The 487587-nt window shown below is 36.4% G+C and overlaps 6 protein-coding genes, 2 long non-coding RNA genes and 5 pseudogenes across 19 annotated transcripts; 6 read left to right on the forward strand and 7 right to left on the reverse strand.

The window, feature by feature from the left end:
* Nucleotides 1-133542: 133542 nt before the first annotated feature.
* On the reverse strand, nucleotides 133543-133660 carry LOC118605443 (annotated as a pseudogene).
* A 27453-nt stretch (nucleotides 133661-161113) lies between these two features.
* Nucleotides 161114-169166, forward strand: VGLL2 (vestigial like family member 2). Of its 3 annotated transcripts, none has more exons than XM_036221209.1 (4): nucleotides 161116-161457; nucleotides 163653-163959; nucleotides 166013-166570; nucleotides 167676-169166. In XM_036221209.1, exons 1-4 carry the CDS (start codon nucleotides 161377-161379, stop codon nucleotides 167717-167719), a joined length of 990 nt encoding a protein of 329 aa, XP_036077102.1. In that variant the 5' UTR covers nucleotides 161116-161376; the 3' UTR covers nucleotides 167720-169166. The 3 variants fall into 3 exon arrangements, with proteins under 3 accessions (XP_036077098.1, XP_036077102.1, XP_036077106.1); XM_036221213.1 differs by having other exon boundaries at nucleotides 161131-161457; nucleotides 167820-169166; XM_036221205.1 differs by lacking the exon at nucleotides 167676-169166 and having other exon boundaries at nucleotides 161114-161457; nucleotides 166013-167006.
* An 11866-nt stretch (nucleotides 169167-181032) lies between these two features.
* ROS1 (ROS proto-oncogene 1, receptor tyrosine kinase) lies at nucleotides 181033-274760 on the reverse strand. Of its 5 annotated transcripts, none has more exons than XM_016163648.2 (44): nucleotides 274271-274760; nucleotides 268375-268419; nucleotides 266248-266307; nucleotides 264508-264534; nucleotides 260156-260216; nucleotides 256027-256175; nucleotides 255238-255376; nucleotides 252378-252579; nucleotides 251648-251724; nucleotides 250232-250354; nucleotides 249885-250024; nucleotides 249046-249143; nucleotides 245413-245909; nucleotides 243979-244191; nucleotides 242775-242885; nucleotides 241562-241740; nucleotides 239542-239733; nucleotides 235620-235720; nucleotides 234207-234424; nucleotides 233727-233887; nucleotides 233202-233346; nucleotides 230806-231068; nucleotides 228823-228886; nucleotides 228307-228509; nucleotides 226819-227024; nucleotides 225629-225915; nucleotides 223371-223547; nucleotides 221760-221962; nucleotides 220322-220466; nucleotides 219333-219565; nucleotides 219069-219245; nucleotides 215107-215275; nucleotides 214290-214407; nucleotides 211296-211486; nucleotides 209934-210017; nucleotides 206877-207012; nucleotides 205541-205703; nucleotides 203977-204041; nucleotides 202873-203002; nucleotides 198195-198292; nucleotides 197743-197958; nucleotides 196570-196704; nucleotides 189549-189712; nucleotides 181033-181864 (listed from the first exon to the last, which is right to left on the reverse strand). In XM_016163648.2, exons 1-44 carry the CDS (start codon nucleotides 274391-274393, stop codon nucleotides 181554-181556), a joined length of 6999 nt encoding a protein of 2332 aa, XP_016019134.2. In that variant the 5' UTR covers nucleotides 274394-274760; the 3' UTR covers nucleotides 181033-181553. The 5 variants fall into 5 exon arrangements, with proteins under 5 accessions (XP_016019134.2, XP_016019130.2, XP_016019131.2 ...); XM_016163644.2 differs by having other exon boundaries at nucleotides 249885-250069; nucleotides 274271-274759; XM_016163645.2 differs by having other exon boundaries at nucleotides 234207-234421; nucleotides 249885-250069; nucleotides 274271-274758.
* LOC118606684 lies at nucleotides 218838-218956 on the forward strand (annotated as a pseudogene).
* A 12708-nt stretch (nucleotides 274761-287468) lies between the features above and the next one.
* On the reverse strand, nucleotides 287469-292500 carry LOC107520178. The gene is made up of 3 exons (XR_001599265.2): nucleotides 292468-292500; nucleotides 288887-289039; nucleotides 287469-288799 (listed from the first exon to the last, which is right to left on the reverse strand). It is a non-coding gene; the product is annotated as an uncharacterized LOC107520178 (long non-coding RNA).
* A 3580-nt stretch (nucleotides 292501-296080) lies between these two features.
* Nucleotides 296081-298622, reverse strand: LOC118602888. The gene is made up of 2 exons (XR_004950950.1): nucleotides 298077-298622; nucleotides 296081-296649 (listed from the first exon to the last, which is right to left on the reverse strand). It is a non-coding gene; the product is annotated as an uncharacterized LOC118602888 (long non-coding RNA).
* DCBLD1 (discoidin, CUB and LCCL domain containing 1) lies at nucleotides 297602-373046 on the forward strand. Of its 4 annotated transcripts, XR_001599264.2 has the most exons (16): nucleotides 297602-297842; nucleotides 321360-321572; nucleotides 335515-335649; nucleotides 336994-337045; nucleotides 340709-340781; nucleotides 346255-346388; nucleotides 351369-351409; nucleotides 352394-352609; nucleotides 352952-353073; nucleotides 353346-353493; nucleotides 353589-353696; nucleotides 355989-356076; nucleotides 356310-356359; nucleotides 357233-357352; nucleotides 359662-360845; nucleotides 368340-373046. XR_001599264.2 is itself a non-coding variant. In XM_016163624.2 (15 exons), exons 1-15 carry the CDS (start codon nucleotides 297617-297619, stop codon nucleotides 360183-360185), a joined length of 2250 nt encoding a protein of 749 aa, XP_016019110.2. In that variant the 5' UTR covers nucleotides 297602-297616; the 3' UTR covers nucleotides 360186-362655. The 4 variants fall into 4 exon arrangements, 3 of the variants coding, with proteins under 3 accessions (XP_016019110.2, XP_016019111.2, XP_036077135.1); XM_016163624.2 differs by lacking the exon at nucleotides 368340-373046 and having other exon boundaries at nucleotides 359662-362655; XM_016163625.2 differs by lacking the exons at nucleotides 353589-353696; nucleotides 368340-373046 and having other exon boundaries at nucleotides 359662-362655.
* On the reverse strand, nucleotides 370327-400613 carry GOPC (golgi associated PDZ and coiled-coil motif containing). 2 transcript variants are annotated; one of them, XM_016163631.2, is made up of 9 exons: nucleotides 400095-400613; nucleotides 388522-388686; nucleotides 386989-387012; nucleotides 384025-384200; nucleotides 382842-383007; nucleotides 379980-380075; nucleotides 378572-378736; nucleotides 376241-376421; nucleotides 370327-373387 (listed from the first exon to the last, which is right to left on the reverse strand). In XM_016163631.2, exons 1-9 carry the CDS (start codon nucleotides 400380-400382, stop codon nucleotides 373257-373259), a joined length of 1392 nt encoding a protein of 463 aa, XP_016019117.2. In that variant the 5' UTR covers nucleotides 400383-400613; the 3' UTR covers nucleotides 370327-373256. The 2 variants fall into 2 exon arrangements, with proteins under 2 accessions (XP_016019117.2, XP_016019118.2); XM_016163632.2 differs by lacking the exon at nucleotides 386989-387012.
* An 8391-nt stretch (nucleotides 400614-409004) lies between these two features.
* Nucleotides 409005-424651, forward strand: LOC107520175 (nephrocan). 2 transcript variants are annotated; one of them, XM_016163626.2, is made up of 3 exons: nucleotides 409005-409237; nucleotides 414911-415812; nucleotides 423584-424651. In XM_016163626.2, the coding sequence occupies exons 1-3, from the start codon at nucleotides 409049-409051 to the stop codon at nucleotides 424029-424031; spliced, it is 1539 nt and encodes a 512-aa protein (XP_016019112.2). In that variant the 5' UTR covers nucleotides 409005-409048; the 3' UTR covers nucleotides 424032-424651. The 2 variants fall into 2 exon arrangements, with proteins under 2 accessions (XP_016019112.2, XP_016019116.2); XM_016163630.2 differs by lacking the exon at nucleotides 409005-409237 and adding an exon at nucleotides 413873-413964.
* Nucleotides 424652-426488: 1837 nt separating this feature from the next.
* LOC118606855 lies at nucleotides 426489-426607 on the reverse strand (annotated as a pseudogene).
* Nucleotides 426608-431741: 5134 nt separating this feature from the next.
* On the forward strand, nucleotides 431742-431860 carry LOC118605405 (annotated as a pseudogene).
* A 15162-nt stretch (nucleotides 431861-447022) lies between these two features.
* Nucleotides 447023-473305, forward strand: NUS1 (NUS1 dehydrodolichyl diphosphate synthase subunit). Its single transcript, XM_016163651.2, has 5 exons — nucleotides 447023-447619; nucleotides 461049-461174; nucleotides 462030-462179; nucleotides 466987-467086; nucleotides 470555-473305. The coding sequence occupies exons 1-5, from the start codon at nucleotides 447205-447207 to the stop codon at nucleotides 470643-470645; spliced, it is 882 nt and encodes a 293-aa protein (XP_016019137.1). The 5' UTR covers nucleotides 447023-447204; the 3' UTR covers nucleotides 470646-473305.
* LOC118605475 lies at nucleotides 467251-467368 on the reverse strand (annotated as a pseudogene).
* Nucleotides 473306-487587: the final 14282 nt, after the last annotated feature.

Below are 487587 nucleotides of genomic sequence, written 5' to 3' on the forward strand. Positions count from 1 at the left end.
ATATTCTATCAATGATCATCTCCTGTTTCTCTTTTTTCATATTTCTCTTCAGAAGTTCATAGCTGACATGACAATTCTTTTAACCACTGTCTCTTACCCAGAAGCCAACTATTACTACCTTCCAACAGCAGTTCTAGAAGGCTTTTCTGAAGTAATCAGTCACTATATCAACCAACAAGTATTGTTAAGCACCAGGCATTATTATCCTGAGGGGTGGAAATATAGGCTTTCCAGAGCCAACAGCCATTGGCAGGTTTACCTCATTTTCTGGTGCTTGTCTATACAGAGAGCATTACTAATCATTAAAATCTGAGACTCAAGCCCCAGAAAAAGCATAAAGAATCAGATGTGAGCAAGAAAGGTACTTGTAGCATCAGAATGGTCTGGAAGCCTAATAGTGTTACATAAGGTGTTACATTAGAAATCTGATGTGTTAACATCCTTCATATGACTTGTATCTGAAAAATTCATAGAAATTCCAAGATACTGTAGAAAATTTTCTCAAGTGCTGGAAGAAACACATTTGTGTCGCAAATACATAGGGGGCCCCGGAATGAATTTTCCCTGTCGTTCACAAATGAAGGCCATTTGTTCTGGAAATTATAATTAGTAAACATATATCGCAGTGTACATATAATCTTGAGAATTCTGCCCTATACTTAAAATCCAAAAAAAAAAAAAAAAAGATAAATACAAAGGCAAAAATGATACAGGAGAAGAAAATTAAAATTAAAGAAAGCAAGTGAACAACCAAAGCCACCCATCTATGGCTTTTTCGATTAACAGAAATGAGTAAAGGACACATTTCCATTCATAGAGTGGCAGTCCTTACCTATGCATATTCAAATAAACTTTAAATATTCAGTTTTTGTTGTATTCAGTCCCTTTATTTCTGTAGATTTTTCCTTCTTAATAGTGGCACAGATGGACTCACAATTGGAGAGCACGTTAAAAGGTTATATTTCACAGGTGAACTAGGAAAGCTGACCTACCTTCCTCTGGGTTTGGTTGATCATTACCCTTGATCAAATAAAAAGCCACATGTTCTGGCTGCCCTTATGCCCTGGTTACCACAGTAAGAGAAAGAAAGGAAAGGAAGAACGAGAAAGAGAAAGAAGACTAAAGACAAGATAGATATTCTGATATAAATTTCCATATTATCTTATGATAAGCATATTCCATGCATTCAAATACTTCATTGTTTTAAAGAGAATATTTAAATGGGATAGAAATGGCTCACAATAAATTATTTACTCTTGCTATGACGAAAATAATTTTTTGCAACAAATGTAAACTTTTAGAATAAGAAATATCATGTAATACATACATTAAAAAATCTGCCTGGTTAGAAGTAAAGAAGAAAAAGGTAAGGTGTGAAAAGAAGGGATTTGGAAGCAGAGGCAGAGAACAATTACTCCTTATGACTTCAGGGTGAATCCCTTTAGGATACAAATATGCAGAAATCTAAACAACCTCCTCTACAGTCTGCTCATTTGCATAGTAATAAAAGAATTAATGTTTTTCTTCATCTTCTTAGAGTCTTTGCAAATGCTATCATTTAAGAAGGATTAGATATTCATAGATATTTGGATTTATGTTAGATATTTCTTAAAGCAAACACTACGAAACAAATTTTTTCCTTCTGAATTAATTTTAAAACATAGTGCTCTTCTGAAATACATGGAAACATGGAAACATCTCAATATGGTGGAGGATGGGGAAGTTTAAAAATTATTGTACATGACGTAACATTTTTGTTGAGAACATATTTTTCTGGTATACATATAAACAAAAAAAAATGTTGGTGAGGGGATTAGGCCTTAAACTGTTGTCGATAGTGATTTTCCAGGGTGGGGAAGATTATAGAACTTTCTGTTTAATGATTCCCTGTAATTAATAGTAATTAAACTTTAATTACTATTATAATTAGTAAAATATAAAACATCTTGTGTTATAATGTACGTATTATTAAACTTAAGGAGTTTATGATTAAAGTTTTGAATATTTTCTAGTGTCCAAGGGCTAATGTGTGTTTTCTTGAGAATTCTACTACTGGAGCAGATCCTGTTTAAACCTGAAGAACCAGATTTGTTGACAGAAAAACTCTGACTACTCGCCTTGTTTTTAAGGAGCCTCTTTGCATTATCGCATTTTATTGATCCTAAATCAAGGAGAAATGAAAGACATTCTATTGGCTGGTCATATTATTGCAACTTTCTGATGCAAGATGAAAACTAAAATCTAGCAGACTATTTGTACCTTTGCAGAATTAAAACAATCACTGTTTAATTTAGACAAGAAAAAGTTTTATGGAGAATGTGTCTAGTTTAGGTACACCTAGAGTTGAAAAGCTCTCAAATCGAATGACATGAGGGAGAACTTTTCCTTCACTCTGCAAGGTTCTGAAGTCCACTTACGTCTCCTGCCTCAATTGCTGCACTTTCTTCCTTCAATGCTTTGCTCCTGCAGGGCACTCACACCATAAGCTACCTGGAATACTCTTTGCTCAGACCATCACATGCTGCCTCCTTGTCATTTAGGCTTCAGCTCAGAGAGACCCCCTCAGAGAGACCTTCCCTGACCACTCTAGCTATGGTAGGTAGTCTTGCCTCCTACCTTATAACCCTCCATCCCGTTATTTCATTGGGCTAGCCCAAGTGACATCATTCTGAATGTTAGATTTTGTGTCTTAAAGTATATCTCCTTTAATTTTTTAAAGGGAAATGAAGCTGAGAAAAGACTTCAGTTTTATTTATTAACTTGAAAAAATTAAAGCTTAAGATTTTCAAGTCTAGCATAAAAGAAATGTGATTAGAACACAGCACTATTTTAATTGATGTTTCTAGGACTGCTGATACAGGGAGGACTTAACTGACCACTGTGCAATGTACCCGGCTAAGCATAAGGATAAAACTCACAGTCCATTCATCTGACATAAACAAAATCATTTGCTCAATTCTGATAGTATATTTTGAAATTACAAAGAAAAGTGACTTGGACTTTATGGCAACTTGAAGCCATGTGTATCTGATAATGAAGATTACTTTGAATTAAATTCTTAAAATAGCATTTGCCTTTCATAGTTATTGACCAAATCAGAATCTCCTTCCTAAGTTATGGGGATAGCAAAGGTCAAATAGCTGCAGGTGGCTGTGTTCTGAGGACCAACGGGAGTATATTCAGCTGCCTGAGTGCATCATCATTCCTTTTAGCTACTCCTAAGAAATAAATCCATGTGATTTTGTGGCATATACGATTGTTACTTAGTTGTTGTTGTTCAATTTGGTCTTCTTCAGAGAGGTTTTGTAACTCTGATAAATAGATGCCTTCCATTCCACGGTCGTCTCATTTCTGGGACTCCTGGAACAAGCATATCCCAGGATAAAGAGATAGCTTTCAGTGTATCCATGGCTAGAAGATAGCATTTCTTTAGCATGGTATTGTCTGTAATCTGCTGTCTCCATGAAGAGCATCTGCAACTCACTTTGTCAAACAGAGTCAGATTGAGATCAAAGCCGAGGCTTTTGTGACTGACTGGCAAGATGAGCACAGTCACAGCAGAACAATCAAGTGGCTGGTGCACAGCTGATGGGTTCCCGTGCTTTCGCTCACGTCTGGTTTACCTCCTGTTATCTACGGTGATAAGGACAAGAAAAGTATGTGAACTGGACAGAGGCTAATGATAACATATTATTAACATATTCACATAAAAATCTAAAGGAACACTTATTACTCCCAAGCAGTATCAGGCTGATTTTTTTAGCTGTGATTTGTGTTGGTCACACAGTTTCACTTCCAGGGGAATTTTAAGGCTTTCTGCATGGCCTCCCCCACCTCCCATGCTCAAGAAGAACCCTTAATCTGTTGTTAAGCTGTGGTAGGAGGCTCGATGCCAGTTCATAAAAACACTTACTTCTCAATGAAGAGGAATTTCCTACCCTATGGAGATTGTAAACCAAATTAAGTTTTAAGGAAGGTAAAAAATTTTCTAGAATATTTAGGTTCTAGATACACTATTTTCTGAACTGATTATGGAATGTGAAACAAGATTTTTTTATTTTGCAGAATTATCCAGGCAGTCAGAAATCCCTGTGGTTGTCAAAATATTTTTACTTCTTTGAAATTCTTTGCCTCATATTAAACTTCTTTTCCAAACTACATAATTTTACATTTTATTCATAGATTTTCTGTAAATTTTCTACCAGTGAGAACAGTTACATATCTTAATGTGCCCCTGGATTAGGCATTTACATAATAATTTTACAGGTACTAGTGTTTTTGAAATTATTTTATATACTTATTAAATTACATATTTTATAATTAAATGATATACTTATAAGCACATCATAACAAATTAACAATAAACTTATACATACCTTGTTTGCCTAAATAGGACAAAATTTTATGAAGGTTTTGCTTGTTTTTTCATGTAATTTTAAATCAGAACCACTGTGTAAACATTCTCTAACATCCATGGTTTCAAGGATCAGTTAGGTCACTATTCCACTCGACTGAATGCATGCTCTTTAGGTGATTTTTAGGAAGATTTTTATCTTCCATTTCAGGGCAAAAAGGATCATTTACCTATTGGTTATCTGGCATAAGCATGGTTTTTATAACAGCTCTTGTTAAAATGGTCACAATAACATCATAAAAGACAAATAAACCTTGAGTGTGGCAGAGGATGAGTTAAACTTGTCAGAAAAACTGGATGCTCTTAACTGTTTCTGAACCTTCATATCAGTGACAACTCTCTTATTTTGAATCCCAATGTTCAATAGGTAGTCATTGTATTATTATAGTGCTCTGGTAATAAAAAAATAATAACTTCACTGTGAGTTTCCTATGTGTCAGGACCATGCTAAGTGGGTTATATGCACTGCCTTAGTAAATCAGCCCTATGAGATAGGTACAGTTATCATCCTCACTCTATAGATTAATTAACTGTACACTAGAGATGTTAGGTGGGTTCCTGAAAGTTACACATCTGGTAAGTAGAAGAGTTGAGAGTTAAAGTTAGGCACCAGAATAAGGTTAACGCTAGCATTCTGACATACTACAGTTCTGCCTAGGTTGACACTGTGCCTGGTTCCTGCCCACCCCCTCTTCTTCTTACCCCCACTTTAGCCCTGTCCCATGTTATCATAAACTCTTGTCAGTTTGCTATGACCTGTTTAAATGGAATTTATAAATTGGGCCTCAAAAGCCTCAAAATCATTTGTAAAATATTTTCAATTAATAATAAATTTTATGATAGTTGACAATTATTTTCCTGTTTTGTGTCTCTCTCCAAATAAGCACATAAAATCAATGTCAGCCCAAAAGAATTGTGAAATTTCTTTATAAGCACACCATTCAACTATTGAACTACAATGAAACTTAAAGGTGAAATTCCTCAAGAATTTGTTCTCAAGTAGGTCAACTGATTGAGATAGAGATTTAATATTTTTATGCTTCTTACATGCTGGGCACTATACCAGGTACTTTCCTACATTATTTCATAAGAACCTCACAACAATCCTGTGACATAAGAACTTTTATTTTCACTATTTTATAGATGAGGGGACCTCGGTTTAGGGAGGTTAAGCGACTTTTCCAAGCCCACAAGCTTAAAAGTGACAGAGCTATGACTTGAGCCCTCGTCTGACTCCAAAGCTCATATTTTAAAACTCTTTTTACTAATCTCCCAAATGCACAAGGTGAAATTTATGGTAGTTTAGATGTTACTCACCTCCTTGGTGTGGAGGTAGAGGATGAGATTGATATCATGCTCTTTAAAAAAGGTTTAACAGAGGTGCAAATTAGGGCATTATTAGGCCTCTTCTTTCTGGGAACATAAAGGCAGGACCTACGGATTCTACATTACTACAAAGCTAATCCATTTCACAAGCCACTTATTTAAAAAATGTTTCCCGTTCCCTGAACATTCTGTATGTGTTCATGAGGCCTCCCTACTCACTTTACTGAGCAGCACACTACCTATGGCAAGTGCATATGCTTAGAGTCTTGACAATATCATGGCAAGTTAGCAAGAAAAGTTTCTAATTCGATGAAATATATCTAAATCTATCTTTAATATCACCCTATTATCCTCTAATAAGTTAATAATAATTATGCATGTAGAAGAGGAAACAATATATCTTTGAAAAAGAGCAGCAAGTAAGAAGGTTCTTTCATCTGCATTTATTTTGAATTCAGTGACAGGCTTCCTTTTCCATCAGGATCGGAGGATACAAAAAAATTAGGGAGAGAATTTCCTCCCTTTTTTTGTATTGATTAGTTGGCAAATCAACGCCCTAAAATCAGGACTCTGAAAGTTAAAAAGAAAAAAAAAAAAGGCCACTGTAGGTTTTTCTTTACCTTGAAAGGAAAAAGTTTACCCTCTCATCAGAACAGATGGTTTTAAATGCAGTGATTACAAAATTCTGAGGGTAAAATGGTTTAATTACAAAGTCAATACTGCCTCCAACCTGGGCTGAGTCTTTAGTGTAAAAACAACAGACGGAGCAGTGCAAACGCTAGGACAATGTTTAACCAGAACTTTGCATAGCTACTGCAGTAGGGTTTTCCATGGGGCTTTAGTAAACGACAGAGCACATGATTCTGGGTTCCTAGTCATTGAATATTCCCAGAGGACGAAGAGTTATATTCTTCACCACGCAATATTTATACATACACAGACAGAAGCCTAATAAGATCTACTGGAACCCAATATTATGAGGTAGCATTCAATTTTAGCAAAAATGAGCAATTAGGAAAAGTTAAGGATACACAAAGAAGGAGTTTGTCATCAAAATGAGTTCGTAGCTGATGAAAAAAAAGACAACATTCTGAAATTATACATTAGTAAATCATGTTTCCAAACATTAAATGGTCAGTTTAGGTTGAAAACTCAAAGGAAAAGCAATGACATACCAAGAAATGATTCAATTGCTAGATATTTGTAAAGGTGGTGGTTTTGTTGTTTTTTAAACACATAAGATGGCAAAATTTAAGTTGATTTTCTTTGTAAATATTATCATGTTTTCCAAAACAGAAAGGATCGGAGGATACAAAAAAATTATTCACAGATTAAATCCTGATTCTAATTAAAGTTATAATGATGAAAAATAAAACGAGAGTGTCTGGTGAAAGCTTTCATATATGCGTAGCAATATGCTCATATAACAAATGACTCAATTGGTGAAATTCTTTTTATTTTAACGGAATTAGAAACATTCATAAAAACTGATGTAAAAGAAAACCACATGCATTCTCCTTATGCTGGTGTGTTCTTCCTCATATCCCCTAAACACTTCGTATAGGCAATTACAAGATAGGGTCACTGAGCTGAGCAGGTGTGGGAGGATCTAAATAGTTAAGTAAAGTAAACATTTCTGATGGTTTTATCTTTGCACCTTCTGATCTTAATAAATGTCAGCAGGATAACCTAAAACAACTCTTCTAGCAACTCTCTGAATTAAAATCAGAAGCATTTCTAATATGTTTAGGTTTCTCTAGAAGGAAAAATGCCTCATTCTAGTGAGAAGTGCTTGGCATTACGTTCAACAACATTTGGAAAGGTTGGTGTTTAGGTTAAAATGTGGAGACAAGAAAAAATAAAGAGAAGTTAATACTACACTCTAAAAATAAAAGAAGCTAAAAAGGTGCAATTTTTAAAACATTACGTTCTAAGGCAAAGTAACCTCTGAATCATAATTATCACACATTAATTTCACCTTTGGAGAAGTAATAAAATTTAATTGCCCAAATTCATACTAACAAGACTTATATCTAGTTGCTTACATAATTTCATTCTCTGCCACAAATTTTCTAAAAAGACCTGAAGCAAAAGGTAAACATCATGCTCTTCTAAAAGTCATACAAAATTAAGAAATTCTTTGGTATTCTTTAATGATTGAGTTATTGAAAACCATACATTTGAAGTTCATTCATTTACTCTCTCTCGTTTCCCCTTTAATAGGCAACCGTTCTAATGTATTTAACATATAAGCTTAAAGAATTCCTTTCATGTTGCAATATGATAGAAATATAGACCATTCCATTTGTCCTAAGTGTAGAACTTGATGCAATCAGTCCCAAGATCAAGAAGGAGGCATTGCTAGCACCCCATAAGCCTTTCTTGTGCCCTCTTCTGGTCACTGTCAGCTCAGGGGAACTGCTATCCTGACTTTCAGCAAAAGAGATTGATTTTGCTGATTTTGTACATTAACTAAGCAAACCATACATTTGCAGTTGTATGTAGGTTCTTATACAGAGTGAATTGTTATTTTGCGTGCACACGTTTTTTATCCATTATACATGGTTCTATGTTATACATCTCATTCTATTCCCTACTATTTTCTCACTCAGGATGTGGACTTAAGATTCATGCATTCTGCTCTGTGGACATCAAGTCTGTTACTTCTAACTGCATATTATCATGCGAAGGATAGTGACATTTTTTATAACTACAGGGGTAATTTCATCCAGATGACAAATAATACAGGCTCGCTTAAAGCCCACTTTTAAAAAACTATTTGATTCTGTGGGAAACATTCACAAAAATTAATATTTTGGGAAAAGAAGAATAAAAACTTTATAAATTATGATCCAAATTTTATTTTTAAATGTATGTATCCAGAAGGAAATATACTAAAAATAATATTTTCTATGGTAAAGGATTTAGGGTGCTTTTTTGTTTCTTTGTATTTTTCTGTATTTTCCAAGGATATTACAATCAGGAAAAGGTAATTTAAAAAGAAAATGTATAACATATTAGTACTATTTTTGCATGAAGGGTTAGAAAACCTTATTTTTTAATATTTTGACCCCTTGTTTTCACACTATTGTTTTCATAATCAATATTTGCAGTTTGTGCTGTCATTGCCATCTCCTCGAATACTACCTTATTTTAGTATCTTTGTCATTCCTTGGCATTTAGTTTCTCCTATTCTCCACCTTTCTTCATTAGAAAGGCTAACTAGAAGTCAGCTTATCCTTCCATCCTTCTCTTCTTAAGGGAGAAGCCTTCTCCTTCCCAAAGCTAAGAGTTGATATTTTCTATATTGCAGAGTGTTATTATGGCAAATCTACATCCTGTAGTTTTAAGATGTCTTTTTTTAAGTTCATTGCTTAATTAACTCAATCATTATATTGAACCCACATTAAGGATATTTTAAATTATAATTGTCAGTGTTACTAAATAGAAGCAGGATCTCACACAGGGCAGAGCCCTCCTATAATTTTAATTCACATTAGAGCAAGGATTCATGTTACTCAGTTTCGGTTCTACTTTAACCTGTCCTTTGTTCTTGGATACAAACCAAACTGTCAGTGGACATTCTCTCAAGGAGAGAACTTTCCACACTAGAGATCATACAGTTCCACTGATGACCACATAAGCTGAGTGATCTTCCTGACCTTTCAAAACTGGACGACTCACCAGGAACAAACTGGAGATAGTATCTTCACTTCTTTCCAAAACTCTTTCAACCACCATATTGTGCTTCCAGTTCAGTCTAATTTTAGAGATGAAGTTGTTCTTTCTATTGTTGTTGATATCTAATTTATATGTTATAGAAAATTCACATCCGGATTTTGTTTTAAGGTGTCTTTCTTATCTTATGTTTATTTATCAATTAACCAAATTATTATATCTAACCCACACTGAGAATACTTTAGAGAACAGAATGAAATTTGTCAGATGGGAATGTACCAGCAAGATTTCATCATGATTGTCACGAGCCTGAGGCATTTTTCTCTTTGTGGGCCCCTTTCTCCATACAAAAATATTAAGAATTGCAAAGCTTGAAAATCAGATAAGATGAGGTAAAGAGATAAAGGAAAAGAAATGGGGAAACCAGGACAAGGGATGGGACAAGAAAATTTCCATGTGGCTGGCAGGGCAGAAGTCTCCTCTTGTGGGTTAACCCACATTTATTCATCCTCTTCATTGCCACATCCCCTTGATATCACTCTAGGGAAACCCTAGAAGGCCGCAATCATCATGCTCCCAAAGTATGCTTTTCTCTTACAGAGACTTTCTCTTGCTTTCTCTCTGCTTGCTTCTCTCTTACAGAGACTTTTCTTCCCTGCAGCTCATTCCCTCAGGCTCCAGTTGTCTGTATCTAGCAACCTGGAGGCTGGATAATCACATACATAAATCTCTCAACTGAGGGTGCTGTGCCATGTGACAGTCACCTCTTCATTATTTTTTGCCGCTGTAGTAAAAGACAAGCCCTGATGTTGACTCGTGATTCTCTAGAATTGTCTCATTCACCTTGATTGTCTGACTTGCTGGACCAACTAGAATTGAAAACCGGATAGAAAGCATGGGCTCGCCCAGGCTGACCAGCATCCTTCTCACATGCTGTGAGGCAGCTGGTCAGCTTTACCTACACTCAAGGCGACAACATCCCTTTTTTTTTAACCGTTGAAAAATAACTTTAAAGCATTGTGTAGCCCAAGGATAAATAAAAGAGAAAACCTATACATTTTTGAGGCTTCACTTAGTTAACAACTTTTACTAACGATGGCAACGAAATTATTGGAGCCTGCAATAAGCCATCCAGTGGTCAAATAGGTCATCTTATGACCAGTATTAAGATTTAAATATCCTTTAAAATTAAACACTTTGGGGTTATTAATGTTTCCTTTCCTCTCAAAATTTTTGTGTTGAGAGGAGGTATGGGAGGAAATGTATTAGCAACAGTAGGATGTGGAGAATAACTCTAAGTACATTAAACATCTGTTGATGGAGCTATTAGCACAGTTTGTAGATACCACCACCTGGCCCTTATTCCATTTTGCTCGAACTTTAGTACCTGAAAATACACTGTAGCAATCGTGTTCCACTTCTATTAAATCTTTTACTACTGCATTAGGTGGAACGTAAGCGTCAATCAGTTCTCATTAAAAGAAAAAAAGACCTACTTATGGCAAAACTCAAATGCCAATGAGAAAATGCCAAGGGTTAAACATCACTTAGCATCTCAAACAGGCTGTGTTACTGTCTGTGTAAGAGGAAGTCCTTAAAACAGCAAATGGAGGTGAAGGCAGCTTGAGTTTGTATAATCGCGTTATTCAGGTGAGAGAATTTTAGCTCCTTCCTCTACCACTTCTACAGGTTATTTTCAAGTGCAACATCAGATTTATCATGAACAGGGTGCTAAATAAAATAGGATCTTAAAAAAGAAAGTTTCTATCTTCCTTGAATGTTAAACCTAAACTGATTGTTCTGAAGGTTCATCAGATACCGAGTTCAAATGAAGGCATAAAACATTTTCTACTGAAAGGACAATTGACTTTCTTGATTTAAGGCCACTCATCCCTGGTCTTCTATAAAACTAGACCTACAAGTTACAAAGGAATTCTTTCTCTCTTTGTGACTGAATCTTGGCTCCCCTTATGCTACCATTTTCTTCATATACAAAGAAACTCTATTAAAGAGATTCACCATGTTTGCAGAGGTGCTTCAAGGGACCTAAGGGATCCGGATTTCATCTTTCAACTCCTTTATGAAGTGTCTTTGTTTTCAGCTTGGCAGTTGAAATTTGAGGTCTCAATCTCTTAATATTTATTGAATTAATGGACTCAGTGATTGATGCACTTCAGTTTTAAAAGAGACCACTGTGGGTCACCCTCATCCATGTTAAATTGCTCTGTGCAACTGTTTCTGTAATTTCACATATCATAGGTATGTAATGACCTAGGACATTGTTCTTCTCAGCTCCAAAAAAATATATATCCTATGTGTTTCCTGTGCAGGTCCTCTGTGTTATTTATTAGATATAGTAGAACTCTATGGCTGGATATCGGGCCCAATGTTATGACCCAAAGGTATGTCTTGTGCTGGTGTCTGAGTGATTCCCAGGGCCCAGCAAAGGGACTGAGTTTCCAGAGCCCTGAAGACAAGGAGTAACGCCCCAAAATATAAACTCATTTTTCGCTTCACCTTCATTGGCCGAGCAGCTGCCAAGAACAAAGGTCGCATCTCCCGATACCCGGCAAATAAATGAAGTATTGCCTTATGAATTCATTGCTTCTCTGAGGTGCCCACAAGTGTATTTGGGGAGAAGCTTCGAGAACAAGTTGAGGAGCTGCTATCCTTCTAGGAGGCCAGAGAGATTCCACAAAAGAATCTGGAGGTCATGAAGGAAGTGATGGTTCAGGTAGATGAAAAAAAAAAAAAAGGTGTGTCTTGAACTGAGGTTTGATGTAGTTATAATGGTTTATCAGTCTTAATCATGTCAGAAGCATCTACTTTCGTTCACACTGTGAATTAATGGTATATCCTGTGGTAATTTTATGTTTTTTATATTCTTTGACAGCCTAATCTAGTTATAGAATTCATTTTCATATTGCTTTCATTAGATAATTTGTGCTTCATCTTCCATCTCTATAAAATGAGGAAAATGATGCCTGGATAATAGGCATAAATTAGAAAAGATGTATCTTGAAGCAAGATACAGCTATTGATAACATAATCTCTCATTGTTTTCCCTTCTTCCCATTCTCAATGTCTCTATTCTAGTTTAGAAAGTTTTTGTGTCTTACCTACATTATTCCTGTGCTTGATTTTCAAAACAACAAGAACAACAACAAAGAAAACTTTCCTTTATTTCTGCTGGTTGACTTACTACTGATTCTTTAAGACTCAACAGAAATACTTTTTTCTCCCTAAATATTTCTCAGTTCTCCCAGAATTGTTTACGTACCCTATTTTATATTATGTTGTTAGCTTCTGGTAAGTCTGTCTCTTCACTTAAGTTCTTTGAGGGAAGAAGTCTTGTTTTCATTACCTTTTGACTCTCCACAGTACCTAGCACAATATCTTGAAAAACTAAAGTTTCTTAAATTAATTGAATAAGGCTAGTGAAGAGGCCTGACTCTTCATTTTATTAAGACCAAAATACAACTCTTGCCAAATTCTGTGACCTATTTTTTTGTCTTCATATTCAGGAGCTTTTAGCAGCATAAGACACAGCCGATTACTTTGTGAAGCACTTTTTCCTATAGGTTTTTGGGAGATAATATTCATTCTTCTTTTCCTTCTACTTTACTGTTTATCTTATTTTCCAATTTCCCTTTTTCTGTTAACACCTAAATGCTAGAACATCCCAGATCTTTGTCCTTAACTCCTAGCCTTTCTACTAACTCTTCCTAGTTAATATCATTTTGTCTGATGACATTAAATACCATCAATATGTTATCAATCCCATGTTAAAATTCCTAGCTCAAAGTGCTCTCTGAATTCTGAACTTATATATTCATTTCTCTTTAAGATTTCCACTAGGATGACCATTTTTCATCTTCAATTTAACATGACCAGTGCAAAATTCTTGATTCTCTTTCATTCCTTCCCAAGTCTGGTTAGTTCCCAGTTCACACTCCCCCCAAGTTGATTAGATCTCAAATATAGCAGTCATATTTTGTTCCTCTTTATCCTTCATATCCTACATCTCATCCATCAGTAGATCACATTTACCTGCAAAACATATCTCACTCCTGACCTCTTCCCTCCATCCCCATGGCTACAGTGTTAATCCAAGCCTCCATCACCTCTTGCTTTGACAGAACATTCTTCTGGCTTCCAAACTTCCTCACAGTCTCTTCTTTATACTAGTGTCATAGTATACCGTTAAAAAGTATAAATTTGATTGTGCAAATTACCCTCCCACTCATTTGATTAGAAGATAGTCTAAACTTTTCCTTCAGTCTGCAAGGTTCTGAAGTCCACTTAAGTCTCCTGGCTCAATTGCTGCACTTTCTTCCTTCAATGCTTTGCTCCCGCAGGGCGCTCACACCATAAGCTGCCTGGAATACTCTTTGTTCAGACCATCACATGCTGCCTCCTCATCATTCAGGTTTCAGCTCAGAGAGACCCCCTCAGAGAGCTCTTCCCTGACCACTCTAGATATGAGCCTTGCCTTCTACCCTAGAACCCTCTATCCCACTATTTCATTTTATATTCTTATTAGAAATGATCACCGTCAGGTATTATTCATTTATTTATTCTCACATTTCGTGTTTGTCTCCTCCAACCCTTCTTTGGACCAGGGACTTATTCTTGTCTGCTGTTGTAACTCTAGCATTTAGAATGCATTACTCTTAATATTTTAGATGCTCAACAAGTATTTGTTGATGAAATGGAACATCTACTTTACTTATTTAACAATCATTGAGCACAATCTATGTACAGATCCTATATATGTGTTGATGATATAAAGATGATAAAATATGGTTCCTGCTTTCAGGAGTAGTGAAGGAGACATTCAAGTAAACAGAAAAAAAATACAGCGTAGTGGGCTAAGACCTTGATGAGAAACACATGGGAGCCACAATAGCATCTAGGTGAGATATGTAATAGACTTGGGGTCAGGAGCTGTAGGAAGTTTGGGAAAAAATTTTCTGTAAGAGGGTATGTTAAGTCTCTATTGCTACTATAACAAATTGCCACAAACTTAGCACCTTAAAATAACATTCATTTATTATCTCACAGTTCTGTAGATCAAAAATCCTACTAGGTTTAACTGGTTCTCAGCTCAGAGTCTAACAAGCCAAGGTGTCAGAGAGCAATGTCCTTTCCTATAGGCTCTGGGAATACATTGCATTTAAACATGTTCGGACTATTGGCCAAATTCAGTTCCTTGTGGTGGTAGGACTGAGATTCACATTTCCCTGCTGGCTGTCTGCCAGGACTGGTCTTTGTTCCTGGAGACTACTCATATTTCTTTTTCTAAGCTGTCCATGTAGCCTGCCTCCAGTAATGGTGGGTCAGGGCTCCTTCACACTCACAGTCACTTCAGCTTCCCCTTTTACTGCATCTATCTTCTGCCTCCAGTCAGAGAAAGTCCTCTGCTTTTAAGAGTCCTTGTGATTATAGTGGGCCCACCTGGATAATCCAGGATCACTTTCCAATTTTACAATCTATAACATAAATTATATTTGTAAAGTCACCTTGGGTAAGTAACCTATTCATATGTTCCAGGGATTAGAATATGGATTAGGGCATTTGAGGGGATATTCTTCTGCCTATTGTAGAGTAGATATCTAACCTAAGTCTTTCGGATTAATTAGAAGTTCTCTAGGAAAGAAAAACGAGAAGAACATTCTAGGCATTGGAAAAAATCAGTAAGAGAATTTCGAAATCCTCACCAGCCCATGTGACTGGAACACTGAGATGTCAGCGTATGGGGGAGGGGTGTGGAACAAGATATAAGGTTAGGGAAGTGGGCAGAAGCCAGATGTTGAAAGCCTTCTGTACCACATGGAGTTTCGACTTTATCACAAGGCCAATCAAGGGCCACCAAAGGCTTCTGAGCTGGAAGCTTATGATGGGATTCATGGGGATGAGCAATCTAGATAAAACAGGGTTTACTGAAAGAGCAAAGGAACTTGTATGTAAAACTATATAAACACCTTTGTGACCAACAAGTGAGGAAGAGGAAGTGGCTGATTGTGCAGAAAACTACATCAAATGCTCCAGGTAGCCTGAGAAAGCTCAAGTGCTTTGATTTGTTACTCTTTTGGTAGGATCATGAAAGGAACTTCAATCCCAAATTATCTCACTCAGTTATATCTGAAGATCTTCATTTAGTTTTAGTACTAAAATCCCCCCAGATAGAGACCAGTATTGATTAAAATGCACCACTTTTTAAATTATGCTCTCCCTTCCATCATGGTTCAATTCATTCAATTGGCAATTCCTTTAATAGAAATACCTTGAAAATCTACTCTGTCATGCACAAGGTTGAGTAGTGGAGTGGCCATTCATACCTGTGAATCAGTGTTACCATTTACTGATTTAGATCACCTTCAACAAGAACATCACCAGGATTGAAAAGGTAAAGCCCATTTCAGAAAGCAGTTAGGAAGATTGTCCCTAGATGAAAGGAAGGTGGGGGGGAGAAGCAATGAGTTCAGAGGTGGAACTTGAGAGTGCTCGAACTTAGGCCAGAAAGTGGGGCTCCTAGTACAGCCAGATCCAGAATTTGTCAAGGTGAGGTCTAATGACCAATTTTTGCCAGATTTTTTTTTTTGTGCTTACTTAAAAAACATCTATATCTGGATTTTCAAAATTTACAACTTTTCCCAATCCTTGGGATAATTTTTGTGCATACCTAAGTAGAAGAATCCCTGAACTAGACTGACCCTAGTTCTCCTCATCTGACAGATGAAAAATTCTTATCAGAATCACCAGGTTGGTGAGTGACAAAACTGATGCCTTGGGCTCAGGGCTTCCCCCTGAGTGTTTTGTTCACTGCTCCACACTATCTGTTCATCAGAACTAGAGACAAAGTCTGAAGAGAAAAACCTGGTCTCGATTCAAACAACCTAAGTAAAAGCCACAGACTGAGCTGAGGTGGGAGCAGGAATTCAAGAATGTCCTTGAAGTGTAACCAGAGATGATAATGATAAAAATATCTAAACAGCCAAAGTTAGAATGGAAAGCTGTATCAAAACAGGTCAGAAAGCCTATTCCCTCTCAGAACCCTAAGAAAGATAAATAGAGGATCAATCTGGCTAGGAAAAATATCTCCATGTTTTAGGGAATTATTACTTTTGATAGAAACAGTAGTTTCAATTGCTAAGGGGTGGAAGAGAAGGTTATGTGGAGGGACACAGCCCTAGTTGAGGCATGAAGAAGGAAGCTTAGGTCAGACAAGGGCAGGGCTGTCCGTGCTCACCTCCAAAATCTGGAGTTCTTACCACTGGCTTCTGCCTCATTGAATCCAAGACCAGAGCTGATGTACTGTGGAAATCCTGACCACAGTTCTCCTCCATTTGAATGATGTTGTCAGGGGTAGAGAGAGCTGTGCTCTTACTGCTTTCTCACCACACCATTGTCTCCACAGCAACAATAACCAAGAGTGCTCCCTCTTGAGAAAGTAGACCTGTAAACACTTCGAGATCCTGTGGGGGAAAAACTGATAGAAAGTGAAAATATCCTTTTATTTATGTTGGTACCAGTCAGTTGACCTTGTATCAAGTTTGAATAAAAGAATTCCAGATTGAAACTCTGTCTCAGTGACACTTCTGCAGAAGTTGACGGGTGGTGGGGAGGAGGGCTGTCTACTCTCGGAGTTGCTGCTCTACGCTGAGATATTGATAGGTGTGCTCTCATGGAATGCTACAGAATCTGCCTCTTTATACGCAAGGAGACTGAGACCCAGGGAGGGGAAGTAATTTAGGTTTGGAAGTTTCAGCACCAGAATTCAAAACTAAATCTGAGACCAAATTTGGGAGGTTTCCAGGTTAACCTCAATAAGATGAGACCACGTTGTAAGAAGGATCCAGAACAATTCAGAGTGGGCTTCAACTTCTTAAAGCAGAGATGATGCGTCTTTAAAGCAACTACACTGTGTGTGTGTGTGTGTGTGTGCGCGCACGCACGTGTGTGTGTGTGTGTGTGTGTTGGGAAATAAAAAAAAGCAACTATGTTGTACTACTCCCTTCTTACAACTGAAAGGCTACATCAGCACCAGAAAAGATAGGATGCAAATAATTTCAGAATAAGGGGCTTTGTCTGCCAAGAAAGGATAGCGAATCATTTCAATGGAAATATATCTTCACAGTCCTTGTTTTTCTCATTTCTTCAAAGACAAATAAAATTTGTAGGTTTGATCCCACTCTTCAAACTGGCTGTATGAATCACAGATTGACAAACATTTTCCACTGGTTTCTCTTGCTGTCTTTTTTCAAACTGGCCACTTCAGACATGGTTTCAGGTATTTTGGACATCATTTCAAGTATCAGTAAGTGCTCTATTTTTATGTATGTATAAATATAAAATTATATATAAATACATATATATTTCATATACATAATTATACATAAATACATGTAAACATATATATTATATTCATGTATAAATTTTATATATTATATAAAATCAAATGCGTAATTATATATGAAAATTATACATGTACATAAATAGAATTATATATACATAAATGATAAATTATACATATAAAAGCTAGATGAACATAATTATGATTATAATTATAAAATCTTATGATAATATATAATTATTATATACTATGGACTATAATATATAATTATTTATACACATAGTAACATATTTATACTTAAGTATATAAAATCATACATATAATTATATATGCATAAGTTCTAGATAACACATAATTATATGTGTACATATAAATACATATATGTACATTTATTGTAGACACATACAATTTTATATATATTATAATTATATATTACATAATCAAAATTTACACACATAATTTCATGAATATCTTTAAAATCTATTAGAGTATTACTCTGACTATATTCTGGATGTTCACTTTCTAATCAAGATTGTCTAATCCAATTGTGGTTGAATTTTAGTGCTTACATTTGAGTTTATGTATATGATTCCATGGTTCATGTTTTAATGAGAAAATAACAAAAGCAGAGCTAAGTGATTCGTTTATGCCAAGTGATGTTGTATGTGCTGAATGAAAGACAGTGTCACAGTAGGCCCAAAAACAAAACGTGATGGGAAATTGAGTCTTCACGTTGCACTCAGCAGTGAGGGCACACTCAGTGCAAGAACGGATGCCCCAGCAATCAGCATAATTTCATGTTTCAGATGGAAACTGGTTTCAGTAAAACAAAACCATGTTACAGTAATTTAAATGTTATTAGGAAATGTGTTGGTTTCATAATTTTGTTTATATATAATTTTAAATCTCATAGTGTTTAAGGTTTATATCTAGCTTTATAGCTCTCTCTATATAGGTAACATTATTATATATAAAATTGATTTAAGTTAACACTGGGGAGGGAGTCCTTGAGAATAATATTTATTCGTAATTTAAGTTTCAGAAGTTGAAGAAAGATTCATGGAGGTAAGGACCATGAATATTTTACTAAAACTCTATTCCCAGGCCTAGCCCCAAGCCTGGCATATAGTATGTGTTCGAAAATATATATGTAGTAAATAAATATATGTAGGTGTTAAGGGAAAGACTAGGAAAGTGTTGCAGCTAACCCATAAGAATCCGTAAGTTTTCAGTCAAGTGATTCATTAGTCTATTTTTACAAGAAAATCAAAACACCTCTTTATCAAATGGGTTACAGCAAAACTGCCTTGAATCTGATACTGCAAGATGAGAATTTCTCTTTGTAAGAGAGAATACAAATAAAAGCAATTAATCAGAATGTGAAAAAAATCAAATTAAATACTTTAGTAAAACACTAGAGAAAGAAAAGTATTTCCTCTGAAATGAAGATTAGCCAGTTGGTAAACTCCTCAAGAGGACACAATGATCTCTCCCAAAGGAGCCAAGTACAGAGAAACTGCTCCCAAGAATGAATAACTGCTCTTAACCAGGTGTGTTGCACAAGGTCACATACAGATGTTGCAGACAAAGCAAGTACCATGAAAAAAATCTGTGGGAAGAGTAAGCAATGAGTGCATCTGGAGAAGAAGTCAGGGAGCCTTGTAGGAGTCAGTGAAGGATGAAAGCGCTTGGTTATTGTATCGTGGAGTGGCAAAGAGGGCTCAGGCTTGGAGTTGGTAGACTTGGATGGGGGCACTTACCAGCTGACTTTGGACAAGTTACTTATCCTCTTTTAGCGTCAGTTCTTTTTACGTGTGAAATAAGGATGATGATATTTGCATTAGAGTTGATATGTATATGTTTGCTGGCATGCAGTATGCCATCAATGAGTGGTGTTTTAAAATAATAACAGTAATTACCACCATCATCATCATCATCACCACCATCATCATCCTAGCATCAGGGATCTTTGAATATACAGAGGGAAAAATGATAGCACTATTTCACTTTTGCATTTCTACCAAGCTCCTAGGTGATACTAGTGGAGCTGGTCCATGGATCACACTTTGAGAAGCCAAATTGGACCCTATCCGAATCTCTGGCACTCCTCTCTTTTCCCCCTCACTCTGGTTCCTTGCCTCACCCCACTTCTTGTCAGTATTGGGGTTCACACCTTTCCCTTGAGTCTAAATGGGTAATATCATTGAGACATGAAGGAGAAATATGTTTGCTTCCACTTTATCTATTTAATTTTCCTGGCCCTTCTCTAGAACTGCAGCTCGACAAGCTCTCCCAGTGGTTCCTATGCACACTGAAGTGTGAGAAGTGCTAATCTAGAATATAGATTTTCTGATGCAAAAGAAGGTTTTTTTGTACAAGAGTGGCTGTGAGGACTAATTTACACTGTTGCAAAGAGAAACAACAAAAAGATTTTAACGGGGCATATTGTCTGGGGTTTTCTTCTCCCTGGGTTCTATGGGAAGAATGGTCAATAAAGGAGGCAGCTGACGCTCAGGAGGGGCTAACCAGTTCTCACCAGGGGAAGGAAGCTAAGCTGGTGCCGGTCTCCCTTGCTTTTTATAGAATGGGGATTTGATAGAGCTGGGCTGATGCGTTCTTAGAGTGTTACCAGTGAGGTTAAAGTGGATCAGCTGTTACTATGGTCCCTCTAAGCCTTTCTTTCTGAGGCCAGATTTATTTTCAAAGACAGCGAGTGGAAAAGGCGCCTAGTGTCTCAGCCTGTCCACCAGAGCTAATTGCCCCTCAGTTCTGCACAGAAAGCGACAACCGTGGCTTGTCCCTGCTGACTGAATGTACGTGAAGGAGCTGCTGGCCCACTTGTCTGGAAAGGTTTATACTTTCAATCTCAAACAAGGGAGCATGTAAAGGGACATCTGATTGGAAAGAACAGAGGCTATTTTCCTATCTGAGCCTCTGTCCTTAACCTAAAGTGGGCAGTACACAAATGCAGAGTAGCTTCTACTTCACTACTGACCAGACTTTCAGGAAACAGAATTAAATAAGGGAAAAGAAAAGGCAGTTTCTAGCTCTGAAGAAGAATTAAAATCACACAAAAAGGAGAATCTTGGATTCATGTCCTCTCGCTCCACATCACCGCAAGGACTTTTGTATGACTGTGGAGTAGGGACTAAAAAGCATCCACTTCGGGATGGTCACTTAACCTGGAGCTCCGAGGTCTGTAAAATAGAGCTGAAGTAGGAAACAGAAGCTTAAAGAAACAGTGTGTCTAAATACAAACTATCTAATTGAAGTAGGCTCTTCCTCTCCTAGGTTTGTAATTCCATGCTCACTGCTCCCTCTGCTGGACCTAGAAGCATAGGCTCCCAGATCTATAAACTCCAAGTTAGTCATTTATTGAATCTGTCCCTTTTGAACCAAGTACCTGTTCTGAAGGACAAAAAGACATTTTGTTAGGATGAAGAGAACAAAGCCAACCGTCATTTTCCTGGGAGTTTATGATACTAGGTGAAAAAAAAAACAGCATAACTTATTTTAAACAGGAAAGACAAATATAAAGGCCCTTAATGAAGATACCTTTTAAATGGCAATGCTATAAAAATACTTCTAGTAAGAATGAATAAATATTTTCCATGCGGTAGAGAAGCAACACTTATGCAACTATCTCCACTCCTTTTCTTTTCCACAAACCCCACAGCAAGGACAGTGAGCGTTCCCTTCTTCCCATGGCAAATCAAAACACTCTGGCATGCCGGCTTCAATGGCAATACTGCATTATTCAAAAGATCTTTCAGAGACAGTAAAAATGAACAGTTTACAATGGATACAGCATCATCTGTTAAAAACATTTCCCTCTTTTCATCTCCTTCTTTGTTCTCCATTTTAAAAATTGCTTATGATAAACATCCCTTCCCGATCTCCCACACTTTTTTCAAGAGATAATTTAAAAACATTTATAATGGACCATTTCAAACCTACGCAAAAGTTAAAAAAAAAAAAAAAGTACTACTCCCCTCGCTATACTCATCATGCAGCTTCAGCAATTATCAGCGGATCATCCTATCCTAAGTGTCTACACTCCCACTGACTTCCCTCTTTTGCATTATTTTCAAGTAAATTTTACATATGTTATTTCAGCCATAAATATTTCAGTATTTTTTCTAAAAGATAAGGACTATTTTAAAAATATAACTATAATGTTATTATTATCCTGAAAATTAATAATAAATTCCTTACATAAAATATCTAAGAAGTGTGCAAATTCCAATTGACCACAAATGTAATTAATTTTTTATAGTTCGTTCGTTTGCATTAAATTTCAAATAAGGTGCAAATATTGTGCTTGGTTGGTATGATTTTTAAGATTTTAATCTATGGATTCCTCTTCGAACTTGCCTTTTTCTTGCAATTTATTTTTGATGAGACCAGGGTATTTATTCTGTAAAATTTCCTTCATTCTGAATTTTGCTGATTGTATAGTTTAATTAATTTGCTGGGGTTTCTTTTGTCCTCTTTATATCTGTATATTGGTATTTTATCTCTGTAGGTTTGACGGATTTATGTTTAACTTTTTTTTAACAAAACTGCTTCATAGGTGGTGGTGTGCTCTTCCACCTAGAGGCATCTAATGTCTGATTATCACTCTTCTTGTCCTGTTAGCAGCTGTTGACGCTCAATGCCTAGCCATTAATTCAGTGTGGGTTGGAAAATAATGATATTCTAATTCTATAATTTCTTATTCAGTTATTAACCAGACTAGTTTCAAATAAGTACATTAGTATTTTGTTACTGATTGATGTAGTTTGGATAGGAAAGGCAAGATAAATGACTAGTTATTTTTCTTTATTTGCCAGTTATCAAAATAATGAGTTGAGTCCCTGGAATCCTCCAAAGGTGACCAATTACTTAAAAGGACTTTTAGAGAAAAATAGGTTTTTTTTTTTTTTTAATTTAGTTATGTGTTTTTAAATAACCTCTAAGGCCAGTCTTGGAGTAGCTGGGTTTTGACATAATTCACATGTTTCTAAAAATTGTAGATTTTTTCCCATTATTCTCATTCTATGATTTTTTAGCAGTGATACATATTTTCAGTCTTTCAGTTGGTTAGGTCTCTTCTTTCATTCAGCTTGGGTTTACCTGTTCTTATTTGCACAACCTTGAACATTTATTTATAATAAGCTCTTTCCCAACCAGTTTCACATATAAGTCTACTCCTTCATTCATTTGTCCATTTATTTGTTCATCTGTTAAACAATGTCTATTGAGTGCCAACTATGTGCCAACCATTATTCTGATAAAAATCTCTTTCTTCTTGGAGTTACATTCCAATGGAAAAGACAGAAAACAGAGACATACACAGAAATGGGCACACACATACACACACACACCTTGAGATAAAAAACCTCTCCTTGTTTTCAGTTTTAATGTCATCCTCCCATTTTTGTTCCTCTTTCTTCCCAACAGAGTTGACGTCAGTTTTAGAGCCTTCCGAGTCGTAATAATGAAGCTGTGTTTTGTCTGGAAGTTAGCAAGAAGATGAGGTGTAGAAGAAGCGAGAGGAAGAGCTAAATCCCGCAATTGTGAATGTATATGTGTTTCTGCATGCATGTTTGAACACAGTGCTGTGCATATGTAGGCCTGTCCTATGGTTAACCAGGGAAATTTTAAAACCAGAAACCGTGTCTCTGAAAATGGTAGTGCAGAGACACGTGATCACACTGGTGTGCTAAATGCTCTGGAGACAAGAGTATACCATTTTACTAGAAATACTTTATTTCTATGTTTTAACTAGCGTTTCTTAATGTTAATGATTTCTTAACTGAAAGCTGTATATATTTAAATATCTGAAGAAGCTTATGAAAACAGCTGATGCCAGGCCATAGGTAATCAATAAGATTTTTTTTTTTTTTAGAGATTGGGAATGGGGATTGTTTTAAAAGCTTCCTAGGTGATTCTAAAATGCAGGGTTGAGAACATGAGCCTAAATTAACAGGTTTTGTGCTAGGTAATGGTAAAGCAAGTTCTCCAATGCTATCAGTAGAGGGCAGCACATCCCCAATAATTAAGTAATTCAAACCTGTCATTGAAGTACTAGCCTGATAATTTTCAGCTTTTTAAATCAAATAGTCGACTTGCATAAAACTGATTGATTCCTTATTTAAGCTTCAATTCTTTTATAACTCTATGTAATTTAAATGAATTAAAATTCAATCTTCTAATATAGATTCTGAATATACTCCTGCATTTTCAACACCAAAGTTATTTTAAACTACTTTATTTTAAATCAACACTACTTTAAAATACAGTTGAACAACTCAAAAATATTGTCATAATAAATAACACTTATGTTTTTATGAAAGTCAGAAAAAATATTTCTGGATTTGGTAAATCGTATTTAAAATTTCTTTAATAACCTGAGTTTTCAGTATACTCTAGAGGGTCCTAAATGCTCAAGGTGTAAAATTTAACAAAGAGATCTGGAAAGAATTCTTGTAAATATATCTAACAAAACTGCATCAGTGTCAGAATAATCTATAAATGCTTGCTGTATTATTTAGATTTAGAAGATGGAAGAATTCTTGAGCCAATAACCCAGTCTTATTTTATGCAGAGTCTCACTTATTTAAAACACGTAAAACAGGAGATATTTTAAAAATGTCTTTAGCTTCACATTGTATTTAATATGAGTGGGGTCCAATAATTATATGGTAGAGAGCACATTCAGTCTGGTAAAGAGTAGGTTGAAAGCGACTATTCCTTGAATCTCCTTAGAGAGGAGGGGTGTGGGCATCGGCTTGGCGGGATACTGTTTGAGAGGCAGAATTAGGCGTACATATACAGATTTTATGGCACCAAATGGATCTTCCTTCCCTCTTACCTTCACTCCTTGTGAATATGCAATATTTTTAAAAAATAGTATTACTTCTAAGACCTAAAAAATCCCAGGACAGGAGTCTAAAAATCAAGAGCCTGTTTTTATAAGGGGAGCTGTTATTTACCTCATTTCTTTGTCATATTTTGATACTATTTGAGATGAGTACTGAGTAAATGCAGTTATCTGAAAAATGATATAGCAAAATCTAGCAAAATTTGTACTTTCTCATGTTCATATATGTACATTTATAGTTATTTGCATATAGAAACCATCCTCATACATACACATGCACACCTCACACATCCTTTATCCATTTACATTGAACTTCAGTAAAATGGTGTTTTTATTAAAATTTCAGTTCCATCCATAGACTTATACTGAAAAACTTTCATTAATATAAAATTTATTATTCAACAACATAGCCTCAAAAGTCACATAAATTGCAGTATTTTTACTCCAGAGCTCCTAACAAATGCAAGCAAAACTTAAGATGTTTCGCTACAACCTTACTGCACTTGAACTACACAGATAGAAGATTTTAAACTAATCATACCAACAGTTATTTGGTGCAAAGTTGTTTAAAGTACAATAAGAAAGGTTAGGTAACAATCAAAGACAGTTCCCCTTTGTATATAATTCTTGAGCAACATAACTTTGTAGCCGCTTTCTCTAGTGGAAAGTACTTTTCATCTCTAGAGATGCCAAATAGCCTGTCTGTGTATGTGTGGCCCTCGTGTTGTTGCCTGTATAAATAAAAACAAGATAAAGTACAATGCTAAGAGATAGCAAAAGGGACGTCCACCTAAGGATACAGGGACAATGAGCATTTATAATGCCACGTCTGGAACATTCTACCACTCCCAGGTTTGCTGGTCTCTTTTCCTATAGTCATGGAAGCTCTTTGGTCACTTTGCTTTAGCGTACGGGAGTCAACTGACTCCCAACTCCCTTTGCCACAAGCCTGCAAGCTTAGGATGGAAAACAATTTCGACATTCACCACTTGGACTCTCGCCCTTAGCAATCACATTTGTTGTTCATACATGGTCTTTGGCTGCCTTCTCTCCCAGCCATCTGTTGAGAAAGGCATTGTGCCTGCTCAGATGGGATGGTGCCACTATTTCTAAGACTCTCACAAAATATGTGTCTTAACTACTTCAACTCATGAATTTCAAAGTACGTTTATTGACTAGAATTGCATTTTAAAGCTCAGCAGAGCTGAGTAGTTAAGGACTAAATTCTGTGTCTCAATGGCTTGTGAGATTCCTAAAAGAATTATTCCAGACTTATTTTCAATGGGTGAACAATGAAATCGAATGCCACGTTTTCCATGATTAATGCAGGATATAAATACAGCTGTACACATCATTGCTTTCTCCTTCCATGTGACCAGCTCTGAGAAAACAGCGGCTGTACACCAGTTACTCTCTCATCCTGAGGCCACACATGTCTCATCAGTACACCAAGATATTTAAACGCTCAAAATATTTGATTTGCAAATAGAATTGGTTCTGACTCAGACTATGTGAGCCCCCATTATTACTAACAAAGCTGTAGTCGTGAAAATAGAATAACTATGAAATCCTCAAAGAGGGATTGCCTTTTAAAGGAGGTTAGGCAGAGCCTTTTGCACCTTTCGGCTAGTACATTTTCAAATTCATTATTTCCCTTCAAGCTTTAAATGTGCTTCTTACCAGGTTCTTCAACATCCCGGGTGGAGTCCGAGTCTGTCTCCAGGTCTCTGTCAAGTTTCGTCTTTCTGCTAGATAGGTCATTGTGTTTGCAGCCAATTCATGTATCCTTCTGCATTTGGCTGATGACCATTTCACATATCTACAGGGATAGGAAAGTAAAGCTAATTTGGGAAGCAAAAGCCTAACAAAGCCAGCTGAATACCACCTGAATGAGCTCTAGCTGAATCATACAATAAATATTGTTGTCGTGTATGAATATCACCAAACTTTATCATTTCTAAGTCTTTTTCCTCCAAAATTCCAGTTAGAAAAGTAATAATTATTTAACTGAAAGCTAACATTAAAAGTACTACCTAAAATCATGTTTGTTTGTTTGTTTTTTAAAAAAAGGATTACCAAATTTGTACTATCATGTCCCTGCTCGAGACTAAATGAATATTAGTAATTTGATTTTAGGGAGGAAGTAGAATTTTTTTCCCCCCAAAAAAGGATGTGGTAAGTAAAGGATAACATTCTCACTTGATCCTGGGAGGATGTGGGTCAGGCGATGGGCAGCTTTGCGTGAAGCAGTCACATTGTACGTGAGGAGCATTCTGTACAGGGTGAGGAAATTGTGCAGGTGAGGTAATGAAGATCCAGCAGAGGGATAACTAGATGGAAAGGGCAAACAGCAGAAGGACATTCTCATCAGCTGAACAGGGGTAATGCGATAGGGGACACAGTGAAACGAGTTCACTGAATCATTCAGGAGAGTGTAATAGGGGCCTTATAACTGAGGATAAAGAGTCTGGCACTAAAGCTCAGCATGATGGGAAGCAACGCTAGATCTGTGACCTGGGCTGTCGTGTGGTAATCCAGGCCAAGGCTCAGACCGAATGTAGCCTTAAAGAATTAGTCACAGTGGGACAGGGCCTAAGAAGGCTGACAGCTGATTGCAAACTAGAGATGGATAGGTATTGCATTGACTCTAAGCTCTGTGAGAGGAAGTACCATGTATACCTTATACAACATCGTATTTACAGGGCTGAACACAGAACCTGCTATACAGTAAGGGCTCAGTAAACATAGTTGACCAAATGAGGGGATAAGAGAAAAGAGTGTTATGTGATGGCTTAAAGAAAAGAGCACTAACATTTGGCAGTGGAATGGCTTTTCTTTGTGAAATCACCATTACCATGACAAAGCCCCTTGAATTAGAACCAGAGGTAGATTTAAGACAAAATACATAAGCTAAAATTTCAAGGCCCTTCACTTGGACAGGACCCCTTCTGAGATCCTGGGAGTGACACTAGCAATGTGTATATGTGTGATCTGGTTTTGAAAAATTATCAAAAGAAAGATATTTTAACAACAATAGATGAGACCACTATCCTTTTCCACTTTGGCTCTCCCTTGGTCACTCTTACCTTCACATTGGGATGGCATTGCAAAGTAGCTATGAGCCACTTTGGAATCTGGCTACAAGGAAGTTGAATCGAAAGTTATGGTTAGTTTTGGTTTATGGAGATGCAGTTAAGTGATTTGCAGTTATTTTTGAGCACAGTTAAGTCCTAGAAATATTCCTTCTCCTTGTGATAACTCACTACATGTCATGACACAAAGGCCGAGGACAAAGGAAATATCAAACAAAATCTCCTATCAGAGGCAATTCCCTGGCTGTACACTAATGTCAGCACCTGAAGACTGTGTAGTAGAGGAGAAACAGGTTTGAATTGTTTGGAGGTAGAAGCTAGTTTGTGGAAAACTTCCTCTTATTTGATGTGTAAAATTACAAGCCGATATTTTAATTTTCATTAATACCTAATCGAAAGAGAAGTTATTCCCTGAGAATGTGTTCAGAAATGTGGTGCAAAATATTATAAATTCACCACATGTTTTTTTTTTCTTTTCAGTGAAAATCTCACTGAAATAGAATTTATTTTTGTTTCTATTATTATACTGGTGGGGAATAAACTTCTGTCAAAACTGCAAAAAGTGTGTCTGTGTGTGAATTCACATATTTTATTTTCCAACTATCCATAATAAAAAAACAAATATCTATCATCCATGTTAGAAAAAAGACTGAGCTAACTTTCTATTCTCTCGATAGGATATATTTTTAAATTGCTTCTTATATAATTAGGTGTTCAAAAAGTAGGCAGATCAAAAAAGTAGGAGAAAAGTATTATAGAGGCACATCAGGCAATGGAATAGAAAATAGTATGTTATTTTTCTTGATTTTTGTTGAGTTTGTAATAGTAGTCAGCATTTTAAAATATGTAATTTCTTCTGATTGCTTTTCTCATTCTGAATATATGACTGATTCATATTCATAAGTTGCATTCTTTCTCTTGAGTCTCTCCCCCAAAATTGTACCTATTAACTTCAAGACCCACAAACCTAATTAAAACAGGTGATAAATCTGATAAGAGTTTGAAAGAAAGACAAAAGGAAATGTTTTTGTATATGAGAATAGAAAAATTCAGTTCAAGATATCTGCTGGGCATATTGGGGAGTAGATTGTAGCAGAGAATTTGAGGATCAGACCATGTTAGATTGTCTCTCCTTTGTATATAGGGGAACCAGGACATTGGGGGATTCAAAAAGTTGAATTATGGAGTATAGAGACACTAATAGAAATAAATACCAAAAGAAATAGGCACAAGCCTGAAGCCGAAAGACTTCTATTTTCAGTGGATGGTAAGGGAACATAATCTTAATGATGAGATTATTATCAAGATAAAAGGTAAAAATAAATTTCTAGAAAGTAGGATAAAAAAATACAATACCGAAAAACACTATAGAATATACAAATGAGTTATACATATAATATCTACTAAAAAAGGTGATTTAAGGGGAAAGCAGTTTCTTTCAACATTTTATTATTATTAACAAGAATAACCTCTATAATAATACAAATACAAATAAGAATAATCTATTGAGAGGATTTTTGTAAGGAATAAAAAACATGTTCAAAGTGCTCAACATAGTGTTGGCATAGACAAAGTGCAAAAGTCATATATTTGAATTATATACTACATTATTAGAGTAAGTAAAAATTAAATCAGTTGAAGGCTGCAAAAAATAAAAGAAAACACTCATGGTAGAGTAGGATTAATAGATGTTTACAACTTCATTGGTTATAATAACCATGCAAAGTAAATGTGTGAATGGATAATGAAATTATGGTATATCCCTGCAGCGGAATACTTCTCCACTATGAAAAGAATGAAGTTTGATACACACAACAACATGAATAAATCTCATTATACTGAGTGAAAGAAGTCAGATGATAAAGAACACCTATTGTGTTATTTCATTTGTATAAAATTCTACAAAATGCAGACTAATTTATTGTAAGAGAAAGCAGATCAGTTGTGTGGGGGTGGGAAGACAGGGAGGACCAGGAAGAAGGAATAACAAAGGTATAAAGAAATTGTTGGAGACGGTGGATGTGTTTATTATCCTGATTTCTGTGATGGTTTCATGCGTGTATACATATAAAACTTATCAAATTTTACATTTTAAATGTGTACAACTTATTGAATGTCAATTATAACTTAACAAAGCTCTTTTAAAAAGAATAATAAAATATGTACTATTAAGAAACAACCAGAAATCCATGAGACTAGTTTTCTGTTAAAATTAACCCAAGAAATAACCTGCTGAGAAAGACAATTCTAAAAGATTTTTTCTAAATTTCAAAATGAAACTTAAAATCCTTATTAAAAATGTTTGAGAAAATCAGTAATCTAAAATCACATGAGACTGAAGTGATATTGTTATAAAATGAAATCAAAAAATAGTCTGGCAAATAAAAATAATAAAACTTAAAATCATAGGATACCATGTCATTTTTAGGGGTTATGGGGATTTAAATGTTTTGATCTTGAATAAAAAGGAAGATTTTTTGAAGTTCTGTATAATTAACTTTGTAATAATCATGTGATAACAGAGCATTCCATGAAGATGGAAGGGACAAAAAATTAATTTGCTTACTTAGAGTTTCTTTTGCTCTTGTTTACCCTGTTTCTTAAGTTGAAAGCTAAAGTTAATTCTATGAGACACTTTTTATTTGCTAATATAGGTTTTCAGTGCTTTAGATTTTTCTCTAAGTACTGTTTTAGATGCATCCCACACATTATGATATGCTATGTTGTTATTTCCATTCAATTCAAAATGCTTTTTAATTTCTCTTTCAGTTTCTCCTTTAGATAACATTTGGGTTACGTAGAAATTTATAAATTGGGTAATTTATATGCTAATATTTAGGGATTTTCCTTTAACAGTCTATTACTGATTTTTAAATTCATTTTCATGGTGACCAGAGAACATCCTTTATAAGACTTGAATTCTTTCAAATTTACTGAAACTGGATTTATGGCCCAACATATGGTTTATCTTGGTAAACTTCATATATACATTTATTTAAGAAATGTATATTCTGCTGTCTTAATGTGGATTTTTCTATAAATGTCTATTAAGTTGATTGAAAGTATTCAATCTTTATATCATTTATACTTATATCAGTTATTGAAAGAGAATTGTTTAAATCTCCGGCTATAATGGTGGGTTTGTCCCTTTCTCCTTGCAGTTTTTTCATTATTTGCTTCATGTATTTTGAATTTCTGTTAGCAGGTGCATAAGTATTCAGGATTGTTAGGTTTTCTTGCTGTATCTTTGTGAAATGATCTTCTTTATCATTGGTAACATCCTTGCTCTGAAATCTACTTTGTCCAATATTAATATAGCCACTCTAGCTTTCTTTTTTTAAATATTAGGATGATATATCTTTCCCCATTTGTTTACTTTAACCTCTTTGTGCCTTAATTTTTAAAGTATATTTCTTATAGGCAGCATATGGTGGAACTTGCTTTTAATCTAATATGACATTTCTTCCATTTAACTGGAATGTTTGGAGCATTTAAATTTAATGATTTTGTTTTAGTGGGGTTTAAATCTTTTCATGCCTCTTTTGAATTAATCAAGTGTTATATATGATTACATTTTTTAAACTTATCAGCTCTGTTGTGCTACTTTAATGGTTTTAAGATTTATAGTACACATTTAAACTTATCTCAGTCTTCTTTCAAGAGATATTATGCCTCTTTACATATAATATAAGAAGTATTCCTATAATTATGTACTTCCATTTCTCCCCTCCCAGCTTTTATGGTACTGTTGTCATAAATTTTACTTCTACATGCTTGATAAACTCTATTACATTTATATACAATTTTTGCTGTAACATTCATTGCCTTTTAAAGAAATTTAAATAATAAGAAAAAAAAGTCTATTTCTACCCATAGATACTTCTTTCTCATGTTTTTATTCATTTATGGAAATCTAGAATTTCATCTAACATAATTTTTCTTCTTTTCATTGGTATTAAGCAATTTGATTGTGATGTACTCTGGTACAGTTTTTCTTTCTTTTTCTTAAAAGATTTTAACATTTCTTGAAAAGTGGATCTGCTGATAATTTCTCTGCTTTTGCAGGTTTAATGAAAATGAAGAAACTGGTGGGAGCTGAGAAAGGAAGGCACAGACCAACTCTCAGTCTTAGCGCAAAAACAGCGTGGGTGGGACCCAGCCATGGCTTGTTCTTATCAACACCCCCTTCTTTGTAGGTGAGCCAGCTCTGTTCTAGTGTCTATTCCTATCCCCAGAGTAGATGTAACTTACTATAAACCAATCATAGCAATCTTATTTATCTGGCTAGTGACTGGTTTAAGCACGTGACAGAGACCTAGACAATGAGAACTGAGAGGAAGTTTTCTGGGAAAGCTCCCCTTATTTATAATAAGAGGTCCACAAAAGGAGTTAGCTTCTTTTCTTTCATTAGACTAATGATTCCCAACTGGAAGCAATTTTGTACCCCAGGGGACTATGTCTGGATGCTATGGTCATGTAGTGAGTACAGGCCAAGGATATGACAAAACATCCTACAATGCATTGGACTGTCCCCACAGCAAAGAATTATCCAGACCCAAATGTCAATATTATATCAGTATTGAGAATTTTGCATTGGACATTGTTGGGTCTAGATGTGGTGGCTATCTTGTAACCAGGAGAATTAGGTAATGCGCTAAAGATGAAAAAGTGAAAAAATGGAAAGATTCTAGGAAAGTAATGATATCTTTGAGCTGCTAAATCAATCAACTTGTTACTTATAACCACTTTACCTTAGAACTGCCTGTCATATAAACTATTATATTTATCTATGGTTTAGGCTGTTTTAAGTTAAGCAATTGAATATGGGAGTCTGGAGTAGAGAGAAGAGATGATCTATATTTGAGTCAACAAATAAATAAAATTCCAAGCCATGGGACTAGAAAAAAACATAGAGACCCAGCTCCAGAGAATGCCAACATTTATAGGCTAAGTTGAATTAGCAAAGAAGACTAAGAAAGAGTAGTCAGGAACAGCTAATAATAATAATAGCTAATATCTTTATAGCATTTACTATGTTCTAAGCACTTTTCTAAATGCTTTACAAATATTAACTCATTTAATCCTTATAAAAACCTAATCAGGCAGACACTATTATCAGCCCATTTTGCATATAAAAATGTGAGTTATAGATGAATTAAAACTAATTTTCCCAGAATCACAGTCAGTAAGTGTGTGAGCTGAGATTCGAACCCAGGCAGTCTGGCACCAAAGTCTAAATTGTCTTGTCTTACAATATGACAAGAATCAGAAGCATATTGTTTCTTAGAAGTTAAGAGAAGGAAGTGTTTGAGAAAAGAGAGAAGAGTCAACTGTGTTGATGCTGTTAATAAATCAACTAAGATGAAGATGGGGGTGACTTTGACATAAAGTTTCAGTTCCTCAGAGGAGGAAATAAGCTCATTTGTAAGAATTGAAGAGTAAATAGAAGGTAAGAATTCTAGACTTAAATCTAGACTTTAATTGTGTGTGTGTGTGTGCACGCGCGCGTGCAGGAATTAAATTCTAGATTTTAAGTAATTAAGGCTCGAGATGAATAATACAGATAATTACAGTTAAATTAGTCAGATGCCCACTAGAATACTTAAATTATAACTTGGAATAATTATAGAGCTGGCATGTGATTGATTTTTCTACCCATCAAACAGCCACAATTTTCCATTTGACTTTTTTTCTAGATTTTTTCTTTTTCTTTTTTTACCTTCTTATTTTTGCCTGATTTAAAATAGAAACCCGTGCTTCTGGCACAAACACAGTCATGTCTATAAAACTATGACCTTGACTGTCACTGAGGCATTGAATTCCATGTGTACGTGCCTCTGAACTTGTAATGAGTAACAAGTTACTGTAATTCTGTGTGTAAATTTCTGGGATAAACATTACAGGCGTTTCTCTCATTGGTGGTAAATATTTAGGAAATCTCATTGCAATCTTGGCATAGTAAATCTTAAATTCGAGTATATCTTACAGCCAAATTATGATGTATTACACAGGTGTTATAAAGAAATTAGATAAACAGTTTTGTTTGCATTTACTAGTTTTAAGAACATATCCTGTGATATCCACATATACTTTAGAGAATTGGCTGGTTTTATAACATTCTGCCAAATCTTGATTATTGAAGTGTCAGGTGGCTCACTTCAGCATGATGAATATGGAACTCCACTTTCAGTAATAATTAAGTCATTCGTAGGTATTAAAAATAATATTTCAAGTGGGAATATACATAAGATGAATAAATTAAACATATTATCTTTGATTATTATTTTATCTGAATAACATTTTCTCTATGAATAAAGTCACAGCCCTAATTCCATAGAAGTGGCATTGTGATAAGATGTTAACTGTATATTAATTAGGTCCTGTATTCACAAAGGTAGAATAATTATATTTTATGTAAATAAGATAACATCGAAATGTGAGGTATTGATTTTGTTGTTGTTCTAGATTTTCATTTTAATAGCCACAAAGGAAAAGAAAAGTAGGATACAGATGCAAAGCCCAGAGAGGACGTTTATAACTTATTAGCAGTGACATGACTTTGCTAGTTATTTAAACCATCTAAGTCTCAATTTTCTCATCTGCAAACTGAAAATAATAATACCTACTTTACATGTAATAAGTGCTCAGTACATTCTTTCTAATCTCATTGAGTGGGCTGGTAGCATTATATTTATATACAAAAACCAGCATTAATTTTTTTATGGTAGCATTATATTTATATACAAAAACCAGCATTAATTTTTTTAAATGATTTCCACCATTTTGGTGAAATATGGCAATGGGTGGTAATTTTTGTCTAGAAATCTTTAAGCACACTGAAAGTGTTTATTTAGTCATATACCAATCTAGGCCTAAATTAAATAATACAAATTAGATGACTTATAAGATCTATTCCTTTTCCCAATCGAGATAAAAAAAAAATAGTTTGCCTAAATAAATGTTATTCTAAGTATGACGCATGTTGAGGTAAAACTGTAAGACTTGACTGACCATTTAGTTGTATAGTGTTCCTCACGTTAGTCAACATAGCATGACTCTTTGGCATTGATTTTTGGCACTAATGGTGATCTTTTAAAAAACCCTATAAATTCATTTGAATGAGTGTCCATGGCACAGATCAAGTTTTGACTGGTACAGCCAAGTCATGTTCTTTCCCTCTGCTTTTCCTTGGCTCCCTCTCCGATGTTCCTGCTGTTCTTCTCACAAAGGACAGGGACTTGCTTGGCTTCCAACCCTCATGGAGTAAGAGGCTTATTAAAGTCTAGATGCGGTTGGTTTCCAACAAAATTAGTGGCCCCAAATGAAGAATTCATCTGTCAGTCTCTTTGATGACAAAAAAATATATATAAACAAACAAATAAAAAAACTGGTCAGATTAATGTTTTCATTAAATTGACATATTTAACATCCGGAATATAAAACATGTTGTGGTTTAATAGAAAGAATAAAGCGTAGGAATAAGACAGGCTAGGTCGAAAGTCTGGTTCTACTTTTTACAAATGCTTTAACCTCTCTGATCCTCAGGTTCTTTATAAAATTGATATAATTGTGCCCATACGGAGTGTTTTAATGAGCAGTTAGATAAGGTAGCAAATGTAGAGTGCTTAAGTTTTAAAGAAAAGGAACTAAAAATACTATAAAAGAGAAGAATAGAATGGGAGAGGAATCACAGTTAGGGAGCTAAGTAATATACCGGTAAGATATGATAATGTGTAATGATAGCAGCAGTGAAAGAATAAAAAAAAAACTCACAATGTTTCTGGAATCTACTTCAGTTGAAGGAGTGAGAGAGAGGGTGGTCAGGAGAAAATGGAGCAATAAACAGGAGGATTGTGGGAGAAGCAAAGTGGGAAGGGACCAAGAAGGAATTAGTTTTGAATATGGTAAGTTTAAAATGCGCAGTGGGTATACAAGTGGCATTCAGGGAAGACGTACAGGCTGGAAATATAATTATGGGAATCACCAATATATAGATAATATTGCAAGTCAAGGGTATGAATGAGATCACCAGAGAAGTGTGCACAGAAGGAAAAGAGCAGGGGATCACGGGCTGAGGCTTAGACTCGGCCTTGGGGGCAAGAACATTTAGAGGTCAGACCAACGAGGATGTATCAGAAAAGAAGAAAAATGAGGACTGGCTCCTTTTCTGAATCCAGTTATGTTTTCAATGTCTTTGAACATCACAGTGCTATTGCAGAGTAAGTAGGGATTGCCATAACATTCTTCCAGAAAAATCTAGAAAAGAAATAACTGTTATAAACTATAGTCTATAAGTTAAAGGAATAAAGAATAAATATGTGTATGGGTTTTCATAGTATCCAAATTCCTGTGACCTTTTATTTAAAATGTTTAATTTATACTGAAGTTCAAAGGTGCAAAATATTAATCAACACGTATTTTCATATCTCAGTTTCTGTGTCCTTTATTTAAAGCGAAAGGCACACGAAGGCAAAATGTTCACTTCAGAGTGTGTCCTCCAAGGTAGCTTAAAAATACAAAGGTTCTAGCTTGTGTTTTGAAAGGCAGGGTGTGTTTCAACAATTTCCCTGTTTCTAAGGACAGTCATTCAAAAAAAAAAATCGTATGGCATACGAGGAAGACTTTATGAAAGACAGTATTCTGTAGCAGGGGGTTTAGCTTTCTCTCATTTGATTCCCTATTGGCAACTATTCATAACACAAATGCTTTTGTCCTTTTCTCTCTCTCCCTGCCACAAGAGACCAAGTAATTAACCAAGTGAAGAGGCTGTCAATTAAACACTGATACTAATCTAGGCATAAAAGCTTCTTTAGGGAGCATTGGTTTTGAACATATTTTCAGCATTATCAGCATTGATTTTATTCAATCCAATTCTCATACAATTGAGTGCTCCAAATGTTTACATGCCATCCAGGCAACGCTTGCAACATGGATGACCCACACTGCAGAAACAGCGTTCACAAAGAATGCACGGAGAATAAGCTCTCTATTGTGATTCCAAGGCCTATTTTTCCAGGAATAGATGTTCTATCATTAATTAATGTCCCATATCTTTAATGATAAGATTGTCAAGAACAATTAAGGAAATGATTACAAGTGTCCTTGGAAACTGGAATGCCTCACTGATTTTAGCTTACTTTCCCTAAGTGTGGCTTAAAGGTCATTTCTTTGAAGTGTGAAGATTTGAGCATGCCTTGCATTGGTGTCATTATGTATAAATGTTATACAAAAAAATATCTTTTTAGCTTGATTTCTTCAGAATGAATAAGGAGATATTTAAAAATGGTTAAATTTTGAGCCATTGCTTCAACAATTAACTAATATCTAAAAGTAAATGATCTTCAAGACTTGCTAGGGTTTGTTTATTATCTGTCTTGTCAACTTGTTTAATTAATTCATATCTTGCACACTATGATTAATTTCTTTTAAATAAATCATTTTTTGTCTAGCACTAGATATTAATGATTCCTTCCTTTTTCTTACTTTCACTTCCATCTTTGATGTATCCATTCAAAGAAATAGCCTCATCCAAGCCTGTAAGCCCTGGGGCTTCAAGAAAAGCCTTCTCTTGCAAATTATTGTCGAAAACTGTGAAGGTCTGAAATTTTACCCTATTTTCAAGCTAATAAGTTAGCCCATCACAGTTTTATGGATGCTACCAGAAGACGTGAGTCCTAGGTAGCACTTAAAAGCTGTATTACTCATGGCACAGCAGGCTGCAGAAGCATCTTGTTTACTAGGGTTCTCCTCATCTCTCAAGTCCCAAGAAGGTCACATAAGAGGCTCAGGTGATGCTGCACTTACAGTGAATTTTAATCACCGTTGAAGAACCTTCAAGTTTACAGAACCCTAATCTTTTATAGTGAGCCGTAAGCAAACCCATGTGACTTTTGCTCCAGAGGGAAAAATTATCTTTAACGTACTAGACAAGAACCAAAACTGTCCTCTGCTCTTGGGGTAGACGCCATCTCTATCTTTCAACGTTGTTTGCTACACAAACATCTTGGTAAAGATAAATATAATCAGGGCATCTAGTTGGAGGACATACAGAAACATGAGAGACCCATGGAGTTTTCTCCTAACATTCATTCCTAGAAGTCAGACACTAATTATGTACAAATGTCTAGCAGAGAAGTATTAATCAAAATCACCTTTGAAGATGTGTAGAGCAAACTACGCATGCTCTATTCCCCAAATATTATAATAACCGTTTCCCCACTTACTCCTAGCCCCTTCCCAAGCATGACCTTTTCTTCCTGATAATAAGACCTGAGACACTTGCAATGGTTTTTCTTTTGTGCTAGCCACAAATGTGAGTCAAGTTAATTCTCAATTATGTAAGTTATGGCAATGCCTATTAAGAATTTATTTGCTTCTTCCTTTTTTTTACTAGCATTTACATTTTATAACTTATTACACATTGCTGTATTGTAAACTACCTTATTTTAAGAAATACCCTGATATTTATTTTTAAAATACCAAATAATATAAAAATGCACAAGCCAAAATAGTACGACCATTTAAAAACTTTCAAAAACAGATAAACCACCAACAATCTCTCCAAAGACATTTTAAAACACTTCTTTGTATTTATGCATTATATAGCTATTACTCAAGCTATTCTAAAATATTGAAAAAGGTAAGAATAAAGAACATCGTAACAATGAATGAAACAGGTCATGTGATTAATAATATATATTGTTTACTGGCAATAATAGCGATGTATATTTATTGAATTAAAAATATAAGAAATATAGAGGAGAAGAATAAAATTATTGACAGAACATCATCTCCTGATATAAACAGTGTTAACTTTTAAATGTAGTTTCATATCAACTAATTTATACATATGCACATGTATATTATTTACTAATTTTTTTTACTTGACATTTTATCATGAGCATTTTCATATTATGCCATCGCTGTTATTTAAAAATGTTTTTAATGGCCTCATATGTTTTTGTATTACATGACCAAACTATAACTTATTAAACTATTTTCTTATGTTTACTATTTGAGTCATTTATACTTTCTCCAGTAAAAATTCTGCCGTGCATAACTTTATACTCTAATATCACTTTATACTTAATTATCTGTCTGTGTTTATAATTATTTCCCTGTGATAGGTTTTTAGAAACAACATAATGAGGTCAAATAATTAGACTTTTGCCTCTTGAAGTATATGGCTAGCTGCTTTCCAGAAAAATTGGATTAGTTTATACTTCTGCCAACCACGAATAAGAGTGCCTATTTTTACCAAAACCAGCATTAAAAATTATTTTGCATGTTGAAGTACCAAATTAAAAATAGATTCCCAATGTTTTAAATCATTTTTCTTATGAACGAGATAACTTTAAAATATATGTGTGTATTGGTTATGCACATATATTTTTTTGTAGTAAAAGATTTCATTGTTGATTTAGTTTCTTTTTTTCTTATAGAGAATCATGGTTTTCTTACATATGATCGTATTATTAAGCTTGTTTTGCCTTACTTATAATTAATACATTTTACAAATTTTCCATTTTCCTTTGAAGTTTGTTAATGTTCAGAAATGTGAAACATGTATATAGTCAAATATGTGTTTTATTATTTCTTAGATTGCTTCTATGACTTCAAATTCCTTGTCAATTCTAAGATTATTTAAATATTTTCTGGCATATTCTTCTAGTTTAGTGAGTGGTAAAAGTGCCATGTTTTGTTTAAATATTTAATCCATCCTAGGGCTGGCCTCCCAAATGTTAAGACAAAAAGGAATTATTCGGCCAGACTCCAGGAACAGAAGAGTTGAATCCAGCACCAGGAGGAATGCAGGAAACTAATCCTGAACCTAATTCCTTTCTCCACAGTACCAACTTTTACAGATACGAGCTCTACTTCCCTCGCCAGACCTTCACGTGACTCTGACTTTTAAGCATGATATGATCTAGAGTCCAAAAACTATATTTGGTCCAAAAGCAGCAGCGTGTGCACTGTGGTTTGATAAACATTCTCTAGGTCATGAGCTTAAACGGGCTCACTTTAACCACATTTTCAGCCCCATCCTGTGTTCAATTTATACACAGGTAGAGGAAGTGTCTCCCTGCTTGTTTTCTGTGGCAGCTCCTCCTCACCATGTCCTTTACTGAGGAATCTGCATCAGGAATATGAGACTACTAAATTCCCTATAGGTAGGTTTTGCGTGTGCTTGGCATTAGGATGCCTGGTGTAGACTGTGGAGTCAAACCGCCTAACTTTGAAGTCTATTTGCCTAATGCAGAAATTTTGTGAACTTGGGCAAGTAAATTAACCTTTCAACCTGATTATTGAGTGACTTCTCTACAGTGGGGTCCATGTGGAAGACAACTATTGTCACTGTCTGCATCTGCCGAAGAGATCCATCCACAAACCTTTTCATTAGGCCTTCTTGTCACTAGTCTTCTAATCTTGGCTTCTCTGACCCTTGAGAATTTGTCAAAATGATTAGCTATTGGTCATGAGTTAGTATAGATTTGTACTTTAGACCAATTCTTTTCTCAGAAAAGTAAATATCCAGATATACAGTCATCTTCTGGAAATGTTATAGTTCTCTTGGAAGATAAGCACTTATGGTGGTTTCTAAAATTTTAATGTACATATAAATCATTTGAGTATTTGGTAAAAAGAAGACTCTGATTCAGTAGGCCTGGGCTGAGGCCTGATTCTGTAATTCTGCATTTCTAAGACGTTCATAGGTGCTGCTACTGCTGCTGCTGGTGGTCTGAGAACCACATTTTGAATAGGAAGGGCCAAAGATACCCCCTCTACTTCTTTCTTTTCTGGTTCTATCATCATTACTTCCTGTGGGATGGCAAAATGATCAAAAGCCATCAGTCTAGACTAATTTATAGAGCCACAGTGTTGACATAGCCCTGATGCAATATGGTAAAAGCACACAGCTATCTTTGCCATGTCAAATAAACAACTTTTAGGATTATTTAGGAATTATTATTAGGATTATTTTAGGTTTATTGGTATAGGGAAGATATAGTCACCATATCAATAGCTGTTTATGATGTGCCAGAGTCTACAAAGCAACAGCAGCTGTAGTTGAAGGCACATTAAACTTGTGATAATGCATAGCCATTGTCTAAGATCTGTCAATCATGTTAACATTAACAGGTACTATCACCTGATTTCTTCAGGGATAAGTATTGCTTTAGTTTACTATTTTGTTAATTAATGGGAACTCCAAAGACTTCCAGTTCACACTTTCTATAGTGTACTAACATGATAAAGAGACAAGGATGGGACTTGGGGATTCTGCCAGATGCTGAAAAAAAAAAAAGTATATTCCATTTATACATTTGAGAACTGATAAAACAAACATTGAATAGTTTCATGGATCCTCTTAGCTCACTATGAGATAAACTCAGACCCAAACTCCACCTGTAGCCTGAATTCCATAAGCCTCCACTCTAAAGTGTACAGCACAGGTAACATTCTGAATCCCAGGAAGTAACTTCAAACCAGTATTCCATAATCTTCCAAAGCTCTATGTCCTCCTCTACTCCTAGCCCTAACCCTCAGTACCATTCTTATCCTGGAAGTGATTAAGTTAGGAAAATATTATAGTTCTCTTGGAAGATAAGCTTTTTTCTCCTAGATTGGTTTATAATTGGCCCCATGGAATAGACTACAAATCCAGCTCTCCCTATTGATCTGAAGATACTGAAATTGGATTGTGTGGATACTTGGCACCCTTCCAAACTACCTACCTTGGGTGAAGTCATAATAGAGGAAATACCAGTCTCTCAAACAGAGGCTATTTATATTGGTATAGGAAGCTTGGAGGGACTTGGGGGTCTGAGGTACTTTGAGCTACCCAAATACTCCAAAATTTAACCAAATCTTTCATTCTTTCCAACTAAAGTCTTTGTTTTTACCTAACACCTGACAAAAGTGTAATTTCTATCAACCATGTAATTCATTAACTGCAGGATCAGTCTCTGATTTAAGCAATATCAGTAGTGTGACTGCAAGAAGGAGCAGTCCCATTTAGGGCCAATGCAGAAACTTTACAGTTTTTTTTTTTTTTTACCTTGTCTCAGCTCAGAATTTAGTCTTTATATAGTCCTTTTCCCCTGAAGCTCTCTAGTACAATTTTAAGTAATTTTTAAGTGATTTTAAAACTTTATAATTTTTTTCAGAATTACTCTCCTACACCAAACCTTTAGTATGGTATTTCTATTCCCCTTTACTACAGAATTTTTTTCTTATGAGTAAAGGTGGTTACTTTCTTTTCTTGTATTTATTCTCTGCTCTTTAATTATGTTAGGATGAGGAGAAATTTGTCTGGACATGGAATTTGCCATCAGAGAGAGCACAGGAGTTACCCTTAGTTCTTACTCTGTACCTGGGAGTGGATAAATCCACTTCTTGGATCTATAGTTAAAAAGCAGATTGAAAGGCATAATTCCCACTTCCCTTCCCATTGAATAATAACATTTTATGTAGCACAGCTTTTATCCTATCATCCTGTGGTTCTCTAACATGCTGCAATGATGCTACAAATGAAAAACTGCTTGCTAATGAGTGGGGAAGAAAATTACTCTAACCACTTCAAACTCCAAAAGTGAAAATATGCCGTCTGGTTTCACAGTTAGTATACAGACCAGCTCTACTATCCATCCATCTTCCTCTCTATCATCTATCTATCTATCTATCTATCTATCTATCTATCTATCTATCTATCTATCTATCTATCTTAAAAGCCACACATGCAAGTCACATATGTAATTGTTAATTTTCTAGTAGCCACATTAGAAAAGTGCTCAATAGTCACATGATACTGGTGACTACAGTATTGGACATTGCAGGTCCCTGTAGTCATGAAATGTTATTAAAGAGTCTCCATGCATATGTTTATCTGCAGGTGACTCTTTTTAATGAGTGAAAAATGGGCGAGCGTCCAACTGTTTTTCCTAATCCTATGGTTTTCCTCCATGGAGGGAAGTAAGACTTCTAATTATCTACTGAAAATAATTGGTTGATTATCAATCTTAATTTTCAGTGTTGACATGATTTTTTAATCTTTCTCTGAATATTTATGTCATTTGTTGAAAACTGGCAGATGGCTACCCAGATATTGTTTAAAATGTTTAATTAAAAAAATAATTTTAAACTTTATTTCTTCCCAGTAGCCCATCAATCGAGCTCTAGAACAGCTGAAAAACAAAACAAAACAAAACTACCCTTTAAAATAAATTCAAAATCTAATGAATGATAATAATTTATAGTAGTAAGAGATGTTTCATAATTTTCATTTTTCTAACAAATGAGTGTGTTTGGACAGATTTTAAGTCATTGCTCTCATTTGTATTTTCTCTTTGGAGAGATAATGTGCAGTCATGCATCTAAAGGTTTTCAGGAAGCTGAAAACTGTTCCCATTCTCTCCATTTGTTTACCAAACATGCTGCTTCACAGAAAACAAAACAATCCTAATGTTTCTGTTTCAAAAAGTGGCTATTCTACAAGAATGTGAATAGATTAGAAAGACAATCCTGTTTTTTTTAAATGTTCAAAACCAAATACTCCTTCTCTACATTAAGTGAACAAAATTAATTCTTGAAATTTCCATTTTACTTGAAGTTGATATCCTTCTGTCTAATGGACAATCTTAACAATTTTTCTACTCGGAATTTCTAATAATGACAAGAAATTCAAAATGCAGAGAACTCAAGTGTAAAATTAGAATAGAAATGTCAAAACTTGAGATGCTTGCAATGTAAAAAATCTTTAATTCCTAATATCGTAATTACTGTGAAAAATCCAAACTATAGATTTACAATAGTTTAAATAACAGTCTTACTATGAAGCAAATAAAGATTAATAACAACCAAATATACATTTGACATTATAAATAAGTTGCATTCTTTTGAAAAATAAATTTAATTGATTAAACAAAGAGTGAAATTTGACTACATTATTGGCAGCCCATGCATAAATCGACATAAAATCTTGTACATATAAAATATTGACAGTGATTTTTTACATGAAAATATCATTAGTGCTTTAAAAATACAGCAATAACGTATGTTTGCTTCATCCATGATATAAGGCCAAAAAGATCTTGATAATTGTGGAGAGGAGAAAAGTCTGCAAAAACCTATTTATTTTTTGCCTTTTTAATAACATCATTCTAAACATTCAAATGGGACAAATATACAGAATCTAGTCAGTGTCTTCCACTAACTTAGTGACGCTTGACTTTACTTTTGCAGGTAAATCAACATTTAAAAAGAGATGTTAGTTATAATTAAGAATCTACTGCCAGCCAACATTTATTGAGCATATGTCATCTACAAGGAAGTGTTCTGTTTTACATGTATTAACTTTTCAATAATCCTGTGCTAGGCATGGTTATTATTCCATTTCTCAGAGGAAAAAGGTGAGGCACAAAAAGTTTATATAATAAAAAAACATTGAATGAAAATATTCTCTGTTAATATTTAATCAGAAAATAATTGTTATAAATAATCAGTAGCTAGAAATTTTTTAAAAATGCAACCTCATAGAATATATATGTTTATAATTAGATGGATGTTGAGAATTAAGCAATTACTTCTGATGAGTGCCTTTAGCAATGGCAGACCAAAGGAATCTCATGAAAATCTTATTTAGAGGTTTGCAGGGAAGCAGACACTTTTTTCTTTAACTCAGGAATGTTAAAAGTTAGTGGTGGGAAACATCTAGAACCAAACAAAAACGCTAATTCTGTGGAGGCAAGGGGCTTATTTCTTTATATAAGAATTTCCATTGTGGATACAGGCATCACAGGAAGAACCTGAGATCTTGTAACTGACACAAGAGTCTCTGTACTGAAGAAATGTTTCATGGCTCCCTTTTGTTCCCTTTTCCTTATACCTACCCTACTCAAGTAACTAGACAAATGAACTTAAGGTATAGCTATCGATGCACTTGTTATAGCTATTAATACACTTGTTCCCATGTTACTATATAAAAATTGTTTTCCCACTACACTGGACATCTGAAACTAATATAAAATAATATTGGATGTAAATTATAATTGAAAAGTAAAAAAATTGTTTTTACTTAGTATGTGCTTAGTGCCCTTAGAATGAATGAGTTAATTAATCGAATGACAATAAAAATAAAGCAACCTGAAAGGATAACCCTTATTTTCAGCTTTTAAGACTAAGAATGAGAATGGGAAGAAATTAACACCTTCTGTAAGTATTCCTTCAACACTTGACTTTGTTTGGAATGTGAGTGTGTCTATGTTATTGTTTGTTTTAAATTGCTTCAATTGGTGTATTGTGTTTACTTTGAACTTCTTGGAATTCCAAATCTGTAAATTGCATTCCAGCCAAACAGCAATGTACCATTCACAGAGTAAAATCCCTCCAAGAAGAATGAGATTAGCTCATTTTAGTGAAAGATAAGTTCATTAAGACACTTTGAAGGTTGGTGGATTATCTGGCGTTAGAGTTCCTTTCAAGTACCTTGAGTTCAACGATTTGATCTAAATTAATTTAATGCAATGCAAATTTTTTGGACACTTCCTATGAGCAAGACACGATGAGGATACATACAGATAAATGTTGTTGTCATTAAGAAACTCATGATCTTAAAGTGTGAACATGTCTACTATTAAATATTACAGAAAAAAGTTCTCTGAACATAGAGGATGGATAAGTCATATTGGAAACAGAGGACTGAGAAGAATTCATGCTCAGTACCACAGCAGCCACTTTGTGACTACTAGAAACACACTGGGAATGGCAGAGCGGATATTAAGAGCTTGTGGGTCCTCGATGACATCACTGAGCTGCTAACCATTCCAGCAACTACCTACCTCTGAACTTCTTTTCTTGACTGGGAAGATAAAAATTTAATTAAAATAGTGCCACTTTCAGGTCATCATTTATTCTTGCAGTTGAAATCGCTCTACTTTTGTGTTAGGTCCCAGAAATCTAGCTGAGCTATAACAAGGGATCGAATGAGAATAGAAAGGTGGGAAGAAATGCAAAAATGTAGGATAGAGAGGAATCTGTATTTCTAAACATAGAAGTTTGGGGAAAAGGAAGATCCAAAGATATATAAAATTTTAGTGGATTGTATGTATGACTCCTATTAACCTTAATAGGGTAAGAGAGAAATAATAAGATTGAGGGTAAAATGCACTGACCGTAATTTTGGTATTTAATTAAGAAATGCAAGAAAAATCTAACGCAAATTTTGCTAAAAATCTTTGAACCAAATTGTACCATAATTTATGTGGAAATTGGCATGGCAGTATACCCAATAGGTTAAGTAGACCTTGTTTACTCACACTGAAGTCACATTTATTCAATATTGAGTTTAGTATTACAAAGAAATCACTGGTCTCCTTCTTACTGGTTGAGCAAAACAGATTAAAAAAACATATTAATCTCTGTTTTCATCTGAAACCTGACTAAACTGAGAGCAAAAAAATAAAAATAAATAAATGGCACTCTTCTTCAAGGTGTTACTTGAGCAAGCCAATCAGCAAAATGAGGGGCTGATTCAATTGGACAAGGTGGGATTCTGGAATCAGGGCACTCAGCAGAGCAAAAAGGGGAAGGAAAGTCCTGAGTTGATGATGAGGAAAGCCCCAGGGAAACAGTAACATGCCCACAGAGCAGCAGCAAGAACCTCACAGAACATGAGGGTGTTCTGCCAGCAGGACTGGGTCTGTGAGAAAAAAGATTTTTAGAAAAGTGTAGAATCATCTGCTCTGTTACTTTCTGCTCACATGGGTAGATCTCTCTCGGTTCTAGTGTAACCATTAAAAAAAACTGAGAATCTTCTTATGTACCCTGTGAGAAGAGAAAAATGAGTATAGCGAGCACTAGCAAAATTGAATTATCAAAGTAGAGCCATAAAAGCTTAGATGGAAATAGAAGATGCAAAGAGTTGAAAGCAATTGGCCTGAGGGGTTAGAACCAGCAGTAGGGACTGAGGGGACAAGGAACTGAGGTACAATTTATTGTAATAAGGCTGCCAGAGTAATGTGATCTTTTAAACTAATCATATAAATAACTTTGATAAAAGTTAAAATTTAAAAGAAAATGAAAAGGTACAGAACCCATGCAGAGAACTGGCTCAGAAAAAAGAAAAAAAAAAAAAAAGATAACTGTCATCCCACCAAACCCTTTATTCAACAAACTCTGTCCCTCCACTCTGCTGCTGGTTAGCCTAGTGACTTATCTGAAATTCTGATTTCTTCTCTCACAAAATCTTACTAGAAAAGTCTAAACAATGGAGAGCACTTTGCAAGGATACAGGAAGGATTTGCTTCCCAAAAGCATCTCATCCACAGTCTCTCATGGTGTGGGCGGCAAAATCACACTTCAAATCTCTATCCAAAATTATCATTTACATTTTGATCTAAGTATTCTGGGCAGTGTAAATAATTCTGGAAATGAAATCAGAGGTAGTTTGAGTTGGATGAGGCTTTGCTAAGTCACTGCTAAGTTCTTGGGAATACATAAAAGCCACATTACATGCAATTAAAATATTAAATTACACATGAACAGAATCTGACTCTTTAAAAAAAATAAAACGACACATGGAAAGTTATCTTCTTCAATGAAGGGATGTAAAAAAAAAAAAAAAAAAAAAGGCTGCCAAAAAGAAAAAAGGAGGATTTCAAATAGAAATATTGCCTACTGGTACTATTTTGCTATGTAAGAATCTAAGTTATAGAGAAGGAATGTACTTTTAAAGTCAACCATTCCAACATTCTTGATTTACAGATATAGAAGCAGAGGTCCAGGGAAGCAAAGTGCTTGCTTCTGGCAAAAAACTATGGAAAGGAAAGGGATAGAATCGAGACTGACTACCAATCTATTGTCAATTTATTTTAAATGTCAGATTCACTTGCCTCAACTGACATGTTGTTGCCAGGCTGGAGCAGGGGCTCCTGGCACAAAGGGCTCACAAAAGGTGAAAATTTCAATCAGGCAGCAAGTGAAGTGCAGAATGAGAACCTAGGTAATGCACCACATAATGTGACTCAGATGTGTGTGTCAGGGGGAAACTTCACAGTGTTTTCAAAAGACGGTGAAGTACTTGGGAGTTTGTTTTAAAGGATCAGAATGTTCCTACTTCTCTTTTTCTTTTATGTGTACGGTAAAAGAGCAGAGGTATTCTCTTACCACAGTAGGTTTTGGAGTGTGAGACCAAGAAAGCTATTAATGCAAAACTATGCTTTAGTGACATAGTGCTTCTACTATGTGGAACCCAAGATGATGGCCACTTGAGCCTCCTTTTTAAGTATCTGACATTAGCTTTAAGACGGCCTCGCCCCAAATGCGAGTTACAAATGTTGCCTGTAGACACGCTCCAATAGAGGTAGTCAGCAGTTGCAATCTGTGTACATCCTCCACCCTCCTTTTCCAACATACCCTCTTCGACCATAACTCGATCCTGTTTTTCTCCTCCCTCTGTGTTCCAAAGCTCAGAAAAAAAAAAAAAAATTGTTTTGTTATGTATCAGTGCTGGCTCTTTGACCCTTGTCTACCAATTTCCCTTTCATTCAATAAATGCAATAAATATGTGTTCTGATTCTTGCTTTAAATTCCCTGGTTCTTAGGAATGTTTCATTGTTAAGGGTTTTCCTTCACCTCTAAGGTAAATGGGCTTACCATCGTCCATCAAAATTGTCATTTTGTCTGAGGACCATGGACAAACTGTCAGGTAGTATTTCACTCTTATCTCTCAATCCATCAGAGAGGAAGTCTTGCTAGTCCCTCTTTAGAGTGAAGCTGATTATTGGCCTAACAATCACACAAAAGGGGATGCGGTTCTTTCCACACCTGAAGGCATTTGAGGTGCAATTTGTGTGGTACTTACAAGCCCTGCTAAAAGGAATGGCTGCCTATTTTCCTAATCTGTTTGCATTTGTAGGCATTGAGAATGCACACTAAAAAAGCTAAAGTGTAAATGCTTTCACAGTTTTGTGTTGGGCAATAACTACTGGTAATAAGAAAGAGAAAAAGCTCTACCCAAATCTGTATTTTATTGGCTGATATATGTTTGAGGATATTTTTGGGTAGACTTTCTAAAACGGTCAGAACTTGCTATTTCCACAGATAGGGAGTAAAATTAATGTAACTAGGAAAAAATTTTCATCTTCTAATTTCAAATATTCTGTCCTTGTTTGAGAACATATGATATATAGTACACAAATATAAGGTGCTGGCCTTAAAGTAAGTGATGGAGAAAAAAGTGTTCTGTAAGGAAAAATCGATTAATGAGTTTCTATAGGATTTATAAAAGGAAAAATGTTTTAACTTTCCATAATGGCTTAGTTGTTGTTCTGCCTGAGATTTGAGATGAATGAGAGTTGAGTAAAGTACTCTTCAGCATCATGACTTTATTATTTTGCAAAGCTTTGTATTAAGTAAGTGCCTTAAATATATAAAATCTTGTGGAATCCTTCATCATCATCTCAGGGAATAAGGTCTGAGAATTCACACTGACATAAAGCCGCACAACCTTGTGATGCCCAGCTTCTGAACACCCCTCACAGCCATCGGTAGTGTCTGCCATGCCCTTGACAGTCTGAGATAGTTAAGTGCTTGCAGGAAAACTGGAGAAGTTGAAATTTGTTACAAAGACAGACTAGTTTGATTTATATCTTTGTTAGAGATGCAGTTGCAGAGTAGATCAAAAATATTCTAAGGGATATTTATTTAGGGATCTCCTCAAATGTTTTAGCAAATGTTCTGTTGAAATTCCAAATTTATATATAAGAAAGCAAAGAACAGTTGACTTTGGCCTGGAAAACATGATGGCTGGAGTAATCAATCAACTAACTCCTATATAATAACTTTGGTAAGTTTCCTGCCAATAGCTTAATTTTAAACAGGAATATGATTAAAAGATGAAATGGCATGTTAAATAAAATCGTTCGAAATTGTCTTTAAAAATCCTAAATGTAATATGCTTAAAACAATTTGAATTTTCACATGCTTTTATTAAAACCTTGTTTCTGAAAGTAATTATGCACTATGTTCAGTTGCCTCTTCAGTGTTTTAGATAATCCTGTAATGCTGACAGGTTAGAGTAAGATCTTATCTCCATGGCATTAATGATTAAATGACTTGTATCCAATATTTTATCATTGATTTATTTGTTTATTTAACAAAGTGTATCATGAATTATTATGTGCCAAGCTCTATGAAAAGTTCTGGGAATTCAGTAGTAAATACGACAGATATAAGTTTTACTTATTTAAGGACACTGGAGGAATTGAATATATCTGGAAGTTCTAGGATCAAAAATTGTTCCTCATGAGTGTATCTATATTAATTTCTTACAAAGATATTCAGAGAAGAGAAAGTGTTACACACAACCTATATGTGGCTCCTCTCTAAAGTAGTATCTCATGAAAAACAAATTCTGTAAAAGCATGTAAATTTTTCCCAGTAATCTTACTAATTACATAAAACAGGGCACAACAATTACAAGGGGAAAAACCAACCTCTTTCTCGTATAAGATGTGAGATTTAAGGGTTTGGACTGCCACTATTTTTAAAAACAAGATGCTTTTGAATTTTGATTAATTATTTAAGTTAACTATACTGAGTAGAATTAGCAAATTCAGCTAAGGGGCTTTCTGAGTCTACAAATCATCAGGTGACTATTATAGAGCTATAAAATTCAGTAGAAACAAGTTTATAAGTTGGAATAGAAATATCAGTGAAAATTTGTTAATTTATTCAATGAATATTTATTGACCTTCCAATATAAACCATGTAATATACTAAGGAAATGAGGATATGAAGAAGAAGACAGTTCTTCCCTCAAAGACTTTGCAGATTATTAAATTCTCTAGCAGATATATATAGATGATAGATATAGATGTGTGTGTGTGTGCGTGTGTGTGTGTGTGTGTGTGTGTGCATGTGTGTGTATGAAAGAAATGGATACTGTATATAAGATAGTTTAAAGAAAATGATGCTTTGGGGATGGGTTTTCAGAGGAGATATCAATCACCCTTCTTAAAAACAATAAGTACTACTTGTTTAACAATCAGATGAACATACTGGCTTAGGAGTTGTCTCAGAAGAAGGAGCCATGTAAGTGAGATAAAAAAAATGTGAGGAGCATGTTTAGGCAATGGTAAGTAGTAAGTTTGTCTTGAAGGTAAGATTCAAAGAGAATCTTTATGAATAGTGGATCTGGAGAGAATCCAAGATACAAGAGAGAAGGGGAGAAGAGGCAAGTAAAGCAAATAATCTGAGCCTCTTTATCCACTGAAGCATTTATTGAGCTCGAAAGTAATGCAGACTGAGAGTCTGAGAAGCAAAACACAAAGAAACTGTTAGGAAGCTAAGAACCTGACAGAGCTACTGTCAATATCACAGCGCTAAGGAGATAAAAACTGGACTGCAGAGGCTATCAGGGAAGGGGAATCTTGGTAAATAGCCAAAGCTTTCCAATGAGAGCCCGAAGGATGACTCACTCTCTAGCAGTAACAGCAAATCAGAAATATAGATAAGACCTTACCAAGACTGGAAGCCTTGGCTCAACTTCTGATTAGATTAAGGCAATATATAATCACATGAAGTGCCTGCTAGAAATTATACAAGTCCATAATGGAGGAAAATAATACCATTTAGCAATTCTAGGATTTTTCATATGCACTGTCTGGGGTTTAATAAAAAAAAAAAAAATACCAGACAACCAAGAGAAAACAACAAAAGAAAGGAAAAGGGTCAATAAAAACAAATTCAAAATGATCCAAATATTAGAAAATTTTATTTCTGTAGTTAATATACTAAAGAAAATAAAGGTTTCCCCTACTATCCAAAAGTAGAGCATTTCTGAAATGGCATAAAGAATATCTCCAGATTTCCATAAGTTCACCCTGTCCCGCTTCACTTTTATGAAAGACCTACATTAGTATAGTAACAGCTTTTTTCTATAAAAGCAAAAATCCTCTTCATATTTTTTTCAGTTAGTGAAAACAGGTACTAAAGCAGGTCTTTCATATAAGCAAAGTGGCATAGCATGATCTTTGGGGAAGTAGAGGATATCTATAGATGGGAAGAAAGATAATTTCATCAAAGAAGTCGTGTCTACAAGAAAACATCAAACGAAAATTCTACACTGATTAAAACCAAAACCGAGTAAGAAGACAAAAAGTGTGTAAACAGCGGTTTGCATACAGCTAAAGAATATTCATGACTTTGAAAAGAGATCAGTAGAAAATACCCAGACCAAAAAAAAAAAAAAAAAAGGAAAGAAAGAAACGATGGAAAATACAGAAAAGATCATAAAAGACATGTGGAACATAGTGGAAAGGAAAAACATACATGTAATTGAGGTCCCAGGAAAGGACAAGATGGAGAGTAGCACAGAGATTATGGCCAAGAATTTTCCAAAACAGAAGAAAAACTAAAGAAAGTCACAAATTCAAGAAAACTTATAAACCTCAAGCAGGAAAAGTACAAAGATACATCTAGACATTTTAAAATAGAATCTCTGAAAAACTGAAGGAAAGAAAAAATCTCGAAGAACAGAAAAAAATCGCCTCCAAAAAAAAGACCACCACCACCAATTAACTTTTTCCTAAAGCAACAAAAGTCAGAATCGAAAAATGATGTCCTTAATTTGTTGTATGAAAAAAATCTGCCATCATAAAGTAAAATTGTCCTAAAAAATTAAGGTGAAATAAGGAGATTTCTGATTAACGAAAACCGAGAGAACTTATCATCAATAGAGCTTAAAAGAATTCTAAAAGAATACTAAAAAGAGTTGTTCAAATAAAGGTAAATGATCCCTAACAGAAAATTTAAAATACAGAAAAGAATAAAGTCTGCAGGCAGACCAAATTTGATGTTCTGTGAGCAGTTAAAACTCTGAGAGAAAATCCATAGTCTTTCCAGTTTGAAGAATCACAGGACAAAGTTCAGGACAATCACAGCCACTGAAAATGAGGTGGAAATCCAATAAAGAAGAGAGCCAGAGAGACAGAGCCCCAAATTCTGTCTGTAAACCTTGCCCAAGTCTCTTCCTAATTCCTGAAAGATACATGCACAGGACAGATACCAGATGATGGTGATGATGATGATGATGATGATAATGATAATAATAAATTTTATCAAAAGAAAACATTGATGTTAGAGTCCAATCAAGTTAATTGTTTTATATAACACTCTTGAAGGTTAAATAAAAGAGAATTCAGAGTCTCCACAAGATAACATTCTTGTTGCTCTAGATACAATAAAATATATCTTAAAATATGAAGAAGCTTTGGCTTTGGGCTTGTTCTCCCTTCTATAAAATAACAGTTTATTTAAAAAATCTTTTCTTTAATAATGAATGCCATTTTGGTTTGAATAAAATTATTTTAGTAAATCATTGGTAAGCTATTTTTCAGAACACTTCCCAACCAGTTCTGAGAATGTAATTTCTTAAATGATGAAAACTGCATTTAACAATTCACATAAACATAGACCCTCAGGGACAAAATGTGAAAATTATTAGGAAAGAACTACAAGGCCATTCCTAGCAGATAGTGTTTTTGAATAGAGAAATAGAAGCTTCCTTTACAAAGAACTGAGGGGATCTATTTGTGGTTTCATGTCCACATTTTGAAAGCCCCCAATTGTGGTCTCAGTAGAATAATGAAGTGTCAATGGCATTTCTCCTCACAGTAAAGAATTAATTAAACAGCCTCTATAACGATCTGGCTTCTAATAGTGCTATTTCTGACATGAGACCCTTTTACCTTGGTTCTGAATTACTCGAATCCTTGTAAATGCTTTAGTTATAAATACTTGTCTTGCTTCCTCATGTGTGATAAGAATTTCTATGATCGTAGGATCACAATTATCTCCTTAGTCCTTTCAGAGAATTTGTATAGCTCTTTTGATAAAAGAAACTCAGAGTGTTTTGCAAACATACCATTTACCCAAGCCAATATGAATCACTGCCCTCATTTTAAAGGGATAGAAATATCACCCTTCAAATGGTCAGGCAAAAGAAAGTTTAAATCATATCTGGGGATAAGCTACAAACACAGGAAGAGAATGAAGTTCTGGAAATGAAGTGTTTTTTCCATTATCAAATATACTTTGTGTTATGCAATAGATGAAATTTCTTTAAGAATTTTTATAAATGAATTGTTTTCAAGTCAGATCAAATTTTAATGCATTCCGAAGACTTAGTCCATAACAATGAAGCCTGTTGATTACAGTCATTATGTTTTCAAAAGGGAAGATGAAATATGGATAACATATTTCAGAGAAAAAAATTCACTTTGAATGAGCCAAGAAGAACCTAAATTTGCAATTTGTCTGAAACATCGTACAAGAGTCACAAAATCTAGTGGTTACAGGGTAAGGCAAGAAACACAACCCAAAAGAATAAGGCTAGATATAGGGTAATAACACTGTGGCACACATGGAAGGTCATACCTCATCTAAAGGGACAAGTGCTGCTCAGATTTCAAAGTTTGCGTATAGTATTTAGAAATACAAGTTCATTTTACCATGTTTTCTGAATTTTCAAGAGATAACAGAAACTCGTTAGTTTATGTGGAATTTCCTGATATCCAAATTAAAAGTCTTTTAAAATCACTGAACAAGACAGACAATCTGTGCTAACTAGATTAGAACTAGATTAGAACTACATTGTGATCTCCATATACTAACACATTCTGAAAAAATTGAACTACTCAGAAGTTAACTATTTTGATCATGATATTGAAAGGAAATCTCAAGAGGTCATTTAGCACAGATCTTCTATAAAAGTAGGTCTATATCAAAACAATTGAAGATGTTCACTCAATGTACTTATATTGTAAATATCAACTCATGCTAGGCATTACGCTAGGTGGCAGAGATATGACACCGAACAAGAAGTTGTTCTCCCTCTATCGAGGAGGTCGGGGGATAAGAGTCATTCTAGCCCATGGCTTTGTGTTGCCAAGTAGAATGGTGAGATCTTCACTAGTATAATGCTTCTGCCTCTGGTTCCACTTTCTCACTCCCTTTTCCCAGGGTAGTAGGAGTGACTTCCCTGATTGGTGAGTTTTTGAGAAGGACCTGGGAAGATATAGCTTGGCTTCTCTTTTTTCTCTGTCCTTGAAGATTCAACTGCCCCAGGCCTCACCTGGGAGTGAGGGAGAGAGGTGGAAACAACTAACATTCTGAAGGATATGTTTAGTTTAAGGGAAAATTAGAAAACCATTTGTCTTCATTTAAGCCATGCTCTCCAATGGAGTTTTAAAGGTTAATAAGTTGAGGACAGAGAAGTTTGTCTCCTCTGTCTTCTTTTCTTTGTGCTTTCAAGCCAAGACAAAATAGAGAGATGTTAATTAGTGGGTCTTATCAAAATGTCAACAATCTCCTCAGAATATAAACCCTAGCAGAAAGTGATGATCATTGTGGTAAGGGAAGTTTATTGCAATATGAGAACACAGAAGAGGGGGATCCTAACCAGGACTCAAAATCAAAAAGACTTGTTGCAAAAACAAAACAAAACAAAACAAAAAAACATGAAGAATAATTGTGTATTTATCCAGGTAATGGCACGAGTAAGTATGGATATACAATGATCCTAGAATAGGAATCTACATGCACAGAGACACTGGGGTTAGCATGGCAATATGGCAGAGTCGACAGTAGCTCAGGAGGGCGAACGTATGGAGAAGAGCAATGAGAGGCAAGCGGACGAGACTACAGAAGCCAGCAAGTTCTGAAGCGTCCTATAAACCGCACCAAGGAATATGACTTTTTGAGGAAAATGCGAATGCCTCTGAAGCGTTTTCAGTGGGAAAGTCACCTAATCAGATTTTTGGTATTAAAAGATCAGTCTGAGAAAAAGAAAGGCTCAGTCTGGCCATAGCGTTATAAATGGATTGAAAGCAGCCAGCCTGGAGAGAGAGAGATTAATTATTGCTACAGGAATCCAGGCAAGAAACAAAGGTTCCTATTCCAGGCAAAAAGAAGAGAGATTCAGAAAGTATATGAGAGAGAGAATCATCGGATCTCAAGGGACTTTATGACCTCAGAATGAAAAGGTCATTGGAGCGAAACAATGTCCAAACACTGTCCCCTTGCCCCTTATAACTAGCACTCTGCTGGTTCCAATGCTAATGTCAGTATCTAATGTAACTGAATATCTGGTCTCTTTCAGTTTGGTGAGAGCTCATGACGCACCCGGACTGACAGCCCTCCCCATGACTCTCGGTGGCACTACAAATCCCTGAGTCTCTTGCAGGGGGTCTCAGGTCTCCTATGCTGGGTGGTTAACCGTAGCCTCTGTGCAGGACTCATTAGTCCTCATCATTACCAGCCTAGTGGTTTTCAATTTAATTCCTTCTCCTTCCTCCTGTGGCAGGGTTTGGGCTATAGCCATAGGGAGTTTTACAACTCATTCACAATGCTCAAGAACCCAGAGTGGCCGAGGTTCATATCCCTTTAAATTAAGTCTCCAGCTAACTTACCTAATACTCCTTCAATTTAAGAATCTGAACATACCTCTACTTATTTTGTCCCCCTACCTCTGACTCTGTGTTGGTTTTCTTTTTTGATAGAACTGGGATCCTTCACTTCCTCTTCTTGCCTGGGCCTCCTTTATGTCAACTCTGTGGTCTAGACCAGTGGTCCCCAATCTTTCGGGCACCAGGAACTGGTGCTCCTATGAGAATCTAATGCCTGATGATCCGAGGTATAGCTGAGGCAGTGCTGCTAGCACTGGGGAGCGGCTGCAAATACAGATGAAGCTTCACTCGCTCTCTTGTCACTCACCACCTGCTGTGGAGCCCAGCTCCTGACAGGCCATTAACCAGTATCGGTCCATGACCCGGGGGTTGGGGACCTCTGATCTAGACCACCAAATCTGTCTTTCAAAGTAAAAGTGTCAATCATCCAATCTCATTTGTCAAGATTTAGGAAAACTGCTGAGGGAACAAGTTTTAAGATAAGTCAAACATATTAATAGCAAATGCTTATTTAATTCTTACAGAAAGCCTGGTGAGCACCGTTCTAAGAGCTTTTAAATTTAATTGTTTTTATCATCAAAACAACTTTAGTATATTCCCCATTGTGGAGGGGCTAAATAATTATGGAACTTGCTTAGGCTAACATAACTACTTGGTGGAGGAGTCGAGTTTGAAATTAGACATTCTGGATCTTTGCTAAAAAATAGGAAACTTTTAATGTGATACATTTCAAGTTAAGAGAAAAATTATTTCAATAATATTACAGTGCTGGTCAATGCTTCAAATACCGCTAAATAAGGACCGTAAAGGTTTAATTTGATTTGGCAGTAAGTCATCAATGGCCTTGGTGTTTTAAGTTTAAGGGGAGAATGAGGGCAGTTACAGGGGCAGAAAAGTAAGTGAGAGTGAGAAGGGATGGACTTTATACTATTCTTCAAGGAGAGTAGCTAGAGGTGAGGGAGAGTTTTTGTTTTATTTTGTTTTGTTCTTTAACTTGGGAGAGCATTAGGCATACTTAAATACCAATGGGAAAGAACCAGTAGCGAGAGAATGACCCAAGATCAGGAGTGGTATCTCTCCATATCTTATCAGAAGCAACCCTGGGATCTCAGAGGAGGCTCTTTTGGTTAGTTTTGGGGATGAGATAAGCAAACAGATCATAAGTATCAGGATATAAAGACAAATCCAAAATTCAGTGATGGCCTCTTTTAAAACTGGTTAGCTAGGACCCCGAAGCTCATCATGAGAACTGTACAACTTATTGAGTTGTTTTTTTTTTTTTTAAATAACCAAAAAACAAACAAAAACCTCATCCTTTGTCCTTCAGGAAATAAAAGCCAAGGGGGTTCAGAAATACACATAAGAGTTTCCATTTGATAAAATACAAAGTTCAAGGTAGGCTTTGCTTTTGAAAGTTGTTGTTTTCATGTTCTAAAAGATCTCAGGCTATTAAACCTAGTGGCAATATGCAAAGGAAAGGAAACCACTTAAATACTGTTATAGTTCTACTAATGGAAGCATTGTTCAAAGCAAGTGCTTTGATTTTTCTCCCAAAGCAGCATTTACCAGAGAGAAAAAACATTGACCTTTAGCTCATGTTGGGCAAATGTTATATTACATTTTAGCGAGGCATCATTGAAAATTTCTCTAGTTTTCTTTTCTTATAGTTTGACATGTTGTTTATTATTATTATTTTCCTATTTTAGATGTATGGTGATTTTATTTATTTTTTAATTAAATTTATTGAGGTGACATGGGTTAATAAAATTATATAGGTTTTAAGTGTGCAATTCGATAATGTCATAAGTATATTGCATTGTGTGTTCTCTACCTAGTTAAATTTCCTGCTATCACCACATAGTTGACCCCCTTCGCCTGTTGTCCATGTCCGTGAGTTTCTGTTTGCCTTGTTCGTTTGTTGCTTTCCGTTTTATATCCCAATGAGTGAAATGATATGGTTCTCAACTTTTGGCTTATTTTGCTTAGCATGATTATCTCAAGATCCATCCACGTTGTCACAAAAGGCAGCATTTCATCTTTTCTTATGGCTGGGTAATATTCCATTACATATATGTACCACATCTTCTTTATCCAATCATCTATTGATGGGCATTTCAGTCATTATATGTTGATTTTAAAATATTGCCAATGCATTACAATGATGTAATGTAGGCATTATATGTAAAGGAAGCCAAGAAAGTGTAATGTAATTTATAAACACTTATTTGGGAGGTTATTATCTGAGTTGCTCATATTACTCTTAGCACTTATTGCCTTATATTCTAGATGTTTGCTTATTTTTCTAAAAAAAAATGTATTTCCTTTTATGTAATACTCCATGCATAATTAACATAAAATAAAAATAGCTTAGCTTTAGTTTAATAAATTAATTACCTTTTTTTTTAAAAAAAAGTAAAAGTCTTGTTCTTTAGAAAACACTAATGAAATTGTTTCATGTTTTATTTATAACTTCCAGAAAAAAGTCTTAACCAGAATGGAAAAGAAATTCCTAGGAGACTACAAAAATCGTACACTATTCCCTGCTAAATAAATACTGCTCATATTCTAAGACCGTTGCCACATTTCTTTGTCTATATATGATGATAATTTTGTTTTGTCCTTTTCAAATTGCAGTCTCAGAAGGAGTTTAACCCCTAATATAAAGTTTAGATCCAAGGTAATTTTCTAACAGCAACTGCACCTACCATGCATTGAGGTCCACTATATCTTGGGAAGAGCTTGCCCACTGAGGGCAATGCTGTGCTGCTACATGTCAGTACAACAGGCGTGAGGAATTCAAGGTCTCCAGGTGAGCAGACCTGCTTATAAAGACTCTGGACAGCTTGAAAAAAGAAGAAGCCCATTCATAATTCAAGAGCTAGGCTGAAACCCTATGATTTTCCATGTTCATGCAAAAATAAAAAAATAAAAATAAAAAATAAGTTCTATCTTTCCAGCTGTATGGCTAAAGGAGCAAAAACAAAACTCTAAGTTTGACCCTGCGAGTCATCAAATGTGAAGAATACTTCGACTGGTTCTTTCACAGGCTCTTTTACTGTACTTCAACTTGGAGAATAACCCAGTCAGGGGCCAGGCAGGAAATACATGGCACATTCAAACTGAGTAATTTGAGGATAGTTTAAAAAAGGAATTATTGACAAAGGTGTGGGCGGGGTAAAGGAAAAAAAAAACAATACCACAGAATTAGTACGAACTGGGTGCCCTCATCATTCATAAGACTGAAAGCAAAAGGATAGAGACATTACCAGAATCCAGGGACAGAAAGAGCTGTTTGGAGAGAATCACCAAATAGGAGCCACAATCTTTGGTTAAAAATGATGCAGGCAACTCACAACAACCTCACAGAGAGGGAACCAGAGGAATAAACACCTTGACCCCACTAATCTCCCTGACTCCTATCTACTCCTGGCATCTCTCTTTGTCCAAACCTATTTGTAAGTCACTAGACAAGGGAGCTTATTAACGCAGGTCAGAATCCCAGGACACAAGGCAGGGTAGAGAAGGTATTTAGCCCAAGAGGTTGGAAAACTAAAAAATGTATCTCATTAAATTCTTGGTCCTATCAATTAGTTGCACATATGTTACAGAATAGAGGGGTAAGTATGTGAGTTAGCTCCCACAGATGGGACTCTTAGCAATAGCTAGACATTCAGTTCTATTATGTGTCACCAGCTTCAGGGATGGAGGGCAGCTGAGGCAGCGGCAGAGTACAGTGGTGGCAGCAATAGCAATTTTCTGACCTCCGAATCACAGCTATGGTGTTTCTACTATTTATTTACGTAAGGCCAAAAACCATGATTTCTACTCCTCTAAGGGTTTTGTTTCTGCTTAAATTTCTAGAGTGTTTGCTGTTTACTGAATTGAACTTTGACATCATACTAAGACATTAGGTGAAAACATTGGAATTCATTTGCCTCAAGGAATTTTCACATATATTTCACTTTCCCACATGTTTTCAGCCTTTTCAGTTGGGTTAGACCCATGAATGCTCTGGAAGGCCTAGTTTATTAACTCAAAGACTTGAGGAGAAGGCACATACACCAAATTAACATAAATGGGCGTGATTCTACTATTTTACTTGAGTGTTTATGATAAACTGGTCTTAATTATACCTTACTTTAAGTGACTAAGAGATTTTACAAATTTTCATAAGATGTGGGGAGAAATATAACATTTGAGAGAGATGAATGTTGGTATAAATTTATAATGTATGTTTATTCACCCATCCTCAATGTTCTTCAAGACAGGTCATAACATATACATGTTCTTTTCCAAGGCCTTAACCACACATTTGCATAGGGTAAATAAGCATTTTGGAAAAACTTTTTAATTGGCTTTTCTGAGTAGATCGGAAAGAGATAATGGTAAGAGATAATGCAGTTGAAATGAGCTGGTTGATTACTATGTAGAATAGAAAGTCTCAGCATGGCAGAGGCAAAATAGCATCTCTTCTCGCAGAGGCTAAATTCGTTTGATACCATAGTAGATAGCAAAGCCAGTGCAGTTATTAAAATTCACTGGCCCAGGGAGATCTTTATTGTTAGTGAATTGATCATCTCAGAAAAGTCATATTTATGCTGTCTAATAAAACAGAATAAAATCTCCTAGCCTGGCAAAGAGAGGCTGATGTAATGCACTATGATAGTTTCATCTCTTTACCCTATTCCTAGGATAGAGTCAATTCGCAATCTTAGAATCTTTTGAATAAAGAAGAGGCCATGTATCCTTGAATAAGAACCCTTAAATACTGTCACAAGAGAACTATAAATATACCTTTGCATCTTGTTGAAATAGATTCATAGCCACTTACCAAGGTAACTGTACACTAGGAAATAGCACAATATAAATACCCTTTAAGAAATACTATATACTGGCTCTGAACCAACATGAGTCCCTGAATTTCACTGCAGTTAATCAGTCAGAGTGAGGTCAATAAAAGTCATGAAATAAATGAAATTTCAATTTGGGCATAACTCCTTGTAGACCGAGCGGAAAATAAATCTTTTTCCAAAGCTAATTACCATGTAATTGGAATAGAAATGCTCATCAACTTGCTAGAATCTTCTCATGGTGTTCCAACCGTAATGATAGGAAAGGCAAAAAAGGAAGACTCTGAAGCTCCAATATCCCACCAAAAAGCAATATGTCAGTCTAGCCCTGGGGTAATTTCTGACTTGAAGACTATCATCAAAGACTAAAAACATTCAGAGATTATAAAATATATCCTTATGTTGTTCTATATAGTTTGCAGTGTGTGAAAGATTGTTAAGCACTTTAGTACAACAGTTTATTTTATACTTACACAACTTATTAAGTGATTAATTTGAAGTTCTAGCTGTGGTCTCCTTCTTGGAGCAAATCAGTACAGAACCTGTCATCTAACATATTGATCTGGTAAAGGATTTTCTCTATTCTAATATTCAGAGTACACCAAACACTCTCTTTCATCTGGTCAGGGCACCAGCAAATCTTCACTATCTTGTTTCAGGACAATGTCGACTGCCCCTATCTTTTACACAACTTAGTCCACAGATACTTGGACCATGTAAGTATCTTTAAAGGTATAGTATAGCACTGGTTACTGAAGTGATCCTAATGTGCTGATAGGATTCAAAAAATAGAATTGAGAGTATCTAATATGCTTTGGTAACTCAACTGAGAGTTGGAACAGTGATACTCAAAAAGTGATCTAGTTTGCAAATTTTCTTCTCCTGGTCTACAGTGAGATAAGAATCTAGAAATTTTCATAGCAATTTTACAATGCTAAAACAGCCAAGCTTGAGATGAGTGGGCTTATCTAGTTGAGTTGATCAAGATATACCAATCCATGACAGATTAGAAATAGACATAAAAACTACCCATTTACTATAGGCCATTGGAAAACATTGTGCTAGAGAATAGAAAATAAGCCTCAGAAGACTACAAGGGCCTGCTTCAGTGAAATTTCCAGGATCCAGATCTGAGACATGTTAGGATATTATTTTCGAAACGAATTTGCAAAACATTTCTGCTTATGACAAAAATATAGTATATATTTATTAACTCATTTGTTTTGTTTTGTTTTTTCCCTCAAAGTAATTTTAATTACCTGTATTAATCTATCTTTGGCACAAATTAGTATGAGGAATAGTGCTAATAATAGAAAATTATTCTGGTTGCTGCTTTATCTTCCACTCTTAAAAAAAAAGTCTCTCTTTAAGTTCATGACCACTTATCTCAAGTGGGTCCTTAGGTTCCTCTTCAGACACACTCATTTCCTTTTTCATTCCCTCCTGGCCTCTTATGGATGCTTATTTCACACTGTTTGCTCATTCTTCACATTTAGCTGATGACTTTGATTCCATTTCATAAGAAATGGATGCTGTCAGATGAGAATTTCCAAAGATCCCACCACAACATGGGCCCACCAATTTGTACGGGTGCCATATATCTTCCAGCTCTTACTATGGTTGGATCGTCTGTACTTCTTTCTAAGACAAACACCTCCACTTCTTCAAAGTTTATCCTCTCTCATCTATTTAAGGAAATCACTCCAGCAATTAAACTCCTACATAAACTCTTACATAAGTTGTCCTACTTGATAAGATTCTGATCAATATACAGCTATGCTAAATATTATTTACCTTTTAAAATGCTTGCCTTCACCTCATACTTCTTTCCAGTAGTATTTTTATTTCTCTGTTACTTTTTATAGCAAAATGTACACAGTTGTTTCTACTCTCTTTCTACCTCCTTTCTTATTCTTTCTCAAGTTTAGTACTCCACTGAAACAGCCCTTGTTGAAGTCACTGATAATCTTCTTTTGCTAGATCCAAGGTCATTTATCAATCATGTGGCACAATTGATTAATCCAGCCTTTTGGAAACACTTTTCACTTAGCATCCAAAACACTATTTCCTCTTAAGTCTCCATCATCTTCCCAGGTTGCCCCTTCTCCTCGTTTTCTTGGTTCTTTCCCAACTCTCAGAATGTCAAATGTTGGACAATGCAAAATTTATTTCTCTTACCTTTTCTCTATCTGCTCTCACTCCCTAAATTAACTCATCCAGTCTGACATATATATATTTACTTATTTATTTGTAAATTACATGAGGATAATGACTTGATCTGTCTTCTCACCCTCTCATCAGCTGAAGACACAATATGCTTTTCCTGGACCAAATTTTTCCTACATAGACAGACATCACTGTTAATACTACAATAGGCATGTTTAATGGTACTTGCCTCATCTGTAGTTTCGAAAAGAAACTTATGTATTTGATAGAGGGCTTAAGGAATACATATTCAAAAACCTATGTCTTAACCAATTAATAAGATGAATATTGATTCGAAACTTCCCTATTTTCCTAAACCAGGCACCAGAATGAAGATACCTTCAGGGTGACTGCAGTCCCAATCACCATCTGACTGAAACGACAGGAGAGACACTGAGCAAAAGCTATTGAGTTGATCCTAGTGAACCCTCAGATTTGAGATCAACACTAATGGTTGTTGTTTTAATCACTAAATTTATGTGGTTTGTTACACATCATAGGTAATGGACACAGCAGTGCTAACATTAACAGAAAACATACAAGCTATATATAAAAAAAACTTTTAAATGAGACTGAGGAACACGAAAAGAGACTTAAATAAGTGGAAGGTATGTCCTGTGCATGGACAGAAAGAGTTAATGTAAAAAAAAAGAGTCGTTTTTCCCCAAATTAACATAAATGTTAAACGAACTCAATAAAATATGAAAAGCCTTTTAAAAAAAAATAGAAGAGCAGATTTAAAAATTTATATGAAACAATAAATGTGCAAGAATAGCCAGGAAAATTCTGAAGACTGACAAATTCTATTTTAATACTATAAAATATCGAACTATATTACAAAGCAAGAGTAATTGAAACAGTGACACTAGCACATGAGCAGATACTTATGTAATAAACAAATGATTGAATGAATTAATAACTGGGAAAAAAGAAACAAATGTTCCATGCAAAAGAATTTCAAATAACTTAAGTAGATATTCTACCCTCCAGGAAAGTGTGCATAACTCCCCATTCTTTAAGTGTAGGTTCCATGTAGTAACTTTCTTCCAAAGAGCACTGTATGAAAAGTGGGAAAAAGAGTCACTTTACAGTGGAAAACATGACAAACACTACATCTTAGCCAGGTAATTAAGTAAACATTATCAATGATTAGTCATAATGATAGTCTATATCCTTGATATGACGTGACGATAATGTCACTTTACCTCTGTGATCTTCTTCCCATAAACCCACACACCCAGTCTAATTAAGAAAATAAAATTATAAAAATTTCAATAGAGGGGCATCCTACATGATACCTAGCCAGTATTCATCAAAATTCATCAAGATCATCAAAAACTAAGTCAGAGAAACTATCACAGCCAAGAAGCGCCTAAAGAGACATGACTGGCAAACAGAATGTTGTATTCAGGGTGGGATCCTGAAAGAGAAAAAGTACATTAAGTAAAAACTAAGGAAAGGATGTGCGAATAAAGTATGGATTTTGGTCATAAATAATGTATCAATAATGGTTCATTAATTGTAACAAATGTGCCATACTAATGTAAGATGTTACTAATAGGGGAAACTGGGTATGAGGATATGGGAATTTTGTATTATTTTCTCATTTTTTTCTATATAGCTGAAACTTTTCTAAAAAATAGATTCCATCAAAAGTAGTCAAACAAAAAAGCCTAGACAAGAAAAAAAATGTTAAAATGTATAATTTAAAATATATGCCATCAGATTTGATATACATTGCCCCATTTTGTTGTCACACTCAGTTCCTGTCCCTTTTTCAGTTTGAATATAATATCCGACTTGGTGACTTCCATTATCACATGGATAGTCCCTGAAATGTGCTGATTTCTTTCAGCCTTCTGACCTGTACAGATATTTTTTCCTTTACTCCATCTCAGTCTTCCATTCTAGAGTCGTACCTTTGACTTTGCCATCACCAGTGACAGCATCATCTCCAAAAGATATCCCATTCTAGGTACCCTCGAGCCTGTCCTTCTAGTTCATTTACTTTAGAACTCTTACTTAAGCAATTTTCGCTCTTATGTACATCTTGATTCCAGGAAATACACTGTTCTTTCAGTAGACATTAGCACTTTGCATCCTTAATTCCCTCTTACCTAGCTTAGATTCTATCTCTCCCATGACAACGCTGTTAATTCTCTCCCATGCTCTCATTCCATCAGTCTAACTTGCCAAAGGACTAACCACGTGTAATCCTACCTGCCCACTTCATGCCTGCAGCAATAGCTGAACATTGCTGGACAACAAATGCAACTCTTCTTCCTTGTTTTAAATCCAGGACCCCTCTCTCAAATAAGCCCTCAATACTACCTATCAATTCTACCACATTTGACTAGAATTTTCAAATTTTCAACTCCCCAGATAAGCTATTTCACACTTTTTCTTTTCTCCTTAAGCCTCCTATATTCCCTCCCCTATGCTTTGTTTACCTCTGAGAATCTTAGGCTTCATGCCTTACCACTCATTAGAGTCAAGCCACATTGGTCTTCTTTCTGTTTCTTAAACACTAATCTCATTTCAAACTTAGGCCATTCTCTCTGCCTGGAATGCTCTTGCCCTTGATCTTCACAGGGCTAGTTCCCAGACCTTCAGGTTTCAATTTTGATGATGCCTCCTTAGAGAGAGGTTTAGAAATATCCATTCAATCACTTTCTATCACATCATACCATTTTAATTCTCTGCATATCACGAATCACTATCTGACTGTCCTTTTATTTATTACTCATTTATTTGTTTGTATCTATCTCTTGCCTCTAGATTGTAAACTCTATGAGAACAGAGACCTTGTCTAACTTGTTCACCAGTATGTACCTAGAATAGAACTGGCATAAATTAGGCACTCGAGAAATATTTTTGAGTGGCCACATTCCTCAAGACGTAGACTATGATATGAAAATGAATGTGTAAAAAGTTCATTAGAGGGTGCTTTTAAGATCAATGCCTATGAGAGGAGAAAAGGAAGCAGGACTGAGCAGAGGGAAAAGTTGGCTGTGATATAGCCATAACAAAGGTTTCAGTGAGCCCCGTGTGGAGCTCTGGACCTGGGATGACCCTTCAGAGTTGTCCTAGGTTTGGGCAGAGTGGCCAGGCTTTTGTATCCCTTCTCTCTCTTGGTATCAACCAATCATTGGATGCAGGCCTTGGGAAAGAGATATGACCTGAACCAAATGGCTCTTTTCAGCCAGGGGCAGTTTCCAGAGATGACTGAATGCCATTAACTGGCAGCACTCCTGGCAACTGCAGGGGACAGGTCCCCCCTCCTGAGTGAGACTTGCAACATGTGGATCTATTTCTTTCTGTAAGTTCTGAACGCAGCTTCTCCAGAACTCTGGAAGGCCTCTTTCTTAGAGGAAACTTGCAAGGAGAACGTGAGTTGGCTAGACATACAGCCCTTTCCGTTGCAATTGTTCTCAGGGCTACAAATGACACTCATTTTCTTCCTCTAATATCCATGCTGGATTCTTCTCATCATCAGCAGTACCTCTTGGTCTTGGTGGCTTACCTGGAAGGAAGAACCAGATCCTCAGATTTTAGGTATCTGAGTTTGTGGTCCCATGTTGTACTCAGGCTGAGGTTGCTGCACTTGTCCATTTATTGTCAAAATTAGGCAAAGGAGAACCCCAAAACACCCTCGTGGATCACTGGGATGCCAAATATATTCTTCCTGCTACCTCTGTGCAGCAGAGGCCCTGATCCCTCCTGATGAGCAGGGTAACGTACGCCTGGCAGGATGCTGATGCCTCTTCCCGTCTGCTAGTCCCTGGCATGAGGAACCTGAAACGCCTGGGCAGCAGCCACAGCTTAAAGTTCAATGGGATATTTGCTGAGTCCTCTCTTGGAAGCATTCCCTCTTCGTGAACTAAGATCTTAGTCCACAGAGCCCAGAGTTGTTGAAAAGCTGTTAGAAGAGCCCTGTGAGTGGTCCTCGATCACCACTTCACTCACAGGGGGCCTTGGGGTAGCAGCCGCTGCCCAACAGGCTTTTCATGCCTAAAATCTCTCAGGCGTAAGGAGTAAAGGATTAGATAGGGTGCCGATTGCAATACTGTGTTTAGGAACATGTTTCCTTCAAATGACTTCTCTTCCTTTAAAATCAAACTTCTTTGTGACATTGGTCTCGTCCATCCTACTGCCACAGTAGCAATGCACTCTACTTTGGCTATAAAATTTGCATTGTTTTTGAATAACGTGTTGCCCTTCAAAGTCCCCAGTGAGAAAGTATATTTATTTTCTAGGGCTGTTATATCAAAGTGCCATAAACCAGGTAGCTTAGAATAACAGGAATTTATCCTCTGATAGTTGTGGAGGCTAGAAGTCCAAAATCAAGGCATCAGCAGAGCGATGCTCCCTCTGAAAACTGTAGGGATATCCTTCCTTGCCCTCTTCCTAGCTTCTGGAGGTTTACAATCAATCTTCAGCGTTCCTTGGCTATTAGCTACATAATTCCAGTCTCTGCCTCTGTTGCCACATGGCGTTCTCCCCGAACATTGCTCTGTCTTCACATGGCTGTCCTCTAGAAGGATACTAGCATACTGGATTAGGGGTCTACCATACTCCATCATGACTTCATTCTAATTACATCCACGATGAACCCACTTACAAATTTAATCACATTCTGAAGGACTAGGGATTAAGACTTCAAGATATATTTTCCATTGATGGGGAGAGAAGGACATAATTCAACCCATAACCATGGAAAATTGGTGAAGAAGATTTAATTAGATCTTACTCTAAATTGTACCTCCCATCTGCCCCAGCTCCACATATTTCAAAATTAAGATGTCTAGATTTACTTGGCTTACATATTGGGGCTTTTCCCAAGCTTTCATTTCAAGAAAGAGTTCCACAAAACGAAAATTATTGGACTAGATAAATTTCCGAGTTCACCAATAAAACCTCTTGTTTAATAACTCAGTAACTAGGTCGCATGACATGGATTTGAATCTCAATTTAACCAATTATTGCCCTGTGTCCTGGGAAAGTTTCTAATTTCTTTAAAATGCACTTTCCCATTTATAAAGTGAGCTCACTAGTTACCTGCTTCAGAGAGTTGCTGCAAATATTTAAAAAAAAAAAAACAAATAAAGTATTTAGCACTATGTCCAGCACACAAAATGTGCTCCATTGCTATTAGCTCTTATTACAATTTTATCTGCAAATATTGAAATGTCTTGTCAATAGAATAAACTACAAGAACTCTAACATGAACGTGTTAGGTGGCAGTAAAGAGTCAAATAAATTTCTATGTAACTAACTTAAAAAATGAATCATACTAACAAAATGAGAGTACCTGACCCAGGAAAGGAATCCAGAAGCTTTGTAAGCCACAGTCTACAGACATTGTCTCATTCTCCTACGGCCAAAGACACCCACAAAATGCTGAAAAACACTGAAAATGTATTGAAAACAAACGGGATATCCCTCTTAATCCCATGTAAGGGAAGTCCCTTGCCTCTAAGGAAGGAGATGATAGACAAATGGGGAGATAGTCAAAGCCAGAACCAGGCGAGGCATGTGAGGGGCATACAGTGCAAAGTTTAAGGCGGCACTCACCCTCGGGCTCTGCAGTGCCAACCCTGCAATTGCACAAGTCTGAGAGTGAGCAAGCATCTCCTGAGTGCAGGGACCAAGATATTTTCTGCAGATAAATACATAAGTGTGGTCTTAAGTATTAAGAGAGAAAAAGGAACTGTTTAAAGAGAGAGAGAAAGCGAGAAAAGCTGACGAGAAGCTCTCTCTTTCAATAATGAGGATATGAGGCCAGGGGCGGTAAGCGAGTCCTTCCAGCTCACACAGCTGGCAGTGGTTGGAGCCAGAATTGGAACTCACTCGCCTCACTGGCAGACTTCCTTCCACTGTGACATGTGGACACCATGAACCATGAAGAGAATGTGCCAAGAATCTCAAGTATTTTATGTGGGAATAAAATGTATTTGTAAAAAGAGTTTAAAGTTATGAACGTTAATAATAGGTAAATATTAGTAGAAAAAATCTTTGAAAAGAATAAGGTTTCAGATCTACTAATGTTCTGTGGATGGGATAAATTATTCTTTTCTTTTACTCAATCACTTTCGACTATGTCAGGTACCATGGCCTAGACACAGCTTTGGCATTAATTGTGATAGTTCCTAGGTATTGAGAACATATGCCAGGAGCTGCACGTTGATAACCTCTTTGGTTTCTCAGTGCAGATCTATGAGGTAGGTATTACTACTCCCATTGTTATTAACAAGGAACTAGAAAGAAAGCAATAGTAAATAACGTGAAAAAAGTAAATGAATAAGAGTACCAGGATTTGAATTCAGTTCTCCCTGACTCTAAAACCTGTAATCTTACCAAATATTGCCCTGCTGCCTTTCTAACAACTTCCTTCTCCTCCTTTTCTCCACATTGGTCTGTGCAAAGGTCTTTTAAAATATTCCCAGGCTCGGTCTCTCATCCCACCATTTTATGACCGCCACGTTTTTGAGTTTTCTACTTTCCTTGGGCCTTGAGACCTTTCAGCAGCCTGTCCCATTGCTGTTCCCTTTCTATAAACTTTTTCCCATCTCTTCTCGTAACTTCTTTATGCCTCCACTGGAATGTTTCATGGTTTCTTCTGGTTTTGTTTGTTTGTTTGTTTGTTTTATAATTCTTAAGACCACTCATTAGGATTTGTATCTGGATACTTTCACTTTCCCTGGCTGTGGAGGCTCCTCACATGTCTACCATCTCCTCCCTTAAGACTAAGAGACTTTCCAAACTTGGGAGAAAACACTTTGTTTTCAGTACTTTTTCAGCTTTTTCATGCAGTATTTTATAGGCATGTTTAGCTACAGGGACAGAAATTGAACCTTTGAGAATCATCAGAAGAGACAAATGAGGAGACATATAGAATGAGTGCTATATGAATTCCTAGTACAAGGGGTGGTCAGGGAAGGCTTCATGGAGGAGGGAGAATTTACATAGACATTAGAGGAAAGAAATGAACTTCTAGGAGGGGCAGTGACACTAAAATTAAATAATTGGTTCAGAGGACAACAAGCAGATTAGTACATTTGAAACAAAAGATTCACAGAGGGGAACTGTAAAAGATAAATCCGAAGAAGCAGGTTAGGCATAAGGTACAGTGCCTTCGAATGCCAAACTTTTATTACTCTAAGTAGAAAAATTTAGCTCAGTGCCTCTTTTGTAAATAAATTTTATCAGAACACATCTGTGCCCATTCATCTAGATGTTATCTATAGCTGTTTTCTCATTATATCGACAGAGTCAAGTGGTCTCAATAGAGGTAGGTATGGCCATAAAGCCTAAAATATTTACTATCTGGACATTTACAAAAAAAGTTTACCAACCCCTGCTCTAAGGAACTAAAAGATGTCAGCATTTTCCTTATCTACAGGACAATACATAATAATGACACAAAAGTGCACTTGAAGTTTTATGAATTACAAATTTTGTTAATAAAATTAATATCAAGGGAAAAGAAAATACATGTCAAGATTTTTATTTAGAAGTAAGAACAGAAATTTCTTTATATGTTTTTATCATTTCTAAACAATTATGGATAAGAGGAATTTGTTTTCCAGAGGTCTGCTTTTTGTGTGTGATCTGGAGCATTTGTCAGAGAAGGGGTAAGGATATATTTTAACTGAAAAATAAATGCTGTGGATAGAACCAGTCACTGAAGAATGGAATGACCCTAAGATATGGTGCAGTTCCTTTGTTTTGTACTGAAAGCACAGGAATCTTAGGAATATGTTACCTAACCTGGCAACTTAATCCTTTCTCCGCTGCTCCTTAAAGACATTATTCTTGTTGGCTTGAATTAGGCCTTGGTAACAAAAGCAAAGGCTTTTCCTTGAGGATCTACAGGTAAAGCAAGGCCGACTTATGTGACGAGGCTAACCAGGTAATTCTGTGTTTTGTCTGCCAAGGTTTTCTCCTGATACAAACAACTGGGTGCAATTGGCTCAAAGGAAAGACTCAATTGAAAAAGATTGCACTCTTTTTCTAAACAAAGGATTCATTTATTAAAAAATGAAGACAAATTTCAAAATTAGTTCATTTTGTTTTCTTTAAATTTTCAACCCACAATTGGAAACAAATGACAAAAACAGTAAAACCAAGAGAACAGTATCAAGAGAAAAAAATGCTAAAAGTGATCAACATAATTTATATTTTCTCTAGTTCTCAGGTTGTTACAAAGATAAACTCATGATCCGCTAAACAGTCTTAATAATTATAACAGAAAACTAATATGCATCAGTCAGATTACAAAAGAATAAAATGTAAGACATCTGCTTCTCATAGAAATTGAATATAAATGGGTAGTAAAGGAAATAGAAATAACTATAAAAGTTGTTTTAAAAAAGATATTTAGTGAATTTTTTTTTGTTACAAAATGTTATGTGTTTATCGTAAAAATCTAAAGTGGATAAATAAAAAGAAGAATATAAAAGAAAACAGAAAAAGAAAAAAAGACGAGAAATTTTACCCTTGAAGCCTACAACTTATAGATAACCACTCTTGCCACTGTGCCAATCGACCTCGTGTCAAATGACAGAGAATAAATCAATATGACATATATTTTATAGTATGAAAAGTTATGCCAACATTAAAGTAATTTTTTCAAGAAATATTTAATGATATTGGCAAATTTTCATGATATACAAATAAATGTTAAAAGCCTGATATAAAATTGCATATATGGTGTTATGCGTTGAAACATGTCCCACCAAAATTCACATTGTTGAAGTCCTACTTCCCAGTACCTTGGAATATGACCTTATTTGGAAAATGTGTTCTAATAGATATAATTCAGATGAGGTCACACTGGAAAAAGGTGGGTTCCTTATCCAATATGACTGGTGTCTTCATAAAAAAGAAGATATTTGGAGACACACAAGCACACAGGGAGGATGTCATATGAGGATAAAGACAGATCATGATGATGCTTCTACAAGCCAAAGTGGCAAAATTGCCAGCCAACACCAGAACCGAGAAGAGGGAAAACAGATTCTCTCTCATAGCATTCAAAGTAACCAACTTGTTGACACCTTGATTTTAAACTCCAATTTCCAGAACTGTGAGATGCTACATTTCTGTTGTTTAAAACACTCAGCTTGTGAGTGTTTCTTTAGGAAACTACTATATATATAGTATCAAATGAATTTTACTAAATTGTATGTGTGTCTTTTTCAGTGACCCTTCTCTGGTGAAGTGTCACTTCTTCCCAGTAACCCTATATAAAGCTGCAACTCTCGGCCCATATATTTTCTTGCTTATTTTATTTACTTGCAATGGTCAATATCTAACATACTATATATTTTACAAATTCATCTTTTCCATTGTTTTTCTCATCAGACCCTAATCTCCATGAAAACGAGGATTTCTGTCTTTTTATTTTCTACTGTCTACCCAGTACTTAGAACAGTGCCTAGCACATGATGGACACCCAGTAAATATTAAATAAACAAGTAAATAAATGAGAAATATCTTAAATTGGAAAAAACTAAACATACTATAATGTAAACAATAGTTTTCTCTGGGTAGTGAGAATCAGATGTATTGGTCTTTGCATTTTCCAAATAATCTGAATATATTATCTTTAAAGTCATCAATTTTAAGATATTTTATTATGCCTCGCTGTGAATACATAATTTCTTAACTATTTTGTTAAGAAATAGTTTTGTCAGTTGCACTATTATTTGCATGGAACTACTCATTTACTTACACATGATCACGTTCTGGAAGTACAGAAGTGCACACTTTTGCATAGACGCTGTGGAGAACAATTATTTAGGAAATCAGATTGACTTCTGGAATTAAAGTCTTGTTACATTCATCATGTGGCATGTAATTGCCATCCTTAACCTGATGGCACTGTGAAGTCTGCATTTACACGCCTGACTTACTACTAACCCACAGGTACGAACTTTTCTGCTTCAGGTACCCACTCACCTATGTATCGACACCTCTGTTGGCATGAAACCAGTGACAGGCAAGGCACTGAACCGGGTTTTCAATATACTCTAAGAGAAGTATGCTCGGCATCCAGAACAAATTGGAATAGGTTGGAATCGTTACACAGATAATCACTAAATCGAGCAGTGTGTGTGTCAAACACCATGAGAGAGACACCAATGGAACAATTTGTTAGACACAGAGCCATTGGGTAGATCACACAGTGCTTTATGATATTCTCCTGCACAGAAGACCTCAGGGCTTTCCCAACCTTCCAAACCCCAGTCTGCCATTCAAAGAAGTTTGTTCTCAGAACCTATCCAACCTTTCCACCATTATATCCTCTAAGTACAGTGGTCCCCCCGACCTCATCATGTATGGTGGCACTTTCTGTGATATTAATAACAATAATAATAATAATAATAATAAAATATTAAATAGAAAATTCCAGAATTAAACAATTCATGATATGGTATCTGATGGGTGCTAGATTTATCAGGGTTATCACTTTATAAGTTATATAAATGTGTAATCACTATGTTGTACATCTGAAACTAATATAATATTATATGTCAACTGTAATTGAAAAATAAATTAAAATAGATACATAAACACAAACCAATAAGTAAATATTTCATAAGTTTTAAATTGTGCACCTCCGTGAGTAGTGTGATAAAATCTCTTGACTTCCTGTTCGAACCCACCTGGAATGTGATTCATCCCTTCGTCCACACTGTGTGCGCTCTGCCTGTTAGTCAGTTATTGGAGAGAGAAACTACATTCACATAACTTTCATTACATATATTATTGTAATTGTTCTAGTTATTATTGGTTATTGTTGTTAATTTCTCACTGCCCCTAATTTTAGCATAGGTATGTACGAGGAGGAAAATCATGGTACACATACGGCTTCTACTGTCCGCGGTTTTAGGCCTCCACTGGGGGTCTTGGAACTTGTTCCTCATGGATGCGCTGCCGGCTGTTCCACTCTCCCTCACAGATCTCTCAAGGCTGCTTCTGCTCCCCATTATTTCAGCTTATGTGCAATATTACCTTACTGTGAAGTGAACTCTGGACCCAACTCAGTGTGATCTCACACGTCCATGGATTCAATATTATTTCACTGACTCCAGTTTCTCTAAATCGTTACAAATCGTCACAGGAAAGAATCTGGTTGGTATTGCTAGCCAGGGTTAGAGCAGGACACACAGAGGCCCTAAGCACTAGAATGGTTATTACGTACCACATTCATAACATACATAATAGATTATTGTGAACAATGAAGTAAGTGTGAGAAAACACACAACATCTTATTTTTTTTCTCCCTGAAGACAACTCTGATTTAAAAAAAAAATGTATAATAATAATTATTTTTAAAATAAATGTGGCGTTTCCTCAATTTTGTTGGTGCCACAACCATTATCTATTGGATAATCTGACTTGCAGTCCACCCAATGGATTGTCTTCTCCAGAAAAATGTCAGGTTGCCATCCCAGCTCTGATAAGCTGTGGCCAGGAGAGAGGGCCTTGTAGTAAGAAGGGTTGCCCCTTCAAAGGCTGCAAATCTGGGAGCTTGATTTAAAAGACAATTAGATGAGGCAGGCAAAAAGAATACATGTACCACATCAAGTGGTGCTCACTGTAGAAGGATGACCTCAGCTTCCTTCTTCTGGGTAAACAATTCATGGGTTAAAAAATGTTATTCATTTATCAGGTAGTCCAGAAAAAGTATAGGTACCTACTTGGCATCATTTTGTTTATGTAATGGAATAGGATATACTTCTCTCTACTAAAAAATGCCATGATCAGTTAAAACATAATTTTTATATTTATCATAGTACTTTACAACCCAATCCAAAGGTTATTATCAAATTCTTCTTATGCTTTATATCTTTGTAACCTTCAAACTGACATCCATGAAAACTAGTCTTTACATTTTCAGAGTAGACTTTCATTGTTTAATATATCCTCCCAGTTTTTAAAAGGTTATTTCTATATTTCTAAATAAGCAATAGCAAAATCCATCCTGTCTCTATTGTAAATATGATATTCCTAGGATATGAAATCCCTTAACAAACGTTTTTGGAAACACTGACTAAAGTACTATAGAGTTGAAAAATCACAATAATAGATATGATAGGCATGGTTATAAGATTCTTAACCTCTGTTATTCAATTAAACACTAACCTAGATTCTGCTGTGAAGGAATTTTGTAGATGTAATTGAAGTCCCCAGTCAGCTGACCTTAAGATAGGAAGATTATCCTGGGAGTCCCTGACTTATCAGTGGAAGCCCTATGAAAGAAGGCTTTTAGGTATTTATTCTCTGAGCTAAATTTCAAATAGCAACTGGGACTATAAGAACTGGGTTTCTCTTTTCTCTGGGTCTTTGTTTTTGGACTATTGCCTCTGAACAACAGCTTTGACCTGTGCTCACAGCATACCATCCTGCTTGTGATCTTCCCTTTCTACCTGCTGCCAATCCTGTGGATTACAAACTTGTTTAGCCAGCTCCCACCATTATGTGAGCCAATTCCTTATAATAAGTAAATAAATAAATATATGTATATGTTAGATACATATGTGTACATGTAATATATATCTCTCTTTATCTATATATATATGTATCCTTAAAATATGTATCTAGAAGTCAGAGAAAGGAAAAGTCAGGGATCTGAAGCATGAGTCTTTATTGTTAGAGGGAGCCACATGGTGTGTCAGGGAAGAAGGGCAGACTCTAGCACCTGAGAGCAGCAAGCAAATGAGGGCCTCAGCCTCCTGCCCACAGATACCTGAGTTCAGCCAATGACGTGACTGCACTTGGAAGTGCGTTCCTCCCCAGAGCCTCCAGATGGGAACCCAGTTCTTCCGATACCTTTATTCCACCCTTGTCATACCATAAGCTGAAAACTTAACTATGCCATACCAGACTTCTGGCATATACAATCTTGTGCTAATAAATGGAGTTGTAAGATGCTATACTTGTAATTTGTTACATAGCAATAGGAAACTAATACAAAAATACTGCAAAGTTTAAGGATCGTAGCTAAGGAGATTGATTCCAGCATATAGTGAACAGTGTGTTTTTGCTTGCCCGCCATCCATTTTTCCTTTTTATAGTTATCCTAGAAGATCTGCCCTTCCCCATTCTCGTTGTGATTCATATGGTGTTGACCCCTCTCTTTATTTCCAGAAGCAGGGTCATGACTCAAGTCTGGCCAAAATAATTCTCTTCTGGAGCTTCCTTTAGAACCATTGGAAAAGAGAAGATTGTTCAAGAAAAAAAGCCCTTCAGAGAATAAAGTTATCACAGGAAAGCAGAGACTAAGAGTTGGAGAGATACCTAATTCTGATTATATCATTTGCCCAATATCCAACCCTACTTGAAAGTACAGTCCCATTACTATTTAGATATGTAAGTCAATACATTTTCCTCGTTAAGTCAACTCTGAGACCCAAAAGAAGCAAATGACAGAAGTCTGCAACCAAAAGAAGCCTGGGAAAAGGACAGCCTATAACCTTTCTATAGTTTAAAACACACACACACACACACACACACACACACACACACTACATTTTCTAGTGTACAAGTGTTTGAAAGAACAACATAAACCGCAATTCAAAAATATAAACCACAGTTCAAAACTAAAGATGAATGTGTTAAAGATAATATTTAAACATCACTTCTTCAGGGAAGCCTTGGTGACACCTCCCACTGGATCATGTACACCTGTTATATGCTCTCATGGCATTTAATACTTCTTTTTCCATAGCACATCGCTATGATAATCATCAAATATTTGCTTACATAGCCACTTACTTAATCTGCCTTCCTCAGGCAGTCTGAAGTCCCATGAAGGAAAGAACTGTGTCATTTTTATCGCTCTGTCCCTGGGACTGCTACATGACACGTGCCTAACTGTATTATTGATTGAGTGAAGGAGAAAATACTAATGTGACTAAAGTTCATAAAAGAAAACCTTCTTTTTAACCACTTGAGAGGATTCATGTGTACTGCATGTGTTTGAATTATAAATTAGTCGTTTTTACTATGAGTGAATTTTGTTTCATCACCATTCTTAAGATAATCTTACTCAGATTAGCTTCAGATTTTCTTCCATAAATTTAATTGAAAGTAAGAGCTAACACGTGTAAACCATTTTACAAATTACAAAGTGCATTTAAAATACATTATCTTCCTTAATCCTTATAAAAACCCTGCGACTGAGGAACGGAGGCTCAAGGAAGCTAAACGCCCTGGCCAGTGTCACATGCACATGGTGAGGGCACAAACCCCAGTCTCAACTCCAAATTTAGTGCAGTTCTTCCGAAGATAATAAGCGTATGAGCCCACATTAATTCTTCTTTAACATTAGTCATTACAATATTATTTTAAGCTGTATGTGTGTGTATTAATTCAGACACGACGGAAAGCTGAAAAATAGGGAACACAGTGGAATTCAGTTACTCTAAAGGATAGTGTTACATTTTACATTTTAGCCAGATGGATGAAGGAAATATGCACTCAAGTGTGAGTGTGAGTATGTGTGTGCACGTTGCCTTAAAATGAGAGAGAAAATCTACTTAGTTGTTGAGATCAGTCAGAATTTCCCAGTCACAGCTAGTCTTACCCCAATAAAAATGATGTTTCTTATAAGTTACTTTTATAAAAACTGGTATATGTACCTTTTATATTATGAAAAACAAATTATTCTTTAGGAATGAATTACTTTTAGGTAACAAGCCGTTGCTTCTTTGAGGTTGCATGGTTAAAAAAAATTTTTTTAATGGATGAGGCCTGTTTTCTTCCTTTTATAATTGCCATAATCCACCAGAAATAATATATAATTCCATGTAACCCTACGGCTGTCTCACAGATGGATAGTATAATACGTCTCTGTTTCCTTCAATTCTAACCCCAATCCCTACTTCTGTTTTCTGCACTCACTCACAGTCCCTGTAATTGTCACTTGGTAATGTATACGAGTGAGCAGGACGGAGAGGTAACTGGGCCTGCTCACGTTCTCCTGCCAGTGATGCGCTGCCTAATGTCACAAACAGTAAATCCTTTATGCTGAAAGCCTGTTCATTTTCACACCATTCACTTGTTCACTAACAGTTGTCCAGATTTTAAAATTCAGCCTCTTACACTAATCCTGCAACTGCTGGTCCCAGACAGGTGCAGGGATCAGACTGGCTCAGTTAAGTAAAACATCTGGCCTGAAAATGATAATAGGCTCTTTTTACTCCATCAAGTCATAGGAGGAATGTGAAGTTTTCAAATGATAAGTCACACAATTTGATTTTAATTTTTACTTAAACATTACATCCCTCCCATAAACACACAATAAGCACTAATATGCCACCATTTCTCTTATAGAACAAAATCTCTGAAGGGTAAAAGCCCAGGAAATATGAGGATTTAACTCTGTGTGGACAACATTATATCAGCTTCGTCTCTGGGTTTCATCAGGTATCATGGTGTTATTCTTCTAAAGGCCTGAAGATGACTTTTGCAAGAAGCACTTCACTAGTTCCATTGACATTCTCGTTTTATGACTTTATGTGTTCAAAACAAATTATAGATGATTCGAGATTAGAAAGATGATACCTTAGGATGGGGTTATTGATGGAAGGCCTTTTAGCTCATCAATCTCGTTTAGAATCCAGGCAGGGACAGTGGCTGGGTATGATAAACTGCTGAGATTCACGATTCCTCCAAGTTCTAAATGTGTGGTGATTTTATGATTCCACTTCTAGGTGATGGCAGATTGCTGTCCATTTCTCAATAGGAAAATACATATATCACAAGGATTCCTTGTTTTAAGCAAAGTTGAGAATTTCTCCACAAATCCTACTACTAAGTGGCATCCCCAAGTATCTTCTCAGAGGCTTAAGACAATTTCTGCATTTATGGCCAGACCCACCCACTGGAACATTTACCAACATCATTGCCCAGTGAAGACCAGTGTTTTCATTAGTTCAATTAAGCAAAGTTCGATGAGGCTCAACCATCGGGAAAAGTCGGATGAGGCATAAAATGAAAGCTCTGATCAGGGTCAGTGTGAGGGCAGTAAAAACTGAAAAAAGTAAATTTGCTTAGGACTAGCCTCCCTGCCACTGAGGACTGAGAGGTAATTTCAGGGCCCATTGCAAAATGAGAACGTAGGAACCCTTGTTGAAAAATTCAGAACTTTGACTTGGCAACAGCAGAACATTAATAAAGCACAGGGCCATTCTAAGCACCGTAACACATGAGATTGCATAAGTCACATGCCCAGGAAGCTGGTCCTTCCACCACCTACAACATAGCCACAAGATTGTGCACCCTTTGAGGTAATGTGAGTTACTCATTCATCCCTGGATCCCCAATATTACTGAGTACAGTGCCTGCCCCACTTTCATTCTCTGTAAATGTAGGATAGATTAAACAGCTTGCATTCCCATTGTTAAGTAACTTGGCAGCTAGTATAAAGTATGTGTGGCCCCTGAACCAGGACCTTCAGCATCACTTGAGAATTTGACAGAAATGTCAATTCAATAGTTCGACTCCAGACCTACGGAATCAGAAACTTTAGAGACAAGACCTAAAAATCTGTATCTTAACAAACACTTGAGGTGATTCTGACCACACCAAAATTTGAGTATCACTGGATTGGGCAACGAATAAAAGGAACCTTTAATGGAACAGTAGTAGAAGAGCTGGAGGGGAGAGAAGAGATCTGTAAACGTTGAGCAAGCATGACTGGCCAGGTATAATGACTAATGATGAAAAAAGGAGACTCTTTTTGGCAGCAGTGACTGCTTTGTGGTACCACTTACTGAGACAAGAGGAAGAGGCCTGTCTCAGGAAACAGGAGGAATTTAGTTTGGGAATAAATAGAGACACAGATAAAGATTCCCAACTCTTCATTTAGAGAACTTTCCTGCCTTCAGCTATCTAGAATTGTTTAATGATAAATGATTAAAACATATTAGAAGTCTTTGTATTTTATATGAAATAATCAGTTGGATATAATAAGCTCAATGATACTCCACCTTCATTACTTTTTGGGTATGTAATCCCCCTACCACAATAGGAAATAAAAAACTGAGAGTGGCAGGTAGTGAGAAAGGCTGGTTGGAACCAACTGTAACTGCTGGAGGAAAAAAAAGACAGGAAGAGGAAATGGGCTGGGCTATGAAGAGGAGACTGGAACTCTCTAGGCAGGGAACATGGTATATTATATATCATTTGTCATGATTTTGTATCATGTATTATTAATATATATTATTTATCTTAGATAATGTGAATAAAAATAGAAAATAAAAATGAACTAGACAGAAAATATTTGCAAATTGTATATAAAGAATTTACATCTAAAATATATAAAGAACTTTCAAAACAAAGTAAGATAATCCAATTCAAAAAGTAGGCAAAAAACACTTCATTAAAGAAGAGATATAGATGCTGAGAACATGAAAAGTTGTTCAATGACATTAATTATAAGGAAAATGCAATTAAAACACAATTAGATACCACTACACATCTAAAAAATAGCTAATAGAAAGTCTAATAACACCAAATAATGGCAAGATAATACCAAATGTTGATACAGACAAGTGGAACTCTCATAAATTGCTAATGGGAATGCAAAATGATACAACTACTTTGGAAAATAGGTTGATACAGTCCTAAAAAGCTAACCATACAATCCAGAAATCCTAATCCTAGGTGTTAAGCAAGACAAATGAGTATATAATATCCACACAAAGAATTATATGTACTGTTTGTAGCAAACAACCCAATTGTCCATCACCCAGTGAATGGATAAACAAATTGTACTATGTTTATACAATGGAATACTACACAACAATATACAGTAGCAAATCTACTGATACATATAGCAAAGATGACTCTCAAAAGCATTTTGTACTAACAAAAGCCTGCTCTCTTTAGCCAAAGAACCAGGAAAGGGGCAGACTATCAAGACAGGAAGATTCTAGACATTAAATGATCTACTCCAGCCAAACACCCAGATTAAAACATGGTTCCATCTGCATGCTAGCAAACACTAAGAGCTTAGACTTCAATCTTCACCAGGCTATAATGAGATGCCTTAACATCCTGTTAGGGTGGTATTAGAGAAAGTCGAGTAAGGAGCTGAGACTCCAACACCCACCAAACAGTAATGAGGGCCCTACCTGTGGAGGTAGCGGGGACCATATGAAGAGCCTGGACTTCTGCCCTCACCTAGAAGTAATGAGGTATTCCTCCTTCTGCCTGCTAGGATGTTGCCAGAGAAGTCCTACTTGAGAGTTAAGGCTTCATCATCACCCAGTGATGAGACCACCCCCAGCATGGGATCAGTCAAGAGCACATGCAAAGCCAGAATTTCCATGTTAAAACAAAAAAGAAACTGTAAGCAGCTTAAAACAGAAAATCTGCAGTCTTGTAATGTAATACCAAAATATCCAGGTTTTAATTTTTAAAAATCATTTGTCATACAAAGAACTGGAAATAAACAGAATGAAGAATAACAATCAATAGATGCCAACACCCAGTGACAGATGTTAGAATTATTAATGATTATATTCACATTAAATTGAATTAAATCTACATTGAAATGGGGTAAATTTTACTTTATATAAATTATACCTCAAAAATCTGACTTGAGACGAACTCAAAATGAGATGCACAATATTTAAAGTAATTTTAACAGTCAAAAAAACCCCTTTTATTCTCCTACTAAAACTATCTTATTGAATATGTTTCATTACTTTTGAAAATTCTTGGTTTAAAACTTTGCAATACAATAATTCAAAGTTCTTTTCAAATTAAAACATTTTATACTCTGGTTTTCATAATTGTCAGAATTTTTCAGAACCAAATATAATTGTCAGCTCTGCCATTTTCACTTGTACTTGCATTATTAGTATCATCTTTACTTCACATTTTTTTTTTTTTTATTGGAGGCAGGGAGCTTTTTAAGTACTTGCTCATTTTATTTAGTGACAATTCAATAATGCAGTCCCTAAGTCCACTGTATTTAACTATATAGCAAAGTGACTTACAAGGAAATAATTTAATAGGGGGAGCTCTACGGTCAACCTCTCCATTAATAAAACTTTTGCCTCTTCCTCATGATACCTTGTATATCTGATGTAACGTAGGGACTGAGGGAGGGTGCTTGTGTCATTCTTCATGTTAAATACTGGTAAAGTACACTGCTTTCTTATTTTTTGGTAACATTTTAATGTAAATATAAGTTGTCCTTTTCATATCCCAATGAATTTTCTGAATCATCCCCTAAATATATGCACCTCCACATTGGAAACCACTAGATTGAACCATAAAAGAAAACAGATATGCTCCAAACACTATAATTTACTAGAACACTGTTCAGTTTGTATTTGATAAGATTGTATTTTGAAAGGGTGGCCTTTATGTCCATCTAATTTTGCTTATGCAAGTTTATTTCTCTGAACATTCTCCCATAGTGATCTAAGATGTTTGTGTGGGTGGATTATGAGATGAGTCTTTATAGCATCTCTTTCAACATTTAGTTGTATTCAGACTTGTCACTTCTCCAGTCAGAAAAATATAGTTTCACTCTTGGCTTATTGTAATATCATCCTAAATAACATATGTATATTCTGTCCCACGAAATGTATTGAGCCACACAATACTCCATCATGAAACGGCAGTAGAATCATGGAATCATCAAGCAATTAGAACTGGAACAAATCTTAGGGGTCAGGAGTTTATAGCACTTCGTCATTGTCCATGTCTAGATTCTAAATGATGATTTTGAGGTGAAAGGCCCTTACTTAAGTAAAAGCTCTCAAATAACCTAATCCTCAGGCATCACGAGCTTTTAAATCTTAAATCATTCATAATCTATAGATAATAATGAGCCAAATGGTATACATTTATTTCTGTTCTAGCATTTATTTCCATGAAATCAGAATATATAGAGTTCTTTCCTTTGGCAAGTCAGAGGTTGAGAAAAAGAAAAAAAAGGCAGTGGGGGATTCCGGCCTCTGAGTGTTATGAAGTATTTTAACTGGAATGTTTTAGTTGTGGCACCCTGGGGAAAGCTGGTCTCCAACTTGGGAGTGTGAAGTATTTCATGAACGGTGTAAAGAAAACAGATGTATTGGCAAGAAAACCTCTGCTTCTTCCAGCTGTGTGTTTTTCACTCAAAAACAAAAGAGATACACCAAAAGCAACTGGCCTTATCAATTGAGATATAATATTATTCATTTATGAATATATGTTTTACATATTTTCAACAGGTAATGATGTTATTTATTATACATTTTAAACAAGTAAATGTTATTTCTAATGATGGGCATAATTTTTCTTTTTTAATGTTATTTACCTTAATAATAAAAGATAAATTCTTACTAGACAATAGTAACATAAAATGATCACATGTACAATCCTCTAAATCACCAATTTTACAAATTTAATATTGAATTTTCCTATTATACATAATTTAATTACATTATAATATAATGTATATGTAATTCTGAGTTCTTTTTTTTTAATTTATGTTATTTCGTTTATCTGTAGATTGATATTTTTCATGACAACATGATTGCCAATTTTATTAACGATTATCTGCCTAATAAATTCTTTACCCTTGTGTATTTAAATTATATGTAGGACAGTGGTTGTTAACCTTTATTCAGCATCAGAATTATCTGGAAGTCTAGTTAAAACACAGATTGCCCTGACCTGCACGTGCATGTACTTGCTGCTGGTCTAGGGACCACACTTTGAGAAGAACCAATCTAAGACTCTCTGTTGCTGTGAATTCACCTGCTTTATTACAGAATTGATTGCTAGACCCAAACTGGAGACTATTTCCCTAAATCCAAAACTCCCTATTTCATTTCTCAAATGAAGTGTTTTGAAATGCCTATCAAGAAGCTAGGTCTTATATATTATATATCGACCATGCATTATTATTCTTTAAAGACTCTCTTAAACCTTAGAACTAAGCTAAGCCTTAATTTAGTTTTGTTCATCACAATGGGATGGAAATTTCAGATCATCAATGGGCAGAAGCTGCTAAAAGAATTTCATAATCTCTTTAGTTCCTACAAAATACAATTATAAGCAACATTCAAATATTCTCTTACTGCTTCAAGTCCTCTTCCAAGGTGGAATTCAATTTCTGAACCGTTCCAGGCCTCCCACATACACGGCTCTGCTGGTGATGGAAAGACCCAAAGGAAGTCTGTGGAGCCCAGCCAAACTCTATTACAGAGAGGAGAGGCAGTCTAATTCTTCTGATGCTGTCCCCTCAAAGCAGACATCATGGGTTCTAGTTATCAGTCTAATTTAGCATTTCAGGAAAAAAAAAAAAAAAAAAAACAACATTTTTTTCTATTCTATTATAAAGCCAACATAATTTCTAAACAAAAAGCTGTTTTTATCTTGAACATTGTAAATATAACATTTTTTTCCTTTGTTGCAGTGTAGAACTTATCCTTTAAATAAGAGTTTCTTGGATGGAGCTTGCTTCCCATGAAAAGAGAAAATTATTGCTTGATGATGTGAGAGCATCTCATGTCTACTGGGATTTTTCTAGGGTTCTCATAATAAAGTTTATGGAAATGTTACTGTAATAGTAATCTTTCATTCATTCATCATCTTGGGAAGCCCCAGTCAAAAGAACTTTTGGGGTTAACGTCACATTTCTACTCCAGTAAGGAACATAATTATTATGGCTGCCCTTCTTTTCATTTTTTTTTTCTGGAAAAAAATTCCATGCATTGTTATTTATCTTTCTTTATCATATATATTATTCTTCACAGTATCTGATAGCACTTGGATATTCTCCTAAAACCTCCCATTTCGGTTTTCTTCTCACTCTGGATTAGGTGGGTAAATTTGTCACACATCTTTATGAAATGCATTTCATCTTTCTGTAGTTCATCCTTCTAGAATACACCGGAAACAAATACATTTTGTTTTCTGATTAAAAATATTTTCTTGAATAAGAACTCACTGAGGCTATGCCTAGAATAAAAAATGAAAATATTAGTTGTGTCTACATATTCTTCAGTTTCCTCCTCAAGCAATGCAAAGTCACCAGAGTCATTCTTTTGTTCTGTCTATTGCCATTTGCTATAGCAAAAGTGAGCAATAATAATATTAAACTACTATTCGTTACTCCTCAGAATAAGGTTTAGGGAAACAACACAATCACATGCACTTTGTGATCGACCCATACAACCCGCCTTCATCCTTCAATTGGGTCAGTGTCCACTGCCACCCATCCAAACTTTGTCCTAGGTGGACAGTGGGTTTTCTCTAGCCAGTTGGATATTATGCATTGTTTAGAGGATCTTGCAAGTTTTATGAATCCTGGACTGTTGCTGCTGCTTCAGAAAGGCTGATTATAAGTGATGATAAAATATCAAAGTGAAGATATCCTGGACATCTATAAATATGAGACTAGAACCTGTGTGAGAAGACTGAGCTGAAGTTTGAGAGTTCTCAGAATGAATGCATGCATATGAAATTATAAAATTGCTGAGAGAAAGAGCATACTCTAGAATAGGAAAAAAAGGAAAAGATTTGGAAGGGAAACAGAAACAAATAAGCTGGAGAGGCAGAGCATAACTAGGAAAATCTGGTGCCATTGCAGCCTGAAAAAGAGCACCTTAAGATGGTAGAGTACCCTCTCAAATAATTCAGAGTCCAGTCAAATAAAATGACTTCTAAAAGGCCGTTAAATTTAGCGGTTGGGACATCACTAATGACTTTATTCAAATTTCAATGATGACATATTCGTAAGTACTCGTATAACATTCTCTTCTGCATAAACAAATTGAAGAAAAAGGAAAGGTACTTTTCTATTTTTTTCTTGGGGAAAAAAAAAATTCAAAAGCTACCTGCATGAAAGAACCAAAGCCAGAGTTAAGAAAACTGATTGAAAATTTGTTCTGATCTGCTTTCTCTAGAAAGCTCTGCCTGATACCCCTGGGACAACAAAGTGCCTGTTCCCCAGGAACCCTGGGGTATTTCACATACTGCCCTGCAATCACTGACTGACTGAACTGGACTGGACTGTGAATGCTTCAGCCAGAGCCTCCAGATCTTCTCTCTCTTTTGATCTAGCGCAATGTCTGATCCAGAGAAAAAGCACATTAAATATTTATGTAATAAATGAATGACCAAAATGCCTAAGGATTGGCATGGGGCAAAATAAAGGCATCAATGCTTATTGGCAAATCCCAGTGAGTTTTATGGAAAGCCTTTTTTAAAAAAACATAATATATACACATTGCCAGAATTATTACACTTGCTCAAATTTGATAGGCTCTTTTATGAAAGATTTTCATTTGTATTCACAAAAAAACCCACACATCAATAAGTGCTGAGACTGACCAGTCTATTTTCTCTTTTAACTGGCAGTATTCACAGTCACTTGATTGTATGAAATAATGTTGTTTCCCTGTCCCTTTATCCTGCTTCTGTCTGACCTTCCATTAAAAGTTGCTTAGAAACTGCTTAACGAATAGTCAGGGGTGCTCCTTGCCGACGTCTTCCTTTTGTGACTTCTCAGCCATTCTGTCAGTCCATTCCCATTTCATAAGCATTTTTAGGCTTCTTTTCATCTTTTAACAGACAAGACTAAAGCCCAACATTTTCCCTCCACTGAAAAGAAACATCCGCAGCTTCTGAAGCTTCGCCGCATACAAGCAGCTCCATACACTTGCTGATTAAGAGGGAAGTAGATTAGCAAAGCTTTCGTGAGCTGTTGATTTTTATTAATGGCTTTGCACAGTAGTGCGCTAAGCAAGTCGTAAAGTTTAAAAATGAAAAAGCAAAGACTGTGATGCTCACAGAAGTCAACCAGACTTGGATTGGAGTACATGGATAGAAAGGCCATGGGGCTTCCTTTCCCTAACAGCAAAGATCGATTTACACCCTCCTGTGAACACAAGCCAACCTAGAATCTTAAAACAGAATTCAACACCCAAGGAATGGAACCCTTTCCAAGACCGTAGCAGGCAGAGCAAGTCACACTTTTTTGTTTGCTTTCCTCAAATCAACATTTTCTGGTGGATCTGATCAAGTTGAACTGCATGCCAAGGACAAAATGAAAAGGAAAACGATTTTAATCAACTTCTTACATGCCAACTGTGGCTTAAGCACTATTCCATAGCATATAGACAGTTGGTTGCAGTGGACACTATGAACAAAATATTGAAGTAGCAGCAAGATGAATTTTACTCAGAAAGGGAAAGAGAAGTAGAAGGAGTTAGAGAAAACTACATGTAGATGAAGAATACAAACTAAGCTTCCATAAAGTGAAAGACATCACAGATACCTCTGTGCGGAAGCACGAAGGGGCAAACCCACCATTTTCCCTTGGGACTGGAGCATGAGGGTAGCAACGCCTCCGTTGTCAGCCTTTGGCCTAACCGCTGAGGAGCTTAGCCGTGACCTGTTGCTTTACCCTATGGTACAGTGGAGTCTGGGGAAGTCTCTGAGATAATGTATATAGTGATGACATTTTCTCACCCTCACACCAGGACAGATAATATGACTGTGATAATTTTTCAGATTTTTGAGATTCTTTTTATGAAAATATGTAGGGATATTATTAAACAAGAACACACTGTTCACTAATTCCATTGTGAGGGCTCTTGGAAGAACATTCTTCCTAATTTTAGTATTAGGGGTGATTGTGCTTCCCATGAGTAACTGGACACTGATTTAAGCATTCTTATTGACTCTAATAAGTTTAACATCAACACTATGTCAAGTGGTAACAAGTACATAAAAGCCATTATATATATTGTTGTGGGAATAGCAATCCTGGCTGCATTTTATATCCCTGTACTTGCTTGTCCTTTTCCTTTTTATTAATCTTAATTTTATTTAATTTTTTATTTTATGTATCCTTTAAATTCTTTTTTGGAAAAAAATATTTAAAAGTATATACATGTAATGAATCACATTTTCTGAAAATAACTACATTCAAATAAATCGTAAATGTCCAGGAAAACTGAAGAGATATAATTACTGGTTTAAGCCTAGCTGCTGAGAAATGATTAAACAATTGTTCAACATATGTTGATGCTGCTTTATTACCCTAACATAAGTAAAACTTAATATTCAAGGTTGAAAGTTGACTTTTCATGGCTATAATTCAGAGTTTCTACCATAAATAATAGAACTTAAAATAAGGAGGCAATCATTAGAAAAATTAATAGAAGAGAATAATTTTCAAAAACCTGCCTAAGAAGATAAGTGAGATTTGAAGCCCATTTCTTTTGTTTTGCTTTGTTTTGTTTTGGTTTTTTTTTTTTTTTTTTTTTTTAATTCTGGATCCTTTATTCCATAGAAACCAATGCTGCAGAGCCAGCATTCCAGTATTTTCATCACATGTTAATGTTCTGTTATTTTGTCAAATCCAAGCTAATACTTGACATTTGTCTTTCTAAAATTGAAAATAAAAATTACATAAATTTGGATAAACATAGCATCAGCATTCTTCAGAATAATAGAAATGTTTTCATGCTTTTTTAAAAGTCCTTTTTTTTCCACTTAAAAAAAATGCATTTGCCTCTCAAATTCTCTCTTCTTTTACCTGTCCATAATCAGAATAGTCACATGTCAAGGAATTGGAGTTCCTCATAATTTCCAGAATCAGAAGTAGAAGAGTTGTTTTTTTTTTTTGTACAGAGCTACCCTATGTATACACATTACCAGTGCTGTCAGTTTTTTCACTTTCTTGCTGAAAAAGAGACGGGAATTGCCATTCATCAAGCATCTATGCCATGGCAGGTGTTTTGCTGAGTATTTTGTATATGTTCTCTCTTAATCCGCAAAGTAACCCTATGAGGAAGGCAGTTTTATCAACATTTTATAGCTCAGGAAACCCTAGCTCAAGGAGGATAAGTATCTTGCCCTGGGTCACCCAACCACTGGATGCTTTATGACTTTGAGTCTGTCTGACTGAAAAGAACTTGGCTCTTTCACAAAACATATCGCCTCCACCTTGCAAAAGCCTTACAAGAACTTTTCTCTCTTTACTCTGATATTTTAACCTTGTTCATAAATTTCAAACTTGAGTTATATAGATAACTTCAATCAGGGTCCTTTTGGGTGAGGTTTACATTCTTTATATTTATTCTAAGTCATCTTTATCCCTGGGGAGACCTTTTCTTTTCCTTACGGAAAACTTTAGATCATATTGTCACTATGAAAATATATTTCAAGGGTTATTGTAACCTGATTTAAAAATTAAGTTAGTAATAAAAACTAGTATTAGCATCAAATTAAGGGAAAAACTACACAGCAGTAATTGAACAAATGTAGAGGTTTTTATTCCACCACCCCCCACCTTATTCTTTTATGAGTATCACTGCTGCATAACAAATTACTCCAAAACTTAGTAGTGTAAAACAACAACCATTTTAGTATATCTCATGATTTTTGTTAGTCGGGTTTTTGAGTGGAGCTTGCTTAGCTGGCTTACATTTCTGCTCCACCTGACTTTGATTGAGGTCACTGGAGGGCATTCGGCAGGCTGATTGGCTAACCTGGAGGCTCCAAAGTAGCTTTACTCAGGACTAGGGTTAGGTGGGAAGGCTGGAGGGCTGGGCTCAGCCAAGACTATTAACTGAAGCATTTACAGTAGCCTCTCACACAAGGTCTCAGTGTCGTTAGTCTTTTTATAAAGTAATTCGGGTCTTCCAGAGAATGTTGCAAGAGACAGGACGTGGAAGCTACTGATCTCTTAAGGCCTAGGCTGAGAAACTGCCACAACATTGCTTCCGCTATATTCAGTTGCTCGATAGTCATAGAACCATCCCAGATTAAATGGAGGAGGGGACTGTTCATCTAACTTCTCAATGTGAGGGATGATAAAGATTTTGTGGCTGACCTTATCACTACCACTTTTGAAGTATAAAACATAAGAGCCTGATAATATAGTACAGACTTTAAATTCATCTATGATAAACAGCAATGCAAAAGCTTTAATGGAGGGCTAACCTAAAAGTGAAAAGTATTCAAATCATCAAACAAGACAAAGAAAATTTTAATTTAAAAAAAATTAGTAAATTCTTCTTCAGCATATGGGCATCTGAAAAAACTCATGTGAATAAACTCAGTGCAGTTTGGAGAAACAGTAAATGAAGCTTTTTCAATCCCATTAAATACCATCACTTTTGTGTTAGTTATTTGTTTCTACTCTCTCTTTATCTAATCAACAAACCACTTGTTAGCCTGGTATAGTTATTTACGTGGAATTGGCATAAGGCTGATTTTTAAAATTTGTTGCCGAGTTGGAAGAAGCCACTGGCTTTGCACAAAGGTCTCTGCCACTTCCTCCGTCACAATAGGCTTGGTGGGAATATAACCGTCTAGGTAAGAGGTTAGCAGTCTGGATGCCTGTTTTGTAAATCAAGTTTTATTAAAAAACAGCCATCCTCATTCTTTTTTTTTTTTCTTCTTTTTCTTTTATTTATTTTTTATGCCTACAGAACCTGGTACTCCTAGGTGGTCTCCCATCCAAGTACTAACCAGGCCCAACCTTGCTTTGCTTCTAAGATCAGGCACGTTCAGGGTATCATGGCCATAGCCTTATTCTTTTACTGTTGCCTATGGCCTATTTGAAGCTACAACGGCAGAGTTAAGTTTTCTGTATAAAGTCTAAAATATTTACTAGCTGACTTTTAACAGAAAAGATTTCTTGACTGCTGTTTTAGGTCATGGTTCCCTAGCCTCCTTTGGTAGTGAAGCCTGGCCATGGGATTATGGCCTTGCCAATGAGTAGAAGTGGTTTGCCACGTAAAATTGACTTCTCGGGACAATGAGGAGCACTCCTCTTGCCAGCTGCACTCTGATATGACAACTTAGTTTTGACCTATGCAAACAATGACTTAAGGAATGAGAGAAACCTTGGTCCCTAAATGACCACGTGGAGCAGAAAGATCTGACAACTTGGATTGCCTTCCCTGAATGTTCACATGAAAAGTAAATAAACTACTAACTTTAAACCACTAAAATAATCCTAATATTTTTGTTAAAGTAATCAAGCCTTATTCTAAGATAGCCTCACAATTTAAACTACCAATAAAACATAGAAATTACCACTTAAAATTTTATCAAAATAGTAGTCTTTAAACCCAGGAAAAAAAATTCATTCAGCTCATTGTTTTTGTATGTTTAGTAGTTGAAGCTAGGGGTTGTTTGTCTTTCGAAAATGGTCCAAAAAAAGCACAAAAACCAAAATTGTAATTAAACATTGCTCTAAACCCCATTACTTTGAAAATGTAAAAGCAGTTTTTTGACTTAGTTGCATTACATAAGGAAGCTTTTACAGATCAGATTCAGACCCTGTTTTAACAGAGGCCCCCTAGCTACTTTGTGAATATAGGCAAACAGAAATTCCAGGGAAATCTGCTTAGGCACTTACAACTATGTGATCACATCAGCTTCAATGTCTTTACAGTCAACATTTGCATTCTTCCCACCTTTTCACGTACAATTAATCTATCTCATCAATAAATAGTTAGAATAATTTCGTCATAGGAAATAAGTAATATTTTAATCATTTGTGCAAAAACATTGATGATCATCTACTATAGCCCAGGGGCAAGGTCAAAAGGTTATCTCCAAATGGTTTCTGAGATAGCAAACATTCCAAGTGTCTTAATTTTTACTTACAATAAGTTAATAAATAAATACCCCTCAGTTTCCCATTCCTGGTTTGGTGCATTGTTCTTTTGGGGTATTGGAAAAAAAACATCAGAGAGATAAATATATAAATAGATCCTAAGAACTCCATCATCAAGTCTAAATGGTTAACCAGTAATTAGGGATCCAAATGAAGCTCAGAAACCTTAATGGGTAAATCAGGAAGAGCCTGGACATCCTTATGGTCTGTGGACTTTATTCTTTATGCTTTTATTGTTAGACTTGTACACCATTTTCTTGAATGCCAAATTTAGGCTTTCTTCCTAATTAATGATCTTTTCAAGCCCTTTTCAGAAGCCATTGGATTTTGATTAGCCCACAAAGGAAGGTTTTCTCTCCTGGACACATAGTTCTCTGTTTCCTTAGCAGTTAATTGAGTAGCAGAATAATGGTTTCCTTACAGGAAGGCTTACAGGGCTGCACAGAGAGGTTGATGCCTCTTTAGGCTCTGGGAATTGTAGTGACATTCAATAATGCTTCGTAAATTTTAGCCCAGAATTAGAGACCAAATTGATGTATTTGGACATAGCTCAAGCTGATGTTTCCTGAGCAGCTGGCTCAATGAAAGGAAACGTATGCTGGCCTAAGGCCTCTGCTTTTCTTCTAGGTGAACTTTTTATTACATTCCTCTTCCTTTACTTCACCAATATGTAGAAGGAGCCAGAAATAGCTGTTTTTTCAATAAATTAGATAATTTCTACTTTTATAGACCAAACTCTCCTGTGCAAAACACAGAGACTGCAAATATTCTCAAATTCTCAGAAAAAAAAAATGGTGTATATGCATACACCCAATTATAGCTAAAACCATGGTTTATTATTTGCTTATCTTTCCAGCAGGGGGAAGGAAAAATAGTGGTCCTCTCTTTTAATTTTAATAAACTACATTGGCTTATTCTACCCATTAAGAAAGTGGAAACCACTTAGTCTATTACTTAGTGGACACAAATATTTGGATGGCTGTATGCTCTCTTAATATCATATAGTCATCCAAATATTTGCGTCCACTAGGTCACGGTAATTAAAGAGATCCAGTATCTCTTTGATATATACTGCAGACAATATGAGGAGTCCCTGACTTAGCACCACAGCAAAGCTCTCCTCTGCCTCTTTATATAGCTATATTTCTATCTATATCAATATATAGTTATACCTATTTATCCTATCTCTGCTTCCTCCTTAAGCCCTTCCCCTACATAACAATAAAATGGTTTTAAAATATTACAAGTGGGAAAAGCAACAACAATGATTAAAAAGTGTCAACAATGTTTGAAAGGCAGAAAATAAATGGACAAGTGGGCCATGTCTTAGCACTGCTGAGAAAGCCTAAATGAAGTGCTAAGAGTGGAAGACGGATGAAATACAAGCCCAAGAGAGGTTCAGAATGAGGAAGGTACTACAAGTGAGTGACGGAGCTGGAAACTGGAGGTTTTGGTTAAATATTTATATCAATAACATTTTGACTCAGACCCTTCTCCTGCTAACCAAACATCCAAGTATTTGTCCTTCTCCAGTTTGGCAGGAGAAGATATTTTATTTTATGGAGACTTGAAACAGGAAGTATCTACCTTACTGAAAAAGAAAAAGATTAAAGTTTCAATAAAACTAGTTTATGTTACAAGAGAAATATAAAAAGCAATGAAAAATATTATAAAATTATAACAAAATATCATAAGCAAAGCATAATTAGTGAAGAATACTGGCATTTATAACTTTAAGGAAATAATTTTTTCAAATATTTTCCAATCTGTACACTTTACCACCCCAAAAATAAGGAAAATGTTATCAATAAAACTTTCAAACATGATCATAACAGTCTTGTTTATAAAGGTTGATATTTTCAAAACATGAGATATTAAATCCTTTGTAAGTATTTAAACATAACTAAAGTAACCAATAGCTGAGAGTTTATGCTTTTTTAAGAAACTTGTAAAGGATAACTAAGTGAACACATTTGAAGATTAGCCTTGATGGCTAATCCACACAGGTGGTGGAATTGCTGACCTAAAAGTGTCTAAATCTTGTTTGCTGTTAGTCTGGATATTGTGATGCAAGGGCTTTTTCTTACTTAGCAATTTCATTTGGTTTTCAAGGAATCAAACAAAATCCCCCCTAAATCACACTAACTTCAACTCTTGCCCAATTTTTTTTTTGATGCACTGAAAATTCATCTTTAATCTTCAGGACACATACAAACACATGTGTATACACACATGATAGAGACAAACACTCACAAACTACTTCTAGTAGGAAAACCTTCGCATAATCTGTAATTCTAGAAAAGAAAAATTTGTTTATCCTCTATAAATTAAAGCACTCTCAAATGAAAAACAAAACATATTAAACCATCTCATTTGCCTTAATGCACTGATAACTTCTGAATTTGTAAGAGATCCTATAGGTGCCCAACCCATTTCCCACTAGTGCTCATGGGCCCAGACCAAGCTAACAGAACCCAACTGCGACTGGGTGTCTGTGGGCTTTTTCTCAGCCAGTGCTCAGAGAAGCTGGAAGTTTCAGAGGTGATGGTCCCAGGAGTAACCCTCAGCCAGTGATTAAAATTAGAGACTAAATTTGCCAAATCTCTTGCTTTTCAAGAGGGATAAATGAAGAAAGTTCAGTTTAATCTTCCAAAGTGCCCAGGAGTATTGAGCCCAGTTGCCCAGTTATTGCTCACCTATGTTCCTTTCATTGTCTTCTTTTCCTTCTCTGTCTCTCTTCCCCAGACCCCAACTGGCATTTCCTAAGATCAACACTCAAATACGCTACTTGCACTTACGTTTTTGTGTCAGGGTTTGCGTTAAGAGAGAACCACTTAAGATAACAGTATTTTACCCTCTGAAGGAAAATATCTCTTCCTGTGTTGATTTTTAATGTGTACCTTACAGTGACTCTTGTATATTGAAATTTTATGTCTAATTTAGTGGGGTTATACAGCTAGTTAGAAGAGGTGAACAAATGTATATCTTTACAAATCCATTAGAAAATATAAATAAGCACGGAAATAAGAAAAAAAATTCTTGCAAAGGAGAGATGGAAAATATATGCTCATGTACTAGGAAAATTTCCTGAGACGCCTTCATTAGGATTGCCTGCCTATCTTCTCATGAGCAAAGCTCTAGTTGCCTGGAAGCCAAGACTAGAGGCCTTTTAGAATAGCTGGATAGGAGTGTGGGAAAGATGCCTGTGAAGATGTGTGAGATATAGTCTGTGCTCTCTATCAGCTCAGTGTCTGTCAGGGAGTATCATAAGACAGTGTATGACTCCTTATTTTGTTTCAGAAAAATGGTAGGGTCATCAAGGAAAAACGTGAAGCTAGAGAAGGTCTAAAAGGATGAATAGATTTTCTATAATAGGTGCTAAACTTTGAAGGATCAATATGCATTCATTTTGAGCATTTATTTTGTGTCAAGTGCAAGATACTAAAAAAACAATAAGATGCCCAACCTAAATTTAACAATGATTTGAACTTGCTTAGCAGTTAATATTTCCAAGTTTAAATCATGTGTTGTAGAGAAAAAGGCTGGAATGAAGGAAGAGTGTTGAGTCCCATTGACTTTGAGTAAAATTTCCCAATTTCATACCAAGCATATAATTGTGCTGACCTGGGTTAAAAATGCCTGAGATAGCTTTCTTGTCCATTCTCTCTTAACACAAGGTTACTAAGCAACATGTTCACATAAAACAAAGTACGTGGAATGAGATTGTGCTCACGACTCTTGGTGAAGACTGCAATATGTAATAATGATGAATTGTACTTTTCACTGATCTTATATAATACGAGAACTTTCTTGTCAAGACATGTTAAGGTGACACTATCTTTGTACGTCTAAATCAGTTGATTCATCTCTGAAACATATTTATTCCCCACTGAAATATTTCTCAGTAACCTCATGTAACACAGGTAGTAAGGGTGCTTACATAGTGGTTTAGAGACAGGTGGAAGATAGGGGGAAAAAATGAATGTTGAGGATGACTTCGTGCCAAGTACTGTGAAAGAAATGCGTTTTAATTATTTCACATAATTCTCACAGAAATCCTATGCAGTAGGTATCATTACCCTGACTTTACAGCTGAGGGAAAACTGGGATTAGATAGGATTTACTAAACTGAATTAAGTTCATAATATGCTTTTGAAGAAACATAACATCTTCTATTTACTGCATTTCAACATGTGAAATATAACTATCTTTATGTATTTATTATTCATTGTGATGGATTGATTGCCTTATTTTTAGCCCCCTGTACCCACAACTTTTGGTAGCACCTTCCCACACTGACTCTGAGATTGGCCATTTATTTGCTTTAGACAATGGGAAAGTAGCAAAAATTATACAAGTGGAAGTTTGGAAAATAACTTGCACATTTTCTTTATCTCTTTGGTAGCCTGCCACCATGAAAACAAGGCTGTTTAACCTGACACTAAACTGGTAGTGAAATGACATTCTAGATATGCTGTCACAGAGTAGTCAGCCCCAACCAACCAACTAGCATATCTATAAGAAGCTCAGCCAAAATCAGTGAAAGTCTTTAGACAAAATGTAGACTTGGAAGAAATAATAAATGGTTGTTGTTTTAAGCTTCTAAATCCCGGGGTGTTTTGTTATGGCACTAGCTAACTGATATAAGCATTTACACTATACAAGACAATTTTCGACTGGTACACAAAAAAAATTACATAGACGTAGTATCTACTTTCATGACTCTTCACTTAAAAAAATGGAACATCGTTTCCTAAGTATATATTTAAAAGTGCAAGTAATTACATATGTGTATGTGCATGCTTATAGATATAGACATACTTAAATGCACCTCGGAATTAATATTCATAACCATCATTTAAAAATATTTAATATGTTTCTACTGTATTCTAGGACTCGACATAGGCGCAAGGATGACTAAAGCAATGACTCTTCTCTCAACGGGCTTGTGGTCAAATAGTGGAGACATGTACACAGTTCTAAAAGAGTATGATAAGTGCTATTAGATATATACTCAAGGCAATATTGCAGCCCAAATATGAATAGAATCTGTTTTGCATGGATAGGTGAGAAGAAGCTTCAAAAGGGGATGTTTTGAAGAAGGCACTGAAAGATGAATAGAATTTTGAGAAAAAGTAAAAATAAGTAGACAGAAATAATAGTATATGCTAAAGCACATGGTGAGAAGAGGGTTTAGAAAGAAACGAGTATGCCAGTGTGGTTAGGAGTCTGATGTGTCAGAAGAAACAGTAATAAATGCAACTAGAAAGGTAAGTTGAGACCAGACTAAAAAAGACTAGAGTCTGAACTTTAGTCCAGTCACAGCAGGAATCATTAAATGGTTTGAAATGGGGTAAGTGACATGATCAGATCTGGATTTATTTTAGAATGAAACTACAGGGACTAAATGTTTTCCCACTTCTTTTATTACAAACTAGGTCATCAAAGACTAGGTTCACAAGGCTCTCTCTAGGAAAACATTCTTGCATAACTCTAATTTTTAGTAGTGTTTTCTTCCTTATATTTAATGTGGTGTTCTACCTAACCTTAGATTATTCATTTAGAGTATAATTAAACTAGCACTGCTACACATAGTTAGCCTAAGACTACTAAAGTTAAGGTAGTTAAACCAGGTATATGATTTTGGGCAAAAAGGTCTTTACCCTACTGATTGATTCTCTGCTTTTTATACCTCATTCACCAGTCCACTCAGGTTATATTTCTTCATGTAATGCTTTGTCTGCTGTGAGATTCTCCCTCTAACCTTAGAGAAGAGAATAAAACCGCAGCAAAGTTTAAGTATTCTCATCATAAATGTTGATGTAGTTGATATGAAATAAAGATTGACTAGAGAGAGATTCTCAGTAAAAAGAAAGTTCTGCAATTCATAAAACATTTATTTGAGTAAAGTGTTGTAGGGCTATAAAAATAATAGTCTCAGCTTCTCTTTCTGTCAAGTGTCTCTGCTCTCTATGCTGACCTAATAAGAATTCTCTGGTGTTTTTGTAAAGTGCTCTTGATTCCTGAGACATGTCCTGTTGGAAAAGACTTGCAGGATCTGCAGTATAACCAGGGGAGCCTTGCCTTGAATCAAGGGCTGGTTAGTGGTCTTGGATGCTGCCTCAGAAGTGGGAGGGCATCTATGAATGTATTGTTCTCACCCTTGGTTTACTGGTCTGCTTCCTTCTGTTACTTTAAGGGGCCTGGTTAAAATTCTCTTTAAAAAATCTATTGCATGAAGAAACTATAAACTATACTATCTGTCATTGGTTAGGACTTATCAGGGACTGATCTTTAGAGATTGTGAGAATTCTAATGGCCTCTGGAATAAAGAGCTAGGGAAGAGAAAATGAGAAGCCTATAGCAGCCAATCTAAATTCAAACAGCAAATGAGGCAGGGAATATAATGTGTGAAATTGAGCAGGTGAGGCCTGTGGTAAATTCTAGTATGCATACCCAAATAAAGGGAGAACCTGCTCCCCAGCTCACCAGATTATAGCCAGGTAGGAATATAGTTTGACAGACATTCCAATTTTTGGAAAAAAAAAAAGTTTTGTAAAATATTCTAATTTTTAATGTTGGAAATTAATTCCATTGTTAAACATAATGCGCCAAATAAAATTTCTGTGAGTAGGATGTGCCTATTGAGTTGCCTGATTTCCTCCTCTAGGCTCAAGGACAGATGACAAATAGGAGATGGACAAAGAGGAAAGGAAGCCCTAATTGTGAACTAAATATTTAAGATAATAAAAGATCTCCGAGTTTATAAAAGCCCAAACTCTGCCCCATTGTAAAGTGAGGCACTCTGGAGAGGAGCACTTGAAAGACCTAGAGTCTCAGATAGTTAGCCGAAGACTTGAAAAGCTACACACCAGAGCTGTCCAATAGAACTCAATACGACGATAAATAAAATGCTCCATATTTGTGCCATCTAATACAGTAGCCACTAGCTACATGTAGTTATTGAGTACTTGAAATATAGCTAGTGTGGCTAAGGAACTGGATTTTAAATTTCATTTTAAGTAATGTAAATGTAAATAGCCACATGTGGTTACCATATTAAACAACACGGCTCTAGAAGCTCCGAATGAGTAGTCCGCAAACTAGCAGGCATCGGAATCATATGGAGGGCTTGTGAAAACATGGGTTGCTGGAAACCCCTGCCCCCAGAGTTTCAGATTCAATGGGTCTGGAGTGAAGTTTACAGAATTTGCACTTATAACAAGTTCCTAAGTGATTATGATGCTGCTGGCCCACATATTGAGAGACACTAAACTGTCACTCAACTTTCAGATTCCCAGGACAGAGTGTAGTTTCAAAGAGAGAAGCATTGAAGCTATATAATTACTGGTTTAAACACACACATGCATTCTCTCTCTCTCTCTCTCTCTCTCTCTCTCTCTCTCTCACACACACACACACACACACACACACACACACACATACACACGCACTAGGTGGTCAGTAGGTTTCCTAGAATTGACTCTACTACATTAAGAGAACAGGGCAGGTGGAGTCCATCAGGACCATTAATAATTTTACTCTGTCTTGAAGAAGATGAGGTTTGCTTTTAAATCAGAAGAAGGTGCATGCCTGCCTGTGTGGCCCTGTGTCTTAGTTCCACTCCAGCAGGGGGCAAAAGAGAAAATCCTGTATCATCATGACCAAATGAGACACCTGGTAAAACCCATATGTCAGGAAACTTGATTCGGTTTTTCTTGGTAGGCGTAGCATCAGCAAAGCACCTAGTTTTATCCTAGGAATGTACTACTAAATATCAGAGCAGGTCAACTGCAACCTTCATCCCTGGAAAACACATATTTCAGATCAGGAAAGAAAAGAGAGGTTTCTAGTTCTCCTTCTAACATTTTTTCTCATTAAAAAAAAAAAATAGTAGAATCTGCTGTTGTAATTCATCCAAGGAATTTCAAAGACATGACCTTTGTGTCTTCATCCTAATATTATAAACTTATTCTCAGTAGAAAAATAACACCTGATAGGTTGGTGGGGGGGGGCGGGGGAGGGTGGGAAAAGTCTTTTAGACTGTCTTCATATTTCTTGGTCAGGATAAAAGTTTACTTCCTCGAAGTTTTCTCAGTGTTAACAGGAGCACAGTATTTTTATATCATTGTCTATGGTGGGTTATTGGAATTTTTTACCTGAAAATTAACTTTTGAACTGTTTTGGATGACTTATTTTCAAGGAAACTGACTACAAATAAAATACTTTAAAATATAACACGATATTTCTATCAATAATTCAGATAGAAATTTTATGCTGCCAAGTCTGGAGGACTGACTGCATGCATAGCTGCAATTTTTCATGTCTTTCCATATCCACACTCATTGGTGGTCTCCTTTCACACTGACTCTGGAATCTGCCATAAGACTTGCTTCGGCCAATGGGACAGTAGCAAACTTGACATAATCAGAGACTTTATAAAGCTTTTGCACATTTCTAGTTCTCAAGTCTGCCTAGCTGTTTCAGCTGAAGCCCTAGATATGTGAGAAAATTTGGCCAAGATTAGCAATGCTGCCTGGTGGACCTGATACTGAACATAGATTCTTGAATAAGTTGTACTGATTGCAGCAGAGACTAGCAGAACTGCCCAGCAGACCTGTAGACCCATGAAAAATAATAAATGGCTGTGTTAAGTCACTGAGTGTTGGAGGTCAAAGCTTAAAGAAGGAAGAAATTTAAAATCCTCATTCCATTCAGATATTAGAAAGTCATCATCAGTCTTAGCAAATCCAATAAGTTTTTAAACAAAGTGAGGATGTGGGATGGGAGTTTATTTTTACCACATGATAATAGTCTTGGAGATTACCCTGAAAAGGAAAAAAAAAAAAAAAAACACCTTCATTTCAGATGCGCCTCCCATCCTCTCTACCGGCTGGCTATTGCTTTCCATTTTACAACTTCTATGACATTTCCCATACAAATTGGACAAATTGACCACCAGCATCAGGCAGGCGGCCTGATAATGTCTTAACGGAACCCCTGCTGATGTGCATCTCTGTTCTCTACTCAGCTGTCCCATCGTGCAGCTACAGTTCTAAAGTTACAGGACAGTTTCTAACTTTGTGCTTGTCCCAAGGCATCAGGACCAAGGCACATGATTTGTAATTTATGAGGACACCCACAGAGCTGTCACTTGCAAGGCAGGTGTTGAGAAAATGGCAAGCAGCTCTAGGAAAGAAAAGAACTCTGATCTCATCCCTGAATAATGGTGGCTAACCTAGTCATGGATAGAAAGCGTTGACATAAGCGAGCTTTAAAAATAAAGCGATGGCTCATCTTGCAGAAGACATGCTCTGTCTCTATGCTGTTGAATATAACAGGATTTAAGTAATCTATGAAAAAAAAAAAACAGTTTTTATTCTGAGGCTGCCTTTGAACTGTGTTTTGCAATCCAAACTACCAATTTCAGGTACCCCGTGGATAAAAAGGAAGTTAAATTCAAACTCAATAATCCCACAGGATGTAATGGATAATGATCTTCCCATCTCCCTAAAAGAAACAGTGTAAAATAGAAACCAAGACAAATTAACTCAAGTTAGATGAAAAGAAATGTATACACACACACACACACACACACACACACACACACACACACTTTATATGTATAAGTATATACATGTATATATGGATATAGATAAATAGGTAGATCCTCATATATGTATATCTATATTTAGATATAGATCTCTATACATATATGGATATATACACATATTCACCCAGCCAACTAGTATTTTAAAATTGATAAACTGTAAATTAATAAGTTAACTACTTAATATTTTCACATCAACTGAGTTTGGTCTCATCATTTTACATTCCAATTTATGATACTATTTCTGAGACTGATACAAGGTGATCTAATCTTAAATTGATTTAGATGATAGTGGAAGTCTATAAGTAAAAATAGAATGAAAGTTTCAAGGCATTTCCAAAGCACAAGTCGCACGTTGCAACTTTGGATGGAAAAAAAATATCAGCTAGGAAGCAATCTGAGCTGTGAAACCAAATGATGTCATGATGAAAAGGTTCCAAGATTTAAAAAATACTGCTTACTGATAGGCAGCTCAACTTTCCATCTCAAGTCTGAGAGTTCCAATGGGATGTCTGTGTTACAATGCAAGTCCAGCAACTTCACACCTTACAAAAACTACAATGAACATAGAGACTCAAATATCAGGCTAATTACTGTTTGCAATTGGAGCTTACACACTGGCAAAACTAGAGGATTTTTTCTTCCTTTGGTGAGGACCAATCGAGTTGGCAGGTATTTCCCATTACCACGTTTTTAAATTCTTCCTTCTAGATATAACTTGCATGCTGGCATTGAAACCCACATTCTTCTTTTAGATTTCTATATGTTGACTATTAATAAACAGTCAAGAAACTATATGACATATGCCATTGTGTCCTGCACCCTCCTGCTTCTATCATAAATGATCAGGGCTGGAAAGAACAGTTAAGGAGGTTCTGGACAACCCCAAGCACTCTTGGCTCCTAGCCTGGAAAAACTCCTGACAGAAAGCTTGTCTGGTGCCCTTGGCAGAGATCCACAAGATCTAGTAAAATGCCAAAGAGGAGGGAGCATGACATCAATAGGGAAACATGCTGTAAGGCAAAAGGGTTATACCTAACCAAAGGCAACTTTGAGAAATTATTATTGGGTTATCGGGTGATTGCAATTTAGGTATAAAAACATGGAAACTGCATTCTCATGTTGATTTTTGTTTAGTTGCTTCATAACAAACTTAGTTTCCATTTATTTGGCTCTAACAAGTGAGAAATAGAATCTTGGTGGAAATCAAAGGATATTTCTGGGCTGTCTTTTTCCTTCTTTGCAGGAACCCGAGCAATCACTAATTGTGATACAATCACTAATTGTAATACACAATCTGTGTATTAGCTGGGGTTTTGCATTTCCAATCACTTCGTGGTTGGCTCTTCAGCTACCTTGCAGGAGTCTGGGAAGACAAAGGGTTCAGAATTTCCAGGAGCAAGTCACTAAAATAGCTAGAGATCATTAAATTCATTGCAGCCAACCTCAGCTCAGCAACCACGCTTACACACTTGATCTCTGTGGTAAGGTCTTCTGAAATTAGATTCCTTCATTGTTACTCTCTTCTCCCATCCATCTACACCATCCCACAGACCAGGCTGAATCTGAAAGTGTGATTTGCTAAGGGAGGAGTGAAGGGAGGAAGATTTATTCAGAATACTCAGCTGTTGAAAAATCTCTAAAGATCCCCTGGCAAGCAAGTATTTTAGAAAGCTCTGAGTTTCATCAGAATGTATGTTTATGAACAAACATCAAGAAGTGTAAGCTCGTGGCCATGAATGGAAAGTAGAAGATGGTAAAAACAATCATGAGCTTGGACTCAGACCTACGATCTTGGGGGCCCATCTTCAAAGTCTTCAGATTAAGGAATAAAATAAGACATCAAAAATGGAATTTCGCAGTTCATCTTATTCCTCAGTTTTACAGATATGATGATGAGAAAATAGCTCTGATTTCTTTTTTTGTTGAGTAAAGAAGCTAAAGACACACAGATTTAGATTTCTGGTCTTAATACACCCTTGGTCACTTCCCAGCTGTGTGAATTTGAGCAAATTATCTTTCTGGGCCTCATTTTTCTCATCTGAAAATGCTTCCTGTATGGTTTGGTAACAAGCATGAGTCAAAGTAATATATGTGAGGCACCTAGCACAATGGTAGTCTATTTTTATATGGATTGATTTATCGATGGCAGCATGCTGTCCGTTAGCATAACTAGGTATATTGTTTTAACAAATATTTATTTCTTATCTGCAATGGGCTAGGTGTCCTTTAAAATAAGTTCTCCTCCGCACCCCACTTCTCAAAAAGAAAATAAATCTAACATATTGAAAGACTCCAAGAGAATTTCTAGCTCCATCCTAGCCCTTTGGGGTGTACATGAGTGGAATAATCAAATGGGTAGATAAGATGCATCCATAAATACACTTAAAAAGATGGTGTGTGCCAAGGTCCCAAAATCACAGTACAGATTTAAACAATCTGGGTATTTATTCACTATAACACTCTAAATATATAATAAACTTTTATTTTTCTCAGAAAAATATTAGCAATTTTTCCAAGAGTCCTAACCATTTCTAATGTATCTTATTTCAGAGCTTAAAGAATTCTCTTGCATTATATCAGAGCAGTAATACTTCCATTTGAAGTCATTCCATAATTCAGATTAAAGAATTACCTCAAACTTTGTCTGCAATATTTATGTTAAATAGAGCAATGTACCTAGATTCAGAGCCAGAAGTAACTGGATCCAAAAATCACTTAAATTCCCTGAGCCTCACTTACTTCATTGTAAAATAAGGAAAAACAATGGCCTCAACAACATCGTTGTAAATAATATTTGCTAAAGTACACTGTGAATTCAAAAGAGAATACATAAATATGAGCTTTTGTGTCATATCGATTCCATTAGTTCATGTTTTTCTTCGTTATCCATACTGCACAAAAGTTCACATCTTTCTAAGTTCCTAAATTCCTTTAATTTATGCTGTAAAGAAAATATAAACTTTTACCACATGTTTTATCAGAATCTCATTCAAGTCAATTTAACTGCCATAGATCTAAAATTAAATTTTATTTTATCTGAGCAAAATGTCTTCAATCATAACCATTTTATAAACATTTAATTCCTAAAAATTAGCAGTCAATGGCTGTAATAAATTAATTACTATTTTAAGTAAAATTTTCAATACTTACTCTGCCTTCTTAAATAGATCATTTTTTTTTCTTTTTCCAAAAATTAGCTTAGTCATTTAAATGAGAAGCCTGAGGATTTTCTAGAATCTTACAGACAGTATTCCTTTCACATATACTGTATATTTGTTCCATATGTATTTGTTCAATGATATGTTGAATTTAATCTTACTTTTTATTCATCCTTGCTTATTTGAAAGTGTGCTCTCTAAATATTTTGTTCGTTTTCTTCTTCTTTTTTTGCCTTCCCATTCCCTTACTCCTGAAATATCTTTCATGCAGAAATATATGGCATTTTGCTTTCAGTTCTCCACACAATGAATTTCTACTATTTTGCAACATTTTGGTGATCTTTTTAGCATCAGTATGTATCAGTTAGCTATAACAGATAACAAACCACCCCAAGACTCAATGGTTTAAAATGAAAATTATCTATTATAGTTTATGCATCTATGGTTTGGCCACATATTGACTGATCTAAGCTGGGTTCAGCTGGGTGTCTCTGCTGATTACAGTTAGGCTTTCTCATACAACTACAGGTCAGTTGAGGATCAGCTAACTAGGCTTAGCTTGTTCGTGCACCTGAGGATTGAATGGGAGCTCTGTCTAGTCCATGTGTCTAAGTCTTGTGCTGAGACCAGCAGGCTAACCCAGAGAATGTTCTTCTTCTAGAGAATGGAGATGAAAGAGGACAGGCAGAAACATTGAAGATCTCTTGAGGCCTAGCTTCAGAACTAGCACACCATCACTTCTGCCACAGACTATTAGCCTAAACAAGTTACATGCTAAACCCAAAGTTAAGATGCAGAGACACTCCTCCTGTAGATAGGAGACACTGAAAGTTACATAGCAAAGGGTATGAGTACCAGGAGGGGTAAAAAATTGGGATCAGTAATACACTTTAGTATGATATGATCCCAGCAGATGTGAAAACAGCAGCATTTAACCCTTCTAGAACATCAAAAATAGTTAGCCCTTTTTTCCCAGTGGCCATTTTATAATGAAAAATGAGAACAAGAGAAGTAGCTACAGTGAATTTGTAGGATTTCATAGCCAGAATAACATCTCTCATTATGACTGGCAGAATATTTACAAGAGAGATTGTGGTGCCCTACATGGTCTTTTTCCTATAAGAGAAAAACCTTGGATTTTAAGATTAAGTTCTAATCGCTCATAGTTCAATTTCGGTTGTCAAGTTTGGGTGACATTTGAATGGTCTTGGGCTACACTGGGAAAGCTCTTTCTAGGTTCTATAGAATTCTGTATCCTCTTTCTATTCTACCCCATGGGACGTGATCCTGTCTAGCTTTCTCTGGTCTCTCAAATGAGTAAATTTCAGGTCCTTAAAATTTTGTGCAAATCAGCATAATTATAAAATATTACGAGTAGATTTTTCCTCTACCATCTTAGAACCATATACAGCAGGTAGTTATCACGGATATGGCTAAAAAGTTGTTGAATGCGCAGCGGAACTTTCTTCACCATGTATCAGGAAAAGGCCTCTGAACGTTATCTCCAGGACGTTCTGCCTCTGCACCTCTTCAGTGTGGCTGGGAAGAGCTGCATCCATACACAGGAGAAGGGAAGTTCTATTTTTTAAACAGTGGCACACTTCAATTACAATATTAATCAACTGATTAACTTTAAATATTCTACATTTAAGAATTTTTAATGCGCTGTTACATTGTGTTTACCTAATTACATCTGGATTGTACTGGGGAACTTGTCTTCCTAACGTTTACCTCACCTCTAATCACTGGCTTAATATTTGTCCTCTCCCACTACGTGCTAAGTTACAGGAGTCTGGGACAGTGTCTATGTTCTTTGTCACTAATCATTAACACTAAAGCCGCGTACCCTGACTCAGCACATTCTAAGAACTAATTATTTGCTGAGTGAATGAAAAAATGCATGTGATATAAACATGGTATAAGATATTACTTAAATGCAGATTCTGCTTCTAACCAATTACATATCACTGAACAGATCACTAACCTCTCTAAGTATCAGTATTCCAAGAAAAGTATAACTGTCCTGTTTCCCATGTAGGATAGTCATGATGTCCAGACAAGGAAATATATGTGAAAACATGATATTCACAGGTATTGTTTTATAAACATGGTATCTAAGGAATGTGTCTGTCTTGAGCATCTTGGTTTGCCTTCATACGTTGTAAGTAGTATAAATTTAATGAAGAGGGAAATTTGCTTACATTTCAAAATGTATTACCCCAAAACTGCCTCTCTATCCCTTTAACTCCCCCCTTTCCCCCCCTCTATATTATTTATCACTATTTGGCATAGAATATTTGTGTGTTGGTTTATGGTCTGTCTCAGCCACCGAAAATGTTAGCTTCTCAAGGGGAGGCATTTTGTTTGGTTCACAGCTATATCCCTGGTTCCTGCAACAGTGCCTGGCTGTGTGTTTTCAATAAATATTTGTTGAATGAATAGATAGGAATTGTAAGGAGCACAGGTACAATGAGAGATTTGCAATCAAGTATCTGCAAAATTTTCCACAGTTGTTGCTACTGCATTTGTAGACTATGAGTTACAGTGCTGCTGAGGTGCAAGTTGACTCCTTATTCCCAATTTGATTCCAATTTCAGTTGCTTAGAACTTTTTAAATCCTAAGTCACATAACACATCCTCTTACTTAGAGAATGACATTCTTACAGAGAACAACAGAACAGATGTCTTTGCTCTCCTCTGACATTTTTCTGCAATGCCTTTATAGCTCCTACTCCAGTGGGAGCACTCAACCCTCTTTCAGGCACTTATAACTGTTCAGGAGAAAATTTCTCACTCTTGCCAATCCCAGTCACTCAGCTGGGTGGGCAAATAGCAATACATTTGATCCACACAAAAAAAAGCCCTGAGGTTTGGAATGTCTCCCATTACTAGGAGTCAAACACAAAATTAAATTGACTAAATCCTTCTGGAATTCCATAAGGCAGCAATTTCCCTAACTCTTAACCCTACCACATTTGCTATCCTTTATAGCTGTAAAATATCAACTCTTTAACACCTCTTCCAATTCTGTCACTCAGTCCTTTAATCCAGCTTCAAGGGGCTCCCGGGAGTTTAAATAAGAAAGAGAGAAGAGATGCATAATATAAAAACAAAATTGTAAGAAAACTAGTGAAAATTTTTGCTTGTGATATAAACTTAAAATAATCTATTATTGATGCATATGGTAATATCATATATCTTTTTTTTTTAAAAAAAAAAATAAGGCTTGTCAAGTGAAACAGTGAGAGTAGAGAAGGAACAAAGAAATATGTAACTGGCTTTGATCAATTAATTGTAGACACCACTGCACTCGGACCAGCCAAATCCATCTTTAATTTAGGACTATGATCACTTCAGTTTTTGTTCATTTCCATAGGTTTGCCACATTAAAGAATTAGAATGTTTTCATTAGAATCTAATGAATTGTACATCAATATAAGGCTTTTTAACATTACATTTTCTCCTCTCCCATGGTTTGAAATTAAACCCTTCCTCCCCCCTCACGTCAACACATAGCTCAGTTTTTTAAAAATGTTTTCCTTACTCCTAGTTTTCAAAACTTTAAAATAACAGCTATTGCAGCCAAAAAAAAAAAAAAAAAAGGTTTTTTTAAGTGAAAAATGCTTTGTCCTGACCAGGGCAGACGAAGTTATATTAAAATTGCAACTAACTCTCACCAGGGCTGTGGTTTGGGCGAAAAGTCATTCACTACTCTGTGCAGCTCCCTTCCCACCATCTTCGTCTCTGTTTTCCTCTCTCCTCCCTCAGGCAGAGGTTAGGGCTGTGAGGTTGATACACATCAATAGTGAATAAATGTCGACCAGTGGATGAATGCCAGCGATTCCGGAGCATGGAGCACCAGTAGGAGCATGCAAGCAGCAAGGCACGTGTGAACTTATTGATGGATTTGCCAAATGAGTCAGTTTATTCAATTGCCACTTTGGTTGAGTTATTTGAATTTAACTCAAATCTTGATCTTTAATTATTCTTAAAATAACTTTACAATATTATGATGTGATATAACACTAAAATGAGATCCTTTGTGCATGCCAGAGCGTGGAAGCAGGGTTATAGAACATGCCATTATTAAGTCTTAATATTCAAGGTTTATTTCTTCCTCCTCCTTCAAAGTTTGTTTTTAAAATGAAGTAATGGATGGTTATTAAAATAGATGAAATATGGAACAACCCTACTTTTGAAGGTTCTCAAAGCATATTATATTTCAAAGGTTCTGAAAGTTTCTTCAATCAAAAAACCTGATTAACTATATTTAATCTCTTTAGCTCAGTTTACCAACTTTTCTGTAAACAGAATCTTTTAGAATTTAATGTTCCAAGGACCACACTTTGAAAAGTGATGTATTGGACTTTTAGCCATAAAGCCACATAGCCAAAAGCTTTAAAAAAAAAAAAAAAAAAAGGAAAATCCAGTATATAAAACACTACATCATTTTGCCAGTGATATTATCCCTCCTTAAACCTTTTACCTATTACCATCACAGAACATCTTCTTTATAACATTATTTTTCTCTAAATCATATTAGATATTTCTAAGCAAATGGAGAAATATTAGGAACTCTAGAATCTAATTACATGCTATTAGTTTTTGTACAACCTTGGGAAAATCAATTATGATTCTTAAAATTGGGTTGGAATCTATTAATGAAGGTATTAAGATCAGCCAAATGGTGCTATTTAATTATGATTAGTGTGGTGGACACTGTTGCCTACCCTGTGTGTTTTTCTTCTTCTTCTTTGCTAACAGAAGCCTGATTCCACTATTGAGGTAGTTTACTCAGTTGAATACCCACTGCCTCATCTTCTGTAAAGCCAGGTATAGAGGCCACATGACACAAAACTTAAGTCTAAGGGGGCGGGGGTGGGGGGTTGAGAAAATCTTTTGTTTTTCTAATATCTGAGGACAGACACTCCTAGAGTTAATATTGTCCCTCTTTTCTTCCTGCCTTTATTGTGATAGGATGTCTGGTACTGTGCAGCCATTTTCATTCCATGAGGTAACGTGAAAGAAAAAAAGTAATATGCTAAGAATAGCAGAGTGGAAAGATAGAAAAAAGTCTGGTTCTTTAATGAAATCACTAAGAAGCTCAATATATGCTTACACCATCTGCTTCACAAATTCTTTATACCACAGCAAAAAATCTCTATCAGGTATTATGCTACTTACATCTAATCATGGTCCTAACTAATACAATATAAAACTTTCACATCTTAAAGAAAAACACTAGAAAACAAACAAACAAAAAATATATGTATGCAGGTAAATAGAATAAAGAAAAACATATCCTGAATTTCTTTTATTTATGCCTGTATTTGAAGTAGCCCAACAGGTGTGACTTGAGAAAATCTATGTACTTATACCTAGATTCCAATATTGCTACTCTATATAATATGAACTGTGCTCAATGACAAATATATATTCACAGTGGTCTTGTACAATTGTGGCCTCACTATCCCTAGTTTTGCAGGGACATATATACATATGTTATATCTCCTTATTTATTTCTTGAAGTGCTCTACTTCTAATTTTAAATTATTGGTCAAATACTATCTCATATTTGAGAGTCTCAAAAATCAAGCCTCGAAAAAAGTCTATATAATGTAAACAAAACCTATCCAGTTCAACAGCATAACAACTCTTGGAAATAGTTTTCTTTACAGGTACAATCTTGTGTAGATCACGAGAGCAAAATTAAAGATTGACTTTGAGCTAAAAGAATAATCATTCTTTCATACCAAATGCTCCTTGAAGCACAGCAAAGAAGTCTGGGTCCAGATCATGAAGACAGGACAGATTTCCTCAAACAAATGCACATCTGAACCAATCCAAGAGTTTACTTCATTTATTTTAGCTTCAACTTCTGCCTCAGTTTCTGCCTTCTCGCATTTACTCTATTCCCATCAGATTTAAGAAAGGATTTCCTTTGTATCATAGGGCATTGGTGATTTAAATCACTTGGTCGTAATTAGTTTCCTGGATTGAAGAACATGTTTGACATGGCTTAGAGGCCTGACGGCATCTCAGTTCAAGCACCAATGAACTGCAGTATTTTTCTGTGTCTCACATGCCTCTCTCTGAAGATCTGTAACTGGCCATCAAGGACCCTGGTTGATACTCAGCTGCTCAGTCAGAAGCAACACTAGATGGATTTTTTTCATCTTGTGCCCATGGTCCACAAAGTCTTTTCTAAATTGCAACTGGATGTTTTACACAAAATTCCTTTCTATTACTAAAATACATTTCTTTAAAAATTGGTGCCTATACTAGATTGAAGTGAATTTACCCCAATCTCTTTGAGTTAAACAGGCTGCTCACTTTCAACTTAAAAACAAACATAAGACTAATAGAGTTACATTCTACTTGTACACAAAGAAATAATAGATATAGATGAGGTTTATTTGTTATAAGTGTTGTTTTATTTTTATGAGTAAAGACTCAAGTTTTCTGGAGACACTGGAAGCTCAGATTTCACAATCCTGTCTTTCCCCATTAGTTCCACTTACCAGGCGGGTGGGTTGTGTCACCCGCTAAAATGGACTGAGTCCTTCCCCGAGTGTCAATATTTTTTAGAGGAAACTTGTGATTATATCAGTTGTGTTTTATTTAACTGCATAATGGCTTTTTTCACAGCTTGATTTTCCTAAAATGACAAATAATTTCACAGAGTATAGAAATGTTTACATTTATCTTCACGGTGCTTAACATACTGTCATCTTCATATTGTTAAACCAGCCAGATTTGCCAGCTTAATATCAGTAATAATAATAACAATAATAACAATAAATTGTGCTTCGAACATTTGTCTCCTTGTTTAAAAATTTTGCTACTTTCTCTGAAAAAGAAAACTTACTTTAATAACATGTCATTAAAAGACTCTCAGAAATGTAAATCGCAATTTTTGCCAAGAGTATTTATTTTATTTTAACAGCTCGACTGCTCTGGAAATTTTAAGGAGCGGTTTCTCTTTATGTTTACCAGAACAGAATGGCCAGTAGACTGCCGTCCTGACATCTAGAGAGCAACTGGCCTGGACAACTTATGGATTAACCAGTTAAGCTTTGCAGTTGCTACTCTGCCTTGGTTTTTTTTTTTTTTTTTTTTTTTTTTAAGACTCAGGAAATACTGACATCATTGTGGAAGTATAGAATTTAATTTCACCAATAAATCAGACTGGGCTCAAGCTGTTAGTAACACTGTCATATTTACAGAGTCAGGCAGAAACTAAATGACTCAATGAACTGATAACAAGATATAAAGCTTTTCACCTCCAAGTCTCTGGTTTTAACCAGTCCAAGCCCAGCACAGGAGAGACCAAAGCTGCTCACATTGCTGGCTACGACCCTGCAGGCCAACTTCCAGGGATCATTCTCAGAATCAGCCTGATAAGAATCCACATGTGCAGAACCAAGACAGAAAGGCCAAATGTTGGGGTTTTATAAACAAACATAGGGCCAAAGAACTGAGTGTGGTCAATAGACATGGTCAGAACCAAGGAGTAGAGGTTTTGGAGAAAAAAAGAAAGCTTTAAAATGCCCGCCCTGTGATATGGCAGAAACGATAACTACCTCACACTGGAAAGCCCTACTTTGTATCTCCTTTGATATCAAAAGTAGATAAATGTCTCAATGAAGGTATTATCAGGTATGATCATTAATTTTATGTGTCAACTTGGGTAGGCTTAACTCGTGCTCTTAGTGATACAATTGATCCACATTATGGTGAAAGCTCAGACTGCGGATAAACTGATTTTGGACCGGTATGGGCTCATGGACCATGAAAATCATTGGCTTATGGATTTATGGCTTTTAAAGGCTTTATTATTCTTGCAAAGGACATGATCCTATGGTTACTACCAATGCTCTCCATAGATCAGAATTCAGTAGTCATGAATCTCTAAAACTCTTTCTTTTTGCCTTGTTTCTACCTTTTCCAAACTTATAAAATATGTATTCATCCTTACAGAGCTCCCTTTCTTTCAAAGTCTCTGCTCCTTTCTGATAATAATCCTTGCTCCTGCAATCACATCTACCTCCTATTTAGTCCTTCAGCAACTTGATTTATAAATTATTCCCTCTTTTCTTGAATATTGTGTCTTTAACTTCATTTTGAATCTATACCTATGCTCAAGATTCCTTCATCCTAAAAAGTCCTTACTTCAGCCCACCTAAAGTAAAGGCTAACATTGTAACTCTTTCTTCCCATATAACCTTCATTTCCTAACTTCCTATTCAAATGCTACCTACTACTCTACTGAAGATGCTCTTAATAACAACCATGATAATTAACATTTTTAAATGCCTATTATGAGCCAGAATCACAGTGTTGATCATTCATTTGTTTTTGATTAGACTTTGTAAAGCAAATATTATTGACCTATTATTTGTTTTTAAAAAATTAAGACTTAAAGACATTAAGTAACTTCAAAGTGGCATAGCTACTGAGTTTTGAACTCGAGTTTATCTGACTTCTTTTCACTTCCACTTCTAATTGCTCTCTCTTTAACAATTCCAGATATTCCTTGACTTCAGAGAGCCCATTCCTTTGTTTCTTCTCTCTTTTTTAGGCTCCTGTTTGTCCACTGGAAAGCTTGTTCTCTATCCTTTCTATGAACCATGTTGCCTTCAAGGCAGATCCACCAGCAGATGGCTTCAGGGCATTTGCTCTTAAATGCCACACTGTGGGTGTGCTGCCTGTGAGGCTCAGGTATATGGCCATCCATCCAAAAGCATGTTCTAAAAGAGGGATGGCTGCCTGCACCTCCTACTGTACTAAGCCATGCAATAACTCCCCAAAAGAAAGCAAGGAAAGTAGAGGGAGACACATGGGCAAGACTTCCACACCCTGCAGGTTATGCAGAGAGAGAAACCAAGACTAAGAAAGGAGAGAAGCAGAGCTGGAAGAAGAAAAAGACAACCCCAATACCATCCCCAAAATTTAGTTTTATGAAGAGAGCACGTGACCCTCTAACCACACTCAGTAGGAAGCTGGCTCGCTCCCCAGAACATGCTGTTGGGTATGGACAGTAGTTCCAGCACTTTGTGAAGAATGTTTTTCCCACACACAGCTGCAGCATACCAAGTTTCCGAGTGCTCCCTCAGGCTATTATATGTGATGGTCTAATTCTCATACATGCTCTCAATTCTGAAAAATGCCTGGTTATTCCTCTCTGAAAACATATTTACCTTTTAACATGTGCCTCCTATCTGCAAAAAAGTAATTACAGCGAAAACTTCACACATCTTTCTTCACCAGTGACAGGATAATGAGGGCATCAAATCAAGCTGGGTAAACAGTTATCATCTTCCCTTCACAATAAAGCCTGGTTAAGGGTGAAACCCAAGAATTCCCTGATTCCACGTTGGATCCATCATCCATGAACTTATGTGTGCTCCCTTGATACCGTTTGCATTTCCACATTCCTCTTAGTATCTGAAGTCTAACCTTCCCATGCCCTGGGAGAAGGGAGTGGAGATGCCTTCACTTCAGCGATTTGGCCGCTCCCATGGAAGCCATTATGCTCCTGATCCAAAGCTTTGTGGCACCCATTTCCCCCACTTATGTGAAGAGGCTGTCAAAACGCTTCTCTTAGCAAGGCAGTGTTGGGTTACCAACAGCTGGTAGCCTTTCTCCTCAGCCAGATTTCAGGCTTATGGGCAATCACGGGTTAAATGTGCGATGTTGCCTATGGGTGCCTGCACTGTAACTGGGACCTTCTGGAGACACAATGCCTTTAACTAGAGGATAATTCTCATGGTGAGAATTACAGAACCTGGCAGGATGGCATGAAGAGATATTTTAGGGCACACAGGCTTTCCAGCACTCAAAATAACCACCAGTAGGAGACTACCTTGTGGCCCCCACAGAAGGTCAAGCCACCCCTGCTCTGTCAGCATGAGCGCCTTGAATCATCTCAACACTTTCCACTTGGCTAAGCTCTTCCCCTCCCCCCACCGCCACTGTCCTTCCCAGGCTTAGAGCTATCTTTGAAATGGAGAGGCAAACAGGGATTATTTCTCTTTTTATTTGGATTTGATAATGTGAAATCTTTTCTCAACTAGGAATTCAGCACCCACCCCTGATCTCCAAAACAATAGAAGCTCAACACTAGGATAGCCTTGAGATTTGGCTGGAACTCACATTGCTAAAACCGCTCCCACAAATCCCAGTTATCCCAGAGATATCTAACCTGTTCCTTGACGCTCCTTCTTTTCCCTTAAAATGAGTGAGGTAAGTATGACAATCATCCACACACATGACTCCTGCACCACTCACTAACCATTCCTCCTAGAGGCTCCAAGGCATAGCGAGTTAAGCTAAAGATTCCCCGGATGCCCCACGAAATAGCAGCCATGCTTTAGAGAGGTGTTGCAGCTTGTTATGAGAGATGCCGTGCATGGTTCCTGGAGGGGGTATTTTCATTCAGTCTGGATGTTTGGCACACTCAGACCAGAAACAGAAGCCCAAGGTAGAAATAGATGGTGTGACTGGTTTACTCAGAGAGTGTTGAAAATGTTTAATCAATTCATGGTGATAATAAAGTGTCTCCTTGGAAGATAAAATGACAATTCCTCAAGCTACAGCCCATTTGTGTCCAGCCTAACAGCTTATAAGCATTTAGGGTGTCTGATGGATAATCACGAGAGCTATGCAAATTATGAGCGTCTCCTTTTATGTTTACATTTGTGCATATTTCTGGCTATTTTTGCAGATAGGCAGATTAGCAGCCCTGCTGATGATTTGATCTCTCTGACAGAAGTGAAAAATCATTCATCCCAGAAACGTGTTCCCCATTCTCCTAATGTATGCATGTAACAAACTGGGTATTACCGTGCAGCCTGCAGCCAAACACATGACCAAACATGAGGGTTTCTAGAGCAAAATCAATCTAAAAAGAGACAAAAAAAAAAATGCAGTCAAAGCAAAAGTAGCATCAGGTGAAATGCAATTTCAAACATCTCATTCAAATAATTTAAGACCACAAGAATTTGTGACATGACCATAAAAGAATGTTGTAGTATTTACTCATTCATTCATCATCCAACTTCATTTACTAGCATAAAAGCTCCCTAAGAGCAGGGATCTTGTCTGTTTTTATTCATTGCTCTGTGCTGTCTACTACATAGGAACAGCTCAAAAATATTTGTTGAATTGAGTGAATGAGTCCTTTCATCATTCAGCAAACATTTAATAAATAATATGGTACACAGGCATTTTTCTGTTCTTTGATTATTGTGCAATTTCACTTCTACAGGATTTCTCTTTTGGGGTGGGAGGGAGAAAATGTAAATATCTTGGCTACTTCGCCCATATTTTGGTCTTTGAAAATAAATAAACTTTTAATATAAAAATAAAAAATAACAATTTAAATCTATCAAATAAATCGAACTATCAATAATACATTATGTAAGAAAATTAAAGATCAATCTTTGAATTTGCAGGAGGCAAATGATCTAAATACATTTACATAGAATTATGTTTTTTCCTTACTATAGTTATCGCCAGTGTTTACATTTCACTGAATATGCAAGATATATGTGTAGATCTTCAAAGTGACATAAATACAAATTTTTAAAAATTCAAATTATTTTTAAAATAATCAAATGGTAATCAGCTATGTCAGTTAATAAAATCAGCTAATTAACTAATATAAATGGTTATTTGATTTAATTCATCATTTTAAAACTATTTTTTGGATAATAATGAAATACCGCTATATACCTATTCAAATGGCTAACATACAAAAAAATTTTCAATACCAAATGCACGCAAAGATGTAAAGCAACAGGAACTCATTCAGCACAGTTGGGAATGCAAAATAATACAGATGTTTTTGAAGACCATTTGACAGTTTCTTGCAAAGCTTAACATAGTCTTACCATACAATCCAGCAACTGAGCTCCTGAATATTTATTTCCTCAACTGATTTGAAAATTTAGGACCTCACAAAATCCTGCACACAAACATTTGTGATAGCTTTATTCTATTTGCAATCCCCCCAAACTGGAGGCAACTAAAATGTCCTTCACTGGGTTAATAAATAAACAAACTATGTTATATGCATACAAAGAAACATTATTCGGTGTTAAAAAGAAATTAACGATCAACACACAAAAAGACATACCTGAACCTTAAATACACATTGCCAAGTTGAATGAAGCATCTGAAAGGTTACATACTATCTGATTCCAACTATATGACACCCTGAAAAAGGCAAAAATAAAAACATTAGTGGTTGCTAGAAGTTTGGGGGTATGGAGGAGGGGTTGACTGTGTAAAGCACAAGAGACTTTGGAAGGTTGAGAGAAACCACAGGATGGAATGTAGAAAGTGACAAAACAGTCTATTACAAATGGAAGTTGGAGGGTACAGGGGAGAAGTGCTGCCCTCAGTAGTTTTAGCCATGAGTGGATTCTGTTCAACTAAAAGCAAAAAAGAAAGCATATAAACACTATATTAATATAGTGATTTCCCATAAGAACACAAATGTGCCACTATGTGTGTATATTAGAATTAAATAATTAAATAAATGGATGGCAAAGGGTGAGAGCCAGATTTCTTATTCTTGGACTAGTAATTTACAGATAAGCAAGGGTAGGAGGCTAGAACGATTTATTTTGTAGTGGATTAGAATTGGAGACATCAGTCTGAACCTATGTTTAATTTAATATAGATACAGATGGTTACATATAGAAGTATTTATAGACTCTTGTGTATATACATGGGTTTACACACACACATTATTTCCTCACTCTATCAGCTGATAATGCCTAGAAGTAATGACAACCAGGTAACAACGAGCACTCTTGCTCAGATCTTATGTCAAATACCATTTTCCAATAAAAAGAAACAGACCTTCTTTGAGAAATGACTGATCTTAAGACTGAGGCATAAAATATACAAGATAAGTATGGAGCATTTTACAGTGTCAGGAAGTAAGGAAGTTTCAAAAAATTTAAAACTTAATTAGAAAATTATAAACCTATCAAGGGACACAGGAAACAATTTTTAAAAGCTCCAAGTGATTACGTCCCAAATGATCAAAGATGAAAAAAATGAGCAACAAAATAAATAAAACAGTATTAGATTATAACTCTAACTATAAAATAAACATTCATACTAAAATAAGTAATGAGTAAGTAAGCAAGCAAATAGATAGATAGATAGATAGATAGACAGACAGAAACAAATCTCCCATGAAGAAAAATTTCAAATAACATAGGTAGATACTCTAGGAAAAGAGCATAACTCTCCTCTCCTTAAGTGGGTTCCACATAGAGACTTTCTTCCAAAGAGTACACTGTGGAAAGGAAGGGGAAAGAGCAGATTTACAGTGGAGAAAACCTGACAAACTATTTCAGCCAGGTGATCAAGGTCAATATCACTACTGACAAATCATGTCGGCAGTATGTATATTTTTATGATGTGATGAGAATGATATTTAATCTCCATGGTCTTCCACCCAGACCTATAACTTCAGTCTAATCAAGAGAAATATGTCAAAAAACTTCAATATAGGGACATCCTACACATTACCTGACCATTTCTCTTCAAAATTGTCATTGCCATCTAAAACATGGGAGGTCTAAGAAACTGTCACAGCCAAAGGAAACTTTAGGTGATGTAACTACTAATGTAATACAGTATCTTGGCTTGGATTCTGGAACAGAAAAAAGATACTAGTTAAAAACCAAAAACTCTAAATAACTTATGGACTTTGGTTAACAATAACGTATCAATGCTGGTTCATTAATTGTAACAAATGTACCACACAAATGTAAGATGTTAATAACAGGAGAAACTGAGTGTGAGATATATAGGAGACTTCATGTACTATTTTGCAATTTTTCTGTGACTCTGAACCCAATCTAAAAAATTGGTTTTTTTAAAAAAAATTCTTATGATGTAGCAATAAATACTCTAGTATTTACATGTGAAATAACATGCTGTCTCAGAGTCAAACTATCCTGGAGAAACTCCTTTGAATTTGTACCATGAGACATAGTATGAAAATGTTCACATTCTTCATAAGAACAAAAAGAAAAAGTTAATCCAATTGTATATAAACAGAACAGATGAATAATTTGTGGCACAGACAAAAAAAAATGAAATGTTACATGCCAATAGAAATAAGTGAACTATAGCTCCATATACAACTTTAATGAATTTTAGAATGTTGCAAGGGGAAAAAAGGCTCAGAAGGCTCATTGTAATCACAATAAATGAAAGAATGATTCAATCTATTAATCTAGTTCAAAAATAGCAAAAATTACTCATCTAGAATCCAAGTTACTCCTCAGACAACATTTCTCATTTATTGTATATGTTTCTGCTACGGATATTTTAGTCTGAGCCTGAAGTCTCAGAGTCCTCTAGCTATAAAGTGATTTTGATCATTTCTGTTCTAGTAATTGTCAGTTAAACATATCAGTAGTGATATATTTCAGATCTAGTTCAAATGCACTAGAATAAATGATATTAAGGAAAACAGATTTGCAATGGTTGGGAGTTTCTATTTGTTTCTGCACGTCATTGTTTGAAATAACTCAATAACAGAAAAAGGTTTTAACAATATTATTTTCAAGAAAGCATACATGTGTGATAAAAACTGTTGTAAGAGCATGATAAACACAAAGTCAAGAATGGTGTTTACCTCTGGTTTAGGGAGAGCAGACAGGGAGAGGGCATTTAGAAAAGGCACCCTTATGCCACTTGTACCTTCAAGAGTTCTGGGAATGCTGTAGTCCATACATTTGGAATTAGAATCATAAAAGCTAATTTTATGACTATGCCTGTGTGTATGTGTATATATATATGTGTATGTATATACACACAGGCATAGTCATAAAATTAGTGTATGTATATATATACATACACATATATATATACATATACACACATATATGTTACATTCTTTCTTATATATAAAATATTACATAATATTTTTAAACATCATTACCTCTCTTCTATCATTTTGAAACAACAATTTTCATCAATAAATGTATAGATTTTCTTTTAAATTTTGTACCCCCTCAGCCTCTTCTCCTCTGATAGGACCATCACACACACACACACACACACAATCATCTGAATTGTTGTGACAATGTAGAATTGATACTCTGTTGGTGATTTTCTTCTCCATTAGATAATATTGTTAATAGACTTTATGAAAATGACTTTAAAGAAAGTAACAATTGCTATTAAATTACTCATGTTGACAGATATTTAAAAGTGGATAGAATTCCCTATTAAAGAAAAAAAAGAAATCTTTGACTTTTTTTAGCTCCCTCAAGTGGCCAGTAGAGAAAAAAGCAAGCATTGTTTCTAATGACAGATATATTACCTTCATAACAATGCTGCACCGGGGTTCCCATATATCAATATCATGCTGCACTTACTTAACAGGTTAGAGAAGGATGTATTTTCAGAAACAAAATAAAAAGAGAGTTCTTGATTCACTTTACAATTTATTACTGTAGTATCAAAAAAATGAAATATGTCACACAAGAGAGAAAACAAAAAGAAACTAATTCTCAAATAAACCAGCAATGCCAAATATTTTCCACAGAACATTAATGCACAAGATGTTCCTTGAGGGAGGAAAAAAACCTACTTTTTAGTGAAATAACTTGGAGAAATTTAGCATACCCTTCCACCCACTAGGACATTAACAGTGAACATTAACTTAGTGAAGGCTCCGAATAAGCCTGTAATCAAAATATCTGTTTAATTCTGTTTCATTTAACATTACTCTTTAGAAGGAAAGTTCTATGAAAATATAGTTTTACATAATTCATTTAGGATACGCTGAAAAACGCTTTACGTTCTAGTAGATTTTGTTTTACTTATTCAAGAAATTAATAATGACAACATGTGACAGCCATCACACAAGTGGAAAAGTATGTTGTTTAGTGAGTATTTAATGTGAAATATCTGATATCAGTTGAATAGAATGTGGTTCAATAAATAAAAGAATGACTCGATCTATTAATCTAGTTCAAAAATAACAAAAACTACTCAGCTAGAATCCAAGTTACTTCTCAGACAACATTTCTGATTGATCATATGTGTTTTTGCTAAGGATATTTTGGTCTGAACCTCAAGTCCTCTAGCTTTAAAGTGACTTTGATCATCTCTGTTCTAGTAGTTGTCAGATAAGCATATCAATAATGATATATTTCAGATCTTCTTCAAATGAACTAGAATAAATGGCATTAAAGAAAACTTAGGTTTGCAATGGTTGGAAGTTTCTATTTGTTTCTTCATGTCATTGTTTGGAACAGCTGTCACATAAATCATATAACAATGATACATATCTATTACTGATTTTTTGTAAAGAAAATAAAATAATTTTAGTACCTACTTAGTCTCCTTACTTTTCTCCCAAAATCGTGCTTTCGAAATTGTCTCTGAATATCTTACTATTAAGAGCCCTTGAGTGAGGACCCTTCAGAGATATGCTTGTTCAAATAGTTGAGTAGATTTAGCTTCTGCCTTGATGAATAAATTTGAATCACTAAAAATTTTTCTTAAACCAAAGACATCAAAAAATGGTAAAAAATAACAATATTAACATTCACTTAACAAACCTACCTTCTTTTTCTTGATGTATGCAAATGTTGATATTTTTGATATACATATAATATATATCAAACATATAAACAAACATAAGTGTGTATATTATAAATATATATATATTTATCACTAAAGGGTTTTGTTATAAGATGAACATTCTTAACTGTCACATTCTTCTGAGAGAAAATCATACTCTAACAATTTTTTAGAAGTATATGCTTAAAAATTCATTGGCCAGATTCAGGCAGTAAAATGTCAGTTTTTGCAGTAAAATACTGACATCGCAGTTTTAAAAATATTATAATCCTTGAAAATGTATTACTTATTGTTTTTAAAGACATAAAATAATTGTCAAATAAGAGTAAGTATGGACATTTAGCTTGGAAAAGTAGGGTGAAAATTCAACTAGCTGTTAAACTGAGAAAACTGGGCAGTACTCACTTAAAAAAAGATATGAATATTTGATACTACCTCTAGCCATACTCATAAACCTTTTTTTTACAGAGAACTAGGAGCTATGAACACATGAATAAGAATTATCAAATACAAAATTAAATGCACAGCTAAGAAGTGTCAAGTTTTTGAAGAAAAAGAAAGGACTAATAATGTAGAGTAAAGATATTATAATAAATATACTTTAAAAAATGCAAGACAAACAAAAGTATTAAAAATAAGTATTATTGACATCCCTGAAAAAGAAACAACTAAAGAGCTTGGAAATTTGAAACCTGATCCTTGCCTTTTAAAAACTCAATACATGAGTTAAATAGTATAACCATAAATTAAAAGCAAAAGTTGGCCTATCAAATTGGGTAATTATTTCAGAATATTAAACAGAAAATAAGTATAAAAAATTTTTAAATTAATATAAAGATAAATCCAGAAGTTTTATCATCTGTACATATATTGATATGTTTCACTAAAAAAAGAGAAAAAAATATAAAATTAATCAAAAAATTTTCCAGAAAACTATTAGCCTCAGTATGAAAGTTTCTATCAAAGCCAGTCATAGTAAATAAAAAATATTTATAACTGAATATAAATTGTGAAATTTTAAAATACCAGAAATGAAGAGAAAATTCTAAAAGTTTCTGGAAAGAGAGAAAAGTCACTTAAAAATAAAAAATATTTTAATTGGTATGATACTTCTAAACAATCGATAATGCTAGAAGACAATACAGCAATATATTGAAGACCTGAGGGAAAGTAACTATTAATTTATTATTCTATACCCAGCAAAACTAGCAATGCCAAAAATTATTTTTGATATGCAAGAATTGAGAATATTTACTCATTATGAACCTTTCTAGAAAAAAAAGAAATCTAAGAAAATGATATAAGATTAAAGAAATTGTCATGAACAAAGGCATAAATCAATCATATAATCAAATTTAAATCTTGGTTGATAAATCATATTTAATAAAATCATTAAGAAGCTGAATCTAAAAATTCCCATATGTGAAAAATGTGAGACAGGAATGGTGATGCAGAGAGACAGGTAAAACTATGCTAATATACTTTGTTTATAGAGAAAATGTGGATATAGATTAATGTTAGATATAAATTTTTAAATATGTATTATAATAATAAGGGTTATCATCAGAAGAACAAAAATAAGATCTAAAATCACAGATAATAATAATAGAATCCAAAGAACTAGATAAAGAAAAAATTAAACACAAAACAAAAATAAGAAAATGAGCAACTCAATTAAAAAATGGACCAAAGACAGAAACAAATACTACATCAAAGCTATACAGATGGCAAATGAACATATGAAAAGATGTTCCACATCATATGTTATCAGGTAACTGCAAAACAAAACAATGAGATACCACACTACACATCTATTTTTATAGTCAAAATTCAGACCAATGACAAGGCCAAATGCTTAAAAGAAGGTGGAGCAACATGAAATCTCAATCATAATGGTGGAAATGGAACACGGTACAGCCACTTTGGAAGACAGTTGGCAGTTTCTCACAAAAATAAACACACTCTTACCATATGATCCGGCTATACTTTTTGATATTTACCCAAAGGAGTTGAAAATTCATATGTTGAATTTCTAACCCCCAGTGACTGTATTTCGAGATAGGGCCTTTTTAACAAAGTGATTATGTTAAAACGAAGCCATTAGGGTACCCCTAATTAATCTGACTAGGGTCCTTATAAGAAACCAATATTTGGACACACGAAAGAGAAACCAGGGTTGCACATGCATAGAGTTAAAACCAGGAGAACATAGCAGTAAGGCGGCCATCTGCAAGCCAAAGAAAGAGGCTTCAAGAGAAATCAAACCTGCTGACACCTTGGTCTTGAACTTCTAGGCTCCAGAAGTGTGAGAAAAAAATTCCTGTTGTTTAAGCCACCCACTATATGGTATTTGTTACAACAGCCCTAGCAAACTAATATACCCATCTCCAACAATTATCAACATTTGTCAACATTATTTCATTTTAATCACACATGCACATTTTTTAAATTCTAGAATGCTTTCAAAGCAAATCCTAGACCGCTATGCCATTTTACTTACAACTATTTTATTTAACATCTCTAACTAATAAGAACTTCTTTTTACATATTTATCAGCTATCTCACACCTAACAAAATTAACAATAATCCCTTAATGCCATCAAATACTGAGACTATATTTTAAATCTCCCCAATTATCTCAAAGATTTTCCTTTACAGTTGGTGTGTCTTTGTAAAGTTAAACCAAAACCTCATAATACATTTTTCTATTTTTCTACAGCCTCTCCAACACTAGGTGTATGTTCAATATTTTTTTAAACAATGGGCAAAAAGTAGCTTTTTTGTTGAATTTTTCCCTAATACTAATGAGTTTAAACATATTCTCATATATTTATTTGCCTTTTACTATTCTTTTGTGAATTGTCTAGTCATAATATTTGCTCATTTTTGTGTTTACTTCATCTTACATTTTGTAGGCATTCTTTATATTCAGATAATTTTTAAAATTTTTATTGCATTATAAGTATTTTCTCCTAATCTGTTTTTAATAACTTTCAAAATTTTTCATGTGTCTTTCAATTTTCTCCTCTGTGATCTCTGAGGTTTGCTAATTAAACACTCACCTGAAATGCTTTGCTCTGAGAAATGTTTTATCACCAGCCAGAATTAAGCACATTGATAAGTTAACTTCTTCCTCAAACTGTATTTTAGCCTAATTTCTAGCCTGAGTTTTAAGAAAGCATTTTGCAAATGACTTTAGACATATAAAATTTTACCTTCTACACAAAGAGAGAAAAATAAGAGTTAAAATTTCTAGCCCAGGTTTCTACATTATGTACCTCCCCAACTCACAAAAAGATATTGATTCCCAGAAAAAGTGGCTCGCTTATTATGAGCAGCACAGGAGATAGTAAAATTCCAGAAAAACCGAAAACAATTCCAAACAGCTTATTAAATTCTCACTAAAATGGAATGTTGGTTTTTCCAGAAATATTCACAATATCCTCATGCACTTTTGTCAGAATTACATTTACAGATTTTGAATGTGTCCTTGAAATCTTACCCCATGAAACCTAGACCTCTAAAAACCAAGCTTGACTACCCTCTAGCATCAGCGCAAGAAAATAGCATGACAATTTTGATGCATATTTGTAGAATGCTCTTTTTATGCATATTATTTCTAGCGAGGGTAGAACAGCTGCAGGGGAGAAAGAGAGAACATACTGGGAAGCAAAGAGAAAAAGATCTTATGGATGTTGTCATAAAAAAGAAAAATTATCTCTAAGTAAGGAGCAGGAAATTTTGTGTTTTTGTCCTTTCTCTGGCTTTCAGGAACAACCTGAAAGCATCTCTTTCTCTCCATTTACTCAGACAACTCTTCCATTGTTTACAAGTCTGATACATGTGGATCAAGAATTATACCCATACAGCATAGATTTTCAAGACAAAATCTAACACAAGTGAATATAGCAGTTTCCTCAAATAAGTCAATGTCTCTAATTTTTCATCTGCTTTTGGCTTGTCTATAAATTTTTCTGTTTCTCTTTCTGCACAGATTCAGTGTCATAGCCTTGAATCCTTGAAGTTACTCTCTTAAAGTGTGTCATATACCCTGTGTCCGAGTATGGTCACTATGAGGTAGCTGTCACTGAGAGTCCTTGTGGAAAATTAATGACTGACTACAGAGGGCAAAACGATAGGACAGATGGTTCTGTCACCACTGCCAGTCTGAGAGGCTGAAAGAAACTCAGTGTCTGGGCAAATACTGCTGCATTTCGTACACTTGCTCCTTTGTTAATCCAATCTCCCTGTCAGCAGCTGTCCTTCATGGTTTGGTTTGAGGGGAAGGTTGTATCGTTTTCTACAGACGTTTTCTATATTTTTAATTTGTTAAAGACTCAAAGAACGCATTTCGTAAATTCCTTGAGACCCCAAACCAGAAGTTTTCTCTGTGATTTCTTTTAAGAGCAACAGTGAAATTTTTATTTTATACACTGCCAAGAAAATATTGGTCTTCATCCTGTTATGGATTACTGGATTTAAATTCTTTTGAGAAATTCTGCAAAAATCAACTAGGGATACTTAATATCCAAAGCTTACATCTAGTTAATACCAAACCATAATTCAGTTAATGCAAAGAAGTAGGAGGAAAAGGTCAATATGGAAAAATCAGTCACATTAGAATGATTGGATGATTCATAAATTTTGCATTTTTCAGCAGGGTCTTGGAGTCTATTAAATATTCCATATTTTCTAATTCAACTTCCAGTCCAGGGAAAAGATATGTAAAATGAAGTCATAAGATGTTCATAAAACCTTTTCCCTCTTCCTCCATCCTCTTCCCCTTCCTTAAATTTCACTTTCCCATCATCAGAACACTTTGGTGTTAACAGTTGGCTTCAAAAAAAAGCAGAATGGTCTGGCTTCTCAAGTGTCAAGGTCATGCCAGAACTGAGCAACACAAGCATGTGCCTCAGGAGAGACACTCACCTGCATGCTAGTCCCTTTACAAAGGAGCAAACATGCATCTTTACGAGGATAGTTCTTTGACGCACAAATCATTAATGGTCTTCAGTGCTGTCTAACTTTCTTTTCCTTCCCATTACCAATGTCTGAATTTTAATCAAAGAATTACCATCACTTCTGTGACCCTGAACAAGTGCTGGCCACCAATTTCACTACAAACATTGTTGGGGCCTCAGCTTTCCTCTATAGTCTTTTTCTAATGTTTTTTTCTAACGTGACAATCCTGGAGCTCAAGGAAGACAATTTTAAAATTTAAAAAGTCTGTCCTCCTTCCAAAATGTGTAACTAAAACCCTCTATGGCTTAGAGCTGTCATACTCCAAAAAAATATAATGGAGCTAGCTTTTCCTTCCTATTTAAAGTAATTTAGAGAAAGTACCTTCAAAGTAACCTATCCAGTTAGCAAGTCCTCTCATCTTATTAGAAGAAGTCCATGTTGAGAGCCTTCCTGTCAGGTGTAGCTTACAATGTCAAAACTGGCATTGGTTACATGATTTCTCTCCTTGCCAAATCTGATTGGTAAGCTCTTCTGTAAAGGTCATTTGTAAGGGGGTTGAGAAGTGCCTAATTTCTTGACATACCTGAATGTCTTTTATTAAAATTTATTAGGTACGATGGTCTGTGCCATTCAAAGTCTGAAAGCATTTTAATAACAAGTCAAGTCATCTGAAATTTATGAGTAATTACAGAGGAAATTGCTATCTACAAGATTTTGTCCGAGTCTAGCAAGTGGGTCTCTCATGACCCATGAGATCTCACCAGCACCATGCTCTTGAGCATTAAAATCACATTGACTGAGCACCTCTTGTATTAAGGCCCCAAGCACTGGCTCCTTATCCACTCCCTCTGTGCTCTCTCAGGTTCCTGAAATTCCTGTAATCGCAGCTTTCTCCTGCCCAAGTATGCACTGCCATCCTCATGTGTCACGGCGTAGCGTGTGTGTTTCATATTCTCCTCACCCCTCCACATGCTTGCATTACATTGTTTCACAAAATAAACCATTACAGTTCTGAATTGGCTGAAAACTGTTGGATATCCGTATCTTTTTATGTGCAAGAATAACTAAGTAAACAAAATTGCAAGCAGGAAAAAGTTGAACCACAATTTAATTTCTGAGTAAATTTCTCTGGGTGATTTCTATAAGTAAATAAGTGTACATGGAGCACCTACTTTGAGCCCAGCACTCTAGAAGAAATAAGGGAAGTTTAAGAAAACCATTCTCAATATGTGCTTCAGGAAACCTTGGGGTTCTCAAACCATTTCAGGAAGAGTCCATTAAGTTAAAACTATTTTTATAACATTGCGAATGTATTATTTGCTTTTTTCACTCTTACACTTGAATTAATAAACAGTGGAGTTTTTCAGAGGGTATAGAACATGTGATACTGCAACAGACTGAAGGCAGAGGTAGAGATGAGAATCCAGCTGTCTCTTGTTAAGCCAGATATTAAAGGGACTGGTCCCACGGGTGTGCAAGATGTCAAACACTAGTGGCAACAGCACAGGTTGATGGTAAAATAAAGATTTCTAGTCTGGCTTTCACATTTGTTAACTACACAATCTTGAGCAAATTATTTAACATTCGCTAAGGCTCTGTTCTCTCATCTATAAACAGAGATTTTTTTTAAAAAATACCGACTTCTTTCAGAAGATGTCTTGCTCTTGCCTCTGCCTGATCTTCCCCAACTTCCTCTTGTCTTTCAGGTCTCAACTCCCATACCATCTCCTCAGATAACCGCCCTCCAACCCCCGTCTCTACTATAGTGCCCTATTGTTTTATTCTTAGCACTTAATAAAATTATCTCACTTATGTTTATTAGTTTATTGTCCGTCTATCCCCACTAGAAGGGAAGCCCTGTGAAAGTACGTATAATGGCTAGCTGAAAAATCTTGTTGAGCTCACTTTCATTCCTAAGTACTAGAACAAAGCCTGGCCTGGTGTATGCAGGCACTCATTGGAAAATCTGGGTAGATGATAACCATTGTTCAGTGTGGCATCAAATATGCAATGTCAGTGAAAGGAATTACATCTTATTGGGTGCTTCGATTAGGTTATTTTAAGTATTGTGTAGTTGTTTAAAACAGTATATAGAAATCATTATAAGGTTATCTCAAGTTTCATCTAAAAAGATTTACAATTTTTGATAGTGTAACTAGTGAGGATTTAGTAGAACTAGTGTTCATTCATTGACTATTGAGTCAAGAACTGTGCTTAGCACTGATATACTCTAGTGAGCAAAGTAGTGTGATCTCCCTGACTTCACAGAGTTTATAGGCTAGTGGGGAAGAGTACCTTAAAAAGTAATCCAAAAACAAATATGAGTGCTATGTGAGCAGGGGATGGAGGATGGGACAAGTTGCTATGGAAACAGGGTCATTCAGTTTTATGTGGGGCAGGAAGTGGGAGGCATTAGAAAAAAAATTTCAAAGATAGTTACAGGAATATATTTGACAGACAGGTTGGAATTAGTGGGATAAAGATAGAGGAAATTGTCTTCTATGCTAAAGAAGGAAAGTGTTGGACGTTTCTGAGAAGAGGAAAGCTAAGAGAGTGTGATGTTATAGGAGCCAATGGAAAAGAACATTTCAAAAAGGAGAGCACGGCGTTAGTTGAATGCTGCTGAGAGATCAAATAAAATAAGGATGGAAATGTGTCCACTGGTTTTAGCAATATAGTCCCTAAGCCTTGACCAAGGCAGTTTAGTAAAATAACAATCTTTTTCTTTCAGTCTGAATAGATAATAAAACTATGAAAATTCGTTTAATGAAAGATGCTTGGTAAAGCCTTTTTCAATTTTCTATCCATATATTTCCCCGTGCATGCAACAGGAAATACAAAGGGACTTTTAAAAGATGATGTGTTTTGAGACCAATATATTTAAATGTCTTCTTTTTTTATTGTTCACTACTGAGTACAGATTAAATCTTCTAAAATATTGAAATATTTTCTTGCAAGTAGAAGGTATCTATGGCTCAAAAGTTTCAGTAGAACTGAAGTGTTGGACACCTACGGAAAGGTGCTCATTCTAGAAACCTAGCCATAGGAGGTACTTGAGCTGTCTCAAGAGAAATGGGATGGGTCACAGCCATGACTGAGAGGAAAGAACCGATCTCACATTATCAGGGAGAATGAGTTCCTTACCTCTAAAGTAATATTTTGTGGGGAGGAGAGGTGTTATTTGGTTGATTTGGTTTCATTTATTTTTTGTTGTGTTTGGATTCTGGCTTTAAGTATTGCATAAAGAAAAGACTAACAGGCTAATTATCTGGCTCCATGGATTTGAATTCTTGGACAGGTGTTAATGAGCTCTATGTCTTTAGGTTTCATCTGGATTTATAATGTTTTCATTTCTCAAGTAAGTGCAAGCCTTCTATCTCCTATGTAAAAACACCTATTTCTTTATATAAGTACAAGCTTCCAGCAATAGATAGATAGATAGATAGATAGATAGATAGATAGATAGATAGATAGATAAAAATAAGTATTTACCATCCCTTTCAACTTTTCTTGGACTTGTAGTCTCTGTGTTTTCTTCACGTCATCTCCACCCATACATTCTTGAAAATCCTCATCTCCATCAATGCTGAAAACGAAAGTGATTATTTCTCTCTAAATTCCTCGGTAGGTCTGTGACAGTTAATCATGCACTATTACATAAATAACTTTTCTACTATTATCTCAAACCGCTATTGAATTTTTTTTTGTTTATTTCATTTTCCCTTCATTTGTTTCTTACTTCTAAATAGATCTTATGCTCCTCGATGGCAGAGAAAAATCTCTGAATATCCCACAATACCACACCCATAAAGTGGATGGTCAAAAGACGTTGTCTAAGATATTTGGAAAAGTATGTGTGGAAATATGTAAGGCATTATTGTTACTATCCTTTACTTTAGTTTTGATGACAATCCCTCTTCTATCAGATACTTATCAAGTAAAAGAGAATGTTTTAACTCTGACTCCAAACACATTTCTCCCATGATGCAAAAGACTGCTAAAGGTGGACATCTTTGAAATCATAAAATTACATTAATCCAAAAGATATAGTCATATCTGTTTGCTCTGCTTTTTACCATTCACATCAGTAGTTTTTTATATGGCTGTAACTCCTTAAACTCTTCTCCAGCTACACCACATCATTTACAACAGAACTGGGCTGCTGTGGAGATACGAGAGGGTTGGAAATCAGAATGCAGTCTAATTAGTTGGTCTATGTTAGTTCAGATTTTACATAATAGAAACAGACTGCTAAGATGCATGTGACTGACACTGACCCGTGGATAGATCCAATTGTTCTTAAATAGATATCTCCTCTTTGTTGAAGACAAGTATGTCTTGTCACAATTCGGCTGCCTAATTTTAGCTCCAACTAGGGTTTGTTTAGCTACCAAGCTTCAAATCCAGGCCAGAAATAGGCAGAAGAGTGATGGTCATGTGTTTAACAAGATCCCAGGCAACGGGCCAATACACATTGGAGCTAGGGTGGAATTTCTTGCCCTGCGAAAATGCAGTGCTAAATCTTCCTCTCCCTCTTCTCTGTTTCTCTACAAGTGGATCTCTTCTGTACAGTGAGCTGAGCTGTCACCTGAAACTAACAAGGAAGATGTGTCTCTGAGAAATCTGAGCTACAGTCGAGACCTACCAGCCTTGGCATGCCAACTTGGACCACTATCTCTGAAATGGTTGAAAACTGGATTTTAATATAGTTCTCATTGGTATACTATTTCATCAATAACTTCTAAAATTTCACAGAGTACATCTTTAAAGTCCATAGACATCCTCGGCATATAATACATAGTAGTACATTTTTTACCATAGGAAATAAACTTTTTATTCTTCCTGTTTCACTCACTCCCATTCATTTGAATATTATTTTCTTATGTATGAAGTATGAACCCTTATATTCATTCCTCTCTTTTCTTTTCCTTTTAATGCATGTTAACTGTGTCCCATTCAGGGGGATATAAGACCGTCACATTGAATTTCCTGATTATAATTAATAGTTGAAGCATATTTACCAAGAAATTATTTATTAACTTATAAATGTAACTTGTACTTTATAAATACCTAAATTTGGCTGTATATTCATATACTTTTTGTGGCTTTCTTACTCCTTTTCACAGAAATTTTGCTGTATGCTAAGTCATTTCCAGAGCAAAAGTAAAAGTAGAATATTTATAAATTAAGTTTTTTTCTAGGACTGATTTTCCAGAAGACCTAAGAAAGAACATGTAAAAACAAAATAGTCACAAGGATCAGAAAAAACAGAGAAGGTCTATAATCTCATTGAGCATAAAACCTTTAGGTCGTTTTCAGGTTTTGTGGGGGTTTTTTTAGTTGTGAATTACTTACAGTTGCTAAAATCAAAGACTCAATATACGTTATACCCAACTACAATATGTTTAGGTGTAATACAGTTCTGAATGAACTCTCATAAAACATTTTACTTTAGGGAAACTCTTAATGCATGTTAACTGTGTCCCATTCAGGGAGATATAAGACCTTCATATTGGATTTAGAAAACTAGACTTGAGTTCCTCTTTGTATGCAATGGGCATGGGTTTTAAGAATTTTTTTCTTTTCTGTATGGGTAGAAATGGATTTGCCATGATACTTCCTTCTCACCTATTTCCCATTTTGATCTGATACTGAAGATAGGGACATAATACTGTCTATAGACCTAAGCCATCCCCATCTATTTCATACTCAAAAATGAACCTCTGTGACACATGATAATGAATTCAGTGAACCATCCAATTAGACCAGTAACTTCACAGATTAGCTAATGTGCTAGTAAATGGAGAGGATCCAGGGACATATATAATAATTTAAATTTCAATGATAGAAAAAGTTCTTTGTATTACATTAAATATTTTGTTAAATATTTTGATTCATTATTATTGACCCAGAGATGAATCCTAAAAGCTTATTTGGAGGTCCTGGGAGGGGAGAATAATTCTTCTATAATTCCTGTTGAAAACACATTCATTCTTTCTCCATGAAGGCCATTCTCTCAGAACAAGGAGTCATCTTGAGGAAAAAAAAACCTCTTTGGTTCTTTGAATTTACCACAGTCTGTCCTCCTCTGGGCCTTTGCACCTGGCATCTCTTCTGTTTTTGATGCTGCACTTCTACCTGTTCCCTTTTGTCTGCCTAACTTTGACTAATCCCTCGGTTGTGAGATTCTTTGTCACTCCTCCAGGAATAAAGCCATGAGAAGCAAGGGCGCTTGCTGACCAGGTGGAGAAGCTCTGATCAATGCCTCAGCCTAATCATCAGCATATCTTTAGTATTAATTGTGTTGACTGGTGTTCTTCTCAGTACTCTGTTTTATCGTATTTATAAAATTCTTAAAATATGAAAAAGCACAATACTAGGTATGAAGAAATGGTATCGGTTGAAGTAGAGTCTTTGCCCTCAAGGAGGTCAGGATCTAGCAAAAGCAAGAGACATGCAAACAGCTAATAACAGCACAAAATACTAAGGCTATAAACAATGCATGTGCAAAATGCTACAGGAATACAATGTTTTTGTAAGTAAAGTTGAGTATGAAAGAGTGAGTAGGATTTTTATAGGTTGGGGTAGAAATGGTTTTGTTAGTAGGATAAACACATAATTAAAAGAATGCCAAGATGGGAAAGACGTTGTGAGTTCAAATGCTGAGAAAAAAAGTGTGTTAGATACAATGATAGAGGGACAAGGCAAGTTTGGCTACATATTTTGTGGAGCCTTGCACCAACTGAAATGCCCTTAGTTCAAGAAGCAAGAGGAAAAGTACAGATAAAGGTAGTAAAATATAAAGCTTTTCTTTTAAAAAAGAAAGTAATGGAGTAATAGTGATATATGACTAACATATGCTTACAAATTGCAAAGATAATTATATTTTCAATGTCATGGTTTTATGTAATATGATGAATAATAATACTTTATTAATGTGATATCTTGGCTTCTGGTTCTTTTTTCTTCAAATTCATTTACAAGGAAAAAAATAAGTTATACTTTTAGGAACTTAATTTTCTAACAACATAAAAGCAATGTCAGTGGCTCCTAGCTAATATGAGATCACAAAAAACTTTTGATAATTTTTAATTTTCAGAACACTTTCTGGTGATGCAAATTTTCTAGAATTGTTAAGGATATTTTATAGTCTGTGACATTTCTTATAAATTATTTTATAATATAAATTTTAGCACATATAGTGCTGATGACTACTGCAGAACACTTTTGAAAGATTTCACTTTTCATACAAAAATTTATTTTATTTTTTATGCCTACAGCACCTGGTCTTCCTAGGTGGTCTCCCATCCAAGTACTAACCAGGCCCAACCCTTCTTAGCTTCTGGGCCCAGACAATTCGGGCTTGTTCAGGGTGGCATGGCCATAGACATTTAATTATAAATTTATACAATGATATTCTAATGTTTCCACTGAAATTTGTGGAAGTTATATAAGAAACAAAGTGTAGCTTCATGATTTACATATAATTCAATTTGCCTATTTATGCATTCCATCTCTATGTCTTCAATTACAATGAAAACATCGATTTTAAAAATGTTCTTATTTCATTAACCAATGGCACCGTAAAATTAATTAATTAATTAATGTTTAAAAGTTTCCTTATTAATGATTCATATGAAGTGTCATATAAAAATGTGATCATCTTTAAAGTCAATTTTTATTTCTAAGCCTGTAGATATTTGCTTTGCAATGTTGCAGTAGTTTTCAAAATCAGGAATTAAAAACTCTTTGAAGAATTCTAATAACTCCTTGATATGCTTTATTGCAATATCTATGTGTATTTTTTTTTTGACTTTGTAATTATTTTCTAACAAAGTTTACTGCCTCATCTCCAGGGTTCTTGACCCTGTGTTCAGGCTGGAGAGTTTATATTTGTGCAAATGCATAGGGATAGGTTCCAGGGATAGACAGGAAGCTCGCTTCCCAGCACAGTGCAGGCATCGACCCCATGCAATGTTCTTCTCCTCTCTCAGGGCTGCCATTGCCACCACTGCTGCTGCTTAGGCTTCTACTGTCATCATTGCCACTGCCAATCTGGGCCTGGGTTCTAACCCTGGACGCCTTCTTAGGGACACACAGCACCCAAGACTGTCCCAGGTACATGCATGGCAGGAGGCCAGGCCAGCTGTTCAGTCATTCGTTGCAGCGGTGATGAGCCCGCACACGTGGAAACTGCAGCCTGATGTGTCCATGCTGCTCATGTCCATGCTCTGTTGTTACATGTGATATCTGCTGCTTACAAAATACAGGTTCAAAGACAAAATCATTAAGAATATTGAGGAGTCCATAGCAGAGCATGAAGCCAAAGGGGGGGGCAGGAGAAGGGGACAAGTTTTTAAAACTTTTTAAATGCCTTTAAAAAGAGCACTAAATATTAGGCACAAAAGATTTTGAAGTGGGAAAGTGACATTAAATTGATATTTTAGAAAGATCATCTGATGTTGAATTAGATAGGAAAACTAGCAGATCAACTAAAAAAATTATATGATCTAGTCAAGCACATTTTGAGGGACTGGATTTAGGAGTAGTAACAGACATAAGGAATAACCATGGTATTTTGAGTAATAAATATGTGCTAGGGACGTTACAAACATTACTTTTAATCCTCGAATAATCCTCTAAGGTGCACGCCATCCCTATTTTGCACCTGAAGCAGCTGAAATCCTTGATGTCTAGTTGCCCAAGGTCACACAGTAAATAGAGCAGAGCCAGCATTAAGCCTTGGGTTCACCCTCCCCTCACTGGGCAACACTTCTTCTGAGCTCCAGGAGGACACCCCAGAATGTGGTGACAGATATATGTAAAGCTTCAGGGAAAGGAAAGTGTCAAAGATTCTGTTAACATTTCCCTTCATCCTCCACCCTCCAAAGTCTTCCAAGTGGTCCACATGTATTTCAAAAGATTCTGTGAAATAAAGAGAACCAAGTTCTAAAAGGAGAGAGATTTCAGCAGATTCTTTTGATGTCATGTGTGCACAGTGTCTAATAAATGGATAGTTGACACTCTATAAATAGTCTCGTTATTTCCTTACTTCCCTAGTCATAATCTCGAGGTACTCAAGTTTGATTTGGTTTGGTCTGTTTTTCTTCTTTTTTTTTTCCGTTAAACTGGGACCCCCACCTAACTACTGCTACCTAATGCTCCAGTGATTGTAAATCTACCCAAAAGGCCATGGAAAATGTGTGTATTTTTCAAGCTGCGGAGACATTGTGCTACTTAGTTCAGGAATAGCTCATGGGGAGGCATGATTACAAGAAATGAAAGAGATGAGAATGTAAATGAGTGAGGCGATTAGCACCCAGGCAGTATCCAATAAATGTCAACAGCCTGTCAGCCACAAGAGAAGGATTTTAAAAGAGCTCCTCTATTACCTTTCACAATGAACATTCCCAGCCTGCACAAAGGGAAACAGAGTCACAGGCTCTGTTCTGAAAATCACTATTTGTTCACCAGATAAAGACCCCATGCTTGATATTTCTTATCCATTTGACCATTAATATCTTGAAAACTGATATATTGGAACATATTATAGTTAGTCTTATAGGTAAAAACCAAAAGAATGAGACCCATTGCATGATTTCATCAGGACGTGCGCCAGCTCTCCACCACAAATAACATGTGATTACTATAAGTTTGAGTGAGTCCAAAATTGTTTTAGAACAGAAAAGTTTCGTATGACCATTCTGCTTCCCATTGTACCAATTCTTGTGGTTTTATTCCTTAGCCATAAATATTGACTACTTCAGCCATTTTCCAAGGTTAAAACAAAGTTCGATTATATATTCAAATCCATACAACAGATATTTATTGGTGAGGGGACACTCACCAATAAATTGCTGGACGATGAAGTGTAGCACACACTGAGAAGCCCCTTTACATACGTGTCCTTGTCCTTTTTTACTTCCACAGCGACTGTCATTACCTCCATTTTACAGATGAGAAAACTGAAACTCAGAGAAGTAAAGTAATTGATCACATATCGGCACTAGTACGAAGTGGAGCCAGACTTTGATTTTAGTTATATTTAATTTCAAGTGACTTCAATGTGTCAGAGGCCATAACTTGTATAGGCATACACGCTTTACTCCAAGTCACATAAGTAGAACAAAAAACTAGCACTTCAGTACAAGTCTGTCCCAGTCCAAAAATGTGGTTCAATGCCATCTAATTCTTTTACGACTTCTTATTTTCTTGCAAAGCCAATCACTATGCTGCAAATAATATAAACTGAATAAATGCCTGTTTCTTGAGGTCCGAGTAAAATTAAAGTCATAGAACATAACTATCATTTTCATAACCGGTCATCAATAACATCAGCTTTTGTAGTAAAGTGGAAAATCAATGCTTCCTCCACTGATAATCCAGGCAAACTGAGAAATACCATGATTTAGCTTGAGTTAAACAGTTGGCCACAGTTGTGCTCTGTATGCTCTACTTAGCAACAACCGTCTGGTCTCCCAGTGATGAGAGAGCCCTGGGCGCTGTGTACTGACCCATGGAATGTGTGGAGCGCTGGGTGTGCAGGGTGCTGGAAGGCAGGAGATTAAAGGAGTGCTGGCAAGCGTGGGCTGGAAGGAGAGGGCAGCACTGAAAGACATGTGTGTGCCCTGTTCCGGGAAGAGAGCTGGGCCACACGTAAGGATCTGAAGGACTAAGCAGAGCCAAGGGATACCTGGTTGATCCTTTAAAAGGACTGCAGGTCATGGGCGATATCTAACACTCTAAGCCACACATCTAGGTGCATACCCTCTCTTCACTTCTCCTAACTCCTTCTGCCTCACCAAACCTTGTGGAATCTTTATAAGATCATTTTCTTACATACTAAATCCCATATTTCATTGTGCCATAATTATTCCTGCAGATCCATGATGGCCCTGAAGAGTACCAGAGTCAGCCTTCCCACTGACCTCTCCTCATCAGTCAGGGGCTTCCCTTAGTCACACGGATGCAGTTGACAGCAGCAGGACTCTGGAAGGATCTGAGAGGTGACCACGAGCTGAGGTTGGTGAGTTTCTATTTGAGAGAGGTACTTTCTTCAAATGAAAGCCTGCAAAAATGACCCCCTCTCATTGAGGAGTGATCTCCGTGAATAAAACAGTAAACGTCACCTGCAATCTTGTCACTTAAAGAGACAACCACCATTAATGTTTTAGTTATTTCCTTCCCATCCTTTCCCTATACCTAAAAATTTTCTTTTACAAGATTATATGGTGATTATGGTGATTATATGTATATTTGTATGAATATGTAAATATACACAGCATGTGGGTATAAATATACAGATATGTGCATATGTATGCAAATTTAGCTATAGCCATAGATACAAATAGTTGTATTTCTGCCTTTTTTACTTAAGATTATATAATCAGTATTTTCTCACGCTAATAAAAAGCCTTTGGTAAAAAGATTTTTTTAAACATCTGTCATCTTATAAATATTATATAACTAACAAAACTTTTTTCGTTGCTAGACATTTGAGTTGTTTCAGATTTTTATTATCAAAATAACACTGTAATAAATATCTTGTGTATAAATTTTTTGACATATTGATGTTTATTTTCATAAAATAATAATAGGTGACATTTACTAGTTTTTACACAGTATCTCATTTAATCTTCACAAAAGTCTGTGAAATAGGTTCTCTTATGACCCCCGTTTTACAGATGATGGGTGGCATAGAGGAATTAAGTAAACTGTTTAAGCTCACACAAAAAGAAAACAATGGAGTCAGGATTCAAACACACAGCCTTACTCCAGAGACTGAATGAACTCAAAAGTCTGCTGTGACTTCCTACACAATGGAATTACTTGGAATTGATGGCTATAAAAGTAATTTCTGCAAATAGTAGATGAAAAGTGCAAACTGCACATAATGGTATTAAATGAAAAATAAAACTCTCACACGTCATTCCCCTGCCTCCTTCCTCCTTCTTTCTTCTGCCTCTGCCTCTCCCCTTTCCCCTTCCCCTTCCTCTTGTTCTGCCTCCATGTCTCCTTCTCCTTCTCCTCTTTCTCCTCTTCCTCCTCTTCTTCCTCCCCTTCCTTCCCTTCACCTGCTCCTCTTCATCCTTCTTCTTCTTTGTTCTTATTTGGATGATTACTGGTATAACTTAATACAGTAGAAGCTTTTGGACCAGTAGTTGATCATCCAACTGAAATAGTTAATTAACATGGAGAATTATAATAAATGAGATGTACGAATCATTGAAGTGGGCCAAGGTCTTTCCTTTTATTAAAAACAAAGTTGCCACTTTGAATGTCGCGTGGTCTGTCATGTAACAACCACAACTGGAAGGCCTGGTCTATAATTTTGAGTTTTCATTTCTTTAAAATTGGAGGAGTTTAAGCCTCTTACAAAGCATCTTTGTGCAGAATCAATCTGGATTGCTTTGCATTTTCTTCCAGTCTTTAATATTGCCTTCCCATGCCCAATTCAACAGCAATATTTTTAGTGACTTGCCTCTCACAAATCATTCAGCAAAGTATTTTTAAAGCATTCAAATGACTTTTCACTTTAAAAAAATCCCTCTTATTTCACATTTATATTTTATTAATTTATTTAGAATTTAGTTAAATTAATTTACATAATGGCATATGTACTTCATAACATGTATTTGTATAACAATTGTATTTGTCTGCTAAGGCTGCCATAACAAAGCACCATAGACTGAGTAGCTTAAACAACAGACATTTATTTTTCCACAATTTTGAAGACTAGAAGTCAATGATCAAGGTACTGTCAGGGTTGGTTTCTAGTGAGACCTCTCTTTCTGGCTTGTAGATGGCTGCCTTCTGGCTGTGTCCTCACAAAGCCTCGTGTGTGTGTGTGTGTGTGTGTGTGTGTGTGTGTGTGTGTGTGTGTGTAAAGAGAGAGAAAATGAGAGAGAGAGCGAGAGAGAGATTGAGATCTCTGCTGGTTTCTCCTCTTCTTACAAAAGCATGAGACCCATAAAATTAGGACCCCATTATTATGATGTCATTTAACCTTAATTCCTTCCTAAAGCCCTAATTTCAAATACAGTCACGTTTGGGGTTAGGGCTTTAATATATGACTTTTGGAGTGATATGATTCCCTTCATAACAATAATGTATGTATTCAAATGTAGGTGTGGCATTTTTTTTTCATCTCGTTTGATCATAAACATGTGGGACAACACAACTGAGTTTTAGTTGAGTTTATAAATCAATTGGTAGGCACTGATGGGTAGGAATATCTAGAGAGTGGACTACTCACCATCAGTCAGTGTGTTAGAGAGGAAGTGCAGAGCATCGTTCATGCAACCTAAATGAGGTCACTCAAAGGAATATCTGCAGTATTATGCTCAGCTCTATTTTTCCAAAGAGCTAACTTTCAAAAGTTTCTAGTGACTCTTATGAACCCTACACGATATCTTACCTTCCCTTTTCCTTTTTTTTTTTTACTAATATTATTATTTTAATTCTTCTGTTATTCACCTTTTTTAACTTAAATGACCTGAAATTCTATTTATTGTTTTATTAATTTTAGAAAGTATATCTTGACATCATATTCTGTTAGATGAGGAAATTAGTACCTCTATAATTCCCTCCATGTCTTTTCTCCCATCTCCATATTCCAGCCTCTGAAAACTATATCATTATTTTATAATGTCTGGGTTTATAATATCTGCTTTCCAGTCTGTAACTACACTTAACTCATAAAGTGGTTTGTTTATAGGGTGAAAAAAATAACTAGTAAGCTTTTGTAAGAGTACACAGTGAAAACAATAGTATGGTTGAACCAATAGAGAAGAAAATAGCAATCCTCTCTCTATAAATATGTGTTGCTTAAAGGAGAATGATACAAGTATTAAAGGCAAAGGGATTCTCATTTTTTATATCCATCCAGTATGACAAAGGAAAACAACTGATGCTGGTCTGAATCATATTCCTTTTTGATAACCTCTTTATTTTTAAAGCTTCTGTGATTTCTTTTTATTCAGTCTTCTAAAATTGAACGATGATGTGTCTAAAAGTGAATCTTTTTTCCATTCATCCATCTGAATATTCATTAGAATATTTTCTATTTGTTTTGTTACTTCTTTTCCCTTTTTTCTCTTCTTCGAAACTACTTTTGGAGAAATATTATTTGTTTTTTCTTATATTTCATCCATTTTTAATAAGTTCTGAGATTTCTCTAACATTATCTGTCAGTTTTTCCATTTAATTTTTTCTACTTCAAGAACCGACATTTTTAACTTTTAAAAATTCTTCCCTTGTCATCGATTTGTTTCCTAAAGAAGAAAAAAATGGGAGCTGGTATGGAGAGTTATACGCAGAGAGTTCATTATTGAGTGTTTACAAGATCAACACCTGTTGAAAGAAAGAGAAGGGATAGGGGGAGCAGGATGACAAGACAGCTCTCTTTAACCACGGACAAGTCCCAAAGAGGGCCTCAGCTGGCAGATAACAGCTGGAAGCAAGAGGAATGAGTGAATGGCAAATTATGGCACCCACTACAGGTCATGTGTTACGTTATTCAAATCCACTAGTTTTATCTAAGATGTTAGATGAGTACCCCCTCCAGGATTCCACTGGTTAATATCTGGGCTCCACTCTAAGGATGTTGCTTCTGGTCTCCCAGTATCAGTGTCAACTAGGAGTATCTGTCTAACAATTCTTGAAAAATGTACATATATCCCTTTCCTCCATTGTACAGTTACATGAGTGAATGTTCATTAGTTCCTTTGAGGAAGGGCTGAGGAACCATTTGCTATAATGTTGCAGTCTTTCCTCTGGAGACCTGAGCACTCCTTCAAATTAAGGGATTCCAAGCCTGCAAACTAGCTCATGGTCAGAAATAGGGCAAAGCTTCATGATCTTTTTATTGGGGTAGTTTCCCTTCACTTCCTGATCATCCATACTTGATTTATTTTTGTTGTATAGATTGAGCAATATCTTTGGTGCCTGCCAAAATATTTCACTCCTCGGAATACCATACTCTAGTAATCATTTTCATAGCTCTCTGTAGGTCATCCTCCTCTGGCTGCCATTCTGAACTTGTGACTCATTATAATAACTACACTCACATTGCATTTGATGGTTAAGTGCCGCCACCTGACCTCTATTATTTTGATATTCTATCATCTCCATTACCATAAGTTAGCAGAGTTCTCATATAGCATCTTCCACCATTCGTCTTGGCCTGCAAAGGACAGCCATAATTGAGCTTCTCTGATGTTGGTAACTTTCTCACTAATGCATGTCTTACAGCTTTAGTGGTATCCTGTATATAAATATGGATCAATAGATAAGTTTACAAGACCCGGCTCCCTTCCTAAAATATCGCACAATTTTGATGGGCTATCCTAGTTCCAGAGCTCCCTCTAGGATTTGTTATTTTTACGATTCAGATTTAATTTGCAATAATTTATGTTTACATCTCAAATCCACACATTAAAGATATATTCAGCAGCTCTATGAGCTATACCATTTTTCCCAAAATAACACACTGACCCTAAACCATGCAATCAGATAATAAGGAATTACTATGTAATGAGACACTGTAATGATATAACATTTCTGAATCTGGAAAGTATTTGACCTATCAAAGGAGTGCTGTCATAGTCATATCTTCCATAACGACATTCCTGGATCTCTCTTGCAAGTCTTGATATTGATTTCTTCATTCGTCAGTCAGTAGTCAGTATATTCTGCCCATAAGCAGGTCTTGCCCTCTTTCTATTGGACAGGGAGAGAGTGATGGATGGCAGCAGCTGCTAACTCAATGAATCCCAGGTTCTACTTTCAGACTATAAGAGATCATTGACTGAAATGCATCAGAGACCACTCTGATTCATTAAAGAGCCCACATAAAGGCTGGCATATTGTGCACTTACACATGAACTGAATTAGACGTGTCTGGTTCATAGGAAATACAGCACCATCCCCTTTTCCCTCCAACCTACAAACACAGTGCATAAACGAGGCATGTCAGGGACTTGTGCACAAACTGGCAAGTAGTAAGCAGCCTCAGTTCTTCAGACAAAATTAGACAAAATGGAAGGATTTGACCAGACATTCTAGAGCCAGGTCAACACTGTGGTTAGTGTTTTACCACTTGCCAAGTGTGTCTTAGAAGCTCTGTAGTTACTAAATCTAGAAACAGAATAAAGCAATAAAGAGGAAGTAGGGCAGGAAAGAGGCAACATCCAATTGGTGTTAGGATCTCTCAGAGACCCTGAATGGAGAGATCAGTGAATTTTGTACAGCTGATTTTCTGAGAGTGCAGATTTTGGGGGGTACACTTCGCCTCAAGTCTTGAAGCGATGACTATCTGGATATTCATATTCTGTGCAGAATGCTGTGAGCAGTGATTGCTTTCTAAGCATTCCAATATTCCTTGATCTGGGAACTATATTGACCCTGGAACACCTCTACTGAACAGCTGACTGGCCTCTAGCAAGTATCAATAAGCCCCGGAGACTGTGCAATGGAGCTGGACTGACAGCAGCATCTGCTGCTCGTCCATCATTTTTTCTGGCCTATAGAAACAAGGCATAGTTGGTGTGGCTCGGGAAGGCCCTCGCTCTCCCTCTTCAGAGATTGTGCCAGATGAAGAAGTCATTACTAGTCAGGGCTGGAAAAGAAACCAAGGATGTCTAAAGGGAATAAAAGAATGAGAGAACAAGATACAGTCAGCCAGTTGGTCACTGGGGCACATTTCAGTCTCTGGGCAGTCTTTCCAGATGCCTTGCATTTTTCAGTGTGTAGACACTTTCTCCATCCCTTCACTGGGGAAGTTCAAAGTTTCAGCAACCTTACACAATGCAGTCTTTGAGAGAGTGATAGAATTTTTTTGAGAAAGAGAAAGCAATGCGGCAGCTCAACAGAAGATTCGAAGTTTCCTCATTGTTTTGTTATTCATTCAGGAACCTCAGTGAGAAGCCATGGCTCCCTAGGAGCCATGAATGTCATTTAGAGAAAGTGAGAAAGAAATGAAAGACAGGCAATCATTCAATGCTTCTTCGACACTCTCAACATGATCCAGTTCTCTCTGTGCTCAGAATGTGCGTGTCTTTCATTGTTGCCCTTCATAACTATTTTTATGCCCTGTTTCTCCAAAGCCTTTGGTTGTTAATAGTGATAATAATATTAATAATATATTCCTTCTGAACTATACACAGCATTTACAAAGATTTTTCACATTCAAGACTTTATCTGAAACTCCATTAAATGAGAAAAAGATGTGGCATTACACCCATTTTAGAGGTAAAATATAGTAGGTCAAAAAAGGTAAAAGAGCTAATAAGAGGCTAAGGTGGAACTTTAACCTCACTTGTTATGTTTCCAAGTCCAGGGCTCTTTCCACACTCATGGTTGGTTCACATTACAGTAGCCCTGTCCACAACTCAAGTAACACCAGCCAGCTGTAATCTGGAGGTGGGAGCAAGGTGAAATACATAGCACCTGGGAAGTTTGTCTGGAGTATGTTTCTGCCTGATGCAATTTCCCTGAAGGAAGCTACATTCATGCCACCAGTGTGTACGTGTGTATGTAATAAAACTGTCATCTCTCTACTGACCAGATCAATGGTTACCAAAATGAAATTGTTGAATAACCTCAGTTTTGTTATGAAGAATATGCCCTCTTGTTTGAAATTTGGTGTCATTTTCTCAGATCTTTGGGAACTGAAAAGGGGACAAATTGGCAAAGTAAGTCAGTTGACCTATGTTGAGATCTGACTGAGTTCTGTGTGTATGTGTGTGTAAAAAAGCAGTATGATTCATATTGCAAACCCATAAAAAACAATTTTTAACAGTTAAGAGTAAAATTTATGTAGAAAAACTATTAGATACAGCAGTGCATCCACAGAGCAGAAAGCTGTCCTTATACTATTGTCACCTTCCCATAAATGACATGTTTCCATTTCCATTCCTTAGGATCCATGGTTTTAAATGTTCCTTTCTTTACCCTTTTTCTCTTTTCATAAAAATGAAATATATGACAGTAAAATCTTTCCTTCTACCCCCTTGATATATATATATAAGAAAAAAGGACTCCATTGCTAGCTTAAACTAAATAAAATAAAACAACATGACCAGCCTGTATCTCATTATTCTGAGGACAATATTTTTGCTTTTTATATTATCCATACCAATTTAAGAGATCTCAATTAAATATTGAAGCTTGGACATACTTTCATGTACCCTGAGAGTAACTCTTAGCAAATTCCAATTCATAAACCCTAGAGTATGTGACACCAACAAAAACAATTCACAAACCACATCAGTTAAGAAAGAATAATAATGTCTTAATCTTTTTTTAAATAAATGTTAGAAAGATTAATGATACGGGATGAGACTATTACAAATGTATAAAAATGGAAATTCCATTAAGATCCTAATTAGTTTTTCTACCAAAAAAGCAATGAAAGTTCAATCTTTTCCTAACTTGATCCAGGACAAACTTGTCTTTTGCCCTCAAATCCATTTTTCTTTCAAGTTGTAAGAACTAAAACAAAAAAAAAGAGGAAGGAGTAGAAAAAAAGTAGGAGAAAATTAAAAAAAACATAGCCCTGAAGGAGATAGTCACCTCCCATGAATACAAATAAACTATAAAATGTATTGAACCAATTGCATCATTTACTTTATTAAGGAAAAAGTAGGAGGTTATATTTCTAAGGTATTCCTTAAAATATAATCAAAAATTGTCTTCATGTTTAATTCTTGAATAGGATTAGATGGGTGTTCTAGAGTAATATGTGATTAATATCATCCAAATTGCCCATACTTGGGAGAAAAAAAAAAAAAAGAATACTAACAGTCAATATGCCTTTAATAGTTACAGTGGAGCTGTAAAATTTTTAAAGTAATTCACAATGCAAATTCCTATTGTATACAGAACAGTGGTTCACAAACTTTATGATGCAGTAAAATTATCTGGAGCACTTAAGAAAACAAGATTGCTAGGCCCTGTCCCCGGCTTCTAATTCAGTAGATCTTGGGTTTGACCTGAGAATTTACATTTCCAATAAGTTTCCAGATGCTGCTGATGCTGCTAGTCTTGGAAATTAAGATAATAATAAAGGGCCTTTGGCTTTGGGCCAAGGGAATTCATTCGTAAGCTAAAAAAAGAAGTTTCAGAATAGAGACTACATTCATCCAACAACTATTTACATGTCCTCTATAGGCTATTAACTATGGTAGATACTGGAGAAACAGTGGTCACAAAGCAGGAAGGTCCCTGTCCCCATGGTAGTTAAATTCTCATGGATGAGACTCATAATAAACAAGTAGTTATGAGAGTCATGAAGAAAAATGAAGTGAAATAAGGAGATAGAAGATGATGGGGATGGGGCGTTAGTAGGTCTGGGGTTCAGGAAGAGGCTTTTTGAGGGGCCATATGTGCAGGGTCTTGAATTAAGTAAAGGCGAGGGAATAAGCTATGACCAGGAAGACTGCAGGATTGTCTAGGCAGTAGAAAAACAAAGTTCAAAGACAAAGTGTTTTGCTGTTGCTGTTCCATGTTTCGCAACCAATCTTCAAGTTGAGTTTTGGTCAATGACAGTAATTTTTGACAGGAAACATCTATGCCCTCGATTTAAAGAACATAAAACATCACCTGAATACACTAAAAAGCACACATCATTTCTAGAAATGAATAAACAGCCAAGTAATGGATTCAACAAATAAATTTAAAAGTAAAAAATTAGTAAATGTTTATTTACTTTATTTACATTATTTGTAAAATATTGTGTGAATTTTATTTATCCAAGTAAAAAAACTTTAAGTATGATATACACAGAAAAGAGTGGAAATTTTCTAGATTTAAGAAAAAGTGTTTTGAAATTTGATGATAGAATGACCACACATTTAAGATAGATGAAAAACCATAATGATAAAGCAAAGAGTCACTGTCTAGTGTGAAGAATTCGAAGTGAGATCATTAATTTAATGAATAATAAAATGAAAGAAAATTAACCATGAACAAAATTTGAAAAACCACTGTTACTCAGTTCAACTAAATTGTACCAGAGATCAAAGCCATGTTAATGTTAAAACTCATTAACATTGATTTTTATATATTATCGAACTGTGAGAGAAGAAAGCAAGAATACCACAATTAGTGACTATTTCCTTGTTTTTACACCTAATGTAAAAAGTAAAGGTTTTGATTTATGTGAATAAAAGAATAACTTTAAATTTTAGACATTAATTTTAAAACTTTTAGGTGAGAAACCTAAGATAATGACACTAATATTGTTGGTGAAGAAAAAAGTATGCCAGCCACATTTTTAGCTGAAAACCAGAAAGTACTCTGACAAATACAATGTGCACTTTGAATTTGTTACTAAGAGACATGGCCTCAACTGTAAAAATAGTAATGACTTTTGGGGAAAAATTTAAAAATTATATACAGTGTATTCTGGACCCATTCAGTAGGAGAATTTCTCCATGAAACATATCAAATGTAATTGTAAAACCACTCTTGGGCACATGATAGGAATGCTAAGTGTTATTAAAGCAATTTAAGTTAGTTGAGATATGAGATGCACAAAGAGAGTTAAACCAAACCACAGAACATCCTCAAAGAGTGAATCAGGGACATTGGCCGGAAATGAAATTAATTTGGACTTGCAGCAGCCACAGTTATTGGTATGAACTAACTGTTGCTTACTATTTTGAATGTTAGCAACATTTACCACCACCCCCAAAAAAACACCCAACAGATAGAACTTTAGCAGTTTCAATTTGTAAGGAATTTTTAAAACTTTTTAAAGATTTAAAGGCAGTATTTAAATTTAAAAATAAACTATACTATAAAAGTAACATTCCAATAAATTATAAGGAAATTAAAACATGGGTAAAAAAAAGTTCATGAGTTTGTGAGGTTGATTCACAGATAAATAATTCTGAAATAAATTTTCATTTATATTATTTTCTGGTCATAATAGATTGAGTTAGAGTTGATCAATATACTGCTATTTTTTCTTTGGAATACATAGATGTTAAAATTTTTGAAAGAAAAGAACTTAAGAAATACTGTGCTTGATCTGCTTTTAAAGAGAGCAAATATTGTGATATAAATGATAACAATTTATATGATGAAATTAAAATATCTTGTAAAGTTTTCTGTAATAATGGTAATTTCTCATATGCTAAACAATAACAATATTTGAACCTGATTTGTAAAATGTATGGTTCATTTACAAATGTAATTATTCCTTTAACAAACTTACTGACAATTCTGTTGCTCTTGCCTCAGGAGAGCTATGTTTCTCCAAATTAAAATGAACAAAAATTATCAAAGAACTACAATGCCTTAAAGTTGTTTGGTTCGACATTATTGTTGACGGAAAACGAATTTTGTTAAAATCTTCATTAAAACGTAATTAGTAATTTTGCTGAAATAAAAGCAAAAAAAAAATAATACATTGTCATGTTATTCTATGTTGTCATTCATCCAGACATCACCGTCCCATCAACAGAACGCATAAATGTGCACAATAATAATTCATTCTCATTGTCACTTATTTTTGCCTAATTTAAGTCAGATAATATATGTCACACGTATTTTTTTATTTGTTATCATAAAATAGATTTTAAAGGGAGGGACATAGATCCTACCCTATATATTTATTAGCTTTATTTCTAACTCTTAAATAGTTAGACAAAAGGCATGTGGACTTCCTTTTGGACTCTGGCCACACACTCTCCAATGTTGGGAACAGGCCTGGTTTTACTCAAAGGAGTGCTGAGCCCTCATTTGGATCCTTCTGTGCTTGCTGCTGCTTTAGACTGAGGAATTATGCCAATAATCTCCCCAGATTTTTTTTTTCTCCTTCAGATACTGCTTCTCAGAGCACCTAAGTTAGTGCCCCTCCTTCACCTCCTTACCTACATTCCCACCCACACCCGCTTACCCCAGGCTCTGCGGCTTTTGAGCCCCGATCAGCCTTGGCTTCCTGAGAGTGGAAGGAGAATCGAAGCTTGAAGTGATGACTCGTAGATGATGGGGCACCATATGTTTTCAGGACCAAGGGAAGCAGTGATTGGAGGGAGAGAAAAAGGATAAAAAGAAAATCGCAATGACTTACACAACAAAGTACCAAAGGAATTAAAGGGAATGTGAGAATGGTAATGAGGAAATGAAAGAAGGGGTTAGTCATGGAAAGAATAATAGACATTTCTTCCTCTGAGAAAAAGATAGATGATGATAGATAGATGATAGATGATAGATAGATAAATGATACATAGATAGATGATAGATAGATTAATAAATAATTTTGAAAACTTATTTTGAGAATTGTCAAATTCATAAATGGCTAATTATCTGCTTAAAGTAATAGTACAAATATTAATATTTTCCACAAATACACACTGAGAGGCTATGGTGAGTTCTGTATTGCGCTAAGTACCAGGGTAATAATGGCAAGCAAAAGGAGACATGGTCCCCCTCTCATGGAGTTCAAAAGTAAGTGGGAAGCATTGAAACTGATCAAATATTTGTATCACTGAATATATTATTTTGTCCTGAGTTCTGAGATAAAATCATGCTTCATGAAAAGAGAATTAGCAATTTTGAGAATGTAGGCAAAGGCTTGAAAAGGCAGTCTTAAGTGCAACATGATACAACAATTCTTAAACTTAGTAGGCAATCCAAATGAATGCACAATTGAGAGAAAAGTTCAGAGCTGTATCTAAAGGCAGATCACACCTCGGGCCTAAAAGAGACCTACTACATGACTGGGAAATAACCTATTAGTTTTATTCTTGTATAAATTATGACTTCTTGATCTGGGGGGAAAAAAAAAAAAAGGAAAGTTAAAAGGAAATATTCAAAAACTAGAAACAGCCCCAATGTTCTTCAACAGGTACACAGGTAAGCAAATTGTGATACATCAATATAATGAAATAATACTCAGCAGTGAAAAGGAACAAACTATTCATTCACATAATTTGGATGAATCTCAAATGTACATTGCCTAGTGAAAGAAGCCACAGCAAGAAAGGGTACATGATGCATGATTCCATTTATATGGCATTCTGTAAAGAATAAAACTACAGGGGCGGAAAAAATATCAGTGGTTGCCAGAGTCTGGGAATAAGGGGGGTCAGTAGTTGACTACAAAGAAGCTTTGAGGGGCTTTTTTTTTTTTTGAGTGATAAACTGATCTGTATTTTGATTGTGCTACAGGTTACATTCTTGTATGCATTTGTAAAAACTCATGTTTTCAGGTTGAGTTCATGTGTTGGGTCAGGCTTAGAGGTAGGTTTATAAGAGCTTCAAATTTAAAGTTTCGGTTTTTTTTTTTAGGGTTAGTTTTTTCTTAAGCCTTAAGATATAGTGCTAAGGCTAGGTTCGGTTTAGTTTAAAGTGTCAATTTTAGTTTATGATAGCAGTTAGGTTTAAGATTAGAGTTAGAATTATATTTTAGGTTAGTGTTTTTGTTTACACACTGCAAAGGGTAAACTTTTCTGAGCGCAAATTATATCTTAATAAACAAATTGTTTTAATGTACTCAAGGAAAAAGGAAATAAAAAATTACATAAAGAAATGTTGCAATGCTGCAAATTGTTTGATGATTTTCCTCCGACTTATTGACTCTTCCATTTTTGATGCCCACTCACAGCCTGTGAAATTTAGTTACATCATAACAGCAAGTTAGAAGTCAAGAGTAAATGTGAGTAATTGATGTATCTCAAACTCTTTTGATAAACTTCAGCAATTAGACTAGAAATGAAAATGTAAAGTTAGGTCACTCTTGCAAGGTTTATTTTTTTATTCCACTTCATTTAAACTCTGAAGTGCACTTATGTCTCAAATTTAATCCATACTAGGAAGGCATCTCACTTGAAGCCTATCTTGTTGATGTAGAAATGGAATGTGTTAACTAAAATGTTTCAAAAGTCATTGTTATGAGACTAAAGAACATAAATGAGCAGTTACTATAAGCAGTAACCTAATATTCTGGCACTAGTAAATGAGCTGAACTTTTGCAATAGAGGTTTTATGGGAAATGTGTCTGGAATGCGTTACTATGATAATCCATTGGAAGAAATTACTATGGTAACCCAATTTAGCAACCATGGGCTTCAACAACGTAATAGTTAAACAAAGAACACTTGTTCCAGAAGAAGATAATTGTGCTCTGTGGCCCCTGACTTTCAGAATAAAATGTATTTGATTACCTATGTGAAAGTAGATTTCCTTTCTTTTCCAGCAGCTGAGAAACAAAAGACATGAGGAGCAATTGTTGTTTCCCTAAGCTACTTGCCCAAAGAGCTTGAAAGTCTACCCACGCTCCTCAGCAAGGAAATCTCCAAATTTTAACAAGCAGGCACTTAAAACAAAAACAAAAATAAAAACAAAAACAAAAACCTGGAGACTTTCCAAGACTAGTGACCAGTTAGGAGATGGTGAATTAATACCTCTCTTTTTTCCTATATCTAACTTTTGTTAGATTTCATATACATATGTGAATTGCCCCATAGAACAGATGTGAATGATTTTAATCATAAAGAAAAAACTAGATAACAGAAGCAAAAATAATAATAATAATAATACTAGATCCAACCCATATAAATCCTTTTTCTCTAGTGCTCTAATTTTCCCAAACTCTGATCTCTTAAAGATGAAGAGATTTTAATTTTCATTAAATGGACATATACAATGTCTTTTAAAACTACTTCAGGAATAAGTTCAGGTGCTTTGTTCTGATCTCTGCAAGCAATATTTGCTAGAATATCTCATTATAAACAAAATCTTTTAGAAAATAAAAAAAAGAGGGAATATACTGGCCAATTTAAAAATTGACAAGACCATGTGTTAGCAAGAAGGTTTAGAAATTGGAACTCTCTCATCGCCTATTGATGTTAACATAAATGGATACAACGAATAACAGAAAAGCATCTGGGCATTTATTAGTAAAGCTAACCATACATAAACCTTATGACTAGCAATTTCACTCCCAGGTATATATTTTAAAGATATTCTTGTACATGGTCTTAGCTGTATTTTTTTCAATATCAAAAAAATTATTAACAACTCAAATGCCCTTCAATAATAAAATGAATAAACTGTTGTTTTATTCTCTACAACAGACTGTTATACAGTAATGTACACAGCAGAAGACAAATGGACTATGACTTTACATATCAACATGAATAAATAGCAAAAACATAAATTTTAGAGAAAGAAGCAGGTCAAAGAAGAATATAGGCAGTATAAATCAATTTACATGAAGTTCATAAACACAAAAGAATAAACAAAATGTTGTTTAAGAATGTCCAACACAAAAGATAAAATTAAGAAAAATAGACAAGGAAATATTTTATTTAAAAAATTCAGATACTTTTTTTACTCTGTTAAGTCTGAATTTTATAGATCAGTTCTTTATTTCTGCAGCGGTCAGGACTTAGGTTATGAGCTGCACACTTATCTAATGGGACTCTGACCCATAATATTATTTACAAAGTATAAAAATATCTAGTTCAAAATAAATCTAAGAAAAGTGGCCAATAGCCTCTAACTTCATGTAAACAGAGGTAATTTAGAAATTTACTTTCTTATTGCCAGGCTGTAATGAGGGCATACTCATATCATATAAAAGAAAATGATACAAAAAATGTTGCCAATATTTGTACAATAAAGCATTTATCAAGATACAAAATAATAATGGATGCTTAAAGTCCAGGCCATGCTAAGTTAATATTAGAACATTATATAACTATTAAGATCTTAAGTGAGTATTTATGGAACAATTCCCAAGACAAAATCTAAATCTAAGTAAATACTTCTTGTGACTCATAGTGAGAAACTATACTGGCCAGATATTAGAGAAGAGGCGAATGCAGACATGAGTACTGCCTCTCCTACTGTTTGGTTCTATGACCTTAGAAGAATTATTGAACTCCTAAACATCAGCTCCCTAACACATAACATGAAAATAATAATAAGGATGTTAGAAAGACTTAATAAAATATATGTAAAAGATGACTAAATATTCAAAAATGCTATTATTAATGCAATTATTCAAATATAATCTGGAGCCCTGACAATTTGGAATGCCCAAAATATATTTTTGATGTTATTTGAGTTGTAAAAGTTTTTGTTAAGTAATTTCATTGGCTTAAAGATTCTTTATGCAAAAAAAAAAAAAAGGCATTAATTAATTTATTGATTAACTTAACTGGAAATTTCAGCAATTTATTTTGTTTCCTAAATTTATATATGCAGGTATAGCTTGCAGAGGTGGGGTGTAAGTTTTCAAAAACTCCGAAGGACAGATATCTTTCGTTCATCTCTCAGAAAAATGCATTTCAAACCATTTGATAGTTAAGAGAAAAAAATTACCTTATCTTAAGGAAACAGCCAAAACTTACTTCTAAAGATATACAATAATTCTTATTTAAATATTTTGTTATAAAATAGTTCAAAGGAAAGATAAAAAGAAAAACATACTAAAACATGCTCATCCCCCAGCTCTGTCAAGTTTTGTTATATTTGACTTGGATTATTTTAAATCATAGAAGTCCCCCATGTGTACCTCTCATTGTTCCCATCTCCCTCCCTTCCCACTGGTGAAATTGCCACTTATATATATTTCCCTTGCAATTTTTGTATTATTAGTACCTATGTATGTATCCATAAAAATATATGGCGCTGTTTCATAGGTTTTCAAGCTTTATCTAAACAATATCATACTGTTTGGGCAACTACTTTTTAGTTTTTGACAGTGTTGTTGATATTTAACCATATTGATGTATACAGTTATAAGTCATTCATTCTATCCACTGTAGAGTATTTCACTGTATTAATGCATTACAATTTATTTCTTCCTCCTACTTTTGTATGTTTGTTTTTTGTTTGCTTTGTTTTGTTTGGGTTGGTGGTTGTTGTTACAGTTTGTCTTGATTTGCTATTAGAAATAATGCTCCAGAGAAACTTTCTGTAGGTATTTCTTTGTGCTCATGTGCATGAAATTCTCTGGAGCATATACCTACAAATGAAATTGTCGAAGAGCATGTGAATCTTCAAGACATAATATACAAAATTTGTTTTGAGCGATATCTTTACTTCGTGCGATGAGTTCTGACTATAGAGATACTGAAGACGTAGCCAGGACAACAGGTCAGCAGCCATTCTTCAGCCTCCTTTGTGGGCATGAGGGCCCCAGAACAAGCCCTGATTTCAGGCAGTGTGTTCAACTCAGAACTTTGGTCCCAGATCCCGAAAGAGCTGAGAGCCTGATTACCAGCTTCCTTCCCACCCAGACCTCCACAAGCCCATGGCATCAGCCTTGCTCATGGCTTTGAGTGTCTTTTTTTATTTTTAGCCTTAGAATGTTTACCTTGTTGTGCGGTTCTGTTATGTTTTCTTGTTATATCTTTCTATGTTTTCTTTATGATTTATATGTGTTTGAAGCACAGGGGGCAAGTCAAAGGGTAAACTCACTGTCATCTCTACAGAAACTGATTCTCAAATATTCTTTAGATTAAACAAAGTAAGGAAATTTCTACCTAAGATAAGACTCTTAACATAGTGTGTATTACTGCTCATTTTCTTTCAGAAATCTAGTATTTAAGGGTTTTCACCTGTCTTAGGCAGGGGAATTTGTAGTACTAATAACAGAACATTAAGACTAATAATAGTAAATTTATTTTCTCTGTTAAATAAGCTATATATATTACTGTACATTGAAACATGCAGTAATTATATAATGTGAATGTGATAAAAAAAAATTTTTTTTAATTCTAGTTTCAAAGTCCCAACTTTACCAAATAAAAGAATGGCTATCTCATGAACTTTCAGAAAGGTTGAACTGTATTTCCGAACAGAGTAGACACCAGGTGTACATACACGTACTCAGGCCACAGAAAGCAGATGTGATAGGCAGCTTTGCTGCCAATCCCGCCTAGCCAAGATCTCAACTTCACTCGCCCTATGCTTGGAAGACACAATTCCTTTTTACATTTCCCTGGCATTCTAAAGGGTCTCTGGCTAATTCTATCCAATCTTTAATAATAGGCCTCTGCTTAGTGAGAATTTGAGAACACTAAGTGATTTCTTTTCAAGAAAAGCTTATAATATGCTATTCTTCAAAAAGGATCTTAGGTTAGAAATAACACTGATACCAAAATGTTTATAAACATTGTACATTATTTTCAATCAAACATGAGATTGTTCTAATTTCAGAGTTTGGAGCCATAAGCATCTTTAGATAGAGATCATGTAGTCCAGTTTCTTCATTGTGTAGATGAACAAACTGAGAGCTTAAGGGGTAACATCATGTCACACCAGTCAGAACTCTGAGTCTTGCTCTCTTGTCCATCACTCTTTCCATGCTACTCTTCAGCCTCCTCCATTCCAAAGAAAGTAATTAAGTAATGCTATCAGGTTGAGACTGTAATACTTTCACAAAGAAGGCAGGGCAATGTCCCATGAAATGCAGCTAGTGGGCTGAGATCCCCAAGTATGTGACCTTTAGAGTTACAGGCACCCAGGGATTAAGTCTGCCACCTCACCTCATGTGCCATTTGACAGCATCACCTTCCACCTTTCCCCTCCCATTTTAAGAAATAGGGGTTCTCTCCGGCTACTTGCCAACATAACTATTAGACAACATTTGCTTTGAGATGTCTTCTTTTGGATATCCGCTACTGAGATTTTCTTTCTACTGAAGTAACTCTGCAGTTTACAGGTCTACTACCCAAGATAAAAGAGGATCTTTGCTTTTTTAAAATTTGTTGGTATGGTCGCCTTAATTTAGTATTTTATTTTAAATTCACAGATAAAGCTTATTTTTATAAGAATAGTTGTTTGGTAATGAAGTTATTGTGCTGTATTACTGAAAAGTTGTTCTACCACATTTATTACCCAAAATAATAAAGGGTAGGCCTTGAAATAGCTATTCTCTCATATACCCAGGAAAAAATCTCTATACATTGATGGAGATTAGGGCTTCAAATTTATTTTGCCACTGAATGCCCACAGAGAAAAAGAAAACTAAGGGGTAAAATTGTGTGTTAATTTGAACCATTTTAGAAACACTATCTTCTAAAATATTACAAACGCCAGCAGACATTAAAGGTCATGGCCTTATTCTGAGCACACATATGTTTTGAGAAAGAATTAGCACTGCTTAGGAGTATAAGCATTAATTTACTAATATGGGAAGAAGTTTCCCTGGAGAAAGCCCACTGTGAGACCTCGGTTTCTCAGTTTGATTTCTTACAAGGTCATCTTTAGGTGGTTTTCATTCCAAATTATCTGGACCACTGCCAAATTTTTCCTTGGACTCTGTGTGGCAATATCCTACATGAGGCAAATAAAATGTTATACTATTCTTTGCATTTTCCATTTAGAATTTTTAATTTTTTAAAAAAATTTCAGGTGATGTCACATTTTGGATTATTTTACAAATTGACCCATTTGTGCCTGTCATGAAGAAAGATGAAAAAAGAAAAAAAATAACTGCCGGTGAGGTTTACATTTCATAGTCAACAACCAGACTTACACCTTAAAATATGATGCACAGTATTTATAGTGTAAGGATAAGAACAACAATAACAAAAAAGCTGTGTTCTGCTTTGGGGTCTTCAGGCTAAGTGTCCTGATGTACCATCGAACCTCATGTTGTACTTAAGGCGTAATTAAACCTCATTTATTTATTTGTGCTTAAAAATTAGTCACAATAACAGAAGTTAAAGAAAGACAATGCCAGTCTAGCAGTCAGTGCTAAAAATTCTTTCACACATGCCAAGAGAATCTTCCTATGAGAGAGTTTCTAAGAAGCTGTTTCAAGATCTCTTGAAGCATGTGACAGGACATCACACTCAGATGAATATCTTCACCTTCTGTCTGTTATTGCTATGGCCTCCTTTTAATCCCTTTAGCATCCTGTTGAAATGAAGTTTATAAACAGAAGTTTGGGAATGGATCAACAACAATACTGTCAAATATCAAAGTCAACACTTTAAATCCTTCAGTCTACTTCCGCCTTCTGATTCTGCAAATTCCTCTATGTCCAGAAGGAGTTTCACAGATGTTAATTTCTAGGCTATCCTCACATTGTGTGTCTTTTTAAAAAAATTTTTTTTCAGAAATTTAAAACAAGTAAAGTGAATTTTCTAGCCAAATAAAGATGAAAAACAACTTCTTCCATTAATAACTAACTGATACATGCTCCCCGACTTAACTCTTTGTGTACAAGCAAATATTAGAGAATGTAAATTTTCTCCTAATTTCTCCTCTCTTGTAAAACTCTAACAAACCAAAATATTTCTAATATTTACTTGGACACACTTCTATTCCAAATCTCTATTTTTTTCCATTTGTTTTCATTTTTAAAGGTTTGGGTCATATGAATTGTATTTGTATAACATCTTTATACTTACTATGCATTTCATAGAGACTTTAAAAAGAACTCATTTATAAAAGATGAATATGGTATTAAGTACATTTCTAATCTTAGAACTGGACATTAATATCAACATGAATTAAAGAGAAAATTAAATTCAGAAAGTTATGATTATTTCACCTAAGCTAAAGTTGACTTGTACATGAAATGAAAAAGTCTTTAAACTACAAAGGAGAAAAAGTTAAACATCTTTATAATAAGCAAATATACGTCTATAGTTACAAAGTAGTCTCATCTATTCATTAGGTCAAACCATGGAGAATTTTTCCCTGAAAACACTGTTAAGATCTACTGTAAGTTTGTATAAAAATAATTGAATCCTCTTTGTCTTGGTTTTCACTAAGTCAGACTGCAATTCCTCCACTTAGTTTTTTAGTGAGATTTCAGAGTACAGGAATTTCTCTTTTATCTGTTATTTCTTTAAAATAAAATTACTGTTTATTAATTACTAGATTACCATTGCTAAGTAATACCTCATACCTGAAAAACCTAGTTTTTGCAGACATGTTTTTAACTAATAAATACTATTAATGGTTTGAATCCACAAAATCTTGTCAGCTCCTCTCCAATTTGAAACACATTTCTGCTCTGTAAAATAGCCAAGAATGGGTTTAGGGGTTATATATATATATATATATATATATATATATATATATCTTCTGATATATTATTATATATATATCTTCTGATATATTATTATATATATATCTTCTGATATATTATTATATATATATCTTCTGATATATTATTATATATATATCTTCTGATATATTATATATATATATCTTCTGATATATTATTATATTATATTATATTATATTATATTATATTATATTATATATAATTACCACCGTGTTCATCCCCTTTGGTTGGCAGAATAAGGCAACATAAAATGCCAACGCTCAATGATCCAAATAAACCACGAGTGACGGAGGGCCTGGGCTGGCTGTAGGTCAGCACTCCTAATTAGTTCTATTTATACATCCTTCCTTTAAAGCTGCTTCTTTGCAGTTTTCAGAATAAGATGACACAGAAAAAAATTAGAAGGTAATGAAATCAGTTATCTCAGAAAAAAATGAGAGGCAATCCTTCTGAAGAGAATTTCATTGTGATGTTATCTTGAAACATGTATTTATTCAAAAGTAATTTAACTTCATTTATTAACTTTGAGAATAAAACAACTTTTATTTTCAGAGTTCCAGATATTGATAGATTTGCACACTAGAGCTAGAATACTAGAAGGAAATTAACTTAATTTTCATATAGCAAACTCCCTCTTGGCAGCTCAATAAATTGCCATGAAGCTGTCATAAAGTGGAATTCATTTCTAAAAAAAAGTTTTGCTATTCTCCCTATCCAATTAAGAAGTTAAAGGGCAATTAGATTAGCAATTGGTAACAGTTGATATTTCTAGGGGTATTGATACATTTGTCCATTGTATCCAAGTTTCAAGACCCTAAACTGGATGGTTTACAGTCTCTTCAGTGAAAAGAAGAGAGACTTTCCTCTCACTTTTCTCCTTATCCCTGTAGCCAGCCCCTTCCCAAGGCTGTGAATCAAAACCTGACTTCTTTGAGGTGTCCGTATCCTGGTGGTTTTAAATGACTGGGAAAGTGGACAGATTTACGTTTCGGGGTGTGTGTGTGTGTGTGTGTGTTTCCATTTTAACATAAAACGAGAGATTCATCTGATTGAGAAATGACACCCTCATGTAAATGACAGCATTTCCGATATACAGAAAGGAGTGAATATGCTCTGATCTTTGGGTGTATTTTTAAACTGCAGGCTGTTTATTTCCTTCCTTCACTTTGGATTTGTGAGGTGAAACATGTTTTCCTGCCCAAATTCAAGAATGATACTCACTGGCTCAATTCCCTGTGTTCCTTTAAACTCTTGCGCAGACAAATACCCTTATTTAACTTCAGCAAGTTTTAAAAACTGTTTTAGGTAAGAGATGGTGAGAAATGTTAACAGAAAGCAGCCTTAGGTAAATGGAATCACACTCTCTTCATTTTCTTCGCTCAAAATGTGGTTAATCGCTGCCCCTACAATCATTTTCAAAAATAATTAACATTTTGCTGGGCCTTGTCGGAGTCGGGGAGGTGGTCTTTTTCTCCTGAATTCGTGGGAAAATCAGTGTTCTTCTAGTCCCATGGCCAAAATAAAATAAAAATGTCAAAGAGACGGGGCAGGAGACAGCAGGTGTCTACCGGAAGGTGAGCAAGGACAAGTCGAGGTTCCCAGTATTGGCTAGACAGACGTGCGATCCGGTGCTAGCCTCCTACGGCTTTTCCCGCGCGGTAACGCGGGCCACCTGCCACGTAGCGCAGCCTGGGTTGTGAGGGAAGGAGCGCGCTCCGGCAACAGAAGCTCCGGCCAGATATGCCCTAACAGGTGGAAGCCAAAGAAAAACCTCTGTGTCCAGGAATGGACAGAGAAACCTGCGCGAGAGGGGCAAGTACGGCCCGCGGGGTCCGCGCCTACTGGCTGCGATCTGTTCTGGGCGCGGCGACTGCATGGGCACCTTGGCTGCTGCGGTGTCCTGAGACCTGACCCAGGGCGCGCAGGCCTGGCCGACTCAGTCCTGTGCGGGGCGGGGTGCGGCGGAGCTGGCCCCGAAGCTAGGGAGAGCTGCAGTAGGGAGCGAGACTGGGACCCGAACACCTGCTTCCCACGTTCGGGAGCGCGCACTATCGCTCTCCAGGTACTAATTCACTCTTTCGCTCTTCTCCCAAACTGAGGGCGTTGAAACATTTGTCCACTGGACAAATATCAGGATATTAAACTGTTTGGTTTACAGTCTAAAGGTAGGAAATGTCTTGCTTCACCTGTGCACCTAGTTGGTCCAAGGCTCCAGAAGCCGGCCGAACTCAGCCCCGCCTCTAAAATGAGGCAGAAGTAAAACTAAGGGGTGTCTTTATTGTTTATTTTAATTTCCTTTCAAATAGATTACATCAGAGTTAATTAAAGAAACTCTCCAATCGTTTAGGACAACTCACCATTTCTGAACCGGATTGGAGACAGAGAGCCTTTTACCCATTTATAATTCCGGCAAATCCAAAAATTGAACAACGAAGCAATTTGCTTAAAATGGTCATATTTTTAAAGACAAATATATCTTTGAGGGTTCATTAATTTGCGGTTTTATAGTTTGAGAATCGATGTCAAAATTTTTGTTGGATTTAAACTCAGGAATAATTAGAAGTTGCTTGCACCAGTAATCCACGCTGCCTCTTCCCTGAGTCTGGGCTCTCGGTGCTCGCAATCTCTGCTCCACCTTGTTCCTTCCAATCTGGGTCACCAATATTCTCGTAACACCCCTTCCGACACCTGAGCCACCATACAAAATGCCTTTCTCAATTCATTCCTAAATGTATTGATCGGAGGACTCCACTGTGACACTCCCCTCCCCAGAGGTTGAGGGTGGTGGTGCTTGGGGAGGCTGGAAAGCCTCGAGCGTAGCAGGAAGCAGGTGAGAGCCGGGAATGCTCTCAGGGCAGAAAAGATAATGGTGATGAGTGTTTCACAATTGAAGTGCATTCTCCTTTACCTCTTTAAAATGAAACAAAATCGCAGCTGCTGGATAAAGGGCTGAAGAGGCAGAGAAAGACCTCTCTGACCTGCCTACAGTTCCTCGGAAGACTCCTCTTGCAGCCCGAAACTTTAAAAGACGCCAGCGAGGAGACCCAGAGTGGCCGGGGGCTGGGTAAGGCCTCCTGGACTCCTCGAAAGCAGTTCACCTCGGGAGGAGCCAGAGGCGGGGCGCTAGCTACAAGGGCGGAGCGGGTTCGGGTGGAGCACATCAAAGAGAAAGGGGTGGGATCCGACACCAGAGGGGCAAAAGAAGCGGCCTCTAAAGGAGCTGGCAGCGGGTGGATCGGGTCCGTGGAGGCGCATAATAAGTGGTGCAGGGCAGAGGCTATAGGCGCCAGTAACTAATATTTCCTCGCAGAGAGAGCTCCTGCATGCCCTGTACGGGTCCCGGACTCCGTAAACATCCTGTTTTCGATGACCGGGAGGTCCTGGGGGAATGTGCAGTCCCTCCGGCACATCACCGGGAATCTGTCCCCACCGCGCCACCCCCGGAGGCACACACTTAACTCTACAGTGTGAGCCCGGGGCTCTTCTACAGGACCTTTCCCTACCACGCACCAACTTCCTCTCTCCCAGTGTAGCAGTCCGCATTCTCCCACCCCCACCCCTTCTCTCTGCCCCTCTCAGTCTCTCTCCAGCTTAGCCTGAAAAACCCATACACCTCACGGCACAAAGCCTCAGGGCTCAAGCTTCCAGCTGCTCAGATCGCTGCACGCTTGGCCACCGGGTAGTCCGGGGAAGCGCACACCCGCATCCCCTCAAGCCCTAATCCTTCGCTCCCCATTGGGCCCCCGGGCCCCCGCCCTTCTCCCATCCTCCCGTTTCCCTCGGCTGCCTCGGAGTGGCGTCAGCACGCCCGCCGGGCGTGGGGTTTAAATGCCCACTAGCGGGAGCCGGGACGCTTCTGTCCCGGGGCGCGGTCTGGGCTGGAATTGCAGGGGTGGGAAGGGAGCGTGCGAGCGGGATCCACGCCGCGGAGCGCGCTGCCCCTCGCTCCGCCGCGGATGACTCGGGAGCACGGGTCCAAGTACCGCCCATGCAGCATCCCTGCGCTCCACCGTCGGGGAATTAATGATAAAACCCTTAACTGTCTCCGCTGCGGGGAGCCATGAGCTGTCTGGATGTTATGTACCAAGTCTATGGTCCTCCGCAGCCTTACTTCGCAGCCGCTTACACCCCCTACCACCAGGTACGTGTCTCCTCCGGGCCAGGACCTCGGAGACGGGTGGCGCGCCCAGGCTCTCGCAGCAAAGCCTGTAGCCTGAGGGCCACTGCGCCTCCGCGCGGGTCCCGGGCGTCGGACCTGCGGCGGGAGCCTCCCGGATGCCGGGATTGCCCGCGCTGCTACCGGGTAGATTGAGCTAACCCCTTTAGCTTGCCCGTTTGCTCTCTTGGAAAGGCAGCTAAGCCCTGCTAATACGTGTCCCAGTTTTGCTAGGAATAATTAGCCGAGGATCGCGCCTGCTGGATTTTCTTAGTTTCTGTCCGCTTCCAGATTTGCCCGAGCCTGAGCCCAGTGCGGGTACGGGGAGATAGGAGCAAAACTCACGCATATAAAACCAAACGTTGGTCCCAACAAATCAAAGGCCTGTCTCTATCTTTTTATTTTGAGATCCAAAGACCAAATGTGAGATTCTCATCCCTGCAAGCTTATATAAGGCATACATTTTATTTTTTCCCTTTCAATTCTCAGGAGCTCAAGCCAGTTAATTTCAGAACCAAGGAATTCATTACAAAGAGAACTGCGCAAAACGCATTTGTTTTATAATCTTTGTTCTGCAAAGTTTTGAGGAGTATTATTGGGGAACAATTGACTGCGCAGAGGCCAGCTTCATAGATAATAATACTTCAGCTCCAGGAGCTTGAGGAGCTGAAAAGGGCTGCCCTGCACTCAACAAACCCACTTTTAACCCCGGTTCTGCAAACTTAACTTTTGTTTAAATATTTTTATTTCTCCTTTCTCTGGGCTGCGTCTGTTGAACAGTTCTTTCCATTTCCTCAGTTGATATATTGGAAACTGAGGACACTAGTCCTCATGGGGGAGGGGAGGGAGCGCGTAGGAGATCGGACCAGGTTAGAAAGTGAGAGCCTGGAGTCCTGCTTTGAGAAAATTGAAATACATCCCTACCCGCAGTTGATGTTTTCATTTGTTTTGCTTGCAAATTCAAAATATCTATTCGGTTTTTGCTTCCCATCCCCCTCCTCTTTTTTAACTTCCCAATCAGGAGTTTATTTAGTCTTAATATTAATTTTAGGAATCACCAGAGTACCTCATTGTAAGCCAAGTGGGAATGTGTTAGAAGTGGTGATATTGCTAAGTAACTCTTTTGGCTTCAGTGTCTAAGATGAGCTCCTTCCCACGCTGGGACTATTGCAAAGAGAGGTGGGTTGTTTTTCTGTTTGGTCCTTTCTCCTCCCTGACCTTAGACCAATCTATTGCATTTTCGTATGGTCAGTTTCCCTTGGAAGCCATTTCTGCCTGCATAATGCTTTAACATTGCATTCAGTCCATTGCTCTTTTCTAAGAAAATATTTTAAGTAGCTACACTTGGTTTTTTAAAATCACTATTAGGCAGTCGCAATTTACCCAACCTCACAGCCAACATCCTCTGCAGCTCCTTTTTATTACTTATTTCCTCAATGTGCACAGAGATGGTGAGAGTGGAAATTCTCATAACCCATTGGTTTTTCTTCAATCAAAGGAAGATCTCTTTAAAAATGAGACAGACTTTTAAATAGTGTATGTGTGACTAAACAAATATCAACTTAGGTTTACTAAAATGATCCATGTCACAATGTTATTCCACCTTTTACCCCCACACGATTCTGTCATAAGTGGAACTATTTCAAAACTCTGTGGCATTTCTTTTTTTCCAACTTGGTTGTGTGGAGTGGATTTTTATATTTTCATGTTCTATCGTGAGGATGCTTATCCTGCATCTTGTGCATCTGTCTTGAATTCCTAGGCGGAGAGCAATCAGGCCCTAACTGGACTTGGGTGCCCTTTACCCTTGGAGCCTGATTTAAAAATACATTTACCCTAAGTCTGACGCTGGTGGTTAAACTCAACTTATAACCTGGCTGCTTAGGCATCTTCTGGGACCTTCATCCTGATACTTTCAAAGAGCTTTCCCTATGGCCTGGCAGCAATTCTGGTGTGACAGAGGCACCAAGAAAGTCAACGTGCCTCTCAATAAGCCCACTTTTGTAGAGATGCAGGTTGGGAGGCCTGCTGACTATGTAGGCCACCTTACTGAGCATGGGCTTAGGCACCCATGCCAGTCGCCCCTTGGATACCTTAGGGATCAGATGAGGGGGTGCAGTCTAAACTCAATTTGCCATCTCTTCTGAAATTGACCTCTCTGTTCTTCTCTCTTTGAGCAGAAATTAGCCTATTACTCCAAAATGCAGGAAGCCCAAGAGTGTAACGCCAGCCCCAGCAACAGCAGCGGCAGCTCCTCCTTTTCCAGCCAAACTCCGGCCAGTATAAAAGAGGAAGAAGGCAGTCCGGAGAAAGAGCGCCCACCAGAGGCGGAGTATATCAACTCCCGCTGCGTCCTCTTCACCTATTTCCAGGGAGACATCAGCTCCGTGGTGGATGAGCACTTCAGCAGGGCCCTGAGCCAGCCTAGCAGCTATTCCCCAAGCTGTACAAGCAACAAAGCACCGAGAAGCTCGGGGCCCTGGCGTGGTGAGTATAAGGTTTCACTGGCAAAGGGGATAGAAGGCCCTCTCAACATGGTATCCACCTAGAGAAGCTCAGTGACATGCAGTGGAAGGAATACTAAGTCTCAGAGAAGAGATGAGGAGGGGCATTTAGGGGGATAAGGAAGTAGAAAGAGGAATGGGCACAGGTATACGATCTCTCCTCCAAGAAGCAGAAGAGCAGAGCAGAATGACCTAGAAAAAAAACACTAGCCTTGGAATTGGGAGGCTTGAGTTTGCATGTTGACTCCACCATGTTGTAGCAACATGACCTTGGGGAAGTCTTTTAACCTTTTTGAGGTCATTCTATTTACTGGTCTCAAATTAGAGTGATACTTGCCCTCTTAACTATCCCCGGAGATGGCAATAAGATAAATAGAAAAATCTATGGAAATGTGAGGTTTCCAACATTCCCCCAAGCCAGCAGGGAGGAGGATCTTCACTTACTACAACTTATAGGGCCCTTACCCTGTTTCTTAAAGTTTACCCAGAAAGAAAAGTCACAGGTCCCACTGCAAGCAAAATCTGCTGAAGAATGTTTCCGTGAACCTACCTGTGCCATTTGTCAGGTTTCAGTTACTTGGGAAATCTTGAAGCAGAAAACATCTTTCAATAAGCAAACAAAGTAACAAAGAAATAAGAATGTAGGTAGAGCCAAAACATTTCTAAAGGATTTCCCTAAAACACATCCCTCTTTCTCGTTCTTCTCTTCCCACAAAGCCCACTTTACCCAGCCTGGGACAATGATTTCTTGAACAAGTCAATTAAATCTCCCTCCTGTTCTGAAATCTCAACCTCCCTTTATTTGGTAAACTTCTCACTAAGCTTTGTTTTTGATGTGTACCAAGCTGGGAAATGAGGACTTTATCATAAAAAGGAAAACATATTACATTTTGGGGGAAATGACAACCATCACTCTCCCTTTTTTTTCTTGAGTGTGACAGTTTGTACAAGCCTTGCCTAGACAAGCTCCAAAAACATTAGTTTTAAATACAGAACATTATTTTTATTCTCCAGTCGATTAAATATGTTTAATAGGAAGACTATTCATCACTTAAAATGCACTTTAAAAGTATTTTAAATGTTCTAGTCTGCGTGCCTATGCCTTCCCCATAGATATTCAATGAAGATCCCTCGAATTTGAAATAAATGTTCTGTTTTCCCTCCCTGCTCACTAAAGGAAACAAATTTGATCGAAATGTTGTCCTTTTAAAATGCTTTTAAGAACTAGGGGTCAACAGTGATATTGACAGTAGCAGCAGCAGCAGCAACAACAATGATAGTAATACAATTATTATAAGTGTGGCATCCACACTTCGGTGCAGAAAGTATCTTAATTAAAACTTAAAAGACCTTTCCCTTCCTGTCCCTCTGTGCAAGCAATACAGCTGCTCTTTTAGTATGTCTCGTTTACTCTTTTGCTTTAGTTCTTGGAAAAAATATTTGAAAGAAGTTTTCTAGAAAGGAGGCTAATAATAGCAATACTTCGAAATATGTCGATGGACTTCTAGTCTATCAGAGACACATTTTCTAGAGCAAGGGAGGCTGAAACGCGAGAGGGGATGGTAGTGTGATCGCTAGGCGGCCAACTAGGAGTGGGAAGAGGTATCTTTAGCTTGAGGAGAGGCTGCAGGTTGGAAAAGGGAGGAGGCCGTGTCTGCTCCTAGGCTGCGGAGGCAGCCGGGAGTGGATGAAGCTCCCCGCGCCCCAATACTGGGACTGGAGGAGGAGGTCTATCCCGCTCTTCCTTCCCCCGTCATTTCCCGGATTTACGCATTGGTCACTTCTACAAAATCCGAGGAAGCAGAGACCTCCTCTCAAAAAGATTCCCCCATTTTTTCGTGCCCTAACTTCAAATTCACAAGATGCAGCCCCCTTAGAAAGACTCCGCCCCAAAGCCTAGGCTGTGGCTGCTTTTCCGTCCTTGGCCGGCCCTGCGTGTTCCGCTCTCCGGCGGCCTTGCGGGGTCCGCACTCGCGTCTCCTGGCGGTGACATGCTTCTTTCAACCTTTGCTCCCCTCCGGCTCGTCGGCCTGCAGACGGCTCCTTCCCGATGAGCCAGCGCAGCTTCCCCGCCTCCTTCTGGAATAGCGCGTACCAGGCGCCGGTGCCCGCGCCGCTGGGGAGCCCGCTGGCCGCCGCGCACTCAGAGATGCCCTTCGCCACCGCCGACCCCTACTCGCCGGCCGCGCTGCACAGCCACCTGCACCAGGGTGCGGCGGAGCCCTGGCACCACGCGCACCCGCACCACGCGCACCCGCACCCGCATCCGCACCCTCACCCTCACCCTCACCCTCACCATCCCTACGCCCTGGGCAGCGCCCTCGGCGCCCAGGCCGCCGCCTACCCGCGGCCGGCAGCGGTGCACGAGGTCTATGCGCCGCACTTTGATCCGCGCTACGGACCGCTGCTGATGCCCGCCGCCTCCGGGCGCCCAGCTCGCCTCGCGCCCGCCCCGGCACCTGCGCCCGGCAGCCCTCCCTGCGAGCTCTCCTCCAAGGGCGAACCTTCCGGCACCGCTTGGGCCGCGCCTGGAGGACCCTTCGCGAGCCCCACAGGGGACGTGGCCCAAGGTCTGGGCCTCAGCGTGGACTCAGGTAAGCCGGAGAGGGAGCTTGACAGACTTGGCCCCTCTGTCCTATGCCTCACCCTGGACTGAGCTCTGGACCTCCTTAGTTCTCTTTGGATACCCCAGTGACACTGTAGTGCGAATGTCTGCATGGCCAGGTTGTGTTTCAGCAGACAGATGACTCTGTGCCACCTGTGGGGGTAAGATAAGAATGTAGGACCCTGCCGTACCCTGATCGGTAAATATTAGAGGACTTTAAAATTTAATAAAATTTTATTAAATTTGTTGGAAAGATTCTAGCTCTGCGCTGTTCAGTTCTGTAGCCACTAGCCACATGTATCTGCTGAGCGCTGGAAATGTGGCTAGGCCCTATTGGCTGTCTCTTTAAGTGTATAACACATACTAGATTTAAAAACTTTGTCCAAAAAAAAGTAAAATTCATCTCACCAATATTTTTATTGATTACATGTTGAATTATTTTAAACACTGCATATTGGATGTATTGGGTTAAATAAAATATGTCACTAAGGTTAATTCTCACCTGTTTCTTTTTACTTTCTTTCAATGTGGCTGCTAGAAAAATGAGGCTCCCATTGAGTTTTTATTGGACAGCGCTGATCTAGAGTAACTGCTAAGAGTAGTTTAAAATTCTCTACCTCTTGGGGAAGGTGAGTCTTATTATCTAGTGACAGTTATAAGGAAAGAAAAATACGACTCTGATATCAACTTAATGGTCAAATTAGATAAATCTCTTAAAAACATAAAACTTAACAAGAATACGATTTAAAGGATAATATTAAGTTTCTGACTTAAAGAGTTGAATTTAAAAGGTACATTCAAATAAGGGTTTACTTTTTTGCTTGCTTTAGTTTTAGGACAAATGAAAAAAAAATAGTTATAAATGCAGTCTTTGGCTCGTAGTCTTGCCCACTGTTCCTTCCCTCAGGTGAAGGTTTGACATTTCTGTTGACTTTCATTCATGCCCTTTAGATGAATTCTGACTTTCACAGTAAAACAGTGGTGTTTGCCTTTCTCTTTCCTTAAATATCTTGTGCCTTCCCTCTCCCACCCTTTTCTCTCCCGTCTCTCTTTCTCTTCTCCCTCTCTTTCTTTTATTTTCTCTCTGCTTTCAGGTTTGCAGCCTCAGGACAAAAGCAAGGATCTGTACTGGTTTTAGACAACCCACCTTCTCCCCTGTAGGTCTCTGCCTAGCGCACATGGTGACACTCAGAGCTGAATCGAGAGGGTTTGTAACAGCTTCTGATCTTGGTTTGCAGCTCGTCGTTATTCCCTCTGTGGTGCATCCCTCCTGAGCTGATCTGCTGACCCAGGGTTCCCCTTACCTTTCCCTTCCGACCAGCCAGGAGACTCGGCATCTGTGCCTCTCACTTCAAGGATGAGGACACGGGGGAAGGCAGAGACTTCAAATTTCTCCATGTGTCAGGAAAACCAAAACACACATCCCAGAAATTTCTTCTAAAAATAATTCTTTCTGCCGAAACAGCAGATCCGAAGACTCTGATTACGTTTAACAGCTTTTGGACAAATCACTGGAAGTATCTGTGTTGAGATCACTTAGGTGATATAAGATATTTTTGGAAGGAGGGAAAGAAAAAGAGACTTTTTGGTGTGAATATTTTTTATGCTGATGTTAATTATTTCATTAAGTAGTGCAATCATAGCACTATTGATGGCAGTATCCTCAGATTTAAAACGTTATTTGTATTTGCATTGAAGACTGTGGTAGAGAAGTAAAAAAGAAACCAATTCCTTCTTCCTCACCTCTGTAGCCTCCAGCTCCCTTCCTACCCACTCCCTCCCTACCACCGCCCCACCCCCCACCCCCCACCCCCCATCCCAGACACAAAGACACACTTTTTCCTTTGGATTATGAACATGGAAGCCTCAGCCTGAATGTGAGTGGCAAGTGGCTTATCTGGAGCCACCTGCCCAAGTCTTATTGAAATGCAGCTGTTGTGGGACAACTGTTTAAAACTCCAGAAATACATCGACCAAGGTGGCACTTCCCAGTGTTCGGCACAACAATTGCAATTGCACTGGATATATTTTATATGTGTGTGTGTATATATATCATATTTTTTACAAGGAACATTTTACGATGAAAGAAGAAACCCTTCTCAGCCTTCTCTCCCACAAATTCTGCCCCTTGTTCTAACATCCTCTGAATGGGGGGAAAAAAAAAAAGCAACAAGAGACCCCAAATGAAGAACAACTAGGAATCAGCACAAGAAGGAATGTTCCATGGAGTCTCCAATACCTCGAATATTTTTCTCAGTCTCTATGGTCATGATTTGGTCACTTTAGTAGTGAGATGGGGGAAGAGGTCTGTATGTGGGCAAAGCTAAAGGATATGAGGAAGAAGAAACAAACATTAAAGATAATCTGTTTACTACAAGGTCGCTATGTTGTTTCATAAAAAGAAAATAAATGTCTTAGTTTTTCTCTAGAATAAAATAATTTATAGAAGATCTGATGTCAGAAAGTAATACTACTTTATATTTTGTGTGTGCATATGTGTGTGTGTATTTTCAAGAAAAGAATTGTTAAATTCTAGACTCTTATGACAGTAGAGTTGTCAAGATAAAAAATGTCTTTGAAATATTGGTTATCTTCATATTTTAACAAGCTAGGCTAAGAATCTAAACCTATCACTAAAGGGGGAAAAGATTACTATGAAATTAATGGTTTTCTCTTTATGTCCTCATGACACCAAAGTTATTTGTGTATCTCTGAGGGAGATATTTTGTGTTATGCCCAAATTGCCCTTTAGATTGTTAAAGCATAAAAATATTAGTTCAAATCTTGACCTTAATTTTAACATGAGAGGCAAATATAATTTATCCTGAATAATAGTCTCAAGAGTTGGGGGAAGTTAAGGGACCTTACTCAGCATAGCTTAGCAAAGTTACCCATCATGTCTTCTTCCTATCATGTTGGTAGCTGTGATGTAGATTACAATCATTACAAGGGCCTATTATTGTTTTTGCTCAGATGGAAGGTACTATATTATTATACTGCACTAGATGTGATAATAATAGTAACAACTAATGTTAATTACTCATACACCAGGCACTAGTCTGAGGACTTTCTCTATAGGTCAACTCATTGAACCCTCATAACAATTTGTTAATATTTATTGTTATGATCCTCTCTTATTGACAAAAAAAAAAAAAACTGAGGCTCACAGAGGAGAAATAATTCTCCCGGTCATATAGTTAGTAAAGTGGTAGAGCCAAGATGTCAACCCAGACAGCCTAGGTGCAGAGACTACACTGTTATCCACTGCAGTAACTGCTTGTCCGCTTCTGATTTGTCTTTGGCTTCTCAGCTTTGGACTTGGTTTCTCCTCCCCAGTCGATGGATAAGGAAAGAAGAGGCAGGGCAGCAAAGACTGACACACTGTAGAACTTATAAGATCTCAAGTCTCAAAGGAACTGTCATAGGACATTGTCCAGACTCCTTTGTTAGAGTTCACTACCTATAGACCAGTCACTCAGTTGAAGATTTCCATTCTTCTCCAAGAGGGAATTATTATTGCTTCTCTTATTAATTCATTTTAGTATTTAATTAGCCTTCACTGCTCTGAAGCTCTTCACAGCCAACCAAACCAAGTTGTATAAGAGTTAGCCTGAGGTTTGGACTTTGAAGCGATAACTAAAATTAACTTTGGACTTCTCTGTGGATTTTTATAATCCATGTTCCATTGGCATGGATTACTGCAGCATACAAGCATAAATAAAATGCATTAAGTTTCAGCTTCTTAGAAATTGCCACTGATTATGCAGTGAAAACAGAAAGCACAGCAGTGGATCTTTTGCTAGACATCTCCAAGTAGTCCCTAGCAAATAAGATAAAATAAATAAAGGCTCTTTACCTGTGTTCTAGCTGCACCTGTAGCAGCACTTTCAAGTTTTCTGATTGGAGCCTACAGGGAGCATTTTCCCAGCCATGAGGTTCTGATTCCTGAAACCGCTCTCCTGAAGTGCATCTAACCTGAATATTGGGTTGCTGGTAAGGAGACTCATTCACTGGAACTGGCCTTTAGAGGCATCCTGAACAGACCATCCAGACTGCTGAGTGGGGGGGTCCAGTGACATGGCCCATAGGACACATGGAGCAGAGTATTTCTATACATGTTATATGTTCCCAAAGTAGAAATGCAAGATGACTTAGAACTGTAATGATTCAGTCTTGTGTAATAAGAGCATCGAAGAGAACTTTAGTGAACCAATAGCCCTAACTGACATTCTTTAGGCCTACCAAGTCAGGTAAAATATGAAGTCCCATGCTTGTCTTGCTCATATTTGTGAAACTATGCAGATTAGAGAAGATCCTAGTAGTTGAAAAAAAAATGGATAGGTAAGGAAATGAGACTAGAGAAAAGGATGACAAGAAAAGGCAAACATGATGTTTTTACATACATTACACCTGATTGGGGGCCTGAGAGAAAGATTACAATCTCCTCTAAATATCCCCATTGGCCCTGGTCTCTTCATCCACAGTTTTTCCTTTGTACTTGGCCTGGGCTGGGGGAGAGGTGATGAAAAGGGGAGAGACAGCTCTCCGCCACCAAGTAATCCTTTTGCCGATTGCCCTCTGGCTGAGAACTCAGTCACCCAACTACAGGGAACTCTATCTGTTCTACTCCTTTAGTTTAAAGGAGTTGCCATCCTGTTTCATTTCCCCTTTGAAGTTCTATTTCAATGGGTGGCAAATTCTAGCAATGACTTAAGATTGACTTGGGCCTGGATAGGAGGGAGGGTGGGGGGTGGGGGGTTTTGAGGCTCAGACTCCCTGGCTGGAAGCTTCTCTTGCCACTCTTTCTGGGTAAGTACTGAATTTTTCTCTGTGCATTTACATCAGAGAGGAACAACTGTTAACATAACCTTAACCTCCGGTCTGCTTGAAATCACAAACCCTGCCTCGATATGCAGGCACACATACATCTATCAAAATAAATGAGAAGCTCTTCTTTTTGTAAGCACTTTGCTTTTGTTACTTTGGAGTTCAAGAAGATAAAAAATAAAACTTAGAGAAGCTGCTTTCCATATAAATGCCATTCCCATAAATTGCATTTTAAAATCTAGTTCATTAGGTGTCAAAGCATGGAAGAAAAATCGAAGGATATCTGAAAATACTTAAATGAAACAAAAACATGAGATTCCTTTATAAAGCTGTTTTAACATTGTTGATAATTTGCATACAAATAATTCACATTTTGATTGAACTTGTCAAAGTCTTTGCTCTATAGATTCCATTCTTCCTTGCAAGATTTTTAGAATTTACTATTCATTACCTATTACATATTCCTAAAATCTGGAGAAAAGAAATAACATAAAGGCAGCATAGTTAATGCAGCTGCCATTTGTACATAACTGAACTTTTGATACATAAACAACAGGGTTAAGCAAAAATAAATTTCACATTTTCTCAACACCAGCTCCCCCTCATCTCCCATGAATAAATGAAGCTCTAATAATACAAGTACAGTATCCACACAATAGAATCTATCTACAAATATCACACACACACACACACACACACACACACACACACACACACACACATACACACACTGGTGCAGGCTTAAAGAGAAATCAGAGACACCGAGCCCTCAGACAGGCACAGACATAAATGATTATTCTCACTTGACAGACCAACTGTACTGTTCTTTCCTTGTATTTCACTCTAGCCCCAGAGGGCTGGATCAGGAGAAAGACACTTGATAGCTGCTGTTTCAGTGGTTGAAATATTTGTGAAGTTAACGCATAATCTGAAAGCAGAAGCTAATAAATTATAGGGTGCTAATTGGAACTGGAGTGGAGCTGTCAATCATGTTATCCTAAACACAGATAGACCCTCATAACCTAAAAAGGCAAGGCAGCCTTCAGGAACAACTCCCATTCGTTTCCAGCCTTGACCTCCAATCCAGCAGAAACATCGCATACAGACAGAGTGGCCACTGGCAAAGTCGGCAGAAGTGATTCTGCTAATCAAAGCTCACTTTAAGAAGACAAATTCGCTTTTGAGGAACATCTTGTTTAGAGGAATATATCCTGAATTGACTAGAAATGTTTTGGTAAAACATTACCTTTTATTTGGAATTTTTCACTTTAAAAAATAGTTTGACTCAATAAGAATCAAAAGTTCTCCATGATATAGTCTCCTGTCTACTTCAAATTACAGAAAATGTCCAAAAAAAGAAAATGTCCAAATTTCCTCTGCTTTACTGGAATTCATTTATTTCGCCTAGAAAAGCAGCAGCAGCATATTTCTTATTGCTTCATTTTGTTTTTAGAATCTTCTAGTAAGCTCTCATTCAGCTTATCTCCCAGCGTTTCAAAACAGTTAAAGTGATTTTGCTCAAACTCTCTTCCATTGTCATCATTATTTCCATTTCCTATCAAAACTGCACAAATGAGTAAATATGTAATTATCATTACATATGAGAAATTTAGATGAAAGGTAAACTAAACTTTGGAAAAGAGAACTAAAAAAAAATTAAAGTTTTCTGAATCCTAATCAATAATTATATAACTCTAATGATCTAGTTACCAATTAGAAATTTTAACCAACATTTATCTTTGGAGTACTTACTTTAGTCTCTACGTGTATTTACAACCATTAAAATATTCCATTTACCTCATAATTTGGAAGTTTCTTTAGAATATTTCAAATAAAATTAGTCTTCACTTAGGAAAAGCAAATCAGGTACCTTAAAATTCAAACATACGTTTGTTCAAAACAATTATAATTAATGGGAATATCATGAGTTTATTTCTTTTCCCACTAATTCTCATTACTACAGGCTTGCCCTCACTTTTGGCAACTGTTTTTGGCCCTGTTCTCATGGTATGATTGAGAAATAGTATGGAAAACAAAACAAAACAAATTTTGTTATTAATGTTTATTGTTACTAGGTACAATCCTATTTATATTTTCTTCTTGTGCATTTTACCCAAGTGTAATCTATCCCAGAAAACAACTGGATACTTTTTCCTTTAGTATCATGTGATTTTTTTCCCCATTATACCTGCTTTTATATAGAATGTTTTGATGTATCTGGAAGTACTGCCTGAAAGTTTAATGTTATAGGTATTATTCCACCTTTGTGGAGTGTGAAATCTCTTTTTCACCTCAGGCAATTTCTCTTTCACTCTCAGAAACTGAGAGAAGTTCACTGACAGACAGATTTTGGTAAAAAACGTAGAGAACAGAGCTTATGATATTTGTTCTTCCCTTGTTCAAAGACTTCTTCTAAAAACACATTTCTACTCATACCTTTTAAAAGGAGTAAGAAAAGGATTAGAAAAATGTCAGCCTTATATCCTGAGGGAAAACCATGATGATGTTGTATTTAATTAGAATTGGTGAGAAGGAAAATCATTCACAATTTTACACTGAATAGTTCCAAACTATCAAGTTAATAAATAAAAAATGATAATACTGGCATCATCATCCAGCATTGAAGTTTGGGATATATGATTATTTTATATTTAAGAAATGTTGTGATAAATAGGACTGAAAAAATTTTAAATCTACCATTGGGATACTGCCATCTCCCTTTTTATTCTTGAGCTATAAAGTGTATTGAAACTATAAAAACAAAACAAAACAAAACAAAACAATGTTTCACAGCCATAAAGCGAAGCAAGCTGCAGGTAATATTGGCTATGGGATTGAGGTGAATAAGACAGTATAGGTACTACTAAATCTCCCCATGTCACAGAACAGAAACAAGGCAAGACATTAAATGTTAAAATGAAACAAAATTATATAGTTTAATAGTTTATATTTTTCAGATTATAAAAGCTTTCGACTATATTTTTTACTGCTATTTTAGAGTGCATATTTAATTTTTGTCACTGCCCTAATTAGAGGAATTCCTAATTCAAACTCAATAACTACTTTTTACTCCCCTTTATAAACAGAAAAGTTCTAAAAGTGACATTATAGAAAATGCTTTGCATGTTGTCTTTTCATTTCCTGATCTGGTCCTTGTGCTTTCTTGTCCTGCGTGTCTATAACAGTGCTCAGAATAAAATTAGAACTATCCAGACTCAGTTTTCAGAAGGACATCAAGCTCATCATCAGACAATACCAGTACACTATCTAGAAATTACTCGAGTACCTAAACATGATTCTTCTAGTTGACTGTTCCTCCAGGTTAGAGCAGTCTGCAATATTTGTCTCATATTCCACAGAAGGTTCCTTGTAAATTCCTACCTCCTACTGTATTAGAGAACCTTCACCCTAACTGCCCTTATCCAAATGCTACCTATTCTTCAAAGTCTAGCTTAAGATCTACCTCCTCCACAAAGCCTCATCTCCACACCAGGCACAGAGAGTGGTCTCAGTCTTATCAGAACTTGTAACTTCTAACATCTGTACCACTTACAGTTATTATATAACAACTGTGACACAAGTTCAGGATTTAAGAGGTTGCCCTGAAGTTCATCCTGTTCACTTGTGACTTAACAATACTCTTTACCCTTAACTAGACAGTAAGTACATTGAGCAGATATCACTAACTGTTGTGGAGAAAAAAAACGCACACACAAATTGTTGCACTAAATTTTAAAATTTTATTATGTGTAAACCAAGGCAAAAATATAGGTCGATTTGAGTTTTAGACTACAAGTTAAAAAAAGAAAAACTGTCTGAAAGCCTGCTTCGGTAAAGAAAATCTTATTAAAAGGAGTGTGGAGAGGTTCTGTCACTTTTAGTAGGGGCCAAATCGTGTCGAATATCCTTTTCCTGCACTTGTATCCAGATCCTCAATCTCTGTCTTCTGTTCAAGGACATCCACTTCAATAATTATCCTCTCTTATTCTTGTATCATCACTTTCTCCTCTTCACTGGATAATTCCCATTAACATAAAATAGGCTGTAATATTTCCTATTTTTTTAAAAAAGCCTCCTTGACCCCATTACTCCAGTTACTAACTCATCTCTCTGTTCCCTTTAAATAGAAAAATACCATAAGTAAAGCATCTTCTTGCTCTCTCCACTTACTTTTCCATTTTCTCTTGTACCTACTCTAATTTAGCTTCCACCACATACACTTGTCAAGGCCATCAGCTCCATGTGAAGATCAATTTTCAGTAGTCCTTTTACTTGTCTCATTAGTTAAGATACCCTGATAAACAGATACCAAGACACATACCGTGCACCTGAGGCCTATTCACATGTTCTAGCAAAAATACGACATCTGGCATAGCAACTGCCACCAGGACTACATTCTCCAGGATTCATCCAGTTTCTACAGTGCTCTGGTGAATTAAATGGAGCTATAGAAACCATAAACCCCACCACATTCAGATCTTGAATGGTAACACTAATCATTGTCATCCTCCTGGGATTTTATTTTTTACTCACTATTGCTGGCTAGAGGAGAGAAGGGAGGAGGTCAGTAGTTTCAGAGGTTTCCATTTAGCCTTCCACACCATGATATTTTATGCTACAAGCCAAGCATCCAATGATCCAATCACTAAGTACGTTGATCCGAATTACACATTTGAAGAGTAGGAAAACGACCACCGGTAGGGCTATGAACTCAGTGGACACACTGTAGGTTAGACTTTAGCCAAAACTCAATTAATATCTGGCTCCATAAACCCCACTCTAATGGAAGTAGGCTATGACGATGCTTCAGGTCTCTGAAAACCAGTGTCAACTCAGATCCTGTGTCCAATAGTCTGAGGTGCCTGGGAATTCCCCCTTCCCCAAGGCACAGTCACTAAAGGAATTGGCCATAGTTCCTGCAGGGGAAAGCATTACAGTATATACTATGATGCTGTTACTTTCTACCTAGGACTTGTCTACTTTTTTAGGCAATGGGTTATGGATCTGAAAACTGGCTCAGATCTAGGCTCTCAGCAAGAATCATAATTTTTATTGGAATGACCACACCAGCCTCCTCCTCCTCCATTTTTGCCTTTTTCTGATTGTAGATGTTAAACTAGCTGCCAGTCTGTTTTGCCCTAGGGACAACATGCTTTTTAAATCATCTCCATAACTTTCCATGGTCAACCCCATTGACTGCCTCTCTATCATTATATGGATGGGACTCCCCGGGCTCCTAGTGCAGCCATTTAGCCCCCATTATTTCAGGGCTGTGTCATGTCCATGGATGTTAACAAACCCACATCTGGGATGGCCTCTCCTACCATCAGTTCTGGCCTGCAAAGTAGGCCATCACAGAGTAGTAGGAAGAATGGAAGTTACCACTTATGGAGATGGAGAAGGCTGAAGGAGAGAGGATTCATTTTGAGAGGTGGGGTGGCAATGAGAGGTTCAGTTTGGGATATGTTAGTTTTGGGAAGATTGTTAGAGATCCAAGGGGAGAAGCTGAGTATGAAGTTGAAGTGGGGATCAAGAAGAGGTGTCCAGGATGAAGAGTCATCAGTACGTAGATGAGGCTGAAACTAGCCATGAGCCTAGATCGACTTAACCAGTAGTATGTATAAAGAGAAAGAAAGTCCAAGGATTAAGGCCAGAGTCACTCCCATGTTTGGACATTGGGGAGCTGAGCAGAGACCTACAAAGAAGACTAAGAAGGAAGGGTTAAAAAAGTAATAGGAAAATCAAGAGAGATTGGAATCCTGGAAGGCAAGAGAACAAAATGTGTGAAGGATAGATTTATGAATTGTGTCAAATGTTATTCACAAGTATGGTAACCATATATCCTAGTTTGCCTGGGATAGTCCTAGTTTATGTCACACAGTTCCTGATTTGTTTTTAGCATACGATGCCTGCATAATCGTACCTCCAGTAACATTCTCTCCTCCCTCACTTTACTCCTGATCTTGGTGCTGTTCCTTATGTAGGCCAAGCATGTTTGCATCTCAGAGAGGGCTTTTGAAGTTGCTTTATCCTTTACTACATATTCTTATGACCCACTTTTTTACTTATTTTGGGTCTTTCCTAAGTATCTCTTCATCGGAGTGGCCTTCCCTGTCTACCCTACATTAAACAGCAACTATTCTCACTCTCTCTCTCTGTCTATATCTTGTTCCCGATACCTATTTCTATTAACTGTCAGCATCCTCTGTCATGCCATATATGTAATTTTCGTCAGATGCATTTTATTTATTATGTCTGCTTTCCAACTAGAATGCTAGAAAGTGACCTCCAACAAGGCAGAGACTTTGCCGTATTTATTGCTCTATTCCAAGTGCCTATGCTTCCTGGATAGTAAGCACTCATTAAATATTTATTGTGAAAGAATGAATGAATGTGTGGATCTACAAGGGAGTGGTAAACCAGAGCTAATTCATCCTAAGAGATTTTCTTTTTCTTTTTTTCTTTTTCTTTTGCTTTTTTTTTCTTTTTTTTTGCAACTATCAGGAATTTTTAATGATAAGGGGAAAAACATGTGCTATCATGTCAAGTGGGAAAAAAAACAACTAGGAGAGATACAATTACTCCTTCCATTAAAATAAGCTCACATTTGAGAAGAAAACAAAACAAAAAGCTGAAAGAAAATATCTTAAAATACTTACAATAGAATTTGGGTGGTATATTTTGGATCCTTAAGTCTTCTTGCTGTGAAAAACCCTAGAAAGATTGGGTAGGTAATTTGATTCAGGCACCCCGTAGCCCTGTCCAACTACAAAAAACAAAGTCGGATTGGTTTTATTTTACCAAGAGGAGAAGATCAAAGAGAAGTACACCTAAAATTTAACCTATATCCATAAAGGCCATTCTGAGAATAAAAGGTGGGTTTGAGATAGGGGAGAAACTGATAATGATAAAATAAATTTTTGCCTCTTTTAGCATATGTTCACCACCATTTCAAGGGCTTCCAGAATTTCAGGTCCTACCTAAGTCTGATCTTAATCTCAAAGCAGTCCTCCAACTTCTATAGTCTGTCTAGGTCTTGGGACATGACTCAGCATCAAAAGAATCCTTCTGAATCCCCTTTGGCATTAGACCAATTTTCTGGCATTCCTCCTATGAGCTACAAGTGAGGACTTGTTGTGCAATGTGTTTAAAAAGGATGATGAGAAAATCAGCCAATTAATCCATTAAACATGAATACCTACTTCGACTTAGAGAAGATACAAAGGCTTAGAAGACACCACCCGATCTTCAGAAAGCTGGAACTTCACTTAAGAAGGTACAACAACATAGAAATAGGATGGAATTACATATGGTTACTGTCAAATGAAAAGTAAAGACAAGAAAGGCAACAGTAATTCTGAGAAGCAAAAGGGAAGATGGTTAGGGACAAGCTTTTCTGAAAAAATGGAATAGACTCTGATCCTAAAGAATAGGTAAGATTTATTTAAGCAGAGAATGGGTGAGGAGATTTCAATAGGCCAGGGAAAATCAGAATGGATAAGCAACAGAGAGTATATCTGGGGCCAGGGATGGGCTCTTTTCTCAAGGACATGTTCAATAAAGCATTTTCATCAGAATTATATCAACATATTAATTTTACCTAGGTAAATTTTTGTTCAATTGGCAGTGTTAAATCATGAACAATGTATTTTTATTTTCAACTTACATACTTTCCTTATGTGTTATTACAACTCCTTGAACCACTTAAAGTGAAGATTTATTTATCAACTTTTGTATATATATATATATACATACAAAATATATATATATATTATATATATATATATATATATATATATATATATATTTTAACCAATTATAGCTTCTGCCTTTGGGAGTCATTATTTCTCCAAAGTCTAATATTCCCAGGTCATATTTTACAGATAAAAAATTTGTCAATAAGATTCTGTACTTCTATTAGATTTCAGTGAAAAACTCATTTTAACAAGTGACATTTTAGCCACCACCAATTTTTTCCTCTTGATTACAAAATCTAATTTTCACAAATTAACTTATAAGTTAACTTATAAGTTTTTAATATTACCAGTCATTTGTATTTTAACAATTACTTTTATCTATAATAAATTTTACCTGTGAGATTTGAGCCATTGTCTATTTTATTTTGCATTAAATATTTCTACCAATATTATTTATTATGAGTCATAAAAAAGACTGCTAATCTGCACTTACATTTTAGCTGAAACATGACATTTTATGGGCTGTTCTCAGATGTCTATAGATTTCTTTATTGTTCAAATTGTAATGCAAAAGCATTGTACTAAAAATCCAATTCTACATACTTCTAATCCCTTTGTGTTTTTCAGATTTTCAGAATAAAGGTTCATAGCACTAGCAGAGCAAAAGTCCTGGTAGCAAGCAACAGAAACCAACTCTGGCAGGTTTAACATTTATTAAAAAGATATGGGGGTAACTCACAGAATCCCTGGGAGGGCTTGAGAACCAGACTCGGGGGTTATGGAGCCGGAAGCAATGGCTAGAAGCAGACAGCAGAACCGGTCAGTCTGGTTACCCCAGCTGCCAGAGGCACCAGACTCCAGACTCTGCTCTGCCAACTGTGTTGGCCCTGGACGCAGCAGTCCTGCCAAACCAACTGCAGTTGCCACCATCACCAGGAAGACTTGCTGTGATCCCTGTTTCTCTGCATCCTCAGCTCTCAATTAGAAGCCTGTGGGTAGATGGGTCTGCGTGGTGGGGGCCAGGTCACATGCCTACATTCTTGCTGCAAGAGATTCTGGAGGAGCAAATGGAACACAGTTCCTACCCAGAAGATGAAGGTAGAGGAATTCCCTAAAACAGGAAGAGGTGTCATATGCTAGGCTATCAAGAAGAATGATAAATGCCCTTTAGAAGGTCAGAATAACAGAGAAAATGTCTTGTTCAGTGGAATTACAGATGTGGCAGAGTAGCCACAAATCCTGGATCTTTACTTGGAGGTTGTTCACCACAGAATACATGGACTTCCCTGCATTCTTCACCATACAGCCAATACTCTGTGAAGATTCTCAGACAGTAGGCAAGTTTTAAAATGAACTAAATCATCCAAGGTAGAAGTGGATATGTGTCCCTCTTTCATGGTAGATTTTCATAAATGTTAGAATCAAAATGTTTTCTCTATATCTAGCAAGCATCCTGTATACTGCAACTGAATAACACACAGAATGCTTTCATTAGTGTTGCTATTAGGGCAGTTGAGGTTTTCAGATTCAAATGGGTAGCTGAAAAAAAAAAATTGGCTTAAAATCAGAGTGTTTCTCTGAAGAATTTTTTAAATAGTTCTCATTTAGGTATTTATTATTTCATGTAGTTGCTAAAAATCACAGAGCTTGAATTAATATTGTATAATCATTTACATTTAATTTTAAGGACAATTTGCTATTAAATGTAATCTTAAGTACTTTACATATAAAATAGATATGGCAAATAAAAAGAATCTTCATATTAGCTAATCTCTATAACAGCACATAAGTCACAGAGAGATTTTCATACAATCCAAAGATCGCGGAATGCTAAACTTCAGGATTTAGACATCTTCATGGTCCTATTTTAAATATGACTGAAGCTGCTGTTCAAAACTTCAAAATACAAAATATTTTAGAATAGACATTAAAGATAATATTTTATTATAACAATAGCTTTCCAAGAGATTTCTCATGTCATAGATGCTAGTTCCTTTGGTATGTGTAGAGTGATGTAGTCATTTTCTCGGTCCTTTTTGGGATAATCTGTAGTTCAGTCGGGCTTCTGAGCACATTTCTCATCCCCCTTTTCCAGGTTCTTACTTTGTCTCTAACCATCTGACCAAGATGCTTCTTTACAACCCAGACTGAAGGTTGGACAATGGGCAAGGATGAGGGACACCAATCTCCCCTCCAGACTCATGAGTCTCCCCAAGCTTTCCAAATGCTCAGTGGTGCGCCTTGGAATTTTGCTGAAGTTTAGACAGTTGGTATGGGGATTGTCAGAACTGAAACCAAGTGGCTCTTGGAGCCAAGATTAAAATCCAGGAACTCTCCAGCATGAATTCAGACCACCACAACATCTATCATTCTACATGGGTTGGTTTTCTTTCAGTGACTACTTAATGAGAGTGTTCATTTCAACTCTGCATTTCCCAAACAGAGTTATTAATCAGACCCATCTCCATATCCACTGTGAGTGAGACAGACATAGTTCAGGCTTTCGAGCTTGCCAGGAGGGCAGTAAGCCACTTGTTTTTCTTGGCAGATACCGTTGTCTGCATGTGGTTCCTTCTCTTCTTTCCTCAGACCACAAGATTCAGATTCCTTGGAGCCTAGAGGACCCTCAGAATTATCTTCACCTTGGCTACATTCTGTAGCAAGTACCATGTAGTTTAACCCTTCTTGGTTCTTGGTTTCCATTAAAGCAATCGATGTGCCATCATCCAAATTCAAACAAATCATGTTGCCATTTTCATCTGCAAAAAAATTATTAAAGTTATTCTAGCATCTATTCTATTTCCTTTATTTGTAACATACAGGATGTCTGAGAATTATAACAATACCAACCTTATACATTGGTTCAGCAAATATTTATGAGGACCACTAAGAGAATACAGAGATAAATAAGACATGGTCCCTGCTTTGAGGCTATTGCAGTTTAGGAGGGGAGCAGATATGACACCATAGCAGGTGGTATGCACTATATAAAGGAATATATAAAATGTGGTGAGAGCACAGAGCTGATTAACTCCCCCATACAGGTAGAACAATTAATTGCTTTGTGATAAAAATTAAGTGGCCCTAAGATGCCCTTTTGGTCTAAAGTGCTTATCCTTCCCCCTTGCCACCAAAGCTAAAATAGTATATAAAATAGCCTATAAAGAAGAATTCTTTTTAGATTATGTAATTTAATCATGTATTTAGATAATATTTATTGGATGCCTAGTACATGCCAGGCTGTGTTTTAGGTATTGATGGCACAGCAATGAATGAAACTTGTTTGTTCTTTGGTTTATGTTCTAATGGGGGGAGACAGACAATAAATGAGTATACAACTAAAGCTGTGTCAGGTGATGATAAGTGCTATAAAGGAAAATTCATCAGGAAAAAGGACAAGAAAGTAACTGGCAGGGGGTTGCTGTTTTAGATGATGTTTTAGCAAAGTCCTTTCTAAAATTCAAGTAGGGACCTGAATTAAGTGAGAGAATTCACCATGTGGTTATCTTAGGAAGTAGATTCAAGGGAGAGAGCACAGTAAGAACTAGGGTCTGGAAGCAGGAGCATGCTGAGTGTAAACTGAGGAACAGCTAGGCAGCCAATATGGCTGGCGCTCAGCTGTCCCCCTGATATAAAACTATTAATACTAATCAGAAAATTTTAAACTTGTATATTTATGATCTCTAAGGATGATAGGGAATGGACACAGGACTGGCAAAGGTAAATGGAAAATGACATGAAATATAATAATTATTGTTATTAACACTTATAGAATACTTCCTATATATCAGGTGCTATTCTAAGCTCTCTCTATATCTTAATCCATTCTTCTATTAAGTAGATACTATCCCTATTTAACATATGAGGAAATTAAAGCACAGGGGAATTAAATAATTTGCCCAAGTTCACACAGCTGGAATTTGAATCTAGACTGTCTGGCTTGAGTCTGTGTCCTCACCTTCACCCTCCACAAGGGGAGGACAGAGTCGTTTCCTTGGTGAGGAGGACCCACGGGGTGGGCAGTGTGCTCTACAGGGTCCTTGAGTTGCACAGCCCTGGACACATGTGTGTGGTGTCAGGGTGGCAGCAGAAAAATGGGCAGCTAGAGGGCAATTGACCTTCTTCACAATTGCACTCATATTATTTTGTTTTTCTCTACTTAAAAGCTGACTTCCTTACTTTCTTAGGAAAGCGTAAGAATTTCTGCTGAATCCTAAGAGCAAAGCTTCTGAAACATTTCACGAAATTCTAGCCAATCAAAAAGATAAATAAATATACAATGTAAAATAAATATACAAATATATATTGTGGGCAATGTTTTTTATCCACACTTTCCAATCTCTGTGTTTTATAGTACCTGGGTTAAAAAAAAAATTACAATCAGAAATATTACTGCCCCTTCATGAAGTGTATTTGAAAAATCAGAAATATTTCAGCAGATAGATGATGGTCTTTTCCTTTTTTCTCCTCATATCTTCTGGCATGAGAGCATCCGACTGTGTGGGTGGGGCCTGCTACGCTACCAACCTTCCGTGCTCAGCCCTTATGTACATCCGGGTTGGGTTTATTTGGAATGAATTTGAAATTGAAATATGGGGAAAATGAAGTAATTTCAAAGGACTAACGGAAGTACTATGTACCTTTTTTCTTCCCTGGTGGAATTTAATGGATCTATTTACCAAATTCCAAACCTGATATAAAGCTTATTTTATTCTAAGAGCTTGTGAATCACTGTCACTACTCTGTATTATTAGGTGCTGACTTTTCTCAGCAGACCCCCCTTCTCCCCCCAATGCCAACAAACAGAATAGCCAAGCAACAGGCTCACAAGCTCTCTGGCATCATTTCGTGTTCCTCTTCATTGTTCAAACATCATTACAGCATATTTCAAACCACATAAATAGTCAGACAGTGTTGCAAAGTATCTCCCCTATAGAAATAACTTTATCAGATGCCAGCTTTGGTTAGTGCATAAGTGCTAAACATCTCTGGAAGGATCTAAATATTATAATTATTGTCAATATGTACTAATAGTCATTGAGAAACTCATAAGAATAATTTGCTATATATGACAATAGCAATAGAAAATACCAAAAAGTGAGAGAAAGAAAGAAATATTTAACTGTAAGCAGTCCAGTGGCCCAGATTATTGAGAAAACTAGGGTGTTCCTAAAGGGCTTAAAAAAAATTAGGCTAAAGAAAAGTTTAGAATTTCAACAAAAACTTTAATCTGAAATATAGTTCGAGCTACTCATGTTACCAGCTGCTTCACTGTCATACTTTTATTTTATTAAATAGCATATTAGGAATCTTTCTAATGAAACATGATTTTTTTTTTTTTTTGCTTATTGTTATTTGAGAAAAAACTTTTATATAAAGCAAATAGATGATTAAAAAAAAATTCTGGTGCCACATTCAAAGAAAAATCATTAGCTAACTGCTTCATTCGTTCATAGTACTTAGAGCAATATTTAGTAACTTGACCCTGGAAAGCTTTCAGCAATTAGTACATCTTCTTATTGCATAAAGAGATGGGGTGGGGGTGGGGGGGACTGTTTGTTTATTTTTGTTTAAAAACTAACAAATAGAAAGCCTGCAGGTCAGACCTTAAAGCAGAGGTCCTGAACAAAGACAGCATGCACTCGCAACCCTCTCTTTAAGAAGGAAATATTAAAATAAAGACTTCAAGTAAGACTGGGGTATTAACAGACGAGACATATGCCGGCTGACTGGCTATGTTTAGAACAGCAGAGGAGCATTTAGATTTGTTTCCTGTAGAACGCTCTGGGACTGATGAGGTGATGTTTACACAAATGTTTGGATGAAGTCACTGGGATATTTTTACTAGATGCTCAGATATGTTACTAATCTTCTCTCTCTATCCCCTCTCTACCCCATTAGGTCAGTAGGGCCATGGAATAGGCATGGTATTATTGCTCCCTGTTAATTTTAAGGCCATTTTATCTCTTTTCAAAAATGTCCTTCCCCATGGCTTTCTTATCTTCTTACATATCGCCGACAATAACAAAGAATACAGATACTTCACTGACTTTGCTAAATATTACCGCAAGTCTGCAAAGCAGTATATAATTATTAAGCACATTTTCTTTTATTGAAAAGGTAATTAAGTTTAGGCTTGCTTTGAAAAGACTGTCCCATGACCTCCCTCCTTTTCAAATACACAAACTCTGTTTTTCATTCTATTTTTTCTTTATCATCTGCCACTTTTGTTCAGTTGCATCTCAATTAATCAAAATTTTTAGTCATTCCCATGTCTCTTAATCCTTATCTTCAGAAATTACATTCATTGTAAATAACATAATGAGAATTTCCCTTTTACTAAAATTGCATGTCTGTCATAGAATAGAATTGCTCGTTTCTCTTTAAATTATCAAAGTTTGGTTATATTTCCTGTTAAACTCTTCCTGTATCATTATTCTGCATGTTTATATCTGCTTCTCTATGTTTTTGAACACTATTTAGAATTTTAACAATCTGCACATACGAATTTAATATAATCAGGATGAATTGGTACATCCTTTCTAGTTGGCCATGAGTAATGTGTTTTCACTATACCTAGCTATGCAGCACACTACTGATAACAAGCTAGGGGCAGTGTACTGGTGGTTTTCTTACCCAGCTATGTCTCTGTAAAGGCTGAGAGCACAGGCTCTGGAACAGAGTCTGACTCCGACCCCACCTCAGCAGTATGACCATGGGGAAGCTGCTAAACTTTAGACTTCACATCTGTAAAGTGTGATAATAAAAATACCTACCTCATAGAGCTATTGTGAGGATTTCATGAGTTTACCTACATAGCACAGTGAGTGGCATAAAAAAAACAGTGCTAAAATAAAGTTAGCTATTATTGCAATTAATAAGTCATTTACAAAAACGGTCTTATTCTGTGTATTTACTGTAAGCATTGTATGTTACTTATCTCAGCCTCACAGGTTAACTAGGTAATGCAATATGCTAAAAAGATTTTCTCAAGGGTTTATGGAGACCTCTAGTAGAGACTAAGCTCTCAGGCCCTCCTAACACCCATTATGGCAGCCTCCATGATTTTTATTAACAATGTGCACATATTAGAGAAAAGGATTCCATATGCGAAGAATTGAATTTGAAAATATAATACAAGGCAACTGTAAAATCCTTGCATCCTTTTGGAACTCTTCTGTAGCATTTGATGACTCCCTCCTTTGTAAGCCTCCATGAGAACACTCTCTAACAGCTTTACTCTTTCCTTTGTGGCTTCTCATCTCCATGCCCACCATATATCTTTGTTGGTCCCTCCTACATTGGCAGTTCTCTCAGTCCTACACATTGTTCACATCTCTTTTTAGTCTGTACACTCTAAGTCAATGATTTCATCTCTACCCTTGACTTCAATTAACATATTTTTACAGGGCCGGCCTTTCGCCAGAATACTGGGCTTCACCACTTATCCCACACCCAGCTCGAATTAACCATGCGCAAAGCTGTTCCTCCTCCTACTGCCACATCTCTGGGAAAAGCACTACTTTTCACCCTAGCTTCTCAAATCACTGGGGTTCATTATTCTCTCCTCTCTCTTCTTCACTAATTAGATACCATGTCCTACAGCATCTACCTTTGTGGTAACTCTGGGCTCCATTTCCTTCTTTCTACACCTATTACCATTTATTAATTCAGTTTTCATTAATTTTCATTTCTTACCTGACTAGTAACCATCATCTGTCCAATTTCATCAGCTGCTACTTCCTCTCCCTCCATTATGATAAACTACATACGGTTCTACGCACACCTCACTCACTATTATTCCCTGCCTTTCTACCTACTGCTCCTTCTGTCCTGAAATACTATTTTTTCTCTTCTCCCTGCAGAACTCGGCTTTGAAGTTACCTCTATGTTTTTTAAATAATAACTATAACTTTTATAACAAAGATCTTTAAATGTAATGACAAATAATATAGCAAGAACCATTACTGAGATTAATTACTGGAAAAGTGAAAATGAAAATCAGAAGGGATTCAGGAATCACTTTTATGGTTGATGTAAGATAACATAAAAATTCTTTTTCAACTTTTAAATAATGATTGTGTTTAATTTCATAAGGTCATTTTTGAATAGCAAAAATGATATTCACAAATAAATCTGAATTAGAGTCATCGGTTAAGTGTGGATTTCTAGAGATAAGAGAAGCCATTTAGTAAGAAAAACGTGCTTTCAATGTGGTAAGCAAAACCACATTCTGCTTGCCTTTGAGATATCTATACATTCAACTCAACCCAGTTTAATTTACTGTGTTCCATGGGAATGCTGTAAAGAAAAAGAAGATGTGAGAATATTTCTTTCATCTGAGAAACTGGAGTCAAATTAAATTTCTTTAATTTTGTATGTAAAGTTTAACAGTGAGCTCTACTTCTACTGGTGATTTTGATCAAATTTATTTAGAGAAATGCATTAAGTTTATCTATCTTAGGAACAAGATTTCATTTTACTTACTGGAGAAGCACCCCATTGTGGTTCCCTAAAGTTGCCATTACATTGGGCTATGCAAATAAGAACTGGGTTCCACGACAGCAGATTCAAATGGCTTGAGCTAAACAGTATCATTCAATAGTGAACTGGTGATATCCATCTTTCTGGTTGTTGAGACAGTCTTATGACAAGGACAACTTTCAAAATCACTAGTAGAAGCAGAGCTCACTATTAAACTTGATATAAAAATTAAAGGAATTAACTCTAGTTTCTCAGGGGAAAGAAATATTCTCAGTTCTTTTTCTTTAAAACAGCCCAGTGGAATAAATTAAATTTAGGTGCTTAACACTATGCCTTGGACAAAAGCCAGTTAACTATCTATTGAAATCACTATTAAAAACATTTTTCTCAAAATTTCATTTAGAGAAATGCATTAAGCAAATGTTTAGAAAATGAGGACTTGATAGTATCTAGAATGGCTTACAGGTATGTTTTTCCTTATCTGTGTCATCTTCACACAGGTAAGTATATGTTTAGAAACCTCCGAAAGGACAGGGGTTGTAGCAGCAGTTATAACTCCTAAGGGCTTGACCTTTGGCACTCTTAGATTCAGCTCAGTTCCATGACGAGAAGGCAGGTGGTGCCAATGTGAGCAATATTAACAAGGCTTATCTGACGAGGGCTATGATGCATGTTCAAGGAAAGCAGAGCCCTTTCCAATCTGTCACTTGACTATTTAAGTTAAAGAAGCCACATGATCAGTCTTATCTCCATTTATGCCATGGATTCAAAGTCACTCCAAATACATAGTTAGAAACATAGCAAACAAGACAAGCTTATATTCCTCTTGGGCTTCTTATTTTTCCTTGCTATTAGTCAAGTGCATCACTCAAGGTTAAGGTCTCACCATGGGCTCCAGTAGAGAGATGACTCCATGACAGCCATCAGCCAATCATTGCAAATACCAAGAGGCCTAATTTCTGAGACATTCTGAGTCATGACCCATCTTGCCAGGTTTATTTCTAAGCTCTTGCAGTTAAAAAAGCGGGGGAGGGGCTGTGAACTTTTAATATTGGGAAGGAGTTCTAAAGCAGCCAGAAAAGATCATTTTGAAATTTATTTTTATGTAGCCAATTAAGCAAATGTAATCTGGTTTTGGAAATGAATTGACTACTGTCAATTCATTTTAATTCTGTTTTGTGTTCTTCACAGAACTACAAGGCTTAGTCTGTCTATCACAATAGAATGGCTCCAGAATATTATTCTCTTATTTGCTAAAATACTGAAGTTGTGAGATCTGTCTAGAATGTAGTAAGGTGCAACCAACTATAGTAGTTATATTATGAACAAAAACACTCAGCAGTTAGAAGCAATGGATTAGCAGTATGGATGGTTCTTAAGAACATACCACTTAATGAAAAAAAGAAAAGAAGCATTATATAACACAATAGCATCTATGCATACAATGCACATTTTGCAGGAAAATATACAAATAAAAAGATACACATTAAAAACAGTAATGGCATGGGAGAAAGGAAGTAGAACAAGAGAGGAATATGGAGATAAAAGGACTAAAGTAATGAACAATATAAAAGAGGAGCCCTGCATAGACCAATGATGATAATGGACCATAAACTAAGAGTCTATAATTATTTCAGCTCTGCACTTGAGGTCCAAACTGGGCAGAGCAAGAGAACAGACCTCATGAAAATATGGTCTAATATGTTAATTCTCCTCCTTACTATTTGAGATTATAAATCCAGAGGCCATATCGCTATTCTTTTTTTTTTTTTAATTTAGTACACAAATCAAAATTATTTTAAAAGAAGACTATAATAAATTCTTACGTATTATGAGGATGGTGTCAGTATAGTGTTTTCTTACCCACATTAAAATGTCTTCTGTGTATAGCCCATCTTAACCTTGTTCAATCCATGCTGTAGAGAAAGCCAGAAAATTCTGATGAAGAATCAAACTTACCTTCGAAGCCTTCATTTAGGACTCCACTGGGGTTTGCTTCTTCTCTGCATTGAGAAATACTATTTAACAAAAAATTTCTGAATAACTGAAGCTGGTCTTGAATTTTCTGGAAAGTTGGTCTTTGGTCAGGTTCTTGAGCCCAGCACTGGGCCATTAAATTCCACCTGTATATGTGAGTAAGGACAAGAAAATGAATGGTGATTGTATATTATTAGGCAACCATTACTGATAACTCAGGTTAGGTCATTTTAGTAGGAAAAAAAAATGGTTATTTAATTAATCAATGTAATTAATTAATTATATTTAATATAAATGAAATAATTATAAATGAATCAGTACAAAATCTTTGGTTTCTTATTTAGTAGTGGCTTGTAATATTACTACCTTTATTAGATAACACTTTTCTTTTGAAAAGCCGACATTATTTTAACAGTTATTAATCCAAATAAACAGGTAAACAGATAGTTGAATAATGTCCACTCGATACACAAGGGAACTAAGAGCTATAAAATACACTGACAATTAAAAAGACTTTACATTCATATCTAAAACAAAATCTAAGATTACTCCAAAGCACACAGATATTTAATGGCAGAACCAGAGGTAGAAGTCAGATTCGATCCTAATGCCTTTACTCTTCATTACATTGTCAGGTTAAGAGATTCGGTTCCCCCAGACATTGATAGCTGGTTGATTAAATATTATCTTTTCCTTAACAGTTGTCTAAGAACTGTTGTGCAGCACTCTTAACCTGTGTTCATTCATTCATTCAGCAAAGATTTTCTGGGTACTTGTTTTGTATCCAGAGCTAGAGATGTGGCAGTATGGTTCCTGTCTTCATAGGGACATATGTAGTAAATGTAACAAGGTCATAAAAATTATCTCACTACAAATCATATGAGCAAGGAAAATAAGTTGCTCATTCATATTGTCTTTAACTAATCAGGTCTTTCCTACCTCCCACCTAGCAGAAGGAAATTAACTGTATTTAGCACAATGCACTTTAAAAGCTAGTCCAATTCAATATTTTAAATAAACTTTTTAGGTAATGCTTAATCTTTTCTGGATAATAGCTTAATCTTTCTTATTTTTAGGCTATTTTACTCCCTCTGTCCTCTTCTCCAAGATGGTATCAGAATACACAATGGGTGAAAGCTTTCTGTGATTTTTAACAACACGGTGAAGGATCCTTTGGACCCCACTGTCCCTCAAAGTGAAAAGATCAGGAATTCCACAGGAGGGCCTGGTGTGCTCCACCCTGCAGGCATCAGCTGCTACCTGCAGTCTACGATCTTGTTACCTTTCTTTTGGCCTTTCCCTACTGAACTGGTCCTCCTTTTTCTGAGACTTCTCTGAGACTGGACTGCCCTAGTATTTGCAAATAAGGCCCAGGGAATCCATCCCTGTTTCTATTGCATGCCCACCGGGTACTCCTTGGCTTAATCTCTAGCTTTCAAGAGAATGTTCACACCATTTGGAAACTAAGGAGGCTTAAAAGTTCAAGCTACATGTTCTCGGTCTGAACAGGCATTCTACTTTCTTCATGATGCTGGGTCTCCATGTCAATGTGAGGGTCCCCTACTCAATGATCTCCTTGCCATTTTCCCACACACGGAGGAGTGGGCAGTTGCTTCATGCCCTTTGTGTTGCCCACACCTAACATGACTGAAGCCTACAGAAGAGATCACAGGACCTAGAAAACCAAGATCATCCTCCTGCCTCTCATCTGTCAAGGTCTCTTCTTACACTTCTTCAAGGCTTAAAAGGAGTGGGATTTCTACTCACTTCCTCTCTTTTAAGTTAGTGCATTCTTATGTAGAATTTTAGGTCCTAGTCACTCAAACTTGGCATTTAATACCTTAACAATGAGCAAAAACTAGATAACCCTCTTTGCTGCAGGCTTGGTTTTCAAGTCTATAAAAAAGGTCAGGTACCTGTTCTCTTATTTGATTTTCTTGAGCTATAAGGCAGATTGGGGGGTAAGGAGAGAGAAACTGATTAAAAAAAAAAAACTAGGAAGTATTTGATAATATGAGGACTACTATATCAACAGATAAATCTATAATTACAAATTATAAGTTCTATAGACAATTGGGGGGATTACTTTGTAAATTTATATATATGTGTGTAACCACTATGCTGTGTACCTGAAATTAATATAAACAGTGAATGTCAATCTAACTGAAAAATAAAAATTAAAAAAAAAGAAATATGACTTCTATAGAATACATTTGCCAAGTGCAAAGAACAAAACAAAAATAAAAGCATTTTTCTTATAAAAAATTAAAAAGTACTAAAGAAAACAAATGTGAAATCTAATAAAGATGGAACATTTTTGGTAAGTTGTTCACAGAAGTCCCCTCTGCAGGGGTAACATTTAAGCCAAAGAACTCTGTGAGGAAATAAGATGCCAGTTATGGAAATGGGAGGAGGGGGATGGGAGTCAAGGAACACACTAGAAAAGGAAAAAGCACCTGCAAATTTCTAAATTTGGACAGAGCTTGGCACATTTTAGAATCTGAGAGAATGCGTATGTGGCTAAAGGGAGGTCATTGACAGGGAGAGTATAAAAAATGAGGTCAGAGAAGGGAGGTAAGATCATGCAGGTCTCATAGACCAGGCTAGGAGCTGACTATGACACTACAATGGGAAGCTGCTGAAAGTTCTGAAGCAGGCGTGATCTTTATATTTTTAAAGGATTACTCGCTGATTTATGTGGACTGGAGTGCAGAGGGGCAAGTTGAAAGCAAGGAAGTTATTAAAGAAGACTAGGTGAGCAATAATGGTGGTTTAGACTAAGGTAAAGGCAATGGAGCTAAAACAGGGATCTAGCTATTCAAATACTAGCTGACAATGATTCAGAAGTCATTATGGGTATTGTATTTAAAATAGTTAGTATCTATTTTAGGAATTGTAATCTCCATTTTTCATAAGGTGGCATGAAAATTCCACTTCCATCTCTTTCATTTTTTGACAAACACCTCAGGTCAGAGTTATTATTCAATATCGGAGTACTATGGGGAAACTTGATATTGGTCTACTTTCTAGTATTGATCTGATGACTTTTCATATATAAGATGAGAAATTTACATTCTAGATATAGAGTGACAAACTTGGCTTTATTTTTTAAAAATCAGAATTGTAGCTGAGAACCTACTCTTTTACATATCTCTATAACCTGAGGCATTTAGAAACAGGGATGATACAAAGAGCCCAATGAATGATGATTAGATTTGAAATAAAATATTGTTAAACATTCTAAGTAGTAGTTCAACTGGAATGTTGATGACTAACCTAAGGATTGTCTTAGGAAGTGAAAAGAGAAAGTAAAGTATAATTTTCCACAGGAAGCATATCCTTTCTGAAAAAGAAAGTTATGATTCAAAGATATTGCCAAAGAATAGACAGACTCTCTCAAGACTTGTCATATTTTAATTATGAAGTTTTTACTTGCTTTATTTGTTTATACCCTGCATCATTCTACAAAGAAGGTTAAAATACTTCATGGAGATTATTTAGAAGGAGAGAAAAGAAAAGCAAGAAGTGAGAAGGGGGGGGAATGAGGGAGAGGAGGAAGGAGGAATGGGGAGAAGCTACCTTCACAGTTGCCACTTAGCCACCCTGCACCTCACCCCTTCACACTACTCTCTGAAAGCTCGATCTCTTGCTTAATCTACGTAATTTGTTTAAGCAGATATTCCTATTTTTTTTTTATTTATAGAGGCTTGATTTACATTGAGTCAGTAATCATTTTTCTTAATTTCCTGATGACAAAAACATATGACTCTTTTTCTCCCACCATCCAGGGGCAAATGAGCACCAAACTGTCCTAGACTAAGAAAAGAAGAACTCTATAAAGCAATAGTCACTTAAAAGTTAAGAGAACCACTTGGGCTCTTCAATGGCATAAACTGGCAGTGGAATAAAATGAAGCTTTCAAGAATTTAATCCTGAAAAACGAATTGTTTACATCTTTCAGGTAAATTAATGACAATTATTTCTTTGATATAAGAGTCTTTCCTTACAAATATGCACTTGTCTCAATTCAATATCATGCCTTAGGTATTTGCATTAACTTATAGTTACAAATATTACTCTAAAATAAACTTACAAGTAATTAACTTTTGTTAAAATTTACCTGGGCTGGTTGTTCCGGCTCTAAACAGGTACACACTCATACTGGAAATATTTCATTTAGCTAAGGGTTCAGGTTCAAATTCCTTCCTTCACCATGCCAACCCTTTACTCCTCTTTGCCTCAATTTTTGTTTCAAAATAACACCAGAGCCATTAACTTTGTTCATCATTAGTGTCTATAAGTAAAGTCCTTAAATTCATAAAACAATTAAATTCAACAGACGAAAACTCCGTGGCATCTTTTAGCATTAAGTGGGTAAGTTTCTATAGGCATTTAAGCACATAAAGTACAGATTTTAAGAACTCCCTTACTCATTATGCTAATCCTGGAGAGAGTCAATTGTCATCTAGGTGTACGTATTTTTAAGGAAAATAAGATGGTGAACCTCTGGTTCTCCCATTGTTGTTCCCTCCATTTGAGAGACTGTTCAGTAATTCCAGTTGCCACTGTGATATATCTATCGGAGAACCCCAAAGAGCTCTCACTTGAAGTAGATTGCCCTTTGATCCTGTTTCTTTTTGAGAGTGGTGTGGTTGATGTGCAAACCAAAAGCTGAAGCAAATACTGAGGACTGGGCTTTCCACCATATATCTTAGGCTATGGAGAGAAGAGAGGAATGCTCTGAACTCCTGCATTCCATTAATAGCTAAGCATAGTGTATCCATCTACAGGCTTACCTGACCCAGAGTGTATCCAGGTGCTGAGAATTTAAGCAGTGAATAGAAGGTGCAGCATGACTCAGTACAGACTTTCAACCCTCTAAGCTGAGCCTGTGATCTCAGAGAACTGCTTCAAATAAAAATCAGTTCTCTCTGTACTTTAAGGAGAGTAGTTAATCTTTATCATGACAACTTAAGGCCGTGGCCAGATTGAATGGCATTGCTCAGAGCTCCATTTCCTAGCACAGCTTATTTTCTTGGTTTGCAATGAGTTAACCCTTCCTGGGGTTCTGAGAGTTATACAGCTCTTGGAGGGAGGGCTGGGAGCATTGTTTACTTTTTAATTTATTGATGTTCAATGCTCTTCAAACCACAATGGAAATTTTTGATTTCATGGAAACCATATTTTTATAAAATTAGAGCAATAACATATACAACTAATTTTTCAAGATAAAATTATATAGAATATTATCATTTTCTGCTTATAATCAGGAACATTTTTTCTAGCATTTTTCTAGCACAACTTCTTCCTCTTCCTTCCAGTTGCATTTTTGGATACCTTGGAATAGAGCAAAGTTCAACATACCTACATTTTTTTGCTCCACAACAGAGCTACTAATCATCTACCTCTCTCCTCTCCAAACAATATAAATAAATACATCAATCAAAATGTATACTTCAGTGATTGATTCCTAAAGTGCCTATCCAAAAAAAAAAAAAAACCAAAAATGAATTATTGTGATGAGGTATATTACCCCTGGGAGCAGGAGGGAATATGCCAGATAAAATTCTAACAGAACAATGAAAATTTCATGTGATTAAAATTCTGTGGGAATTTTCTGAGTGTTTGATATATGTATAAAAATGCAAAATAATGATTAGCTTGCTAATTATCTAATAAAAATGTACTTTGTACTGAGGTATGCTGGATTTTCCCCCCTTAAACCCTAGATAGAAGGTTTTCAAATCTTGTATAATTTCTTATCCTTAACTTACAAAATTTTCCCTATCTCTTTAGGAAATATTTGAAGCATATCTTTAGGCAATGTCGCCAAACTTGTTCAGGTAGGTGTATGTCTAATCTCCCTGTAAATATGCCAGAGGCTATAAAAGCTAACTTAGAAACAAGCAGTGATTAAAATCTTCTTCTAGCTGGAAGATTTAAATAATACAAAGACATTCACCAGTAGAACATCCAACCAAGGTGCCCAGATCTTAATCATCTTTTGGCTCCAGTCTGAATAATCCTCTAAATAACACAGCACAGTCAAGGCAGTACAACCATGGTGTGTATCCGCATACTGCTAATTCCTTTTGCACTTGTCTGTACCACACAGTTTAGCACATTATTACATGTTGGCTTGTTATCCAGCTACTCCATGTGTGTGTCTTTTCTTTCAAAACACATTCTGAGATGCTGAAGAGCCATGGCCCTGGTTTAAACAGCTCTTTATATCACACAGTCCTTATCATGGTATCACACACATAACAGGCATTTATGCTTATTGCTTGTATGTTCTTTTAGAAACTTCTTGGGTAAAACACCTCTTGGAAAAAGTTTCAAGACTTAATATTTTTCCATTGTTCAAAGAAGGTAGATTAGTACTCAGCAAGTAACTTGGCTTATATTTCTTTTATAATTCGATCAAAATCACCAACTTTTTTAGGATAATAAATTTATTAGAATTCAATAGTGGCCAGAATCAATTTGATAGAGGCACTGATGCGAAATCACTTCACGTTAAGCTGATAAACAGCTAACAACCTATATCATTTTTAGTAGTACTAAATCCCAATATCAGCTATATCAACTGCAGTCCAACTTTTAAACAATGTATTCTTATTTAATAGCATCTTTTAATTTGCAGATTAGAGTCAGATCTTCCAAAATAAAATGATATACACACATACACATACACACACCATACACATACATACACACACACAAAGAGTTTTATTTATTAGAATTCACTTAACCAGGAATAAAAATATATTCTACTCTTCCACTATTGTTTCTGAATTAAAAAATTATGTGTACATATAACTAAAAAGAAACCATCATGCATTTAGTAAATTGTCACAATCCATTTATATTTCATGTACGATATAAAAATATATAAATTCCAGTTTTTATTTTTAAATACCGTACCAATGAGGCACAAGATTGCATGTGTCCTTTTTTTTGGGGGGGGAGGGGGATACTTGTGTTAACATAATTAACTTACAGATCATCAGGACAATGTCTCGGTGGCTCCAGTCTCCCTCCTGTCTGCACATAATTTAAAACATCAAGGTTGGAATGAGCTGGATAAGGCTGATGACCAAGAGTTAAAATCTCCCAAATCAGAATTCCAAAAGACCTAAGGATATTAGACAGTTTGCTTTAATTATACTTATTACAAACATCGTGTTGACAGTAGTTTCTCCAACATAATGTTCCTGGGACTATGGGGGGTCTATTTTGTGATTGGCATTATTGGCCCTATCAAAGGCAATTGGGAGACTTAAAAGCAAGTTGACCCCAAGAAAAAGTAGAAAAAGCAACTGTCTACTAGCAACACTTCAAAGGTGATAGGCAGGCTTAGTGGGGACACACACACACACACACACACACACACACACACACACACACAATGTTGCTTCCTTTCCCTGGCTGAACCTGAACTGCAGATATCCATTACCCAAGGATTTTATGGTGTTGGTATGTAGACACACTTACTTAGGGGTAAGTAAGGAAGCATTTCAGGTGTTTTTTTTCTTCTTCTGAGTTCAAATGCTAGTAAACTTAGTGAAGGCATGAATAAAAACTGGCAGCACTGAAGACTAATTTTATTTCATTACCATTTTGCCTAGGGCCAGTTCAGTGTAAACATTATTGAACAAATCTTTACATTTTGAGCATCTCTAATCAAAGTTTGGGGTCAACAAGTAAAAATGAGGAGCCCTATTCAAATAATAAAAAGTTATCTAAACCTCATCCATGTCCTAAACTTTTCAAGGTTTATGATTTAAAGTCTACTTATAAATTAATGATCAAACATCCCAAAAGAGCTGGCATCTGGACACATACTTAGACATTAATTCATAGGTACCAGTTTCTACTAGTCATAGCCTCTCCACTTTGGAAGAGTAATAAAATACCTGAAGTAAATATAGGTATTTCATACACACTAGTAAGATAAAGGATTAGAACTGATTGGGGAGAAGTCTCTAAACTGCTGAGACCCAAGAATAGTTCCAACTTAGCCACCAGCTTTTACTTTACTTAAGGCAAATCACTACCTCTCTGATCTTCTGTTTTCTCACATAAAAACAGGATTAGATGACCTTTTAAGATCCCTTTTGGCTCTGACATGGGATGGTTCTTCCCACATTTCTCTGTATCCTATTAAGCTCACCACACATCAGACTGAGTAGTGAAGATTCCATCTATCAAACTTTCTGGAGCCATCCACCGAACAGGCAGCAGGCCTTCTCCTCTCTTTCTATAGTAATCATTTTTATAGATGTCCCTCGCGAGTCCAAAGTCCCCAATCTTCACTATCCGTGATGGGCTGCTGTAGTCTTTCACAGAGACGAGGCAATTCCGAGCTGCCAGATCCCTATAGCGGAAGCTATATTTAATAATAATAATAATAACAATAATAATATAATAATAATAATGATGATGATGATGTTCCAGAGATTGGACAAATTATACTAGTATGTCTATAAAAGAGAGAATTTTTACAGAAATTGTTGCTACTTTGAAAGAATGAAAAAGTTTAATTATCTTGTATGTTTTACCCAAACTACAGATGATTATCATGCCAATATCCATAAAAACCTTGTATCCAGGATATCACTGTACCTGTGAATGAAGTGCAGCTGCTCCAAGTAGACACAGCCTTTTGAAATATCTACACACAGGTCTACAAGGTCAATCAAGGTGAGTAAAGGACCATGAAACTGTAAGAAATAAAAGATTATAGGTACTTCTCCAGTTTGCACAAAATACACACACTATACACACTTATATAAATAAACACCTCCATATTTGTACATGCACACACACTCATACATATATATTATGTTTTAAAGGAATTTTTAGTTATGGTTACAAGAATTCAAGTAAAGAGGAAAAGAACTAAACTTATATGCTTTCTACCCAAATATACATAAATATTTAGTAAGCAGAGGCAGTATGGGATCTTTGTTGGAAAGATCTCAGGGTATCAGTTCAGACAGACCAAGATTTGAAACTCAGTTCTGCTACTTGTTGTATGAACTTGCTCATTTTGCTTTACTAACTCAACTTTCTCATAGGTAAAATGGAAATAATAATCCTGATTGTGTAGGATTTGAGATAAGATATGTGATCTGGCTGGTATATAAAAGGCACTTAATAAACAAAAGCTGTTCCCATAAGCAGTAATAATGATAATTTAATCAATGCTAGCTAGTTTAGTCTTTGGCTCAATGTCACACTATAATGTTAATCATGACCATGGGCTCATTCCTCATATGAACCCCATATAAATTGTCAGCAATACAGATTCTATTTCAAGGTGACAGATTACTCCATTCACCTAAGAAATCCAGCACAAATAAACTGAACCTGTACTGGCTAGAATGATCTTTACATGAAAAATGCCAGTTGAAGCTTTTATTAGAACCATATGATAAAAATACAAAGTTCCTGCCCAGAAGCTACATTTACATACTGTCTACCCTCTCCATTTCCCTGCAATTACCCTGGTTCAGGCCTTTATCATCCCTGACTCATCTCAAACTTCCCATGTCTCCAGCCTCCTGTGCTTTAATTAGTGCCCTTCATTATGACCCATTGCTGGTAAGGTCGATTACAGAGTCCTGAGTACAACCCCCACGGCAGCCCCAGGCTGCACTAGCCTCTCTTCCTGTCCATTTATTTCCCATTGTTTATTTTCTCACCATCTGTGCTTCTCTCACACTGGGTACTTGTGGGGTTTTATACCTTCTCCGAAAATCTCAGCTTCTCTTCTATATTCCTGCTATCATTGTTTCCTGGAATGCACTCCTTATCCTTGATTTACACCCACATCTTTCACTGAGCATCCATAATGATTCCCAATCTTGAAATCTTTCAATTCCTCATAGACAAGTACTCTTAAGTACTCCCTCTGCCTCCCCTAACAAGCTTATGCCTTGTCTTTCAAGTAAGAAGAATTCTGATATCTGGGATTCAACATTGCCATGGTTCTGCTCAACCACACCGCGGTCTGATTACTAGGCTAGACTTTGCTCCCAAGAATCAGTCCCCTGCAACCCTATTCAAGTCCACTAGATGTCTCACAGTCTGGGTCTGAGTACCTGCCAGGTATCCCAGCTGGTTTACTGGTTCCTCTGTGAATGAAATTCTGCTTTGCTCTTGACAAAACCTACCCTACTTGTAAAGACTTTCTTCACAGAGAATCTTGCTCCTGGACTTTAGTCTAGCAGTTAGCGCCCTGTTTGAGAATGCTGCCCGAATGCCTGCCTGCCTGCCTGGATCTCTATTGCTTACTCCTGAGAGCCTCTGTGACAGTCTGTTAGGACATTTCATCACCCCTTGTTGTGCTACCTCTACTCCAGATGCTGCCCTGGGGTACCATCTATCATCTTTTGCTAAACCCTCCAGACACATTGAATTTCCATTCGGGTTTGTCCCTGGTCAGAGCCTTCCACAACTCACGTGGGTGTAGTTTCAGAGACTGTTTTTCTCCTGTCTTGCTTATGTCTTCTCCTTGAAGACTTCCCAGGAATTCTCAGGTGGAAATTTCTCTCTCCTCTATGTTTCAGTAGTATAGTCTCCACTCTATTCTAATGGGCCCTCCCACTTTCCACCATAAATGGGGTTATTAATATGTGACTTCCCTCCCCACAATGTGGCAAGTTCCTTGAGAGCAAGAGCCACATCCTTCACAGTTGTACAATAAACACTGAGCAAATATTTGATGAATTAAATTGTTTCTGGATACGTATTTGTATTATTTCAATAGCTTGGTTTTGTTTGTTTTTACTTAGTTTTTACTTGGTTTTTACTTTCTGTACATTAATACAGTCTTAAAAAACTCCTGAGGGAGTTTTTGATTTGATATCCCACTTTATAGATGCAGAAACTGAGACCCTGGGAATGAAGGAATAGAATAAGGTTTATGGGCCTAGTTGCAGTCAATTTCTGTGCAGTCAACCCAACTATACAGTCCCAGCATAGGGATGAGAAGGACGCTTGTGGTTCTGCTAGAACGCTGCCTCTGAGCCCTTTCAGTGGAGCAATGGCTGGCCAAATGAACTCTGCATGATGGGGGCCCAGAGCCTGTGGTGTTCCACTAAGGTCCTTGAACCTTAATTCTGGCACTTGGCACCTAACAGCACCTTGTCCTATCTGACTATAATGAGGGAGATGAAGCATAGAAGCTGTCCTGCACAGGTGGCAGGAAAGGCAGTAGAAGAACTGAAGTGCACCTGAGAAGTAATTATTGTTATCATCAAGACCCTGAATGAATAGAAATAATTTGAAAAAAGCAGATCCATGTTTTCTTTCAGTCTATCTTCATCTTCTCCCCTCTCCTCAAAACAAACAAACAAACAAACAAACAAACAAACTACGGAAGATAAATTGTCTTATTAAAGATGGAGGACTGATGCAGGTTTGGTTTCACTCTCCCCCCAAACCTTACTGAAATGACAGCAGAAGGGAAGTTTTTATAATCTCACAATACAAATAAATCAGAAGATTAGATATAGCGCAATGAAACATTTTGGAAGAGGGAAAGCAGATGGAGAAGTGGGAATTCAGAGGAGCCCACAGAAGTGAAAGCTGACCGCCTGCAGAGGGAGAAGATAAGGATTAAGCTGCTTTCACTACAGGGCCCCATAAAGGCTCTGGAATTGGAGGTAGCAAGTATCTCTGAATGTAGGCGGAGTGGCAGGACTGAAAGCAAAAGCAATGTTTAGAAGTTTATTTTAAGGGTTAACTACATCCTAGATTTCCCCACTACGGCAGGAGGCTTTCCTCTACAGGAAACAGGCACGTGTGCACGGAACACAGAAACACACACACACACACACACACACACACACACACACACACACACCCCAGCACCATATTCAAAGATACCAGTCATATTAAGGCACTGTGCTGAAAATGGAGAGGGGAAATTAATGGGTATGCATGTGCTGAACCTTGAGACCTCCATCCCCCTTCAGCATCTTGACTCCCTGAACTGAGGCTTAGGCTCTACTGCCCAGGCAGGAAACCAGCAGATTGCTCTCTGGCATATGCTAGGGAAGACATCCAATGCTGTCATGAGGGGACCCCCAACGGAACAGCAGGGTCCGACGGGACAACCAAAAGGAAGCTATCACAGCCACATAGGTTCCAGTCAGCTCCTTAGGCCTCATTATTAAATATGAAGACCAGCCAAGAATTACCCCACATTTGAGAAATTCCCACCTTACAAATGGATCCCAGAACAAAGAAGAAAGGAAATCAGGACATGGCAATCGGGTTTGGGCTGGTACATAAATAAGTCTAGGAGAGTTAAATCTTCATTTTTTATAGTAGGCAGTTAATAGATTTCTCCCAAGATCGAAAAATCAATACGCAGTATAAGCAGAGTATTCATTTAGAAACCTAGAGGTAAGTATCACAAGAAATGTGTTGATGCCTGATATGCACGGATTAGATAGAGTTTGGGATGAGATCATGAAAAACCATAAACCTTGTCATATATTTAAATTTTTTAGCTACATACTATGTAATCCAAAAGAAATGAAAACCATTTTTTTAAACTACAGATGTAAATTTTAGTTACTTGTTTTGCCTCATTTGTTTCTCATCTAATGAATAAAGTCTGTTCCTCCAGGTGCTGTCACCCCCTGGCACTCGTCCACAGTACTTCCAGTGTCCACTGTGCCAGGCACTGCTCTAGACACTGGGAAGAAAACAGAGAATGGATTTGGGGCTGTATTTTGTCAGCAGAACTGTGGAGCTGTCAGGAACTATTAGTGTGGCTGTAGGAAAAGAGCAAGGAATTGCATGGATGGCCTGGGAAAGGATGTATGAAATCAAGTTTTGTTTTGCCTCATTTAAGTATGAGATGCCTATTAAAATCCAAACAGATATGTCAACTGATAGGGACATAAAGTCTAGTACTCAGTAAAGACATAGGGCTGGAAATATCAAATATCAATTTGAGATACTTATAGATTCACTACAAAGGAGGATGTGCCTTTTCCAATGCCACATAATCTCTGTTCTCCAGAAAACATGATTCTGGCAGTGAGGGACCTATTTTCCTGTAAAATACTGAAAATAGGCTCAAATAACCAGAAAATTCTAGAAATTAGTCCGGGTGCTAATTGTTCTAATCCAACATGAAGGAAATCTAAGAATTCTTTCCAAGGAAGTCTTCTAAGGTTCTATTATTGGCCCAAACTGCAACTTACTGGATTTAAAGAAAAATAATAAGGACATTACAGGGCATTTGCACTACAAAACCAATACTGTGGACCCCATTTCCTACCGCTTTCGTCCGGGCTTTACGCAAATAGGTGAGAAGGTCTCCTCCTTCCATCAGTTCCAGGATAATGTATTGGGGTTCATTTAGCAGGCAAACGCCAAGCTGCTTCAGAATGTTGGGATGGTTAAACTTGCTAAAAGGTGGAAAAAGACAGGAAGAATGACATGACAGCGGCAGAAGTCCTGGCTGAGGGCCTTTGCAGAATAGAGCAATTGCCTATCTATAGTTTCTGTCGAAACAAATGATTTTTTTTTTCTCTAATAAAACGAAAGCTGGCTTTTCCAAGCGCTGTTTGTGTGCTTGCCTTACAAAGGTAATACGGCAACCCCTAGTGGCCAGTGCATACAGATAGAATAGGGCGAGTTTTAGAAAAAAATCACATTTATATTAAGTATTTTATATTTTGGAAAAGAGAGTAATTTTAACTAACGTCCTTCTTCAAAAGACAGTTGAAAACATTATATTTTGGGTCATCATAAGTATGAGATAGTCTCTTTTTTTTTTAAGAAACAGTTCAGACAAGCAGGTTTGGCTACAACTGTTTCCTCAAGATGTCAGAAGCAAGTAAGCCCTGATCTAATGACACAGCTTGGGACCTCATTGACTACTGCCTAGGTCTTTCCTTTACGATGTCTTTGAGCCATTTTCATGGTCACCAACTGACTTTAACCTTGAAGATAATTTATTAAGACAAGGGATATTTTCATTGATATTACTGTACTTAGAATTCTCTCATACTTGGTCTACTACTCATTATTACACAGTTAGAACATAAGCATATTTAAAGCTGAACAGCTTCAGAAGTCATTTACAAAACACACTTCTTTTTTTTCTGGTGCAAATTTAATTTAATTAAACCTTACCATGAATGTTGTTACAAGAAAAAAAAAAAATGTTTTGCCTAAGCACTACCTATGCCCAGGCTCAGAAGACTAGCTTCCATAGAATACTTGTCACTACAGACATGTTTCTGTTTAAACTTCAGCCATGTTCCTTTTGGGCAAGATCCCTTTCATCAAGTCATTTTGAATGTTAAAAATCCACCAGTCAGCTGTAAAAGTTCCCCGCCCATACCAAGCAAGAATTGTTTCAGAGCTGCCCTGATACCTCATCAGATGTGCCTCCTTCAGGAATTCAATCTTCTCCTGGTCTGTGGAGCCCTTCTTCAAAGTCTGTGCAATGTAAAAGAAAGCCAGGAATCAGTAAAGCAGAGACATTCCTGTGAGCTCAGCGGGCTAATGGAGACAATCTTAGTTTCATTTTGTAATATCTACCCTGAAAGCTCGAAATAGATCATGGGTAATGCATGTGCATGTGTTCTGCAAGCCTATTCAAAAGTTAGCTCCTGTTACTGAAAGCATTTAGGTAGGAAAATCTGATAGATAAAAGATCTAGTAATATTTACACAAAGTCTCTTCAAAGTGTAGAAATTTTAAAAGGAGAACAAATTTGGCAAGTAGGCAAATTTCTTAATTTTCATTTTTCTACCTAATATCTATTTTCCCCTGCTTCCTTGCTAACGATACTCTAATTTGTTTCTTAGAGGCAAGGTACCCACTCTCAGACAATTGATTTAAGGTAATCATGAAAATCGTGTTCTACAATTCTTCACCCTCTCTTACAAATGAGGATCAGTTCTGGTCAATGAATTCTCTGGCCTGTATGAAGATGCAATGCCTGATTCTTTGACAATCATCTTGGGACCATGAGGCAACACACATGCACAAAGTCAAAAGAATTTCAGATATAATGGCTCTGACCTGACAGCCTTGAAGCCAGCAGTCATCTTGTTATGTGAGAAAAAGAAACACTTATTTAGACTAGTGGAGAGAATTTTCCCAACTTTTCTGGTTGTATAGCATACCCTTAGAATAATAAATTCCTAACAAGTTTTGAGCAAGATATTGCTCAATTACATAAAAGACTCATCGGCCCTCAATCAAAAGAAAATTTTACAAAAATCTGAGAGTATATCCAGTGCTTCCTTAAAATAACATTAAATATACAAATATACCACGATGAATAATTGTGTAGTACAGGGGTCAGCAAACTAGAGCCTGTGGACCAAATTCATCTCATCACCTATGTGTACATAGCTTGTAGTCTGAAAATAGTTGTTACATTTTTATTTTATTTTTTGCCTCAGCTTTATTGAGGTATAACTGACACGCTACATTTTTGAATGGTTGAAAAAAGTATAAAAAAGAATGATATTTCATTACACATGAAAATTATATGAAATTCAAATTTCAGTTTTCATAAGTAAAATTTACCTGGAACATAACCACACTCATTGGTTTACATGACTATGGCAGCTCTTGCACTTTTGCACTGCAATGGTAGAGTTGCATCATTGCACATGACATGATATGGCCAGCAAGCCTAAAATATTTACAATCTGCCCTATTCCTAGTACCTTAAGAATGTACTTAACAACCTCGCCTCTATTATATTTGAAGAGCAGAAACTAACTGTCTTTTGGGTCTTAACTAATTCATAACCAAAGAGGTTACTATTAATTACAGAGCTTATGTAGGAAACGGAAGAAAAAAATAGCGACTTCTGTAGCCATGGACAGGCTCCTACCTTCTGCCAGTTCCTTCTTCTATCTATGTAAGTCAAGGTAAACATGCTGACATAACATGTCCAAGAGTTAAAACATCCACATTACCTTAACTGCTACTTTGGTTTCTCCACTTCCAGCTCCTAAGATGTCTACTGCTGTCCCTTCATACACTTCTCCAAAGGCGCCACTTCCCAACAAGAGACGCAGAGTCAGTTTTTCCCGAGGGAACGCAGGAAGACTTTCGATCTCCTCTTGGGTTGGAAGAGTACTAGACAATAAGAATATTTTTGGTCTCCCAAAATACATATGATTTACAATGGTTAGTGTTTAAGAGAAAAAGAGAAATCACATGGCTTGCAACGCTTTAGTACATTCTAGGTGACACAGTGACATGAAATTTTGAGTTTCTATTCCTCCCCTATTCTATCATTCAGAATATTCCTTCCCTATCCCCCAAACCAAACAGACCATGTCACTTAGCTTTTAGCACCTTCATCAATAGACACATGCCTGTGCGTGCATTGCCTCAAGATCTTCTACAACAACTTGTTTTGTTAAAGTTATCAATTATTAATTTCTTGAGGTTACCAATAATGTAAACAGCTATTGCAAACTAGTCATAAATACATCTGGATATATGAGCTAAAAAGCTTTTATTTTAACCATTTCACACATCTGATTTCTTATGTAAAAAAAAATTTCTTATGACTGCAAAAACCAATTCCATCACTATCGGGTTAACTTTTCAAAAGCCAAGCCTTTTACTTTTAATATGATAAGGTGAAAAAAATGCATCTGCTTTAAAAACTTTGTTTAAAAGAGAATCTTGAATGTCAGATGTGCTGAGTATTTTCTCAAGGAAAAGTCACCTCTAAATAGCTAATTTAGACCACCTCTGTGTCTATGTCAAATCCTTTATTTTTATGTCTTGTGTTATAAATTCCGAGGCCTATGACTACATAATTCCTTTTTTTTTTATAGACAAGAATATAGCGTATTATATAAAAATACATTTAAGTATTTTCTTTAGTCATGATGACAACAGAAATTCAAAACTGATCTCGCTTAAAGAGCTTTTTGAGGCAATCACCATACAACTTCTGAAACCAGAATTAAATTGCCTTAATAGCAAACACAAGACCTTTGAAATTCCTCTCTTCCAGTTGCTTCCATCTGAACCAATCATGTTACTATCTGCTTTCTTCAACATAGTATTTAAATCCTTGTTTCATTTATTTTTGAACTACATTATAAAACGCTGGAAAACTGATTTCTGCTTGTTTTCCTTAGGATACCCACGTCATTTGCCATCCATCCCAGGTCACATCTGAGAGTGGGAGGGTGTGTTATTAATAATTGTGCCAGACTAATGGGCATAAACCAGGATACCCCTGCCCACTCTTCATCTCCATGCCCCATGACGACGGCGCTAGTCACGCACTGTATTGCATAGCAGGCGTTAGCCAGTCCTACTCCAGCTGCCACACCTCGCAGCTCAGCCAACTCTTTGTCTTCGTTTACGAGAACTGTCAGCCCTTCCTTGGGAGTTTTTTGATTCTTTAGTCTTCTATGCCAGACTATAAAGAAAAAAAGACATAATTTGCAAAAAAGCACTGCTTCCTTTTGCCTTTAGAAAATGTTAACAGTACATTTTAAGTGTTTATGCATACGAACATTATTGGTACAACAGAATTTGATTGAAAAATATGCCCATAATAGAAAAACTAATTAAATCTAGGTACAAAGCTACATAAAAACACATAATTTACACCATCTCACTTTTCATCTCAGTTTCAGAGTAGTTTCATAAATTTTTTATTGTGCTTATAAACAAGTTGAACCATCTTAATATCATAGCTTCTTAAAATCACCCATGAACCACAGTCAAAATAAACCAAAACACACTTGCATAATAATTATTAGTGAAACAAATTCATTTCTGAGTTCAGATATGTCCAAGTTATACTTCTCAGTAGACCTGAGGAATGCTTTCAGTAAAATGTCATGCCTTTTAAAAAATGCAAAATATAGGAGCACATATCTATTGTTGCTCATATACATATACAAGAATACAGAAAAAAATTATTGGAATGAAACCCATCAAATTTCAGCAGTTGTTTCCCTAGTTGTGTGTGATTTGTATTGTATTCTTCATATAATGAGTGGGTATTATTTTTATAATCATAAAAATAAATGATATTTTTGAAGATTAAAGTACAATTATGTCAATAAGGTGATCCATCTATGCTAGAATATTGGCTCAAAAGCTGAAAACAGCAAGGATGCTTTGTGAAATGATCATGAAAATCTGAAATTTATTCCATACTACCTTCTGTACTAAACAAGTTAGAGTTTTATTCAAGTGAAATTACATCTGAGGGGCCACACAAGGAAAGATCTTAAGTATTTTTGCTAATGCAATTTCTCAAACCTGAAATGTTCTCACTAACCTTCTTAGTTTTTAAAGGCACAGGTTAAGCACCCCTCCCCCCCCGCCCCGCCCCTCCATCTTCAGTGATGCCTTCTGAGACCTCTGCAACCTCTTCTCTCTGAACTTATAAGGCTAATTGTGGCTCTCAGTTAGCACTCTGTCACTATCATATGTAATTCGATTACCATTGCCTTTTACTGTGTAGCACACATCTCATTATTTGTCTTTTCACATAGATCGGTCTTACTTCCTGAATTAAATGGCAAGTTCGCTAGGTCAGCAATCATGTTTTATACTTTATCATTCCCTCTGCTCTCAGCATATGGCTAATGTTGCATATTAGATATGACCACTCGCCAAAGCAAAGGATGTCAATGCTTAATTTTAAACACTTAGTTTGACTTTATATTCATAAATATCAGACCGATGAGAGCCCTCAGCACAATATGAATTTTAAGACAATTGCTACTTTCCATTATTTTAAGAATTCAGTCTTTTCTCATGCACTTACACACTCCTATTAATAAAGCCACATGCACTGCCACAAAAGCGAATACCCAGATTAGCTCAGCTATACTCAAAAATCTGTGAGTTCCAAATAGAATAAAGACCTTTAAGTCCTGAGAAAGTCAGATATCCATAAGATGTCTTGAAACCACAATAGGTTGTCTGAGATTATCTCATGTTCATCCACTAGAGTTATGGGTTTAAACAATGGTGATGTACAAGTAGGCAGGGAAAGGTCAGATAAAAGATTCTTCATGTAATACTTCTTCCCAGTAGGAAAGCAGACAAGCAGTCAAGCCTATATGCCAACTTCCAAATATACTGCAGTCATATGTGTAATTCTGGAGGGGCTGGCTTAGTGGCACAAACATCAGCTGTGCAATACTTAGACTCCCTGGCAGAGTCAGCTGAAATTTTTAGCTTTCCAAGTTAGCTGGAGTTCCATATATTATCTGGGCGGAATATGTGAAAAGAAATCTCAAGTCGATTTTCAGTGTGCTCTCCAATAGCTCACGACTCCAATTCATTTGGGAAAAGAATAAAGATTTAGAACACTGAGCAAAATATTGGCTTCCTTTATCCTGAGAGAGTTCAACTTTATGTTTGTGACTTTTCCTTATTTTTGAAAAAAATAAGCCACAATTTTCTGAATATGTGTATGAGTTTTTTTTTTCCTGGTAAAAATCATGCCTTTCTTGTAATGTTTAAGCATGTCAGAGACTCATAATGTTAATAGGGTAACCATACATTCTATAATCCAAACCAGGACATTTTAAGGTCTGAAAGAAAGTGATATCAATGTTTATGCTGAAACAATAGGAATGAACCAGGATTTATAATCACCAAAATTACCCTGCAGACCCAATATTGGACCAATCCTTTTGAGATTATCCCTGCATTTTTTCATCATTAAAATGATTTTTTTTTATTAGAATAAGCATATTAGCATAAAATGAATAGTGGAGAAAAGCTAGTTTTCTATCTACGTAACTTTATTCTTCTGCATTCATGGTCATTTATAAATGAACAGAGATTTGAAATAAGCAAGTCAGACATCTGAAAGTGAGAGTGAATGCTACAAGCCAGAAATGGATCTTCTGCAAAAGAGGCCCTGCTCATTCTAATCCAGGCTGTCTGCCTAGGGACTCAAACTATTCCAACCAAGGACTGTCACTGGTCTCCCATTAATCCTACACTTTTTTTCAATACCCAGAGTAATTTTTTAGAATTTATTTCAAACTATAAGCCACGAAACACTTGTTACATAGCCAATCACAACAAATTCTGTTTTAAAGAAAGTTAAAGTCAGTGTCCTTATAAGTAGGTTAATCTAAAGTATACCACAAAATGTAAATACAGATATATTGTTCATAAAATAATTATCCCTAGATCTAGGAAACAATTCACAAAAGATAATGGTTAAGAAAGTATAGCCAAAGGTAACATTGTGAATTTTATAAATTTATTTCATATGAGAGACTACATAAACTAAGAGACAAATCAATTAGTATAATCAAGTAAACAATTTATTATCCATTTTTAAAAATTGATATTACTCACCAAAGATCAATGGGATTATAACAACCAGAAATATTCCAATTATGATAGACAGTATAAAGCTTGTTTCTGGTATCCAAAAACCATCTAATAAAATAAATGAGAAAAAGAAATTAATTCACAGAATAAAGCTAGATAGTTCCAGAGATCTGCCAGATATACCAGAACTAGCTCCTAAAAGATTTTTGCAAGCCAGGTAAGCCGTATAACTTGAAATAATCTATGATGAGTGTATTTACACCATGGGAAATCAAAATCAAGATTTTTTTTCACTTTTTTTTCCCAAAGAGCCAGTTTACCAACCCACCATAAGGACATACCTACCCAGTTTCCTACTAAAAGTGACCGAGAAAACAGGTATAATTTTTTTAATGAATTGAAGATTTTTAAAGTATTATTTAAAAAAAAATAGAGGAGGAGGAGAAGAAGAAGGAGGAGTACCAGTTAAATATCATGATGAGTTCATTTAAGTTAGGGTTTGAAGGATAAGAAAAATCTGAATTAACAGAATGTGAAGGAAAGGAAATCCCACCTAACAAGATGAAACGTAAATTGTGGAGACCTGCATTATAAACTGAAGGAAACAAAGACTGAAGACCTACGGTTATAAAAGATATTTACCAGTATGACATGGCTACAGTATAGCGATAAATATTAGGAAAGATGAACCACAGTTGGAGGACAAATCACAGAAGGCCTTAAATGCCACACAAAAATTTGTACATGGTTCTGAAGGCAGTGAATAGAGACATTTCAGGCACTTCAGAGAGGAGTTAAGTGATCCAGCTGTGCTTTGGCTAGATTAATTGTCAGCAAATAATTAAGCCAAGAGCATAGGCAAGAAATGATAGCTTAAATAAGAAAAACCAGTTAGGAAATAGAAAGATGAGAACTCATCAGACAAAAATCAAGACGATAAATCAATGGAACTTGGTGACTTAGAAGGGGTGGGGGGAAGGCTAGAGGTTTCTAGCCTATGTGATGGAAAAGAAGATGTATCATAAACTAAAGTAGGATACACAGTGGAAGGTGTAAATACTGGTGAAGAGACAAAGTATAATTTTATACCTGTTCTGCAGAAGATGAGAGTATCAGGAACTGAATAACAAGCACAGCCTTGGAAGTCTATTTAGGACCATACACTTGATGAAATGGGCACTAAGGAGTAGGTAATTATCACTGAGACGAAAAATGTCATGATGATATTGATGTTTTAAGAAGAACACATCAGAGCAAATGAATAGTTCAGTAGTCTGAATAATAAGTAATATAGTCACCCAATTTGATGCTAATGTTAAGAATACCCTACCTTAACTCTGAGATTTTGTTTAATAAGTTAGTATATAGATAGACATGGTAACATACCTCCAGCTAATATAATATTCTCACTGATCTCACTATATTCACCAAATCCCAGATTATTTGCAGCAACTACTCTGAACTGAAATGTTCCTTTCAGATTTTTGGACTTCCATGTGCAAATGCTATTGCAGGATCCATTAAATGCCATCTTCCACATTAAATTCTGGTTCTGTGAATCATTCGAAGTACACTTTCTGAAAAAGAAAGAATAAAATCATGAACATAGAAAATATATGAGACAACATATGTGTTACTTCTAGATGCTCATATATCATTTTAATGACAGAACTACAGAGCATCTCTTATTGCACACTTTACCCTTGATCTCATTCCTCTCACATGGTTTGGCCACAGAACACAGTATGGTGTTGTAAAGTCATCCCAACAATACATAGAGCCAACTAATTCAGCCCATCAGGAAAATAATGAATAATCAATTGCTAAGAGAAGCTGAAGTGCCTTTTTCTACTATCAGAATGTGTAAACCTTCAGAATTCCAAACACATAAGACAATTTCCATAATTTTTAACTGGGAATTTTTAAAATTTTTTCTTAATTCTGTCTCTATGAACCATAGTTTACATATACCACATCTGGATAAAATGAAATACAAGACATAAAATTGATAAGGAAGGTGTAATAGTTCAGTTACTAAAATTATTGTTACGTCTGAGATGCCATGCTTCATTGTTGCCATTTGTATTAGCCTATACCCCCCTCAAAGTCAATCTAGATTATTCTTCATATGAAACATGGAAAGAGCACAAGGGCTTCATTTAAAAGATGTAACTAGGATGGCTTTTAAGAGAATCATAGACTGAAGGCCTTCCACTTGTGTCTTCTCTGACAATAAAAAGTCTGAAACTTTTCAGACCACAACAGTTTTAGGACTTGGTATCAACTCACAGTAAGGTTGGAGGTATGTCATGAAAACTGGCCCTGCTCCTGAAAGAGTGCTCATCCTGGAAGAGCAACAAGGACAGCAAAGGCTGAGCCAGCGAGGTACAGGAAAAGGCCAATAACATCAGGAGGATCAGGGCAGAGGAGTTGGGCATAACTTATACCAGGAGCTGAGTGTCCTAGGGACCATCCTGAGTAAAGCTTTAAGACACATTGTTTTTGTGGATTTTGCTAGATCTCATGTTAGGCACTAGCAATTTTATAGTTTGACCCAAACAACTCTGATCAACACACCATACTGGTGCTTTTCATACGTCCTTTCTTTTCATTGAGTCTTCACAAGAACCTGAAAAGGTAGGTATCACTGTCCCATTTTACAGATAAGAAAACAGAAGTTCAAAATGGAATAAAGCAAGCAGTTAAACATATTCTGTGTACCCGGTTACATAGTATCCCCCCAACACTCATGCCACGCCAGACCCTGTGAATATGGCCTTGTTTGGAAATAGGGTCTTTTCAGATGTGATTGAGTTAAAGAGATCATATTGGATTAGGATAGGGTCAAGCACAATAACTGATGTCCTCTTAAGAAGACAGAATTTAGGCACAGACACACGCATGAAGAACATCGTGTGATGACAGAGCCAGAGACTGGAATGAGGCATCTACAAGCCAAGGAATTCCAAGCTTTGACGGCAATCACCAGAAGCTAATAAGGAGCAGGAAAAGATTCTTCCTTAGAACCTTCAGAGGGAGTGTGGTTCCACTGACACTTTGATTTTAGACTACCAATCTCCAGAACCGTAAGAAAATAAATGTGTTGTTTTAAGCCAACCAGTTGGTGGTACTTTGTTACGACAGCCCTAGGAAACTAATATAATTTGTTCAGCTCTCAAGTTCATGAACTTAGCACTATCACTACCACTGCACTGTAATACAAGGTATACTAGAATGTCCTGACTGAAGAAGTGACTTTGAAATACTAAAGGTACAGCAACTCACTCTATTATCCCATCATCCCTGGACTGAGAGTAGAAACTTGGAGCAATGAAATGCAAAGTATTTATGGAACTATGTATTTAAGGTGTTAACTGAAGGGAACATGCAAAAGGTGTCCTAGCAAGACCATGGTGAGGCCTGGCTGGTGAACATAATTATAGTCACAGTTCTGAAGGTCAGAATATATTTATTCTGCATGAAAAATAGTAACAGAAATTTCAAGAAGGTTTCACTTAGAAATGTGGCTAACATAATTCTCTAGCATGACCAGGAAAATTTTTTAAGGTTATGGGAATGCCAGAGCAAGATGAAGCAAAAATAGATCTAAAGCTCAAGTAGCCAGGCCTATAATTATGGAAGTGACTTTTGTCCTTGGATCTTCTTAAAAGATGGTTTCATAGTCCCGTGAGGGGAGTGTCTGTGGAATTTGGAATTCTCCCCTCGCGTTGGCATAAAATCAGTTCATCTGAGCCAGTTATGATTCACAGAGCTCCCCATACTGGCCAGAGGTTGCATGTGTTCATCAGCTGCTTAGTTTTCATCGAAGGCACATTTTCAGTCCCTGTGAACATACTACAAATAGTAATCTTTGCAGTGGATAGAGAATCCTGTGTTATCTATATACCTCAGACCATTTCAGACCTTGACCTGATTTTACATTCTGTAAAATACCTAGCTCATTGCCAGTTTTCACTAGATATTATTCATCTTGTTAAAAAAAAAAAAAAGAAAAAAAATACTGTGAGAAATTTATATACATACCACCATCTAACACCAAACATCAGATTAGCTTCCTGAACAGGATGTTAAGTAAAAATATTAGTTGCATTTGCCAATGATTGAATTATTTCCATAAAGTTTTGACAAGCAGTTGTAGATTTCTGAGAAGACTGCTTTTTAAAATCAGAGTACTAAGGCTGGTCGCTAGAACTGCGCAAAGAATGTAATGATGCCCTCAAGGTCCTTAAAAACCAAAGATCTTTTAGGCTTATTTATAAATACACATTGAAAAATACTGTTAATTCTGATCTAATAATACCTTATAATTAACTACTGAGCTCTTTGTAGTTTACAAAGCACTTTTACAAACAGACATACCTGATCTCAAGGATATAGTACTTGAGTCTGCTTCCATTATCATAGGCTTTTTCCCACTGTATTGAATTTTCACTCCCTTCTAATAACTTTGGAATTCCTGGTTTACTTGGGACTCCAGCTTTGGAAACAAAAGAAAATACTGATTGATTAGAAGTACAAAATATTTTGCCTAACATATTTGTACAGATTATATTTACTAAAAGTAAAGCCAAATACATTAAAGAAATATTCAGAAATATTCTCCTGTTAGTGCATTTTTAAATGAGTATATGAACTTTTTTTTTAGTGATGGATTAGATGAATTAATGATAGGAATTATAACATATTTTAGCTTGACACAAAATAAGTGATACAAAGAAAGACAATATTGTAAGATTTGGAGCATTTTTCCTTGCTTCTTATAGGAATCAACTTGGAGTTATAGTGTATCCTTTAGAGCACTAATATAATATGCTTTTCAAATTTTTTATTTGTAGCATGTGGTTATAGTAGTCAGTAAATAAGTCTTTGTTGAACACTCACTCAGTAACACTGTTTTCATTTAGTTTTTACTGGAAAATATCATATCTAAACAAGAAATCACAACACCAAAAGGCAAAATAGTTTTGCCCAGTTCAGAATCTTGCAAGACCAAGTGAATATTATCTCATTACTGCTTATGAATATTCCTAATTCTTTTGAATTTCTTCGCTCAAGCTCTAGAAATAATAATTAACTCTTTTAAGAAAAATTTCAGCCTCTAGGATTGGCGAAATTGTGATGAGAAAAGAACTGAGAAACTTACACGTTTTTCTGAGTGCTATACGTTCATACTCACCTTTTGTCTTAAAGCTTTCTGTAAGTGAGGTGCTATTTTCTCCTGTCCTGTAAAGCACCACCACTCGGATATTATAGGAGGTATAAGGCTGTAGATCTGTGATGTTGCAGACATAAGTAGACCCTTGGCTGCATGAAGCGTTAACATAGTAAAACTCATTGTACCTCCACTAGAAAAAGAAGTCTCAATTAACATTTTTGTTTCTTTAAGAAAACCTTCTTTAACATAGAAATTCACAAGCCAAGAAAGCCAAGAAATTAAACTTTAAATAAAATATATTTTCTATTAAAAAATAAGAGCTCTTTTATGAGTGTTTGATCCCAAACATCATCATCCCCACCACTGACATTCATTTTATTTTTCATGACAAGCTATAACCAATTTGAATGATCATTCTTAGGATAACTCCAAGGTGGGACATATACCTTCGCAAAAGATTTAGAGTCTGACTTCTTGTCATCCTTAATTGTAGACACTTGTATTAAATCAGCATGGCTAAGACTATGATGGATCAAAGTGATTATACTTTCAATTCCATGGATTTCTTAATTTCAAAATAATATTTTTACATATTCTGATTCTTGAAGAAGTCTACAGTGACTTATAGATGAAAACATTTAATTTTTCCTCCTCAAACTCTCTTCAGACATCTAACTAGCATTTCTTGTTTTTATACATAGGAAGCCTAGATCCCTAAAAGGAAACTTTTAGACACCATCATTTAGCCACTTAGTAGCAAGGTTAGAAGTAAATACAGGAAATCTTGCTCCTATTCCACTTTAGCTACTGAGTCTCTAATTATAGCTTTCTTAACCTTCTTTCTATGTGTTACTGATTTTTTAAAAATCTGTGTATTTGGACCCTTAATATCATTATTTGAAAATGGTGCTTTTTTTCAATGTACAAATAGGAAAAGACAGAGGATGTGGCATTTTGTCAAGGGCTCTTAGTGTCTTTTCCCCAGTAGAGTTTCCTAAGAAGGTCAGCTTCCATAAATAAACCTTACTTTACATCTCCTTTTTCATTTAGCACTCACAAGGTCACATCATTTCATTGGATGAATGCTTTATATTACTTTTCTATTTGGTTAGAAACGATTCTTTATAACACCTTCAGGAAGTAAGCCACCTTGTTACAAAAAGAAAAAAGAAATGGAGAATGGAAGGATTGAAAAAAAATAGAAATGCTGATGTCAGAGACATTGTCTGATAAACTCATAAACGTATCAATCCCACTGAAACATAGCCGAATGAAACAGATACATTAGATCCACAACATTTACTCTAAACAGAGAGAGAGAGAGAGAGAGAGAGAGAGAGAGAGAGAGAGAGAGAGAGAGAGAGAGAGAGAGAGAGAGAGAGATTGCTCGCTTTATTACTGGCTCAAAAATTTTAGCCCTTTTTGGTCCTGCCTCCTTAGTGATCTACTGTAGAAACTACCTTAGGTGAATAGTCTAGGTGGCCCAACATTCCACATAATACAGAAATTATCAGAACTCCTTGAAATGTCGGGGAGATGTTTGACCAAGAGTATCACTGAAAAACTGTAGAGTACAGGGTTTACCACAGCAATGAAATTTCAAGGCAGATAGCCAACTTGGAGAGGTACCACAGGCTACCCCAGTAAATCACAAGGGAGTCAGGACCTTCCATTTGTCAGAGGCCAACAAGTGCAGGGGTGAAGTCTACCACAAAGGAATTTTCAAATTATTTGGGCAGGGTTGGGGTAGGAAATGGTGCAGACTATGATGTCTCAGACTATGATGTCTCAGAGATTGGAACTTCAAAAATGTTTGGTTCTAGTAGGGATTTTCCTAGATAACTGAGGAAAACACAATTTTAATGGGCTTCCATGAAAAAAAAATGTCAACGCAAAATCACTTTCTCTCCAATCTTAAATTGAATATGTCATTCTTCTATATAGATATAATAAAGAATCTATGGAATTTAAGATATAGATAGAAATTTAGTCTTGTGCTGTAATTCCCTCATTTTCTATATAAGAAATTTTGACAGAAAAGACAGAGACTAGAAGTTTATCCTTTTCTCCTTTCTTTTCTAAAACAGTATTATGTTAATTTAAAAAAATACATATTCATCTTCATCACTCACTTTTCAGAGTTTCAGTATAGAGTTATAGGCTCATTCCCAGCTGTCCTATCATTATGAGATAGGTTCAAAATAGCTAGAACTTTCTGACTAGATATCACTCAATAACCCTCTCAGAATATAGCCTTCTATTGTGCTCCTCGGTTAGTATTTATAGAGGTTCACACATGTAGAAATTGCTGTATCAAACAATTTCAGCTTCATGATTTTCTACGTGGTCTTTCTGGAACCTGTGTCTAGCAAGTGTAAGAATAGAGGAAGTTTTGAAACAAAAAGTATTGCATGAAAGTCATGAAGACTGAACCAGGCAGTCCCTGTCTGCTGTCTTTCTTCCAAATTTTGAGGAGTGGGGTGGGTGACTTAATGACTCATATTCCTTCCATGAATAGTACTCGAGTAGGACTGCCATAGAAATGAGTCAGCTTCTGGGGTCCTCCTATGCCTGGCTGGTGATATCTGACTCATCTTGGCGCCTGTCTGGGTCTCTGACTTCTCATCAGTAAAATGAGAGGCTCGAGATCGTCATCTCTAAGGTCCTTCCCCGATTCATTTCCTTGATCTAGGAAATGAACTTTACATCCCTCTTATTGAGTTTAAACTGAACTGCATTAAGCTTACTTAAACAGATTTTAAAAAAAAAAAAGGCGATCCTACAATTTCTCCAATTTAATTACATTTTCATATGACCATTCTTTTAAATAGGCAACAAATCATCATAAACATGCTCAAGGGTAAAAGTCTGGCTAAACTATGGCCTTTGGTTTTATCAACTCAATATTCACTCTTGTTTCAAATATTTCAATTTTTACCTAAAAAGTACAAGGTCATATAAAGTAAAATTTAAAAACATCATAGGGAGCAACTTTATTTTTAAAGAAAAGTGGGGCTAGGACTATACTAATTTGTTTTTGAGTTACAACTGAACAAAACACTCCTAGCCAATATTTACAAATGTGGACACACACACTTTTAATACTGAAAATGAATTGTAGAAATTATAAATAATCCATTCTAAGTATATTAATACAAAAATCAATGTAGACTTTCCCTAGCAGTGAATTAATTAGACTAATTGATACTTTAAAATTCAGTGGATATTCTTATATTCGTTAAACATTAAGGTTTTTTGGATAAGGAACCATTTAAAGTTTATAAACCAAGATTGAACTGGTTTAGAAAAAACTTTTTACTTCTCTCCTGTTGCTATACAGCCCTTAAATGTTTGAAAGAACATTTCTAAACAAGATTTTGGCTTTTCGCTTGTTTATTTCTTTCATTTTTCTTTTCTTTTTTCTTTTTTTGTCATAGAAAACATCGGATTGCTATGGACTTTAAACTGGAGAAACATGCTAGCATTTAAACTAAGTAAAATATTATGAAATAAGTAAGCCATAATTTACACCCTCTTACATGGAAACTTTTAAAAGCAAATTAATCTCCCTAGGAATTCTTTCTATCAGAAATTAGTGGATAGTTTACTGCTTCTATATGGTAAACCTGAATCAGTGAATGTGGACAAATATATTGTTGATTTATACAAGAGAATGCGCTAGAGATATGCAAAATAACTTCCAATTTATTCTATAACATAAAACAGAAATTTGCATTAAAAGTGTACAATATGTCTACAGCCTTGCCACCCTGAACAAGCCTGATCCCATCCGATCTTGGAAGCTAAGCTGGGTTGGGCCTGGTTAGTACTTTGATGGGAGACCACCTTGGAGGACCAGGTGCTATAGGAGTAAAAAATAAAAAAATAAGAGATCGTAAGCTGACAAAGTCCTTGTAATCTGTGAGGTCAACCAAGGGTTGCCTCACCTTAAAAAAAAAAAAAAAGTGTACAGTGTAATCTACCTTTTGGAGTTCAAACCAAAATCTGATGAGGTTAACATTAGATGGAGCCTTCCAATCTAATTGCAAAGTAGTGTTCTCTGGAACCAAGGCATAAGGTTTCTCTGGTGTGTCAAACGTTTCAACGGTGACAGGATGACTCTCAGTACACCACATTTCCTCTGCATGGCAGGCCAGAACCTTTTTATAAAAAAGAACAATTGCTTAAACCTTTCAAAACCTTGTGCTTGAGAATGGCAATAAAAGCACCCAATACCCTCACTGTACCTTTAACACATATAGTTTTCCACCAGACAGCCTAGTAACAAGGAGAGAGAGCCTTCCATTTGGATATTCACTCCGTCTTAGAGGAGTCTTGGGAATTAGTGCCATATGTGAGATTGCCAACTGATAGCGAACTGACTCCTTAGGTCCATTTGGCTTGTGAGATTCTCTCCAGGATATGATGAGGCTGGTGTCTGACTGCACAGTGGTGTTAATGAGCCAAACTGCCTCTGGTACTGAAATAAATAGCAACGCATGACAAGGGATGTTGCAACAGCACTGAAAGATGGAAAGAAGTAACGGGGTCTTGGTTGAGGAATAGTCATCATGTGAGCAGAATGAATGACAGATATTCTGAAGGAAAGCCAGCCTCTTATATAATGATAGGTTAACAGGCTGCCTGAAACTATTTTTGACTAATGACTAAGTCATTCTCTCACTCCAGCTCCAGGATATGGCCGATGGTGATGAATAAACCAATTCGGGTGAGTTTCGTGAATGTCACGAGAGACATCTAAAAGAAATGGTATCACTCATATTAATTTCCACTTCTTAAAATGTCTTTTAAAATTCTAGGTCCATTTTCTTTAAAGCAATGATGTTACGTTACTTTAAATCTTAGTGGCCTCAGTAAAAATTCATTTAGAGATGTTCCTGTCTTCCCGTATGTATAGAAACCTACGCATATATGAGGAGAGGGTGACACTGTGTGGTGAAACCAAAGAATGTGTTTCTGGTCAAACAGTATTGATTCTGATATTTAGGCTTCTAGCTATTATTCATTTTGATGGACTATTATTCATCTTCTGGTGTTAGAGCAAAAATCAAGTCATCAAAGCATTTCTCAGAAATATAATTTTTCTTATTGAGCATTAAAAAGCTAATGTAATAAAGATTACTTAATATTCAGGTTTAAAAATAATATATATAGACATATACATCACATATCACAAAATTCCACCGTAGCAACCTACACCAAGCCCACAACTCACCTCCACTTTTAGTTTGTCCCAAAATCTCCTTTCCCAGAGGTAACTGTTCCAAAGGATCTGAATAATAATTCTTTACAGCTATCTGTATCACGTACGTTGAAAATGGTTGCAAACCTTCAATAAGGACTATATTCTCCTGAAATTCCTGTAATTTTAAAAAATCAATATCTGTTGCTTATTTTTTTTTGTACCAATGAGGAGAAATTATTTAATCAAAGAGAGAACAAAATTAAAAGACTCAAAAGTTTATTCTTTAATCTTGGACCATGAGTGATAATGTTCACTATCCTAATCTGGCTACACCTGAGTTGTTTAATATCTACAAGAATAAATGTTAAATGATCTACAGCCTTCAGTCAATTTTGTGACATATTAAATTCACAGAGGAAGCTAGATTCCCAGAGGAGGACACTGTTTCACTAGGATTATATTGGAAATTCAGCAAGATCGTACAATATCTAATCGTTCTTGGAAATAATGTTTAAGTAAAAAGACTTTCTTTAGACCAATGGTTCTGAACTTCGGTTGTACTTTGGAATCATCTGGGAAACTTTTTTAGAATACTGATGCCTGGGTCCCACCCCCAAATGATTCTTATTAAATTGGTCTGAGGTGAAGCCTGGGTCCAGAGATTTTAAAAGGTCCGCTTTTAAGGTTAAGATCCACTGCCTTTGACCCATGTTAATCAATGTGAAGACAATAAGATAGATTAGCTCTAATAGAAATGTCCAGTGCCACAAGCCAAATCTTGGTCAGCCAAATAATCCAATCTGTTTCTGAAACAACTCCTTTTAGAAATGTGTGAAAAAAGGTTAAAATAGACAAAATAAAGGAAGTCACAGAATCGGGTGTACTTTCTGGCAAAATATACAATTTTTGACAACTAATAGACAATGGTTGATTTCATTTTTTTGACTTGGTTAAATAATTAGCATGTACTATGCTAGGTGCTAGAAATACAATGATACATAAAAATATAGTTGCTGCATAATGGCATATTTCACGATATATAGAAAATAACAAAAAATATAATGTATAATTTTTGTATTAGATATATGCTATGGAGGAGAAGTATATGCAATGTTCTTTGTGTCCAATTCATTTTTTAGCCCCTAATCTGCAATCTGCTGGATAGGCCATAAAAAACAAGTCTCTATCACTTTCTGGGCATAATTAGACAATCAGGAAGGACAACAAACCCAGTCCTTTCAGGACATTCAGGAAACTGTTACTGTAGCAATCCGCCAACTGGTCAATGCTAATATACTTCCTTGAAGGTTAACTTACTCCCAGATAAGAAGACTAGAATACAATATATTTGATGAATCAGCTATAATAGCATGTTTCAGAACATAATCTAGAAAATACTGTGACTGAGAATTTTGTATCAAAAACAGGTATCTTGTGAAAAGACAAAGACCATCATCTCCATCCTTACCAGCATTCTGTATTTCAGTTCAGAGCTATTATTTCTGCTGCCAACTTCTTTGTAATAAACCAGATATGTTGGAGTAGGGCTTGTGATGCCGTACCAAGTGAGCTTTGTCCTGGTAGGAGGTAATCTGATTGTAAGGCTGGTGTTAGTGGTGTTAAGTATAGTTGGCTCTGCAATATCTGAAGCTAGAGACAGAAATGCTTTATCTAAAACAATAAGAAAAAAAGATTAAATATATGTACATATGTATAAAAGAGAAACTACAGATTTATTTAACATCGAGGAGAATATAATATTTTATTTTCTATTTAACTTATAAGGTATGATGTATTGAAGTGTTAGAAATGTTATTCAAGACAAGAAGACAAGCTTTTCCCACACATTTTGAAGATGTTAAAAGCCTCAGAAAAAAGGAGCAAGGTAACAGGTAATTGGTTAACATTTCCAGCAGATGGCGCTAAAGTGCCCTTAATTATGTACGTAGACAGCAGCAAAATAAAGTTGACCTTTTTTATTTGACCGAAGTAATGAAAGTATTATATTAATCATATTTTTAAATAAATTCCACTTATAAAAACTAATGCTACCTTTAGGATTTTTTTTTTTTAGAGATGTGCATGTATGTGTGTATCTGTTCAACTTTAAACAGATTTTGGACTTTTTAAATCTCTTAAATTTCTCAAGGAGGAAAATGAATTATTTTACTAATATATGCACTCAGTTTAGTTATAAAATCTTCCATTTTTAATATGTTATAACTTACATATTGAATACATTGAAACAAAGATTATTTGATTTGGTTTCATTCACTTCTGTCCCTTTCTAGGGGGGAATTATACTTACTGTAGAATGATGTAGGAACCTTAATGGCAAAGAGAACTTTAGAAAAAACTCAGAAACGACTTTAGATTTCAATGTCACAAAACGCTGTTTTAATTTTTTGGCAGACTGGGTATTAGATTTCAAACATTTTTTTAAAAATTATGCTCTTAGTAGTAAATATATAGTCAGTTGTGCTCATAATGTGATGGATGCATTCCTACAAGCCAAGGTATTCTACTAAATTGCACAATAAAATCCACAGGGTTTATGAGGGAAATAATGCTAGGAGCACAATGCTAAAAAAAAAATTCCCTTAAAAAAAAAAAAAGAAACAATCAAAACAGTAGCACAAATGTACACATGTTAAATGGTTGACACACCTTATACTACTATATATAAGGCACTTTACCTTGAAAAAGACCTGAAATTTTACGCAATGCTTTTTGACACCACTGGGTGACCTAAAATATCATAGGAGGGGAAGAAGAAGAAAAAAAACAAAACAGAAAGAAGGGAAATTTTAAAACTGAGAAGGGAAAGAGAACAGGCAGAGAAAATGCGGGACAAGTGTCTCCCAAATCTAAAGTCTGCCTCAGCCTGAGCCATACGTATACACATGGAGATAAATTGCCATCTAGGGCAAAGAGCAATCACAATGAGCACCAAATGCTGACAAAAAAGCAACACTGAGAGCACAACAAGGGAGCTGGAGAAACATCCTGGAGGAGACCTTACAAGACTTTTCAGACTAAAACAGGATAACAAGCTGATTACGACTGTGACTTTATTTACCTGGAAAAGGCTGCAGAACTGAACTGTAAGCCAAAATACGCTCACTCCCTAGGGCCGTCGCCTGAGAGAGGATGGCCCCATGGTTTTTCTTTGCTTGATAAATCTGTGTGCTGTCCTTTACTATGGAGATCCAATACAGAAATTCTCCATCCACAGTTAAGCTAACAAGAGATTTTCCTGTTATCAAAAAGCATAAAATAAAGACCATAAAGAACAAAATACATATCTTAAATTTTCTACTCAAAACGATAAGTGAAATCCTTTTTCTATATCATAACTACTAAATTTTGAATCTTTCTATTATCTTGATATGAAAAAGTAACACTTTTATTTCATGTCATTAGGCTAAAAATTTTACAGATATTTTCTCATTTTAGTTCCATATTGAGTCAATAAGGTAAATAATGTTATTATTAGCCTAATTTTGTAGAAGCAGAAACTGAGGCTTGGAAGAGTTAAATACTCTCAAGGCCACAAGGTTAATAAAGGGCAGAACCAAGATTTACAATTTACTTGTGTGACTCTAACTCAAACAATGCCTTTCTGAAAAAAGTACTAGATAATAGGCACGGGGCTCAGTGTCTTGCTCAATGCTTTTATAAATGATTTGGAATGAACACATGGTACACATATTCACCAAATTTGCAGATTATACATGATTCCTACTGTCACTAGTAGTTTTAGTTACAGATTTAAAATTCAAAAATATCATAAAAGAATCAGGAAATGGATTGAAATTTAATAGAAACAAATGTAACATCCTAAATTCAAGTTTAAAATCAACTCTATAAATAAGGAATGAAAGAAACCTGGCTTAATAATAGTTAACACCAAAAAAGACACTTCAAATGGCAGGCAGCTCAAAGACCTAGTGCCACTTTTAGCTTCAGTAAAAGAAGACTTAGGAAGTCAGAGGCCCCGTGCACTGATCGGAACACATTGAGAGTACAGTGAGTCATTATGCGGTAACATTTAAGAGGATATTAAATAGCTGAAGTAAAACCATAGGAGGGTGACTAGGGAGAAGAAAGATCTAGAAGCTACATCACCTGAAGAGTAGTTCAAATACTTGAACTTTTCCTCTAAAGGAAACACTTAGAATCGGCTATTATGACCATCTCTATGGAGTTGAATGGCTAGCATGTAGAAAGTGAGTGATTTATTTATTGTAAATTTAGAGGTCAGACTCTGACTAATGAATGGGAGGAATGGCTAAATATAAGATAGAAAAATAAGATAATGGCCCATTAGATAATTCTTGTGTGTCAGATGTTAAAAAAAAATTATTCTGACACTTGTTAAAATGGTAAGGAAGACTTTAGTCAAGATTATTGCAGTATTGCAATAGAGAGATGTGCTCAACTCAGACTACAACAAATATATCTGGAGATTTATAACCAACAAGCAGAATGAAGGGGTCAGTGAATAGAAAATTACTAAGAGGAGACATCAAGAGTAAGGAGGTTCTTGCCAAACTGGCCTAATAGGATTCTTGTTAAACGCAAGCCAAGAACCTCAAGAGCCGAGAATGAAGAACATAATCTGCTATCAAGGGTGGGGTGGGGGTCTTCTCTAAACTGACTTAGCAGGATTCTTGCTAAAACTGGACTCAACAAGAATGGACATAGAAGGCCAAGGTCCTATTAGGCTAAGGCCTAGTTGAGAAGAGGACTCAGAGGAGCCTACCTAAAGTTTGATCAAAGAAAGAGTCTTTGTCACAGACTCAACAAAAAACAAACATCTTCCTAATAAGAGAAGTTCAAAACATTATCATTACTTTTAAGCCCATTGAGAATATATCAGAATAGTTTCTAAAATGCTCTGGATGACACAGCAGTTTTAATACACACAGACACAAATATACTTATGTTTGAAATTTCATAACTTCACCATATAGACTAGCAATTCATAATAGCACTTCTGATGATGGAAATATTTATATCTGTGTTGCCCAACACAGTAGCCATTGGCCACTGGTGGTATTTGAGCACTCGAAATGTGGCTAGTGTGACTGCAGAATTAAATTTATAATTTAATTTAATTTAATTAATTTAAACATAAATTACTATATGTGACTAGAACTTACCATACTGGACAGTGAGAAATAGACTCTTAAGAATATATAGGGGTATGTAGGGTACATTTTTTCCCATTGCAATTACTCCTAATTAGGAGTAATTGCAATGGGAAAAAATCACTTTAAACTTTCAAATATTTCCTTTACAATGAAAATCTACGTACACATGTGAGTGTCTTACCAAACAGGACAGGCACCACGATAACTTGCCAACAGTGGCATCCTTCCAGATCTGTGGCCCAGATCTCTTGCCCTTTGACAAAATATATCCATGGATTCTTTAGGTCAGAGGTATCAATAGTCATTACTCCACTTAACTCAAATTCAGTCACATTGCAAGAACATTGGTTTCTGCCATTTGAATGGTTTGTGGTTGTGTGTTTCAGGATGTGATGCAAGGTCTGGTTGATAATACTGTAGTAGAACATCTGAGAGCCCAAATCGGAAACTTCTGTCCAATACAGGCGACTATTGGGGGAGGAAAGACACTCCAATTTAATGAGTAATACATAGTGTGAATATTAGTTTCTAACGAAGATCAATCATTCTTAATGATTGGGGGGAGGGAGGTTGTGGAAATGCGGCCTTTGGAGAGAACATATTTGAGTGTTTAGTAACCTACTTCTGAGATGGAGAAGCTCATAAGAAATCTAGTTGGTGACATTTTCCAATGATTTCCCAATACATATGCTTATAGCTAAAGCCTTAGACTATAGACCTTAGACACTGTTTTCAGTGGTTCATTAATGACTATAAATATAAAATATATTTGCAACTTCTCATCATCACCCATCTCCATTCCCTTCCTCTCAACTTTGCTATACTAGTTAACGATCTAGTTTCAAACTAGATTAAACCTATGCTTATGGCACAAACAAAATATATCTGTCCAGCCTGAGAAACTGCCACATAGTTGCTGAATGAAGTCCTTAAAACAAACAAACAAACAAACAAACACACCTCATCTTAGGAAGACAGTTAAAAATGAATGAGCCCAGAATAGCTTTTACTGTGCGAGACATGCTGCCCATGTATTTTTTGCTCATCTTCTGCCATTGTCTCAGTCCCCTTCTTGTCCTTACCAACTGAGGATATTATTAAACTCACTGTTATAAAAATCTGCTTTGGTTTCCTGCTCATAATTAACCTAACTTTAGGTTAGTCAAATTGTCAGTATGGATTCAGTTTATGTATTTGGAGTTATAGGCTCATAATTTACAGGTAGAATTACTTAGTATAAGTTAATATAGTGAGTCAAGAACGCTAAGCATCTTATTTTCCTATCATTGATTCTAATATCATACCAAACATATGACATTAAATACGTCTCTATTTCATCACAATAGAAACAGATAATCATGTTTCACATACCTTAAAAGAGGATATATGGAAAAAGAGATTATTGTTGAATTTCTGTTGCCAATTTTCAGCTTCCTGGGATATTTCACCTTGCGTTCAAGATCAACATCAAATATTTGCATTCCATTTTGTGATTCTTTCCACACGAAGTAGAGATGCCTTGAAATCCAGTCAATTGTAATAGTTGTAATATCACAAATTAGTGCACCTCGGAAAATCTTAACAATTGGTAGAAAACACAGCAAAGAAGATAGTGGTCATCCTTTTTTTTTCAAATTCAAGGCTTTTCTGTAATCACTCCTATTACATGTTTATTGCACTTCTCTTTTGTAATCCAAAATCTCAATACTCTGGATTGTGTGCCATTATAACAATGGTCCTCTTCTCACATTGTGTATTTTCTCTGGTTAATTTCAACTACCATAGCTTCTATTACAATCCACAGACCAGTGCTACAAATCCACAGCTTCAGGTGAGATCGCTCGTTGAATTATTGATTCAAAAAATCAAACTGTGTAATGAACACATATGAATGATCCTAGAAAACAGAATTTATCACTCCATGCCCCAAACCTCCTTTTCTCCTGCAATTATATGTTTATGGATTCCCAACACTCATCCAAAGAGCAATCACATCAATTGTAGGTTAGCTTTGACTTCTTCCTCCCATTATTAGCCATAGTGAATTAGTTCTATTTTAAATATCTCCCCTATTTGTCTTCTCTTTTCTCACCTCACAACCTCTTATTTCTCACATAACATTTTCTGTCTGGATTTCTGTGATAGCCTCCTAATTGTCTCAGGATTAACCTTCTCCAAGTCATTATTCACACTGCTATCAGAGAGGTCTTTCTAAAACAACTTAATCGTGTTAATGACCCACTAAATTTCTTTAAATGGCTTTAAGAATGACAACTCTGTATCACAGTAAAAGAGGCCCAATATACTCAGGCTTCTGCCTACCTACCCAGCTTTACCACCTGCCTTTCACTCTGCCCTCACCCCACTCCAACTAAACTCCTTCTATTTATAGCTCCCTGAACATGCTGTGGATCTCATTTCCCTTACTTTGCACTTGCTACTCCCTCAGCTTTTCCCCACCTTCACCTGGTTTAATCGTCATTATATCCAAGGTGTCTTTCCATTCTACCACCACCATTCCAATGAGCATCGATTCTCTGTGATTCCATTGCACCCTGCCCTTAGCATAGTACTTATATTGTGTTTTATCTACTTTCTCCCCAGCTAACATTCAGTGAATGCCTACCACACACCAAGCATTGTGCTAAGTAGCATGTATTATCTCATTTAATCTCATTGAATCTTCACAGAACCCTATGATGAGGTACTACATAACCATAGCAGTTAATTTGCTAATGGTCTCTGTCCTTTTCAACATTCTTATCTTACTGAGTCAACCACAGGCCAGTCATTTTAATTACAGGGCAGTGTGATGTTCAAATGCTCTACTTCCTTCAAAGTAATTATATAGTAACATACCTCAGAGCTGGACTGATTGTGCATGTTCAGAAGGAAGAGTGAGTCTCCTTGAGCATAATACCCCATTGCATTATCAGCTGTGTAGCCCACAGCACTGATGTCTCTTTCTGCTGAAAATATCCATACAACTTGATTTTGATCCATGTCTAACAAAACTATGTTGTTACCAAAGAGAGTCAAGAGGTATGGAAATGGATTGATTTCTGAAAACAAAAAACAAGTAGATAATATGTATTAGAAAAATAACTTTAGTTTACCAAAGTCTATTGATTCAATATTAGGTTGTTTTGAAATCCATGGCTCTCCTTTGGGTTCATCCATTCACCAGTCTCAATCAAGACAGTCTAGGTACTCTAAGTCTAGGTTTATTTAAGCATGCTTGATAATGATAAAAATTGATTACTTTATCTGACTCTAGCTTCAACTCAGAGACAGCACTCATATCCCTGAGAATATTAAAGGTGAAAACGTTTTAAAATACTAATTGCTGTTTACACAGATTTTAGATGATAGTACCTGATGTTTTGGACTTTACTATATCAGAAAATGGTCCAGGTCCTTTGGATGTGAAGACTCGAACCTAAAGAAAGAAAAAGACACAAAAATTCAGCATTCAACAGTGTTCTCAGTGATAATAATTAAGTTATGAGACTGATAAATTATTGAATGTTTCATTTCACATTCTTGATATACATTATTAATAGTTTCAAATAGTTGTTTACATCTGAGTATATAGCAATAAATCACTGAGGAAAAACATTGCCCCATATTTATGTTGGTGGGTTTTCTTGTCTAAGAAAGTACAAAGAAATGGCACAAATCTCTACTGCAAAAATATTTAATTTCTAAAAAAAAGTCCTTAGTTAGTTACAAAATTAAGTTACATAGAACATTTAACAGAAATAAAATTATACAAGCTACAGTACACTTCCACTTATCTTGAAGTCAACAACTAGATATTTTAAATAAATTTATATACTTTTAAAAAGGAGAATTATAAAAAGAAAATAATTAAACCTTATGCTTGAAAATGAATTGTGCATTTCAAACTACTTTTACATCCATTATCTATTTTGATCCCCACAACTATTAAGAGTGGAAACTAGACAAGGATCATAATTAAGGTAAGTTACTCATACACCATGACACATGTAGAAACTGGAAGAAGAGCCAAGTCTTCTGAGGTCTGTATAGTTTCCTTCCCACTGTGCTGCATTGCATCCTAACAGCAAAGTTTTTTAAAACAATTTTTATTAGATGTCTTTCATTGTGTGATAAATCATTCCCATTTCCAAATCTTGCATAAGTACAATAGTCTATAAATAAAATGAACATCCATACGATGGCCTCAAAAGATAAATCCTCAAGTGCCCTCTCAATCAACAAAACATTGGGTCATTTTTATTACACTTCTAATACTGAATAAATTTTATTATATCAATGTATTACTATCTGCATATGATATATATATATTATACACATATACACATATATACAATGGGATATATATGTCAAGCAGTCTTTACTTTTGCATAGGACAACCTTAAGCGAAATTCATGCATATCTATGCATATTACTTTGCATAGTTTTGTAGTGACTGATATATGAAACTGTATGTACATATAACCAGAATATTTCTTTAACTGGAACATACATAATTCTTAGCAAATAGGAGTATGCATTATCTTTAACTTTTACATACAAGTTTTTGATTACTGTATGTAGAGCTAATTATCAAATGATTATTAAATTAGAATTTTACAAAAAGATCCTTAGGCTATCCAAATCTCTGAAACACTCAAACATTATATTCCCCCAAAAGAAATAGAAAATATCTCCAAATCTGTACAACAGTGTCACCAACCTGATATTTATGAAAATCATTAAGCCACCTATCATTAAATGGAAAACTATTACATAGGAAATCAAACATGTCAGTATGGAGTGGAAGTAGCTTCTTATTCTTGACTCCTGAGTTTTTCCTTTATCAGCAGCCAGGTGATAACTGTGAGATGTCAACCACCCAGACCCTCAGTGTTTATTTCCATTGGTAGCCCCATATCGGGGCATCCAGATGGTGACAGCAATGACGTGATATGGTAAAGGACTCTAGTAGCTGGACTGTAGCACACCACTTCCTAGCCATACAGCTTTGGTAATTCACTGATACACTCAGGAACATGGCATTTTCTTCCCCCCAAAAAAAGGATGAATAGAAAATAAGACAATAATGATAAAAGCATCTATGGTGGTACATGGCCTATGGTGATGGCATCAAAAAATAATGATCTTTCTGAATGTGAAAGCAAGGCAGTTGTCAAGATGTCCTTTACTTTGGCTGCCCCCTCTCTTTCTCTCTACCTTTGCTGTCTACTTGACCCCTCTGATCATAATGTACTTCAAATTATTGACAGAGTGGCAGAATTCTTAACCTATTCCTTTAACTAAACTTCTGTTTGCACTATCAAGAGCTCTGTATTCCTGTTTTCACTCTCATACCTGAAAGGCAACGATGTACCCAGGACTCACGCTCTCAAGTTGAAAAGACATCACCGAGGGAGTGACATTGACGGCAATCCAATCTTCGAATGTTGTGTTTGTGTCATTTTGGTTGGATATTTGATAGAAAATTTCAAATCTTGTTAATACACCATTTTCATGCTTAGGCTTATTCCACCTAAATTCCACCACAACTTCATTCTTATTGTGATATTTCCCACTTGGTAATATAAAAACTCTCGGGTTCTCTGGTGCTGATGGAACTGAAAAGCAAAGATACAGACAGGGCAGATGGGAATATAAGATTGACTTTACCACTCATGATGAGGATGCGAAACAACTTAGTAATACATATTTCTCATTCCAGACAGCTGAGTTCTATCTATCTTGTTCTTAAAGATCTTTAGGAAAGACTATTCCATAGATTTCTTCAGGAACATATCCTAATATTTCAGTTCATCTTTCTTATCTCCAACCCAAACCCTTTTTACTGCCACTTAGCCACTCTGTTCTTGTCTGTGCCCTGTATAGAAGGAAAGTGGCTGGTTCTCCTTATAAAATACAATGTTTACTCTCATCCCGACAGAGTGATTTAGCTGGAGGTGGAAATGACAGTCGCCAGGAAGAAAGGCAGTGACTCTGTCCAGCTTTCAACCCGTTCGGCCTGTAAAATACAACATGTCAGGTATCCTAGCCCCTCTCACCTTGAATCTTTCCAGGAGATAGGAAATGCCTCAAGATTATGGTTTGGGGTTGCTATTTATTCTAGAGACAAACCAAGCAATTTAGTCTTGCTGTCCTTTAATTTCTCTCTCTCTCTCTTAATCAAGAGAAATTTCTCTGCCTGATTTTCAAGTCAATCCATCTAAGATATCCTTCTTTCTTAGGACTCTTCCACAATCTCCAGGCCTTCTTACATTGTAGTGATGCCTTTTCTTGCTAGAGTTTCCACTCCCCAAAGACCTTCCCTGGTCATACTAGTCTGTGTATATTGTCCTCTCTTAAGAATATTGAGGCAGCTTGATATAGGTGAAGGTTTTATAGTCTTGCCTACTTATTCTATGCCGTTGGCACTCAGTTGTCATTGCTTTATTTCTATTATCATTAGCAGAATATGTTTATCTCTATACTGTTTTAAGAGCTCTATCACAGAAAGCACCTTTTCTTATTCTTTGTTAAGTTCCCCCAAATTTAGTTTAGGACTGGCACACAGTAAGTGCTTAATAAATATTTATCAATTTGATTAATTTTCTGACTATTTTAATATTATTCATTTTTCCTTATTGCTCCCAACATTCAGTAGCATACTGATAACCCTACCCTTTAGTGCATTTGCTGATGGATGCAGTCAAATTCATTTCCACAGAACACTCCAACCATGGATGACACCCCAAGACAATCTCAAAGATATCATGCCTGAATCTAAATATTAACTACTCCAGAACTGCCCAAGCTCTACTATGTTCCTGTTATGAGAGTCATAGAAAAATATTGTTGAAAGAATCTTAACAGTAAAAGAATGCAATGGTGAATGTATGTCCATGTTTATTAAGCTCTACTACCTGCTAAATCCTGTGCTAGGAAGTTTATATAAATTAAATCAATATGATACTATCATTTGCCAACATTTGTAAAAATGACTGAATGGAGATTTGATGGAACTATAGTGAAAAGTCCAGATTAAGTCCCAGATTAAGTCCAGATTAAGTCCCTGCCACTTACTAGCTATTTTACATTGGGCAACTGCAGGCTTTCATTTTCTCATTTTTATAACAGCGATAACAATACCTGTCTACTGATCTCAGAGCTGTATGAAGATCAAATGAAATGATGAAATGATGTTTCTGACACATGGTAGATATATGATAAATATTTAAAAAAGGAGGATACATATAAATATGCTTTGGACACTTTAAAGTGATAGATGCATATAAAGGTATGGCTATTATCCTTTTAAAAATATATTTCAAAGAAAAATATAAAATTTAGACATCGGTTATTCACCTAAGGAAGATCTTGAGTTACCATCTATGAGACCATCTCCCAATAAGAGTCTTCCATGAAACTATCTCTGCTCTCAAATGCCCATTTTCCTTATAAAGCATTTCACAAATTATCTGAAAAATGTTTCTGCATTTGTATATCATTGTAATTAAGTGAAAATCTTTAAGAAATCTCTGAAATATTCTTTTGAAATAAATTATGCAGATTTATTTTAATTATGCTATTCTTATCTCCACAGAGTCACTCTATAAGTATTGAATCTAAACACATCTACAAAATTGAATTATTTTTTAAAAATTATTAACTATCCTTTCTAGATCATGGAAAGTGAGATTCTACCTCTCTCTTTTTCTTTCTTTCTTTTTTTTTTTAAAGAAATTTCACCCTTGTACCTGTTTCAGGTGTTCGAAGTGATAGAGACGTTTTGGGACCCTTTCCCCAGTAGGTATAAGGAGTGACAGAAAGATTAAATAATGTATAGGGCTCCAGACCTTCCACAGTAAATACAGGTAAAGGCTGTTGTTCACTAGCCAGGAACTAAAATGTAAGCACAAAACATTATTTTCTTAGGGAGAAAGTCATAAAATCTTTTATTCCTAATTAACTAAGATCTCCCAACTTTAGTTCACATGTAAAGTCAAACCTTGTAATTTTGGAAGTACTGATGTTAGTAAGTTCCATGTTGTTCCATATAAACCAGTTAAAGTATCTAATATACCAGTTAACACTAACCACAAAATGGATAGAGATTGGCTGTAGACAAAAGTTTTCAGGAACAATCTTGATGACCAGATGCTAGGGGAACAGCTAGAGAGATGGGCTTGGTTAAGTAAAGAAAGTACAAATCAGCGTGGGCAGGGTAGATGCAGATGTACAGTCTGTTTGAGAAATGGAAGTTAGTAGAACCAATGCCATACCTTAGGATGAGCACTAAATTCCACACTATAGAAAATCACACCCCAATCCACAGCTGGGGGAGCATTCCACAGGACTTGAAAACTTGAAGCATTTCCTTCAATCCTAAATGAAGACTCTTGAATGGAATCTGGTATAACCTTAGGAGTAAAGGAAAAGTTCCCTAAGAAATGAAAGGATAGAGGGAGAAAGAATTTAGGATTATTAATCATCATAAAAAAAACATGGAAAATTAATGACAATTACTAATAGTACTGAAACAAAATTTCCCTTTTTTAAAATATGTCCTGAAAGTCATCTTTTTCTGACCATTTCCAACTGTAAATTTGGGTTAAGAGTAAGATGACTGCAAACGAACCAGCAGAAATTACTAAAGACCTGTTTCTATTAAAACATAATTCTTAAGAAAAAAATCCCAATCTAAACATTTATTTAACAGAAAGTATGGAGGAGCGAGGGTAAGCAGGAATAAAATATTGTACCAGGCAGAGGCTTGAGGGATGTCTGAACAATTGTAAACTGATTAAATTTGGCTGGTTCCAAAACAGAGACACTAGTTCGCTGACCAATTTCCTGAGCTGTGATAATCCTATAGCCATTGATCCAGAAGAGCCGGCCACTATAGTACATCAGTGCATTCTGGGAAATTTCGGAAGTACTCCAGGCTGCAAATTCTGTGATGGTGATATCCCCAGCGCTGCTAAAATATGGCACCAATTAGTGTGTGTATTTGGAGTGGGGGAATGAGCTGGTATATTCAAGTACTGAAGAAAATCTGTATTTGTTAGCGTGCATTTTGTGTATATGAAAACAAAGAAAAATACATTGCAACAAAATAATTGTCATTATTCTTAGTTCTATATTAAACTGATCTTTTTCTTACATTTTTTCTTAAAGTATTCCTAAAGCAAATTTTCTAGAGTTTTTCTTATTAATGTGATACTGCAATGGCAAGAGTGTTACACTGGTTTAATAAATACTTGTGATTTGGGGTAATACTCCTAGAGCAAAAGCACAACCCACTGATTGGTTTCTCCTGGTTGAGTCAAATCTCCCTCCTATTCTTGGTTAGGCATCTTATCTACTTGCTTTAATTATTCTAGCCTGTTTGGTCCTCCACTTTAAATTAGTCACAACTGTTGCTTCAATGAATCTTATCAAAATCTATAGCTTAGTCAAAATGCTCCTCTTCAGACCAGGGAATTCAAGTAAACACACTTATTTAAATTGCCTTTAGGGTTTTTATCTCAATAGCAGGGAATTTTACAAGAATTTTTACTTTAAAAATCTGCTTGGTTATTTCTAATATTACTCCAGTTGCCTAGTACTCAGTAAATCTATCTCCATGATACTCAACCTTTTAGAGTGGAGAGTGAATCTTTTTTCTAATTTCTCTAAATCTTTTTAAAGTGTTGACATTCCCCTCTTAGAAAAGTATGGCATTTAAAGTCAAAATAAATAAAAGTTCTGTTTTGAGAATTTCATAATACCTCCGTGAAAAAAAAAAATGCAAACCACCTCAGAGGACCATAGCTAGCAGTTGCGAACCTTGTAAGGAAGCACCACGTTCACGAGTGCTATTCCCATAGTCCTTTTCTAGCAAAATACCATTTTTTACATCCGCTCAGTTATGAAGACAGTATCTGGTTTGCCCTGTGGACTTTGAGCTACCTGTCAGTGTCTCCATTGCACTCTTTTTATATCCCATCACAGTATTTACCATATTCTACTGCAATTGTTTACAAACCTATCTTTCTTCACAAGCCAAATGTCTGCCACACAGTAGATAATTAATAAGTGTTTACTGAAAGAATGAATTCTCAGGCATTATCATTTATAAGTGAGGGGCAAGTCATTCTCTTCTCAATCAATTGCCTTTGAGGGATATTACTTACCTCTGCCCCCGAAGAACAGCTGTGTACAGGTGTATACATTGACTATCTTGAACCAACCAATATAGGAGCCCATCACTGAGATCTAAAGTTAGAGCAACTACCTAAATTGAAATTATAAGAAAACAAATCAAATCCATGTTTGAAGAATATCTTTGTGAATAAGTCATACTTAAGTTACAAATTGCTCTTTAAAATCCTCTTTGGAATAATAAACTCAGTGATTTTTTACCTTTCACTGAATATAAAAATTATATGAGTATGCCTATTACTATGTAATTTGGATATAAGCACTGATTTCCTAAAAACCATTAAAAGGTGAGAAATAGTACTCACTTCTATATACTTAGCTCTGGTGATTCTCGAACCAGAACTCCAGTGTCACCAGGGAACTTGTTACAAATACATTCTCAATTACACTCCAGGTCCTACTGAATCAGGAACTTTGAGCCACTGTGTCAAGCCTTGCCCTAAAGCGAGCCAGAAATTTGGGCTCTTCAGCCACGTTAGACAGTGAATGTCGTTGTTGTTTAAAACAGTTGTTCTTAAACATTGCAGTACATTAGAATCACCTGATGAGTTCTTTAAAAGTCTCAGTTCTCAGGCTGCATCCTATTAAATTATGGTCTCTGGAGATGAAACAGTCTCCCATGTTTCCAAATTCCCCAGATAATTTTAATGTGTCACCAAGTTTGCGAACCAATGTTGTAAAAAATTTTTAATTGTATTTTCTGTTAATTATAACCAAAAACATCCTGACACATTTTGAAAATATAATACACAAAAGGTTTTTATGTTTTGTAATTGGATAGTCATGTATATTAAAAGCCCTATTTCTGGCTGACATCTGAAAACTACTTCTTACTACTTTATCTTTGTTTTCTTGCTACCATCCCGTCTTAATTTTATGTCCGGTTATCTAGGTGAAGCCTGAGGAAAGACTGCTTCTCCTGTGAATTAGGGTGCATGAGACAGAAGTTACAATCCAAGGGATCTTTTTTGCTTTCTTTGGCTTTATGGTATTTTGTTCAAATAAGCTGAGATTGTCAGGAGTTAGACCTCAGAGTAGTACATTCTCTCTAAAGCAGACGTAGAGACTGAGACATATCAGAGAGGATTAAGTTGATGACTAGATCTTTAGCAAGATACAGCAGCATATAAACAAAATCAATGAGCCAGTGAAAAATGTAACTATTTACATTAAAGCATTCAAGAACTAAAAATATTTACTGGCAAGTTACCTAAGGCCTGCTACAAAGAAATAATCCTGAGGCGTACGACTGCAAGAAACTTCACTGAGTATATAAATCACAGCCTTCTGTCTTCAAGAAAACTCAACCTCCTCGTTTCCCAAAATGTAAAAATCTATTCTATCAATTCCCAGCTTTTGGAAGTTGAATCCTGTCCTTGTTTCAGGCTAAAAGAGATTTACTGATGACTTTTTCAGTAAAAAATGAAATCAAGTTAACCTTGTTTAGTTATTTATAATGAGATGCACTAGAGTTTTCTAAATAACAGATTAGCTCTTTTATCTCTTTTTAAATTTATTTTTTATTACAGTTGACATATGATATTATTTTGGTTTCAGGTATACCTCATGGTTTGACATTCATAAACCTTACGATATGATCACAACAATAAGTCTAGTAACCATCTGCCACCATATAGTTATTATGATATGGACTATTTTCCATATGCTATATATTCCATCTCTGCAATTTTCTATTTTATAACGAGAAGTTTGTGCCTATTATTTCCCTCCATTTTTTCACCCATCCTCTCACCCCCCCATCCCTTCTGGCAACCATCTGTTCTATAAGTTTATTTCTGTTTTGTTTGTTCATTTGCTTTGATTTTTTAGATCCCATATATCAGCAAAATCATATAGTATTTGTCTTTCTCTAACTTATTTCATTTAGCATAATACCCTCTAGGTCCACCCATGTTGTCTCAAATAGCAACATTTTAAAATCTCTTAATAAAGGAGATTCTATAGCTCCCTTTGCTGGAATACAACAAACTATTCAAACTGTAAGTAAAATTAAGGTGTTGGGTCATTACCTCATTCCTTTACATCAATCATTTGGGCCCATATTTAAACAGAGACAGAGGGTATTCCATAAATATTTGGTACCATTGTTACGTCTAATAGTACCCATACCATGGAAAAAATTCCTTTGAACTTTAAGTTTTAATCTTGTGCTAAAATGCACTATATATTATGAGCCCGACCCATCAGATGTGGCAAAAAGGTTTTACTTTAGATGAATATCTCACTTCATTCTCCCTTTTCATCACACAAATACTGTAAGTCTTTCTATAAATAACTGACTCACTATTTTACTATACCTGTTGATTGCAAAGTGTCTTATGACTCCATAATAAATCTGTGTGTAACATATGAAGGATGACAATGAAATGGAGAGTGTTTTGCTTGGTGCAAAATGTATTGTCTTCAAAATACCCATCAGAATTAAATGGAGGCAGATGGATAAGACACCAAACAATGGAACCAGAACATAGATTTACACAGGCAGCAAGCAACAACACTTGCCAAGCTGTGAGAGGATGTGGAGTGTGAATTTAAAGAAAGGTGTATTTTGTCAAACATGCTGAGAAATCTAATGATTTACTCATTTACAGAAAAGTCCCCAGGGCCACTAGAGCTTTCCTAAGAGGAAATAGCTCAGATGACCAGATCACAGCAATGGAGAAATTACTGACAAAGCCCCTTAGAAAGGAAGTTACTCTTGAGATAATATTACCTTTAATTTGTTTTTACAAAAATAAAAGTGCTTTCCCTAACAGTTATTATTGAGACATTAAAAATATACTCTCTTTGTATTCAAATTCAAGAGGCTCCAAAATAAAAGGAATGATAGGAATGATTAATTTCTAGATATGGTATATAAATCTCTATTTTAAATATCTGAGTTATAATCTGTATATGCAAATCAGGTGTCCTTACATATTTTTAGAACTAGTACCCAGATAGCCTATGGAATTGAGGATCGAGTGACTCAACAATTTATTTATTTATAAATGACCTGATATACCTGTATTACGTATATTTTATCTTAATTGACAGAAAAAAATAACTTTTAATAAAAGGAAAAAAAAATAAGGAATATTCTGGGTAGAAACAGTATAAATGATTTATTCATTTTATTCTGTAATGCTTTTCTGTAATTTCTGAATATCCTGTAGTAGATATATATTACTATTATGAGAGAAAACAAAATTTAGAAATTTAGATAGATACATAGAGAGTAGCTGAGCAGGATTAAGAGAAATAGGCATTACTTCTAGAAGTTGGGGTAAAAACATTTGTTTTAGAAACATTCTTACATCAGATATTTTTCAGGTTGAGTTACAATAATAAGAGTTTAACTATTGAGTAGTTATCGTATGCCTGGAACAATTCTTAGTACTTATCATGAATTATCTCATTTAATCCTCAAAACAATTCTGAGAAGTAAAAATTCCCATTTTTCACATAAGGAAACAGATTTAGAGAAGTCAAATAATTTGCCTAGGGGTCACACAGTTTTTAGAGCAGTCAATACCCAAAATTGATTAAAAAATAATAAAACTCTTAATCACTACCAAACAAGCTCTGAGTATATCCAATAGAATTCCTGCAGACTAAAAAAACAGTCAAAAATTAAAAAGTTTTTAAGTGTGGGTCCATTCAAGATAAGGCAAACTACAAAAAAAAATCTCCATATTATATTTTATATCAATTATGACAGTCAAACAAGAGTTAGAGAAATTTTGGTTATATCAAGATTTTACTTTAACAGTATTTCATTTCAGATTCTACCTGAAGCACTCACAATAAGCAGAAACAGTATTATTATAACCATACGATAGCACTATTTAGAATTATTAAATAATCTATGAAGTTTTATTTTTAATTTGTCACCTTTTTCCCAGAAAACCAAGGCTGTGCCTGTAGTATAAGGGAACTTTCTCCATTTAGCCTGGTGCTTTCAACAGAGTATAGTGTGGTCCAATAGAGATAGCCACCAACTGAATCCACCACCATGTCATTCACCAATAACTTCACATGAGTCACAATATCTGTGTGTCCTGTCAACACAGACTGCCTTTGTATCTATAAAACATAATCATATGCTCAGTTAATGATTTTCAAATGACATTATGATTTCTGAATAGTTCATTGCAATTGTCAGTAAATTGCTGCATTTACCATTGATTCATTCAACCATAAATATTTATTGGCACTATGTACTGGGTATTGTGCTAAGCCTTGGAAACATAATAGCCATAGTACCTGCTTTCATGGAGCTTATCTCTCTTCATGTTTTTAAAGAGAAAGGAGATAAATTTATTCTGAGTTAAACTACTTGCTCCTCCTAATCATATATCCAGACAGTCAAAACACTGCTGAATTAGAATGTATTTAATTGGGCTCCTGAAGAAGATGCACTATCCTGGTAAATAATGACATCTCTCCTTGCTCCTTTCTACCAGTATTTTCCCTAATATCAACTACTGCCATTATTGAGTGAGTATTTATATTATGCCAGGCACTCTCCCTTTTTTAAATCTTTATATATAAGCTCTTGTAACCTTCACATTAACCTATTAAGCCTATGCCTTACTTTTTTTATAAGTAAACTGGGTTCAGAAAAGTGATTTTTCCTGGAGTTAAACAGTTTTATGAGGGAGTAAATACCGAACCCAGTTTTTATATCCACTCTTCCATTTCCTTCTAAACTATTTTCAAACTAACCTATTTTAGGGAGCATTCTCTGATTAACCATATTCAACTCTGTCTACATGTCAATGGCATGTATAAATTCAGATTATAGCATATTCTTTACTTCTAAATACATTGCTTTGTATGCTTCTTCTATTATTTCATGGATGTATTTTTATCTCATCAAAAGAACAGGGGCAAGTGGTGATGGTTACACAACATTGAACATACTAAAACCACTCCTTTTTACATAATGAAAGGGTAATTTTATGGTATGTGAATATATCTCATTAAAGCTGGTATTTTTTTAAAAAAGAGCAGGAAGATGTCTACTATTTACTTTATATTCCCTACTATGCCCAATCTCAATGCCTCTAAACACAATGGTAATAGATAAATGACTGTTAAATAAATAAAACATTGGACAATAGCTCCCTCCTGATTAAAAACTGATTCAGTACCATATTTCTTGATCTGTCAAACCAGTGTTGTCATCATTAACCATCCTTCTCTTTCTCGTAGTATACCAGCATGCAGATGCACAAGATGTCTCCATTTTGCCTCCAGGTCCACTCTCAATCCTCTCCACCCTACTTGGTGCCCCTGGAGGCTGCCATCTTTGGGCCACATCCACTGGACTCCCTTATTCTCTGGCTTTGGGTAAGGTTTAGCCAGTGGAAACATTGGCAGAAGATCGGAGGGCAGAATAAAAGAGGGATCTGGGTAATTATTCCCCCAGATCTCGCCTTGCCAGACCATACATTCTGACGGCGGCTGGGTTTCATAACAGCAACTCTCCCAAAGGTTCTTCTCCTTCTTTCCCTCGTCCCTTTGTGCCTGAAGGTAGTTATATCTTTCCACACTTGCTAGCCCAGGGCATGCTTCAGCATTCTTTACTTGTTTTCCTTAGCCTGGCCCCACCTTTGAAAATAGTCCCTTCACTTAGTTTCATTTAATCATCCTCCTCCAGGACACTGACTCGTTGGTGAACATTTTAATATATTTATTTTAAGTATTACTGAAAATGGTACACCAAATAGTGATAAAAAATTTCCTTCACATATAAATGCATTTCGATTAAAAAGTGAATAGGCTTAAAGACAACTATTAAATAATAGCATAGTTGATTCACAAGTATGAAAAAAATTGTGAAAGTGACATTGCACTAAAGTGGGTGGGCATTGTTCTAGAGCATCCAGAATGCCAGGCTTTAACTTACCACATATGTCCTTCCAGCCCAGTAGAGAAAGTGACCCAGCCATTCATAAGCTAAAGCTCCTGCTCCTGCAATGTTAGGTATGTGATCATTCTCTGAGATATCCGTCCCATTCAGCAGCCACACGTAAACATCACCTTTCATGTCGCTGTAGTAGAAGCTATTGTTATACCAATCCATATCTCAAAACAAAGTGAATTAGGAACAGTTATTTTTTCACATATGGCAACATAAACATGGAGCATCAACAAATCACACATGCACCTCAATGTAATTTTAAAGCATATACTAACATGGATATTCACTAGAACTTTAAGGATCTGTCAAGAATATTTCAAAAATGTTACCCCAAAATTCTAATCCCTAAAACTAGAGAGGGGAACTAATATTCTTTAGGCATCTCCTCTTAGTCAGACAGTCTCCTAGGCATTTTTATATATCTTACTTAACTCTTAAAACAAAGTTATGAAGTAGGAATTACCCCATCTTTGACATGGCAAACCCAAGGCTCAATGAGGTTATCTATTCTGCTTGAGGTCTCCCAAGTGAAAAGAGGGGGCATCCCAGATTCAAGCCAACTCCAAAGCATTGTTCCTTCCATTAGTACACTACCTCCTAAGCCCATCTCCTTTGCTGGTCAGAAATGTTGCTGCACTTAGCCACTTTTTATAAAGGCCAAGAAAATAGGTCAGATGATTAGATAATTACAGAAGATGCCATCTGCTGGCAAGATCTGTGTTATATCATTATAGAATGAAGACTTCTAGGCATAATTACCCCTGTATTACTTAATAATCCTCTTTGTTAAGAAATTCTTTCTTATACTTTATTTAGAACTTCAATACAGATTTCTCATGTTCCAGTCTTATAGCAAACTTATAATAAATTACTTAGGCATAACTATTTTAGTGCAACAAAATAGGCTATTACTGTGAGGTGACATTAATAGATTATTATACATGAGAAGTATATCAAAGCCTTCCTGACACAGGCATAAATCAATAAATTAACACATTTTGTAAAGTAATAAATAGCATTCCTACTTGAGAAGTGACATTTTCTTAATATGCTCACTAGCAGTATAGTTCAGTCAACTTTTTTTCCTTTCATTATTGATCTAATGCCAAAACACTCAATTCTTTAGATCTGTTGAATAGCTTAGGAAGTCTTATGAGTAGAAACCTGTTATCCAAGTGTCAAGGAACTTGGTGTTTACCTGACACATTTCCTATATCAGAGGACAAGAATTCTCCTGGGCCAAAGCTATTCAATGGTTTACGCCAAAGTCCATCTTCTTTCACAGCCATGATAAATGGTGGTTCTGTAGCTGTTTGGTAAAAAAAAGGGGGGGGGGGGCAGAAAAAAAAAAAAAGAAAAGAAAAATAGAAAGAAATATCACAGAAAGCACATTTTTAAAAATATATATTTACATTTCTTTTCTTTTAATTTTAAATTAATTATTTATTTCTTTAATGGTGACATTGGTTAACAAAATCCAAAAAGTTTCAGCTGTACACCTTAACAGCAAGGCATATGTATATCTACACTGTGTGTTCACCACCCATAGGTAGATTTCTTTCTGTCACCACATATTTGGCCTCTTTTACCCAGTCTACCTCCCCTATACCTCTACCCCCCTACCCTCTGGTAACCACTAGTCTATAGTCCATGTCCATGAATCTCTGTCCTGCTCATTTGAAAGCATACTTTTCAGGTGCACATTTTATATCCTAAGATTTCCTTTATAAAATAAAAGAATATCAACATTTAAAAAATACTGTGGAAGTATATGAGTAATCGTATATGCATAATAGAATTCTCTATTATATCAAATATACTTTCTGATTTTTATGTAAATATTTGAAACAGAATGTGAAGAGAATGTGTGGTGATGTTGCCTCTATAGCAATGTCATGATCATGGATGATTTTTTTTTTTTTTTTTTTTTTGGCTATTTGTTGTCATGGTCCCATTCAGAGCACCTAGAAGTAATTGTGATAATAGCAGGATAAACAATACAATTATCTTTCCATTTTCCTTCAAGCAAGAGGGTAGAATTTAGCATAATTCACAGTTCCTCAACTTCTCTCACCATGACTTTCAGAGTTCAAGGGGTGCTAGCGCTTAGTAAACTATAAGAAAGGAGAAAGACATGAAGAAAAAGAAAATTATACTGTTTCCTCAAAAATATCTTGAGAAGTTTAAAATAGCAGATTAGACACATAAATTAAATATCACATAGTGCCTTATGTGCTGTCCTAATCTCAGATAAACACATACTGAAGACGTCATCACACCCTCATTCTAATTCCTTTACCACATCAGAGGTGAGGAATTTTAAAGGATGCAAGGTGTAAGTCTTTTTTAATTTTTTTTTTTTTTTGTCAGAACCGCTCCCTAAATGAAGAACATTTTCTCACCTGGTACCAGGGTAGTACCCACCGAGGGCTCTGACCAAGGGCCTGGCCCCTTGGGAGAACTCGCTCTCACAGAAACCCTGTATTTTGTAGCACTCTGCAGCTTGGGTACATTGAGCATGGTCCCACTTATGTTAGAGAAAACATGAGTGATTTCAGGAAAGTCCTGTGTTGATACTTTCACCTCGTAAGTCCAGTTCTGCCAGGCAGAAGGGCCTAATCAGAAAAATTAAAGGATATTACTGAGCAGGATGATATCAACAAGAGCAAATAAAGGATTGTCAGTTATTTCATCTACAGTCTTGCTTTGAACGGAAGGGTAATTGGACAAGTAGTTCCTGTTACTCCAATAGTCATCATGGTAAGTTTGACAATATGACTAGGACAGTGTCCATTCCACCCAGGCCACTCATTTTGTTTGATTGAAGGAAACATTATTCCCAACAAATCAGAGGATGCTGTTCCCTAGTCAAAGCTGTGTGCTTGGCTGCATAGACTTGTCAGAGGGGTGCCTGATGACACCTCCAGGTGTAATTGAGCTTCGAAAAACAAATACGTCATGATGACTCTAATATGAGTCTCAGTGCTTGTACAGCACCTTCCTCCCAGGAGCCCAAGCCAGGCCAACCCAAATCTAGCTCACTGCCTATTTTGATAAAATTGCACTAGAACACAGCCAGTGACCCATTTACATATTATCTACAGCTGTTTACACACTACAGAGGCAGAGCTGAGTAGCCACGCAGAGACCACATGACCCACAAGCTGGAAATATTTATTATCTGGTCCTTCATTTATAGAAAACTGTTTGCTGACCTCCGTGTTAGGTACTATTCTAAGTGTTCTACTTATACATCTTAATTTAAACTGTATGACAATCTCATAAAAAGATGCAATAAATATTCCCATTTTCTAGTAATGGAAACTGATGCACAGGAGTTGTTATATAACTTCCTTGGGGTCATTCTGGTAATACATGGCAAGACCAGCCTTTGAATCCATGCCTGTTGGCTCTAGTGCCCACCTGCTTACCCACCAGACAAATCACCTCTCCAGAAATAGAATTTCAAGTTCAGAGAGTTTTAGAAAGTTGCTCAAATTCATGCAAGATCACAATGAATAAAAAATCTCAACCCAAGTGCTCTATCCCCCTAGTTAATATATTTATTTAGACTAGAATATCAGTGCCTGGCTCCTAGCAGACACTCATTAAATATCTGAACCATTCCGTTGGGATATATATAGGAAATATAGAGATCCTTTCAATGCAAAACTAATAAATGCAGAATGAATGTGTAAACACTCTTTTTTGAGCTAAGTAGCGCTTCTGGTTGATGATAGAATAATCACATATGTGTTCTCAAAAACTGAGTCACAGCGTCAAACAGTTCCTCTCTTTCCAGTGAGGCCATAACTGGCTGAGAGAAGGGCACTCACTGGCTCCTATGGCGAGGTCAGGAGGCTTCCACTGAACCAGGGCCTGGTGGGAGCCAAACAGCACTGAGAGTTGCTGCGGGCGGCCTGGCAGGGGGTGTGGCTGGGTGTACGTGCTAAAGATGACCAAGTTACCAAACCCAAACTCTTCTATGTGACTCAGGTCACATCCCACGATGAACTCATTAAAAGACAAAGCATCCTGTTGGAAAACAGCCTTGCCATCTGTGACAAGGAAGTCATTGTTTTCACAAGCAAAACTCTTCACGTTATCAAAGGGGACACGAGGTAGGACAAGATGGGAAGCAGAGCCATCCAGAAATGTTGACGTGAAGACTTGGGTGGTGTCATTGAAGTAAATGATTCTCTTGGACTGTGGCTTTACTGCAAAGTCCTTTAATGTGCAACTCTCCACAATATGCATAGCTTCCGAGTCCCGACCAGATGCCACCGGGAGATCTACTCTATAAATGCCATCTCTCAGGAGATAAAAGACATACCTGACATGAGAACAAGAGAACAAGAGAAGCCTGGTGTGATTCAATGCAAAGGTGGGTGAGTAACCTCCTCAGCCCATTGCTTTATCCTGTTGCTCAATCAGAACCATATATCTCCAGAGTTTATAAATACAGAGCTTCCCAAGGTGCAAAAGTGTAAAAGTATTTACTAAGCATATGCTCTAGTCATTTAAGTTAGAGTTGGAACATTGGAAATTTCAGCCTCACTTATAATGTTTAGTCTCCTCATCATACATGTGACTTTTTAAGGAATCATAGAATTTAAGAACAAAAAGGTCTTTAAAGATTTTCTAATGAGCATGCTCTTAAAGGAAAACATAGTATATAAAAGTAACATGGCTAAACATGTCATTATAAAACTCTTTTTTCCAAAATATACACATTTTAAGTCTAATTCTGTCAATATATTTTCCCATGCATTGTGAATGATAAAATGGAAGAAAGCAAAAACATTTAAATCATTTTTTTAAAAAAACCTCGCAGGTATTTTGCTTTAAATATCTAACAAAACGATTTTGCATATGTAGTAGAGTAAGCTTTTTAAAATATTGACAATTAAGTGAGGTAATAAGCTACCATTTTACGAATCATGAAGAAATACTGTACAAGTTAACATAACAACTGAGAAGGACCACTCAGAATTAGGAAAAAGGAGCCAATAGAAGAATTTTGGAAAAAACACACAATTTGGAGCCAAACATCATGGCAGTACTGCAGGTGAATTTTTAATAATGAAAAATGAAATGTCACCATAACATTTTATTGATAATCAAATCTGTAAATAGAATTTTAACTGAAACATAAAACTATTCATTTAGGCATAGCTGATTTGGAATTTGTGACCGCAGAGACAGATATTAATAAAAGTATACTTTGCTTGGTAAATCTTTCTTATTACAACTCCATGGATTGGCAGGATTTAAGCATTTCATCACAACTCTCAAATCATTTTCATTGTTCTATTCGGACCTGCTCTTGTTCTCCTTAATGACTATTCCAAATATTTATCAATATGCTCAAGACTCCTGTGCTAGAACAATATCCTAAGATATAAACTCCATGTTGAGATACGAACCTATGTTTTTTTTCTGAAGGGAGGCTTGTGGCGGGCAAAAGGCCAAAACAACCTGGCTCTTAACCTCTTGCTTTTCTTTTCCAAATTCAAAATTGTTAAGAGAATTTGGAGGGATTTTAGAATAGATAAAAGGAAAAAGATCTAGGGTAAAGATTCTAATTCTTATATTGAAGCACAGTGAAATGTACATCTTTAATACTCATCACTGCTTTGGAGAGGAAAATAAAGAGAGAAGAGAGGTAAGGAGAGCAGGGGTTTGTAGGGAAGAAGACAGAGGTGACGGGGATGAAGCAGGGTTTGGGGGTGAAGGGAAAGGTTTATAGTAAGTACAAACTCAGTAAGTGACTAATTCGATGGTGTGAAAAGAAAACAGCATAAAGGAAACCATTTTTAATAGCAGGAGAATCAACTGTTTCACATATTTGGAATTTTTAGGAACATTCCATAAAAATGTTGCTAAAGGTACATGTGATTGTTTCAGAAACTGTATTATGGTATGAGGAGATGATTAGAAGACAGGCTCTGGAGCAGGAAGTCATATACTGGTTTCACTGAAAAATAGCTATGCGACTCTGGGCAATTACTAAGTCAACCTGTGCTTTGCTTTCCTATCTATACAATTAGAATATTAAAAAATATCTGCATTATAGTATTGAACGAGGATTAAACAAATTATTAGAAATAATGCACTTAGAAGCTCTATTAATTATCATCATCATTTCTAGTCATATTCTTAAAACCTAAGCACAAATTAATTTTGCCCTAAAGGGAAAAAGAGCCACCAAAAACCTAACTGAGACATAGTTTGAGGGATTGACTTAGTAGGTGAAGTACATTACCCTTATTTAGGATGAGTCATTTTGTGTAATTGCCAGCACCAAATTTATATTTCATAGGATCTTAGACTTTTACAAATGAGAAAAATAAGATCCAGGGAGTCCAAAGTATTTTCCCTACAACAGAGGATTTTTTTAAAAAAAACTTTCTATAATTTAGTAATTCATTCAAACCTAAGATATGTAAAGAAATATCTAGTAAATTATGAATGAATATGAATAGAAAAACTTGATTTTAAATCAATGATGAACACTCTTTTTCAAGGTCAATTTGTGAAAAATAAAAATTGTTATAGGCTATATTATTTTTCATTCAAATGAAAGCACCTTTATTCCTACAGGAAAAAGAAAAGTTTAATCTTACAAACAGTGGCCTTGCTTATTTGTTACTAACCTATAATTATCTGGTCATATTTAAGGAATAACCTCAAAATAACTTCCTATATTTCCATCCTTTACATGTATGTGCATTTGGAGATCACAAAATACATTCACAGTGAACACCTCATTCAATCTTCAAAACTGCCCAGCTGGGTAAGTATTATTGTCATTCCCATAAAGCTGGATAAAATGCAGGTCACAGAAATGAAGTTACTTGCTTGAGGTCCTACTATAATTTAGCAGCACAGCTGAGCTAAAATGTGTCTATTTCATTTGTAGCGAATAATGGGGTAGGGAATAGTTATTTGTAATGGAAAATTTGTACTTGTTATTAACTATCCATTCCTGTCTCCTAAGGTGGATGCTGACAGCATTCTTACGAAATCATTCTCTTAATAGGTGTGAGAACCAAATCAAGAAATGAACTGGCACTGAATTGCTCAGGAAAAGGGTGCAAGGAAAAGAGGAAACAGAGGCAGGAAGGGTTTCTCATAGGGAGCAGTGAGGAGGCAATGAGACCTTGAGTTGTGCCATAAAATAGTGACAAATCCAGTACTAGAACCCAGATCCCTGGGTCTCAGACAAGATGTCTTTTCCATATACCCATATTTTACTGTGAATGAGAGAGGAAAAACTACTTAACTAGAGAAGTTGTAGAACAAGTTTGAAAGTTTCCTCATAGCTCTAACTTTGCCTGGATTTAATTAAATTTGAAATAAGATAAATGGATAGGCTCCTCTGGTACTATACTATTTCATGAGCAAATAAATTTCCCAAATATTCTTGCCAATGGAAGATAACTCACATATACAAGGTTAACACTTACCCATTGTATGAATCAGCTACAATTTTTTGAGGTGCAATAATTGAAGGAGGAGTAATTTCCTTAACGTTTGAGCAGTTCTCTAAGTCACAGACACATACCTAAAGAATCAAAATTACGTCAGGAAGATTAGTGTCTATCAATTTGGCCAACTTGTATTTCTTGAACATCCACTCTGTGCTTATAATTGTGCTGGTCACTGAGCACTTTTTGAAAACATAAAAGTGCCCTTAAAAGTCAGTTTTATCTCCTAAGTCCTAATGAGTTGATTCTCCTAGTGGCATCAATAAGATTCAAGTACATATTTTTCAGGTTTGTGAAAGCACTCAGCTATTTTTAATATTTAGGCTGTGTCCAAGCTTCCAGCCATAGTGACTGTGTTAAGCCTGTCCCTCTCAAGAAAGAAAACTTGAAAGAAACATATCCTGTGTCTCCTCAAGATTTCGTTAATGCTGTATTTTCAGAGATCTACTAAAGTTACTCCTGGTTATTAGATAATTTAAAATGCTTGCAACCTATTTTGATCATGATTGGCCATCTTACCTAGTGATAACACAGGTACCACCACTATCTTATAGAAGATGAATTATTATTTGTATAAACTCATGGCTCTGAAAAATCATGAATAAGGATGATTTAATGGTAGATCAGGACTACTACTAGGTGAAGTCAAAACCCTCCTATAGGCCAGATCTATAATTCACTGCTAACCTCATGTCTAAAACATAGTAAATAATCAGTAAGTAGTTTTTGAATGAAATAATTGTGTTTTCTTGTAAATGTACCAAAATATGCATTTCAATATCAGCATCTGGTTATTCACTTTAAATTCTCAGACTAACCAATTCATCCATGATGAAATACATTCTCTGATAAAGCCAGTCTATGGAGATAGACAAAATTAATCCTGAACCTCTATAAAAAATCCTCAGGTCAGACACGTCAGACATGTTGGCAGACTCCTTCATCCATATTAGAGTTCCTTCAGAGAAATAAACAACTTGTTGGTGGACATTAACTGATATTCCTAGAAGAGCCATACAAACACACACACATTATTATATAACACCAGACCAAAAACAAAACTTACATAAAAGATCATTTATTTAATTTTTAATGAAGAAATTAAAATACGAGCCAATTGGATCTTTCTTTTCACATTAAGGAAACATTTCTCTCTCATACTGACCTGTAATGTTACGGTGTATAACATCTGATTGAAGGCACTGTGCTTCATCTACTAAATGTTTTAAAGATCTCTTTCTGAGAGAAGTTCTTCTGGATAGAAAGAGCCACTCTTCCTCTTCTTGAACTAAAACAACAACACAATTTACAGATAGGACAACTGTATGCCCAAAGCGAGGGCACTAGCACTTAAAAGAGGTTGTTCAGCTTTTCTTTGAAGGCATTGAGGTATTTCAAGTTGAGTATAAATCACATTATTCTATGATTGGGGTAGGAAGTAGAGTGTCCATCAAGTAGGTTGTATGTGTACATGCCCCTAAATGCCCTCAAAATAGCATCAGGTGAGGTATCACCATTCTTAATGGCGTGGCCCCCAATGGAGCTCAGCTCATTACCCTCAGTCATAAGAATTTGACTGCTTGGTGGAGGTGGTCTGGCCCAGGTCAAAGTGTGTTGTTGCATAGCGCACACATGTAGACAAACACCGGTGGTCTTCTCTTTGTCTTTAATAGCTCTCTCTTTGAGACAGGAGAAAAATCCTTAGGGGAATGAAATTTGAGGACTGCAGAACTCTGCTTGATGTATTGTTCAACTGGAGACCAATGAAGCATGTGCTGGTGAACACTTTTAGGACAATTAGCATTAAATGTTATGCAATAATCACAGTAAAAACAACCTTAAGCCTGGTCTATATTTAACTTGCTCGTTGGATGTGATTTTTGCATAGCAAAAACACCTCTCCTTTCCTAGAGTGTAGTAACAGCCAAAAAAACAAAGGCTGGTGATAGGTGACATTCAATACACTCTGGCATAGCTGTGCGGTGATTAGGGTAAGGGGCGGTCAAGTCAGCAAATGGGGTTCTGGTAAAAATAGAAAACAAACCCTGCGTGTTATTCAAAACTCTTTTACTAGTTCCCCCAAAGTATCGTTAGTGCTTCTTAGAAAGTATTTTCCTTTATTATTTTGCTCACATACATATCATGCAGTAAGTATTCAAACTCTCAAGGCCATTGCTAAAATGCCAAAAACCAAAAGAGGAATACTTATAAAATAATAACGAAAGCTAATTTGGTCTCTGGAATATTCAAAATGGTAAAATGTAAATTATTAAGTCCAGATACATTTAAAAATCTTAAGGAGACTGGAAGAAAAGCTATCTGGTATATATTAAATGATGATATACAATATAAAATGGGGGTTAGAAAGCTATATGTATCCCCTAATTGTATAAATGTGAGTCATGATCACTAGTGATTTCAATTGAAACCAAGATTTGCTTGAGGTACGCAAAAGACTGTCCCTTTAGACAGAAGAGGTTGGGTCTGGGGGAACACAAGGTGACCCAGGACCTCTGAGATCTGAACCCACCCTTGCCAACCCCTCAGTTCCATGTAACGGAAGAGCACCCTTGGGTCGTACCTGCTGAAGATGAAGTGGTAATATTCGATTCTGCTTCTGGCCCCTCACCAACTTCATTTACTGCTGCAATAGAAAACCTATTCCAAAAAACAATTTGGAGAAATGTGTTTCACATGGCATGGTGTGAATAGGAGATAAAAATAGAAGGAGCAATAATGTTTCTATTTAAGGGATGATGTGACAATGCCTGTATCTAGTTACTCGGTGCTACTGCTAGGCACTAAAATGACCATCAATCACATCCTTGTTTGCATTCCCTATAGAACAGTTCGGGGTCACGGAGGTGAAAAAATGAACTCTGCTATCTGCATGACCCCATTCCTCCCTTAATTTAAATGGTCTTAGTCAATGCTAGAAAAGCCAGCAATAATAAAATAATCCTCCGACTGGTAAATGAAAAATGTCATTAACAGAAATTCATCTCTTTAGTTCTTTGCATGTAGGATTAAATGAAGAAATGATATTCATGGTATTTATGATGTCTTCATTAGCTCATATTTATAAGGATCCTCTGAATATAATAGAATACTTAAGAATGTTTTTGCTTAGAGTGGTGTAATCTAGTAAGCACGCAAACTTGAGGAAAAACACAGTAACTTCATCCCAACAGGACAGAATCAATGGGACTTCTCAAAACACATTTAAACTATTATTTTAGCCACATTGCTTAAATAATTATCATGCCTGCAGCCATGCTAGCGACATGTTCCTTGCACCACTTAATTCTTACCTGTAGGTGGTATTTGGTAGAGTTGAGTAAAACTGGAAACTGGTTCTCTGTGTTCCTGAGTCTAATTTTTGATTCTTGCTGATCAGCCTTAAGTTATAACCCAAAATAGGTCCACCTGGGAATTGGGGTGGAGCCCAACTTACTTCCACAGTGTCAGGACTCGAGCTTTCAATATTCCTAATGAAAGGAGCAGTTTCAGGAACTAGAAGAGATAATGGTGACACAGTCAACAGGAAAATGTACAGGGCTTATGTTTGGAAATAGGATAGAAAAAATGTCTTGTTTTTTGAAAAGCTAACACAAATGAAATATTTTTATTAACATTCAAAATAAGTGATAGAAAGAAAGTGGTAAGATATCTGTGAGCTGCAACTCTTGATTCGTGAATCTTACCACTTAGTTACTTTCCTGAGGAACTCTTTCTAATGTTATTTTCTTAAGATTAAATGTGTAAGTATACAAATAGGATAAATGTTCTAGAAAAAAAAGCTGTTGAAAGTCTCCAGAGACTTAAATGAATTGAATATGGTGTGGAAACAAGTTAGGAAGAAGAGAATCTGTAACAAAACTAGAGTCAATGATTAACATGAGTTGAAAGGATTAAGGCCTGGGGCCTTGTCACTCAATAGAATGCTGTGGCCTGACTAGTTCCAGCTGAAGATATGGGTTCAGATAAGCATGAATTAGAACAGTCTGCTGCACTTTTGCTGGCTCTGCTGACCCAGACTATACCTCCCTTCCCCCAGCTCCAAAGATCCCTTGGAATTTAGGTTGATTGTGCTTTAGCTACACAACTTTACTTGCAAAGGATTGAAGGAGCATATGTTAATTAATGAAATGTCCACTCAGACTTTAGAAGTTACCTAAGCAGCAAAAGAACAGAAAGAAAAACAAATTATCTAACAACCTATCTTCCATCCACGTCCCCACCTACTTCCCATATCTCCCACTGCCTGAAACCACACTCTGTTACTTCCTCTTTCCATAGAAAGACACACTTTGATGTCGCTTTGCTCTTCTGTAGACTTCTTCTGAATACTTTGGCACATGATCTAACTCATTAGAGTTGAGAGAAATGTGATAGTTCAGCCCTCACATTGGATGAGTTTTAAAAAGTTCTCTTGATTGATCTTTCAGCCCTTTTCCGATACAATTCCTCTCCAACCCTCAAACTAATCTTTGGCAAACACAAACATTGCACCATTCCTCTGCTCCATGCACTCAGTCACCTTAGTGAAGAGGGAAGTAGGAATTATCTGCCACTGAATTATGTCAAAAAACCCAACTCATTAGGGTTATTGCCCAGCCATGATTCGCTCCACTTCAAGCAAGTTAGATGCAACATGTGATTATTGTCCAAGTGTTCCCCACAAAAATCCTTTCTGAAAGGCTGGTCAGGTTAGGCAAGGTATTCTTTGCCTAAAACCATTCAATTTGGTTAAGAAATTATCTTCATAAGGATTCTTATATTACCTAAAATCATAAATGTCCCACAGCTAAAAGAGAACAGGACCATGAGGCAATGGAACACAAACAGTTAACTTTATAAGTTTCGATGTGGCTAGAAAAGTGAGACGGAATTGAAGCATGAGATGCTATCCATGGAAAAGATACCTGGAAGAGGGTCTGGAACACCTGGAGGGTATGTGGGCTTGTATAACCCGGAGAAAGGCCCAGAAATGGAAAGCAAAATTGGCTTTTATTGTGATTTTGATTTGATTAGCCATGGGCACCAGTACCTCTCCAGCACCGGAAAATGATTCAGTGACATTTTGAAAAAGTCGAACAAAGAAGGTGCATGTATTCCACTCTGCTCTGGAACATTTCAAATATGGCCCTAGGCCAGCATCTGACCTGAGGTTCTAAGGATGATCAAGGAATAACCAGCTGAGATGCCACACATACCCTAAACTCTAATGAGGAAAAAGAGGACACTAATCAGGGAAGGGGAGAAATGCCCCGACCAACTTCATCAGCTGTCTAGGTATACTTACATAGGTCCAAGGCCTAGTTCAATCTGAGGGTCTCTGAACACAGCTGAATCATCAGAACTGAGGGGTAAGGACGTCCACCATCTGGCCTGGAGTAAGTCCTCCCAGGTCCCCTTAGCTCACTCTGAGGGTGAGGGCACCAGACAACTCACCCTGGGTGTCTACCCTAGAAATCCATCTCCCTAAAACGCTCTAGGCTTGAATTTTTTTCCTGGTGTTGAAACTACATCTTCAAAAGAAGAAATCTGGAAATTCTTCAGTATATGTACTATATTTTTAATCATCTCAGATAAAATGTTAAAGCATATAATAATCTCCCAGGTGATCTGCAGCTCTGCGCTTTCCAATCTCTCTCATTTTCTCAATCCATTCTATGCGTAGTTGCCAAAATTATCTTTTTAAGAAACATGTGATGCAACTACTCCTCTGCTTTAAAACCATCCATGACTCCCAATAGCTTACTGAGACTTAGTCTGACCACCTTATTTAGTACTGCGACCTGACTCTTCCCCCCAACTCGACTCCCCCACCCCTCCATTTCTAATCTCCTAAAGGACAGACCCTGCTTAAAATGTTCCTCTTGCCATAGTGCACAGCACCTTCCCACTTTCAAATCCTTTCTTTATTTATTATGCTTACTGCTTAATTTCTCTTTTATAAAAATGTGAGCTCCACAAGAGCAGGGGTTTCTGTTTTGATCATAGAGGTATGATGAGCACCTAGAACACTACTTGGCACTTAGGTGCTCAATTGTTGAATGGGTTAATTAATGAAGGAAAAAATTTATTTCATCGTTTAAAATAAAAGCCAATTAAACCAAAACTTTAGGATAATCTCCTTATTTCACAAGCAACATGCACAAGCCATACCTCCATAAGGATGAGTCCTGTAACTGGGACTGGGGGGAGAATACAGCTGCAGCTGGGCCGTGAAGATCCAAACCACTCGAAAAATATATTCTGTGAAGGGATGCAGGGGCTCTACCACATATGAGAGCTTGGACACTGCCTAGATCAATAAGAGATCAATAATCAGCATTTATAGACTCACCGCCCCCCCCAAACATTGTAACCCCACAGATTAATTTGTAGGAGAAGGGTGGTCCTCTGGATACGGGGTGATCTAAGGCCAGGCAGACCAGATGATATGGAGGGCTGTAGCTTATTGCTGAGCAACCCAGATGTCGGTCTGTACTATTCACACAGAAAGTCTTCTCTTCTTCAAAACTGCAAAGCTATGGATTCAGTTATTTGTCCTTTACCACAATGCTTTTTATATGTTACAATACTCAGTATCTTGGGGCTACTTTTCTTCAAACGGACTCATGCTTTCCTAAAAGAGACAGTCCTGATGACCTCCCTTTCTCCATCTTATTAGAATAATTTTAAATGAGATGGGCAGATAATGACCAATAATGAGTAGTTGATTATGTGATGATATGCTGAAATAATAATATATATGTCCAATAATATATTTTCCTCAAAAACAAAGTGTTTAGATTAACATGTTATAGAGTAGCAGAGATTAAAATTCATCTAGGCCAACAACTCATTTTATGCTTGAATGTCCTTATACCTATAATTATCTGTAGTAATTTGGTACTTTCAATAACTTGGGGAAAAAAAGTCTGTTTAAGTACATAGATAGATTTTTCATACCTCAGTGTAAGTCCAGCTCCCCAGAAGATGTGTATATTTCCACTGAATGATGTATTTTATTCCAGAGATGTTGGCAGATTTCCATCGCAATGTCACACTACGGTTTCCAATGGAAGAAGCAAAGGGTGCAGTGGGGAGGTCTGAATTTTCTGAGGAGAAAACAAGATTTCATTCACCATGCACCCCTCTCTTTCAAAGCAGGAGAGAGGGTGCCTGTTTCATCTACTCCTCTCAGGATTCTCTTCTACGACTACACCTTTGATACAGTAATTTACCTGAATGAGTGATGCACACATTCAATTGGTTTATTTTTTCAAATTAGCCAGTGAGGCAGCTTTTTTCCCCCATAGAATTCATGTTATCGCTTAAGATAGTCTTTTTTTTTTTTTTTTTTTTTTTTTTTACAGGCAAGCAACATGAAGTGTTTTAAGACTGTCCAGTTTTCTCTTGCAATATCACTTCTCTATAGGCTAGAAAGGTAGGTGCCAGAGCCATCCACTGCCTCAGGATAACAATCCCAAGACTCTGTTTTTATATTTTACACTATAATTCTGCTGTTATTGTCCATCTTGTCAACAAATAATTTTTATACATGCAAATAATTGTACTTGAAGGATTTTATATTCAGCTGTTTTTACCACATCTGTAAGGATTTCCAAACTCTCTATTCTAGTCCACTGGTCTATATATCTGCCTTTATGGCAACACTTCACTGTTTTGATTACTGTAGCTTTGCAGTAATTTTGAAATCAGGAGATGTGAGTCTTGCAGCTTTATTCTTCTTTTTAGGATTTGTGGTCCCTTGAGATTCCACATGAATTTTAAGATGGGTATTTCCATTTCTGCAAAAATATGTCTTTGAGATTTTGATAGGGATTGCATTAAATCTATAGATTGCTTTATTTTATTGACATCTTACCAATGCTAGGTCTTTCAATCCATAAATATGGGGTGTCTTTTCATTTATTTACTCTATTTTAGAAATGTTTTGTTGTTTTCATTTTACAAGTTGTTCACTTCTTTGGTCAAATTAATTCCTGAGTATTTTATTCTTTTTAATGTTATTGTAAATAGAATTGGTTTCTTAATTTTCTTTTAAGACTGTTGATTATTAGTGTATAAAAATGCAATTTGATTTTTGAGTGTTGACTTTAAATCCTGCTACTTTGCTGAATTATTTTATTAGTTTAACAGCTCTTTCGAGGTAATTTAGGGTTTTCTACATATAAGATCATATCAACTGCAAATATAATTTTACTTCCTCTTTTCAAATTTGAATGTTATTAGGTCCACCAAATGTGAATGCCTTTTTCTTGCCTCACTGCTCTGGCTAGGATTTCCAGGACTATGCTGAATAGAAGTGGCAAAAGCAGGTATCCTTGCCTCAACTTAGAGGGTAAGCTTCCTTTTATAGAAAAAGAATCACTACTCTGAGTGAGAAAATATAGTAAATTTTTGTAAGGAGCTTAAAATGGCTAAAAACAAACTCTCATGACTTCGTTCTTTCTAAAAGTTACCGTAGATATAAGATTCTAGGCTAATTAAGATCCACACCACTAGAATAGTCTGTGACACAGAAAAAAATAAAGCTATTGTCATCTAAGGGTCTAGCCTCCAGGGGGGCTTAGCCCAACCCTTCTCTGCTGGTTCTTCTATTTGTGGTCCTTTTTGACTATTACAACAATACACAGCATGATTCCACTTTTCACCTTTAATGGTATAAAATGTTTAATAGCAGGGATTGGAATAAGCTATGGGATAGCTTGAAGAGGATTGATGGAGTTGTCAGCAAAGTAAGGAAGAATCACGAGGCATCAGAAGAGATGTAAGTTGGGAAATGGACAGAAGGGACCAGAGTTTTCTAAGTACAAATAAACATAAAGTTCATAGTTAAAAAAAGACATGTTTCAAAGCCATGGTAATAGATATGGAAAAACAGAAGTAAAGATATCTAAGATATCAAGACAAGAGTGAACCAAATGAGAAAGAGAAGCTAAACTGAGCCATATACTACTATTAATATAGTACATAGCAGAGTGGATAAGGAAAGGCTCTGGACTGAGACAGCTGGGTTATAATTCAAGTTGCATTGTCTCTACCTATGCAGCCCCATGCAAGTATTTACACTTGAGATTCATTTTTTGCTCTGTAAAATAAGGATGATAATAATATTTATATCTCCAAAGACAAAAAGAGCAAATACCTACAAATTATTTAGAACAACATCTGATTCATAAATGCCTAATACATATTAGCCATTTGTATTTCAATATATTATTAGCTATTATCATTCCTGCCATGTATAAAGGGGCATGGAGGGGATCTCAAATAGAATAACATTGCAGACACACAGAAAAATGAATCATGGGTTAGAGACAAACAAAGTTTTATATACAGGGGCAAAAAGATTCATTATGACAAACTAAAGATATGATCTATAAGTACAAATGCCCTTCTTTAGACTGGGTACATCTCATTTGTTAGTGGTACACAGCCGCTGATCCAAAGCTAATTAGAAATTTAAAATAAAGCACTGATTATGCTGGTATTCTAACAGAATTGATTAATTAATTTGGTAGTATAATTTCAGAATATAAGAAAAGGATGTAAATTAAAGTTTCCCAAACTTTCTCAGTTCTGGCACTTTTAGTTTCTCAGTAATTTTTTCATGACTCTCCAGACCAAAAGAATTATCTAACAGTTCCATTTATTATTATAACTTAAGTGTGCATGTCCTATCACATAAATTTAAAGACAAAATAATATATTTCATTCTTTAATAAAAATAATTGCATACTAATGGAATCTGTGTACCTATTGGGCACTGCACAACATCTCCAATATTGTCATCAGATTGGGTACCACCAGCCTCATTTTCTGTTCCACATTGGTACTTGCTTTTTATCACAACAATCACCAAAAAAAAAAAAAAAAAAAAAAAAAAAAAAAAAAAAAAAAAAAGCATCACAGAGTTATGGTATCCCTGAAAAGAACATAGTACAATCCATTGTTTATATCATGAACTACCTGTAGCTAGTTGTTCCAGCAGTGCCCAAAAGATGTCAACTACTCCTACATGTCCCTCACTATTTATAATGCTCCATGCCTCCCTGTGAGGTAGACCTAATACCCTGGGGCACTTCGGTACACAATTTGGAAACCACAGAATATAAATTTTATCCACAGCTAACTCCTGGATACACAGACAGGGAAAAAAAAAATGTGATATGGCTACCTCTCCACAGAAATGTCAAGGACGGTCTTTTGTGGTACACTGAAGGGCAGAAGCAAAGCAGGACAGCACCACAAGCTCCTCCTTCCAATTTCCATTGGCCACTGAGAGAAATGTGTAAGACATCGAAACAAGGCTACGATTTAAGGGAGAGCCAATCATGTCCCAGTCTGGAGGAAACTATCCTTCAGTAGGAGGAGACCCTGGGGAATTCTGGAAAAGATAGCTGCTAACAGCCAGCCTATGACTCACCAGTGTTGGTTCTTCAAAAATCACTAGAGAACTCACACTTAGACATACCCCACCTGCTCTGAAATCAGGCAGAGGGAGCTGAAGACATTTACAACCAAGTTCCTTTTCTACTCCAAATCTAACAATGAGAAGCGTAGCTTCTATATTTTCTGCAAATTCCCCAGAGTCTTTTAGGGAGCCATACCTATGGCAGGTACTTCACTGAATAACTGCTAGCTGAATAATGAAATGCATATTAAATAAAAATCCCTATACTTTAGTTCATTAAACATGGCATTTCCTGACTTCAAATCAGCTCAGGATTCACATTTTTCTCACTCATTAAAATAGAAGTAATTGCATCTACCGAACTGAATGCAGAATCTCAAGTTCTAAACATGAGTCATATGCTGTGTTTTCTCTATTTTGCTCTGAAAGAAGTTTCACTGAATCTCTCAAAATGGCTTCCACATTTGAAATTATTGAAGTGGTTGGATAGTTGGATGGATGAATGAATAGATGATATAGACAGACAGACTGACAGATAGACAGACAAAGAGATGTAGAAGCTAGATATTTTAAGAGGTGGCTCATTATCTTTATATAAGCACAGGTTCCTAAAGTGATGAGAATTATGTTCGGGAATAGTCACATGTGTCTGCTTACCTAGCACTTCCTCTTCATATGCACCTTCAGAACTGCTGCAGCCAACTTCACAAGATTCTCTCTGTGGAAGACAGGTAGCACAATAGTCAGTCAGCCTTTGTACTGCTTTGGTTGATAAGCTTCAATTAAATTTTGAAATCTGAATGCTGATATTTAAGTATACCTATATATCAATTATTTCAACTGTAATACTTAAAGTTCCATTTGCTTATGGGATTAGAAAGACAACTTTCAAATATTTTTGACCACGTCCCAAATTCGAAAACATATGTAACAAAACAATTTAGGACACACATGTTGCAGGGAAAAAATTCTTGAAGCAGCACTTTCTTTTTTCCTTTTTAAAGTTTTATTGAGATATATTTTATATATCATAAAATTTACCCATCTAAAATGTACAGTTCAGAAATGGTATAGTCATCATTACAATCTAATGTTAGACTATTTTTATCTCAAAAAGTAATTGCCTGTGATGCAATCTCATGTGTCCTATTCTGTTCTGTTCTGTTCTATTCGATTTCATTTCAGTTTGTTTATTGTGACTCTTTATTCACTAACTTGATTTCATGACCCTGTAATGGGTGACACCCCACGGTCTGAAAAAACACTGAGCTGGACAATGCAATTATATGTTTTCCATCTTTTCAAAGGTTTGGTGAACTAATAACCTAAAACTCTATCCTAAAATTATACCTATTTATTTCATATATTCATGTGTTCCTTGAAAAATTAAAAATTGATTATAAAATTTATAGTCACTGTGCATTTTAATGGCTGTCTTAATATCAATGTTAAATTTTTAAGGTCTACAAAAACGTGATGATGAGTAACATTATAACCATTTTGATGACTGAGACACAAATTTCCTGCAACTCAGTAGATGCATTAACATTATCTACAAAAATAAATAAATAAATAAACTGTGAGAAAAGGCACATTTTAAAACTATAACATAATCATGATCAATCTTCCTGTTCTCATTTAACTTATAATACCTGGGATACTATGCTATTGTGTCTCATGGTAATAGTGGAAACCATGACACAATGCGTTTGCCTAAACACCCCAGGTAGAGGGCTGGGATTTGCAAATACTAGCTTTCCAATGTTTGATCTGCATGCACAAAGGAAGTGGATCCTGATAAGCTCAGGTTTGCTTAGTTAGGGATTAATTTAAACATCTCGGTTTGGGCTCAGTATTAACTTAACTTAAGGGTTTAGTATACTCCTCACATCTTCTTTGCAGGTTTCAATAAAATACATTCAACACGTTCACTAATTACAGAGAATAAATATACCTAACGGCAGCAAAATTGTCATGTAACATAGAATTTTTTTTTCAAGAAAGAAAACAGAAAGAAGAAAGAAATTGAAATAATGTTTATTTGGAAATACAACTAGTCTTGACCATTGGAGAAATAGTGGGCCTATTTTGCCTGCATTTTCAGAATAAAAATAAATAAAATTTTGATTTAGCAAGGTGTTATAGCTTTGTTTTGTTTACTTTCATGAAGCTTGTGTTTTTCCAGATTTATTGAGATATAACTGACATATAACATTATTTAAGTTTCAGGTGTACAACCTGTTGATTTTGTACATGTATGTATTGCAGAATGATGACCACCATAGTGTTAGCTAACAACTCCATCCATCACATAATTACCATTTCTTTTTTGTGGTAACGTTTAAGGTCAATTCTTTTACCAGCATTTAATACTCTCTCCCACCCCTGCCCCCTCACCCCCGCCCTCCCCTCTCCCACACATACACATACAGTCTAAATAATATTGAACTTCAAATGAAGTAATCCAGTGTTTTTCAAGCTCAAATTGCCAAACAGAATCCGAAGGTTTTAAGGAATTCATAGATTCTAAACCTAAAGACTCTGAAGAAGTGAGGATGGAGTAGGGGGACACTTATATAGCATACTCAGGGTACAGACTGCCATTCTTACTGCAGAAGCCAAGTTCATACTTTCCAGGGGCTACACCAGCCCACTGTCTCTGTTCCCATCCCTATTCTCATTTTTACCATAGCAGTAAGACCATCTTTATCATCACCCCTCTGCCTCCACTCTTGCTTCCCAGGCCATACTCGTGTTATCAGTACCTTTTCTTACTCCTATAACACAGGGAGGACACACCTGCCACTCTTTTGCGATGCCCCTAGTGCAGCCTCTCAATATGAATTGTAGCTTCATTTCCTAAAAAATTACTCATTTGAAAAAACATTTATCGATACTTTTTATGTGCCAAGCACTATTTTATGCTCCAAGCATATGGTGATGCGCAAGACAAGAACGTTCCCTGCCTTAATGAAATCTACATTCTCTTAGAAGGAAATAAACAATAACAGAGTAGCACGTTTAAACAAACAAAATACATACATATTATGAAAAGTGCTATGGAGAAAATAAGTTAGGCAGGAAGGAGACTTTAGTTAGGGTGATCAGGGAGAACCATACAGAGGTGACTCTTAAGGCAAGACCCAAGTGATCAGAAAGAGCTGGGCTTGCAAAGATCTGGGGAAGGACAAAAGCCTTGAGGCGGGAATATGCCTTATACACTCAAAGGAGAAGAAAAGGCCACTGTGGCTGGCTCAGAGGACAAGGGAGAGGAAGCAGGATGAGGCAAGGGAGCCAGCAATTGCTGATAGTTTGTAATTCTTCTCAAACAGCAATGAGAAGCCATAAAAAGGTTCTTTAAGAACAGTATATTCTAATTTGTGTTTTAAATTACCAGGGATAAACTCTCCCGCTTGATAACATTATTTTCCAAGTTATATTTTGCTAAGCTATCACTTCCAAGACTATTCCTTCCAAGGTACATGTCCTAAAACTCCAAGTTTCCTAGGTTAAGCACCAATGGTTAAAGATTTTGATTTCCTAAAGGTGGGGGCAGCTGAATTTAAAATATACCTCTATCTCTGTAGAACATGTATGTTCTATGTTCTATGTTATTTAAAGTATAACATTTTGAAGTGTAAAATAGCAAAGTGTGAATAAAAAAGAATAGAGTAATTATATAAATTATAACACTGAAAGAAAAGATTTACATTATATAAGCATGGACAACTGGACAGCATAATGATTAACGGGGAACTACCACGTTAGAAATCCATTTCTGGGCCACTTTGACAACTGAAAGAATAACTCTGGCTTTCTACACACAGTCTCCCTAAGACTTTATTTGTTTCGTTTTGTTTTATTTTTGTATTTTGGGGGGTGGGGCTAATTTTGCTTTAATTACATTGAAAAATTCTTAGGCAGTTTTTTTTTTTTTATCTCAATCAGGAAAGACCTTTAATTATCTATTTACATATGGGATGACTTTTCCCCTCTGTTTTTATCTCTTCTTAGCCAATGCCCACCACCATCCACTTCCAAGAAAAAAAATCACTCAGGTACAGAGTAAGCATAGTAAGCATAGACTATTGAGAAATATTCCAATTTAATTATCTTTGTTTAATTCTCTATTAAAAGGGAATTTTTCTGTTTTACTCCTTCCTCAGGCAAAGTAAGATAGGCAAGGCAAGGTTCTCTGGTTTTGAGAACATTTAAATAGACTACAATATAGATTTTAAACTGAAAAAATAATATAGTTTTATCATAAATACCTATTGTCAAATAATCTAAAACAAATTCTGAAAGGTATGAAGTCCAGGAGAGGTAAGCTCAGTTGGAGAAAACTAAGTAGGAAAAGATAAATATCCTAAAGTCTTTCTGAGCGATAGGAGAAAATCAGATGCAGGGGAGGGAGCTAGCACAGGTAGGGGCCTGGCGGTGGGAAATGAAAAGAGACTTAGACAGCGAGAGTCAGCATGAAGTCCCTCATTATCATAGCAGGAAAAAAAGATAAGCTGTGTTTCAAAATGTCAGAGGAGTTTGTTGAATACGGAAGAAAATTATGACTAGAGTTTTTTTTCTTTTAATGCATTGTACTTAATGATAAAGGCTTTATGGGTAAGAAAACGAAATCAACAAAGACAAGGATATCACTATATCTGCCACTTCCTCATTCCCCACCACCCTCTCTCACCCAGGCTTCAGGCATTAGAACCCTTCAAACCAAACTAGAGCAACGTGTGTGCGCACACATGCACGCATGTATACAGATACAAATACACACATCTATATGCATATATACACACATAGATATATAAAACACAGTAAATATTTGTGTCAAAATGGAATTATACAGTCATTCTTATGACAAGGGTCACAGCACTCAAGGAGAATGTTTCTGTGCACTGAGAATGAATCGGGTTTCTACATTCCTGTTTTAACAGCGTTTTAACGAGAAATAAAGAGATGGGGTTAAATGACATCATTTTTATAAGTGATTGCCAACTTACCTCACAAACCGTGGCATAGGTATCATTCTGCATAGGAAAGAAAAACAATTTAAAATCTTCCAAGTAGTAAATAACTTTAATGACATTTAGCTATACATTTCTTCCAACTTAATTGTTTGTCTCACCATTGACAAATAATCAATAAAAAATAATCGAAAGCAAGGGAGCCCATAGCAGGGCCTTCTGTCCAGACAGGCCACTGAAGAAACAACTATAAAAATTATATTGTTTGCATTACTGGAAAAATGGTGGAGCATGATGTCTGCTCAACAATCCCAGTCAACTAAGAGGTAATCAGTGATGAACCAGGATTACAGAAGGATAAAGTGTGTTGGGAGATGCCCAGGAAAGACAGAACCTGGAATGAAAACCATCATTAGCTCCAGCTAGAAAAGGCCAGCAGGTTTCTCTGCTCAGACTGCCCACTCCAGTGTCCACTCTGCTTCCTGGACTATTTCTGACAACAAATGGTACCTTCCATTCATTCACTCAGTGAGTGTTGTCAGATCATCTGCTATTTGCCCCTCACAGTGTTCGGTGCAGGAGACGCAGTGTGAACAGGAACGAGCACACCCTGCCCTGATGGGCTTGCGTGTTGAGGAAAAAGATATTTAAACATATAACTAGACAAATAATGATTTAAATTTAAATTCATAAAGAGTGCTACCCAGGAGAGGTAAAGTGTTTTTACACTGTATAATAGTTTCAAAGTCCAAATAACACCTGCCTCACCTTTTGGTCACAAATATAAGAGTGAACATGTGTAACTCCTGTGACAGAGATCTGCGAGGATGTGCTATACAAGAAAAGCTAAGAGGACTATAGATAAGGAGAGGCTAATGTCCTTATTTAAAACTCAATGCAACAATTTGAATCACTAATATTGACAAATATATTATCCAAAGTAACCATGATCTTTACAAATTTGATTTAAAAAAAAACAACTCAGACCTGAACAATCTAAACAATGCAACCCGCTTTTAAATTACAAAACTCTTATACATAAGCTCGAGTAACGACAGTGTATCAGGCACTATCTTTGGGAGGGATGTTTGAGTATTATTCTTATTTATTGACAAAATAAATTAAGTAAAGTACCAAAGAGTTAAGGACCTTAACTAAATCACTCACTAAGGGGTAAAGCCAAGATAAATTAAAAATGAAAAATAAAGTATTGAAGGATGTATTGCCTACATAAAAGGGAGTAAACCCAAGTGTTTGTGACCTCTGGATTAGATCACTACTGTGTTCCCTGCAGAGAAACTTTGGACATGACCTTGGGCCCTGCTATCCAAATTGGGATCTGGAGACCACGAGCATTGCATCGCCTAGGAGCTTGTTACAAGTGCAAAATCTCAGGTCCCACCCAAAACCTACCGAATCAGAATTTCTACTTTTTAACAAGATCCCCAGTTAATTGCCTATTAAATTTTGAAAAGCATGGGACTAGGAAATATAACAAATACCTAACATTCTACTAAAAGGCCTTTCTAGTTGGAGCAATTGGGCATCCTTGGGTTTCATGGTTTGTGTTAACCTCCATTGGTCTCTGGTTGCATTAATAACGCCTATGTCAATTTTTTCCCCCATTACTACGTGTTAGTCAGGCTATCATACTGTCCCTTTAGAGACAAGCCAACTAATTGAAAGCCAAGGGAAATTCAAATGAGAATCCTTTTAGACAACTTTTCTCTTGAGGGAAAAAATCAGTATCAAAACAGAAAAATAATTAATACTTACACACTTTACAGCACAGTTTTCCTGATCTACAAAGTTCCAAAAATGACATCCCTTGATGCACTGCAAGATTCAATAAGAGAAAATGGTGACTGAAAAAGTGACTTTTTTGTCACCTGAGAATAGCAACAAAAAGAGTTTTGCAAATAGAAATCTACCAAGGAATCTGTGTCCTCGAAGGGATCAAGATCTTCTCGACTCTAAGCAGAGTTGTCCTATCTACAGACAGGGCAGGGTCTGGTGTGGTTTGCTGCAGGGGCGCTGAGTTGAGTTCAGCTTGGGGTGGGCAGGATGAGAACCCAGAGAATACTCAAACTTTAGGGAGCACACTGTCCACTGAGTGTCTGACAGCAGGTAAAATCTAGAGGAGCATGACATCGAACATATCATGGGTTGATGGGGTAACCTCATGTAACTCAAAGCTGAAACACAACCAGAAGGCGGCAGATCAAAACCTAAATAAAGTTGACAGTTCAGGAAGCCTGCTGCCCACTAGCCAGCTCTCACTCCAGAGTTGCCCTGAAAACCTTCTCTCAAAGCTGACCTGGCCTCCTATTTAGACAGATTCGGCCCATTTCTCCTTACCTAACTTGAGAGGTCTGTGCCTGTGATTGTGACCTTTCTTTCCACAGGCCACTGCAACACCTGGATCCCCTTCTCCTTCCTCTCAGTTCCTTCTCCTTTGCCATCATTTTTTTTGCTCTCTCATCCTTTTTGGGTCAACTCAGCTTTTTCTCTTGCTCTTCAAATTCTCCATGAGTGAGCTCATCCACTATCTCTACTTCGACCATCCTAGGTGTCAGTATCCCCCACATATGAACTCTAGCTGAGGCTCCTTCCTGAGCTCCAGACCCAGATTTTTAATTGCTCATTAGACATTTCCATTTGGGTCCCTACAAGTACTGCAAATTCGACATGTGAAGTATTAAATTCCTCATTTCTACCCTCCAACTTGCTCTTGTTCCAAATTTCCCATTAATATGCTACAATCTTCTGAGTAGCCTGAGCCAGAAGCCAGGACATCTTCTCTTTCACTAATCCCACTCGTTGTCCAGGGATAATCCATCACCCAGTCCCACTTCATTAGCTAAAATCCATCTGGGTTCCTCCCTCACCCACTACCCTTGCTTTTCTTCTGTGCCCACTACCGCTTGCCAACGGCCTCATGGGAAACCTCTCTTAATTCCACATTTGGGATGATCCTTTCAAAAACAAAACCTAATAATACCCTTCTCTTACCTAAAATTTTGTGTGTAAACGAAACCCAATTTCCAACATGGTAGACAGAGCTCTCTGGGATCTGCCCCCTGGCTAAATTGGCAACCTCATCTTCCACCGCCTTTCCTCCACATACAAACCCCATTTTCCAAGCAAGTTGACATACTCTTACTTTCCTGAACAAGTTAGGCTACCTCAAATCTTTGTGTTTTGGCACAAAGAGCCCCCTCTGACTGGTGTCATTCTAGAAAACTCTTTATCTTTCTAGTTTTAGGTCAAAGGTCATACAGGCAAGTAAAGTACTTTTCCTCTTCTCTATTCTTTTTGCCCCTCACCCTCAATGCTATTCTGGCTCTCATTCTGTCTGGTCATGGTTTTATGCATGTGTCTGTCTCTCTTACAAGGCTGACAGTCCTTTAAAACAGATCCCTATTTTATTCATTCTTAAGTCTCTATTACCTAGCACAGTGGTTGGTTTATACTTACGCTTTGAATCACTAAACACTTATTGAATAAATGGATACAAGTGCAGAAAAGTAATAAAACCATAAATGTAATTGTTAGAAGAAACACTGGAGACTATCTAAACCAACTCTCCCAAATAACATATAATAAAACTAAGACTCAGAAATATGAAATAATTTGCCCAAAGCCACGCAGCTATGTAGAATCAAAATCATGGACTTGACTTGTTCATGTGCTCTTTCCATTTCAATACACTTGTCCCTGATTTCATTTTTGAATATTCTAAAATGTAGACTCTTCACTATTTTTGATTGTCATTCTTTCAACAGGGATAAATAAATGAGATTTTACCTAGGAATTATTCTTATTATAATAAAATCTGACCATTGCCCCCCTTTTATCAATGCAAACACTGTAAAGTTCTTAACAGTAAAAGCGATTACTCACCGGTTCACTCAGATTATATGGCATGCCAACGTCAAGCTGCCTGCCCTGGAATGAAGAAGGAGTTAATAAACACCAGTTCTCAATAATGTGTTCAGTATAATTGCCACACCTTTTTTTTTTTTTTTTTTTAAATCTTCCCGGAATAGTGTTTTCTCCTTAGTATTTCTGAACTGTAAAGTAAGGAGCCAAACGTTTTAAAATCATTAAATCAGACAAAATGCCAGTACAAATTATAAGACACAATGTCTAAGAATTCTGTAGAAAGATACAGATGGGAGTGGGGTGTGGCTTTAAGGAGCGGTGAAGGACAATAGAGAGAGTCTCACGCAATACTAAATAAGCCTGCAACATTAGACTCTGGGATTAAACATGTTCGGACGTTTCTTTTTTAAAAAACAGTCTTATTGAGGGCAGAGGGGAAAAAAACGCAAATTAGAGTTAAAAGAAAAGATGTTCCTCACTAAGTTCATTGAGCGCTCTCTCTCTTCCATGTAAGCACCATCTATTTTTCTCTTCACTCTATCTCTGTTCCTAGAACAGTGCCTGAGGGATAATAGGTGTTCAGTAAATATATGCTGAAGGAATAAATCCATAAATTCAAGATGGCTACTACTTAGGAATGCTCCCTAAGTTTTGTCCCTTAGCAGCAGCATCCAGCGGCCTAGCATTGTGGGAGCTGACTCAAGAAGTAATCAGACAGGGGAACCCAAAAGCAAATACTGCCTTTTCCCTCTCACTTGATGTGTGAATAAAGATTCCTCTAATTGCCATTCCCAAACCACTTACATTTGCAAAGAAGGATGCTTAATATATTTTTGTTTTTAGATAATACATACTTAAAAAGTAAGAACGGTATCTTTTAGATTAATTGTACAACCATGTGCTTCATAGTACTTTGCTTCTATGTTTTTGTTCAAAATGAAGCTTTTGATTTCCCTTCATACGATTGCATCATAATCGTATACAATCACATGTATGATAGTGAATCTGCAATTGAAATTTTTCCTATCCCTTCAAAGATATGTTAGCTCATGAAAACAAAAGAGAGGATGCTGGGTAGTTTTTGTGTTCTAGTTTAAATAGGACAACATAGGTGTTTCTCGATGACCATAAAGTCACATCGTAATGGTATTGAGTCCTGTTGTTGGCAGCTCTTAAGATCAAATTTAACAGGCTGAATGGAGTGCTCTTCAAGTGGTCTTAGGCAAGGAAGGCTCTCATGAATAAGGTCTATGGGGATTGCAGGAAGCAGATTTTGTCAACACTCCTCCCAAATCTCCACTGGTCCTCCATCCCCCTCTCCCTCATCATCATAGCTAACGTTTAGTGACCAAATTCTATGTTACAGCCACTTTCTCTTCAAGGTGTTTTACATTAAATCTCATTCAACAGCTCAACAACCCTATTAGGCAGGTACTATTATTAACGCTACATATAGCCAAGAAATCAGGGGGTTTAGTAAATTGCCCAAGAATTAGGGTTTGAAGAGGGGTGGGAGAAGTCGCCTCCAGACCTGTGCTCTAAACCAAAGTACGGATGCCTCCTGTAATCTATACCAATCCCACATTCCTCACTTTGAAGTTGGGATCCTATAGGTTTACACTAATTCCACCTGCTCCAATTATCTGCTTAAAACACACAATCCCAGTCTAGAATCTTAAGGCCTCTTAACCCAACACCTACTCCTTGGCACAAGCTTTCCTATCCTGCCCACCTCAGTCGGAACTAATTTCATTCTTTACTTCCTACCCTAATAAATAAAACAGAGCAGAATGATCTGCATTTTAATTCCACTTATGACACTTGCTCCCGATGTCATATTTTGAAAGTTACCCGTGCTGTCTAAAATTAGTATTCTCACCTGAGACATAAGCAAAATAATATTTAGTTCATAAAATTCTGTGAGGACTCAATTAAATGTATTAATTACTATAGTACAGTGCCAAGCTCTTAGAAATCTATTATTAATATTATATACAAACTTACTATAACAGCCATTTGCGGACACATCTCTGGTTAGTTATGCAATAATATTTTCAGAAAAATTTATTGATGTTCAAGGTTAAAGGTATATTTTTCTTTTTAATTTTGATATTTATTAGCCCATCTTTTCTAGAAATCTATCAGTTTACATCCAAACCAACAGTACATGAAAGTGCTAGTTTATCCAAACTTTGCCGACTCTAAATGTTTTTATCTTTTCCAAAATGATAGAAGGAAAATTGATAATTCATTCTCACTGTGTGTTTCTATGATTTCTATGAAGTTGAACAACACATGCATTTTAGCCATTTCTTTATTTCTTTTTTTATTGTTGAAGTAACCATTCATATTCTAAATTCATTTTAAATACTTTTATATACATAAGTGTCAATAAAACTTTGCTTATCATATATAATGTTTTTCACATTTTTTGACTTTGTTTCTACTGTGTTCTGTTTATTATCATATATTTTAAGTTTTTAAGCAGTCAAATTTATTAATAATTTATTTTAAGGGTTCTGGATTTTTCCATCAGGCTTCTGAAGGCATTCCTGCTCCAAGATTATAGAAATATTTATTCATAATTTACTTTAATATGTTAAGGGGTAAAATCTTGTTTTGTTTTTGTTATTTGTCTATATTTAAATCACAACTTTTTTTTTTAACTTCTGGAATTTATTTGAATCTGATAGTGATGTAGGGAGTTTGTTTTTTTAATTCTTTTTAAAATTGTTTTTAAGCATCTTTTTTTTTTTTAGAGCATTTTTAGGTTTACAGTAGAATCAAGAGTAAGGTACAGTGATTTCCAATATAACCCCTTCCCTCACACATGCACTCTCTCCCCCATTATCAACATCACTGACCAGAATAGTGCATTTTTCATTAAGGATGAACACTGACATATCATAATCACCCAAAGTCCACAGTTTACAGTAGGGCTCACTCTTGGTGTTATACATTTAGTGAGTTTGGACAAACGTATAATGACATGTGCTTATTATTATATTATCATACAATATCATATAATATCATAGTTTCTTCACTACTCTAACAATATTCTGTGCTCTGCCTAGTCATCTTTCTCCCTAGGCCCCCAAACCTCATCCCCGCCAACCACAGATCTTTTCATGATCACCATAGGTTTGTCTTTCCAGAGTGTCATAGAGTTGGAATAATACACTATGTAGTCTTTTCAGATTGGCTTTTATCACTTAGTAATATGCACTTACGTTTTCTCCATGTCTTTTCATGGCTCAATAGCTCATTTCTTTTTAGCTCTAAATAATATTCTATTATCTGGATGTGCCAGAATTTATTTATTCAGCCACCTACTGACAGAGGGAGTTATTTTATATTCTAAATGGATAGCCTCACGTTGGTTTGATTTGTCATCTTTTTAATATTTCATACTCCCTTATGTACATGGTCTTATTTCTGAAATGTATTCTGTTTTACTGGCCTATCTACTCCCACACCAATGCAAAATATGCTAATTTCTGGATATTTTATGAACTTTTTGAATTATAGTTTTGTTCTACTTATCTTATTATGAAGTTACATACAAGAAAAGTATTAACATTTGTACATTTTTTAACAGGACAAACTACTAAACTTTATAGTTTATAGTCTTTTATTGAATTGAATTGATACTTTTAACAGAGCACTTCTCAACACTAGTTCCTCAGCTGTTGGGATTTGTTACTCAAAAAAGGGGGTGGGGGAGATTTTGTTGCCAAAGAAGATCAGAAATTTGTGATCGAATAAAGCCACTTACATACACTATTGTGCATTGTTGATATACGAAAAGAAAGTATGGCAATAAGCATTTCCGTAAATTATTTGATCATGAATCTGTTGTTTCTTTTTGATAAAAGATCTCAAAATACTAGTATTCTGAAGAATATGGGTTTTTTTTGTTCTCTGTAGCACATGGCATATATAATTTTAAAATATTATGTCAGTTAATACACTCAACTAATACGTACAGTTTCCTTCAATTAATATAAAATACCCATGCTCAAGCATAGAACTATGATTTGTGCATTTTTGGAGATCAATTCTAACATTTTTCTGTATAAAACTTGGTGTTTCTTCTTAAAAAGGGAAGATGCCTCAATATCAAGAACCACTCAGTGAAATCAAAGATAATCTTCACAGCAAATATCCAGGCTAAAAAAAAAGTGACACAGGAAAAAAAATTCAAACAGTGTGATAAACTTGAGCACTTTGTATATCCTTTCTCCCACTCTAGGGCTGTTCTTTGTTCATTCACCTAACTTTTGTACCTTCATCCCCCGTGTGGGAGGCCCAGATGGAGAACATTTATTACAGTCACTAGGCAGATTGGCAGACCCTGTCTCTTGCATTTGCCACCACATAAGCTGTACTTTTCTACGTAGGTGGTAAACGGAAGGCATCTCAACAAAGGAACAAACTGTCTACTCCTACTGCCAAACCCTGAAATCAAGGAGCCCACACAAAATGATAAAACTAAACTAAAAAATAAAATAAAATAGAGACTACAATAATGGAAACCATCAATATCAGTTTCGATAGTAGCAATATTAACAAATTATGGTGGTACATCCATATGATGGAGTATTCTAAATGTATTAAAGATCATGTTTCCATAAAAACATTAGGATATGAAGGAAACTCACAATATAATGTTAAATGAAAAAGCTGGGTGTACAACTGTGCATAAAACTGTATGCATATTTGAGGAAAAACACCGAAAGAATACAATCTGAGGTTAGTAGTGTTGGAATCATAGGGGTTTTTCCTATATTCTTCTCTATTTCTTCTTCATCTTAGAAGTATTTTACAATGACTATGTACTCTTGTTATAAGAAGAGAAGATTTTTTAAATTTTTAATAAAGGAACATTAAACAGTCCCACTCTTCCATTTTAAAACTGGGATTACAACTGCAAAAAACTAAAGCACACAGCTCTACATGAATGGCAACGAAGTCTTCAACAAAGACATAGAAAATACCAAACTTTTTTTTAAATGCTATATTATCCACAGTAAGCCTAAGTAGTATTTTAAATTATAGTTTAAACTTAATCAAAAGGAGTTTAATACAAGTAGATTATTTTTTAATCTACCCTAGACTTCTATCTCCAATATTTTAGCATAATGAGTACTGTATTTGGTATTTTCATTATTTTTTAAAGTATGATTTTAAGCAATGTCACATATAAGCTATTATGCTGTTTCTTTTGTCTTTAGATGAGTGTCTCTTTCTTTAGCTAGAATGTATTTGGTATTTAAAGTTGATTCAGTGACTGTTTTAAGTATAACTAGATCATAATAACTGAAAAGACATGAAACAATATATATAGGAAGGATACACCCATAAATGAGAAGAAAAACAGGTTTCCAGATCAAAAAAACTAATTACTGAAAAAATTACAAATACACAGATAGAAGTAAAGGAATATACAAACAATTCTTGCTTTTAAAATAAATGTTCTATATGGCATTGCATCTGCTTCCTTAGTCATCCACCTTCCCATATAATCATCCATACACAATATAAATAATACTAATGTCTGCTACTAGAAGACATTGCCCTGTGGCCAAACCTATTTCATGCTTCAAGACAAATAGAAATGATTTTGTAATAAATGAATTTAATTTGATATTTTTAAGCATGCAAAATCAAATCTATTTAAGCCTCCTTTACTCAAACCTCACGACCCCCCCCCCCAAAAAAAATCTATGAACACATAAAAAATAAATAAAATAGCCCTGCCTTACCTTCTGTGATTATAAATGGCCCTACCTTAATCTAGAAAAAGAATCTTTCTTGCCTTGCTTTGTGAGAAAACTTCTCATAAACTAAACACAAGATGAATTCTGTATGTTCTAGTTCCCTCAAAGACAAATATTAGACCAGTAAAACTTACGAGATTAGTGACACATGACTTTAAGCAGCTGTTTAAAACTGTACACTGCACCACAGAAATCCATATGCAGCCAAGAGTCGCAAAACTGATGAGTTTCAGGATAAGCCAGTAAATATTCTTCATCACTTCACCAACGGTGGATTTTTAGATGACCGTTCTCATTTTCTCCATTTCGCTGTATAAATTCTTTGGGTTTCATCACTTGGGTTGCAAGAGTGGTTGGTAGATTTTTTTAAAGTAATCTTTAGACCATTTCATTTAGACCTTTGAATCCAAGATAGCTTGTAACAGGAACATAACAGTTATTTCATAACTTAACTTTTTTTTACTCCCATAAAGAAAATCACCTGCCAACTGAAGATTAGGTCTTAGAAGAGCGCTTCACATGGAAAGTAAACAAAGTGAAAATGCAAATTGCATTTCAGCAGGCATATGACATGTGCACAACCTGAAACTCGAATGCTTTGGTGGATCATCCACAACTTTACTTTCTTAAGATTGGTTCAGCTATGCAGAAATTTGGATTTTGACCATCTATACTTTAGCAAACAGTGACATTATTATTATAAAGAATTGTCAAAAAAATCTAAGTGCCTAAATCAAATGATGCAGCAGAGAGGAAAAATGGAACCCTTTGAAACCAAACGCGTATTTTAAAATTAAAAAGCAAACAAGGCTGGAATTCATAGACAAATACTCTGAGGGTGAATTAAAGACAAGGAAGTTTGTTAGAGTGCTTTTAGAAGTTCACTACATATTAACTAAAATGCTGCCTTATCAAGTCTATTGAGACAGAGAGCTGAAATTAGCTACCACAGAAGCCAAAGATATGCACAAGTGTAGCTGTCCTGAGAAGGAAATATTGTACAAATTTCAATTATCTTAGCATCAAGATAAAGTTAAGTTGAAACCTAAAACAAAGAATTTGTAATCTGCAAGGTACAAAAGTGTTATTCTGGATAACTTCTTTTTAGATTGCTGAGGCTTAACTATTTAAGGCCAGATATTTTTGTGTCCGTGCTATTTCTTATGACAGTCTAAAGTATCAAATAAACTTTCTTTTCTTAAGTAAATTATACTAATGTAACAAATCTTTTCTGAAAGGCATGAGGTTCTCAGTATGAACAATGCGTGCATTAGTTTTTGTTTTGAGCTAAAGGTCTTTTAGTAAATGCCGACAAAACTGGTGTACAACATAAAAATGAATGACACAAACTCCAGAATTGACATCTAAAACTTGTGTTCTTGAAAAAAATTTTCACTCTCCACTTGCTCTTTGTTTATTTAATGGATATAGATTCAAGAATATGCAATGATTCAATTTCTTGGTCACAGAAATGTAGTCCTCTTTCTACAAAATACACTTTTAAATTAGAGAATAAATTATCTTACCTAAGGGATTTTCTCATCCCAACAAAATTTATCTTCTTCACTGTGCCTTTCCCTTTAGAACTAACATATTTGTAACTTTTACTTCACGAAGAAAGTGGACCATTAAGTACTTTCTTGAAAACTGAAGTACATTCTTTTATTTCACTTGATTTAACTTTACTGGTAAGGTGTGAAAAAGAAATATCCTTCCAAATTCAAGATTTTGTGCTTACTCTGGTTTTTGGAATTTAACCAGTGCATGGATTTACACTAGTGAGAAATAGAGTGTGTTCAAAGATATTGTTGCAGAATTACTTATGTTAGCAAAAGATTAAAAACAACCCAAAAGCCCAATAATATAATACTGATCAATCAATTCACATTATTTGGCCAGGTCACTTGCCCACATGGGCTTGTTTGGACTTCTCGATAGCATAAGGTCTCCAGGCAGTTAGACTGCTTACATGGTTGCTTAGAGCACTGGTGAAAGTGTTCCAGTGTTAAGCTGTACTGCCTTTTACAATTCTGCTTTAAAAACCATGCAGTTATTTTTGCAGCATTTAATTGATTCCGACAGTTACAAAACTGCCCAAATTCGAGGAGAGGGGAATTAGACCCTACCCTCTTGATGTGGAATGGGACGTTCTAGGTCATGTAGGCTAAGAGAAATTGTTGCATCACCTTTGAAATATACAATCTGCTATCATATAGGCAGTCATTGAAGAAATAGCTGATCATGAGAATGTTGATACTGCTGCTGTTCGACAGACTCTAGGTGTACAGCAAGAGGAACTTCACGAAGGTAAATTTATTGACATAAATGAGGAAAAGTGGTTGTGATGAAAAGGAAGATGTCCCAGAGGAAGTGACATGGGCAAAAAAAAAAAAAAAAAATACTTCCTAGTAAAGTACCTCTTGGAGATATTTCACAACATTGAAAATGTAAAAGATAAAATGTTTGCCCCTGATCCAAACAGGAGTAAGCACTTTGCCAAGCTATAGAAAAGAGGCTCTCTCTGAATTAAGTTGTAGGACGAGAAGATTACAGGAACAATCCATTTTTCCCTCTCATTATTGAGATCACAATGCATGGTTTCATCTTACACAGTCATTGTTATGATCTTGCACTATCCTGTAAAACGAGGATTTCCTGTATAGTAAGTCCCATGGAAGGGGAGGCGTGGCAACTGTGGTCATCTCCTCAAGGGAGAAGGAGAAAGATTTATTCTTCACTGATATCTATGTGTCATATCTGAATTTTGTACCATGTGTACATATTACGGATTCAAAAATTTTTTTAAATAATAATGTTTAAATTATTTTGTGTAAGGATTTGAAAATATGACTTACAAGCCTCCAAGTTCATCTCAAATTAGAATGGGATACTCTAAATGTATGATAAGAGTTTAGACTAAACAAGTTCCTCCAAAGTGTCTTTGAACAAAATTTCAGATACACATATTAAAATCTTTATCCAAACAAGTAAGACTGAAACACCTGTAAAATCCCTTACAATAGATCAACTTTCCCAAGAGATGAATTCTGCAATTGAGTCACATTCTAAAGCAATGGCCTGGATCCTACATTGAATCAGTGAGGCAACCCTGTAAAGAGAAATTGTTAAAATGTTCCCATGTCCTAAAATTGCTTCAATAGAATGAGCTTTACAATTGGTTAGCAATAGAATAGATTTGATATGATCAAATACATCTGAGTTCTGAAATTATATGTATTGAAAATATAAAATGTACTTCCTCTAACTCAGTTGCACTCTAACAACATCATATAACTAACTACAGGAAAATGAAAATTTACTGTCATCAAAAGGAGTCCCAAACAAGGACTTTTTATACTACTAGGCTGGAGAGGGGTCACGTCAATCAATAGTCAAGGCCTAAGAATTTGCTATGCAAACAAATTCTTGCTCAAGCATGAACCTCTGCCATCATCTCTTACTGTTTTATCAGGCCCGTTAGAAGCTTGATCGTTGTCTACCACAGCACCTAGCTAAACCTTGAAAATGGCCAAAGACTCATACACTGGTCACCACATGGGCGGTAATTATTTCTCTAGTGGGATATTTGGTGACATGAATCAAGGGAGCATTGCCCCCTGATTAACTTCCTTGTACCCAGTGCATCTCACCTTCCTGTCTAAGGGAAGGGACGGTGCTAAAGGATGCAAAAAAGGAAAATATTAAATAATTAGTTTTTTGAGCTTCAAACGCCAAGGTCCCAGCCTAGAATGATAGAAGCTAAAAACACCAACAAAAGTACAGTTTCTTGTCTGTAATTTGTTTTTGTTACATTATTATCAAATTCAATTTTTATTTGAGCCTGGGACCTTGCTGGTTGAAATGCACAAGTGGGTTATTTGACATTCTTGTTCTAGGCATTCCTTCCCTGGGGCTTGAAGATGGAAATGAGATCACTTCACAGCATGCCTTTAGCTTGGTGTAACAAAAGACAGGATCACAATGTAAGGGCAGAATTTGTGGTCTTTTTTTGTTTCTTCTCACATAGTTCCTCTGATTGCTCAGGTGATATTATCATAACAGTTATTTAAAAATCAGCCCAATAAAGAGTTTTTAATGGGTTGAGGGAATTAATGCTGTGCTATTACATAGAAAGAAGTATATTTATACTTTTGAATATTTGTATACTAAGACTGGTCTCAGTTATGTAAAATAGAAAAAAATGGATAGAAATACACTAACTAAAGTATCTTTCTCAGAGTGGTATTCTTTTTTTAAAAAATGTGATTCTTGATAATTTTCTCTATGTCACATATTGTCTAGAATATACTACAGTAAGCACATATTACTTTTATTACAGTCTTTAGACTGCAATTTCACAGCTAAAAATGATTGAATTTCAAAGCAACTGCCCTGTGTCTCCCTGACTCCCTGCACCCATGGCCCCCAACTTCTCACAGGTGAACTGACTCACACATGCCCCCAGGTCTGGGCTCTCAATCCTACCAATGGCCAGAATTTAAGGTACCCTCATTCCATTCCCTCAGGTGAAGATTGCACTGCAAATTTGCTGGATTTCTCACTTCAATCTGTGACTCACGTCCATAAGTGGTTTTATAAACTTCTGCTAGATATCTCCAAGTTTGTATCTTTACAAATAATCTGCTCCTTGACACCTGGGTCCCATGCCCTGGCTGCTGGCTGAACTTTCTCTAGTCAGATAAACTAGCCCTGAGGTGCATACTTGTCATGCACTTGCTGGCACCACTATGGTTTGTCCACAGTTTTTGGACAACCTACACCATCCAGTGCCTCCCAGGCACCCAGTGCCTTCTTAACTCCTATTACTAACAAAAGCATTGCTTTTAATTTGTTAATTCTCCCAAGTATTTGCTTTTTTGACCCTTTTAAATATAAGTGTAGACTAAAAGGCACCGTGTCTTCATGGAAGATATTTTCAGAGATTGAAACCAGATATTAGGTGACCACTTAAACGTTTTGCCTAAAGCTACCCCTGAAGTGAAAACTGCTTTAGTAATAAAGTTAAGAGGTTTTCGACAGCAAAGTCGGGCTCCTGAACCTTCTCACCTCCTCCCAGCCTTCAGATATAGAGGAACCAGAGTCTACAAAAGAGTTTTCAATGTTCTCTACCCTCCAGAGTGCCCTCAACCTTTGTTCTTACTGCAGTTTGTCCACCACCATCCCCAGGCACTGAGACTCAAGTACCATATTGCACCGCATCACCAATGACCTTGCAGATGATCCACACACATCACCACCACCACCACCACCCTTCTGGGCCAGAATTGCTGCTGTTTCAAACCCTTACTCCAGGCATGAAATCTATGAACAGAAAAAAGAAAGCAACTACCCAAGGCCAGATGATGAGCTGAGGGACAGAAAGCACAGATGGAGTTTGCTTAAACAGGGAACCTCGATGGGAGATGGGAGCAGCTGAGGGAGCCAGAGATTTTGAACCATGAGAACCAAGCCCCAGGATTTTGGTCTTTCAATGAAGCCATATGCTTTAAGAAATGTGTGATCATAACTACAATTATTAAGCTGTGAACGACATGGGGAAAACTCTAACATCGGCCTTATTATGGATACTGAGAAATCAATTTTGTAAAAAAGGAAACCCTACTAATAATTAATTATGTAATTTATGAATGTTTACCATTTATGACAAATTAGTTTGAGCACAAACCAATTAGCTTTGAATATTGAATTAGGCTTAAAAATTAAAATGTCCTTTCTAGGGTATATCGAAGTTCACCTAGGAAAGAGAATAATGGGAATCTTTCAGATTTCTTTGCTTCAAAAATTATTGCAGTGTTATGGTAAGATTCTTGGTAAACTAAGAAATGATTCTTGACCCTTACCATGTCTGGAGAGTTTATTAGATGCTAGACATGGTATTGGGTTTCAATACACTTTCTCTTAATCCCCACAGTAGGTCTCTAACACCAAAGCCCTCACCTTTTCTGTCTTCTGGAAATAATATAGCAATTAGAACATGGGCTCCCATATTAGCCTATATCCAATCCTGGCTCCACCTATGAGCTAAGTGGCCTTGGGAGTTATATAAGTTCTATCTGCCTCAATTTCTGCATCTGTACATGGAGATAATAAGAGATTCAATCTCAAAGTTTTACTACTTGTGCCACATGGTAAGTTCTTAATAAATATTTTTCATGTTTAAGAAATTTCTTACTTTATTCAAGTTGTTCCAATGAGGAGTTAAATTAGTCATAATGATTTGTTGAATGAATATTCAATAGTTACTGAGTGCCTAATATGTGACAAAAATCATGCGAGGCACTGTGAAGACAACAGTGAACTAAACCATTAGAAATACTTGTCTTCATATGAGCAGGGGCCAGAGGAAGACAAAAACAACATAAACAAGCAAAACATGTACTAAGTTATTATATGGTAGTAAGTTCATAGAGAAAAAAGAACAGGCACATGGGGATAAACGGCTAAATCTGCAGGTTGCTATTTTAGATATTACAACATTATGTAAACACTGCATAATTTTGTTTATTACTAGTTGATATAATATCATGCTTTTAATTGGAACAGTGAACTAGTCTTTGTTAATATAACGAAGTTATCTGCTCACAAACTTAAATATTTACACTAACATTGTTTTCTTTAGCTACTTATATTTAATAAAAAGGTTTCTCAATCTCACATACTTTCAATGAGAGCAGTTTGACCACTTACAACTAAAGATCATAAGTGAGAACAAAGTGTTCCTTTTAGAAGTTCTTATTGCTATTGTGATAATAGACATACTATTTAGAAGAACTAGGAAACCATGACTTCAGATTTAGCAAGGATTTGCATTTCTTTATTTGCAACTATTAAATTTGAAGATATTGCAACATATATGTTAAAGTTCCCAATTGTGTCCTTTGCTCCAAAGAAACTTTACAATGCAAAATGGTTACAAAGCTTCTCTAAAACAAGAGTTTACAATAACAGAATTCTATATTTAAAATGATATTTATTTAAATAGTATCTGAATATTTATATTATTACATGTTTTAAATATTTTAAAATAATTTAATTAAATATCATTAAAATATAATTGATATTTTATTCATTATAATATATCAAAATAATAAATGTTATTAAATACATCAAATAAAATAATTTAATATTACTTAAATACATTTAACAATAGCATTTAAAATAATATTTACTTTTCTATTTCAAAGACTGAACTTGAAGGGACAGATTAGTTCAAACCACAGTCATAAGGACATAAATAGCAGAGATCCTAGAGGATGGAGCTCAGTGCAGAGCTGCAATGCCATCAAAGAAGCCTAGTGAGAGGGAAGTAAACTGATTTGGGGGCCTTAAGGAAAAGAGAGTGTGCAATTGGGGTTTTGAAGGTATGCTATTTGAATTTTATATTTATATATCAAAGTTTAATAATTTCTCTGTTTTGAAATAGATATATAATTCAGAACAAGTTTGGTGGTTTTCTTCTACCATGAGTTTTGGATTGACAGAGAATTGCAGGTGTTAGGAAACAGATATGAGGCATATGGTCTCAACTCACACTTAACCAGTAGTGTCTGTGTGCTACACACTGAGATATGGCTTATGTGTCATTCTCCTTTATTAAATAAAATCATTACAAGAATATCCATTTTACAATTGATAAAATTGAGTCCTGAGAAGGCTAAAGAAGTTTCTTGGGTTCACACAGATAGTAGGTAGCAGAATTGGGACTGAAATCCTTATTTTCCTGACCCTAAAGTCTATAACTTTAAGTTTAACCTTAACTTTGACATTAAACTGCCTTTTGTCAGCTAATATTTACAGTGGGCCATCAGCATTCTTTTCATCTTTTTGGATTGGAATAGCTAATTACAATGGTTCTACTCCTTTTAAGGAGAAAACATATTTTATTTACTACTATCAATTTAAAGTTTAGAGTAGCCCCACCCCCACCCCATCCCCCATGCCCACCTGAAAAACAATCCTTGAACTACAGCACATTGCAATCCAGTTGTTGCTACAATTTCTCTGTGGTTGGATTTGAATAAAGTTCTTGGAGGTAATGGCAATATTTTAAGTGTATTATTATTAGTTTTAACAGTAACGTTCCTTAAATATTTACATTGTACTAGGTATTTCTCAAAATATATGCAATATACTATCTAATTTTCAAAGGATTTATCAAGACAGATATCTAAGACTGAATAGGGTTCAAACAGTATGGTTTATTGGGAACTAAAATTGTCCCTATGAACTTGAACTTGGGTTTTCTTATTTACCTAAAAACACGTGATTATGTCTACTGGTTTAACTTAGCAGACTGTTCTTCCCTGATCTCTAAAACTGGAAAAAGTTGATCCAACTAAATCTCTTTAATATGTGCGAAATAACTAGACTTTATGTTCTGTTCTAATCATGAAGACCATCATGTTCACAAGATAACTGTGCCCTATATTTTTGCATCTTTTTCCTGGGAAAACCCTGATAGCAAAAGAGAATTAAATGGGGATGATGGCCATTTCTGGACTTGGGTTTTGATTTTTGAGCTTTGAGCTGCTTGTGAACTCAAATGTGATTTGTATCTCCATTTGACTTTAAAATTCATGCAAATTTAGCATTTTACTTCACAAAATGTTTTAATTTAAAAAAAATCAATGAAAAATTAAATTAACACTGGGCCCACCTACTTCCAGACTTCTTTAAGTGAGATCATGTTTGTTTTTTTAAAGATATTTTCAATTTGTTATTCTGATTCTTGGTCAAGAGCTTCTAAAGCGAAATATCATAATAAAAATTAGAAGAATCTAAAATAACAACAGATAAAGATGAAGCCTAGGACCTTGCAGGTGATACAAAATGTGTGTGGGTGATAAATATGGGCATTAAATGGGTCCTCTCAGCTAGGAGCTCCTCTCCAGCAATGCCCTGCTCAAACTCCCCTAACATAGAACTCTGATTCAAGCACAACGAAAAACTAGTGATACAATGATGCCAAGTCTGAGGCATCTGAGTTAAGGCTATTCTGAGGCACTTTAAACACATTCAGTTTTATTCTTCCCATAGATTCACCACCTCAGAGATTTTGGATGAGAGGAATATTGAGGGATGAAAATATCCAGGAGAATGGGAAAAGGCAGTAAATGGGGGTACAACAAATACTACACAGAATTTTGTCCCCCTAGCCCCATTGCTCACTGTTTTAAATGAAATGGTCTGCTTATCTCAAGCAAGTATTCAAAAGGCACATCCTGCATGCCAGCCCTGTGATAGTCAGTGTCTTAGAGGCACTGGCTTCTTGCTTCATGAAGCCCATGTCTAGTGAAACCAAGCGAAGAAGAGATGATTTGATGATATTGAGAAAAACAGGAACAAGTTAAAAGAAGTTGACGAAATAAGTAGGAAAAGCAGAATGTGCCTGAATGACAGCCATGATGATCCTGCCGCAGGAGGCCAACCAGATCACTCAAGCCCCCCAGTTCTTTATTCTCTACGACAATTCAACTCAGCCTACACACTTGTCAAACCCATTTTCATGCTGTAGCAGTGAAGTGATTGAGCCAGGAGTCAAACCCGGATGTATCTCTACAAGCAAAGGTTGTTTCTGGATGAGTGTTATGGTTTCTGTTAAAGGTATTATTATATCTTTTTAAACTGGCTTAGGCAATAACTATCATTTTACATAGTTTCATTTTAGTAGGAAACAATTTTTCTTTTAATTCCTACATGGTGAACAATGGCTGAAAAATTCACATACACTAATTTTAAAGCTATTACATATGTATGTATATACATGTGTGCATCTATATACATACACACACTATTTGCTCTGCTTTTGTGTGTGTGATATTTTTAAAACTTTATTATTAATTATCATCATCATCATCATCATCATCATCATCATTTTGGAGGAATTTAGGTTCACTGGAAAACACCCTCTGGACCCACACATGCATAGTGTCCTGCGTTACTATAATCCCCTACCCAAGTGATACATTTGTTACAATTGATGGCCCTGCATAATTTTTAGGTGGAGTACTAGTTACCAGTTAATAAACAGACCTTCCTAAAAGCTGAGAAGACTCATGTCCACGGGGTGGCAGTGTGACACTCATAAACCAAACGAGAATTGAAGTAAAGGCTATATTAATAAAAACTAATCTTTTGTTTGAACTATGTACATTTGTGTGGAAATGGATAAAGCAAATCAACTATTTGTGTGATCAATAGCTTTGTTTTATACTGGTAAACAGCCATGTTTGGTTAACTATTGATGTCTCCAATCCACAAGTTCAAGACAAGACATATAAATTTAGATTTAAACCTCCTATAAAGATTTTTTTTTTATTGCTTCTGACAGAATTATAGAATCTTAGGGGCTTTAGAAAGCACAGAATACAATGTTTTCTTCATTTTTTTCACACACACACAGAAAAACATAAAACAGCTCATATTTTCCAGATTTTATATAAGCCCTGACATTGCATGTATATAACTTTACCCCTTTCCCTTTACTTAAGAAAAGATAGCAAAATTCAGGTGAGACACTGAGGTAATCTCAAATCTTCTCTGTTTTTAAGTTAATCACTAGTTTGAATACTTGATTTTTAGAAATAATTCACTTCTGAGAAAACAGAATTCTAGTACAACCTCTTATTGAATGCTGAATGCCCTTCTAGAATATTCTTTACAGTATTTGTCTGTGAAATGTACACAAAACCAATTAGCTTTAATTTGCATTTGGCTCTGTTATCATAAACCTAGTGTTTGCAGGCCTGATGTTCCTAAATTGTATATATTTCTTTATTCATAGTAAAAAAGGAGTCTACAAGAAAATGTATACTTTTTCTGCAAACAGCAACAGACTTAGAATTTGTTCACAGCATTAAAGGTTAGGGTAAAGGAAAGTGTGGGCTTCTTTCATTTGCATGACAACACTGAGATTGCTGAGAAAAGCAGCTCCCTCAGTTATAGTTTCTAATTGGTGCACCACGTCAGCTTCCAGCTTCCAGTGATAACGACACACTATAGACTCAACAGCTGAATGAAAATAAATTAGCAAAGGAGAGAAAAAAAAAAAAAAGACTAAATATGAACCTAAGCATGTACTTACAGCCTTTTCCTTTTTTTCATATCTGGTCCCAGTATCCCTGGAATAAAAAACGATCTGATTTCTAGGGGCTCGTTGTGCAGAAATCTGTTTTCTTCTAGAAGTCTTTGTTCTTAATCTTAGTTGTTTGTCTTTAATGTGCCCATGTTGACTCAGACATTTATCATGGCATTGCTGAAATTCAAACATGCAGACAGTGGATATCTAATCTAAGAGAGATTAAGATAGCATATGTTTAAAGTCTTACCCTGCCTGCTCTATGAACTTTCATTCTGAGATTCTAAATGCCCACTTCTATGACTCTTCTAAACACAATCACTGTATTACAATTAGATTGTGCGAAGTCATTTTTGTTTTTAATAGTATTCTTAACATTAACGAGGCCTTTCGGGACTGCAAACTACTTGCTACAAACGCTCTTTGAGGCATAAAATATATATATCTGGGACAGTGAAAGCTGCTTTCCTTAAAAAATTAATGTATTGTCTGATTAAGTAATATATTCTCTAAATTGTGTTGCCTGCTACATGTGAAGCGATTAGTTGCTAATTAGTTGACACAATTACTCTCTCTTCTACAAGAGGCCAGAGACTTCCCGCTGGCAGTTTCTCAATAGATCCTTAAGTTTATATAATAACTTCCTATTTGTTAGAGTGGGCAGTACCAACACTCTTCTAATGTGAATGATGCTTTTGAGAGCTATGTCTTTGATGTTTCTTTTAGAGGTGGTTGCTCACCTTTATAAGGAATTTCAAAGGCCCACTCAGATAACTTGCCTATTGTTTGCTCTGGAAAAAATGCTAGCTAGCCTTCTAAGCTTATTAAGATTTGTCCCCAGGAACTTCCCCTGGAGTTGTTTGTTGGGATCACTGAATATCTAGGCTGCTATCAGAGAGCCCCTGAAAGTCAAACTACAACTGTCTAAAGGTGACAATCATAACAACTGTCACTTGTTGATTGCTTTACTAACAAGGCTAGCAAAAACTATGGAAAAGGGTCTATACCTCTGAAAATGTGTTTTTACTTCAGTGAGGTACCTTAAAAGTGACTATCTTAGAACTGGATAACATTTAGAAAGTGCAAAGGCTCTCATGTATAGTGTCTCACATAGTATTCCTGAAAAGCTTGAGAAGTAGGTTTCATTACCTATTATAAGTCAGCACTGAAAAATAAAGTGGTTTGATCAATGACTCACAGTTAGTAAACTGGTAGATGCAGACCTCTTAAATTCTTAAATCAATATCTCCTAGAGTGGGACTTTGTAGTCTAAATTTTTACCTCTAATTTTAATCCCCAAGGCAATTCTTTTCTAGCCTATATAAATCAATTTTATGACTTTTTTTTTTTTTTTTTTAGAAACATTACCCAAATGTCTACTCTGAGAATTGAAACTAGGGTGTTGATGTTTAGCTTCTTGGGGATGCTATTAATGTTTTATGAGGTTTGTTGCTTGTTTTTGTTATGTTTTATTATTATGATTGTTATTATTATTATTATTATTATTATTATTATTCTCTTATAGTTTCACCTCCAGAGAAGGGCATCTAAAAAGTACTTTTTTGAAATGGGTAGATAGAAAGATAAGTAGATGAGATAATAATTTTAATGAATGAATTTAGAACTATTTGTCTTTTCAACACTTAATGAGAACATATCACAACATCCTTGTTAGAGGCATTTATTTATTCATTTATTTAATAAGCACTTTTATCCATTTATTAGTATTTTCTCACTTTAATTAAACATTGATAATTGGAAATATAAAATTGAAAATTACTCTCCTACTTATATTCACCTAATCCCATTTGATATGCTAAGAATTTTGGTTGCAAATCAACGGTGATCAATTATCTACCTCTTTAATGTACTAGAAAGTATAAAATTACAAATCGTTAAGCTTTTGTATCTATCCAGGTGCCAAAGAACTTGGTACTAACCATCCCAAAAGATTTCCTTTCTTTGACAAAGGCAGCTGTTACTTTCATCAAAGTTTAAACTACTAAAGTCTATACTAGTTAACTATTTTCTTACCAAAAAAAAAAGTAATTTATCCTAGAATTATTAAAAGTGAAATCATATAGATAATGCAAAAGTAAGTTTTAACTGGGTGTATAACGATTTGGGGTAAAGCTGAATTGAGACAGGAAAAGATTATGGGAACCAAGAAAAACAGGCCTAACCAGCTCTTCTTGCTCGAGAGAATGGAATCTAAAATGAGTCAGGTCTAAGACTGTAAAAAGATTCTTCAAAGGCCCTCTCATGAATTTACATATATTAAACCAAATATCATCTGCATTTAAAATTTTTATCTATATGATGGTCAATAAAGTCATGATATAATAATTATACTTAACTAGCAACATTCCTAATGGTAAAATCAAGGCTCAATTCTGGAAGTTCTAGGAAATACGTAGAAGAAATGTAGCAGTGGTTAGTAATCTCAGGAGGGTGAGAAAAAGGTATTAAGAAAACAAAAGGCTTTAATTTTGTTCTTCTCTAATGTTTTATCCTACGTTAACCACATATTACATTTTAAGTAGAAAAATAATTTAAAATTTTGTTTATGTTGGGCTTCTGGTGTTTAAATGATAAATAATCCCCAGCATATTTCTCCACTACATTATAGAGATGCCTACTCACATTCATATTGATTTCTTTTAGTTCTGTGTGCATAAAGACTTAGGCATCTCAGTGAATATGATGACTGCAGAGACCCTGGAAGATGTGTGCTTCTAATCATGTTAAAAACATTATTGTCAGCCAAAGTTTTCACATGGTCACTGTATCCTCTAACTGGAACTAAAGAAATTAACAGTTAAAAGTCACTATTATCATTCTAAGTTGGGAAGAAATGTTGCAAATCTAGCTACATATATAACATACATTTATTACAGATTATTATTTAGCTATGTATTTTTGATTAAAGTCTACAGTTATATAATATGAAATACACATATTGCAAATTTACAACAGTTTGTAAAGCAATGAACATTTAATATAATGTTTTCAATTGAAAATACTTCTTTGTTTAAAGCACTTCCATGTTTAACTGGTTTTAGTAAAGACCTTAGAGCCCATAATAATGAACTTGGGTTTATTACTCAGACAACTGCAGAAAGGAATAAAGTGTACATTTTTACAAGAGTGAAAAAAGTAGACTTTGTAAATATACTAATGATTTAAAAATAGTAATATCAAATCATAACTCATTTATCAAAAGAGGGTGGAGAATTAGGTGTGACACATTAGCAATTTTTGTGCCATTTTAACTTTAGCAAACAATTGATGTTAACCATTTCAAATGTCTTTCTCTTTTTAATGGCAATCTATTAAAACTGTATCAGTTATTTTCTCACCTAACTGAATATATTCAACAGAATATTATCAATAGAAATCACCTTGTCTTGCAGTTGAGGGACATCAGTTATCACATTACATGAGGCTCTCCATGACTACTAAAGTTGTTATGTGCTGTTTGGCTCCCTCGCCACCTCCTTTGCTGTCCGTTGTTCCCAGCATGCCTGCAGCAACCTTTTCTTTTTTCCTTCTAGTGTACCACACCCTAGGAACATAGGATTAATTGAAATTAGCCATAGAAATCCTAATAAGTAAGCTTGCTTAATCCATAAACTTAATTTTACAGACAAACCTGAGTCAACAGGCTCTGATATGAAGCTCTGATAACTGCTTCATTCCTCTCTGGTGGTAAGAACACTTACTTTTCTTCTCAACCTAGTACACCACTTTTTGCCAAGTACAGGCTGCACCTTGATCCAGGTAGGTAAGATGGTAGGAAAATTGGCTGCCAAATAATAGAAACAACACAGTTCAAGTTGTTGGCATGCCCACGACAGCTGCAGTCTCTGAGAGTGTTCCTTATAAATAATATCCATTTCCCCCATTCAGTTATAAACAATTTAAGTAATAAAGTAAAAATGGAAGCCATGACCATTTTTGGAAATGTGAGACCCAGTTGGGCCTATGGACTAAACTATAGAATTAGGAAGATCTGCCCACCTGATCCTAGACAGCCCTGGACCCAGGCAGTTCTCTAACATGGAGGCCCCCTCCCAAGAAAAAAAGGAAACAACTGAGCTGCACGTGATTAATGTGTCTTTCTTGATTTACCGATTCCATTTAGTGGATGCTCACACTAAATCATCTGTTTTCAACATGCAACCAGCCTTCTACTACTTCTTCATCTCTCCTTCCTGCAATTACCTCACATGTAGAGAGAGGATAGAACTAACGAACCATACTCATTCTATTTTTCTTGAGTTTCTATGCAATGTTATAAAAAGTATTGTTTGAGCATATTTTTTAAAACTTTGTATACATTTACATATCCAAGGTCCCGTTCTGTGTCTTATTTTTCTTACTCCACACCATGTTTTTAAGATCTGTCTGTGCTGTGATACGTTGATCAAGTTCATTGCTTCTAAATGTTGCACAGTGCTCCAAGGTGCTCAACCACCACAATTCACTTGCTAATTCCAACTGATAAGACATCCTGGTTCCTCTACATCCTCCTGCATGTCCCACTATAGTACTGGCATGATCATAGAGCCTTGGATACCTGATTTGGGCACTGCCAAGTCACTGTCCAAAATGGCCGCCCCAGTCTACATTCTCTCTCACAGTGCACGAGGGTTCCTATTACTCCACATCCTCACCAAATTTTTTACTCTCTACAGCCTGGCTTCCAATAGGAGTTCTGCTAACAAAGTATCAAGTCTTCCAGATTCCTTATAACCTGCCTCTTAATCCCCTAACTGTATGTTCTCTATTCAAATAAAAATTTCACTAACTGAAAGAATTGTTGTCTAAATAAAGACTTCAGAATCAAACCCATAAAGGGCTCATAGTTTACTTAGAAATCTTTGTGCTAACAAGGATTACTCAACTTTTTTATTTCAAGATTTTTATCTCTCTTTTTTTCTGATCTATGATGATCTCCATGTGGTCTGGAGTCATTTTTTTGTTTAAGTCATACGACACAAACATTAAGATTTTTAGAGAGGATAAAAAGCAACCTTTTTGAAAAGGCAAAGCCTATCTCTTAAACCAGATGAAATTCAATCTTTCACATATTTAACTAAATGAGGCCCTTTTCTTGAAACAAAGCTTGGGAAGGTAGGAGATAAAAGTTTTAGAAAGTGGATAATAATTCTAAATAAGAGAAGTCCCTTTCCTACTCATCATTAGGACTTTTAATTTTAAACTTCATCAAGTTTCAGCATTTAAGATGTTTATCAGGATAAAAATTGGTAAGCTTTTATGGAATTTACAAAGCACTGTGTGGAGACAGGGCCAAAGGGTTATTAGGAAAGGCCAGACACCACTGCCAAGATCTTCCTGCTACGATGTTTACTTTTTGGCTTAAAAGAAATGAATCTCCTGTTTAAATGAACGGGCGGCTGCACGGTCTTTATTTTCTTCAAACTATAAAGTCAAATAACATGGAGATGTAGGGAGAAGGAAAGAAGATGAAAATCAGACCCTAATCCCTTAACAGAAGTTGAGAGAAATAGCCCAGGCTTGTGAATGGAGAGGTCTCATTTGCCTCAAGCTTCATAATTTCCCTCACTGTGAAGTGTTCCTGAAAATCTTCACGATGTTCTACTCTTGCCCCATCCATATCACATACCTGTTTTTTAAAACCTTCAGCCCTCGGGTCTAAATATCTGAGAGTTACATGGGGAGGCCAGAGGATGGGAATCACTTCTCTTTGAAAGCTTTATTTGTTTAATGTTTTAAGTGTCCAATAATGTTTTCCATATATGCCAAGAGCTCACTTTCACTTCCCCAATGGCTGACTTCGGCTCAGAGAAGCATCCTGGATGTCCAAACAGGAAGTATCACATATCATCCAGCCCAGCCTCTTCCCTATAGAAAGGAGTAAACCAAGGGCCAAAGAAGGGGAACACTCACACTGTATCACAGTTTGTGAAGACAGGATCAGACCCATTTCTCCTTAACTCCTTATGCAGAGTCTTCCCCCTATTTCATATATCACAAGCGCATAAGAGTCAGGGACAAGAGTGGGAATGTGCTGGGGGATGCTCCTTTCTCCCATCACTTCCTCTGAGTTTTCCCAGCTCTGGCCATATTAGTTTTAATGTCAGAAGTCATGGCCTAAATGTCTAAAGGTCAATTTCAGCCTCAGTATGGGTGGCCCTGTAGCCCTGAACCTTAGAGCTTCCTCGCTTCACTATGGTACTCTCTACTTCTTATTATCCCTGTTACCTTACTCCCAAAACTCCCTCTCCAGAGCCTTATCTCTGGGTTCTAGGCTCAGAATAAAAAGCCAGAGAGGAAATTATGAGGTCTTGGAACCTGTTAGCTAAGCCTGAGATTCAGTTCCAGGTCTTATTCCAACAATTATGCCAATAGTTTGTGGCCGATAGGAGTGAAGTAGAGGGCTCTCCTCCTTTACCTTGAGGGTTCTGAATGACAGCTGTTAAAGATTTATGGAATTCTAGGAAACTTTTTCCAGAGTACAAGGACCCTGACTCAGCCTGCTGGATGGAAGTGAGCCTCCAAGTTCCTTTTCCTCCCCTCTTTATCCAGGCAAATAACCCAGGTCTCTGGGATGATAGTGGGAACTGCAATTATAGCAAAACCTGGAATTTTCCTCCAGCAGTCCACACTTGACTGTCTCCTCTCTCTCAATCTTACACAAAATTGGAGGAAAAAAGGAGCCACTGGTCAGAGATGGGCTCTTTTATACCTGGGGGATAAAGTCTCCCCTCCCTACCTCTTCCCTGTTTACTGAATATGTTCATAAAAAATAAAACAAAATCAGGTTCTGGTCAAGATGGAAGAGCAGGTAAACGCTGTGCTTGCCTTCTCCCACAACTGCATCAAAATTACAATAATCAACCTAGAGAACCATTGGAAGAGTAGCTGAATATAACTACTATCACTAAGGATATAATGAAGAGGCCAAATTGAGACTGGTAGGAGGGTGGAGACATGAAATGGGCTAGTCCTATATACATGGGTAGTGGTTGAGCATGGGAGGGATACCTCAGCTGCCGAGGTACGCCCAGAGGAGTGAGGGGCTCCAGACCCCCAGGGTTTCTGGGGGTGGGAAAGGGAGTCCCCACAAAACATGACTATAAAAATGAGTGGGGATTCCAACTGTCTAGGTAAGGCAGAAGGCTGCTGGAAACCCTGATATCCCCTTAAAGGGCTAGTGCGAAAACTCACTTGCTCACAGGCACTTACCCTGGGCCTCAGTGGTGGGACGGCAGCTCAGGGGGTACTGGAGACATACAGGGAAGGATATAAAGGAAAGCATAGGAAATATAGTCAATAATACGGTAATAACTGCCAGGTAGGTACTAGACTAGTCAGGGGAATCACTTCGTAAATTATATAAGTGTCTGACCACTATGCTGTATACCTATTAACTAATATAAAATAGTATGAAATCTCAGTTGTAATTAAAAACTAAAAAAATTAATAAACAAAATAAAAACTATGCAAGTTACTACCTTCCCCCCACACAAAAATCAAATTTCGAATACATTGAGAAACATTTGATTCATTAAATAAGTTTATTTGCTTCATAGTTTAGTGTGCTCTGTAAATCTCCCAGTAGGATCAAACATATTTCTTGGGGACACAATTAGGAAATAGTTGTCCTAGAATTGTTCTTCTAAAACTTTTTTAAAACTACATAAATGTATCGAGAGCAAGCAGAACTTGAAAATAGGTTTGCCCCTTGAAAGTTACACCATAAATCAGTAACTAATGAATAGAAACAGATTAAGAAAACATGGGAGAAAACCTAGGTATGAGAAATTATCACATTAACATATTTAAAGAAAAAATGAAATTAAAGAAAGGCCAGTTTAGGAGGCAAGTGTTGACAGTGCTCTGCTAAGCTCTGTTCCTGGGAGAGGATTTGACCTGCTGATTCTAGCTGTTTAGTGTTAGTGACAGAAATATCCATATGGGTGTAACACACTTTTTAACTAAAGTCAGGCTCCTCTGAGCTCCCTTTTGGACCAGGCCTCATCCTAGAGTCCTCTCTTCAGCTTACTTAGTTCAGTTTTAGCAAGAATCCTTTTAAGTCAGTTTAGAGGAATACCTCACTTTGATATCTGATCACTCTTGATATCTGATTGAGTTCCTCATCCTCCACTTTTGATGTATAAGTCCTTTACATGTCTTCAGCAAGAATCCTCTTAAGTGGGTTTGACAAGAATCCCCCTATACTTACTGTCTCCTCTTAATAATTTTTTTATCCTCTCTCCCTCACTCTCCAACTTGGCTGGAAATCCCTGGCTGTCTTTGCCGTTTTTAGAATTAAGCCTGATCTCTCTCCTCTGTTGCCATAGTCTTGACCCTTATTGTAGTAGCCACAAATAGTCTTCCTTACCATTTTAATTAGTGTCAGGATAATTTTTTACTTTAACAGGGGCAAAGACTGGGAAGAATCCAGTACTCTTATTTTGTTGCCTTCAAACATTGGAACCACTCAAATGACCAGCCTTGCTTTTCTTTCATTTTTGTCTAACAACCTCTGATCAATTCTAGCAACCAAAGTTGTTTTCAGGCTGAAGAGAATGTTCACCATTTTATAGCTCTCACTGTTAGTTACTACACTGGCACTGATGCTGGTTTATATACTTCTGTGATTAAGTTAATCATGGAGCAGTATCCTCAAGGTCAAGGATATTGACAAAAATCGTTTCTGGGGTCACAAAAAAGAGGACCAGATGGTGAGATTTGGCCACAGTAAACAATAACATTTAAGAATCTCTGCTGGACCTTAGATGATACAGCTACCTAATGAACATCAGCAATCAGTATTTGAAAAGTCCATGGGGGTTAGAGATAAGGAAGTAATGTGGGTGATACAAATTATTTTGGCCGTTGTATTCAAAATTTAATATTGTCTCCCACTGTCTATAATCTAAGACTCAATCGTGTCTGTGTTTCTATCCTGTATATCTTAGATCTACCTATAGCTTTATCTCGACCTGGAAATCTTATTAAGATGCAGATTCTGGTTCAGAGGTCCTGGCATGGATAGAAACAGGAGTCTGCATTTCTAGAAAGCTCCGAGGTATTGCAGATGCTGCTGGTCCAGGGATCCCCCCTTTGAGCATGATAGGTAAGATGCATTATCTCTAGTTTTGAAGTATTGCCACAAACTCCTAATCAGTTTCCCTGCCTCTCTTTTCAAACCATTCCCCACCCTACTGCCAGCATGATCTTTCTAAAATGCAAATCTGAACTAGATTCTCCCTTTTCCTGCTTCCCAGTGTGCCCTCAGATCCTGTTGTGTCGCCCCCTCTGCTTTCTTGCCCCCACTCCTGTTTCAAGCTCACTGTTCCTGCACTGATAAATTGGGCTCGATTCTTACAAGGGACCTGTGATCTCTATTTCTGAGCTTTCTCACAAGTTCTTCTCCTTTTCAGACAAACATTTTCCTTCTAGTTCCCAGTTTACCTTTCCCACACTCTTCCAGCCTTTTGAAATCCAGTTCTCTACCCTTCCTCTGTGATTCCATAACTACCTGAACCACTTCTATCAGTGTACTTATCGACCTATATTACTTTTCTCAAATTTCTATCCTTAGATCATGAATGAGTGAGAAAGAAAGGTACCTAAATTTGTTTTCATTATATCTCCATTACATTGTTTCACATAAAGAAAATGTTTAAAATATATTTATGAATTTAACTGGAAAAAGGAGAGTATTTAGGAAGTAGAAACCATAAGGGTTTCAAATTTATATCTCATTTGGTCTCCTTTAGAGACTTACATTAATTAGGATTTCTAGATGTTAAAGATGAAATTAGGCTGTCAAATTGAACCGTAGCCTGAAGCTTTCTAACTGCTGTAGAATACTAGGCTTGCAGTTCTGTTTAAATTCTGTCTTACCTAAGCAACACAGAATACATATTTTATACCTCAAATAAGGTAGCCCTGACCAGCTGTTTTCTATTTTTACCAAAGAGCTGGCAAATATAAGCATAACATTGCAGTGAGAGATACAAAATAAAGACCAGATGGTAAGTGAGGGGAGGGGCAAAATGTGAAATAACCTTATGAGAGACCCTTCCAGAGATGTTCCACATGATATGTAGTTCTTTAATTTTAGTAAGTGAAATGTTGTGGATGGATCCTAACATTTCTATATGTAATGGAATCTCATATAATGCATTATAAAAGAAAAACTCAAAATGACATCTCCAGAATAAAACAAACACACATACTTAATATAAAAATCTATGTGGCTTAAGTATAGTATATCAATTCGATCACGCTTATTTTATTATATACAAAAATATAATTGATAATCTTATATTTTTTATATTTTTCTTTTACTATCCTTCTAACTAGAGGTTTCCTTTTATTTTTCAAAGTAGATATGTATAACGAAAGCTTGAGGATACAACAGGCCTTTTTATTTTCTCATTGTTACCAGATCCTAAATCTCTCCCCTCATCTGGCTCAAGATTCTGGTGTAAACTAGATTACTTCATTCCTATCAAGGCATTACCTGAAATGGAAAAGGTCAGCCCAGGGAGCCCACCTGCTTCACCCTGTGAATTCCTTGTTAGTAATCAATGCTCCCATTGTCTTTCTTCATTGCTCACAGAGCCACACCTGTCAGAGGCCAGTAACAGTTACCCAAACTCACCTTCCTAGAAAGAATGAAGAGAATGAAGAAACAGGGAGAGCTGGATTTAGGAAGTGATTCAACGTGTCAAAGTATCTTTTTATGTTTTGTATGTGAGAATATTCAATATTTTCATGGTTGGGAATTTACTTTCAATACAAATACGATAAACCTTCTAATTATTGAACACCTCTTACATGCTCAAACTTTATATACATATTTTATTTTGTCTCTGTGACAGCCAGGAAAGTTAGCTATTATATTCCCCAAAGAAACCGAGGCCCAAGTCAGTGGCTGTTGGGTGAATCAGACTTGGATCGGCCTCATTTCTAAAGCCCAAGTTCTTTCCTCTAGGTTCTGCTGTTCTCAAGAAAGCAAAGCCCCCACAATAGTCTCATTTGACATTTCAACAACGTTTTTACTTAGTTAAAAAATAAAGACATTAAAATAATAAAGAGGGAGAAAGCAATGCATGTGTGAAAGAGGTCTATCCGGGTACCGGAAGAGCACGTGACAGGCCAATATTGGACCCGGGAGGGCTGTTTCCTCTTCGCCTCCAATATTTCCTCCTCTCCACAACTGCAGGTGTAACTGCAGTTGCGAGTTAGCAGGGAAAACTGCAGGGCGCGGAGCCGTGGTGTGAATGTCACAGAAGCAAGCAGAGGAGGCGCGGGAGGACTGCAAGCGGCCTGGAGATATCGAAGAGTCTTCAAAATATGTATTTAATCTCTCCTTGTTCATTTCCTCTGCCACTTCCCTATTCGACTACTCTGTAATAAAAAATAGTCTTGTAATTCTCCACTCTTTCAGCTCGCTCTCCCCTTAGCCCTTCTCCACACGCCCGCCCATAGAATCAGATCCTGCCCCTCCTGGATCTGAACCGTCCGTGGCTGCTCATTGCTCTAAGGATCAAGTTAAACATACTTCGGGGGGACCCTGCAGGCTATCCTCGTTCCCGCCCCGGCTCTTCGCGCGGGCTTCCACGTCTGGACATGCGCCCCACCTGTTCACCCTGCTTCGGCCTCCCTGGCTGGTCCTTTCCTCCCTCAACTCTACGGCACACCATCGTGTCTGTTCTTTTGTCCCCCTCCTTTCGCTTTCCCGAGTCCCACTCACCCTCTGAGTCTCAGCTTAGATGCCACGTTTTAAGTGAGGCCTTTCTAAGCCGATTCCTACCCCGCCGTCTCCAACACCGCCATCTAATCAGATCTCCCTGAATGGGCTCCACTAGCACTCTCCACGTCACCGATTGCAAATTGCATTCTATACGGGACTCATTAATTTTAACGTCCGCAAGTGTCAAAAGGGTTTCGCATCGTGTGTGGCAGGCGCACTGCTGGATCTTAACTTTTGAATGAATGAGCGGAGGAACTTGAATTGCCATCATCATCATCCTATCATTACAACATCTCGAGTCCCTCGAGGCTGCTATCACTGGCAAGCCCACCCCTTTTTGGCACGCCCATCGCACGCTCAGGCACTTCGGGCCAGACAGTGTGGCTCGGGCTCCGGCGGGTCTCAAGGCCAGGCGTCCTCCTGGCTCCCAGGTTCACGTGCACCGGAGGAGGAGGAGGAGGGGCGAAGGAAAAGGGGAGTGTGAAGTAGGGAGCGCCTGGTACGCCTCCCGCCTGGAGGACAGTTGCCGCCGGCGAGCGTGACTTCCTCCTTTGGGGGCCGGAGCGCGGGACTGGGCGGGGCGGGAGACGCCCCCAGCGGGCTGCGCCCCGGGTTGCCTCAATGGGATTCGGCGCCGGGCTGCAGCTGCGCCCAGTCCCGGCGCCGCGCTCGGCCGCGGAGGAGGCGGCCCGGCCCGGGCAGCGGCGGTGCTTCGCGGGGCGAGCGCAGGCCGAGCCTGCCCAGCTGGCGCCCGGTGGGGCCATGGTGGCCGGAGCCGCCCCGCGCGGCCTCCTGGCCCTGCTGCTCGTGGTTTCCGCCCCGCTCCGGCTGCAGGCGGAGGAGCCGGGTGAGTGGAGCGAGTGTGGCGGGCGGCGGGCTGGGCCTGGAGGGATCGAGCGCGGGGGGAAGTCGGGGTTGCAGCCTGCACCCCGCAGAGTCCTGCCCTGTCCCGCCGACGGCGGCTCGAGTATAAAATAAGTTACTGCATTCCGATCGGTGCCCCACCAAACTCCTCTTTACCCCTCAAACACGAGAATCAACCTGGCGCCTTCCCACTTCACCTCTTCGCAGCCCTACTCACTTAGTTTCCAGACTTCCTGACTTTGTCGGCCCTGTATGAAGTGACATGGCCCAGAGGTCGCGAGCGGACGACCCCGGCCACCTTCGGGAAGAGTCTTGAGCGAAGACGCTTCTTTCCAGCTCCCTTTCGACCCGCTGCCCAGCGATCGGGCGGTCGGGCCCTCCCTGCCGCCTCTGCTGCCTGCGCGGCTGGGATCCCGGCGTGTGCGTTTGCTGCTCGTAAGGAATGGTCGGAAATGTTTCCCCGAGGTTGGCCCCACCGCGGCGTCTCTCCCCAGTGTGCCGCCTGCACCCGGAGTCGGATTTAGGTGGCTCGGCTCCTCCTTCTTAGGTATTCGAACGAGTCGACTCCCTACCAGGCTGGTCTTTATCTGGACCTGGTCCTCGGCTTCAAGTTGGACCTAATTAACCCACAACCGAGTTTACCTCTGCATTTCCACCACATTGAAGCAGTAAAAAGTATACCAGCTTAGGCAGATCCTTATTAATTAGTTCTTTATTGATGGCAAGAGGCATCTTTCTGCCGAATTTTTTTCAGTTCTTGTACCTCTCCTCTCCTACTTCTGCCCCTATGCAACAGTGGTTATTTAATATTAGTGAATCTATCCAGAATATTTCGACAGCTCCTCCTCCCCGTGTTTTCTAATAAGACAAGAATCAAAACTTAACCAAATGCTAGAATTTCTTTCACTGAACCATGTATCCAGTCCCTGTCTGAAATATTGATACTCAAGATGTTGGTAGTGGTTACTAAGTTTGCTTACATACTGATTTGTTTTTTAAAAAAGGCTAAAACTTAGACAAGATATGTCTTGTCACTGTAGCAGCATGCTAGTAGGCATCTCATAAAATTTTAATAACCATGTATGTTTTTTATTAAATATGTGAGATTTTGATCATGGGTGTTTTAAGCATTTAAAAAATGTTTCTCAAGTTCTTATTTGAAGATGCACGTTTAACACTGCACATCTGTGAATCAGTCCAATATCGTGTCCCTGTACTGATCTGACCAAAGCTGTCACCCATCTTTCCAAATGAAGTTTCAGATATTATGATCATCCTGGATGGTCATCCAGGCCTTTAACTGGGTGCTTTGTTGAGCGGTTCTTTCACAAGCTTAGATTCTTAATGGGCTTCAAATTTGAGACTATTGCAGTTGACTGAAGGAAGAAGATACTACCATTTGAGTTTCCATGAAACATCCTCTGTATTTAAGATGTTAAGACAACCAATAAAGACATAGGTCTTCAATCACAAGAAAAATAATACTTAGATTTCAGACATTTACTGAGAAAAATCTAGGAACTCTAGTTCTGATACCTCTTCAGTGAAGAGGCATAGTCAATGATTTTTTGAGTATTTCTAACATTTGTGATTTTCCTAATTAGCCCTTGGTCACTTATTTTTCTAGTTTCCATAAATCAAAGCATGCACACACATTTTAGGTCTTGAGATGTGCTGCCGGCGATGCAGTTGGATGGTATCACAAATGATATTAGTGCTCTCAACATTTAGAAGATGAGAGACTGCCTTAGCATACAGTCTGTTTTTGCCAAGAAGACATCATTTCTTACATTTTACCTTCATTGTTCTTGGAGTCAGCTTAGTCTGGTGCTTCTTGCCTCCCCAACCTGCCAGATCACCATTCTCTCCAGAAGTTTTATAAAGCCCCAGCCCCATATCGTGAATCAGAATTTCCAATGGGTGGGGCCTGGGAATATGTGCTTTTAAAGCACATATTCTCCTAGGTAATTCTGACTCAAATCAGCTTTGAAATAGTAGAAACATTTTATGTTAAGAGTTATGATAATGTACTACCATCTGTGTCATAGACAATTTAACATTAGACTGTTAGAAGGTCTGTTTTCAAGTCATCATTCCTTTATATTTGGTTAGACATGGGACAACTGATTGCTGTTTTGGGTGAGTGGCTTTTAAAAGAGTAAGCACAAGTTTATTCTGATACCTTCTGCATCAGTGTGTGCATTTGCCCTAGACCTTCCTTCAATTCCAAGATCTGAGATTCCGTCAACTCTGTAGACTATAAATTTCTGTGTTTCTTGGGTTGAACTGGGCAGTCTCTTTGTGTTTAGGAAGTATTTTCAAATTATTTCCTAATCCATGGAAACTAAGTAATAAAAAATCTACTGAAATTTTTTATGGAGGTATATCTGGTGCTTCCACTAATTAATTTTGTTTAGTAAGGCCAGCTCTCTTGGCCTTCTTATTTCTATATGTAAGGATACCTTTTAAATGAAAGTACAGCAGAAAGAAGAGAATGTGCCAGGAGAATAATATGTATTGTATCTTTTGGCTCTAGTAGATAATTTGTAACACTTGCACAATAAGTTATATATTTCAGAAAAGTTGTTATGTTAAAATACTTATTAAACAAATCAAAGGATGTTTTTAAAGCAGGATTTGAACTCTGAATAGTGTCTCAAACTACATTTATTAAATTTTTGTTGCATAAATGGAACCTATTAACCTTGTGATACTGAAACAGACTTGAAATTCAAATAAAAAAGCATAACATGGAAATAAGCAAGACATCTGACATTTATAAGGAATTATGTTTTGATTTTTAAAATGCATGAAGAAGTTAAATTAATTGCAGCATTTGGCAAAGGTTTTCGTCATGGTAGGTCAGAAAAAAACTTTTTCAGGGAAAAATTTACTATAGAGTTTTGGACTTCTTTGTATATATGTCTAAAGATAAAGTCTACATATGAGAGCAACCAATTGTTTTGCATTTTTAAGGAGATAATACATATAACCCATCTGGTATTGTACTTTGCACACAGTGTAAGAGCTCAATAAAAGCCAACTATCTTATTATTCACTACTGTTTATTATTACTAATTTGACAAATATAGGGGCCCCTTTGTTCTGCTTCTCCCATTGCTTCTTGGACCTCATCTTCCACCACACTCACCATAACTCCCACCCATATGGCTTTCTTCTTGTTTCTCAAAGGTATTAGGCACCCTACCACCTCAGAACTTTTGAATGTCTTATTCCCTTTGCCTGGAACAGTCTTTCTTCAAATATCCATATGACTCCCTTCTCCTTCAGTCTTGCTTTAGACGTTCCCTTTTAGGGAAGAATGAACCTAACCACTGTAACCTGCTCTTCATCCCCAGAATCCCACATTCTCCTTTTCTGCTTTCAGCAGTTACCATCTTCCAACAGAGTGTATAATTTACATTTTCATTTGTCTGTATTTCCCTTACAGGAATACAAAGTCCATGAGAAGCTGTGTGGTTTGAATAGTGCCCAGCACATGATGGTGTTCAATAGGGATGAGTGTTCAATAGGGGGAAATAGGTGCTCAGTGAGGATGAGGTGAGGAGCAAGTGAAAAACGGTTGCTGCGCTGTTGTTAAAGACTCAGGGCCGGCTCTAGTTGAGAATGAAAACCTAAACAAGACAAAGTAGTGAAACTAAATGTTTGTAAATTAAAAGTCTGAAAATATGGACTTAAAATAGAGGAACTCATTCAAAGTCTGGTATTGAGGATGAAAAAAATATTGCCAGACTTTTGGATTGCTTTTTTTTTTTTTCCCATTAGACGAGGAGTAATTTTATCTTTTTGCAACTTAAGAGTTGTGTCGATGTCATATTCCAATTGTTCTTGGCTTTATATATATATATATATAAAGCCATGTTATCCCATCTCTCTTTTATATATATATATATATATACCATTGTTTGCCTTGGGGGTGAAGGAGTGGGAGAGACTTGATTGATGAGGGAAAAAACCACATGGTGGTTTCTAACTCCATGTAGAAATAAATTCTGTGAGCCTAGTATGAATTTGGAACCAGCTGCTAAACTTGCCTTTCAGTGGGAATTGAAGAGACTGGAGAGGGTTGAGGTGTGAGAGTATGGAATGGGACAGAGTCTAAGATGCATAAGGGGATGACAAAATAGAGCCTTTTTTTAGTTGCCTCCACTGCCTAGTACAGTGCCTAGTAGATAACTGGCTCCAGATAACTATTTTCTGAGTTAGCACATGAATGCTGTGGCTGAGGTTTGAGAGAATGAGGTGAAGGGTGATACTCACAAAGTTGTTTAAAGAGAAATTGCGTACATGACAACTATGATGTCTCAGGAAACACCAAGCATGTATTCAAGAAAATAACTAAACTCTACTCTGAAAAGGGTTGGGAGCCTCTGAGCCTCCTTCGCAGGCAACATCTGGAAAGTTGCCCTGAATTAGGTGCTGGCAGTCTTGAGAATAGAGGAGTGCGTAGGTCAGTGGTCCCCTAAGATCTGCAGATGCTTAAACTCTGAGGCTATCAGGGGCCTATTTCATTTTAAAGATCTTTTGGGTATAATATTTAGACATTTGTGACATTAGCACTGTATTAAGCCATATTGTCATGTGTGCCTTGACTATTAGCTGCCATTTCTACTTGATCTATTAAACTAGTTTTTGTGAACTGTCTCATTGGGAACTATATGCTATGTGAAAGTATACCCTATATTTGCAGAAATGTCTTGTGTCTTATATATGGTAATGGTAGGTTAGGTGGATTTTTTTTTTTTTTGTAAGAAAAGGTGCACATAACATTGAAACAAGGTGACAATTAAGTGGTTCCATGTTATCCCATCTCTCTTTTTTTTAATAAAACCACACTGGAGGTAGGGCTGGGGGGCGTGCGGGCGGATGGGGGGGAGGGAGGGGGAGGGAGGAGGGGGGAGGGGGGGAGGGGGGGAGGGTAGGGGAGGGGGTGGAGGGAGGGAGGGAGGGAGGGAGTGAGAGGAGGGAGGGGGAGGGAGGGGGAGGGAGGGCGGGAGGGGAGGGCGGGAGGGAGGGGAGGGAGGGAGGGAGGGATGGAGGGAGGGAGGTATTAGGATTGAGGGAGGGAGGGGCGGGAGGGAGGGAGTGAGGAGGGAGAGTGTAGGGATGGATGAGGAGGGTATGTGCGTGAGGGAGGTTAGGTAGTGTCTGGGTTATGTGAGTGTCTTTATAGGTTCGTTCTGTAGGGATGGGATGCTTTTCTTTGCTTGTCTTTTTTTCTTTTGTCTTCTTTATTTCTTTCTTTTCCTTCCTTCCTTCCTTCCTTCCTTCCTTCCTTCCTTCCTTCCTTCCTTTCTTCCTTCCTTCCTTCCTTCCTTTTTTTTTTTTTAATAACTTTTAAGATAGAGCTTTCTTTTCTGTCCACTTTCCCAAAGATCTTCCCTAAGGCTTACAAGAAAAAACAATTGTGGAATAGAACAGGGTGTCGACAAATAATATGGTGTGGATATATCATAATTCTTCAAGGAAGATGTAATACAGAGAGCCACTAAGGACACATTTTTGGTGCGCACACACAGACACACTAATAGATATCCCCACAATAAATACACATATGTGTGTGCATGTGTACACACTTATACATGGTCTACCTTTTGTTTTTACTAAATATTAGGTAGACAGATTTTATATAATATATGTAAGGTATAAGTACAACAATAGAACTGATACCTGGTTACTCAGCTACCCAGTTTCTACATGTTTTTATATTGTTTTAATTTTTAACTTAACATTTTATTAAAAGATTTTTATCATACTATTTGGAAAAATATTCAAGTTCATATTTACTTTCAGATTTAGCCTTCAGGTAAACCAAAAACTCATTTTCAAGTAATTTATTGCTGCCGAGGAACATCCAGCATCAGGTTTTGTTTTGGCTGATTGGCTATTGAGTCTTGTCAAGATTCTTGTCTTTTGTTTGATTTAAATAACTTCCTTGCTTATGAAGCCAGAAGTAATTTGCTTGTCCATACTTTATTTAAAGAAAAATATTAAGTTTAAATTTGAATATAGTAAGTATTAGAAAGGTAAGGTGTATTTCTTGGTCCCTCTTGAATGAGATTTATGATTTATATTTAAAAGAATTGATCTTTCAATGATTAGAGTGTTGGAAGTTTATTTTTACTTAAAACCACATTTGTTTTTATATTCAGCATTTTCCAACTCAAATTATAACTTTTTATTCAGTGTCCAACATATTTACGTTTTACTGGAAGGGAAAAGAACAGTTTTTTCTTTCATTACAAAATTTGAATCCTTAGAAACTAGTACTATATGGATCCATTTCATGATTGAGTTTAGTGAATGTGCCAAAAGGTTGCATGTAAATGATATTTATGGAGCATTCTATTTTTGAAAAAAGGAAAAGAAAACTGTTTCACTATTATTTATGACAAAGAACAAAGCCAATAGATATTAAAAGTTATGAAGTCTAGTTAAATTTGAATTACCAGTACATAAAGTTTCCTACAGGGAAAATTTGAAGTCCAGTTAAATTTGAATTACCAGTGCATAAAGCTTCCTACAGGGAAAATAGGTAAACATCTCTTTGGGTCCCATTTAATATTTAAACGGCTGAGTACATTGAATTCAGCTTTTTTACTGCTTTTCAGAAAAGCAAATTCACCTCAATTGCAGCCTAAAGGAGGACACTCTTAAGACTTAATAGCCCATGGGACCACTGGGATATGAAATCTGTTTTTGAATTGCTTCTGCTCCCAGACCTTTAGAATGGAGGTTGCTTATTTTGAGAATCACATAGACCAAAATTAATTAATTAATTAATGAAGTAAGTTAGCGTAGTCGATTTATTTATTGATCGATCTATTGAGGGAGCTAGTGATTGAGTCTATGATCTAGTGATTTATCGTATGTTATTTATCTATCTATCTATTTATTTATTTATCTATCTATCTATTTATTTATTTATTTATCTATTTATCTATTTATACATGTATTTATCTATTTATTTATTTATCTATTTATTTATCTATTTATTTATCTATCTATCTATTTATTTATTTATCTATCTATCTATTTATTTATTTATTTATCTATTTATTTATTTATCTATTTATTTATTTATTTATTTATTTATTTATTTATTTATTTATTGGCCTCTTCAAAATCCTTGCTTTGCCAAGATACTAAAATAGAAAATAGCCTAACTCTACAGATAGAGAAATGGCTCAGTACTTGCTGTTGCTCCTAGCTCAAAAGGGTCTAAAAATCTTTTGAGACTCGCTTGCCTTTTAGGTAGGAAACACTTTTTTCTTTGTCTTTTTCCTTTTTCACCCTCTTTGCTACAATTCTTGTGCTATATTATTAAGATCTTAACAGACACACTGTTTTTCCTCTAAGGTATTTAAAAAATATTAAAGACTTCATTACATCTTTCCTAAATATTTCATTCACATTTCTCAACATTTTCTTGCATAACCACAATGCTATGAGCACACTTAAAAATACTAATAGTAATATCTTCATATTACCGAATATTCAAGTCATATTCACTTTTCCCCAGGTAATCTAAACATGTCTTTTGAAAACTGGTTTGTACAACAACAATCCAAACCAGGTCCACACATTGTAGTTATTTTTTGTATCTTAAGACACTTTTAATCTGACACTGATCCCCACCCACTTATGTTTTATTTTCCTGCAAGGAAATCAAATTCAGTTGTCCTGTGACACAACTCACATCCTAAATTGGACTGACTGCCTTTTTTTTTTTTCATGTTTTAGCTATGGTTTTGTTTTATTTATTTTTATTTTTTTGGCATTCTTTATTATTTTATATTAGTTTCAGATGTATAGCATAGTGGTTAGACATTTATATAATTTACGAAGTGATCCAATAAATCTAGTACCTGCCTGGCACCATACACAGTTATTACAATATTATTGACTATATTCCCTGTGCTGTTCTTCACATCCCCATGACTATTTTGTAACTACCAGTTGTACTACTTACTCACTTCATCTTTTTTTGCCCAGTTCCCTAACTCCCCTCTCATTTGGCAACCATTAGTTTCTCTGTATCCATGAGTCTATTTCTATTCTGTTTGTTTGTTTATATTGTTTATAAGTGAAATCATGTGGTATTTGTCTTTCTCTGTCAGACTTATTTCACTTAGCATAATGCCTTCTGGGTCTATCCATGTTGTTGCAAATGGTAAGATTTCATTTTTTATGGCCTAGTAATATTCCACTGTAAATATGTGCCACAAATTCTTTATCCAGTCATCTATTGACGGGCACTTATGTTCCTTCCTTATCTTGGCTATTGTAAATAACAGTGCAGTGAACATCGGGGTGCATATATCTTTTTGAATTATTGTTTTGGTTTTCTATGTGTAAATACTCAGAAGTAGAATTGCGGGGTCATTAGGTAGTTCTATTTTTAATTTTCTGAGGAACCTCCAAACTGTTTTCCATAGTGGCTATACCCATTTGCAATCCCACCAACAGCACACGAGGATTGCCTTTTCTCTACATTCTTGCCGAAGGTATTTGTTGATCTACTGATGATAGCCGTTCTGACAGGTGTGAGGTTATATCTCATTGTGGTTTTAATTTAAATTTCTCTGATGATTAGTGGCATTGAGCATCTTTTCATATATCTATTGGCCATCCATATGTTTTCTTTGAAGAAATGTCTATTCAAGTCCTCTACCCATTTAATTGGATTGTTTGAGGGGGGTGGGGTTGTTTGTTTTTTTGGGGTCTTTTTTTTTTGGTGTTAAGTTGTGTGAATTCTTAATAAATTTTGGATATTGATCTCTTATCAGATGTATCATTGGCGAATATTTTCTTTCAATCTTTTCATTAGTTGATGGTCTCTCTTTGCTGTGCAAAAACTTTTTAATTTGATATAGTCCCATTTGTTTTTCTTTTTTTTTCTTTGCCTGAGGAGATATATCAGAAAAAAATGTCAGTTTCCTGCCTATGTTTTCTCTAAGAGTTTTATGGTTTTGGATCTTATATAAATTTGTCTTTAATCCATTTTGGGTTTATTCTTGTATATGATATATGAAGGTGGTCCAGTTTCATTTTTTTGCGAGTATCTGTCTAGTTTTCCCAACACTATTTATTGAACAGTCTTTACCCCATTGTATATTCTTGCCTCCTTTTGTATAGATTATTTAACCATATAGGCCTGAGTTTATTTCTGGGCTATCTTCTGTTCCATTGATCTCTGTTATTATGCTAGTACCATGCTGTTTTGATTACTGTAGCCTAGAATCATTTATATTAGGTAACATGACACTTCCTGCTTTGTTTTTCTTTTTCAAGATTGCCTTTGCTATTTGAAGTTTTTTTGTGGTTCTATATAAATTTTAGGATTATTTGAGTTCTGTGAAAAATATCATTGGCATTTTTATGGAGATTGCATTAAATCTATAGATCACTTTGGGAAGAATGAACATTTTAACAATATTAATTCTTCCTATCCATGAGCATGATATATGTTCATTTCTTTGTATCTTCTACAATTTCCTTTTTCAATATCTTAGAATTTTCAGAGTACAGGTCTTTTATCTCCTTCATATTATTCCTAGGTATTGTTTTTGATACAATTATAAATGGGATTGTTTTCTTAATTTCTATTTCTGATAATTCATTATTGGTGTATAAAAATGCAACCGATTTCTGAATATTAATTTTGTATCCTGCTACTTTACTTAATTCATCTATCAGTTCTAGTAGTTTTTTGGCGAAATCTTTAGGATTCTCTCACTATATAGTATCATGTCATCTGCAAATAATGACAGTTTTACTTCTGGCTTTCCAATTTGGATGCTTTTTTTTTCTTTATCTGATGGCTGTGGCTAGGACTTCCAAAACTATGTTGAATAAAAGTGTGAAAGTGGACATTCTTGTCTTATTCATGATCTTAAGGAAAACACTTTTAGCTTTTCCCCTTTGAGTTTGATGTTAGCTGTGGGTTTGTCATATGGCCTTCATTCTGCTGAGGCATGTTCCCTCTATTCCCACTTTACTGAGAGTTTTCACCATAAATGGATATTGGATTTTGGCAAATGTTTTTCTGCAACTATTGATATAATCTTACGATTTTTATCCTTCATTTTACTTATGTTGTATATCACATTAATCGATTTGCAGTTATTGAACCAACCTTGCATTTCAGGTATAAATCCCACTTGATCATGGTGTTTGATATTTTTTATGTATTGCTGAATTCAGTTTGCTAATATTTTGTTGAGGATTTTTGCATCTATGTTCATCTACATTGGCATATATATATATATTTATTATTATTCTTTTTTGTAGTGTCTTTTTCTGGTTTTGGAATCAGGATAATGCTGGCCTTGTAAAAGAGCTTGGAGGACTTCTCTTGAATTTTTTAGAAGAGTTTGAAAAAGATAGGTGTTAATTCTTCTTTGAATGTCTGGTAAAATTTACCTGTGAAGCCATCCAGTCCATGACTTTTGTCTGTTGGGAGTTTTTGGTTACTGACTCAATTTTGTTAGTAGTTATCACTCTGTTCAAATATTCTGTTTCTTTTTGACTCAATCTTGGGCTATTATACATTTCTCATAATACTGATTTGGTGGTGATAAATTTCTTTAACTTTTTCCTGTCGAAGAAGCTCTTTACCTCTCCTTCAATTTTAATGAAGTCGAAGGATAGAGTCATCTTGATTGTAGGTCTTCGCTTTTGCTCACTCTGAATATTTTACACCAGTCCCTTCTGGCCTGCAAAGTTTCTGCCCAGAAATCAGCTGACAGTTTTATGGGATCTTCCTTATAGGTAAGTAACTGCTTTTCTCTTGCTGCTTTTTAAGATTCTTTGTCTTTAACCTTTGGCATTCTAATTATGATGTGTTTTGGTATGGGCCTCTTTGGGTTCATCTTGTTGGGACTCTCTGCTTCCTGGGCCCGTATGTCTATTTCACAGGTTAGGGAAGTTTTCAGTCATTATTTCATCAAATAGGTTTTCAATCCCTTGCTCTCTTATTTTTCCTTCTAGCACTCCTATGATGCGAATGTTGTTATGCCTGAGGTTGTGCAAGAGGTCCCTTAAACTTTCTTCATTTTTTAAAATTCTTTTTTTCTTGCCATTTTAATTGAGTATTTCCTGTTCACCTTGTCTTCCAAATAGCTTATTTAATCCTCTACTTCATTTAATCTGCTGTTGAGTCCATCTAGTGTATTATTATTTTTTTTTTAATTTCAGTTATCGTAGTCTTTCTTTCTGGTTGCTTTTTATAGCTTCCATGTTCTTTTTATGTTTACCTGCTCTTTGTTGAAGTTCTCACTGAGTTGGCAAAGTCATATAAGTTCATTAAGCATCCTTATAACCAGTGTTTTGAACTCTATCTGGTAGATTCCTTGCCTCCATTTCATTTAGTTCTCTCTTTTTTTGGGGGAGGGGGGACGGTGGAGTTTTCTCCTGTTATTTCATTTGGGACATTATTCTTTTTCTCCTCACTTTGGCTGCCTCTCTCTTTTTTTCTGTGTAAACCTGCTACACTTTCTAGGTGGATCTGCTGCAATTCCAGGCTTGGGAGGGTGGCCTTATGTAGTAGGTGCCCTGTGAGGCTCTGTGGCACAGTCTCCCTAGGCACCTGAGCTGGGTGTTCCAGGAGTGACCCTCGAGTTGGGTTGTGTATGTCCTCCTATTGTAGTTAAGCCTTGATTGCTGTTTTCTCATCAGTGGTTGGAGTTGACCCTCAGTCCAACTGGCTGTAAGAACTGCCCATGACCACAGCAGGGGCTGAGCCCATGGAGCAGGATTCATCCCTTCAGAGCTCTGGTGCCTGCTAAGACCACCCTGTGTGTATACAGTTTGTGGATCTAATTAGGTGGTCCTCTGTTGTGGTCTGAGCCTGGCTACTGGGTATGTTGATTCTGGGGCCTCTCAGGAGGGTCCGGTACAAGACAAGGTCAGCTGTTTCCTGTTTCCAGTCTGGGGAACTACAGTATCATCTGAAGTTGGCAGCTGCCTGTGCTGGGCCCAGAGGCACATGGGAGAGGCCACACTGCCATCAAGGTCAGCTTCCACTGGCACCAAACATGGTGCCACTCAGCAAAAGGCTCGAGTCACAACAAAGGCAGCCACCAGCTGCCTGGGCCCTGCAGACCTTTGAGAGTTTTTAATAAAGCTTGCAGTGTGGGCCAGAGTCACAGCCACTGAAATTGCTAAGGGCAGTGTGTGCATTGGTTGAAACAGGGTCTCAGGGAGTCACCAGGGTGGGGTGAGCAGCGTTTACCCGGTTAATGCAGATTCATATTTGGTGCCTGCCTGCCCCTGTAGGCCATGTAGTGGGAGGGCTCAACCCAGGCTCAATGGTGACTCTCGCCCTGTACCACACGATTTAGTTTCTCCCCATATGTCTCTGGCCCTTTCTGAGGTGCTGTTCCTTTGCTAGAGCTCAAGGTGAGTGCCAGTGATTGAGTGAAACTGTGCACAGACCTTTTAAGAAGACATTTGGGTTTCCAGCAGCCCTCCATCTCACAGGGTTGGAATTACTACTGATTTTCACAGCCATCTGTTGTCGGGACTACTCTTCCTGGCTCTGGATCCCTGAACTAGGGAGCCCAGTGTGGGCTGAGTCTTCTTGCTCCTGGGTCGGGGCTTCTGCAGTCGAGGGGGATATCTCTCCCAATTCTCAACCTCCACACATAGGTGTGGGACCAGCCCATTTCGCATATCCGCATATCCTACTGGTCTCAGCATGGCCTTTTCTTTATATCCTTAGTCATAAAAGTTCCATTCAGCTAGTATTCAAGTGATTCCCCAGGTCAATTGCTTTATAATTTAGTTGTAATTTTGATATGGTCATGGTAGGAGGTGAGCATAGTGCTTACCTACTCTGACATCTCGACCGGAACTTAGACTGACTGCTTCTGAGTGGTGTGTCTTTTACTTGGTGCATTATTCCCTGCGTTTCTGTATAAACCCGAAGTTAGACCTAGGCTTGATTAGATTCAGTGTAAGTGTTTTTGGTAAAACTACCTCAAATTTGACATGGACTGCTAATTGTGTCACACAATACATATATTATAGTTATTTTATCGCCCCACTTTTATGATGCTAAGAATGATCAATGAATTCAGTCAGGAAGTAACAACTTGATTCCCCCTCTCCCACACAAGTAATCTATAGGATATACTCTCAATAAAGCTATTCTTCCCCATCAACATTTCCCTCAGTGGTTTAAGCATCCTTTGATCATTGTTGCTTGTCCAATCATATTTTTGCATGTAAATAAAAATTTAAAAACCTATCTTCATATATATTTTCATATATCAAGTGGTTGTTGTTTTTTTTGCATCTAATTTTTTTCATCTAATTTAATTCCAACAATTTTGAGAGCTATTGAGGAAACTGAGATTTAGAGAGATTGAATCATCTGCCCTAGTCGTGTTCACATTTTCTAAAGTGGAACACAGGCACATGTCCCAAAATTCTAAATGTCTCCAGGTAGTCTCCTGCTTTTCATCATCAAGGGAAGTTCATACCCAGGAAAGATCAAGTTAGAGAAAAGAAATTTTAGAGGAGCACAATTTCAGGGGATTATTCATGCAATAAAGCTTCAAATCTGTAGTCTGTAATTTCTCTTATAGGTGATCACATTTACTATATAAATATTAAGACCTTGTCAAATTCAAATTAGTAGCTAACCATGTACTTTGATCAGATTGTGAAAAATTCAGGAATACAGAATGTGGATTGTGCAAAGGCAATACAATTTTCAGGACTGTGTGACATGATAAGAGTTTTAATAAGGTTTATATTTTCTCTCATCTTACATTTCATACATCATTAGATGTATATAAGATGCTGTCTGTCTCTCAACTGAGATTCGCTATTTTCTGGTCAATAAACCTTGATTGCTTTTTTCTTTCATGTGGTGCATACGTATATGTTCACAAACCTTGTCTTCCTATTTGCGTATTTTCTACCATATGCTCAAATAATTCCTAAATTGACACTCTTGTCCAGGTGTCAGAAATCACACCCTGGCTTAAACATAGATCCTGAAATATATTATTGCCCATCCTTATCTTATAAATGAAATCTAATGGGCAAATAAAGTCAGAGAATTGAAAATATAAATGCATTCAAATTTTAGGAATAGATATTAAAGTAAAAACATACAAAACTGATATCTCAAGGATTTTTCATTTTAAAAAAGATTCACTGCGATATCCCAATTAAAAATGAAGGCTCTTTTACTCTCTAGCTACTCAGAGTAGATCTTACAAGGACCACAGAATAGCCATTACCAAGAGCTTTGGATATGCAGAATGTCCAGGTCCTGCATATTAACAAAATCCCCAGGTACTTAGTGTGCCCACTGAAGTTTGAGAAGCAGCACTTTAATTCACTGAAACCTTCATTTACAGAGCATCTTAGGAGCTACATAAATGCTAAGCAAAGTGAACAGCCTTTATTGGAGATAAAATAGTTGCTTTTCGTTAGACTGTTCCTTTAATAGTCTAGTAAAAAATGCTTGCTTAAATAATTAAAAAAAGAGAGAGATGGAATTTCTCATATCATTAAGTTTTACTAGCAACCCTGAATTAAACATGGCTACTTTCCTCATATTAATCTTGAGACAAAAAGAGTAGGACTATAAATAAATAAATGTATGCTGGGTTTTAATACCAGTTGCTCTGTTCAGTAGTAGTATGACTTTGGGCAGTGTCTTAAATCTCTCTGCCTTCATTTCTGCACTTATAAGGATGACTTTGGCAATGGCAGCCTTAGAGCACAGTGACTGAGTTCCAAGGTCTGTAGAGCAGCATTCCTCAACCTTTTTGGCACCATGGACCCGTGCTCCTATTGAGAATCTAATGCCTGATGAACTGAGGTGGGGCTGAGGCAGTGATGCTAGGGCTGCAGAGTGACTGCAAATACAGATGAAGCTTCGCTCACTACCCTGTCCGTTGTTCACCTCCTGCTATGTGGCCTGGTTTCTAACAGGCCATGGACCGGTACTGGTCCCTAGCCCAAGAGTTGGGGACCTTTACTCTAGAGTCAGATAGGCTAGGATCACATGCCAGCTCAGCATCTTAAGAGTCTCAACTCCTTTACACATAGAATAGGACATTCCCAATAAACACAATTGTGTTTATTGGGAATGTCCTATCTTATAAACTATGGTGTATATACTTGGTTGTTTGAGATATTATTATATACATATATATATATGTATATATGTATTTATGTTATGTGTGTGTAAGTGTATATACACATGAAATATTTCATAATTTTTTAAAAGGGAACTAATACTATCAATCAAATACGATCATTATGAAGATCAAATAAGTTAGTGTTAACTCCTTAGAACACTCTGTATCTTTTACCTTTTACAATAAATGCTTGGTAAATGCTAAATATTAGTAATAGCCCTTTCACAATTTTATGATTTTATGATTTTTTTCCTGTTCTAATAACTTTTTGGTTCTTATTGGTTTTTTGAAAAATATATCTGTGAAAGTGAAAACACACGTGCATGTGTGAAAGGGAGAAATGCTTACAGTTTTAACTTCTAAAACTCAGATTAACTTTGTCTCTACTTGGTAATATTGGAGTTTTTGGATTCCAGAGAGAAAAGTCAATATCTAGATACATTTATCTGAATATTGGCAATATGAATGTTTCACATGGAGCCAAGGTTAGGAAACAGCACATTGTAGAGACAGGAAAGATTTCTCCCCTTTATCTTCGACTTCAGCAGTCACAGCTTGGACATTACATCAACATCCTGACATTATTAGGAGAGGTCAGCAGCCACTCTTCTCCAACTTCCTTATTCTGAGCATCTATTCAGTGAAGATAAAACAGTTGTCTTAGACTTGTTTTGCTATACAAACAAGTTTTTCCTTACATTTTCATCTGTGAAATTATGAAACTTCTCTCATTCAAGGTGTCTGATTTGTTGTGATGCCTCCCCCCCCCCCCCCCCCGCAAACACTTGTCGACTTAATAACAGTGGGAAAAGTCTTGCTTTTGAATATCAGAATTATATAGTACAATTTCGGTGTCATTCTTATAACTCTAAAGGCCAAAATTCACTTCTCCACATTCAGTCTTTAACCCCAGGAGCCCCATTATGGGATTGCTATGTGTCCCACTTTGGAGAGCCTAGTCCAGGAGTTGGCTAGTAGGTCCCACAAAACACTACTGCTAGGAGATGCCCATTGAGGAAAGAGTTCTCTGGGGATATTGCAAAATGCATCCCCTCGTAGAGCTTCGCTGTGCACATCAAGGGCTTTGAGATGTCCTGTGGTGAAGAAAAAGGTGGGATTCTGCAAGCTCATTTACCTGCAACTCTCTCTTTTGGAGATGAGAGCTTGACTTCCTTGTAAAAGGCCTAAGGACTGCCCGCTGAAAGACGCTGACTTAGCAGCTAGTGGGCCCTCGGTAAATGTCAAGGGATGCATTCTAATTAGACTTTCCAGCAATTTAGAACACTTAACACACACAGACTCATTCATCTTTACCACACCCAGTTATAACTGATCATTTGAAAGATGAGGAAAACTGATATACAGAAAATAAGTAACTTCTTAAGATCACAGAGCCAATGAATGGGTGATGAAATTGAGACGAAGTTGTCTAATTCAAAGCAATAGTCTTGATACTTTAATATGTGTAGTATTTTTAAATAAAAATAATAGCAATTAAAATATATTGAATTATTACTGTATGGCAGCCTCTATGCTCATTTACCCGCATTATCTCATTACATGCTCATGAAAACCTGTGAGTCGGGCACTCTCGTCTCTATTGCAGATGATGAGTTGAAGTTGGAGAGGTAGAGGGACTTGTCGAAGGCCACAGAGTCAGCACTGAACGAGGCTGTGTGGGAAGCCAGTGCCATAACTGTGCTGCTCTGTCACCTCCCAAGCATATTGAAATAATTTATGAAATTTAAAAAATGAGAGGTGTGCAAACCCTTTTCCCCCACACCCACAGCCCTTTCAGTGAATTTTTATCTTTTAATTGGAATCACAAGACTGGAGTGTGACCAAGAACTATAGAATTTACAATGATTTTACTTAGCATGTTAAAGGATAACATTAAACTAGATTCTGAGATTTTTTTTCCCTGTGTGTACATGTACGTGGTATTTTTAATATGTTAACATTAAAATTATTGATGTCTTTGCACACTGATGGAAGTAGTTTCCCATTATATACAGAGTTGTGGATAGGAACTCTTGAAATGATTTGTTCCATTTTATACATTCAAATGGATTCAAGTGATTTTTTTTTTTTTTTTTAGCTGATAGGAAACATGTTGAGAGTTTACATGGAGATACTTTTGACAGTCAGTTTGTTGTGTTTCCTTTTATTTCCAAATGTCTTTCCTCTCCTGAGACAAAAAGTATTTATTAGATATTTACTCATATCATTAGCATCTATTTTATATGTGGTGAGAATAAAGTTTAAAGAGATTCTAAACAGTTTTGCAAAACTTGGTCATGTGTTTCCAGTCATAACTGTAACTTCTTTGGCATAGTGTTATTCATTTTCCTTTCAGGAAAACCAAAGATTTTGAATAATTGAAGTTTTATCATTATAACTTCTGTCTGACTATTCTCACACAACCACTTAGGCCCTCCTGCCCTTGTTTTTCACTCCTTTCCAGCCAACACACAAAGTAAAAAAGTTAAGTACTATTAAAGAAGAGCAAACTTCATAAGAGGGTATGGTATGACATACCTTGGGAAATCTGTTCGCCTTACCATCAGACAAAGAGCTCTGTAATAATTGCAAGCTCCCTTTGTGGTTGAAAAAATTGTAGTCATCAAGAGCTTACTTGATCTTAGACATGGGAAGAAATTTTCTCACACCCACACATGGATGATTGTGTATGTGTTGAGACCTGTTGTTACTCGACTATTAGAAGAGCAAGGATGCAATTGTAATAAAATCCTGTTTCTAGAAATGGTTTCACTCCTGTTATATTTTAGGGCACTGTTTTCCAAATTGCAGGTTGTGACTTATTAGTAGGCAATAAAACCAATTCAGTTGGCACACTCAGCATGCTTTTAATTTAAAAATGAAATGGAATAGAATAAGAAATATCAAATAAAAAGAATTATAACATTAGACTTTTATTTGTTATTTATCCATTTGTATATATGTGTGCTTTCTTAGGTTGGGATGAAAAATCTGTGTTCTAACTATGGGGTTTAAAAAAATTTGAAGGCTCCTTTTTAATTTTAGGGACTAGTTAATTAACCTCAAGACATTTTTACACTATTCAGTTGACTTCATCCAAATAATTTTTAAACTGATGTGATTCAATTAAAAGTTTTGTTTTAATGCCTAAATCATACTTTGTAGTATTGCAGAACTTAGTCTGTACCAGGTATATCTTAATTTCACTTTTCTATTAGTGGAACATGATTTCTTATCAAAAGGAAATAGTCTTTTAAAGAAGTTATTGTTTTTCTTTCTTAGCGGGTGGAATTATAGTAGACAAAATAAATGTAGGCAAGCATCTAGGATTTTTTTTACGTTTATTTAGAAAATACCTTGTATGTTCGTACTTCCCGAATAGCTGATGTTAAAGGATGAAATGTAGACACATATCCATTCATTTCAGGCATTTGGAGAATAAATATTGAGCCCATATCTGTTTTTGGACCTGTGACTTTACTCTTAGGAATGACTTGTTTACATACTTCTTCCCTTGACCGTGAGCAACTTGAAATGGGAACTGTATAATATGAAGTTCCTAGCTATTTGTTGAGTGAGTTTCAATGATAGTTTGAGTAAATTAGTTTACAGGGACTTCTTCCAGTCTACACCTTAAGTCAAAATGCTGAAGTGGCCTTCAGTGTTACAAAGAACATTAGATGATTTTGGTACTTTTACTTACATTATTTATATATAATGTTTTCATATTACAGAAAATTTATAAAATGTATAAATAAAAATCATTTATAATCTCATGCCATAGAAATAAACACTTTACACATTTTTTCTTTCATATATGTGCATGTTCTATATTGTTTTAAAATTAAGTAGTCTTCTACAAAAGCTTCTACAAAATACTTCTAGATTCCTCTCTTTTCTGTTGGCTGCCATGGCCCCATTCCAGAAAGCCATGTGGCATAGACAGTTCAGCCCTGACATTGCCCGGAGTCTGACCAAGGGAAAGAGAGGCCCCACTCTTCTCCCTAAGTCTATTACTTGGCTCACCTAACCTTTCCGATGTGGCAGGTTTTGTGGACTCTGGAGCCTGAGTTCATATCCAGTTCCACCACCTACTAGCTCTATGGCTCTGAGCCATTTCACTTCTTTGAGCCTTACATATAATAATAGGTCTGACTTCCAAAAAATTAAATACTCTTCTAAAATACAACCTTAACTTTTTCTGAATATCACATTGCTTGGACATAGTGTAGGCTGACTCTTCTAATTTAGATTGTTTCCAAATGTTCGAATTAAAATACTTACATTTTATGTAGAGGTCACTTGGGGAGTTAGAAAATATGAACGAATACTTGCAGCTTTTTCCAAAATCCGAACTTCATCCATCCAATTTTATGTTTTTAAGTTTTGAGGAGGTGGCTGGTCAGAGTCACAAACAAACTATGCTACAAGCAAACCCCAAGAGTTAGGCCCACCACTGGAGAGACCACTGTTCAAATTCTACAGCATGAGGAATTTTCAGTCTGAGAGGAGGAGATGATACACAGTTTAGTCATCATATGATTTGGCAAATAAATTACAGTTCAGAGGAAGAAAAGGATAAACATCGTGTGGTAGCCACATTTGAAGAGTGGACAAACTGCCTCTGGGGATGCTTCCCCCTTTCCCCTTCCTCTTGCACCCTTCGCCCTTGATGTTAGGTAGGTAGCAGTTAAAGGCAGCTGACCCTCACGCCACTGCATCACTGTGGCTCACGGCCTGCCAATCCTTCCAACACCAAGTGGAGTTTAATCGCAAAAGCAAGGTCGTATTTTTTTCCCTTAAAGATTGACCTCTATTTCTTTTCATTTCATTTTTTAAACACATCTGTGAACGCTCATCATCCAGCTATAGCAACTATTGACATTTCCCCATCTTTTCTCACTTATTCTGTTTCCTCTCTTTTTTTTCTAAAGTATCTGTTCGAAGGCAAATCCCAGGTGTCGTGTCGTCATGCTATTTCAGCCCTACATGTCAGTAGGCACCTCCCAAAAAAAGACATTTTCTTACATAACCTCAATACCATTATTACATCTAATAAAGTGAATAGTACTTGCCGGATACTATTTAATACTCCAATTAGCTTTTAAAAATGATTTTGTAAGATTGGTTTTATAAATCTGGATCCAAACAAGATTACTTGGTTGTTTTGGTTCTTAAGTTTCCTTTAAAATAAACACTTTATTTATTTATTTATTTATTTATTTATTTATTTATTTAACTTTTTATTTTTTTTAGGTGAGGCAACCTTTGGTTGACTTCACAGATTGCAAGGACCGTGTCAGTTTACAATCTCTTATTTTTTAATTTTTTTATGGCTACAGCACCTGGTCTTCCTAGGTGGTCTCTCATCCAAGTACTAATCAGGCCCGATCCTGCTTAGCTTCCGAGATCAGACAGGATCAGAATTGTTCTAGCGTGGCCATAGACGAAAATAAACATTTTAAAATATTCATACCATTCATTTTTAAAGAAACCGGATCAGTTGCACCTAGACTGTCCACAGCTTGAATTTGGCTAATGGATTCTACGTGGTGTCAATAAACCTGTGCTTCGACCTCATGCATTTCCTAAAGACTGAAGTTAGACCGAAAGGCTTGATGAGATTGAATCAATTACTTATTCACATGTTTTGAGGCAATAGTACTTCATTGATATTGGTGCTAGAGCACATTTTGTTTTATCAGATGACATAGTATCGGCTTGCCTCACTTGTAGTCCTGGGGAGGTCCATTAGGGAGTTTTGATGGTGACATGCCCGATACTTCCATTGTAAACTTCTTGCTCAACCTTCTACTCAGTGGTTTTCCATCTATTTATGGACGTTGCCGAGTCAGTTATTAGGAAGCTGTTCGTTTTAACAGAAAAATGTTGTGAAAGTGTCTAAAGGGAGACCTGATAGGACAGAAGTTCAGGTGATTTCCCAAGATTAAACAAATATGCATATGTTAGAAAATCAAATAAAGAGGTTAGACAAAAGTGTTTTTAAAATTACAGAGTTGTTGCTGGATCATCTGGGAACTCTAGTGTGGGATCCACCACCAGTTGAGCAGCCTTAAGTCAAATCCTTATACATTTTATTTCCTCATGTGTAAATTGGAGCATATGTGGTGAACCCCCATAGACTCAATACCATATGCTCCTTTTAGATTAAAATGAGAAACTTGGATAATAGCTTTGGTACAGAGAGACTTTAGAATGAAAATGGCCTCCTTTATTGGTTGTCATTCCATATATATCTTTAAATGCAAATTTGTATAAGTATTTTATTCAACTAAAAATTTAAATGTTTACCAGGCAATACACATTGGTGGCTTAGAGGGTTAGTTAGGTGTATATAAGCACAATCATTTGTACACTAGTTATCATAGCATTGCTCTATCAGAGTGCTCAAAACCAAAGTTGGGGGAAGTCTCCAAACCTGTTGGCTCTCTGGGCTTCCCTTTCTGTCTATATTAGCCTCAGTGTTTCAGTCATTTCCAAACTCAAAATTTCAATGTTTATTTCTCCTCTTTCATACTATAATTAGTGAAAATCTGAGTCCGTTGATTTTTTTCTTGTGAATTTTCTTGCTTTTCTTTTCCTTCCTTCCCATTCCAGCTAGCCCCTTCCTAGCCTCCGAAACTACTCTGATCCAGATTCTCTCTGCATCCTAATTCCTGTCATTACCCAGTCAGGTTCACCCTCTTTTTTAAATGCCTCTTTTATTATCTTCCCTCTCAAAAACTTTCATGGGTCCCTGCTACCTACCGTATAAATTCCACAACTTCTGCCCAGGTCTCCAGGTTTCATAGTAGTTTTATCTTAGCTGTCTGTCTACATTTACCCCTAGTATCCTCTAACCCCTTCTTCTTAAGGTCAGCTCGCCTTCTCTGATCCAGTCTCCCAGCCAGGACTGCCCAGAATCTTCTGGGAGTTTCTGGATAATGGATGATCCTTTCTCTAGATGTGCCTGCTGAAATGGGCCAGATTGTGGAGGTCTGTGCCCCACCCCTAGACCTTTTTTTTTAAAAAATACATATATATATATTTTTTCATTATCATTTGAGGTGTAAGAAAGAAGTAGAGTAGGAAGCCCTCAGGTGAATCCTCCTCTACCTGAGGAATGGGCAGGAGAAGGAAGAAGGTTGCCTTGGTCTTTAGAGTCCCCGTATGCCCTAGTCGGGGCTTCAGTGGAGAGGCCTTGATTGACCACCTTACAGAGCTCCTTCTCCAACTGGTTTCTCCTCTCTTTCTTTCTCTCCAGCTAAGGGTAGAAATTCTTATTTTGTTTATCCGATGGCATGCTAACTACAAACATTTTTCAATTTGAATGCAATGGTGCTTATTCATCTTTTAGCCTACCCACTTGTGCATGTTGTTAGATATTTGAATGATTGACTTGGTCACTTTAATCTACTGGAGCAATTTGTTGGTCATTTGATGAAGTTCCCTACTCAGAGAAGTCTTAAGAAAATTTGTTTTGGTGAAGTAGTGATGACTCACTGAAATAGATTCTCTCTTGTCTTCCTCAGCCCTTTGTTTAAGCTCCTGATAGGGGACATAGCACCTAGTATTATAGTTATTTGAACATGTGACTGTCTCCCATTTTACTCTGAATTCTGTGAAGCAGCCACTGATGTTACTGGTGTCACCAAGAACACTAGGTCTTGTGTGTGCAAGCACTCAGTACAGGAGGAGATCCTTGACATTCTGCAATGATACACACTAAGTCTATCAGGAACCATCAAATCTGTGACTTTCATTAGCCGAGATGTGAATGATCAGTGATTTATAGTCTTCAGCTATATGATAGGCTCTTAAAGTCCTCTCAAGTCTCAGATTCTACCACCAGCATAGATTTTTTGCATATTATCTCATTTAATCAGCACAGTAACCCTCTGAAGTAATATTTTCTCCATTGTAAAATTTTACATGGCATTGGCTTGCTAATAAACAAAGCCACAAATAGCAAATCTGTGAATACCAAGGGCCTACTGTGCACACTTGGATGGGTAGATAGATAATTAGAAAAAGTAATATGATTAAATAGTGTGTTTGCTAAGGGCTTTTCATTCTAATACATGAAACATTTTGATCAACAGTGTTCACAAGATTAATAAACCGGGAAATAAGAGATGAAATAACTTGAAATAACAGGTACTGTTCAATAATTTAATCTTTTTAATTTTATTTTTAGCTTTTCCTGATTTCCAAAGAAGTAAGTAATAAAATACCTGACTTGGAGATTGTACAGGACTCACTCAATCCTCAGTAAGAATTATTTTCACTAATTTCGTCTTCTTTTTCTTTAACAGGTGACAGCTGTGGGCACCTAGTGACCTACCAGGACAGTGGCACCATGACATCTAAGAATTACCCAGGGACTTACCCCAATCACACTGTTTGTGAAAAGACAATCGCAGTGCCGAAGGGGAAGAGGTTGATTCTGAGGTTAGGAGATTTGGATATTGAGTCCCAGACCTGCGCCTCTGACTATCTTCTCTTCACCAGCAATTCTGAGCAGTATGGTAAGAAAAAAGATGTAGATTTCCGTGAGTGCGAGAACATGATTTGGTGCAGGGAGAGAAGGGAGGAGGCGAAAGTTGTGTGTTTCTTAGTATTATAGCCTGGGAACATTAGAAGAGAAACTTGCTTTTTGCGAACTCTTGGGGTAGCTCACATGGTACATTTGCTTCATAAGCTTCAACAAAGACATCTAAGGAGATATTAGTGATAGCCTGTTGTGCGTGTTTCAGGAACTTTGTTTGTGTTTCTATCTTGCTGAGAAGAGGACTAGAGATGGATGGCGGCACTTGGCTAAAACATCTACAGTTCATTCATTCCTGTGACAAATATTTATTGAACAGTGGTCATGTGTTCAGGAACTCTGAAGAACTGAGTGAGATATGGCAGTGAAAAAACAAAGTTCCTCCTTTGTTGAGCTTGCATTGGTGGGGAGGGGAAGGTGGAAAATAAGCAAATGCATCTATAATGTGAGAGAGTGAAAAAGAAAAGTGAGAATAAGAAAAATAAAGTATCCTAAGGTGACAAAGAGGCTGTTTTGAGTGTGTTTGTGCTACTTCAACTGGGATGGTCAGGAAGGCTTCTCCAGTACAGACACGTTTGAGCAGAGACCCAGACGAAGTGAAGGAGCAGACTGTGTCTGGGGTCAGAGTTTTCTGGGTAAGGGAACAGCAAGTGCAAGGGACAGTTTCCAGAATAACCTTTTGAAATTAAGCTTTCTGTGCTTTAGGGTGTGCTTGAGCACGCTGGCCTCTGCAAGTACCATAACAGTGGCCCTACTGTCCTAAAGCCAAGGAAACAGCTTGAGTTTAGACAGTTTGAAAACAAAGACAAAATCATATGCAGATTCCTTTGAGATTAGATATTCTGAAATTCTCTCAGCATACAACTCCAAATATAATACAAGTTTTAGGTAAAATTTTGTCTGCCTGCTGGTTCTGTAGGCAGAATCTGTCTTATATCCAGCCCAGAGCTGTCTCTCACTCAGGGTACCCCCATACCCCATGGAGCCCAGACCAGCCCTGAGAGACTATTCAGAGGTCTAAACTTATCAAGACCCCATGGGGAAAAACATTTAAGATTTCTTAGTTCTGGGAATTTTATGTCTATTTTGATGATGGCTAGATTACTCTGACAGAGTAAAGATGATTGATTTCATGTAATTATTTACAATAGTTTAACTCTACTTTGACTCAAATGGGAAAAAATGAGAATTTCAGGGACAGGTAAGGCCCCTGGGAACACTTACTGTTCACTTACCTCTGGTAATTTGAATATGTATTAACTTCTGGAGGCACTCTTCAGGGAATTCCTCATTAGCCAGAAAATTTTGTTTAGACTCAGAGAAGATCGATTGTCAGAGCTCCAGTGTAAAATGTGAGGCGAAGTGCTGCTGGGCCAGAAAGCGCTTTTTCACAAGGCCGTCTCTGGGGGAACATCTGCTTTCCTAGAAGATGAGCAGTTAATTCCACCTGCTGATAGCAGCAGAGGAATCGTGTGCTCACCTCTCAAATCAAAGGCCAAGGTGAGAAGAACTAGAAAGGGAAGTAAATTGTCCTGAAACGCAATTGGTGATGGATGTGGCTTTCCCACACTGGGAATTGACTCCATCATCTTTGATATATATTCACAATTATATAGAAAGGAGGAAAAGCTTCGAATTAATAAATATTAGGAGCTGGTTTATAAGGTGGTCCTGGTCAGCTTCAGGGCACTGTTGTCATATTTCTAGATTCTTGAATTTTCAAGACTTAGATGCTTTACTAGGAAATCAGTAATGAATTACAATTAACTTGTAACAGTGAAGCCAAGAAAATTAATTTTTCTCTTTAATTTTTCTATATGAAGTTATGTTCATCTTTTAAAAACAGAATATGTGCTCATTGTAGAAATATATTCAGTGTCTATTGTATGCCAGGCACATGCTTGGCCCTTACATAGATTTTTCTGGAATCCTTACTTCCACCCTGCTGCACAGTGAGATTTAAGTAACGTGTTGAAGTTCACACAACTAAGGAAGAGCTGAAAAGAAGATTCCTATCTGTCTCTGTGGCTCTAAGTCAACTGTTTCCGGATGTCTACTCCTCTTTCTTGGTCCTACCACCCAAAGGAAACCACAGCAAATTATTTCACTTCCCAGGTGAACAGCCCAACTTTATATCATACAGCAATTTTGTATAAAACACAGGCGTAGTTAATATTTTTGGTTGGGAATGTTTCTAAGATAAAGTATTTCATGATGCTCACATTTTCTTTTGTGGCTACCGTAAAGACTTTCTGATCAGTCATGCTGAAGCAAATCCAGCAGACAAGGATAGCAGAAATTAGCAATAAAAAGAAAACATGGAAAGGGAATTAGAATATTTCAATCCTATATGCATATTTAAAAAGAATGAAATGGCTTCGGGACACATGTAGCAAGTGTGCACATACATGCACCACATATGTTGCATGTGTATGTGTATGCATTTTGTAGTCTTGAAGAGTGTTCTGGGAGTAGCCACTTATTTACATATGTGTCGTATTTAGAATATTTAATCTGGTGACTTGAATGTGGTAGATGCTCAGGGAATAAATGATTTTAAATGTGAATTGACAAATTCGCTGACAAGGAACCGGTTAAATAAAACAAGTTATAGTTACTTGGAATATTAAACAGCTATTTGTTTAAAATACTGTTAACCTGGAAAGCTGCTTATGATATAGTGTTAGGTAAAATATAAAAATATAGTAATGTTATAATGATAGAAAAAACCTTTGAATAAAATAAGACAACATAACTATAGCAAAATGCTAAAGCAGGACTTTAGAATTGTTATGTCTTCCCTCTACTTTTAATATTTTCTTTAAGAAACATATATTTCTTAATAAAATAAAGAGCAAATAGTTTTCCTTTGACCAAAACCACTGACTAGACATATAGTTAAAATAGTTCCCTGGTCAGTTTGAACTTCCCAGAGGAGTGCAGGCTTCGTAGAGGAGGAGGATGGGGCAGAAGTGCTTTGTGTTCTGAGCTTCAGCTCAGGGAGTGGGCGTTCATGTGGCACTGTTGCCCAGCGCCCTGGGAAGGTGGGGGCCCCTCTGCAACCATTGTTGCCACAGGAGCTGGCATGACTGTGGAGGGAGGGCCCTGGTGTCATCAGCACAGGGGCCCGGGGACCCACAGCACTATTGCCTGGGCTGGCGGTGGAGGGGAGTGCCCACTCAAGAGCAGCAGTGGAGAATGTATGCTCTAAAATACCTCCTGAAGTTCTGGTATTTGGCAGCCCTAATACTTCCATGTGTAACTGAAACAGCTGAATAGTTTTAGTTTACTCAACTCTTTTCATTTCATTAACTAATTAGTTGCTAAAACCCGTTGCCAAGAGATTTTAAGACTCGACATTATCAGATTTTTGAATTTAAGGTTAATGTTTTGGAAAAGAATAATGTTTTTTGGCATGAGTGTTTGTAAGCTCTGCCAAGAGTAGACATACTGGGGATGTGGTTGCATTAACTATTGTGAATATGCTGAAATTGTACAGTTTTAGTCATTATGCGGTTCATTTTTAAATGGTTCACCCCCCATGCCAATTTTGTTTGAAATGTTTGGTTTATATACTATTATAATCCACATTCGTAATGACAAAACACACTGTAAGCAGTGTGCCCACACCAGCTTTCACAGTAATCAAGCAAAATATGCACTTGATCTCATTGAAATTAAAAGGCCTGAAACATACAAGATGGGATTATTATTCTTCTGTTTTTTGTGTATTATAATTATGGCTGATATTTCAGATTCAAGCATCAATTAAAAGAATGTACTTAAAGTCTGTGGCTGAGTTATGACTCCCACTTTCAAAATACCTTTGAAACAGCCAGGAAGCTGATAAAGTCAAGTCGATAAAGTATATTGACCCTACTTTAGAAAATATGTGTTTTAAAGAACAAAATAAGATTATATTTTTAAAACAAATTTTACTTTTAAACTTAGGAAAATTTTTGTATGTAAAATATATATACTGACTTTCAAGATTATGAGTGCTAATATCCTGGCTAAAAAAAGCTTTAAGAAGCATACTTTGCTTAGTGGAGATTGTTTTCACTATACTTAGGGATTTCTGGGTTTTCTTTCTCAGTTATTGAAGTAACTGAGACGCCCTTTAAAAGAAATGCTACTGTCTCTGCTCTTCCTTGGAATCCAGTCCACGGTCACCAAGCCTTTGGTCGCTCCTCAGTCTCCTTTAATCTGGGACTGTTCCTCAGTCTTTTTTTGTCTCTTATACAGTTTTGAAGAGTACTGACCAGTTATTCATAGAACATCAGTAGATTTGGGTTGTTTCGATGTTCCTTCATGATTAAATTCAGATTATGCGTTTTTGGCAAACATAACATTATTACTTTTTAAAATGATCTTTTAAAAGGTTTGTTTACAACGACTTCTGACATTAGAAAGGGCGAGGTCATATATTCCCCCAAGAATAAGTACTAAATCTACAATATGTTTCTTTGCTTCCCTTTTCGCTGCCTTTGTCAGGTGAACTTTTCTTTGCATTCAAAACTTCATTAATTTAGGTTAAAGTGTCTTCTCCAAACAGTGTTTTGTTTTTCAGAGAGGCCAATGGAATATGAGACTTTGGAAAGGCTCAAATATAGGGTGACACCTTCTCTTTAGAGGACAGTTTTGGAAAAGAAGCTTATATTTGGACACATACGACCATAGAAATTTGACTAAAGTAGCCAAGCTATTCTAGGGGTGAACGAATGCACTTTTCAACCTGGAATTTGAAGATTCAAACGAAGAGTCTATTTAAATACCATCTCTTTAAATTTAAAGTTGTCATACCAGTGTACTTTAGATTGCTGCTTTGGTACTGATTTTCAATCTCCTCCCTTTTGTATTCATGATATAAAAATAAGTGAGTAGTTATATGAAACATTAAAATATCTTGAGCTCAGGGGACAGGAAGATGCTGATTCATATTGTGTCATACCAGTATGCCTATATTTAAAATACAAAATATCTAACATTGTTTTATTTATGACACGGAAGAGGAAAGGCTGCGAATTCCTACTGAAGATCATTATTCTCAACTTGAAAATGCTTTCGTGACCCAGTCACATTTACTCCCCCTCTGGTTTAGTTCCATTTCCAGTCTTGCTGACCACAAAGAGACCTAGAGATCTGATTTCACTCAGGGGTTGTTTCTGCCATCACTGCTTCCTGGGAACTGTCATTTCTGTTTTCTTGATATTTCAAGAAGATCGACTGGATCCCAGTTTTCCTTGAAAGTTGATCCTCCCCAGTGGGTGCAGTTTAAGGTTATTCCTGGACCTCCCAAAGACCTGCTGAGGGGATCTGGGTGGGAACCAGGTCCAGGCTCTTCAGGTTCTTAAAGAACCTTGTTTTGATGGAGTTTCATAGACATCCCCACTTGGGTCATGGTGGTCCAATAAAACCAGGCTGGCCTTCGGAGTGGACTGAGATTAACATTTTGTTTCTGTGTATATTTTTTACTTGTGTTTAAGAGTGTAGAGTCGGGAATTAGGCCCTAGCGCTTATTTTTTAATTGCTTGACTTTGAGCAAATCACTTAAATCTTTCTGTATCTCTATTACCTCAACTTTAAAATGAGCAAAATAATAGTGTTTACCACATGTGGTTGATTAAAGTGTGTGTGTGTGTGTGTGTGTGTATGTGTGTGTATTTACATATATGCATATATATGTATCTTGAATGACGTCTGCATGTCGCATAATAAGCACACGGTATACGTTAGCCATCATCACCACTCTTCTCCCTCCTCCTCGGCCCCTCTCCCTTCTCTCCACTTCTCTCAGTTGTCTCGCACACAGTTTATTCTTTGTCTCAGATGTCTAAAAGGAGAGAACACATTGGTCCCCTCTCAATCCTTCGAGTGCTCTCTTTTTACCAAGCAGTCACTGAGTTTCCTCATCACGTCCCACCATACCCATCCTGGTGCATTCGTGGTGACCTGTTTGTCCAAATCATTCCAAGCACATGGTAAGGGTTCCATAAGCCAGAACTAGCTCCATGTAAGGATTTTCTCCATCCAGCTGCATGAGATGAGCAGAGAACACATATTCTCTAAGCTCATAGTACATTCACTTTGTTTTTTTAACTTATTTTCACTGCCATTGCCAGTCTCTATCTCTTTGCATCTATTTCTTATTAAAAGATACTTATTGTCCCCTCTTTTGCCAGTCTCCATTTCCTTCAGGCCATCCAAGGTTATCTTGTTAAGTATTGTAATAATGTCTTTCTTTCCTTATTTAAAAAATTATTGATTGTGCCCTACTTTCAACAGAGACTTATGAGCCTGGCATTCGGGGCTCGCTCACTGTCTTCCCCACTCAATATTTCCACCTCATCTTTGAGTTTCCCTGTCTCTGGGCCTTTTCTAAACATGTCACATAGTTTCATGCTCCAGTACATTTGTTGATGTTATACCTCCATGTGTCCCTTTTTCCTCCTCCCTCTGCTTTTCTGTCCCTTTTAACACACACACACAACACAGGGTGGGGGGGGGAGAGGGAGGGAGGGAGGGAGAGGGAGAGAGGCATACCAGATTAAATGCTACCTACCCTAGAACCCTCTCTGATGTCCCGCAGGTCCAGTTTGGCTCGTGTTGTTTTTCTAAGCCTTCAGTAGAGTACAAGTATCAAGTCGAGATCATTATTTTAGATTCTATACCAGTTAAGGGGTTTCCTGAGCAAGGAATTACATTTTATTCATTTTTTTTTTTATTTTTAGTATTCCCCTATTGCTTAGCATAGTCTTGCAACTGCAGATTCTCAGTCAACGTTTAACGAGTCAGACTGCATGTAGCTTGATTTTGGCAGTCATAATACAATTAAGTGAGAGTGTTTTATTCACACTGCAGAAGATTCACAATAAGATTCTTCTATCTTTAAAATCCTGTCTGCATTTAAAGAAAAACTTGATTTACAGAAAATTTTAGGATTCTATTTATTATATAGGAAAGACTATAAAACAGTTTAGAAGGTGCCGGCAATTGAGCATTCAACTGTGTGCTGTACCCCTGGGCTTCGTACTTAGCTTTACTAACTCATTTTAACCCTCACAATAGCCCTGTGAGAGTGCCTTTTTGTAATATCCGCACACAAGGAAACTGCAGCTCCAAGAGGTCAAGTAACTTTCTTAGGATCACTTAACTCGATCTGGGATTCGAGTCAGGGCATTTGACTCCGGGGATCCTGCTCTTAAACACTGTGCCTTCCCAATTTGGTGTGACAGACACCATCTGATCCATGGCTTATGCCTAAGACCAGAGCCATAGTTCTTGTCTGTCATTTCCTGGAAGAAATGGAAACTTCTGCAGGCCTCCCCACAGGAGTATCCTGGGAATGAAATGGATTTCTGAGAAATCACTCATATATGGAGTATTAGTATAAATTTAAGGTTTAAAAATACTTCTTAGTCCAAATACTTAAGGAGGTATCATGGGTAGTGAACTTAATTGTAGTCAGTTAAATTAACTGTGTTCTGCTAAATGATTTGCATTATAGGAAAACCAGGAAGTTCCAGAATTGTTCTCTTACATTTCCTGTACTTCCACCTCTACCCCCAATATATTTTTTTTAACCATTGTCAGTTACTGAGTAGTACAACAATGTGAAGTCAACTGTTAATATTTTTATTACATTAAGAACAGGAGAAATGGGAAAAGTAGGAAATAATACTAAGTGTTTTGACTTGTAATTGCAACAAGATTTCTGTGATAATGTTTTTGCATGATACATATCTGGCATACTGTAACCAGATCTAATAATCATAGTTCCTTGTCTGTTGATTTTTTAAAAATTCCAAATAGAGAAAAACACAAGATTGGCAGGCTCTATTTTATAAATGGTTTGTCTCCCAGTCATATTATGGAGAATACAAAATTCTTTTCACTTTTTAAGATAAAACAAAAGCCTTCAAAGAAATTGCCAGCTTGTGGAAAGTTGTTTTGGGCCTCAACCCCCCTAGAAATGCATTCTGCCCTACTTTTGGGGCTACTTTTGTGGAAACTCTTGAGAAGGACTGCTTTGCTAGTTTTGTTTTGTTCTGTCTTTTATGCCAAGGTAAAATTGAGAAGAACCTTAAAGTTATAGAAAACTTTGTATCAGCCAGAAGTTTCCACATTAGACACCCCATTAACATAACTATAAGCCTCAAAGAGAAAAAGCTATAGGCCTCCTCCTCCTCCTCCTCCTCCTCTTTTCCAAATACTCCCCTGGGGACTACTGTGATTTTGTTTCAGTAATTATCCTTTTTTTTTTGTTGAAAGAGAAATAAGGGCCTAGGTGTGTTGTGAGATCCAGCGTAAAGGCACTTCTTGCCCTGGGCCCCATATCCCCAAGGAAAGCCACACCTTTGTCTAGGAATCTGCCTGGTTCATTTATCATCTGTCACTGATTTTTGTCTGAGAACCAGAAATCAGAACTCTCCAGGGATACCACTTACATTCTTGCGTGACTACAGTTTTAATGGCACAGTCCAGGAATATCCCTTTTTTATGCTAATTTCCCCCTTTTCAAAGAAATGGCCTTGAAAATTCTGTAATTTTGTACAATGACGCTATTGCAATTAGCAAGCAAGGACAAACCTTGCCATTTGACTGCATTGAAAAAAAAAATAACAAATGGAAAACAGACCCAAGTCTAATGGCATGGCATTTGCAGCTTCAGCATTTCTGGAGATTGTTTTATCAGCACACGTCTGAAAACGAATCTGGGCCACACTGGGTACCACTTTCCTGGCAGCCGATAGCGTGCCATGTGGCTGGCTCTGCCAGAGGCACTTCCAGGGAGTATCACTTAGGCTCATTGGCATCTGTCATGAGAAATTAAATGTGTGCTTCAGAAGGTACTCATAAGGTTAATGAAGGTTTTAAGAAGTGTTTTTTGTTATTGTTTGATTTGATTTATGACATCTCTCAAGAGCTAGGTTTTTATTTGGTCTCTGTATTTTTCATCACCGAGAGAGTAGTTATAGAGGGGAAGGGGGTCTACTTTTTCTTGATAGTATGCATCCATTTTTGAAACACGCCCCTTTCACAGATGAAACAATAACTTTGTTTCATCAGTTTCAAGCTCAAAAGCATGGACCCACCTAAAGTGACTTGGAACTGTTATTAACCAAACTATTACTGCAGTGTCCACAGACTGAGGCAGACAGTCCATGGAGAGTGGAGCGGTACTACAAATTGCTGCCCAGATTGTCAGATTGCCAAAAAATCAAGAGGGTTCCGAGCTTGGCTCTGGGCAGACAGTTCATTCTTCCTTGTAGGACAGTTTTCTTTTTTTTTTTTTTCACATGTGGAAAGATAAAGGGTTTCCCCTCTCAGCTGTTCATGGAACAGTGTCTCCAAACAGGGGACGTGTTGAGGGGAACTGGCCTACTGTGCTAAAAAAAGGCAGCTTCTGCAGTTCCTGGCCCTTTATTTCTTTTGTCCAAAGAATCACTTCCTTGTCTGCTAGGTCTTGGTCTCACGTCTGGTGCCAAATGCTACAGTGCTATTCCATTTTATATCACTGATTGCTCTTCTCATGATCTAGGGCTACCAGTTATACTCCATAAAAGGTAGAAGTAGTTATTTTTCCTGATTTTTCTGCCTACTTGATAAAGTGCCTTTCTGCTGTGCCCTAGTCTGATGGGAACTTGGGACTGCAGAGTAAGATGGAACCTACTTCACAGACAAGGATAGAGGAGACAGAGGTGGGAGTTAGAGGGCAAGTTCAAGTTGTATATAACACAGGCACTGGCCATCGTGAAGCAGGGCTGTTATCATTTTGGTTTGTTGTAATTTAGATCTGCTTATAATTTAGGTCTGCTACAGTTCTTAAGACCCACTCAGGAAGGAATGGGGTTCAGGCTGGCTGTGAACTGACTCAGGTTTACCAATCCAGGGACACAGCCCAGGATGGAGAATGTAACCATGGTCAAAGTTAGAAGTCACCAAGCTCTCATTCAGGTTCCCAGTGAAATTGCCTTTGTGAATGTTTAAATATAGCTGTAGAACCTTTTAAAAAGTCAAGATAGAGAATACTAATGTGAAATATATCCTTTAGGCAGGTGTGGGTGTCGAAAGCCTTTCGTAAGAAAATATATCACCCTCAAGGGGTCTGGCTGAAAACCGAGAACATTGCTTAGGACAGGTTTGTAGGATCCTTCATTGGTTTCCTATTAATTATTTTTCCCACTCACTGCCAGTCAGGATTTTCTGTTTTCATCTGTTTTCCATTTTAACTCTAGGAATGCAGCTATTAACTTCCAGCCTGTGAAAAGGAATCTTTATCTGTCAGTCCTTTACCTGTCAGGTAATAATTTGGATGTTTTGCCATCGGCAACAGAGCTGCCAATGCTCAACTTCCATCCCTCACCCTGGACACCTGAACTGCCTCCTGCTATTGTGGTGGTTGTGCCATGATGAATCCATCAAAATAATTTTTAATGATGACATTTATATAAAGAGGGTATATCCTATCCACTCTAGGATTTAGTTACAATTTTGCAGCACATTAGAAAGAACATGAGAGGGATCAGTGTCTATGGGTAAGGGTGATTAAAGGAGTGTGTGTTTACATTTTCTTCCTTTGAACTTCTTCCAGAAATATTTGCATACCTATCATGACTTTGGGAGGATGGAGACAACCAAATTAGGGTTTTATTATATGTGTTTCTTGGTCTAGGAAATCATATGTATTGCACAATATCTTAGTATGATGACACACACACTTATCTGTCTGTGTAAAATATATACAATTTTGCAAGCAACTGTTCCAGAAAATTTTTTTTAATTCTAATTATTTAGCCATGAGAAAGAAAGGACATTCTGCAATTTGCAACAATATGGATGAGTCTTGAGCATATTGTGCCAAATGAGATCAGACAGAGAAAGACAAGTACTGTATGATATCACTTATATGTGGGATCTAAACCCAAAAGCAATAAATGAACAGGTTAAACAAACATTAACTCATGGACATGGACAACGGACTAGTGGTTACAAGAGGGTAGGAGGTGGAGGGAGTGGGGAGGTAGACGGAGTAAAAGGGGTCAAATATGTGGTGACAGAAAGAAGTCTACCTTTGGGAAGTGAACACACAATGTAAATATATACAACTGAAATGTACAACTGAAACATCAGATTTCATTAAACAATGTGACCATAAAAATAAATTAATTAAAAATTAAAAATAAATAAATTAATTTAAAAAGCCAAGCTTTTATCACCAGGGTCATGAGGGGTGGGTTTTCAGGACAGATGTTGTTTAAGAGGATAGATAAGCCTCGCCTAGAGAGCTAGTGCACAATATAGTGAATATAGACAACAATATCGTGTTATAACCATCAAACTTGTTGAGAGACTAGAACTTAATTATTCCAACCACTAAAAAGAAGTGATAATTATGTAACGTGATAGGAGTGCTAATTATTTTTACAATGGTGATCATATTAAAATAGATAGATGTATAATTAACATGTTATACACCTTAAATTTACAGTATTGCATGTCAAATTGCATTCAACTAAAAAAATTCCAAATGTATTTTCACTGATAATTAATTTAGACTTGTGTATATCCATTTGTAATAGAACTCATTGGAATGCTATAGAAATTTGAGAGATTAATATCATCATCATTTAGAGAGGAGATAATATGTTATTATTTCCTCTTGGAAAAAATATATGTGGTTAGAAAAATATTCTGATTTATTAATAGCAACATGTTACTAGTTATTTCATTTTTATTCTTAGGTTTGCAAAGTACGTATCTTCACTTCCCTGTGCAAAGAGCAAAGAAATTTCAAATATATGCAAACAAACAGAATAAGTTGAGTAGTCAAGCACAGTAATCTGACTCAGTTTAATTTTGCAAAAATACCTTTCTACTTTATTATACAAAAATGAATTTAGTATAAATTGCCTAATTGCCATGCTTGCAAGCACTATTAAAGTTCATAAACATTCACATATCTATTACACTAATGATTTCCTTTCTTGCTTTTCCACACTTTCTGATTTTTTTGATATTTTAAAATGACGAGATAAAATATGTATCTTTAAAATTAGGTTTGATTTTTAAAAACTGTTGCAAATGGAAGCACATTTAACTTCATTTTAATTCAAAGAATATGTGAAAGGCCACCACATGCCAGGTATTGTACAAGCTGCCGGAGATAAAATGATAGAAAAGTTCCTAATCCCATGAGACTCAGTCTAAAAGGAAAGCAGACATGATTTGTTTGTTTGTCTTATGTATTCATTTATTTATTTCACAAATACTTACATAACTCTCATTATATACTATGTACTTTCTAAGTAATTTGCAAGTATTTTAACTCAGGTAATTATATATAATGAGTGTTTCTAAAGAGGGAAGTGATCATTTTTATTTGGATGTTACTATAATTTAACAGTAGGAAACAACAGAGATTTGGGGGTACAAAGGTAAACACACAGCATTTCTCTCACTCTTGATCACATCTCAGAATGGAGACCAGCACAGGGCAGAAGAGAAACCCAATCCCTTGTATCAGCAGAGGAATGCTTAGTGGGGTCCCACGCTGGTTTGGGCTAGTGTCAACAGTTTTATCCACCTTGAGTTAGAGTGGTCTCTTTCTTCTCTTCCTCCTTCCTTAGCCTAATGTTGTCATTGTTGTTGCTCTTAACTCTTTCCATACTGTTTTATTTTGGGAAAAGTTAGTGAAGAATAATCCCCTTCAAAGTTTGCTTGCTAATCCCTATTTTCAGAGAAATTATTGTCTTGCATACATGACTTTCAAGATGACAATTTACAAACTAACCTTCAACTTGAGTAGTGTTAAGAAGGTCTTTTTTTAGCTCTAAATATAATTTTGTCCTTTGAAAGTTCACTGAGCTTCCTATTGCTTTTCAAGCAACTTATTCTAGAAACAGTTTATGTTATTCACTTAACTGCATAATGTATACTGTGATATTTCAAAAGCCTTTGAAATTATTCTGCTTTTTTGTGAACTTCATTTTACAAATCAAAATAAATTATATAGGTTAACCAGAAGCTACTGTAAGAGAAAGAAAATTGAAAAACTGCATGAGAATAAGATTTTTTACCATGCATTGGACAGTCTTTTAATTTTAGAACTTCCTTGAAAAAAGGGAACATATGAGTTTCTTTGAGCAAATTTAAGACTATCATTTTTGTGATAACGTTTTCTTTTCTACATGTCTTAGTCTGTTTAGGCTGCTATGACAGAATACCATGGGCTGGATAGCTTAAAAACAAGACATTCATCCCACACAGTCTGGAGGCTGAGAAGTCCAAGGTCATGGTGCAGCCAGTTTGGTGTAATGGCGGATGAGGGCCCACTTCCAGGTTCATAGCCTTCTCTCTGTGTCTCATAGGTGAAGGGGCAAGCAGGCTCTTTGGGGCCTTCTTTATAAAGGCACTAATTCATGCCTTTCATGAGGGCTCCACCCTCACAACCTAAGCCCTTCCCAAAGGCCCTGCTTCCTCACTCCCTCGCTTCGGGGCATTAGGATTCCAACATATGAATTTTGCAGGAACACAAACATTTTGACCACACTTTTAAGCAAATTTAGGAGGCCCCTAGAATATCACTTTCGAGATAACATTTTCTTGACTACTTGTATTTGATCTTTTTTGTTGTTGTTGTTAGTCTTATTTTAACAAACACCAAAATCTATCTCTTGGGGTATTCACAGTTAACTAGTTCTAGCCTCTTACTTTTCCAGAGTTAGCTACTCCCCGCCCCCCTTGATTTGTCAGTATAGTTGGGTTCACTGTCACAATCACAATTTCAGCTTGGTAAAAATTACATCTTACATATGTGTGGTCTGGTAAATTTGAACTTTAAGGGGAAAAAAATGCCATATACCAATTCTTTGTGCTGGTCTAAATTTTGTAATGTGCCAAAAATGTGCCTTGTTTTTTAGGACCATATTGTGGAAATATGGATGTTCCCAAAGAACTCCTGCTGGACACAAGTGAAGTAACTGTTCGCTTTGAGAGTGGATCTCACATTTCTGGGCGGGGTTTTTTGCTGAACTATGCCAGCAGCGACCATCCAGGTATGGCAGAAGAATCAACACAAATCTATAAACCTTTACCTGTTTAAAAATTCCTCTTGCTACTTATCACTGTCTCTGGACAGAATTGTGACCTCAAACACTGAATTAAGATGTGAGGGAAGAGAATGCGATGTCTTTGCAGGTAGTTAGGTCTGAACTGAACACTTTTATAAAACATGTTAGACAAGTTGTCTTGTGTGGGAGAGGGTTCATCTCAGTTTCCGAGGAACCTTAGGTGGAGCATCTTCAGGGCTGCCGTTCTGACCCTTCTAAATGGTTTCTCTGAACCCCTCTCTCAACTCTTTTTTTAGCTCAGGGGACAAGCCTTTTAACCAGTGGTACCCTACCTCCACCCCGCCCCCCCCCATACGTGCACACGCATGCCTACCAGCGTACCAGTGTGGGAGGCATGTGAGTATGAGCAGGATGCAGTCACTGTCGCAGGGTCCTGCAGCCACAGAGCTGACACTTGAACAGGGGAGAAAGGAAGCATGAACACTAATGGGAGAGGAAAGCATGGCCTCTGCCCAAGCCTCTTGTGTTCTAATCACCATGCACCCTACTCTGTGTCGGCCCAGGGTCACAAGTGCTCAGAATTTCTGCTCTCAGGCCCCTCCACTCTGGCAGATGTACCCTGGGAAGTGGGTGCACCATTCATTTCCTTCTCAGCCAATCAGATCTGACCAATCCCAGCAGGCCCCAGTGTGGCCAGTGTTCACCATACATTGCTTCTTAAAAACTAAGGAAAGAAAGAATGAACTATTGCAGCAAGTGTGGAATATTTTGGAAACTATACTAGGTTAATTTAAATGCATCAAGATCCACAGTATCTTAGCATCTCCATTGCTGAATTCTGTCCAGTACTCCAAATAGCACTCTCTTTTTTAAGTCCTTGATCCTGATTCATCACAGTTTCAGTAAACCCCAATTCTGTGGTACTTAGATGTCATGAAGTTGTTAAAATGCTTCTGAACCTTCTCTACGAACCACACCGGACTCTTGAAATTGTTTTCCTCCTGCCAAGGGAGGTTATATGCATGATCTTATAGGCATGTTGTGGATAGTAACTAACCAGTGTTGGTTTTTCTGTTGGAAAGAGATTCTGCTATCATTCACAGGACAGTCATCGAAAAACCATCATTGGTGTTAAAAACAAAAAATGAAGGGAACTAACTAAATCTTCAGGCAGTGTTCTCAGTTTTTATTTATTCTTAAATAGAATTCAGATAACTAGATAATGAATAAATGCTTTTTAAATGTCTTTATTTAAAAAGAAATCTTTCAAGCACGAGTGTCCTAACTTCCATTCAGTCTGTTAATTTCAATTATCTTTATTTCTGACAGATTTAATAACGTGCTTGGAACGAGGTAACCATTATTTGAAGACAGAATACAGGTAAATATAGATGTCCTAGCTGTTCTACCATCATATATTGCTGAATATTTTGTTTTTCTTGACATTAAACCAGGTAAGGTAACTTATTTGTACTTATTTTTTTAAACCATATATGTAACTCGTGAGAAATATTTGAAATGATTTCTTATATAGCAGAGGTCAGCAAACTTTTTCTGTCAAGGGCCAGATAGTAAACATTTTAGGTCATGCACGCCATGCAGTCTTTATTGCATCTATTCATAGTTTTTATTGCCACTTTAATGCAAAAGCAGTCATAAACAGTATGTAAACAAATGAGCATGGTTGTGTTCTGATAAAATTTTATTTTCAAAAACAAGCAGCAGGTCGGATTTGGCCCATGAGCCAATTTGCTGACTCCTTATTTCTACTAGAACCAGTGAGCCATAATGCAGTCTAGAGTTCATTTTTCACTCGGCCTGTACTTGAAAGTGACTTTTATAAACTTTTCACTTTTAGAGGGGGTTCATTTTGTCTTTCCCACAAAAGTAAAACCTGCGAATAGGAGGTGAAATTTTTTATTCCAGCATTATTTTAACTGGAAAAATTAATCTCTTTCATGTACATTTCCTCACCTATAAAATAAGAGGTTATAGTAAGATTTCTCAACCTTAGCATCATTGATACTTTAGGTTGGATGATTCTTTGTTGGAAAGAGCTGTTCTGTGCATTGTCGGCTATTTAACAGTATCACTAACTTCTACCCTCTTCGTGCCAGATGTGATAACCAAAAACGTCTCCAGACATTGCCAGTTGTCTCCCAGTAGGCGAAATTCACCGCCAGTTGAGAACCACTGGGCCGGAGATCATTGCCAACAACAACACTAACGACACCGTAACTCCTTAAAGTGCTTTCATAGAGCCAAGTACAGCTCTCTGGACTTAGCATACAGTAACTCATATGAATGTTCCAACATGTCTGCAAGGCAGATTCTGTTATACCCTGAAAACAGAGGCACAAAACAAGTAACTTTCCCAGGATTACACATTTAATAAGTATATCCAGAGTCAGGTTCAGGGTCCATGGTCCTAACCATCTCAGGCATTCTAATAAATGAGATTATTTGATATGCAGAATCAACTCTAGTGTTAACTAAGTTTAAGCCTAATAGAGCAAAAATGAAATGAAATAATGACCAGTAATAAACGTTGCCCTTTAAAGTTGCTGTTTATTCAATGTAGATATACGTAAACATTCTCTGAGATCTTTCCAGCTATACCTATACAGTCCCCTTCAGAAAGGCCTTTGGGCGTCAATAGTCATTTCCTGTCCTCCCGAAGAAAGGAATATACTCTGGCCTACAGTGTGAAATGATGGTTCCAGATCATCTAAGCTGTAGCCCAACTGTTTTATAGTGTTTAGGCAAAAATGAGGTATGATGACACTACAGGTCCACAGTCCCTCATCTATAATTGTAAAATGCAGAATGCTTTAAAAATCAAAAGGTTTTTGTAACTAACTTGGTGACGATATTGGATTAATGTGACTTTACATTCACTCGACAGCAAAACTGTATTAGATTGAGTCTATTTACTCTTTATGTATTGGACTTACTATAACTATTCATTTATTAGATATAGGGATCTTCACATTTTTGATTAATCTGTGCAGACCTCACTGGGGTCTTACATTATACACATCATCGGAATTGTTTTACTCTTCTAAAATCCAAAAAATTCTGAATTCTGAAATAAATCTGGCTCTAAGGGTTAAGATAAGAAACTGTAAATCTGTAGTAGGATTCTCCATTATTTTTTTTCTTAATTCCTTGATTATTGCTGCAATGCTGGACTCCATAAGGTTAATGGGAAAGAATTGTGAGACCTTTACTTGTGTAGTTTTGATAATTAGATGTTGTTACTCATCTAATTTGCTAAGTCAGCAGGAGGAAACTGAGAGGAAATGAAGTAAAAGCAACTTCTATTTTGGAATCTGTTTGGGCTGGTACATTTTTAAACAAACCAAGTAAACATTATTGTAATGTGGTATATATAGAAACAAGGCATTCATCTTCAAAGTTGTTCTTAAAGTATTTTGACTTTTTCCATGTTTTTCATAGATTTATAGCTGTCCCTCATAACCTATTGATATATTGACACTTGAAGGGACTACAGATGAGGAAACTGAATTTAGGGGGATGATATGCTCTGTTCAGGGTCCCACGGTTGGCTGGTAGTACCCGTGTCTGAGTCACCTTGCCCCGAGCTTCTTCGGCTATACCCTATACTATGAAATATTTCTGGAATATTTCTTGGAAAATGACTGTTAAGTAAATGAATTCCTAATTTTAAAAATAAATCTTTTTTAGTCAAACTTATAGAGATGGAAAGTAGAAAAGTAGTTGCTAAGGGCTAGGGTGTAGGGAAATTGGGAGAGGTTTGTAAAAGCATACAAACTTTCAGCGACAAGATGAATAAGGTCTAAGGATCTAATTAATGTGTAACAGGATAACTCTAGCTAATAACACTGTATTGTATTATCAAAATGTGCTAGGAGAGTAGAACTTAATTGTTGTCACACATGCATATATATATTTACGTATGTATATTAAAATAAGTGATGAATGTGTTAACAAAATGGGTAACATATATATCAAATCACCACAGTATACATTTTAAATGCCTTACAATTTTATTTGTCAGTAATACCTCACTAACACTGAAAATATTTATACACCTTTTTTTCTGATTGCAAAAGTAATTCATAACTAATGTAGACCATCACTGTCCAGTCCTAGCCATGTGTGGCTATCAAGCACCTAAACTGTGGCTAGTTCAAATTGAGCTCTGCTGTAAGTATAAAATATACTGCAGATACTGAAAACTTAGTAAAAAAGAAAAAAAAGCTGGCAATACCTCATTGATAATTTTTACTGTTCATTACATGTAAAAATGATCAAATTTGAATATATTGGGTTAAATGTGTTACTAATATTAGTTTTTTTTCTGTTTCTTTCTACTTTTTAATGTGGCTGTTAGAGTATTTATTTATTTTTTACGCCTACAGCACCTGGTCTTCCTTGGTGGTCTCTCATCCAAGCGCTAACCAGGCCCGACCACGCTTAGCTTCCCAAATCATACGAGATCGGGCATGTTCAGGGTGGCATGGTCATAGACTTGAGTATTTAAATTCACATATGTGGCTTCCATTATGTTCCCATTGGATAGTACAAGTTGAGTGAATCAAGATGTTAACACAGAAAATGAAAGTTCTTCAAAATTTTACCAGAATCCAGAGATATAATTCCTTGTCTTCTTTTTATCCACGAAAAATATGTTGTTATTTTTTATATTTTAAACATGTTTTTATGAAAATGAGATCATGCTATATATAGCATTTAGAAACTTTCTCTTTCCTTGAAACTATTGCTCGTACATCTTAGAATTAATTAAGATACATGAGGGAAGCTCACTGTTTAATAGAGTTTATAACAAATCCTGATATAAAACAAATAATTATTGTGTAAAACTTTCTTTTAGATTAACATTTTAGATTAATCAGTGTTTTCATAAATCAGGTTTCTGATTTGTCATTAAAGCAAGTTATTCCCTCCTTTGTATTTTATGGAGGAGAGTAAATATGTTTCGTTATATTTAATACCTTTAAATATAATAAAATATAAATTTTTAAATTTTCTTTTCCAGCAATTTCTGCCCAGCTGGTTGTAAAGACATTGCAGGAGACATTTCTGGGAATGTGGTGGATGGATATAGAGATGTAAGTGATTCAGAGTAATTTTATGGCAGGGAGGAAATTAAAAAGATCACAGAAGAATTGTCATTGTGTCTGGGACCAGTGAAACCATCTGCCGTGTTCTTATATTTTATTCCCCTCCCTCCTTGTACCTCAATTTCTTATGCCTAATGAGACTTTCTGGGTTACATATGTTTTCCCAGAGAAAATTAAGTTTATAAGGAGTCATTTTTCTAAAGTATATGTCCTTTCTCCACATTCAAAACCCTTCATTTCTTACTATTTATAAATTTCTGTCTTAGAAATCTGATATCTAATTTTAAAATTTTTACATTGCTTTTTAAAATAGGTTTCTAGCGTTGGGAATTGGCTCGAGTTATTAGAAATGCCAAAATCTGTAGGGGGATGCTACTTTCTAAGAGTTATTAACATGCATCGTCATGTGTGGAGAAAACATACGTGTTCTAGAAGATTGATAATTCATCTCCAGTAGGGGAGGAGGGAAACTTAGCTTTTATTTTTGCTTTTGTGCATCCTGATTCTAGAAGCAGCAGATTTTTTTTTTAAATTCCTTTTTCATGTATTGGCTTTATAAGATTGACACAGGATATTCATTTGTCCTATAAATTGTTTGAACCTTAAAATGATTTATACTACCTCAATTTGAAGATATACTTGCGTAGGCTATTCCTAAATGACTTCAGGAAATAAAGAGAAATAAAAAATTGAATATAGTTTTTCCCTGTAACAATAGAAAGATTTTATTTATTATTTCCTGCCCCATGCAAAGAACCTGAGAATTATGTACAGTAAGAGAAATAGCATCATTTTTTTCTTACTTTTGTTGTTTATCTTGCCTGCTCTTAACAGAACTTTCTTTTTCAGTGTAACAGGTAAATGGTTTCCTGGGCAGTAGATCTGAGTACAGAACTACAAATACTACGAACAGGTTTCCTATTTGACTCACTAACTAGTTTTACAGTATTTGGTTTTAGAATGAGCTTATCTGGCAGGAAATTTTGTATTTTGAAAATTAATCTCTTCAAAGAGATCAGAGTAGTTCCTTTTTTGTATATAATAATATTGTAAGTGTATTAGGTCTCCATTGCTATATAACAGTATCACCACACACGTAGAAACTTATAACGGTACATGTATTCTCTCTCATGTTCTGTGTGTTGGGAGTTTGGTCGTGGTCGAGCTTACTTCCCTGCTTCAGCGTCTCACAAGGGTGCATCTGTGGTGTCAGGTGGGGCTGCAGTCTCATCCAGGCTTGACTGGGGAGGGATTTGCTTCTAAAGCTCACATGGTTTTCACAACACTCAGTTACTTATGAATTTGTCAGATGGATGACCTCAGTTTATTCCTGGGATTTGGCTGGAGTCTGTCCTCAGCTCCTTGCCATGTGGGCCTTTCCAATGTCTTGCTCCTTCAAAGCCAGCTAGGGAGAATTTCCCATGTTATCATGGGAGTGGTGCCCCATCACCTTTGCCGTATTCTATAAATTAGAAGAAAGCCACAGCTCCCACTAACACTCAAAGGATTACACCATGGGGAATACCAAGAGGCAGAACATGGGGGTTACCTTAGAGTCTGTCTTCCATGGTGCCTGCATCTTAGGAAATGCTTTTCAGTGGTAGCAAGTCTTTTCTGGAGGCGTCTTTGTCAGACTTAAGTATATTCTGTAGGTCGGTTTGACAGAGTTTGTCAATTACCAGAGAATCTATTGACAAAATAGGTGCTCTGTCTCAGGGAAGAAATGTGTTGTCTTAAAAAGCAATTATAGAAAAGGAATTGGTTCATTCTGTGTTGTTTCAAAAGGCAGAACTAGGATCAATGAATGAAAGTTATAGGGAGGCCAATTTCAGCTGTGTATAAGGAATCATTGAGCTGTGCAAAATGGGATAGGATGTTTCAAGAAACAGCAAGCCCCTAGTCACTGAAGAAAGTGCCAAGTGCAAATGTTATAATCATTTGTCAGAGATGGCCTGTATATGTGTGGAACAGTCTGTCAGGAAGTGTCAGGAGACCTTTAAAAGTCTTTTTGAATTAAGATTCTGTGATTCTTCTATCTCCTTGACCGAGGCAGAACCAAGATGAATTTAAATTCAGTACTTTTCCATCTATATTTGTATATGCTTACCATGCCAGTTAAGTAGTGTGGATGTCTCTTTAAGATCTACCTCACCTGGAAACCAGAAATAAAAAGCCCCTAGAACAGTTTTTTCCTTAGCACCTTCTCCCAAGCCTGCTGACGTACCATCTGCTTTTACATGGAAGACATCACTTAAGTCACTTTTGTAAATTATACATTCCTTAAAATCATTCAAGAAGTATTGTAAAATATAGTACATATAATGTACTTCTAGTTCAGAAGGAAAAGATGAGAAATTAGGCCTATCGTTCACACCCACAAAAAGCCAGAGGGTAATACATGTTAATGTTGAATGATTATAGCATTCAATATTGCCAGGTGATGGCAATATGAGTGATTTCCCCCTGATTTTCCAACATTTCTATAATGAATGCAGTTAACTTTTGTAAAGAACATGTTATATGGGAATTATGAAGACTGTAACAACATAGGAACAATTTATATGATAGCATGTGGAATATGTTTTATAATTTAACACTTTACCATCATTCCACTGGCATTTTTAAACACGTGCTTTATTCATGTTTTATTAAATACAATCGAAAATATTTATTTTTATATTAATTTTTATTTTAATACTTTGTCGTTACTTTTTAGTACAAATTGATTTTTTTAAAAGGAAGATTTAAACAAGGGTTCTGGTTCTGGGATGATTTGATGATTGCTTTGAAAGCTGTTCTAGTCTTACCTCATACCGATCTATTTTGCCATCCTTATGGCTTAGTGAACTCAGAAATGTTTAATACCGTCAGCCTGTAATTGTGTGAGCCCTGCAAGTGTTCTTCTCTGATGTTCCTTGTATTCCCTGTCCTGAAGAATTACAGTTAAATTATTTTATTTGAATTTAAGACAGTTCACTAATTAACCTAGGCAAGTGGCTTTCTTGTATTTACATTTCAGTGAGACTTAGACCTCAAAATTAGCTAGAAAAATCAAAATATCAATCATACCATTGTTCAAAAGGGAATTTTCAAAAGCCAGATTCAATGAGTGTGATTTTTAAAATTGATACCCCAAAAGCCCCAATTTAAGTAAACATTAATTTTGTTTAAGTTGGTTGGGTGAGAGAGTGCTTTTTAAAGAAAATCTTGGAAAGGGCTGATAACTTTATAATAATAATATGATAGCCAGATCTGTTGGTTATTCTACTGGAGGTGTATCCTAGGCCATGCATTTATATTACAGAAAAATGTAAACTGTAATTAAATAAATCCATTAAAAAGGTATATACCATTGGGTTCCCTCATTATTGGGTACCATGGGAAATTAGAATATTTATTGGCCAGTGATGCTGGTAGGTCTTATTGGCTCGTTGTCTTGCAAACCTGCCCTCTTATAACCAAGGAGTCCCTGGGACATTCCAAGTCCAGTGAGAGCTCACCACAGCGCAGGGCGACCAGAATGAAGACTATAACATCCCAAACCAAATTCCAAGGAAGATAGATAGGGACAGTTGGAATTAGCTGCCTAGCGGACCACTGGACCAATTTTCTACACATGGGCTGAAATAAATAGTGCTGTCCTGCATGGACCCTATAATTTGGGACATAGGGTACCCTTTAGAATCACATGGTGACAACCATTAGAAATGATTGTAGACATCATCAAGTCCAGGCTTTCCATTGTACAGATGAGTTAGGAAGCCAGGCCCACACCAGTGAAATGACTTAAACACACTTAATAGAGTTAGAGGCAGAACCAAGATGAATTTAAATTCAGTACTTTTCCATTACAACTGGCTCTTCCATTTTTTACTTCAAGAGTCTAAAATAGTGACAAGGAATATTTTTAAGAAAAGAAAATTTAGGAAAAATAAAAATGCCAACTCCCTATATAGCTTAACACTATCTTTTTCTCTTCTTCTAATTCTTTTTATTTTCCAAAATCCAGAAGGTCAGTACCTGCATCTGTTTTAGCATTCTCATATTCTCTGTCGGGAAATCTTCCCCCTTTTTTTGGCTATGTCAGCAGTTATTGCAAAAGCGATTCACTTTGCCAAATCCAAACTAGTTTGGGAAATATGAGCTTTCTAAACATCACAAAACTCAATTTTATTGCAACCCTGTTAATTATAAAATACAGTTGGTCTCATTGGCCCTCCTAATATTGCAACCTAAATCCAAGAGAAATTTTCCACTGAAATAAGGTAAACAGCATTGTCATTAACACAAAGAGAAGCTCCCAAGTCCAATTACACAGATACAGTTTTATGAGCTGCTTTTCTCTTTTTGGCATTAGCCACTGTGGAGAAGAGGAGCATTGCTAAAGTTTATTTAGAAAATGATACTTCTCAGCCCCTCAATCCTGGACTGACTCTCTAATCATCCTCCCACACAGATCTGTGCTGATGGAGACCTAGGACCTAGGTACCTCATGGAAAAGTTTCAGTCCTTCCTCCAGCCCCACTTCCCAGCAGGCAATTTCAACCTCAGGGCCACTTGCTATTCATCCAGGCAGGTACTCCTGCTTGGGTTGTCACACCAGGCAATAGCCCTGGAGGGCTAAGCAGGTGCGAGCTGTTTGACCCACTCACAGAGGGTTCCAGAAATGAGATGGCGGCCATGGGCCCTGGGTTGCTTATCACCGCTCTAAGACCCTCATGAAGTTTTCTGCTCCATTTAGTGTTCTGACTTTACTATTTTGTGTTTGATGTCTTTTTAAATCTCTGCATTAATTGTAAAATGAAGCTGTGGTATGGAAGGTTCATCTTCTCAAATGATCCTCAGTATGTATATCTCATAAGCCAATTGTAAGAAACTGATCAGTTTTCTAATTCTGCAGAACAAGCCATCCCAAAATGTAGCGGCTTAAAATAACAACAGTTTATTTGCTGATGAGTTTGTGGGTCAGCAATTTGGGCCAGTTGGTTCTTTAGCTCCCCTTGCCTAGAATCGCTCCTGCGGCTGCAGTCATGTGGTGGGGCACCTGAGGCCACAGCATCAGTGGTGGCCTCACTGCCATGTATAGTAGTTGGCTGGACCACATTATCTGCAGCAGCACAAAGCAAGCTACATGGCCAGTGGGAGGTGACTACACAAGGACATGGCTACTGGAAGGCATTGTTCATTGAGGGGCTACTACTACTGTAAATTACCTATTTACCTACCTGGTGGATAGGTTCCCAAGTTAGCATAAATATGATGACTCCAATGTCATTTTGAGATAGTTATACAATAATTTGTTTTCCTCGCCCTTCTGCTTTTTATTGAAATGAGTTATAGTTTACAATGACACGGATCAAACAGGGATCCTGACAACAAGTTATAACAAAATGGAAAACTCTCACTATATTTTAAATGTATTTTTGAGTAAGCTGTGAGTGATGATGTTGCTGTGTTTCAGACCTCTTTATTGTGCAAAGCCGCCATCCATGCAGGAATAATCGCTGATGAATTGGGCGGTCAGATCAGCGTGCTTCAGCGAAAAGGAATAAGTCGATATGAAGGAACCATGGCCAATGGTGTGCTCTCAAGAGAGTAAGTAGTTTGCCTTTTGTTATGAGTGGAAGGTGACCCCAAAGGCATAATTAATCAGCTCTCAATTTTGAAAGAAGAGAAGACATGTGACACCAAGGGTTTTTCAACTGGGAAAAATATGTGAGTGCTGAGAGCAGCATTTATGGTGTCTGTGTGGGAAGATAAATGCAGCAGTACAAAAGCTCACTGGTTCTGCTGACGAGTAAATTAAAATGGCATGCATCTGAAGTCCCAGGGCAGAGGAGTGTTTCTACTCAGGTGCTGAAGCGGGAGAGAACAAAGCCTCATTCCTTTTTAGTTTTTCCAGTTTTAGTAATTTACTGGTTACTCTTCAGTATTATCAAAGATATTGAAGGTAGACTAGGAGACTTATGTAAAGTCATATAGAACCACAGAGCTCTCCACAAGACCCTTAGAGATGATCTTTTAGTGAATGACTTTTGGGAAGTGAAAAAAAGATGGCTTTTGCTAACATCGTTAACTTCTCTGTTTGGTGTTATCCTCTGCTCTTTTGACTTCATAAGAAAAAAAGTATATCAATTACTTGAAACCTTTCAGCCTCAGCTTTTAATGGTTTCAGGTTTCCTTAGCTCCTGGAGTGGAAAAGTAGAGCCATCAGGACTAAATAAAGGCCCAGCTAGTGGTCTACACATAGAAAGGGGCAGCTTGGAATGGTCCAGAGGCAGGCTCCCTTGGGTGGACTCGTGGTGAGGGAAAAGGCCTCCTCGGGCCACTGTTTTTTTCTCTCCCTTACTCTCTATCTGCCCCTGGAAAGGTCTCCCCACTGCTGCAGCTGTGTTGTTTTTGGATAGGTCGCCACATGGTCTGGCTTCTAGGGATGTGGCACAAAACAGAGGCTATAGGCATTTCAGGATCCAAGAGTTGGAAAAAGTAGGTCAGAATCTCTATCACTAGGCTGTGTGTAGATCTCTTCCTGCCCCCACCAGTTGGCCCTAGTCTCCTCTTGCATGCAGAAAGAATACGATCATATTTTACTGTTCCATTCTTACAAAGGATTGTAGACTATCTTATCTGGTTAAAAAATAATCACCTTGTGGGGGTAGATAGGTTCTCAGGTTAGCGTAAAGACAGTGACTGATGTCATTTTGAGAAAGTTATACAATAATTTTGTCCTCACCCCTACTACTTTTTATTTGAATGCATCATAGTTTAGCAATATTGTGGGTCAGATAGGGATTCTGACCACAAGTTATAACATTGTTTTTAATAGGAAAATGTATTTTACATTTCAAAGAACCAATTTATGAACTCACAAGTGAACTTTGAGACTAAAACCCATTTCTGGGTTTGGGGTTGTTGGCCTGAGCTCACCAGGGAGGGGAAGCTGTGACTGAAACTGGGAAGTTGGTTTAGTACCTTCGTGAAGGAGGTGAGCCTCGGATTTGATGGAAAGCAGGCCCAAGGCTTAGGATGACACAGAGGTAGAGTCAAGACCCGGGAAGCGACACCAGAGAGTTGTGGTGGCCACTGTTATCACACCATGCTTATGTCCAGCGGGCTGGCTGGTAGGTGGCTAAGGAGAAAAGGCAGGGCTCCCACTGGCAATTCTGGGTTATAGGTGGGGCTATCTGGAGATGTTGTTCCAGTCCAGCCCTTTCATAGGCATTGCAAGAAATGCTCTGTAACCTATAAAAGGCAGTCATCCACTAAGGACAGGGGCCATGCCGCACGCTCAAATGGCACGTTCACATCTCTGCATTTGTGTTCTCTTCCTTCCATGACCTTCCCATTTGCTTTCCCCCCTGGACAGGATTTTTTAGCATATCACCTGAATATTCAAAGACAAATTAGTCCCAAATTTGTGCCAAAGGTCAAGATCTAAAAGATTGCACAGGATGCCTTTAGAAACTAAAATCCTTAATCGAATAAATAAAATTTATGATTGTGTGTGTGTGTGTGTATACACACACATGTACTATATATATGAAAATTTATATATGTACACACATGTATTATATAAATGCTCACGTGTGTGTGTGTGTGTGTGTGTGTGTGTGTTCTCATTTATCTATTTTCCTCAAAGTCTTTAGAACATTAAACTTTATGTCCTGATTTATAGTAAAAGTGATTGCTTAAGCACAGGAAACTTTAAATGTCATCTTGACCTTGACTTTTGAGAATTTTTTTTTTAATGTTTTTTGTGGTTTCTTCTATTGATACTAGGGTGCTATTTCAGGAAGGTGACAGGCTGTGGCCTAGATTTGTTGGGTGCTGCTATCTTCAAAAAGAAGGAAGAATTGACCTTTGGCTTTACATCTATTTTTTGGAATCTCTTGCTTGTGTTTATGTACATTGAAATGCTGGTTTTGTAGAAAAATAGGATAGTAAAAAGGTTAACTTGTACTAGTTGGTTTTATTTTACTTTTGAAGAGTAATTATTAAACCTATTTTTAAAAAGTAAACATGTTCTCAGTTACTTCTGCTGCATCAACTAGGCTTAATACATATGAAGTTGCTCTATATAATTTGAAATTAAAATTCATTGCCAAAAAAAAAAAAAAGAGTACAGAAATCTGACCCAGTAATGAATTAGAAAAAGTTTTGCTTTTTATCCCATATACTTATTTGAACAAATTTTCCAGTTTTTGTGTTGGTAGATAGAAAGTCCAGAATTACATCAAGGTCCCTTCTTTTTTCTAGCTCTGTGATTTAGCACTGACTTTTTGTACTGAGCAGAGAAAAGTAAACTATAGGCTAATAAACACAGTCTTTTACTCATTTAGAGTCCCAAATCTTCAGGGAGTGGTTGTTTTCATCTGTGCTGTTTTACTGTTGGGGAACCACTGTACATGCGGTCACTGAACTTCTGTTCCCACACATGATTGTTTGGTGTTCAGGAAAAAACACAGAAGGAAGCACTGCAGCTGAGGAAGGAGTCCCTAAAGTAAATATCCAGGGTTCTTCTGGGGTTCATCCGGGGTCAGGTCACTTCCTGGATCTGAGGAGACCAGAATGGAATCAGGAAGAGGCGCTGACTTCACATAGAGGATGATGGCTCAAACCATCAGCTGAAAGGCTTTTCTTTCTGTTTACATCGGACTATTCTTAATTGCTTCTGTAGCCCCCTGGGAAGGCTGGTAGTTCCAGGAATCTGATTGAATTCATTCACCCTAATATGTGAATGCCTCAGAACTCCAACCTCCCTAGGGCATTTTATTTTTTAAAAGAGGAGAGTTTACTTACCTATAGAATTCTCTAGGCGGTTGTATTCAATTAGTTCAGTGGAGTGAAATGGAAAAGCATATTCCAGCTGATAATGGAGGAAAACCAGGAACCAAACTGTTAAAAGCTGAGCCTTCCTGGCATCTTGTCAGGATTAACTCCAAAGTTATCCTTTTTACCATAACTTCTCTTTTTTAACAACAAAATAAATATTTTAATGTTTCCCGGTAGTGGGAGCAAGTTTAGGCTCTCAGGGTTGCAGCAGTCTTATTTGGACTTATTTGGGCCAAATTTCAAGAGGAATACTTAGTGCAGGAACGTTAGAGAAAACAGACAAATCAGTCAAAGAGAGGCTCTAAATAAATCTTAATAAAATTTAAATATGAATTATAATTATGGGCACTTTTCTTTAAAAGTTGGGAGAGCTGGCTCTTCTGAGCTTAGGCAAATCTCATGACCCTGATGGGCCTGAGTTTTCTCACATGAAAAATGATTGGTGCCTGCATTTTATTCAGTACAGAGATTATAAAAGAACCTTTATGTGTAATACCCCGGCTTATGGAGTCTCTGCCTGAGTGTGGACAGATGTGAAAGAAAAAATCCGTTCCAGAGAGTCTGACTACCTATTACTTCTAAAAATAACATTGACGGGAACGTACTTATACTCTTGTCCAACTATTTTTGGGTTCTCTGTGGATTTCACAGTTTGGCACCCTCTCTGTCCATTATTGTCATACATAATTCAGAATTAAACATTTAAAATAATAAACTGTATTCCAGATTGTAAAATAATGGAAAACACAGTAACATCTACCTTTCTGTGTTTACTTTCAGTCTCTAATATAGCAAGTACTATGCACATGTGATTAATCTTGAGAACTGCAAATTTTCTATTTATTCTATATATTTATACATCATTAAGTTGATGAGGGATTTAAAGGGAGTTAAATACAATGTTGGGCCTTAGGAATCTCTTCTCCACCAAAGGAGACAACTGCAGAACAAAGCTGATTTGATAACTTCTCCCATGAGGTTAATACAAGCTGTAGAGCAGCAGGGCTCCAGAGGCCCGAGGATCAATGCTGATGAGAAGGAGGACTGTCCTGCAGCGGTGAGATGTTTTGAGTTTTCTCTGGCTTCACCCTGTCATTCAGAAACAGCCTAGAGAGTTCATGGCTGGGTGTGGGTGCTGGGCACTACAGGTAAAATGAGTGTGATTGGAGAGACTGCGCTGAGGCTGTCTGGAGCAACATGCTGGGGCAGGACCCCTCAGGGAAGGAGTAGGGAAGGCTACACGAAGGCAGCTAGCAAATAACATGCTGCGCCAAAAGTAACCAGGCTTCTTCATTTCTCTTAATGGTAACCTGATTGTTGACAAAGCGTAGGACACTTAAGGTGACTGCTGAAGCAAAGGAATTATTCAGGGCAATGATTTCTGCCTCCAGCACAATGTGTTAATTAATTGGGATTTAAGGTTGTTCCTGGTACTGTATGTCTGTACATTTCTTTCCAATACAATGTGGCGTGATGGAAACAACACAGGATTTTGATTTAAAAGCAGTGTCTCAGACTCTTCCTACCTGTATGAATTTAGGGAAGTTGCTTATCTTTGATGGGCCTGATTTTCTTGATCTGTAAAATACGAGTGATGAAGATAACAAAGGTGGCCTTGTCAGGGTGCTGCGAAGCTCATGGTGGGTGCGGGCAGGCTCTCCGAGCCCTGTGCTATAGTGCTTTGTCGGTCATTCAGATCCAGTTAAGCAACTCATTTCCTCGTGTTTGTGTTTACTATTTCAGTGGTTCCCTGTCAGACAAGCGATTTCTGTTTACTTCCAATGGTAAGAATCATGCTTTCCTGAAGAATATGATAAAACCATCAGTGGTAGTTTATTCCTCCATACTCTTCCAATGATAAAATCTCAAGTTCTTTTTTCTTTCATTTTTCTTCAGATCTCATAGCACCAAATATGCTATGACTTAAAAAATACAAAAGAGAATAAACCCAATTAACATTAAGCAGAAAATATTTTTCTTTATAATCTAAGCTCTCTCAGACTTTTGCCAAAAAGAATGAATATTTGAAATGACATTAAGATAAATTTCTTTATGTTAGGTTTTAACAGAAAAGGGTTTTAAATAATGCAATTTTGATTTGTGGTTATCTTAAGTTACTGCAAATGAGTATATAAAATAAAAGGCTTTTTATTCCCTCCATTATGGAATATATTTTGTGTAAATATTCTTCTTCCTCACACAAAGTGAGATATTTTTAAGAAGAACAATACGAATATGTCTTCTTTGCCCAGGAAGATGAGGGTGGCCTTTATTTACCCCCTCCACATTGCTTTGGACTTGGTATAAGAAGGTCCTAAAGGTGTGTGTTGGGTACAATTCACTAATGTTCAGAGTACCTGACCTACCTGCTGTTCAAAGGTACAGAGAATGGCGTCCCACTCTAATCAAGTGAGAAGAACCTCAGCATTTTAAACCTTTAATACACATTGATTGCACTTTGTTGAAATCAGGATGGATTTAGGTTAGAAAGGAAAATTTACAGTGGGATCAAAGCGATGTCATTTAGAAGAGACAGGACTTTCATGAGGTCTATTAAAAACAGTGGCAACAATTTCAAGACATTGCAGTATAAATGAGTCAAATGCAAGTCTGGATATTTAAAAAACTAGTAATTAAACAGTTGATTTACTATCTTAATGGAAGTAAAACAACTGAATGATTCTGGATGAGGTGGGGTACCTTTGTCTTTTTGCTTTCATTTTGTTTTATATAAGAATTATTTCCTGCCCCCCCCCCTTTTTTCCTAGGTTGCAGCAGATCCTTGAGTTTGGAATCTGACAAGCAAATCACAGCTTCTTCTTCTTGGCAATGGGTCAATGATATTGGCGAACAAGTTCTTTGGTCTCCTAGCCAAGCTCGACTTCAGGACCAAGGACCATCATGGGCTTCAGGGGACAGCAGCAAAAACCACAAACAACGAGAGTGGCTGGAGATAGATTTGGGAGAGAAAAAGAAAATAACAGGTACTGACAGTAGTGCAATTTCACAAATACAAAATGACTTATGGTTGAAAGTATGTCTTTCTCTACCTCAAAGTACTTTACGTCTTAATCTTCACATTGTCTCTGTGGGAAGAACCTGTGTACGGGTTATAAATATGGATGTGTGGGTTAGAGGGCTGATTTCTCAATGGCAAAACCTTTTTATGGTATATTGTCAGTGTGAAAATACATCAGGTTTCTAAATGCGAATAAGGAAAGTTGGCCTATAAAATGATTTCAGATTCCAAATTAGATGGGGGAGGGGGGGAGGAACCTGATATACATATTTTAAAAACTGACCTATGAATAATGTCTTCTTATAAGGAATTAGGACGACAGGATCCACACAGTCAAATTTCAACTTTTATGTTAAGAGGTTTGTGATGAACTTCAAAAACAACTCTAAGTGGAGGACCTACAAAGGAATTGTGAATAATGAAGAAAAGGTAAGAGAAACTCGGGAGGAAAGAAATGATTGTGAGAGCAGGTCTCCAAATGCTTTCATCAATGTGTTTCCAGAAAACAGATTTGAAGCCTTACCTGAGATAACTTGGCCTTTGTTTGCAAAGTCTTGCATCTTCAATATCATGAGTGTCTATAAAAATGCAACAGATATAGAATCTTGGGTTTGGTTTCATGTAACGAGGTATGGGTGAGTTGACAAAGACTTAAAAATGAACTAATAGAATCTTCAGTTAAAAATTACCTATTTCTACAGGTGTTTCAGGGCAACTTTAATTTTCGGGATCCAGTGAGGAACAATTTCATCCCTCCCATCGTGGCCAGATATGTACGGATTGTCCCCCAGACGTGGCACCAGAGGATCGCCTTGAAAGTGGAGCTCATCGGTTGCCAGATTACACAAGGTAGGATTCAGGGCAAGTCAGTGAATAGTTTGATTCTGGTCATGTCCTTTGCTGCATTCTTGTTACTAATGTGGTTTTTCCACCGTCTCTCTCAGGTAATGATTCATTGGTATGGCGCAAAACAAGTCCAAATTCTGTTGGTTCAACTAAAAGAGAAGATGAGACAATCACAAAACTCATCCCCTCTGAAGAAGTGCCCACAGGTAGAGCAGTTATTGTTTTGTGATTTCCTCAGGGGTGTAACTGGTACTGCATCCAAAATTACAGTATCTTCAAATTTTTTTTTCTTTGTCATATAACGTCTGGAAGCAGATGGCTCAGACATGTCTGCACTTGTGTAAAATGATGTCCACAACTATTTATTGCAGTATTGCAAGTAGAAAAGAAGTGTTTACCCTTTAAACACTAGGTAAATATTTTATGGGAAAATACTTGCATATCCATGCAATGGAATGTTCTGCAGCCATGAAAAATAATGTGTTAGTAATATAGAGAGCTCTCTGAGATAAATCGACAAATAAGTACAGTATAGAACAGTTCATATAGAATTCTATTATGTGTGTAAAAAAAGGGTAAAAAAATTGTATATATATACATATACATATATATGTGTGGATATATATGTATATATATGCACACACACGTGTGTGTGTGTGTGTGTGTGTGTGTGTGTGTGTGTGTGTATGTGTGTGTATTCTAGCATTTCTGGGAGAATGTCAGGAAGTATAGTTTGGCTACCTGTGGAGGAAAAACAGAAGTGGGAGAGAGACATTACATTCCAACCTTTAGATACTTTTTACATTCTGAACATGTAAGGCTATGATCTGTTCGAGTAATGAATATTAAAAGTACGTTTATTTTTTTAGAATATAAAACTATTTGCATAGTAATTTTATGAAATTTGGAAAGATTAGAGGAATATAAGTAAGAAAAAAATAAGCCATAAATCAGCATCCAGATAATCACCAAATTCTATTGTATCTAATCAATTATATTTATATTCATAACTTTGAGACAAAACAGTAGCACACTGTATATTCTATTCTGTAGCATGTATTTTTCACTTAAAATTGTATTATGAGCATTTTTCAATGTTACAAATATGTAAAAAACAATTATATCTTTATAGTATTTTTGCATATGGAAATACCATTATTTAGTTAACCATTCCCCTATTGTTAGATGTTTAAGTTAAATTTTTCCTAAATTTCCGCTCTATAAATAACACTGCAGTTATTTATATAAGTTCCTTTCTAAGTTCCTTATCCTCCCTTTCATGAACTATACGTTACCACTCCTGGTTGTCCCTTTATTTTCTTCCCAGGGTTCACAGATAAAGAATGACGAACAAATATTTCTTTTTTAGTTTGTATAGTTTCTATAAGCTTGGAGCCTGCTGTAGTAGCTAGTAAAGTGGCCTCCTTTTTTAAAGCAGGCATTGTAGGAAGACATGGTCTGGTGTTTCATGCTGCAGAGCAGAAATGCTGTTTGAGATCACCAGGCTGCATTTTCTTTTAGTTCACAGCCCCAAAGCTCTAGAACGGGGAAGCCCAGGGTCCCCAGTCCTCTGTTATTGCCCAGGTCCAAACGTGCCCACCATCAAGGGGAACTGGTTGCTTGAGCAAAGCTTAAGAGCTCTGCACTGTGCTGAAATCTGTTACCTATCTGAATAGCTTCTGGCTGGGTGGGCCAGCTTTAAATCTTCCCCTTCGGTTCTGACTTTTGGGCTCTAATATGGTCCAAGCAACAAGCTCAGAGACAATATAAATCCCTGAGGAACACTGAAAACTATTTTTTGGAACGAAATCTTGCCATTTCCAACAACGTAGATGGACCTAGAGGGTATTATGCTAAGTAAAATAAGTCAGACGGAGAAAGACAAATACCATATGATTTCACTTGTATGTGGAGTCTAAAAAAAAAAAAAACAAATAAACAAACAAAGCAAAAACAGACTTATGGATATAGAGTACATGTTGATGGTTGCCAGATGGGAGGGAGGTTGCAGGGGACGGGAGGGGATTAAGAAGTACAAATTGCTCATTATAAAAACAGTCACAGGGATGTAAAGTACAGCATAGGGAATGTGATCAATAGTATTATAATAGCTCCATATGGTGTCATTTGGATACTAGATATTTTGGAGTGATCATTTCATAAGTTTATATAAATGTCTAATCTCTATGTCGTACACCCGAAACTAATATAATATTGTATGTCAGCTATAATTGAAACATATGTTTTCATTGTTAAACAAACAAAAAAAAATTTTAAAGAAAACTGCCTCGGGAGTGGGAGGGATAAATTTTATTTTCCTAAAATTAGCCAGGGTTTTGAATACTCTCATTTTGCATTCCAATGTCAGTAATAGCCTACCTCGTATTCGTTTTCCCCATATATTGACCCACTGAAAACTTTTCAAATAAATGTTGTGTTTTAGATCATGAAATGTGGTTGCAGGTCATTTCTGTTTTAATGTGCTTCCTCCCTCTTAGGAATAAATGTCACAATGATTGCTATTCCATTGGTGCTCCTCCTTGCTCTGCTGATTGTTGGAATGGGAATCTTTGCAGCCCTAAGAAAGTAGGTGACTTTACACTTTTAAATTTCTTTTCTAATTAAATAAACAATCAAAACCCAAAAAGGTTACTCTTCAAATATTCATGTGTAGAAATGCAGCATTACTTCTTCCAAGGTAAAATGTTAACATATTTTCCAAACAAGTTGGTAGAGGTGGAGGTCTCAGGTATTATTTTAGAAATGGTACTTATTTAGAAATGTTTTCAGTAGGATTTTTTGTTTGTTTGTTTCAATAGGAGGAAGAAGAACGGAAATCCTTATGGATCCGCTAAGGCTCAGAAAACAGGTTGGTTGAAAACTCTGTCTTCAGTTTCATTTGGTTCTTGAGGAAGGGACAGAATCTGCTAATTAAAAGCATGATCAGGTCTGGAGCCCACACTTGCATTGTTAAAAAAATAAGATCTATAGCTTTTAAGTTAGCAAATTTATAAGGAAGGATTATATTGTATCCAGACTTTTTAATTCAGAATTTTCAGGGTCACTTTACTTTTACTTTTGTTCAACATCATCCCATCGTTTATCAACATCTTTTTTTTGGAGGGGAGGCACTGGAATTTAGGCCACCACATTGCCAGTCATCAAGGAGAAGTTATAAAAGCCCCTCCTGTGACCTGAACTTTGTCCAGCACTCAGCATCTGCAGGCTTCCAGTATATTTTCCACTCTGGGAAAGTGAGGGAAGGACATAGCAGGGCTCATATTTAGGTTTCAGAAAATTTTTAGGACACAGGACACCCAAGCAATGCACTGGCTACAGTCCAGAGAGAAAGGGCAGCGAGGCAGGACCTCTGAGAATCTCAGGGACAACTTGGGACTCCGCCTTCACAGGCTCTAGACAGCCAGCTGTGTTGACTCCTTTGGGTCACGAATACCGTGTCAGTGCAGACTGGTCTGACATAGGGATAATCCGGGACCTGCGGGTATACAGATACATTTTAAAGGCACAGTGAAAGGCATAATGGAAAGTATAGTGTTTGTATTATAACAAGCTCAGCCTGCTGTTTCTGCCACACACATTTGAAACACTGTGCCTGGGAATTTATCACAAGGTCTGCCTGCAAAAGGCAGCCTGACTTCTGGCTCACGGAGGAGGACACATCATGGAGTATGTGCGTTACACTTCTGAGATACTACTTTGTTTTGTGTTATCTTTATTCCAGACTGTTGGAAGCAGATTAAATATCCTTTTGCCAGACAACAGTCAGCTGAGTTTACCATCAGCTATGATAATGAAAAGGAGATGACACAAAAGTTAGATCTCATCTCAAGTGCTATGGCAGGTAAGTGTCAAGCCTCTGTGACAGTGCCGTTCAGGAGGTGTTGCCTGTGGGAGAAGGGAGACCAGGAGAAAAATAAGACTAAAATCTTTTTGTTTAGTTAGGGTCCTATAATCAGTAACGTGTGAAGTTTCTGAAGTACCACTAAAATCTGGACGCCCGTGTTTGTTTTTGTTACTAAGGTTTCGTTTAAGGCACTAGGAAAGATGAACTAGGGACTAGAAAGATGGATTAAGCACAGCTATTGCCTTTGAGGAAGAGGCAATGAGAGGCAGGAGATGAAGTAATCTTCAGTGTTAGAATGGCCATCGTTGAGAGTCGAGCTTCTCAAACTATCTATGTGGAAGATCCACTTCTTGCTTTTTTTTAAAAAAATTCCTCATCCATTAAGGACTAGTACTTTGTAAAATACAATAGAAATTAGTAGTAATAATGAAGTTTTTAAAAAAGACATACAAAATATAAAGCTCATTTTTAATTAGACTCGAGGGATTTAAAATTACTCTCTCAAATTGCTATAAGTTTCCAAACACTTCCTCTCAGTTTGTGTAATCTCTTTGCAGACCTGTCACAAACAGTTCTCAGATATGTAAGTGTCTACAGACTACACTGAGTAGCACTGCTCTAGCTTCTTGCTTCTCAAAGTGTGTTTTAAGGACCAGCAGCAGCATTTGGGAGCTTGCTAGAAATGTGGGCTTTCAGGCCATGCCCGAGGCCTACTGAACCAGAAGTTCCTGGGTGTGCTTGTATATACCAGCTTTGGAGAGGTGTCAGTAGAAAGGTTGTCTGAGCCACTTCAGAGGCAAAGAGAACATCTCTCCAACTGAAATTCGTCTTCTTGTTCCTTTCCCCCAATAATTCTAGTTCTATCTTAGGGGTGAAGCCAGAGAGGCGAGAACCCCTTGTCTGTCCTTTTCTGCCTTTCATTCTCCTTCAGATTCCAATGCAGCCTCTTCTTCCTCATGGCGTGGTCCTTCTTGAGCTCCTACATGTGCAAGGCCCAGGTCCCGCTCTTTCCCCCATTCATCCGCAGTCTCCCCTCGCGAGCTGTCTCACCCACTCCGAAGCTCTCAGCAGAGTCCTTCCTTGCATATGTGTCCTCTCTGCTGCTCATGCCCAGACTTCCTTCCTGGTCCCCAATAAGTCAGTAATTCTCATCTGCTGGACATCTCCACCTGAAGTGTCACCAGATCTTCAGGGGGTCAAAAATCGAACCCCTTGTTCCTAACCCTCCCCACCTATGTTCCGCGCATCCCTCTTCTAAGTGGCTTCCCAGCTCTGCATCCCTGTCTTCCAGGATTAACCTGAGAAGGGTCTTTGGCGCCCCTCTTTCCTCATACCCTATGTATATCATTGGTAATAAAGTCCTCTGGTTGCTAAGTATGGCCTTTCCGAAGCTGCTTTCCGTTCCCTAGCTTGTGTTTTCCGTTTCATTTCTCTTTGCGTCTTACTCTTTGTTTTGTTTTGTTTTGTTTCGTTTTGTTTTTGATCTTTTCTTCTTCAGTCTACCACCTGGAGTTACCTTTAACCGTTACAGTCTCTTATTTAGAATCCTCAGTAGGTTTCTACAGAATTAAATCAAGCTTCCTAGCAACACACTCAGCGCTTCTGAAGATCTAGCATATGGTTAACAGTGGACACTGGGGACCTGTGCTTGAATTCTCACTCCACTGGCTGCCAGCTGTGTGATTCTGGAAAATTTACTTTCTCTCTGCTTCATTTTTTCATTATGTAAAATGGAGTAATAGTTCCTAGCTCGTAGTACTTATTTTTTTTTTTTTGGAGGATTTAATTAATTAATATCTTAATATCTTAGAATAATACCTGACATAGAGTAACAACTACATAATTGTGAGTTGTAATCATCATCACCATTATCATTAGTCCCCAGCCTACTATTTTGAATTCTATTAAACTAGTCCATGTCCCTCATACTCTGACCACATCAAACTGTTTTCATGGTTTAATAGGTTGTTTAAGCACTTTTCCATCCACGTCCAAATTTTGGCATTTTAAGAGCTACTATAAACACTCCATGAAGCATTTCCCCCCATGCCCCTAGATAGGGTTAAACGTAACCTGGGCTTCTCTAGGTTCCTGTGACCCTGGAGGCTTCCTAAAGCAGGCATATAGTTGTGCATGCCCCTGAGTGTGGCCTCTGAGTGTGACGTGTTGGTGTCTCTCACCATGCCTGGTCCACATTAGGCACTCAGCAGAGTCGGTTGGGCAGAGTGCCCTCTACAAAAATAACTAGCTCGCCCATGTATCCATGTGCTAAACAAATGATGTGCCATCTGCTCTTTCGATTTCAGATTACCAGCAGCCTCTCATGATTGGCACCGGAACTGTCACAAGGAAGGGTTCCACCTTCCGACCCATGGACTCTGAGGCGGATGAGGCGGGGGCGAGTGCCGAGGCCCGCAGCCACTACGACTGCCCTCTCCCCATGGGCCGCCACGAGTATGCACTGCCCTTGACCAACACGGAGCCCGAGTACGCCACGCCCATCGTGGAGCGGCACCTGGCCCGGGCGCACACCTTCTCCGCGCAGAGTGGCTACCGTGTGCCGGGGCCCCAGCTGGCACACAAACACTCCCTCTCTTCTGGCAGCTTCTCCCCAGCTGCAGCGGCAGCTGGCGCCACAAGTACCGGCTACCAAAGGCCGCAGAGCCCCACGCCCGCCAACCCAGGCTACTCTCAGCCCAAAGCAGGGGGCTGCTCAACCGCAGAGTGCGCACAACCAGATTATCAGAAGCCCCAGATGAATGATGCTTACTCAGCCCCCAGAGACTGCCTGAAACCCCTCAACCAGACGGCTGTGACTGCTCTTTTGTGAACATAATGTGAAACAAACCTGCTGTGGTACTGAGCATCCTGCTGTGTGCGGCACTGGAAGAAGGGATGTGTGTGTGTGTGTGTGTGTGTGTGTGTGTGTGTGGTGCATGAGAAATTTAATAGGATCCTCCGGTGGAGTCCTAGAGACCACCTCCCAAACTGTTTACAAAGATGTGCAGCTGGGCAAGAAGTCTGTTGAGTTTTGTTGGGCTAGAAAAATGAAAATTTTTAGATGGCATTTTCATTTTTCTAACTGTGATATTGAGCTGCTTTGGTGTAAAATGTGCAATCTGTACAGTTATATTTAACAAGAATTAAAGTAACTTAAGTTTGCTTTTTCAGATTTTAGTTCTGCACAGAGGTTAAGTGGGAGAATGCAGCTATTGCAAAAACGTATATAAAAGTATGTTCACTGTTAAAATATATTTTATATGATACTATGTTAGCAGCAGGTCTGTTTAAACATAATCTTTTTTTTTTGTGGCTTATTTTCTTTCCTTCGATAACTAGAACTAAAAGCATCGTTAACATTCTTCTGGAAGGAATGAAATTACTTGAAGCATGAAAAGCACACCAGGGTGGTTGTTAACAATTATGATTGCAGATTTTAAAACACAGAGAACCACCTCAGCAACTACCTGTTCTGTAGACTCCACTTCAGGTAAGATGCGCAGTGGCCAGTCAGTAAATTCACAGAGCAGGAGGTCACTGGCTTGCAGGGGACCGCGCTGCCCACACCTGCCGGACCAGGTTCCTGGGGAACTGGCCTCCATCACACTTCGCTTCTTCCTCACCTCAGACCTGGCAGATGCTGTATGGCTTTCACGTACAAATCCACCTTATCAAGCTCTGTGAAGCCAAAAGCTGACTTATCAGTAACCCAAACTGCTCTTCCAACAAATCGAATGAAGGTGGCACAGCAATTACAGCCTGAATTACTATATCAGATGTTTTTGTACCTCAGGCTAAAAATATTGCTGAGGTCAGATGCCCACGCTTTTCATGACTTTCTTCAGAAATAGCACATTATACCCTGAAGCACACAAAAAAGAAGTTATTTGAGCTGTGTTCTTACAAATCTACACAGAGCTTTTCTACTGAGATGGTTGGGAACTGAACTGATTTTGTAAGGAACACTTTTCCCCTCTAGTATGTGTCTAAGTTCCAAGTTAGCCCAGACCTCAGCTGTACCTCATGTTCAGTAGTCTTTAGCTGAGTTTGCCTTGTGAGTTTGCTGTGGGGGATTTAACCTCTTTTGCCAAAGAGGAAAATATACATTTGTTAGTTTGTTTTAATAGAAAATGTGGACCAAAAAATTCTTTCACTAAAAAAATGTATTATAATCCTATTTGTATGGCTGTGACTTTCTGTGAAACATATAAATGTTAAAATAGTGAGGGTGCTGGAAGGTTGTGGCAGATTATCTGTGGGTTATTGTGGCAGATAAACTGTTTACGTTGTGTTTACATGGTTTTATATGCATACTAATATAATACACTATGCCAAATCAAAGTGCCTGCACCTCTCATTGCTGTCTGCTTGCTGGCCTGTTGAAGGCACTTGTGGCTCGGGCACCGTGAAAGGGCAAGTGGTACAGCAAAAAGAGCACAGGCTTGGGGACAGATGGGTGGATTGGGCCTGGGGATATCAGGAGAAATAACTAGAAGTAGGGAGTCCTGAATAATTGGTTAAGGGTGCATATTTGTTTTTTTCTGGTTGATTGTAATTTGCAAATGGGTACAAAAATTAGGGAATATAACAGTTATTAACTAAATTTTAGCAATTTGGGGTCAATCACTACAGATGTTGCTTGGCCTCCTGTATTGTTACCAGAAATAGTGGTCTGACTTCTTATAGGTCCAATTTATAGGAGGCTGACTGTCTGACTGTCTGAGCTGGTTACTGTGGTTAATGTGTCAGTTTCTTATATTTATTGCTATATGGTCTGGTTATTTTCCATTTGTATATTTAGTCTGTCATTATATAACCTTGAGCCTCAGTTTCTTCATGTGTCAAAATGATGCTAATGTGCCTTCCTCCAACTTCCTCCAAGGCTTACAGATAAGAATTAATTTGGACAGCATTTATCAAAGTGTTTGTTCTATAGAAGGCTTTTTTTTTTTTTTCCTCAGTGGGCTGTGCATAGCATTTTAACATTAAAATACTTGTCCATAAGAATAGATCTTTTAGAAAATAGGTATCTTATAATGGAGCTGTCTTCTTTGTCTGTCACGTTTCTTCCCCCATGCTCATGATCTAATCATGACTGAAAGGAGGGAACAGGACTTTGTTTTGAAACAGCACTTCCTCAGGGTGGCCTCACTGTGTAGACCAGGGTGAGTGAGTGGAAAGGTCTGATAAACCCTACATAGCAGAGCCTAAAACTACAGGATAAGAGCAGAAAAATACTATGTCTTTCTTTTTCAGTGTTTTGCAATGTTGGCATGTATGATAAAGTGAGAATGAGATCATTCTAATTTTCTGGTTTCTTCTATGTTATCGAATCCTGTTGATAGGCAAAGAGTGCATGCATTCTGTCACATCTTACGATTGTGGTGGAAACATCTGCTCTGACAAAACCACTGACTGCAGAGACAGCTGAAACTTTGCTATGGGTTTTATTACTATTATTTAAACTTTCATTAGTATTTATAATCAGCCTAGAAAACATCAAGAAAGGATGTGAGAGATTGTTGTTTATTACACTTGCTTTGGATTCTTAGCAGAGAGTGAAATCACATTTATATTATAGGTGCAACTGTGGAAACTATCATTAACCTTTCATAAACATATCACCACAAAGCCTTTCATAAACACATCAGTTCAGCAGTCCAGGTTGGCCTCACTAGTCTCAGAATGGTTCCCTTGCATTCATTCATGCACCTAATAGTTTACTAAAGTTCTGAGAGCAACGTTCACCTGTACTACTTAAATTGAGAGAGCTGCCTGGGATCTGGCCTGAACCTACGAACAGTTGAGTCTCACTAATGTGAAGCTAGGGTTGATTACAATCCTGCTAGTGGCCCTTACACCAGACACAGCCCATCCAGTCACCCAGCGCTCTCCTTGAACCCCTGCTGCCATATTCGCTGCCCACTACAGGTCTCTCTCCCAGCCTCTCTCGATTCTGGGAATAAATTTCCCTAGAGTCTTTAAAGACTTTTGCTCTGCTTTTGGTGTTCTGCAATTTGAATACTGTGTTCAGATGTGATGAATTCATTTGTATTCACATTACTCAGACTTGAGCTTCTTGAATTTTAGGATTCATTGTTATTAACTATGAAAAATTCTCAGCATCCCTTCTTTTTTTCTAATACTACTTGTTCCTTTCCTGTCTTCTTAATTCAGTCCTGGAATTCCTATTGGATATTCATTGTACCATCTCATTCTATCCCCCCATGTCACTTAATGGCTCCTGTTTTCCATCTCTTCATCTTTCTGTTTTGCATTTTAGATAAAATCCTGAGACATGTGGCACAGTGGTTGAGTGCACAGGCTTCAGATTGCTTGGACGAGAGACCATAACAGCTCGGTGCCTGTGTACTTGTTTGTCACCTGGGGAAAACAATACTACCCACCTACTTATGGCTGTCGTGAAGATTAAGTAAAGCTTTTAGAGCACTGTCTGTCCACATAAAGCACTGTATAAGGTTACATATTATACTCCAGTTCACTAATTCCCTCTTCTGCTATCTAATCTGCTTTTAATTTAGTCACTGAGACTTTAATTTCCATTTTTTTTAACTTCTAGAAGGTCTACTGATTCTTTTTCAAAGTTGCCCTTTTCTACACTACCTCTGTATTTTCTTGGGTTTTGATTCCTTCTTTTAATCATTTGAAACATACTAATTTTATATTCTTTTAGATGGTTCTGTTTATCTTCATCTTATTTAGAGTAAAAGACAAAGTTTGTACAATAGGGCTCTGTCAATGCTGTCCAACAGAACTTTTGCAACAATGCAAATATTCTCTCAACTGCTCAATGTAGTAGCCACGTGTGGCCAATGAGCAGTTGAGATGTGGCTGGGGTGACTGAGGAATAAATTAATTTTATTGAATTTTAATCTATTTAAATTTAAATAGCTACATGTAGCTACTGTATTGGAGAGGACAAATCCATGATCTGCACCCCACCCCCATCATGCTGTTACCTCTGACCTCACCTCCTACTTAGAACCACTTTGTTCACACCACTCCAGTCAATGTTTGTACATGCTGTTCTCTTCCTGGAAAGTTCTTCCCCTAGATGTCTGCATAGCTTGTTCCTTAACCTCCATCAAGTCTGCACTCAAACGTAACCTCCATGAGGTCTCCCTTTGCCTGTCTTGAAACGGCAAAATTTTCCCCCAATGTATTTTCTACCTCCTTTCCTGCTTTTCCCTTTAACATTGATCACTGTCTAATGCAGCATGCATTTTTATTTACTTATTTTGCTTATTATCCCACTAGACCATATTCTGTGAGGGAAAGGATTTTTGTCTGGTTTGTTCCCTGCACATCCCAGCAACTAGAACAGTGTTCAATAAATATTTGCTCAATGAATGGTCAGAAATCCTTCAGATTCTGTCCTGTTTGTTGTTTCTACTGACTTGTTCACAATGTTTTGTGTCTGTGTGGTTTCAGACTTTTGATAGTGAGTCTTCCCTTAGCAAGGCATTTTCCTGCTTGTGAAAAACCACATGGTCACATCCTTTCCCAGCGTTTTGCACTTATATCTATCTGTCAGGCAACTAGGTAGGGTTGCCAGATAAAATCTAGGATATCCAGTTAAATTTGAATTTCAGATAAGCAACAAGTAATTTCTAGTGTAAGTACTGTGCAATATTTGGGAAGTATTTATACTAAAAAAATTATTTGTGCCCTTTATTTGTATTTGCAAAATCCATCAACCCTAACACCAGGAGTATTGCCATCCCTGCACCAGTTTTTATTTTATTTTTGGACCGGTAGTTCCTAGAAGGTGCTGAAAATTTAGACCCAAACCTGTGTGAGGCACAGGCCTCAGGCCTCAGGTTAAAATTTCACAGGGCAGACTTCTCTTTTCATCTAGGGCCATTCATCCTTTGTTATCTGTCATATTGAGCAGATTCTTTAAGGTTCTAACTCCCTACTATGCCTAACCTCAAATTTTGTCTCTTATCCCGTCATGGAGGTTAAATACCCAGCATCTGGTAACAAACTCTCCCCTACTCCTAAAATGTCCAGAGGGTCAGCTCCAGTGCTTATCACTCTCAGTTTCTTCTCTGATTCTGACACCTGGTTATACCCCTTTATTTCTTGACATTAGCTGGGCCTTTTAAAGAATTCTGATTTTATTTTACCTAACATTTCTAGAAATTTATAGACCGGTTTTCATCTTATCTAGTCTGCCATCTTGCTGGAGTCTTGCCTCCAAAACAGGTAGGAGATAACATATTTATTGTAAATACCACAGGCTTTAGAACCATACAGAACTTGAGTTTAACCTGGGATTTAATATTTTTAACTACGTGATTTCAAACACATCACTGACGTTAATTAAGCAAGGAGGCCATAAGACTGAGGTGGCTCTAATGCCATGGAGGCCTGTATAAGCAACCCAAAACTTAACCCTGTAAGTAAATCAAAACACTCAGGATGACCAATCCACAAGTAGCCAGCTAGGCTTTAAGCTATAGGCAATCAAATAATTTCCTTTCTTTGCTTCCGCACTTCTTCTAAGTCTTTCCCCTGGCTCCTTTGGTGATATGCTCCCAACCACACCCAGTTTGAATCTATAAACATGCAAATTAACTCTTAAAATTGTTAATATGCCTCTTTTTCTAAACCTACTTCTTATTCCCTAAAGTGGAAATGATTATAAAAGGGCTGTTGTGAAGACTGATTCAGTTCAGTGTTTTGAACACAGTTGGTGATCAATAAATAACTCCTTTTCTTTCTGCCCAGTGTATAATCTACACTGTCTTCCAACACCATTCCCCTCAGTCTTTTCATGTGGAGGTTGCTTTTTCTCTTCAACCGTTCGTTGCACTCACTGTGGCCAGGAGGAAATGCACACCACCTTCCTGATACCCACATCATGATACCCGTTCATTACCGCTCTTCCCCCACCACCAAAACTCTCTCATGCCACCTAGTTCCACCACCTTTCCTTTGGGGCTGTGGTAACTAGTATCTGCCAAGCCACTGTCCCCATTCATACGGGCTTTCACCTAGGGCCAGGTCCTCTCCATTCTTCCTCTGTAATCATGTTGGAGAATTCAAGTGTCCAGCATGGCCACTTTTGTTGTTTTTTTTGACATCCACTCTTGTAACCTCCACTCCATTTAAACCACCTCCATATGTCCACACTCTTATCAGCAAGAACTCCAGCTCTTAAGTCTTAGTAATTCTGTCTCTACCAAAACCTCCTATTCTCTGATTCCTTACCTTTCGTTCTAATTATTCATTGATATCATTAAGCTATGTAATGCCTAGATCCATCATTTCCCACAGATTATTAATATTTTTAAGTTGCATTTTCTTCCTCCTCCATCACTTGAAATTTTATCTCGGCATTTTCACTCCACTGTCTCTCCATGAACCCCAAACTTTGAGGCCCCAACAAGAAAAGTCCCCTTCAGGACATCTCCACATCTCCATCACAGCAGCAGGAAAATATTGCATAACTATTCACATTGGGGCTCTTACAAATGACTACTTTCAGTTTACTTGGGGCCCAATCTCTCCTTGGTGCTTTCACTTATCTTTGACCTGCTTATTTTCCCATCCCTCTCAGTAACTATAGTACGTAAAAACTATTTATCTAGTGAAGTTTAAATCCAGCTTAACCAACACAACCCTCTACTAGGCAGAATAATACATTTTGAATCTGCTGCCCCCTGCTGACATTTTACCAAGTTGCAAATTTTCCCTTTCCAAAGCCATAGAATCCAGGTTTTCTATTGATTCATCTATCTTCCTATATATAAGCCAGAGGTCTTTATTATGATGGATATTTATCATTTTCTTGTGGTTCTATTAATTTTTGCTTTATGTATTTTGAGGCTATTTTAAATTGAGGCTATTTTAAATTGGTATATATACAAGATTAGATTTTAACTTGTAGTGAGTTGATTCTTTTAAGAATCTTAGTATTCTCTATCCCTAACCCTGCTTGCTTTTTCTTAGTCTATTTTCTCTTATGTGAACATAACTATTTCAGCTGCCCTTTGGAGAATATATATATATACCCAGTGTATCTACTTTACCCTTTCACTTTCAAACTCTGTGTCCTTAGGTTTTAGGTGTGTTCCTTGTAAACAATGTGTTGCTGGATTACTTTTTCCAATTTGAGTTTTCTTTAAACTCAAGAATTTAGTCTTGATTAAGCACTATCAAAATCCAATCCCAGTAGCACTCCCTTGGCTCCTGCCAGTATATGCTAATTCTTACATTTCTGGCATCTAGTCTTTTCCCTTATCAGGCCCAGCACATCCATGGCCAGGCTCTGTGAAGATTTAACCCTAGTTATAGGCCTGACAGCCACAAAGTAGATGGGAGCAGTTACTGTCTGAGGAAGAGGCGTAGGGGTTAAGTAGCAGCCTCTGCAGCATCTTCTAGCATAACAGAAGTGACTTATTAGGGAAGAGTGGGCTCCCGCAAAAACAGAGGATGCAGTAGGGACTGCAGAGTCAACATCCTCGGTGGTACCCATCCAGATATCCTCATGGCATGTTGCAGGGTTCTAGGTTTTCTCTACCATGGCCTTGACTTTCACAAAACAGACAGAACTTGGCTGAACATTTAAGTCTCTGAAGCTCTATGACTACAACAGTTATATGTTTAGCTTGAAGCACAGCTCTCAACCCAGGCCTCCTTGTAAGCTCCCCAGAGATACCCTGGCTCTCATATTGCAGCACTAACAGCCCTCAGTCTCGTTCTTCTGTTGTCTTGATAACCACAACCTAGCAGCAACCAGCCAACTCTGCTCTTCTTGTAGCATCATTCTCCCCCTATTTATCAAATACTTCCCTCACTGAACTTCTAGAAAATTCCTCTCCATGGGGATATTTGCCCAAGTTACCACCTGTGTCTAGGGTCTGTCTCCAAGACCACCTCCACGTTGAGTGATTTGCTATAAGGGGACCCACAGGACTAAGCATATAACTGTACTCACAACTGTGATTTCTTACAGAGAAAGAACATCAAACAAAATCAGCCAAAGGAAAAGGCAATGAACAAACCAGAGGAAATCAAGCACAAGTTCTAAGCGTCTTGACCCAATGGAGTCACATGGCACAAGTGTAATTCCTTCAATGATGTGTAACATATATACATACTGTCCACCAGCGAAGCTTACTCAAGCTCGGGCATAGGCGGTCAGGGTTTTATGGGGCTCAGCCACGTAGGCGTGGTCTGTCTAGCATGCATCAAAATTTCAGATACCCAGAGAGAAAGCAGGTGTTCAACATAAACTTTATTGCTTGTACACACATTTCAGGCACAGTAAACTGCCCTTATCAGTTAATAAATGGGGGAGAACATGTCTGAAATCCCAATGGTTAAACATTAGCCAAAGGCGAACCTTGCATGCAGGTCTTTATAAGGATAGCAGGTTCAGGCCTGCTATGTTAACTCTCTTTTCTGTACACCATCTGTGAAATATTTAATAACTGAGCCATGACCTTGTGCAAAGGAGTACATATACCACACTTACGGACCAGGATATCATCCTCATCTTTTGGGTGGGAGAGATGAGCCAGCTCCTAATCGCCGATTAACCTGCTTGTTCACATCTCACTCCTGGTCGACTTGTGTTAGTCGGTCTGGGTCCTCCAAGAAGCAGATAGACGCAAGACCAAGAAGCAGTTACCAAGACCAAGAAGGGATAAGCTGTGTAATAGATTTAATAGAGGCAACACTGTTAAGAAAAAATAGGGAAAGAAGAAGGTTGGATGAAAGCAACTTAGAGAACAATGTAATTGTAAGGGAGTCTGACAAGACCTCCAGAGTCCTCAAGCCGAAGTCAAGGAGTCATAAGATCCCTCTCAAGATCAGTCCCTTGGCTGAACGAACACAGCATGAGAAGCGGAGCCTCTGCATGAACGCAGGGATGGGTTCCAGACTGCAGCAGCTAGGTGGGTCTTCACTGCGTTATGCCCCCACCTGTTAGAGATCTGAGTCACACTTTCGTGGCTGCCACCACAATGATTACGGCTCTCAAAACACACTTGAAAAATATTCACTATCAAACAAACATTTAGTACTAACAGCACATACGTGGCAATACTTTTTAATTGTTATAAAACCACCTAAAATAGAACACTGATTAACAATGAAAATACGAATAATCTTTTACATTACGTTAACTGAACAATAGTCTATGTGGATGAATTCTGAAGAAAAGACATTTCCAAATTGCTTCGTGAATTGGGAGTTTAAACTGATACGGACAGCATTTCTGTATTAGAACTAAATCAAGGTTAGTCAACAGCAAAAAATGTTACTAAATGTTTGTAACTCAACTTTCTGAAATATGATTTATATTAAGAGAGCAAATATCATTTGTAAGTTTATCTTCCTGATTGAGCTCAAATACCTTTAGCAAAAAAAAGGCATACCTACACATTTTATACCAAGTTCTTATGTGGATGACAAATGACCATATGTAAAACTTCTGAGGCAAAGAAACAGAGCAATGTTTATAGATGTTTCTAAAAATTATTTTACACATAATTTGGGAACTTCTAAACTGTATACGTTTAGATGATAAAGTAGAATAATATTCTCTTTAATATCTAATAGTATCTAACAGGATTGGTTTTCTAATTTTCATTAATGTTATCCTCATAGATAACATTGGCCATCAATATTTGTAACACAAAATTAACCCAAGGAGACAATAGAGTTTTTGCCATCTGCTAAGTTTCAACAGAAAGCTGGTCCCACAGTTGATGTGGCAATTCCTTCCAACCAACATGTTTTTAACTAACTCAGATTAAACAGTTCCTAAGACCAAACAGTTAATTCCTACCAGAAAATAAATTGTTCTACCATATTAACTAGGTTCAAGCATGCAGCTTATGACTTGGTACAAACAACAGAAACTACTAGAAATAAACAAACAAAAATATTAAATGTGAAAGATAAAGTTTACTTTTTAAAAAATGAGATCAATACCATTTTCATGTAGAAGATGCCATTTTTATTTACAGGCTAATAAAAAAATATTAAACTCAACTTAACTAGATATAATACATTTGTCATAAACCCTACAGATTTGAGGCCTACCTAAGTGGAAGACTGGATAGGTGGGATAGTGGATTACATAATAAGGATATCAAATAATGTGCAGCTTACACATGAATCAATATAGTATGTTTCTAAACATGAAAACAACATTAGTCCACTGTGGAGGGGGGCGGGGGGTGAGGAATAGAACCAGCACCAAGACAAGCTGTGCTAACTTTTGGCAAACTGTTCAGTTATAATTACCAAGACACAAAATTTTCAACTCTCTTAAATCTAATTTAACATGTCTCATAACCCAAATGTTGTTTGTCCATCATATTCACAACAGATACTATAAAAAAGAATTTAGAGGTTAACATGTAAATATATACACAACCCTTACACCTTGCTGAAAATTTTTTCTCAGCTACTGTATGTGCATTTGTGTACTTTTTCCTTTTTAAATGTAACAACTATGCAACAATTCTCTCCTCATGTCTGTTTGGTTTTGTCCTAAAAACTTGACTGTTGAGTTTCCTATAAATGTGAAAATATAAAAACTGCTTCTCATTTAGTCCTTTGGAAAAAGTCTATAATTCTTAGTTCATCCTCCCAAAATCATATATTCTGAAATAAACTTTTAACTGAGTACTTTTTAAACATCTGACAGGATGCTCACAGTAAGTAGCATCTGAGCAATAGTGCTCTCATGTAGGCTTGTAAACCAAGGTAAAGCAGGAATGAAAAGGGAATGAACCTGTGTGTACAATTTAAAATTTTAAACTACCTAGGAATTTTATTCTTCTTATCAGGTCCTTGAAAGAAGTTATACCATAACCATCTCACGCAATCGTTTATATTACATATCATTCTCATAGATATGCCAATTCAAGGGTCTAAAAAACTTCTTTATAAACTTATTAGATGGGTCTTATAAATCAAAAGGTTTTAGCTAGTATTTCCTAAGAATTCAGTCACAGTAGATAAAAGACATTCTCTGAAAAAAATGCCATGGTCATCCCATTCTGGACTGTGTTTTAAAAAGATAAAATGTGGTTTCAAGTCACAACCAAAAAGTTTTCAGATATGCTACAATATAAAGTTTTTGACTAAATAAATACACTAGCTAAAATCTAGTTTGCAGATCTCATGTCATGCATGGGGGTATGTGTTTGGAGTAGGGGGAATGAATAAGGAAAAATTTTTTTTTTTCTTTTAAGAGGCCTAGCCTAGCAAGTCAGGAACAAACAATAACAGGTAGCTTGCTTATACAGTTGTGCAATTAAATACTAACTTTTGCTTAGAGGCAACATTATCCTACAAGGTATTTTAATATCAGTAACAATATATACTATGAAGTACATTTCTATTACAAATTAACATGGTGATATAACAGATGAACAAAACCACCCAAAAGAAACCATAAATGAGCAATAGTTAAAACATAAAATTTATAAATAGCAAAACCATCAAATAAAGTATATACATTTTATAGATTTACCTATGAAGAAATATATAGTACATCTAGGAAAGACAACAAAATGTGTTTTATACCACATAACATCTGAATATTAGAAATGAAGAACTGATAATACTCTGAAAGCCTTGCAGGCTTTCCCCCCACTTAATATTCCCTTAAATGCATATCCTTTAAAACAGTGATATTGGCAAAAACTATCACCCTTTTTAATGCAATATTTTCACTTTCTCGCAGGGTACAGTAGCCTGCAGAACAGTAAATAAGAACGAGCACTCCATGCTTAATCCTGGGATAACAGAACTAGCAAATCTGTAGTTTGCATATGAAAAGCACTTTAGCCAAACTTAGTGACTTGAAAAGCCAACCAGAACAATTACTGTATCAAAAGGTTTTCACCTTATCTTTCCCACCAGTACCGCAGCAGCTTTTTAGATGACTGGCAAATCAGTTACTTTGAGAGAAAACTGCTTAATGCAATGTGTTTTGTTAACACAGTAATAAATTTGAGCTTTTACTGCCAGAAAAACATATCTTTTGAGTGCCAGGACAATCACATCAAGACAAGCTTTATGAACAACTCAAAATGTATAAAACTGTCTTTTGTGGATCCTAGAAAAAACATTTGAGACTAAACATTTATAATGTAATGCTCTAATATCATGCACACAGATCAACATAATTGAGAACAGATATTTCACCCATCTGCATTTCTTTTAAAAACCAGAAAAGTACAGTGTACATAACTTGTCAGAAACGATTTCTAGTGCAGCACTGATTGATAAAGGATTGCTTAAACAAAACTATTTTGTACTGCACTAAATAAAGCTGAAAGACAAACTTATTACAATAAGTAATCATTAAGAACTGATTTAGTTATCAGGATGCAAAATAAATTTTAAAAAACCAACTTTCAGTTAAAAAAAATTAAGTCAAATCTACATTTCTGCAATTCATTGAGTCAAGTTCTGTCCTTTGAAACACCACACTTAACATTTTGGAATATATAATATGAATTCATTTATTCCCTTGTATTTATAGGCTATTTCTTATAAAATATCAGTTTGCGCTATCCTTCTACTAAACGGAAAAAGAACCAAAACAGTAGTGCTTCATTTAGTACGTAAGAGTCCAATAATATCCCTTAAGGAAACACATGCTTTGGTGCTTTACAATTTTTTCAGAAAATCAAAATTGCTTTACATGCAATAGCCAATTATGGTATATCACAGAAAACAGGGAGTTATGCATTTAGAATTGTTCACATGAAGCCCTGAGGTACCCGCCTTTCATTTAGGCAACGAACAGCCTCCCTTGACTTTGTATAGTCTTTGTCACCATCTTCCCTAGTGCCCCAAATTCGGAAAAGTCTGATTAACAATCTTGAGTGGGGATACAGTCAATTTAATAAGATTTTTTATGATACAGACTGTGTAGATCATCTAATTTAGAAGCACCATCTTCTAGCGGAGTTTCACTCGAACTTCCTAGGTCTCCATTTTCATGTCCATCAGTTACTGCCTTCTTATTAAATCCTAAAAGAGAAAAAAGCAGCAGTCATTTTCTAGAGTAACAACAATAAAAAAGGGTCTTGTGATTTTAATGAGCAATAACATAGGAATGCTCACTGTAATTAATAGTAATATGAGACAAACAATGGGGCCCTAAATTAGTCAAGTCGGCAGTTTCCAAAAAGAAATTTTTCATTCTTACAGTACAATATCAAATATTATACAGATTTTTAAAATATTACTTCTTGGATATATCTAAAAATTGTAAAAATTTCCACCCCAAATTTTCCATGAAACTTAGAATAAACGCAATTGTAAAATTCAATTTTACTTATACAAATATCTATTAAATTAAATTATAAATTTATTTTTCTTTTACATTTTGCTTTAAGATTATTTAAATTCAGTTCACTAAGGTACATACTAGTTTATTGCTAAAAATCTAGTTTGTTGGTAAGAAAATGTCCAAATACAATTTAACACTGATTTTGCTTTATCTACAAAATAGATAATAGGCTTTCAAATAAATCAGAGTTGACTACGTCATTTATTTAGTGAACTATGAAGTATGGACATATGCTAAACAAAACCCAATGGATTTATTTTTTGTGAGTTGAGTCCATTAATAGTAATATATCCTAAGAGCATCCATTTTTTGTTGAGTATCATTTTAATTGGTTTGCAATTTACATAAATGACAAAGTATTTCAGCCTCGGCTGAAAAAAAAAAAAAGGCAACAAGCCTTCTAATTCTGAGAGAAAATAATAGAAAGACTTAAGATAATAAAATTACAGGGAGAGTAGCCTAACAGGATAAGGTTTTAACATATTGCCACAGATTTGTTAAAGATATATGAGAATAATAATCGTTATTGCTGTCTCTACGTAGATAACTCATACAAGTTTACCAGAAGGGCACCACTTCATCAGTTCACTATAAAACTCTATGACAGAAGTTCTCAAACTTTTTGGTTTCAAGATGCCTTTGTACTCTTTAAAAAGTACTGAGGGCTCCAAAGAGTTTTTGGTAATGTTGATTATTAATGTTATGTGGGTTACAGATGTTTACCATACTAATAATAAAAACTGAGAAATCTAAAAAAAAACTGCTTTGTTAAAAATGACAAAAACCCCAAAAATGTTAACATAAATAACATATTTGTTTAGTGAAACTATATTTTCAAACAAAATTTAGTTAGAACAGCATTATTTTACAGTTTTGCAAATATCCTTAATGTCTGGCTTTACAAAAGATAGCTGGATTCTCATATTTGCTTCTGCTCTGTCTGTTACAAGTATATGAAAAAAGTTCACTCTCACACAAACTACAGTTGGAAAAGGGAAGAGTAGCCTGATAGCACTTTCAGGTAACTGTTAATATTCTTCTTTGATATTATACCAAAATCTGACAACACAATTTAAAATCATATCAATAAACTTTTTGCATTGTTACATTAAAATCCATTTGTATGCCTTGTACTTTGAATGGCTTACCATGCAGCATTTTGTAACATCACACACTGGTCATGTGAAAAATATCAGATCACTGAGTTATGTAACAATTCTAAAAGCTAATACATTTCATTTTACTATATCAAGAAACCACATTCATTAATCAATCACCACCATTTTATTAGAAAAGTTCTTTAACTGTGGAACAACTGTTGAGGTCATGGTGGTTGCTGCATGTTTTACGAAATCCTAATTTTCACTTGAAAGCTCACATTTTATCACTGGCAATACTGTCAGTTGTTTTTCTTGAAGTAATGAACTCACTTTGTTCATTTTAAAGAAAATGGCTGCCAAATCACCTGAGCAAACATAACTTGTCATTCTTTCAAGTAAAAATTGTCTTCCATGAAAAAAATGGCTAGTTCAGCTAGCAGCTTAATCACTTAAGTAACTTTTCATTGAGACCAGCACCTTGGTTCAGCACACGGACTAAGTGCTTTTTGCACACTTCCCATCTCATTACACAGAATATAAAAGACAGCTGTATTCAACAGTTAAGATTTAATAAAATGAACACTTTTTGCTATTTCATCAAGGATATTCTTAAGTGAAACTAGCATTTTCTTCTTTTTCTGTTTTTTTTTTTTTTTCACTCTGAGTGGATGGCAAGGAAGAAAACAATGATTACTAGTACAAGTGGTACCACTGCCTTGATTCTTACTAAAGCACCAGTAATTTTACCCCCACTGCTTTTGTACCATCAGTGCAAGTATCAACACAGCAAAAAGAAAAAAAAAAAAAAATGGTTCCTTAGTATTTTTATGAAAAGTTCTAATATCACGAACCCTCTCTGAAAGGTCTCAGGGACCCCCTCAGAGAACCACAGATGACAATTTAATAACTACTGCTCTATGTAAAAGAAAGTGTTATAATTTTTCTATACAATATGAGTAAATTATGGAGATGAAATTAAACCAAAAACTCTCGCAATCACATATCTAGATTATAATCATCATAAAACCACAGTCTAATCCCTTACTCACATTTCGCCTATAACTCACTGTATTATGAGAAGAATTTGCATTAAGACAACAAAATAACATGAAAATAGCTTTACTCTAAAAAGTATGTTGGTCTTTGTTCAGAGTCTAGAAAACTTGAATTTTATTTATTTTTAAAGAATCACTTGTAGTTCAATAACTGGAACTGTACCTGTCTTAAAGTTCAAGATAAATCTAGAAAAAGTAATATGCAAATAAAATTCCGACAGTTACTGGTGTACAATAAAACAAGCTAGAAAAGGCTATTCAATTAATGACGTTTTCCCCATTACTAAAACAGTGTTACTGAAAAATATCTGAGGCGTTCATGCTGCAAAATTTTATTAATAAATACATTAATAAGAACTTCCAGAGTGATTTTTACCTTGTAACACTTTGATTTCCCCACTTGTGTCTTTGCAGCTAGCTCCAGGGTTACTACCTCCCTCTAACTCATCAAGGTACAAACGGTAACGATGTCCACTCTCATCTTCATACTCCACATTTTCATCATCAGAATCCACTTCAGGAGCCACATAAACTACTTCAAATTCAATCTCACCTCTCTGAAAGGAGGAAAGAAAATTAGGAAGTCAAGTTATTCTAACTGTAATTGAAAAAAGGATTTCTAAATTCTTCATAGAGGAGGACAGAAGTGAAGAGCAGCAGTCAAGACCTCAGATGCAGCTCCTTTCAAGACGACAAACAATAAAATTCTAGAATCTCAAGAGGGTGAAGAGGACTTTGAGGCTGTTGTGTCCAGACCAACCTCATCAATCCTCTATAAGTAATTTTCTTATAATATTGCTGTAGGTCTTTCCATTGTTCATAGTATTTTCATTAATAGGCCTAAAATTAAAAAGAATGCTTAACTATTCAATTTACAGAATTTTGGAAGAGATTTTCAATTGAGCCATTTTGCCATTTTGTACTTTACATAGCAATTCAGCAAATTCATCGAAATAGTCAGATATTAAAGTTGCACCTCATGTCATCATACAACTTTTCCTTGACTAACTTAAGAAATCTCTATACAATGACAAATTTTGTTTTCTTACTGACCCGGTCTTGAACCTTTTCTTAATTTTCACTAAATACCAGACATAGTGTTAATCAAGGTATTCTGTTCAGTAATAACAGTAATCACAGTATTCACTGTGCAAAATTATATCCTTCAATCCTCAGGATAACCCTATTGTAGTCTCTTTACATAAATGAAAAACCTAGTGAATCCTGGAGAAAGCAGGTAACTCTCCCAATACAATAAACAAGTAAAACAGAAAAATAGAAATTTGATTCTTTGTTCTTCTAGATTAAATGTATATCTGTATAATTATTAATAATAACTATGTTCAAATAACAAAGTTGATTATTTTATAAGTTATAATTGTCATTTAATAAAAGACTACAATTATTACACATGATGAGTCTGGTATAAATTATGGCCTGCCTTTGCTTAAAAGAAAGTTTTTTTTTTGTTTTTTTTTTTACTGCTACTCACTAAGTTAGTCTCTTTGGTGTTCCTTTCTTCCCAGCAGTTTAAGGTTATGCATCAGTATTTTAATATGTGCTTATCATTTCCTTAAAACTCTTTATGACTGCTTATTTGTATCTCCTTTACCACAGCTGCCATTCAATCCACTCTTGTACTATTGGATGACGGCCAAGTTGGGTTGAGAAGACACTAGCTTAAAGAGGCGTGGCTGCATTCTTAGGTCTCCCTTATCAGACAATGCTTTAAAAAAATAGCATTTTGGGGAGACAGATAATAATGCAGTGGTCTTTGGTAAAGTTCTAGGTGACAGAATTAGGTATGTGGGTGGCTGTCGCAGAAACACAGATTTTAGGATTACTATAATGAAGAGTTTTCTAAAAATCAGCAATGTTTCACAATGGAATGGACTGCTTTATCATCAAGTTCTTCTTTTAATGTAATTACTTAATTAGTGATATTGCAGAGATTTATGCATCATGTAGAGTTGAGCCAAATGAGCTATAAATTCACTTTCAAGTTTGAGATTCAATTCTATACTGGCTTATCACACTGATGAGCCAACAAACATTTCGAGTACTACCACTGCCTTTCCGATTCCCTCAACTCTATTCTTGAAGGAAAAACAAAACAAAACAAACCTTAAGTACACTAAATAATAAATACAACGTCTGGATATGGATCCCAACTCTATAATTTGCTCTGCAACTTTGAAAAAAATCATTTATTTCTCTAAGAATCTTAGCCTACTCATTTCGAATAAGAGGGTTGGGCTAAATGACTTCTAAGGACCCTTTCAGTTCTAACATTTACGACTATAAAATAAATCCACTTCTAGCACTGTTTTTTCTATAATACTTCATATTTGTATAATACTTTTGTCATTAATGATGCTTTGCTCTCTGTCAGGTCCTATTCTGAGCACTTTATATGTATTATTAACATACGTAATCCTTACAGCTCACTGCAGCACTGGACACTGCACCACAGAGGATGTAAGTAACTTGCTTAAAGTTACAGAGCTGTGGAAAAAAGAAAATAAAATCTCCTATTTCAGTAAATCGGGCTGAATGTCTTCTATAAAAATCTCAAATTAAAAGAAACTGTAATCTATATTTAAACACTTTACTATTTGAGAAATCTCCTAGGGAAGTATAAAATATTCAATAGATTCAGAAAAAATCAATAGATAGATCCAATTTAAATTGTATAAAGGAAACCTACCTGCTGGGAAAGAATGGTTACAGCTTCTTTATGTTTGGTATCCCTTAGGTTAACTCCATTAACAGCCAAAATAGCATCTCCAACGTGTAGGCCTCCACATCTATCAGCAGGCTGCCCTGGGTGGATCTCAGAAATAAGGATTGGAACACCATGTTCTTTCCCACCCTGATGAAAAAACAAAACAAAACAGGGCAGTAAATTTAGTTTACTCTTTGTATAACCATAGACTATTCAAACAAAATATTTTCTTCAAATTATATTTCATAAGTACCTATACTGTCTATAAATGCTGAGTGAAATCTTATTTGCTGCTTAGGTAATGATAAATTCTGAGGATCAAAGGGTTACCTCTTAGTAAACGATTAATAACATACATGTGCTTTTTCTAAAAGCATTCTAGAGCCAAACAAAACAAAACAAAAATCTACAACTGGCTAAACTCTTTTAAATATAAATAAAAATATTTGATGTACTAGTAGTCTACAGCACTATTAGATTTTATTGAATCTAAATCACTATAAATGGTATAAGACATTCCATTCTTTTATGTACCACAAAAATAATTTTAAGATCATAAGATGAATCTCAATTTCAGATGTTAAAGCAAAAAATATGCAATATAGAAATGATGAAATGCAGTATTTAGTATGTATCACTCCATCCTGTGTAAGTTATCTGTGTGTATCTTATTTCTCCTACTAAAATGTATAATTTTTGAGGGCAGTGCATTTAAAAAGGTAAGTAATTCAATAAATATCCATTAGATAAACTTTTTATGGTAAGAAACATTCCTACTTTAAGCAATACCATAAAGTAAATGAATTTATGCAGTGTCTAAGCATTACCAAATGAAAATTAGTATAAAATCGCCTTATTCATTTGGAACAAAGCACTGAATAACAGCAAAAGGACTCCAAATATATATATTTTATAAAAGATTGCTCACAGCAATAGTGCCCAAAACAACTCTTTGTAAAGGCATCAAATTTAAAAAGGATGAATGTTTGGACCCAAAAGCTAGTCAAATCTGACAGCAAAGAAGTGAGAGATAAAATAAAGATAACATACACTCTAGAGAAAAAAAAAAAAAGTATTCTGGAGCCATTTAACATAGAAGAAAATGGTCATATCCATTTCCAAAGGATCCTAAAGGCATCACAAAACTATGATCTGAGTCACAATGAAAAATGTTAAACTATGCTTATTAAAAGTATAGTTAACAGTTATTAGGAAGATTTACATACAAAAAATAAGTTTACAAAAAGAGTTTACACAAAAAGATCGCCCATGGGGTCAAATTTAATTATTTAGTAAATATATCCAAAATACTTTGTCAATGATGTTCAATGAAGGAGCATGATTATACTAGGTAACTATAGAAAAGGAGACTGGAAACACTACTTCTTACTGTAATTGAAATGCCAAGGCCTTCGTGATCTTCCTTGAGGAGGAGAACTTTTCTGATTGGACCAACACCTTGGCTTTTCTTTAAAGAGTCTTGATCCTTATTGGGGAAGTGGGAGAAGAAGAATTATTATTATTTAAATAATACCAAATAGAGTAAACTCATGCTATATAACTGGTTTTTATTATTATTTTTTTAAACTTGTTTTTATTAAACAAAGAAATCTTTAATTTCCTCCAATGGATACACAGCATAGTGTTAGGGAAGTAATTAATGGATAAAATGGAAAAGTGAAAATAGCTGTTCTGTTAATATAGTGAAATGTATAGATGATTTTCTCACTCTTCTGTCAAATTTTCTTAACACTTTTTAAATTGTAGGAGATTACAAAAAAATTGCCAGGAATTAATTGATAAACAAATGCCTTCAAGAAATGAAAGTGGGTAGGTAATTGTTTACCTTCACTGGAAAATATCTTTAAGATCTACATCCATTTTAACTGATTTGTACAACTAAAAAACAAATTACCAAATAGATCCTTCATTACTTTTTCATTCCTTTGAGCTCCAGAGTCTACCTTTTAAATAAAGGACCTTGCTCCATTAATAATTCTTCCTCTGGTACCTTTCCTCTTTTCCTGTTTACTAAGCTCCTTCTCTATTCAGCATATCAGCAACCCCCCAGCCTCTAATAGCTTTAAAATACTGACCATGTACAAACACAAAACAAAATGAAAATCCTTCAATCCTTACTTATGTTCTTTAGCTACTATCCTCCTCCAACCTTCCTTAATCTTCACACAAAGTTAATCCTCACTGTATCTACTTCCTTGTCTCCACATTCATTACTCTAGACACTGTAATTAGGGTTTTGTCCCTACTTGCTCCACTGAAATTGTCTTCTCTACAGTATCTGGTTACCAATACGGCTACATCCAACGAAGACTTTTGAGTCACTACTCTAACCTTCAGAAAGTAGATACTGCTCACTACCTTCTCCTCAAAACCCTCTCTCCTCCATTTCCTTGGTTTCCATTACACTTCTTTCCCAGATAGCTTATATCTGATAGGTCACCAAAGAAAGGAACCTGAGAGATGAAGCTATTTCCTCCATAAAAGTTTCTTTCCTAGTCTTCTCACTCACCTACTTTCCATCCTTGTCCTCCTTTTTACCTTCTATATACTTTCCCTGGGTGACTTGATTAATTCCATAGTTTCAATTATAAACAGATGGATAATTTGCCTAATATTTTTTTAAAACTAAATTTACCTAGGTGAAACTGGTAAATAAAATTATATAGTTTTCAAGTGTATAATTCGATAATACATCATCTGCATATTATTGCATTGTATGTTCACCACCCAAAGTCACATCTCCTTCCATCACCATATATTTGACCCCTTTCACCCTTATCTCCCTCCCTCCCTCCTCCCTTTTCTCTCTGGTAACCACTCAACTATTGCCTATTTGTTTTGTTCATTTGTTACTTTCAGTTTTACATCCCACACATAAGTGAATCATACGGTTCTCAACTTTTACTAACTTATTTCGCTTAGTATGATAATCTCAAGATCTATCCATGATGTCATCTAATATTTCTTCAACTTCAACTTATCTCGTGAATTCCCAAGTCATATATCCAACTGGATACATCTTGGCTGTCCACTGGCACTTCATATACTACACGTCTAAAACTGATCTCACCCTTTCCCCCATAACCTTCCTCTTCTATATGCTTTATAAATGAATGGCACAACTCACTCAGTTGCCCAAACCAAAACCTAGTCTTCTCACTGACCTACTTAACCAAAAGCAGTGAGTCAACAAGTCCTCTTGATTTTAATTCTGTCAAACACCTCCTTCCATTCAAATGCACTTCCTTTGTTCTCACCACTTTCACCTTGAATTATTATAGTATCTACGGTATCTCCTCACCTTCAATGTGACTCTCTTCCAATATATCCTCTTAACTATACCAAAGTGGCAAAACATGTTAAACCTTATTAAATTTAAAAATCCCACGATCATCAGGTTAAAAGCTCAAACTCCTTTATTTAGCATAAAGTAACTTTTTGTTATCTGGCCCCTGCTCAGAAATCAACAGGCACCGCCAATATCCCAGAGAAGACAATGGACGTATAAGCGCTTAAAGCCAGCCCCACTTCTCTCTCACCAACTCCTGTATATATCGCTCCTTCTTACAATAACCTTTGCATTATTAAAGGCAATAAATAATTTCATTATTTCAGGCCACGCTTTATCTGATTAAGATATGCGAGCCACTGGGTAGGGGTCTGACATGCTTTTATTATATTGAAGTTTGTATTATCGGACAGCTATTATAATGAAATTTGATAAATATTTATCTAGATAAAAAGGACTGCTCCTGTACATGAAGGCTAAAGAAGTAGACAATTGAACACTGATCTCAAATTCCATCTTAATTCAAGAACAAACAGGTGTAAATGTTAGTTCAGAAACTACATTTGCATCTAGTTACCAAAAATTCCATTAAAGAACCACTCAAAAATATCTGCCAATTTATCAGTATGACCACACACTCTCTGCTAAGCTTAAAACAAATTTAAATATGTCTAATCATGACCCAGGAAAATTTTGAAATATGAGCCAAAGTACTAGCAATATGCATTTATTAGCAATAGTTCACTGTCTTCAGAAGTATCACTTCTAGGGCATTAGCAAATCTGTAGAGAGCTATGAGTTGGAACTTTAAATATGTATCTGTTTTAAATAAATCTAATCCTACTTTCACTTTTTAATTTAAGGTTTTAAATACTAGTAGAAAGATTTTTGATTAAAAAAAAGGAAGAGGTTGAGCGAGAAACAGTGGCAAAGCAAACGTACGTGGCCCGGTGGTGCCTGCATTGGTCGTTTTAGGTCATTACGTCCTCTACAAGCTCTAATGACAGTTTTGTGACGATGCAAATGTATTTCAGCTTCCAACTGGTTCCAAAGCTTATCATGAGCAGGTCCCTTCATATCTCGTCCTAGTAACTGTATTTGTTGGACCCTTTATATTGGGAAAAGAGTTAATTTGATTAGTTCTTCATTATGCATACTATAGAAAGAATTCAGAAGAATTACAAAATATAAGAACCTTTTGCATAAATCCAAATTAGTAATAAAACTAATAGGAACTTCCCAATGTCTGTCTCTCAGATTTAAAAAAGATATGAAACTCTGAAAAAAATCAATGTCTTCAAGGGAAAACCATTTTTAAAAAAAGAATAAATGAGACGTTCTTTAGTCATATATTTAATTCGAATACATTTCAAAAACCATTTATAAGAAGAATGTCACTTAACATGTGCTTCATGTCTTGCATGCTCAACAATCAAGGTAGGTCTTCGAACTCAGATACTATTAATACTAGTCTTTAGATGAAGCTAACTGTAACTGTACAAAAACATTTCATCTGAAAAAAAATGATTATTTTAAATGTGCTAAATGCTATTAGAAAATGCGTACTTCAAGATGACATAAATTATTTTTATTTGCTCCGCATCAACTCTAATGTGATTAAGACAATGAGCAGAAAATTATTTTAGTACTAATAATAAATCATCTAAGTTTGTGTATAATTCACTGTGAAAAATAATTCACTGTGCAAGCAGAACTCTATATTGTGATAAAATCACTGTAATTCCAACATGCTTTGATGGGTACAAAAGATCAAGTTTCAGTGATCAGAGAAAGAATTCCTATGAAGCTGTACTGTACTTGTGAACATCCTTTGTTCTAGTGTCAAGGCGAAATGGTTGAAAAGTGCAGCTGTAGAACTGTTTGCATATCATAGTTGTTACTATTAATGTGTGTGTCTATGTATAAACCAGAAATACTTATTTAGTATAGCTAAATAAACCTGCAATATATAATGCTAGCAATATTAAATTAACAGCTATAATCATCTGTAAAATAATTCTTAGGATAAAGATTAATGTTTCATTTACTACAAGACATTAGAGTCAACTTCATTAAATATCCGATTTGTCACCTAAGAGTACAAAGGTACCTATTTTTCACACACCTTCCTGCCAGTTCCTTATCCAAGTACTTGGCAGCCAGTCTTGCCCCATAAACTTCAGCCTGGAGAACAGCTATATGTCTACGAAGGGCTTCATTCTCTTTTCTCAGCAATTTCACTTCAGCTTCAAGTTGAGCCTCTTTCATTTTTTCTTTTTTGTTTGCTTCAAGCTCCCTCTCCTATTAGAATTAAAAAACATATAAATGAAGAAAATACTTTTAAGATTCTTGTGCAATGGACTATGTTGCATAAAATACACAAAAGCACACAGTCTATGATACTAACAATGAAAGCACAGGATAAAATTACTTTATTTCTATAAAATAGAATGCAAAGATTTGGATCCAGTTCTTTTTAATCAGTACCAAGAGGTGTCAGAACCACTTCTATTAAGGATACTAGGAGAAGTCGTCTTTTCTAAGCTCATGTTATTACATACTAATAGAAGTGGCTTCGATTTGCTATTTCCTAAAAATGACTCAAGAAACTAGACTAAAAACAATCACTTTGCTGGTTGTACCAAAATATTTAATTAATTTTAATGAAAGAATTTTATAAAGCAAGTCAAAATCATTTAGTTACATAGAGATATAATCGATAGTTAATTTATCTTACGAGGACTACAAGAAACTTACAATGGTTAAATTAGAACACATATTCTAATTTAAAAAAAATTATGGTTATGGTGAAATGCTAGTAAAAATTGCATTAAAACATTTGCATATTATAAATTTCTATAGCTAAGCATATCTATGGTGTAGATTATCACTAAATTCTGGAATCTGACTCATTTATCTGTTCGCGTTTAATGAAGGAAAACTTGTTTTCTGAGGAAAATACTGGCCTCACTTGTCTACTATATAGAAGGATGAATTTCTATTTTTAGCTGTCATAAAAGCATGCCATCCTATGCTCCACTTTGTAGACAGTCCATATGTGTGAATTTATAGGATTTATAGCCAGAGAAAATAACCTCAAGATCTTCACTATAAAATTTTTATCATAAGCTCACACATGAGAAATATTGTTCAATCTATCTTAGAAGTATAGAACACAGAATGTCTATTCCTATGGTTCAAGGGTTACAATTGTACATGCCTTCAGGATCCAAGCACAGAGCAAACAAGACAGAGAGGAGTGGAAAATGGAAGGTACAAAATCCTGCCTGAAGGCAGTTAAGTTCAAATTCACACACAAACACACACACACAAACTATGTGACCAAACAAAACCCTTCTGAGAGGTGAATTAAGGGCTCTGATAGATATTTTAAGTGTTATTTTTGGATCAAAAAAATTATCCAAACACTGCAAACTTTTATTTATCCTGAGTAGAACTTTTTCTGACTCACCAATTTACAGAATCTATAAATTCTGTGAAAATATGGTTACATTTCTTGATGAGATGTGGAAGATACTTCACTATATGAGACTTAAAGGATCTATGGTAGTAACAGGAAAAATTGTTTCTCTTGAGCAAATGGCAAATGACAGCTTCCATTGTATAGGTACTGAGCACTGTAATTATTTCCCTTTTTATTTTGGATACTAAGAAGCTGAAATATTTAAACTAATTTTTTTAGCAATTCATAAAATATAGTATGGTACTAATTTAACTGTCTGCTTTGAAAACAGTACATCAATATATATTTTTAAACATCGATATACAATATATTCAAATACAAGACAGTGAGTGCTACAATCTTCAAAATAAAAAATATATATGAGCTAAAATGAAGGTTAACTACTAAATGTTGGATATATTTATCACTTTTTTATTAAAACTATTTTTTGTTATGTATGTGCTAAACAGGCTTTTTCAACTTCTTCTTCAAAAAAATAACAGAACATAATTTGAAGAACTAAATTATTTGAATTTGAAGGACTAAATTATTTGAATTTGAAGAATAACCTAAAATCCTCCTTTTATGACAACTTTGGAATTATTAAAATGTCAATTTACTTCAGAACCTACTTCTTAAAAGGGAAGGTATCAGTTCCAAAAAAAAACCATGGTTTGGATAACATGAAGAAAACTCTTTTTTATGACATTTATTGAGGTTAATGCTGTTTGTTTCAGAAAAAAAATGTTCTTAAAAGACCAATAATTCTTTGGTTTATGGGCTAAATAAACTTTGTCAGGAATTATCTACTCGCAATTATTTATGAAATCTGAGAAACAAATTAAACCACTGCTTTGCTTTAATGATTCAGACTCCTAATGAATCTGACCAACTCTCAGGCCTGGAATTAACAGATATAAGAAAAGGACTGAGAAAACTGAAGTTAATCCCATTTAAAGAAAAAACATTTCTTTAAGTTAACCGTTTGATTATAATAATTAGGTTCACTTCTAGGTTCAACCAAGAAGTTCGTTTTATATTTAAACAGCCAAACAGCATATTTTCAAAAGCAGTAAAACCATATGAGATATTGGAACCTGATTAGGCTGGGATAGCAGGAAAAATATTAAGAATTTATATATTGTTATTTTCTAAAATAATTTCTGGTAAAGGGTTTCAAAATTCAATTATAAAGGTCACACAATTATTTTCAAGACTGTTGAAAAGTTCCAACACATGCATTGGATGAATAAGAAACTAACCAACATGCACACTCTTTCTCCAGGAATAAATTCAAGTAGAAAAGGAGGAAAAAGTTGAGCCTGTTTAATTATCTTCAAAACACTCAAGTGGGAAAGCCAATTGCTCTTTTGAAGTAAAGATGTGAAAGTTGTCAAAACCTGGGATCTGCAAACAATGACTACAAATCACAAACGAAAGAAAAATCTTTAACATGTAGTGAGAAAGGAGCAATGGGTTACCCACTGAACTTTTCAGGTACTGGCCCATTAAGACTGGCATAATTAACATCATTTTCAAATACAAAGTGACAACATGTAATATGCAAATAAAACACTAAAAACACTTCAGCATGACATTAAAGCAAAACACAAACAGCATACTTACCAGCTCCTCCACAGAGGGGATGGACTTAAGACATAAGAAAAAAGTTTTATAATTAGAAAAACATCAAACAAATGAATTTATCTAGTGGTATAATTATCAAAAGGAAAATCCCACATGATGAATATCGTTTGGGTAAAGTTCATTAGAACAAATATATTTGCAAATCCATAAGGAATAGTAACTGGATAGTATTAGATTAAAATGTTTTGTTTTATCAAAATCAGTTAACACACCTGGTTCAGTGTCATTCCATTATAGCAGCCTGCCTCAAATCTAATGTTAAAACTTCAGGTGAATTATTTTCTAATGAAAATGTACATTGTTTTATCAATGTTAATGTCAAATATTCCAAAGAAGCAGGTATCTGAAATGTGTCAGTTAAATAAAACAACACTACTAGCTAAGATTTATAGAATTTCAGTATTTAAAAGTAGGAGAATGTAAACATTCATTTAAATAAATTCTAATATATCAGTATCAGACACTAATTAACTAATCAAATAGAATTAACTGAAAACAAGTAAAGCTTAAAGATGTATTACTCTCGTCATGAACACCATTTTACCTCCTTCCTCTCCCAAGCTACATCAGTCTTATTTGTTGCTGTGTCCTCTATAGTTAACGAAGTGTCTGGCACATTGTACATACTCAATATATATGAGATTAAAGTGAAATGAAACTTTAAAAAATCTAAACAACCCATATTGATTAAAAAGGCAATAGTTAATTGTGCAAAATGTATACAATGATACATTACACAAAATACCAAACTGTTCAAGCAACAGGAAAAATGCTTATATTAAAAGCAAAAAAAAAAAAAAAAATGTGGCTCTGGTTGACACCCAATTCCATTTTCCCCTTAGTCCTTATTAACAGAACTCCAATTTAAATGGAGGTAGTCATGTGACCAACTAAGAGACTGACATGCAACAAGGGCTAGCCAACGAGATGGCTAAATTGACTGGCAAAAACAATTGAAGAGAATTTCATAAAAAGTTCTTTAGAAAATATTTATGCAGCTGGGAAGCATCTTTGTGCACTTTCCTTAGATTCTCCCTTCTTCCTGCCTGGAATGCAGACATGAACAAATCCTAAGGATAGATATCATGAGCTAAAAATAGCAGAGCGCAATAACAAAAGGAATCTGGATCCTTGATATCTGTGGAACTGCCATACCAGCTTTAGACTGTCTGTCTAAAGGCTTCTTTAATGGAGAAAAAATAATATGTATTAATCAAGAATAATCCCAATGTTACCCGGGATTTCTGTTATATGAAGTTTAATTAAATTCTAACTGATGTAGTAGGGCAAAAAACTGTTTTGGTCACAAATATCTTTTAAATATATTTATAAAGATATTTTTAAATAGGAAAAAAATCCTAGTAGCAGTTGGTTATTGATACTATCATTGATCATCTCTGGGTGATAAGATTATGGATGATCACACTGACGTTTACATTTTCTAAATTTTCTAATTGTCCCCTTCAATCTCTAAATTTCATGTACATATATGTTCCACTCTACAGTACTTACCAATTTTGCTTTAATGGTACCAGAGTCAACACTTTGACCAGTTTTAGCATGAAGTTGAAGTTGAATAGAGTGCAACTGTAAAAGTTGATCATGTACTTCTTTCTCTAATACAACTTTCTCTGCTTGGGTCTCTGTCAGTTCAGATTTCAGATCTACCAACTGTGCCTTAAAAAACAACAATAAAAAACATTAAGTATGCTTAATTTTCTTTATATTGACTCTAACAGTTATTATTCAAGAATGCTATAGACTATATTTGAAAAGAATAGATGAACACCAGAAAACCATTACCTGAGCTGCAGGACAACCATCTAAACCGACACAAAATCGATAGTACATGTAAGATATTTGAAATGGCAATAATGCTCTACCATAAATAATATCTTCTAATAACAGAATGTTACTTCTTTTTACTTTCCTTACAAAGCTTTTCACTTTATTTGTAAGGTTTATGAAAATATACAGGTATGGGCTGGTTCATTACCCTACAGAGATAATATATGCTATAGTGGTCACTAACATTAATAGTTTGCTAGAGGCGATGCCAATTATTGGTGCTGTCTTCATTCCAAAGAACATTACCCTAAATCAGCCTAACTACTATCTCGTAGTTACTTTAAGCACTAAAGTGTGAGCTACTGAGGGTCTAAAGATCAGTTATCTGTAAGCTTCATTAACTGTTACAACATAGCAAAATAACTATCAGAACCACTTATCCATTTGATTTAAATTTTTATTTTTTACAACTAATACATTGTTTTATAATTGTACACAGGATGTATCCCTTGTCTGTGTTTGGTCTTCTCTTCTGGCCAAGAGACTAAAGATCAAGGTAAGGCCTTAGTTTTCTATTTAATATAATTTTACTAAGCATCTAGGAGCCCAGAACTATACTGTTAACAACGAAGAAAAAATTACAGAAAATACTTTTAAAATTATAAATAATTATTTATGCCTCTGAGAAGTTTTCTTATCAACTGAGGTGGTAAATACACATGCAAAACCAAATAAAAAAAATGTAGCAAGTTACAGGTATATTTAGAATTGGTGTGGTCCCAAGGAAATCAAAAGTAAAAAGTTTAAAGAAAGTGAGGATAGAGTTTAGAAGGGCTTTGAAAGAAAATGACAAAGACAAAATAGAAGTAGTAAAGCAGTCCCCAGATGGGAAGATGACTAGCAGAGAGAGAGAGAGACAGGCAGCAACTTAGGTAAATTCTCTGAGTATAGAGACCAGAGAATATATCTCTATATTCCAATTGCACCACAAAATAACTAGTACATGAAAGATGCTCAGTAATATCTTTAGGTTGAATGACTTCTACTACTAGCCCTGTGATTCTCGATAAATCATTGTTTCCATTCAAATTTCCCCGATTTTAAAAAAGGACTCATGTCCATGGCTTTGACTATTCTCATAAGATTATTAATCTTATACATGAAAGCATTTACTAGAATATGAAGATGTTATTATTAACATTAGACTACCTAGAGGAGCTGTATATTGATATACTGGACAAGATTGGATTAGGAAAGTAAGACTAGCTAGGTACAATGAAAGGCTTTGAATGATAAACCGAAACTGAGATTTCATCTTATAGAAAACCACTATAGGCTCTCAAAGACATTTTTGTTTTTTGTTAATAATGGTTTTGATATAATTCATATACCATAAAATTCACTCTGTTAAAGTATATATTTCAGTGGTTTTCAGTATAATAGTTCTATAACCATCATCACTATATAACTTTGGGAACTTCTTCTCTCACTGACATACACTATAGAACATTTAAATATTTGATCATCATTAACTCCAATCAGTTCCACTCTTAACTACATTCTATGCTGACCACCAGATCTTGTACCAAAGCCTATGGTTTCGGCTCATTCTCTAACGGATTTTTCAGAAATGTCTCATAATATTCCCTGATTTCTTGTATGTTCATGACTATTTGTAGTCTTTATAACTGAAGTCAACTTCGCTGGATATAAAATGTTTGGTTCATATTTTCTTTCCTTCAGTATTTTCAATATGTTGCACCATTGACTTCTGTTATGAAATACTGCTAGTGAGACATGCAGTCCTAATCTTTTCTTTCTCTTATGAGTGACTTGGTCTTCTTGTCTGCTTTATTTTGAAAGCCCAGTATTTTACTAAAATACAGCCTGGTGTGAATCATTCTAGGTCCATGTGTACCTTTAAATGTGCAGATTCAATCCTGTGCTGTTTCAGGAAAATTTTGTTCTTAATTTTTATTTTTGTAAAGAATTGGTCACTAATTTTTTTGTGAGGTAAAATTCACATAATAACCATTTTAAATGAAAAATTCAGTGGCATTTATTACAATCATGATGCTAAGGAACCACCGCCTGTATCTACTTCCAAAACATTTTCATCACCCCAAAAGAATGCCTTGTAGCCATTAGGCAATTGTTACCCATTCTTCCTGTCCTCAGTTTCTGGGATCCACCAATCTGTATTTTGTCTCGATGGAGTTACCTACTTCAGGTATTTCATCTAAATGGAAGTGCACAGTATGTGACCTTTTGAGCCTGGCTTCTTTTAGTTAGCATGTTTTCAAAGGTTCATCCATGTTATAGCACATATCAGTACTTCCCATTAGTATTTCAGTCCTTTTCATAGTTGAATAATATTCCACTGTATGTATATAGCACAACTTGTTTATACATTCATCTGCTGATGGACATTTAGGCTGCTTCCACCTTTTGGTGATTATGCACAGGGCTGCTATGAACATTGTGTGTACGTAATTATTAGGGTGTCTGTTCTCAATTATTTTGGGTTTATACCCAGATTGCAATCGCTGGGCCATATATTAATTCTGTTTCACTTTTTGAGAAACCACCAAACTACTGGCTGAGCCGTTTTACATTACTACCAACAATAAATGAGGATTTGTTGATATAAGTTCTAAATACTTTTTGTTTAATGCTTCTTCAGTGACTCCAATTATACTAACATTAATTACTCTTTCCCTACCTTTATATTTGTAATTTCCTTTCAAATCCTTTTTTTCTCTTGCAGATCCTTTTTCTTGCTGTTCTTATTGTGTTGTCTATTTTTTTTTTTATGTTCCTTCTAATTTAGTATCCATTCTGAAATGACTTTTTCCCATCTTTTCAGGGCTTGGCAAGTATTCTTTTTATTTTTATTATTTTATTTCTGAGTTTCCTTATTCCTGAATTATGCTGTTTTATTCATATTATTAATTTCCTTTATTTTATAACACAATCTACAGTTTTCATCTGCTTTGTGGGCATATTTTTCTGATGTTTATATTGGGTTGTAATATTGCTCTATTAATTTCTAGCTTTCTGGATTACAGGACATTTTATGGGATTTAAATGAAATCTTTTTGTTACTCATGTTTAGATGAAATGGTTTAACATGGATTCTGCATTAAGTGAAATAATTTCCCAAGAAGTTGCTAAACTTAGAAGTAAATAAATAAAAGAATTCTTCACAAAGAGTGGATGCAGTTATCAAAATTGAAAGCCCATTTTTATTATTTTGGAACAAGACAAGTATTTAAAATTTATTTTAAATTTAGTAATATTTAAGTAACTCTTTTCTTGCCTATGATATAAACACTTCAGTTGCTAAAAAAAATTAGTCATTGGTAAATATTATGTCAAGATTAAAAATTTCCATACTTTACTTGATGGTTACCCTCCTAATGTCAGAGAATTTTAGAATTCAACGGGATCTTAGACAGCATAAAGACTATGATTATGACAATTAAAATTTAGTTAATGAAGCCAAGGCCCATCAAGGCTGCTTTTGTTTCTAGGGCTACCCAATTAGTTAGTAGCAAAACAGCACTTTGAACCCAATTCTTACTCCCAGGGCTAGGCAGCCAAAGTGTTATCAAGCAATTAGCCTTAAGGAAAAATGTATTTCTTTAGCTACAATACATACATTTAACCTACTAACAATATTCACAGCTATGACAAAGCAAGCATCTACCTAATTTGTGGCAGGAATATACACCATACATTATCTGTGATTCTTATCATACTCCCCAACTTTTTTTAATAATTAAAGAAACTGTAAGTTAGAGTTTAGCAATTTACCTAAGATCATACAGTAAGTAGTAAGACTTAAAATCAGCTTAACCATAAAAGTCTGAGCATCTTTCATCGCATTGTCTTACCTGGTCATGTTATAACTAGTAAAGGCTAAGTTAAAAAGAAACAGCTGATTTCAACCTTCAACTCAAGTTTTCAAGTGATATCCAAAAATGTTTTAAAAAGCAAATCGAAAACAGTTCAAGACTATATTACATATAGACTTTATTTGGGATACAATCTTTTTACTTTCCTACATTTGATCTTGAAGATTCATTTACAGAAAAAAAAAGTAAATAAAACTGATCATTAAGCCATCTTTTCCCTAAAACTCATTAAGGATGAAATGATTTCAAGCTAGGAGGATCTCTTGGCCTTAAGACTGTGGCCTTCACTTCACCCAAACCATTATTAAATCAACCACTGGTGAGGTTTTCTAAAGTGATGATTCTCAAAATATCAGTTTATTGAGTATTCAATTTAATACTGAGTTTCCTATTAATAGGAAAATATTTATGGATTATATAATTCTCTTGCATGAACTAGGGTTGGGGGATCTGAAATATGAGACAAGTAGAAGAGATGTGATATATTTCTGAAAGTTAAAGTACTTTGATGTAAACTTCAAAATGAGATTCAAACATTATGAAATGTTTTCTGTCCATTTATGTTAAAACTCAGTTGCTCTATATCAAATGGAGGAGGGGTGAGGAAAATCAACCTACCCAAAATTTTAAAAATGTCACAAGTAAATCTATACTGAATACCCTTACATAATGTTTAAAATTATTTTTAGTCAGTTTCAGATTTTTCTTAAAATGGAATACTATGAAATATTAAGTCACAAATCATATCCTTACACATTACATAACAAGGGAATAATGAACCTGCAGATTTAGTCATTCAATATGGCAGGCACTGTGTCAGGCACTACAATTATAGAGTCAATGAGACACACCGTCTCAATTCTCATAAAACTTGTATTACAGAATGATTATAGGTAATCTTTGAGGATTCATGGCAGAACACCAGAAATGTTTCAAATAACTTATTTATTCAAATACATACTTATTGAGTTCACTGCATGCCAGGATCTGGAGACAAAAAGATGAATAAAACAGGAATTCTGCCCTAAGACTTTCATTATCTAGTAAAAAGAGATAAAAGATACATTTCCGATTATGATGTAGAGTGTCAGAGCACTATGACAGAGGCGTGTGTGATGTACCACTTCAAAAGAAGTAAAAGGGGTCAATCAGAAAAAGGAAAACTTTACCTGCATGCTGAATGGAAATCGGCTAACACATGGAGCGGAGAAAGGAAAAGGTCTGATGTGAAAACTCCTAACAGGTGAGACAGGATTGTAAGTAGTTAAGAAAGATTGATGTTTAATGTGAGTTTGAAATTTCCAATTTGAAAAAGGGACCAAACACCTATTCTATAATCTACATATATAAATCCACCCGATATCCATATTCAAAGGAATTACCCACTATTCAAAATGGTTTGGAGCACTGAGGAGAAAAAAACACAACTCCTAGAAACCAAAATGAGTTCATAGAGATAACGTTACCCCTTAAAGTCAGCTTCACAAAGCATTTGACAGTTCAGATTATTTCACCTAAGACATGGTCTGATCCTTAAAGAGCTTACCTTCTAGAGCTAGAAAGATGTGGTGACCACCAATTACAGTATGTACAATGTAACAAATCTAACAGTCTGAGGGAGTTCAAGGTGTCATGACAACCTCTGGCCATAGTAAAGAGGAGTGGGGTGAGGAACACCTTCACAGAAAAGGTGATATAAGTGGTATCTTGAAAGATGACGTGTTTGATATTGTAGACAAAGGGGACAGAGAAGCCATTATACATAAAAGCCTATGCCAAAGTAGAGATACCTTGAAAAAGCAAGGCCTATTTAAATGGAACGGTTTTATTGAGGCAAAAGCAGTTTAGAAGGGGTGATACAAAAATGAATGAATGAATGAATGAATGAATGAATGAATAAGGGACAGACAGCACTGATCACCATGCTATAGAGTTTGAATTTTAGCCAGTAAGTAAATAGGAAAGTATAAAAAGAGTGACAGAGTTGCTTCCTTTTTCTTTTCTTTTCTTTTTTTTTTTTTTGACATGAACCATTAAAATGAAACATTTTAGAATTATTTTGACAACTAAATGATGGTTTGGAAAGAATAAGAAGCAATTAGGAGACTACACTAGGAATATACAATAAAGGGTAGGAACCTTAACCTCCTAAACCCAACTTATCTTTCCTGCCAGACTTGTTCCTTCTAGATTCCTTACTTCAGAGAATATCATGAGACTCCTAGAGCTGTCATAACTAATTACCACGAACTTGGTGGCTTAAAAGAACACAGATTTATTCTCTCACATTTCAGGAACCCAAAATCAAGGTGCTGGGAGGGCTGGTTCCTTCTGAAGACCCTGAAGGAGAAACTGTCCCATGCCTGTTTCCTAGCTTTGGGTGACTGCCAGCAATCCTTGGTATTTCTAGGCTTGTAGACATGTCACTCCATCTTCACATAGCCCTCTGCCCTGTGTCTGTTTCCTCTGCGTATCTCTTATCAGGACATTTTCATTAGATTTAGGGCCCACTCTAACCTGCTATGATCTTATCTCTATCCTTACATTAATTACCATCTGCAAAGACCCTATTTCCAAGTGAGGTCACATTCTGAGGTTCTGGGTAGACATAAATTTGGGGGAAACTATTCAACCTACTACAGGCATCAATCAATACACTTCCCAAAAAGAAATATGGTGTCATCCTTAACCTTTCCTCTTCTTCATCCTCTGCATCTACATAATTATCAAATCCAGTTTCTACTTCTTTAATTGAAGATTATCATTTTCTTCATTTCCCATTGCCATTTTCATTTCAATAACACTCTTGTCTATAGAGCAAACTTCTTGCTAAAGCACCAGACGAACTCAATTATTACTCTCATTATTGTGCCTGTTACTAAACAAGTAAGTATTGCTAGAGAAAGTCACACAACAAGGCAGACTGGTTGTACCATGAATTTATGATAATTAACTCTAAGTCTTCGACATTGCCTGGCAGTCCTATTTCTCTGGACAACTGGCTCTCTCACTCTTCCATAACTATTTCAAATATTTTTCATTCTCCTCAAGCTCTTACTTTCATCTACCTTTAGCAGTTGTCCTGGGCTATTTTAGAGAGAATCAAGAAGGCATCACACAAAAACTCCCTCAACTTCTTGCCTTCTGTTACCATCTTTCCTTTCCTTCTAAGTGTAATAGCTGTCCTTTCAATATTAAGCCTCTCTCTCTACATTTTGGATCTCATCTTCATTCAGAAACCTTACTAATACCAATTGTCCCTCTCTTTCTCTAGAATATTCAGCTTTCCCCTGAACTAGATGCTTCTCTCATTTGCTTAAAACATGTTCAGGTTTACTTTTTCATTTCAAAAGAAAATGAAAATATCCTCCTTGAATGCCGCCCTCCCCCTTCCAGCTATTGGTCCAGCCACACTGACTCTTTCTCCTTGCTTTATTCTCTACTTTCGCCTTCTCCCACCAAACATAAATGTGTGCCTTTCGAGAGGCTGCTTTCTCTAGTTTTGTAGCATCAGGACCCTTACTTAATCTCTGTAAAATAGGAATAACAATACTAAACCTACCCCATTGTTATAATTAGATGGATCAATATACATAAAAGACTTCTGACAGAGCCTGGCCCATAGCAATTACTTAATAAGGTTAGCAGTATATTATTATTGCCAATAATAATTCATATAATAACTCATATGCATCTATCTACCCAGCCAACTAGATAGTCCTTCCATGATAATCCATCCCTTAATTTGCTTACTGTTACCTCTCAAGTCTCTCAGGTTCTGAACACTATCTCCACTATCCTACTAAGCACTATCACCATCTCACATGGATCAAAATAAGAACCTCCTAAATGATTTCCTGCTTTCATTCTTGTCATTCCCCCAAACTCTCCTTACCATAGACAGAGAGAGGTATTTGAATCTAGTTATGATAAAGCCCCCAAATCTAATTGGTGGCGTATAAAATCATGTAAAACCATGAAGACAAGGTCCCAATCTACCTGTTCAAAATTATCTTGCAACTCACTTCTTTGCCTTTGTTTTTAAATACATACCATCTCTCTTTGAGTTTTTCAAATGCATTATGCTCTTGCCCATCACAGGTGCTTTCCACTTCCTGTTCTCTCTACTAGAATACTGAATAATATTATTTCTCTTGTCCTAATTAATTCCTACCCATCCTTTATGACTTAACTCAATGGCCAGTTCCTCAACAAAACCTTCCTTGATCCCCTAGAATATGTTCCTTTCATAGCACTCATCAAAGTTGGAATTTCACACATATGTGAAAATTATTCCAATATATCCTCCCAAGAGCATCCAAGATCCATAACAGCAATGACTATGCCCATCTTTGCTCTCTATTGTCTCCCTAGTGCCCAATGCAGCATCTGGCACATAATTAGTGCTCAACAAATATATATTAGATCAATATTAAACTTCAATTTCAATGCTGAAAAGTCTTACTGCTTGTAAGCTTTAAAGTGGTAAAGGGATAGCAGTACATCATTAGTTCATTATCAACATGGCTCTAGGCCAAACTTAAAAGTTTCCCCACTAATGGCTGTGAACAGTAAATTACTTAAAAAGAAGACAGTGATTCATCAAATGCTGAGAAAAAAAGAGGATGGATAAAATATACACTGTTTTGCTGTTATTTTAAAGTAAGGGCAAACAGGCAGAAAATTGTATTTCAAGGCAGAGAAGTGTTTTTTTCTAAAGTACTGGTTCTCAACCTTTGTTGTACTCCAACATGCCTACCACTGCTACTATTACTATTACTACTATCCCAATCAATACTGGTAACTCCAACAGAGCTATCAAGTGGCTCTCCATAGCAGGAATTCACAAACAAGTGAGAAGTATAAGAGAGATGTAATTTGAAATGGCACTACTTCAAAATATTTTGATATTTTCTGTCCTTCATTCCTTACTAGATATCCCTCTCCCCAAATATAACTTATGGGAAGAAACCGTCACACAGATGTCATTCATCTTTAATTTTCAAATGTAACCTATAAAATTTTATTTTTGCAGCAAAATTGTTTTAACTACTACTTTGATATTAAACATGGTTGGTTTTACCAAGAGCTACAAAAACTGGGCAAAAGAGGGGGCACTCTGGAAGAATACTCAAGACCAAGTTAAATATAAGTTATCCATCCTGGAAATATTTGAGTCTTGATTACAAAAATATTTTATTATAGTAACGTGGCTTGAGGTGTTCATCACTAAAACCACTGAACTTTGGCGCACACTTGTTATATTAAACCATAAGTGGCCTCAAATGTTATGCTTTAATGTCCAAATCTTTAAAACAATTGAATTAATTTAATCCACTTACTAAGAAATATAATAGGGCAAAAAAGTAAACATTTTTTTCTAAGATTTCAAGATCTCAAAGACTGATTAACAGTATATGGAGCAAATTTTGAAATTCTGCAGATGATATAAACAGATCTACTTGGAAAGGCAGGACTGACAAAGAACCTCTCAGCAATACACAACTGACACCATGAAAACTGTAGAAACTGCTAGATGTACAAAAGTTAACTCCACAGACAGATAAGTCAAATGAAACTGAAAAAACACACCAACAAAAATAATGATGTTTAGTCTCCCCTCTTCATTTTCTAACATCTTTAAATCTACGGTTTCAAGCACATTAAAAAACCAAACCAAACAAACAAAAAAACATGCATTCACATTGTGATATACTAGCATTTCTTATTTTGAGGAATAATGCCATCTCCTAAGTCAGTACATGGAGTCCGAATATGTAATTATAATTTCTGGGAAAAAGAACATGTATAATTTATTATAGCTCTGACTACTCATCTAAAGTATTAAAGATGAAAAAACTGAGCACCATCTCCTACTCATGGAACGATCCTCCCTCCCAAATCTGATATCTTACATCAAAATATCACTGTTTAAAGTTTCTTTTAAAAAATGAATTAGATGTTTCATTTTTTAAAAGCTGTTACCCTCAGTATAAACTTTCGGTTTTAAATGATATTAAAGTTCTCATGTGGCAAAAGTTACTTTTGCTCTGTTACGTAAAGCTAAGGTACTATTTCTAAAAACCATGACGTGCAATTTCATTACCTGAGAAAATAACTATCTTCTAGAAATGAACACTTATCAAGAAATCAAAAGACATTTTCATATACCTAGAAGAAAAGGCGATCAGCTTCATATTAGCACTTTCATTTCAACCTTTTCAAAAAGGATGGAAGCATTAACACACCTTTGAGTTAAAAAATTATAATTGCATATTAGATATGCGATTCTAATCTAATTAAAGATTAATTATACCACCTTTTTCATGGCTAACAGGAAAGAGGAAGAATGCTAATGGCTAAGAAAAGAGAGGATGCTTATCTGATGTAGCGATATGGATCCAATGGGCACTGTTTTATCATTAAAACTGATAGCAATGATGATTTCTTAAGAAACTTAACATTTAAAGAGCTTTTATACATCACTGATTATCCTATTTTTATCTACTTTAAAATGAAATATCCATTCTCACACTTAAATTACATAGTTAGGAAATGTTCTTTACGCAATGTTAAATCTATCATGATTTCTAAATACTGTTATAATGTGCTAATTTAATTTTCTGCACAAAGTGGTAAATTTTTTGTTTTTTGTTTTTTTTGTAACCACCACCATTCCACCCATGCCCACAACCAAGATTAGAGACTAAAGCAAATGATCACTGTTCATACACTCCAGACTTAGGGAAATTTGGTAAAGTACAAACAAGAAGTCATTGAAATATATATAATTGTAGGGAGCTCTGGTGGTATCTGTCTGTAATTTAAGGACTGTAAACCGAGAAGGACATTGATACTGTTGTGTTTATCCCACTAAATTTTCCTAAGAGTTTTGATCAAATTCCCCTAAATAGTTCAACAGTCTGTGTGCAACATTAGATGCTGACCTGAAATTGTTAAAAATAATCAGGTCTGTATCTGTCTGGATATACAAACCTAGTTGATCAATGAGAAAGTAGATCTAAAAATTCAAATGTTAAACGGTAGGCTAGGTATTCTTGTAACAAAGAATCTCTGAGCTTAAGTCTTAGATTAATGTAATATGCACAAGCAAGCTGGTGTCATTAGTTCCTGTTTTCCTCCTGAAAGACCGTAAGAAGGTGGATGACAGGACCCAGGAAGACGCACACGTAGATTTACACCCTTTTCTACTCCAACCTCACCTCACTCCTTTCCTTCAAACATATACACACGCGCTCCCTTTCACACTTTAAGCCCAGGCGCCCCAGTGGGCAGTTTTCTACGGTCGTTTCACTGGCATGTTAAATGTGATCTGATGACTGGGGTTGAATGCCACCCCCACCAGTGCCCAAAACTCACCTCTAGCTTGTGGTTGATTTGGGACACAGTCTGGGCTTTGTGGCAAAGCTGCGCAAAGCAGGAGCTCAGGCTGGTCATCTTCTGTCGCCCCTCATAAGTGATGTCCGCCTGGTCCGGGTCAATCTCACCTAGAAGCAGATCCACATCCACGAAGGCCTTGTCGAACTCCTTCTCCAGCACCTCCAGCCACCGGAACATGGATACTCCACCAGGGGAGACCCCCACCGCGCAAGAGGCGCCCCCTGGGCCCCCTCCGGCTCCTGCCGGGCATGGGCCGCCCGCCGACATGGCGCCGTCTACGGCCTCCCCGGGCTGCTGCTGACCCCCGCCGCCCACTCCGCGCGAGGGGAACTGCTGGGACTGCGGGAAGACCCGCGCAGGCACCCTACGTCCTCCCCGTGCCGTCCCCTCGCGCCGCTAACGCCGGCAGTGCAGTCCCGGAGTGGCGGGAGCAGGAGCAGCGAGCCCGAGGTAGCGACGGTGGCACACGAAAAAATCGGGCCGTCCCACCTCGCGGCCAGCCCAGGCTGCGCATGCGTAGCGAAGACCTAGGGCGGACGCAGCCGGGAGGGACGAAATGGGCGGGGCTAGGATGCGACCTTGGCCTATGAAAAGCCTCTACAGGGACCGGTCCGTCAGCGGCCATATTGACAACTGGCAAACTCCAACTTGAATGGCCGAGAAACGGAGGCGCATGGTGTCGCCTCCAAGTCGGAATGGCCCAAAGAAGAGAAAGGTGTCCACGTTGCAGTGAGGAACAACTTCCGCCCGTTTGACTAAATAGGGGGCGGGAGCCGTTCTAAAGTTGTCCGGGAAAGTTGCGGTGGTGACGTCCTCGGTCAGGAAAGGCAGAGTGAGGAAGGGCGGTGTGAGCTTGCGCAATGGCCGCGTTTTACCTTCAACATCCCAGTTCCTGTTTGGGGTGGGGTGGGTGCACACTGGTTTATCTTGGTTAATTCAGGGTAGAAACTGCAGGTTGAAGGATAGTGGCTGACCAGCTTTTGTTGACTTAATACGAGGCTTTCGTGATTAAGAGGCAGGCTTGGGTTCAAGTCTTCTATTCAGTGAGATATTAGCAGTGCCATCTTAGAGTTGTGTTCTCTAACCTCAAAGCCTCAGTTTCCAAAATATACTTCACTCAGTAATAAGGAAAAATGCTTAGCTTCAATGCTTGGCACTCATTATTACACCGTAGGTCATACATTTCCGAGGCAACTACTTAAAAGATGTATTTATTTCAAAAACTGGAACAATGTTCCCACACATGATATTTCTGAAATACAAAATTATGAACATGCACATATTCATAAATATATTGAATGCAGAGCCCTGTTCAGGCATTGGGACACAAAAATGAATGAGACATGACACAAGCAGAGCTCATAGGCTAGTGAGCCTAGCTACAACTTCGATTTGAATTTTGTCCTATCTTTGAATGTTCAGCGCCTGCTCTTTACCATTCCACCTACCCACTTTCAATCCCTTTCCACTTCAAGAATAGCCCAGTCTTGGAAGAAAAATGCAGTCTGAATAGTATAGGCTGTTAGAAACGGTCTCTCCTGCACTGCCTAGGGGAAAATTTTACTGGCCGACTCTTCTGTGGTTTGGGCATGGGACAGACTCTTCCAGTTAATCTCTAGCAAAGCCTGCATTGTGTTCCCCGCCGCCAACACCATGCCAATGAGGAATAAGAAATCATAGCTTTAGATTGCTCTCTGGGTACTGCATGGCTGACTGGTTAGCATCAGGCACTAAAGTTCTTTGGCTTCAGCAAACTTAGCTAAGCAAAACTAACCATGAGATCTTTGATTTGAGCTTAAAATAAGCACCTTCACACAGGTTTTAATACATGAAAAATAATATAAAACTCAAATTTACATCCTCCCTTACCTTCCTAATTAACTTTATTTTCATCTGCAGTATTTGCAAGAACATTATTACTACAGCTACCAAGTTCCCAGCCACTTAGTAAACTAAAAATTTTAACTTTCATGGCTGAAGATCTTTTTGTAAGTAAGGTTTTATTGAGCCAAAAATGCTAGCCAAATACTGATCTTGGGGCATGGAGTCCAAACCACCGGCAGCATAGTGAGGTAGAAAATGTCCATCATCCCAGAGTTTTGCAAGTATTTTTATACATCAAGTAAGGAGAAGGGGGAAGATGAAGGTAGTCTAAAAGAATTTACATGATCTATAGGCAAAGGGGTCGGGGAAGGTGAAGCAGGGCCAGTCCTGAGATAGCAAAGACACAAAGAAATGTCTGTTAGGGCAGCAGTCCGGAAAGCCCATGTTTAAACAAAGTGGAGGCTTTTGGAGTTAGAAATTAATTTAAAATTACAATAGACAAAATGGGGATGTGAGAAATCTTCTGTTACCCGGTGAGCAGCCATCAACAGACTAGCAATTCTGTCTCTTTCTCTCACTCTCCAGCTACTGTAAATTAATTTGAAACATCTCAGAATTGTTTTTGTCACTCTACATAATAGAGTATATTATGCAATGTATTTTCAGGAATTTCTAAGTAAATAATTTTAAATTGGAGGGGGGACACATACCTGGAATCACGGTAATAATAACTTTAAATCGTGAGTGCATACTGTGTGTTAAGCATGTGCTATTTGCTTTATTCTTTGACCCTCACACAATTCTGTGAGGTAGCTATTATCACTTTTTTATAGCTGAGTCACAGAAAACTTAAGTATCTTGGTAAGGTCATACAGCTAAAAATCAACTGACATGAGATTTCAATCTAGGTGTCCTTTTCTCCAAAGCCTTAGAAGTTAACCATTGGTTATAGAAGGATGAAGAAATCTATTTCTTCTTGTGTAAGTTACCAGCATAATAAATTGACAAATCAGTCAAAAAGATTTTTCAAAAAAATTTTTTCCAGTTATAGCCATATGCAAATCTATTAATATGTAAGAAATATTGTCAAAAAAGTAATTGTAATACTCATTTTCTATTATCACTCTTTCGTTTAAATGGACTACACTGGAAAATAAATTTCATTTCTTTAAAAAGATGTTATTCAACTTCTTGGTATATTGTGTAGGTACAACTGAAATGAATTTTAAGTGTTTTTATGCTTCCAGTGCTCTGATCATCTCATATTGTCCCTTCTCATTACCATGCTATGTAGCAGCTGCCACATCCCTATGTACTTGCTATCTTGGTGCTGTGTGACTAATTCATATACTCATGAGGAGCCCTCTATGTAGAAATTATTTTTTACATACCTTGATGGGGTTTCGCATTTCTGCAAGTCACAATCTAACTTGGAAATGAAGAGCAGGGTTTGATATTCAGGTGCTGCCATCTGTTGGCAGCATACTACATCTATATTTATTGCCTTATTTTGACCTGGAATTTTGTAATTGTATGTAATTTCAATACTTATGGGATTTATTTTCCTAGAGATAAAAAATATTGATGCTAATATTTGCAATTGCATTGGTGGAAACGTCCAATAACTGTTTCATGAATCATGCTTACATGATTAAAAATTTCTAATATAACTTAAATGTAACTGTCTTATTTTAGGAATTTATCCTTACAGAGTTTTACCACAAGGAATTACTAAGAATAAATAGGGTGGAAACTAAGGACACTGGGGAAGAAGGGGAGATGCTAAAGATTACTTAGGTACTAGGAATTAGCTCTGAGGTTAGAGTTCAAATATTTATTAGAGCATCATTAATTGGAAAAGTACTGTAGTGAGAGGACATATATCTATCTTAGAGAAGGAGACTACCATTTCATGAACTCTACTGTGTGCCAGGCCCTATAGTAAGCCTCATATGTATTGTTTACTCTCCAATATCCTTACCGGGAAAAGGAAAAGGTATCGAGTGCTGTTAGTCATAATAAACATGTTGTTCTATGATTAATAAAGATAGCCAAGGGAAACCTATTACCATTTTACTTTGAGCTATGTGGGGAAAGTCCTGAAATATATTATATTCACGTATTATTTATGTTTATTCATATTTACTAATGATATGGAATTTTTGATAGACATGGTAATGAAGCAAGTTTGGGCATTCCAAAGTGATTTATTAGCCTCATTCTCCTGATCATTTCTTTTATATACACCTATGGAACAACTGTTTGCTCTCTGGTTCCTAAAACTTAAGAATTTTGGTTAGCTCACACACCACTTCCAGGAAGCCTTCCTTTTCTCTGATATGATGCTTTGGACTCCATCCCCATTTAGTTTCCTACAAATACCTACTATAGCATTTATCTTTATTTATTTATTTTGGAGTCCCTTAGACTGTGAGCTTCTGGGCAGTAAAAGCTGTATCTTGTTTATCTGTGAATCCCAGGTCTTAACACAGGATCTGGAAGATAGTAAGAATGTTAAAAATACTTGTGGGATCAGTTCAATAATTGAAATATTACAACAGTCTGCCTAGGAAATTCTAAAAACAGCCACTTTCAAGACATGCGTTGATACCTGCCAGGGAGCATAGTTAATTACATTTTCATATTGGCTCAGGAGTTAGGAATATCTATAAAATACAAGTTAAATATCTATAAGATATGTGTTCCTTTAAAATCCAAGGAATATTTTTCCCAACCTAAAGAGAAAAGTTTATTTAACAATGCTCTGGTTGATTTGACTAATAAAGTCAGTATAATTTAGGCTTTAAGAATTATTTTACCTATTTGATAGTTCAAATATACGAGATAATACATTTTGTATGGTATACCCAAACTTAAAAATAATACATAAAATACAAATTTAAAAACCATGTTACTGTATTTTTTACTCCCTTACACTCTCAAAGACTGACTGTAACTGCTTTTCCACTGTTACCTGATCTACAATTTCATTTACCCTTTCCCATAGCTCCAGGTTTGGTTCAGCATTATCTAAAACCATTTAGCAACAGCGGTATCAGAGTTTACTAATATTGATTCTTACTCTTTTATCCACTGTCAAGACACTACGTATTTCTCAGATTATCAGATTTTACAGATCAAACATAGACTACCCCTCATCAGCCTCTGACATTTGTATTTCTTATAGATTAGTTCTATAAGGGGCCCAAAACAATTGCATTCTGTACACCCATTAACATTAATTATCTTTGCACTCATGTTAAAAAATAGAAGAACACTTTAAATATTCTCATTAGAATTTTCATAGCCTTCTAAATGAACAAGTCAGAAAAGTATAAAAAATATATACAAAAGCCGTATTGTATCACAACAGTTGTTAGAAATAGAATTTGGTTCTCAGTTGATATAACTCACTCAGAACTCACTTGGTTTTTATGGTCGTGGTAAGCAGAAAGAATGAGGGTGAACAGATTTCTATAGGTGACATTTGTCACTACCAATCAGGGACTGACCATATTTGAACCCCCTTCCTCTGTTTAGAGAATTCCTTACCTTATGTGACTCAAATATTGGATAGAGAGGCCTTCTCCTGCAATGAACTGAAGATGTCAGCTTTGTGACAACTAGAGCACAGGCATAACACCTAGGCTCACCTAAAAAAAAAAAAAAAATCATCCACCTGAAATTTTTAACTTGGAAATGGTAAGGCAGAGATTGGGAGAATTTTTATTGGTAGAAGCTGGGAGTTGGGGGTAGCAGCATTCTTTTTCAGGGGCAGCAGTGCCAGCAATGGTATCCAATTTCTGGTTCAGTGGTCGAGGCCAGGACATCCATGTTTTGCAGGGACTCTAGACTGAAGTGTGATTTGCCTGTGGCCCTGGCTATATGGCCTTCCTTTTTTTCTTGTCCATTTCCAAAACTGGTTCTCCAGGATTTCTTACAATCCCAATTTTCTTTCAATAATTCCTTTTCTGCTTAAATCAGCCAGAATTTGTTTGCATTGTTTGCAACTAATAACCCAAGCTGATAACCACTATCATTTATTGAGACCTTCTTTTTTTGTCCGTGAACTTGACATGCCTTAGTTCATTTCATCTCTTCCTTTTTGTAAAATGGGTAGTGTCTTCCCCATTTTAACGTCATTCTATAGAAGAAAAAATTGGGGCGTAGAGTGGTTAAATAGTAGAAAATTTTACTTTCGTTTTACTGTCAACTTATATTCTTTTTTCACAACGTTCTTCAGAAGAAAACAAGTTTAAAAAAGAATCATATTCAAAATTACTTTGTTCTTTAAAATTTCTTTTTCTTCAGACAGATATTTTCATAAATTAAAGTCATCTTTTTAGCACTTGGTTGATCAGTTTTGTAATAGGAATCACAAGCCAACGCTTCTACACCCTAGCGAGAGAGAATTTGAGTTAGTTTCTTCTTTGGAATTCATTTTCCTCTCTATAATGGAAACTTGCCCTTTGCTTTTAATAATGCAGAAAGGCCAATGTCCATTGCATAGAGGCCCACATTTATGTTTATTGCAGTTTCTTAACAATGGCACTATTGACATTTTGGACTGCATAATTCTTTGTTGTGGGGGCTGTCCTGTGAATTACAGGGTGTTCAGTAGCATCCCTGGCCATTATCCCCTAGATGCCAGTAGCACTGCCTACCCACCCACCCCCGAATTTTTACTGTCAACAAAATGTCTCTAGACATTGCCAAATTGTCCCTGTTTGAGAACCATGGGGTTATAGGACTAAAGATACAGATAAGAAAGCAGGTCAGGGAAGATCCTGGCTTGAAAATCTAAACAAAGATATAAATTTAATTCATTCCAACAAATGCAGGGCATATTTTTTGAGCCTGCAATCTTTCTTGTGCTGAAAGACTAAACCTAGATTATGAGCTATATTTTGAACAGTTTCCGGGTGAGTCACTGAGTTTCCATACTTGCAAAAGGCACCCATGTTCCTTTACTCAGTTTCTCCTACCCAAAGAAGCCAAGTAATTACAATCAGATAAAGTTTTGTTAAGTCATTTTTAGGAGCCTGCCACCTCCAGAGTAGGTTCAATAAAACATGTATGTCCCTCAAGCATTCAGGCTGTACCTCCCTTCGTATTATACTTTCTCTGCAGTTTATATTGTCAACAAGGCTTTTCCTTCTCCCTGAACAACAACAACAACAAAAGTTGACTTCTCAACTTAACCCTGACTAAATAAGTGTGGTCTGGAGACCAGATGGATCTTTTATTCTTCCACACATTCTCAAACCTTTTGTAATTAAAGTTATTTATACTCATAATCCAACACTTAGAAAATAGTTAACCAAATTTAGACAATACTCTTGATGGCCTATTAAACATTTGAAGTTATATTTATGGAGACTATGAAATAATAGGGGAAAATAAAATAGTGAATAATGAAGAATATAAAGTTACATGAGTCTATTTACAACCTGATAAAACTATTCACAGTCTAAAATAGTAGTATATTAGAGATAATGCCAAAATTGCAGGTAAGCTATAGAAATACCATGGAAAAGAAGGAAGATGTAGTATACACTAATTTCAAGGCTTAATCAAAGAAACGAGAATCCTGTGGCCACCAACAGAGGATAGAAAATGGAACTCATTGCTATGCTGCATAACAGCAAAATTAGCATCATTGATGGCAGATGATAGGATTTTGTGGGGATTTTGTTTCAAGTAACTAGGAATTTACCTTTTCAGCAACATAGGAAAAGAAGTGTTCAATAACTCTTTGTTGTTTCAAAGCCTAGGCAGAGAAAATTAACTGGAAAAATGTTTGATTTGTTTTTTCCCCCTCCCTCCTCTTTTTTTCCAAATGTTTTTCGAGCATTGCTTTGCCATTTGAAAATTCTAAAAATTAAAAAAATAATTCTATTACTAGACAGAGAAATAAATAATAAGTTTGTTGAAAATCAGAATATTGACAGAAAAGAAATCTCTTATCACTCCTTGTCAGTGATAGTTAAAGAAAACAGAGGAAAAACAATCAGAAAAAAAGTTTAAAAAGTCTGTTGGGAAAAGCACACAGATATCCTTACTCTGGAAATAGAATAAATTGATTATTAGATTAAAGAAACTTTTGGCTTCAAAATGAATATTGTCACAGAGAGGTAAAGTTAAAAAGATCAGAGAGCTTTCCAATATTAGAAAGTGTTTCTTTAGAGCAGTCTGCTGCTGGGCCCGACCAGCATGGGGAAATTTAGGTGTTCCACTAGCAGGGAGAGAACTTCTGTATATAATCTTTTGCTTAAAATGCTTTTAAATCTCTCAAAAGGTATGGCCACGGCAAAACAAAAAGCCACAACAAAGGAGTGCCCAGGACAAGTGAAGTTTTCCCTCTCCAGTCAGGTTTCACAACCTACAAGTTCCTTTGAAGAAACTAGAGGCTTTTTTCTTCCATTATTACAAATAGATGAAGGTAATTGACCCATTTCGATATTTTATTGCCATTTGTGTCACCAATATTTTTGAATAACAAAAATATTTCCCAGATATGATATTTGGAAATCAAGTGGATCGAGTGAGAGTTGAATTGAAGAAGTTATCTGTAGCTCTAAATATCTCTCCATTGTACCCCACAGTTTCACCTAGCAATAAAACATTACTGCGACAGTAATAAATCTAAAATTTGCCTTTTTTCTCATACTAGTTAATGTGAGAAGAAAACACCTGCCTGTTGCAGTGCTGCAAAAATGGTTTTAATATAAGGTCACAGAAAATTCAAAGGTTTTATAGCCCCCTATAAAACAGCTCTTTGTCTTTTCCCACTAATTCCCTAGTGTCACATTTAACAAAACAAGGGAACTGCAGATAATAGAGGTGTTTGCAGATTAGCCTTTCAAGCCATAAATAACATAGGGTTTTGCTCACCTACAAATATTAAGGCAGCTTATCAATGTTTAAGCCCTTTCTTCTTTGTAATGGTTGCTAACATTTTAACCCAGGCAAATTGAGAGTTTTTTCTTTCTTGTCTTCTTACATCGACTGAGTACACATTCATAAGGTTCTATTATCAGATTTTGTGGTATAAAGAGTGAGACATCACTTAAACACTCGCCTGCTGCCTGAGAGGCCCATTTTGTAAGATGCATCTGCTTTATGCATTCCTTGTTTTGCTCTCTGTTAGTGATGGTTTCTATCCTACCTGTCCTGGAAGATGTAGCTGTGATTCTGTGCAGTCGGTGCAGTGTTACAGGCTAACGGAGGTACCGTCAGGTATTCCTTCCACCACCAAGAAGCTCTACATTAGCCACAGCAAAATTCAACACCTTCAGGTAACTATTCGTTCTACACACAAGTTGCTGCAATTTTGTTTTGTGTGGCAGAGTGAGGTGCGAGTGTGAAATTGTTAAACTTGATTTAAGTAATCAAAACTTAAAAAACGTTAAAACTTAAAATTCAAAAGTTGTCAAAACGTATGTTTGGGTCGTTGCACTAGCCACCATCTTACGCTGTTCTACTGAGAGGTTATATTGACTCTGGATTTTTATTTTTAGGAAAGCAGCCAAAACAAACAAACAAACAATACCCAGAATCTGTAATTAATGATACTTTATTTCAGTTTTTATTACATTTTTTTCCTAATTATGTCATTGTAAAGTAAAATAAATGGCTCTTAAAAAGAGTTTGAGAGCATATGGCCACTTTATGGCCCAGGATTAAGAAAAAGTACTTTTGTTTATGCTATAGAAGCAGATGATAGTTAGAACATTACAAGACTATCAAGATGAACAAATGAGAATTATTCATACAGACCTTACATCCAGCAAAGCATTAGTGTCTTTGTGGAAACATATAGAGGAAATACATGTTTTTGTTTTGCCATGTTGCTATAATTCTATGTGCTTTTAATTATGACTTTTATTTTTACGTTTACCTATTCAGAGGGCACTGAAAGAGTGCTACAGTTTTATCAGAGTTTAAAACAAGGAGCAACTTTTGTTATAAGCCTTTAGTATTTTGAAAGGGATCAAGAGACTAGGATTCTCACCTTAGTTTGCTCACTACCTAGAGAGAGAACCATCTGATGCAAGCAGTTAAATAAATCTCTGGGCCTCACTTGTTACCTTTATGAAATGAGAAGGCTGAATTAGACAGGCAATCCTCTAAATGCAAAGAATTGGATGGAGACAAGCTAATTTCCCCTCTAAATGGGAAATTCTATGGCTCTTTGATTCTGCCTTTACTGGTGGCTGCTTCTACCTTATAGATCCAAATCCTAAGATGAGGAAATGCCTCTCTGTGATCCAGGTGCACAGAGTCAGCAGTGAATTTACTTCCCCTTCAAATAAAGACACTACCCTCCTTTCTTTTGGTTTAAAAATTTTAATGTAGTTGCACATAAACATAGAAGGTTTGATATATGTGGCATGGTATTTATTTTGTGGCTTAATAAGCACAATTGCCTAGTCATCGTCTACTTACTTTCCTTTTCCAATCCAGTAGTGCCCAATACCAGGGAGCCAGTGTGACCGGGTCAGGTCTCAGCATTCAAGCAAGACACCTGGTTAAAGGGCAAGATGCTTAAATATTTGTTCTGAGGATTTCAGATGCTGAGAGCTAGAGGGTCAGCTAAGCCAGCTAATGATCCTACACTGCTGCCTGGCAGTCTGGCAACTAATAAGATGAAATTATACCTCTCATCAAATTCAGTTATTAAATCAGTCCATTTGTCATTGGTTTAGGTTCATTGAACAGCAATACTGCCACTCCCCTGACTTTGACCCAGTTAATTATCTCTTAGAAGAATAGTTTCCAGCAGAAAGGTTGGTGAAACACAGGATTGTTTTGTGAAGGAAATAAAAAGCTTTGAGCAGTAATACTTCTTCATTCCTCTTTTAAAAACCCTTAGGTTTTAAATGACCATATTTCTCTTGCATTTGGTGAATACAATGTATATTCTGTTTATTTGGTTCAAATTATAGAATGGGACGCCTATATTTAAAGAAAAAAATACTTTCCAATGGATCTTCAGAGGAATTGCAATAGAAATTTGTACATACATACATATATATCCATCTATGTAAATAAATATGTGCACATACATATCACACATATATATGCATGTATATACAAATACATATATACACACATGTAGATGTGTCTATATCATAATTTTAAATGTTTCTATTACTTGTTTATATAATTTAACTGTGTTTGGAACTGTGAATGCTGTGTTTGAGACTGGGGATAAAAGATGAAAAGTTCACTCTTCCTGCCATCAAGAAAGGAGAGACTTATCCATTATATCTGTGAAAATTTCTACTTTTTTAAAGGTGCATGCCATTGGGCTGTAAAACTCTCTATTCTTTTGTCTGTCTTATACTGTGCACCTGTTCCCTTCCCTCCTGGCTCTAGTCTTCCTCTTGATCCTAAACCTTGCATTTTTGGGGTGCCTCCAGTGTCCAATATCCAAATTTAATACTTCCTTGAACTCATAAAAAAAAGTATCTATTTACATTTCTGCTTTGCCATAGCCATCTACTGTCTTGGTTACACCATAATCCCCTTTATGCCTGAAACTTCTCCACTTAAAATCTTGAATTCCCATACCCTCTCTCTGCTCTTCATCTCCTTTCCTTTCAGCTGTCCTACTCTACATTTATCTTTCTATCTCATGGAGACTTCTAACCCTAGAACTACCCATATTCTCTCAGATAATCAGTGTATTTTTTATCTGTCTTCTTTTTCTACCCCTTCCCTTTATGCATCCCACAACGAATTATCTCAACGACCTATCCAGCAAAGCCTCAGTCTTAAATTAGGGTAACTATTTGCTTTCGTTTGTCCTATATCTGAACATATGGGTGCTACTGGAGAGGACCACAACCTCTTTATACGTATATGTTTATATATACACATATGTTTGGAAACATCACGCGTTTGTAGAATCACCACAAATCCAAGATCTCCAACCTCATCTGGGTCTTCAGTGTCACCCATCTATCTTCCCAGTTCTTTGTTAGGTGCTCCCTATATTCCCTCAACATATTCCGAACCTTCAATACTGCTTTGGATTGCCTTGTCAATCCCTGCCCTCCTTATTCTCACCAAATGGCTGGCTTCCCATTTTATTGACAAATCATGACAAAATGAAGGCCATTAGTCTTAATCTTCCTCAATTGCTGCTGACTGTGTACTAGCTTGTCTCCATCTAATTCTTCGAACACTTTCAGAGAGGAAGAGATGTCCCTCTTCTAGTCAAGGCAGCCTCCCTTCTGTGCCCTTGATTCCATCGTTCTCACCTGAATTTTGCTTCATTATTCTTCCCGCTCCCATATCTTCAGTTGCTCTTTCTTTACTAGCTCCCTGTACTAGTGGAAAAATATGCTTCTTTCATTACAATAAAAAATAAAAATCTTCTAATTCTGTGCCTCTTGCTACTGTCTTTATTTGCAAAACTGTCAAAGGGTGATCTGTGCTTACTGTCTCCACTTCTTATCTTCTGTTTATGTAATTCACCGCCGTCTGGTTTCTGCCTACTTCACACAGCTAAAACTGTTCTCTCTCAGACACTGGCTCACTCCTACTTCTTGAAATCCCTACTTTCTTGCCTTCCATGCCACCACCCTTTTATGTTCTCATGATTCCTCCTTGATATTTCTTTTCTGCCCTTTTTTATAAGTTTCTTTTCCTCCACTGTCCTTTCATGTCTGGCTTTTCCAGGGAGTCTCAATCCTCAGCCATCTCTTTTCTTACTATGTACACTCTCCTTAGGTGACTTCACTCTATGTAAGTGATGATGGCTCCCATAACTGAGTTTCTATCATAGCTTTCCCCCATGTTTCAGACTTATCCAGCTGCTTAACAGACCCTTCCACTCCCACCATCTCTTTCTCTCAACCCAGGAAAGATGTGTGGCCTTCTAATGCTTGGAGCAGGGCCTGCCTGAAATTGAAACTAGAAACAAAATCTTTATGGGGAAGCCAACAGGAGTTGCCCTTCTGCTTTTCTTTATTTTACTTGCCTTGCTTTAAAAAAACAAACAAACAAACAAACAAAAAAACTTTTCATATTTTATTGTAACTTTGACATACATATTGGACTCTCTAAACTCTAAAACTGTGAAAGCAGAAATTATACTTAGCTAAGCTTTCTATGCCTAATTGTTAACACCAAGCCATACATACCTTGCTTTTTAAGCAACATTGAAAAAACTGCCTGCAGCCCCAAGGCTAGCTCTAGAGCAAAAGCATCTCTTTCTACATCTCTCCAGCACAGTCCTGATTAGGCCAGAGAAACTATGGGTCTGGCAGTATTTTTTCCTTTTATCAGCTCTCCAAACTTAATTGAAAAGTTGAAAGTCAATAGATGTCTTACTCGCTGTTTGTACCACCATAACACTATATTCTTCAGTTAAATGAATGTTATAGTGGTAAGGTGAAATATGTATGTGTCAGGGTAAGATAAACCTGGATTGCTGGCTAGATATACTTGCTAGCTAAATATACTTGAACAGCTTATTTTGCCTTCCTGAGCCTTAGTTCCCCTCTATGAAAAGGGAATAATCATACTTACTACACAGAGCTTTGTAAACATATAGTAAATACTGAAAGGTAGCCATTTAAATTAATAATGGTCAAAAGTAATCCACATTGACTCTGACAAAAAGAAAAAGGTTCTCTATGCTTAATAAGAGAAAACAACTGTTCATTGGATTCAGTTAATATGTACTATATATACTATTTAGCAAGTCCATATACTTTACAAATAGAAATCAAGATAAATTGACTAATTGAAGCTCTGACACCACACTTTGTCTACTCCCCAAATAAATTGTGCGTTCAGATCTGTGTCATCTCTGAGACTTGCCACATAGTCAGCATTCTTTTAGGGTTTGTGGTCACACAGATAGAAGTGGAATTATTAGTAACACCAAGTTCTTCTTTTGGGCAATCAACAGTCCAAGAGGTGAAGATCTATGTCTGGAGTCACTTCTGACTTTATATGAAAGAAAAGCTTAGAAAAGGGCACTTCAGAATGGAGAGTGGATGAAAGAACAGTGAGTCTTGTATAGGTCATTTAACTTTTGGGGGGGAAGGGGGCCTGAAATTCTTCATCTCTTAAACAGAAGACTTAGACTAGATAATCTCTAAAATCTCTGCTTTTCTAAAAACACTATAACTTGTGTCCAGATCTGTAGTCTATTTGAAAACATTAGTTGTAGAACAAATGCAATAGAAAATGCATTAGCAAATGGTGAGCTGAGAAAGAAAGGTCTTTGGATTCCAATAGAGCTTGTTGAAATTCTCAGCCTTTTCCCTTACTAGTTTCCTCTTCTAAAAGTCAATGTTGGTAATAGCAAACTTGAAGGGTTATTAGGAGAATTAATGCTAACATATTAAAAAAAGCATTTCACACTTGTAGCTATTCAAAAAATGCAAGAAAAAAATTTCTCTGATAGGTCCTTCCTAGTGATAGTGGTATTTAGAACTTTTAAAAGTTTTACTTTAATGCTTTAAAACATTTTAAAGTAATTTATCATTTTATAAAATCCAAATAATGAAAAATATAGTGAAAATCCCTTGTAATCTTACACCCTAGTGTTAGCAACTGTTAATAAGTTTGGTAAACGATTTCCAGATTGTTTCAATTTGGGGGTTATAAGATGATGCAACAAAGAACATCCTATCTCATAAATCATTGTGCAATTTATAAGTACTTTGGCCAGAAGTAAACTTGTTGGGTCAGAGAATATGTAGCAAAAGTTGGCCAATATTGCATGTCTAAAAACAGTGTGTGAAAGTGCATAAAATATTTTTGATATCTTACACTGTTAGTAATCATAAATAAAAACAGCCAGAACCCGAGTTTTCATCCTTTTACAAGAGATAATGTAAAATAAATCCTGAAGGGAAATCTGAAGTATCATTAGTATTGAATTATAGTACATATGTTTTTTTTTTAAACCATAATCATCTTTTTTTTTTTTTTTTTTTTTTTTGTAGCTATCTAACTTCACCCAAATGTTGGCTCTAGAAGATTTTATTCTTCTGGCCAGTGGAACTGAGTCAGTAGAAAACGATACTTTCAAATCTCTGAGTACTTTAAAGACCTTGGAACTCTGGAAAAATAAGCTCAGACGAGTCCCCAGTGCTCTGCCAACCAGTCTTGAAGTGTTAAAACTAAATGACAATTTAATATATGTCCTACACAGATCCGATTTTGAAGGATTGAAGAAATTAAAAACCCTTGAACTTAAAAACAACCTCCTCTCTTCTCTTTCTCCCGGCATGCTCTCCTTCCTTGCCAGTTTGCAAAGCTTGATGTTGGATGGCAATAATATCGAGTCTGTAGCTGGACCACTGGCACTTCCCCAACTGAAATTTATGAGCATGGAGAATAATAAACTACATCTTATACCAGCTAGCTTCTTTACTTCTCTTCAGTCTTTGCAATTTCTCAGTTTTAGTGGTAACTTTCTGACTAGAATTCCTATTAATCTGCCCAAATCCTTGCTCTCTTTAAAGATGGAGAGAAACCAGCTCAAAGTGGTAAGGTTTCGAGATATGAAACACTTGGAGAACCTTTCCCATCTTTACCTGTCAGAAAACTCACTCACTTCCATCGATGGGGCACAGCTCCTTGCCAATTTAACCACTCTTGAGTTGTCCCAAAACCAGCTTCAAATGTTGCCCCTCAGATTACCAGTAAGGCTACAGAAGCTTGATATTAGCAATAATCTGATTCAGAGAGTTACAGTGCAAGACTTCCAGGACCTCCGAGATTTGAAACATTTGTTTCTGGACAACAACACCGTCAGCTTGTTCGAAGCTGGAGCCCTGCAGAAGTGTTCTCAGCTTTCCAACCTGGCCCTGGAACAGAACCTGCTGTTGTCTATACCTCTTAGGTAAGTGAGCGTTACCATTTACGGTTACAACTATAAAAGTTCCCCAGAGATTGGGGCAATTAGCACATTATACAAGCAAGAATGCAAGTCAGAGCAAATATAAATGATCTGATTGAAGCTATCCAAGGGTTTAGAAGTAGAAGTTTTAAACAAAAGTTTGGACTTTCCAGCCCTCAGACTGAAGCCTGTACTAACTTAATTTATCTTGCCTGTGGGACAAGACACCCACACATGAGGTCTATATTTGAAAATATGAAGTGCTGCTTTGGGGAAATATGCTAACAAACATGACATGCAGCTATTACTTGTAGAAAGTATGTTTGGGTTTCTAAGTATATGTATGGCCTGGATTTAACTCAGAGGCAAGACCAGGCATGTGCTTAGCCACCAGCAAAACAAGGATATAAGGGAAAAAATGAAGGGGAAATAGTAAGATATTTATATTATAAAAAACATTGAAATAGTTATGGGAAAAAAATTAAAACTTTACAATTTAATATTATACATTTTTTATTTTGAATTACTTATTTGAGTGCCTCACATTCTTCTCAGTGCTGTGATCTTTAAAGGACTTAACCCGGCTCTGCTTATTTCTCTGTGTCTGTGAGTATGAACCCATTTGTGTTGGCCTTTCCTTCTGGTTTTGGTTGTCTCTTTGGTTCTCTCTCTCACACACATATACCCTCATACTGTGACACTTTATTTCATAACCTATAATGCATATGTTTACATTAATTGACCCTATTTAAGCTTTATTCTATTTTCTACATTTTAAAGTAGACAAAAAAAAAAAACCCACATAGAATACAGCACTGTTTTTCTCTTTTAGAAGCTATTATGTTGTTTATTACACGTGCCTAGTGGATTATTTTCCCTTTTAGCACTTTATAGAAAAAAAGGCTTCTTGCCCTGCCTATTTTCATTATCAAATTTCTCAGAATATACCAGCTTCTGGCCTCTGTAGAATCCTATAGCACTCTATTTACTTATTTTTACTGTTAGTTGCAATAATTTTTCTTACCGATGGAAAAAAAAAATTATCTAGTATGATAACTATACTACCCAATATAAAACATGAAAAAGTTATTTTTCCAACTGAAATCCATATTTTAAAATATGTATTGAGGGTGATTTGAAAGCAATCAATTTATTTTAATGCATAGCATGTGCACACAATTTAATTCAACAAGTATGTTTTGAGTATTAACTATATGCTAAGTACTTTGCCAGGTGCTGTGTAATAAAAAAGAGGAAACTTTTTATTCTGTGTAGTTTAAATTCTAGCATGGAAAGAGTGACAATTGCATAATGTATAAGTACAGTACAGTATATTTAGATGGTGCTAGGTGTTAGAGTTAATGACAACAAAGGACATGATTACTTGGTTTAGGACTGTAGAGAGTAGGAGTGGCTGGTTGTAATTTTAAATAAGATGAGCATAGTAACCCCCATGAAAATGTAAGCTTTGAGCAAAGACTGCAAGGAGGTGAGGGATTTAGCTGTGCAGCTATTTGAGGGAAAAATGTCCTAGATGGAACAGCCAATACAAAGGCCCTAAGGCAAGAAGATGCCTACTGAGTTTCAAAATTTTAATACTTGTTATTTAAATAAGTTCTCTAAGGTTCAAGCTATTTTGCTACTACATGCCTATACTCCAAAAAAAAAAAAAAAATTCATGTATGAAATAAAAACTCATAAAACAGGCTAGGGAGTGACTGTATGACATAAAGATTCCCAGTAAGCTCTGACAGCCCTGGGCAAAGTTGTGCACTCAGTAGACTTTTCTATTCAGGCTTTTAGACAACATTTGGATAAGCAATCTTGCTAAGTTTAATGAGTAAAAAATAGCTTAATTATTTACTTTTGCCAGCATATTTGTGTTTTAATAAGTGACTAGAGAAAGCACAGTGCTTTTACCCAATGGAGTGTATAATGGAATTGTAAGCCTGAGTGAGCTATTACTTTCACATCTTATTTCACATTGGAATTATCAGGAAAACTCTAAAAATCATACTCATGCCCAGACCTCCCTTCAAACCAATTAAATGAGGTACCAAAGTTGGGGCCCAAGCATCAGTAGTTTTAAACAGTTGCCCAGATGAATTTCATGTCATCCACAGTTGAGAACTAGTGAACAAGGACAATGGGGCAAGTAACATGAGATGGAAATAGGCTTTTCCTATGAGGGTTAAATTAAGCAACGTAATTGCTCTGTCAAAGAACCTGGCCAGCTAGGAGAGCAAAATTCTTGTAGAGAGTGATTTTTAAATTCCTCATTACTACCTGCCCCCCCACCCCCCCCACACACTCCCTGCCTTTTTTAAAAAATTGGAAACTTAGAAAAGTTTCTCTGTGGTTTTTGTCCCATAAATAATTAAAAACAATAATATTCGAATTTTAAAACTTTTATGAGCTGTAGACAATACATTCTTTTTTCTTTCTATTTGAATGCTTCTTATTCATACACAAGCTTACATTTTAAAATTTTGTTTTCTATGAATAAACTGTAAACTCATGCAACCTACCTCTGTCACACACTATTTCCACAGATCCCTTCTTTCACCTACCATCTTCCATTTTGTATTTCACCAAGGATAACAATATGTGGTTTTAGGTACACATATGTTAAAATATCTACTATATTTGCCTCACTATGCTAATTGAGGTAGAAAACAATACCTAACATTTAAGCGCTAAGATCAGCAGTGAATTTATATATATTCGTTGATCCTCACAGTAATCCTGTGAAAATAGATGCGTTGTTTTACCTATTATTTTACAGATTAGGATATTACTGTTAAGAGCTATCAAGAAGCTTGCTCAAAATCACATCGTCAATAAATTGTGGAGTCAGGATTAAACACAGTCCAATACCATAGTGAGGAATTGTTACCACTGCATGGTCACCGCTTCTGAGATTAACAACACGCTATACTGCTTAGAACTTAGAACGCCTTACTGTTGCTGCTTCATGTTTCACAAATCTGCAGCTCAGTGAACAAATATGTTACATCATCTCTTCTTTAACCACTCTTTGGATAATTCTAATTCAGAAAAACTTTCTACAACCTGATGCAGTCCACTCAGCATTTTATCTTATTTATACTCAAGCGCCATCTACTGGCAAATTAGTCTTAAAAGCAACAACTACCTAACGGCATATATAGCATTTTTAGAAACGTTTGTCTTAAAATCAGGGCTACTTTTTAATAGAAATCAGATTTATAAAGACAAGTTATACCTAAGCAATAAATGACTGCCAGAAAGTCACAAACCAGGATAATTAATGTTTTTTTCTTCCAGTGTCATTGTGGTTATGACATCCATAGAAATGAGAGAGAGAAAAAAGTATTCCTAAAGAATAGGTACAATATTTGGCTGCTCAGCCTAGAACTAAATAATTGTATTTGTTTAAAAGAAAACTTGGCTTGCTCATTTTCATTAGCTAATATTTATTATGTGACTTCTGTGTACTGAGAACTTTCAGAAGCTTTAGGAAGCTAACCACATACTGGAAAATAGAGTGGTCAAAGTTAGACCTTAAGTCTAATGAGTAGGGACTTTTTGAGTCTTTGGATAACTCTATCATATCTTTTCCCAGTTTTGTTCTCTTGTACTCTCAATGGGAACAGAGCCTTGCCTACTGCTACACAGTCTATTAATAATTAATGTGTCCTCTTTCCTTGGGGAAAAAAAGCTATACATAAGAGATTTTCTGTATACCTTTTAGAGATGTACCTTACAGAAGCTGGTGTGTGCACAAAATTACATTGTCCTGGGGATTAACCTCAAACTGAATTTAATTATCAAACTGTCAAAACGTATGAAGTAATTTTCCCTGGTAAATTAATCTATTTTGTTAGGTAAATCTTATTCCAACAAAGGAGAAAGCACTTATATAAGTAAATGTAATATATAGTTTAGAATATAAATAGAAATATATGTAATATAACAATATAACATTAAATAAATAAATATATAAATATAAATGTAAAAGAAAAACTCAAAGTTAAAATTTAGGCTAAATGCCAATAACCTATAAGGTTAACCTTTTAGAATAAAATTCATATACTAATACTATAACAAGCAAAAGTAATATTGTCATAAAATATAGTTAAATTTATTTGCTTTGTTCTTTAACGTGGCAATCCTATGACTGAGTACGCCACAGTAATTTTTACTGAATATTGAAAAGCACGAACATACATCCACTGTGTTCACACTGTTATGAAGATAGTATTCAGATGGCATTCTGACAGCCTTTTTAAGGGCCTTTTTTGTCTATAAAACTTTCCAACTTCTCGTACTTCATTAAAAAAATAACACTCAATCTAACGTCGTTGTATAGTAGAAAATGTGGGGCACTCACAATTATGATTCTTTTTTATTTTTTTATTAATGGTCATAAGCATGGCATTTTTCAAATTGCTATTCACAGTTTTAAAACCATTTTTCCTCCTGAATATGAAGCAATACCTGTTCAAGGCTGAAAACTTAGTGTGCTGGAAAATAAAAAAGTCACCCATAATTGCTTGACCAGAATCTATGTTTAAACATTTTTGTTTTTACATGTTTTGGATCATTAAATTTTGTGTTCTATTTTTCTATGTAACATTATATAAGTGGAATCAAATTTGGCTAGTGAGAGCTCCTTTAAGCTGGTTCTTATGTTGATAAGACATGACTCTGTTGTCTATTTTTAAAAATTGTGGTAAAATACATATGCTATAAAATTTACCATCTTAACCATTTTTAAGTGTACAGATGAATATTGCTAAGTATCTTCACATTGTGGTGCAATCCATCTCCAGAACTTTTTCAACTTGAAAAACTGAAATTCTATGCCTATTAAACAATAACTCCTCATTTCCCCTCCCTCCAGGCCCTGGCAACCACCATTCTACCTTCCGACTTTCTATTTCTATGAATCTGACTACTCTAGATATCTTGCATAAGTGGAATCATATGGTCATCTTCTCGTGACAGGCTTTTTCTACTTAGCGTAATGTCCTCAAGGTTTAATTTGTAGCACACATCAGAATTTACTTTTTAAAGCTGGATAATATTCCATTATGTATACATATCTCATTTTGCTTATCTAGTCATCTGTCAATGGACATTTGGGTTCTTTCTACATTTTAGCTATTGTGAATTCAATATGGATGTATAATGTGGGTGCATAAATATCTTTTTAAGGCCCGGCTTTCAATTCTTTTGAGTATATGCCCACAAATGGAATAGCTAGATCATATGGTAATTCTATTTATAATTTTTTGGAGACCCACAATACATATGGCAAAACATCATGTTTTCCATAGCAACTGCACCATTTTATGTCCCCACCAACAGTATTCAAGAGTTCTAATTTCTCTACATTTTTGCTAATACTTCTTTTTTTTTAATTGATAATAAGTATAATGATGGGTGTTCCATTAATCTTTAAACATTTATTGCATTCTGGCTTAGAAGTTCTAGCTTTCCTCACCTCAGACATGGAATCAGCCATTTCTATAAGAAACTCTGGTTCTTTTAAGTGGAGATTGGAATTTTGAAACTAAGATCTGTGTGCATGGTGTGCTTAAGCTACTGAGGCAAGGTTGCTACTAGGATGTAATATTGCTTCTATTATAATATTGCTTCTAGATCCTTTCAGCATATAGAGCTAGAAAATGTATTTGCAAAATTATGAATTCACATGCATATTTGCAGTTCATATTTAACATTAGAGATGGTTTTTCTTTTATTTCATATTCGTACTTTTTTATCTTACAATGAAAATCTTGGTTTGTAATAACAATATATTTACTTATTTGTTTTTGTCTTACTGTATTTATTAAGGAGTTTCTAAATTTCATTACTAATATTAATATTAACAATAAACCTACTGAGAGAAATTTCTTTGCAGGTTCTTTTGTCCTTAGACTCTAAGATGTTCAGTCAGAATACTTTTTCTTTTCTCTGTATGTTTATGTTACCAACATAAACATTTGATTAATTAATTAGACTTATTTGATTCTGCTTGTGTTCAATTTTAGGATTCGATTTTGTTTTCCTTTGTGTGTGTGTGTGTGTGTGTGTGTGTGTGTGTGTGTTTGTGATGAACATGTAAAACGTTAATGTGATTCAAAAGTTAAAACTATATGGCACTAAGCACTCCCTATAAGTAACTTTTCTTATTCACTACTGGTTTATCTTCCCCCCCCACCCAAATAAGCAAATATGTGTATATATATTCTTATTTCCTTCTTTCTTGCACAAAAATTAGTATATGCTGTTCTGCTTCTTATTTTTATTTCCTTTAACAATACTTACTGGAAACTATTTTATGATAGTTCATAGAGACCAGCTCCTTTCTTTTTTAAAGATGGATAACAGTTCTTTAGTGATGTACTGGTTGTTTCCAATATTTTGCTATTTTATATAATACCATAATGAATGCTACATACAATGTTTTATATTTCTAGAATCACTTCTTCAGAGTATATAGCTAGAAGTAAGATTGCTGGGTCAAAGGGTAAAAGCACATGCTATTTTCTTAGGCTTTGCTGAATTCTCCTCCATAGGGATTGTGCCAGTTTAGATTCCCACCAAGCTATGTATGAGAATGCCTCTTTCTTCACAGCTTTGCCCACAGAATGTACATTAAAGATTAGAATTTTTACCAGTCTGTTAGGTGAGAAATGGCATGGTTTTATTTTTCATTTTTCTCTTCCGAGTATGGTTGAAGACTTAAGGGTGTTGCTTTTCTGTTTATAGGGACTTCCATTCATGCTTTTTATCCATTTTTTCAGTCTTATTTTAAAATGTTTCTTTTTCAACTTTTAAGAGACTTTTAGGTAGTGGGGAGATTAGCTCTTTGTCTGGGATACAAGTTGCAAATATTTCCCTTAGTTTATCATTTGTCTTTTGACTTTGCATGTCTTTTTCTATACACAATTTCTTTTAAAATTATTTTTAATGTAGTTGATTTATCAATCTTTTATAGCTTCTGGATTTTAAATCATAGAAAAACTCTTGCAGAATTAATATTTTAAAAATTATTTGAAAACATGATTTTTATGATCACATAATAGTCCATTGTCTCTTAATTTCCATATTTGTGGACATTCGTCATTTTTTTTGCTGTTATAAATATGATCAAATATATGACAAAACATATTTGTGAATAAATCTCTATTTATTTCTCCTATTATCTCCTAGATCAATATGATACATGTTCTCAAATCACTTCCAAAGTGGTACCAATTTACACTCCCAGCAACAGTTTACATTCTTACCTCTCTACACCCTCAGCAGCAATGAGCTTTAAAATTTGTAACCAAAGCAATGTAACCAAAACAATGTTCTAATTTGATACATAAAAATATTGCATCTTTTCATTTGCCTTTTATATTCATTAAGAACATTTTTTCATATTTTTACTTCTATAAATTGTTGATTCATGGCCTTTGTCAATGAAAATAATAGCAACAGTACTTTCTTATCAATTTATTTATTGATCTTATTTGATAAGAAAGATATTAAAACATTAAAGAGTTTTATGACTAGGAACCAGAAAATACAGGTTAGAAAATAAGGCTTAGGAGGAAGGGTTAAAGACCTATAGATAAGAATGAGGTTTACACTTTTAATTACTTTTCAAAATAAAGTTTGCTTTTTAGGTTCAGAAGGGACAGGATGACAGCAAAGGTGGGTGCTGCTCTGAGTTGCTTTGCAGTCGTGGAATAACGGTCATGAACTTCTCTCACATCCTCTTTCCACACTTTTGCAGGCTCCCCAGGACCTTAGCGAGGCTGGACTTGAAAGGCAATGCCATCCGGGACATTGCTGAGAGGGAGCTCAAGGATCTAAAGCAGCTTCAGGTTCTAAACCTCAGGAACAACAAGATCTCTGCCCTGGACCTCAAAGCCTTGGAGGGGCTGCCTCGCCTCAGGCTCCTGTATCTTGATGGGAATCCTTGGAATTGCACCTGCAGTCTCCTAAGAGCAAGGGAGGTCCTGAAGGCCAAGGGGACAGATGTGAGGGGAGGACAGTGTGCAGCGCCAGCTGAAAGACAAGGGGAGAGCTGGATGTCCTCCAAGAAGATTATGAGGCAATGCGAGCATCACTTACGTCTGACCGAGAAAAGCAAAGAGACCAAAAAGAAAACAAAACCCGAAGAGCACTCCAGCATGAGAGCCAACATAGATGACGATTATTATGACTATGAAATCGATTAAGTGTGAACTTTGTTTATGGCTTAGAAAAAGGTTTTGTTTCTTTTAATTTTTTAAAATAGACTTCATTTTTTAGAGCAGTTTTAGGTTCACAGCAAAACTGAGAAGAAGGTCCAGAGATACATCCCCTGCTCCCAGTCATGTGTAGCCTCCCCCATTACAAACGCCCCACCAGAGCGGCACAGTTATTACACTCAGTGAACCTGCCTTGACATATCATAATTACCTCAAGTCCACAGTTTAAATTAGGGTTCACTCTTGGTGGTGTACATTCTATGGGTTTCCGCAAATGTATAACATGTATCTACCATTATAGTATCATGTAAATTAGTTTCATTGCCCTAAAAATTATCTGTGGTTCAGAAAAAAAGTTTTCTTAACGTTTAGTCTTTTACGCAGAAATATGCTATACATTTAGATATACAAAAGACTCTTTTTTGTTAGTTTTTCCTTTTTTTTTTTAAGAATGAAATGAGGTTAAGATAAGTCGAAGGGGGAGGGAAGGAAAGTAGAAAGGAGCAATGGTAAGAAGATGTAAGATTCCTTCCATGTTAATAGTAATTTGCGTTTTTCACTGTAACCTAGACAAATGACAATGTCAAATAAAATCACCTTCTGGCTAACTCCCTGCAAATAGAGTAGCTCATTTTATCAGATTAAAAATGATGATTTTTGTATATGAAGCTGATACAGGTATGTGGGTATGTAAACCTACACTACAGGCTTTTGGCTGCAAGCAATAAAAACTGACTCTGACTTAAGCAAAAATAATTTATTGGAAAGACAGGGAATAGATCACAGAATCAAAGGAAAACCTGAAGAACCTGGAAAGGACAGGGCTCAGAAGTACTCCATGGCCCCAGGCAGTAAGGACATAATGAAGAGAGACTCTCAGCTTTTCCAGGGTTCTCTCTACAGAATGAAGCACTCCTGCTACTCCAAGTGTTAGCTTCCCTCTTCACAAGGTTCATATCCTCAGGTGGAGAGGCTAAATGGCCTCGCTGGAGTCACATGTTTGTCCTTGGCTAAGGGACAGTAGGTCTTGTTTGACAGTCTTACCAAAACCAAAAGGAAACCAGAAAGGAAAATGTAAATTTGCACTTTAAATATGTCCCTACAAAGGCCTTCTTGAAAAGAATTGTGCTTTGAGATCTATTCAGTTTTCCCTGACTTGACCACAATCTTCACACTGCCTTCTTTTTGGTTAACTGCATGCATTTGAGAGTCACCTGTCTGGGGACAGAGGTGTGACTGTAGAATATCTTATTTTCTCTCTATAGATCTACTTGTGAATGTAGCCCGCTTGCAAATAAAAATAAAACCCCATCCAAATTAGTTCCTTTTCTAATTAGTAAGATTTATCTATTGCAGTATTTTACAAATTTTTCCATCAAAATACCCCAATGGCAGAGACTAAACAGTACAGATGGAGTGGCTGGGCCAAGATGCCCATCAAAAGTCAAAACTTTCTCCAGAGCTTCAAGTTTTAACTTAAACTTTCATGCAAATTTTGCACTACTTGCTTTATGTTCATATTATCTTCATGAAATTGACACTCCTTGTAGAAGAGCCCTATTTGTTTTGTGGTTTCTAGTACTCCCTGGCACAGTGACAGGCATCCCAAGTCCATAAAGTGCAGACGTTAGGGAACTCTGACATGATTTTGTGGTTGTATAGGGCTTCAACTCTTTTTTTAGTGTGTTAGACCTACAGTTTTCTCTAAGAAAGACCAATGATATTTGACATTTAATAATTTATATTCACTGGATATTAATAATCAGAATACCCAGGCTATGAAGATTTTGAGAAAGAATCTAGTCTTTGACAGCTGAGGGAGCTCAAGCTCAGAGGAGTGAAGTAACTGTCAGTTCACACACAGAGGAAATGGTAGAACTAGAACGTGCCAATCTGCCTTTCTCTCCAAATGGAGACATTGCTTTATACCAGGGCGTCAATCTTGTGGCAAATGTAAGTGGCGCCCCCTAGGCGCCACTTACAGTGGCCAGCATGTGCCCATACTCAAGGCCCTCTCTTCCCTCACTGGGTCCCCCCAACAATTTAAATCATCCCTGCTTAGACCTGCCAAGTGTCAGAACTGGTCAGTCATACCCCTCCTACTGGCTGCTCCCTTACATGCAAATCCTGGTGAAGCCTTTAGAGTTCACCCTGTAGGGGCTTGATCATTCTTCAACGAAAGACTAGTTTCCCCCTAAGCCTTGAAGAAGAGAGTGAGAATTTCATTCCAGTTTGGAACCCTAGAAGGAATAACTGAAACAAATGACCTGAAAAGAAAGCACTGGTACTCTGCTTTCTGGTATACACACACGGTCACACGGGAACATACTGCTTCTGTTGCAGCCGATATTTTTATTTTTTATTTTTTATTTCTTAGGCCAGGCAACCCATGGCTGACCTCACAGATTGCAAGGACCTTGTCAGATTACAATCACTTATTTTTTAATTCTACAACACCTGGTCTTCCTTGGTGGTTTCCCATCCAAGTACTATCCAGGCCCAACCCTGTTTAGCTTCCGAGATCAGATGGAATCGGGCTTGTTCAGGGTGGCATGGCTGTAGATGGAGCTGATATTTTCATCCAGAAGCATTCTTAGTTTCTACACAGAATTGCTCAGAATTTAAAACTTTAAAGAATTTTTCCTCACAGACTATATAAATTTTTATTACGCAATATATGCAATAGCAGGAAGATATAGACTCGTCTTCTTTTGATGTGTTGGCTTTCTGCTAATGCCTTTGCAAAGGGACTCACAAGTCTTCTCAAATCTCTGCTTGGTTGCACGTGTGAGCCTCCTCCCTTACTTCAGGAGGGAGGAGGTTCATGGATGTCCTGGTTTCAGAAGGCAAAGATGTCTTCAAGGCCGATGCCCAAAAAACTCCTTCCTCTGAAGAAGTCCCCTTTTTCTATAGTTGTTTACTATATCCCTTCATCAAATAATGGTCTGGTGTTTAGACCTGATTTCCTTATTATAAAACAGCTTTGGAAGGGGGAAGGGGGCCTGTTGACATTTAGCTCTTTCATGTGTTTTGTGTATTGGCTGTGTAGATTTCACCAGCCCTGGAAAACTAGATAATAATCATTTTTTTTAAAGCTCTACTATGCCAGACATCACGGCTGTTTTGTCACTCATCATTTGGTTAATTAGATATTTTGCTCTTAGCTAAATTTGCTTAAATAAATATGGACACAAATGAAATAACTACCAGTTATTTCAATCAGAAACTCAATGTTTTTTCATTATATAATTGTGTAGTAAACATTAAAACTTGGATTCTTGCCAGCTTATCAGTCTGAAACCTCAAGAAATGGTAGAAGTGCCCAAACATTTTATGAGAATAAACTTCATGGAACTGGTATCATACCACTAATAATAGTAGATCATCTTAAAATTTTGATTCAAGAACATCACCAGCACTATGTCTGAGCTCTGGGACTGCCTTTATTCTGCATGGTATTTGCTTCTGACAAATACCATGGGAAGAGCTACTCTGATGCATTTACCTATCTTTTTCTCTCAAAGCAAGATGTTGTTCTATTATTCTCTATAGGCTTTCATAAAACACTATCTCTAGGAATCCAATACACAGGATTTGATTTAATAGCCATTACTCAACTTTCAAAACAGTCACAGAAAATTGCCTTTATTCTTATCTCAATCTAACTTGGTTTCAGAAAAATACTTAGTATATAGTCACTCCTTCCCACCTATTCTCTACTGACAACCCAAATCCCTACAGCCCTTACTTAACCCTCCAGTGTTAGGTCATTGTTATTCAGGCTTAGGGTACTCACTTCTACTTTTGGATTTATCATCTACTTAAAAAAAGAAAATCAAAAATGCACTGGAAATAATGCTGTCTGAATAGACAAAAAAAATTCATGTATTTTATGAAAAGTAGCTCATGATAATTGTTCACTTGGAAATGTAATGAAATTCCCAAATAAGATACCTGTGTTAAAGGTTATGTATATTTTTAATTGTAATTGATCTCAACAGATTATTTTTTACAAAGATTACTTCCTCTAAATGGTGTATAAACTCATTAGCAATATTTGTAGATACCTGTTTCAAAACAGTCATCAGCATTTATCCTCAGTATTTACAACTTTGCCAGATGATGGGTGAAAAACCATCTCATTGTTTTGATTTCCACTTTCCTGCTAGTGAGGTTGAGCATTTAAATATATTTGCAAGCCTTTGCATTTCCTCTTCTGTTTACATCCGTTAATATACTACATTCTCTGTCTTTTCTAAAAATTAATTTATACGATTTCTTTGTATAGTAGGTATATTATATCTATTTTTTCAGTTATGTTACTAATATTTTCTCCCTGACCATGCTTTTTCTTTTGACTTGGTTTATGTCTTTTGCGTTATAGTCAAATTAGTCAATATTTTAAATATAAAGTACACATTATATACATGTATATGTGTATCTACACTGATATCTTTTTTACTGTGTATATGTGTGTATTTATATATGTGTATATATGCAAAAAGTAGAGTGTATATATAAGATATATCTGTGTCTATGGATGATCTATCTACCTATCTATCTATCTATATCTTAGTAACCTATGTTTTGGTATTCTGTTACTCAGAAGTTATCTGTGTAACTCATATTGATTAATTAACCAGATTTAATATTATTTCCGATATTAACTTTAATTGTTAAAGTTAACTAAGGATCTTGGAAATTCTATTTAAAATGACACTACCGAATATAATTAATGTTCACATAAAAAGTTCATCAGAATTTACATAGTTCTACAGTTTTGAACTTATAACTTTACATTTATCCTAATTTTAAACATTATGTAAGAATAATCTTAATCTGATTAATAATCCAGTACAAGAATTTCATAAATTTCAGATTAATTAGTTTCTGTATAAGAAGACAAATCCAGGGAATGAACTAACAGATTTATTAAAAACCCAAACTGTCAAACAAGTATCATTTACCCAATGATTTTGGATTCTTGTCTTAAAATGCTTACGACTTAGCAGTTTCTATGAGAAAGTGATCTGTTTTTCCTTAAAAAGCTAGTACATAGTTCAGTTCTTTTACTTTCTGGGAATTATAGGAATATTAGACTTATATAAGTCTATATTTAGCCTCTATAAACCTATCAGAATAAATCTTTATTTAAGAAATTTTGTAATAATCAAAGTCAGGTGTTGGCCAACTCTTATATAAATGATGAAACAGTATGTTTTAGACTTTGTGGGCCTTGTGATCTCTGTCGCAACTACTCATCTCTGCCACAGATAATACATAAATTAATAAATAAATGTAGCTATGATCCAATAAAATTTAAACGAATTGGTTGCAGGCTCCTGGTTAGTAATCCAGCATATAAGGAGCTTGGAAGTTGTCAATCCACCACAAAAACAAGTAAAAACCTGGATAAACTGAAAAATCGACAACTCTTCTTAGTTCCATAAAAGAAGTGAGGTCACAAGGCAAACTTCTACTCCCCAAATTAAGATACACAGGAGAATATAGAGAATTACAACTTACTGGAACAGAAACCTCCATGGGAACTAGTGCTGTGAAGGAAAACCTGAACCATAATTCATGAATGGCTGGAGGCTCAGAGTGGACAATTCTGAGAATTAAAAATCTGAAGGGCCCAGCACAGGAGAGAGAGCCAATTTACGTGAGTTTTACCTTTAGGAACTGAACCAGGCTCTCAAGTGAATACTGGAGAAAAATCGCCTCATGCTTCTACTAATGGGAGGGGAAATGAACCATTTTTATATATGCCAGAGCTTTCTGTTCTTCTTAACAAGCCCTTCCTTCAAAAGGAACTATTTTACTGGAGCCTAAATTACTGGAATTTTATCAGAGCCTAACCAATGTAGGGGAAGGAAAATACTCAACTCCAGCCCACTCTACAATCTTGTCCTATATAAGGGAGTCAGTGAGTAAATGACAAGCACTTGTGAAGTTCACAGTTCAGAGGCAAGGCTCACTAAATAACTGAGACTTAATCATAAGCCTAAGGAACAATTCCAAGCAATGAACAAGTGAAATTTGAAATTAAAAACACAACACCATTACATATATATAATGGAATATTACTCATCCATAAGAAGAGATGAAATATTGCCATTTGCAACAACATGGATGGACCTTGAAATAATCATACTAAGTGAAATAAGCCAGACAGAAAAAGTTGAAAATCATATGATATCATTTGTATGTGGGCTATAAACCTAAAGCAAGAAATAAATAGGACAAACAAACAGAAACTCATGGACATAAACAATGGACTAGTTACCAGAGGGGAGGGGGAAGAGAGGAAAAATTTAAATCATTTCTTCAATTAAAAAATTAATTGATTAATTAATTAACTTTTAAAAAACATGACATCATCACATTTAATTCCATGGCTTACAGGGATTAGACATATACTCACAAAGTGACATGATCAATAACAAGAAATGTTGGGAGTAAGGAACCACTGTGAGGAGGGAGAGAGAAATCATGAATGGAGGAACTTGAGAAGTTTAGGCAGAAATATGGAATTTAAGTAGGACATGAAATTTACATGAGAAGGAGTTAAAGTTAAGGAATGCTCTAAATGTCAGGTTTGAGTTTCAGTCAAATCATGAAAGCAGCGGAATTTCCTTAGAGATAATGATGTAGAGAAAAGAATGATTTGAGAGTCTCAGTATGAAGGACAGAAACTAATATTTTATTCTGTGTTCAAAAAGTTAAATTACTGGTATGCTCCACAGAAGCTACAATTTGATTTTTAATCTTAAGTCTTTGTCACAAGGGTAGGTTTAAGTGTGGGGTTTTGTCAGAAAGGGTACTAACTCTAACAGAGTGTTAGAGTAATCTTTGATGATCAGGTAGCCTGCCAACATCAAACAATGATTTCCTCTGTAAGGTAAAGTTCAATATACCCAGGGGCCAACACTTCATGGAACTTGCCAGAGAATGTGGCAAAGAAATAAAAATCATGAGACTATTATGAGACAATGTAATCTTTGTTTAAAGTAATGTAACAGATAAGATGTATTGCCTTGGAAACAAAATAAGTGAAACAGAAATGGAAATTAGTTAAAGCCTTTAAGCAATGACTTGTAAGTGAATCACGTATATGTAGGTGACTTTTTTAAAGCAAGGTCCTCTACCTTCTAGTAGGGAAGGAAAATGTATAGCTAAATAGTTGAACTTGACTGTGCCTGCTAAGAGGTGATACTATAGCCACACTTCCTTGTTCCGGCAATTCCTGTTATTGAATTGCTGATGAAATTCAGAAACATCCCGTGTTGTATTCTGTAAAAGAAAAATGATTGGTAATGAAAAGGGAGAAGGCAAGCTGACCAAGTACTGACTGAAAACCAAAAGGAGCTTTAAAGGAGCATTTTCAGTGAATGGATTTAGAGCTCTTGGTGTCCTACTACAAAACCAGCCATCTTGAAGACAAGCTACTGAATCACCTTATATTTTTTCCTGTCTTATACCCCTTCACCCCAAAATTAGTATTTAAATGAGTATTCATTTTCATGATAGTTGGATCTTGATTATATTATTCCTTAGACTAAAAAATCCATTGATATATACCTTGGTTTTGCTCTGCCAGCAAACTGATTCTTTTGTTTTCATCTACCTGCAATATTTGTCGATTATAATTTCTGCCAGTAATTCTCTTATCTATCAGAAATTGGAGGTGTTTCAGTCTACGGCCATGCCACCCTGAACAAGTTCGATTCCATCTGACCTCAGAAGCTAAGGAAGGTGGGGCATGGTTAGTACTTGGATGGGAAACCACCTAGGAAGACCAGGTGCTGTAAGCATAAAAAAAAGAAAAAAGAAAAAAATGAAATTGGAGGGGTTTCTCAGGAATTTCTTGAGGTCAGAATTCTAGTAAGACGCCTTGGCTATTTTTTTTTTCCTACATGAATATGTTTCAAGAAATGACCGTAACTGAAATGGTACAAAAATTGGAGTTTGGGTTTTTTTTTGTGCTTTAGCCATATGGGAGCTGTGCTTGCCTAGGTCTTACTTTAAGGATGCCTATTTACCTGGATATGTGTGATTATCTTCAATGATGGAACCTGTTCCATAGGTGCCATGCTGGGAACCTTGCTGTAGAGTAGTATTTTCAAAACATGATCTGTGGACCAACTGTGGATGAGTTATTGGGGATGACTATAAAAAAAACAGATTCGCAGTCAAGGGAAGACAGCAGACTAGGTAAAAGCAGGGTTCTTCTCCTACCGGGACCACATTGAAATTACAAACAAATTATAAAATAATCAATGTGGAGAATCACTTGAAATCTAGTTGATCATAACACCTATGTCTAATAATATAAAGGAGCCACATCGAAGCCAGTAGGAAGGGCAAAGTCCTGAATTGGGCTGGATCCGCACTTGCAGGGGGTGGAGGATCACTGGGAGGGAGAGTGAGGCTGCAGAGGCTCTCCTGAAGGAGAGTAGGGTCCTAGTCTCATCTGGGGGCTCTCTAGCCCAAGGTCCCAATCTAGGATATTCCAGTAACTCCGACTGTAGAAACTAGAGGGTCTTGCTGTGATCTGGGTCTTTGGAAATTTACAACAGTTACTAAATTTGCAGCAAGACTGAGGCTGTATTGATCTGATTGCCATTGTCTCTCTGAGACCCTACCCCACCTTACTCACAAATTGCCCCAAGTGGCCCATTGACAGTGAACTGACACAGGCCTGCCCTTCCCCTCACCTGATCACCTAATCCACACACGGACAGCAAACTTTGGCTGGCACGGGGTGGTCACTGCATGGAAATCAACAGCAGGCAGACCTTTGCTGCCTGCAAGAGTTGCAATATTGTGTCTGGGGAACACAGGGGTCTGTGGGAACGCCCCTGATGGCAGCTCTTCTCACTGTGATCTGGATCTACAGCAGGAATGCCCAGGCATGGAGGTTGCAGCAAGACTGAGGCTGTATTGGCTGAATGGACCTTGTCTCCTTGAGATACCACTTCTCCCAAGCCACAAAATACCCAAGCCCATTGACAAGCAGCCTCTTGTGCCCTGCTTGGCTCTGGGGTTGAGCAGTTAGTGCAGGCAAACAGACCTTGGCTAGTGTAGTGAACACATTTTGAGGAAAACAGTTGTGGACAGACCACTGCTGCCTTTATGAGCTGGAATATCTCTTAAGGAGAGTGCAGGAGTCTGTATTGGCATGACAGCCCTTAACTCCCTGAGCTCCTGCACCATCCAGTACACCAAGTGCCCACTGCACATTAATAGGCAGCTGCCCCTGCTCTGGGGTAGCGCATTTAGGCCCAGAGTGGGCAACAGTTGAACTTGCTATGAGTAGAAACTTGTACTGCAAGCCACAGAGACAGTGTGGGCATGTAAACTGACACTGCGAGTAGCAGGGGGAAATTTACTCACTGGATCCAGAAGACTCCCAGGATTCCTCTGCCACCCAACACACATATCACCCAGAGGGTCAACCGGTTTCAGAGATTCACAAGCAACTGATAGGCAGTGTCAGGCCTTGAGGAGCACTGGTCCCTCTGCTAAAATGCCATAGGTCAGGGACAGGGAATAATTGAAAGCTGCCTACAGCATTGTTTCTTCTACTCACCTATAGATCCAGCATAGGCAACAACCATAAGTGGATCTCTTTGTGGTTCTCACCAGGTAGACTTGAGCAATCAAAAGCAGTGGCTTACTTTGGCCTATGGGGGAGTCCCTCGTGAGGGGCCACAAAACCAACGCATCTGGAGGCTGGCACCAGACCACAATGGAGCAACTCCTGACTAGTTCCAGTAGTGATACACACAAAAGGTGATTGCAACAAGTACACTGCCTGCTAATCCCACCCACTGACCCACTAACAATGATAAAGGCTTGGGAACAACAGAAGATCACACACAACTCACACAAAGGTCATGTCCAGAGTTCACAGCACGAGGGATCAGGGAGAGTGCGCCACTGGCCACACGGGACGCCTTGCACATTAGGCCATCTGGCCAAGGCTGAGTGATGAAACAAATATTCCTGACACATAGAAAAGAACACAGAGAGGCTAATAAAATGAGAAAACAAAGAAACATGCCACAAATGAAACAACAAGAGAAAACTCCATAAAATAAGCTAACTGAAATGGAGGTAAGCAACCTACCAGAGTTGCAGTTCAAAGTAATGGTTATAAGGATGCTCAACAAACTCATGGAGAGAATGGCTGAGCACAATGAGAGCATAAAAAAGGACATAGAAACTATATAAAAAAAAAACAGACAGAAATGAGGAATACGATCATGGAAAGGAAGAATACGCTACAAGGATTAAACAGTAGATTGGATGAAGCAGATGATTAAATCAGTGAATTGGAAGACAAGGTAGCTGGATACACTCAATCAGAACAACAAAAAGAAAAAAGACTTTTAAAAAACGAGGATAGTTAAAGAGATTTCTGGGACTACAGGAAGAACTAAAATATCCAAATCATTGGAGTACCTGAAGAAGAAGAGAGAAAGCAAGGGATTGAGACTCTATTTGAAGAAATAATGACAGAAAACTTCCCTAACCTGGCAAAGGAATTAGATATACAAGTTCAGGAAGCACAAAGAGTTCCAAACAAGAGGAGTTCAAACAGACTTACATCAAGACACATCGTAATTAAAATGGCAAAGATCAAAGACAAAGAGAGAATCTTAAAAGCAGCAAGAGAAAGGAAGCTGGTTACTTACAAGGGTACTCCAATAAGAATGTCTGCTGACTTTTCAATGGTAACTTTGTAGGCCAGAAGGGAATGGCAAAAATATTCAAAGCTATGAAAAACAAGAATCTACAACCATGGATACTCTACCTAGCAAGGCTTTTAATTAAAATGGAAGATGAGATAAAGAGCTTTTCAGACAGAAAAAAACTTAAGGAATTCATCACCAACAAGCCAGCATTACAAGAAATGTTAAAAGGTCTTCTGTTAAAAGAGAAGGGGTAAAAAGAAAATAGAAATAACAAATATGAATAATAAAATGATAGTAACAAAGTACTGTCAGTAATCACTTTAAATGTAAACAGATTAAGTGATCCAGTCAAAATATATAGGATAATGGAATGCATAAGAAAAATAAGACCCATATATACACTTTCTACAAGAGACCCATTTCAGATCAAACGACACTCATAGACTGAAAGTAAAGGGATGGAAAGGGATATTTCATGTAAATGGAAATGAAAAAAAAGCAGGGGTAACAATATTTATATTAGATAAAATATAATTTAAAACAAAGGCTATAATAAGAGATAAAAAAGGGCATTACATAATAACAAAGGGATCAATAAATTAAGAGGACATAACCTTAGTAAACATATACACACCCAACATAGGAGCACCTACATATATAAAGCAATTATTGACCAATACAAAAAGGAGAGATCAATAGTAATACACTCATAGTAAGAGACTTTAACACCCCATTGACACCAATGGACAGATCTCCAGGCAAAGAATCAATAAGAAACAATGGTCCTAAAAGATAGACTAGAACAGATGGACTTAATAGATATTTTCAGAACATTTTATCTCAAAGCAGCAAAATATACATTTTTCTCAAGTGCACATGGAACATTTTCAAGGATAGGCCACATGTTAGGAAACAAATCAAATCTCAATCAATTTAAGAAGATTGAAATCATATCAACCGTCTTTTCTGATCACAATGGTATGAAAGTAGAAATCAACTACAAGAAAAAACTGGGAAATACACAAACACATGGAGGCTAAATAACATGCTACTAAACAATGAATGGGTTATTAATGAGATCAAAGAAGAAATCAAAAGATACCTAGAGATAAATGAAAATAAAAAATACAATGACTCAAAATTTACGGGACACAGCAAAAGCAGTCCTAAGAGGGAAATTCATAGTAATACAGGCCTGCCTCAAGAAACAAGAAAAAGCTCAAATAGACAATCTAACCTTACGATTAAAGGAACTAGAAAAAGAACAGCAAACAAAGACAAAAGTGAATAGAAGGAAGAAAATAATAAAAATCAGAGCGGAAATAAATGAAATAGAGTCTAGAAAAACAATACAAAAGATTAATGAAACCAAGAGCTGGTTCTTTGAAAGGATAAACAAAATTGACAGACCCTTAGCCAGACTCATCAAGGAAAATAGAGAGAGGACTCAAATAAATAAAATCAGAAATAAAAGAGGAGAAATAATCACGGACTCCGCAGAAATACAATGAAACATGAGAAAATACTATGAGCAATTATATGCCAACAAATTGGAGAATCTGGAATAAATGGACACATTCTTAGAAACATATAATCTCCCAAGACTGAGTCAAGAAGAAGCAGAAAACCTGAACCAACCGATTACTACCAGTGAAACAGAATCAGTAATCAAAAACCTCCCCCAAGACGAAAGTCCTGGGCCGGATGGCTTCATAGGCAAATTTTACCAAACATTCAAAGAATTATCATCTATTCCTCTCAAACTATTCCAAAAAATTCAAAAAGTGGGAAGGCTCCCTATTTCCTTTTATGAGGCCACCATTACCTTGATTTCAAAACCAGGCAAAGACATTACAAAAAAAGAAAACTATAGGCAAATATCTCTTATGAACATTTATGCAAAAATCCTCAACAAAATATTAGCAAACCGAATTCAGCAATACATTAAAAATATCATAAACCACGATCAAGTTGGATTTATTCCTGGGATGCAAGATTGGTTCAATATCTGCAAATCAATTAATGAGATACACCACATTAACAAATCAAAAAACAAAAATCATATGATCATATCAAAAGATGCAGAAAAAGCGTTTGACAAAATCCAGCATTTATTTATGATAAAAAGTCTCAGCAACGTGGGAATAGAGGGAACACACCTCAACATAATAAAGGCCACATATGACAAACTACAGCTAACATCACACTCAATGGGGAAAGGCTAAAAGCATTTTCCTTAAGATCAGGACCAAGACAAGAATGCCCACTTTCACCACTCCTCTTCAACACTGCATTGGAAGTTTTAGCCCCAGTTATGAGACAAGAAAGAGAAATAAAAGGCATTCGAATTGGAAAAGAAGTAACTCTAGTTATTTGCCAATGACATGATACTATATAGAGAGATCCCTAAGGATTCCACCAAAAAACTGTTAGAACTGATCAATGAATTCATTAAAGTAGCAGGTTACAAAATAAATATTCAGAAGTCAGTGGCATTTTTATATACCAATGATGAAATTTCAGAAAGAGAAATTAAGAAAACAATCCCATTTACATACACTTGCATCGAAAACTGTAAAATACCTAGGAATCAAATTAACCAAGAAGATAGAAGACCTATTTTTGGAAAATTATAAGTTATTGAAAAAAGAAATTGAAGAAGATACAAATAAATTGAAGCATATACTCTGTTCATGAGTAGGAAGAATCAACATTGTTAAAATGGCCATACTACCCAAAGCAATCTATAGATTCAATGCAATCCCTATCAAAATACCAATGGCATTTTTTTGGAGAACTAGAACAAATACTTTTAAAATTTATATGGAGCCATAAAAAATCCCCAAAGAGCTATGGCAATCTTGAGAAAGAAGAACAAAGTTGGAGGTATCACACTGCATGATATCAAACTATATTACAAAGCTACAGTAATTAAAACAGCATGGTACTGGCATAAAAACAGATACGTTGTTCAATGGAACAGAATAGACAGCCCAGAAATAAACCCACACCTATATGTTCATTTAATATATGACAAAGGAAGTAAGAATATACAATAAGGTAAAGACAGTCTCTTCAATAAATGATGTCGGGAAAATTGGACAGATACATGCAAAAAAAGAACCTGGACCATCTTCTTACACTGTATAGAAGCATAGACTCAAAATGGATTAAAGTTTTAAATGTAAGACCTGAAACCATAAAACTTTTAGAGGAAAGCATAGGCAGATAGGCAGTAAACTCTCTGATATTACTAATAGGAATTTCTTTTCAGATATATCTCCTTGGGGAAGAGAAACAAAAGAAAAAATAAACAAATAGACTACATCAAACTAAAAAGGTTTTGTACAGCAAAAGGAACCATCAACAAAACAAAAAGACAACTGGCTGTTTGGGAGAAGATATTCACTAATGATACATCTGATAAGGAGTTAATATCCAAAATTTATAAAGAACCGATACAACTTAACAATAAAAAAGCAATCCAATGAAAAAAATGAGCAGAAGACCTGAACAGGTACTTCTTCAAAGAGGAAATACAGATGGCTAATAGACATATGAAAAGATGCTCAAGGTCACTAATCATAAGAGAAATGCAAATTGAAACCACAATGAGATATCACCTCACACCTATCAGAATGGCTATCATCAATGAATCAAAAAACAGCAAGTGTTGGTGAAGATGTGGAGAAAAGGGAATCCTCATATATTGTTGGTGGGATTACAAATTGGTACAGCTGCTATGGAAAACAGTATGAAGTTTCCTCAAAATATTAAAAATGGATACACCTTTTGACCCAGCAATTGCACTCTGGGAATTTATCCAAAACACCAAAACAATAATTCGTAAAGATCTATGCACTCTAATATTCATGGCAGCACAATTTACGATAGCCAAGATATGGAAGCAACCTAAATGCCCATCAACAAACAATTGGATAAATAAATTATGGTTCACATATACAATGAAATATTACTCAGCCATTAAAAAAATGAAATCCTACCATTTGCAACAACATGGATGGACCTAGAGGTCATTATGCTGAGTGAAATAAGTCAGATAGAGAAAGATAAATACCATATAATTTCACTTATATGCGGTATCTAAGGGACAAAAAGAACAAACTAATCAAAAACAGACTCACAAATATAGTGGACAATTTGGTGACAGACAGAGGGGAGGGGGTTAGGAGGCTGGGAGAATGGGGTGAAGGGTTAAAGAAGTACAAATTAGTAGTTGATAGTTGGGCACAGGGAGCATGGCAGAGGGAATGCAGTTGGCATTAATATGATGGCTAAGTGGAGGGTCAGGGGACGGAGGGAGCAATTTGGGGGTTGTTTTATGAACTTTATAGATGTCTAACCAATGAATGTACTGTATCCTTGAAACTAATTTTCAAAATAAATTTATTTTTAAAAATTTATTTTAAAAACCACAGGTTCGCCACAATTATTGATCAGGCTGAATAAGAGAATAGAACCTAATATCAAATGATGTATGTGATACATTTGCTCCCAGATGTGTGACCCTAACACAAATCTCCCTGCTAGATGTCTTATATCAAATTATTCATTTTTTTGTGTTCCTTTTCATGATTGAGGATAATATGAGTGGGTCTTAATATTATTTACTATAAATTTGAGTGATCTAGAATAAGGCTAGTGTTGTGTCCATAGTTGTAAATCCGCACTAGGTATCTTATGAAATGTTTTTTAGGTACATATTTCTCACACTCGCACTCAAAAGTTCTGCTCAGTGTACTCTCAAACTTCCCAACCTATTTCTCACCAAAAGCTGCATCCACAATTAGGTTACATGATGCTCCCTCCTCTTGAAGTGTCTGTCCTCTTTTCCTTGTCCTGGCAAATACCTATCGACTCATCAAAAAAGCCATTTCTGATCCTTCAAGTCCATCTTATGATTACTTAGGTATTCTCTCTGGGCTATTCCATTTCTAATCTTGCTCTGTCCATGAATCTCTTTAGAATTTTGGAGAGTCTCTGTTTCTTAAAGGTGCTTCTCTTTTGTAAAGTATCCTGTGTGTGTGTGTGTGTGTGTGTGTGTGTGTGTGTATTCCTGAAATTTCTTCCTAGATTGTAATTTCTTTAGATATTATCAGTCTTTCTCATTTTTGCTTTCTAACTTGGTGTCATGCATGTAATAGGTAGTCAGTGTTTATTCCATGAATTGAAAGAAGGGTTGCATTTTCTGGAGATAAGAATGATGAATCAAATTGTAACTTATTTCCCAAATCAAATTACTAGAAGCCTAAAATTAATGAAGTTAAATAAACAAAGCTTTCCCTGTTTACTTATATGAAACACCAACACAGATTCTATTACAAAATATAATTTTTAAATATTGTTCTGTTTATGTTGAAATACAGAGTCGTCAGAAGGTTGAAAGTCCAAATATAAATGTGATGAAATTTTTATATACAGAATGATGCAGGTTAGTGCACCTGGCTTCCCTTTTGTGGTAACTCACGTAAAGGAGCATTTGTTTTGTTTTGTTTTGTTTTGTTTTGTTTTGTTTTGTTTTGTTTTGTTTTTGCTAACCTTCACCTTTGTATAATTAACCTCTAGCACAGAATCATATTTCACAGTTATCTTAGTATTCTAAAATGTGTTCTCATTCTTTTCCGGCAAAAGACTAGACCTGTCAGGAGGCTATCATAGATGTTTGTATGTCCATGCTATCATCTTCTAGGTAGCATCTCTTGACTATTCATCCTCAGTTTTGCTCTGTCTTTGAAAAGCTCTTTCCTACATTTAACTTCTGAAACGACCTCATTCTCTGAGTACCCTTCTATGTAACCATACAACTGGATCTACATATGAAAATGAAACTTTATTTAGTGGTAATAATTACTCTTTGTCGAATTCTTCCTATGTACCAGATACTATGTAAAGAAGTATAGTAAATCCTTAGCAGTTTTACATATCAAGGAACTGAAAGTGAGAAAGTAAGAACCCATATCTAACAAGGAGAATGTCTAGAATTTGAACCAGATTTTATTCCAAAGCTTTTGTGTTTAGCCATCACGTGATACTGACTTCTGCTGGCAAGAGACTGTGACCACAATGCGGTCACTGTCAGAACTATTCTTGATTATGTAGAGTCATCTTAGAGCCTTGGTAAAGTGGGACTTATCTACAAATGATAGAAATGATTTGTAAAAGGTATTTAAAGGCAAATAGAATTTTCTTCATCTCACTAATATAAACTAGGACTCTCTTTTTTTAATCAAAGAAATCTAGTTTTATGAAGTGCCTGCTCTGTATTGTGCTTTGTCAGGTGAACAGAATCTGTGAAGACATTCGCATTTTTAATATCTGCAACCAAAGGCCAAGAAAGTCCATATGGCTTGCACATTTTACACATCTCTTTGGCTGAAGGCTGAGAGTTTAAACCCAGCACTCATTCCATTGTACAACATCATTTATATTAGCACCCCCCAAAATGAAATACTTAGGTATAAATCTAACAAAATATGTACAAGATCTATGTGAGGAAAACTACAAAACACTGGTGAAGGAAATCAATCAAATTCAGTCTCATAAAATATGTCAAGTAATTGAAATCATTTATAATATGCTTTCTGGACACACTGTAATTAGCCTAGAAATTGATCATAAATCTTCAGCTGTTTGGTAATTAAGCAATGCAATTCTGACTACTCCATAGTCAAAACATCATATGGGCAATAAAATATTTACAATTAAATAAAAATGAATATTACATGTCTGGAATGGACAAAAGAGTGGAGTTTTTGTTTTTGTTTTTGTTTTTTAACCCTTATGTAAACAACTTCGAACACACTGAAGTGTAATGGGACCTTTTGGTTCTCTCTGCTCTTTGTTGCTGTGACCTAAAACTGCTCTATAAAATAAAGTCTATTTTTAAAAAACGAATAAAATAAACAGGTAATGGCACATATTTGGCCCATGGCCACAGTTGTTGACCCTTGGTTTAAATTTTTAATACCCCACAGAGGATGGAGGAACGTGCTAAACCTTACCAAAGGAAAATGTTGGCAGTGGGAAACTCCACAGAACAATCCGATTACTTCAAAAATGAATGGGAAGAAAAACAGATGGAGGGGGGAACCATTAGATTGAAAGAGACCTAAGAGGCATATCAATCAGTGGCAAAGTGTGGCTATCTCATAGATCCTGATTCAAACTGAAAATAAAAAATATTTTAAATTCATGATATATATAAACAATTGAAAATTTGAACACTGATTTGATATTTAATGATATGCAGGAATTAGCGTTAATTTTTCAGGTATGGTAATGATATTGTGGTCATATATTTTAAAAGCTTGCATCATTTGAGGTAAGATGAACTTACATGATGTGTAGGTTTTGCTTCAAAATATTATTGGCAATTTAGCTACATATTATAGGAGAAGTGAATGGGATATAGGTTTGCCCATAAATCAGTAACTGTTAAAGTTAGGTTATGATTCATGGTAGTACATCACGGCTTAATGTGTTTAAAATTTTCCACATAAAAGTTAAAACAAACAAACTTCACTATACTTCCTAACCATATTTGCTTCTCCATTGCTTGCAATTCTTATAATTTTTCAAGTTTAATGTACACTCAAGCTACACTCTTTTAAAACTAAACACATATATCTAACTAGTTACATGTGGGATTGAATTTAGATAACACGATCAATTTTATACAAAAATGCCTTTCCAAATTCTTATATCTGACTTGAATTAAAAGTGTTGTACAACTTGCAAAATCAGTCCTGTCGTGCTGGTTTGCATTATTCTTAATAGGTTGTAGTTGAGTATTCAGCATTGCTTCTAAGTGTTCTGCAATTGAACAGGTTTAGTTTTTAATTTATTGGATGACTTATAAAGTAGTTATGGATCTAGTGCATAGATCCACATACACTAGATCCATAACTGCTAAGCTATATAGATCATTTTCTCTTTTGCTGTATAAATTATATGCAACCAAATGTCAATAATAAAGTTTTCTCATGAATGACTAAGCAATATTTTCCATAACTGTATGTCTTTTTTTTGTTTGCTTTACTTCAAAAACCTTATTGACAAATTCGGCATGCACCTTTAATTATTTTTAAGGGACAATAGACTATTTAATTGTTTGAAATAAGAGAACTTCAATTTACCGATTCTTGGTTTTGATTGATTGATTCATTCATTCATTCATTCAGCAGGTGACAACTAGGCACCTATTAAGTACCAGATATTGTTCTAGACATGACATCGCAGCAGTGAACAAAACGGACAAAAGTCACTATGCTCATGGAACTTATATTTTAGTGGAAGTTTGACAAATATTATAAATGACTAATATATAAAACATGGTATATCATAAATGCAACAAGGGAAAATAAAGCAGAGAATATAACAAGAATGTTGAAATTCAATATTAGAAGAGGAGTGCAATTTTAAATAGTGTGGCCAAAGAAAGACTCTGTGATTTTTGAGTAGAGATGCAAAGGAGCAAGCCGTGTGGACATGTAAGAAAAGCTGTCCTTTTCAAGAAAAGTATAAGTCCTTAAGTTTTACTCGTTTTCCTCAAAAAGACTTCATTTAAGCCTCTTTCTATATAGATATTTAGCATAAAAATTCTATTGACACTGTCAGATTTATTAAGTACTTTCTGTGATATAAAGCACTGGCCTACAAAGCGGTACAAGAAATGATATCTCTTAAGGGATTTGTATGCCAGATAGGGATATCCACTAAACATTAATATAAGCAATTATATAAATGCTGGTGTTGGATTCTTTATTTAAAAAGAGAAAAAAAGAAAAATCCCTGAGGAGCTCGCTTAGCCCCATATGATCATAGTAAGGAAATAGGTGAAACTTGAGCTGGGCCTTGTAAAAATAGGTAGTATTTATATTAGCATAAACAGTTCCATGTTTCTCTCTCTCTCTCTCTCTCTCTCTCTCTCTCTCTCTCTCTCTCTCTCTCTCGTGTATGTATGTGTCTATTTCCCCATGGCAGCATTTCAATTAGACTAGCTTGAGCAATAGCACTGAGTAGAGTGTTGGGAACAATAAGTACAATAGATAAGTTTAGATAATGTAAAATTGAGAAATGAGGGAGGATGAAGGCCTGGGCAACTGTCTGATTATCTATTGCTTTGCTGTCTACCCCAAACCATAGTGTCTTAAAACAAGTTTATGTATTGACTCGGTTCATTTGGGCAGTTCTGTGTTGGTGTCGGTCCCACTCATTAGGGTGCAGTCAGATGGTGGCTGGGACATAAAGGTTTCTCAAAATTGATCTGGTGCCTGGTTGGTGCTGGCTGGAATAGATGAGGACAGGTTGGTCACATCTTCACATGGCCTTCCCACATTTCTCACTTGGGATTCATTTAATAGTGGTCTCAGGGTGGGAGCCTGTTTTCCCCAGAGCGTCTTTCCGGAGACCTTGTCCAAGGTCAAAGCTACAAGGCTTCTTAAGACCTACTTTAGGAAATAATAATACTTCTGCTGTATTCTCCTGGTCTGAGAAGTCAGAGATCTACTCCAAATCAAAATAGAGAAACAGACTTTACTTCTCAATGAGTAAATGGCTTGTGCACAGTGGTAGGGGTTAAGGCGGCTTGATAGCAACCACCTTGGAGACAAACTACTGTACCACCTTACATTTTCCCTACCTCTTCACCCAAAAATGTGTATTAAAATAAGTATGCAATTTAAGTATAGTTATAGTTAGATTTTATTTAATTCTTAGACTAAAAAAATCCATTCATATTTACCTTGATTTGACTGTCAGCAATTTTATCTTTTATTTTCATGTAACTGGAATATTTCTTGATTATAACAATTTCTGCTAAAATACTAATATATGCTAAAATATATATTCAAGTACACTAATTTTTTCATGTATCAGAAATTGGCATTGTTTTCTCAGGAATTTCTTGAGCTCAGAATTCTAATAAGGGGATCCAATTATTTTGTCAACATGATTGTAATTTATGAAACGACCATAATTGGGATGGTAAAAAATTGGAGTTTGGGGCTTTTGGTGTTACAGCTGTAGGGGTGCTATACTTAACATCTTTCTGAGGCTGTGGAACTCTTTCTGCATTTTTGTTTCCTGGTAGAATTTGGGGGGGGTGGGTGAGAGGTTAGATATGCTTAAGAAATCTAAAGTCTATATTTGGAAGCCCTATAGCTCTTAAAAGTGCCACATTTACTCTTTTTTGAAATTGAAAAAATAAATCATTCAGAAAAGAGAGAAGTTCATAAACTTTGGATTGAATATATACACACATAACAGGATACACAATGTAGTTTTCTTATTGTCCCTGAATTGTAGTTGAAAACAAAATACATTGAATCTACCTTCTTCTAAGGGCAGAGAAACAGCCAGTAATAGGAGTAACTCCCAGGCACTCCCATCTTTAGCCCACTGAAAAGTGCCAAAGAAGAAAATAGGCCACTCCCCCACCTCCTTTTAGGAAGCTGAAATCCTTAAGCAAGGATACCTATTAAATTACTTCTAGCTACTCTAGGAGATACAAAACCAAACAACTGAGGAGAGACGCTAGAACACGCATGTTGCGGGACTGTCAGTTGAAGATGGGGCCAAAACCTTTTTGCTTAAGTTTGCAAATTCAAAGAAGTACAATAATTGCATCCTGCACGTGCCTGCACACTTGAGAGTTGGCCACAATTAGACAAAATTGATGCTTCTAATCTTGTTGTAAGTGGTGCCTCCTGGGAACTTCCTTAACAGAGCATCCTGGATTTACATAAGTGGCCAGTGAGGAAGATGACTACTGCAGGCTTTCCTGGTCATGGCTTTCCCCCTCTCCCTATTTTTTGTCCATCACAAGAGGAGCAGGTACAAAGGAAATACAGAGAGATAAAAGTGCATGAAGAATGTGCCTGGTGCCCAGCCTTCACTTGCTAAGGCTGAGCTACCAAAGGGAGGAAAACTTTTAAACACAAGATTCAAGTTTTAAAACAAAGTGAAGTGAGTCTTATAAATGGAAATAAGACTGGTTGAAAAACTGATAGTGACGGAAACATTAAGGCATGAAGCCAAGATATTAACAAATGTTTCTCCGTGCGAAAGGGGGCTTGAAAGAACAAAGATAAGATAGGTATTACAAAAATGAAATTGTTCGATTTCCTATATATAACATATGTATGTAGAGAGCATATAACATAACATATAATGTTATATATACAGACACACATATATAGGAATGTGGGAAGTACTAAAAATAGAGTCACAAAATTTATGAGTCATCATGAGATTTACAAAAAGCAAAAACTTCAAACTAGGAAATCAAGAGATGTTTCATTGCAGAGGTGACTTGTAGAATGAGCTTTGAGAAACAGGCGGGCATTTGGGTAATGCCTAGTTAGGATACAGGAATTCACAGGAAGGGAAGAGCTTGAGCAAAGGGGGCAAAAATGGAACATAACTGCTGCACAGAAGTACTGAACTGACCTGGAGGACCACTTCGTAGTCCAGGCTGGCAGAGACATTACGCTGTGTGATGGAGATGATATGGCTGAATGGGTAGTTTACATCAAATAATGATGGTGACTGAGGTCAGTGGTGCTAGTAGTTAATTCTCGCTTGCTGAACGAATGAATAAAAGAATGGAGTGATGGCCAGACCAGGTGCTGGAGCCTTGATTGTTATGTACTAAGCAATGGACAGCTAGTAAGGATTCTCTTTAGAAGGAAACGGCATAGGCTGGGTTATGTTTCAGGAATATTACTAAGGATCTCTCATTTCTACTCTTGGAAGAATTACCCTAGCTAGAAGTTTTGACCACAGTACAGTAGCAGGACCTCTCTAAGGGGCACACTCCCACTTCTGCAGACACTTCCTTTAGGGGATCCTGGTTGACCCCAGCATCGACACTTGCTGAGGAGTCCTTTCTGCCCGTAGGTTCTTTCTGGCATTTCCAATCCACTTGGGTCACTCTTACTCCTTAGAAACCATTTCTGGCAGGGCCGTGAGAGTAGACAGACAGTATAAGATGCTCAAGACCCGAGGGACGCTGGGTCCCTGCAATCACCCTTTCCTACCACGACGACATGCACCTTGCTGGATCGCGTTTCCAAGCGTCAGCGGCGTCTGCTCCTAGCCCTCCCTACTACAAGGGGGCGCACTCGGTCGCCGGACTACCTAGTTCCCAGGCGCGCGCTCTCCTTCGCCGCGCGGTGCTGGGCCACATCCCCGACTCCAGAAGCCACGTCAGAGTTCCACAACGACCAATCAGAAATGCCTGTGTACTGACAGGGGTGGGGCTGCCGAGGCAGGAGGAAGATGGCGGCGGGGGCGAGGTGAGGTGTTGGCAGTAGAAAGGGGGCCGGGCGCGGGGGACGGAGGAACGCGGAGAGATGGCCCGCGCCGGTCGCAGGGGTAGATAAGACGTCGTCGCGCCGCGGGTGTGGGAGGGTAGGACACCTGGGCGCAACGGGAGTATGACGGGGCTGTACGAGCTGCTGTGGCGGGTGCTGCACGCTCTGCTGTGCCTGCACCGCACGCTCACCTACTGGCTCCGCGTTCGGTTCGGCACCTGGAACTGGATTTGGCGGCGCTGCTGTCGCGCCGCCTCCGCCGCGGTCCTAGCGCCACTCGGCTTCACGCTCCGCAAGCCCCCGGCTGTAGGCAGGAACCGTCGTCCTTACCGGCACCCGCGAGGGGGCCCGGGCGCGGCTGCTCCCCATCCCCGGTTGCGCTGGCGCGCGGACGGCCGTTCTCTGCAGAAGCTACCTGTACACATGGGCCTGGTGATCACTGAGGAGGAGCAGGAGACCAGCTACTCGGACATCGCAAGCCTCGTGGTGTGGTGTATGGCCGTGGGCATCTCCTACATTAGCGTCTATGACCACCAAGGTGAGGCCTGGCGCGGGTAAGGGGACCAGGGCCTCTCCGACCGCGGTGACCTTACATCGGTCCCCGGAGTGCACCGCTCATTGCAGCTCTCCCAGCTCCACGAGTTAACTGTCCCGCAGCTCTTAAGTGCAAATTATAGTGTTAGAGCTTTCGAAGAAGGGAAATAAGCTTTATTGAACACCTACCTGCTAAGTCCCTGAATTCGAATCAGTCGCTTTCTGTACATTTAAGAAATATTTATTATTTTTCATAATGCCCTAGTAAGGTAAATGGCATTTGTGTACCTTTGTTTCACAAGTGAGGGAGCTGAGGATCAAAAGCATTCACTGATTTTGTCCAAAGTCACAAAGGTAATAGGGAGATTGACATTTTAGCCATCTGTGTTTTTCTACATATTTGCCCCGTTATTACTGCAGTGTTTCTTCAGAGAGGTTCAAGACACTGATCTTATAACACGCTAAGGCTGTGGAGGTTTTATGCTTAAACTGAGTGGTGGGGCCAGGTGGCATTTGAACTGGGCTTATGGTAAGTATGAGAGACTGAATTGGCAGAAAAGAAAGCAGTCATCTTAAGTCTTGGGAGATTTGAGATGGGTCCCTGATTCTCAATGGCCAACACAGTACTTGACATGATAATGGTCCTCTCATAGTTTTGACTGAGGGAATTTTCACCATAGGAAATTTTTGTAAACACTAATCAGGGGGCTACAAACCTAAAGCACTGTGCTAGGCATTGTCTTTGGAATCTTACATTTAATTACATGGACCTTCAGGCTTACAGGGATTAGACACATAAGTGATGTGGTCAATAACAAGAAATGCTGGGAGTAAGGAACCACTGGGAGGAGGGAGAGAGAAATCCTGAATGGAGGAACTTGAGAAGTTTGGCAGAGAGATGGAATTTAAGCAGGACATGGAATTTATATGAGAAGGAGATAAGGTTAAGGAATGCTCTAAATGTCAGGTTTGGGTTTCAGTCAAATCCTGAAAGCAGTGGAATTTCCTTAGAGATAATGATGTGGTGAAAAGAAAGATTTGAGAGTCTCAGTATGAAGGACAGAAACTAATATTTTATTCTGTGTTCAAAAAGTTAAATTACTGGTATGCTCCACAGAAGCTACAACTTGATTTTTAATCTTAAATTTTTGTCAGATAGGTAGGTGTGGGGTTTTGTCAGAAAGGATAGGTTGAGGTCTGATTATAACAGGGTGTTAGAGCAATCTTTGATGGATCTACACCTTTTCTTGCAGCCAGCAAGAAATATGGTGACTAGGTAGCCTGTCAATATCAAATGATGATTTGTCCTTTAAGGTGAAGCTTATTGTACTCAGAGGCTGACACTTCATTTAACAAAGAATTTGGCACAGTAATAGAAATCATGAGACTGTTACGAGGCAATATAATCCTTGCTTAAAGTAATGCAACAGATAAGATATATTGTCTCGGGAACAAAATAAGTGAGGCAGAAATGGAAATTAGTTAAAACCTTTAAGCAATGACTTGTAAGTGAATCACATATATGTAGGTGACTTTTTTAAAGCAAGGTCCTCTACTTTCTAGTAGGGAAGGAAAATGTATAGCTAAATAGTTGAACTTGACTGTGCCTGCTAAGAGATGACACTATAGCCACACTTCCTTGTTCCGGCAATTCCTGTTATTGAATTGCTGATGAAATTCAGAAACATCCCGTGTTGTATTCTGTAAAAGAAAAATGATTGGTAATGAAAAGGGAGAAGGCAAGCTGACCAAGTACTGACCGAAAACCAAAAGGAGCTTTAAAATAGCATTTTCAGTGAATGGATTTAGAGCTCTTGGTGTCCTACTACAAAAGCAATTTTAATTATTTCTTGAGAGATAAAGAGTAATTTCGTGTCTAAAATAAGATATTTTCCATTTACCCATTCTTGATTTTGATTGATTGAATCATTCATTCATTTACCAGATGACAATTGAATATCTATTAAGTACCAGGTACTGTTCCTGACATGAGATTATACCAGGAACAAAAAAAGACAAAAATCCCTGTGTTCATGGAACTTAAACTTTGGTGCAAGTCTGACAAATATTATCAATGAGTAAAATATGTAGTATATTAGATTATAAGTGTAATGAGAAAAAAATAAAGCAGATAAGTGGGGTAGAATGTTGAATGCCCATGGTAGAGGAGGGGGTGAAGTTTTAAGTAGAGTGGCCTAGGAAAGCCTAGTGACTTTTGAGTATAGACCTGAAAGATGTGAAGGAGCAAGCCATGCGGACATGTGAGAAAAACTGTTCTTTTTCAGGGGAAGTATAGATCCTTAAGCTTTATTCAGATTTATTGAGTATCTTCTGTGCTATAAAGCACTGGGATACAAAGAAGTACAAGAGATGGTGTTTCTTAAGGAGTTTATACTCAAGTTAGAGAAATTACTAGAAATTAATACAAGCAAATATATAAATGCTAGTGAGTGGTACTTTTAAAATGAGTGTTCATTCTAATTATAATTTGATCTAGATTATATTTGCTATAAAAAAAATCCATTGATATTTACCTTGGTTTGACTCTGCCAGCAAACTAATTCTTTTATTTTTATCTCCCTGGAATACTACTTGAATATAATAATTTCTGCCAGTATGTCTTTCATCTATCAAAAATTAGAGGTGTTTCTCAGGAATTTCTTGAGCTGAATTTTAGTAAGAAGACTTGGCTATTTTTTTTCCTACATGACTATATTTCAAGAAATGACTGTAACCAGAATGGTACAAAAATTGGAGTTTGGGGCTTTTTGTGCTAGAGCCAGATGTGTGCTATGCTTGCCTACGTCTTACTTCAAGGGTTCTTAGATCCAAGTTATCTGGATATGTGTGATTGTCTTCAGTGATAGAATCTGTTCCATTATTGCCATGCTGTAAACTTTGCAGTAGGATAGTATTTTTAAAATATGGTCTCTGGACCATCCTGCGATTGAGTCTATGGGTACTTATAAGAAATACAAGTTCAACACAATTATCGATCTGACTGCTTAGGGAATGGGACCTTAGTATCTATTTTTATCAAACAATTTATACACTGGTATACTGAAGTTTGACCCTAAAACAAAGCATACTTTGCTGCTTACTTTAAATCAAATTATTCATCCTTTATGCTTCTTTTCCTGAGTGAGAATAACCTGGGTGGGTCTTAATATTATTTCCTATAAATTTGAGTGATCCGGAATACAGCTTGCCTTCCATGTGAGAATTCAGTAAAAGACAAATCTATGTTGTTTTTCTTTTTAGTGTTGCGTCCATAGTTGTAAATCTGCACTAGGCGTCTTATGAAATAATCTTGGGTACAGATTTCTCACAAAAAGGTCTGCCTAGTGTACTGCCAATCTTCCCAATGTATTTCTTAATATTTTAGAGACCTTTTACTGCATTTATGAATAGGTTACTTGATGTTCCTTCCTCCCGAAGTGTCCTCTTCTCCTTTTCCTGACAGATGCCTGTCTTCCTGTCAAAAGGCCATCACCGATCTTTGAAGTCCATCCTGTCACCTCTTAGGTAGTCTCTCTTTATTATTTCTTCCCTAATGTTGTTTATCTTGGAATCTTCTTAAAACTTTGTACATCTCTAAAAGTACTTTTGTTCTCTATTTTGTATAGTATTAGTCATATTTATATCCACCTGAATTTTCTTCCTAGAGTGTAAGCTCCACAGATAATATCTATCCTCATTTTTGTTTCTTATGTAGAGTATTACTTGGTGTTATGCATGTAATGGCTCATCAGAATATGTTCCTTGAATTGAAAGGAAGGCAGCATTAACACAAATACTACCCCAAAGCCTTAAAATATTGGAGAAAAATGAACATAGTTTTTACCTTCTTTAGTTATTTGACACATTGACACATGTTATTGGCAAATATTTTGAAATACAGAGTTGTTGGAAGTGTTGAAAGTCCAAATATAAATGGAATTACATTTTAATATACCAAACAATGCAAACTAGTGTACCTGGCTTCCCTTATGTGGTGACTCATGTAAAGGAGCATTCTATTCCTAATCTTCGCTTTTAACACAGAATTTCACATTAATTTAGCATTCTGGAATAACTTTTCTCATTTTTCTGCCAAAGCTAGCTACCAGTCAGGAGGCTATCATCCATCTTTGTATAGGCGTTCTGAATATCACCCCCTGGTTAACCTCTCTTGACTGTTCCACCCTCAGTTTTGCTCTGTGTTTAGAAAGTTCTTTCCTGCTTTTGTTAACCTTTGAAATGACCTCATTCTCTGAGTACCCTTCTGTTTAACCATACTGCTGGATCAATATGTGAAAATAAACCTTTACTTAATAGTTAGAATTACTCTTACTATGTACCAGATGCTATGCAAAAAAGTACATTAAATCCTTAGCAATTTTACACATCAGAAACTGAGACTTAGAAAGCAAGTACCTATATTTAGCAAGGAGCAGGTCTAGAATTTGAACCAGATTTTATTCCAAAGCTTTGGTACTTATAGCCATTATGTGATACTGACTTCCACTGTTAAGAGAATGTGACCACAACGCAGTCACTTTAATTACTATTCCTGATTATGTAGGGTCATCTTAGAGCCTTGGTAAAGTGGTATGATATTTAAAGGCAAATAGAATTTTTTTTATACCACTAGTATAAATGTTTATCCAGCGAGTCATTGGACACATCGTCCTTTTTTAATTAGATAAATTTAACTTTATGGTGCGCCTGCTCTGTGTTGATCTATTTATTTGTCAGGTGAGCGGAGTCTGTGAAGATATTTTAATTTTTGAAATGTGCCAAAGATCTGGGACTTAAAACCCAGCACTCATTCCATTGTATAATGCCACCATTACCCATATCTGTTTCCTTGCTACAACATGCTAGTTCCAGTGTAATTGTTTCCTATGAGGTATCCTGGGGCTCTCAAGGCGAAGCTGTTAAGTAGTTTATAAGATATATTTTGTTATGACTACTTCATTCTCATAACATTTTAATGGCAAGTTTTTTTTTTTTTTATTTTAAATAATTACTCCATAAGTATATGTTTTCCTCTCTGAAGTTTGCCTCCTCTCTGGTTATAATTCGATTGTTAGAGAATTAAATGAGAGTTACCACTAGGTAACTTACATAGGTATCTATTTCGAAAAGGAAAAAAGCAGGCTACTTTAATGACTTCGTTTATTTATGAAGAGATATCACTTTAATTTCATAACTGGAGAGATGCTTTATAACTAAGAGATATTATTTCAATGTTCATCTCACTTCTCCCCTTGCTTCCCTTGTCCTTATACATATTTGCTGTTAGATTTTTTTTTTTAATTTGTTTCCGTAGAAGAAAGGTTTAACCACAGTAAAAGTTTTGATTTCAGATTTAGAAGATATATTAAAGTCGTATTTTAAAAGGCTTGTTTTATAGAATTGATTATTCATTTCACATAAATTGTAAAGGAAGCAGTGTTTAAGGGATACAGATAAGATTTATCTGACTGAATATTTGTCTAAGTAAACTCCTTGTTACTTGGTTTTCTTAAGTTGAAAAAATATATGTATGTCATGGCTTTATGACCCAGTTAATGTATGAGTAGAATAAATATTGAAACCTATAAGTATTCCAGAAGGTCATTTTAGCTAATATAGTAGAGATTTTTAAAGACTCCAAAAAGGTACCTTAATACAATATCTAATCTAATAGGTAGGTAGGGCATACTTAATTCCACTCTCTTTGAAATATGTTCTCTCCAGGCTTCTGTGACATTACATATGATTGGATATGTAATGCCTTCCTGTCTCACTGCCCGTTTATTCTGAGCCTTATGTCTGGCTTCTCGTTTGTTCCACTTGTAAATGTTGGGGTGTCCTCCAGTTTTGTAAGGTGTGTATGCTCTTGTCTTTCTGTTCACTTTGTCTCCTAAATCAGGGGTTCACAAACTTTTTCTTAAAGGACCAGCTAGTAAATATTTTAGGTTAATGAGCCATGTGGTTCCTGTTTGAACTACTCAACTCTGGTGATGTAACCAGAAAGCAGCTATGTAGCTCTGTTCCGGTAGCAATAGTTTGCTGACCTCTGCTTCACTCTCAGTTTTTCCCATCTCAGAAAATACTACTACCTTACAACCAATTGCTCAAACTAAAAACCTATTGTCATATGTCTTTTCCTATACCATGTTCCACCTACAGTCTATCAGCAGGCCTCTTTGGTCTTACTGCTAGAATATATACCAAATTTCCCACGTATTTTGATTCTTTGTTGCAGCCACCCAAGGCTGAGGTATCATTACCTTTTGCCTGATTATTGCTGTTGCCTCCTGGTTGGTCTTTATTTCTAATCTAACCTGTATACAGTAGTCCGCCCTTATCGTGGGGATACATTCCGGCACCCTCAGTGGATGCCTCAAACTGCAGATAGTGAACCTTATACACACGCTATATTTTTCCCAATACATATAGTCATGTGTCATTTAACAACAGGGATATGTTATGAGAAATAGTTTGTTAGTTGATTTCATCATTGTATGAACATCGTAGAGTGCACTTACACAAACCTAGATGATATAGCCTATTATACAGCTAGGTTCTATGTTACAGCCTGTTGCTCCTAGGCTATAAACCTGTGCAACATATTACTGTATTGAATACTGTAGGCATTTGTAACACGCTAGAAAGTATTTGTTTATCTAAACATAGAAAAAGAACAGTAAAAAAAAAATACAATATAAAAGAGAAAGTGTGTGCATGTGTGTGTGTGCTCACACATGGACACATGCCTTGGGGGCAAGGGGAGGACTGTAGAGGGAGGCTTCCTAGGAGGGAAAGTAGATATCAGGAAGAAGCAGAGAGGAACCGAGAAAGAGAAGAAGAAGAAGGAGAAGAAGAAGAAGAAGGGGAGAGAAAGGGAGAACAGAAATGAACGAGACCCAGAGAGATAAAGCTTGAGGGAAATACTGAAAAAGAGAGAGAGAGGCAAGGGGAAGAGAGAAAGAGGGATGGAAGAGGGAAGGGAGGGTGCATGGCAGGCAGACAGACACTGGAGCAACAGAGCGTGGGAGGGAGAGAGGAACCGGACTGGGAGGAAAGAGAGAGAAATGGAGGGAAGGGAAGTGAGTTTGTGTTCAGGAGTGTGTGCATGTGTCTCTGTGAAGGGGTGGGCAGGGCCGGCTCCCTGGCTTCCCCAGTTGGCCATCTCCTCGTGTCTAGGAGTTGGGGAGGAGGGTGGACAGCATCCTCAGCCTCCTTCTTTATTTAAACTACCCGGAGCTAGCTAAGTTCAACATCTTAGGTTCAGTTTTTCTTTTAGCATCACAAACATTTTACTTATAATCATAATCTTATGGGACCTCCATCATGTATGCAGTGTGTCATTGAATTGTTATGCAGTACATGACTGTACATACCTACGGTAAAGTTTAATTTATAAATTAGGCACAGTAAGAGACTAATAACAACCAAAAATAGAATAATAACAGTGTACTCTAATAAAAGTTGTATGAATGCGATCACTCTGATAACCTAACCTGTCTGATACCCCCGATGACTGCTCCATGATTAACAGGCGGGGAACATACACATTGTGCCTGTTCTGGACAAAGGGATGATTCATGTCCTGGGTGGGATGGAGTGGATGGTATGGTATGTCATCTTGATACTCAGAAAGGTGGCAATTTAAAATTTATTAATTATTTCTGGAATTTTCCATTGACTATTCAGAACATGGTTGGCCTTGGATAACTGAAACTACAGAAAACAAAACTGCGGGTAAGGGAGACTACTATATAATCTATTCTTAACTCACCAGCAAAGCGATCTTTTTTGATAACATTCAAACTAAGAATAAAACCTTCCAATGGCTTTTTATTATACTTGAAATGTTTTCTGAGCTCATTACCAAAGCACACAGACCCATTCATGTTAAGACCTTTTCCTGCATCTCTGGCCTCATATAGTCCCCTTCTTTCTATTTAAATTCTATGTTTACCACTTAACTGGCTTTTTTGTTTCCTTGATCGTGGCAATAAACTTAAATGCTGAGGGAATATGCAGCGCCTGTAAGGGCAATGATTTCAGCTGGGGAAGTCCTGATTTTTATATTTTAAGAGCTAAACAAAATCTGCAAAGACCTTTTTTTGTTAAATAATGCAGTTATTAAAATAAACATGAGATTAGCACCAAGGAAGGATACATGTTTTACAAGAGAAAACAGCAGGATACAAAATTGCATGATCACATATGCCAGAATTACACATGCATGTGGACAAAGACTAGAAATAGTGTGTCATGATGGGAAGGTGGATGGAATATTTCTTTATTGTCTAAACTTTAAACATCTTATGTAGTTTTTATTACTAGAATTTCAAACAGATATTTCTTAGAATATAAAAATAAATCTACATTTGGCCCTCAAAAGTGCATAGCTAGTCTTTGTCAAGAAATACCAAAAACAGTGTAGTCTTTCTGAGGTCTATCTTCCCTAGCATAATGTTTTATTCTTTCATAGAAATTTTAGATGTGTGTGTTTGTATTTAAAAATTTTTAGCTCTTTCATATATTTTTTCTATGTATATCTCCACATAGTTTATACTTGGAAAATTGAGAGTGTATGAGATATAGTTGTAGAGCAACAAAACAATGTAGAATTCTTTAAGTCATTATTGCCAAGAATTGCTTTATATTCCCAAATCATTCTTAAAGAATTTAACTGTTAGCCTTGAGAAACCTTCTACAAAAGTTTTTCAAAAACGAACTGCAGTCCTGGTTTTTTCAAAAGATACTGTTCATCGTAAAAAGGTCAGTTTTATTTATTTTATGGAGTTTAACATTTTTGAGAGAAGTAAAAATTTAATAGTAACGTGGATTTATTATTGCTTATCAGTATGTTAGAAATAGTTACTGAGCTGAATAATTTAAAGCCAGGAGACCTGGATTTCAGTTCAATTTTAGTCTCTTGACCAAGTACAAATGTTTGACCTTTCTGGGTCTTATTTCCTCATCCGTAAAAGGATGGATAAAATAATTCTAATAGCTCATTACTATATAATTCTGTAAAATACAGTTTTCTCAAAAGTTTGAGTACTTGCACGTTTTTCTCTTAGATCAGTTAGTTACTCCTGAGTGTAGTCTCGAAATGCCTTTTACATAAAATGACTTTTGTAACAGATTCTTTACTTTTATTATTTCATTTTGGCTTTAGTTGAGCTTCTATGAAGGCAAACAAGATGAATTATGATATTAAAAAAAGAATCTGCACATAAGCAATGATATTGCTAGAGGAATTGCCTTTTCAGTCAAAGTCACACTTATATTTTGTTGCCTTTCTTGTGTATCATGAGGAGTGTTTATGTATAGACTTTGAGTTCTGAAGAAAATTGTAAGTTGATAATGTTGCTTATAGGTAAGTGAGATAAGTATCATCGAGTATAATCAGATTTTCAGATGGGGGTCAGGCTATGAGGTATCAGAATCATCTTGCTGATAATCTGTCTTATCTACACATTTAGCATATCTCAGAAACTATACTTTTTAAAATTCATCTGTTCATCCACATCAGCCAAGGCAAAGGTCTGTTTAAAATAACTTTATGAAAGTCTTCTTTATAAAAGATACTTGTAACTATACCTCTGTGTAATCTTTCCTTTGAACAATTTCTGCCTGTGTGCAATAAGGAAGTGTCTACTTTTATTGTGAGAGGTCCCTGGAAATCTTTTAAAAATTCCATTCGGTGACATGTCCATTTAGTTCTTGTTGTTAGGTAATATTTTGTGCACTGATAATTCAGTTTAATAAATAAACATTGAACTCCTGCTAAATGGAAGGTGCCTTAGGGGAAAAGAGATGAGTAAAACACAAGTTCACAACTAAGAGTAGTTTAGTAGGGAGTTAAGCTGTAACTATTACAAAAATAATATTGGTTTATTAAGGGGTTTGAACAAAATGTATTTGGAGTGGGTGAGGGTCAGTCAGAGGAATGGAGCACATCTGGCTGAGGGATTGAAGATAAGTGAAATTTCAGCCGACCTGTGAAGAATTGGGAGAATTCACGGGTGTGGGGCTGGGTAGGTAACATACCAAAGGATGGAAGCTAGAGTCACTGTGTTTTTGGAGGAGTATAAGATAATTAAATTTGCTGTGGTTAGAGTACTATAGAGAAATAGAAAGATTTATTTATTTCATAAACGTAAATTATTTCCACCCACCAAGTGTGGAAGCCTGGGCTGGAATGTTAATGCTGATCTGAGCAGCTTGTTCTTAATACGTTAAGCATTTGGGAGTCATTGAAGATATTAAAGTTGGACTGTTCCAGGATTGAAGATGTACCCAAAGAAAATTAATCTTGTAGTCAGTCTAGTGAGAAGGGGCAGGAAAGACCCACTAGAAAGTGGTTGTAATATTATAAAGAAGACTGTTGCTTTGAAACAGTGGGGACAATGGACAAAAGGAAATGAGTACAGGAAACATTGCTGCAGAAGAGCATACGGGTTCAGCATATTAACAGCGCATAGGTGGGTGCTGGCGATAATGCTAGAGAGCAGAGAAAATGGCTGGGTGACTGGGCCGGCAGCGATGCCTTATTAGAAATAGAACAAGAAGAAAAGCTATGGTTTTGCTTTGTTTTTAATTATAGAAACAGCTTTACAGCAGTTATGATTTTAAATCACCTTTGTCCCATTACCTTTATACATTTACTATTCTCATATTGCCTATTTTCTTCTAGGCCTTGTCTGTAAGTACATTTAAGTTTCACACAGTACTGTTGTATTATTTTAAACTTGATGTAGTATAAGTATTTGAGACCTAGCTTGAAAAGAGAAGCTGCCAAGTTTTAGATTTGTCTATTTTCAGATGCTTATAGAATTTCTAGGTAGGGTTAGATATTCAGATGAATTGGAATTGTTAGGAACCAAATGCTGATCCTGTTCTTAGTTAAAATTTTAATGTTCATCATGGATGTTTTGCATTAATTTTAAGCTTTTAAAGATAATGCATTATTTTTATTTATCTTAATTACTGAATTTTTGACACCCCTTAAATTTTGCCTCACCCATCCTACCCTTGTCCTGGTCCTGTGTGGTTTTAAAATTCCCATGAGTAAGTAGGTTCAGAGAAGGAGGAGCACATGGACAGAAGGAGAAGGCTGAGGTAGAAACTCTGAGGAGTAATCCCCATTTAGAGGTAGAAGAGGAAAGGATTAGTGCAAAGTGAGAAGAGGCCATTCAAGGAACAGATTGAGAGTTGAACCAGAAGAGGTCATTTAAATAAGCTTGAATGTGGATAGAATTTTGAGAAGGAATCAGGGTGGTCATTAATGGTAATGCTTCAGAAATGCTGAGAAGGAAAGAATAAAAATTGAGAAGAGATAATGACCATTTTGCTGATACAGAATGTCATCTATTGCCTTAGAGCAAGTGTTCCCAAAAAGCTTTCCCATCTTAATCCAGAGGGGAAGGTAAAAGAGTGAATTGGTGAGAATTGAGGCATAGGTCTCGTGATGTGAACAGACAAAAGCAAGCATTCCTAGTATTGGGTTACTATTAAAATGAATAAATCTTAGTTCATGTGAGACATAGATTTAACATTTTATTTTTTATAAACTCATGTCCTATAAATAGTGCTATGGAGAATTTACATTTTTAAATTAAGAAAATCTTGAAATTCATGTACCTTCCACAATTTATCTCTTCAACATAGACCACAGCGTGGTCTAAACTATTTGTTTTCCTTTGCTTGCATAGTTGTAAGCTTGTATCATATATTTACATGCTGTTTTTGTATCATACATGTGAATTTTATGATTGAGGTTAGTGATTATATTCTGTGTGTCTGTACTGCTACACAAGTATTATTATTATTTGAATAATATGAGCAGGTAAAACAAATACACTAATACTATACAATTATTAAAAAGAGCAGGGTGGTAGAAACAAGGAAAAAGTGCCCGCAGCCTTCCCTACATGGTATTATATGACCTCTTCTGAACATCCTTTTCTCATGTCTGTAATCACTTTTACAGTAAACCCTTACCTAACTATTCTGTCATCAGCTATGTTGAACTAATCTTTTCCTTAAAACCAGTTCTCTTTATAGAATGTCCCTACTTTAAAAAAAAAATGGTAGCATTTTCTGTTACCCAGGATTAAAGCCATGGAGTTTTTCTGTGTTCACCTCTAGTTAAGTCATGTTTTTGTTCTATCAATTTGGAATGACTCCTTTGTAGTAACACCTTTTCCATTGATTAATCAAATTATGTATGGACTACTACAGTAGTCTGCTGCCTCGCTTTCTCTGTACTGTTACCAGGTTAATTTTTCTAAAGAAATGAATTTCCACACCTTTCCACATTACTCAGAAATTATTGGTTACCCTTTGAGCAGGCAAAATGAAATAAAAGTTAGGCCTATCTCGTTGCCTCTTTTCTCAGGTCCTTTGCACCAGCAGCATTTGTCTTTTGAGCAGTCAGCGTTCTTTTTAAAGCATTTTCTCCATCTAAATATTCTTTCCATTTTCTCCTCTTTAATTTTCTGAGGTCAGCTCAGCTCAAGACTTGCTTATTTTACAAAGCCTTTTCCTACCAAAGGAGACTGCTTTGATCTTTGAACTGCTATCACACATACACTACCAAGTTGGCATTTGTATACAGCATATTCAGATTCTGTGCTATGTTCTCTCTCCCAGTTAATTTTTGAACTGTTTTAAAATCGTGTCTGACCGAGAGGAACACTTGGTAAAGGCCAAAGTGGCAATGGCCACTATAAGGTTGGCGTCTCTGAAAACAGCCAAAAACTTGATGTTTGTTTTTAGTTAGAGCTCTTTATATTAGTTTTATATTATATATGTCACTCGGTTCCTTCATCCTCCTTAACGACATGATAGTTAACTTTTCTGTGCATTGTTGGAAGATCAAAAACAATTTTAAGTGGTATATTTCCATAGTTTGTTGAATTTACTAAATTATGTTGTTTTGTTTTCTACTTTTTATATAATTCATATAAGACCCTCTTATCAATAAAACTAATCAAATTCAGGCAATGTTGAATGCACATAGTAAATCTTCAGGCAATTACAGGAGACTGGGAGTCAGGAAGATACGAGCTCTAGACCACTGCTGCAGTTTATGCATTTTTGGACATTGGGTCTCAGTTTCTTACTCTGTATATGATCTCAAATAAATGATCTCTTAAAATTTCTTTCTAGGTCTAAATTTCTGTCATGTTCATATTGACACTAAATAGTTACCCGTGTTTTATTTTGTTTTTGACTTTAGCCTGAAGCCAGGCTTGTGTTATTAGCAAAGTTTTGTTTTTAATATTTTCCTTTCAGATTCTAGTTTAGAATTGGTCATCACTACTTCATTTGGAATTTATTCAGTTCTAGGTTCAGTGTTGTTTTCACAACAATCATCCACTAATTATTAAGGAGGATAAATTAACCTAGTTGGGATTTACTTGCCCCTTTTTTTTAAGGTATTTTCAAAAGAAACAATTCCAGATTGATGGATGAAATTTTAAAACAACAGCAGGAACTTCTGGGCTTAGATTGTTCCAAGTACTCAACAGAGTTTGCAAATAGTAATGACAAAGATGATCAAGGTAAGCATGAATATAAATTGAATATGTAACATGGGCAGATGTGTTTTGTGTTTAAAGGCAAATTCTATCACTCATTTATTCACTCCAAAATTTTGCCCTGTTAGTCTTTATTGTCACCATCTTTAATCATCAGATTTAGACTTTTTTCATCTTGTTAAAAGATAATTTTCAGAAAAAATGTAAAATCATGACTTTCATAGATACTGAACAATAAACAAATGTTAAAGATTTTATTCAGCTCAGAAACCACCATGAACCAGGAAGATTTTATAGTGGTTCAAAAGAGAATTTAAAGAACAGACACATTTCTAGATCAGAAATATTGAAATAGTTTTACTTTGGGGTTACGGAGAACCTCTGTAGACAAGAATTTGGCATTGCTATTACTTACCTAGAAACCTATTAATTGTAAACTAGTTTTGATAGAATCATAGAATTTGATAAAGTGAGTATATGCTGTAGACAATATTCCATTGAACCACATATTTTTGTATTCTATCCCATATTACTGTTAACTGCACTATGATTGTAGATGTTGTTTTAGACTTGTAAAAATTATAATTTACCCTATAATTAAACTTCCTATTTTCAATAGGATTTATTCACAGATACAAGGACATTCTGAATACTTTGAAAAGAAGGCAGTATATAATATACAAACAAATGTGATGTGTGAGTCCTTTCTAGGAAGAGTAGCTTAAGTATCTTTTGATGTAGAATTTGAAGGCCTAGGTGACTCTTGTTTACTACAACAACTGTACCTTTATTTTGCTCTGAACTTAAGTATCTTGAGACAGATTTTGACATATATCTGGAAGAGGGTGTTTTTAATGTCTTATTTGTCTTTTCCTCCAGTTTTAAATTGCCAGTCGGCAGTGAAGGTCCTGTCCCCAGAAGATGGAAAAGCAGATATCGTGAGAGCTGCTCAGGAATTTTGCCAGTTAGTAGCCCAGCAGCAAAAGAAATCCACAGATTTGGATGTACAAATGTTAGACAGTTTACTTAGTAAGTTTTATATATTCATTTTTAGTTTCATCCCACAAATATACAGTTTATAGTAGAATATGTTTCTTTTGCTTATAAAACCTGATTTTGTTATTATCCTTGTCATGTTTCTGAAGTTTAAAGATTCCTTTGTGAAAATGGTTTTGAGATAGTAAAATTCGTAGTTAACTCTCTTGCATGAGGACTTCTAGTAAAAGCAAGGACCTAAAGAGGATTTTGCGGGGGTAGTAATGAATATTCTTAAAAAGAAGACTCTTACTTGTCAGCCTTCTTCCCTCTGAGATGTTTTCCAACACCGACAATGAATTTTCTAATTTTCCAAACACCACTGTGTGTTAATTCCAATACTAACTACCCAGAGTTAGTATTAGACTCTACCAGCTTTAAAGGCTCAGTCATACAAGACTGCCCCCATTTTACACACCAGTTGCAATTCTCTGGTCACTTGTACTTCTGATCAACTGGTTATAAATAGGGGTTCCCGTGACTCCCTAAGGTTTGATAATTTATTAGAATGACTCACAAATATTGCCTTTACCCCTATCACTCCGGAAATTCCAAGGGTTTTTGGAGCTCTGTGCCAGGAAACTGAGACAAAGACAAGGTATATAGTTTTTATTATAATATTACACTTCTTTTCTTCTTTCTTTTTAGTTTGAACACTTTATTAAATGTGAGCTTAACAGCTATTTAGTAAGCAGTCCCAAGAATATAATCTTACTGTCATCAATGACTCTTTTTGTAGTGTTCCTTCTATTATAGTATACTGAATATACCACTATATTTGTTACGGTAAATCAAATATAACTTTCATTTATTTTTCTTCAACCATTTATATAAAAGCCTTTAGTTTCTTATTCTCTCTAGAGTTCCCTGGGAACTTGATAGTCCTTCTGTTTATAGCATTATCCTTGACCTTTTTGAAGAAAAGCAATATTCTAACAAATTTATGTCCATTGATAACCTCTATAGCTATACAATTTCAGACTTTTTTTGTTTATTCAATAGAGTCTATATTTGCCTTAGTTGTTAATCATGCATTTTCTGTCTTATTTATTTAACTTCCCATTCTTTGTTGCTCCACTTTGACACTCGTCTATCACAGAGCACAGTCCTTCTCTGGCATTTTGCTCTCACTAACTTCATACTTTTATTTACTGCTCATTTCTTAACCTACTCTTCTATTTTCTACTCTGTCATTGCCTAACTGTATTCAAGCTGAATGAAAAGGCTTAAAGCAGACCATTGTAAGGGCTCTCTGGTCAGAGGATACTGTGAAGTTGACTGTTTCCTGGATCTGGAAGGCCGCAACCAGAGAGTGATTTGTGAGATTGTCCTAAAAGTGATGCAGAGATCACAGGTTCTTCTTCAGGTAGCCAGCCTGTGGGGAAGTGCTAAAATCTTGAGCCCAGGTGTTGCTTCAGGGGTTGTAGACCCATGATAAGTGAAAAGTTAATTTCTAGAAATTTCTGTAAATAGAATCATATAATATATAGTCTTTTATGTCTTGCTGTTTACTCAACATACTATTTTTGAAGTTCATCTATATTGCATATTTCAGTAGTGTATTATTTTTTGTTGATGAATAGCAGTTTATTTTATGGATATACCACATTTTGTGTATTCATTCATCAGTTGATTTACATTTGGTTTGTTTGAATAATGTTGCTGTGACCATTTACATACCTAGTCTTTGTATAGACATGTTTTCCTTTCTCTGGGTAGATAATTTATAATGGAATTGTTAGGTTGTATGGAGAGTGAATGTTTAATTTTTAAGACACTACAAAACTTTACCATTTTTTATCCCACCAGCAAAGTAAAGGAGTCTAGACTCTCCATATCCTTGCCAAGACATAATATTTGTAGTTTTATTGTTGTTATTGTTTTTAATTTTAGCCATTCTGTTGGGTGCGTAATAGTATGTCATTGTGGTTTTGTTTTATATTTTCCTGATGATTAATAATATTGAGCATTTTTCATATGCTGATTTTTCATTTGTTTCTTTTGTGAAGTGTCTGTTCGATCTTTTGCCTATTTTTAATGGGTTGTTTGTCCTATAAGTGGGTTGGTTTTAAGAGGTCTTCTATCAACGATATGATTTGTAAATAGTTTCATTTTCTCAGTCCATGACTTGCCTTTTCTTTTTTTTGTTCTTTTTTTTTTTTTTTTTTAAAGAATTTAATTATTATGACATCCAGTTTGACAGGTTTTCCCTTTGTGGATCATGCATTGGTGTCATATCTAAGAATTTTTTTTCTAATCAAAGCCACAATTATTTTCTCCTGTGTTTTTTTTCTTAGAATTTGTATAACTTCAGTTGTTATAGTTAAGTCTGCCATCCATTTTAACCCAATTTTTGTGAGTGGTGTGGGGTACAGAATACGTTTTTTTCCACTACCATTTATTTAAAAACTCCCTTCCCACCCCTAACTAATTAACTAATCATAGTTAATTTATGATTATTTCGAGTTTATTTCTGGGCTTTCTATTCTATTGCATTGGTCTATGTTCTGTTCTTATAATGCTACGCTGTCTTGATTACTGGAGCCTGCCGTGTGTGGTAAGCTCTGAAATCAGGTAATGCTAAGTCTTTCAACTTAGATTTTCTTTTTCATAGTTGTTTTAGCTGCTCGGAGTCCTTTGCATTTTCATACACTTTTTAGACTCAGCTTGGCAATTCCCCTCTCCCTCTCTTCGCCCCCTCCCCCGAAAAAAAAAAAAAGTGTTTGAATAGGGATTGAATCTATAGCTCAGTTTGGGAAGAATTGCCATCTTAACAATATTGAGAGTTTAATTCCATGAATATAATGTATCTCTCCATTTATTTGAGTCTTAATGTTTCTTTTAACAACGTTTTATAATTTTTGGATACAGGGTTTCTGCTTCTTTTGTTAAATTTATTACTAAGTATTCTTTTTGATACTGTAGTTAGTAGGATTATTTTCTTAATTTTATTTCTGGATTGTTTGTTGATAATATATGAAAATATAATTGATTTTTAATACCGATTTTATATCCTGCTACCTTGCTAAATACTTAACAGTTTTAAAGTTCTTTTTATAGTCTTAACATTTTTTAAATACAAGGTCATGTTGTCTGTAAACAAAGATGATTATTGCTATCTCTGCTCAGTTTTTCTACTTTTAATTTTATTTTTTTTAGTCTGGCTTTCCGTGTCCAGAGTTTAATGTGTCAGCCAATGATTTGCTTACTGATCGTGTGTAGACACCTTAAGTTTGTAAAGTTTCTAAAATCTCTGTGTGATGTTGGAGAGTGCATTCAAGTCAGTTGCCAAGTCTCCGTGGCTATTACTTTTCACTGGGCTTTCTTGGCTCCCTGTGTTACCCTTCCCCTCCCTGTCCCATCCTCCTTCCTCCTTTCCATGTATAGTTTCCCAGTTAGTCCTGGAGATGTGGAGAGCTTATCTGAGTCCTTATTTCCAGGATCTCCTTGTTAAATTTCTGGCCATTGTACTGCTTGCTCTAACAGGGCTCCAAATGCAGAAGAACAAAACTGTGGGTTTTCCTCATTTGTTCCCTTTTGAGTTTGTCACTTTTAGCTGCAGAATCAAAGGTTTTCACCACTGCCCCTTCCCTCCTGCTCACAACTTCCAATTCCAAATCGGGTCCATATCTTTTGGCTACAAGTATCAAACAAACCTGTCAGTTTTGCTGTCCGCACTGTGTTGTGAAAACTGCAGTTCTCTCCAATTGATTGGGGGTACAGAGCAATAAGGCAATAAGGCTGAAAATTCTTACCATTTTCAACCTGAAGCTGTAGCTGATGTTTTGTTTTGTTTTGTTTAGTTTTTTTTAAAAAAATAATTGTCTGTTTCTGGTTAATATCCAGTGCCCTTAAGTGATTGGTTTCGTCCAGCTTAATACATGGTTTTGTTTTTGTATTTTTTTTTTCATGTGATTCATCTCCTTCTTCATACTACTATTAGCTGAAAGCCCTTTCTTGTTATTTTCTTTACAAAAAAGAATTTGCTTTTTCAGCAGGCAGAAGAGTATGTGTTATTCTACTTAGTTCATTCACTCTGCCAACATACACTTTTAAAGAGACTTTGTTATTAAAATAATTCTTTATTTCTGCTGGATGGGCCTATATAAACTTAGTTTCCTTATTTAAAAAATAAAGGAACTAAGCCCTGAAGAGGTTGTGTGACAAGAAAATTAGTGGCAGAACTGAGGTTATTAGAAAATGTTGGAACCTGGGTCTCTCGGATTATAGCATCTTTTTTCTTTATACCATTGACTTTTATTTTAAGATTTATTTAAATATATCAATTATATTTATTCTTTTTTTTTTTTTTTCTCAAGGTAGGTCTCATATGGAAGGCAGTTTGTAAAGCCAAAAATGGCCATGCCTTTGTCAAGGCAGGTGTACAGTCTAAGTCTCTTTTCATCTGAAGTTATTTGACTCTGGGGCCAGAGTAAGCATTTGTACTCTTAAAGCATTGTGGTTCCCAGGATGCCAAGAGAACACTTAACAAGTTGACTCTTGAAAGATAGATGGGATTTGGGGGCTATCTGTAGAGTTTAGGGTAGGAGTTGGGTTTCTCCTCTTTATCAGGTAATCCAGTTCAGTGGACTTTAGGGAAAACTTCCACATTTGGAAATAACATAGATATTAAAGTATATGTTGATCAGTAGGATGGGGGTATGGAAATATACAAGTTAAGTATCTTAAGAAAACTGATACCCAAAGCATAAGAGGTCAATTTGATGAACAGATTTTGCCCCTGGTCATTTTACTTGTAAAGAATGCGTGTTAAGTTTGTGTGTATATCTTTCTTTCCAAGATTCCAGTGGTTTCCCTGATCCTGATGTGGTACTGAAGTTTGGTCCTGTGGAGAGCACATTAGGCTATCTTCCTTGGCACATCAGATTGACTGAGATTATGTAAGTAATTAAAAATATATTGACTGTGGTTTGATTCAGCAAGTATTTCTTTCTTTCTTTCTTTTTTTTTTTTTTTTTTTTAGCTGAGGCAACCCTTGGTTGACCTCACAGATTGCAAGGACCTTGTCAGCTTACAATCCCTTTTTTTTTATTTTTATGTTTTATATCTATAGCACCTGGTATTCCTAGGTGCTCTCCCATCCAAATACTAACCGGCCTGACCCTGCTTAGCTTCTGAGATCAGACGGGATCGAGCTTGTTCAAGGTAGCATGGCTGCAGGTCAGCAAGTATTTCTTGAGCCCAGCACTATACTCGGTATAGTGGAAATTTCCAGAAAATTATAATACTGGATCCTTTCCCTCGGGTATTTCACAGTATCAGTGGTAAAATAAAGACATGAATGACTCAGACACAGGAGAGTGTGTGATCATGTGAATATTTGGAATTGACACCAATTGTCATAGGAGATCCAGAGTGAGAGATAATCTCTGTGGTCCAGAGTGGTTGATTATGCAGAAAAGATGTGACTTAATCTGCAGTATGTAAAATGGGAGGAATTTTTGTAACTAGAGGAATGGTGAGAAGTGTAGGGTATGGGCAGGGAAAGTAGAAATGCTGGGAGTGGGGTAAGGTGAATGAACATCACATTTTAAAGAAATCATGAGGAAATCGGCCATACCAGAGCAGGGAGTTAGTGTTAGATGGTAGTATGAGGTGAAATCAAATAGTTTGGAGGTGTAAGCTTTTGGAATGCTTACATACTAGCATAAGGAATATGTATAATTGTTTAGATAGGCAGCAGGAAACAGTTGAACCTGTGGATAATGGCAGGAATGGTAATTTTGGAAGATTTGTTTTGTAACTGTGTACTAGAATAGATTGAGAGTTGGGAAAGAATGAGGTAAAATGACAAGTGAAAAGGCCATAGCTAAAATTTAGGGGAGAATACAGTGATGAGAATGAAATTGCTTATTTAGAAGAGAGTTTGGTAAGTTTTTCTATAAAGAGCCAGATAGTAAATATTTTAGGCCTTGTGGGGTTTTATAGTCTCTTGCAGCTACTCCTCTCTGTTTCTACTATTCATTTTCTAGTAAACCTAAACAACCACAGGTAGTATGTGAACAAGTCAAGTGTGTGTGACCGTGTTCTAACAAAACTTTATGTACAAAAATAGGGGCTGGCTTCTGGACTCTATTTCCCATTGGCTGATTAAAAATAAAGGAGAGAATTAGGAGCCTTAAAGTATATTTAAATTCTGGCTTTTAGGAGGAGAATACTGCAAATTCTGTCTCTCATGAGAAGTAATTAACAAGTATAATTGCAGGCCTGACCCTTTACTAATTGTGGTAAAAGAAAAGAAATGAAATGACTCCTAAGTTTTTAAGCCTAAGTGACTGAGTGAATTATTGTGTTATTGAGAGAGTCAGAAAAATCAAAGGAGCATTGATTTTTGAAGGGAAGATGTTGAATTCAGGAATAAGATGATTTTGAGTCCATAGTCTGTGTAGATGGAAACACTTAGGAGGGTAGATGAAAATGAAGAATTGGTGCTCAGATGAGAAGTCAGTACTAAAGATGAACATTTGGGGATTGTCAGTACCTAGGAAATAGAAGTAAATGAACCTGTGAAAATAGAAGACCTCGCTAAAGTATACATAGAAGAGCATAGTAAAGGGGTTCAATAGTTCAGATTCAGGGCTAGAGGGAGGAAAGGTATCAAATAAAGAGGCAGAAAAGAACACGTAGCATGTTAGAGTCAGAAAAGACTGTAGATAGATCATCTGGTGCTGCCTCCCAATTTATAGGCGAGGAAGATGGGGAAGAGACATTGCTTAAGCTTGTAACAAAGTGGAATTATAACTCAAATCTCCAAATTGTGGGTTTATTTATGGTGGCATGTGTTTCTCTTGTCGCTTTTTCTCTAGGGATTTTCCAGGTAGTTTTGGGTGCCTTTGGGGTTCAAGAAAGGTAGCCATGATACTTTCTGAGGTTGGGAGTGGTTTGGAGGGAAGAGTGTGTTTCAGAACAGATCTTGGTTTGAATCTTTGCTATGCAGTTCAGTAACATGACTTTGGAAAGCTATTTAAATTTCTCTGTATTTGTAAAATGGACAATTAAATACAGAGTTGAGGATTTAAATCTGATAATGGACATCAGATACCTCACACATTACAAGTTTTCTCATGGAACTCTGTACTTATGTCTGTCATAGCTCTATGTTATATTGAGATTTGCTTCGTATTTGCCTACCACACTGCAAGCACTGTGATGGCAGGAAAACGGTCTTAATAATAATACAGGAAATTAAATGGCAGAACCCTGACTGGACAGACCTGGGACATAGCAAGACCACTTCTGAGGCACTGAGGGGTGGTGGTGCTAAGTGCTTCTTGAGGAGTGATAGATGAGACTGTTGATAATGGGGGTAAAATGAGAAAGACTTAGGAAAGTGAGTAGTTCGAAGGGGACATTTGAAGCAAGCTTTAGTAAGAATATCATTAAATTTTCCTTTGAGGATATCATTTCAGTAGAGTGAATAAGATAAAAGGTTGATATAGAGATCATTAATAGATAAGAAAATGATGGGAAATGGGAGACTTGTTGCAGAGTTTTGGGTAGTCGAAGGGTAAAGATTATTTGTCAGTTATCTCTCAGTGAAGCTGGGGGCAGGGAAGGAAGGATAAAGAAAGTGTAGCAAAAGAGAATCACAGGATCAGGCAGGAGTTCTTTCGTGGTGGGTTTGTTGAATCCCTTTTTTGTGGTGATTGTAGAATTCTGAATGTGACTCTTGTACTCTGACCAGGTGTTTGGCACCGATGCTGTTTGGAATTTTTAAAGCCTCACAATAAAGCCGTATAAATTAATGATTTTAAAAAACTGTTAATTATTGAAAATTATCTAAGTGTTTAAAATACTTAAAGGGGAACCCTCTGGCTCTATGTTCACTCTACTTTTAAAGTACTTGTTTTCACATTGTAATTGTCTTCTTGAGCAGTTGGAAATGGTGGAGATAAATATCATTCATTTGTCGGTTACTCTCCACATGGCTTCAGTCATGTGGGGATGCTGTGCTGCTCTGCCAATGTTAAGCCTGGTTTTCAGACACCATTCAGCTAGTACCCTCTTCACTGTGACAGAGATGAGTTCTTGAAGCAAATGAGCGAAGTCCTTTATAAATAGACCTCCAGTCTTGCATTAATCTAGACTTAACACTTCAATAGATTCTGAATCTCTAATCTCACTACAAGTTGCTTTTCTCTTATGGAAAGAAGGAGCGATTACTTTTTACTTGGACTGTTTCACAGTGAGTTTAATAATTATTTGTTAGAGATGATTTGTATACTCTATGCTTATAATTTACTTTCTTCTGCCCTTAACCTCTTTTTGGCCATTACCCTTCTGGTTCCCCTCCTTCAAATTACAGTATGTCACCTAATTGCTTTTTCCCCCCTGTGCTTTCTTTTCAGCTCTTTGCCTTCCCACCTAAACATCAGATATGAGGACTTTTTCTCTGCCCTTCGTCAATATGCAGCCTGTGAACAGCGTCTGGGAAAGTAGTGATCCCTGGTTGCATAATTTGATCTCAGACTTTTGGAGAAAAGGACCCAAGTGTCTCTGATGTTTACAAAGCACCCACGAGACCCTATACACACCTAGTTCATAATCCTCATAATTTATCAACAAACACAAAAAAGTGTCTTACTTGAGAGTAAGAGTATGTGTGAGTGTGTGTGTGTACATGAGCGTGTGTGTATAGAAATAAATTTATAAATGGGGAAATATCGGAGAAGGAAATACGTGGACTTGCACCTTTGAGCAAATAGCAGCAGTTTTAGAGGCTGAAATTTCAGTTTTAAAGGCTTCAGTCCCAATGACTTCCCTGTTTTGTAGGGAAAGGAATTAGTTGTTGTTTTGGGGGTGGGGAATAATTTTTTTCCAGTCTTTCAGTGACCAAACTTTAATTTTTAAAAATAATATATTGACATTAAATGGACGCATTCTGAGTTTGAGGGATTTCCAGAAGAATGGAGTTCTTTGTTGCTCACATGTTAAAAACTTGCTCACCATTTGGAGCAGAGGGAGTATCTATTTTCAGATATCCGTCCATTTTCATCTCATCATTATTGTCAAACAATGTGACTTAACAGTGTTGATCTGGTATCTTTGTTCTGGATTGTGAAGATCATTTGAAAAAGAACTCTTACAACACTGAAATGCCAAATTAAAAAAATTTTTAATATTGTATTAGGCAGTCAAAAAATGGTGAAAAAGTTGTAATCTTAAAAGTATAGGAGGAAACTTCCAGAAAAGAAAAGAAAGTTTGGATTTCCTTTTCCGTTTGGTGGGCAGTGTGTTAAATAGTACCCAAAGTTGTTTTAAAAATTATTTCAATTAACTATATTTATTTAAAATAAACATTTGAGGAAAGTTACCAAGGCAGCTCTTTTCCTCAAAAGTTAACCTACCTGTTCCTCTTTGGAATAACACATTTTGGGCCATGTTAGTACCTAGGATTTTTACTCAGTAAATCCTAATGGTGACTTAGTGTAAAGGATCTTTAAGTATGATTGAGGCCTGTATAGGTAATAAAACATTACCAAAGTCTACAAAAGTAAATTAATTTCACATGTTCTCTTTTATGACAGAGAACAACACTGGTTCTGTTATTTTTTTAATGAATAAGTGATTTTTTGATATGTGTTTAGTATTTCTTCTCTCACTGCTGCTGATCTTTGGACAGAAACCATTCTTTATATTTTATGGACTGTTTTCGGAAAAATTTTATCAAAAAATATATAATAGTTATCTAAAATTGTACATTTAGAATGGAGTCTTGGAAGTCTGAAAAATAGAAAAGACTGGATTTGGAAAACAAAGTCTGGAATTGCTTGTCAAATTCTGAAGTTACGAAGAATATTTCAACTTTGGATTACAAAACCCCATTTATGGTTTTTAAAATACACTTGAAATAAAATGATTAAAGTAAATTTTGGTTTAGTGACATTACTTTGCACTTGTAGTCCTTTGTACATTGTAAGAATTTTTTTTTTAAATCTTAACTTATTGCTGAAAGTTTTGTGTGAAGCTACAGCATATCTTTAAACTTTAACAGATTTTTTTTTATTTCTGTTCCCCTGTACTGTGATTCATGTTCTATTGAGGCTTTTTTTGCCTTGGTGTAAGACTGAATGTATGCCTTTTATAAACATGTATCTTTTTAAAACATTCTGGAATATGTATGGCTTTAATGAATTAAATTTAATGGGCCCAATTGAAGTGAAGAGATTTAATATTTGTTAAAATTAAGTTAGTCAAATGAATTACCCACTAGGATGTAGCCAAAGTTGCTAAAGGTTTAATAGTTGTATCTTTGTACTTTATTTTCTCCTTCCATTTTATAGCAATGTAGTGTTACACATCAGGTCACAAACCTAAACTTGTGACCTGAGTCTGTTATAGTCCTAGATTTCCTTAAAGCAAGTTGCTAAGGATTCCGAATTCAGATACAGGCATTCCAAATTCTTTTCCTTGTGAATTCAACTGTTCATATTATCTCCACAACTTGAATGGCATTGGTCATTCGATAATTCCTGCCAAAATTATCACTAGTTAGCATTATCAGGGCTCTCTTGGCACTCCCAAGAACAGATTATTTTCAAGAAAAATGTTGTTTGTCTTTATGTGTATGGAAAGATATTATCTTTAAATTGTTTCTTCTTGACACTCCCACAATAGAAAAATTATCAAATTAAACGTACATTATAGATGGCAGCTGGGAGCATAGCAAAAGTCAAGATTTGAATTCCATTCCCAATTCTGGTTGTGTTTCTTAAAAGTGATTACTGTTAACAAAGTTTGAAAGCTGGTTTTGCTGTGCATTAGTAAATTCTGGTATATTGTGATTAAGGCTTAGTAATGCCCATCTTAAGAGAAGCAGGTGTTATATTGTTAATGAACAGTGCCAAATACACTGTGCATACCTACAAATTAATCTTTGAATGTATGTTGCTCGATAGCTCCCTCCTCCTCCTGTGTGATGGTAGAGTCAAATCCTTGTGATGTTTTGTATGGCTGTAGACTTTGGCAACATGTAAATAATATGTAAAACAAGTTTTTATGATTAAGGAATCAAATTTATTGAATTTTATGACTGAAAGTTGAAACCTAACATGTATGAACAAAAATAATAAAAGAATATACTCTTTTCATGGACTATAGTATTATGTGAATGCTACGTTTATTCTGAACATGTAGGACTTGCAGAAATGTAACGAGAAGCTCATGACTAGATAGCAATACTATTTTTTTAAATGATTGTTCTTTGCTGAAATATATTCTCATTTTTTACCAGGTTAAACATTTGGAATCTTATGTTACTTGCTTTTTGCTAGGTGACAGCAAGATAAAATTTCACCATTGCAAGAATTGTCAAAATTTCACAATAATTAAAATCTGAATTGATTTTTACTGAATATGGAATGCCAAATTAAAAATGTATATGTGTACTCTTTTAAAAAGAAATCTGACAGTTTTTGTCAAACCAGGAAATAGAACGTTAAGAGCTATGGTTTGTCTTATGTTGCATAGAGTATTCACTTTCTAACTTGAGGATTTAACTGTAAGATAGTTGGCTTTTTACACGTGATTTTCATCTGAAAACAAATTTTACAAAGGTCACATTTTAACTTTGGCTAATAGGAAGTACCTTCAACAAAAATTAGTGTAAGAAAAGTTCAGGATACTTTGAAGGAAAACCCAAGAAACAAGATTAACTTTCCAAGAATCCTAGTTGGCCATAAATTATGATAAAATTGGTGGAAAAAGGGAATACAAAGAGAATGCGCTTAAGGCTTAAAGTTTAAAAACCATATTTATTGTAGAAAAAATTTAGAAATGTAAAGAAACAGAAATAACTACCATCACTCATTGATTGTTTTTGTTGATCCTTGAATTCTTTTGTACTTATATTTTAAAAAATGGATCCTACTGTAACAGGTTTAATAAAGAGATTCTTTTTAAACTACAAATTATAAAATGAGAGTCTTGCATTTTATTTTATATTTGATTATTGTGTTTGGATAGAAATTACATCAGCACATGATAAAATGTGGAAAAAAGTTATATATTAGTTATCCGTAATGAATATTTAACCTTAATCCAAATTCTTAGGTCATATACTCACCTCTCTAATCTGTCTTTTAGAGATTCAAGAGCTATACATTTTGCCGTCTGTGTTTATATCTAGATGGCAAAAAAATAAAACTTAAATATACTCCCATATCAAGCTATCTGGATTATCTGCTATTGACCGTATTTATAGTCCCCTTAAGTTGCTTTAATGAGAAGAAGAAAAGATCTGTTTGTCTCAGAGAAGGAAAGCTTGAGCAAAATGAAAAATCAGAATGTAGGCAGGTGCTAGCAGCATAGTTATACTTGTATGTATCTAATATTTCCATTCTGATGAAAATTGATTTTAACTGCTTTGTCTTTTATGGATTTGATTCTATGAACCCTTTATTTTGATAAATGTATATTTTGCAGCGTTATTTCTTGGTAACAGTTGTAAGTGCCTTGAATTTCTTATTTTTACGAACTTTGATGTAGAAATTGATGGTTAATGGTAATAATAGTAACCAACTGTTTTCTCCAAAGAGGAACCTGTATTTTAACTAGATTTCGAATAATTAGAAAATGGGACATAAAAATGTGGAAGTTACTTAACTGGAGATGTTTAACAAAGCATTTGTCTAATGAGTGGTTCTTAACTGGAGTGATTATGCCCCCTGGTGAACATTTAACAACACTTTGTTTTCTAACCAGGGAAGAAGAGGAATAGTAGCGGTATCTAGTTGAGATGAGGCCAGGAAAACTGCTAAACATGACAGCCTTCAAAGGAGTTATTAGGCCTCAAATGTCACTAGTGCAGACACTGAGAATTCTTGGTCTAGTATAATTTATTTGGGGAGAGCTGATGATGGATGTTACCTAAAATATGCTATAGGATAACTGCAATAAAACATTTGTTTATGTTTGAATGTATAAATTATAGTTTAGAGATGAAATAAACATGCATATTTTAATTACATGTAATGATATATTAACTTTTTCCCCACTCTTGAGTTCTATTATTTTCACATTTATCTTCGACATTTTGAGACACCTACCAGTATTTCAAAGCTGGTCAGCTTATTGTCTAAGTTTATTTGAAAGAAATGTTTTTTAAGAGATAGTACAGTTTTACACATGTATAATGTTATAAGAAATCCCATGCTTCAGAATACCTGTGTATAAACATCAAGTTAGCAATTTTATCCTGTAGGTGATTGATTTCCATGTTATAACCACTTATTGTTCTTAAAAATGATCTTTAAAAAGCTTATTATATAACATGTCCTGTGCTCATTTTTTAGGTCATATCTTCAAAAATAATGGCTAAATGGTAAATTTCTTTGCCTCTTGTTTTTAAATAATTCATCTAATGACTTCTATTTTTTAGCCCTGTGAAACTAACATCGATTGAAATGGCTTCAGTGATTTCCCCAAATATTACCTTCAATTCAAATAAGTAATTAGAATGCTCCTCATAAAGATTTTGCATGGCCTGGAGACAGATGACTTTTCTGGAAGATAATTATAGAGAAAGAAATCTGCCTATGTTCAAGTGTACATGGGATATATATGTGGATGTAAAAATATCCTGATAAATCTGTGATTGACTTTGGAGTGTGAAGTGCAACACCAAATATATTCAGGAGATTAACAGAAAGGCACAAGAAATATCCAGGCAAATGATTTCATTAAATATTAATTTATGAGTTACTTACTTGGAAGATGAAGCTCATCTATACATAAATATGCAGAATATCAAGTTGCTTTGCAAAACCAAACCCTCTATCAGATATACTCTCATGTCCTCAGCTTATCAGGTGGCATATAAGACCAGCCAGAATGCTTTTAGAATATTAATTGACGATGCTCTTAACTAATTTTAAATAAATTTTTAAAAATCAGAGCTTCCCCACTGTCTGCTCTTGAGGGCCCAAGAAAAGTGAAGTTAACGAAATGAGCATGTGAACAATTCATGAAGGTAGAAGTAGGGTTATGATTGCTGTGTCGAAGGGTAATTTTGCCTAATTCCCCTTCATAGGATGTGTATCATATTCCCACTTGCGATATATGAGGGTGCCTATTTCTTTTGAGTCTCTTGTCAACTTTTAGATTTTTGCCAATTTGATGGGTGAGAAAAAAATTTTTTGTAGTTTTATTTTGCACTTTATGGTAGATAGTGTTTCCAAAGATGGCTGTAACAATAGTTGCCATTCCACGTAGTTTTTTGCAGTTACCTTGCCAGTTTCCTATAAGGAGGTAGATTCCATTTCTTTTCTTGAATCTGGGCTGGCCCTGTGACTGACTATGATTAATAATATGTGTCACAAGTTACAGTGTACAGCTTGCAAAGCTGCATTTTGAGATCTTGCTTCCTCTTTCTTGTTCACATAATGAGACCACATGGAGAAAGAGGGAAAGGGGAAATGAAAGATAGATGATTAGATAGATAGATAGATAGATAGATAGATAGATAGATAGATAGATAGATAATAGATAGATGATAGATGACAGGTAGGTAGGTAGATAGGTAGATAGGTAGGTAGGTAGATGAGAGAGAAAATGAGAGACAGACCTCAGTTCATCCCAGCCATGTAGAGCAAAACTGTCTGACTGAGCCTTGCCTGAATTTCTAATCAATAAAATCATGAGCAAATAAAATAGTTGTTATTTTAAGCCAGTAAGATTTGGGCTAATTTATTTTGCAGCAATAGAAAATCAAAACATTTCTTTTATTACAAGTATGATTGAAGATATGAACATTTATAAACCATTTCCTTTTTTTCTGTGAATGTACATATCTTTGCCCATTTTTCTTCTATTTTCTGGTATATATTTTCTTTTTCATGAGCTCGGCATAAATTAAGAGTTATTTGTTCTTTGTGATGTAAGTTCCAAACATTTTCATCTCAGTTTATTATTTAACTTTTGATCTTATTTATAGATTTAATTTTTACATGCAAACAGTTTTAAATTTTTGTGGCTAAATTTATCGGTTTTATTGGTTCTAGATTTTGATTCAGTTAGAATATATTTTCCCACTTACAGATTATAGAGTAATTCACTTGTGTTCTAGTATTTCTGTGTTTTCTTACTCTCTTCCTCCTCTCTTCCCCCATTACCTCCCTTTCTTATTCCCTTCCTCCTCTTCCCTTCCTTTTTTTCCCCTTCCCTTTCCCTTCCTTCTCTTCTATTCCCTTCTCTTCCCTTCTCTCTCCACCCCTTTGTTTTCCCTCCCTTCCCCCCTTCCCTCTTTGTTTCTGACATTTTTGATCTCTGATTCATCTGGAGTTTATTGCGAGGTATGGTTTTAAGATATGGACCCAATTATATATTTTTCCAAGTGACTAGCCAATTGTTCCATTTTTTAAAAGTCCATCTTTTGCCCAGTGAATTGAGATTGCCATCTTTATCATATGCTGAATTTTGATTTGTACTTAGATTAATTTTTGGACTAATCATGTTCCATTGGTCTGTTTATTCATGCACCAGTATGACATAAGTTTGATTATAGTATGCTTTAATATATCTGGTAAGGCTTCGCATCCCTATTGGTTTTTTTTTCAGAATCTCTCATCTATTTTTGTTTATTTACATAATGAACTTCAGAATAAACTTATTTACTCTAGAAAATAACTTTTCTTTGTTATTTTTACTTGTTTCAGTTTAAATTTATATGTCAACTTGGAGAGGATTGACATTTTTATGATGCTGAATTAATTTTCCAAGAACAAGGCACGTGATTCTATTTGTTAAAGTTTGCTCTTAAATTTTTAGTCCTTTAGGAGTGCGTTAAAATTTTATTCATGTAAGTGTTGCAGATTTCTAAATTTACTCAAGACTTTTATCTTGTTTTTTTCCTTTTGTATTGGTTTTTGTATGTTGATTTTATATTCTACATTATTGAATTCCAATATTGTTTATATTAGTTTTACCTTTATTTTTTTTTAAGGTTTTCCAGGTATCTATGATATCATCAACAGATAAAAATAATTTTACCTCTTTTTCTCTAATTATGTCTTTAACTGTTTTTTCCTTTTCCAATTGTGTTGGCTAATACCTCCAACATAATGAATGGCGGAGATAATGGGTATCTATGGCTTGAACTTGACTTCACTGGAAATGCCTCTAGTGTTTCCCCTCTTATCAGATGCTGATCTGGAATGTAAGTATGTATATATTTATATTTACATATATATGTATGTATATATTTATATTTACATATATAAGTATGTATACATATATGTATGCACATGTATGCATAGACACGATGTCATTAGGAAGTATATGCACAGCAGTCCCCCCGATATCTGCAGTTTTGCTTCCCTCATTTTCAGTTACCTGCAGTCAGCCACAGTCCAAAATTATTAAATGGAAAGTTCTAGAAATAAACAATTGATACGTTTTAAATTGCACTTTTCACGAGTGGCGTGAAATCTCGCGCAGGCCTACATGCGATGTGACTTATCCCTTCGTCAGTGTATCCACGCCGTATACACTCCCTCTTGTTAGTCGCTTAGTAGCCTTCTGCTGGTGTGATCAGGGCCAAAGGGAACCTTGGTTTCAGCCCTATCCTGATAGCTCATTCAGGCTCTGTGGCTAGGGTGTGTGTGTGAGGGTGTGGGTTGAAGTATTTCTCCTCTCTTGTAATTGGGAGCTGGGCCCAAGTCCTATGTGGCGAGCTAATTGCAAGTTCACTTGTCCCTTCCCTGGTATGACCAATACGCAGGGGTCCAAGATTTGAGGTTGACTGGAAATGATTGCATTTAGTCCCAGCGATAGCCAGTTTCCATGGAGTTTTGCATTTTTCAACTTCCCCTCTGAGAGACCAGTCCCTAGAGAATATTAGACAAATTAACAATTAACCTTCAATTTCCATTACAGAAAGAGCATTATGTTAATTTAATATTTATCTCAGATATACTATATGTTTACATAAAAATCCTTAAATATTTAAAATGGCTTCCATTGATGTCACTATATTAGGATTTGAATCTGGTCAAGTGAGATACTATTGTGAGTCACTTTTGATTATAGCACTTAAATTTAGATGTTTTTAGTATGCAAAAAGAGAAAAATACCAAATATTTTTAAAAGAAAGTAAGTTCCTTGGATATGAAATTTTGCTTCCCTTGAAGGAAAAATATAGTTTTATGCATTTTTTATATATTATTTAATCCTCATAACGATTTTATGTGGTAGGTACCATTAAAATTCCCAGAGAAGGAAATGGAGATGTTGGCAAAAGGAAAAAAAAGTGGGGGCAGCTGATAGTTTTGTTACTCTAGAAGTAACTTCAGCCATTACTAGTAAGTCAGTTCTCTAAGACTTTCTGGCATCTTAGGTGCAGCCAGGTCCAGACAATTCAGCCACTGCAAGACTTAATGTGTTCTTTATCTGTGGCCTAAGTGTAGCTCTCAAAACAGCACCAAATACAGAGGGTATAGCTAGCCTAGCAAATGTAGGTTGAGGCCATCTGCAGAATTTCACGAATGATTCTATAGCTTAATTAGTTACAGATGTATGTGTGTGTGTATGTATATGTATATATACACACATATATGTATATATATTATAATAGTGTGCTATCTTAATGTATAATTATTTTTTAAAGGAACTCCTTCCTCATCTAGAAAAACATTTGGGATTACTTAAGGCAATCTCAGCTTTATAGCTCAGCTGTAAACCTCATGGAGAATCTTGACATAGAGGTATAGACAAAACAAAAACAAAAACCATTTAAAGAAGTCAGTAGGCTTAGGTTTCATGATCAAACTGGCAGAAATAGCTAGCTTTTTAGGCTGTTCTGTCCTAGTACCATACTTTGACCCAATGATATTTTACCTCTTCGTCGTGGTGGGCTAGCCTGGCACTGGGTCGGCCCACTACCTGGGTCCACAGATTCTGGGTTTGCAAGGGCTGGCCTGGTGCTAGGGTCTACTCAGGGCAGGCCTAGTGCCTGGGTCCACAGAGGCAGGCCTGGCATGCAGCCTGTGGTGTTGGGCCTGAAGATAGTGTCTGTGGGAGTAGGCCTGAACCTTGGATTTGCAAGAGCCAGCCTGGTTCTTGGGTGAGTCTGGAGCTTGAGTTCACAGAGGCAGTTCTAGGGGCTGGGTCTGTGGAGGCCAGCACAATGTCAAGAACTGCTGGGCCAAGCCTGGATCCTGAGTTGGGCCTGGAATTTGGGACCTCAGTTCTGGAGCCTGGATCCATGGGTTTTATCCTGGAGGCTAGGTCCACAGGAGCTAACCCAGTACTATAGGAGTCAGTCTGGAGCCTTGGGTCATGGGGTTTGGCCTGGCACTGGAACTGGCCTGAAACCTGGTCCATAGGGGATGGCCTGGTACCAGGGTTCCCTGGGGTGGACCTGGTGCTGGGTTCACCACTAAGTGGTTGTTCAATTCACTCTCCTTCCCCCATGGGGAAGGTGTCTCTCCCTGTGCCATGCTGCCTGGGCTTGGGGGAGGGGTGTTGAGGGGAATGTGAAACTGTCCTTCCTGCTCTCTTCGTTGTGTCTTTTCTCATTCTGTGCTCCATCCAGGTGCTGTAATCTCTAATCTGGAATCCTTGTCTCTTTGAAGGTAATTTGGTGAGTGAATAGTTTTTCAAATTGATGTTTCTGTGAGGAGACAAGTGCTGGAAATTCCTATCTTATTATCTTGCAGATGTCATTCCAAACTATTTTAAAACCAGACAAAGTGAGGACCATTTTTTAATGCACAAATCTTGTTGTTATCTGTGTCTTATTAAAATTCCCATTTCTCAAAGAGTTGTAGCATCAGCAAATTTCAATGAAGTGGTTAATAAGCATATTTGACTAAGATGTAGGTAGATTCACTTCCTAATGATCTTTATCAGACTGAAAATAACAGATTTGGAATATGCTAGTTTTGTGCACTGAATATTAATATTTTCTTTATTTTTTCCAGTGATATTATAACAACATGGCATGTCACAAGTCAGTCAACTGAAACAAGGTTCTGAGGTCACATGAGCACAATGCATATGTTTCATTTCACACACATGATTACATATGCTAAATGAAATAAGAAGGACCTAATTCTTCTGTAAGAGTATGGGAGTGATTAGTCATACACACTCTTACCTCTTAGGAGAAACAACTTTCTTTGGTATCTCTTGAGAATACTCAGGCATTGGGCCTCTGAAATAAAGAATTCATTGTATTTCTGAGTTACTAGTGGATGTAGCTCCTTACATCTCCTTGCAACAGATCTTATTTCTCCCTTTACATTGACTGCTAGGATGCTCAGAACCAAATGGTTGTTATAATTCTGTTGAATATTATTATCAACTCTACCATCATATTTTTTTTGGTCTTATTTTTTATTAACCCCAGTTTTTTCATTCACTTATTTTATCTTTTGAAAAGTTTAACAGCTATAGTTAGGTTGTCCTGAAAAAAATATGGATCTCACTTCTGTCTACATTAAATTGAAGATTATTGAGCACGGAGTGAGAGTTGTTACCTAGGGTCCCGCAGCTTAAGAAGAAATTCTTGTCAACAAGAATAACCTATCTTGCTGGCTCTTGTCCTTGAACTTCTCTCCACTGGGCTCTGATACCTGGTATCGGACACATGCCTTCTCCCTCACTTTCTCCTTTCCCATGCACCTGAGCACAGACTTCTCTAGACAGATGTTCTCCACTCACTCCCTCTCCCATTCAAATCAATTCATGCAAATAGATATCACGGACTTGCAAATGTACTACTTCATTAAAATTCCTGAAATCCCTTTAACTCAGCCCAGATCTACAATACAGGTTTATCCAACCTGGGAAGCCAGGAAATGTACCACAGAGCACAGGGGAATGACCGGTCTTGCTCTATTTCATCCACCTCTGGTTTGCTTCTCTGCAGCCCCAGGGCTGTGTTTCCATTCCAGATAATGCAAACACTTTTACTGCTCTCTTTTATGGCATTTTCGTTTCTGCCAACATGCACCTATGCTGGTCCTGCCCTCTTACATAGTCTTCTCATCCATGATTTTCTTACCTCTGATACACATACTATGTGTGGGACGTAGAAAATAGCTCAATTAATTTCCTGACGCTTGGATGAATACGTGCTTCTTGAGAAAAACTGCATGCCAATGTTCCATGGGAAAAGTACAAGGGTCCTATGCCCTTTAGAGATCAAAGAAAAGAGCATTAATTAAGGAACTTCATCTCTTTTTCATTTGAGTCCTTCCGAGTTATATAATCACGATATGGTTTTATAATTTTTCCCATTCATGAATTATCCTCATTAGCTATTTGATTCAAGTTAGTTCAATTAAATATTAAACTACTGTAAGAAAAAGTTATAAGATATAAAATAAATAAGACATTGCTCCTAACTCCTAAGAAATCTTAGAGTAACACATTTGTTCTCATCTCTGTCTGCACAGAAGAATCATTTCGGGAGGATGTCAAAACACGGATGTCAGCACTCTATTCCCAGGAACTCTGAATTAAATAATTTGGTGTGGGACCCAGGACATTTTTTTAAAAGATAATACTAATATGCAGCCAGAGCTGAAGACCACTAAGGTAGGTATATGGGTTATGCACAAAGTAGCTGTACTGCAAAGCAGAATATAATTTAGCTGTTATAAGACAGAAATCATCACTAAGATAAGGTGTCCACTGCCCACAGCTTCCTCAGAACTGCCTGCCCCTCCCCCACTGCATCCTGGGTCAGTCGCCCCACCTCTCTTCCTTCCTAACTCCCTACACTTACTGCAGACATAGCATTTGTGAGTAACCTTTTTTTCTCCTTCATTTGTCAATAACCAGTGTTTCTACTACTAGGCTAGTTTCCCTCAGGTCAGAGAGAAGAACTGCAGTTAGATTAACGTGATTTCACATCTGAGCAGCTCATGATATAGGCAAGTTACTTAGCCTCTGTGCATCCCAATTACCTATCTGTAAGATGTCAAATGTAATAATTTCTAACTCATAGGACTAGCATGAGGGTGTAATAAATGATGCCTATAGGGCACTTAGTTCAGTGCCTGGAACATAGTGAATGAACCCTGAATCTCAGCTATGGTTATTCCTAGTCTCTGTTGCCCCAGAATTTGCCGTACTGATTTGTACTTGTTAAGTACTTAATAAAAATACCACTATACTTGATTTCACAGGCCAGATTTATTGAACTTTGCTAGGTGTTCTTTAACAAAAGGCAAGAGGCTGCTATTCCAAACGGGTGACTATGCAACTTAGAAAAAGGCCACTGTGCTGTTTTTGTTGTTGTCGTTGTTGTTATTTTTTGTTTTTGTTTTTTGTTTTTTGTTTTTTCTGGGGCCAGTTTGTTCTCCGCACTTCCCTGCCTCAGGAGGCTGACCTCTCTTAACTGCTGATAGGAGACCCCAGGAGGAGAGTAGAAAGGCAAAAGAAGAGATGGGACATTTATTCCTGCTCCCTACCTGTTTGGGGCTGCATTTCTGGAAGGGGCCGCATCTGTCCACATGTGCACTTTTTGTTGGGAGAGAAGCTCATCCACCACATGGGTCCAGCTTTCATTGGATCCTGCTAACACCATTTCCTTCCCTTGCTCTCTGGATCCAGGAATGGTGATGGCTTCGTACTTTTGCTAGTCTCCAAGTGTAACATTCCTTATTGGTTTCCTTAGCCCTGTACACACAGGAGAGGGGTGGAGAGGTAGTCTCTTCATTAAAATCTTTTGAACTATCTGTTTCCTCTTAGGTGCCTGATTGATACCCACTCCTTCTTCAAAGGCATTTTGCTGCCCTCTGCTGGAAATGTGTGGTAAGCAATATTCATTTATTAGGTCTCTGATATAAAAGGTACCACTTAGATGGGTTAAAGCAAACAGCTGAAAGCACAGCAAAGTCAGAGGCACAACATGTATAATAATATAACTAACTGGCTGTCTTGTATCTCATAAAGGAACAACTTAGCTGTTTAGAGGGTCACCTGTGGATGCTTCCTTGTTCTCTATTTCTCTCTTGATTCCTCTCATTCCATAGCCTTTTTTGGGTCACCTCATGGAGTAGTCTGCCCTCCACTCTTCCCCACCAAGTAAATAATGAGAACTTTGAGGAATATACTGATATTAACATTATTCATTGTCTATCTGAATTTAAAATTTAACTGGGCATCCTGTATTTTTATTTGCTTAATTTGGCAACTCTTCCCTGGGCCATTAGCTGGCATTGGCAACACAGACCTTGCTCTAGGATCAAAAACATGAGAGGAATGTGGTTGTATCCAGAGTCACATTTCTATAGGGTGGCTCTGATTTAGCCTAGAAAACATTTTTTTTTTTTCTCATGCTTGTCTTTCACTTAGAGAAATTTCTCTGTTGGCATCGATGTGCTTGTTCCAAGTGCTGCTCTGCCCTTTCTAGGATGTGAACAAATATTACCATCTATAGTTGCAATGCTTATTTGTTTGTTTTTATAGAATCTAGATAGTGAACAATACAGAAAGGGGAACTTTTCATTATGATTTGCATACTTTTCAGTCTCAACTTTAATATCTGAATATTATTTATTGATAATAATTACTTCATTTTGATTATGGCATGTTGTTTATACTTTGGTATAGATTTTCACATATCATTCATCTCAAAGGCCTTATTAAAACACTATAAGTTATTCAATTTTCTATCAATTCAAAAACTTACAAAAACACCCAAAAAGTAACTATGCAAGATCTTTGTCTATGGTGTGCCTGTCTCCTTTTTTTTTTTTTATTTGCATCTACTCAATAATTCATCAACAAATATTTCTAATACATATAATAAAACACGAATAGGACATTTGCTAAATACAGTAGACAAACAGTGTAACACCCTGTCACTGGCTTTCTGAACTTCATACTTTGGCAAAGGAGCATCAAACGGTTGGTAGTTTGTATTAGTTATTGATATATAACCAATTAACTCAAGTCTTGGTGGCTTGAAACAACAGCATTTATCTCTCGTGGTTTCTGTAGGTTGAGATCTGGGTGCAGCTTATCTGGGTCCTTTGCTCCAGAGTTTCTCACAGGCTTCCTCAGGGTTGGCCAGGGCTCTGGGTCTCATCTGCAGGCTCAAATGGGGAAGGAGATGCTCTAGGCTCACCCAGGTGGCTATTGGCCAGGATGCAGTTGCTTGAGGGTTGATGGGCTGAGGACCTTAGTTCCTTATGCATTGTCGGCTGGAGGCTGCTTTCAGTATTTTCCAATATAGGCTTCTCTACATAGAAGCTCAGATCATAGCAGCTAGTATCTATTAGAGCAAAGAAGCAAGTGGGCCAGAGAGTGCTAGCAAGACAGAAATCACAGTCTTTTGTAACTTAATCGTGAAAATGACCTTCTGAGAGTTTTGCTATATTTTATTTGTTAAAAGAAGTCTCTCGGTCCATCTCTTAGGAGAAATTAATGTTAGAGCAAAAACTGAAGTCGCTTTTAACATATGCCAATTTCTGGCTTTTATTTTCCAAAAAGTCTGACGCCATTGAAGGACTTACCTGGAGGGACAGAGGAGAATAGAGGGGAATGCTTTTAAAGTTAAGAAGAGGAAACCAAGGAGATTTCCTCAGGAGTATAGAAGCTGAAAGTCGAGGAGCCTATTGAGGGATCAGAGTTGATTTTAAATGAATTTAGAGACAAAAGGAACATGCCTGATCTCAGAAGCTAAGCAGGGTAGGGCCTGGTTAGTACTTAGATGGGAGACCACCTAGGAAGACTGGGTGCTGAAGGCATAAAAAAATAAAATAAAATAAAAAATAAAGACAATAGAAGAATATTTCTTACATACTCATGAAAATTTGTGAACTGAGAGTCATGGCCACTTATGATATTTGTTAATGTTTTTTCACTTTAAGAGTAGATAGGTGATTGAATGGCGACTAACACAAATATTTTAAACTAACTGCATAGTTATTTTTTGGATTTAAATCTTGGTGTGTCTAATTTATATTGGTTGTTTGTAGAATTCTGTAAAGCCTATTAAATCATGTTAGGTAGGATTAGTTCCAGAACAATTATTGATGTTTCCACCAGACTTAATATTCCTTTTCATAATTATTTTCCAATACATAAAATGCTATAAAAAGACCAGAACAAATGAGTTTTTGCTCTTTAACTTGCTATTTCTAGCTATCAGAATATGGTGTTTATTGGACTTGGGAGATAAAAATATTACGAACGTTTTCAAGTTTGAGATAAAAATCTTAGTAAAATAAATAAAAATAACAATATTTCTCATACCAGATTCTTAATTCTATTGCTCCTTGCATTTGAAAACATTTGAATATTTAGCATGCCTCTTGCTTCCTCTCCCTTGGACTCCATAACTATTGCTCCATTCCCACTGCAGCCATCTTGGTTGGAACCGGTGGTCCCTCTCTGCTGGACTCCTGCCAGAGCCTCCTGGCAGCTCTCCCCACTGCCACTCCTGCCCCTCAAACCCCTATACAGCAGGAGAGAAGTCTTAAAGCAAGCAAGCAAGCAAGCAAACAAACATCAAATCACAGCATTCCCTTCTCAACACCCACCCAAGCTGCTCATTTGACTTCGAATAGAGCACAAGTTCCTCAGATCCCTCCAGCCAGCCTCCTCGGTGTCAGCTCCACTTTTCTCTCAACTTCCTCTACCTTTTGTTCTGTCTCATACTTACTCAACTATAGACCTAATTCAGATGAGTCAAGCCCACTAAAAAATAAGCAAATGAATTTTTAAAAAAGCAAATCTGCCTGAGGCAGTAAAAATGTGTATGCTCATTATTTTCAATATATAAATTTCCTATTAGCTTTTGCCTGGATCTATTCAGATTCTGTCTCATATATGAGCTTCTAGTTCATTCTGTCAAATGACCGAATATAATTGAGGACTGTGAGGGAAGCAGATTAATGCAGGATTTTCTGCCATTACCCTCCAAGGTGAATGGAGATGACCTGTTTGGCTGTTCAACAATCTTCTGCTGAGAGTTAAAAGACTCATAATTTATCTGTTTGATGGAGTTTAGCAGTAATATATGTGGGCCAGATATTTTGTGGTATTTAAAGACTGGTCAGAGGATTGTGAACCTGAGGCAAACTTATTTATTATTAAATTTTTCTCTCCCTTAGCTCACCAGTCCTCATGAGCAGAGACATCTTCTACTTTTTAAAAGAACGTATCTGTCAACAACTTTGGAGGTTCCTCCTTGGTCACGTCCTTAAAAAGGACAATATACCATCTCATTTGACAGTTCTGAATGTGATGGAGAAAATGGAATTATTAATCACTCTCAATGCTCTTCAGAAAGTAAAATTTCTATTTCAGCAAAGCAAATCATTTCTTTTTTTTTTTTTTTGGTTAAATAATAAAAGTGGACTCTAAATTCTCCTCACCTTTGGGTCATGCCTGTGAGCCTAAGTCTGTGAAGATTCCATAGAGTCAG

This window comes from Rousettus aegyptiacus, unplaced genomic scaffold (assembly GCF_014176215.1).
Source record: "Rousettus aegyptiacus isolate mRouAeg1 unplaced genomic scaffold, mRouAeg1.p scaffold_m13_p_1, whole genome shotgun sequence".
Lineage (NCBI taxonomy): Eukaryota > Metazoa > Chordata > Mammalia > Chiroptera > Pteropodidae > Rousettus > Rousettus aegyptiacus.

Excerpts from the sequence above, each read along its gene's own strand:
- VGLL2 (XM_036221205.1), top strand. The coding sequence starts at position 161,377 with ATGAGCTGTCTGGATGTTATGTACCAAGTCTATGGTCCTCCGCAGCCT. Across the intron at positions 161,458-163,652 it reads CTTACACCCCCTACCACCAG|AAATTAGCCTATTACTCCAA; the intron begins GTACGTGTCTCC and ends CTCTTTGAGCAG. Across the intron at positions 163,960-166,012 it reads AAGCTCGGGGCCCTGGCGTG|ACGGCTCCTTCCCGATGAGC; the intron begins GTGAGTATAAGG and ends GTCGGCCTGCAG.
- ROS1 (XM_016163644.2), bottom strand. The coding sequence starts at position 274,393 with ATGAAGAATATTTACTGGCTTATCCTGAAACTCATCAGTTTTGCGACT. Across the intron at positions 239,734-241,561 it reads GGGCTGGAAGGACATATGTG|ATACAAAGGCAGTCTGTGTT; the intron begins GTAAGTTAAAGC and ends TATGTTTTATAG. Across the intron at positions 231,069-233,201 it reads ACTTCGAACACCTGAAACAG|TTCCATCAGCACCAGAGAAC; the intron begins GTACAAGGGTGA and ends TTTGCTTTTCAG.
- DCBLD1 (XM_016163624.2), top strand. The coding sequence starts at position 297,617 with ATGGGATTCGGCGCCGGGCTGCAGCTGCGCCCAGTCCCGGCGCCGCGC. Across the intron at positions 297,843-321,359 it reads GCTGCAGGCGGAGGAGCCGG|GTGACAGCTGTGGGCACCTA; the intron begins GTGAGTGGAGCG and ends TTTCTTTAACAG. Across the intron at positions 346,389-351,368 it reads AATGGTGTGCTCTCAAGAGA|TGGTTCCCTGTCAGACAAGC; the intron begins GTAAGTAGTTTG and ends TTACTATTTCAG.
- GOPC (XM_016163631.2), bottom strand. The coding sequence starts at position 400,382 with ATGTCGGCGGGCGGCCCATGCCCGGCAGGAGCCGGAGGGGGCCCAGGG. Across the intron at positions 383,008-384,024 it reads GATAAGGAACTGGCAGGAAG|GGTCCAACAAATACAGTTAC; the intron begins GTGTGTGAAAAA and ends CCCAATATAAAG. Across the intron at positions 376,422-378,571 it reads TAACCATTCTTTCCCAGCAG|AGAGGTGAGATTGAATTTGA; the intron begins GTAGGTTTCCTT and ends TCCTCCTTTCAG.
- LOC107520175 (XM_016163626.2), top strand. The coding sequence starts at position 409,049 with ATGCATCTGCTTTATGCATTCCTTGTTTTGCTCTCTGTTAGTGATGGT. Across the intron at positions 409,238-414,910 it reads GCAAAATTCAACACCTTCAG|CTATCTAACTTCACCCAAAT; the intron begins GTAACTATTCGT and ends TTTTTTTTGTAG. Across the intron at positions 415,813-423,583 it reads CTGTTGTCTATACCTCTTAG|GCTCCCCAGGACCTTAGCGA; the intron begins GTAAGTGAGCGT and ends ACACTTTTGCAG.
- NUS1 (XM_016163651.2), top strand. The coding sequence starts at position 447,205 with ATGACGGGGCTGTACGAGCTGCTGTGGCGGGTGCTGCACGCTCTGCTG. Across the intron at positions 462,180-466,986 it reads AATGTTAGACAGTTTACTTA|ATTCCAGTGGTTTCCCTGAT; the intron begins GTAAGTTTTATA and ends TTTCTTTCCAAG. Across the intron at positions 467,087-470,554 it reads ATCAGATTGACTGAGATTAT|CTCTTTGCCTTCCCACCTAA; the intron begins GTAAGTAATTAA and ends CTTTCTTTTCAG.